At 43.8% G+C, this 487,587-nt stretch overlaps 5 protein-coding genes and 1 long non-coding RNA gene across 24 annotated transcripts; 3 read left to right on the top strand and 3 right to left on the bottom strand.

The window, feature by feature from the left end:
• Positions 1-205: 205 nt before the first annotated feature.
• On the bottom strand, positions 206-36,368 carry AGO2 (argonaute RISC catalytic component 2). Of its 3 annotated transcripts, none has more exons than XM_053395212.1 (19): positions 35,998-36,368; positions 21,629-21,824; positions 18,376-18,496; positions 17,205-17,389; positions 16,027-16,163; positions 15,765-15,899; positions 14,990-15,077; positions 14,162-14,309; positions 13,202-13,321; positions 12,219-12,341; positions 11,421-11,554; positions 10,089-10,273; positions 8,571-8,730; positions 7,077-7,167; positions 5,122-5,316; positions 3,676-3,810; positions 3,333-3,434; positions 1,845-2,044; positions 206-815 (listed from the first exon to the last, which is right to left on the bottom strand). In XM_053395212.1, exons 1-19 carry the CDS (start codon positions 36,038-36,040, stop codon positions 707-709), a joined length of 2,607 nt encoding a protein of 868 aa, XP_053251187.1. In that variant the 5' UTR covers positions 36,041-36,368; the 3' UTR covers positions 206-706. The 3 variants fall into 3 exon arrangements, with proteins under 3 accessions (XP_053251187.1, XP_053251188.1, XP_053251189.1); XM_053395213.1 differs by having other exon boundaries at positions 17,205-17,386; XM_053395214.1 differs by lacking the exon at positions 35,998-36,368 and adding an exon at positions 21,117-21,180 and having other exon boundaries at positions 21,629-21,671.
• Positions 36,369-40,832: 4,464 nt separating this feature from the next.
• On the top strand, positions 40,833-44,342 carry LOC128417035 (60S acidic ribosomal protein P1-like). Its single transcript, XM_053395211.1, has 4 exons — positions 40,833-41,029; positions 43,321-43,395; positions 43,741-43,855; positions 44,216-44,342. Exons 1-4 carry the CDS (start codon positions 40,958-40,960, stop codon positions 44,293-44,295), a joined length of 342 nt encoding a protein of 113 aa, XP_053251186.1. The 5' UTR covers positions 40,833-40,957; the 3' UTR covers positions 44,296-44,342.
• A 1,054-nt stretch (positions 44,343-45,396) lies between these two features.
• Positions 45,397-237,187, bottom strand: PTK2 (protein tyrosine kinase 2). Of its 12 annotated transcripts, XM_053395199.1 has the most exons (36): positions 236,989-237,187; positions 223,592-223,654; positions 195,013-195,039; positions 151,993-152,219; positions 146,121-146,287; positions 138,971-139,058; positions 124,794-124,873; positions 120,827-120,889; positions 117,632-117,686; positions 115,768-115,908; positions 114,607-114,684; positions 113,711-113,818; positions 110,647-110,764; positions 109,094-109,124; positions 105,419-105,471; positions 100,627-100,710; positions 99,304-99,321; positions 94,336-94,392; positions 93,095-93,115; positions 91,937-92,034; positions 89,934-90,018; positions 87,469-87,569; positions 85,763-85,878; positions 83,757-83,857; positions 82,818-82,907; positions 80,043-80,247; positions 73,901-74,012; positions 70,901-70,987; positions 67,441-67,578; positions 66,170-66,301; positions 60,178-60,240; positions 56,668-56,707; positions 56,120-56,226; positions 48,462-48,617; positions 47,594-47,674; positions 45,397-46,450 (listed from the first exon to the last, which is right to left on the bottom strand). In XM_053395199.1, exons 4-36 carry the CDS (start codon positions 152,185-152,187, stop codon positions 46,238-46,240), a joined length of 3,282 nt encoding a protein of 1,093 aa, XP_053251174.1. In that variant the 5' UTR covers positions 152,188-152,219; positions 195,013-195,039; positions 223,592-223,654; positions 236,989-237,187; the 3' UTR covers positions 45,397-46,237. The 12 variants fall into 12 exon arrangements, with proteins under 12 accessions (XP_053251174.1, XP_053251175.1, XP_053251168.1 ...); XM_053395200.1 differs by lacking the exon at positions 195,013-195,039; XM_053395193.1 differs by lacking the exons at positions 223,592-223,654; positions 236,989-237,187 and adding an exon at positions 204,077-204,207.
• Positions 61,299-63,184, top strand: LOC128417036 (uncharacterized). Its single transcript, XR_008331371.1, has 2 exons — positions 61,299-61,584; positions 62,927-63,184. It is a non-coding gene; the product is annotated as an uncharacterized LOC128417036 (long non-coding RNA).
• Positions 237,188-303,484: 66,297 nt separating the features above from the next.
• On the top strand, positions 303,485-352,252 carry DENND3 (DENN domain containing 3). Its single transcript, XM_053395190.1, has 23 exons — positions 303,485-303,568; positions 309,165-309,444; positions 310,177-310,292; positions 311,381-311,520; positions 312,320-312,431; positions 315,206-315,325; positions 316,097-316,315; positions 319,479-319,600; positions 320,671-320,826; positions 325,593-325,689; positions 329,294-329,397; positions 329,985-330,163; positions 330,859-331,380; positions 336,759-337,021; positions 337,886-338,056; positions 338,699-338,828; positions 340,539-340,646; positions 344,362-344,498; positions 345,131-345,291; positions 346,992-347,125; positions 350,014-350,126; positions 350,236-350,373; positions 352,038-352,252. Exons 1-23 carry the CDS (start codon positions 303,485-303,487, stop codon positions 352,236-352,238), a joined length of 3,807 nt encoding a protein of 1,268 aa, XP_053251165.1. The 3' UTR covers positions 352,239-352,252.
• Positions 352,253-365,304: 13,052 nt separating this feature from the next.
• Positions 365,305-477,763, bottom strand: SLC45A4 (solute carrier family 45 member 4). 6 transcript variants are annotated; one of them, XM_053395204.1, is made up of 10 exons: positions 477,635-477,763; positions 454,031-454,091; positions 409,461-409,590; positions 402,017-402,681; positions 377,573-377,761; positions 374,457-374,636; positions 371,508-372,583; positions 370,285-370,384; positions 369,848-370,059; positions 365,305-368,084 (listed from the first exon to the last, which is right to left on the bottom strand). In XM_053395204.1, the coding sequence occupies exons 4-10, from the start codon at positions 402,255-402,257 to the stop codon at positions 367,719-367,721; spliced, it is 2,364 nt and encodes a 787-aa protein (XP_053251179.1). In that variant the 5' UTR covers positions 402,258-402,681; positions 409,461-409,590; positions 454,031-454,091; positions 477,635-477,763; the 3' UTR covers positions 365,305-367,718. The 6 variants fall into 6 exon arrangements, with proteins under 6 accessions (XP_053251179.1, XP_053251184.1, XP_053251180.1 ...); XM_053395209.1 differs by lacking the exon at positions 409,461-409,590; XM_053395205.1 differs by lacking the exons at positions 454,031-454,091; positions 477,635-477,763 and adding an exon at positions 451,245-451,310.
• Positions 477,764-487,587: the final 9,824 nt, after the last annotated feature.

Here is a 487,587-nt window from a genome sequence, read left to right as displayed (position 1 = left end):
CTGAAATAATTCCATTATTCATTCTACGAAAAACTTAAAACAGCACAATGAGAGACATTCAAGAACTTCAAAAAATACTTTTTTGCCCATAGACCCCCACAGACTGTTCATCTAGAAGACAGCAAGGGGCAAACCAAGATTCTCCCCTTTTGCATCTCAATACTAAACCATTTGTGAATGCATCCAAAATGACTGAGGATTTAAATGGCACCGAATTAGCACTTCATTTTCTTTTCAGGAATAAAAGCAAAATTCATAGGTTTTTCACCAACCCATTAAGCCTGATCTTAATTGGGTATTTTCAGATTAGTTACAAACAAGTATATCTGTAGAAAGGCATAACTAAATGAAAAGTGTTGTTTTTAGCCCTGAGATCACAGCTCTAGATTTAGTTACAAAAGGTGGGTTTTGATTTGTTTCTTTTTTGTTCCTTTCTTCCTGACAAGCAGCTTCTGATTTTGGCAAATCCAAACTTCTAATAGCTGTGCAATTTTGTACAGGTCTGCAGTTTGCAATCAAGTCTGAAATTCCGGACGGAAGGCTTCCTTGCAAATGAAAAAACAATACTAAAAATTAAAACCTAATAAAATTATGATGCATCACTCATTGCTGGCTGTCGCTGTAGCTGGGGCAACTGTTGGTCTAAGTGCAGCTGGTCTCCTGTGAATCCAACTTGGAACTGAGTTACTTAAAGCACTGCAACATGTCAAGCGAAGTACATGGTGCGCAATGTATCTTGATGAACCTGAACGGCTTTTGCAAGTGCTTGATGATCTCTGCCATTGCTCTGACCAGACGTATGACTCCCTTCGGCACTAGAAGATAAGAGGGGGGAGAGGAAAGACAAAACTCACTTTATCTACCCTGAAATAATTTTCCACTCAAGGCAATTCTGATGTTTCTAAACAGTGTATTCAGTTCGTATCAGAGCATCTTTTAAAAATTAAAAAGCATGCACTCTACAAGAAATCTAGCACACTTAGGGCCCATTATTAAGCCAAACTCTTTTCCCTGAGCAAGGGGAAATTACAGGCAACTCCAACTAGAGAATCAAAAAATCTCCAATCAGCACCAGTTCACTATGCTAAAACAAAATGGTTCTTGGTCTGGTACATCTGCTGTAGGAATACTGCTAAACTTGAGACATCCCAAAACCGTAACAAGGTTTGAGTGTGAAAGGACCCAGAAATCAAAGATGCAAGGACAGATACACATATACACACAAAATAATATAACCCCTTTTAAAAGTTTCAGTTACTCATTGGTACTTACTTCTGGAAAGCTATGTATAGGATCGCACTGTTATTTGATTATCTATTCTCAGTACTATCCTAGCCATGGTTGTTTGAAGATACAATTATCTTCCTAGATTGATGGATTTTTATCTGGATTTATTTTATGTTTATCTAATTTTTAATTTAATTTGTTGTTCACTGCTTCGTGGGCCTTTGGGTAGATAAGCAATAAATGAATACATTTTAATAACGATGAATGACAATTTGAATGTCTCTACATAAAAATTGTGGTTCGTTGTTATTATTAATCACAAGAAAGTGAGCTAGGAAATACTTTCATGGAGCTAGGTTATGGTAAAGGGACCCCTGACCATTAGGTCCAGTCGTGGCTGACTCTGGGGTTGCGGCGCTCATCTCGCTTTATTGGCCGAGGGAGCCGGCATACAGCTTCCAGGTCATGTGGCCAGCATGACTAAGCCGCTTCTGGCGAACCAGAGCAGCACACGGAAACGCCGTGGAGCTAGGAGAAGCAAATTATACAGCCTCCGGGCAATCTACACACAGACTTGCACTCTGCCCATTTCCATCAGTCCCAAACAAGTTGCTCACCTATCATGTTCTTTATCCACCAGATGATACCTGGCTCTGAAGGCAACCAGATGTGCATAGTATGCTGGTGCAGGGATTGAAACAGAACGAGTACAGCGTACATATGTATGACACAGTTGGTAGGTAAGGATTTGAAGCTCATCTGAAGAGAAACGATTGTCATCCCAGAGAACGTGGTAATGAGATGGCCTGCTTGTCCCCTGCAAAGAGCACAAAGAAGCAGAGGTTTTCTCCTTCCACTAGTCAAGACTGAACACACCACACTGAATTTCTATAAGCTATCCTATGAATAAATATAAAATATATCTATATATATATATATACATAGATATATATGAAATAATTCCTTTCATTTGAAGGAACCTATGAGTTTCATTCAAACCCTGCCCAGAAGCTTAACTATGATTTGTTTATTGCCAACAAGTCACAATATGAAAAGCCATGCTTTGTTGTTGGCTAACAAATCTTGGTTTGTTTTAGCTATGGCATGTTAGGTGCAAACCTGGAACACTTTCATAACCAGAATTTGGCCACCTCACCTCAGACCATCACCAAGTTACAAAGGCACAAGGCAAGAGCAGCTGGAAAACAAACCAGGCTGTGGAGAACCAAGCCATGGTTTGCTTGATCGTCTTTGCGATATTTCTAGGTTAACTCGTGGTTTGTTAAAACAAGCCACGGCTTAGTGTTAAATGAAACCAGGCCAATCTTAGTACAAACCTATTATTGTTGTTGGACACAGAGAGGTGCCCAAGACACAGGAAGCTCAAAAGAGGTTTGACACATGCTGGGCTATAAGAAAAAGATTAAGTGAAGATAACTTGGTTCATCCCACTTTTGGAGTGTGCACCAATTCAGAACTGCTAGTTCAGGGGTTGCCGCAAGCTTTTTGGACCAGTGGGCACATTTTGGAATTTTGATTTTGAGTGTACTGGAGGCACCAATCACAAAACAGCTGCTATGGTAACATGGAATCCCTTCAAGATTTCTTTTTTTAAAATGTTTCTTTTTATACTTTCTAAACATTTCATGAGCCCCTTTTTTTCCATAATTTTAAATTTATTCTCATATAATATACCGTTTATTTATTTTGAAAATTTATAATCCACTTACTAAAAATAAAATAAAAATTTCCAAGTGGTACACACGTTCAATTATATATGAAATATAACTAAAATATACAAACCAATTAAAAACAAACATACATAAAACAATGGTTTTAAAATAAAACATTTAAAACAAATGTAACTCAATGATGCATCTGGACAGGCTTGCTGAAACAGGGGTTTTCAGCAGGCATCTAAAGCAGTACATAGTGAAAGCACCGGCCTAATATCAATAGGCAGGGAGTTCCAGAGCACAGGGGCTGCCACACTAAGGGTATGTGGTACAAGGAAGAATAAATAATAAATCTAGGACACACACAGGAGACAGAATAGTCATAACACGGATGGGTCTACAGAATGAGATGACACATTAAGAATATACCTGAATACCAGCATGACTACACAGATAGAAGTCAAACTCTGAAGGGTGGGTGATTTTTGTGTCCACTGTTGTACCTGCTGGAATGTTTCCGCTTTTCCCGACCTGTGCAAACAAAAAATAATGAGACTTAAGCTTTTGTTTCTTCTCGTCTGTACTATGAAGCTGCAATAAAGGAGCAAGCAAATGTGCATTTGCTTAAAAGGCTGTTTAGATGCTACAGTATAAATGGTTGATGAGCGTTTCTCTTTTACGATCGGCTTCTGCTGGATGGGGCTGGGCTACTTATTTCAACACCTGCAGGATGCTGCTTATTGTCAGCCTCTTTACAAAATGTGATACCCACCCTTTCGTTTTTGTCTGTACAGAAGAGTCTGGTGTGATGCCTTTTCTGCACAACAATGAATGTGATTCCAGGCTGGTAGTCTTTTTCTAGCTTAATACATGCTTCTCTGATAGCCAGCAATTCATGATGGAGGACCTACAGGAAAAAAGGGGGGGTGCAGGAAATGTAACATTCTGAAATGTCACAAACACATAGACACTAGTAGGAAAATGCATTTAAAAAAAAAAATCTGACTGTTTACATTTTCAGAGCTTGTTTCAGGTATTTCCCCTGCAGCAGAACAGGTGATCTTAAGACCTATCCTACATTCTTCACTTAATGAGATTAAACGAGATTGTTGAGAACTTGGAGGAAGATCAACATTATAATAAAAACCTGTATAGGTCCAGGCATGCTGCAGCATTTGGCAAACACATTTTCCAGTGCTGTTAATCAGCCACATATAGACTTTTAAATCTAAGGTTCAGACAACACTGAAATGAAAGTTTTATGGATAGAGAGCGAGGGCCACGGACCTTGCCTGCACCCTTCTCATGTGCAAATTCCCCCAGCCCCTTTCTGTCCAATTGCAACATTATACAAGAGTTTGGGGTACCCTCCCAAACTAATTTTGAGAACCCAGCTTTAAAAAAGCTTTCATATACATATACAAACCCCAGGGAGATACCCTCATAGCTGCAACAAGAATACAGTAGGCCCACAACTTACGAGGGGGTAAAATTCTGGTGATTGTGCCTAAAGCCATAATAGGCAAAACCCATTGGATTCAATGGTGGATGGGAATGCCAAAGTCATTTTTCCTGGAACCCCACACCTTCTCAACCCCTTTTTCTTCTTTTTATTATTTTTTAAAATAGCCACACATGTAAAGCTGAATGAACACAAGTTGCGGGTTTTACGTATTCAAATAGCTCTGTTAAGGACTGATCCTATTATAATTTCAAGATTTTTGTGCTGGGGCACTCGGTGACTTTTATTCTTACAAATAGGTGTGCCTGGGATCAAGATTCCTTGGCTCAGTGGTCAGCCATTATCTGTGGTCTGCACTAAGCCCCTCCCCCCTTTCCCGAGTCTCTGGCTCTTGCCAGAGAGGAGAAGAAACAAGCAGTGAGAGACTCATGTTGTCTTCTGCAGAATAAAAGGCTCACACCAGGCAACATTATGGATGGGGACTTCTGCCACTTCTTCAGAGCACAACACGAAACCACCATTTTGATGGAGTGTTGGACAACAGCCTTGGAGCTGCCACACTTGCTCAGCCTAAACTACCTCACAAAGTTATTGTGAGGGGAAGGGGCTACCCCCAAAGTCCTTCAAAGAAGGGTGGAAATACAAATGTAAGAAATAACCATGCATCTATAAAGGCCATCTATGCAAAAACAATGATATACAAAGAACACAGCAAAATGTAAATATCAAAAGCGTATGTGGGGGGGGGGAGATAACCTGTTGGAATTGCCCCTCTGAAACACCATCTCTGTAGAAAATAATCCGAGTTGGTTTGAATCGGGTTGATTTGTAGAACTGAATGAGCAGCTCCCTGACCATGGCAGCCAAGTCTTGGATGATCTCTTGGCGGTGCTGCTGGACTCTCACAGTGGCACAGTATCGATTAGGGTGGGCATCCATACTACCTACAACCTGTTGGAGAACAAGAGAGTTGTTTTAATGAGCTGGTTCATTTAAGAATATGGGGTAGAAACAGGAGTTACCTCATATCCCTTTTCCAAGCAAGCCTTCCAAGATCTTTAATTGTTCTGAAGGTGGCATTTTACTGAAGTAAACTTCCAATCAGTCTGCTAGGCTATCCTTACAAGGAGGGGGGCAGGTGTTTGTCCAGCAGCACGGTTCCCCACCCCCCTTCCCAAAAAAACATGCAGATTGGGGTTTTCTATTCCTTCCATGCCTAGAAGAAACAGAGGCTCTGCAACTATCCTGAAGCTTAACAGTGTCAACAGGGAAGACAAGACAGACATGCATAAAATTTCTGTGGTATGGAAAAAGCAGATCTCTCTTTCTCCCTTTCAAAAAAATCCCAGAATTCGGGGACTTAGGCAACTGTAATACTACTATGATGCATTGAATGCAGAGAAACCTATCTGAGTAATATGATATTTAAGGGGTCTTCGTGAAGTAGGTACATATACCAGCCCAACAAGCCTGTCGCATCCTTAACTCAGCTACAAGGGCTGGCCACTAATTCACATCCAGGTTTAAAGAACCCACAGTGACCAAGCAAGGGATGTGATATTGAACCTCAAGGCACTCTTGTCTCACCTTGCATCTTCACCTGAATCATTTGCATGGGGCAAGAAAAAAGACACATTTGTGAGTCCTTGTTGGGCTCCCTTTCAGTGAAGGAACAATGGACTAGGAGCAGACTAAGCATTGACTACTGCTGTCATTATTCTCCATTGTACGTTGGCTCCCAGTACGTTTCTGAGCACAATTCAAAGTGTTGGTGCTGACCTTTAAAGTCCTAAACGGCCTCGGTCCAGTATACCTGAAGGAGCGTCTCCATCCCCATCGTTCTGCCCGGACACTGAGGTCCAGCTCCGAGGGCCTTCTGGCGGTTCCCTCACTGCGAGAGGCCAAGTTACAGGGAACCAGGCAGAGGGCCTTTTCGGTAGTGGCGCCCGCCCTGTGGAATGCCCTCCCATCAGATGTCAAAGCGATAAACAACTACCTGACATTCAGAAGACATCTGAAGGCAGCCCTGTTCAGGGAAGTTTTTAATATGTGACATTTTTGTGTATTTTTCATCTTTGTTGGAAGCCGCCCAGAGTGGCTGGGGAAACCCAGCCAGATGGGTGGGGTACAAATAATAAATTATTATTATTATTATTATTATTATTATTATTATTATTATTATTATTATATCCATTTCTCACTACCTGGCTTGCAAACAGAAACCTCATCTAAATATGATTAAACTAGCAGAAGGGAACAGACCCGGAGTCTACAGCCACTCACTACAAATGCATGGGAAAGAAGGGGTCTTTTTTCTTTTCTTTTTTTTATATAAATTTTTATTAAGTTTTTCTTTTACAAATAATTCGTACCACCATAATTACATGTTTGCTGTTTTTTTGAACTTCCATCGGCACCTCCCTCAATCATCCATTTTTCTTATTTTCCCGCATTTTCTTTATAATATTGCCAATTTAACATTAACCTTCCATATCTATTTCTTTTTTACAAGGGGTCTTTTTTCAGCTCCGAGATGAAACCTTTAAAAAAACCTGCCCCCGACCAGACAGAGGAGATGGCACCACAGTGTTTTGTTCCACTGGGAGGTACATGAAGAAAGGAACTGCTCCCTTGCTAATGCAACTACTGAAAAACACTCTATGTATGGGGGGTGGGATATGTTTGATGTAACCAATACACAGTTTACTCACAGCAGCAATGGATGGTTTTTTCCCATCTCCAGCTGGTGGATGAGTGACATCTGCACCCAGGAAAATTACAGGTTGCTGAAATACTGGAGGCCTAGATAAGAAAAAAATAATAATGATACCGAATAGTCACATAGTAAGTTTAACAGTCAGTATGGTAAGCCCATATTGTGGGACGTGGGTGGCGCTGTGGCCTCAGCGCCTAGGACTTGCCGATCGAAAGGTCGGCGGTTCAAATCCCCGCGGCGGGGTGCGCTCCCGTCGCTCGGTCCCAGCGCCTGCCAACTTAGCAGTTCGAAAGCACCCCCGGGTCCAAGTAGATAAATAGGGACCGCTTACTAGCGGGAAGGTAAACGGCATTTCGTGTGCTGCGCTGGCTCGCCAGATGCAGCTTGTCACGCTGGCCACGTGACCCAGAAGTGTCTGCGGACAGCACCTATAGAGTGAGATGAGCGCACAACCCTAGAGTCGGACACGAGTGGCCCGTACAGGCAGGGGTACCTTTACCTTTACCGTTATGGTAAGCCCACCTTTTCTTGTTCCACAGTGGCATTACCAAACAGGCAGAATGGGAAATGGCTTTGTGCTGAGCTTCTAAAGGCACTCCAAAGTGGCAAGAATCTGGACTGCTTCCAAGTGCCTCTGGAATGCAGCATGATGTCAAGGGCAAGACCTGCCCTTTCCTCAATTTGGGGTGGGGCAACTACTGAGGCCAACCAAAATTTGTAGACATGCCAATAATACATGTGGATGCAATGTACAGCCTTTACACACACCCCAACATTGATTGACCTGTTATTCAACAGCTGCTCCCCGTTTTAAACTTGGCAAAGGAGAAAAGATTGCTTATCTTTACGAAAGGGACTTATACTTTGGTTCACAAATGCATGTTTCTCTTAATTAGTGGAAAACAAACAGGCAAACTTTAAAATGGCATTTCCCATTTAGTCACTCTTTGAGGCATCACCAGATATATATGCTTATATAGTCAGGACTTATTTTTGCAGCCTCTAAAGATGTGTGCCCAGTTTTGGGTTTTTTTACTCCCCCCATCCCACTATTTCAGCTTGAGACGCACCCAACCCTAGCATGTTTATCATAAATGCAACTCTTAGCAATCCCTCAAGCACAATGCAGCAAGATGCAAATTTCTTTCAAGTCTAAACTATGTATTATTTTTCATTTGTTTTATCCTGGCCATCAGGATTCAATGAACAAGGCAACTTTCATTTTGCGCTCTCTCTCTCTCTCTCTCCTGCAGCTACAGAATTAATCAAGCATTATGTGTATCAGATTCCAGGTTTTTAGTTCTCACTATAATATGTTAATTAAAATCTAGCCATGGAAATAAACCTTTTTTAAAAGCAGTCCTACAGGACAAAAAAAAAACTATGCTGCACTGAATATAGCTATTTCTCAGAACATTAGGATGCACTGGATGTGCACATTTATAAACTGTCTACTTACTCAATTGTTTACAGACAGGAAACCCCTTACCTTCCCTGAGGCAGTAAAATGTTATTTACTCCTCCCAGTTTGACATTGATCTTTAAGCACAGATTGGAAAGTGTCTGTGGCGTCGTTCTCTGCACATTTTTCATCTGCACACACTGTGTGGCCATGCCCAGCACAGTATCACCAACACGCTTCACCTCAGCTGCCAAGTGAAAGAGAGATCCAGTCAAGTCACTCTGGCACAGAAGATTATCAGACTATCTCTCGATATGAAAATAACCATACATTAAAATCAGGAAGACCAGAGTGTTTTCTACAGATGTCCCTGTCATCTAATACAAGTTGGGGGGGGCGGTTCTTGGGGTGGGGCTTCTCAGTAATGATGGTGCTCCGATTCTAGATGCTCTCTCCAAAGAGACTCACCTAGAGAGTACGATCATTATATTTCAACAGCAGGTAAAGACATCTTTATTTTCCCTATCATTGTTTTACAGATGCTGCTTTAAGATGTACTGTCTTTGTCTGTTATTTCACCAGTTTTGCTGCGTCTCTCTCTCTCTCTCTCTCTCTCTCTCTCTCTCTCTCTCTCTTTTTTTTTTTTTTTTGCAAGCCAAACTGGGATAGTATATAAACACTTATAATAAACAAACAAGCCTTGTATATAACTGTAAAATACACCATGTTATCAACTTTCTGTGGAAAAGGGGTATGTGTAAAATAACATATATTAGTCTATGAAATGAGATGTGATTAAAATAATGCTGAGGGTTTCATTTCAAAGAATTATTGTACACTAATGAGCATGTATGCCTATTGCTGTTATTCGCCTTTCAAAATTATGATTAGGCAGGTCTCTGACAACGTTTATAGAATGGCCTTCTGGTGCTTAGGTGATCTTGACAAAAAGACTGCTCAGCAGCATACACACAGAAGTGAAATACCACACACACATACAAAATTATTTGTATGCCGCCTTTCCAGACTTAAATCTATGCTCAAGGCGGCTTACCACATGAAAAAAGTACATACTTACAAAGGTAACAAAAATTAGTCATAAACAACAAGCAGAACGCATCAAAAAGCACACAACCAAACTGAACCATTTCCACCTGACTTAATCATAAGATGATCTAAATATAAAGATTAATATCAACAACAGCAGCAACAAAAACCCATTTTAAAAAAACCCCTAATTCCTCAGTTCAAGAGTCTGTTTAGCAGCCTCAATTACTGAAGCTGGAGTCAGCCAGGGCCCCACCTTCCCCGGCCAGGTGTGAAATGTCCTGCAAGACAGGGAGCAGCTCTTCCAGGACTCACAGCCAAGATAAACACAAAGCTTTCTTCCCCTGATGCTTATCATACTACTTCAGAAAAAAGTGCAAAGCCAAACAGTATTGCACTGCACACTAGAGAACTACATCAGGCAGTTCCTCTGGGAACAGTATGCTGCTGCATTAAAGGAAATCTGTACAGAAACATCTAGAACACTATGAAATGCCAAGGCAATAAAAGTTAAATAAATTTAAATAGGTAAGTCAAATGTAACCCCTATATACTGACCATAAACTGGAGTTTTTCCTGGCAGAATGACTACTACGAGCTGCAATCCGGCGTAAGTGTTTTTTAGATGTCGGAACATTGGTTCCACACTATCTGCTCCCTGGGCATATTTACAGAAACAGGGCTGACCCTGGATGGGCATTCCTGCATCTCGTGATATCTTCCTCAGTTGTTCTGTGAAGGACCTAAGAATAAAAATGAATCAAGGCACACATTTAAAGGGATGGAACCAGCACTTGACACTCATTAAAACCAATATAGCCTCGTTGGCTTGAGTGACACTTGAGAGTCTGCAATTTCCATATTTCTGATTATAGAACTCTTCTATTTCCACCCTTGGGGAATCCTCTAAACACTCAGGCCTATATACTGCTGCCAAGCAGATTCATGCCAATTCCTTTCCCTCGCAAAACAGCTACACTCCTACATGCAAGCAGCTGCACATACACTCCAAGGAAATAAGCAGTGTCTATATTCCCAAATACGAATGCGCACTTTAGGTTTCAGGGATCAAAACTCTCCTGACAGTTTATTATCAGGAGTAAATTTGGAGTGGTTTATAAATAAAACTAGTATTTATTTACCAAAGTACATGGAACCTTACAGTTTCAGAAGCAGGGGACAAATCCATGTCCAAACACTTTAAGGCTGCAATTCTATGCATAAATGCTTGGAAGTAATAGCCCTGAAGCCAGCAGAAGTCATTTCCAAATTATGGTGCCCAGATGCGGTCTTTACATTTTTGCAGTTCCCATTTCACACTGGCCAAATGCAACCGTCCAGCCTTAAAAGTATGCAACATTTCTAATACGTATCTGAAGAAGTGTGCATGCACACGAAAGCTTATACCCAGAACAAATTTAGTTGGTCTCTAAGGTGCTACTGGACAATTTTTTAGTTGCCAATAAGTAAATGAATACAGTGGTACCTCGGGTTAAGAACTTAATTCGTTCTGGAGGTCCGTCCTTAACCTGAAACTGTTCGTAACCTGAGGTACCACTTTAGCTAATGGGACCTCCCACTGCCACTGTGCCACCATGAGATTTCTGTTCTCATCCTGAAGCAAAGTTCTCAACCCAAGGTACTATTTCTGGGTTAGCGGAGTCTGTAACCTGAAGCATCTGTAACCCGAGGTACCACTATATTCATTTGTAAGAGATATCTGCTCCCCAATACTTCAATTGTATTAGTTGTATTTCTCACATTTCTGAAGGAGTGCATAGTTCTGCCGTTACGTTTAGAAAACTAATGGCATGCTTAATACTTTCAGAAGCTATGAGAACACATTCAAAATCACTACCTGATCACGACTTCGATCCCTAACAAACTTACTTAAGGTGGACTTCAGTGCACTGGCGCTGTGGAGCAAAGCAAGCAATTGCCCAGACCTTGATTTCAATTCCAGTGTGAAACTGTTTGTTCCTCATATCCCAAACCCCTTGAACTGGTGTAGCTATTGCTTTGTTCTAGAAAGAGAGAGAAAACATAGTAGTGAGTGGTTTACTGCACAAAATAGCTCTGTGCTGCAATGGCTTTAAATACCTCAGTATCAAAATAGCAAGCCTCTACACATTCTGGGGAAACCATTAAAAAAAGAAAGTCTTCCACGGTACACCAAGGCATCTTGATCAGTCTCCCCCTTGGCCAGGAGTAAATGCATCCCAGACCCAGAATAAACCATGACTTCCGATCTCTGTATCCTTTTTCCCTGCACACAACTAACTACATCTACAACATCCACGAGCTATATTGGTAACATCAGCGGAAACGACTGTCAGGGTAACTGCATCTATTGACAATACATATTTTTCTTGGCCAAATGCTAAAGGGCACCATTTGAGACTGCAAGATCGTCTACGGTATCACTGGAACAACTCCAAGAGAAAAGTATGTGCAAAAGATTCCCCGCACTGAAACCTCTCCACTGGGAAGAAATAGGGGGACAAGAGAGTAACCCACCCTCCTGTAGATACTCAGAGTATTCACACAGCAGCATCTGAAAGCCACACACAGTAAAATCTGAAACTGTGGCAAAGTACAGCACTAACCATTATTCAACGTCCTTACATACAAGCCAGGGGTGGGGTGTGTGTGATCACTGCAGATCCCACAGGATCTTGGTTTACATACCCTGCCTCCATAGAGAATTGAAGGAGGCTGTAGGACCCGCCCAGTCACATCCGTCATTTCATCTTTCACCATTATTCCAAATTCACGAACAAAAGGGTCAGTATTAAAACTTGCACTTCGCATCTAGAAACGAAAGATAAACCAATGAGGAGACAAATCCTTCATTAAAATACAATTCAAAACATCGAATTTGTCTGGATATGGCTCAGAAAACAGAGTGGGAATTAGCAGTTTCTGAGAACTGAGTCTGAAGGACAATGTTATATGAATACCTGCTGCTTTTCGTCACTTAATTGTTCCCTGGCCTTCAGCCCCTCTTACACGGCTCCACTTTTCTACCATATTCCATACTGTTTGCTAAAAAGTTATCAAGCTCTTTGAAAGTCCGAACCTGGGAGGCAGTGTTATGTTTAGTAAATGAACCAGACATAGATGATTTATGCCAAGACCAGAATTTGTGTTTCCTTTTTGCACACCACTATACAGTTATTATTATCATCATCATTTACTTATGCCCCGCCCATCTGGCCAGGCCTCCCCAGTAACTCTGGGTGGCTCCCAACAGGATATTAAAAACACAATAAAACATCAAGCATTAAAAACTTCCCTAAACAGGGCTGCCTTCAGATGTCTTCTAAAAGTCAGATAATTGTTTATTTCCTTGACATCTGGTGGGAAGGCGTTCCATAGGGCGGGCGCCACTACCGAAAAGGTCCTCTGCCTGGTCCCCTGTAACCTCACTTCTCGCAGTGAGGGAACCGCCAGAAGGCCCTCAGAGCTGGACCTCAGTGTCTGGGCTGAGCGATGCGGGTGGAGAAGCTCCTTCTGATATACTGCACCAAGGCCGTTTACGGCTTTAAAGATCAGCACCAACACTCTGAATTGTGCTCGGAAACGTACTGGGAGCCAATGAAGTTCTTTCAGGACCAGTGTTATATGGTCAAGCTACACCCCAATCCCAGGGACAGAGGAAGAGGACTCACCAGTTTACTAATCTCTTCTTGACGGTCAGGTGCTGATCTAGCAGTTGCTCTTATCATAGTGGAAGTTTGATTGTCTGTCAGCTTCTTTATACACCGCTGTCCTGCCACTATGTTGCATACCTGTACAAAGACCAAACACAAATTAGTTGTTTTTTTTAATATCCAGGGGAACAGACATATTACTCTGTAAAATAGCAAAGAATATTATGGAACCTTAAAACTAACAAGATAGACAGTGATATGAGGATGTTAGAAACTGTTATTACACTGGGATTCGAGTGATATCCCATTGAAGGAACTGGTCAAGTTCAAACCTACTAATCTTTGGCAGTACCAACAAACATTTGATTGGGCCTCAGATAAATCAGATCTAAACAAACAACCCCAAAACATACATTGTGCCTTCATGCGAAGCAATCCCCAAAAGGCATAATAGAGTCCCATTATCTTCTAGGTGTTTACAAACATGCACTACACCAGGTCATTTGAGGGAATGAGAAGCCACTGCACGCCCAATATCCCCATCGAGCCATCTCTTCACTTGGCCAATGCCATAAGATCAGAGCTGGTCTGGATAAAGGAAGCAACTTTCCACTGAATAGGCTCTATAAGCACTTTTGGCATGGGTTTTATTCCCCCCTAATATGGAGGGAAATGGCAGCCGATAGGAAACAGCTTTTCTACTCAAGCCGGCCATTAAAGAACTTGTAACTAAGAACTTGTATGTGAGCTTAGATATTTCCTCCTTCCTCCCAATTCAGTGCATGTGTGTGTGATGCCTTTTCCCACCGTAAGCCTGGTCTGAAAGTCTTCTTTGGTTAAAGAGCAAGGTTAACATACTTTAAATAAATAAAAACATATCAACCTTTCAACTAAACTACTTCCAACAATGGGGGACGGGGGACCTGTTAGAAATATAGAGTAAGGCCGACCCTCCTACACAGAAGAGCAATGACTTGCCTCTAGAGGGAGATATGTGTGTTTCTGCTCCTGTCCAACTTGTAAACATGGAAGATGAGGGTATCGTAAAACCAGCTTGTGCCTATCTTTAAAGTATTGAGCTACAGTGCATTCAACGGTCTGTCCACTCTCCTGCTGAAGCGGGAATCTACGGAAAGTCAAATGTGAGGAGGGAAATGCAAGTTAGTGATTTCACAAACTGTCCCACAATGCAACTTTACAGGGGCTCACATCAGCCTCCAGACACTATATAGTCATAATACTTAAACGCTTTGCCGTTTCCAGCTCCCAGAGGCTAAGTGCCTACAGGAAGCCACAAAAGGCACTTTCACTGTTTCTACGTTCACTGGCTACAGTCAAACCACGTTAGGTTTCTAATAGAGTTTCAATCACCCTTTGAAGATAAAACACAGCAGTTATAATTATCCTTAAATCAGAAAACATTACCCAGATAATGTATTCGGCTTCTTTGAATATGTCATAATTGAAGCTCCTACCATGTTTTTCACTGACTATCTGAAAGAAGATTTATACAAGCTTCCAACATCAGAATAAAACCTGAAGGAGCAAAATTAAATCAGCCTAGAAGGGTCTGGAACAAAAGGGACATGCAAAGCCTCAAGGAAGCTGCTTTTTCTGGCATTAGAAGAGGCAATATTTAACAAGGGATGTCACCAACTCAAAGTAACTTCTTCAAGTTCTCAATCTTGTCATATATCCATGGAAGGTTTATAGACAATGAGCACGAAAGAAGGTGCTGCATCAAATAAGTACAGAGGAAGTAACAATTCTTAAGTAATTGCAGAAAAATCAAAAAGCAAATATTACGTTTGGTGACTTGCTGGTCGTCTGGTAACATTGCATACTCGGTATTTTCTCTTCATTTGCCCGCAGTGAGTGATTTCCACCTTCAGACCTAATGATTTAGGAGCATAAGAACTCAGTTTTGTTTCCTAGAAAATTTACTAGTACATATTCGAAAATTAATAGGGGAAATGGTTCTATTTGAAATACCTGTTTAAAAAAAAACCCAAAGCCTTTGACTTGGGTTAATGTAAGCTGAACAAAATTTAATCATTAAATAACTTGAGTGTGATGGGCTGCCAGGGCTCACTGATCCTTTACTAGCACCTGGCACTTTAAGTAGGCCCCAATCCACACCACCAGGCAATGACCACATTTGGACAGTGCCTGGAGACCTCTCCTTTTGCTGCCTGCCAGCAAGGAAGGAGCCCAGCTGTTGTGCCTTAAGAATGTTTCAAAACAAAGCCCTCCACACATGCTTAAGCAGGAGTGAAAACTGAATATGCTTTTATACAAGTGGGTCATAACATTCATACATGCAGAAGCCCACAGGAATTACAAATCTTGAGGAAAATCAAGTCCATTTAAAATATGCATCAATCAAAACCAGTTTGGTCGACAGCAAGAATGTTGATCTCCTTACAGCCCTAGTTTAAATTCCTTCCAAACTGAATGACCAATTCATTAACAACCACATTCTATTGCATGATTGGAGACAATTTACTATAAAGTAGCCTTCTGAAACTCTCAATATTTGTTCCACACAGACAATCATGTTTGTTTCCTTCAACTTTCTTACCTTTAATTTCTTTGGTAAACTTAACCCTTTGGGAATCTGTCAGAGGTTTCTGTTGTTCTTCAATACTTTTGAAATCCAAAACTTCACATACGAACTCAATTACAGGTTGTGCCTTGTAAAATGCTGTTGCAGATACTAAAAATCAAAAGGAAAAATACAGGAAATGAATGACACACAAATCTTACAGATCTAAGAAACCTGACTAAAAAGCACTTCCAGACAACGTAAACAAATGCAAATGGTGAAGTGACACAAAGCATACCATCAATGTTAAGCATCATTTTCCACAGTGAAGGCCTGACGGACTGATGGAATCCAAACCAAACTTCTCTGCCGCCACCCAAGGGATTAGAGCACCCTTCTGATGCAGTAAAAAAGGACCGTCCCACAGGAGTGTACCTACAAGAGAAAGTGAATATATTATTCAGCGGGGGGGAATGGAGGGAGTGGGGAGCCGTATTATTTCAAACACATTCCTGGTCCAACCACACTAGGGTGAAACTAGGGTTTCACGTGCCATGCACATCGGGCCACTGAAAAATATTATTGGTAAATATTATTGTTCAATGGCCCTATGTGCACGGCATGTTAAACCATGGTTTGAAAGCTATCTATGCTGTCACCTGCTGCTCAAAAGCTTCCCCAGTTCTGCTGCCGGCACACCACAAACCAAATAAGCATTCAATGTCATCCAAGGCTGGGTTCATGATTTGTCCCTTCAGCCCCCCCCCCCCGTGCTGTGAACAGTAAGCCAAGAACAAACCTTAGTTCCCACTTGTGGTGCGTTGAGAAACAAGTCACAAGACCATGTTCGTGCAGCATAAAGATGCAGACACTGGCTTGTTTCATCTGAGCCACAGTAGCAGGACCACGTGGGTGAGGAGCATCACAGAAGCTTTTAAGCAGCATGCCCTAGCACACCACTTATGCTGCTCACTTACATTAATCCAGTTTGTTTTAAACTGTGTCTAACATGATATGCAAACTACGCCAGTATCTGGCAAGGTCCATGGGATCTCGTTAGAATCCCTGTAACCATCTTTGGGACATGTTTGGATTTATTTTTATGCAACAATAAAAAGCATTATGGTTGAAAGAAGAAAGGCATGGATAAATGGGAGAAAGGAAGGGTGCAGCAAAAACAGAAAAAGAGAGAAAGAGCTGCCAGTCCTAAATCCCTGGATCTTTTGTCCTCATTTCAACATCTGCCTTCAGAAGTTCCCTTTAATTCCAGTTGATGAGCAGCTTCCAATTTGCAGGAGTTTTGCATGCACACCTGCCTCTTCCATTCACACAAATAGTAAAGTGTGCGTGCACATATACAGTGCACTAGAGCGCACATCAAGACGTTGTTGATGTAGATGCAAAATTCCCAAGTGTAATTTTGTTTAGCTCCAGCACTAAAACTTCCCTAAAGACCTATATTAACATTTCTCTTACCTCATGGAAGGCAAGTGCCTCATTACTACATCCAGTGCCTGAATTGTTTCAAAAGGAACACTTGGAAGACGACCAGAGAGAGCATCATGTAAAGCCTGCAGACTCACACCTGACATCCACTTTATTGCCACCTTAAATATTCTGTCCTTCCCTTCTCCCGGCAATGTGACCTCCAATTCCACCTGCAACATTTGGAAACCACAACAAGATGATTCTTTCTGTTTAAGCACACACTTTATCAGAACGGTCAAAGGGTAGCAAACTCTTCTGTATAGTGAACGCTCATTGACAACAACACAAAAAGACCCCACAAATAAAAATTTACTTAGACGGCTACTCCACACATGATTCAAGTGCAGTAATACATTTAAATAACAAAGTAAAAACAGAGCAGCGGGGGGGGGGGAATGATGTAAGCCAAGAAAAAATACATCACTGAAAATCCTCAGCAAATTAAAAGGTCTTCCAAGTGGAAAGACACCAGGCTCAGCAACACAAGAGCCTCCCTAGAGAGTTGGGATGCCACAACTTAAGAGACTCTTTTTCGGATCTCCACCAGCCGAACTTCTGAAAAGGGTCTCAAAATATTCAGAAATAATTATCCTGGATAATTTTTCTTTTCTCCATGTTGGATCATGTGCACCTTAAGATCACCACTGTGTTTTGGCAAAGCTGTTTTAGAAGCAACGCTTGTGCTGTGATGCACCAACTGCAGATAACAAACAAGGTAATGTGCCTCTAATGGTAGCATGGCTGGCCTTTTGTCTTCCACCAATCAGCTCAGCCACTGTTCGTACAGCTGCACCATTACTTGTTATACAATATGAACATCTTATGAAAACCTTTATACAATGTGATCTTTTTATATTTTCAGAGCTGCTTTTCCACAGCAAACACTTTAAAAGTAACTACTGCTGTGTAAGGCATTTATTCCAACAATGAGACATCATCATCATCATCATAATTTATTACCCATCTGACTGGGTTGCCCCAGCTGCTTTGCATGGCTTCCAAATCAAACAACACAGGTGACACATGTGGTAAGGGTTTTCTTGGAAAACCCCACTGAAGCACTTCCCATTGTATGAGCAATATTGAAATCTTGGTAGGATGAATGAAATCATACATGGAACATATGGAATCATAGTTGAAGCTGGCATTAAATACTTACTTTATCTCTCCCTATTGGAAGTGGTATAGCTGTATAGAGGTTTTTTCTTCCATCAAACACTGGCTTGCGCTCCCCAAATATCTGTCCTTTAAAGTGCTGGACCATGTGTTCAACTATTTCTCTGGAAACATTGTTCAAAGTGTTAAAATAAGCATCCATCCATGTTTATTAGTTGTAGCTTTATAAAAGGATGAAAACTGAATTCAAACATCTGCTGAAACCCATTCAAGTCCTCCACTAATAATAATCAATGTACAGATCACTTGCACCTTAGTTGTGGATTATATTCCAGGGATGGTTCATAAATCCAAAATTGTGTATACAATCCCTTGAAGCCACCCACATGTGAGCAACCTCACCTTCTAGAGCTGGTGCACCAATGGATCTCACCCCACCAGCAAGGCACAGTACTTTTAAGCTCTCTGCCTTCCTTACTTGGCTCTGTGGGGCTCCTGCAAGAAAGCTTCCCAGAGCCCAGTAGGCAAGGCAGAGAGCTTAAAAGCTCTTTCTGTGCTGGGAGAACCCTGGGCAAAGGGAGCTTCTAAGTTCTCCACCTACCGTGCATTTAATTTATGTGATTTCAAAGTTGAAATCACATATGTTGAACGCATGTAAGTTGTGAGCTGACTGACTATATCTGTAGAGCATTGAGAGCAATCCATTCATTGACAGACAGGGTGAGGATGAGAGACTGTCTTACCTAGAAGTTCATGGCAAAGGCAAGATTGAATCACTTTTTTTCTGCTTCAAAGCTCAGTCCTGATTAAAGTTGATGTTAGGCAGGAAAGAAAAGCTTACTCATAAAGCATTCCTTGCAACCAACTCCACTTTAAACCATGCCCTTAGCCACAACACATGCAACGTTAATAGCTATCAGAGCAGAACCCATGTGTTCCATGCTGGATACCATAAAGATGACAGGTTAGCCACAATATGAAGGCAGCTAAGATTTCTTGGCTTTTTGGTGTGCTCCCAACATCACTGGGAGAGGACAGCATGAAAATGCTACTTCTACTCCTCCATAACATCTGAATCAAGATAGGCTGTGAAAAGTCTGGATTGATGTCTGAATGCAGTGGTGGACTGGATAAGGGCCAATTAACTCTGCTTGCACTCTATGTGGGGCTGCCTTTAGGTTTGGTTTGGAAGCCCCGGCTGGTGCAGAGCGAAGCAACCAAACTGCTGATAGGGGCATCTGGTCAAGAACACATGACACCATATTTAAAACAGCTGCATTGGCTGCCCATTCACTACTGAGCCAGGTTCAAGGTTCTTGTATTAATTTACAAAGCCCTGAACAACTTAGGTCCAGGGTAGCCCAGGGATCGCCTGAACCCTTATATCTCAGTTCGACCACTGAGATCATCTGCAGGAGCATAACTGGTCATTCCCCAAGTTGGCAAGGCTCACTTGAAAACAAGAAAGCGAGCATTAGTGTCATCAGCCCAGTCCTGTGGAATACTCTGCCAATAAGAGATTCAGCAATTGTCCACTGTGCCGAAGTTTAAACATCTTCTTAAAAGTTTTCTAGTCCGTCAGGCCTATGCAGGCAATTAAGTATACATGTCCCCATAATAGTTAATTGATGTCTGACTATTCCCTTTAATGTGGTTTTTATTGCATGGTTGTATGTATTTTTGTTGTAAACCACTTTGATATTTTAATGAAATAAAGGTAAAGGGACCCCTGACCATTAGGTCCAGTCGTGGCCGACTCTGGGGTTGCAGTGCTCATCTCGCTTTATTGGCCGAGGGAGCCGGTGTACAGCTTCTGGGTCATGTGGCCAGCATGACTAAGCCGCTTCTGGCGAACCAGAACAGCGCATGGAAATGCCATTTACCTTCCCGCCAGAGCGGTACCTATTGATCTACTTGCACTTCTGACGTGCTTTCGAACTGCTAGGTTGGCAGGAGCAGGGACTGAGCAACGGGAGCTCACCCTGTCGTGGTGATTCGAACCGCCGACCTTCTGATCGGCAAATCCTAGGCTCTGTGGTTTAACCCACAGCACCACCCGCGTCCCTTTAATGAAACAGCAGCATATAAATATTTTTATACATGCAAATATAATATAATAAACAAACAAATAAGCTATTGCTTCTCTTTTTTTAACAGCTTATTAGTCTTCAGATACAAGAGCTCCCTGGCAACCCTATCACATTAACCTTTGCAGGAAAGTCCTTCAATTCTCTATTCAAAAGCGAAAGATGGATAGGAGATAGCTAGGCTGCTATTGAGTTTCATGCTTCCAGCTTTTTAAAAACAGAAACACATGCAATACCATTTGTGTATATGGTAACCACAGCATGCATGTTAGTGGCAAAAGCAAAGTAATCAGTTAATCCACCAAAGAACTCTCAGATAATAGAGACAGAAGATGGGGAACACTGCCTTAATGAATAATATTATGGCCTGTAAATACCAGTTGGAAGGAATATTCCACCTTTCCACTTACTGTAGTGGTTAAGGCAGACGACAAAATTCAAATAATAATTAAAAAATCACATTTACCTCCACCGAGAGGTAGGAAACTGAGTAGTGCTAACGTGAAAAAATCTGTCCTGATTTACACCAACTTTGGGTAATTCAGATATCAGCATACAGAGCAGATGTTATCCTATACATAAGCCCAGTCACTATGGCTTGTAAAGACAAACATCTAAAAGACCCAGGAACCTACACATATCTTCATCTGTCATTTTCTGTTAACAGGCAATCTGATGGAGACATGTAATCTCTTACCTGCTGTTATATATAGTTTCTCCAAAGTCCTTTTATACCATCAGACAAATGAGTTCACTTCCCCCTGCCAGTAGGTGAAGACAGGAAAACAAGCAGTTGGTAACATCACCTCTCCACTTAAGAGGCTTGATATCAAACTACAGTACCAACCAGTAAGCAAGCAGTTCAGTACTGGTTGAAGGAGATCAACTGCAGTGAAATTGGTGAGATAGGACCTGCCATATCATTGATACCCATCAAACGCTAAAAGTTTTAAATAAACACAGTGCCACCAAACACAGCATAGGGAGAAAAATATATTTTAGGATGGTATAAAAAGATTTGGAGAAACTGGTTTTGTTTTATAAGAGGAGCTCCTCTTAAGTGCAAGCAGAACAAAGGCACCACTGTTTCTGGTTTATAGTAAGTATACCACTAATACCATCCCAAAGAGAAATAGTTCAGCATCAAAGTTTAAAAAAATGAAGGAAGTGAAATGTTCAAAGCGGAAGAGAAAGTAAAGCGGGATGTACCTGTTAACTCTTCTAGGGCACTTCTCTGGCTTTATATCCAATTCATAATGGTAGATGTCGATTTTTGGAATGTCCATTTCAAAAAAGTTGGCTTGCAGTTTGATTGATCTCCCTGAAGTACCAAAATCAGGTCGAGGGGGGGGTTTAAATGCATATGCCTGTATCGGGGGTGGCATGGGCGGGGGCGTCGCAAGTGCTAGAAAGGAGGGAAAAGCACAAAAGAGTAATGCAAACTCCATAAATGCAATTCTCTGTAACATATATTCCATTTCCATCTCTATGTCATTCACAGAAAGGTAACAAATGGCAATAAACTAAAGCAGAAGAATAATCCAAGTTATCCAGTGAGTTTTCCTACGGTTTGTAGCAAAAACCACTCTTTCAATACAGCAATATAAATGGCTGCAGTCCAAGTATCATTTTAGCAATCCAAAGTACTTTCTCTTAAAACCAGCTTAGTAACAAGGATTTTAATGCTAGCCAAGAACACACTCTAGTGAGCAGCTGTATAGCACAGCAAAGAGAAAGAATGGTTCACAGCAACCCATCAAAACTGGGTTGCATTGCACTGGCATGTAAGTAAACAGGATTAACTTGACTGAAATGCAGGAATTCTGGTTCTGTTTTTGAATCACATGTCTAGTTATTACTCTGCTCAGTTTTTTCCATTATATCGGTGTGATATACAATACATGCTTAACTCAACAGCTGTAAAACAATGCTACTTATCAAAACACAGATTCAGCATATAGATTTACAATAACCAACCAACAAGAAGGCGAAACATTTAATAGCTTTAATATATTTTACTATAGAGCGCACATATACTTTTAAATCATTAAGTCAGGAAATATAACTGATTTTAAACTGTGCAGGTGAAAAAATGATCCACTGATGTCACTATAACATCAGGTGATTGACAGGTGGGTGTCTCCACCCATTTATCAGGCTTGGCCCACAGGAGTTGGGGGAGGGGTGAGATAATGATTTGGCTTACTAGCCTGATCCAGTTCCCCACCTTTTGTCTAATATCTACACAACACCAAAAGCAATCACAACACACAATTGTACTATTAAGTACGGTAGTTATTTATTACCATATCCTACTGTACTTCCTATACAGTGTTTATATTCTCCTGAGTACAGCAGAATACTTCCCTTTCTAGAATAAATAATAGTGGGTTTTTCCTTGAAATAAGTTACTAGTTTTTTTATTACATCTATCTCCATCTCCACTATTTTCTAAATCTCACTATGCTTCTGCTTTTAAGTGATTGAAGCCACAGTCATTTGCAATCTCCACTGGGGCACCCAAGGCCACCAGTTCGGTCTGCCATATCCCTAGCAACCCTTCCCACTCCTCATATAGGGACCAATAGTTCTCATGTCATGGGGACATACATAGCCTTGGTAACAGGGAAGAGAACTGGCACTGTGCTTTATCGATTTGTCAATCTCAAGCTTTTCTCAAGGAGAGCAAATGGAAAATGTTTTTCAAGACAAAACTAAGGAGCATTTGCCCATCGCTACATAAAAGTGCTTTACTTTATTTCTTTTTTGAATCACATCCCATGAAACACCCTAAAGCGATTAACAACAAAAATGTAGATTTTAAAAACCAACAAAAAAGTTGGATTGTTCCATTAGAATCTTACAACAAGATTAGAGAAAATGTTGTCTAGATACACAAAAGTTTTTGAATGTCATGAGAAAACTCTTGATTTAGGCCTGGTACAATCAGTAATTAAGTCTGTAACTGTAACAATTGTTTTGCAAATGAAGCCTGAGTCTTTCAAATAAGAATACCAACTTCAACAGCTCTGCTCACACAGAGAAAGGACTTCAAGTGTGTATGATACTACTGATCTCACACACACACACAAACACTTTTACCGTACATCCGCAGCCCACTCTCAAATACATAGCCACTACTTCCTTTTTTGATAATGTGAAAGTATTTTAGTAGGAAGGAGAACCGCCAAACAAGTCAAATGGAAGTGTGGTCATTTTGGTCCCAGTTCACTGGATAAGTCCCAAGATGAATGTATTATGAACAATTATGCTGGCAATATTGTTTAATAATATATATATTATTCCCATTTTAAATTACCAGTGGATGGCGCTTTTAGTGCGGTTTAGAGGAAATAATTGCTCCCTCTCTTGCTCTTGAAATTAGCAATGTAGTCTGATAGCTTTAATACACAAAGATCCTCATTCATTTGGATCCTAAATGTGTCAAATGACTCAAATTGCTGTTTTTATTATTAATTTGATCTTTCAGTGGAAAAAATAGAACGATACACTTTTACATACAATTTAAATAATTCATAATCTTCAGCTGCCATAACTTTATTTCTGTTCACTTCATTCTGCTACTGTAGTTCCATCTGCACTTACATTTTACATTAATTGGTCATTATTTCAGTCATCCTAGCTTTAGCAACGGTACAGTGAAATTAAAGCTTTTATGAAGATAAAAAGCTTTGACAAAATAAAACATATTAAATGTATCGCCAAGTTTATGAAAACTTCAATTGCTGGAAATACGGGCTGCTGCAGTGTTCATATAAAAGTTCCTAGTGTTATACACCCCAAATAAGCTGGAGTTACTGTAAAGAAAGGTAACTTTTAGTTTTCAAAGTTTTTCTGCAGAGTATCATATAGAGTCAGCTCTCTAACATTCTTCTGTTTCAAGCTGATAGACAAAGGTGGAGAAATAACGTGAAATGTTCAGTCCAAGATAAGAAGCACTTCCAATATACTGGCATCCTTAAAGCTGAGTAAAAATGGCTTTGGTAGACCTTGGTGTTCCAAAAATATTATTAAAATCTGTTGTGCTGTACTTGTAAGACATGACCGTTGAAAGTAATATTTAACACGCATGCTTAGATGGCACTGCCAAAGTTCTGAAACGGACTGGAACATTACCACCTAAGTCTCCAAAACCATTTGAACAAAGAGCTATTTGATTTGGGGGTTGAGGGTCAATTCAAAGCAATCCTACACTTACACTGCCACCATGACACCAGCAGAATGGTCATTATAGAGTCAATATGCCACACAAATGCTTTTGAATTATGGTGCTGGAGGAGACTCTTGAGAGTCCCATGGACTGCAAGAAGATCAAACCTATCCATTCTTAAGGAAATCAACCCTGAGTGCTCACGGGAAGGACAGATCCTGAAGCTGAGGCTCCAATACTTTGGCCACCTCATGAGAAGAGAAGACTCCCTGGAAAAGACCCTGATGTTGGGAAAGATGGAGGGCACAAGGAGAAGGGGACGACAGAGGACCAGATGGTTGGACAGTGTTCTCGAAGCTACCAGCATGAGTTTGACCAAACTGTGGGAGGCAGTGGAAGACAGGAGTGCCTGGCATGCTCTGGTCCATGGGGTCACGAAGAGTCGGACATGACTAACCGACTAAACAACAACAACATGCCACACAAAGATATTCTCAAGGCATCCCTGGAAACTCTGCTGGTGCCCACCCATCAGGGACAGTGCCCATAAAAATGCTCATAGGCCACAGAGGAAGCTGATGAACTTAGAGCAAAGGAAACAGACCTCCAGCACTGTCTCGCCACACTTACAACATTCAAGTTGGTGTGGCAACATCCCCCTACTTTATCAGCCCCAGTGGCACAGCCAGCAATGACCCTATTGCCAGCTCCGAGGTTCCCCCTTGGCAGTTCAAATCTCTTCATGCTGCTCACAATCACTGTTTTATGTACACAACGAAGGAGAGGAAAGAGAACCCAGACAACACAGCACGCAAAATATACCTGCCACCATTCCTGACTGTGTCACTGGGGCCAATAGAAGAGAAGAGAAGAGTTTGGATTTGATATCCCACTTTATCACTACCCAAAGGAGTCTCAAAGCGGCTAACATTCTCCTTTCCCTTCCTCCCCCACAACAAACACTCTGTGAGGTGAGTGAGGCTGAGAGACTTCAGAGAAGTGTGACTAGCCCAAGGTCACCCAGCAGCTGCAGGTGGAGGAGCAGAGACGTGAGCCTGGTTCACCAGATTACGAGTCTACTGCTCTTAACCACTACACCACACCAGCTCTCAGTGTGAATGGAGGGGGTGTTGTGGCAACCTCTAGCAATATATGTGCAGCTGAGGCAAATCTGTGTGAAAGAGGCATATCCCTGCTATCATGAGTTCATCAAAACCCTCTACAGGTAGCCCCAACTAGCACAGTTCCACTATGCGCTGCAACAGTGTTTCTGAAGGCTACCCTAGTGCATTTCATAGAATCATAGAATCATAGAGTTGGAAGAGACCACAAGGGCCATCGAGTCCAACCCCCTGCCAAGCAGGAAACACCATCAGAGCACTCCTGACATATGGTTGTCAAGCCTCTGCTTAAAGACCTCCAAAGAAGGAGACTCCACCACACTCCTTGGCAGCAAATTCCACTGTCGAACAGCTCTTACTGTCAGGAAGTTCTTCCTAATGTTTAGGTGGAATCTTCTTTCTTGTAGTTTGGAACCAGTGCTCCGTGTCCGCTTCTCTGGAGCAGCAGAAAACAACCTTTCTCCCTCTATGTGACATCCTTTTATATATTTGAACATGGCTATCATATCACCCCTTAACCTCCTCTTCTCCAGGCTAAACATGCCCAGCTTCCTTAGCCGTTCCTCATAAGGCATCGTTTCCAGGCCTTTGACCATTTTGGTTGCCCTCCTCTGGACACGTTCCAGTTTGTCAGTGTCCTTCTTGAACTGTGGTGCCCAGAACTGGACACAGTACTCCAGGTGAGGTCTGACCAGAGCAGAATACAGTGGCACTATTACTTCCCTTGATCTAGATGCTATACTCCTATTGATGCAGCCCAGAATTGCATTGGCTTTTTTAGCTGCCGCGTCACACTGTTGGCTCATGTCAAGTTTGTGGTCAACCAAGACTCCTAGACCCTTTTCACATGTACTGCTCTCAAGCCAGGTGTCACCCATCTTGTATTTGTGCCTCTCATTTTTTTTGCCCAAGTGCAATACTTTACATTTCTCCCTGTTAAAATTCATCTTGTTTGTTTTGGCCCAGTTCTCTAATCTGTCAAGGTCATTTTGAAGTGTGATCCTGTCCTCTGGGGTGTTAGCCACCCCTCCCAGTTTGGTGTCATCTGGAAATTTGATCAGGATGCCCTTGAGTCCATCATCCAAGTCGTTGATAAAGATGTTGAATAAGACCGGGCCCAAGACAGAACCCTGTGGCACCCCACTAGTCACTCTTCTCCAGGATGAAGAGGAACCATTGATGAGCACCCTTTGGGTTCGGTCATCTTCCTTTCCCCAAAAAAGGCTCAACAACTTTGGTCAATCCAACAGGTAGATCACTGCCATGTTTTGTTTGTTTGTTTTAGTGGGAGTAGATCACAGTCTCTTGGGAGTTGGACATGCTTGTTCTACAGCAATCTTAACTCTGAAGGGCTGCTTGCAGTCTGTATACAATACTGAGGTACATGGACCCGTCATACGGCTTTCTATAAGGCTGCTGACTTGCTTTAAGGTAGTACAAACCGCAGGAAAATTAAATATATTCCTTCTGCTCAAAGAAAACTTGCATATTACGGAGTCAGACACACTAAAGCTTTCCATATAAGAATTTATTTATACACAGACAACTAGATGTCAGTGAGAAGAGTTCTAGCCTAGGTTTCTCCCTAATCTGCTAGTTTCCCATGGACTTCTCTATACACATCCCTGCAGCCTGAAGCAATACAGTGTGGCAACAATTTTATTGCCTGCTCTGTTGTATGTGTGAACTAGGCCTAAAATGTCTTAAATTATTCAAGCTTTGTTTTAGCTTCACAGAGAGAAGACGCCAAATAAATCTAAGTGGATCGATCAACAGGAAAATGCTGCAGTCAGATGTCATATTATGTCAACAAGAGCATTCATTGCAACAGCCATTTTTGTTTCTATAAACCAGGGGTGGAAAACCTGTGGCCCGTGGCTCTCCAGATGTTTCTGACCACTGGTCACGCTGGCTGGGGCTAATTGGGGCTGAGAGCTTAATAACATCTGAAAGCCACATGTTCATCCCCTCTGCTATAAATAAACGATTATGATATCAGACACATGTGTTCAAACTAGCATTTGCCATCCAGAAAAGAATATGGATTGGATTCAAACTAAGTTTAGTTAAACTTCAGTCCTAATGAAATCAGTGGTACAAATTAGCCATGACATAACCGAAGTCAGTTGAATTCAATAGAGAGTAAGTGGTTGGATGTAGAATTAGTTCCAAAGATGGTATTCAAACTATAATAAATACATCAACAATTTAAATATCTATCCTAACTACATGGAACAGCTTGCTTTTTAGAAAAATACTGAGGCTGGCAATTAAGTTTTCCCACCCTTTGCAAGATTTTAAGAGAGAAATAGATGGCGTTTTAGTAATCTCTTTGTCTTTGTTAGACGGAGTAGCGCAAAAACAAGCTGTTGGGATCAGCCTCCAATCAAAAAGTGGAAACATCCAAAGTCTGGGAGAAGCATGTACACATCTCCCCACATGCAACCGGGAGCCAGAAGTGACAAGTGACATCAAAAGCAGCCCAGGTGAGCAAATCCCACCCTGTGTAGGACTCCAACATCTGGCTGCTTTCATTTCATCCAAGACCTGCCATGGCCCAGAGACTGGAACAGCAGAGTGGCAGCTGGAACAGCTGAGGACGGGACAGTGGATTGTATACACCTTTTCCTCCCCCTTTACTGTGCCTCTTGCATCTGCTGCCAGAAGCTGCAAGAGAAATCAACAGCTGCCTGAGTAAGGAAGGCCAACACAGTGAGGAACTAACCTGATGACTGAGCTACTGTATATTAAATGCATTGAAAGCTGCCTTCACAACTTTGGTTAAAGACTGGGGTATAAATATTTCTATGCACATGGAAATGTATCAATCTATCTATCTATCATCTATCTATCTATCTAAGTTACAACTTTGTATTTTTGTTTACAACAGTATATTATACAGCTTTTTATGTTATACAAAGTAATACTGAAAACCCAATTAATCTAGAGCTTTAACCTCATCCACCTTTATCAATCTGCTGGTAAGGGCCAACACACCATTAAAAACCTGACCTTCAAATAGCATAGTATATATGTCTTAATGTATTCTTGCCTTTTCTGGTTTTAATGTATGTATATGTTTTCTCTTTTTCTTTTTGAAATTTCCTTTGGGCTGTCTGTGGCAAAAAAGCAACTAATAAATTGAATAATAATAATCTCATTTTTTTAAAAAAAGTGTCGTTTTTATTATAATTGCTGACATTTAAGTGGCATATAAATAAATTGCTTTCATTTTTTAAATGGTCATTGAATAATTTTTATATTTGCAGTACAAGCAGAGCTTGTGTGGGGGTTATATGTTTGTGGTGGCTCCCCGTAGAATGCTCTCCCCAGGGAGGCCTGCCTGGCACCTTCATTACAAATCTTTAGGTGCTATGCTAAAACATTCCTCTTCTCCCAGGCGTTTGCCAAATTAAACAATCTATGGCCTTAAACCCTCTCTCTGTGTGTGAGAGAGCGTGTGTGTAAGGGTTACTGTTTTTGTTTGTTACTATGGTGTGTATTTTTGTGTTGTTATATTGTAAACCACCCCGTGATCCGTGGAAGAAAGGTGGTATGGCAGTTTAATTAAGAATAAGAATAATTTCCACTCAACTAAGCTAGGGGTAGGGAACCCCTGTGGACCAGATCTAACCCATAGCATAACCTGATCCAGCTCGCTGCCTCAGGAGGGTACCTGTGGGTGGTTCTTTGCTTTCATGCAGAACAGTGGGGTGGCTACATGTTCCCTTGGCTGGCACTAGCTGGAGGGAGGGAGGAACAGAAGGGAACAAGGAAGATGTTCTTTGTTCTTGTTTTTTTACCAGGGCAGCTGGCTCCTCTTCTTGGGCGACACTTGCTTAAGGGAGGAAAGGAAAATCAAAGAGACAAGCAAGTGCCATAGGAGCAAAGCAGAAAACTTCCTTCAATTTAAGGCACCCAAGGGAAACTGAGGTGAAGTGTAACTTTTTGCCACACTTTAGGAGACACTGGAGTCTGACTCTCAACTCATGCAACTAACACGGGGTCAGCAAACTTTTTCAGCAGGGAGTCAGTCCAGTGTCCCTCAGACCTTGTGGGGGGCCGGACTATATTTTTTGGGGGAAATGAACGAATTCCTATGCCCCACAAATAACCCAGAGATGCATTTTAAATAAAAGCACACATTCTACTCATGTAAAAACACGCTGAATCCCGGACCGCCCACGGGCCGGATTTAGAAGCGATTGGGCCCGATTGGGCCCCCAGGCCTTAGTTTGCCTACCCATGAACTAACACTGCACATCAGTGGGTTGAGGGAATGGAAGGAAAGAGAAGGGGGGAGAGACTATCCATCCATATGTGGCTCAGCTTCCATCCACTGGGGTGTGGAGCTGTCATACAGTGGTACAGCACATAGTTTGTATGCAAAAGGTCCCAAGCTCAATGCATAGCATCTCCATGTAGGAGTCCTGTCTGAAATCCTGGAGAGCCACTGCCAGTCAATTTTGACAGTGTTGCGCTAGGACCATCACTGATCCAACATGATGTAAGGTAAAGTATAAGGCGACACCCTATGTTATATTATCAGTGCCAGCCCTGCCCAATATTGGCTTCAACTCCTTCTCCTCACTGAATCTTCCCACTGCTCAAGGACCATTCTAAGTAAAAAAGAAAGAAAAAGTTACCCATCCCTGACCTAAGACACTGGCCAAAGTAATTATTTGAACCAAGACTATGTACTGATGGAGAACACTTAGGAAAAAATGGTAGGAGATATTTCTTTCATGTGATTTGGGTGTATTGCATTGTTTTAACGTGGCACAAAAATCTATTAGTTCTCTCCAACTATAATTCAGGCAACACACAGAAGTAAAAAAGTGCACTTTTTAAACAGAATCAAACTCTCAGCATGTAAACTACTGAAAACCATTTCTCAGATTTCTTTTAAATCTTTACAGAAGAAAAAAATGTGACACAAACCATTTCAAGCATCAGCAGCGTGTGCATAAATTAAGCTTATTTACAAATTAAACTTTTAATTACACAAAACCAAGAACACACAAGTAAACATGTGTTACTGGATTTCAACCCAGCCACCACTTCAAAACATACATTTCTCTCTCACACACCATTTAATGGGTTGTTAACTGCTGTGCTGTAACAAAAGACATTGTGTAAAAAATTAATGCAGATGATACTTTATGGTAAGCAACTTCTACAAAGTTCGGCTTCAGTTCTGGAGAACTCAAAGCTCAAAGGCAATTGATTCAATAAAAAGGTACTATGTAAAATATTTCAGATCTTGCCTGCTATAAGTTAGGATTTAAGTCCTGAAAATATAAAACAAGCATATTGGGTAGAATGTAAAGTCATGTAGTTGTTGAATTCCTCAACTAGGAATTATATTTGGGCTTCCATTGTAACTTGCTGGGACATTTCCCCCTAAGGGGATAAGGGCAGTACTTCTGGATAATATCAAGAATTCTTCAAAGTCTGCATCCTGTTTCAGACAGTGGTCAAGCAAATGCTTCTGAGAAGCACATAGCAAAGGGATGAAAGCAATAGCCCTCCTGTGCTGTTGCCCCACAGCAGCTAACATTCAACAGCCTCTGAACCCAGAAGGGCTAGATGCCTGCCAATCCAAAAATAACTAATAATGCTATGTCTCAATAAAGATGCACAAAATGAAGAATTCGTTTACCACTCACTAAACACAATTATGCTGGGCCCATTGCATGTATGCTACTGGGAAGCACCTGTGCCATGAAGAACGAATATGAAGGGAAAATACTTTCAGGCGGTACAATTAACCTTGCTTAGTATCAGGCAGGCTGATTCTGAAAATCACCTATGCATTGCACTTCACTTATTCCTATTACATTAATTCAGTGACAACAGCATGCAAACTACTATATAGCTGATCAGAAGAAACACAATTCCTTTCCAGAAGCCTTGCAATTTACATTAGGCAGGCAAGACGGTATTCATTTATTTAATGTATTTATATCCCACCTTTCTCCCAATCAGGGGTGAAGAAGAGATACACGACTGGTGTGATATGAAAGTGGCAACTGAGATATTGGTAAGATCCCACTGTATGTATCTGAACACTATTAAAGACAGCAGGGAGGGCAAAGTCACTAGTGCTGTGTGTTTACACTTTACAACTCTATGGGCAATGTCAGATGACTTCCAGGCATTAAAAATAAATCTAACATTTTACACCTGTAGTACAATCAGTGGTAGAAACTGAGCTATGAAAGCTAGGAGCTAAATGGCACCTTAAACTTAGGTTATGGGTGCAACAACGGAATGTTTAGGTGCGCTTTTTAAATAAAAAGAATTCAAAGTTCTAAATGAAGAAACTGAAGCTAAAATATTATGTTCATTTTTCACATGATCTAGTCCTTCTCCTGTCCACACCCTAATATTCTTAAGAGGGTATCTTTTCCAATCTACAGAGAGTAGCTGGAAGTGGGGAGGCAGAAAAAGGTCCTCCTTTCATCCCACTCTGCAGTTTTAATCTGAAATCTTAGGTGTAGTACTGCACCCTGAGCTCAGAAACTGGTCGTGCTAGTGAAATTCCCTGTCGCAAAATGTACCTAGAGCAATGGGTGTTTTGAACACTGGGTACAATACACCCTACCCCCCCAACACACACACACACACACACACACACACACACACACACACACACATGATGGAGTATCTTTACTAAGGACAGGCAGGGAGCTGGATGTTTTTAAATCAGCAATGCTGGAGGAGTGGGGTATGCGGCTAAGAACTGCTGCCAGAAAAGAAAAGTTGCTTTGCTCATGTTTGCCACCTATTTTTAAAGGGCAAGATAAGTGTTTAACATTGCATGATGGACTGGTAGGTGCCGCAGAAACATGCTCAACCTCTGCAGAATGTTCTAAGAAGCAAAGCAAACTTCTACAATTTTCACAAAACAGCACACACATTTCAGGAGGGGAGACACACTCCTCATTAGAAATAGTGCCAACATCATCCAAGGAGCGTCCACAGAATTAAAGACTTGGCACAGCTAGAGCGCACCCTGGACTGACTAATAGCTATGTTTTCCTAGCAACAAGCATCAGGTTTGAGAGCAGAGGAAAATGGAACTTCCTCACAACAGAAGCAGTTATTAGAAAGGAAATATCTGATCTGATGCAATAACTATACAACTTACTGCACTTTTAACATGCTACCTGTCTGGAAGTCCCAGGTAACATGCCTTAAGTGAGATACCCAGGAACATCTCAAATACAGTGGTACCTTGGTTAAAGAACAGCCCTGTTTACGAACTATTCAGTTTAAGAACTCTGAAAAACGGAAGTAGTGTCCCAGTTTGCGAACTTTACCTCGGTCTAAGAACGGAAGCTGAACAGAGGAAGGGCAGCGGGAGGCCTCACTAGGGAAAGTGCCCCTCGGTTAAAGAATGGTTTTGGTTTAAGAACGGACTTCCAGAACGGTTTAAGTTCGTAAATCAAGATACCACTGTATGCAAATTCAACAAGGAGAATAAGAAAACAAAAAGTGGTTTTAGACTGGATAAACTCTGTGAAACCCTAGCTAGTAATATGTTTAAAGGGCCGCCAGAGATGTTAAACTGTTTAAATTTATAAATTTTGACTATATGTAGTATATAAAAACAAGAAAACAATGGAACAGCAACTGAGCTCAGTACATTTCATTGATCCAACACATTATGGGAGGTCAACCTGTAGCAAAGGGAGCTAGTTTGTTGCAAGCATATCCAGGAGCAGCACATCTTCAGACTCCCAAGCTGTTTGTCTTTATGCTTGCTTTCTGTTCAGTACAAAAGGCATGGATGCAACATGCGCGCTGTTGTGGCACTATTTTTTTGACCAGACTTGTGGCACACTTGCCAGACAAGTTTACCAGCACTTCCATACGTTCTTATTTTGGGTAGTTGTTTCAACAAGACAAATATTTGGTACAGAAGGCATAAACAAAATCCCTAATTTCACCTGTTCAGCTTTGATGCTGTATTGCCTGTGCACAACAGAATGTAACTTGCACAACACACACAAATTATACACACACCAAGTAATTACAGTGCCCATCAGTACACAGAGATATTTCCAGTTCGGTCCAGCAGTGAAAATGTTCTCAATCTGAGGGTTGCCCTCCATATTATGAGAAGGGGCACAAAAATTGTCAGGTCACTCTGACAACCAAAAATGGACCCCTAACATAAGGTGGTTATCTTCCTCCCTATTCTGGCAGGTTCTGGATCCAGAAGAGATACTACATGGACATAATGTGAATGGGGTGGTGGTGGCAGTTACCCCATATCAGTAAACTTGGAAGTGTGAGTAAACGTGTAACCATACCTTCGCACTGAAACAGAAGTGCAACATTTGGTGTGCAGCTGGCAGCAAGATGCTATGAAGACATATGAGAAATGGGGTGTGCATATGTGTCTGTGTGCAATATATTATTGTATTTATATCCCATAATTCCTCCAAGAAGCTCAGAGCAGCATACGTAACATCCCACTGCTCACAACTGTAAGAACCTGTATTGTGTAGTGTGGGACCAGGATTCAAACCCCCCTGCAGCCATGAGACTCACCAAGTGATCTTGGCCCAGTAACTATTGTCTTAACCTAACCTACCATACAAAACAGCTGTAAAGCTAACGTGGAGCTGAAGAACCACGTACATCACTTGGGTGCCTGAAGGAAAGGCAGGATATAAATATGATGCATAAGGATGAGCAAGGATGAATGGCCCAAGGTTGGTCAGCTTCATGCCTGAGTGGGGATTTGAACCTGCGTCTCCCTAATCCAGCACATCACACTAACCCAAATGCATATATGCATTTGCGCACACACATGTGTAACAGTATGTGTGCGCACATACACAAAAACATACATTTATAATGTATATAGTATGTAATGTATATAGTGATATATACATACACACACACACACACAAATATACATTCCCACAAGTATCTTCCCACAGCATCACTGTGAGAACAGGATGCTGGACTAGATGAGCCACCAGCCTGATCTTATGCTTCTTATATATGTGTGTGGATATATAGAATCATAGAATTGCAGAGTTGCAAGGGACCCCAGGGTCATCTAGTCCAACCCACTGCAATGCAGGAATAAATGGTGGGCATTATATATGTGGTGTTGCATACACATACAAATATAAAGGCGAGTCCACAGTGGTTCTGTTTTAGCACCTGCGGGCCTCTTGGATGGCAGCTAATGCAGCATAACAGTAGTAGTGGACTGAACTCTTTTCACATCCAGCCCAGGCAAAGAAACTCCTGCCAACATCTCCCCTACCTAGACTGCCCCCATCACCCACCCCATCTTTTTGGCAATGCCCATTGTCCAGCTTCACTCTTTAAAACTGCAAACCGGCCCTACAACAGAGAAAGGCAACCACAACACGGCGAGGGCAGCCACTACCAAAACACAAAGGAGGCAGCCATACGAAACACACACAGGCGCCCCTTTAATTTATTTATTTTTCCACTTCCCTCTCTCCCGCAGCCAGGGGCCCTGATGCTTCGCGACCACCCAACACGCCCCCCACACCAGGGGGTCTCTCAGGCGGCGCTGTCGCGAGGATGCCCATCCCTCACTCTCAACCGGTCTATTGGGGGGGGGGCTTGTGCGCGTGCTTTTCACTTTAAAAAATCAATTGCGGGGGAAAGGAGGGGGGGACCCGAACTGCAAGTCTGTGTGCAAGTGGTTTTTATTACTTTTAATTTTTTTTAAAGGAGCCTCGGGAAGCGCAGCCCCCTCCCCCCCCCCGACTCCACAGCTGAGGTAAAAAAAAGCGGGCAAGAGGAGCCTTAAAAAAAAAAAACTCTTCTCCCTCGACCCGCAACCGACACCCTCCCGCTGCTGCTGCCGCCCTCCTCCTCCTCCTCTTTCCGGGTCTCGCCCAGGCAGCTGGCGGAGGAGGAGAGCCGGCAGCGAGCGAGGGAGGCCGGGCGGCTGAGGCGAGACCGGCGGCGGCCGCCGCGCTGAGGGAAACGTACCGAGCGCCCCCTCACAGAGCCCGGCCGCGCGAGAGGGAGCGCGCGCACCTCCCTCCCTCCCTCCCTCTCCCCCCTCCCTCCCGAGAGACCGTTGGCGGCGCCTCGTGCGCCTCCTTCGCTGCTGCTTCTGCTCTGCCTTTCTCCTCACAAACCCGGTTCCCGCCTCAGCGCTGCCCACCCATTTAATTTCTTTGGGGGGGGGGGAGAAGAAGAGGGAGAAGCGCCGCCTTTCTCTCCGTTCCCTCGTGGAACTGGCGGGGTTTGGGGGATAGAAGCGGCAGCTCACTCACCGGGTCCCGCGGCGACGGGGGCCGCTCCCCCCGCCGTGTACATGGCGGCGGCCCTCGGGCGGGCGGCGTGGCGCCCTTTTCTTCTTCTATGAGGAGAGCGGCGGCGGCGGGCGGGGAGGGGGGAGGCGAGGCGGCAGGGAAAATAATAATAATGGTGACGATGATAATGAAATAAAAATAAAGCCCGCCTTCTCCTCCTCCTCTTCTTCTTCTTCTTCCTCCTCCTCCCTCGTCGGCTGGAGCTCCGCTGCCGAGGCCCCCCCGCCAAACTCCGGCGCCAGCAACGGTGATGGTGGCTTTGCTGAGGGCGGAGGGAGCCGAGCTGAGGCGAGGCGGGCAGGGCCCGAGAGGAGGAGCCGGCGGAGGAGGCCGCGGCGGAGGGCGGAGCCGGCGGAGGCCGCTGATGAGGGAGGAGAAGGAGGCCGCGGCGGCGGCGGCGAAGCCAGACGCTCCGCCCCGTCAGGCGCCGGCCCTCCTCCGCTCCCGGCTTTCGTTTCCTCCCCTCACGCAGTGGCGGTGGCGGCCCCGTTGCCTCAGATGCCCTCGTCGCACCGTGTGCCTCGCCGCCTCACGTAGCACTTTTGAACTTAAAAAAACACCACACACACACAAGCCAAAATCTTTTTCCCCCCAAGAAGACCAGGCGCTGGAATGTTTTTGAAGCGAGAAACAAGAAGAGTGTATGAGGGGAGAGGGGGTTTTTTGCGTCTGTGCGCGGACTTTTTAAAATCACCTCAGAGTTTCGGGTTCGACAAAGATGGTCAAAAAGCCGCACAGAGACTCCAGCTCAGTGGTTCTCAAACTTTTTCCCCCCTCCCTCTGAGCTACGCTTTCGGAATAAAAATGTGCTCGCGCCACGGCAATTTTTTTCATTGACAAGAAAGTAAAACGGAAAGGAGCGACACACAACAGTGCTTGATTTAGGACACAAAACACCACTGCTTTGTAATACGGCCACGAGACATCCAGAAAATATAAAACGATGCGGCTACTTAAGAGCAGTCCCAAAATATAATATTGATTGTCCTTGAATCTTCCCGCCACACCAAGGTGTTGCACAGCACCCTTTGAGAACCAACTGGACCACGAGTCTCTTTCTTGAGGCAGCAGTTCAGCAATGTCACATCTAGAAAGCCACTATATAGTAACCTAGTTTTCAGACATCACACAAGCTCTTCTTGCTGGGAGTTAAAGAAACGAAGATGTTGAAGAGAAAAAAGTTGTTGCTGGTGATAAATATCAAATGATGGTGATGATGGTGATATTTGAAGGCAGGTATTACAATCCAATCCAACTATGCCCATTTACAAAATACAGTGGTACCTAGGGTTAAGAACTTAATTCGTTCTGAAGGTCCATTCTTAACCTGAAACTATTCTTAACCTGAAGCACCACTTTAGCTAATGGGGCCTCCTGCTGTTGCCGCACGATTTCTGTTCTCATCCTGAAGCAAAGTTCTTTACCCGAGGTACTATTTCTGGGTTAGCGGAGTCTGTAACCTGAAGCGTCTGTAACCCGAGGTACCACTGTGCTAATTTTTGGCACCTGTTTCTGAGTCTTTTCAGTGGTAGTCCCATCTATGAAAGAATGCCTCCACCCCAAGAAGATCATCTCATAGCTATGTTACTGTCTCTTTCCACCAAGTGAACTCTTTGTAATGTTGGGTTATCCCTAACAATTGGTCTTTGTGTTCTGGTGCGATTCTGACCTCCCTGCCAGAATAGAGTGGGACTGTTACTTCTCTTGATCTGAACATTATACTTCTGTTGATGCATTAGCTTTTTTGCGGCTGCATCACACCGTTGACTCCTGTTAAGCTTGTGGTCCACCAAGACCCCTGGATTCTTTAAGTCAAGTTTACTCCATCTTATGTTTGTGCATTTATTTATTTCTGCCTAAGTGCAGGACCTTACATCTGTCCCTACTGAAATTAATTTTGTTAACTTGGGCCCAGTTCTCCAATCTGTTGAGGTCATTTTGTATTCTGATTCTGTCTTCTGTGGCATTAGGTACCTCTCCCAGTTTGGTGTTATCTGCAAATTTGATAAACATTCCCTTGATTCCTTCATCCAAGTCATTTACAAAGATGTTGACCAATCCAGGACAGAACCCTGCAGCACCCCACTTGTCAGTTTCCCCCCAGGATGAATAGGAACCGATAATGAATACTCTGTAGGTTTGGACAGTTAACCAGCTACAAATCCACCTGACAGTTTACCTCGTTCAACCCACATTTTATTATCCTCAGAATTTCTATAAATTATGCCTAAATAAATGCAAAATATCTCTAGTGCCCATACATAGGCACACACAGCGAAACCAATGTGCTAGTGAGGCAAATGTGAGCTATTTTTAACAGACCCTAGGACAATTATGTTTTTTGTCTTATTTGCAGTATAACGAACATAGGAAGCTGCCTTGTACTGAATCAGACCATTAGTCTGTCGATCTCAGTATTGCCTCTTCTGTCAGCTGCTCTACTTGAAGATGCTGGTGGAGACCAAACCCAGGACCTTTTGCATGCCACTTCTGAGGCTGGGGCAACAAGGTTGTGGCATAATGAGGCTGTCACTTTACCTATTAGCCTCGAAGTGTTACTAAGGTCTAGAAGGCAGCAAGTTGCTGTGACCTTTCAGCGACATTAAACTGCAAAGGTGCAAAGTTGGCAACCCAGTCACAGCCCCCTAGTCTTGCTGCCTAGAGCTTCGGTTGCTGGCTTGGCAAGCACAGCAACTGCATTGAACCCAGGCCAGAAACCGCTATAGGTGTGGGAGCAGTTTCAAAGCCATAGCTGATCCACCAAGCCATGCTGCTGGGGCCCAGTTCCTTGATTGGAAGAGAGGGAGGCCAAGAGAACTTTGAAAGCAGGTGGAATGACTGAGGACACATCAACCCAGCTGCCACCACTTCATCCTCCAGCCATATCAGACTTACAGTGGTACCTCGGGTTACATACGCTTCAGGTTACATATGCTTTAGGTTACAGACTCTGCAAACCCATAAATAGTACCTCAGGTTAAGAACTTTGCTTCAGGATGAGAACAGAAATCGTGCTCCGGTGGAGCGGCAGCAGCGGGAGGTCCCATTAGCTAAAGTGATGCTTCAGGTTAAGAACGGACCTCCGGCACGAATTAAGTACTTAACCTGAGGTACCACTGTATCCTGCTAAAGAGGCATGGCTTGTGTGTTTCGTCTTAGGCCCTGTCTTTACTACACATTTAAAGCACTATGATACCACTTTAAACTGTCATGGCTTCCCTCCAACGAATCCTGGGAATTATAGTTTGTTATGGGTGATGAGAGTTATGGGAGGGACGGCCCCTGTTACCCTCAGAGATGTATACTCGACCCTAGGAACTGGGGAAACTTAGGAAACTTAAAGTCCTAGCAGGGCAAAGCAGGAAATTCCCACCGAGAACATATTGGGGTGTGATGTGGGGTGACCACATACCCAAATTATCCCCCTCCTTCCAATTAGCACTTTTTCCTCGAAAAATCAGACTTTTGTCCTCCTTCCCTCCTTGTCCTATTTCCCCTCCCCATAGCCCAATGCTGAGCAGAGCACGATCTCTGAGCATTGGCGCATGTTGCTAAGATAGCCCTCTCAGCAGTGGCGCCAAAGGGCCAGTCAACTTTGCCTGCATTTCTACCAGGCAGGAAAAAAAGAAAGAGAACAAAGGCTTGAGCGACGCAGCGTTGATCGGGAGGCAGCGGTGTGTCTGTGGCGGGAGAGGGGTGGAGTTTGGCCGCTCCTGCTTACTTGAATGAGCCCAGGACTGTGAATGGGGCCCCTCTAAGAGTTTAAAAAACAGCTGCCCGCCCCCTTCCTCCTCCGCTATTGGCTGACTCCCACGCCGCCTAGCAACGGAGCAACAACCGAGGCTTAAAAGCGTTCCCAGCCTCAGGTGACATGCGCACAAGGCGTTTGAGAGGTAGGGGCGGGGAACAGCCTCTCTCCTTCGACTTCCGGCGGCCATCTTTGTTGGTGGAAGCGGCTCCGCTTGCGTGGGTGGCTCAAAGGAGGCACTGCGCAGGCGCTTGAACAGGAACATACATTGGTTGGCTTTGATGTTTCGATACTGTACTTCCAAGCAAGAAGGAAGGGGACTCCCCCCACCCCATTGCCTCTGTGACATCATCAGCGAAGCGTCAGAGTAATTCAGGGACTCTCCTAAACGAAGTGATAAAAAGGCTTTCAAGGATGGGGGCATCTTATTATTATTCATCAAATTTGCCTACTGCCCTTCATCTCAGGGTGGTTCACAGCATAAAAATACAGAATAAAATAGTACATAATTAAAAGCATACTACACATTTATCCCCCAAGAATCCTGGTTCACACGGAGCTACAATTCCCAGTAACTTTTTAGAAATGACGGTTCTCAGGATTTTTCCTGGCAAGGGCCGCAGACTCGCCTTCCCTCGTCTAATTGTTCTCTGGTGCCTACATTTGCCACAGGATTTAAATATGGCTTCCAGTGTGTAACCAGAATCTCTCTCCTCAGAACGTGGGATGGGTTACTCTAGAATTTTCTGAAGTCTAGACACATTACCCATGGAGCCTCTTGGCCCCAGACGGCGTCGACGCAAAAAAAAGCAACAACCGCCTCTCTGATTGGCTTTCGTCCTCTTCGACTCCTCGCGCCCGCCGCAAACCAAGGAGTATTCGTCGCTACGATTGGTCTTCGTGTTCTCGCGCGATCCGACCCCCCTCTCCAACCGCTGACTAAAGCCCGCCCCGCCGCAACGCGATTGGCTCTTCGTCCGCCACGCTCTCCGCTATTGGCCACCGCGAGCGAGCCGGGATTGGCTGGGGCCGCCTTTATAAGCTCGGTCGGCGGCGAGAGGCCTTCCCTTTCTCCAAGCTCCCTCAGCGAGGCGCGCAAGGTGCTGTGTCCTTCAGCAGAAGCTAAGGCCGATTTCCCAGCCGGCGACTAGCACCGCGCACCGACTGCCCGCCATGGCCTCCGTCTCCGAGCTCGCCTGCATCTACTCCGCCCTCATCCTGCACGACGACGAAGTCACCGTCACGGTGAGGGAAGGGGGGAGGCCGCGCGCGGAGGGGCTCAGGGCGCATGCGCCGGAACATCGTGGCACGTGGAGGGAAAACGGCCACTCGGGAAGAGGAGCTAAAGGGGTAGAAGGAAGAGTAGGCCTGGCCCAGCCACGCTGGTTCAAGTATCCCTTCTGCCCGGCCACTTGCTTGACTTAAGCTCATCCCGCAAATCTCTCTGTTAATTTTACTTATTTGATCCGCATGCTGCCTTTCGATTAACAGCATAAAAAAAAACAAGATAAAATTACAATCTGCACAGTTAAAATTGGATAGGGTGTTAGGAAAAGGCCTGATCGAAAACGAACGTTTTCTCAAAACAACAAAATGAACTATAATAATAATAATAATTTATTATTTATACCCCACCACTCTGGGCGGCTTCCAACAAAACACCCAAACACAATGACATATTAAACATTAAAAACTTCCCTAAACAGGGCTGCCTTCAGATGACTTCTAAAAGTCTGGTAGTTGCTTATCTCTTTGACATCTAGTGGGGAGGGTGTTCCACAGGGCGGGCGCCACTACTGGAAAGGCCCTCTGCCTGGTTCCCTGTAACTTGGCTTCTCACAGCGAGGGAACCGCCAGAAGGCCCTCGGCGCTGGACCTCATTACAGAACTGGACTCCTTGACAGGTTTTAATAAACATACACAAATTTATCGGTTAATAACACGATGGACAGATATGTAAGGATATGTACAACTTTATAATACGCAGAGAAAATATGTGAAGAGAAATCAGGGAGAGGAGCTGAGGGAAGTGCTTGTGGGGGGGGGAGTGGGGAAAATAATGTATGTGATTATATGGCTTATATTTACAAAAAGGAAGAAAAGGTACATTTTCTCCTGGAGCCTGAAATTGCAGGTGTCCCTGGGGAGAGCATTTCATTTAACTCTGAGAAAAGGTCACCACCGCTGTGCCCCGTTGGGGAGCCACGTTGAGGATATTTGCTGCCCTCCCCAGAAACAGCAGTGTGGGCATTTGGCTCTGTAGGAAAAGTGAAGCAAAGGGGTAGGAAGTTTCTGCACCTGGTGGTCTCTCCTTCCTTGGAGGTTTTTAAGCAGAGGTTGGGGGGCATCTGTCAGGGGTTCTTTAGCTGCTATTTCTGCAACGTAGGAAGTTAGACTTGATGACCCTTGGGATCCCTTTCAATGCTACAGTTCTGTGATTCCTTTTCACCCCATGTAGTGACAGCTACAAACTGCTCTGATTTCAGAAGGGGGATTAGGCAAATTGGTGGGAAGCTGGGCTAGCAATGGCTAGTAGACACAGTGGCTGTGTTATTCCTCTGTGGGGAGGTAGTATGCTTCTGAATAGGAGTTGCAGGTTGAGAGAGCACTGTTGCCCTGCGGGTTCCTGCAGGCACCTGGCTGGCTGTCACGAGGACAGGATGATGGACTAGATGGGTCTTTGGCCTCATCCAGGAGGGCTCTTCTGACCCTAGGATGCTGGCTGCTTATAGCTGTTTAGCTTTCATCCTGTGTTTTGCTTCATCCCACAACACTGCAGACTAGGGGCGGTCCTCAGTGGACACCCAGGTTCCCATCAACCCCAGCCAGCATCGCAAATGGTCAAGGATGATGCGGGTTGGATCAGTAAATTGGGGCGGTAAATTGGCTACCTGTCTCAAAGCTAGGAGACTATCAGAAGGCGGGTGGGGAGGAATGTCGTTTTAGGATCTATAAATGTAATGCGTAGGGCCTTCAGCCTTCGCTGTCTTTTAAGGCAGCCTGCACCAACCTGGTGCCCTCCAGGTATTTCAGACTACATCTTCCTGTCAGCTACATGCAGCAAGTACTGGCTATGGATAATGCGGTATAAGGTGTATGCAGAGTTCAGCATGTAGAAATGGGAATTTTTTTTAAAAAAAACCACTTTCTCTTCAACAGGGTGGTATGGTTCAATTAGGAAAGTAACTTTAACAACCCTACCAGTGTCAAGGTGATTCCTATAGCAGCCTTGTATGTCTTGCCACAACAGTTACTAGCCTACACACACACCCATATATAAAAATATTTACCAACCTAAGTTCAGCCTAGCAACAGGGGCTGCCATTCTCTGCTGGGAACTCAAATAAGAGGGTAGGGAATACTACAGACTATTTTGAGATATTAATTTCAAATTATTCAGATAGGGGATGTCACAAATACTATGCACCTAGTAATGCCTTTTAATGATGGAGGCATATAAATGCATTTTGGGGGAAGGGGGTAGAGTATGATCTGTGACCTCATTTCTTTAATAATTTTCTTAACATTTTGTTTAGGAGGACAAAATCAATGCCCTAATCAAAGCAGCCGGAGTGAATGTTGAACCTTTCTGGCCTGGACTATTCGCAAAGGTAAGACTAATGAGGAACAAGTCATCCAGTAGAAATACATTAATGGAAAGAATATATTCTATTGTTGGATATATTGTTGGATCACAACTCCCATCATACCTTACCAGGGGCCTTGCAGGTCGGGGCTGATGGAAATCCAATACTAGAGGGTCATGTAGGATAAGTATCTACATATGTTGCTTGGCTGGCAGATTTATGTATTCTGGGGACAGCAGTGCTGATTTTACTATTACAACTCTTAGCAGTTCTAGAGCAGTAACTGGTTCTGAGTTTGTGCTGTATGATGGGTGGTTGTCACTCAAATTGATACGCTCCCGTTTTTAGTAACTTGTTTATTCTGACTAGGCCTTGGCCAACGTTGACATTGGAAGTCTCATCTGTAATGTAGGAGTTGGCGGTGGTGCTCCAGCGGCTTCAGCCCCAGCCGGTGGAGGGGCTCCTGCTGGTGCTGCTGCTCCCGGTAAGTGCAATTATTTCCTTATTTAGGAGGCCCTTAGATCCATTTAAGTGGGATGCAATTTTTCCCAGAAAGGGACTAACAAGCCATGCTATAAATGTCTCATTTTCCTCTTTGTGGATAATTAGGTTGTCCACAATTTGTGTGGTGGTAATCTGCACCTAACAAGTTTGGTCCTCAAGGGTCAAAAGGGAGGGCAAAACGGTTCAGCATTATCTAAAACCTGTTCAGTGGAGGTGTCGCACCCTTCTGGGGTGGCTGCGACAGAGAGTCATCCAATGTGCATGCTAAAACAGCTTAATGGGTGTTAATTAGTTAAGGTGGACTGAGATTGCAGTATTCTAATCAATATTAATTTTGCAGCTGAGGAGAAGAAAGAGGAAGAAAAGAAAGAAGAGTCAGAAGAATCCGATGATGACATGGGCTTTGGTCTCTTTGACTAAGCAGACTTTTTGTACTCTTTGCTAATAAAGATACAAAAGCATGTAAATGGAATCTCGTTTGCTCATTTGTTCTGGTAATACATGAGGTGAGTCTGCTGGATTTGGCCAGCATCCTGCACAATAGTGGCCAACCAGGTGCCTGTGGGAAGCCTGAAAGCTGCACATGAATGCCACAGACCCCTGCCCACTGGCAGTTACCAACAGGCGGCATTCAGAGGTGAAATGCCTTTGAGTGGCTCTTGGGAAACATTCATCTATGTATTAGACAGTTTTCCTGTTTACATCCTGATGGTTTTAGAAATTGTTTCTCTACAGCAGAGGTAGTGAATCTCTCCCTCACCTCTGCAGACAATGGAGGAGTGCGCCTTCAGGGGTGAAGTCAAACTTTTGGAGAGTTACAGCGCCTACTGTGGCTGTAGAGACATGTTTTGTTGCATCTGGGACTGAGTTCTGCTGCAGAAGGATTTAAATTTTACCCCCCCCCCCAAAAAAAATCTTCATTAAATTGAACAAGAATTGGCGTGCATGTTGAAGTTGTGATCAGATCTCCCCATCAGCTGGATCTAAGGTGAGAGCCCCGCATTCACCACTCCTGAAGTACGATGGTGGGGCTTCCTCAATGTGCTGACAAGTTTTGTTTCATGGACTGGAGGTTCCCCACCCCAACCTGTAAAGGAAAGAACTGCCAGTAGGTGAAAGCAATAAGGTGATGTAGAATGGCAAGGATTATAGGCCTTTTAGACCCTAGTCCCCAACCTCCTAACAGTTCAAAATCCCTTAACAATGAAGTTCATGCTAAGCATGCCTACCCCAATCCAAGACAATCCCTATTTCACTATTCTTAAAAAATTTACACTGAAGCTATTCATATTCCTATATATTTTGTATGGGGAGGAACTTGGAAAGGAGCCATTTTTTAGGGATTTCCCCCTAAATGTGTTCCAGAGAGGATTCTGTTTGATACCACACAAGGTGACCTACCATTACAGAGGAGTAGAGAGACAAACAAATTAGGAAGAGAATTCTGTACTAAGTTGCCAAGAAACAATTACATCACATTTGCCCATTATAATCCCCTTAATCAGGCACACCAATGGCAGGTTTAAAATATTCATCATGGCTTTAATCTTTCTTTATAAATTATATAAAAATGGGGAACATGTATGGTTACATAACATTTTCTTCTAAATTCAGCTTTGAGTTGCTCTGGTACAAAGCAGCTTGTTTTTGCTTCCGAGGAAAACAACTGCTACAAAAAACTGGCATGTTATTCTGGTGAAAAAGACAAGTTCTCTGTTGGTGTTCTACAACTACTTTCCAATCCAATGCTTCACATGTCCACATGGAAGGGGAGGGAAACAAATGGATGAAGAGGACTTTGTTTTGAAATGACAGGCGCTTTGAAAATATAGCTTTTTAATCTTTCTCTGTAAATTGTGATTAGCATTTTGCGGCTTTAAGTGTTCTAATTAAAAAAAGTATTCCAGTCTGGACAGTTCGCATATTGTGGGCAAGAATTCTCAGCCCTGAGGTTTCCCAGAATTCTTCACAATACCTTTGCTCAGTTCTGCACCTTGGAAAGTTCAAGGTCTTTGACTTGTTCCTTTTTCTTAAAAAACAACAACAAAAACCCTTGGCAAATGAAGAGATCCACATTCCACATAATGTGAAAATTTCAAATTGATGTCCACCGATTCTGTGCAGATACAGTTCTGTGAAAATTGACACGTTTTCAATCTCAGACTTTTCCTGGCATTGTCAATTAGGGGGGAAAAAGATGCTTGAAGATAGAAGAACCAACAGGCGTCATTTTGTTAAGCAGCATGGGAATTACTGGAAATCCAGGACCAGGAAGGGTCAATTCTCATTTCTGCTGGAAGGCTAATTGCCCATTAAGGGAGCAAGGCTCTCCCAACTGCACAATGCAAACTTCCCTCTGCATTTAGTGGGGCCTGGACTGTCCAATCGATTTTAGCCTGGCTTGGTCAATAACATCCAGCAAGTTTTTGGCATCCACAGCCAGAGCATGAGCTGCCGTGAGCATCTGCTTTTTGTATTCCTGCTGCAGGCTAGTCATGACATACTGCTGAGCCAGCTTCATCTTGTTAATCAGTTCAGCGAGGTCAGAGTTCAGGAGTTTCTGGGCCATCTCAATCTGGAAGAGAGAAGAATCGGGATGACACTGGTGTAGGGAAAGGCAAAAGGTGCTACAATACTCATCTTGGTGGTGGGAGGGACTTCTATTCCCAATGAAAACCACTGGCCCTTTAGTTGGAAATGTTTGATGTCCCTGCAGAGCCAGTGTGTTGTAATGGTTAGAATGCTGTAAATGAAGTGCTTTTAGTTTTAGTAACTGAATCAGAATCATAGAGTTGGAAGAGACCACAAGGGCCATCGACTCCAACCCCCTGCCAAGCAGGAAACACCATCAGAGCACTCCTGCCATAACTGCGTGAGAGCCTGATTTATGCACATCGACGCACAGAAGACAGAAAGCTTTATTCCTGACCGCTGCGTGACTCTGCTTTTGCTCAGTTTTGGTATGTGTGCTGCACAACAGAAGCCTGCTGCAGCAGAAGCCTGCCAGACCTTATCTCTCTGAGCAATAAATCATCTCAGATGAAATGGGGTGGAGAACCATGCGTACCACCTTGAGATCTTTGGAAGATAAAGGTGGTATGTAAATGTAATTAAAAAATAAGTCACTTAGGTGTGAAACTCACTAAATAATAGTCATGGCCACTACAGTGGAACCTTGGTTTTCAAACTTAATCCATTCCGAAATATGTTCGAAAACAGAAGCATTCACTTCCGGGCTGTCAGCGTTCGAGTTCTGAATTGTTCGGCAACCAAGGTTCCACTGTACTGTTTTCCCCAGGGGCTACAATGGAATTTATTAGGTCCCTGGATTTCAGAGCTTAGCTTTGCAAGTGTGCTAGCAGTTTTATTGCTGTGCCACTAGGGGGAGACCATTCGCTTAGCATAATAAAGCTTCCCCTGGTGATGACATTTTGCTGTTTGTAAACAATGTGTGTCCCACCCCTGCAACTCTTGCCTCCCAATGGACATGCTCCATTACGCTGTTCTCCTAAGTCCCAGTAGCCAGATGAGGCTGCTATACCACTAATGGGTCCAAACTGGTTGCTGATTACACTTCTATATGAAGGGCTGTATTCATTGGGAAGGCTAGCATATGAGGGGCTTCCAGAGGCTCTGTGCTGCTCAACCCAGACCAATGACTGCAGAGTGCATTGAAGTGCAGGCCTGCCATCCATAAATTAAAGCTTGAATCATCTACCTCTCTGTGGGTGCTTGTCGGGAGCACTGGGATGGTCTCGTCTACTGTAGCCAGTAAAGTTCGAAGTGCCAAGCCAACCTCCTAGCCAAAGACAAGAAAGCATGATTAATTATATACCAATTATCCCAATCCCATCCTGTGGAATTCCTGCTCAGTCATTCCCACTGTGGACCTGACATTTCAGTAGGTATTGTCTCTCAAGCTTCCGAGCACAAAGGACTAGAAATATAACAAATTCGGAGATATTCAGTATCCTGAGTTTAATGCCCTGGTCAAATTCCACCCATGTGTCTTTTACACACAGCCCCATTTATAGTAATAAACTACATACATCAAGGAGAGTGAACCACATACAATCTTTCATTACTAGACGTAGGGCTGGTTCAGATGCTTAAGTTCAGGGGTAGGCAACCTAAGGCCTGGGGGCTGGATGTGGCCTAATCACCTTCTTAATCCAGCCCGCGGACGGTCTGGGAATTGGCGTGTTTTTACATGGGTAGAATGTGTCCTTTTATTTAAAATGCATCTCTGGGTTGTTTGTGGGGCCTGCCTGGTGTTTTTAGATGAGTAGAATGTGTGCTTTTATTTAAAATGCATCTCTGGCTTATTTGTGGGGCATAGGAATTTGTTCATTTTTTTATTTTCAAAATATAGTCCGGCCCACCACATGGTCCGAGGGACGGTGGACCAGCCCATGGCTGAAAAAGGTTGCTGAACCCTACTTAAGTTTCTCTCCATGCAGGAGAGCTTGAGAATGCGCGCACATACAACCCCGCATATCCCAATTCTGGTTTTTGCTTTTCTTCTGCCACACAACTTGAAAGACTATAAGGCCACTCTATGGGGGGTGGATGGGGGACTCTCTTACCTTCACCATAGGAACATACTCCTCCGGTGGGGCTGGCTGAATTCTGCTGGACATCTCTATGACCGCTTTCACGAGGCCTGTGACATTCTCATAGACCTTGTCATTGGAACGATCCAAGTTGGCTGTTGGGGGAGGGCTAATCTCTTGCGGCTGAATCTGGAGGGGAAAAGGAGATAGCTTTACTTCCACATGCTTACCCACCAGATGGCGCTCATCTACTTTTCTAAGTTTCAGCTTCAGGAGGACTCCTTTCTGTAACTACAAACACAGGGCATACACATTCAAACAGCGGCCAAGCTGATGGAAACCCTGAAGAGTTTCTAAGACTCAGTGGCCAAGACTGGGAATATGAACTAAGCTGAACCACAATATAAAATCAGAGAGGAGAACCGAGTAGGAATACTTTCACGTTGCAGTTGGTGCCTCTGCTCCAACAGAATCTCTGCATAACCTTCAATATTTAGATTATCTTCAGATCACCTCAATTCAATTGAAATATTCCAGAGTAAAGAGTCTGATGACTGCAGACCGCCAAGTTCATTCCCTAGCATTGCCCTCTCTTGAGCAGCTTTGAGAGCCACAGTCAGGGAGGTAAGCCAGTGGTGGGTGAGGCCGATGAAGCGCATGGCAGTTTAAGTGGGTGAGGCAGCTTCCTGTGTTGTTCACGGGTCTTAAGTCAGGGTTTGGTCAGAATACCCCCTTGCCAACTGTGACCACCCCATTGATACTTCTTATTAAGTAAGGGATGGTTTCCATAAATAAATATGAAGAGCAGTCAGAAGTGAAAAGCCTAAGAAGTTTCAGACGGTACAGTGGGAAAAGGCTACACATGCCTCCTTTTAAGGCTAAGGCAAACAGTCATCCGAGAGGACACATCGTGCTGCGGGCACAGTTGAAACGGCAAACACTGCTTCATGCCCGAGTCTGTAGCACGGCAGCAAAATCAGCCACCCTGTTGCTTCCCCCTTTCTGTGCCTGGTTCTGAAATGGGAGGATGTGGAATACGCCGCAAAGGTGTAGCAGCTCGAGGCAGAGGGGGAAGGAGCAAGGGGCAGGTAAGGGAATTACTTGCATGTCACTGGAAGAGAAAGGCGCTTGCTTGCCTGCTCCTTTCCTACAGCTGACATGAAGGCAGCCACCTTCCCCCTCTCACTGGGCAGACCGTTTTTTCTTGGGGGGGGACATCTCACAGCTGAAGGCTCCTCCCATTCTCAAAGAATTGGGGGTGGGGTAAGGAAATGCCTGCAAAAGAGCAGCCTGCCAGATGTTTGCAACGTATCAGCGCTGGTGTGCTGCTATGCTACAGGTGTACTTCTGCTGTGGCACTGACTGCATGGTTGGACTGGATGAGGGCCAAAAAACTGAGCTTGAACCCTGGGAAGATGGAAGCACTGTGAGTTGGTAGTTGTCATGTCTGGGGGAAATCGGCCAATTGCCTGTTCCGGATTGCATTCCCTCTGAAAGAAACAGAGGTTGGGGGTGATCCTGGAGCCATCTTTGTCACTGGAAACTCAGGTAGCCTCAGTGCCTAGGAGTGCCTTTCGCCAGCTATTGCTGGTACGGCAACCACAGACGTTTGTGGACAGGGATAGTATTCTGTATTGGTATCCTCAAGACTCTGTTCTTGCAGTGCACTCTATGTGGGGCTATTTGTGGATCCAGTCCGGAGGCTTCAGCTGGTGAAAAACACTGCTGTTATGACTGCTGTTGGGGGCAGACTACTGCCAGCATGTAACTCCAGAGCTCAAATGTTTGCATTGACTGCCTGTGTGCTACCAAGGGAGGTTCAAGGTCCTTAACAATTTGGGTTCAGGATACCTCAAGGACCTAATCCCCTGTATCACTGAAGTCTTCAAGGGAGTCCCTGTGAGTGGTCCCTCATGGCTTGCATGCAAGGCTCATATCCGCCAGGAACTGTGTGTTTAGTGATGTGGGTCCAATTTTATGGAATTCCCTTCCAGTTAGGGTCAGATAGGTCCCTCCCTTCTGAACTTACGGCGGCTACTGAAGACGTTTATATCCCATATATTTTAACTGAACTTTGATCCCCTTGTTTTAACTGATTTTTACTTTCTAAGTTGCATCTTTGTAAACTGCTTGGTGACTAGTGTGGTTAAGTGGCATATCACTTATTTAAATAAAGCAAATAAATAAACAAATGATTCTGCAGACATGGCAGCCCTTCATTTCTCCCTCCCCGGCTGGCTGAGAAACATATCATTCATTTCTAAGGGGTGAAGGTGTTCCCGATGGATTGGGGCCTGAACAAATTTGAGCGGCCACCAGAGCACATGCCGAGGCAATTGTGAAAAGCAAAAGGCGCTGACACACGGGGCTTGCGTAGTCTTGTCATTCGCACAACCACACGCACACTCCAAGTGCTTACCCTCCATGGCTAGTGTCGAGCAGAGTTTGAGGGGTGGTTAAAGAAATTTACCAGAAGAGAAAGGGAAAAGAGAAAAAAACACAAGGTTAATAAAATGTAGCGGGGGGGGGGGGCAAGGATTCCAAAATATGAGGAATATGAGGAATAGCAAGAAAGACCTGTTAAAACGCCCCAGCCCCAAAGTTCGTCCGCACCCATTTCTGCTCAGTTGTGTTAGCCATTGCCCCAGCCCCCCCCCGAAACGGAGTGTCCATGCCCAGCCCTGGAAGGAGAGTTTTATCTGCCATGCACCCCTAGCAAGAGAGCATGCAAACAGCAACAGGGGCAAAACAGCCCAGCGAGAAGCAAAGGAATAAAACGATTACGAGGAGCCCCTCAGCGTGGAAGCAGCAGGCGGGCCTCAGACACCTGGTTCTCTGCACAAGAGATCAAGCAGAGGAAAATTTCGCTCTCTTTTTATGAGATCAGGGGAAAGTGCTCAGTAGAAGGAATCATTTAGTCATCTAATTGCTCCGTTTGCAAAAATCTTTGGTCAAACCCTGGGCCAAGTTCTATGCTGGAGGATAGTTTGGGGACCAATTACAAACAACCCACTTGATTCCTCTGCTGAAATTCCAGAATCCTGGCAGAAGACTGTATCTGGATGCTCATTTGTTATGCTTCTCTGCCATTTCTGAAGCCAATACCAACAGTAATCCACCACAAACTAAACAGCCAGGGGTTATCTGTGCAATGTTTGGCTGGTTTCCCCTTGGCAAAAAAACTGTTCTTTCAAAAATAAAATCAGAAATGCCTCCAAGCGCCATTTTCCTCCAGATTAAGAAGTTCAGAACGGGTGTTTGCAGTAAGGGGAATTTCTGCATTCTGTCCAATACTGGTTCCTTTTGTGTGACCTAAAAATCTCAGGAAAAGCTTCTGTTTGGCTTGGCAGGTTCCAGCACAGCCACGTTATACGAAAGGTCCTGCAGCTTCCTGAGGGCGGGCCAGGAAAATCCACTCCAGGATGAAAGAGGGAAATGGGATGACGATGCAATATTCTGCCTCCTCCAAAATGTGAAAGTGGAGTCCTGGTGACCTGCCCTTTTCCAGATTTCGTTTTAAGGAGGGTCTCTGTGTTTATACAGGAATTTTAGACTGAGACACTGAGATTAGCAAATAATCCTTTTAAGAGAAACTCTTTTCTTTCTTTTTTTGGAGGCTTGGCAGCTCAAAAGACTCTGGCACTGTTTGTAAAAAAAACAACAATTTTTAAAGCAGCCTGTTGAATCCTCTTATACTGGCCTCTAAAAGCCAAGCAAATCTCAAAATGTTAAGAGGGAGAAAAGGGCACTGTGTCCATTTTTGCCAGACCTCTTGCCATTGATGGCTTGATTGTGAATTCCACAGATGGGAATATACTGGGCCTTCCCACCAGTTCTGCCCCCGCCCCGAAAGCCCTAAAATAGATTTCACTTAATGAGAATCTCCATTTTCATCGCTAAATGGGAACAGAGCTCTTGGGAAAGGCTCGCCTCTTCAGAAACTTTACTTTCCTGAGAAAGTAAACCGTTCTAACTGTCCTTGAATTACAACAGCACATATCCCTGGAGCTGGCCAGAGGTCACTCTAATGGCTGCTTGGATCCCATGGGAAGTTGAGCCGAGAGTGCTACTGGTGCCCAGCTCCTGCTTGTGAGCTACGCTCAGGCATCTGGTTGGCCAGTGTGAGAAGAGGAGGGTGAACCAGATGGGCCTGGGGCCCCATCCACCAGCCAGGCTGTTCTCAGGTGCTCAAACACACAAACAGCACATGATGGCAACAAGCATCCCATGGAAGTTTGATTCAGCAGCTGGCAAGCAAAAAGGGCCTCTGAATATGGGAATCGTCTCCACCCCCATCATTCTGCCCGGAGGCTGAGGTCCAGCGCCGAGGGCCTTCTGGCAGTTCCCTCACTGTGAGAATCAAAGCTACAGAGAACCAGGCAGAGGGCCTTCTTGGTAGTGGCACCCGCCCTGTGGAACGCCCTCCCATCAGATGTCAAAGAGATAAACAACTACCTGACATTTATAAGACATCTGAAGGCAGCCCTGTTCAGGGAAGTTTTTAATGTGTGACATTTTAATGTATTTTTAATCTTTGTTGGAAGCCTCGCAGAGTGTCTTCTTCTTCTTCTTCTTCTTCTTCTTCTTCTTCTTCTTCTTCTTCTTCTTCTTCTTATTATTATTATTATTATTGCCCATAGCAGACTAATCTCTAAGACTCTGTCTAATCCATTTTTAAAAAGAGTTTTTTAAAAGGTTATGTTTTACCTAGGTTTCTGAGGCTTCTATGTGTTTAACTATGCTTTCACTCCCCCAGCCCACCTATTTTATTCTTCGTTTGTTGCTAGCATATGAATCGACTGTCTTTAGAGCAGAATATAGGAATAGATTTACTATTGGGGGGGTAATATAAAGCACGACTTATTTTCATGTTTTAATTATGCACATCTAACACAACCCAATTTGGACAGTCAAGCAAGCCAAAGGAATGTGAGTTTTATAGAAACCTGAGTTTCTGTAACAGGTCCAGCCAACATGGTGATCTCCCAGAAGAGCTTTTGGACTACAACGTCCATTATCCCTGACCACTAATCCAACAACATCTGGACAGCACCATATGGGTGACCTCTGCTGCTGAACAAGGACATGTTTTCTGTGGCTGCACCCTAAATGCAGCACAGTCTTCTGTGTTGGAGAGTCAAAAGGCCAAAGCATAAGCATTTGTCTGTAGTACATTTAAGACCTTTTTATTTGAGCTGGATGTAGAAGCCAGGTTTAAAAACCAGATTCAGGGGCAAGAAGAATTGGATTTCAAACAGGGTTTTTAAAAAGCCATATATATTGTCAGCCTTTGTTGATGAGACAGACTTAAGACCTTAACTCTACTGAGGGAAACAGCAATCCACAATTATTGCAGCGGTGAAATAAAGCCAGCATGTCACAAAAACTGTACTGCTGTGCCCATGAAGGAGGAGAAATGTTACTTCGTTTGACCACTTGCCTCTGAAAATCATTCCTGCCTGGGGAAAAGCTCAGTTTCTTCCGCCTATCAGCAAACACACATTAAATTTGTGCCTCAGCTTCCCGGCAATTTGAAACAAAAGCAGGCAAGTTCCCAAAGCTACTGGGTGAGCCCTGAGTGTTTAAAAGTGAATTCCACCCAGAGGAACAAAGAGACTTTCAGCTGTTGCTACAGAGGCTGAGATTCAGAGCCACACGGCTACTCTTGCAGTCTACAAGGGGACTCTGGGCTTGTGTTCCTCAAACTGCAGCTCTGCATATACGACATGGCAAACCACCTTTGAAGCGAAGCACAGAAGACTTTCACCGTACAGCACAGGGAGCTGCCCTTAGATGAAATGAAGGCCCAAAGTCCACTGAGCATGCTTAAAGCCCTCTGGCATCCTGCCAGAGTGGCTCCCGGGATCTTGGCCAGAATCTAAGATGCTGTATTTACCCAGGAATCCTGCTCAAGGTTAGAGCTCCGGTGATGCTTTGAACAACACAGGTTTTCAAGACTTATCGCCCTGGCATTTCCAAGACTCAGAAATAAATACTCTTGACTAAGCTTTTCTGTGCGCAGCTAAGATAAAAAGTCAGCAGAAATGGCGGTGTTCATTTCTGGCCCCAGCACATTATGGAAAACGTAGAATTCAGGACAGCATGAACTTGCATTCAACGAGAAAAGGAACATTAGAGGTGGATGCCAGAAATACCATATAGCTAAGAGGGGCCTGTTGTCATACGGTGTGGCAAGTTCTCTACTGGAGCAAAAGGAGGCTACCCAAGACTGCAGGGAAAGGGAGGCTGCCCCTGGGAAGCTGCACACTTCAGATGAGGAAGGCTCATGACCTCACTTGTAGCTGGCAACTTAGTTCACTGCAGAAAAGTGCCATTCAGCACAATTATGTCACATGAATGGGACAAGCAGCCGGGGCTCCTTGGGGTACCTGGAGCAGTACACTGCAAGTATGGGCCTCATCTGCTTCTCTAACAAGGGCACGAAGACCGACTGCAGCACATGGAGCACAGGATTTCAACCTCTGCTTAGTAGCATCAAATCTAGATCATCCAGACCAGCCTTTCTCAACCTGTGGGTCCCCAGATGTTGTTGAACTACAACTCCCATCACCCCTAGCTAGCAAGGCCAGAGCTCAGGGATGATGGGAGTTGTAGTCCAACAACATCTGGGGACCCACAGGTTGAGAACAGCTGATCTAGACTGATGATCTAGAATGTTGTTGGCTTAAGACTCTCTCTAGTGCGTGACAATCCTATGCAGGGCACACTTTGGACACTATATATAATCTACCAAACCACTGTTGATGGAACAGTTGACTGCCTTATTCACATTTCACTAAAGGGTACATCTCTGGAAAGAATGGTGGAGAATAAGGCAAAAAACAGCAACCCACTGTGTGATGCATGGTGGGTTAGCCATTATTTAGAACTCATGTTAATAGTGGGAGTATATGATCCATCACTACAAGGATGCCATGTAAAAATGCCCCCCCCCAAAGCACCCTGGCAGCTCTATGCTTACAAAATCTGCCCAGATTTTGGCCATGAAGTGAGCTTTCTTCTACCTGCTTCCAAACATTTCTGAGCAGCTACTGTTGCCAGGAGAGATGTCTTAAGCTAGTGGACAATCATCTGATTCCATTTCAAACCACTATTAATACCCCCCACCAAATTAAAATGCATAGCAAGGTTCAAGTACAGAGATACCCAGTGCTGCTCTTGCATAAACTGCACCATGCACACAAAATCAACAGGCATGGTATGATTATATGCTGCAACTTGCAGCACTGAGAAGCAACACCAATGTTCCAGCCCAGTCCGTACACAATCTCTTATTCCCCATGATTTGTGATGGAAGGAAGTTGAAGACAGGCCTTGGGCACAAGATCTCATTTTGCAAGCTGCAGTTTTGACTCTCCACTTGCAGAAGGAGTCCACAACCAGCTTGAGTATATTCAGTTGGGAAATAGAATCTGACAACCTGGAGGAGCAGAAATCTAAAATGGCTGAATATGGCAAAGACTGGATATTTATTTTCTTCGGTTACCATGAACTCAGGGTGGGGAGCACCAGGAGAAAGACCTGCCATAACACACATCTACCTTGACTGGTCAAGAAAGGTTATGGTAGGTTTTGACCTGTTTCTCCATTAGTAATAGTAATTGTTCAACTTAACCCAGGACTCTGAAGAGTAATGACCAATGCGACCCAACGTTGTACTAAGAATATACCTTAACCCCTTCATTGTAGCTGTCCACGGGGCTGTTCAGGCTGGCAAGGCTACCCAAATGGCTGGGAGCTCCTGGGCGAGGTGGTTTCTTTGGTGGAGCAGAATGATCTGGTAAGAAAATATTATACATGCATTGATATGAAAACTACAATCATTAGGCTCATTTAATTGGAATGCAGCAGAAACTCACCAAGTCCATTTTCACTAGCACCCCAACCAACCCCTTCTATGAGAGAGCAAAACACACAATCCCCAAAATCAGAACTAAAGAGCAATTTATACTTTATACGTTGGCTCTGAAGTCAAGCACAGAAGCCTCCTAGATTAGGTAATAGACACAGTTTGTTTAAATGGACCTTTACAGATCCTGTTGGTATAGGAGACCCAGACACATGGTATTACTCATGAGTAACCACTGAAGACTGCCACTAGCTTTGACAAATGTTGTTTACCCCAGAATCTAATGGATTTTCTAATAATGGAGGAGACCTAGAGAGGAGAGACTGAGAGTTCACATTGTGGCTGTAAAGCTGCCTATTTATGACTTACCTGGTTTACCCACAGGCTGATAAATGTGCTGGTTAGAAGCCTGAAAAAGGAAAATAAGTTTTATTTGTCTGCTCACAGTGTTTATGTACAAAGAAACCCTCTGCAGCTAACTCCCCTCCCCCACCATCCTTATGCATCAGGCTATCCAGCCACAAGAATTTCCAACATTTCTCCTCTCCCACTGCTCTCAAATTTCAGGAGAAAACAACATAAAACAAATCCTCCCATCTCCTGCTATTTTGCTCGGCATCCGTGTGATATATCCATGCAAGGTCACAGCTACCATCACTCAGACAAAGTGACATGTTTATAACATTCTACCTCTTCAATCCAAATACAAAAATCCAGGCTACTGAGCTGCAGTATGAAAATCTTGTGCCTCAGAGGTCTCTCCATATTGTTCAACAGATCTTTCAGAATAATTACTCTTGTGTTTCACAATAAAAGGAAAACGAACAAAAGACCTTGGTTATTAATTTGGAAAGGGGTTTATAACAGGATTCAAATCTAATCATACAGTGGTACCTCGCAAGACGAAATTAATTCATTCCGCGAGTTTTTTCTTCTTGCGAGTTTTTTGTCTTGCGAAGCACGGTTTCCCATAGGAATGCATTGAAAATCAATCAATGCGTTCCTATGGAAACCGCCTTCAGACCAGGTCCGGGGACAGTCTGTCCCCCGACCTCTTCTGAAGGCTGGGGGGGGGGGACAAGGGCTTTTCTTCCCACCGCCAGCCTTCAGAAGGCTGTTCTGAAGGCTGGCGGTGGGAAGAAAAGCCCTTCTCCCCACCTCCCGCCCCGCAAGCTCCGGGGACAGGAGGGCTTCGCTGCCGCCCGCCAGCATTTTAAGATCGCCCCGGGACAGCGGAGAAGTCTCCGCTGTCCCGGGAAGGCAGGCGGGGGGGAGCAAAGACTTTTGCCCCCCGCCGGCCTTCAGAAGAGGTCCAGGACCTCTTCTGAAGGCCGGCGGTGGGCGAAAGTCTTTGCTCCCGACCGCCAGCATTTTAAAAGAGGTCCCCGGAGATTTCCCTATGGGCTTTCTTCTTGCAAAGCAAGCCCATAGGGAAATTCGTCTGGCAAAGCACCTCGAAAAACGGAAAACTCTTTCTTCTTGCGAGTTTTCCGTCTTGCGAGGTACCACTGTATTTCTACAACCCTTTGCCAAGCGAGATAAAAGTCTATTCTCTCACTGCACAACAAAAGTGGCATTTGTGCATGCTGTTTGGCTGCTGCATTCTTAGAAAAACATTGGTTTAGAAAAGCCTGGTGTGCTTTTATCAAAAAGTGAGCATTCACAGAGAAAAATTTCCTTTGCAAGATAATAGTGCCAACACAAGCAAGGCTAAATGGGAATCTGAACAGGGCATTTCTGCTGCAGAAAATGTAACATGTGAGTGAAAAGATGCATTTTCCTCATCAGAACCCAGGCAAGAGCGTTGGGTAGCTCAAATTTTTAAAAGCTGGTTATCTACTAACATAGCATTTCGAGGTCACCTTGCAAAATGAGGCCAAGCCACAGAGCGTCTGCATGAACTCAGCTGCCCCCAAGGATAAATCCAGAATAATTCACTGCACTGATTCATTCAACATGTTCTAGCTAGCTGCTCTAGTGTCACTCTCAGAGCAAATATGTGTCTTTGTGGGTGGCTAAGCTTGCATGCTAGCAAGAGAAAATGTGTAACTGAAAAACTAACAGGAAAGGAGTAAGAAACATCTCAGCTGGTATCTGTACTGGATTTGAATTGGTGTGATGTTGTTCTATATGTTTGTGTGTGTGTCTGTCTGTCTGTCTCTGTCTCTCTCTCTCTGCATGCGCACAGTTAAAAAAAAAGGGGGGGTGGCATTCATTAGGTCTTACTCATAGGAAACCTATTGAAATCAACCAACCTAACTTAGTCATGTTCCTTAATTTCAAGGGATCTGCTCTGAGCAAAATGTCAATGAAGACGACTCTGTGTTTCTTACCCACCCTTTTGCCATGAGGTCTCAGAGTGGGTCCCAACCAGAAAACATGCGATTATACAACCAGTGAAAATAGTTACAACCATAAAACAAGAACAGTGTGGAAACAATTCCCTACATTTACAGGCTGGGATAAATATCTCCATGTCAAAGGGTTCAGTATGCACCAACAGAACGAGAGAGTAGATGCCACCGCAATGAAGGCCCATCTCATTGCAGAACCAAATTACCTTGCAGAACCGTACATGAGAAAGCACTTCTGAGAAGTGGAAAGGGCCTTCTGTTTAAATTAGGTTTGCTAGACTGCAAGGGATGGTTACAGAGGTTACCAACAATGGGAGATCCTTCAGCTCTGCTGTATGAACATAGAACAGTGCAATATGTTCCAGCTGTCTACACAACTTGTTTCTCCAGAGGACCTGGAGATTGTCCTACAGAAGCAGCCATCCCAGGACATAGCTGTGTCTGTTTACAGCCCCATACCTCAAAGTATGCCTTGATCTTCCCCTCCAGATGAAGGAGCAGCAGTCAGAGATCAACCAAGTCCCACTGATCAGATCCTCAAAAATCTGAAGGTAGGCCTGATATTTGCTTTCTAGGTAGCATGCTCACAGTACATTAGCAGCAGAAATCCCTATGAACAAGCAAGCCTGAAGCTGTCAGCAAGTTTATACTGCAGAGGGGCTAAAACAGCACTAAAACAAGTCTGTGTTCGCACCCAAAACTCCCAGTGTTGATCCACAGGCCCTGAAGCTAATAATCCAATTTAAATACTCTGATCTCTGTTGTGAAAGCAGTGCAGCCCTTATTTCTATAAAGCCAAGGTGGATGAATGAGTTCTTAAGACTTTCTTTCGATATTGCGGCTGCACCTCCAGGTACTGAGAAATGCACATTTAAATGCCCCAAACACAGTAATTAATTGGAAGGGGGTAGGTCACCACCAAGTACAGGTTTCTGACTAGCAATCAGATTACATGTTTATTGTCTGAGGCAGCTATACCCCTGTTGCAGATGTGTTTCACAAGCACATCCAACACATCTTTTCATCCAGCCCTTGTTTTGATGATAGCTTGCTTACAAACATCACCCTCAAGACACTACTTAAGTTCCACATTACTTAGGAGAATGCTCTCTAGTTACTCAAACATCTGCAGGCATTCCTTTACAGTTTTGTTTTCTGTTGGCAGATACGTCAATGCAAAGCTAACACAGGCACACACACACCCTGACCTGGCTGTGTACTGCAAAGCAGCTTTAAAAATAATTAGAGCTCTGTTTGCAAAGGGAAGAGCGCATCTGCTTCGGCGGCGACATGAAAAGAAGCAGCTCCCCAAAGTGCTGCGTGCACAAGACTTCCCCCGTCAGCGCCGTTCCCAGAGAAGCGGGAGCCTTTTGAAACCTCTCACGTAAACATAACAATCGTGGAAACACCGAGAAAATCAAAACTCATCTCCCGCGAGCACGAGCGGAATGTTAACAACGTTTTCCATCGAGGAAATTAAACAAACATTTCTCCTGGTAGTCGAAGAAATGGCATCTGTGCTTACCGGACCCTGGAGACTCCCATCTTCTCGATCGATGCTTCCCCTGGAGAGCCTCACATCAGGTTTCTAAGGAAATGAAAAGAGATGTGGTTTTGTACTGTGGGTTTTGAAGAGCCATGCAAGCCAAATCGCCTAAGAAATAGAATTCTTACTAAAAGAAAGGCAAAACATCAAAATCCTCTGCTGGGAGGAAAGGAAGGGGTGGGAGAGAGTGTACTTTGACTAATACGGATGCTATTGCATTCCTTCTCCTCATGCCTCAACTTCACACACACACCCCAACACACACTTCCAAAACGCAGCAACTGAACCTCCCAGCAGCCCTTCTAAAGATTTTTCTTTTCTTTCGCTCTTTCTAACTACTCGCTTTCTCGCTTGTACATAAAAAAAGGCTTTGAGAGAAATATTAATAGTACCATTTCCCCAACACAACATTGGAAAACCTGCATTTTAATTCTCCCAGGAATAGCAGCAGCAGCAGCAGCAGCAGCGCCACAGCCGTCGTTTATTGCGCTTTTCTTCCTAACAGCGAAAATTTCAACCACAGGATGAGAAACGCTTCACATTAATTCCTGTTTCCTGCTTGAGGAAGGCTTAAATGTACTTGGCTCCATCTCCAAACTTCCCAAATGGGGCCAATTACCAGCGCTCTTTTAAAGCACAGAGATGCAGAAAGTTCACAAGGCAGCCTTGACCCAATACGCTGCTTCTAGCAGGAAGAAAATAGAAGCCACTTTTTATTATCCCTTTGAAAAGTCAGATTGGTAAAGGAATCTGTTGACTTTTAAAAATAATACAATCCCTAAAGATCATCCTCCTAATCTGATACTACACTGCATAATATAAAAAACAAAAGCTTGGAAATGATCTTTTGCAAAATGGATCAGATGAAGTTTTTAATCCCCCCCAAAAAAAGGGGCAGAGCAGAGATGGGCTAAAAGAGAGAATATGTTCACACCCCACACTAAGCCAAATCATAGCTTAGCACAAACATGCTGGCTCCTGAAGAGGGGGTCGCAGTCATTTTGCTCCTCCCTGGGACTTTTAGGTTAGGGCAGCATGGCTGCTAATCCATGGTTTGGCTTAGAGCATGGGTAGGCAAACTCAGGCCCGGAGGCCGGATCCAGCCCAATCGCCTTCTAAATCCGGCCCGCGGACAGTCCGGGAATCAGCGTGTTCTTACATGAGTAGAATGTGTGCTTTTATTTAAAATGCATCTCTGGGTTATTTGTTGGGCATAGGAATTAGTTCATTTTTTTTCTCTTCAAAATATAGTCCGGCCCCCCACAAGGTCTGAAGTACGGTGGACCAGCCCCCTGCTGAAAAGGTTTGCTGACCCTTGGCTTAGTGTGTCATCCGTATGTAGGGTCAGGGTTTAAATTTCTTCTCAACAACCAACTTCATTTATTTGTTTAACAAAATTTATACAATGTTTGACTGTAAGAGAACCTCTGTGTTATATATATATATATATATATATATATATATATATATATATATATATGAGAATTAACATCACTGATAAGCAGGTAAAAGCAGATATTTAAGAATATTCAAAATGAATAAAAGCAACAATACAAAAAATGAAATAAAATACATGCAACTTCTACAAGTCTAGATAGGATTGCCTAAATAAAAATATTTTAAGTGCATGCCGAAAAGAATACAATGAAGGCACCTTCCTGATGTCAATAGGCAGAGTTCCAATAGGCAGAGGTGTACCACAGTAAAAGACTGGTTTCTTCAAGTGTGGGACAAGCATTAAGTGTATTAGGGGTAAAGTGGACCCCTGACCATTAGGTCCAGTCATGGCCGACTCTGGGGTTGCGGCACCCATCTCGCTTTATTGCCCAAGGGAGCCGGTGTACAGCTTCCGGGTCATGTGGCCAGTATGACTAAGACGCTTCTGGCAAACCAGAGCAGCACACGGAAACGCCGTTTACCTTCCTGCCGGAGCGGTACCTATTTATCTACTTGTACTTTGATGTGCTTTCGAACTGCTAGGTTGGCAGGAGCAGGGACCGAGCAACGGGAGCTCACCCCGTCACGGGGATTCGAACCGCCGACCTTCTGATCGGCAAGTCCTAGGCTCTGTGGTTTAACCCACAGCGCCACCCGCGTCCCATATTAAGTGTATTATATCACAAGTATTGCATAAGTTCCTTGGAGAGTGTTTAATCTATCTCGCACTTGTCCACTGGTAAATGATGGAGCTCCCACACAACTGAACAATACATGAGTGAGGTAGATAGTGCTGAATAACTATTACAGGGATAGTTAACCTAGTTTGCCCAACTAGGAGAATGTAGAGAGGAAGAGGGAGGAACAGACCCCTCTGCCTTTGATTTCTCCTAATGATAGCGCCATCTCACTATTCCAAGGGGATGTTCCAACCTCTTGAGAGCATGGTTGAGTAACCTATGGCCCTCCAGATGTCATTGGACAGCAACTCCCATCACCCCTAATCATTGGCCATGCTTCCTGGAACAGATGGGAGTTAGCCCTCTGCTCTCTCCAGCCTGAAACAGCATCAGGGTCTGAACTCTTGCCACTTCTCCTTATTTCCTGAATGCCTAACTGTCATAGAACATGGATGGACAGATCAATTTGTTTCTGGTTCATGGCACTCCGTTCATAGGTCCATTCCGTATCCACATCATTATGCAATATTCAAAAAACAAAACCCCCAAAATAGTTCACATTTTAATGTGTATTTCACAGAATATGCATTTTGTATGCATTTCACCTCAAGGTGCGCGGTTTTGTATCTGTTTTGTCCTGAAATACATTTTACTGCATTTTTGAGCAGATGACAATATTGAAAAATTCAGAAAACTGTGTAAACTGCATTTATCCCAGAAGCATGAATCAAGGTGGGTTGCCTAAAAATGTGAACTAAGCAAAATCCTCAAGCATCCCTATCGGGGGAGGTTGCACCTACAATTATTTTTACAATGGATTGTCCCCCTTGTGTATTAGAAAATGGTGCTGTTAAAAGTCACACCCTTTTTTTAAAAAAAAAAAGATGCAACAGGACAGGTGTTGCAGTTGTGACTGAAAAGGGTAGATTGGTAGTGTGTGCCCACAGCATCCTGTGTGCAGTTGTTTCTCAATTCAACATCCTCTAGGTATGTGCAAGCTTTCTTTTAGACACTCTACCTAGCAGGAAGTGAAGGCAGCTTACTATTAATGCAGCACCAACGACAGCAAAACACTTTAGGGTAAATGCCACAAAAGCGAAATGTGCGCAGAAGCCCTTGCTTAGCTGAATTCTTTTGGGAACGGCAAGGATATAATTACCCACCACCCCGCCCCTCTTCACAAAGAGGAGCTAGAGAGCTCTGCTGCATTCCATGTCTTTTTTTTCATTAATTCAGTGGGAAAAAATGCACAAGTCATTCTCAACAAAGGAAAAATGACGGCTGTGTTCTCTCTCTCTCTTTTTTTAATCCTAAAATAAAAACCCAACTTTAGCACACAGTTCCACCAATTTCCCTGCTGCTATTCATGTTTTCCTAGTTCGTCTAGACATGTGCTGAGCTGCACATATGTGGGAATATTTGTGAATTCACCAACCCCTGAAAACAAAAATAAAAAGCCAGAGATAAGAGCACTATGTCAGTTATTCCACCCCAAATCCAGAGAGGCCAGTGAGGGGTTGCAGAATTCCAAGCTTTGCTGAACAGTGCGTGCCTGCTCATGCGCACAGCTATCAATGTGCTATTGACAGAAAGCCACAACAGATCCAAGGATGCAAACTGCTAAAAGCGTAGGAAAACAGGTCCAATGATTAACAGAGAAAATAAGATGGCCTCTTGGAGATACGCAGAATCTCCACCCCTAAGAAATCTGATTAAAACGTTCTGTGGAAGCCTGCTTAAAGTTCATCGAAGACATTTGGACCACTTTCCCTTCATACCTGGGCTTGCAGGGTGTGTCTCCTTGCCTCTAGGGCCTGCGTTTTCACTGCCCGTCAACCAGGCTGCACACTGGGCATTAATGCTCCCTGTTCCAGCTCTGCAGAATCCAGTTAGCCAACCCTCTCCTCTCTGTGACACATCAGTAAGGGGTGAAGGCTGAGGATAGTTCAACCTGGACCACACCCCCTCCCTCCCAACCCGACAGCCACAAATTCCCTGCCGCAACCACTTATGGGAGGCTCAGTCCAGGCTCAAGTGCAGGACTTTTCCAAGGCCTTCTGGTTCTAAGCAGGGCACCAAGCAGTTGAGAAGTACAAGAGGCACTTCAGCTGTGATCTGTTGCTGATTGCCTTGTTAACTCTAAGAGCTTCTGAAGAGGAAGTGAGTAGCTCCTTTAGGCGTGGCTTGGAGTAGCCTGGCACTGTGTCCACGCAGACAGCTGTAGCTATGGAATGCAGGGCTGAATTAAAACTGGACTAATTGGAAGCCTACATGTTTTCATGAAATCACTTGAATATGCAGTGGTACCTCGGGTTACAGATGCTTCAGGTTACAGACGCTTCAGGTTACAGACTCTGTTAACTCAGAAATAATACCTTGGGTTAAAAACTTTGCTTCAGGATGAGAACAGAAATCGTGTGGTGGCAGCGGGAGGCCCCATTAGCTAAAGTGGTGCTTCAGGTTAAGAACAGTTTCAGGTTAAGAATGGACCTCCAGAACAAATTAGGTTCTTAACCAGAGGTACCACTGTACTGTCAAAACTCTTCTCATTCAGTTTTGGAATTTTGTTTTGATTTGGGGGGGGGGGGGTCACTTAGTCCTGAGATTTTTTTCTTTCTTGCAGACTCAGCATTGGGTGTGCCTCAGAGGGCATTCCAAATTTCAAGTGCCACCACAGAAAAGGCCCTCTCCTTTGTGAAAGCACAGTACATGACTAACTTAAAGAGGGTCCTTGGAACAGATCCTCTCCAGAAGATCTTAAGACACAGGCCTGGCTGGCAAAGGATGGCTAGTGAGGCACCCATCAGGAAGACTGAGAAAACCTTGGAGTGCTTCTCTGTCCGAGCTACAGTTGGTCAAGTAAAAGCGGCTTGAAAGATCATTGAGGATTTATCAAATGCCCTCAGAGCCAAAGAAGATGACTCAAACCTGTGTGTAGTAGCTTCACTTCTCCACTGCTGATCAACCAGTAGCTCACGCAAGGCTGAAGTTAGGAGAAGAGCCTTTGACATGAGTACTACCCCCTTAGCATCCAACTTGGGTGTGGCTGAGTCTTGCAATTCATCATGTGGGAAAGGGTAGAATGTGTCACAGATGGGAAAGTGCGACTCAGGTTTGGAAGGCCTGGCCCATTCCTTGCAGATGATGTCAGTGAAGTTGGTCAGGGGGAAGGGGAAGACTGAGGTTTAGCTGGTTCAGACAGAGTCTTGGGACTATCCTCACCTGAGTCAGATAGCTGTATGGTTTCTTTGCTGGTTGCCAGGGGAAACTATCATGTAGGAAATGTCTGCACTAGGAGAGCCTTTTCTTAGCCCTTTTAGCCTCTCCATCTTCCCTATCAGAGAGTATAACCCATCTGAGTGAGAGGGAGGGAGGGGGGAAGACCTGTGTACTTGGTTTCTTCCACCTGAGGTGGAAGTGTTGATGAAGGCAGCTCTGCTCCTCTTGTATCTCTCCTGTGACTTGTGCAGATAAAATTAGGTCAGTTTGAGAAAAGAGGGTTATTCCCCACTTCCCTCTTGTGTGTGTGATAAGAACTGGAATCAGGTCAGGTTCCTAACTAGGATCTAAAGTGGGAGTGAACAGCAGCAACCCCCAGATCTACAACATCACCTATGTATCTGTAAGGAGGGACACTGGAACATTTGCAAATTTCATGTGTTACTTGGATCTCACCCACAAGTGTGATCTGTGGATCCCAACTTTGCAATTATTATCAGAACCATGAGACTTGTGATTTTTTTTTATTGGTGCATGTGACCAGTGTCTGCACTGACCTGAGCCCAGCACCAAGTGTGTCTTAGAGGACACTGCATTAATTAGTGAGAGATCAGCAGCGCAGTGAAATGCATTACCAGGAATCTCTCTTCTTTTTCCAACCATCGCTGGTCTTCCTCCATTTCCTGTTGCTGTCGTATCAATCTCTCCTCCATTAGATGTGCAGGTAGAACTTGCCCCATTCCTCGTAGATCTAAACTGCCGGAATCCTACCAGACGAAGAGAGAGAAAAACCAAGAATATTAATTGTGGTAGTATTTTTATTCTGTTAATATAATCCTGTTCTTGAAGGCAGCAGCTTTTCAGGCAAGATAAAAATCAGTTTGCAATAAACTCATTAAACAAACGTGGTGCTCGATTACATTTGGACAAGAGAATTCTAGGCTGAAACCCCAATTCAGTTATGCAGATAGCTTGCAGCCGAACCTAATTCACTGGTCGTTGCAAGGATAAATGAGAAACTGCCAGGAAATTTGCGCAACTGAAAAGTATTTTTCTATCCATTACAGACCATTTATTTGGCTGAAAAGGCACTTGAAAAAAGTTATCAGAAAGAGAATTGGAGCCATGTATATTTAGATCTAAAAACCCTCTTATACCACTAGAAGCACTCAGCTAACTGTAGCAGCAATTGCCTTCAGCAACTGAAACAGGGGCTTAATGTTCCAGAGAGCATTACCACCTACCCACTCAAAATGGCATGCCAGTGATGCTTTGTCATGAGTAGATCCACTTGTAGGAAACTGTTGTACTAAGAGGTTGGACGGGGAGGTTTAAACAGCACACCAGAGGAACAAGAATGTTGTTGTTTTTTAGCACAAAGTTTCAGCCTCCTCCAGTATAGTGCATTAAATGATGAGTATATTAGAACTGCTGCAAGGTCAGGGACTTGGGTAAGGGAAAGGGCAAGCCGAAATCTTGCCTGCGGAAGGAATGAAGACCAACTGTGAAATGTTTTGTCATTCACTGAAGGAGGAGAATGGTGTGAAACCAACACTAGGTTCCCTTTTCTCCCAGCAGATGGCAGCTGTATAATCTACCTAGTATCACTCCCCTCTAGCTCTGACTGCTCTGGTGCAGCAATGGAACAACTCTGCACTGCCCTATATGGATTGCCTGGGATGATTAACTAGCTCTCTCAGAAAAGCATCCTGGGAGCTGCTTTCGTCATATAGATTATGTCAAACTGGGTGGGGGTGAAACACTAGAAGGAGGACAAATGAGGTTATTGAAGCCTTACTGAAGGAGGAGGAGGGGGGAAGGGGGAGAGGGAATACACATATTAGCTAGAAAGCAAGAGAATGCTCTCAACTGCCCACAAGTTGCTAATTATCTGGGAAGAAGTTACCTCCATGTTGGGCTGCCACATGGATATTTCTTGAGGCCGATGATTCCAGGAATCTGTTTGATCCAAGAGGGAAGCCTGGCCTGGATAAATGCTACCCGCCATAGCTGGAATCCCATGGGAACTGGTGTACCCTGAGACCTACCAAAGAAAGCAATGAGAAATGCCTGAACTCACTACGAAGTCTCCAGTTAAACTTTTACATGTTTTACGAGTTTGTCCTCATAAATCAAAAGGGGGGGGGGGGACAAAAAAAATCCAAGTGAGAGAAAAGGAGTTGAAATTGATGCTTTCAGTCACAATATGACATGCCCTTAGATGCTGCCTTATATGTACCTAATTTTTAGAGATTATTTCTGAAAAATGAAACTTATAATGCCCTTAATGAATATGCCCATATCAGAACACTTGTGCATGATATACAAGCGCACAGTGCTTGCTGACACTATAATGATTATGTTTGCATTTCCCTATATATACTGCTAAATACAGACCCCTGGCATTTTCTACAAGCTTTTACGTCTGTGGTGGCAGAAGATAATTAGCACAAGAAGCTGGAAGATGTTCCAACTGTTTCTCCATTGTGATCCAAAGCTGGTTTCAAATGAGAGAGCGGTTTAAAAATGCACGGCATTGTAGACATACTGCAAGCTTTGCATCCATCTGTGAGTTACTGCAATAATTATTGTCAAAGGATCCGGGGTGGTACAAGATCAAAGATAAAACAAAGCAAAATAAATACATAAACTTTGGCTGCTCTTAGCAAATGTAAAAGCCTTCAAGGAGACCGCTGAGAAGTGTCTTATCGGAACATTTAATTGCACTTCCACATCTGTGCAACATTTGCAACTTACAGCTTTCCATAAACCCTAAATAAATGAGGAAGGATTATACTACAGCTTTAAGACAACAGTGCAGCAATAGTGCCCACATTTTTTCTTTCAGCTCTGACCTCTCAAGCTTCTGCCTAATCCTCTACCTCAGTCTCATCCACATTTCTTCCCAGTAGTCTTGCAAATGTGTCAGCATTTAAAATGGCAAAGACAGAGCTCATACTCTTTCCATTCAAAACTACGTAATTCCCTCACTCGTGTAAAGTGAGAGATGCTGTTACTTGCTTCATCTCCAGATTCTCACTTTTTGGAGCACTTTGGGTAAGATCTGCCAACATCCAAACCATCTTCAAATCCTGCCTGCCTTGTCTGTCTTTACATGACTTTACACCCTTTCCTTTTCTCACTTGGTAAAATCCTCATCAATAATAATAATAATAATAATTTATTTATACCCCGCCCATCTGGCTGGGTTTCCCCAGCCACTCTGGGCGGCTTCCAACTGAACACTAAAATACAATAACCTATTAAACATTAAAAGCTTCCCTAAACAGGGCTGCCTTCAGATGTCTTCTAAAAGTTTGGTAGTTGTTTTTCTCTTTGACATCTGATGGGAGGGCGTTCCACAGGGTGGGTGCCACTACTGAGAAGGCCCTCTGCCTGGTTCCCTGTAACTTGGCTTCTTGCAGTGAGGGAACCACCAGAAGGCCCTCAGCACTGGACCTCAGTGTCCAGGCAGAACAATGGAGGTGGAGACGCTCCTTCAGGTATACTGGACCCTTGCTCCATTTGCCCCTCCTCTAAACCACCATAATACCCTCCCCACTGGCATTGCAGCTACCTTTCCCCCCTCAACTTAGGTTGCATGCCCCTGCCGAAATCAACTTTCCCTCTTGAGTATTTACAATTCTATGGCCATCCCCGTCGAGAAAGTCTTCTGCACTCTCTCTCCCTTTTCACTTCTGATTCCCAGTCAAGCTCAAATGTCTTCGCTTTCAGCCTACTGCAGACATAGGAGCTCCAGCATCTGAATTCCTCCTCACCCACTGCAACTTCAAACAAGTGAAGCCTCGTTTGTGTTCCTTCCACTGAGAGTCTGGCATGCACAAAGTGACAGACTTAAAGCACGTTGCCCCCCCCCCCAATATATATATATTTTCCCCACCTCTCTCTTTCACTTTCTGGTGCCTTTGTTCTGCTTCCATTGCCTTTGCACTGGCTATCAGCATCATTTGCTAAATTCTCATATTGCTCAATGTTGTTATTTCTTCCTAGCACTTGAACAAACTTTTCAAATCAGCTGCACAGCCTCCTTCTAGTTACTCATCAATACCATTTTCAGGAAAGTCCTTCCTACCTACCTCCCAGTGCATTCTTAATCCGGATGTACCTCTGTTCAGTGCTATTTTTCTAGACAAAGAGGTGCCGGAACTCATCATGAACACGTCCCTCATTCTCTTGGAATGGCAATGGTGCCCACCATTGAGTTCCACTAAGTTCTGGCTGAAAAAAAGCTCTGCCTCTGATGCTTCTCATCTCTCCACTATGCCAACTGGCATATAAATAATAATAACAATATGGAAATCTAAAAAGCACATTCATTTTAAAAAAAATGCAGGAGGGAGAGAATTGGGTTCTTGGCATTAGAAATGGTATATACCCAAGTTTCTTCCATCTTGCATATTTGTCTAGACTTACCCCCTCACCAGAGCTTTTGTATTCACAGGTCAATTCCAACCCAACCTAGCAACGCCCCAGCCCTTTGGAGCTATTTCTTTAGGTCTTCTGGTGTAATTACTCCTTTAATGGGGGAGAGCCCATAGCTCAGTGGCAGAAAACATGTTTTGCATGTAGAAGGTCCCAGTTGACAAGACTGGGGTGGGGATGGGGGTGGGGGTGAGAGACTTGGCTGAAACTGAGCAGAGCTAGTGTCTGCCAGTGTACCAATTCTGGACAAGACAGACCAGGAGAAGGTAGGAACATAGGTTTATATTAATAACAACTAAATGCACCTATTGCTGTCAGTTTCTTCGCTCTTTTACTGTGCCAGATAATGCGTTTTTGACAACCCAACATAAATCCATTATTCCTTCAGCAACCCAATTTCAGGGTTGTTAACATTCTGCAATTCCACGATAGCAAAGTTCAACCAAATAAGTTTGTAGTGGGAACAGAATTCATTATCAGGAACATCTTTCATTTAAAAAAAAAAAACTAGCTTCAAAATTGTGATAAATGTGCTTGAAAGTGTATGGGTTGCGCCTGGCAAAATTACAGAAGCTATGCCTGAGCATAATTAGCAGGAGGAGGAAAAAGTATGAAAAATAAGTCAATAGTAAAAAAAATTTAAATAATATGCCTAATTTTTGTTCCCCTGACCAGAGACTTCACCACTTCTGCCCCATATCTGGTATGCAGTTAGCAGTAACTGTTTAATGAGAGTAACAGTAATATTGGAAACTGAGTTGTGCAAAAAGCTCTTACAAAAGTGTGTCAGGGCTCCCTATGGGCCATGTGTGGACCATCCCCCAACTATATGAACCATGCTTTCCTTCCTTCTGCAAACATTTAATATGAAGATTTTTTTAAAAACAGTGAAACAGTAGTGATTAAGAATTAGTTGTTCTCACCTGGTAATGATTGGGCTGTACCATATGCTGTGGGCTGGGATAAAACCCTTCGCTGGATCTTGGACTGGGATAACCAGGTCTGCTGGGCTAGAAATACAGAGAAACGCACTTTCATTTCAAAACAAAATAACGCAACTCACTGTGTTTTTAGTAAAGTACTAAAATAAAAATGCAACGAAACAGATGCAAGAATTTTCTTTCATTTATGCACTTAGACTTGGGTTCCATCCTAATCTGCCCAGGGCTATCACCAGGTTTATGACTGGCAGCAACTGAAAATGTGCAGTAGGGATGGACACAATTTGTATGGCAAAGGAACAAACAAGGAATGAAGAGTTTGGATTTGATATCCCGCCTTTCACTCCCCTTCAGGAGTCTCAAAGCGGCTAACATTCTCCTTTCCCTTCCTCCCCCACAACAAACACTCTGTGAGGTGAGTGGGGCTGAGAGACTTCAAAGAAGTGTGACTGGCCCAAGGTCACCCAGCAGCTGCATGTGGAGCAGCGGAGACGCGAACCCGGTTCCCCAGATTACGAGACTACCGCTCTTAACCACTACACCACACTGGAATAAGGACAATTACTAGATGAACAAACTGGATCAACAAAAATGGCTTTGGCATTACTGTGATCCCTACAGATGGCAACTAAGTAATGTGCTTTACAAATTCGTATTGCATTCAACTGATGCTTTTTCATAGGCTCAAGTTTTATTGAAAAGTTCATGAAGGTTGATCCCCACCTCCATTACATTCAGGTTCGACACAGAAGGCAGAAAAAGTAACTAGAACACTTTTCTCTCAGTCACGTCAGAGCCCATCTGTATCCCCCACCCCCCAAAAGAGCACAGATCCAAAATCTCCTCTATTATGTGCTAATCAGGTCCCATTGCTCATTAGCCACAGCTTTCAAAGGATTTAGTGTTGTGCTTCTCTTAATCAAGCTGTAATTCTTCATTCATTAATTTAAAGAAACCTATTATCCACTCAGATTAGTTCTAAGAATTTAACAGTTAATGCCATCAAACAATGTTGTAAAATACTAGTGGCAGCTTGCTGCTACAACTCATGCCATTTGCTTACTTCTGCAAATGTATATATTAGTTATTCAAAGCACTTCACCATGAGAGTACAGTAATTCAAATGGCTCGGCTACAGGTCAGTGCGAACTTCTGTTCATTTGATTTTATTGCCTTCTGTGTTCTGAAGGGAAAAGCCATGGTAACTAAGAAAGGAACACACAATATGCTTTTAAAATTTAGTTAGAGCTGGAAAAAAAGCACTCCAAGCCACCATGGCCACCTGAGCCTCCAGTGACAAGACTGAATCCAGGAGCACCCTCAAGTTATCGTGCAAGCAAGTTATTGTGCAACCAACCAGGACAGGCAGTCTCCTCACTTCCCATACTCAAGAACCTGGGACATATTGCACCTCTTTCTTTTCAGGATTCAGTTCCAATTTACTGGCCCACATGTAGTCCACCGTTGTCTCTAGACAGTGGTCTAACACTGAGACCACCTCCCCTGTTTCAGATGGAACAGAGAGTAGACCTTGGTGTCATTTGCATATTGGGGACACCTCACTCCAAATCTGATGACAGCTTCAAGTGGTTTCACATAGATGCTATCATATAGATAGCATGGAGGACAAGACAGGACACCACAGGACAACTTGCACAATGCCAAACAATAGCCTCCCATAACTACTTTCTGGAAATGGCCTTGGGAGTAGGATCAGGACCACTGATCCTTCCTGAGTACCCCCACCTTCCTGAGGTACTTCAGAAGGATACCATGGTCAACAGCATCGAAACCCACCAAGAGATCAAGGAGAACGAGCAGGGATGCGCTCCTTCCATCTCTCTCCCAACAAATGTCATCAACTAGGATAACCAAAGTGGTGCTGTGATCAGGCCTGAAGCCAGACTGAAATGGATCCAATCAATCACCTTCTTCCAAACATATCCAAGCATCTAGTCTTAACTCCAACAGACAGCAATGCACCCAAGGTCTCAGGCAGGGGTCTCTTGGAGCCTTGTGGCATGCAAAGCATGCGCTCTACCACTGAACAAAGAGCCCTTCCCAGCCTGCCAACAACCAATCCCCAGTCAGAGACACATTGGCAGCCCACTCACATTTTATGCAGCATAGGTATCTGTCGCATGTACATCAGCATTGAGGGAAAGGCTGATGAAGTGAAAACAGATGTAAGCAAAACATCTGAAAATGGTCTCACCATCCACTGAGCACGGGATAAGCCCCAGTATAAATTAGAATGGAATGAACTCATTTCTGAATGGCGTGCTATTATGTCGTAAATAAAACTTTATGGATGTCTCACAAGTCAGCTTTTTACAAGTGGTCAGGCAAGACAAAAATGAAAATGTTTAATCCCCAGGTAAAATAATACAATGATAATCTGGGTGCCCCTGGGAGGAGATTCTAAAGAGGACAATGAGAACATAGAGAAGAGTGAGCAACCACCTGACGTATTACCACTGAAAGTTCACCTACTATCAGATCCAGTTAATGTCTTCATAGAGGTTTATGGGGAACATGTCATGAAGCATTCCAAGTTTCAGCAAAGCAGATAACAAAATGTGAACCAAATGAGTAGGAATTACTGAAATCACACTTATTTTAAATTTCAGTCAATAGATAATCAACATCAGATGTTGCATGTCAGTTTCACTTTTTTTTAACAGTATTTAAGTAATACTTTTCAACTTTCAAGTATAGAAAAATAACAAGATATGTTGTATTTCTTTCTATTTCTGCTACCTTTAAGCTTTCTTTCTTTCAGGACTTTTTCAAAAGGAGCTCTGCGGCAAAGGAAGACAGCTTTTTTAAAAAAAGAAAAGAAAAAAGAATGTAGTTGTCTGCACTTTAACAACAGAGATTCAAAGGCTCTGTATCCGGATGTGGCCTGTGGTGCTTACTCCTGGAATTAAGAAGCCACACAGTTTTAGTATAAAGGATATGAGATAAACCCATCTTCTGTACCTTGGGAGGAGCCTCATCTGATCCTCCTGAATCCCAGGACACCGTAACCTGTCGCCTTGATTCCATTCTCATCCGCTCCTCCTGCTGCAACTTCTCTTCCTCCAGTATTGTACTAGGGGGAAAATAAATGTTGCACTGAAGATAAATGGCATTCTGGCTCAGAATGTAATAGATGCCGTCCTCAAGTCTCCTCCAAGCACATTCCCCAAACCAATGGTTCCAGACGGCAGACAAGTAAGGAATTTGCTAGACAAATATGTCTTCTTTTTAGACAGCAATAGAAACGGTTAGGCTTCGTAAGACTAATAGTGGGGAGGGGAAATGGGGGTGTAGGGAGAATGCCTTTGCGAAATTAGCAACTGCATTTTGAAATGCAAGACTCTTAAAACATCAAGACATATGGCAATGAGAGATATATTTAGAAAGTTACGGGTGATCCCACAGAAGAACACTGAAAATATCTATATATCCACATTCCTTTTGATCTAATGGCACCAGTGTAATTATACTGAGGCAATTAATCAAGCACGTACTTGCTTGAAAACATTCATACACCACATGTAAAATAAGATTGTTGCATCTCTGAAAAGTCCGAAAGAAGCTTCTGACTTAACAAGAAAGACGGAAAGGTATTTTCAGTTCTATTAGTAATATTGAATATAACATCAAATGCTTAAAACTGCATCTAAAACTCCTATTGCTTAACTTTTTACTAGTAGGCAAGCTCAAACAAAAGCTGTGAGAGGCTTCTAACAGAGAACAGAAGGAATTTCTCCAGTAAAACAAATAAGAGTACTACCTCCTCTATTGCTCAGCTACTTACCACATCTTTCCCACTTGAAGTGACTAATTGAAGATTTGCTGCCTCTTCAGAAATTCACTCCCCTTCCTGCCATGCAAATCACCCAACTTGGATAGCAGCCATCTTGAAAAGACTTGGCATGCAGCAGCTTCCAGATTTACTGAGCAGTTACAGTATCCTGTGCTACATATATTCTAAGGAGTTCGAAGCTGATCCGATCATTTCCACACTGGTCTCTACAGAGCCACAAACTAATCAGTTTGGCAGCACAGCAACTTTGGGATGGAGTCAGGAGTTTCTAAAGGCTGTTCAGGATTTATACCCTCCTCATCTAGCTCCCCCAGTTAACCACTTGGAATAAAGTGGTGAAAGGCATGAGATCAGTTGCCTTAGTCCTTTGCTCATTTTAAAAATAAATTCCTCCTTGATTGGCTATTAGATTCTGCTTCTCTGCTCTGCCAAATGTAAAACCACTCTGCTGTTTCTATAGGGATGGAGAAGGCAAAAACTCAGATAGCAATTTATTTCATCTGGTTCCTGGAAATAAATGGATTTTGAGCCTACTGCCCTGCAATCTCAGTAGGCTCCAAATGAACACACCCTGCTACTACCATAAAGATAGAATAAATCCGACCAATATATTGCCATTTTTCCCCCTTATGGGTCTGTTCCAGGAGCAAAATATCAGGTAAATTTGGTCTGGAGATGAACAACTGTTTTTGTTTGTTTACTTTTAGTGAATTGAGTGTGGTTTGAGAACAAAGCACACGCACATTTGCTGAAATGTTCAAACGGGTCTTGCATGTTTTTTAAACAATGCAACACCTTGCAAAAACTGTTTAGCTAAGATAAAGATAGGATAAGCTGTGTGCACATATACAGTCATACCTCGGGTTGAATATGCTTCAGGTTGAGCGTTTTCAGGTTACGCTCTGCGGTGACCTGGAAGTAACGGAATGCGTTACTTCCGGGTTCCGCTACTCGTGCACGCGCAGGTGCTCAAAATGACGTCATGTGCATGCGCGGAAGCGGTGAAACGCTACCCATGCAGTTGTGTGTTACGTTCTACTCAGGATGCGAATGAGACTCCGGAACGGATCCTGTTTGCATCCAGAGGTACCACTGTACATACATACAATGAACAGGAGTATTTCTCTCTAAATATTCCCTGTTCTCAGGGCCTGGGGTAGGGAAAGCCTATCTGTCTTATTGCTGGAACTGTGGCAAGGAAGTCCCATGTCATTACTCGTCTTCAGGAACAAAGCAATTTGCCCCCACCTTTTGCACACCCCAATTAACAACCCAAATCCAAGCAGCACCTTTGTTTTAAAGAGCACTCGGTGTCATTTGCAAACTGTCATGACAGCTGCAAACCTCAAGAAACTGGTCTCCATGTACACATGAACAAACCATTTGTTTATCGAGTTTTTATTTATTTGTCTGTTGTTGGATGGAAACTTCTGTCATTCTACTTGGGGAAGGGTGGAAGAAATGGGAGCTCATGATCGCAACACACTAGCTCATTAAAAGTCACAACTTACAAGAGACAGTCAATAGCCATGACAATGAAAAACATGTAGAGCTACAACCAGCTAAAAATGGGAATCCTGATTTCTTAGCTGCATGCCTGGCAAGCTATCTATGCACATCACCGTGGTGTCTCCAACACTCAGTAATATTAAGTCTAAACAGATGCAGCAAGAATTCATGACATTTTTCACTTTCAAATTTAGAATCAACCCTTTTCTTTTCAGATAAGCCATGTACTTCTAGTTTGCTTTACAGAGGTGCTAACACACACATTGCCCTGGTTCCTCCGAAACAACCTTGCCTGTATGCTTACATGACAAGTTTTGAAAATGCTTAACTTCTAAAAGCTGAAGAGCCATGGATAAAGTTTGCCTTTGAGTAATGCCTCTCATCTGCCATTCCAAGGATCGACACTGAGCTAAATCTAGCCCCTGAACCAAAAATCTGGTGCAGTCTTCATGGCTGTGCTGGTTGGGGCGGATTGGAGTTGTAGTTCAAAGCATCTGGAGAAAGCAAGCTTGTTCTGCAACCAGGGGTGTCCAAACATTTTCCAAAGAGGGTCAGATTTGATGAAGTGAACATGTGTGAGGGCCGACCAAAGTTGCTAACCTTTTTTTAGCATTGAAGTTCTTGGGGTTTTTTTAAGATTGAAGTTCTTGAGCTTTTTTTAGGATTTTACTACAGAAAATAAACAACTGCCACAGGGGCCAGATTAAACCAACTGGCAGGCCGGATTGGGCCCCCAAATCAGACTTTGGACATGCCTGGTCTACACTGGCTGGCAGACTCCAGGGTTTCAGATGTCTTCCCAATCCTACCTGAGGATACTGGGGATCAAATCTAGGACCTGGCTGGGACTGATGGGAGTTGCAGCCTAAAACATCTGGAGAACACAAGGTTGGCAGTGGTTGACCCAAAAAATAGGGTACAGGATATGGCAAGCGACATTCAAGAGGGCTTTGCCCATTACCATTCTCTGCTCCCTCTTAAAAGTGGCATTCTGAAAAAGGATTTGTGAACCAAGTCCCAAATTCATGTGTGGAAACCAGCTGTGGTCATTAGTGGTAAGGATTTCACACATGCTCTGAAGGACTCTCTAATTATTTTGGAAATCCAAAAGCTAGGCTGAACCATAATTCTCACAACAGATTCCTGGTGTAACTCCTAGTCAGTGCTGATAAATTAACCCCCAATTTTGCAGCCTACAGCAAGACTTAAAAATAGGGAGCATCAAAGCAACCCTGCCCCCAAATCCTGATCTGCTGAAAGGCAATCCTCAGTTGTTTTTGTCTCTGCCCTGACAAAGAAGAGTGTGAAATGGAAAGGACTCTGAGAAGCTTTAATCTGCTTGAAGCAAAGGATTAAAAATAACACATAAAACTGCCTTTGTTTGGCCACTGGGAGGGACAGTCCATAGATGGGAACAGCACAACGTCTGGAGATATTTTTGACTGTGCCTTTATACAGCTGTTCTAATGCACTCTTAGCATTTTAAAGCTAGAATTCACAGGAGGTCAGGAAAGTCAGTTTGAGCCATATTTTTCCCAAACTGAACGTTATTTGTTGCACAGTAAGTAATGGAACATGTCTTGTCTTGCAGCTTACCCTGCCAGATCTTAAACAGCTTGAAGGCATTCAACTAATTTTCTTAGCAAAGTTGACATTTTATTTGAAATAGCCATCAGAATGCATTTTTCAGTAAAATACCATTATCCACAATAGCCACAATAACCCTTGACAGTGCAGTCCATGCCCTAAAAGGGAATCACATGTTGTTATATTACTAAATAGAAGGAAATCTTCTCAAAGTTCTTCAGACTAGTGTAGTAGGACAGAGTTGTGTTTCTTAATTTATATTTATTTCCTCACATTATGTGAGGAAATTCACACACAAATGTGTGAATTAGTCAACAGCAGATGCAAAAAAGCTTCTAAAAAATTTGGTTTCCAAGGGCATGGAAATAAAATATTTGAAATGTGCTCTACGACTGCCCAAGGTTGCATCACCAGCAGAGAATTTTCAACCCTTGCAAGTAAAAGGGCTGACATAGCCTTTATGGAGTGAAAGCAAGGCCAAGGGATCTTTGTCCAGAGAAGGGAGAAAAAAGACTTGTGAAAAATAGAAAAGTTCTTCTAAGAAACAGCAATCCTCTACTCCGCCTGTTCAGGTGAAACAGGAAGCAGTGTTTGCTTCTTGGCACATAGGGAAAACGTCAGTGTCTTTTTTGCTAGAATGTAGGGAGTTCAGCACCTCTTAACAATTCATCTCATCCTGTACATCTCTAACTGTTCACTCAGTATCTGAAACCCTACACCATGTCTCTACACCAAGCACGTGGGAATAATTTCTTTCTGGTTGAGGCACTACAAGGACCGAATTACCTCCTATGGGGCAAAGGGGACGTTGGCCTGAACCTAACACTTCTGATGTATGGAAGTGAGAGCTGGACCATAAAGAAGGCTGATCGCCGAAGAATTGATGCTTTTGAATTATGGTGCTGGAGGAGACTCTTGAGAGTCCCATGCAAGAAGATCAAACCTATCCATTCTTAAGGAAATCAGCCCTGAGTGCTCACTGGAAGGACAGATCCTGAAGCTGAGGCTCCAATACTTTGGCCACCTCATGAGAAGAGAAGACTCCCTGGAAAAGACCCTGATGTTGGGGAAAATGGAGGGCACAAGGAGAAGGGGACGACAGAGGATGAGATGGTTGGATGGTATTCTTGAAGCTACCAGCATGAGTTTGATCAAACTGCAGGAGGCAGTGGAGGACAGAAGTGCCTGGCGTGCTCTGGTCCAGGGGGTCACGAAGAGTCGGACACGACTAAACGACTAAACAACAACAACACTTCTCAACCCAAAACAGCTAGTTCAGACAGCCTTTACAAAGACAGTGACTGGTTGTTTTTACTGTGCTCATTTTTAGTTTATTTTTAGGAGGGGGCTTCTGCTGGAGGCTTTTTGTTTTTACTTTTATTATTTTTCTAGTGTGATATATCATTATACTGCTTACTACTATTAGTGGCCACTGTCTTGGAAGCCCTAACAAAAGGGCCAGGTGAACACTATTTTAAGCAACAGAAAAGTGAGAATTTAGGGTACTATCTGCAAAGCAGTTGTAAAAGGGGTTGGAGTGCCTACTGAGCCCTTCAAATTCACATGCTCCAAGAGTCAAGCGGCAGGACTGTATGGTCAAATTCACCCTCCACAGCAAAAATAATAAAAAGGAGGGGGAGGATATCAACCACATTTTTTCATTGTATGAAAAAAAGGTAGATAAGTAAAACCATGGGGGAAAGGAAATAAGATGACTGAAGGTGAATACATTCTGGAAGTAGCACTTGGTAGGTATTCAATGGGACTGACAAACATAATATATACTGATGGGAGGCTATGAAACAGAACAGTCACACCAAATATTTTATTCAAATATTCCAAGATTATTATTTTTTTTTAAAACTGCTTTTGTTTAAAATAGTTACCGTATTTTTCCATCTATAAGATGTCACCATGTATAAGACACCCCCTATTTTTGGGGACTCAGATTTAAGAAAATGGGGGGCAGGAATCCATGTATAAGACACCCCCAAATTTTGGACATTATTTTTTAGGAAAAAAACCCAGTCTTATACATGGAAAAATACGGTATATCCTAAGTACGAACAAGCATATTTTTATTTCAAAATAATGCCATCGATCCCTCGCTCCATCCTCCTCCCTCACAAACACAATCCCTTTAAAGCCAATATCTTAACATAACAAGATTAGCACATAACATGAGATGCTAGCAGACAAGAAAGCGATTCTTACTTCAGCTGAGCTTTAAGTTCCGTAAATCTCGGCCGCCTGCTGGGGTCATATGCCCAACATTTGGTCATAAGGCTGTACAGAGTGGGAGGGCAGTTCGGAGGCATTGGTAACCGCTCGCCATTCTCAATGCGGCCAATCACATCATTGTTCTTCACTCCTTGAAAGGGCTTTATGCCATGCATTAAAATTTCCCACATACACACACCTGGGAAATTGAAAACAAAAAGTGAGCAGTTAACCTGAAACAAGAGTATTTGGGGGGAAATTATCAGCCAGGTTAAAGACTTAGCTAATAAAGTTTTGAAAGGATTTGTTTTCTCAGGCATACAGATAAAGCGGTGACTGAGTTGTTGAACAATAGCTAGCAATAATGAGTTGGAAATTGTGCAACCTCTCAACAAACACTTGCGTTTTTGTTCAGAAATGTGCCTCAGCAGGCTACCTATCTCTTGTTCTGAACCATGAATATTCACCATGGAATTTATGCTCCAACCACATAAAGGAAAGATATACTAGATTAACCGTAAAAAGGGAAATTCTTACTTATGTGTGCACTCCCATTTTTGGAGGAGACAGACACATCTAGGATAAAACCTATTCTCGGAATAGGCAGGGTACAGTTGCTAGGATACCAAGGGGCAAAAGGTATCTACTTTCCGAGTCTATACCCAACAAGCTAAGGTTTCTCAGCCATATCGTCTGGGCTTAATCCAGACAAGATGAGGGTACTGTGGGAAAGTACATATAAGATTTGGACAGGTGGACATGGCATGCCAAAATGGCCTGGCAGGTCAAATGGGAACGTCTGGTGGGCGCAAGTCTGGCCAGAGGTTCTTGCTTTATTAGAAGAAAAGTGGAACTTAAAAAAACCACAACACTATAATAACGAAGGAAGTAAATTGATTAACATATTTCATTGGCATAAAAAGCTCAAATTAATCTGTGTTAAGAAAGCCTCAAAATGGATTTCCACCCCAAAGTGCTGAAGAAGTGTGAAATGGTACCTTTCTTTAAAAAACATACTCATTACTACACTAAAAGGCCATGTTTAATACTTCCCTTTCTTATTAACTTATCACAAACCAAAAGCTGCCTTAAAAAAGAAGCCCCACTTACCTCAAACTGGCCTTAACCACTCATTCAACTAAATTTTTGGTTAATCAATCAGCCTGCAAAACTTCACCATCCTAGTCATAATGATGAAGAATAAGCAATCCTTGTTTTCTACATTTCCCACAGGCTTGTTCTTACTTGTGGATGGTTCTTGACAGTATTTCAGTCTGAGGTTAAGTTTCAACAAAGAAAAAAAGCTGAACCAAGAGACAAAGTAGTTTCAATCGAAACTATGCTTAACATGGGTAATCCAACAAAAATTGCCTTAGGAGCTGTTAATAGCTGGGGCTTTCTACCCACAATGCCTTTCCTGTGACCAATTAAAAAATAAATTACTGAAGAAAGAATGCCCTAACTGCAATATAAAAATAATTATGAACCAAAAAGTACAAAGAAATGAGCTTGTTTTTGTTGCACCATGCTTTTATTAAGCAAAGTGAAGCTGATATCAACCACCCCTTTTGGCATATGCTCAGCTTATTACAAGGGATGAAACCTCTCCTGCCTCTTGCCAAGTACAGAAATAAATACAGAAGAATTTAAGAACTTCCAGAGCCTAGCTGTATTCACACATTTGTTTGTCTATATAAATGAGTGTTTGTGAATGAATGACTGAATGAATGTTTGTGTGTGTATGTATGTGCACACATACAGCAAGAACCACTGATATTGCATCACAATTTAGCATGGGCAAGATAACCAAAGATTGGGCTTTGTAGATGAGGGGGTGGAGTTCTACTAATCAGCATTACCATTTTTATGTTGTTTTGCTACTCATAAAACGTCACAGCAGCTTACAAGTAAAGTAAAACAACAACAACAATGAACACCAGCAGAACCACCACAAGAAGCAGAATCAAACACCAAAGGCTGCCTGAAAAACCTGTCTTCACCCACCTCTGTAAAGACAGAAAAGGCAGAATAAATTCCTCTTGGGAGAGAGTTGCAGAGCATCGGGAGCCACTCTACTGCAGCTACTTCAAGACAAACAACATATGCAAGGCAGAACACCACATCCGGCACTAGCTAAAGCTTCTGAGTCATTTAACAAAGCAACTTCATCACATAGTGTGCGTTACTAAAGTTTAATATGAAAGCTACCAAAGCTTGTCTAACAATGGGCTATACCAGGCATCTGGCTTTTCAGCCAAAGCAGGTGAAAGGCACTCCAGCCTACAGCTACCAACATGGAATCCAGAAGCAATGGTTGATCCAACAGCACCTCCAGAATACAATTCTGAACCTTTCAGGAGGGAGAGACCTTGTCCAGAGACAAGGCATGTCCCAAGGCAACCAGTTTACTGACTCTCAGTTACTGGGCCACCATGAAGCCCAAACGGCAATGGTATCCCTGCTCCCACATAAGCAAATGCTCATCATTTCTTCCTATGGCAAAAGTAAATCACACGCCACAGTAAAAGCAAAATTTGCCTTCCACCCTGTCATTAGGTTGCCCAGCCTCGCTGACATGGACGCAGAAGAATGATGCAATGTATGTAGGTCTGTGTGCAAAATCCAGAGGTACATTGCACCCCATAAATCCTTTAATATCCTTCCACAAGGATGGAGGGAACTTGTCAGTGTGAAATATATGGAGAATGAAAGCCTATAAGTGGTTCACATAAAAAAACAACCCTATAAATGGAGCTCATCATCACTTACCAAACATCCAGACGTCACTGGCTGAGGTAAAACGTCGGAAGTTGATGGACTCTGGTGCCATCCACTTGATAGGCAATTTTCCTTTGGAAGCTGGAAGGTATAAATCACGACTACTGATGACCCGTTAACTGCTAATGCTAAAGTATATTCAACTGATTATCTTCAATAGTATACACACTGTTCTTTCTCCTGGCCATTTGTAAAGATCCTTTTGTGCCGTGCTTCTCAGAGTGTAGCGTCAATTACAAAGGCGAAGACCAAGGAAAGTGCCTCACAGTTGTACTTTCACGAAGGGAGTGGAAGTAACAGCAGAGACTAAAAACCTAATGTTACTGTCAAGCTGCACTGAGCCACTTGCATTGCTGATTATGATGCCCCTTTGGTTGCTGTTTACTCATCTCCTGCTGCACTCTGCACTGCCTTGCTAAGCCACTGCCTTGCGGCAGGCTTTTCTGCCATCTGATCTCTTTGGTACTCACATGCACTCTGACTTCTTCCAAGTTTACAGGCCTTGCTTTTCACTAGGCTGGCCCAGAATCTGCACATACACCACAGAGGGCAAGAGGGCAGAACGCATGCAGCTTGGCTCGCTAACTTGCCATTAACATAAATCAGGTGTGCAATTCTAAGGAAAGTGTGATATTTTAAACCGACAGGTGCTGAATGTCATTGGGCAGATAAAATCTGCTTACTTATTTAAGAAAGCTGCAAAGATAAGCAGAGTAATTTGCAGAAATAACATTTCTCCGGCTTCTCCCAAATGTATTTATACAACATTGGTTTATTTCTTAAACTGGGCTGGGTTTGTTTTTACTTGCCATTATACTGTAGTTCTGTATTATGTTGCATGTACCATCTTAAAATCAACTGACTTAGTAAATACAATGATGTTGAGTACATTTTGGAAACCATGACTTGATGAACATTCCCCTTTCTTACCTTTATAATACGTACTATCTTCCATATACCGGGACAAACCGAAGTCACCTAATTTCACACAGTCCGTGGAGGACACAAGCACATTTCTAGCAGCAATATCCCTGCCAGAGGACACAACAGTTATTTCCTTTTCACATAAATTTAAGGCATCAAAAGTTTTGACTATTAGCAATATTCTATGCATTTCATCACACTGAAATCCAGCATCATTCTCCCTTACTAACCCGAGTTATCTCCTCCTGGTAGAAATGACAAGTGCACTACCAGTATTGGACAGCATGGAGGGCCGCTCCTGCTCACCTGACCTCCAGCCGGTCACATTGCTGCAACTTAGGCAGAAAGGGAGGAGAGGGGAGAGGGCACTGTGGTTCAAGCACACTGGTGAAGTCAATCTGGTGCTCTTGCCAGTGTGTTTGCACCATGCCAACCCTTCTACCCCCTGGTAAGCAGCAGTGACACAGCGGACTGGAGGTCAGGTGAGCAGCACTAGCCTACCACTCTGTGCACACACAACATAGTATATGAAAGTCTGTTTAGGATCTACAGAGAAAACAATGCGAGTATTCAAGAAGCTACCTTATGCCCAACCAAATCAATGCTCCTCTAGGATAACCATCTGCAGAAGTCAGACATTGCCCTGTTACCAAAAATTCAGTGTAAATCACTGAATTGAGACCTTCTTTATGTTAAGTGTGTGCAACACCTTCAAATCTAGGGCGCCTCTCTGCTGATCTTGCCCTATCCATGTGAAGTTGAATTACAAAATCTTCATTAGTTTCAGACTCTTGCCTCTACCATACACACAATTTCTTCAACATGAAGAGCAATTATAGCCCATTCTCTAAGCTAGTAAAGTACCAATCCACTCATGTGCCTCTGAGTGATAGCAGGTGCTTGGAGAATCACAACAACTGGGAAGTACAAGAGTTTCCAAATTTCTGTTGCTCATACCTCTCTCACCATATAAACCAGAACTCTCCCATTTCTCCTCATGGTGAAAAAAGCTTGCATTTCACACCAAAGAGGAAGTGCAAAATGCTTTTTAACACTACAAGGGGGAGCTTACACTTCCTGTTTCCCAAATTATTGTTCATGAAACCCCCAGTTTCAATCTCAACTCCAGCATAAACTCAGAAGGTGGCTTTAATCCCAGGTCTAACTGGGATTTTGTGAGGATTACAAGATGGAGTGTATGGAGTACTTTGAACACACTAAAGTAGCCTTTGCCAACCAAGTGCCATCCAGATGTTTCTGTCATCCATATTTAATGCAACATTTTATTCACTCTTATTACTTAGAAATCTGAGGGGTTGTTTCTACTGGTTTTCAGTTTAATTGCAGCAGAAAACAGCATGAGTATAGTTCTTCCTGCTCTTAAGAACACTGCTGGTGAGCTCTCACATTTTGAAAGGGTTTCAAAATTGCATTTGCAAATCACCAGAAGATGTCTTGGCAGACTCACTTGCTGCAAATATTTTGTTTAAAATACTAAAAAGCGGCAGTCCAGCAGGTGTCACTCTTCACTAAGTCTCTTGAGTGCAGCTGCATCCCCAACAGGGGAACAAGCAAATGAATTTTGGAACTTCAAAGTTTTATTCTAAACTTGGGAGTATTTTTATTCACACAGTAAATTAAGTTCTAATACATTACCGTATTTTTCGCTCTATAAGACACACTTTTCCCCTCCTAAAAGGTAAGGGGAAATGTGTGTGTGTGTCTCATGGAGCGAATGCAGGCTGCACGGCTATCCCAGAAGCCAGAACAGTGAGAGGGATCACTGCACAGCGCTCCCTCTTGCTGTTCTAGCTTCGCCGCGCGAAGCCTCTTCAGGGCATGGGGAGCCTTTGCGGGGCTATCCCAGAAGCCAATGTGAAGATGCAGTTCTAGATAACAAAACATTTCTCCTATCTTTAAGCAGTATAGCCAGTCTGGCTGCTAAAGAAGACAAACATACATATGCATTTGGGGGTCTGAAACTAAAATTTTGCAGGTTGAAGATGTCTTACCTATGTACAAATCGTTTGCTCTCTAAGTAGGCAAGTGCTGTGCTAAGCTGATAAGCATACAGTATCAAAGATGCCAGGTCCAAGTTGTATTTTCTTACTTGCAAAAACGACCGCAGCTTTATGGATGAAAGAGAGAGAAAAAAGTTCAGGCAAAATAAAAACACAGCTGAATGAACAAGTGGGGTCTGTGACAAAATGTTGCTGTCTGGGGTGCTTTTATTTATTGTTCCAAAATATTCGACACAACCCCATTTTCTGTCTCCCAAGCTCCAGAACAGAAACCAGCAGTTGAGTGACTACTAAGTATACCCAGCCTTAATTTTTCTTTTGGGGTGAGGGGCTTAGTCTCTCTCTCTCTCCCCCCCCCAAGTTCTTTTACCTCTGCAAAACTTGGGAGCCTCCCCATTCATGCCAGTATTTCCCCCTCATTGGCCACATTTTGGCTTCAATACTGTTGGGCATTTATCTTGCCAAAGGCATTTGGATACCCTTGGAAAAAAGTCATATAACAGGCCTTGCTCCCTTTTCCCACAATGTCCAACAGAATGCTCCCAGAGGCTTCTTCCTACTTGTTCTTGTGGGTTTGTTGAGCTCTGCCTGAGCACCATTCCCATGGTTACATGGCAACCAGCAGCCTTCTGTTGTGATCCCTAGCTCACCTTATACTCCCTGGGTCTTAAGAATGTTGCTGCACTACTTCCTTCATGCCTCACCCTGGGATAATGGGGCCTGATGATCACTCTCACCTATTGATACTCTTATTTCTTGTTTACTGCCTGGTCTTTGCTTGAATCTTTAGAGCGGGGTGGGAACCTATGGCTCTCTAGATGTCGCTGGACTACAACTTCCATCATTCCTGAACATGCCCATGCCCAAACACCACTTAGCAGAAGATGTGAAAAGAGACCAAGAGGTCATAAGGCAGATATGAGCCCTGTCCACCCAATTCTGCAGCAAAAGCACTGGACCGGGCTACAGCCCAAAATATAGCCAAACTGGTGGCATTCGGCTGACAGTGCTGAATTGAAACCCCCGCTCCTCCACTTTTCTATATTAATTTGTCAGGTGGAAGGAAGTGGCAAATACGGTAATCACTTCAGTATTTTTTTCACAAGTAATATGAACCAAAGCATTTCTGGGGAAAAGAAGGAAGACGAAAACAGGTTGCCGGCAGCTGTTGGGAACAGCATTAAGGGGATAATAATAGAATTTCAAACAACAATGCTAAAGCATTAGAAGGGAACTGAGCTGTGTAATCTGTTACACATAACAGTTACCCTAGTTCAATTCTCAATTCCACTGTATAACCTGGTTCAAGCAAATCTATTAGGAATAGCTCTCTCTCAAGGGTAATATGGTTTTACTTGTTACCCATTAATACACATCTTGTGCACAGCATGCATGAAAGTTTTAATTTATTATCAGTTCCACTCTCTGCTTAACTACAAAGAACCCCTTTGAGGACTATGAGTCAAACAGCACCGGGGTAAACAGGTGCAAATCTCCCATCACCAGCACAGCTAGGCCTGATTACTCCAGGGTTGAATTTGAACCCCAAACTGTGCAGCTGCAGAGTTTTGATGAGTGTCTTGGAGTGCAATATTCAAGCAGCAAATACATGGCTGGCAAAACAAGCAGTCCTCCCAAATCTCTTTATAAAACATCTGCAAGACTTAGGCATATACAAGCTTCTGAACTTTTCCTACCTCTCCTAATGTACAGAGCTCCATAATGATCCAGACGGGGTTTTCTGTGATAACGCCGATCAACTTGACGATGTGAGGATGATCAAACTGACGCATTGTTACTAGAATGGAGAAAAGTAAGCTTTGTTGTTAAGAATCACACTGTGATCTCAAACAGATTAGGCTGGTGGGCAAATGACACTTCTGGGAACAAGAACTCAAGTTACAAACTCTGGATTAAGAAATCAGAAGCGTCAGAAGCACTTCATGTAATACAGATTCAACATGAATGCACATCACAGGTGGCAATTTAGCAGCACTGATATTTCCACTGTAAGTCAGCAGTGTCTTTCAATAGGACAAAACCAGGTACTCCAACTCAACAAAATCTGTATCAGGCATTGTGAGTAGAGTAATACTGAAGCCCAGCTTCTTCTTCTTCTTTGTAAGACACCTTAGCATTTCTTATCTAGTCACAATGTTTATGAATAATTCAGCTATTTATCCTTCATAAGGGGAGGAGGAAGAATAGTTAACTAGTTAGGATTGATTCATAATGTTGTTACCGTGGTGATAGAATTTAGCACTGACATGTGTATGGAGTCCACAAGAAAATCTCATTTAGTGCTTTGGTGTTTATCAGATCTTATTTATTATGAGTATAATTGCTCTATTATCAGTCTCATCAGAAAAACAGCAACACCTCACACTTGCTAAAATGTGCATCTATTTATTCATGCTGTGGAAGAGACTTCATTCTATTGCTGAACCTGGAACGCCAGCCTTTTATCTCAGAACGGGCAGAGAAACATTCCTAAAACATTTATTAAACATAGCAGTTTTATATTGGTTGCTCATGCTTTTCCCGCAGTTACAAATTATATGTGTTATTCCTCTGTTTAAACTGTTTATTGCAATCCTAGATTTATGAATCAAATCCACACCTTCTATATGTCTAGTTTTTGAAGAGTTGCTAGATTATGTGGGGGTGAGTAGAACAGTGTTATTCCTGACAAGGACCACTGGCGTCAAACACTGCAATGTCTTTACAACTAGATTGCTGGTTGTGGTTCCTTCCAGATCTCACATAACCATTTTAAAACAGCTGTACTGGCTGCCAATTCATTTCTGGGCCCAATCCAAGGTGCCTCCAACTTCATTTTAAGCAAAGCTTCCCCCAAATTCAGCATCTAATTCCAAGTTAGTTAGGGGGAGGGAAAGCAGGAGAGAACTGAAAACTCAAGACAGCCAGGTGTGGAACTCCATGGCCTTTCTCAAATGAGCAAACTGAGGTGTGTGTTTTCTACACACAGATGGAAAGTATGAGAAAGTACTTGAGTCATTTCTAATATCAGCAGAATCTTGATTTCTGGTATCAGCAGATTCAGCTAGAAAATAAAAAAAGTAAAACCCGGTTTCTCAAGCTGTGCTAGCCGTCCATTTGGCTTGATATGCAATTCAGGGTTTTATGTGTACATTGGTATCAGAGTAATTCAAATAAGTGGCCTTAAAAACAATTTGTATATGCACATATCTGCATACAGTAAGTAAAACCCTACTTCAAGTTAATGTAGAGTTGATGGCAACGGAACAGAGTAATCTGTCAAAAGAACGTAAAGCTCAAAATAATGAAAACGCTAAGTTTTTTCTAAAAAACAAAACTTATACATCCATGTAACCCCTGAGCATGAGCCAAACTTTGGTTATGCTTAAAGTGTGGAAAAAGTAGCTTTAGGTAATGGAAGCTACTATGAGGCATATTGGTGTTATTTGCTGCCCTCTCATTATACTACATTATAAACTGTAAAGAAGCCAAGGCCCCCTTCTGGAAAATCTGAATGCATATGGCCACATTGCCTCTTTAGCTGCTCCCACATTTATTTTCAAAATTGAGGCATTGCTTTATTAAAAACACAGACATTGGCTTGGAACCCAGAAAAGGCTGGGGTAACAACTTCAACATGCCGCAAATGGTTCAACTTGTCAGCAGCATGAACCAGAATTGGTCTGCCTCATAATATACAAGCTACATGAAATTGTGGTGATAAAGTTCACTTTCTAGCTGGCCACAGGTTCTGTTCCCCTGTTAATAAAATGTGTGCTGCAATGACCTACCAGAGATGTTGCAAGCACAAAAACATAAAACATGGCACTTCACAAGTGCTATAAAATTGGTGATATGGTAAAAATATAAAATACTTATTACATTGAGCATTAAGTACACAAACTATCCTGAAACTAAAACGTAAGTCAGATTACAGCTTTCATGATGAATTTGGGCTCGGACTCTGAAAATTCATCATTTAATGCTGCTGTTTTCAACATAACGAAGAATGAAGGCTAGAAAACTTGCTCTCAAAAACAGATAACTGAATAAAAGCAGGGATCTCAGAATTCTAAGAGCATCTTAAATTTTGTGGCCATATGATGCACGTTCCCCACCTCGGCTTACTGAAATGTAAAGAGGGAGTGATTTTACAACTTACAGGCTTCTTGTAAGAATTTCTCTCGCACACTGTCTGAGGTGCAGTTTTTACACGTTTTGATTGCAACCGCCATGGCAGGGTTTTCCTGCAAGACAGAAAAACCATGTTGTAAAAATGATGGTCACCTCCTGTGAATATTTGTTTCTTTGGAACTATAACCAACAACTATGAGAGAGGGTTTTTGTTTTGTTGTTGTTGTTTTGCAAAAAATCATTGTAAGTTACAAGTGTATATTTTCATTCAATTAATTCATATACATTGGCAATGTTGTTTCTAACATTGTTGCATAGAACACATGTTTTTTAAAACATATTTGCAACAAAACATTACTAAGCATTCTCTCATTCTGTAATAGTTTTGAAAAACACAGAGCTTGTGAGTCATTTTGGAGGCAGACTAGCATCCACTGGTACATTTCTGGGTGATTCCTCCACCTTTGTCCAAACCTGAGACAATTTAAGAAAATGAGAAATCAAACTGACACAACTTTTAAGTGAGTGATGAAAAACTCCCCATGCCACAGAGTGTATATGTGTGTGTCTGTGTGTCTGCACCCATGCAAGGATGTAAGCACACACACTTTAAACCCAAATATCTATTTATATCTGCCACCTTGCAAAGAAATCCTCCCCATGCCAGAATGACTCTCTAGGGTGCTCCCCATTTTATGTGATTTCACATATTGGGCCGGGGGGCAGGGGCGGTGGAACAGAATGGAACCTGTATACAAATCACCTCAAATTCTGTGTGAAATGTGCAGCAGTAACAGTAGGCTGTGTATGATATCAAACAAGTATTTTGATGGACAATGAATTATAAGGGCTGCTTCTAACTTATTTGAAGACACAGGTACGAACATGTAGGCCTGGACAGATTAACATGAGCAACATTTAGCCACATTATGTAAAATTCTCTCTCTCCCCCCTCCCCCCGGGTAGATCCCAAAATGTGGTGTTGAAGAACTACTGCCCTGCCCTGTACCCTTTGACTTACAAGGTACCATAGACTTCTAGCTTCTTCAAATACAAGTTCATGAATAGGAATGAAGGCACATGTCATGCCCTTCAAGTAATAGTGAAGGCTCCACAAATAATCAGAAAGCCCAAACTAAAGAATTCTATCCCTGCCAAGCCATGTGAAGCAGTAAGACGGAATGATATTTCACCTCCCAGGTCAGAGGTTGGCTCCAGACAAAGGTGGTGGATCTCCTTTGTAATTCTTGCTTAGAGCATGGTGCCGATAACACCAAGGTCAAGGGTTAAATCCCCATATGGGACAGCTATAATATATTCCTGCATTGCAGGGGGTCATTTCCAACTCTACAGTTCTATGCATAGCTGTCAACTTACAGATTTGAAAATAAGGGACCAGCAGCCTCGAAAATAAGGGATCAGCAGCCAAAATAAGGAATTTTCCGGACACAGGTATGTTCAGCTTCTGAGCCCCTCCGAGCCAAAGACAAGAAAGCCCAGCCAGCAGCCAAACAAAGCCTCAAGCGGTGGTTCCCACAGCGCAGCAACCCGGCAAAGGGGATGCAGCAAGGAAAACCACCATCACCTCTCTGCTGGGAAGCGCTGAACAAAGGCGAGTCCCCAGGCAATGCAGCCGATTTGATTGGCACAAGGTATGTAAGCTCCACCCCCCAGTCGTTCTTAGACTCCTTATTGGGTGAGCAACGCAGCTACGCAACACAGTTGGAGTCTTCCTCCTCCCTGGCCGGTAGGCAAGGAGGGAGAGGAACTGCTTCCTTTGAAACCCGGGAAATTTAAGGGACATCATCAATAAGGGACAGCAGTGGGACACAGCACTGGGATAAGGGACTTTCCCGCCAAATAAGGGACGGTTGACCGCTATGGTTCTATGATTCTTTCACTACTCTTACTGGATAAAATAATAAATGTTTATCCACCAAACGTATATGAAACAGAGTTTTCACAGAACGCATAATTACAAGAAAGAGAATACACTTGATGAAAAAGTATGAAAACATTAAGGATACCTACTGGGGTCACGTAAACTCCTTGATGAACGTCTCCAAACTGCCCTTCACCAATGCAGCGTCCCAGTTCAATCCGTTCTCTCTGAATCTCATAATCCCTGGCTATTGAAACAGAATCCATTTAAATGTCAATCTACTGATGAAAAGCTTTCAGCTGAAATAATCCACAAGATGCCAAAAAATTCAAAAGTAAGCCGCACAAATGATTGGCATTTGAAAAACAGATTAGAATTTGCTGCACGCAATCTATAAAAATACGGTCTGCACAGCAGAATCCTCTTAAACAACTGTTCGAATGAAAACCCTGAAAAGAATGCTGTGAAATCCAGACGTACTGAATTAGTTCCAATGTGTTTAGTTATTATTAATGCAATAAATATAATTAAAACATCTTAATTGGATTATGACCTACAAGACCACATGGAAAGAAATGCAAGTAGCCTAGATTATATGGGTTAGCCTCCATAAACAGTATGTTTAAGAGTTCTCTGCTATATTGTCTTTTGGGTGCCTGTGGCTGGAATCCTTTGCACAATTACCTGAGAGTAAGTTCCACTGAACCAAGTGAGACCTACTTCCAAGTAAACATTCACAGGATTGCACTGTTAAACACCAAATCAGCCTGGAGTATTTTTAAAGAGGTGCAAGGAAGGAGATAGTAAAAAGAACCACCTATATTCTGGTGATGTTTGATGCAAAATTGACATAATGAGATTGTGCATTATTTATTACTTTTTTCTATAGTTTACTGCATATTCCTAAGAAAACCAGTGGTTTCCTAGAGCATGAAGCAATGTATCTCCAATCAATTCATTTATTTACTTGGAAACATGCTTTATTTCTCATTTCCGCTGCCAGCTATCTCCAAAACAACTAACAAGTACTTTAGGTCTTATTCTATAACAGTTCATTTACAGTATTTGTAACAATAAGTGAGTACAGCTCACACAATAAAAATGGGCTTAATATGTCCTACACATTTTTTAATTGACTAATGCATTGTCCTCTTTAAAATCCCAAAGCTATCAAATATATTGGCTAAATTCTCACAATCAAGCTAATTAATATTTTATATTAATAAAGTCAAGTTTTTTTAAAAAAAGACACCATCACATCATTCCAAAGTTGCAAGCACAGAGATTATTAAAGGATCTCCTGTTACCTTCATCTATTCCATAGCTTTCTGCAGTGCAATTAAGAGAAAAATCAAACACTTCCTTAGAAATAGCTTCTTCAAATTCATAAAACATTTGGAAAATACTTCTAATATTTAAAACCCACAGACACAGAGACTTTGTATATTAATTTAGTGTGAGCCCCACAAGTATAAAATCTTAATTTCATTTTGCCACCATCTTCATGACCCAAGAGAGGCAAAGATGTCATTGGTAATCCCTGTTCCCAGCCTTTATTTGCAAAGTACAAAGGCTTCCGAATATGCAGTGCTCACTTCTGAGATCTACCCTCTCTCATTACTATGGCCAAAAACAATAGAAGCATCCAGCCAGCCCCCCACCCAACTCTGCAAGGGGTCTTTATTTATTACATTCATGTCCACTCTTCCTTCCAGGGTGGCCTACATAGATCCAAGTTCAGCAGATCCACATAGCCATTTTCCCTCCTTTGGGAGGAGGCTGAAAACATGCACTTGCAAACTGATATTTCCAGGGGCTAGCAGACATCTGGTCTCACAAAAGGAAAAAAAGAAAGAGGGAAGAGACAGAAGCAGTCATGGGCCTGGCTTGTCTAGGCAAGTCCTGAAGTTGACCAGTGCCACAATATCCAGCACTAAAGCAGCCAAGCAGAAGCCCCATTAATGCAATGCTGTTTGTCACTGGGCTGTATTTCAGACTGCATGCAGGATTCAAGCGATTGAATACTCCCCCCAAATACTCCTTCAACATATAAACAGGGTCTGCCAGGAAAGCTTCCTCAGTGGTATGCTAGCTGCATACGTCCGATGTGGTGAAATCATTCAACTCTTTTGAGCGCTCCCCTGAAATTGTACAAACTAACAACAGATATACCACACCAAGCTTTTCCTCATGCATTTTAAATTTTAATGGTTTACGTGGCGTCTACAGTTCATTTTCTAACCTGATGGGTCCCTCCCCCCCACTAATTTCTACTAGGGTGTTTAATTGTTAGCTTTGTTTCATGAATCAAGCAGATAGAAGAAGAAAACAGAATGTAAATCCTGTAAGAATATTATTGCCCACAAGATTTCTCTTTTAAAGCCATCCGATTTTGAAATGTATTGATCTTCTGACCAACAAGTTACCTAAAACCAATTGAACCAAACTGAAGCCCATGGATCTGAACTGGCATAATTGCAAACGGCTTGTTGATTGCTGTTCTGGTGTTTACGAATATGACAAACTCCAGAATGAACATTTTACTTACTTGAGGGCATGGTATAAGTATCTTCTTCATCTATAATCTCTGCATAGTCATCCGTTTCTGAAAGGAAGGAATCAGAGAGTTTGTAGGAGGATTGACATTTGGGGGGGCAGGGATGCTGCTCCCTTTCCCATTTAAAAAGCAAAAACCTGTAGCCTTCTCAATCTTCACACAAATCTGCTTAGGCCACCATGACTAAAGCTTCCCCATGCACAAAGTTATTCATGGAAATGAAGATGATCTCATTGCCTACTACATTACACCATACAGACTTGTTTTTCAGACATTAGAGACAATTTGAATGCATCTTTTATTAAATAGTAGACAGTTCCCCTATTTAGTTCTATTAGTCAAAATATGAATTAAGTCCTGTCTATATCATCAATTGAAACTTCCAACTACAAGGCCCATTATAATCCAGTGGTGTGGGACAGGACTTTAAATCAAGACCCTTTCTAAGAGGTGCAAACAAGCAAGAACTTTGTATATCTTATGCATGATTAACAATTTGAGGATGCAGGATCCACAAGCAGCAAGAGTCTGATGCTTAGTTTCAGTCTAGCACACTATGGAGCGATCTGTTCCCTTAAAACAAAAAAACAGAAAGATGGATTGTACATCTACATGAAACCACTGAGGTGGCCAGGTTGCTCAGGGGGGCAAGACAGTTTGAGCATATTACACCAAGCCTGGCCTGACTGCACTGGCTGGGCCCAATTTTGAAGTGCTGATTTTGACCTAAAAAGCCTTAAAAGGCTCAGGACTGCAATACCCCAAGGACCGCCTCTCTCCATATGACCCTACAGACCCTGAAATCATCATCTTCATCATCTTAATGTGCCTCCTTCATGAGCGATCCAGAAGATGGCAACATAAGAACAGGCCTTTCTGCAGTAGCTCCCCATTTGTGGAATAGTCTTCTCACGGAGGTTCGGCTGGCACCTTCATTATATACCTTTGGGCGCCAGGGGAAAACACTCCTCTTCAACCAATCTTGCTGATTAACATCCTATTACATTTTGAATTGTTTGTGGGACAGGGTACGGGGAAGGGGGTTGAAGGTTTGTTTTTGTTCTGCATTGTGTATCTTGTATTTTTAATCTTGTATTTTTATTTTGTGAACTGCCCTCAGATCTACAGATGAAGGGCAGTATACAGATTTAATAAATAATAATTGTGAATTCCATCTGCAAATGAATTTGATGGCTTATATTTGTCTATATTATTCAAAATTTATACAGAAGTAATTCAATGGAAGCTGTTGTTGTTGTTTAGTCGTTTAGTCGTGTCCGACTCTTCGTGACCCCATGGACCAGAGCATGCCAGGCTCTGGGAGCTAAGTAATCTTAATTATAAGAGTGGCACCAGGCCCGTTGCCAGACCAACTGTGTCCTTCCAACCCTGCTGTGTGTGAATCCCTTGCAGACGACTGCAGTGCCTGGAGACAGTCAGGACATGCATCCATAGCAGTGACAAGAGGAGAAATGACCGCTGGGAGGAGCGCAGAGAGAAGGAACGCCATGGTACATCTGCAGTAGCACAACCAAACACCCTCATCTGCCCCAGCTGCAACAAAACATGTCTCTCCTATATCAGCCTCTACAGCCACAGCAGGTGCTGCAACCTTCCAACAGTCTCCTTCACCCCAGAGGTGCATCCCTCCATTGTCTTCCAAGAGAGACAGATGCTTACAATACTCAATAGTAGTTCACTGGGAACTAAGAGTGGCAAGTTTGTTTATATAAATCTGCCTTGGGCTTGGATAGCTCAGTTGGTTAGAGTGTGGTGCTGATAAAGCCAAGGTTGCAGGTTCAATCCACTAACGGGACAGCTGCATATTCTCTATTGCAGGGGGTTGGAATAGATGATCGTCAAGGTCCATTCCAACTCTACAATTCTATGATTCCTATCATGCCAAATCTATTCCACTCCTGCCAGTGATCTCTTAGACCTCTAGTAAGGAGTGGAAAGCACATTCTTGCCCACTAACTGGGATAAATATCTGAAAGCCTGCACTCTCACCCCAAGCCTCCTCTATGAAGTCAGTATGTTTAGACCACAATTCCCAAAACATCTGCTCATCTGTTCATTATAAACACTGCATCTTCATAAAAAGTTTAAAGACACAATAGGGTACATAAGCCACTATTCTAAAAACTTGCTGGTGAGAAAGTGCCAATGGTTTTCCCTTGATACTTGTGTGATGAACAATTCTGGACCACCAAACCCTGTCCCTTCTCAACCTCCAAACTCTGGTGACATATCCTAGCCAAGCCTAAGTGCTCCTCTGAAAACTCTTCACCAGTTACTTTTTGAATGAATATACCACCCCCACCCCACCCCCCAAAACAGTGGTAATATCAATTGTGAATGGAGCAGATTAATTTAAGTGGTTTGGTATCTCTGCACTAAACATGAAAGTGGGATTTTGTCCCTTTCCCCATTACTGGTTTTTTTTTTGGGGGGGGGGGCACTGATTTAGATGTATTTTTTCCACTTAAAACTGGTATACTCTGTACCAGAGACCAAAATGTAAGACCCTTCAGGTCTTTTCATCTCATTCTATCTTTTGAGTTCAATCTTCTGATTATTCCAACTTTTAAAACTCGCCTTCAATCTTGGACTTCTGTGCATTCACTATTTATTTCGTCTCCTTGATCTACACATTCTCCCTCTGCCACCTTGGGTGACTTACTCCTTGTCGCTCCTACTCCCTGTAGCAGCCTTTGACCATACCTTTCTTTATGCTTAGTTCTCCCATTTGTTCAAAGCTACAGCTCCCTCCACTATCAGTTTTCTGATACTCAGAGATACTGGAAAGCCTCTCTCCACCAAATCTCACATCTCAGTGGTAAAAACTGCCCCTCCTTCATTTGATCTGTTCCCAAGTTCTACCACTTCCTTCCTTTCGCTTTGCTGTATCATCTCCCCCCCGCCAAAAAAAACACAACCCTCTCTGGCTCTCAGTAAACAATTCAAATGCTCACCCATACCCAGATTCTCTCAAAAGCATAATTGCTAGAGATTTCCTGTTCTATTTGTCAATTTACTTTCAGTTCTTGTGGTGTAGTGTAGTGATTAAAACCTTATGACTGCATGTGAGAAACTCAGGCTAAAATTGTTTCCAAGCCATGAAGTTCACTGGCCAGCCTACGACCCAGGCTCTATCTCAGCTTAACCTTCCTTACATTGTTGATGAGAGGATAAACAAATATAACCCCATGTAACCCCTGAGTTCCTTGGGGAATGGCAGCATGCTAACGTGATACATAGAATAAAAATCCACCTTCGCTGTTTCTGTTTCCTGCTTTGCACAGCCCAGCACTTAATCATTAGCTGCTGCTGTCTCTAAATTAAAAGTGCAGACAGAAGCAGCTGTAACTGCCATGGTGTCTACCCAGTAGTATGCCCTGTTCAATTCAATGGGGCTTACTCCCAGGTAAGTGGGGTTAGGACTACAGATTTATTCATCAATAAGTAGGTTTAGCATAGTGGCAATAGGATGCTATCCTCAAATAGGATTATGGCTGAACACTGAGCATGTAGCATTTCCCATATAAAAGCACATTTTAAAAGCTATGGGCATACCTTCCCAATAAAGAGAAATAAAGCATGCTTTATATGCTTGGCATTATTTTGCTTTCACTTTATTACTCTTACACAGTCTTAGAGGTGGACTTTTTCTTCACTCTGTGCAGAGGAGAAGAATGCAAAAAGGCACACGTGGAAAGGATCTAGCCAATTCTAGCAGCACATCTCTACAAGCCACCCTGGCAAATGTGGCCACATGGCTGCTTTTGGCTGGCATCGTAATCAAAAGGATGTTTCCAAAACCAGACATTGTGATCCCTTCCTTGCATAGGTGCTGTTCTAGCGTGATGGGGAGCAAGGCAGCCCCAACACTGCAGACCCTCTAAAAATAACGATGTGCTCAGCATTTGAAGGATGATTAAGATGGCTATAGTATCTAAAGTAAATGTTAATTTCTCACTCACTCACTCTGTGTGTGTGACGGGGGGGGGGGGGGGGCGAGGCAGAGAGAGAGATAATATAAGAGACCATTCCATTTCCCCCTGGTTATTTTACTTTTCTCTTTCATGTATTGGAGAATTCGTATTCAGCCCAGGGAGACAAACTACTTGCATTGGAAAGAAAAACGTTTAGCTTTCTCTGATACTGCTATTATGCTATAGCAAATATAAGCAATTCTTCATTTTGGAAGGCCAAGGAATTGCAAAGCCTTAACAGTGGCTCAGGGATGTCAGGCAGTAGGGCCTAGCACCAGCAGAGGGGGCCAGTTTTAAAGAAGCCGTCGAATGTAAAGAAATGCAGCTCTTCACTGGCTGCTGTTTGAGATATTCTTATTGAACTTGGGGTTGGGAATGGAACTTTTGTTTCTGTTTGGTCATTCCAAACAGATTCTCAGCACCACTCCAGAAGCCACACACAGAGTCCAGCCTGCACTTTGCTCCTGCTTCAATATTTCAAGTTCAGCACGTATATTTGGGGTGGGGGTGGGGAATGGAAATTCTCCTTTTGGAATTAAGCTAGATAAGCAGCTGCACATCTAGTTTCCTGCTTATCCTCCATAAATTCTAGTGTAATATCCCCCCCCCCCCCCAGTTCCAGCTTCAGGCTTGACACTGTGGTGTCAAGACTTAAGGTAGGAAACACTAGATGTTTCTGAGAAGGGAAGGGAATGTAGATGCAAAACTATCATTTGGAACAGCAGTCACATTTAATGTAAAGCCAACTTCAGCCCTCACCTGAAGGGTTTAAAGACAAACAAACAACTTATATAGCACTTTGTTCTGCGTGACACTGTGGAGTAGCAAGACATACAAGCCAGCCTTAGGACTACTTTGATTATTTTTTTTAATGACATTAGCAGTAGATCAGCGTAAGGGGCTGTAAACTGCATGTTAGTGACAGACAGACTGAAATAGGTATAGATATATAACCACATATTACCGTCCCCACTAATTTCATCTGTTGATCCGGGTTGCATGCAAAGAGAGAGAGAGAGAGAGAAATGCAGGGGAGGGACAAAAGGGGAAAGAAATGGGAAGATATAGTATTAAAATCACAGGAAAGTCAAACAGAATAGCAAAATCATATGCAGTCATCTTACATGCCTAGCTCAAAAGAGATCTGATAAAGGAAGAGGAAATTAAGGGAGCTCACTGGAATTCCTCATAGCATAGGACAAAATGCAAGCAAACAACATGGTGGTACAAATCTCAAGTACATTTTTGGGGAAAGGAAACTTAAGCGGCTGTGCTTCATTACCAGTGGCATCAATCTCCTACGGGACAAGAAAGCAGAATAAAAAGGAATGAGTAAGCCCAAGGGGCAAACCAGCCTTATGCTTACGAAAACTTTCTCCTGTAATTTAGACATTCCCTTTTACTATTATTTAATGCTTGTACGAATTTGTGCTTGCAAAATCTGCTGTCTTGTGATGCCACAATCTGAAACTCCTAAATACAATCCACGTTCAGAATTTTAGTCCTAACTACAGAAACAGATTTCTAACCAACCAGCTCAAAAGATAATGTGCTGCAAACACCTGCTCATTAGAGGCATGGTGAAAGTTTGCCTCTCTTCACCCCTAATTCCCCACCAAAGCCCCATCTGTCAAGGACCAACACCCAGGGCTCAGGCACACTCTATGTCCTCCTGGCCCGGGGCTAAAAGTACTCCAAGATTGGTGCAAGTCTTCCCCTTTCAGCCATGCTTTTGGTTCTCTTCCTTGAGCAAATTTCTTGCATTTGAGGATACTGGAGCCTCCCCCTGTCCAGCATGCTAACATGAAGGCAAATACCTGTCCCACAGTAAGAATCCTACAGTAGCAATCCCTGCACATGCCTTTAGACCTATGCAAAGCATTACCACAATCACTTACTAACCTAAGTGACCTCAATACACTTTAATAGCTACTAATTTCTATGACATTAAACTGCATGCTATACCAGGGGTCCAAGAATATGCTGGCCCAAGTGGACCACTGAGTAAAAGATTTCCAGAGCTTCTTCACTTGCATTGCCCAATTGTTTTGCTTACATAGTGTACCACATCGGTACAAAGGCGGCAGCATCTACACTTGTTAAAAATATTTCCTGCGAGGTGTGTATGTGTGTGTTGGGAAACGCTCTAAAATTTCAGCAGGATTATTCTTGGAACTCTGCTTCACAATTTTACTCCAACCTCAGGTGAACAAAACTGCAACAGAGTTAGTATTGTTCAGCTTTCGGGTTAGTCAGGAAGCCTAAAGGCAGAGCAGTGCAGTAGTACCCTTAGGTGGTGACTCATGGGAACAGAAGACGAAAGGGAGAAAGTGCCTGGCTTTCTTTGCTTTATGTTGACAGTGATTGACTCCTTTACCAAGAAGCGGAAAATAAAAAGAAAGAAAAATTATTTGGACACAACGGAAGATTGACGTATCAGCACATCTGCAAGGAATGAACACCAGAATGCAAAAGTTAAATGTTACATTTTTATCCTTTCAAGGGATAGTCAACTACATGAAATTTGTCCTTCCTTCCTTTCAATGGGTATTATTACAGAAATGCATATTTTACTGCTACTTTGCTTTTTGAAAAGGGGTTTATCAAACAGGGGCTGTTAAAGGCTCAACATCTGCAAGTTCTTGTTTACAGCAATGAGCAGAACACGTCATTTTGGTGTATGAACTGGCACAGATTACAAAATTGATAATTCCTAACAAATCTGGATACTCACATGACTGTGTGTATGAACATAGACACAATAACAACAAATGCAAATGTTTCACACATCATTAAGTAAAAGATAAGGAGTGAGAGTATTTTCTTTTGCCCTAAAGAGGCAAAAACTTCTTTCTGTACAACCTGACTTCAGCTCCTGGGGTCTTTCTTCACCTCTAGCTTCTTATCCCTGGCCTTTATATAATAAAAAACCATAAGCTTATGCTGGTGCGTACCACAAGGAGATGTGCCAAATTCTTTTGGATCCACAAAAGTGGAGGATTGGACACTGATAATACAGAAATGGAAGGTACGCAGGAAACATCTGAAAAAGTAGCAATCCAGCAGACCAGTTAGACACGTGTTTCCATTTCTCCTTCTAAACTCTGACAAATTATGTTTGGGAAAGGGTATGAGGAAAGGCTCTAGTGTATTTAAGTGTAAGTCTAATGCAGTAGAACATGGGCCACCACCCTCAACCCCCAGTTTCCATGATCACCAGTGTGGTGGCCTCCTACTTGGTGGAATGCCTTCCTCTCTGAGATGTCTGGCCTTGCCACTATATATATTTTGACAAGACAGGCATTCTTGCACAAGCCTTTTGAGGTGGAATATCTTATATGGTTTAACTGTATCAATCTCCATGCAACCCGCCTTGGAACCTGTTCTTTGTACTGTGCTCTGTCTCCTGAACTCTGTTTAGCAGCATCACTCTTTCTGACTGAGACAACCAAGAATCACAGGGGCCTCACTAACTCACAGTACAAAAATTGCAGTGGGCTATCAAAAAATCCTGTGGGTGCTTTGCTCTCTTAGCTATCACAAGTAGACAGACCGAGCATGTTTCAAGCATGGTCAGCAGGGGAAAAAATCGTAATCTCCAGAAACAGATGGCAGCTCAACATTTGCTTATCCTTCTTAAATCACTTCTAAGGACTGTGTGGTACTGAAGATGCAAAACATTTTTCCCTATTCAGGGATACTAATATTCCCAACAGCAACGTGCATTTTTCTTTCAGTTCATTCAATGCCACACAGGACCTGATTACCAAACTATGCTGTTTAAAACCAGGTAGTTGACCATGCATTCCTTGGGCTTTCCTCTTGTTGCAAAAGGATAGTCGTGGGACTGTATAATATATACGGTTTGCACAAGTGTCTTAAAACAAAGGCATCTGAGCAACTTGAATACACTAAAGGAGTAAGGCAATGGTTTATTTACTGAAAGATTTATAAACTGCTATTCAAGACAATTGCTCTCATATGTAATTTCACAATAAATATAATATTAAGTTAAAATGAAAGATGCTGAGCCAAATAATGGTTCCGCTCTATCCAAACCAGCTCAAAACACTTTACTCATCCCTAAGGAGATGGGGGAATGGCAGGGAGCAACTTGATTAACATGTACCACTGTCTCCCTGCATGAGTGAATTTGGAGGACAGTGCTGCTTCTGAATAAATGGCAGGAACCAGAAACAGAATTCCAGTATTTGATTATTATTTTTTTATCTAGATGCTTGGCATGTAGACCTGCACTACTTCAGTGACAGATTTAGACATTCTACTCAACTCCACTGTAGAAGTACTCTAAAAAGGGGGCGGAAGGGACAGGAAGATTTTGCTCTGTGGTGTGATTAATTTATTTACATCTTCATGTGTTGAATACCACACGCTATAAGGCTGTGACTTACAGATTACACTGAGTGAACGCACATAGCATTTCAAGGCCAAACGGTAAACACCATGTGGAAACCAGGGCAATTCTGTCCCTGCACTTCGCCGTGAAACAGTCACACTGCCCATTATTCAGTGATACTTTTGTTTGGTGACCTTGTTCTTTAAATGGCTGGCAGCTTTTGCAGAACTTCTAGAACACTTGGATTCATGCACGATAAAGAAGAGCAATGCTGATAAAATCAAAGAGTATCATTCTGATTTTGTGTTTCTTGGTTTTGATGGGAAAAGTGAGGCTTATCTATAAAACCCTGCCTCGCTTTAAGTCTCAGGGCTACAAGTCACTTTAAATATCAAATGACAGCTCTCATTCTGCAGTTTGGGATGGCATCACCACAGCTGGTTTTGCACATTAGACTTTGTGCTGTTAAAACTCTGCTAAGCTAGATAAGCCAACATTAATTGTGCATTGTGTGCATCTGTTGCTTTCATTGTTCAGTGTCATTCAGACATATTCATTGGGAAAGTGTGCCTCTTTTATGTGATTGCATGAAACACAACTTCCTTTGAAGCTAGTGGGTACATTTCAAGAAAAACCCAAAGAGACCATCTCCCCCTGAAAAATACTATGCCCAAACTACCATATAATTTTCACACTAACGATCTGTTCCTGAGGAATGAATTCAACATGACAACAGCCCATGCCAAAACCTGAAGGAACTATACTATGACTTGAAATTATTTTGTGCAAATAATGGTTAGTCGTAACAAAATCTGTATGAATAACCATTTGGACTGTATGAGTCATTAGAGCTGTTCCAACATTTCTACACAAACTGGGCTTTAATGGTTCATAACAAAGTGTTTAGAAACTGCAGCCCAATGGCTGAATTGTTAAGGATTTAAAAGTTATCCTTCTATGTTTTGGCCTGTACTCCTTAGACTTTGCTACATTTAAGAATGCATCCAAGCTGCTCTAGTGAAGTGGTGATGGATTTCCCAGTTGGCTCTCCATTGTTGTAATAAGAGTTCTCTGTTTAAACAAGAAATTGGCCAGTAGTTTCTTCAAGAATCAAGTGTAATTAAATCCAGCTGTACAAGCCAATAAAAAGGTTGATGTGAAAAGCAGACTGACCAAAAGGAACAACAAAGAGCCAGAACAGAAAAAAGCATAATCCTGCATGCACAATCTCATGTCTAGATAATGGTACACAGAGCAATCAAACTTAGACTTCAGTTTGATGTGCATGTTGACACTACCCACCCAACTTCTCCATGTTACACAAACCATTATTCATGAACATGTTGCATCTATAGATTTAATGTTTTTAAAGACTTGAGATCAACTTTGATGCTAACTTACAAAATGGGACCTTTTAATTTCTCAGCATAGATGGAACAAATTCTCTCTCCTGATCCCTGTGTGTTTCCTTCCCTTCTCCTCTCGACACAACAAGTAAACCAAGGGGTGGCTAATCTGGTTTGGCCTCAGGGCTGCATTTGCCCTTGGTAAACTCCTCCCCTACTCCTGGCTGCACTTGGGGCAACAAGCCACAAGACTTGGCTTGTTGTGTCATCTGAACCCAGGCTCATGTTTCTCTCTAAACAAACCACAAGGAGTAGCCAAGGCCTGTTCTTGGCTTACTGCTCCTGGTTTGTTTGGGGAGAGAAGTAGGGGAGGACTGTTCAAGTTCAACTATGGTCTTCTTTTGTTATTTCCACAGCAATTTTAGCATGTACAATGCTTTTTGGTTACAATAATTCTCTTATAGTAGCCACATAGTGATTAACATTATATACACAGAGATTGAAGCAAATATGTGCAAACTGACAAAAAGCAATAGAATAATAAGGATAAAACTCATTATCACTGGCGCCTATTTGTCAAACCTATTTCCAAGTGGCGCAACCTGCTCAGAGTCTCCATGTGAATCCACTGCAATGCTAGGATTTTAACCCAGGTCTAAATACAACACATTTCCTACTGGACTGCAGCATCGGCCGAACAGTCCTAAGTTCTCCAGCCTTTAACTCTTCCCCTCTCAGGAAGGATCACTACTTTATGTTTTTGTTTGAAAAGAATCCCAGAGTGATCCTAGTATTTGGCAATTCTATGCAAACAAGGGAATTGCAGCAGATTAAAATGAAGCACTTTATTAAGCCAGTAATTCACAGCCATATCAAGTTCTGTTGCTGATGACTAAATCCGTGTAGATACAGAGCACATGCACACATTTTATTAAAGGCAATGATATAAGAGATTGAAGTTTTCATTGAGTTGTATATTCCCCCGCTATGATAGTCCTTGCATACGTGAATCATGAAGGGCAGGGGTAGCCAACAGGATGCCTTCCAGTCAGGGGCTGGTCAGGGATAAAGGGAGTTGTAGTTCAACAGTAACTGGGGGGCACCAAGTTGGCTACCCCTGGTTGAAAAGTAACCTGCACATAAGCAATTCAATTATGTACTGTAATCGATTTTCATCTAAGCTTCATATAAGCAGATGCATTTATTAAACAAAAAACAACAACAACAAAAACCCCAGCATATCCTCCCCCTCCCAGCCTTCAATGATATTTTGTGAGGAAGTAAGCAAAGGCTTTAAAATATTTAGCAGCAAAGAAGTATATATAAAATTACCAAAATAAAACTGTCTTCATAAACAAAGTTACTGCGGATCCTACCTGATACAGAGACTGTATGCGACCGTATTCCTTGCTTCTCGTTGTTGGCCAGCCTGTAACACAAGAGTTCAAATCTGTGAATGCTGTGCATTGTAGCTCAAGAGAATTCATTCTAACAGGGCACCTCCTGCAATTAGGAGGGCCAACCCATTTTCTACAGTGAAAAGTTTTGGAGGAGCAGAAAGTTGTCTCTACCATTATGAACCCACGGGGGGTGGGGGGAGAGTAGAGGGAATGCTATGAGGAGCCAATTTTAAACTTGACTCATCTTGACCAAGTCAGAAGAGAATAGCTTTGTAAAGGTACTGGGTTAACAAGCAAGAGTTTAATTTTGAATAGTTTCTAATCCTCATTTAGTGTTACCCCAATTCAACACTGCGTCTACTTCTTATATCTGAAAGAGGGCTATGTTGTCTCTTTATTACACGTCTTATTATCTCTCCTGTTAAAAGTATGTAGGGCATATCCTTCTTAAATATTATTTCATCCCTGGGGGAAAAAACTTAGTAGGCTTAGTGCAGCTAAGAATTTATCCATTATCAATCTATTAACTTCAGTGGTGGTTGTACACATCAAGAGAGTTTTAATCATGAAACAGTATGAACAATTCATAAACAGATTAAGTCTGCAATCTTTACATTTACTTGCATGTAAGTCCAACTGAACTCAGTAAGACATATCTGAGTAAACATGAGCAACAATGAACTACAAAACTGTGACCACCAGTCTACAGTAAAGTAACATACACTATGCTAAAATGACTGTTTTATGACATAAAAATATATAACTGCATAAATAAAAAACGAAGCTCAGCAAAAGGAAGCCTCTTTAGATTTAGCATGCTGTGTAAAGGGAGTGTGGAATTACAAGTGGTCTCAGAACATTTTGTGTGTGTGCTGCCAGAGGGAGGTGAGGGATTCCTACATTCACAGCAAGAGAAGTTAAAACATTCATTCTTCGGAGACCAGGAAAAAACCCAGAGTAGTTCTCCAAGAAGAACAGGATTTTATTACAACTTTAGTAGCAACTACTTATGTTGAAGTCTACCAGAATCTTTCAGCGACTGATTGACCTGGTCTAGCTTGTGTAGAGAAAAGCATTTTGAGTCCTAAGTAAAATCTGGGTGGGGACAGCTTCAGATTATGGTATGCTACAACCGCTAAGAAAACATGGAGTGGACTTTGAACATGAGAGACCCCTCCTTATGCATAGCCTGCTGATTGAGGAGCACACATTAATACTTAAATGTTTTCTTTCCACTGGAGAACTGGCTGAGCATGTTGCTGGTCAAGAGAACTAAATTCTTTCCCAGCCTCTAAAAAGCCCAAATCCAGAAGGGAAAGAACACCATAGCCATCATGTTTGTTACACAGGTCCACCCAGAGAGGTTTGCTTAGGATCTCTTCAGCCTGAAATCACCAAGCAAAGGGGGTGGAGAACCTCAGGCCGAGGAACCAAATGTGGCCCTCTAAAACCATCAGGACTCTCCCCAATCTACACTTCCTCCTAAGCCATTCCCCTTGCCCCCCTACGGCTCACAGGTCATACTTTGCATCTTCCTCAAGTGCTTGTTCCTTGCAGGATTGTGCCCTTGAAAATGCTTCTTGTTTGCCTTGATGGAGGACAGAGACAGGTGTGTGAGCATTTGTAGGAACTAGCCTACTGTGCAAAGGTAAAAGCTACCTTTGTTGCTCCACCCACTTTTGCCTCTGGCCCTGCCCCCCACTGGCATGTGGGCCTTGGAAGGCTGCTGGGGAGAGAATGTGTCCCTAGTGCTGGAAAGGTTCCCCGCCTCTTAACTACAATAACATTCAGAACTTTGCAGACAATAAAGACTAATGCTCTCAATAGGGTCTTTTTGTCCTAGCACTTGCCTTGCAGAAACAAGATTTGCCTTAGCCCATCTCCACTGACCTTTGGGAAATGCTGTAAAATATTTTCGGTTTAAGCTGTTTTTATACTGTCACTTAACAGGGATACAGCCACTTGAGATATTTATTAAGCACCTGGGATACATTTCAAAATAGAGAAAGTGCAGCAAAGAGTTAAAGCTGGCAGCCCATTGTGCTCTTGTCTGAGTCACCATTTGGCCATTACTCAACCCTGAAACCAAAAGCCTCAAACAAATGTGCTGAGGATTCAGGCCCTGTTCGAGGGGGTAATGAGCCAAAATAAGGGCTCATACCCCTGCATGAGGCATATTTCAGCCATTTGGCTGAAGGTGAAGTTAAGCTCTCTTGCCTATTTAACAACATGCAGTAGTTATAATCTACAAAAGCTATTGCTTTATCATGAATATGCTGCATTTAAGGACCACAAAGAAATGGAGATGACCTATTTTGATTGAAATGAATATACCAAATCAGAACAAAAGGAGGCCTGAAAGGGAAAAAGAAAAAGAAAGGTAGCAATAATAATAGAGCATTTCTGGGGGGAAATTTGCATCATCGTTTCTACCAATGTTCTAAATCTATTGCGATATAACTTGCCTGGTGCCATTACTATAAATCTGTAGGCACCAAGCAAAAACTTTCTTCTATAACCAGGCCTTAGGCCTTTAACAATCTGGGACCTTAGTGTATGGGATGTTTTTAATGTATTTCTATTTCCTCTTGGTTTTAATGTATATATGATGGTGTTTTTGGGCTCTCTTTGGTTGTAAGTCAACTTTGGGTTGCCCTGTTACAGATAAAGCAACTAACAAATTTAATGGAAGGAAGGAGGAAAAAGAAAGAAAGATTTGGATTCTATATTATTTGGGGTTTATTTTTTACTCTAGTTTACAGAAATAGTGCTTTGTGCATGCACACACATGTCCCCAGGTAAAATAAAACTATCATAATGTGGGGAAGGGGTACACACCCACCCACCTGGGATAGCGGCCAGGCTGGAGGGGGGAGGGATTGCAACTTTTAAACCCCACAATCTGAATAGCATTGTATGCATTCATACTATTCCTATTAATTTAATGAAATATTTCACTTAATGGTTTTTCTATGGAATAAAATATAGTTGAGAAAAGTGTATTGCCCTAATGTAGCTCACACAAAAAGCTGCCTTCACATGTCACACTATGAGAAAAAACAACTACCAGACTTTTAGAAGACATCTGAAGGCAGCCCTGTTTAGGGAAGCTTTTAATGTTTAATAGACTATTGTATTTTAATATTCTGTTGGAAGCCGCCCAGAGTGCCTGGGGAAACCCAGCCAGATGGGCGGGGTATTAATAATAATAATAATAATAATAATAATAATAATAATAATAATAATAATTATTATTATTATTATTATTATTACTACTACTACTACTACTACTACTACTACTACTACTACTACTATCAAGGATTGAACCTGGGACTTTCTGCATCAAAGCACTTATTCCATCACTAAGTTATTGCCAGGTTTGCATTTGAGTTTCCCAGAGGCATTTGGATTTTAATCCAGTGGCAGTTTGGTCACAAAGAGATACGGAGGCCACAAGAACCCACAATGCCACCTGCCATCCTTATGATGCCACAAGAGTTATCCAGGTATATTGAGTTACATGGTGAATAAAAATGAATGGAACCAAACAATAGCTGGTTAACTTCATTTAAAGTTTTTAGCTGTACAACTCCCAAATTAATATATGCCAAAGTATTATTTAACTTCTGAAAATAAAGTATTAAGACTTACTTTGGTATGGACGGTAAAGCTCTTTCACCTTCTGCATGAAGAGGAAAATAGACAGTTGATTGTCACATGCTCTTAAGGTATATGCATAAAATATATTTCACAAGTAGGAAAGCTGCTAATTAAAGCTAATTCTATCTTCAAATTCTAGGAGGAAGTTTTACAATATCACATTTTCCCTAATAGCCTTACATAAAGCTTCCAAATGCCCCTCATTTATGCGGTGCAAGGATCTTATAAGGAATCTCTGGATACCTGTAGAAAGGGAAAATCTTCAGGAAAAACTCTGACACACTACTATTGTGTCAGAAGGGTCAAAACTACAGGAAATCTGCTCATTGTTTTCTGAGCAACTGAATTTTTACCCTTTGGGTCAACTTCTAACAATTATTTCACTTTCCCAAGCAATTTTTAGAACATCTGCAGAAGATCCAATATACAGGAAGCAAGAGACTAGAAACTGAAAGTAAAATATTACAAAAATTCAAGTAATCAATGAAAAAGCCCCGAAATCATGGCTGCACTATTCTACACTATTAGTGTTAAGATACCAAAATCAGACTTGAATAATTTCCCTCGCTTAGTAGTGTCTGAAATTTAAATTTGATTATAGATTATCTGTCTATCAGATAAGGGGTACTGAAGTATAACCAGTCAGTACAAAATAAGCTAGACTCTCTGCAAACAACCTCTTTTGTGCTCAGTGCAACAAGGCAAAAGCCGTTCCTGGACTTGGCTACATTTAAACAACTATTTCATTTTTGCACTAATATTAATAATCAAAGATTATTTTTTAAAAAAATAATAATTTAAATTTAGTTTTATGTATTTCTTTTTCGCTGAATAATTCACATTTGCCAAAATAAAATATGTTTCTATGATTCTAACAGCAGTTTTCATATCTTGTGTTTGAGTCTAAAATTTCTTCGAGCATGCCAAAGCTCATGTAACCAAAAATATCAGAATTGGAGAGATGAAAATTAAAATCCATCATGCTACATAGCGTTATCAAGTGAAGTTAGGCTGCTCATTATGTCTCAGCCTAACCTACTTCACAAGATTGTTGTGAATAATAAAGGGGGAAAAGAACCATAGGTGCCACCCTGATCTCCGTAGAGGAAGAATAGAATAAATAGTAAAAACATGTATGACTGAATGCATGAATGTTTAAAAAGGAAGGCTGTCTTCCTATAGAACATACATGATCCAAACAAAGTATGATGGACCACATAGGGAGAGATAGTTAAGTTGGTGCGCAAGCAAGAGATATTTTACTACTAGTTTAGAATACAAACTAGCTGACAGTTTTGGAATATGACTAAGTTATGGTTTTGCCATCAATAAAATTATATCAGAGTAGCTGTTGGAATTGACATCTCAGACACTTGTTAATGTTTTGCTATTAGTTGTTATATCCCCTGGCTGCAGAAACCACACAGATTTCCCCTAGTAAACAAGGGAAAAGTTCTCCAGGCTAGGATTCCCCCCCCCCCAAGCTAAATGACACCAAACCTGACTAGACATAGTACAAGTTATCTACAAAAATGTTATCTCACCTTTCTGAGGTCTGATGATGAAGGACTGTGTAGCACCGTTGACCAGCCGGCAATAGCCATCTATCAAGTCTGCCATGTTCTCTGCAATGGTTAAGGATGGTGCTGTCACTGTCAGAGGCTAGAGAGAAAGAGAGCGAGAAAACAGGGCACCAAACAAAGAGGCATTATTTGCAGACACAAACATTTAGTAGAACAGCTGAGCTGTTATGTCAGAGCAGAGCATGCAACTTAAAAACAGAAAATAGGGGGGAAAGTGAGTAAATGATTAAAAGGTCCCAGTTGTTACACCCTAAAGCCTTTCACATGGGAGCAGCCCCATGGAGGATGTGAACATGAGAGCTGGCACGACCACAATGACAAATGCCACTTTCTAATGCCAGTTCACATGAATAAAGCAGCGTATTTTTTCAGCTGCCAACAAGTCCCATCTCTGTGCTGGAAAGCAGTGTATCTCCATGTGGCCGAATCAGCTCATAAGTTGCTTTCTCTGTGTGGCTGCCTTCATGGGTCTCTCCACATGGAGGGTTTTCATCTACATCCTGTATCTCAGTTACAGAAAGGTAGCCGTGTTGGTCTGCCATAGTCAAAACAAAATATTTTTTTCCTTCCAGTAGCACCTTAAAGACCAACTAAGTTAGTTCTTGGTATGAGCTTTCGTGTGCATGCACACTTCTTCAGATACACTGAAACAGAAGTTGCCAGATCCCTCTATATAGTGAGAAGGTGGGGAGGGGTATTACTCAGAAGGGTGGTGGGAATGGGTGATTGGCAGATAGCTGTGATGAGCCTGTTGACGACTCTAAACGACTGCAATAGGTCTTACAGAAAAAAGCATGGGGTGAGAAGGTGAAAAATGGCTTTGTCATGTATAATGAGATAAGAATCCAATGTCTTTGTTCAGACCAGGTCTCTCCATGGTTTTAAGTTTGGTAATGAGTTGCAATTCAGCAGCTTCTCTTTCCAGTCTATTTCTGAAATTCCCCTCCCCACCTTCTCACTATATAGAAGGATCTGGCAACTTCTGTTTCAAGTGTATCTGAAGAAGTGTGCATGCACACGAAAGCTCATACCAAGAACTAACTTAGTTGGTCTTTAGGTGCTACTGGAAGGAAAAAAAATTTTTATCCTGTATCTCAGAATGTATAAGATTAGGACTGTAATTATTTGGATTGAATCCAAAACATACTAGGCATCAGCAATATTCATGAGGCAACGGGAGGAGAATTCAGAAACAATTCACCTTTTGATAAGAAAGCCTTTTCATTGACAGCTCCTCACCTTTGGAATGCCATAGGGAGGCCCAGTGCAGTGACTACTTAACTACCTTTTAGGCACCAGGCAAACACATTCCTGTTTTCTCAGGGCTTTTAGCAAAAGGTAGTTTTGCTGTTTTTCTTTAAAAACAAACAAACTTTGAGCAGTTTTGATTCTGCTATCTATTTGAAGAGATGGCTGAAATTATGTTTCACAGTGTTGTCTTAGTTTCTATGCTTTATTTCATTACAGACAACTCCCATTTTGCACACATTCAAAGAATGTGTGACCCAGAAGTGGCAGGGAGAGGGGGCAGAACGAGGGGAGGGCAGGCTATATGTGTGCTGCCATCATGTGTGATGACCTGGAATGTGCGCGCACACACACACACACACACTGGGGTTGTCTGTAATTTATCAATTGTATTTTTATTGTTCTTGCTACTTGTTACCTGTGCTAACATAAATTAATGCTGAAGGTGTGGAATATAAATTGTGTGAAGCAAATAATAAACAGAGGTTAAACTTGATTGGCAATTGTTATCTGGAATAAAATAACAACTAATAACCAAAGAAGTGCATGCAGTTTGGGTTTTAACTAGAAATTGAACGTCTCTTATTTAACCCTAGAATACTTGCTTATCGATTGTGTGCATAGTTCATACAGTTTAAGAAAAATATTAAAAACAAAATATACCACATTTTCACCAAGTATAATTGATGAAGGTTTATGGTACCAACTAAAGAGCTGTTCGTGGGACGTGGGTGGCGCTGTGGGTTAAACCACAGAGCCAAGGACTTGCCGATCAGAAGGTCGGCGGTTCGAATCCCCGCGATGGGGTGAGCTCCCGTTGCTTGGTCCCTGCACCTGCCAACCTAGCAGTTCGAAGGCACGTCAAAGTGCAAGTAGATAAATAGGTACCGCTCCGGCGGGAAGGTAAACAGCATTTCCATGCGCTGCTCTAGTTCGCCAGAAGTGGTTTAGACATGCTGGCCACATGACCCGGAAGCTGTACGCCAGCTCCCTCGGCCAATAAAGCGAGATGAGCGCCGCAACCCCAGAGTCAGTCACGACTGGACCTAATGGTCAGGGGTCCCTTTACCTTTACCTAAAGAGCTGTTCAGTATGCTTCCATGTATCAACAGTTTCAAAAGCAAGCTTCCGCTAGTCACACCTTTTTTCTGGATAGCACTGTGTGCATTGTGCAGGTTTCTTGGGTAGTAACAACATCTCCCAAAGCAGAGAAATGCACCCATGTTTTATATGACTTAACTGTTCATTTCTGTGTTCTCGCTCTTCTCCACTGTTTTCCTGATTACGTCCAACGTAACAGCTAGGTCAGGGAAGAGTCATTCTCAGGTTCAAAACTCCATACATGGTTTCCCACATTGACCTGTCTAACCACAAATACGTAGTGCTCACACACTCCAAAGGGTAGCAGTTTCTGTCAAACACATATAATAAGGAGCACCCACTGCAAAGGAACAGCAGAACTGTAGCATGGGCATGTGGTCCAGTACAACTGGCAAGGCAGACATAATCTCAGCCACTCTGGATCCAAGAAGCCTGAAAGAATAGCACTATAGCAGGTACCTCACTGCAGCTAGGACTCTACTATACATCATTCTTAGCATTATTAATGCAGAGGGCTGCAGTCTCGGGACGAAGAAGTCTGAGGCAATGATCCAATTTTTTACCTTGTCCTGGGAGAGACACCCACCTCTGTTCATGAAGTATTGATAAAGTACAATGAGGAATTAGGTCTCATTGCCTGACCATGCAACAGAAAACTCAACAGTAATCCGCCTACCTCTGGTGCTCCAGCAATTTTCATTTGTAGCACTCCTTTCCTGTCCTTATCTTCACTAGTTGAATACTGAATGGTCTGAACTTGATGGAAGTCTGCCAGGTGAGTAAGCTATAGAAAAGTATGGGGTAAAGTGAAAGCATCAGTAACAGCAAGTATTATAGATCACCCGACCATCCTTAAACACTTACCACTATCCTCCTGAAGTTTACCATATTCTGCCAGCTTCCTTTCATTTTTAATAGAGCCTCAGAGCAATGTCACAAGCTCTGCCCAGGGAAAGGGAAGAGAGCAAAGAGATGGCAACTCTTGGCCTAGAGCACTATGGAGCAATATGAACTATCGGCAGAGAGCCCAAATGGAAACTGACTTGAGATCTCCTATGAGGAGAGGAGGGTGGAGGGAAGCGTAATCAACACAGCATTTGTTTGCTTTGCTTTCTGTATGTCAAGTTTCCTGAAATCTAAGAAGCCTGTTTGGGGTTGGTGGTGGTGGTGGGGAACACAATATAATGGAAAGAAAAACCCTAGGAGTCAATTTAAGCCTACCAAAAATGCAGAAGTTATGGTATGAAGAGTGGCAATATCATATTCTATTTCCAGTGTTCAGGGGAGGATGCTTACGCAGCTAACTCATCAAGTACAAAAAAAGATACCCAAGGAGAAGCCCAAGATTTGCAGAAGTACAACATATTTAGGGAGAATCCCTATAAACAGTCCAATAAGGTCTGAGCACAGAAGGCAGACCGACTGTGGTTTGTTTGTTTTTAGGGGGTGAAACAGATGGGAGCAGCAGAGTTTTGCTTGAAAATCTAACTTGAGATTAACCTCCACCTAAACATTCATTTACACCTCCTACTCCAAGGCATGTTAATAAAGTTGGTGGATAAACAGACTTACATTGGAACCCTTGTCTGTAAGGTAGCTGATTCCTTCTTCTGGACCAATGGCCAGCTCGACCGAAATTATCCAGCTTGACTTTTATATTAACAGAGGTGGTGGTGATTTGGAAAGAACATTGACAAAAGAAATTGGGTAAATACCATCAAATTTACTACACAACTTCCATCTTTACAGGTTTATCATTGTTTCTTGGCATTATGTAAAATAACTTATTTTTTAAAAAAGCCAGCAGGGGAGAGTTCAATTTTAGACACAGCGGCAATGTGACTCACAGAAACTGGGTGCAGTCTTCAATCCTCAAATTCAAAAATGATTTTTAAAAATGTGTGTAACTGTATTCTATGGTTGGTGATTAGCTGGATATAACAAACACATTTACCAAACTCTTGTTCTCCCTTCCCCGCCCCCTAAAAAAACACCATTGTCCCCTCTGTCCTGGATTGAACACCTCTGTCCTGGATTGAACATAACAGTGAACCACAATTAACGTACAGTGGTGCCCCGCAAGACGAAATTAATTCGTTCTGTGAGTGTCTTCGTCTTGCAGGGTTTTTCGTCTTGCGGAGCACCGCTATTAAAGGCTTAGCGGATAAGCGGCAATTTGCAGATAAGCGGCTTAGCGGCTTTCAGAAAAGGCAAAAAAATCGCAAGAACCCGAAAAATTTTTCGTCTTGCGAGACAGCCCCATAGAAAAATTCGTCTTGCGAAGCGGGAAAAAAATCGGAAAGCCCTTTCGTCTTGCGCATTTTTCGTTTAGGGGGCATTCGTCTAGCGGGGTACCACTGTATATGGTAGATAATCCCTTAAACCTTGGCATATTACAACAGAGAAAAGAGAATAGAGAAAAGCACCAGCAAGAAAAAGCAGCCAAGCCTTAAAATTGATTTGATTTTTTCTGACACTCTTCCGTTACGGTTCTGTACCTTTTGAGTAGTGACAGTTCCATAAGGAGAACATCCAGGTTCACCCATAACACTAAACCATGGTTAACCCTAATGTTCATGCAACAACAACATGCCTTGGTCAACAAGCAACCTTTAACCATAGTCAATAAATCATAGTTAAGCTGCTGGCCATAGTTTAATAAACCATGACCTGCCTACAAATAACCCTGATTATTTTGTAATATGCCCTAGAACTTGGATGTAGCATACTTACACCCAGAGCACACTTGAAGCATTCCTTGTCAAATCTGTATACTGGTGAGAGGATCTCGAAGAATTTCAAAATACTTTCTTCTCTATTGAGGTTGGCATACTGTCGAAACGTTTGCTGGATCATTTTCCGTAGGTTTTTGGCCTAGGTAATGAAAGAGATATCATTGTCAGGTCCTGTCGGCAAGAATGAATATTAATCTGCATCCATCACCACAAGGTTGGAAACATCTGCCCAATAAACGTGGAGGGGGGCATTCACAATTCTGAAGCAGAAAGAAGCTTTGTCAAGCATGAATAATGTACAGCTGTTTACCACCTTACATCTGATAAAAAAACACAATGTAACTCTCTTTAACAGGTGCTGTTGCAGAAGAAAGGTTGAAATAAATTTAATTACTCCATAATGTTAAAAGGCAATCTGAGTATTATGATGCACTTGGACCAACTGTCATTGTCTGGGGTTTGATCTTATTTTCTAAACCAATATTAAGTGAAGAAGAAACTGCAGGAGGCTTCCTCTCAGTCTCATACATTCACATTCAGAATATTTACTCTACCCTCAAGTAGTCATTGCCCAGAAGCCTATGACATTCGGAAATTGTACAGAACTGGGAGGAACAAATTAAATAAATCCATTCAGGCTCCTAGTAATCCACACACTCTTTTCCTTGAGGCTCACAAATTGAGCACTTAATAATCTATTATAGAATTTTGCTCGGTATTGACATCAGGCTAATTAACTTCGAGTTTCCCAGACCTGATTTTTTCCGCCCATCTCCAGTCTTCTGGCAACTCATGTGATCTCCAAGAATTCTCAATTAATAGTCATTGGTTCTGAAACATCTGCAAGCTACTCCAACACCCTTGGAGGCAATTCATCTGGCCCTGGAAACTTGAACTCCTTCAACGTAGCTAGGTGCTCTCTAACAGCTTCCTTACCTATCCTGAGGTTGAACACAATTCATCTCGTTGGAGAAGACAGAGGTGAAATAGAAAATGAGTAATTCTACCTTCTCTTCATTCTTGGTTAATAATTCCTTAAACAGAAGACCTACCCGCTTCTTTGTCCTTCTACTTTATCTAAGCATAACCAAAGAAGCCCTTTCTCGTCTCAGATCTTTCTGGATTTAGCCTTCCTGATACCTTATATCCTTACAGATGTAAGCTACTCATTGTACTCATCCTTCTGCCTCCTGTACATATCCTTTCCTAAATCTCGGCTCATCAGCATTAGCTCTCTGTGCAGTCACACAAACTCATTTAGATGTCTTTCGTTTTTCCTCCTAACTGGAATAGTTTGCCATTGTGCCTTCAGTATTCCACAGTTCCCAATATCCCATCCCTCTTGAGTTCTTTTCTCCTTCAGAATTTCTAGCCATTGCTAGAAATTCCTCAAGTCTGCTTTCCAAAAATCCAGGTTACCTGTCCAGCTATGTCCAGTTTACACATACATTGTTATCAAAAATTCCAAGGTAACACAGTCATTTTCACCCCAAGGTTCTTGCCATGTGTACTTGCCAGCTGGTCTCAGTTGGTAAGAATTAGATAGATAAAGAATAGCAGATCCCTTTATTCCCCCCTCCACTTCCTGAGAGATGAAACTGACAGCAAAACAAGTCAGGAATTTGTTCAATATGCCTATGTCTTTTTTTGCTTTTACTAAGTAAAGCACCACATTCCCTTGGGCCATTTTCACGATTGTAAGCCCCTGAGCAGGGGTTACTTGTCCTCTCATGTGTTTTGAAACGCCATGAAATGGGCAGTACTAAATAAATATATAAATGTACACTTTGAGGGGCAGGAGATGGAATGATCAACACACACCACCCAACTACTTCCAGCATCTGAATAGAACATACAATTACCTTTACTGAATCCAACAAACTCTTCGGAAAAAATCTTTTTAAGCCCACATCTTTCCTGAAATAATCAAAGCAATAGTTAGTCATGTTTATGAGAAGTGTTGTACTTGGACAGGATTTTGTGATTGATCAAACAAATACATTACCCTAATACAGATTTTGGGATTTGTGTGCCTTGTTCATGTAAATCAACACTAAAATCAAGAGGAAATATGCAGGGGTTGTGTGTGTGTGTGTGTGTGTGTGTGTGTGTATACACACACACAATGTGTGCTAATAAACAAATCAAGGAAGAATTCATAAAAAACTGTCAACAATAAAAAAACCCTTTTCAACATTGTTTATATATCATTTTAAATAGTTCTTTTATAAACTTCTAGCTGGGAATCAGACTACTAAAAAACAAAACAAACCCCCTCTTGCAGTTCCAAAACATTTAACAATTTCCTTATTTACTGTATCTATACGACAAATACACCAAGCAGAAGCAACTTGTAGTGCTAACAGGCAAAACAAACTTTTGTTACTTGTTGACTATATTTGAAGCTTTGTGACACTAGCCCAATCTGCTAATCTCTAAATGTGAAAAATAATGTGCAAGTTCATCAGCAATCATTTAAGTGGCAATTGTACTGGATGTACATATATACAAACTGAGGGAAGGTTCCCCGTTATCATTCATATATACGTGTATATGTTCATGCACACACACATATATCTCCCCCTCTCCCTTTGACACTTGGGAAACGGCGCCTCCTTTTGCCTAATCTTATTTTGAATAGCGGCCCCAAACTTGAGATGTTTCAGGGATCACTACCTAATGCACAACTGGATGCGGACTCCTTTCTATAGAGGTTGTATTTAGAGATGTCAGATGCACAAAGCCAGCTACCATTTAGTGGAATCATTTGCATTTGACTGTAGGCCTCTTTAAAAAAGAAAAGAAAAAAGACCCTGCTAAAAATCTTTCCCCAAAACATATAAGATTAACGGCAGCAGAACATTCTCCTTTGCAGCTACAAGCACAAGTGTCTGCAGGGATGCTAAACTGGGGAAGAACGTGATAAAACATTCATAAATATTAAGTCCTTTGATGTATTTCTTCTCAGATGCAAACTGCATGCAGTTTATCTTCCTATGTAGGATTAGATAAATCCGACAGTCTACATGACATGCAAGAGCACTCCAAGAGGGACTGCACTGCACATCTTGGAAATATTTACAAAGAAAATATCTCACATTACTGCCACCTTAATGTTATTACCGTACATGGTTTCTGTGTATTGGTATGAACAATATTTTACAGTTTTATAACAGTTTTGCATCATCCTTAACAGCCTTCAAGCTCTGCTTGTAGAGATATCTGGCTGGCTATGATAGAAGCTTGGCTTACTGCAGGAGCTCACTGATAAAACATAACAAATAAATATTTAACAACAAATAAATATTATTTGTTTTTGGTTGGCCTGTGAGAACAGGATGCTGGACTAGATGGGCCACTGGCCTGATCTACTCTAGTTCTCCAATCTGTTAAGGTCATCTTGAATCCCGATTCTGCTTCTACAGCATTAGCTACCTCTCCAAGTTTGATGTCATCTGCAAATTTGATGACCATCCCCTCAATTCCTTCATCCAAGGTGTTTATAAAGATGTTGAACAACAATGACCACAGGACAGAACCCTGCAGCACCCCACTTGTCACTTTTTCCAGGATGACGAGGAACTGTTAGTGAGCACTTTTTGTGTTTGGTCAGTCAACCAGCTACAAATCCACCTAACAGTTACCTAGTCCAGTCCACATTTTCCCAGCTTCTCTGCAAGAATATTATGGGGGACTTTGTCAAAAGTCTTACTGAAATCAAGATACACTGTGTCCAACGCATTTCCCTGATCCAACATCAAAAAAAGAAATTAGATTCGTCTGGCATTACTTGTTTTTCAGAAACCCATGCTGGGTATTAGAAATCACAGCATCCTTTTCCAAGTGTTCAGAGATGTACTGTTTAATTATCTACTCTAGGACCTTTCCTGATATCGATGTCAAGCTGACAGGTCAGTTGTTGCTGTTATTTTTACTAAGTTTCTATACTGTCCTTCATCCAAGGATCACAGGGTGGTTTACAATATTACCCCCCCAAAAAAAACAGCAATTCCCCCCCCTCCAGCCACCCTCTTAAATTAGGTATCAATTTCAAAATGAGCTTGTTAAGGAATAATTAGTTTATATATTGGTAGGACATAACAGTGGACACTGAAGGCATACCTAACTCTACAGATTTTGAAAGGTTGGTGGTTCTTCCATTTATATATCACTTCTAACGTTGCAATTGTCATTGCCTTTTGCTTTCCTCCAAACCCTCAAATAGAACCGAAGCTGAATGTTGCCCATCTGTTTTACACTTATACCCTCTCCTGCCTTTCTGCTTTCTATTGGGGCTTTAGCAGGGAAGTCTTTTCACTTCCTAGAAAACCTGCTAATGCACTTAGCCACTAAGTTCACTAAAACAAAACTGCCCTTTAATGGGCTGTAGCAATGCCAATTGTCTTTTTGGAATTGGATGCAAAGCTCCTCAAGCTCTCTGTTGAAATTTGGCTAGAAGCCACATTTTCACAGTTTGCCTAGGTCAATATTCCAGATTTTAATGATGAGTAACTCAAGTCTGGAGCACATGCTGGGCAGTTTGTGATTTTGCTAACTTCATTGTAACTTAGTACAGGGGAAAGGAAAGAAAGGGAAAACAAAGCCACCGATTATATAATTCCAGAATCTGCTAAGTAATTAAAGACTCTAAGTAATTTAGTCCCGTGACTGATTAATCTAATCACAAACAGAAAATCCATTTTATACAAAGCACTGCTAAATCTGTAGGACTAGACCGGCTGATCCCAGATGCATTAACAGAATGCAGATGATTGAAACCACTATGATACTGCATATCAGCAGGTTTAAACTATGAAGAATCCAATTTGTCTTGGTCAGACAGAAGCTGATGAGCTCTTGCCTCCTCAATAGGTTCAGAGGTCTGAAATTTATTAGGTTTTACGATTTCCCATTTTATCTTAATTAAAGCAATAATAGCAGACTTCGTATCATGTCCTCCCTGTGAAGAGTGGCAGTAATGCAGCTTCTAATGGAACTTATCCTCTTTTTCCTAAGCAAGAGACAACTCAGGCCTGGAACTGAAATGATATACTTACTCTAATACTTCATAGTTTGACTTCTTATCTAACGCGTTGCCTCTCATCTCCCAGTATGATCTCCTGAAATCAACACAGACACAAAACAAAAACACCTTGAGTAAATACTTGTCTGGGCAAGCACAAGATAAGCCATCAGTGCGTATAAAAGTATCTCAGCAACTTGACTAATAGAAACCTACTGCTGTTTAAACGATGAACATGCAAGAGCTGAATTTGTCATAATAATGCTACTAAATCCTCTCGCAGATTAAGAGAGTCACAGCATACACACTTACCATACGCCAATCACCTGAGGAGCATTTTCAAGGTGTGATATCACAACTGTGCCCATCATTAATCCCAGGACAAACCCAAAGCACTGCTACAGGTGCCCTCTGTTTGTGACCCACCTTTTATTGCTATAACATCAAACAACAGAATATGCTTTCCATGAAGTGACTCGAATAGATTTACATATGAGATAGTTATTTTTAAGACAATAAAAGGTAAAGGTACCCCTGCCCGTACGGGCCAGTCTTGACAGACTCTAGGGTTGTGCGCCCATCTCACTTAAGAGGCCAGGGGCCAGCGCTGTCCAGAGACACTTCCGGGTCACGTGGCCAGCGTGACATCGCTGCTCTGGTGAGCCAGAGCCGCACACGGAAACGCCGTTTACCTTCCCGCTAGTAAGCGGTCCCTATTTATCTACTTGCAACTGCTAGGTTGGCAGGCGCTGGGACCGAGCAACGGGAGCGCACCCCGCCGCGGGGATTCGAACCGCCGACCTTTCGATCGGCAAGCCCTAGGCACTGAGGCTTTTACCCACAGCGCCACCCGCTGGCCCTTTTTTAAGACAATACACTTACTCTATTTAATTTTTTCTAAGAATTTTAACCATTCTACTTGCGTTGTACATTAATCTAAGCTGCATGTATAGTGGAAAAACATAGCACCATCCTCCTGCAGCTGAATCCCTGTGTTATGGGAGAGGCATATTGGAGTTTCCGAATCCTTTCAAATTAACTCAAGCCAGCACTTCAATATATACGGCTCTTCAAAGTGCTGAATGTCCAGCCTCTGGCCACTGGAAACCTTACTCAATTTTTTGTTGGGCTTTTCACTTTTTAGTTTGTTTTGTTATACATCTGCAATCACAAGGGCTTGTGATTCAAAAAGATCAAGTTCCTTGTCTCAAACCATATTATATGCTTGTGATGGAAATTTAAATCCTCAGCCACCTTTCCACCCAAACATTTCTTTAAACTTGCAATTTTGACAGCGCTGAGCTGCCGTGTACCAGCTATCATTATTCTTGGCCAGCAAGAGCATTTGCAATAATGGTGTAATTCAAAATTACTGCTCAACATTTGCTTTTCTCTCCCTATTACTCTGTCGCTTGATTTACCACTAATTTCTTATTGATTGTTACTTTTTCTGAGTCTTGCTGTGCAAGACAATAGCAGAACTAAAGCAACTGTCTCAACAAAAAGACCTTGAACAACAGTTTTACACTTGGGGAATTTTCATCAGCTATTGTTCCGAAATCTCTCTTGGCTCTCCCTCTTTGTAATCCGGAAGAGTTTATTAACATGCTAAAAATTATTGTGCTTTGTAAAATAGGAGGAGACTACAAAATGCTGTTTAGGGTTGGTATCCCAGCAGGACTGGATTGGGCTGGGCTTAGGCTGAGCCCTTCATGGCTCCAGCCTTCACGCGTGTTCTAGAGCCTTCCTGGTGTGATATTGGGCTCAGTTTCACAGCATCCAGCTGAAGAGGAAACACAAGCTGAGTGTGACAGTGGTGGGGGGAAATGCGTACAGAGCAGCTCTACAGCCACAGGCTTCCCAGCCCTTTCTGAGGGTGGCAGGGATTAAACCTGGACCTTTTGTATGCAAAGTACAGGGGCGTCTTACCTACAGAGGCTAGTGGTGCCGGGGCGCCATGTTCTGGAGGGCGCCAGGGAAGAGGTGGAGGCTGGACGCAGAGCCTCTTGGCATCAGCTTGCTGCCCTCACCCTTGTGCCGAAGCAGTGCCATGCCCAGAGCCTCTGTCTGCCGTGGCCACCACGGCACGGAGGGGCCAGCTGAGCCGGGAGGCACCGCTTCCAGCCTCCGCGGAGGAGCCGCCCTCCAGCCGCTGCCCGCCTCTTCTAGCGGGGGGGGGGGGGGTCGCAGCCACCAGAGGGAGCTTTGCACCTCGGCGCTGGATATGCTTAAGACGGCCCTGGCAAAGTATGAACTGTCCCACTGGGCTGCAGCCCTTCTCTACATTTCCGCAATTCTGTAATATGCATTCACGTATCTGGAGACAGAAATATAGCTTGGCTCTGTAGATGTCTAACCAAACCAAATGTCCAGCTATGAAGCTCAGAAGGCAGGTAGCACCAGACTCTTAGAAGGCGTGCTGTTGGCAGAAGAGGGTGGTGGTGTCTCCACTGCAAAGGAAATTCCCTGGATGGTAGGAAAGCCAGCCCCATTCCACGCATCCCTGCTGTATTTCCACTGTGGGGATAGCCAGCGACCTAGTCTGATTCTAAAGACAACCCCACTGGAGGTGGAGACAAATCTGAATAATATTCTGACCCCTTGGTGCAGAGTCAGAGCTATATATAAAGATTTATGTTTATAGAGTGGGCCATGGAGAAAATGAGACTCCAGATAAAGGCTCCCTGAGCTGTGGCTGATCCCTGTGGAAAGGAAGGGTCACATAATCTATGTGGGGCATACTGAACAGGAGGGGCTCCATAACTCGCACTATAATCTCAATTAAATAAGTGCTTGCTGCTTTAAGAATACAGTGGTACCTCGGGTTACATATGCTTCAGGTTACAGACTCCACTAATCCAGAAATAGTACCTCGGGTTAAGAACTTTGCTTCAGGATGAGAACAGAAATCGTGCTCCAGTGGCGCAGCGGCAGCAGGAGGCCCCATTAGCTAAAGTGGTGCTTCAGGCTAATAACAGTTTCAGGTTAAGAACGGACCTCCAGAACGAATTAAGTACTTAACCCGAGGTACCACTGTATAAGAAACCACCCTTGCTCTCACAGTAGCCAACCAGATGCTTATGGGAAACCTGTAAGCAGGAAATGAGTACAACACTGCTCTTCCCACTTGTGATTTCCAGCAACCGATTATAAAACACAAGAGCATGACTTTGTGCTCGCAAGAGTGAGAATGTGTATTTGTGAAAGAAAGAAGATTTGTAGCTCTGGCATGGCACCTGGATAATTTATTTAGAGAGAACTCATGAAAAGGGACCACAACATCTTTGCCAGTATTCTGCTTTTTAAAAAGGCCACCAAAGCAACTTGGATGCCTGACAGTCTCCAAAGCCCATTGCTCAGATCTAGGGCACACAATATCCCCTCGAGTGAGCTTCAGGCTCAGGCGGGTAGCAGAAAGGCAACAGAAAGGCAAAAAAATCAGTTTCAGATCAGACACATTAAGACAGATGACAGTAAGTCTTTTTTTCCCCTGACGAACTCCAAATATTCCTAGTTACAAGAGTAAAACTATGTTTGGATTCACTTCTCTCTGTTTCTCTATTTCTCTCTTTCTCTCTATAGAATTTTTTTACACTTTACAAGTATTGGACAATAAGTTAAGGAAGGGGCAACGGCAATGTTCCTAATTCAACTCTTCACGATTTGAAAATGTGGGTTGATGAAACATTCTCCCACAGTAAATGTATTTGTATCGCCTTACTTTCAATACTGTGGCTAATTTCTAACCATTTGAGTTACGTTTGTGTGAACTGAGCAGAAGTGACATAAAAACGCCACTAACTGGGAGTTTGGGGAAGGGGAAATCTATAAATTTAAAAGCATTGCAATTGTATTATACCAAACACTGTAAGTTCTAAAAAGACTTTTAAGGAAACCTTTTTTTAAAAAACCCAATTTTCATATCAATCAGAGTATCAAGAATAAGGGAAATTGCCCAGCTTATAAAAGTTTGAATAAATATGTAAAAAATATTGCCTTACCGGATTTCAAGGCAACCTAGCTTCAAGGCAATTTCCTGGTCCACCTGGTCTGCTATTTCTACCATATAGTCATTTTTCACCTAAAGTAAAACAAAGAGGAATGTGTCATATATAAGAACAGTATAAATGACATCAAATATACTTTCATTCAAATATCATGTTCACTGCAGGTTTCAATACTTTCCCAAGCAAATTTCATCAGTCTGCTTTGGAGGTAAATTATTCTCAAGCTCCAAGCAATCGTTTCCATGAGTAATGAAGAGCAAATTTGTTCATTAAAAGGTGGGGGTGGGTGGGTTGAGGAGTAGGGTGAGGAAAAGAATTCTAGTTTCTTGTGCAACATCTAAAGAGGGATACTGTGCATTTCCCTTGGAGAGAGAGTAGCTGAGCAATATTCCTGAATCTGAAAATGTACACATGCACAACTGGCAAGACATGAGACTCTTGATTTCAAACATTAACCAAGAAAAAGCAAAAAGAGGGAGTGTGTATCACTCCTGCTTGCCTTCCAATCACATACCTCCAAAATGTGAAGTTGCCTGAAGTGATGCGGTATTTTCTACTGTGGATTCGTATTTTTTCTAGATTTACTGCATTGTTTTTATGGAAATGGTTGCAAACTGCCCTAGAATTCTCAATGAAATGTGCTGTGCAAATAGTTGACAGATAATGAATTTATTGCATACATGGTCCCCATAGCTTTACTATAGGCATCAGGGAGGCTGTACAAGTTGAACCTCCAAAAAAAAAAATCACTTGAAGGAGTAGATAGAAGCTCATCTAAGCAATGGCCTGGTTTGCTCATAACACTAAGCCAAGGTTAACTCAACTATGATTTATTAAACTATGGCTTGGTGGTAAGTGTGTACCCTGCTCAGCAGCTTAACTTTTAATTGTATAATGACAAACTGTGTTCTGAAACCATGGTTCAGTGTTGACTTTCCTTTGTTGCAAGAATGGCCTGGTGTTATTTGTGAACCCAATACCCTTCTTCAATCATGGCTTGCTTGGACACCGTGTCACCTCAGATGCTTGCCAGTCTACAAAGACACGAGGCAAGAGCAGCTGGAAAACCAAACCATCTTTGAGGACACAATCCATGGTTTTGTTTCACCTTCACTATGTGGGAGAACTCATAATTACCTCAGTTTGTGAAACAAACCATGACCAGGATTTTCCAAGGAGAGTCCTGGAGCTGACTCTCCACCCATTCTGAGGGCCAAGAACAGATACAATAATAGTCATCCAATTCCCGCCCCCCTCAAAGTAAATAAATAAAGGTTGGTAATTAAAAAATATAATTTACCCCCAAATGAAATTCAGACCTCCTTGACTGAGATGTATACTTTAATGGCAATAATTAACATTAGCACATGTCTACCACTGGACATTTAAACAGCTCTGTTAGAAGGAAGAATGATTAATAACAGCCAACGTTGTGAATAGCTGGGTAAGCAGAGATAACCTACATGAAAACTTAATTTTTATGAATACTTAGGGCCAATAGGGCTTTTCATCTTAAAAACGCTTAAAGTTTATAGATAACAAATCAGAGCTTAACAGAATTACACTGAAAGCTTGGCATTTTTTCTGCACTTATTGGTGGATATTTACTTGATTCCCAAAAATGATTGTGAGCTTAATATCTACTAATTAGAACTGCTGTTCAATTACATTAATTTTATAATGATATACTTCCCCAGGAAGCTAGTATATTAATTTAAAACCCTTGCAAAGCTGCTTTACAAAAAGAGTCTTTTACATTAATCAGATCAACATGCTGATTTTAATTAATGTAGTATTTCCCCTTGAATTATATGGTTCTTTTCACAAAATTCAAGAGTTGCCCATTGCACCACCGTTCTTCACTATTAAATCACTCACTCTAATGGAAAACCTCAATTTTAAACTTCCCAAAATAATATGGACAATCAATGTGTGTTCACATACAACAACATTTTCTTTCTTGTTTCTTTTTAATAACATTCACTGGTTGGTATGCAAGGATAGTTTTCATAGTCAGAATCATAGTACACGAAACCTTCAGCCAAACATTTAGACACCTTGTGCTGCATATTCCCTCATAATCAGAAAGAGGAAGCAAAGTAAAAAAAGCCAAATAAGAGTGTCATGGGCAAAACCACAGTCCACTAGAATGCATTTTATTTATGCCTTTCATATCCTCCTTTCCTCCAAGAAGTTCAAGGTGGCATATATGGTTCTCCCCCTCCTAATTCTTCCTCACAACAGCCCTATAAGGTAGGTTAGGCTGAGAGGCAATGACTGGCCCAAGGTCACTCTTGGCGTAGTGGGGATTTGAACTCTGGTCTCTCAGACCCTAGTCTGAAACATTCTAACCAACCTCTGGCTCCCTTTTTCTGTACAGTCATACCTTCTTACGTTTGCTTCATGATACTTTTTTCAGGTTGCGCCCTGCAGCGACACGGAAGCACTGGAAAGGGTTACTTCCAGGTTTCGCCACTCGCGCATGTGCAGACACGCAAAACGACGTCACACGCATGCCATGTGCAGAAGCGGCGGATCGCGACCCGCGCATGCGCAGACGCGGGTTGCATTCCTTTCAGGTTGTGAACGGGGCTCTGGAACAGATCCCGTTCGCAACCAGAGGTACCACTGTACTGTGGCTTTTTTATACTAAATGTTTGACATTATGGGAAAATGCACTTTGTGCTTCACTTAGGTTTTTTAATTATCACAGAAGGCCTCTCCTATGTCAATAAGAAAGCACTATCTATGGACCTCTTCCCACAGTGGCGGACTTTAGGCTCTCAAATTTCAGCAGTGCCCTTGGATAACCCAAAAATTCGGTGCCCCCTGCCTCTTCCCCTCCATTCTACAGCGCTCCCTGCAGTGCCCTTTTGGCTCAGCACCTAGTGTAGGCAAACTGGTCATGTTCCCCTAAATCTGCCTCTGCTTCATACATGACTTGTACTTCCATTGCTTGTGTCTCTTAAAATATTTACCATTCGCTTCCAAAACCAAGGTGCTAGCCTTTTGGGCACATGAGCCACAGAGGAAACGTAAAATATAAGAGAGTGCCACACGGATTCATATTAGAATGAAAACGTCAGCATCCCTTGACCACTTCGGAGTGGTTTGTCTCAGGGAACAGGCAAGAGGAGAGGCAGGCAAAAGGGACAGTCCAATTCCTGCACAGCCAGAACCATGTGCTCGCCTGCTCCTGTTACAGAAGTGTCACGGTCTACATGTCCTGTGCCACTTAAGGCAACCTTGCTACAGGCTGGCCACCCAGCCACAAATGCCTCTTCCTCCCCAGGCAATCTATTCCTTTCCATGCCAGACTTCCTGGTGTAATAGTCCATGCAAACTTATCTGCTGCTCCCAATGACCATGAGAACACAACCGTGACTGCTATATGCCTCTGCCCCCATATTTCACATGTGCGCTCATGTTCTCTTTTGGGTTCATCACTCAATAGTGCTTCAGTCTCTCTCTTGACTACTTGTGCTTTCCTCCCCACCTTCGTATGATGTCTAATGTTGTATTTGATCTTGAACCACTAGGAATTTTAAGAAGCGCAGAAAAGCGTTGTTTCAGGAAATGTTCTTGGGCTTGCTTTGAGTTAGCAGTGCATGAAAAAGGTCACACACAAGCCCCAGAAACACTATTTCCAGTCTTAAGAGAATGCAAAGAAGTAAAAATAAAAGTAAACACTGTACAACTGTACCCTATCGAAAAAGCGTTTTGAATACAAGATGCTCAGTCAAGGAGAAGATGAAATGTGCAATCACCTCAAAAGCTCTAAAGTGCTCTAGCCTTGGTGATGAAGTGCATCAAACCAACCAAGCAAATACACCTAGACCACAACTCTGAATTCTTCTTTGGGTACTACACATCCATAAACAATTTTCCCCTTAACACACATGAAAAGGAACAGTAAGATTGCTACCTCTTATCTGAATATAAAGCCAACTGCCCTAGCATACTGCTATGTCTTATACATTTCTCTAACTGCAGTCTACTGCAGCATCATAGTTCCTCTCCTCACCCTCCAAATCCCTGAATCTCCCCAAAAAAGAAACTCCAAAAATGATTAAAGCAACAAGTAACCATACACACAATAATTTCTTAAGCAGAAAGCAAACACTGGTGGGTGAATGAGCACATGCTGGTTTCAGCCAAGCATATTGCAACCATTTCCTATTATACTGTGCTCTATTTTTGGTCCTTTAGATTTCCATCTCTTCGGGGAATAAACTCTTGTTTCTTCAGAATCAAGAACTGGGGCAACAATGCACAGCAGCAGTACAGTACCCAGAAATTAAGACTTTCTAGAGAAGGTATCACAAGAAATTAGCGATTTTCAGTTGCTTTTAGCAGGTAACATATATTAAGGGCCCTATGGACACCTATTGGACTTTAATGTTGTTTTGCTAGATATACTTGACAGATTAATTTAGGGCATCCATTTTTATATTTTGCATATTGGTAATGCCGTAATTTTTGAAACTGTAACCTACTTTGTGAAGTTTTTTTCTTCTTCAAAAAGTAGGGTTCAAACCTACCAAATAAACAAACAGAAATCCATAACCCATATCAATGGAATAAAATAGATTTAGTATCTTTTATTATTTTTAACAAACGAACAGAAGAATCAAATAAACCAAACAATCATAACTGATAAGATAACCAGCTCAGCTAATGTTTGTGCTTTTACAGCATTAGTGATTTTATTTGCTTCACGGGGTTTAAATAAATAAATAAATTTATTATTATTATATTCTTTCCAAGTGAAAAGTTCAATGTGAGTATTTCAATTTTTCCAGAAGCACTTCCTTTAGAAGGTGAGGCAGTGATATTTTTTTTTTGTTTTCATCTAAAGAAGTTTGATCTTCATGCTGTTTTTAACTATAGTGCAGCTTTGAAAGCAAGTCCACAAAAGTTACTAGCCTGCAACAACAACAAAATTATTAGCCTGCCAACGAACTGGAGAGAGTGGAGCTTCATCCATCCTGCAACAGTCCTCTGCACATTTCTGTACTGGGTGCAGGAGAGAGAAACAGAGTGCTCCATCTTTCTTCTGCCATCCTGCTCCCTCATGAACATGGAATCCTTTCTCGCCTATGGCTACCAAGCTTGTTGTTGTTTAGTCGTTTAGTCGTGTCCAACTCTTCGTGACCCCCTGGACCAGAGCACGCCAGGCACTCCTGTCTTCCACTGCCTCCCGCAGTTTGATCAAACTCATGCTGGTAGCTTTAAGAACACCATCCAACCATCTCGTCCTCTGTCGTCCCCTTCTCCTTGTGCCCTCCATCTTTCCCAACATCCGGGTCTTTTCCAGGCTACCAAGCTAGGTTTGTTATAATGGTTGCCTTGCTGCTCCTTCACTGTACTGCCGTGACCACAATTTTTGACTCTGAAGCTAATTGAACCTTATTGCCAAAACATTTCCTCCTGTGGGTGCTTCATTGATTTCATTCTTCATCTCAAGATCTCCTTGAGCTTTTCAATGGCGGGCGGAGGGGGGGAGAGTACATCCCCTGTACTGGAGTCAGTCCCTTTTTCGATTTCTAGCTTACTGGAGTCAATGCCCTCTTTGATTACAGAGTGACAACACCTCAAGTACATCCTTCCTTGCTGTTCCTCAAGTGTTAGCATCTGGAGATAACCACATCACACTGGTTTTCTCTGTTCTACCAAAGTTTCCAGATGTCTTGGGCAAGTAATCAGTTCAGATCCAGGAAAGATACTAACTGGGATAAAAATCTGCGAACTTATTTAAAAGAAGGTCTTTGACAGGTGCCTAGAAACTCATAGAAAAGGCACCTGTTTGATATGCAGTGGGAAGGAGTGCCAAAGTGTATGAGATGCCACACTAAAGGTCCAATTCCAACAATGTGCAAAAGGGACCTCCTGATAGCATGGTATCCATAGGGTGCCCTCTCCTGCAGAGCAGTGATCAGTTGGGTATGTATAGAATCATAGAATCAGAGTTGGAAGAGACCACAAGGGCCATCGAGTCCAACCCCCTGCCAAGCAGGAAACACCATCAGAGCACTCCTGACATATGGTTGTCAAGCCTCTGCTTAAAGACCTCCAAAGAAGGAGACTCCACCACACTCCTTGGCAGCAAATTCCGCTGTCGAACAGCTCTTACTGTCAGGAAGTTCTTCCTAATGTTTAGGTGGAATCTTCTTTCCTGCAGTTTGGATGTAGGTGGTGAAACAATCTGGTCCCAAGCTGTATAGGGCTTTGTACACAAATACCAGCGCTCTGAACCTTGCCTGGGAGTTAGCTGGCAGCCAATGCAATTCCTTCTTCAGGAATACTGTTCGTAACTGTGATGTTCACTAATCACCCTGCTGCAACTACAGCAGCAGTTTGCTGTTCAGAAGATAAGAGCACTCCGTGCCCCAAAGACTATTGCTGTGTGCTAAACTTTCTTCCATTGACTAAGGTTAAATATAGAACATTCATGAAGTCCAGGAAATATGGGTAAGCCGAAACTTCAATCTGCCAGAGATGCTAAAGCAGCAATTCCCAAACTCTGTGCTAGGGCACAATAGGATGTGGCGAGAGAACTGCTAGATAGGCATGAGAAGTAATTAAATTATTTAAAAGATTCTGAGAACCTGGAATGATACACTCACAGAGGAAGCTACTTGCTGCATCTCTGCATGATTTACTGCTTTGGCTTTAGCTTCTTCAAGTTAGTCTCTGTCTGATTTGAGCTAGCAATTGTGCAGCATGATTGTATCAGGTGGTGACAGCATCACTCCTAGTGCAAAAATGCAGCTAATTGCCTGCACTTGGAGGAAGCATGACCTGAACACTGATTAGGGTGAGGTCCTAAGAAGGTGAACAGTTCATACTTTTAAGAGGGAAGACTGCACAAATAAATACATAGAAATAGCTTGGGTGTCAGACATCTAGAAACCACTGATTTATTAGTCAAATATGTTCATATACAGCAAAAGTTGCTGTGCACACAAGACTCCAGGGAAGCCTTCCTCAACTTGGTGAAGTTGCTGGACTACAATTCTCATCAGCTATAGCCAGCATGGCCAGCATGATGGGAATTGTAGTCCAAAACAACTGGCGTGCACCAGGTTGGGGAAGACTATTTGAGATCATGCACATGTTTTCTTCTTCTTTTGTCATTGGGGGGTGCTTGAGCAAATACATTAACTATGGCCCACTTTACAGCTTTGGAATCTGAACCTTCATATTGGAAAACAGTTCCTAAGGACTCTTGGTTGGTTCTCAGTTTCAAAAAATTGCACATCATAATCTGTGAATCTAGGAGCTAGATTCTGAGAGAGTTGGTGACTGCTCCCCAAAACCTTTATTTCACTATGCAGACATTATGGCAGAAGGCAGCTACAGGAACTGGTGAGACTGCGAGTTTGCAGACACTGCCTCAGAGCAGTAAACGACAAGAACTGCCAGTTCAAAAGCTCAAACAGAATTTCCAAATCCCTGTTTATTGTTGACATTTAAAATAGCTGAGGGCATTTGGAAGGGAGAAGAGTCAAGTGGGCCAAAGGTGCTTAATCCGTCCTGCACCTGCATGCTTTCTTCTCCAGGTCCTCTTTGAATTCTTTTCCAGAATTTGTTCAAGTATAATACTGCCTGGCAGAAAAGAATTCTTAGGGAGGGTGAATCTCCGACTGTGCAGCAGACAGCTCTTTTCCTACACTCTCACACACCTCACCACTCTCTCTCTCCCCTGCAAATCCATCCCTCCTCCACTTTTGCACAGCAGGAGGAAAAGATGAGATTAGGAAACCTGTGTTTGTTGCCAAAGATGTAGTCCCAGACTCAGTGAGAAGAATCCCACACCAGTTTGGAATTTTACTCCAACGGGAATTAATCAGAATTAAAAGCAGGTTGAGATCAACCATTTGAGAGTTTCTCTTTTAGCTCATACATGTTTTTCACACCAGGGGAAGGGGTGATGAACCAGAGAAAGTGATTCAAGGTTGAAATGCAGCACACACACCGGGAAAGCCCCATTTAACTCAGTGGGATTTATTATGAGTAAACACAGAGTTGAGCTTAAGCCAGGAGCCCCAATAGCAGCAACCCTTTCACAGGCTAAAAGCTTATTGGGAAACAAAAAGCAAAAATACAGCAAGTCTGCTCTCTCAGTAGGATCCTTATTTTTGTTGAGACAGAACACTGGTTGTGCGCACTTCTTGAATAACTTGCTGACTAGTCACTTCCCAGACTTCAAAACATTTATTAAGGAACAATTGTAAAACCCGCCAGCAGTCAAGTTCCCTGGCACATCAGACTGGCGCGATACGCAGTCAAGATGAGAGGAATGAAGAGCTCATACGTTTGGACATTCCAAACAGTGTAGGCTTACTCTGGTGCATGAGTTAAGAATAAATTTATTACTGACTGTATTGCCTTATGCAGCAGCTGCTACGTTTTAGAAGGCATGTGCCTCATTTAGCCAGATCTCTCCCCCCCCCAACCCCCAGCCCTTACAGCAACAAAATCTCAGGAAGATACATTCACCATAGCCTGGGGATTTAATTCAGATGAGAAGATTGCTATTAGACAATACATGGAATAATCAAGGTTTTCATCTTTGTGCAGCAAAAAGATACAGTCCTCCCCCCCCCAAAAAAAAAGCATAAGTCAGGGCAAGGCATGGATGAGGTTACATTCAACCTAACATGCCTTAATTAGGAGGTGCACATAAACAGGAGAGGGTGAAACTGAGGAGCCCTGAGTGCAAGGGGCAGTAGCGGGTTTATTGGTGTGGCTTAAGGATAGGAAAGGATCTGAACAGGTTCCTAATGTCCAGCTTTCACAGTATGAAACCAATCATGCATTAATTAAGCAGCAAGCAATCCAAAGGCACCAAGATGAGTCTCAGGATAAGCTTGCAAGACATTAATCTGAGGTTGTTTTTCATCTCCTCCACCTGGGCATAGAGGTGCTAACAGTGCAGAGTTAAGTATTATGTTTTCTTCAGACGTCTCCTTTCTGAACGCACATGTACAAAGTTGTTCCTAACACCATGAGACAGATGGAGAGAGCAGGTGTGCGTGTGCAGGTTGGTAGTTCAACTCACCATGGGGATGCTAATCTCCATGGTGAGTGTAGCATTTAAAACAGTCCCCAGAATGTTACTGTAGAAACAAAGACATGTAAAGCTGGTCCAAGTGAATGTCATTTTCTGTGCCCAATGAAAATCCAGAGGGTTACTAGGGAAGGAACAGAGCTTCCTCTACCCTCCTCTACCAGCCCACAACAAAACATTATTCAATCTAGTATATTTTCAAGGCTTCCTTACAAGCACTGTCAGCAATGAAGACGACTGACTTAGGTATATAAAAGCATGGATTTCAAGCCGCTGTTGAACCCATGCAAAGAATGTGACCTCTAAATAAGCCATTATTTAAAGCAGCCTTGTGTTTCAGAACTTGCCTGGTAGCCATAAGTAGATAAGGCACTGCATGTAGGCAAGCAAAGCGGCTAAAGACTGATAGAGCACTCTGTCCCTTCTCCGCATCTGTTAAAGAAGTAAAGTAGGCTGTCGGAGGATGAAACCCCCTACATCCCATTTGTTGTAAGTTTCTTATCCTGTGGAATCATCATGGCTTCTACAATGTTGAACGGTAAAAAGTGGTTACTACTCTGCTTCATTTATAGAAGTCCTCCCTTCCCTTTTGGCCAGCTTTACAACGGACAAATCATTAAACAAGACTTCCATGCTCCAAAGAAAATACAGACTGGTGTTTTTTTCTTTCTTTACAGCTTTTAAAAGCAAAGCTTTGCATTAGGGTAACGCTCAGCTGCCATCTGCCCTCAGCTGCTGCTCTGCCTTATCAAAAAGGTCACAGTTGCTACATTAATGCAAGTTGATCTTTGACATCCTGCACTAATTACACAGGCTCCCTTATTTCTATGGTAATAATAAGGACATTAGTGACTGGGGGAAGGGAACTGCTTGCCAACAGGGCATTGTGCAAGGCAGAATGACTTTAAAATTACCCCTTCTGTCATGGTGGACAGATCCCCCAGCTGTCTTTGTATATGCTCCCACTTCCGATTTTGTTGGCAAAATCAAACTATACACTTGGGAACCTTTATAATATTGTAAGCAATGCTAGTTTTTTAGTGCAAATGATCACTTTAAGTAATCAGGCGTACTATCTTACTAATTTTAATTTTACCGGGAGGAGGAAGCTGGGATGTTTTGTAAATGTATCTTGCCATATGGAAAGATCACCACCTGGTAAGATATAGGTTTACAAGACTTTATAGATGTGCATGGCTCAGAGAACAGTAAGGATTATCTACCACCAGAGACGGATGGGTCTGCATCATTTTCCCTGACTGCTCTTAAAAGAGTTTCCTTTTGACCTAGCTAACTGTCTGTCATTGTACTAGTTGGTCTCTGGAATAGAAAAATGTCCCAAGAGAGAGATGACCACTCCTACATGTATCTTCCATTGACTAGAGCCTCAGCTGCTTCCTGTTATATTAAGAGAGCTTGGAAGCAGCAGAAAATACAAAAGCAGAACACAAACTGAGGAAGACTTGAGCTATGTCAGACTATAGGCCACTTTGAGGTCTATTATGTGGTGGCGGCAAGGAGAGTTTACATCACCATCATCACATCTACTGCTTGGAGGTTTTTGCCTTTTTATAATCAAGTGGTATATAAATTGTATGAGATAAAGAAATAAATCTACAGGAATGTCTGGCAGAGATTTAACATGCAGTAATGGGCTCCAGAGCAGTACTGCAAACCCTTGACAGCCTACTATGACCTATTCGTTAAAAATTAATTTACATACATGCATGCATACATAATATAATTTGTATACTGCCTTTCCATAGTTAAAACCAAGCTCAAGGTGGCTTACAACACGGGGGAGGGAGGAAATGCATAGTTCCAAACGTAATAAAAGTAATCATAGACAATAAATAAAACATCAAAAAGTACACTGTCAAATTGAACAATTTCCACATAAATCATAATAAAGATACAAATAATAATAATAATACCAATAACAGCAACAATCCCAAACAAAACCCCCTAAGCAATTTAAGAAGCTAATGTCTAAATAGATTACCTAACCTGCACTGTCAATCTAATGACCACAGTGCTCTTCCTATGACCACTCCTGACATCATGAAAGTGTTGAGGGCCTATAAACATTGTGGCTCTAAGTCCTGGAAGATTCCACCTGGCCTGGGAGGGTGGACCTCTGACTGACTCCAGCTACAAAAGCTGAGGCTGAAGAAGAGGCCAGAGACCATCTTGACTGTGTCTTAGCTCAGACCCAGGATATTGAGCCAGAGCTTCCACAGCTGCCATCCTCCATGAACCACCACTGGCAAGATTGGCAGCAACATCAGCAGATACATTCTATGCTTATGATAACATTTTATTCAAATATTTTATTTTCTTGCTAATTATGCAGTTTTAAATGTGCATTTTATAGTTGACTTTCTTTAGCAATTTTTTCTTTTGGAATGTTTAAGATAAAATCTTTGTTAACTTTGCTGTGTTAAATGTGCATTCTGCAGTTGACCGCCTTTGTAATGTTTTATTTTGAAATCTTTAAGATAATGTTTTAGATTCCTGATAATTATGTTGCCTTGAAAGTATACTTTATTTGACTTTCTTCAGTATTGTTTGATATTTTTTCTTTAAAAGATAAACAGTATAGAAATGAAATGGATAATATTATTAACAAAAACAACAACTTAAAGGGCTATGTCAGGATCTCTGATTATGAAAAACAAGTCCCAAAAGCTTCCTCCAGTCCTCCTGAAAATCAGCTTGTGCTGGCATTTCTGTATTCAAAAAACGATTCAAGTAATTCATGAGGCAAGGCACTAATCAGGCAGTGCTTAAAGAAAAAATTCAGTGATTTGCTGGCAGAAGGAAACAAACCGACTGGCAAGAGTACAGTGAGCATGGCAAATACTAGCACACTCAATAATCCTTGAGAGTAGCCTGGGAGCAATTCTACTGAACAGTGAACAGACCACAGATCTGTGACACTATCACATCACCGCCTTGGCAAGCACAAGCTCTATATGCATCCAAACTAGAGCTCCCCAAAGCAATTTTACACCCATCTTATCATCATCATACTCCAGTACGAATTAGGCAACACTTTGCACTGGAAACAAATCGCTGGAGTAAGCCTTCCACCACCTCACAATTGCTGTTATTATTCGACACCCTTATCACGGGGGAAAAAGATAACTTATGTTCAATGAACTTAAATTCTTTACACCAATATGTAGCATTAATATAAAGGTAAAGGGACCCCTGACCATTAGGTCCAGTTGTGGCTGACTCTGGGGTTGTGGCGCTCATCTCGCTTTATTGGTCGAGGGAGCTGGCGTACAGCTTCTGGGTCATGTGGCCAGCATGACTAAGCCGCTTCTGGTGAACCAGAGCAGTGCATGGAAATGCTGTTTACCTTCCCGCCGGAGCGGTACCTATTTATCTACTTGCACTTTGACGTGCTTTCGAACTGCTAGGTTGGCAGGAGCAGGGACCGAGCAACGGGAGCTCACCCCGTCGCGGGGATTTGAACCGCCGACCTTCTGATCGGCAAGTCCTAGGCTCTGTGGTTTAACCCACAGCGCCACCCACGTCCCAAGCATTAATATAGGGTTGCTATATTTCAAGGGGTAAAAATCTGGACAAAAAAAGTTGCTGAGCCAAAACCCGAACCAGAGTCCAGGCTGCCACTGCCAGAGCCAGAGCCAATGTTCTACCACTGCACTGCTACATATAAATCCCTGGCTGTAACTTTCTAATTAGGTTACTGACATGAATTTAGATAATTCTTAAAAAATCTCTCTCAAAGGAGTACAACAAATCCTGTACTGACAATGCATTCTGCAGCTCTTATATTGTATATGCAATTTAAGCAAATTTGCACACCTCTACTTAATTTGCATAATTGATTCCCACTTAAGATTTTACAGTAAATCTGTCAGTCATTGTGAAGAAAAGGGAGACTACATTGCACAATGAAACTCTGCTGTCTGCACTAGCTAAAGAACTAAGAAATTCTTAGTCAGCCCCTTTCTACTTTCTGAGATTCCACCAGACTTTGCCCACTCACTTTTCAAGCTTATCTTCACAGCTGTAGTGACTAAAAGCCAAGATTTTTCAGGATGATGAATGAATTCTGCCCACAGCAACCAAGCCCTGTGCTTTTTGCTGTATTTCCATTGAACTATAGCTGTGCTTGCATGGAACTGCAGAATACAGAGAGTTTTCCTGGTCACAAAGAAAATTATTAGAAGAGTTCCAAGTAGATGAGGGTCTGAAGATGGTTAGCTGGTTTAAGTTAATTGGATTTTGAAAAGAAGTTTATAGCAAGAAAGAAGGCAACCCTTTTTCATTAAAGCTTTATGAGATATCCCTATGTTTTTAATCTGGGGAAATTATGGAAAATTTACATAACTATAGAAATTATGGATGGGTGGGGCATAAATAATAAATTATTATTATTTATTTATTTGGGGGAGGAAGTCCCACATTTATTACACAGATTTGTGTGAATCTCTAGAAGAATTGATGTATAGATAGAGAACAGCTGGAATTTGTGTATAACAGCTGGAATTTATTGGGGAAAGTTAGTTTCTGAAATATCTGCACACATATTAATCATGGATTTTCATTATATGCCACCTTTCTTCCACAGCAAACTTCGTCCAGGCATTGGTCAGACCCAGGATCTGAAAAACTCTTCCAAAACATGTCTTCTTGCCACAGCCTTGGGCATTATTTATGGAAAGGCAGAATTTAACCAGAGTGAAATATCCCAGGGTACTTATACCACAGTGCAAGTGTGTCTTAGACAGAAGTATTTCTGAATCTATCCCAATGCAGCATATACATAAATTGGGGTCAGTGCGCAGAGGGGAAACCTAATCACTGCTATGTGCAAAATTTTCAAACTCCACTCATACGATGAAAACTGGTGCCTTAAACTGGTTTTCTTGATTGGGGAGACATTAACTTTCACTTTAACATGACAAAAGAGACTCAACCTTTCCCTCCAATTCTGATGTGTGCTTTCAAATAACATATACCACTACCATTTTTCTGTGCCTGCATCGACATGCTACTTATATAAACAAAGCAGACTTTCACAACTCCAAAAGCAAGTTTAAACAAAGCTGTATGTGTTTACCTGCTGATAGAAAAAATTTAACGTTGGCTTATCTTCAGTAAACTGGTTCAGAAATCCTTTCGGTAAGTATCGGATTCGAAGTTCATATCTACAAGGATAGAAAATGCAGAAAAATTATATGCTTTGTGTTTTGTAAGTTATGAGTCTTCATCACATAATTTAAAAAAAAAACCTCTAACCGTTCTGTATAATATTTATTTATATTTTATTTATTTAGAACATTTGTACCCCACTCTTCATCCAAAAAGGCTCTCAGAGCAGCTTACATGAAATCAAAACAAAACTCTCCCTACCAGCAGGCATATATTCTACATATCCTGGAGGTAGAACAAGACAGATGAAATTAAGACTTGCAATGAGAGCCAAATATGTGAGAATTCATATGCACATCAAAAAGCAACAGGGAAACAATGCTTGATTTTTAAAGAGAGACGGGTGGGAATTTTAAAACTGCATGAAATGATATGCTTATGCAAGGTGCTGTTGAAACCCCCGAACTTCACAGCAATCACCATTCATACAATTCTAATTTCTTATTAACACTGATGCACAAACTGTATTACTGGCCTTCAGTAATTCACCATCATAACATAACTGGTTCATGATCTGTGCAGAAGGCTATGGACAAGATCCAAACAAGCTTCTCAATATAAAATGGAACTCTTCTCTCAAGGAACGCCAGCAGCTGCTGTGAAATACTGGCAATATCTCTGTCCAAAATATGCAGCTCTTTTAGACATTGTTGTTGTTGTTTAGTTGTTTAGTCATGTCCGACTCTTCGTGACCCCATGGACCAGAGCACGCCAGGCACTCCTGTCTTCCACTGCCTTCCGCAGTTTGGTCAAACTCATGCTGGTAGCTTCGAGAACACTATCCAACCATCTTGTCCTCTGCCGTCCCCTTCTCCTTGTGCCCTCAACCTTTCACAACATCAGGGTCTTTTCCAGGGAGTCTTCTCTTCCCATGAGGTGGCCAAAGTCTTGGAGCCTCAGCTTCAGGACCTGTCCTTCCAGTGAGCACTCAGGGCTGATTTCCTTCAGAATGGATAGGTTTGATCTTCTTGCAGTCCATGGGACTCTCAAGAGTGTCCCTTTTAGACATTGGCCCACATCTAATATGCTTTACAAGTGCTACCCTCCTTTAAAACTATTATATCTTCCCTACAATAGCATTAAATTTGATCCAAATATGAGTTAATTGCTATAAAATTATTGTGCATCCATCCTGTTTCATTCTCTGCAAAAAAATACTGTCAGCTTCTTCCTGTAGCTATATTTTAATGGCACAAATTATAAGGAAACAGAAGTGCCAACAAGTCACTTTGTCCTCCTCACAAGCAAAAAAATAATAATGTCACAGTAAACCTCTTCCTATCTGATCTCACAAAGAAATCACCACCTTTCAATTCTAAATGTGTTTGCTACTGTGATTATCATCCCACTCTCCACGCTGTGTCAACATGAATCTAACTTCCAAGTCACAGCCTATGAAAGCATCGTTAGCACCATATTAAAACAATCAATTATACCTGAAGATCATCATCAGCTTAAGCAAGAGCTTTTAAATCCTGGGCTTCTACACAGGCTGCCTAAATCGAGATCTCTTGCAAGTTGTTTGCAGCTCCTTTTTCTTTTTAAAAACGTCACCAGCTATTTCTAGAAAGCATTTTACAACAAGCAGATTCTTCTGCAGTTTTAAAACTAAAACTGTTCTGCAGTTTTAGAAGTAAACACTATTTTACCACTGCAACTGCTTTAGACTTTAACATTCTAACTTCTCTGCCCCTAGATAATGCAAAGTAAGTTCCAGTGATTTAAAAACTGGAGATGAAAATTATTATAAGATTTCAAACATCAGCCTTTATACCTTTCAAAATGAAAAGGTTCATGAGACTTGCCTAATACACCATGCAAACAAATCTTCAGCATAATAAAGTTTTGTAAATAAGAAAATGTTATCACAATGAACAGTCAGGGAGCAATAACACCAATTTCACTAGCATCCTTTGTGCTTATTGGCAAAAAATTTTTTAAAAAAGGAACCATTCCACTAAAAATAATGGTTTCAACTTTTTTTTTGGAAGAAAAATGTTATCATATGCTGCTGTTCAGCACCTAAGCATGGAGACAGCGATTTGCATTATGTTTTTATTTCAGTTTAAATGCTATGCTGGTAGTGCAGTTTCAGGCTGCGAGAAGTGCAACTGAGACATGATCCAGGTCTGCAATGGTCCACTGAAGTTAAAAAGAAGTGCCACACTCAAGGGGATCAGTGCTCTGATGCTGCTCTGAGACTTCTTGCAGCAGGATGTATAAGAGCAACCTAAGACAGACTCCTGGCAATGAGCTACTTTTGGTCCTCATCATCCTCATTCTACAGAACCATACAGTGGTAACTCGGGTTACATACGCTTCAGGTTACATACGCTCCAGGTTACAGACTCCGCTAACCCAGAAATAGTGCTTCAGGTTAAGAACTTTGCTTCAGGATGAGAACAGAAATCGTGCTCCGGCGGCACGGCAGCAGCAGGAGGCCCCATTAGATAAAGTGGTGCTTCAGGTTAAGAATAGTTTCCGGTTAAGAACGGACCTCCGGAATGAATTAAGCACTTAACCCGAGGTACCACTGTACTTTGCTTAATGTTGTTCATGTCAATTGTCTGTCAGCAGATCTGTCAAGATGAGCTGAATGGGTTTTTCAGGCAACTTCCAGGAAAGCAAAAAACGTATTCGTTTTGACAGGATGGCTGACTGAACTTCTAGACCATGGGTAGGCAAACTAAGGCCCAGGGGCCGGATCTGGCCCAATCGCCTTCTAAATCCGGCCCATGAACGGTCCAGGAATCAGCGTGTTTCTACATGAGTAGAATGTGTGCTTTTACTTAAAATGCATTGCTGGGTTATTTGTGGGGCATAGGAATTCGTTCATTTCCTCCCTCAAAATAGTCCGGCCCCTCACAAGGTCTGAGGGACAGTGGATCGGCCCCCTGCTGAAAAAGCTTCCTGACCCCTGTTCTAGGCCAATGGTTTGCAAACTCTGTATTTTCAGGGAACCCTTTCTATATTGACTTGTCTGCCAAGGATGTCCTGCACATTGTCAAGGTCACTGTATCCTAGAACTCTCCAATCCATACAGGGTGTTCACCAGGTTTTATGGCCATTGTCTCTTGTAGATGGTGAATGCAACACAGAAGTCATGCAAAACTCCCTTGCTGCTACTCACTGATAATAATGGCAGACAAGGTTTCTGGTATTACAGTGGTACCTCGGGTTACATATGCTTCAGGTTACATACGCTTCAGGTTACAGCCTCCGCTAACCCAGAAATAGTACCTCGGGTTAAGAACTTTGCTTCAGGATGAGAACAGAAATCGCGCGGTGGCGGCATGGCAGCAGTGGGAGGCCCCATTAGCTAAAGTGGTGCTTCAGGTTAAGAACAGTTTCAGGTTAAGAACGGACCTCCGGAACGAATTAAGTACATAACCAGAGGTACCACTGTACTGATCTTTCTCAATGAAAAATTCCTGATAAACTTTAGAGAAGCCCCAGAAGTCCCTGGGACAGAATTCAGAAACCAGTCTCTTAGACCAAAACATTACTATTATTAATCATCATCATTATTACTAATATGATTTTTATCCTATCCTTTCTTTAAACCCCCCCCATATTTATTCATATTCCATTACTGCACTTCTCAAAATGAGGACACTGAGCAAGTCCCAAGAATCAGAAGCCCAAATTGTGGGGTTTACATGTTGTCAGCACCAGCAGTAGAGCAGAACACAGATGCTCTCGGCAGCAAGTTGCCTAAGTGCTAAATACAGGAGCAGCCATGAATGAAGAACATGAACAGAAAGCAGCTGCGAGAGTGACTTGCACATTTCATTGGTCTGGTGCAGATCTAGTTCTCTGTTAACCACCGTTGGTTTCTTCCATCTCTGGCTCTTTTACTATAGAGAAGCTCTGGAAAAGGTGTCACAAATATGAATACCAGAATTAAGTTGTCACATCTTCTCATTCGCGCTGACAGAAGCCTCCTTTTTACATTTTTTTTTTTTTAAAGTTAAAGCTATTTAAGGAGAATCTTCATTTGTATATTATTACACAGTAGAAAGCTATTAGATTCAAGCCCCCTTCCAGAATTCTTCTTCTACCCCACTAATCTAAATATTTTTACAAGCACTGTCATCCGATACTAAATGCTGTGTTTCATGTATTAAAAAAATATGACAGCAGTGGTTTCATTATTCCCAACAAACCTCCACAGATTAAGAGAGGAAGGCAGGCTGCACATCTTTGATAAAGCATGAAATTACACTCTGGAAAGATGATGAATAATTTATACCAACTCATGATGCTTTCATGAGGGATTTTATATGACCTGATCACCTAAACATCAGAACAATTATCTAACTTTGCTTTTAAAGGTTATTATCTTTTTTCTGCAATGCATTAAGACATGAGAGTACCAGTGAATACTATAAATGAAACTGGCACTTTTACGTTTCAGAACTAATTTTTCCAGCATAAATTACAGTCACACTGAATATAAGTATACTTTAAAAAAATGTCAAAGGTATAATTTTGTATGATTTTATGATAATTTACTTGGTGAAAAAAGAATCACATGTTCACTACAGAACACTGAAATAGAAATGTTAATGTGGAAAAATAAATGCTACATTTTATTCACTCAAAATTTTAAAAACCTTTTAATTTAATGTGAAGGGTTGAGACAAGCAAGTCTGTCCCAAGATAGTTCATACCCATGTTGCACTTGATTTGTTGCAATGCACTCAGCATTACCAGAAAAAAAATGTTTATAGGCTGTCAAACTGAATGCAAGCCACAGAGAGCCAAATCACACTGTAAAAATCAGAAGGCATTTTTCTAGTGCATGGTAGCTCCTTGCTTGTAGCAAGAAGTCCTAATGGGTGAGTCACTCATTAGATGAGAAGAGTCACTACTTTTGCAAACTAGCAGTGATGTGACTATCATCAGAAGGGCCAGACACCAAACCAGGTCCGTTACAGAGCCTAGAAAAAACAAGTACTGCCATATTTGCTGTAATTTAATGAGGACCTAGAGAAGCTGGAGCAGAGTAGGCTCCGCCTGACACAAGTAGAGAGAACTACGGGACCGCCTCTCCTGGTATGCCCCGCGGCAGACCTTAAGGTCCTCAAATAACAGCACTTTGGAGGTCCCAAGCCTCAAGGAGGTTAGACTGGTTTCAACAAGGGCCAGGGCCTTTTCAGCACTGGCCCCAACCTGGTGGAACGCTCTGTCACAAGAGACCAGGGCCCTGCGGGACTTGAGATCTTTCCGCAGGGCCTGCAAGACAGAGCTATTCCGCCTGGCCTCAGTCTGACCCTTATGTTTCCCTCCCCTTATGGTCTTGATTTATCAGCTACTTCAAAATGAGGCTGCACTTTAAAATGCAGCCTCATTTTAAATTGCATTTTAACCTGTATTTTAAATTGGGTTTTTTTTCTCCCTCTCTTTCCCCCCTATTATGTTTTTACTGTGATTTCATTGGTGTTAGCCGCCCTGAATCCAGCTCTGACTGGGGAGGGCGAGGTATAAATAAAATTATTATTATTACAAAAGAGTTCCCTGCAACTCTGCCACAATAATTAAGAGAGCCATCTTGCTCAAGGACCCACAGTAACTCAGCAGTGCTTCTAACAGGAATGATAGTTTCCACAAATGTCCCATGCCTGTCAACCTGCTAAGAAGTCCCAGAGAAAGCAGGAAATGAGGTTACAGCAGTCTTAATTGCCAAACGTTCCACACTGAATGTGTGGATGCAGTTCCAGAACATTCATAAATGTTTCTCAACTTTCCCTGTTGGTCTACTTGGAGCCACAGTGTCAGAGATAGTCAAAAGATCTTTCATTCTCAATAGCCAGTGTTTACAGGGACAAGCAAAACCAGGGTTCTGCAGCCATAGAGTGTACTAACTACTCTGAACCAGTCTAGCAACACTGTGCTTGCAGGGAATTTTCAGCATCCACCCCTCCCCACAAAGAAATAATATTTTAAATATATTTAAACTACTTATATGCTTCAAGGACCTGCAGGGCACAGCTCACCACAACTAACACTAAGGAACTTGCAGCAGACTATCTCCAAACTGTGCTCCCACCATTTCCTCTCAAGCACTGGGAGAGGTAATATTGGGAGTTGTCTTTCCTGTTTCATACCCACTATCCTCTTCCCCTTGCCTTTTCCAAGCTGAGCCACGGTGCTTCTAAGGGAGTGCATTTAATTCTCTTCCTTATACCAATTAGACCAGGCGTAGTCAAACTTGGCCCTCCAGATGTTTTGGGACTACAACTCCCATCATCCCTACTAACAGGACCAGTGGTCAGGGATGATGGGAGTTATACAGTGGTACCTCGGGTTAAGTACTTCATTCGTTCCGGAGGTCCGTTCTTAACCTGAAACTATTCTTAACCTGAAGCACCACTTTAGCTAATGGGGCCTCCCACTGCTGCTGCGCCGCCGGAGCACGACTTCTGTTCTCATCCTGAAGCAAAGTTCTTAACCTGAGGTACTATTTCTGGGTTAGCAGAGTCTAATCTAAAGCGTATGTAACCCAAGATACCACTGTAGTCCCCAAACATCTGGAGGGTTGAGTTTGCCTATGCCTGAAGTAGACCCTACATGTCTGTCTCTAGGGCCTCTCACCACTCTTTTTTCCCATATTTGGTAACTGTTTCCCCCAACATCCAGCTTCTGAACTGTCTTTTATAGCCTCTCCTCCTTGCCTAGTCAGCAGGATAAATGTACAGCAAAGAAGCAATTCCATCCTTCCACACCTCAGACTGCTAGGGCAACAGATAAGCCATCTGGGACAGGCTTCATCTAAGCCAGCCAGCTACTGTTCTACTCTTCCTGTGTTTACATTTTGTATTATTTTTTTATTTTGCTTCCTGTACCTAGCAGGCCTGCCCCCCACAACTGGAATGGGTTTCCACCGAAATATCTGATTTCACTGCATCGTTTACTTTCTCATTTCCTAAACAAAAACATATCTGCTTGTTAATTTAACTGCTTCCACCTCTATGGAACTACGGAGAAGTACACAACATAGTTTTCAAAGTATCATGCATTTAACGAGTAGGAACGCTTCTAGGTTTTTGCCTTACTTCCATTCCTCCGGCGCGTGGGATAGTTCAAATTTCTCCCTTACGTTGGACACTCCCATGTCTGGATGAAGCCAGTGAACTTCCTCTGACTGCAGGTGACTGAGCCGTAAACCGTAACAGGCTACGTTTTTTACTCTGTGACTATCTACTATCTTCTGGATTATGCCCTAAAAAAGAGAAAGAATGCAATGATTTGTTTGTTTTTTCTTAAAATTCATATACGGCTGTCTTGAATGAGCATGATATGGTCAGAAGGCACATGAGGACACGCAAGAATACTCATTGCAAAGCATTGGAAGACACAAGAATTACCCACCTTGGAAGAATGGCAGATGCAAGTAATCGACTATATGGAAATGGCTGAGATGACTGGCAGAATCCGAGACCAGGGAGAAGAGTTGGTGGAAGAAGATTGGAGGAAATTTAAAATTTATTTACAGAAGCAGTGTAAAATGTATGAATGCTGATGACATTGAAATGAAATGAAGGGGTTTTAGTGACGAGAGTGAAAGTTTGAAATTATAAATTTGGGAGGTAGGATACTTAAGGACAAAGTGGTAGGATATGAATTTGCTGAACCAACTGTCAAAAAGGGATACAAAAAAGGGAGACGTGAGGAAGTCAGGAAAATAAGTTAATTAATGTTGAATAATTAGAAAAGAGTGACTTGTGTTTTTTCTTATTTTATTTCTGTGTGTTGACTGGTGGTTTTTTTCCCTTTCTTTTCTCTTTTTTCTTTTTTAGGTTAAATGTTTGTATTTTAGGTATTTTATGTATTGTGAAATCTTGGTTTTGTGCTTTTATTGTCCTTTGTTTGGTGATGTCTTTCTTTATTGTTAAATTTAATAAAATATTATTATTTTAAAAAAAAAAGAAGGCGGCACATGAGGACACCACCTTGCTGAACAGAAGCAGGCCTGTGTCCAGACAGTGCCTGGGTGGGTGATCACCTACGAACCACTTGCATGCTGCCTTGGGTATCAGGACAGAAGAAAATGGGATATAAATGTAAGGAAAATAGTCTCCTGAGCATAAATTTTAAGAATTCACATTTTATACATAAGATCGAATAGCATAACAAGCATTTGTGTTTATTACGAGTTATTCCTTAATAAAATTGTTTATGGGTAATGAAATATTAGCTAGAAGTGTAGTATGTTTCTCCCAGCTTTTATACCTGTGTTTTAACTTTGAGTTGCAGTCAGTATTGTTTTCTTGTTATATCTACGTTGCTTTTGCTTTTATTCTGTATTTGAATTGTGTGTGTGTGCATGCATGCATGTGTGGTAAGCAGCCCAGAAACCTTAATGTTATAAAGCATATAAGTGCTGTAAATGTGAATAAATAATACATTTTAAAAGTTCTTGAGAGGCAACATGAATCACCACGGTGAAAGAACGGTCACTACTGAACAGTAACAGCTGCTTCAGATTTTCATACTGAACAGAACCATGCCTTCTGTTTGCCTTTCACTGGATACATTAAGACGGTGGTGAAATCTTTGTTTATCTAATTCCCATCACAGTCTAGCTCTACACTCAGGAGACAACCAGCGAGACTAGTGTGCCACTGAACTAAGAACCTGAACTGCAGTGCTTATATTTGTAGGTCTATCAATTCCACACAGCATTTCTTGAGAACAATATGGTAAACACAGAAGAAGTTATTCACCTGCTTGCTGCCAGATAGTGTTGTTTAAGTGCAAGTTTTCCTAATACTGCAACACACAGTTGTCCATAACTAGAGCTATGTGGGTCAGCACAAATTTCAGGCATTGAACCCTAAAGATCTATTTATGCATAGCTAAGTGTGAGCCTGACAGTCCCACTATGGGCACACTTCCAAGTCTCCATCCCCCAATCGATGTATGAATAGAAGCAGCCATGGAATGCAATTCATTCATTTTTTCTGTGCTTTCTGAACTTGGCACAAAAAATGTCCACATAACATACAGACTTCTTTTCAGAAACCTCGCCAAGTAGGACAGTTTTGTTAACAATGAAAAAAGAAAGAAAAGCAGATGTAACTTAAGAATTGCAAATGGACAACCATTTTTAAATTAAAAAAAGGGGAGGGTGGGCAAAACTAGCGTGGATTATTAATGAACAAGTCAATTTAAAAATAATAAAAACAAAAACCACTCACACTGGTGAGGTTTACAAAAAACTAATGAAGGAAACGAAGTAATCTTTCAAGCTATCATTTTTAAGATAAACCCAACTGGGGGTTAAAATTACATGCTGGGTGAAGTAACTGATATGATCACAGGATCATAGCCTAAAAGATTAAGAAGCCTCCTAGGGCACCTGTTTAATTTACTTTATTTCAAGTGATCATGTAAAAAATTGCATAGCTATTAACCAGCAGTTAGCTCAAAATAGCGAGAGCAGAAAGAACAATTCATATCTGTCAGCAGTCTGAGAGTCTGTGAGTCTGTGTCTGAGAGTAATACTGCTACAGTGGTACCTCGCAAGACGAAATTAATTTGTTCCGCGAGTTTTTTCTTCTTGCGAGTTTTTTGTCTTGCGAAGCATGGTTTCCCATAGGAATGCATTGAAAATCAATCAATGCGTTCCTATGGAAACCGCCTTTAGACCAGGTCCGGGGACAGTCTGTCCCCCGACCTCTTCTGAAGGCTGGGGGGGGGGGGACAAGGGCTTTTCTTCCCACTGCCAGCCTTCAGAAGGCTGTTCTGAAGGCTGGCGGTGGGAAGAAAAGCCCTTCTCCCCACCTCCCGCCCCGCAAGCTCCGGGCTTTTAAAATGCTGGGGGTCAGCAGCGAAGGCTTCGCTGCCGCCCGCCAGCATTTTAAGATCGCCCGGGACAGCGGAGACGTCTCCGCTGTCCCGGGAAGGCAGGCGGGGGGGAACAAAGACTTTTGCCCCCCGCCGGCCTTCAGAAGAGGTCCAGGACCTCTTCTGAAGGCCGGCGGTGGGCGAAAGTCTTTGCTCCCCCCCCCCGCCTGCCTTCAAAAGCCGTCCGGGATAGCGGAGAAACGCGCTGCGCTTCTCCGCTATCCCGGGAAGGCAGGCGGTCGGGAGCAAAGACTTTTGCCCCCCGCTGGCCTTCAGAAGAGGTCCAGGACCTCTTCTGAAGGCCGGCGGTGGACGAAAGTCTTTGCTCCCGACCGCCAGCATTTTAAAAGAGGTCCCCGGAGATTTCCCTATGGGCTTTGTTCTTGCGAAGCAAGCCCATAGGGAAATTCGTCTGGCGAAGCACCTCGAAAAACGGAAAACTCTTTCTTCTTGCGAGTTTTCCGTCTTGCGAGGCATTCGTCTTGCGGGGTACCACTGTATATGGTAGCTATCACCTGAAAAACATGTATCAACAGTAGCTTACATCAATTCCCGAAGCCACTTCCCCATTCTTTTTCTCATTCTTTTTAAAAAACTTTTTGGAATGTTTTTCCCCAGTACGTTTCTGGGCACAATTCAAAGTGTTGGTGCTGGCCTTTAAAGCCCTAAATGGCCTCGGTCCAGTATACCTGAAGGAGCGTCTCCACCCCCATCGTTCTGCCCGGACGCTGAGGTCCAGCGCCGAGGGCCTTCTGGTGGTTCCCTCATTGCGAGAAGCAAAGCTACAGGGAATCAGGCAGAGGGCCTTCTCGGTAGTGGCGCTCGCCCTGTGTAACGCCCTTCCAGCAGATGTCAAAGCGATAAACAACTACCTGACATTCAGAAGACATCTTAAGGAAGCCCTGTTCAGGGAAGTTTTTAACGTGTGATATTTTAGTGTATTTTTGGTTTCTATGGAAGCCGCCCAGAGTGGCTGGGGAGGCCCAGCCAGATGGGCGGGGTATAAATAATAAATTATTATTATTATTATTATTATTATTATTATTATTATTATGGAGGTACATTAGAAAATTCCACTTAATACCACAAAATCTATATATAAAACCAAAACAAATGAACAAAATGAAAAGAACAATTTGTCTGGTGAATAAAATACATGAGCATTAGAAGAGTTCTACTGTCATCATTCTCATTTCCGAAGGTAGCCTTCCACTGCTGTTTGGCATGCTGGTGACCATATGAGATTTATTGATATAAATAATGAAGGGGAACCAAGTATCATCAAAACTGTCTCATTTCATTTTACCCTCAATGACTTGCCTATGTTGGGTTACATGTTCTGGTAATGCTATGTCCCAATTTTTTTCAGTACCATTCCTTCTTTGTGGGCACAGAAAGAGCATGCCGCAGTCAGTAGCATTGATAGTGATCCTCTATATTGAATTCCATGATCATTACCACTTTCAATCGAAAGGAGTGCTAAAGTCAGGTCTAAATGGGGTATTTGGTTGCTAATTTTGCTTAATTCAAAAAAATACCCCCTTTCAAATTTTTTTTTTAAGCTTTAGGGCAATCCTGCCACCCATTATTGCCTTATAAACATAGGCATAGTTTATATGCCTGGTTTGCATGGCACCTTAAAGCACAGTTAATTATGACTTAAAGCAAAATTAGCAATATTGCATCATAATGCATGGGGCTAAAATTGCATGTGCTTTGCTCCTCCCCCACTCCTGCTACTGCCATGCTGCTGGGAGTTATGTGATGGTTTGGCTTAGCATTATGTCTGGATGTCCAGGACTGTGGTTTGCTTCTCTTCAAATAAACCTTGGTTTTGTTCTCGGCTTACAGCTCAGGGTTTGTTTGGGGCAAACAAGCCACTGTCTCCTTTTTAAACATATTGGTAGGCCAAACTACAAACTACATGCTGACTGGGGCTAAAGGGTACAGCAATCTGAAGTGGGTATGTAGGAACATTCTGACATATTAGTAGTCTGAAGTGGTGCAGCCCAGACACAGTTTGAGCACCTCAATGAGAAGTAGGCATAATCTTTGTGTGATGCAAGCAAAATACCTAGTAGTGTAAGAAACAGAAGCTTTAGTACTCCCCTGGGATGCCTTGCCTGTTATGGCAATAATTATGAGCTGATTACCTGTAAAAGAGCTTCAAGTATCTAAAACAAGCTCACAGGATGGGCCACAATAATTTCAGAAATCAAAATTAAGTAAGTGCCTCATTTGCTTAGGTTCTCTTGGAGCTATAAGTCTCAGATTTAAAAGCAAGGTTGAAAAATGTATCTTTCAAACTCATATTGCAAACACGCAGCATTTTCTAAGTGAATTCCTTCACGATGAAAAAAGCATTACATCTGAACTATGGAAATCCCTTCCTATTGCAGCATGAAACCAGAATGTGTGCTCTCTTTCAAGTGAACCAATGGAATATTTAAAATTCTGAGACAAAAGGTCATTTGAAATGTAAAATGCTACTACCTGTGTTTGAAGTATTTTCTGTTCCATCCTATTTTCTTTTAAGTTAGCCCAAGAGCAATACTTTAGTTTTTGTGAAAAATAACATATTTGTCTGCAAACAACTAAAATAAAAATTGGCACACCATACCAAAAATAGCATACCATGGCATACCATAAAGTCTTGTTTAGCTTGTTTAACCAAGAAAAATATTCTTTTTAAATATTATTTAATCATGTCAGTAGCTTAAAACAAAAAGATTGCAGGTGCAAATAAATATGAATAGCTGTAATGTGGTTCATGGGGATAAAAAAAAAATTGAGCAAAGGCATTAAATAGGTCAGCTAAAGCTTCAAACCTAACCCCACTTACCTGGCAGTAACCCACATTGAATTCAACAACATTTACTTCTGAGTAGACATATTTCTCAAGAAATATTTAGAAATCAAAGCTTTGCCTGGAACGACTCACAGCATGTGCTGAATAAAGACCTTCAAGTAAACACTTCAACATCTGTGTCCCTCAGCCTCAAGTTATTCGCTTCACATTCTGAGAATGACCTTCAAAAAACCATCTCTAAAGAACTTAAAAATGTTAAATCAGCTTACCCAAACATCTGTAGCATCCCCGTGACGTATAATACTGGCCCATGTTGTTGGCTCACTGTTACTTTCAAAATAATGGAAAACCTTTAGGACTCGTTCCATTGCCCCAGGAGAACGCTCCATCCCAGAACTGAGGTGCGTCTTTGTGCTTGAGCTTGGCGTGTGATTCAAGTTTGGGTCTAGGTAAGCTGCTGCCATGGTTTTGCTAGATGCTAGGTATCTGTCATATTCTGAAATGGTAGGAAGGAAAAAAATAACATTTCAGACTTTATAAGTGATACGTAAACAAATTCTATAATTGGTGTTCATTTTCCTAAGGAAAAGCACCTCCAAAAGACACAAACCATTAAAAATAATCTATTCAAATGTATAGAGGGGGAAATTTCCATTCAAAAACATTTATCACCCTGTACAGTAAATTTTTTAGATCACTTGTATTTATAGATCACGCTAGCATAAAAAAATCATCTTCCTATTGTCTCCAAAATGAAACTGGCCCCACAAAGTGTGTCTGGCTGTTAACCAGAAGGTTGGTGGTTCGAGCCCACCCAGGGATAGCTGTGGGCAGGATTCCAGCATTGCAGGGAGTTGGATGAGATGACCTTCGAGATCCCTTCCAATTCTACCATTCTATGTTTCTATGTAAGTTTTCTTTGAGCATCCAACTGTTTGAGAAATGGGAGCTACAGAGCATAGAAATAAACAGCACAAAATAGTAAAGCAGCTCTGCCCCTTTCTAGTAGGAAGTTTATACTTCTTTGTGTCCCACCCCTGCAATGGAAAATTGGCACATCATAATCAGTTTTTGGGCTTTTAAGGCCATTTGTTAGAGCAGGGGTAAAAGTGGTACCTCTGGATGTGAATGGGATCCATTCCGGAGCCCCATTTGCATCCTGAGAAGAACGCAACCCGCGTCTGCGGATCGTGATTCGCCGCTTCTGTGCAATGCACATTTTGAGCATCTGCGCATGCGCAAGTGGCGAAACCCGGAAGTAACACATTCCGTTACTTCCAGGTCACCACGGAGCATAACCTTAAAACGCTTAACCTGAAGCATATTTAACCCGAGGTATGACTGTAATCAAATGCAATCTAGTTTGTAGAACTTTAGAGCACCAAGATCCTGTAGACACTGCTGTTCAAACACTACACTAGGTATACAAAAGTGAATAGCTTTTCATCACCTATTTGCATTATTTCCTGCTCCCTTAGTCAAAATCCTGTTTGAAAAACTAGCTCTAACTTTCTAGCATCAGCATATTTCTAAAGTAGTCTTTTCACAGTCACCTTTACTGCAGTGAAGGTCTAAGTATGCTTGCAGAACTCTTTGCCTAAAAGCTACATCCAATGTAATACACTAGATTAATAGCCCATGCAGGGCTATATTACACTAGTATCACATTTTACAGCCTTCCAGGAAATGTTGGAACAGCAGCTGTAAACCCCAAAGTGACTTCAGAAGTGGAAGGCAATGATCATTACTAAGGCCTAATTCATATCAACTCTAAATGTTCTCAGTGGTGCCACTTCAAGCATAATTAAGACAGGATATGCTCATCCGAATAAATACAACCTTTGCCTTCTTCTGCCTGCACCCTTTCCATGAGTCACATTTGGTGAAAGTGCTTGCTAAAATGCAATGCATTGGTAAGGCAAAATTTTCTCGCTAAGCCACCAGGACAGGAGGAAATAGAGAGCACTGCAGAAACTTTGAGCCATCTAGTTTTGGGCCATAACAAACTAAGCAGTCCTGTGATTTACATATAGCTCATCCTGTCTTTTCCCTGCAATAAGGTATACAAGCGTGCTACAACACATTTGGGAAATAACTACTTCTAAGAAAGAGTGAACACAAGCATGTCATGTTTCTACTACTACAAATGAAGTCTAGCTGCTCCAAGTAAAAGCAAAGAGTATGCTACACATGCACATTACTGAAGTGTTCTTCAACCGTGGGTCCCCAAATATTGTTGGACTGCAATGTCCATCTTCCCTGACCATTGTCTAAGCAGGCTGGGGATTATGCAAGTTGTAGGCCACACTTGGGGACCCCAGGCCTGAAGAAACAGTGTGTTACAACATGAGGTGTATGCAGTACAAGGAAGCAATTTGCCCCATCTTCACAGTTGTGAAATTAAATATTGCCAATATTTATTGTGCCATATTTTCAGATAACACAAGCAGGAAGGGATGGCGGAGGGGGTTAGAAATACCATATCCCTGGTTTTATTGTGGTTTTGTTAATTTATTAATCACCTTTCATATAAATTTCAAGGCAATAATGAAATAAAATACCTAAAAATAGGCTTCAAAACAATTAAAAAACTAACCAAAGATGGTTTTTTTTAAAAAAAATACAAACATAAACACTCAAGGCAGAGACATACAATACAAAATAAAAACAATTTCCTCCCCAGCCAGTTGGGAAAGCCTCTCAAAACAAAAACATCTTAATTGTTTCTGGAAGCTACAAATAGTGGGTGCCTGTCTTATGTCAAAAGGAGATGCTAGTTCATGTTCTCGAAGCTACCAGCATGAGTTTGACCAAACTGCGGGAGGCAGTAGAAGATAGGACTGCCTGGCGTGCTCTGGTCCATGGGGTCACGAAGAGTTGGACACGACTAAACAACAACAGTCCAAAAAAACATAGAATAGAATTGTAGAGCTGGAAGGGATCCCAAGGTTCACCTAGTTCAACCCCCTGCAAAGCAGGAATCTCAATGAAGGGATCCTTGACAGAGGACCATCCAACTTGTGCTTAAAAACCTCCGAGGAAGAAGAGTCCACCACATTCCAAGGGAGTCTGGTCCACTGTTGAACAGTTCTTGCTGTCAGAAAATTCTTCCTGGTGTTTAGCTGGAATCTCCTTTCTTGTAATTTGAATCCGTTGGTTTGGGTCCCACCCTCTGAAGCAGGAGAAAACAAGTTTGCTCCATCTTCCATGAGACAGCCCTCTAGATATTGAAGATGGCTATCATATCTACCCTCAGTCTCCTCTTTTCCCAGCTCCCTCAACCGTTCCTCCTAAATGCTTGGTTTCCAGACCCTTTATCATCTTGGTCGTTCTTCTCTGCACACGTTCCAGCTTGTCAATATCCTTCTTAAAGTGTACTGAAGCCACATAGGTATTTTAGCAACTTCAAGGACAGTCTCTCCCGGAGAATGCAGTCTCCAAATACCCTGGTATATATAATTTTAATAGAAGTCATATAAGAAATCACTAAAGAAACATATTGTACCAGGAAAACAACTTGCCACTCACCTGCTTGTCCAGGGCATTAACAACTACACCCACCCCATGCCATTATGTACCACTTCCTCCCAGTACTGAAGTCAGTATTCTTACTTAACAGAATTTATATACTGCTTAATCACCAAAACCTCCAAGCGATTTACAGTACCATCTCAGGTGTCTGGTCTAAACCTTAAAACTGGGACGGTCTCATGCTGTTGATACTAGCCAGGGTGATGCAACACAGTATGCTAGCACAGCAAAAATATGAAAATTCAGTTGCCTGAGTTCAGGGGAGATTCCTCTGATAGCCTACCTTCAAACTCCCCTTACTAGATCAAGATAATGTGGGAAACATTAATTTTCAAATAAAAATATAATAAATAAATCTATCTGTTCATGTTAGGTGAGCATGCAAGTAAAATATAATACTATTTCTTAGAAATGGTTAGAGTTTTGAGACTGAAACATCCAGCAGAAAAACAAAGATTATCGATCCTGTGCTTGTATCTGATATGAAAAATTGGGTTAAGATTTTCCCCTCCCCCACTTGGTTCTTTCATTTCAAAACCAGAATCAACCTTCCGTTTTCTGGGCAATTAACTGATATTAAGTGGGTGGGTGGCGTTTTGGTCTAAACCACTGATCCTAGGGCTTGCCGATCGTAAGGTTGGTTCGAACCCCCGCGACGGGATGAGCTCCCATTGCGCTGTCCAGCTCCTGCTAACCTAGCAGTTCTAAAGCACATCAAAGTGCAAGTAGATAAATAGGTACCGCTCCAGTGGGAAGGTAAATGGCGTTTCCATGCGCTGCTCTGGTTTCGGTGTTCCGTTGCACCAAAAGCGGATTAGAATCATAGAGTTGGAAGAGACCACAAGGGCCATCGAGTCCAACCTCCTGCCAAGCAGGAAACACCATCAGAGCACTCCTGACATATGGTTGTCAAGCCTCTGCTTAAAGACCTCCAAAGAAGGAGACTCCACCACACTCCTTGGCAGCAAATTCCACTGTCAAACAGCTCTTACTGTCAGGAAGTTCTTCCTAATGTTTAGGTGGAATCTTCTTTCTTGTAGTTTGGATCCATTGCTCCGTGTCCGCTTCTCTGGAGCAGCAGAAAACAACCTTTCTCGCTCCTCTATGTGACATCCTTTTATATATTTGAACATGGCTATCATATCACCCCTTAGCCTCCTCTTCTCCAGGCTAAACATGCCCAGCTCCCTTAGCCGTTCCTCATAAGGCATCGTTTCCAGGCCTTTGACCATTTTGGTTGCCCTCCTCTGGACACGTTCCAGTTTGTCAGTGTCCTTCTTGAACTGTGGTGCCCAGAACTGGACACAGTACTCCAGGTGAGGTCTGACCAGAGCAGAATACAGTGGCACTATTACTTCCCTTGATCTAGATGCTATACTCCTATTGATGCAGTCCAGAATTGCATTGGCTTTTTTAGCTGCCGCGTCACACTGTTGGCTCATGTCAAGTTTGTGGTCAACCAAGACTCCTAGATCCTTTTCACATGTAGTGCTCTCAAGCCAGGTGTCACCCATCTTGTATTTGTGCCTCTCATTTAGTCATGCTGGCCACAGAAAAATTGTCTGCAACAAACGTCGGCTCCTTCGGCCAGTAAAGTGAGATGAGCGCCGCAACCCCCGAGTCGTTCGCAACTGGACTTAACTGTCAGGGGTCCTTTACCTTTAAGTTATTATTATTTATTTATATTAGAACTTCAGTCATGGCTCTTCTAACTTTTTCTAGCTGCTGCATGGAAATTCCATCCCCACCAAACTTCCTTCAAATATTATTAATCTTTCTTTTATAAAGGTAAAGGGACCCCTGACCATTAGGTCCAGTCGTGTCCGACTCTGAGGTTGTGGCGCTCATTTCGCTTTATTGGCCGAGGGAGCCGGCGTACAGCTTCCGGGTCATTATCTACTTGAACTGGTGTGCTTTCGAACTGCTAGGTTGGCAGAAAACTGGGACAAAACAACAGGAGCTCACCCCACCTCACGGATTCAAACTGCCAACCTTCCAATCATCAAGCTCAAGCCACTCAGTGGTTTAGACCACAGCGCCACCCGCTGACTAGATCCATGTATAAACATGTACTAATGATTTCACAGATAGCTAACACTTAACTCCTCAAACTGCGCATACCTCCAACTGCAGAGGAATCTCACAGGCCAAGCATGGACAATTCTATTTTACTGAGGTTAACCTAGTTTTCCCCATCATCTCATATCATCTACAGAGCTATTCTAGCTGCTCCCCAAAGAGTTGGCACCAATTTCTATTTTCAGGTGATATTTGCTTCTAATCCTCCTCCTCTGTTAAAGGATTAAGCACTTCTGATTTGTTAACAGTTTCTTTACCATTTCTTATAAGCCATCCATCTAAAAGTGATTCAGGTTTTCTTTTGATTTACATCTTCATACTGCCTTCTATGCATCTCATGTTGTGATAGCCTATTTATGTTCTGATAGACAAAGCACCATTATAAGAACCACCCTGTGTTCAATCAATCAGCAGTGGCTGTGATCCAGAGAGGCGAATTATGGCTTGATAAGAATAGATGTGTGTTGATGCACAGCAATGTCTAAAATCAAATGGCTTGTCTAAATCCAGAAAAGTTTTAAATATATAATTTGGGGGTTCAGTACGGAGAACTTTTGAAAATTATTAAACAAAAATGCCAGTTTGTGTGCCCCAATGTGATGCACTTGAGACTTTCATTTAATTTCATTTTTATTTGAACTACAGTGGTACCTCAGGTTACATATGCTTCAGGTTACATACGCTTCAGGTTAAAGACTCCGCTAACTCAGAAAGTGAGGAGGAATTAAAGAACCTTTTAATGAGGGTGAAAGAGGAGAGCGCAAAATATGGTTTGAAGCTCAACATAAAAAAACGAAGATCATGGCCACTGGTCCCATCACCTCCTGGCAAATAGAAGGGGAAGAAATGGAGGCAGTGAGAGATTTTACTTTCTTGGGCTCCATGATCACTGCAGATGGTGACAGCAGCCACGAAATTAAAAGACGCCTGCTTCTTGGGAGAAGGGCAATGACAGGCCTAGACAGCATCTTGAGAAGTAGAGACGTCACCTTGCCAACCAAGGTCCGTATAGTTAAAGCCATGGTTTTCCCAGTAGTGATGTATGGAAGTGAGAGCTGGACCATAAAGAAGGCTGATCGCCGAAGAATTGATGCTTTTGAATTATGGTGCTGGAGAAGACTCTTGAGAGTCCCATGGACTGCAAGAAGATCAAACGCATCCATTCTTAAGGAAATCAGCCCTGAGTGCTCACTGGAAGGACAGAGCGTGAAGCTGAGGCTCCAGTACTTTGGCCACCTCATGAGAAGAGAAGACTCCCTGGAGAAGACACTGATGCTGGGAAAGATGGAGGGCACAAGGAGAAGGGGGCGACAGAGGACGAGATGGTTGGATAGTGTTTTCGAGGTTACCAGCATGAGTTTGACCAAACTGCAGGAGGTAGTGGAGGACAGAGGTGCCTGGCGTGCTCTGGTCCATGGGGTCACGAAGAGTCGGACACGACTAAACGACTAAACAACAACAACAACCCAGAAATAGTGCTTCAGGTTAAGAACTTTGCTTCAGGATGAGAACAGAAATTGTGCTCCGGTGGCGGGAGGCCCCATTAGCTAAAGTGGTGCTTCAGGTTAAGAACAGTTTCAGGTTAAGTACGGACCTCCGGAACGAATTAAGTACTTAACCCGAGGTACCACTGTAATATATGCTGCTATGTAGGCATTACAAAGGAACACACCATGAGAAACATAAAACTTTACAAAAATATTGTACTGATTTCTGTGGATAGAAACTGGTGGGGATAGGATGGTGAAACTGCAGGCACACAGGTTCTAGCATCCAAACAAGTCAAACTTCCCATCAAGTCATGATGTCACACAATATTTTTGGTGGACATTCCCATCAGTAGGATCTTGCAACACAGGAAATGGGTGTTTCCTGCCTCAGAGGCTACAAACACAATATACATTTAAAGCACATTTTCCCAACAAAAGAATCCTGGGAACTGTAATTTGTTGGTGGGGGGAATTTTAGCTCTGTGGGGCTAAACTACATTTTCCAGGATTCTTGAGAGTAGTGATTTAAATGGACAGCACATACAATGCTAGTTACTGAATTTTTCGTTCCCCTACTTACACTGGCTATCTATATCCAACCAATTTTCTTGCCTTGCCATGTCAGGATGACAAAAAATATCATTTGTGCGTTATCAAGGCCCTTGCAGAGGCAGAAAGTGGCCATCAATTAGACAGCATGCAAACTGACAAAAGCGATAGCTTAATAAATAAGGATACAAATTATTACCACCGGTGCCTATTTGTCACATCTATTTCCAAGTGGCTTTAGGAACTGCAGGAATAAATATGCATGTTCATTTTAAGAAGTGCTTCTCTGCATGCAAAAGGAAAAAGGTCATAGCCCTTGGAAACCTTGTAAGTGGAGACTGTTATTGTTGATCCCCTTTGTTAAAGAACTTCACTACATTTTCAAGTTTAAAAAAACAAGCTGAAATCTTAACAGCTTATAATTAATATTTGAAAGGAAGATTTTAAACCTTTGAGAACTGGAAGAAAAATCAAACTATAGCTACAGAAAACAAAAACAGGGATTAAAGTAACACTACTTTTTCATACACATATTTGAAGACATTCTCTGAAAAACAGCAAACAGATTGCTGGTGTAACTTGGTAAAAATGCCTTTTTAAATCCAAAGACACATCAGACACTTAAAATAGAGACTTGTACTTCAATTTAACCTATTTATAATCTTAGATCTTCACTGATAATCACGCATGCATGCAACGTCAGTAAGCAGCAGAAAAATACGCTGTCACTCTGTACAGGAAAAACTCTGCCAAGTTTGAAGCATTACCACTGGCACAAGTGGTGTTTCCTAGCACTTAAACCTGCATCTAGATTCTGAGTTCTAAATCTCCATTCAGCTGCTCAGCTTGCTTACTTTAATTAAGAAATAAAATTGCAGTTTGGTTGCGGCCAGCCTATGATTTGGTCCATTGGAGCTATGCATCAACTTCACATACTCCTTTCTCCCAATCTGATTACTTAGAAACATAGGCAACTGCCTTATACTGAATCAGACCACTGGTCCATCTAGCTGAGTATGGTCAACCCTGATAGGAAAGCAGCTCTCCAAAAGTTTCAGGCAGTGGTAGTAACCAACCATGCCTAGAAAAAGCAGAAACTGAACCTGGGTGCTTCTGTAGGCAATGTAGATGCTTTACCTCTGTGCTAGAGCCCTTTCCTTCATTTCATGATTTCTAATAACCAGTTGCTTGTCCGATTCAGATATTAATGCAAGTAAGACATTAATGCAGTAAACTAGGAAGTACGACTAGGAATTACAGCAAACAGGTTTTGGCTGTGACATATGCACTGGGTGAGAGTCACACAATTTGTAGATATTTCACATTCGTATATTTACCTACATGGGCAAGACAAGACACATTAAGAACACACACACTGTTATGGAGAAACTAATATTAGAACCATACACCACACACTTTAAAAATAGTCCACGGAGATGAACATGGTACATAAAATACAACATCTCCCTTTGTTCACTTTTTAAAAATACTGAATTCTTCAGAGATATCAAAGAGCAACCCCTATTTGAACAGTAAACACAAAGGGTCAGTAGGTAAATGCTTTCAATATACCATGTCTTACAAATAACAAACAGAAAAACCTTCCAGTTAATCTATACAATATTTTCAAAAGCAAGCTGTTTCCAAGAGATAGGCAGAAGACAGAATTGGGATCCAAGATGACCTTAGCAGATTGAAGAACTGGCCCCAAAATAACACGATGAAACTCAAGTGGGACTAACGTTGGTTTCTATGCCTCATCAGAAAGCACCAGCTGCACAAATATAAGATGGGGGACGTTTGGTTTGTCTGTAGTACATGTAAAAAGATTGTAGGGGTCTTGGAGGACCACAAGCTTAACATGAGATAACAGTGTGATGCAGCAGCAAAAAACGCTAATGCTATTCTAGGCTTCAACAACAGAAGCATAGTGTCCTGGTTAAGGGAAGTAATAGTTCTGCTCTACACACCTGGAGTACTATGTCCAGTTCTGGGCAACACAATTTAAGAAGGATATTGACAAGCTGGAACATGTGCAGAGGAGGGAAACCAAAATGATCAAGGGTCTGGAAACCAAGCCTTATAAGGAACGGTTGAAGGAGTTGGGTGTGTTTAGCCTGAGAAAGAGGAGAGATGATAGCCATCTTCAAATATCTAAAGCGCTCACGTGGGAAAAGGAGGGCTCAAATGGGAAATGGAGCAAGCTTGTTTTCTCCTGCTCCAGAGGGTAGGACCTAAACCAATGGATTCAAGTTACAAGAAGGGAGATTCCAACTCAAGATCAAGAAGAACTTTCTGACAGTGAGAGCTGTTCAGCTTTGGAACGGACTCACTTGGGTGGTGGTGGATTCTCCTTCAATTGGAGGTTTTTAAGCAGATGTTAGATAGCAAACTGCCATGGATGACTTAGCTGAGATTCCTGCACTGCAGGGGTTGGGCAAGAGGACCCTCAAAATCTCTTCCAACTCTCCAATTCTGTGATTCTACAATCATGCTATATTACTTCGCAAAGATCTAGCTTCACTAAGCATCCCACACAGTGCTTCCAACTAGGAGGACAATGAACTTTCCCCTCTGATCAGAAATGTATGACTAAAGGATTGTCATTAATGAACACAGTCCCCACAGGTCTATGGGGTCATTTCCAAATAGTGAGTTAGGAGACAACAAAGGGAAAACTATGACTAACAGTTTCTGAAAAGAACCACTAAGATAAGAGTGAATGATTCTGAAATGAACTAGCTGTAACAGACCACAGTCTACATAGGTTACTCACAGGCATGCTAATTCCAAACTCAGAGAAGGCTTCTATGCCTTTAATACATTGTTAGCAATCAATTAAGGCAGTCTGGATTTCCTATCACAGTGGTGTCCCCTCTCACACAATCTGTCACAAACCATGAAATTTGGGGGCGGACAACAGCAACCTAGTTCTCCTTGAATCTCAACACATTTTACTTGAACACTCCTTGATTTTTTAAAATACTAAAAAAAAAATCACTTGTACGGCAATGGAAGGAGGTGTGACTCAGAAATGAATGATCAATTCACGCTTCTAAAGAAATGCATTTCTACAATGCTGCTGCAACAAGACAAAAACAAAGAAGATTTCAGAATCTTTCCCTAAAAGACAAAGATGTTCAGTCTTGACTTCCTCAGAAAGTGCCCTGTAATAGCCTCATAATACAATATTTCAAACAAATAACAACCTAAGAATGAGTTAAAATGATGGTCCATCATCAACACATGAGTAATGCCAACTATGATTGAAAGCCTCCCAAAAACCCATATAAATGCAAATAGATACCAAAAAACCCACTGAGAATTTTAAGAGGACACTGGAAAATCCAAAGCAGCACTATTGTACATATATGCACTATGGCTCCCTAAAACTGAAAAATCAAGTAATGGCACTAGGAATCAGAAACCTGTGTTTCTAAACCACAATGAAGTCCTGAAAGCCCCAGCTAACACAGTGCTAAAAAGATTAATCAGCTAATGTTACTGAATGTACTCCAGAGCTTTCAAACACACACACACACACACACACACACACACACACACACACAACACAAGCTAAAAGGCTGTTCTTAAAATAAAAAAGGCATTTCTATGCACTGTTATTTAGAGTTAAAAAGCTCAAAATAAACCATGTAACAACTGTGTTTACAGAGATGACTTGGCCTGACTAGCAGGTTTTATGGAGCTATATATAGGGAAGAAGAGATCCCACTGGATTTTTCAGGTCAGGACTTAACTGTAGTGTCAGGATCTCTGGAATCTCATTATTTAATAGTCCCTCCCCCCTCCCCTGCTCAACCCAATCCTTTTCAAATGCTCCCCATTACAAATACACTCAGACCTTTTTTTATAATGTTATAAAGGACATGCGCTCTCTTCTCTCCTCAGTGTTCAGAACATTGCACTCTAGGATTCACCAGTACTAAATTATTCACCAAACAAGTAGACGCAGACAATGGTGAGGGAGTACCCGAAAGCTTTTGCCAGTGGTTTTCAACCAGTGTGCCGTGGCACCCTGGGGTGCCTTGGATGATGGCCAGGGGTGCCACAGGCAACACTGCCCTCTGTCCCTCTTTCCTTCCCTCCCTCGTGATACCCTCTCATGTCTCTGCCTCCCAAAGGCTTGCACTGCTGTTTGTTGCAGCAGCCCTGACCACAAGCTCCCCAGCCCAGGCGAATGGTGGCTCGGGGGTTGGCCAGGGAGGAGGCACCCTCTTTGATGTGGGGCGATCAGAGACCAGGAGCTGTGGCAGTGGCTGCTAAGAGGACTCCCAAGGAGAGGAGAGAGGAGGCTGAGAGAACACTCCACAAGGAAGGGTGTTCGAAAAAGGGTGATAGGCTGACAGCTCTGCAGGCAAGTGGTGATAAAACTGGGTTCCTGAGTCCCACAGGAGTGCCGCAGAAAGAATGTAGCTGGTCAAGTGAGCCGTGGACTCAAAAAGGTTGGAAACCTCTGGCTTATGCCATAAGACATCTGTTAGTGTTAAAGGTGCCAGGGGCTTTTGTTGCAACAGACTAACCCAACTACCCCTCTGGAAATCATTCAAATCCTGTTTTCATTCTGAAAAGTCCACCTTTACAGTAACCACTTTGAATTCCCATGCACTGATTTCAGGCAGAGACCCCAGTTGCCTCCAATCACTAAAGGGAAGTTCAAGGTTGCCTGCCATTTTCCAACTCTTGAATAAAATTGGGAGAGCCTCACTGGTCGTTAGCACACTTTTTCATATACTCACACAATGTAATATAATAGAGAAGGAAAACACCCAGCAGGAATGCTTCTTAAAATGATACATTTTAAGTCAAATGTTAGAACTTCATCATTAGGGATGGCAATCTTGCACTTGCACCAAATAAATAGATATTATAAAGTTAAGTAAAAATTATTTTGGATTTCTAGCTCATACCACCCTGCCTATGGCTCAGGCGCACAACAGTTTTCACACACAACATAACCAAGATGAGAAAATAATGTTAATAAATACTGGTAAGTATCTAAGGCACTACAGTTCAGTATTCAGACTGTGTATGCTCACACAAAAAACAGATCTGCTTCAAACAACTATCTTTTCCATACCGGAGATAAATATAAGCATAGTGACGTGCTAAAAAGATGAATATTCTGCATGTGTCAAGGGGAAATGAGATCTAAGGAGGGCTGTTCAGCAATCGCTTTTATTAATTGCTAGGTACTGCTCGCTGGCCATATATTCGTTCATTCTGCACCACAATATCCAAATCAAGCAAGATCTCGGCCTATAGCTTTCTTCACATTATGTTTTGTTAAATGGCAACAAAAATATTGCATTGATTGTTCTGTCACTGTTTTGTTTTTTTGCCTTAACTTTATATCCAGAACAACAATGAAATCCAGACTTGATGAGGGGGAGTATATAAAGGCTAAATGAATGAAAGTCATTCAGTATCACAGAGTGCCATTTCATCAAAACCAGCCAACTATGGTTTTCACTTGCCCAACAGATCAGGATTAAACCATCTGCTTGCTGGGCAAGCACAAAGCATACTAGTTTTGCTCAAGTAAAAATTATTTTGGATTTCTAGCTCATACCACCCTGCCTATGGCTCAGGCGCACAACAGTTTTCACACACAACATAACCAAGATGAGAAAAGTAAAACATGCTATTTAAAACCTACTATTGCAATTGCCCAACACCTTCCAACCAGACTAAATGAAATTTAACCTACACACAAGACCTTCAAGCAAAGTACATGGTCTCAGATTCAAGGAAATCTTTAGGACAAAAAGGTTCTAAAGATGCAAAACAGCCACTAAAAACACCCACTCTGCATGTCTTAAAGAAGTGTTTCTCATACTTTTTTCTTTGGACTACGCTTTGAGAATAAAAATTTGCTTGTGCCACACTGAATTTTTTATTGATAAGAAATACATTGGAAAACAAAAAGAAACAACTCCCAGCAGTGCTTGATTTATAAACACAGAACACAGCTACTTTATAATACACACATCCAGAAAGTATAAAACAATGCAACTGTGTAAGAACATTAACAATTCCCCAAATACAATTATAAATGAGCCTCTTACATATGTACCTTATGTGTACAAACTCTATGAGAGGTGTGAGCTTGCTTTTGCTGGGTAATGTCATTTACAGTGGTACCTCTGGATATGAATGGGATCCGTTCCGGAGCCCCGTTCGCATCCAGAAGCAAACTTAACTAGAAACGGCACGTCTGTGCACACGTGCGTCGCTTTTTGCCGGGTCTGCGCATGCGCGAGCGGCGAAACCCGGAAGTAACACGCTCCGTTACTTCCGGGTTGCCACAGAGCGCAATTCGAACGCGCTCAACATGATGCATATTCAACCCGAGACATGACTGTATATTAGGTTTAATTTGAGACAAACAAACATTCATCTTCTCGTCAACACAAAGAAGACTCTCTTTTCTGATCTTTCATATTTGTCAGAGCTGAAAATCCCTGTGAATTTTACGACATGAAGAACTGTAAGGTAAAGGTAAAGGGACCCCTGACCATTAGGTCCAGTCGTGACCGACTCTGGGGTTGCGGCGCTCATCTCGCTTTATTGGCCGAGGGAGCCGGCGTTCGTCCACAGACAGCTTCCAGGTCATGTGGCCAGCATGACTAAGCTGCTTCTGGCGAACCAGAGCAGCACATGGAAACACCGTTTACCTTCCCGCCGGAGCGGTCCCTATTTATCTACTTGCACTTTGTTGTGCTTTCAAACTGCTAGGTTGGCAGGAGCAGGGAACGAGCAACGGGAGCTCACCCCGTTGCAGGGATTCGAACCACCGACCTTCTGATCGGCAAGTCCTAGGCTCTGTGGTTTAACCCACAGCGCCACCCACGTCCCTTTGAAGAACTGTAGAAGAACTGCGATTCTGGATCACAACTAGGATTGTCCTCAATATCACTTCATTCTCTTGCTCTCGTTTTGAAAAGATATCTATCCATAATCTGCAAATAAAAATTATCTTTATATTATACTATACTGCACTAAAATGTTTAAATGCTTCTTTGATTGTCCTTGAATCTTCCCACCCGCCAGACTTGCCATCCCTCCTGCCATACCAGTGTGGTGCACCACACCCTTTGAGAACCACTTAAAGGTAATAAGAGAGAAAGTTCTCCCTGAAGTATGTAAACCCCAAGCCATTCTATTTGTCTCCTTTTCTGCTTCATCATCCTTCAACATCTAAACAAGTGGACTTGTGCTATCAATACTGGAAAATAACATCTGGGAAGCAACAATTTCAGTAGTCCTCCTCACACATTATTCACCCAGATGGCATTCACGTGTATGAGAAGAAGGGATTAATGGTTGAATTAATTTAAATCAGTAAAAGGGAAAAATAGAAGGCTGACCTTTTTAAAATAACATTCCCAGTTTCATAATTTATTTATCTCTTGCAGAAACTGTGAGTTAGTAGAATATATGACTAGCTAAAGAGAAACTTTACGTGTTTCTAGGAACATCAACCAAAACCTCTGGTCATACAGTCAACATGCCTTTCACACTACATAATTTATAATTGCTTAGAAGCAGAGAAGCATTGTGGAGTTCAATAATTTTGCTCTGGCTATCTTTATACATATGTGGTTTTTTCTTTACAAGACAGAAATGGTTTTCAGTAATTTCATAATAGCTTTTGCCATAAAAGAGAATGCCAAATCATACATAAATGAAGAACATGTAATTCGTACACAAAGTTATCTAGCCCTGGGATAGCCAATGTGGGTGCCTTCCAGATGTTCAAGACGACAGCACACATCCTAACCAATGATCAGGGATGATGGAAGTTGAAGCCCATGGTGGAAATTGAGGGCACCATGTTGCCTATCCCTGATCTAACCAATGATTAAAATATTGTATAATTCAACTACACAAGCTTCACTTACAATATTGTTCTTATCCAATAATTAAGATGGGGTGGCTGACAATCAGATAGGACTAAAAAGCAGTAAATCCTAAAACAATTCAAAGATGCAGCCACATGGGAAAGGAAGAACAACAATAGAGTTCTGAATATATAGGCTTTCATGTTCCCTTGTTGGCATGGCTACCTCTACAATTGCTCCCATGTTAGTCTGAAACCACTAAGTGGCATGGCAGCAAGTGCAAAGGCAGTCCATAGGGTTATATTTTTCCATACATGATTTTTGAACAGCATTTATTTTACACAGTTCCCATTAATTTCTGTGGGTATTTTTGAGTCCTTTATGGATTGCACTTTGTGTTAGTATAATAGGTATCTATCAACAAATCTGAGAAAAACAGCCTCTCATAAAGAAAAAAACTCCAACTAAAAATGGAGGAAGGTTGGAAAAGGTAATTTAATCCTGAATTTACAGTTCCTGAGCAGGCACATGGCATTAACTTTTAGTTTGGACAAAACTGTTGCTTAGGTCTAATAAGAACTGTAGCCTATAATTTGGAGCACAAGGAATGAGAAACTTTGTTGTTGTTTTAAGGACAGCAGATGCTCACAAAGCCTATTTTATATGCCATTGATAAGTTTAAACAACTACTGGTTTAAACAACATTGATAAGTTTAAATAAACTTATAAACAACATTGATAAACAACATTGATAAGTTTAAACAACTACAATTAAAGACAAGAACTTTAATTGAGTAACAACTGGAGAATATCGTGAAAATAAAATGTCGCTTGGTCATAATGCTATATGATAAACTCAGATGGACCTCTGATGGCCTTGAGATTTATTTCAAAATGTGTAATCCATTTATATTAGTAGCTACCTCTAGAGTTTACCAAATGCTGTGTAAACCAAGACGGAACTGAAAGGATTTTGCCCATTATGCTTTCTGCCATTAATCTCCAGTTTTAATATAACAATTCTATTTGTTTGTTCTGTCAACTAGTTATTATTTTAGGCCCAAGAAGAAAAATATACAAAGCAGTTAAGAAATCTATTTTTATAAGTTCACAGGTACTTAAAGCAACTTGCTCTATACCAGTTTTATTGAAATCTTTTCCATTCTGCCTGACACATTTCTAAACCAAGCACTCAAGGTGGTGAATATTCAAAGAATAATAAATCAATAATTAAACAATTAAAAACAAAAAACACAGAAACAGCATGCAAATAGTTAACACCTGAGTAAGCTTAAAATACCAAGGGTGGTTTTTTTTGGGGGGGGGGACTCAATATCTGCCTCAAGGTTTTCATGAGTTTTAACAGAAGCTAAGGTGGTCTTCAGACGCTAAAGTGTCTAATTCAGCCCCTACCCTAAAGATACCAAACTATCTTTGAGAAAGGTCAAATGGACAATAGTGACACCTAGGGCCATCCAGCTTGTTCTAAATACTCCCAGACAACAAGCAAAGAAGTCTGGACATGCAAAAACTTTATCTTATATTTATCCTGAAGATCTGTGCCTGAAACCTGAATTTAGGTCAATAAATTCTGAACAATAACAAATATTTTTAAGTGTTCTATTATAACTCTAAGAGGCAATATTTTCAACCCTAGAAGCAAGCATTGCACTAGTACAGGTGTTCCAAGTGTGGTGACCTCCCAAAGGTGTAGAACTCCAAATCAGCCCCAGCCACCAAGACCAATGACCAGGGCTGATGAGTGTTGTAATCTATGAAGCTGGTGGCAACGGCCACAGTCTTTTGCAGTTCTCACAACACTGGGCTGTCAAGCTGAATGATTCACTGACAAGTCCAAGCTATTGGTTACTCACTTCACTTTAAAACAGGGATAGGAAACTTGGAGGACCTCAAGTTTTGGTTTGACTCCAAATCCCATCAGCCCTAGCCAGCATACCCAATGGTCAGGGACAAAGGGAACTATTATCCAGAAACTACTGTACTGGGAAAGCAAAAGGTTCCCTATCACTGCCACTGTGGTTTACTGGTTGCACAGCAATAAAAACAGCTCAAGGTAAAGAAAAACTTACATACAGTGGTACCCCGCAAGACAAACGCCTCGGAAGACGAAAAACTCGCTAGACGAAAGAGTTTTTCGTTTTCTTAGCTGCTTCGCAAGACGCATTTCCCTATGGGCTTGCTTCGCAAGACGGAACGAAAACGTCTTGCAAATTTGTTTCCGTTTTCTTAAAACCGCTACAAAACTGTAACTTCGAGGAGCAACTCTTAGCACTTTTTTGAGGTTTTTGAAGCACTTTGTTGCTTTTTGCAGCTTTTCAAAAACTGCGTCGGAAGCCGCGCTTCGCAGGACGAAAAAACCGCAAGACGATAAAACTCGCGGAACGAATTAATTTCATCTTGCGGGGCACCACTGTACCGGTATTTTCTGCTGCTACCTCTATAGATGTAATTGTTGAAATATTCCATGGCTTAACACCTTTTAAGTGAAAATTGGGTTGCCTTTTGTATTAACCCAAGAGCACTGGTGATTGGACTTCATGATGGGTGCAAGCAACAAACTGAAGGAAAAAATGCTTTGGGGTAGCAAGTGTGCTGATATTTTACAGTCCTGACCATCATTCCTCTGTATTCCTATCAATCTTGTACTCTTATGAAATCCTGTCCATATTGTACCTGGAAGCAACTCACTTGCTTTCATCCAGTGCCAACTACTCTGCACAGAGGTTTGCCCACAAGCAGTCTTTGCTTAGGACCCGAAATTGATGTCCAAACTATGTGGATTGATAGGCAGGGGATAGTTCAAAGATTGCCCTGCCTTCCAGAGACGAACAAATTTAATGGCCTTTGAAAAAGTCCCTTTCAACCAAATGATTCTATAAAGCTGAAGACAAATGAGGCACACAGACTAGATGCAAGTAGGCACAATACTAAGAGATAAAGATAGATTGTTTCCCACTATAACAACAAGACTTCGACAAATGGAAGAAATTAGATGAGCAGACGGAGGCAAATGTAACTCTGTGAAAACCGCTTATTCTGATCACATTAATCCCACCAATACAAGCAGCACATCCCATCCAGCTGGCTTCATGGATTCTGTTCATTAGAAAAGATTACATGAAAAAGTGCACTTTTGCTTTTTAAAGACATTAGTTGTCTAAACATTAGAACAGAAACTGAGTTGCATGAACAGAGTGGGGGAAACCCACACAACTGAATATAAAAGAAACGGAGCAATTTTTGCAATTTTTATATTGTAATTCTACAGTTTTGTTACATCACTTTCTTAGATTTATCACAAGTTAAAATGAATAGTCATGATTTCAAATAATGCTTTTAAACCTAACATTATTTTAAAACATTCTCTCTCTATTTTTGTCTGCCACCTAATTAGGCTAATCTTATTCCACTTGCAAAATATATCTTGCTATCTATCTTAAGACTGTTATAAAGCTGTAGGCCTTCCATGTCACACTATTTTTCTTCCATCTGTTCCCTTCTCATTTTGCTAGGAATCTAGCTGGCCTCACAAAGCTTTCTGCTTGCTTTTTTAACATATTAGTTGGTCAGTCTCCTCCATAATAGCCACTTTTTTTCGCCTTCCCCCATTTCCCAAATTCGTACAATTTCTTAAAGCACTTCGTCTTTTTTCTGCTTTACTGGGAGCGCTATGATCATCAGTATTAGTTTACAGGAATTTTGTGCTAATCTTCCAACAACAAATGTATTGGTTCATGGCAAAAAAGAAGTTCAGCCTTTATTCTTCCAAGCTTCCCCTGCTGAGCTTCCGCTGTATTAAAATACAGAATATTACTTTCCTAGCTTATCTTGCTTAGATACTGAACAGCTTGTTATAGACTCTACTTTTCAGCCTCAGTGTTTAAACTTGTACGGCTGTCTTTTTCACTTGTCCAAGGTATGTGCATGTGTGCAAGCCCATTCCTGTTTCCAGTGATTTATATTCCCTAGTCCTGTACCTCTACTCTGCCCATTGCTTCATTCAAATGCACATGCAAATGCAGTAAGTTTTCCCATTTATTTTAAGGAACTAGAGCTCAATTCCTTTAAAAGCAAAACCATGGGGGTTTTCCCAAAGGAAGGGGGACCCTGTCCATTTAAACGCTCAGCATCTACACATATAAGACATCCACTACTATTATAATTCCAAACCAATGAGTGGTTCTTGTTCCGCATTAGGACTACCTAGAACTTGGCAGTTAATAGTTAATATTGATAGGTATTCCAAATTATGTTCAATTATCAAATGTTTGCTCGCTCAAAAACTTAGTGTGACAGCAGCTCAGGCAGAATGGCACCCATGCAGTTTCTCATTGGCCCCTTGTATACAGCCTAACACGGTGAAGCATCTTCAGCCCCTGAACATGAAAATATGCAAATCTTTTAAATATGCATAAGAAATCCTGGCCAGAGCTGATGAAAGCTGTAGTCCAAAATATCAGGATAGCACCAGAAAACCAGAGGAGGGTGGCATCAAAGTGCAGCCCCCAACGAAGACTTCATACCAATGAAAACTCATTAATGGTGCTAAGGAGGTTGGTTATGGCAGTGGTCAACTTTTCTGAAATCCAACTGTTGATCGACCCCTTGAATACATAAACAGATCAGGAGTGAATTATGGGACTGTCACTCCAGGAAAATGACTGTGTAAATTAGAGCATCAGAACCACATTGAAGCATTTACTTATTTTAATGGAAGAGGCAGGTGCCAAAATAACAGTGGGAAAAATGATGCACTTAGTCTACAATATTCTTATTTTGAAAGAATGTATTACCTTCAAGTCTGAGAACTAAATGATTGTCCATTTAAAAATACATATTTTAACCAGTATTGGTTAAATTTGCTTAATTTTTACTGCTATATTTGCTGCAACAGCTTTTGCCATCATGTTTTCCAATTTACTCTTGAGCTATGTAGTTAAAACATTGAATGACCGTAAATTATTTATGTTTTAGTCGTATTATCACAGCAAACCAGCCTGGCATCACATTAAAAATTCCCTCGAGGGAGTTTCACCTCTCCAAGTAGTCAAAAAGAGCTCACCCTGGTTTCCAAAAGCAATGCAGAAAGCAGTTTATTGGAAAGGTAAACCCCTCTTTAAGGTTACTCTTTAAATCCCTCCTAAATCTATTCAGATTTGACTGAAATATTTCCATTATAAAGTAATTCCACAAGCATTCTATACATAAAGGAGGTTTGTATGTAGAAGTCGGTTCATTTATTCCAGACATGAAAAGGCCAACTGAGAAAGAAAGCTTTAGATACAGCTCAGATTATGTATGAAAACACTTTTTCTTGGGTTTTCAGATATGCAAGCATGTAATGCAATAAAACACTACACTCACAAAACACCTCATAAGACTTTCAGGTCATCTCTTACGTGGGATCATCTCTTCAGGATGATTTCTATAGCACTTTTCAAAAGTAGATTACAATAGTTCTCTCTTATCCGTGAAATAGCTGTATAAGTGATTCTATTTTACATAAGTGAAAAGTGAGATTTTAAAGAAGCTAGCATGCTGAGAGACACTTAACAACTTCATCGCTTATCAAGTATTTGAACCTTCATCTTTCACAGGTCCAAGTCAGTTATAACCACCATCAGGAATATAAGGCACTCTACTCTGAACACAATAAGTAAATCAGAAAGGTGTCTTGATTCCAGAGCAGCTCTCCACAGAAAAAGGCTGCTTCAGTGGGAAGTTGCATGAGGCTATACTGGTGTGAAAAAGTTGAATTTGGCAACACTATCGTTATTTTGTACAGAAAAGGAAGGGTTGCTTAGCCGATTATAGCAACAATGGACCAGCCATATAAGCCCCAGAGTACTAATACAATCAGGTTACTGAGAAGATAGTAGCTTTTCCGTTTTTTAAAGCAAGAAAGAAAGTGAGAAGAACTGTACAGAGTCCCTGAATTCACACAGGGTTCTTTTGCACAGGGTTCTTTTCAAGAAGGAGAAATGCCACTGTCAACATGAAGAAGATAAAGATAAGCAGATTTTCAAACAATGTTTCCTAGGCAGTAGCTGACACACATAACTTTATGGTCTGTGGCACGTAGTGACAGGAGATGGTTAATAGCATACTTAATTTTACAACAGTTAAGAATGTTATTATTCAAATTTGTTATTGTTTTACTACCTTGCTTCCATATGCAGCTATTTAACAATCTTTATTATCGGAGCTGGCCAGATCCAGTTTTGTTCCCTAAGGTTAAGCCCACAAGCACTGCATGCATATTTATAGATAAAGACTAGTCGCTATTCAATTGCAAATAAGAAACTCTCACTGCATCCTCTCTCTGGGGAACACTGAAAACAGACTATTTGAGAAATGATTACTTCACACACACACACACACACACACACACAACCTTTAAAATAGTTATTTTTCTCCTGTGTTGATATGTGCTTGGAAGGATGCTCAATGCAATATATTTATTTGCTGAAGTATATTGTTGTCTAAGTCAGTTTATGCCATAATAAACCAGTAAGGGGTTATTTGCAGGTTTTACTCCAAGCTAGTCGTTTCTAGCTATGGTTTTCCCAGTAGTGATGTATGGAAGTGAGAACTGGACCATAAAGAAGGCTGATCGCCGAAGAATGGATGCTTTTGAATTCTGGTGCTGGAGGAGACTCTTGAGAGTCCCATGGACTGCAAGAAGATCAAACCTATCCATTCTGATTGAAATCAGCCCTGAGTGCTCACTGGAAGGACAGATCCTAAAGCTGAGGCTCCAAGACTTTGGCCCCCTCATGAGAAGAGAAGACTCCCTGGAAAAGACCCTGATGTTGGGAAAGATGGAGGGCACAAGGAGAAGGGGACGACAGAGGACGAGATGGTTGGATAGTGTTCTTGAAGCTACAAACATGAGTGTGACCAAACTGTGGGGGGCAGTGGAAGACAGGAGGGCCTGGCGTGCTCTGGTCCAGGGGGTCATGAAGAGTCAGACATGACGAAATGACTAAACAACAACAACAGTCGTTTCTTACCCACATCCAAATCCAACTCCCATCAGACACAGCCAGCATGGCCAATGGCCAGGAATGATGAGAGTTGCAGTCCAGAAGCATCCATCCACAAGGCATCTCTTTGGCCACCACTGCTCTGTAAGTTACCAAAATTTTAAAAATATCCCCTCATCAATACACCTCTATTGTAAAGTTAGGAAAGATTCAAGAAAGGGAAACAAAATATCTAGAGTCTGAGCAGTTCCCCTATGCAGAAAGGTTATAGCATTTGGTGATTTTTAGTTTGAAAAAGAGGCAGGAAACATGCTAGAAATGGTTTGGAGAAAGCGTTTCAGGGGAGGTTCTCCCCACCCCCCTCTCTCATAACACACACTTCACAGTAACTTAATGAAACTACACGCTTCAATGAAACTGCATGCTTCAGGACAGCCCAAAGGAAACACTTCTTCACACAAAGTACAGTTAAACACTGGAATTTACTCCCACAAGATGCAGTAATGGCCACAAACTTGGGAGAGCTTTAAAAGGCATTTGGACAAATTCATGAAGCATAAGGCTAGGAATGGATACTAGTCATGATGACTAATACCATAAGGGAACGTAAGTGGGCAAGTGCTCTCGCTCTCATGTCTTGCTGGTAGACTTTCCAAAGGCATCTGTTTGGCCAATGGGGAAACACAACGATGGAGTAAAGGTAAAGGTAAAGGGACCCCTGACCATTAGGTCCAGTCGTGGCCGACTCTGGGGTTGCGGCGCTCATCTCGCTTTATTGGCCGAGGGAGCCGGCGTATAGCTTCCGGGTCATGTTGCCAGCATGACTAAGCCGCTTCTGGCGAACCAGAGCAGTGCACAGAAATGCTGTTTACCTTCCCGCCGGAGTGGCACCTATTTATCTACTTGCACTTTGATGTGCTTTCGAACTGCTAGGTTGGCAGGAAATGATGGAGTAGAGGAGCCTTTTATCTAATCCCGTTCTTATGTTCACTTGTCTACATTTTGGATGGAAGGGAAGTGAGAGGCAGAATGACTGCCTAAGAAAAAAATAACGAAGACCATGAACTCTGACATGTTACTAACACATGTGAATCCAACCTTAACCATTCAAAGGCCAAGGACACATTTCTACTTTCAAAGGTGGGGAACTGGAGTCTAGCCACAGGAACAAGGCAGCAAGAATGACCCTGAGGAAAGATATGCAAGCAAGGTGGTACACTGCACCAGTTCTCGTGAAGAGGAATTGGGAAACAAATAGCTCTAGGCCAGAAGAGCAACCTCTAACACATCAGCTGAGCTCCCCCAGTTCTGGTGCCACCCTTCCAAACCTCCATTTAAAGGTAAAGGGACCCCTGACCATTAGGTCCAGTTATGACTGACTCTGGGGTTGCGGCACTCATCTCACTTTATTGGCCGAGGGAGCCGGCATACAGCTTCCGGGTCATGTGGCCAGCATGACTAAACCGCTTCTGGAGAACAGAGCAGCGCACAGAAACACCGTTTACCTTTCTGCTAGAGTGGTACCTATTTATCTACTTGCACTTTTGAGGTGCTTTCGAACTGCTAGGTTGGCAGGAGCAGGGACCGAGCAACAGGAGCTCACCCCGTTGCGGGGATTCGAACCGCCAACCTTCTGATCAGCAAGTCCTAGGCTCTGTGGTTTACCCCACACCGCCACCCGCGTCCCAAAACCTCCATTTACATGTCTCCAAACACTTGCCATGCTCTCCATGACAAGTGTGCAATTGCCCACTGGTGGGAGAAATAAGCAACAGACCTTCTTCCTACTTTGAAGCAGAGAAGTGACTCAGGCTCATCCTGGATTAATTCCCACCCTCTCCCCAGGTCAAAGGTTCAGAGGAAAGCTCTGAGCCCCATTACACAGCAATTGCTGAAACTTTCACTCTCCTTGCCCAGTCTTTTCTGCTTGTGAGACAACTGGGGAAAGGAAACCTTTTCAACCGCTGCTCAATGTTAGAGCTCAGAGCCCCAGCACTGTGCACTGCCTAAAGCCTGCAATTTTCACCACCTATCCTTCCCTCAGGTAACAGAAGGGGGGGGGGTCAAACTGAATCTGGAATGCTTCTTATCTACCTTCCCCTCAAGTTTAGGGGGAATTCTTGGCTGCTGGGCAAAAGTGCTTGCCTCCAGCCAACTGGAAACAACCTGGTGGCCATAAATTTTTGTTTGACTAGCAATAGCAATCAAAAAACGTAGATCCCTGCCCAACATATTGTAGAGAGGTAAAAATTGCCCAATAAATACTTCCATGCACACTGAAGTAGAAAATCTAAATTTCTTCTTATTTATAAGACGTCAGCAGGTGTACAGAGTCATAAGGTATGTCTAGATCCACAAACATGGATAGTAATGAGTAACTGGATGTCAGCTGATCAGTGTATCAATTAAAGGATGGGCACGACACATGGAGAGTTCAAACCAAGAGCTTGTATGTGTGTATGTCATCCCGTCCCCGTCCCCAAGACATACATTGTCCATCAGCAGCTGGACAAATTGGCTTGAAGTTAACCATGTCTACTGCTTCAATTACAAAGTTGAGTAACAGTTATAAAGTTACTCTGAAATGAGATCACAATGATAGTAAAGAATAGGACTACTTATCTGTATTCTTCTTATCCTAAACAGTGTCTAGGTCCTTCAATGCACTCAGGCTTCAGGGTATCTGATTTCTATAACTTGCAAAGTGCCTGTGAGAGTTATGTAACTCTGTAAGTATCCTATGGCTTCCTGGATATTATCCCTGAAGTATCCAGTACTGATAAAATTTAGGAGGTTTGATATTAAACTAGACATCATAGACATGAAGAGCAGCATCTTTACCCTTGAGTTTTATTCAACAGATGAGGAATATAAAAGCAGCTAAGGGACTAACTCCTCTGTAATCTAACTGAATAGCCCCACATTCTAATGTAAGCCTGACACAAGGCTCCAAGTTTATCCTTTATGTGAAACTATTTTTAAAAAATCTCATCAAAAATACATGTAGCATTAATTTTATATAAGCGAACAGCATTCAGTGCATTTGTGCCTTCAAAATTGAAAGCTGCCATTGCCTTATTTAACTTAGCAAATATGCCCTTCATAAAACAGGAAATATTGAGTTGGGATCCAAAAGTAACAGAAATGCTGTGCTTCACTTTACATTTACAGTTCACCAAGATGAAGGTGCATATAGCTGGAAAATTCTAAAGAAAATCCCAAGGAAATGCATTGCACATATCCAGAGGAAACTATTCATGAATTCTGGACTTATATTTCACTGGGAAGAAGGTTTCACAACTAGTTTGGAGATAACTATCTAAGAAGCTGCCATATATAATGTCCAATCAGTGATTCATCTAACCCAACATGGCACCTTCCACCTGTCGTTGGGCTCCGAACTCTGATAAACACTGACTATGCTGGCTGAGGCTGATGGGAATCCCCAACAACCAGAGGAGGATGGCTACCCCGATATAATAAAACAATCTGCTACCCATGAGAGCAAGTGTGGTATAGGACTCAGAAGGCATGGATTCAAATCTCTCATAATAATCATTCTTCACAACACCCTTGTGAGGTAAAGGGGAGGGGGGAAAGGAGAATATATGCAACTCCTTTGAGGAAAAGGGGGGTAAGTAAGACACATTGACTGGCAATGGAAAACCAAGTTCTCAGATAGCTGTCTCTCAGATCCGCCATCCAAGAATCTTAGGAGATGTCAGAGGTTAAAACCAGACTCAGTGCTCCACCATAAGCTATGGCACAGCTGACAACTCATAATGTGACAGCAGATTAAAAACCTTCCTTCACAGAGTAGCGGTCACGAACTGCCTCCGGTCATATAATGAACTGAGCATTGCAATACTCCAGCTATCCTTTGGCAGGGAGCAGGGTAATGGTTGGCTCATAGCCCAGCTGGATACTATAGGTGACCTGTTCAGGTGAATCACTACCACCATAAAGAAAGAGGTCATCTTGCACTACTTTTCATTACAAAATTAAACCTTTATGTGGATGGAGGGCTACCTTGTCCTTTATAATTTTACCTTAAAATGTACAGTACAGGCACCCGTACCTTACATGACAGTGCACTAAAGGGCAAGGGTGCAAATAATGTTGCTGCCTTTAAAACCCACTAAAAATACACTCAGTAGGGAGAGTTCTATACTTGGAACTGGTTTATTGCTCAACCTGAATTTCAAGTCAGATCCTGTCTGATTGTGCCAGCTATAAAGCACTTCCCTGTCACGTTTACCACAGCTTTTAAAAAGGTAACCATGCAGTAGTTCTGCATGGAAATTCTATCCTGTCCACACTCATCAAATTTCCACCCTGTTTTGGTCACCGAAATTAGTCATAATTTGCAGAATCTATCCTGAAAAATAATGAATAACATTTGATAAAAGATTTAAATAATAAAAAAACCACACATGCAGGCAACTGAGGTAGATGAATTCTCCATTTCAAATAGATCATCAAAACTGAAAAGTACTGACTATTCAAAACCAATAATGCTCATACCATTTGTTTCCCTGCCTTTAGAGGGCAAAATGTTTATAGTTGTCAGGTAAAACACCACAACAGACTGCTTCCACATCAAAATTACATGGCCAGAATACAGCCACTGTGTTTTCAATTTCATGCCAGTCCTTCTCTCCCAAGCAACTTATTTCCCCCTTTTATTTTGATGCATGAATCAAAAGTCAGAAAATATATAATATTAAAGTTTGGTGTACCTTTAGCCCAGCATATTGGGAATGGACTACAGCCGCTTTTCTCCATATAGATGACACCTGCTTGTTTCGGGGCCTGTTGCCCTGCCAATTCCAAGAACAACATACACACAATCGTATAGAGATCACGCCAGGCTCCAGCATACAATGTTCCAATTCAGGTCTCCAGTAGTATTTGCTCCCGCAGGGGGGCTGGGAAGCCAGCCGCTTGAGCGTAGTCACAAGCAGGAAAAATCAACTGCTAACCCTCCTTTACATTTAGCGTCTTTCAGGTTTGGCTGCAAAGGTAGAAGCAAGAAAAGACCCACCTCCACACCACCCCATTCCTTAGTGCTGCTCGAGTAATATATTCCGACAGCGTGAAGAATGCATTTCAGTTTCGGAGTCTTCGCATGCCTCAACAATTTAAAGCACAGATCATCCTTTTCCCTGGACAAGCTACCAAACAGAATGCAACCAGCCAGCAATGTGACTGTGTGCGTCTGTATTCCTAGATTCATTCAGGAGAGGCGGAGGAGGAAGGGAGGGAGAGGGGAGGGAGGGGAGGCGATTAGCAACAACCTTATTAATATGCTAATCTCACCCTTCTGTTCAGTTCAGCCAGCAGACTCCTGTTTACAAAACTGACAGCAGATTCTAAAACTGACTAAGCTGCAAATCAAGCCTGACCCAGGTCATAGCTGTAGATCCGCTCCTGCAACCAGTTTAGCTTTAAATCCATGCCTCTGGCATCGTACCTACCAACACTGACATTTGATTTTAAATAACTATTCTGATAAAACAAGAATAATTGGGGGAGGGGGAGGGAGGGGGCTGCACTAAACAATGAGATGTAACCTCTAATCATCTTTCATTTAAAGACAACCCAATTACAAACTTCATACTTTCTAAGTACTGTAAAGTGTTCTGAAATATTCTCAAAATTTATCTGCAAGAAAGGATTACTAGAAAAATTGAAAAGATACCTCAAAACACACATAGACATGCACACACAATGGAAGAAAAAAGGTGACCCAAATTATACACCAAGTATGGACATTGTTTAAAATGTCTTGAAGCTAGCATTCAGCAAAGGTCAATACGTACGGGTGTTCTGTGCATATTATACTCCAACCACAAAAGGTTAACTGAAAACAGATTCTGTTTCCTTCAACACACACACACACAGGCGCACAGAATATCAATGATAAACTGGCTATTTATACATACACACATTGCAGCAAACAACACAGAACGTGGTATATACATTTTGCCTCTTCCATTCACACAGTGACACACATACCAAGAAAGTGTTTTAGCAACTGCTGGATTTAAACAGCTTTGTTTACTAGCCAAATGCATTCTCCCACAATGTTCCTGGGCTCATGAGTCCCTCCCAGAATGTGAAAATGCTTTCTATTTAACATGGAGCAGGTTGTGAGATACACAGGTGTTCTGTTTTATTAATTAATTACTCCTCTAGCCCTGAAGAATACTGTTTTGCGTATTGCATATCGGCTTCCATTTAAGTACAAGTAAGCATGAAAAACTCCACTGCTAAGCCAATATTGTTGCAAGTCATAGTCAAGCTCATAGCCAGCATAGCAAATATGGCTGCCTGTGCCACTACGTTGGATGTGGTTGCAAACTGTGCTCTGCTTAACTGAAATGGAGATGTCAGCTACAGGCAGCTCCACACTGATGCAGGGGTTACATTCCAAGGAACCACACATTTAAGTAAATTTGTATATAGGGAACACCATAGAAAAAGTCTGCAAACACCCTCCAAACCTCCTTGATCAAACTCCAACTCTCCACAGGCCTAAAATGTCAGTGCAAGGGCTCCTGGGATTGCAGTTGCAAAGGCTTGGGGGATTGCTAGATGCTGTTTTTGTGCCATTTTCATGCCCTTTGGGGCCTGTTTTTGCCCCTTTCCTTGCCACTTCCAGGCTTGCGGCAATGCGCACAACCACGGTCACGTGTGCCTTGAACACATATAAATATGGAGTATTCTGTATTCTACTTTGACGGCACTTCTTAACATGCTAAAATCAGAGGTAGTGAGATTGTTTCTGTTGCCCCAGCCTGATTAAACTGAAAGATAGCCATGTTGGACTATTAGGCAAATTCCAACATCCTTATTAGGGCAATACCTTTATTAGGCCAACCAAAACACCACAAAACAGTGTGCCAATCCCCCTTTCCCAGTTCTGTTTACCATCCAGCCCCAAGATAGCCAACAGTGTCCCATCCAGGAGATAACTGCATGCAAGGCTTGACATCTGTGCATGCATCTGTCTTGGAAGACAGTGCTTTGTGTTTGGTAGTTACTTTTTTATTTTTCAACACAGTTTATAAACAACAACTGTCCCATCCATATGTTGTTGGATTCCAAATCCCCTCAGACTCAACCAGCGTGTCAGTAGTCAGAGAGGATGAGAACTGTAGACCAACAACATGTGGAGGGCCCCACTCTGGCTATACCTGATATAGTCTGGTAAAGACTTCCAGAAAACTCAAAAGCTTGTATGATGTTTTGTGACATGTTGATTGGTCTCATATAAGTATTGCCCCAATACATTCAGTCTTTGCTAACACTCTTACTTGGTAGCTTTTCCACTTGCATGTGTTCTCCTGACCCACAAGTGGGATGTGGGTTTTTTTGTATGTTTCTTCTTATTTCATTCTTGTTAAATGAGGCTAGGATTCAGTATCCAAGTTAATTTTCATGAAGTTTTATTCTTTCTTTCTTTTTTTAAGAAAGGGAATAGTTATAATGTTACAGTTTATTAAGCAGTCACCTGTGATATAGAGTAGCAATACAGTGAGCTATTAAAATAGCTTTTCAGTCACATCTCAGCTAGAAACACTACCCACCCCCAAATTTAACAATAATGTCATCAGCATGTGGATGACATACAACTCTACTCCTCTTTTCCACCTACTTGCTCCAGAAGGCTGTTTGAAATGCTGAACTGATGTCTGGAGGTGGGTTGGGGTTGTAACATATTGCACTGGTTGCCAGTGCATTTCTGGGTTTAATTTCAAAGCACTGGTCATGATCTTTAAAGTCCTCAACAGTTTGGGAAGAGGTTACATGAAGGATCATATTCATTATACTAACCTGCCAACACCTAATTTATGATATGTGTCTGAGGTCCTGCTCCCATGCCTGCCTGTGCGAGCAATCCAACACGGAAGCAAAAGGAGGCATTCCTTGGAACAGACACCAAGTTAACACCTGCAGCAAATACCGTATTTTTCGCTCTATTGGATGCACCGGACCACAGGACGCACCTAGTTTTTAGAGGGGAAAATCAAGGGAGAAAATATTATTCCCCCCCAGCCCCAAAGAGCAAGGGACAGGCTGTGTACAGCCTGTTCGCTTCTCCCAGAGCTTCTTGGGGCTGCGGGTGAAGCCTGGGTTCCCCCCCCCCAGCCCCAAAGAGCAGAGGAGCCAAGACAGCAAGCGGGATCCATAGCCGTGCAACCTCTCCAGCCAGGAGCTAAACCTCTCCAGCGCAGCTAAAGAAGACGACAAGGCAGCGAGCGCGATCCATCCCGCTCACTGCCTTGGCTTCCTCTTTAGCCTTGAGCAGCATCTTTAGGCTTGCACAACGGGATGGATCGTGCCCACTGTCTACCGGGGCTGGACTAGATGACTCCTGGGGTTCCCTTCCAACCCTGCAATTCTATGACCTTGGAAGGTGTTGGGGGTCTCCACCACTGGAGGCTTTTAAGCAGCAGTTGGGGGACCATCTGCCTGGCATTCTTTAGCTGTGTTTCCTACATTGTGAGGGGGCTGGGCTAGATGACCCTCGGGTGGCCCTCCCAACTCTATACAGTCCTACATTTCTGTGGCAGGAGATCCACAGCCACTTCACACAATTCCCACTCCCAATTTTCATTGGAGAGACATGTGGCTTCAGTGTCTAAGTAGGTACCCCCCTACCTGCCACTCTCTCCCCACCCCACTTAAGCCGAGGGAATTCCTGCCCAGAGAAGCTCCCAGGTGAGGCAAGGGTTAAGATCTACCTCTGGTAAATGGCTTTCCCTTTTCTTTTCTCTTCTTCTTCTGTGCTATTTCCTTTTGTGTTTTGTTTAATCTGTTTTTATTGTATACTAAAATAAAAGCTGCAAAGTTTCCTCTTTATAATATCCCCCCCTCCAAACTAAAACATTAATCTAGATAAAAACACTGATCCAGAGGAAAAGAGGGGGGGGGAGAAAGGACGAAAAAAGAAAAAGAGGTAGAGATAGAGGGATTTTTTTAAAGTTGGCTTCTTTAGCCTTGCTCAGCCTCCCGCGGCTGGAGAGGCGCGCAAGGCTAAAGAGGAAGCCCGGGCAGCGAGGGGATGGATCGCGCTCTCTGCCCGGGCTTCCTATTTAACCTTGCGCAACCTCCCGCGACTGGAGAGATTGCGCAAGGCTTTTCTAGAGGAGGGAGAAGGGACTGACTGACCGCGTCAGTCCCTTCTCCCTCCTGGGGAAAAGCCTGCAAGAGCCGCACGAAGCTTGTGTGTGGCTCTTGGGGGCTTTTCCTGCCTGCCTCCCCCCCTGCATTCGCTCCATAGGACGCACAAACTTTCCCCCTTAGTTTTTAAGACGGAAAAACTGCGTCCTATGGTGCGAAAAATACGGTACATGGGAAGCTTGCACACATTGTTCCTCACTGCTACTAGTTTCACAACAAGAACAGCTGGACATGTCTACAACAAGCTCTGTTCAGCCCTTTTGAAAAGAACTTAGAAAACTGGGTTCCAATACAGTTTAAAATAAAAATTAGAGCACAATTGAACCATTAGTTCTGCCCCACTGCTCAGGCATAATGACCAAAGCTCCTTCAAAGTCTAAAGAGTCCCCACCATAAAACGACATCTCCTTATGCATATAGTCAGGGCAGGAAAGTAGGATGAACAATGAACAAAAATCCTCTCAGCATCAATTTTCAAGAACAGAACAAGTGCAGCAGTACTAGGCACAGTAGTTTCTACTACTGCACAAAATATAAGGCATCTATAAGACAACCAGATGCAAAAGAATGAGAGGACTCCTATACCTTGGACAACATTTGCCAGCCAGAGTGGACAGTACTGGACGAGACTGGCCAGTGACTCAGTCAGTATAAGACAGATTCATATATTTACCCAAAATATTAGTTAAAAGCTTGTCAGGTAGGGAAAGCTGCACATATTGAAATGTTTTCTTTTACACAATTATGAGCCTCTAGAACCAAAATGTGGTGTAATATCCTGGTTTGATTAAACCAATTGTGGTTTGAACAAACCAGTGTTTCATCAACTCAGAAGAAATGGAAGACGGTGGTTTGTCTGAAACCACATCCAGAAGCTTTAAAACATCCTCCCCCATATGTGAACAAGAACGGAGAACCCAAGCCTGTAGCTCACCCATGTTCATTCTCATAACACTAAGCTACAGTTGCATGTTATGTCTGACCTGAGTAAGTTACATGCACACAAAGATACAACTGCCATCTTATGCTTTGGCTTCATACAAGCCAAACATCAATGTTAGGGTCTCACTTTCTGAACTGAATCTTTCTTCTCACACGTTTTAACTGAGAGCTGTTTTTTATACTCCCCCTTCAGCACAGATTATCAGACCTCTTGAAAGCTAATACAGTACCCTCAATTCCAGAAGCACCTCTGAGAAAGAACCATTTTCCCTGCACTCCAGCACCAAGTGATATCCTGAAGTTCCTTAATCCTTCAGACATTCACGGTAGAATAGGAAGGGGGGTGTCATGGAAGGCTATATCTCCTCTTCTGAACTTCGCCCTCTCACCTCTCTATGAAGCTCCAAAAGGCCCCTTTTTGACAACCATGAATACTACAGGGGAGACCAAATATCTAGAAAGAAAAGCAGATGGAATCCATATACTAAAAAAAAAAAATGCAACTGGTAAACAGAATGCTTCTTGCAACTTTAAAAAAATTTAATTACAAGGCTCTCCCTACTATATATGTGGTTCACTGAAATATAAAATCTTCAATTTACAGCATTCATTTATGTATGTATAACATTCGTAATGAAGTTCTCTCGGCAGCTTACAATAAATAAGGAATACACAAATGAAACACAAAATAAGACCTAAAAATATTAAAAAGTAAATAAAAACCATTTAAACAAACATTGACCATGACCCACCACAGCACGACATGTACAATTCATTAAGAATGAAGGAAGTGGCTGGAAAGGGTGCTGGACTGGGGTCAAGAAAAAGGGGCTCAGACATTTCTTTTAAGAAAAGGGTTTTATCTAGACTTTGGCACCAGCTATACTGTCACTGATAGCAATACAAAATCCCAAAGCTACGGAATAAGTTTCTCCCTAATCAAATGAAGTCAAAGTGTCTCACTTTTTGGTTTATAGAAAAGGTGAAGAAAAAAACTGAACTAAGACACCACATGCTTCCTTAAATAACTTGCATGAAAGATAAATATAGCAGATCTACTCCTCTGAGGCTGCAATCATTTCTTTTTCCTTTATGAGCAGACTTCAGAGAAGCATTGATCAATTTTCCTAATCCAGAGCACCACATGAAGTTACTCATATGGATTCCATTCTTGCTGCTTCTCCTTTTTTAACTCCATCCAGTTACCCTCCATGTTCCCCAACCCTCCCTAGGTGGCCCTTAGACAAGCGACTGTTCTCCAACCCTCAGTGCCTCACTCCCACTGCAAGATGGGAATAATATTAAGCTATGATACAGAGCAGTTGTAAGGATTACCAAAATTATTTATGTGACATGCTCTATCCATTCGACATACACTATATGTTAAGCATCATTACCATGTTCCACCAGTTATTGCAATCACTCAATTGATTTAAAACAAAAAACAAAAGCTTGTGACGTAATATTAATGCCTGCTCAGAAAACTCATACTTATCACTTTGGCATCCCAGGCTTTCCCCCAGAACAGGGGTCTGCAACCTTTAAGACAAAAAGAGCCACTTGGACCCGTTTCCGAAGAAAAAAACAACTGGGAGCCGCAAAACTCCCAGTATATCTGAAGGAGCGTCTCCTCCCCCATCGTTCTGCCTGGACACTGAGGTCCAGCTCCGAGGGCCTTCTGGCGGTTCCCTCACTGCGAGAGGCCAAGTTACAGGGAACCAGGCAGAGGGCCTTTTCGGTAGTGGCGCCCGCCCTGTGGAACGCCCTCCCATCAGATGTCAAAGCGATAAACATCTACCTGACATTCAGAAGACATCTGAAGGCAGCCCTGTTCAGGGAAGTTTTTAATATGTGACATTTTAGTGTATTTTTCATCTTTGTTGGAAGCCGCCCAGAGTGGCTGGGGAAACCCAGCCAGATGGGCGGGGTACAAATAATAAATTATTATTATTTTATTATTATTATTATTATTATTATTATTATTATTATTATTTAAAACCATTGCGACATTTAAAACAAATATATCTCCGTAGCCGCGATCTGACAGCGGGCGGGAAGGTGACGACGGGACGGTGCGTGACTAATGCACACACCGCCCCCATGCGACGTCACAGCCAGTACAGCGCCCGCCATAGTGGGGAGTGTTGGGGCGCACAATGCACCTCCTCCCCTCGCTAATATCTGCCCCGGAGCCGCGGCAAAGGTGTAAAAGAGCCACATGCGGCTCCAGAGGTTGCTGTCCCGTGCCCCAGAGGAATCCAAGGGGGCACACATGGTACTCTTGCACTCTATCCTCACAAAATTTATGTGAGATAGGTTCGAGCTGAATAATACATTATTATTTCACCAAGCTTTTAATCATTTGTTAATATTTGTTTTGAAGTTGTATTTTGAGTGACTGTAAGAATTTTGTATTTTATTAAGATACATGTTTATGGTTCTAAACACCTTAGAGGAGCCTTTCTCAATATTGGGTCCCCAGATGCTGTTGGACTACAACCCCCATAATCCCTGGCTAGCAGAACTAGTGATCAAGCATGATAGAAGTTGTAGTTTAACAACATATGGGCACCCAAGGTTGAGAAAGGATGACTTAGGAGTTCTTCTGAGGGTTGAAAGTTACGTTGTGCCTGCCAGAGGATATGTGTAGAAGCACATCAGGAAAACACTAACTTAATAATCTGAAGCACTTGTTCTCTGCAAAACTATGAACATGTCCTGTTCAAAAAAGAGGGTTAATGGCAGTAAAGCTGTTCATAATGCAAACACATTTCTGGTCTCTGGAGCTATTGAAGGCCCACCTGGAATAAAATCTCACTTTTGAGCAGGGGGGGTATTACAAAAGTATTGAGGGCCTCTCAATTCATGCTCCAATTCCATGCCCCCACAACCTTGTATTCCAGCGCTAAACCTGACTAAGGTAGTAAGGTTACAGGACTACTGCTATTCTGAATTGCAGCCATTCTGTCTCAAAACAGATTGTGAAACTACAGTCTGAGCAATGCTACAGTTATTCCCTGCATTCCTTGATCTCTCCTCCTTCCTCTGTGAAGGTATCTCTGCCTTCTAAGCCACCATTACTAAAGCACCCTGCAGCCGGCCTCTCTCTTGCCATTCTTTACATCACTTCATCGCATTTCCCTCATATCCACAGTGCTGCCAAAGCTAGCTGATCTTGCAAAAGGCAAGCTTTTACAGCCTCAGCCTCTTACCCAGAATTTACACAAAAAGGTAGGTCCCCATGTTGAGCTTTGCCTTTGGAGCAAAAGGTCATCTTCACTGCCTTCACCCCTTTTAAACCCTTTTCCACAGTCTGAAACCATCCCAGAGTGTCTGAATTTTACACACTTCTAGATTTTGCTACCGAGTTATCCCATACTGATCCTTAAAAAAAATATACAGCAGGAACTCCATTTTACATTTTCAAATGTGATTAAGCCTACCAGTGTTTCTCCTACTTCATCCTGACTGAAAAAGTCCATCATCCTTTCACCACAGTATGCCTATCCATTAATGAAAGATTAACGCTTTAGAAGGAAATGCATAATGACACTTGAAAAGTTAAGCTACTCATGATTCTAACTTGTGGATCACCAGAATGAAGTATTTAACAGTGAATGGTTAAATACTTAATTCACTGTTAAAGTTCAGCACATTTTCAAAACCACAGACATATACTTACTGACTGTGATCCACAAAAGGAATACTGTATTAGGACTGGAGATATGGAAAACAGGTTCTGTGCAATTTCTGCTTGGAGAAGAGAGGAAAAAATAAAAAATGGTACCCAATTTTTATTAATGCCTACATATGAGGTGAATCCCGATAACAACAGAGAGCCTCGCCTTCATTTCCTCTCTTTTCGTGATACCAGCACTGTTTAACTGAATCATGGCAAGCAGATTAATCATGTTTGTTCTGTGCAGCACAATGCACAAGTCAAATCCTCACAGGTCACAAACCATGATCCATTCTTAGCACAGGTAAATGACTAAATTACCATGTTCTGTATTTTAGACTTTCAAAGACAAATTGGGTTCTCAAATGAAACTTGAGAAGCATTTTGCAACTGTTTTAATAGGGGGACCTCATAAACCCTTTCAAAGTGGATGACAACAGCTGGTGTCTCACAAGCTCACGGTTACTGAATATGCCCAGCAGAATTGAGGTAGATAGTAGACAACTGATTACTTTACAGAGCCATTCTGGGTTCTGGCCTCTTGTCAGTAACCAGGCCCCGAGGTAAAATATGTTCACCAAGCAGAATCATTAACAGATGGTATAGCATCCACCCACCTCTCCCTCATTAAATCTCTAAGAGCAGAAATTTGAGGACTCGCAAAACCCATCAGAGCAAAAGCTTCTATAACAGAGCCTTGTGATGGTTGCAGGAAATCAGACAAAAGTATAAATTAAGAGGAGGCTTCCTTTGAAAAGGGCAGAAAACTTTACCTTTTCACCATTATTTATTTTTTAAAAAAAGAATAAAATATTCAATCTGATTTATTTTTAATTAAACACAATTAAGATCTGTAGCAGGTGCATCTGGCAGAATCCCTGCACCTAAGTTTATGGTATTATGATCATAAATTCCATTTTCTCCCAAAGGAATCTTTTCCCTCAGCTGCTGTGTGAAGCTGGCTTAAAATGGAGAATAAAGAGAGGTCAGCAGTGAACTAAATAATCACTGCATCACTGTCAATATGTTGGATTAAAAATCATGTAAACATACCTGTTTTAGTCTATTTACTAGCAGTAGTTCACAAGTTTACTCAGAAGCAAACCCCAGTGTCTTTAATGAAACCTGTTTCTTACTAAGTGTAAAAGGATAAGAGAACTTTCAAAGGGGAAGAAAAGTTCACAATTTGCTGTTGGATATCACAAATTTGATTCAGATATGAATGTTTTGTCAGATACAGACATTTTAACAGTGTGTACTAATATTTCCACACCTATTCTTGCTGGAACAATAAAATAAAACAAACAAAAAGCCAGCAGAGTGCTAGAGAAAAGCTACAGTCTACCGCAACATTTCAGGTTCCCTGCCAAAAATGGGTGACATCCAAAATAACCACAACCCCTTGCGGTTCTCGTATAGGCAATTCTGTGCTAATCAGACTGGGAACAGACACCAAAACAGTCATATTATTCCACAGGCAGGCATACTCCGTATTCTCCCGCTTGCAGGCAGAAGGAGCCTCTGAAGCAGCCATGGGGAATCCAGGCAACTTCTTGCCTAGTGGCTGCCCTAGCCACACAAAGATTCACCTGAGCTCAAATGACAACTGTGGTGACTGTCCTGGTCTTGGATGCTGCAATGAACATCATTTAATGAATCTTGCAACGCTAAAAAAAAAGAGAGCCAAACTGATGGTAACCTTTGCAATTACCATCAGAAGTCATTTTGGATCGTTTTCAAATAGCTGCAACACTTTCCTGGGGCATGATGATGCTTTCTTCTTCTTCTTCTTCTTCTTCTTCTTCTTCTTCTCCTCCTCCTCCTCCTCCTCCTTTTTTTAAAAAGCAACATGTTTTAGGTTGAACCTCCCTGGGGAGAGCATTCCACAAATGGGAAGCCACTGCAGAAAACACCCATTCTCATGTTGCTACCCGCCAGACTTCTCATGGAGAGGGCACACAAAGAAGGGCCTCAGATAAGAGCAAGTTTAAAGTCTGTACAACTAGATAATGTACATGCAAAGCATAGAAAACCTTTTTTTAAAATAAATACAATATGCCCTAAAAAGAAGCAAATTGAATAATAAAATAATGGAAAGTCTAGATTTGTAATGCACATCATAAAACTATCAAAGGTTTGTGTGTTGTTGTTGGTGGTGGTGGTTTTTAAAAGAGTGCTCCTGCCAACCTAGCAGTTCGAAAGCACATCAAAGGTACCGCTCCGGCGGGAAGGTAAACAGCATTTCCGTGCGCTGCTCTGGTTCACCAGAAGCGGCTCAGTCATGCTGGCAATGACCTGGAAGCTGTACGCCAGCTCCCTTGGCCAATAAAGCGAGATGAGCGCTGCAACCCCAGAGTCAGTCACGACTGGACCTAATGGTCAGGGGTCCCTTTACCTTTACCCTTTATTAGTATTATGGCTTTCCTGACTGTTGTATCCTGAGTTGCAGTGTTATATCTCAACCATGGTAAGATCTTAGCAGCATTTACAAAGTGTTATCTAGTAGATGGTATTCTTGCCTGTAAACATCAGCAACCAACTAATGCCCTCTAGCATGGTGCCAAAAACCAATAATCAGGATGAAACATAGAACCCTGCCATTAACTGCTTGTTATCAGTGAATATCCCTAAGGCACTTTTCACAAGCATAAGATTGCAAACAGATGTCCATGCAAGTGTTCAGCTTGGCTAGCTCTGTCTAGCAGACAGAAATCTCCCTCAAAATTGGTAAGTTAATTCTCTTTTAAACTAAATGTTGATGTTCTTCCAGAAGATAAAAGCCACATACAGAAATTACCTTTTTCCTCCTTAAAAAAAAGGACCCATGAATTAAATGCAGATGACTTTGCATGGTTTATTTCAAAACAGAAGGAAAACAAATGTACAATATTTAGAAGTGCCTAAACACCTAGATGTTCAGTAAAAAATAATAATGGACAGAAGTGGATCTGCATGCAGGCCCATAACCTACTCATATGATTTAAAAGGAATGATGGAGATAGCACAAGGAAAAAGAAAATAGAAATGCCAGTTATACATACTTTCAGGAAATTATCAGATAAATTTTAAAATTTATGACAGGAAAATCAGTGTTTATTACACTTATATTCCAGCTTTTCACCAAGGAGCTCAGTGCAGCATTCTAATGAGCGAGAAGCCCAAGTAAATTGGGTGAGAGGTTTACATCTGAGTAGAGATCTGAAGCTGGGTCTCAACAGTTCTGGTCCAACAGTCTACCGACTATACCTCACCACTCCTCAGTAAACAAAGAGACAGCCAGCTGAGAGGTTGTCAGTAAAATTAAGCATGCAAATAATATTTTTGCATCCTTAAGCTCCCTTTACAGTAGCCAATAGTAATGCCCCCCACCCAAAAATATAAAAGGGGGGGAAAAGGTAGCAGCAGAGATAAGGCCATCATTATTGTGGTCATACTGCAGGGCGGCAAGAGGTGTGGCTAAGAGCAAGCTGCTTTAGGGCAACCCTGAAATGTTATCCATTGTTATTATCCAGCCTTTCAGAAATGTGTTTGTTTTATTTTGTGTGCGTGTGAGTGTGTGTGTTTGTGAGAGAGAGAGAGAGAGAGAGAGAGAGAGAGAGAGAGAGAGCGCTCCCAGTCTGCTGGGTTAATGCAAAAATCAAACACTTTCACCTATACTACTCCAATCATTTCTGCAATCCACCCACCTGCTTTTATAAAAATGCAGTGCGACCCTCAAAGGTTATAAACACTACAGTAGAATATAGTACACTGACCCTCACCCGTGTAGGAACACTTTCTGTTATGGCTAGCAAAACAAAACTCCGACTGAAAGGCTGCTGTAAAAGTAATTATACTTAAATTGACGCTTCAGAATTCAGAAAGGCAAAAGAAGATACATGCATCTAATTAAAATTCCAAGTCAACTCTGAATCTGGACATTGTGTCTCAGTCTACTCTTGTAAGTCTATGGTCATAAGTGCATACTCTGAGGTTGCCAGGCAACCGCAGGATATAATACTATAGGTCATCTACTGTTGAGGGAGGGAATCAGAAGAGTAAACTACAACAGGATAAATGGGGGAAACAGAAATTCCACACATATATAATGCGGGTGGCTTAGAGAAAGAGAGCAGTGCAAGGTGCATAAGTTCTATATAACAATTTCTGAACTTGCTAAAGTAGAATTAGATGCTTATTTTCAAGTCTTACCAAAAAAAATCCATGCAAAGAAAATGCATTTCTCAGGCTTCCAGATCTATCAACTTGTGCACTGATCCCTTTGCATTGAACAGTACAGCACAGCCAGGTAGATTCATTCAGGTTCTCATTGCTAAAATGGCAACAATGCTATGCTACGTCGGCATCATATCTATTTGTCACCTGCCTTTTATTTTTACTACTTTTTAAATTTACCAATTAAATTTAATTTCCCAATATTTCATATATCAATGATCCATACAAATATTGAAGTACTAGTAGCATTGATATTTATTCAATTGAAATCAGAAACCATAATACTTCAACCTCTCTCTTAATACTGCACAAAACAATTTAATAATGGTGGGAAATGGGGGAAATGGGAAAAACACGGAGATGACGAGGGAAGATTTAATGAATTTATCTACCATATCTCAAACATCAACCACATCTACATAAACTGAGATAGATGCTCAATTTTTTTATTTAAAAAATCAATTAAAACATTTATTTATGTACATGCTACAAGATGTCTGGCCTAGAGGACTTTACTGTACATACAAATAAAGTGCTGGAGCACAGCCTTCAATCCAGCTCTAAAGTGATAAAAATTTAACAAGTTGCCCTCAGACGCCTCCAGTGATTTGCACTCTCAAATCCTCAAGTCTCATATTCTTGGCCTCAATTAAAAAAGCAAGAGCAAAAGTAAGTGGCAAAGACTTCAAAGCTATGATAGAAATTAGAGAAATGTAGGATAACTCCCTTATGTGATGGTTTAACAAACTACCTAATCAAGTAATGCATTCAACAGCACACACTTAATCATCCCCACAAAAAGGTTTAACTATGAAATCAAAGAGGAAAGGAAATGTTCACAATGACCTTTATCTTCCAGCAACGACAAGAACAACAGAATCTATATTTAATCCGATTGTTAGCTGCACACTATGACCAAGGAGCACTGGAAAAGTCCACTGCTACAATGCTTCCCCACAGAGTAGAGGTGCATTGTAATGGAAATGTTCAGAACAGAAAAGACAGACATACAAAAGAGTCGAAGACGATTCCAGACAGTTACTGCATAGTGCTAAAAAAGTGCTATCAGTATATTCTGTTGTTGTTGTTGTTGTTGTTTTAAAATGTTGCTTTTCAAATCTTCAATTTGCCTTGATGCCTATTCTGCATACTAAAAACAAAATTCTGTTCCAAGTACAGTGCTACCTTGGGTTACATACGCTTCAGGTTACAGACGCTTCAGCTTACAGACTCCGCTCACCCAGAAATAGCGCTTCAGGTTAAGAACCATGCTTCAGAATAAGAACAGAAATCGAGCTCCGGCGCCGTGGCAGCAGCAGGAGGCCCCATTAGCTAAAGTGGTGCTTCAGGTTAAGAACAGTTTCAAGTTAAGAACAGACCTCCGGAATGAATTAAGTACTTAACCCGAGGTACCACTGTAGTTGGGAGGGAGGGATAAGCAGAAGTAAAAAAAGTCACCTGAACAAAAACACAAGATCACATATTGCAGCACTAGGAGGCAAGAACCTCCTTAAAGATTGTCCTGTAAGCAATATAAATAGTATGGCAGACAGCTAAAATTGTCATTGCATTCTATTGAGGGGTGTTTAGGGTCACAGTTCCTGAATAGGCTATGGTTTCGTTAGGACTTCAGAGATTGTTAGTAGGTAACAGTGCGTGGTTCAGTAATAATAAAAACTGTGTTCTTTATTTTATATAAACACAGGGCACTCTGTTTGCGGAAGGTCACACTGCCTTTCACGTAGCCTTCTGTATTTCCCACATAAACTCGAAAGTTTTCAGTTCAGCTTTCCAAATACAAAATGCACCTACTAAAGAAATGATGGCTTTCACAGATAGACTGAGGAAACCACCAGCCATTAGTCTAAAAGTCAGAGTCCACTGACAATCTAGTCATTTGTGGTGGTGGCAGTAAATAAATGCATGCATGGATCAGGTTCTTTTGTGTGTGATTTAATAGATACAAGTCTACTGAAAAATAAATTAGGAAGGTTGGGATGGGATGCCTCTTAGCTAGCCCTCTATACTCCATACCATCTCCATATTCACCACACTGAATGTCTTACTTTAAAAATAAATACCACAAGGTAGTTTATTCCTACAAGCCTTAACCTAAAATCCTGACTCATCAACACCTCTTCTTATTTTCACCGGGATGTGGGTGGCGCTGTGGTCTAAACCACTGAGCCTCTTGGGCTTCCTGATCGGAAGGTTGGTGGTTCGAATCTGCGTGACAGGGTGAGCTCCCGTTGCTCTGTCCCAGATTCTGCCAACCTAGCAGTTCTAAAGCACACCAGCGCAAGTAGATAAATAGGTACTGCTGTGGTGGGAAGGTAAATGGCATTTCCATGCGCTCTGGCTTCTGTCATGGTGTTCCGTTGTGCCAGAAGCAGTGTAGTCATGCTGACCACATAACCTAAAAAGCTGTCCGTGGACAACACTGGCTCCCTCGACCTGAAGCAAGATGAGCGCTGCACCCCATAGTTGCCTTTGACTGGACTTAACCGTCCAGGGGTCTTTTACCTTATTTTCACAACTGTATTGAAAACAGAGCAGCAAATCCCTATGGACTTTTACACACCTCTGTATACAACAATTCTGACTTCTTGACACCATAACTATATAGCTTACAAAATACATTAATGATCACCAAGCAATACAAAAAAATTACAGGCATCTTACTTGGCCATATTTTAGAATTATATCATTATAAAAGCCAACATTTATTATTAAAACAATACCTTACCTGCTGAAAAAGAAAGTCTGGAAATATCTGCAATAATTAAAAAGAAATATATATTAGTGTAAATAAAATTTGGTGCAATCTTTCTAATTTACAATGCCATTCTCTTGAGCTACATAAATTGGAAATGGTCATATTTCAATCTCAAAAGTCTATTCCCATCACTAGTGTACCCTATGATGTCTGAACTGACAAACCATGCATACAACTAGCTAGGAAGCCATAATCAGAAATTGTGATTGGAAATATAGTTGCTACCTATGGTCATAGCTGTCAACTTTTCCCTTTTCTTTCAAGGAATCCTATTCGGAATAAGGGAAATTCCCTTTAAAAAAGGAAAACATTGACAGCTATGCCTATGGTTTGGTGGATTATCTAAACTGATAAACTGATCCAGCTTTTCTGCAACTTTTAAGGCTAATTTTGAAGCTACATTAGCAGCAGGAATTCCAGCTGCTAATCCCCAACATCTCTCCAATTCACAGTAAGAGAAGAGCTTGATCATCATTAAAAGCTGGCATGGATATATCAAAGGTTAGAAAGCATGGAGAAATACATATCAACAAGAAAATGCTAATGTTATATATTTAGTTAGGCTTATAATCAATGTTTCATGTTGTAAAAACTAATAAAACTTTAATGAAAAACAATTAAGTAAAATAATTACACCAAAAACTGAAAGCTTCCCAGCTCAGCCTACAGATATTTCAAACACAATCTGAGATCTGCCTCTAAGAATATACAGTTATTGCTGAAAACCACATAGCAACCAGAAATAAAAACAACTCTCAAAATGCAGTAACACAATATTTACCAATATAACATGTTAGTTAAGTTGTAGTGAATAGAAAAGCAGCCAGGAGCCAAAAAGGTTTCAAAACACTTTTGAATGCATTTGCTTCTTTGAACAATTGACCCATTTGTCAGTTTCAAAAGCAGTTCTCCTTACAGCATGGGAAGGGAGGTTCTTTCAATTGAACTGCAACTCCCATCATCCCTGACCATTGGGCTATGCTGGCTGAGTTTGACACCAAACTCAAACGGGGTCTCCACCCCCATCGTTCAGCCTAGACACTGAGATCCAGCACTGAGGGCCTCCTGGTGAGAATTGAAGCTATAGGGAACCAGGCCAAAGGCCTTTTTGGTAATGGCGCCCACCCTGTGGAACGCACTCCCATCAGATGCCAAGGAGATGAGTAACTATACAACCTTTAGAAGAAATCTGAATGCTGCCCTGTATAGAGAAGTTTTTTAAGGTTTAATGTTTTATTATGTTTTTACTGTATATATGCTGGAAGCTGCCCAGAGTGGCTGGGGCAACCCAGTCAGATGGGTGGGGTACAAATAATAAACTACTACCACCACCATCATCATAATTATTATTGATGGCATCTGGAGGGCCATCTGTTTCCCAGCCCTCCCTGCAGAGCCTTGGACCTGAGCTAGACTGTAGTTCTGGGAGATAGGATGAAAAAGAATTTAGTGCATATTACAGTACATGTATAGATATAGACATAATTCTAATAGACTTCCCCAAAAAATTCCTCAAGGCAAAAAAAGGAGGACAAAATATGTGCATTTATTTTGGGGGGAGATGGGTGCCAGAAAAATTGGGGTTGTCTCTTATGGGTGGGGCTAGAAGCCAAAAGTAGGTGGGACAAGAGATGTGGTTCATTTAAAAAAAACTCTTTTATTTTATTTAAATCATTAAAACAGTAAAATTATATATTCTAACAAGTAAGGTACAATGAAGTAAATGAAGACATCTGTTTAAAATACTAACAGTATTACAACAATCTGAAAGCTGCACACGGTTGATCATCATTAAACTTGGCTAAATGAATTATTAAATTGCGGGGGGGGGCGGTATTGTTTTGTTACAGTCATACCTCGGGTTGAAGTAGCTTCGGGATGAGTATTTTCGAGTTGCACTCCGCGGCAACCCAGAAGTAATGGAGTGCATTACTTCAGGGTTTTGCCGCTCGCACATGCGCAGACAGTCAAAATGACGTCACACACATGCGCGGAAGCAGCAAATCGTGACCTGCGCACGCACAGATGCGGGTTGCGTTCGCTTCAGGATGCGAACGGGGCTCCGGAATGGATCCCGTTTGCATCCAGAGGTACCACTGTATTATTTTATGTATTATTGTGTCCTTATATTGTAAACCAGCCCATAATCCTCAAATGAAGGGTGCTATAGCTATATATGCAGTATTCCCACTTATTGAGGAGATATGGTCAAACTAGTACCAAGGAAAAACCTACCATAAACAAAGGCCTAGAGAGAAAGAGAACAAGATAAATTATTAAACTCCACATTTCTGACTTCCACACTACCACTTCAAGTGTTTGGGGCTAAGCTAGTTCATTATGAATTTAGAAGAAACTGGTTTGTCTTTAAGGGTGCCACAGGATTTTGTCTTACAAAACTAGGCAACACTCAGGGGAGAACACAGAAAAGCTCAAGGGTAACAATTCCACCAAGAAAAATGCTCACTAAACCATCTGCTCACTGGCAAGTCAGGCTGATGTAATGAGAGAAGCCCTTAAATATGAGAAAACAAAAAGCAGACAGGAAAGAGCAACACAAACTTCAGGAATGGAAAGCCTTACGTTGCCTCCGGCAATAGATTCCATAAACAACAGTTATTGGTATATACAGCCTCCTTAAGACAGCAGAAGCCTGACAGTATTCTAGTATAGGTGGATGCACCCATGGATTTATTTTTGCTAAGCAGCACGCTATCTTGGATCTGTCACATCAATGAATTATAATCTGGGGATATTTGTAGCACTAAAATTTTAACCCAGTTCTCTTTAAAAAAAAGTAAAGGGTGTTACAAAAATTCTGTTTTATTATTTGAAAATTCCCTTATGAAAAAAGCATGTAAGACTGGACAATCTTCAGAACAGACATTAGAAAGGAAAGGCAGCTCATGTCCTGACATGCTTCTGTGAAAAAAGTGTTATAGGAACTTGGGGGGGGGTGAGAGAATTATCTATATCTGGTAAGCAACAACACCCACAAGTGGAAAGGATTTACTTCAGCATATGGGAAGGGGTGGAATCTTTCTATGTGAACATCATACCTCCTCACCCAAGATACACACAATGGATATTGGCAAAGCAGGAAGCTAATGTATCCAAAGCTAATGCATACTGACATTATTTTTTAAAGATATGCACAGTTTCACAGTAAATATTGCCACAGACATTACAAAATGAACAATTCCATGCTGCCCTGGTTTGCATTTCACACTGAGCCAAACTATGGCTTACATGAATACATGGTCTCCCAGAGAATACATCACAGCTGCTTTGCTCCTCTCTGTGTTTTTTGTTTTCCTTTTTCTTTTGCTATAGCACAGGGTGCTTTCCAAAGTCCTGCTCATGGTTAAGTTCTATCCACACTAACCACGAACTGTAACAAAGAACAAAGGGAAAAGTAGGCACCACCAAAACCAGTGTTGCACAGTTACTTCTTCACAACTTGCATTAATTAGATCACAAATTCACTATAGCAATGTAGATTACTCAATGAGATTAGACAAATTAATATAGTATAAATATAAATAATGTTAATATAAACTACCATCACTTTTCAATAAATTCAATTACAGCATTCCTAATTTGAATAAATACAATGTGCTTTGATCTCACTATAAATAGGAGATCAAATCAAGGGACAGCTGCTATATATGGTCACTATGAACAGTCTCACACTGCATTTTCTACACTCCTTTGACCCTACAGCATTTTCCTCTCAACATACATATGTACGTGTAACCAAACATGTGATAACCCATCATGCATTTGATTCTAGTCCACAAAAGGTTGTTCCATAATAGTCTTCACTGCTATCTTCATGCTATGCTTGACAGCTTTCGGAAACATCTGGCTGCCTGGCTGCCTGAAGCAGATTGGACTAAATTGGGATGACCAAGCAATCATGCTCTTGTGTTCTTACACAACAAGGGGAAGGGTCATAGCTCTGTTCTAGAGCATCTGCTTTGCATGCAGGATGTCCCAGATTTAGTTCCTGGTATCTCTAGGCTTCAGAGAGACCTCCAGCCTGAAATCCTACTACAGTGGTACCTCTGGTTACGTACTTAATTCATTCTGGAGGTCCGTTCTTAACCTGAAACTGTTCTTAACCTGAAGCACCACTTTAGCTAATGAGGCCTCCTGCTGCTGCGGCGGCATTGCTATGTGATTTCTGTTCTCATCCTGAAGCAAAGTTCTTATCCCGAGGTACTATTTCTGGGTTAGCCGAGTCTGTAACCTGAAGCATATGTAACCCGAGGTACCACTGTACTACACTGACCAGTTTTATAAGGCAGCTTCTTATGTTCCTGTGTAACAGCCATACCCAATAACCACTCCTGCACTCATTTAATAGGGTGAACTGGGCATGTTAAAGGATTTGTACACATTTTCATTCATTCAAGAAGTCTTCCAAATTTTACCCTCCACTCTCACAGCACAATTTTTGGAAACAGTTCAAGACAGAAATCACCCATGATTCTTGGTATATCTCATATTTGCATGACATTTTACAATTTTAGCTTTGAGGTGCTTTCTCCCATAAGGTATGTGATGCAAAGTATTTGTAGCTCCACTGTATTGTATATTTTCCCCTTGTATTGTATTTTTTATCATTTTTTCTTGTTCTAGTTGTCCTCTTTTTGACATTTAAAACTGTTTTCTATTTATGTAACAAAAATAAAATAAAGACACTCTCCCAAACAGCAATGGATAACCATATGTTAGTTGTGCTGTGCTCTGGGGTCAGCATAAAAATATTTCTGCCCAGATTCCTGTCTACATAATCTCAAAAGCCAGTAAGCATGTGGCCCATGCAAAACCTGGCCCAGTCAAAATCCTATCTGATGGCATTATTGTTGTCACCCAAACCCACTCCTGAATCTCCAGAGACAAAGAGTAGGTTTTCCCAATAGTTTTGCCACTCTCCTTAATGTGTTTTATGTGTTGCTGGGACAGCACATGTTCTCCATATGCCAACTGAAGAAAGATGCTTCTCTTTAACCTGCAAGTTACTGAAAATATTGTCAGGATATAACAAGTGCTATGAACTACTTAGAGAATCTGTCCCCTCCCCCCAGTGTAACTTTAGATTTCTTTCATTCTTTATGGAAATTAAATTAATATTTATAATTAGACTTTATTATGTTTTGGACGAGCCATCAGCTGTGCCTAACCCTTCACTCAGGTTTCCAGTTGTGGAGTGGTGCTGGGAAATTACACTCTTGTGACAAACTAGAATACATCCCTACCTTTCTTTGAGAAAGAACAAACTGAGAGGTACATTGCATGTTATTTGCTCCTGGGCAGTCCTACCATCACATCCCTCTTATAGAAGTACCTAGGTCTGAGTGGAAAAACCTGAGACATGAAGTGGCTACAGTGACCTGACAATTGGAAACACTCTTGGCAAACTCTTGGATAGAAAAGTCAGCTCTGTTTTCACTTCTTAGCAGGATGCAATAAGCTAATGACAAAAACTGAAGCAGACACGCCCACTCTGAAGTGAAGGCATGAGGCAGGAGTTGGTAATGCAGGTGAACTGTGCACAAGCAAGCTGCCAGCCAGCTCTGCTGAGGCTCTTTTTATTAGCACAATATGCAAAACCAGTCAGATACATTTTGGACTGTGACCTTTACACATCTTCCAATCCTGAGATCGAGGGGTGGTACAAAGTTATTTTGGCACCTGTTTCCACCGCGTCACTTTCCCCTTGCACAATGTATGACGAAGGAGACAAAGGTCACAGATAGGGCATGGCAGACCACTGAGAAAGCCAAAGGTTAGATAGAGGGCATGATGTTCAGACAGCTGTGGTTTGTCTGCGGGTGGAAGTATGTTCCACACCCGAAGGTCACGCGGTCAGACAGCTAAGGCTGTCTGTGAGCCGAAGTGTGCTCCACACCCAGCGGTCATTCCTTCACACTCAATGGACCATAGAAGAACTGGCTCCCAAGTAGCCTCTCTAGCTCCATTCACCAGCACTAAATTAATCGTAAGAGTACACCGAGTCAGGTGGGTAATCTGCTTCAAAAGAACACTTTCTAAATATTCTGTCCACCAGATAAAAGCTTGAATTTAATTAATTTAATTAATTTTATAATGAATGATTTTAGAGTGTTGTTTGTGTTGTACTTTTGTATTGTTTTATTGTTGTTAGCCGCCCTGAGCCCAGCTTCGGCTGGGGAGGGCGGGATATAAATAAAATTTTTATTATTATTATTATTATTATTATTATTATTATTATTATTATTATTATTATTATTATTATTATCTCTCAGTCCAGGCCAGCATTTGGTACACTGTCTTAAATACTTTATTCTTCCACTTATTAGTCAACCCTCGCAATTCAGAGTCTTAATGATCCTGTAACATTTTTCAATCTGACAGTTCGACTAACAGCACATACACAAAACTCCTCCAGCTTCAAAGCCAATTCAAATATGGATGGTTTTATTTTGGTTTCTCTTTTTATTATTTTACAAAATTTACATACTACTTGCTCAAAACAACAACAAAAACAAAAACCACACCCTCCAAGCCACTGTAGCAAATACCAAGTGGTATATCAAGTAGGACTGCCCCCACCTCCTATTCACATTTTCGTCGCAATTCACCCCCTCCATTAATCAACCCAAAGCAACTCAGGATGTGTATCTTCCTATGGGAGCCCGGGCTTTAAGATCTTCTGGGGAAGTCTTTCTCTCAGCCCTGTCACATTCACAGGCATGTTTAGTGAGAACACAAGAGAGCACCTTCTTAGTAGCTTGCTCCCAGATTATGGAACTCCCATCCATGCGATGTTATGCTGCCCTGCTTTCTGCTTTCCTTTTACTGACAGGCAAAGACTGATTTGTTCAACAGGCCTGGGTACAAATGAAATAAGTAATAAACTGTGTATTTAATGGATGCACTCATCAGCATCATGTATCCAAACATCATACAATAATCCTATTGTTTTCTTCTGTAGGTTAAAATATAAACTTGTAAAAAAAATGGATTCATTCAGGAGAGAAAGTGCAAATCCTTCTTCTAAGTTAGACCACTGATTTACCCACCTCTAGCTAAATATTCCCAAGGCCACTTATTTCTTTATTGCTCCAGTTAGTGGTAAAGAATTATGGGGCTTCACAAAAAGTAAGACTGGAAAAGAAAAAACATGCAATTTAAAATGACCAAAGAGGAAGATAAGGACAAGGGATGATAAAAGATGTCAATCTGAAGAACTAATATGGTAAATACTTTGTCCTCCTCACAGTCTGGCTAATGGTTGCTGATGCTTCACATTCCACTTTTCACATGAAAGGTGGAGAATTCACTCCATAGAAGGACTCCAAAGTCTACAGCCTACAAAGACTATAATCTAACAAAGGAATTCCAGGTAGCATGAATGAAGTGTGCACTGTTTGTATAAGCCATCTGCTTACAGGGATTCCTGAAGTTACAGTGAAACATCTAGAAATGTTAAGTGTGTGCTTTTTTTGTCAGAGCACTGATAAGAATAACACATTCAGCATGAATGGTTTTGGGTGTCCATTAAGAGTCAAATGAATATATTTAGTGTAGAACCATTAAAGCATAATCAACATTTAAAATGATGGCTGAAGCGTATCTTTCCCGTAATGCACTGAGCAGACCAATCAATTTATGCGTATTAACAGCATAATGACACCGACTTTCTCCCAACAGCAAGAGGCAAGTTTTAATCACCAATCAAATATTGGTACAAATATTTGGTGCAAATATATCTTGGAGGTCAAAGAAAGATAGCTAATAAATGCTACATATATGTTGTGGGAAGTGGAGGAACCAATGACATTTTCCTTACCTAAAACACGTGGCCACACAGACACACCCCACCCCTTGCAAGAGCTGAGTGCTTGTCAAGCACACAGCAACCACCAGACACGGCCGGTGTGTTGTATTCTGACTGGTGAGCCACCAATTATGCAGGCCTTCATCAAATACACCTCTGGGGCATTTTTAATCCAAAGGCAATAAGCACATTTTATTAATGCAGCAAATGCTGCTAGATGGGAAATTCTGAACACTTAAACTTTTAATACAAAGACAATATCTAAGCAACGTACAGCATGTTCTTCCAGTTATCAGGGAAGTGGGACTTTAAACTCAAGGGTTAAGTCCTAGCCACCTTTTTCCAGACTACAAATTCCACAATCCCTAACCATTAGCTATGCCTGCTGGGGCTGGTGAGAGAAGATGGCAGCCAAACATATGGGAGGGCCACAAGTTAGCTACTCTTGTTTTAGTGTGAAATCCAAATGTCATGAGTAATGGAAAAAAACTGCTCCACAAGTGATTTATAGTCACAATTGTCTCACTACTTTTACAAAAACTCAATGCCACTTTGAAATTGCTATATGTTCAATATCTTTAAATCAGTGAAGATAATTGGTTTACAATACAAAATAAAAATGTGAACAAACTGAAACTAGCTCTTGTGACATTCTTTGATAAAACTGAGCTGACTGAGGAAACAAAATGTTTCAGTACCACACAGCTTTATGTATTAGGAAAATCAATCGGCTACTTGTTATTTCTTATGATCATACTTTGTCAATGTGCTCTTGATAAGGTGTACTTTAATGCACACAGATACATACACAGAGCTGTCAGTTACCATATCAACACGCCCATATTTAACCATCCCGCATACCAAGAAAGGATATTGCAGCATCTCAATCAAACTAACAAAGTTTAATTTTGTTCCAGATATATTTTTATTCTGTAATGAAAAATGGGGGGACGACGACATGTTTGATCATTGAAAATGGACTTGATGGATTTTCAGTGCATGTAATTTAGCCACATGAACACCCATCTTGGGAAACAAAATGCAGAATAATCACAAAGGTCCTAACTATTAACCTAATTGATACAAATGGGTCTTCAGGTTACATACAACAAAAGACTAAAAATATTCAGAATCCGGGCATAGCAGCAACTGCATCCAATGCACACATTAAACTGGTGAAACAGAATCGTCTTACATAATACTTACCACAGTATAGTCTTTCCATGTAGGTTCTTGCTTACAAAGCCTGCTAGAATTCGGTATATTCAGTACAGCTTCAGCATTCTTAGATCCAAAACACTTAAGTTGTCAATTAATATTTGCTCTCCCCCCATCCCATTTCACAGAGAACATAGTGCAGCAAGCAGCCTTTGGTCACGAGCTTATCACACAGTACAGTGAAGCCAGTGGAGCTTCTTTTGTCTCCTTTCACTCAAAAGTCAGGCAGCGCAAACAAAAGGCATCCATCACTAAGTCCATTAGCTTCAGCTGACGAGACAATTCTAGGCTGCCAGATGGGTAAACGTATTTTGCTAAATCTGGCTGCGGCCGCAATAAATCCTAAAAGAAGAACAGCCACAGCAATCAGCCTTTCGAATCTCTTCTACTCCAATATTTTGTGCGTGTACCAGTAAGCCCATTCTGTTCACTTGATAGCCTCACACCCTAACATGCATTTTCAATCAATTACTTTTTAAAGAGTGACAATAAAGAACAGAAGCAAGTCCCTCCTGGAAGCTAGCAGGAGCTTTCACTATATATTATTATCCAGAAGCAAGCTGAAGGAGATGCAGCTGTAATTTTTCTTTACAAAAGCAGGACAACATCTTTCTCAGTGAAGTACCTTAGTATATTTAGAACTTACTCATCTCAAAGGTCACTGAAAACCAGAAATGCTAATTCATGCAAATACAAAACAAACCAATGCCCTAAATCTGGAAATGAAAATGAGTAAGAAAACACCTAATGTTGCAATGACTCAAAATGTAAACTGGAACTTCATAACTTCTAATAGCAAACAATAATTTTGTAAACTTTTGTCTTCCATACAACGATCTGTAGTCTTTGTTGTTTGTGACGTAACTGTTAAATACTTAATAAGGTGTCAACTTTTGGGCTAAAATGAAAAACTATTGATCCTCTTTATACAAAGATCTCTCCCCATCTTGGAATATCAGAGTAGCTTCTTAATCTCTGGATGTGTATTAATGTATAGAACTTAAAAAGTTATTTTTAATTCCCAGCAGATGTCTTTTACATTTCTGCAGAGATGCAATTTTTAGCATTAATAACAAAGGAAGATGCTAGTCATATTTCTTCTTAATTAGGAATAAAATAAATTACTTCTTGAGCAGGCAATGACAGGTATGAGACAGTTATAAAACAACTGATTAGTGTCCCTAGTATCAAAGATTTCTTAAAACTAGATGAAGATTATGAAACCAGCATGTTATGGGCATACAGGATAAACTCAAGACATGCAAAAAAAACAAAAAACAAGTTGGATAAAGATGTTTGGCAATCGAAATATTGAAGAACTTGCAGATATACTGTATGTCCAGAAGTGCAGAAAAAGAATAAGGGGTAAAGAGAGATTAATTCATGGAGATAAAGGCTATTAGTGGGTACTTACCATGATAGCTATGCTCTGCCTCCAAGGTTGAGGGCAGTATGCTACTCAATATGAGCTGCTGGAAACTACAGGAGAGGAAACTGCTCTTGTGCTCACCTTTCCCACAGGAGTCAACAAAATTTTGGGACATGGAGTTCCATTGCACCCAATGGTCTTTTTGCTAAATCAGAAGTCAGAAGCCATTCCACATGGTCACGTCTAACCTTCTAAACAAAGGTTCTACTAGACATGACCATGTGGAATGGCTTCTGACTTACCACCTGCAACGAGAATTCTCTCTGCTGGAAAATGGGAATCAGGTAACATACCATGTATAAAAACATTTCTGAGTATGCCGTGCCGGCATGGTTGACATTAGATTCAGAGAACCAAAACAAAGTCATAGGACAATTTTGGGGCAGGGGACCACATGTTCTTCATCCCTGCCCTAGAGCCAACTATACAAGGGCAGTGACCTTTATAATGGGTCAAAACTGTATGTATGAACCATTGCAGTTTGAGGAACTCATTGTCAAAGAAATGCTAGAAGAAAAGGTTCTATGATACGATGTGGGGACTGAGATTGTTAAACTCCCAATCAAGCAAGGAGTCAGAGCTACTGGAGAGTGAAATGGGATAGGCAGTTCCACAAAGGGATTTCTTTAAGGTCAACAGGTTTCTGTAAAATAATGCTGTGAAATTGAGACAGGAAGGCCCCTTAAAATATAAATGAGATGAGGAAGAATTTTCATGCTAATGATACGGAACTTCCTACAAAGATTGACCACTAATGTCTCCCAGCAGTCTAAATCGGCTTTTATTTGATCAAGTATGAAAGCTAAATTCACTTTAACCAGCTTTGGGGATTTTCATTCCTAGAAAGATGATCTCAGTGGGCCACCACTTAAAATGTCCAGGTTTTAAACAACTGTTGTGATGCAATTTTAAATGTCATATTATCCCAGTTGACTAGATAGCCTGACAGGAAGACAGAGTTTTCAAGCAGTGAAACAAGATTGAGTTCTAAGGTGTCCACATCCTCCAAAATCAGCACATAAGAAAATCTGAGTTCAGTGCCTTTCATCCTTAATATTCATGTCTCAGCTGAGAATATTGAAAGGAAGCTGAGAGAGGGGGAAATGAGAGCTATCACATAAAAATATTTAACAGAAAGTAGATGCAACTGAATTTTCTGGAATTAAATCACTTGAATATAAAACTGTAACTATTCTCCCCCACAGAGTCTTAACAGGTATTTAGAAAACAAAATCCATGATGAAACTCTAGAAGGCATGTTCTTGCTTGTGCACATAAACTGCCCAGCAACTTCCTGCTATTTTTCCAGAGAGATAAAGCTAAATGCATCCTATGCTGTGATACGATCATGTTGCACAACATAACGAAGTGGCTTGCTACCAACATGTGAACGTACAGCAAAAATTGTTAATTCTGCCTAAGCTATACAGTGGTGCCTCGCAAGACAAAAATAATCCGTTCCGAGAGTCTCTTCATCTAGCGGTTTTTTCGTCTTGCGAAGCAACCCTATTAGCGGCTTAGCGGATTAGCACTATTAGCGGTTTAGCGGCTATTAAAGGCTTAGCGGCTTAGCGGCTAAAAGGCTATTAGCGCCTTAGCGGCTTAGAAAAAGGGTGGGGAAGCGGAAAAAAATCGCAAGACTTGCAAGACGTTTTCATCTTGCGAAGCAAGCCCATAGGGAAATTCGTCTTGCGAAGCGCATCGAAAAACAGAAAACCCTTTCGTCTAGCGGGTTTTTCGTCTTGCGAGCCATTCGTCTTGCGGGGCACCGCTGTACAATGATGCTTCAACATGGGAGTGAGTAGGTTTCAATAAGAAATGTAGGCAAAGCTATGGCCACCACATCTCTGACCCATTCAACTGGAAAAACTGTTGAGAGAGAAAAATAAACTATGCCTTTTATTTATGTTGATACAGTCTGCTCTACTTATGAGTAAGCACTGTAAACTTCCACAGCTTGATACGTCCATCAGTCAGTAAGCATTTCACATACATATTGTAGGCAGTCTGGCATAAATTTATAAGTGCATGTTTGATGCCCAAACATTTTATTTCAATAGACCTCACAGCTTCTGTTCAAAATTCTCTCTCTCTCTCTCTCTCTCTCTCTCACACACACACACACACACAGGGTGCAATTCTGCCTAATGAGCAAGGCCAAAATATAATAATGCAGTTGATTATACTTTCCTAATGCAAAGGGAATGCTAAGCTTAACTATTTTAGTGTTACAATGATTTTCCAGATTTGTGTTTTAAAAGGATGACCCTTCTACATTAATACGTCTTTATGACTTTGAAAACTGCAGCTGTTAGTTATAGACAAAACAGCAAGCAGTTTTTGTGACGAATGTTGTTCCCAGGCAGACCTTTAGAGGGGGCTTTTACTCATGCACCTGGTGGTGAAGCCAGAAGAAGACTAGAAAAACTCCTGAAGGGTCGACTTTTTCAAACATCTTAGAAGAAGGCTCCTGATAAAAGAAAACCTGATAAGCAATTGCTGTTGTACCCTGCAGAGAACTTGACGTTAACATACTGTGATCAGAGAGTTTCATCAGCTGATACAAATCAAAAGCAAAATTCCCCCACTAAGAAACAGATACGGTTCTTTGCATATCTGTCCGTAAGAGTCCACCTAAGCAAGTTTATAGTAGAGTTATAAATCATTCACAATGACGGTGCTCAGAAATGTTTTTAAAGGCACCAATATCTGATATACACACAATGTCAAGCAAAACAAGCCATTTGCAAGAAGGTCAATCTCCAGATATGAGCAAAGAATATTTGGCACTGAAGATTTTGCTTTTTGCCTCAAATAAGCCAACATAGTGGGGCAAGAATGCAACAGACAATCCACCAATGGATTTATATAAAAAGAAGCAACTCTACCCCATCTTGCTAAGTAGCACCCCACACTTTTCACCAGAAGGGAAACATACCTTTCCCACATTGAATTTGAACTAATCATCAGACCAAGCAGGGGACAGTAAAGGAGGGGCAAGCACAAAAAGAGTAAACGAATGTCCAAGTACAAGTGTTTTTTTATTGTATGCAAGTAAGGTGAATGCAAGTAAGTAAACAGAATGCAAAGTCAAGTCTCAAAACAGTTTCAGAAGTCAAGGAGGTGAGGAGTACAACTGTGATGTATGAGAACTTGGTGCTCAGAACAGGGATGATCCCAAATCACTAGTTCCCAAGTTTTTAATACAAAGGAGGGAAGCAAACAGTGATCAAAATGAAGTGGTATCACGAGTGAGCAGTTGGGTAGTCATATTTGCAGGTGACAACAGATTATTTAGGTTACTTAAAGCCCAAGCTGACTGAATGAGATACAGAATGAAGCAAGATTCAGTATTTCCCAATAAATAATAATGGATATTATTTTGACTAGCAGGTAATGTTTTCTATGAGCTATACTGAGATTTGTGGTTAAATGCTCAAAGGCTAGTAAACCCAAGTTGTGCCATTTTCCAGAGAATGGTTCCCGGTACTGAACATACAAAGCAGAGCATTCTTTTTTTAAAAGAAAGGATGTTTTAGTAAATGTGATCTGGGATGAATTTACACATGTAGTCTTGATTCAGAAATTTTCTTTTAACAACATTTGCTTACTTTGCTTGCTTTGGATATTTACTGTTGCTGATAGAAATGGTAATGGTTACAAACATTTATCTGCCTTCAATAAGTTTTGTAGCCCATTTTCTCAACTAATTAGGTGTAAGACTCAGGTGTAGCTTTTGCTAAATTTAAATTATCTCCACATCACCCAGCCACATGGGGAGATTGTAGTAAATTTCTGACCATATAGACCGTGTGCACCCATTTATGTATTTGGATTTATGCCAAAAGGCTGAAGCAGGGTGTCCAAATGCATACTTTGATATGACTGGGGTAAGTTATGATTACCTGGTATATGCCAGTGTTGTGTTTCTGGCACAAGACCAAAAATTACACTAGTACCTACCACCCTAGAATAGTAGGTTTTTTTGCCTTTGGGAAGAAGCCCTTAAAGTAAGGTTACCAGATGTCCCCGTTTCCCATACAAAATCAGTCCCCATACAAAATCCATCGAAATTGAAAAGTGTCCCTGGATTCATTGAAAAAAATCTGGTAACCTTACCTTAAAGCATAGCTTGAACTCACTTTGCCATATGCAGTCCACAATGACCACAAATTAGAGAAGATGGCTGGTCCAATGCCAAGCAGTTCTCCTTAACACAGGGATAGCCAACATGGCACTCTCCAGAGATTTTGGACTGGGGAAGATGCCAATTATAGCCCACAACATCAGAAGGCCATCACATTAGCTAGCCTTGCCTTAACATAGAAATGGCTTTACACTAGTTCACATGCACTCCGATCCTGTCTATGTTCAGAATAAAGTCGCTCTTAGTTCAATGGATTAACTTCCAATTGAATACTTAGAACTGCAAAACACTTCATAATGACAAAGCTCATGAACACTCCCATTTCAGATGCAAGTTTTAAATTGTATTCACAAGTTAAAATGGTTTTTCCTTAAAACTAAGCTGTACTGAAAGCAAAAAAATGATGCAATCAAATAAAAATACAGAAGTTGGATTTTTTTTTAACTGAGCAATGAAGAGCACTTGACCCAAGTTTAACCAGCTCTGTTTGGTAATGTAATATGCCATACTAGCAAACAATTTCTTCTAATGTAACAAACAAATTAAGCACTTGCATCCAATTTTAAAAAGATGTATGCCAAGTACAAGCAGATGCATGCCAAGTTTTAAACATTTCTTTGCATGCTTCTTGAACTTGCTAGATAATGGTATAATTGTACAACCAGTTTTAGGAGGACTGAGGGATATCTACCTTCCCCCTGCCTCTTTCACTGTGCTACTGGGGATATTTATACATCAATTGGGTTCTGGGGAGATTGGATACAGATATTCTCCAGATTGAAATCCAAGTACTATACAGATGGCAGAACAAGCTTCATGGGCAACCTCTGCTATCTAATTTCTTTTTATTTAGTTGAAGGCAGCTGGCCAAAATGCATCAACTGTCACATACAGATATATAATTTTTTAGTCTCTATAGTAGTATTATCAGAATACACAGGTAGCAATTTCCCCATAGATTAAGATGTAATTAAACCAATATAACTCCGATTTTTTCAGTAACCTTGACCTAAATATCCCCCTCACCAGAAGGAATTGCTGACTTGGAAGGTAAAACGCTTATAACCTCTCAGTAATTCCATTGTGTTTAGATAAAACTACAAAAAGCATACAATTAAGAAAGGAATAATTATCACTTCACATTGCTTCTGATAAAAGTTTTTTCTGTTGCCAAAAAAAGTTAACAGAAAAATGCAAGGCAATTAGACTACCATGCACGCTTGTATACCACTGGATGTCCTTGCACACATTCCAACCATCTGCTAACCGGCTACTCCAAATGCCAGTCTTCTGCAAGCCTAGCCCAATAAGTTGCTTGAGCAGTTAAGAAAAAATAAAACTTACATTTTTCAGAACATGTACAGAGAGCAAGAGGACAGAATAAGGCAATCAAGTCTTAAAAATGGGAAGGCAAACATTTTTGTGTTAAGAGTTCAAAATAGATCCCCCTTACACCTATCTTACCATTCCCCAATTCTGATTACAGCATTCAGAACACAATCCGTATGTCTAAGCACTCCAAAACCAGATTTACCACTTTACAGCACATCCAACAAATACAATATGATCATAACAGTTTCTCGTGTTGTCTGGAAGGGTACATTAGATGTGTCTGCAGAAATAACTGTGTGATAACAGCCCTGTCCTCCTGGCCTAGATATTATCACTTCTGCTCCAGAAATGTGGAAGGGGGGCTGTTAAGGAGGGGCTGTTCTTTGCCAAAAACAAGAGAGTCGAACTAAAAACTGAGACTGGGGGAAAAGAAAGACAATTCCATCAAATGTCATCAAGTCAGCTGTCTGAGGAAAGAACTGTTGTGGCAGGCGCAACCCTGTCCTTCCAGCCTTGACATCTTATATATTTCTGATATGGGAGGAAGGGAGAAGAGGAGCTTCAAGGGAGAGGTTGCCTCTAAAACAACCAGAACCTACATATATATTGGTGAGAGTACTGAGTGAGTATGTTCATTTTTTCAAGGATGGAAGATGCCTATGTGAAAGCCCACCCCTGCTGAAAAGTGGAATGAGTATTCTAAATAAATGAATACTAATAATTTAATTCCAATTTAATAATTCCATTGCCCCTGAAACTAGGCTGTTTTTCTTTATAATGTACGGTAACTAATTTTTGTTATCTATAAGCCGCTAGCGGATGAGCGATTGTCGGCAATCTGAACAACTCTGGGTAATCCCCACCACCACCAAAAAAGCTCAACAATTGGGCAATCCACCCCAAAAGAAGCTTAAGAACTGTGGGCAATCTCCCCCCATTTCCTTAATTTTGAGTCCCAAAAAAATAGGGATCGTCTTATACACAGGGGCGGGTTATACACGGAAAAATACGGTAAATACCAGAGTTCATCCCATCTCAGAAAAAAGGAACTTTAAACACTATGCCCGACACTGAAACAGGCAAGAAAGAATCATACCAGAGAAACACACACACACACACACCCCTCAGCAGATTTGGTTGAGCTTCTGAAGGCGGTTTCAGCTTTTGGAGAATTTCAGCCTGAACTGCTACAAAATCCAAACTTGAGTCACCATTATGGACAAAGAAAAAGAGAAAATAATATGGATACTCTTTATACTGCCACCACCAAGTCTCTAGAGAACATTTGTTACCATAGGGGAATGTTGAGACAAAGTTATTGCATATTTGAGAAGCAAGCAAAACATGCTATTATCAGTACACAGCCGTAGGTTCTCTACCTTCTGCAGTTACCAGAATTGTCTGTATACCCATTAACCAAATTAATCCAAACAATACATGAAGTACATACCATTACTTGCACAATTTAAAAATCCAAGGACCTGCATTTGCTCTTGTGGTGTTTGAAAGAAATCCTCCAGTGGAAAGTTATGTCTGATTCCCTTGCTGCAAGGTTGCTTGCAGCTATGTCTGTGCCTCTACTGTCAAATCTCAAAACACTCAAGAGCTCTCAAATTTCACAGTAGGCAAAAACCAAAACACACCCTTCCTTGAAAAACAACTACGCACCTTTAATGATAAGAGGGAAAAGAGGGAAACCAGAAAAAGTCTGAACAATTACTTGAGAAACATTTTAGCCTCTCATTATAAAACTGCTTATTCTTAAGGAAATCTAGTATTGCCCATACCAAAGAGGATTTATCTGTTGACACAATGGGGGGACGGGACATAAAGCTGAATCCTGAGATGTTTGGAGCTCTACAGCTTCTTCTGTCTCCAGTACCAAGGGTATATGGTTATAAGAGCAAATGCCTTATGCTCTTGTAAACTCAGTTCAGTGTGTACCTTCAACCTTAATCGAAACAGTCAAAAATCTGCTGGGGGAAAACATCAAATGAGAACAGTATAAAGTTCATACACCTTCCTACATTTGCCTAAATTCTGAGCTGTCAACAAAAACCCATCCATTCCATGAATTGTTTTTTACTTGACTGAAGTCTTCCATGTTTCTCATTTTCCAAAAATCATGCAATCAGAGCAAATGAATCCTTGGTTTTCTGTTACATCCAAGTTAGGGATCGAGGCTTCCATAACAAACCACAACTTGAAAACCAACCTAAAGCTGCTAGGGACAAAGACACCACAATTACCAGCTCAGGCTTCTTGGATTGTTTGTCCTGCTTGCACCAGAGCAGAAGCAATGATTGGGCAGAAAAAGGATGACAAGCCAGAAAACTGTGGCTTATAGCAATGTGCAAACACAGCCACCCCTTCCACAAATTCAAACCATGATGAAGTCTGTTAGCACTCTTTGACAACCTGATTTCAATTCTAACATGAAATTTAGGCATGTATCAAACCTCTTTATAAACCAGGTTAGAGGTTTATATATTCAACAATGTGCATCCTTGTTTTTTTAAGTCAATTAAAATCTAGCCTTTATAAAAAATAAAGGATTTTTGCAATGCTTTCAGAACTCCTGCAAGGTCAGGACAACAGACCTCAACAACAGAGAGAAACAACAACCAAAAAGGCATGCTTTGTGTTTCAGACTTCATTTAACTGTTGTTTATTATGTAAACAAGATCTCACCCTGAAATCACCAAGATTCATCTGGTTCAAATGGGTAGATCAGAGATCAGTTTTCTCTTGTTTAAGCAATAGCTTTGTTTAAAAGGAAATATACAGTTAAGGAGAAGGCTGAGTAAATTTGTTACTCAAAAGTAACAAAAAATCCACAGCAAGAAAAATTAAATTCCCCTCTCTGTATTAATTATGCAATTAAAACAAAATCAATGTATTACCATAATTTATTCATGGGAAACACAAATAGCTACACTGAAACATTGAAGTTCCATACCTGACCACTAGAAATTCTACTCATTCTTTTTTCTGAGAGTTCACTAGGCATGTCTGCAATCTTTCTGGATTAAGTTAGCAACCATAAGGGACAGAACTGAGGGTAAAAAAATTACAGGGTCTTGAATATTGCACCCCAAACCAAATTATAACATGCCCAGTGCTCTAGTTAAGGATTTCAGAATCAGTGTTATGCTTGAGTGGTTAGTAACTATGTTGCATCTTCTTCCCATTAATACAGTATGTGGCTTTGTTACAAGAATGTTACAAGAAGCTTGTCACCTAAATTTGAGGAAGTGGCTTTTCAAGAAACAATACGATTTGTACAGTGCGTATATTTCACCTGCAACAAGTTCCCCATGCACTGTAAGCCATCTTTCAAGCTTACTTCCATCACCAGGAACATCTTCCAAAATCTGTCCTGGAACAAATACATGGTTCTCTCATAATCACTGAACAACATATTTAGCTCTCAGCTCTACTGATCACCTTCAGGAGGGGGGGGGGAATCCCATGGTGCAGTTCTCTGGTACTATACCACTTCAGAATGCAGATGGCGAATGATATCTGAATGCTCATCAACACATGATCTTCTGCACAAAGAAACACAATACCATGGTGGGGGGGGGGCTGCTGGACTAGTGCCATTCTTCTGGACACATTAGCTTTCCATAGGTAGTGTTGAGAAGCATTTGCAGATAATGTTTCCTCACCTACATTCTGTAGCGATAGCCACTTTTTTTCTATACATTAGCCATAAGGTCTGACTTTGCATGGCAAGGTCCCAAACCCTCCCGGGGAGTGCAATAAAGACACATAAAATAGTATTTTAGGTTAATGGGTGAAAAAGGCCACAACTTTATTGGTTGTAGGATATTGAGCACCAGGAACAGTAGCAGCAGAGAAAACATGTTTCCCTCTTTATTTTCAACTTTCTTGGGCACATGAAACTAACCACAATTACCTTGAATTTCTGCTTAACCCTCAAGAAAGAAGGGCATTTTCGCTGGCCAGGTTTAATTCTAATCCATCAAACCTCCTTTGGGGAAGATTCTCAGCCAGGGTGGAAGGAGAAAGTACTTGCCCATGTGAAGACCACCTGGTGGAAACCCTCACACATCTTGTTCTTAACTGTAAACTATATGCTGATCTCCATCAGCAATTTCTAGATCAACTCTGCATCCCCAAATGGAAACCAGAGTTGGAGGTCATACATTTTCTATTACTGGGGAATGACCAGGAGCTCACCAAGTTAGTGGCTAAATATCTCTATTTGGTTTTTTTGTCGTAGAAATACACTGCAGATGCCTGATCTCCCTGGAGACCTAGCAATGTGACGATAGACGGCTCTGCCTCCTTTTTTTAGCAAATGTTCTGTGCCACTGGGGAAGTGGTAATTCTGTATTGATTTGTTTTGGATGTTTGGATGTTTGCATGTGATGCCAATAAAAGGTTTGATGATTTTGATGATGATGATGATGATGATGATGATGATGGTTACAGAATGTGAGTGGTATTGGCTTAGGCACTGGAAACCACAAGACTATATCTGACTCCTGCCCATCTGCAGGAGTCTTGGAAGGGTTAACCACCAGAAGGGGGAGCCCTGCTGGTGCACATCAACTAGTAACTCCCCCAGGGTCATGGCTAGGGGTCGTGTCATGGCCCTAACCCCCTGTCTGGGGCTTCGGACAGAGAACACGCCCCTCGGATTCCTTTAATGGAATTCCCTTGAAATAGGAAGGGTAGGTGATGGCCACTACCTCCCCTCACCTTCAACCTAATACTCCAATGCCTAACTGCCAAACCTTACAAAGTTGTGACGATTTGCTACGAGGTAGGCAAAAAACCAAATGGCTGGTGCCAATTTGCCAAGTGGGAAAAATTCCTACCAGGCCCCTGTTAAAAAACAGGCGACCAACCAAAGTCCATAGCAAGGTCAGGAGATAAAGAATCATAGAATCATAGAGTTGGAAGAGACCACAAGGGCCATCGAGTCCAACCCCCTGCCAAGCAGGAAACACCATCAGAGCACTCCTGACATATGGTTGTCAAGCCTCTGCTTAAAGACCTCCAAAGAAGGAGACTCCACCACACTCCTTGGCAGCAAATTCCACTGTCAAACAGCTCTTCCTGTCAGGAAGTTCTTCCTAATGTTTAGGTGGAATCTTCTTTCTTGTAGTTTGGATCCATTGCTCCGTGTCCGCTTCTCTGGAGCAGCAGAAAACAACCTTTCTCCCTCCTCTATATGACATCCTTTTATATATTTGAACATGGCTATCATATCACCCCTTAACCTCCTCTTCTCCAGGCTAAACATGCCCAGCTCCCTTAGCCGTTCCTCATAAGGCATCGTTTCCAGGCCTTTGACCATTTTGGTTGCCCTCCTCTGGACACGTTCCAGTTTGTCAGTGTCCTTCTTGAACTGTGGTGCCCAGAACTGGACACAGTACTCCAGGTGAGGTCTGACCAGAGTAGAATACAGTGGCACTATTACTTCCCTTGATCTAGATGCTATACCTCCTATTGATGCATCCCAGAATTGCATTGGCTTTTTTAGCTTCCGCGTCACACTGTTGGCTCATGTCAAGTTTGTGGTCAACCAAGACTCCTAACCTAAAGAGCCTAACCTAAGGGAGGGAGGGCGGGAAAATTGACCGAGCAGGGAGAAAAGGAACATGTCCTCGGCCGTGGGCAGTTTAAATAGCCCGTGCCATGCCCCCGGACCATCCGGATTTGAGAGCTTTGGGTTGACGTGGCCGAGGACCAACCAATGGCGCAGGGGCTATCCCGTCCCACGCGTGGGGGGAGGGCTTGCTCCCAGCCCGCAACATCATCTGCCCAGGGACAGGAAATGGCTTTTCTTGTGTAAGAATTAAGATTAGGCTAATCAGCAGAAATGAAAGGAGCATTTTCTTTGTAAGTGGATGTATTACCTCCACTTGTAATGGTAGCCACAATCCTGCTATCGTTAATAGTACTTACAAAGCTAAATCTAGGCTCATAAAAATATCATCGTTTAGTTATTCCCATTCACAATGTTAGCCTTGAAGATCTGTCAACAGTTCTATTACCTACCACGTCAGAGCTTTTAACACTTGTGTGGAATATTTCAACAAGACATATCTAGGTGATTCCAGAACACCACAGTCTATAACAGAACAAAGCTTTGGGGCTATTTTCTGCTCAAGAGCAAAAGTAAAACCTAATAGCTAATCTGTCCAGACTGATAAGCCTAAGGATACAGACACATGCATTTACCATTGATAGTGTCGTTTCCAGTGTAATGTGCTGGCTTTACTAAAATAAAGACCTTGTCTGCCAGTAGGCTTCATCTGTGCATCATGCATAGTCATGTACAACACACATATGCCCCAAATAATCTGGGGATCTGTTCCATTCAGAACATGCTACCCATTCAAAGAGGAAAGAGCTCTTCTGATTCAATTTGAGTCTTCAAAAAGAAAGGTATTTGGGGAGTTTTCTTCATTCTCAAATTATTGTGTGACATCAGAAGTTCACTAGAAGACTCTTGGCAAGTTTACTTAACAGCATTGAAAACGCCAACTATAATACTTTGATAAGCTATACAAAAACAGGCAGAGAGAGGCCTTAGGAAGATAAATAGAAACGCAATATATTAAAGAGTTCCCCAGAAACTGCCCAGTTGCACTTGTTCTCCGAAGTTTGAGCATGCCCTTCTTAGGTTTCATGCTAAGTGAGAACACTGTATCAGGCAGAAGCAAGACACTTGGTAGTGCAAGTTAGGCTACGCTGGCGGATCTTAGTTCAATATTGTTACTCAAAATCATGTTTGCTACTCAAACTATTATCACTTACTTTGAATTAGTGTCAAAATCTGGACATCAACAAATTTAGACACGGTTATATGAACACATAACAGCACTCTGTTCCTAATGCTTCTTTTGTTTTACAAGAAAGATCCCTTTTATAGCTCTGAGGTAGCATTGTACCATTTCTGTATTTTATGAATAAGCAGAACAGGTAGTCACGTAGGCCTATAAGAATTGCAAAATTCATATTAGAGCAATACCTGCATTAGCTGAACCAAAGAATCACAAAATAGTGTGCTAACTATAGAGGTCTTCACAACTAATTAGACTAGATGGTAAACAGAGCATTGGGAAAGAGAAAAGAAAGGTTGACCCATAGTGAAGCCATGGGGTTTGTATATGGCCAGGAAAGGGTGCCAGACATTCAAATGAGGCTCTGTTAAGCACTATGCATGTTTCAGGTTGTGCTCAGAGCTGTTAGGACAGAACATAAAGCCCTACTCTTCATCCAGGTTCATCTCCATCCTTTAAAGTGAAACATGTAGGTCCATTGGTAGTAATGAAGAAGCAAGGCAGTCTATGTGAAGAAAGCTGGAGATTAATTTTAGGAGGCATGATAGGCAAGAGAAAGTCAGCAGAAGCCAAATTGTCTTCTTGGGTAGCTTACACACAAAGGATTTTGAAGTACACAATAAGGACCAGTCACCCAATGTGTTTATATGGCACGCAGAGGAATGATCAAATCAACTCACACAATCTAATAAAAATCTGAGCGCATTTGTTCAGTTTTACGCCAGGTCTGCATAAATTCTGCATGCTTCTCATTTATCAGGCCAGCATGGAATTTAATAACTGCTACAAAGTTTGATTTCATTAATTATTTCAGCAAACAGTCCTTGCTAACCACTGATTAAGGAAAAAGTTGGCTCCTGATGTTGCAATCCATCATGCAAAACCCAAGGTATGAGGTATAATTCCCAACTAAAGCTCAAAGAGGCACTACCAAGATGCAGCTCAGCCGAACTGTGTGTAAAGAAATGTGTTGCTTCCCAGGGGAAGAAAAGTTGGAACAAGGAAATATAACATTTCCTCCTTCACCTTTATTCTTTACAAACTTCGGCAGGAAGGACATTAGTGCAGATTTTTGTCAAGGTAACGAATGAGAAATCTCTATGTGGGACAAGAAGCTACAGTTAGAACTGGATATGGAACAACTGATTGGTTCAAAATTGTGAAAGGAGTACGACAAGGTTGTATATTGTCTCCCTGCTTATTTAACTTATATGCAGAATTCATCATGCGAAAGGCTGGACTGGATGAATCCCAAGTCGGAATTAAGATTGCCGAAAGAAATATCAGCAACCTCAGATATGCAGATGATACAACCTTGATGGCAGAAAGTGAGGAGGAATTAAAGAACCTTTTAATGGGGGTGAAAGAGGAGAGCGCAAAATATGGTCTGAAGCTCAACATCAAAAAAACTAAGATCATGGCCACTGGTCCCATCACCTCCTGGCAAATACTGTAGAAGGGGAAGAAATGGAGGCAGTGAGAGATTTTACTTTCTTGGGTTCCATGATCACTGCAGATGGTGACAGCAGTCACGAAATGAAAAGACGCCTGCTTCTTGGGAGAAAAGCAATGACAAACCTAGACAGCATCTTAAAAAGCAGAGACCTTGCCAACAAAGGTCTGTATAGTTAAAGCTATGGTTTTCCCAGTAGTGATGTATGGAAGTGAGAGCTGGACCATAAAGAAGGCTGATCGCCGAAGAATGGATGCTTTTGAATTATGGTGCTGGAGGAGACTCTTGAGAGTCCCATGGCCTGCAAGAAGATCAAACCTCTCCATTCTTAAGGAAATCAGCCCTGAGTGCTCACTGGAAGGACAGATCCTGAAGCTGAGGCTCCAATACTTTGGCCACCTCATGAGTAGAGAAGACTCCCTGGAAAGGACCCTGATGTTGGGAAAGATGGAGGGCACAAGGAGAAGGGAACGACAGAGGGCGAGATGGTTGGACAGTGTTCTCAAAGCTATGAACATGAGTTTGACCAAACTGTGGGAGGCAGTGGAAGACAGGAGTGCCTGGCGTGCTCTGGTCCATGGGGTCACGAAGAGTCAGACACGACTAAACGACTAAACAACAACAACGAATGCTATTTGGTTTAAATTCAGTCTCCTGAATGCCCCATATGTTGTATATGCATTGTTGAACTTAAATCTGCCAAATTAAAAATGAGATTCACCAATGCTAGGTTGTCTGTTTTATGTAGGTATACATCAGGTGCCTAACCTGTGGCTTCGAGAAGTTTATGGGCTCCAGTTCCTATCAACCCCAATCAGTATGGCTAATCAACAGACATGTTGCAAATTTGGAGTAACAAAATCTGGTGGACTACAAATTAGCCATCCCTGGTATACCTTACAAGTGTCACAGATTAGTATCAAAGTGAGTTGCAGTGCTCTGGAACAGATTTTTTGGCGCTGTACTCACATAGATGCTTATTACTTGATTGCTACAACATCAATGGGCAATTCTGAATGTGGCATGTAAAAGCATTTTAAAATATTTTCAAAGGATGGGAAAATTAATGCTGTCATGTTTTTACGGGGATATTAATGCTATTATGTGTAAATGCTATTAGGATGCTAACAGGCATACATCATCATGAGAAAGCTGATCAAGATGTCACCACATGATACAAATAGTATAATCTAAACCTCAGAGTTTAAAAATAAAAAGGTTCTATAATTCATATCAAGCCTTCATACACAGCTTAGCTTACTGAAGGAAGCAGTGTACAATCTGGGAAAGTGGCCCAGGAACAGGCTCCAGTCCAGACACAGTGATCATGAACAGATGTTCATCTGCAGCTTCATAATGTGCCTGCACACATGTGCTGCAGAAGTCTTCCCTGGTGCCCTTGGAGTTCCCTCCACACACCTGCCCATGCTGAATTGGGGTTACTTAGAAGTATTCTACTGCAGCCAACAGAGCAGGTTGCAATCTATGCTTGGCTGCTGTATGTGTGGTGCCTACAACAGTTTCCTCAATGGGCTAATGTGCCTGGAGGTCCCAAAATGTTGGTCACTCCTGTTTTAGGCCATGATGAGCACCCAGGGAACATGCTCCTCCCTTGCTTCTCCCTACAACCTAATTATCCTGATTTGTTAGTCATTAAAACAGAGTCCCCAGTATAGACATGAAGGTAATACTGTATCCAAATACAGCCAGCGGTGTAATGTGTAATATGCAGCAATACGCAGTAATATGCAGCAGAATAATTTGTAATATGCAGTAATATGCAGCAGAGTAGCACTACTATGAGCAGAATAGCTTGCTGTTCTTTGGATTACTAAGTAGTCATTACTGCTGGAAGTAATCCTGTGCACTTTCTACAAAGCTTCAGTCTTCACTGCACAGATTAAGTTGTGTCAGTGGATGTCTGCCAGACTTTCAATACTTAGTCTTAAACCAACTCTCTCTCCAGTCCTACCAACCTTTCCACAAGATCTGTTCCTCTCAGCACTCAATTTACACCTCAATACTTACAAGTAGCAAGGTGGTATAGTTTTCAAGTGTTGATTTACATGTGCAAAAATAGCACAAAGCAGAGCTATCTTTGCAAGTTTGACAACACAGAAAGATACTTAAGGGCAATAATTTATGATATGTTGTAAGTGTGCAAAAGGCTTTTCAACTCTCCTCTCATTCATTCCAAACAATTCCCACCTTACTAAGGTAAGTGACTGGACAAAAAGGAAAATGTAGGAATTGGGACTTGTTGAAGACCATCTTGGGCAATCATAACTTAGCAGAAATATGAAAAAGGTCTCTCAGTTTGAGTAGGAAACCATTCATCCAGTGATCAATACATACTAATTCAAGAAACTCTCAAGAATACAGTCCTGTTCAATATGTGGGCAACCTTGGTGTACCTCTTTTTTTCTTAAGACTGCAATCCTATGCATGGCTTCATGCAGTTTTTGGAATAAGCCCCAAAGAACAAAGCAAGCAAGTACATGATGAAAGGTCACCACTTTAATACTGAATGATCCAAATAATATTGAGACATTATTTGGTTTGTGTACTTGTGTGGTTAAAGAACTGTTGACACACTTTATTTTTAATTATTTAGAATGGGTTTTTTGCCATATATGTCTTTGCTTTCTTGAATTTTAACAGTGTGGTCACAAATAGAACCCACAGAAGGAATTCTGTTACAAAGTTTTATCCAAGGAGATGCTGCACTGCACTCTGAAAGTTATTTACCCAACAAACTGATGATTACACAGTTGTCTGATGACTCAATCTGTTACGTTTGGCGTATTCCAGAGAACAGGAGGCTGCAGTTCACAGAAAAGACCAAATAAAGCTCATTTCTAGATGACATCATATGTTTTGAGCACTCTCCAACAGTAATCTCAAACGAAACAGAACGTAAATATATTGTATGTGCATTGTGCTAGGTACAAAAGACAGACAGACATACAAACACAAAACCCATGTTACAATGGAAGTCATATCCCAGCTCATTTTCTGAGTGTCTTGCAAATTTAAAATATAACTCAGCAGTTCTAAAATGAGAGAAAAGGATAAAACAATGAGTCATAAAATCCTTGTGGGTGGGTCACCAGGCTGCTATAAATTGATGCTGGGCACAAGTACAGCACAAAAGGCTAAAAGCTGGGGACAGGTTTCCAGGTCTGCAATCTAGAGGAAGTAAACAAAACCATGCTCCGGGTGACCTTTTATACATTTTCTCTTCTTCAATAACACGCTATCACAAAAGCACAAACTACTACACTTATCCATCATATCTTGTTTTAGAAATCCGAAACAATGGAAGTGGTTTAGGGATTGTTTCCTTAAACACAAGGACATCAGGAGTATAACTTCCCTCATTGCTCCTAGAAAAGTGAATCCTACAGCTTGAAGAAATTGTACTGAGTTCATCATCCGGCTTCTGAAATGTTAACCAGGCAACTGACTACATCTCTTTGAAGTCTAAGGACTAGAAACTTACTTACATAAAACCAAAAACTGAGAATCTCACAACACAAAATTATATGCTCAGTTTTGACCTTGTGCAATGCAGTGATGGAACCGCAACAAACATACCGTCCCATAGGCTCCTTAAGTGTATTCTTAGAATTAAGCAGGAGTGAAAAATGTTTCTCACTTCAGAAGAAGGCAAATTGAGAAGCTTCAACTTGCCTCACTAGGAGGTTACTCTACACAGTACCAAGATATACAGCCTAAATATGGAGTAAATTTTTCTGGTAATAATTTCCACATAACTCACAAGGTAAAATTTGGCACAGCAATAAAGCAACTCCACTGCAATCACAAAGTAATGGGATAAGTATAAGAATACTCTTCCCACAGTTTCTGGACCCTGGGTGCTGATCAAAAGGCAGCTGAGATTACACATTCTGGTAGCACTAATCTCAGTTCATGACAAGGGCAAGCTTTTGAGGAACTTCTCTTCAGGCAGACATGAAAAACTCTGCAATGCCTAAAATCCTTACACCATTTACCAACACCAAAACAAAAAGACTACATTCATTAACAATGCACAAAGTATAGAAAGCAAATGCATTCACAATGCTGTGCTTGTTGTGCTACAGAGCAGACTTTAACATGCCATATCAGATATTGTATTGCTGATTGCTATGTGGCATGCTGCTCTTTAGGACATAAATTTCTAGGAAATCCAGGTAGAAATAGATGCATGTACTGTATGGCCTTTGAGGGCTCATAATTCACTCACATACTTTGTAGAATGCCCATACAGTATTCATAAGAAAAAAATAGATGGAAAAGAACACATAATATCTACCTTAAGCAGATTTTCCACTTCTTAGCAGTGGATGCTTTCTAAGAATAAGAAGGGTCTTGAAACCTGTAATAATAAATAGAATTAGTCAGGTATATTATCTTTCTTGACATATTCAAAATACAAAATGAAATGCATCATAAAAGCTATGAAGGAGCAAACTGCAACAAACTACAGTACAGATAATATTGATAAGATCTATCATATTGATATCCACAAAATACATCAATGAAAACTACTTTTTATTTTGAATAAATCCAGAATTGCAAATAGGATATTTTCTGAATTAGAATGGCTTTCAGATTCACACAAGCATATAAATAAATATATATAATATATATAATAAGGTCCATAAATAACAACACCCTAGTGGTCCCAGGCCCTAAGGAAGTCAGATTAGCCTCAACCAGAGCCAGGGCCTTTTCAACTCTGGCTCCGGCCTGGTGGAATGCTCTGCCTCATGAGACCAGGGCCCTGCAGGATCTGATTTCTTTCCACAGGGCCTGTAAGACAGAGTTGTTCCGCCTGGCCTTTGGCTTGGAGCCAATTTGATTCCCTCCCTCCCTCTCTTTCTTTTTTCTTTTCCTTCTCCTCCTGCGATGAGGCTACATTTTAATATTTTAATGTTCCATTATTTTAATGTTGTATTTTATTTTTGTTTTTAAGTTGTAATCATTCATCTTGTTTTTATTATTGCTTGTGAGCCCGGCCTTGGCTGGGGAGGGCGGGGTATAAATAAAAAATTATATTATATAAATGCAGCATTCGAAATTAGCCAGTTGTCAGTCGCTTTTTGCAACTCAGGAGCACCCCCTTGTGGCCAAACTGAAATCTGCAGTCACCAGAGGGGAGTTCGGGCTGATTTTCAGCTGTGAAAGACATGTTGTGGTTGGAGCAGGAGGGGCGATCTGGCTGTTCAAAGGGAGTCTCTTTGGAGAAACAGAAATGCTGTGTGGAAACACCCTTTAAACTGGTGCATATTCTATAAAATAGGGTATTTTAGAAATAGAAGGAAGTGTGGAATTTTATTATCTTTCAAGTACAAGGGGTGCCAGTACAACCCATCAACGTATTATAATTCAAACTACAAGGTGTCAGTCTTACTTGCATTTTTACTGGAAGTGAAAAATGAAATAAAGAAGTGCCTTTTCTTGGGGAAACCCCATTTCATATGTCAAAATAAATGTTATGTTAGCGTTTCTATAAACCACCTTTGAGGGTTTTCATGCTAAATCCTAGTTATCAATATAGAATGGTAGGCTTTTTGTTTTTTGTATTTTTGTGTTTTTTTAAGTGCAAACATTTCCCACAGATTTCCTCTCATCCATACTCATGGAGTTAACACACTACAGCTAAAATGATAATTTGAGATAGGGGCAAACCTTCAAAGAAACCAAGCATCTTGAAATAGTGGAGCATCACCCAACCATTTACAGGGAAAAGCTTTGCTCTACAGAAATAAAAATATTAGAACTTTGAAAATAATCATGTTATGTAGGCATGAATGGACAGGGTTAGACAATGTCCCTCACTGGCAGCTCCACCTATCACAGAAGCTGTGACATTGTAAATGGAAAGAAAAAGCTCGCCTCAGGGGTAGTCAGTGTGGTGTAGGGGTTAGGGTCTGTAGAACTAGGACCTGGGAGACCCAGGTTCAAAACCTTACTCAGCCACATTCACTGGTTGTGACTGTCCTAAACATGCCTAAACTTAAGTCCAACTGTGCTCTCTGTACAACCTGTTTTGCTATGGCTGGTTACAACCCTCCAAATACAAAAACCTGTGAATAGAACCAAATAAATTCTCTAAGCAAAGTTATTCACAAATTTTTAAAAGATGCAGGTTTTGGCAAACTACCCACTCTGAGTAAAAGAGGTTCAGTTTTTAACTTCTGCTAGAATGAAACTGCATTCACATCTCTTCTAGACTGCTTTTTCCACTTGATTGCTTCTTCATTTTAAAAGAACTCATCTTTCGTGCACAATATTTATTCCATCTTCAGCTAAATGGCCCATCTTGTCTTCATTTGCTGTGTAATCATGTAAAAAAAAATGTTTCTAGACATACTGTGGCAACTGAAACCTAAGCTGAAGGTGCCATTTGGCTCCCAGCTCTTATATCGCAGTTTCTGACACTGTAAATGCCACCTCTAAGGTATTTCCAGAGAAATACCTTCCTCCTACTCCTTTTCAATGTTCAGTAAGAATTTGCTTCTAACTTAAACGTCATTACAGTGGTACCTCCAGTTACAAATTTAATTCGTTTCGGAGGTCCGTTCTCAACCCAAACCCGCTCGTAACATGAGGCGTGCTTTCGCTAATGGCACCTCCCACTGCTCCCAGCGAGCGACTTCCGCACACATCCCGGGGCAAAGGTCACAACCGGGAGCATCTACTTCCGGGTTAGCGGAGCTCGTAACCCGCAGTGTTCGCAAGGGGGACAGTACCGTAACACGAGGTTCCACTGCATCACATTTAGCACACAAGTACTGAAAAGCCATTTCTTATACAGTGGTACCTCTGGTTAAGAACTTAATTCGTTCTGGAGGTCTGTTCTTAACATGAAACTGTTCTTAACCTGAGGTACCACTTTAGCTAATGGGGCTGCTGTGCCGCCGCCATGCGATTTCTGTTCCCATCCTGAAGCAAAGTTCTTAACCTGAGGTACTATTTCTGGGTTAGCTGAGTCTGTAACCTGAAGCGTCTGTAACCCGAGGTTCCACTGTACATCTAAGCAACTGCTGTACTTTTTTGCTACTTCTTATCCTAGAAAGAATCAGTAGAGAGTTCATTTGTATCCAGGAGTCCTTCAGTACTAGACAGTTAATTAAAATCCAGTATATGGCAAAGATTTTTGTTTACGGCAGGGAGGCCACACTAAGGCATGCTCTATTAGCATTCCAGCCTTACATTAGCCAATAATGATGAAGTTGTAGTCTGCTTTACTACAGAACAGTAAAAAGAAAGATAGAGGGGACAGGAAATTGTGAGAAAATACTATTTCATATTTAGCATTTATATATATCACTTTAGGGTTTTCAAATCCATTTACATACCACAGCTTAGAAAACCCCTCATCAACTGTGTTAAGTAAATGAGAAAACACACGTATGCCCAATATAATGCTTTGTTTTTGACACAACAGCCCCCAAGCAGTGCAATACACCAAACCACATAAGGCTTTAAGGCTCCCAAGCATGAAAAGTACTTGCAGGTGACAGGGCACAATAATGCTTTGCCAAAAGGGGGAGAGGGGAGAGGTGTATTAAGTGATTTAAATAACATTAATTTCTGGACTGATTGCAGTCAAGATTTCTAGGGAAGACCAGTAATTATTTTGACCACTGGTTGACTGTAAAACTCTGACTTCATGGAGCTTCACGGAACATTTTGAATGCCTGAGATCTGTTAGGACCCAAAATCTATTGCAGCCTTGTGTTTGTTATTCTTGCTATCTGCACACACTTCCCAAGTACCTAACTTTCACTACCCACAAAAAATGCCTTATGACTCATCACTTTCAGTTATGTTTCCAGTATTGACCTCGGTTACTTCTGGCCTCATGCCTAACCATGCCCTCTAGCTGTTCAGAAACCTCTTCCTAAAATTATCATGATGTGCAGTTAATTAAAAAGACCCTCGTTAACATTTGCTGTCACAGTCCTCATTATAATATCCTCCCATTTCCTTTTGCTAGTTATCAAGAATGGTAGGGCAACTGCAGGGACTGAACCAATAAAAACTACTCTTTGTTCAACATCAAAGCTGAGCGAGACCAGGGCTTCAGGCTTATTGCCTATTTCAATTTCTAATGCAACACATACAAGCAATTTGCAGTACTGTATTATTTGCTAAACACAACACTTAACCTAAAATTTAAGATACAAGGCAGCAAAATTCACTAGGAAATTACCAAGAGTCAATTTGTATGTGGAAAGAAACTGAGCAGACTGCAAGTAGAATACACAATGAAATTAGAGGGGAAATATGCACATTTTCAGACAGAAATACTATGGTGTCCTGTCTTTTCCTATGATTCTTCCCAAAGTTTCACACACTCTAAATCCCAATGCCATATACTCATGTCATCTCCCTTCTTCCTATCTCTCTGTCTCACACAAACACACACACTGCAGTCCTAACTTCCCAGAAAGTCCCACTTGTGGCCCACTTCCCTCCCCACTCTCAATTTGCAGATAAACCAAACCTCCTCACAAACAACCTTCCTCCCTATGTTCTCTGGGAGAAAACAGTTCCACATGGAGTGGCTGGTTTAAGTCAGTTCATCTAGTAACGATGGGGCTGCTTCAGCTCTTAAAAGCGAAAACTGGTTGGAAGGACAGAGGGGCGGGGGAAAGCCGAATGTAACCCTTGGACGTCCAAGTGAATTCTAGTTATGTAAGAACTGTGCAACATATGCTACATTAGTTCAATTCAAGAAAAGCATACAAATGCACAAGCCCCAGCTTGAACACAGACAATATTCACAGTTTTAAAATATCCCACAACTCTCATTTGGGAAAACAAAGGTCTTTCTAGGCCATAAAAATAATTAAATATCAGGAGACGGTAAAAAAACACATCTTTTTTTTCTGCCCCATCCATCCTCCAGAGTTAAGCTAAATAATAAAAAGGTAGCAAGGCACTAAAGCAGTGGTTTCAGATAAATCAACAGCCTTACATTTCATAACATAGGGCCCTCATATTGGGACTACTTTACTGAACTGAGTCGTGCATGTTTAAAAGCATTTATCACCCAATCTCAAGAGCTCAGACTCTTTAAAATAAGTTACAAATATGCCACTGTAATAGTCCATGCCAAACCTCAGCTAAACTTCTACCAAAATTACAGTTCATAACTTCACGTATTACTGACACCAGAAAGGTAAAATGCACATATGGTCCTGAGGCTTTAAAAACATCACATAAGCAATTCACCCATTTCCATTCATAATCTTTCTTAGAAGTTTGACACCAGCCCATACCCTTTCTCTGGCAGTCACTCTGCCTCACCCTCTGGGAATCTCTTAGGGATGTTATCATGTGGGCGTTATCTTTCAGGGATTAGAGGAAACAGTACTCAAAGGACCCAAGTGAAAGTGACTTCAATCATGGGCAAATTGCTAGATAAGGAAGCCACTACATTTCTTATTGACTAAGTTTTGTTCTGGATAAGTTTAACAAGTTCACTTGCAGAGATGCTGTGTGTTATCAACTTCCCTTTTCTTAAGATTCACAGGATCTGACAAGACATCCTGAGAGGTTACTGGTAACTATAAATCACTTAGCCTTCATGCTTGTTTATCACATTATATCCCACTTCTACAAGTAACACAGAATAGATTATATGGAATTATAATACTTTAACCTCGTAAATCTGCAGGACAGATGATGAACCACAAAGCAGCAAGGCCTTCCTGTCATTCCAAAGCCTTTCGTAAATCACAACAATATTTTTTTTAAAAAAGCTTCTTATTGTCAGCTGCCTTGGAAGCCTATTGTCAGACAAAAAGGTGGGATATTAAATAAATTCTCTGAAATAGATCTGGCTGAGAGGTAGCACTTGCCCCATGAGCATCATAGCAGAACAAAGAAGTTAACCCATGGAATCAACATCCACTACACACTGCTTTTATTATGCATACCCATCGCAATAGTTTAAGGATATGTGATCAGCAGTACGCATTCATTCATTCAAGCATCAGGCCTTTATCCTGTGGCTCACAGCCTATTTCCATAGCTTGGCACAAGAGCTTAGGTAGTCTTCAAGGTATTGTGTGTCTCTGAAGCTGCTCAGGACTTTGTATATTAATCAGGGGCATACCTAGAGGTTGGCTAGATTTGCCCCTGCCAGTGATGCAGGCCCAGGGGGGTGCAAAAATTGTGTCTCTTCACCCTGGCTCGGAGTGGCTAGGAGCCCACTCACCCATCCATACACTCCCTGGGCCACTCCTCTGCTGCCCTGGATGGCCAGGCAAGGTGTTCAAGGCTCCTCTGGGTGCCTCAGTGGAAGAAACCAGTTGCCAGCATGGGCCATCACAGCAGCCCTGTGGCCCCCCCCCCACCTTTCTGGTCTTCCAGCTTATTAGAAGTGTGAGCAGAGCACTTGGCGGGAGGCGTTCACGGTGAGTTATGGCACCTCTTTTTCTAGAAAAATAGTATTGGTGGTTACAATTAATTCTACACCAAATTATGTCATCAAATTACATGGGAAATCAACATGGCCCCCAAATCAGAAAAGCTTGAGTCCAAATTCTGAAATTGCAGAGGGAAAGTATAATATGTTTTGAATATGGGTGCTTATCAATGCAAGTTTATTGTTGAACAGGGACTCCTCATGCATGCGAATTTCTCACTGTGTGCTCACAATATTGTTGCTATCAAAACTGCCAACATTTAATTCATATATTCATTTTCCAGAGGAAAGCCAGCAAGTGGATGAGGGGAACCTGTTGGTGGCAACTCATCTGAGCTAACCCTTACAATATTATGTGCCTACCTGGAAGCACACTTAAATGCCCAATTCACCTGAAGAAGAGTTCCAATTAGCCAGAAAGCTAAATCACAGCATTTTGAACACTAGTATCCTTTGCTGCACGCCATTTAGGCAGCCTGATCAGCTGACCTATCCCAGAGGCCAAGAGGTGCAAGGAAAAAATCATATACGGTTTTTGGAAGGAAAAAAACGCTGTCCATCCATATGGCATGCCACACCAGCATCAAACACCAAAGTCCAGAACACTATGGCAAAATCAGAAGGGGAAAACACACACACTGAACAGGACACATAAAGAAAAGATGACTGAAGTGAACAAACCAGACCAAAAGGATTAGCATCATCCCTCTACCTACAGAGCAATCACAGAATCGTAGAATTGTGGAGTTGGGAAGGACCCCCAAAGTTATCTAGTCCAACCCCCTGCAATGCCCCATTCTTTGGGGGGGGGGGAGCATGAATTTCTGGAACCTGTCAAAAGCAAAGGGGAGCAGGGCACTGAGACTTTTCTTGCCTTGATTGCAATCCAGAGGATCAAAACAAAAGGTTTCCCAAAAAGAAGAGAAAGCTGGCAGGTACAACAGCTTGTATCGGTTCAACCCAACCTTTCAGCTTAATATTTGAACTGACAGGACTGAAATCTGGGACAACATCCCCTGCTCCTCCCCTTAACCAACGAACAGAGAAGGCAGTTATTGCCTAGCTAGGAAGATTGATGTGTTCCTATCTTTTTTTCTGTTGCCAATGCAAAAGATTTTAAGACAACTCCTCATTCCTGGAAAGTGAAAACTTACAAGAGTTGTCCAAGTACAACATTATACAGAAAAGAGAAGCATGGCAAGATCTTTAGCTCTGGTCTTTCAAAGCCACTTGTCTTAAGGATTTTTGCTGACTAAACTAGTCTGTTCCTTGTACCAGTGAAAGGATGGGAAGCTATTCAAATACCCCCAAAAAGCACCAAAAAACCCTGAACTCCACGGAGTTTCTACGGCAAGATCAAATTTCACTTTATGATTGTGAAATTTAACACAACAAGAAATAGTCAGTTTAACAGATATAGACGTTGAAACTAGAAACCAGTCTAGAAAGAAATAAGGAAACAGGAATAGAAATGCTTCAAAATTGTGAAAAACTTCAATATGTGAGTTGCCCACCAGAAAGAAAACACAAATATGCTTCCAATTAGAGCTGTGTGCAAATGGCCTTTTGAAATTCTCCACTCAATCTGTGAGTACGGAAACGAAGGACAGTGAGCACCATTTCACCAAATTTCTCTATGAGGAAGAGACATTTTTCAGTATTTTCTCAGGCTTGAGGGGCTCATCATAAGCAGTGGCAGCAAAGCTTCTTTTCCCTTAGGTTTAATGTGATGCCATTGCAAATGACAGCATCATCAAATGTGTTGGCAGCCTAACCATCATTTTGCACCCTCCACAATCTTCAGACCTATTATTATTATGGAGCATGTGGGGTGGAAAGGGGGAATGGCAGGCACCACAAAAAAAGAAGAAAATTCCGAAGAGAAGCCTTTTTCTCTCAGATAGATATCGGGAAAATGCCTTTAGAGAAATTTCAGCTCAATTCTACATTCAGTGTTGGAACTACTTTGACAAATTCTACTCAGAGTAGATGAGGGAAGTAACAACATAACTTAAAACTCCTGCTTCTTCATTGAACATTAAAAGTAAAATGATAAATTAAGCCCACCTCAACAGATTGGAGCATGTTTCTGCTGAAAAAAGTAACAGTTATCAAGTTCTTCACAGGAATGTAGTAAGAACAGAATACTTTTTTATTTATGCATATAAGAATAATTAGCATTTCAGAGTATGTTTTAACTGTTTAAGGTGCACCTCATACATTAGCTCAGAAATTCTCACAACCACCCTCTAAAATGTTCTTTATTTCAGATAAGAGCAAAGGAACCGTGGTTTGCCTAAGCCCACATAGCCCATGTTCAGACAATACTTTCCCCACAATACACACACAACTCTGGAACATCAGGAACAGCTTTTTAGGCTCGCACATTTGCTCCTCCATCTAACAATGTTGCAACCTGTTCTCATAGTAGCTAGCCAAATGCCCATGTTAAGTCCAAAAGCGGAACATGAATGCATCAGCAGCACAATCCTATTTTAAGGCCATCACTAACTACATGCTGTATGAAGTAGTGGTTTCTTTTGTATGTCAGCCCAACATCCAGCTTCACTGGATGGCACCAAGTTCTAGCATTACGAGAGAGAGGGGGGAAAGCTTTTCTCTATCCACTTTTTCAACACCGTGCACAATTTTATACATCTTTATCATGTATTCTCTCACTCAGCAAAACTAAAAACCCTCAAATGCTGCAATCTTTCCACACAGGGGGGTTGCTCCATTCCCTTGATTGGTTTTGGTTGCCCCTTTCTGAACCTTCTCAAGCTCTACAATAACTTTGAGGTGAGGAAATCTCAATTGCACACAGTCACACCACAGATTTATACAATAGTATTATATGGCAAGTTTTATTTTCAGTCCTTTCCCCAATTATCCCTACCATGGCATTCACTTTTTTTACAGATGTTGCACACCTGGTGAAGATCTTCACTGTGCTATCCACAACAACCCAAAGATCTCTTTCCTGGTCCATGACCACCAGTACAGACCCCATGAGCATCTGTGTGCTCATATACCATATAGACACATACACACAGTGCTTTTTTCTGGGGGTACGCAGGGGTAAGTATACCCCTAAACATTTTGTGAATCCAAGTTTGGCCTAATTGAGGGGCAGTATTTCAATATCAGTAGGAAAATGTGAGTACCCCTAAACATTTTTTAGAAAAAAGCACTGTGTATACACACGCATACGCGCATGTGTGTGTCCCAATGTGCATCACTATATATATGCTTACACTGAAGTGCATCCTTTGATGTTTTGATGTGCTTAGACAATAATGAAAGAACAAGAGCATCCGGTGGATATTTGAACCCAATTGCATGGTTGAGACATAACAGAAGCCACATGAGTAAGTTGTGGTTAGCCTCAGGCTTCCCCAACACACACACTTTTGTACACCAGGAGGTAAAAATAGGAAACTTCAGTTATCCAATTTTAAACAATCTCAGTGCAATCCACAGTGCATCCAACCTCTGTCCTGCAGCTTATTAAAAAATTATTGAACAAGCCAGGAACAGAAAGCTTTGTTTGATCCTGGTTTGGTTCTCACTTACTAGAGTTTAAACAAACCACTATTGCCAGATATCAGCCTTAACAGGGAACTACAGCTTGCTTAAAATTGATAACCTCTCATCTTTTCCATTTGCTCATGGAAGAAGAAGAGCATGAGACTCCAGCTCAGCATAACTTGTTCACACAACAGGAAACCATGGTTGGGCAAGAGATCCCATGTTCAATAAACCATAGGATAACCCTACTCAAATGTTGCCTTCCAAAGTACAATGTAAGTTCATATTAAAAAAAAATGTCCAGTAGCACCTTAGAGACCAACTAAGTTTGTTCTTGGTATAAGCTTTTGTGTACATGCATATTTCTTCAGATTGCTGAAGGTATCTGAAGAAGTGTGCATACACAAGAACGCGTATACAAAGAACAAACTTAGTTGGTCTCTAAGGTGCTACTGGACATTTTTTAACAAAAAATTATATATTTCAACTGCGTCAGACCAACACAGCTACCTACCTGAATGTAAGTTCATGCCTTTTCACCAATACCCTACACCAATTTTCATTACCTCTCATATGTATATGATGGTAGTATCAATAATACATTCAAAAATCTCAAACAATTTCAAAAGCAAACCTGAGAGTTTCTATACTATTTTAGATTCTTAACTCCTAGCTATATTTTTGAAAGAAAGTTAGTAACAGAGCTACAAGAATACTGAACAATGGCAAGCATACTGCAAATGTTCAGTTCTAACAGCTCCCTTTTAGGCATCTTTTTTTTTTTAGCAACACTGCTGATTCTTGAAGTAACTATCTTACTACATCACACTTCTGAAGGCAGTTATCAGCAACTTTCCTGTGCCATTACTCAAATTACAAATTGTTTGCTATATTTGATGAAAGGCATATACACAGTTCTTAAGAGATGTGAGAGGATTTGCAACATCCTATTATCTCCGATCTGTAAGCAGCAGCATACCAAATATTTCTGTCATTCTGAAAGACCCACACTGATGCTTTGAGATTCTTGCAATAGTGGAGGAAACAATATTTATGGAAATTTCCAACTTCCTTGAATGTTTACACATATTAGTATCAAAACCAAAATAAAAGATTCATCCTTTGTCACCAAGAGGCTTGTTGAATCTACAAACTGAATTGTTGCTTTTGATGTCTCTTCTGATTCGTCCTCAAAAACTAGAAATCGTTTACATGAGAACACGCTCTTAATACCATGCCATTTACTTGAAAAACAGGATATGATTACATCACCCCTGGAAACAGGACTACAGTGACCAGATGCAATCAACAACAGGGGCTCTTGAACATTTAATAGTTGTGAAGAGAGAATTTCAGCAGGTGCAGTTGTTAGTCAAATCACAGCATTAAGAAAATGCCACATGTATGCCATAATCCCTCCTTCTACTCAGTAATAAAGACCTTTAGAACTTCTCAAGGCAAGTGAATACATTTTTACTTTTTGGGGAGAGGAACAAATCTCCTCTCTTAACATTAACTGATGTTCCGTTTAAAGCATTTAAATAACTGCTTTGGTTTTCACACAAAAATGATGCATTTTAGTGATTCAGAATGCTGCAAAGCTGCCTTGACTACACGGTGGGATAGATGCTGCTACACAAACACAATGCTACTCAGTTATAAAGAACTGCAGCATCACAGATCATTGCTTGTATCACAGAACCCTGAACCAGCAAATTGATAACACAGAAGTGCAATTATACACAATGAAGAGCAGTGTTGTAACTTAGCTTCATATGAGACTGTCAGCAAAAGGGAAGCCAAGGCTTGTGATATCAGGCCCTGCAGCTGGAATGAAAGCAACTATGATACACTGAACAGAATTGACCTCAGGCACCTGGGTTCACTTCCCAGTTCAGCTATAGACTCAGTAAGGAGAGGAGAAATAATTCTCGCCTCAACATTCAGTAAAGCACAAATGAAGAAAAGTTGAAAGGATGAACAAATTAAATAAGATGTTGCTGGCCTTGATCCTTTAAATGGCGGACAAGTTATAAATTCTATCATTTAACATACACAGAGGGTGTCATTTAAGAAAGGAGTGTGGGGAGGGAAGAATCAAAGCTAACTACTTCCAGATGTGGGGGTGGGGAGGGGGAGTGGAAAGCTTGCAGTACGGATGTTCATCATGAACAATGAACTCTGAAATCTCCACTGGCAAACTTTCTGCTTTCAGCTTAAACTCCCTTCCAATATCTTTATTATGGTACTACATATATTGCCAGAAACTCAACTGCAGATCAGCAGTACAAGAGCCCAGTATTGGTATTATAGCCTATACTACTGGAAGAAAAGTAGTTTCAGTAAAAAAAAAAAAAAGTATTTCAAGTAATACAGAACTGCCTAGTTCACAAAATCCCTAGCTTTGTATGCTAGAGCTGGCCAATATACTAATCTAGAATAAATGAATGCAAAACCAGCAATATATTTAAAAGTTAGAAAAAGAGAAGCATGGCCTGGGAGGAACAACGCACAAAATTCTGGATTAATTTTACTATATACACATGATCTGGAAATGAGTTAAGATTATTTTGCCGCTGTGCCCATCTCATTGTGGGGGGAGTGTGAAGATGAGAGGGTGATTCAGTCCCTTTACACTGGATTTGGATCGTTTCCTCCTCAAAATCTTTCAAAAGAAACCTTGCCTTGGGTGAATAACACCACCACCACCACCACCGCCGCAAAACACACAAGCACACATACACTCCCCCTTTCGGAGGCTACCCTTTCCCCTGTGGATCAGGGAACCTGAATTTTTTACTATTTGGCCAAAAGATGCGCACACAAGAAATCTCAGCAACTTCCCTCGCAGCCTTCCCACTCTCACACACAAACACACACCACTCCCCGTGTTGCTTAAGATGCACACGCCGACTCACCACTCTCCATGCTACAGGTTACAAGCGTGTTTCGGAGACGCATGCATCCCAGACTGGAGGGCCGCCCCGCCCTGTTACTTTCCCCACAAGCGACCCCCTTCACACGCCCCAGAGGCACTTAAGGCCTACACGGCATTCCTCGTGAACTCCCGTGGATCTTCCACACTTCGCAAAGGCTGGGTCAGGAACGAAACACGGAGGCGGGGGCGGCGGCCGGGTTAGGTCACCCAAAGGAAAGGTTTATTATTTTCAGGCAGCTTCGTTTCCTCTTCCCTGCTTTTGTGGGGGAGAGAAAGGGGGGGGAGCGGCTTGGTTTCTCTTTCCTTCGCGATTCCAGAGAGAGAAATCAAAGAGCCCCGAAGTTTGCAGAGCTCGGATGGGCCCTTTTGTTAGTGGAAACACACAAAAACCACAGCGACTGGCGTGCAAATCACAACACCTCGGGGGACGCTTCCCCCTCCACACACACACACACACACAACTCTCGCTCCCATTCAAAAAGCCACTTCACCTTTGCACCCAGCCACCCACCCTATACACACCCCCTGGCGGAGCCCTGCCCCACAACCCTCCCCTTCATCTCTCTGTGTGTGACATAAAGAGACCCCCAGGGATGGAAAACTCCCTGTTTACATGTTATTCCATTGCTTCCCCTCAGGAGGGGAAAGGAGGAAGAGGAGGGCGCGCCTTTGGGAGCCCCCACCCCACCGCCACCCCATTCCCACAACCGCTTCTTCCCTCCCCACACGCATCCACGCTCCCTTCCAAACTGGCCGCCCCCGCCTTTCCTCCTTCTCCCCTCACGGCTGAGAGACTCACCCGGCGAAGCCCTGAGGCGCCACGATCATAAGAGCCGAGCGTCCATTCGCCCGCCTCCTTCTTCTTTCCCTTCCTTCCCTTCCCCCGCGGGTCGTTCCGCCGGTCGCTTCCCTCAGCCGGAGGAGGAGGAGGAGGAGAAAGCTGCTCCTTCTCCCGCTTCCCAGGCCGCTCCGCCCGTCCCTCAGCCAGCCGGCCTCCCTCCCTCCCGGCGCGCTGCACCATGGGATGCGCCGCCGCCGCCGCCGCCGTTGCCCTCACATATATACACATACAGACACGCGCCCGCCCGCCCTCGCGCGCGCGCGCGCTCTCCCTCTTCTCCCTCGCCTTTCCCTCTCCAGTTCGTTCCCGGCGCCTACAACATGGCCGCGAGCGACTGCGCGGCGAGGGAGCGGGAGCGCGCGGCCCCGCCCCACCCCCGCCTCGAGCGAGGGGTTGCTGAGGGCAAGGATGGCGCGCCTCCGCCCAGCGCGCGGTCCCCTCCTCACGCAGAAGTATTCCCCTCTCTCTCACACACACACACACACTGAGGGGAAGAAATCAGAAACTTCTCCTCAGGGTGTGTGTGGGGAAAGGTCGGCAGGTAGAGAGACACCTGATAGTACAATAGCGTTTTGGTTTCCCTGCGAATGTCCCCGTCCTCAAAACACTCTGCATTTCAATTTTACTCAAAAATATTAAATCCTTCCAGTAGCACCTTAGAGACCAACTAAGTTTGTTATTGGTATAAGCTTTCGTGTGCATGCACACTTCTTTTCAGATTTCCCCCCCACACACACTATGGCAGACCAAAACAGCTACCTACCTGTAACTTCAATTTTACTGTATGCTTCTGAAACGGACCATTTACAGTGATACCTCGGGTTACATACGCTTCAAGTTACATACGCTTCAGGTTACAGACTCCGCTAACCCAGAAATAGTACCTCGGGTTAAGAACTTTGCTTCAGGATGAGAACAGAAATCGCATGGCGGCGGCAGCAGGAGGCCCCATTAGCTAAAGTGGTGCTTCAGGTTAAGAACAGTTTCAGGTTAAGAACGGACCTTCAGAACAAATTAAGTACGTAACCAGAGGTACCACTGTATAAACGGCAACTCCTGGAAAGATTCCATCAACAGTGTCTCCAAAAAATTTTTACGCATCACTTGGGAAGACAGGCAAACTAATACCAGTATACTGGAAGAAGCAAAGATCACCAATGCTGAAGTGATGATTCTTCAAGGTCAACTTCGTTGGACTGGTCATGTTGTGCGGATGCCTGATTGTCGTCTTCCAAAGCAACTACTCTATTCCGAACTTAGAAATGGAAAGCGTAATGCTGGTGGTCAACAAAAGAGGTTTAAAGACTGTCTCAAGGCAAATCTTTAAAAATGTAGTATAAACACCAACAACTGGGAAACACTTGCCTGCGAGTGCTCCAATTGGAGAACAGCCTTGACCAAAGGTGCCATGGGCTTTGAAGACACTCGAACTCAGGACGCAAGGGAGAAACGTGCTAAGAGGAAGGCATGCTTGGCAGATCCACACCATGATCAACTCCCACCCGGAAACCAATGTCCCCACTGTGGAAGGATGTGTGGATCCAGAATTGGTCTCCAGAGTCACTTATGGACTCATTGTTAAAACCATGTTTATGGAAGACAATCTTACTCGGCTAGGAGTGGTCATCAAAGAAGAAGTAAGAAGAAGATATCTGAGGAGGGAGGAAGGGAATATCTGCCCTCTATGTCAGCATGTGTGTTCATGTGTGATTACATTTTTACGCTGCCTTTGTTCTCGAGCTCCAGGTGGCATAAGGCAGCAGCAGGAGGAGAGGCAGAAGCTCCCCTAAAATAAAATAAAATAAAGTCTTACAAAGTATTGGAAGGGACCACATGGGGGCTCAAACCCACGAATATCCTTGATAGGTGAGGATAGAAACCAGCCCCCACCCACCCAGTACCCCCACAGGGAAAGAAATCACAAATTTTCCTAAGGGTGAAGGGGAGGAAAAGAAAGGCTGGCCACTGTAGTGCCTGGGAATAACTGCTTGCAAGAAAAGGGTTGCAAGTAAAGCTCAAGAACTTTGCCGCTCCCGCCCAAAAAAGCTCAAGAACTTTGAGCAAAAAAAAAAAAGAAAGAAAGAAAAGAAAGCAGCTTGACAACTGAGCAAAAAAAGAAAAAAGTTCAACTTTTCTGTCCGGATTTGCACTTTTTGAAATATGGCAACCCTATACTGTGTGTGTGTTTGTGTGTGTGTGTGTGTGTGTGTATGTATATATATATATATATATATATATATATATATATATATATATATGTATATATGTATATATATATACTGTATATATAATTGCATTTATATGCCAACTTTCTTCCAAGGAGCTCAAGGTGGCATACAGCAGCAGGAGGTGAGGCGGTAGAGGCTCCAGACTCTCCCACAAAAAGTAATAAATCATTGTTAATGAATATCAAGCACTCGTCAAACAAGGACAGAAATCCCCCCCCCCAAAGCAATAATTTTCCCCCAGAGAAAAAAATCACAACTTTCCCTCGTGGGGGTGGGGGTGTGGAAAGGTTGACAGATATATAGGTAATTCAGATAAGAACAGCAAAAAACATAGGGAAAAACAATCATTAAAAAGCAATTAAACTTTAATAGAGTTTATCTAGATGGATATAGATAGATTAGAAACATACAGATAATGACCATAAAAACAGCACAACACCAGCCCGTTCATTAAAAGCAGTCAGATGCCAAGAGGCTGTTGAAATAAGGTCTTGACCTGCTGGTGGATGGAAAGCAAGGAGGGATCCAGTCTGGCTTCTCTAGGGAGGGAGTTCCAAAGTCTGGGAGCAGCCACCACCAAGAAGACTTACATTTATATGCCAACCTTCTTCCACGGAGCTTAAGGTGACATGCTTGGTTCACCCGCTGCTCTTTTTTATGCTCACAACAGCCCTGTGAGGAATGCTAGGCTAAGAGACAGGGACAGCGATTGGCCCAAGGCCACCCAATGAGCTTTCTGCCCGTGTGGGGATTTGAACCCTGGTCTGCCTGGTCTTAGTCTGACAAACTCGCCTCTACACCATGCCGGCTCTCTAGGGCTGTCCAAGGTACCCTCCGCCTGGAACTGTTTAAGAGGGTAGGGCACCCATTTTTGCACCCATGTGGGATGTGGGTGGCGCTGTGGGTTAAACCACAGAGCCTAGGACTTGCCGATCAGAACGTCAGCGGTTCGAATCCCTACGACAGGGTGAGCTCCCGTTGCTCAGTCCCTGCTCCTGCCAACCTAACAGTTTGAAAGCACGTCAAAGTGCAAGTAGATAAATAGGTACCGCTCTGGCGGGAAGGTAAACGGCGTTTCTGTGCACTGCTCTGGTTTGCCAGAAGCGGCTTAATCATGCTGGCCACATGACCCGGAAGCTGTACGCTGGCTCCCTCGGCCAGTAAAGAGAGATGAGCACTGCAACCCCAGAGTCAGCCACGACTGGACCTAATGGTCAGGGGTCCCTTTACCTTTACCTTCCATGTACAAAGGTATAGAAACCTTACAACAGTCAAGGGTGAAAGACAGAGACGGGTGGCACAAAGTCACTTTCATGGCTGCTGAATGGCCATTGGAAGCCAGATCTCCCAAGTCCAAGACTGATCTGCAGCCCACAAATTCTCAGTGGCACACTGCACATTGCATGTCTATGCCTGTTTATCCAGAAGTGAAAACCCCACTTTCGCTCATACGGGCTTTAAATGCAGTCTTAACCATGTCTCCTCAGAAGTCCTATTTATTTCAACGGCTTTACACCTAGGTAAGTAGGGACGCGGGTGGCGCTGTGGGTAAAAGCCTCAGCGCCTAGGGCTTGCCGATCGAAAGGTCGGCGGTTCGAATCCCCGCGGCGGGGTGCGCTCCCGTTGCTCGGTCCCAGCGCCTGCCAACCTAGCAGTTCGAAAGCACCCCCAGGTGCAAGTAGATAAATAGGGACCGCTTACTGGCGGGAAGGTAAACGGCGTTTCCGTGTGCTGCGCTGGCTCGCCAGATGCAGCTTTGTCACGCTGGCCACATGACCCGGAAGTGTCTCCGGACAGCGCTGGCCCCTGGCCTCTTAAGTGAGATGGGTGCACAACCCCAGAGTCTGTCAAGACTGGCCCGTACGGGCAGGGGTACCTTTACCTTTACCTTTAAGTAGGGTTAAGATTGCATACTAAAGAACACTAAGCAAGTCACTATCTCTCAGTCCCTCTTCTGCAATATATTCTGCAATAATAGCTAATACTGCAGAAGCAAGACAGCTGCATTTACTAACAATGAAACAAGAAGAACATATCCACAGGTGCTATAAAAAGATCACCACCGAGAGGCATAAAGCAATTGAAAGGGAGAAAATCTCTTCTCCTCTGCAGTAGCAAAATGAAGTTGAAGTGTGAAATGGGTTGGGCGATTTCCAAGAGCAAGCTATTCTTTTTAGCTCCTGTGGATATTTTCCTCTTATTTTCATCAGATAACACAGCACCTTAAGAAGCTCTTGTAAAGATTACCAAGATAGGTGTGTGAAGATTTCCAACATCAAAGCACCCTATTAATTATAAATATATAATTATTGTTAGCTTATTTGCCTTACTGCCTCTGTTTCAGTTTGGCTACTGTACTGCTGTATGACTCAGGATTATGACTCTGGCTTTTCCTAGACTGAGTAAATAGCTGCCTCAGGTGGCACAATTCAATACCGGAAGCAGGATACAGTATACGTCCAGATTCTCATGCTACTTCTGAAATGTCCTGTCCAACCCCTTCAGCCAGCAGCAAAGTTGTGACGTGTCTTCTTTACAGCAAATGGAATGTAGCTTATATTTTACTTTTGGCATGTCACTCCAAACATTGCTGCAGGCTCAAGCGACAAGGGATCCACATGAACTAGACTTTTCCTTACTTGTGATCACCAGACTGCTCTGGTTCGCCAGAAGCAGCTTAGTCATGCTGACCACATGACCCGGAAGCTATACGCCGGCTTCCTCGGCCAATAAAGTGAGATGAACGCCGCAACCCCAGAGTCAGCCATGACTGGACCTAATGGTCAGGGGTCCCTTTACCTTTTTAAGGAAAAGAAGGACATTCAATGATCAAATCAGAAACCAGGATGGCTTCTGTAAATCCAGGACTATCCCTGGAAAATAGGGACACTTGGAAGGTCTGAAATTCTAAACCAGTTGCAACCACTGAACAAACTTCAGTGACATCTTTGCACGTTTCAGTGGTAGTCACAGCCTAAATTATAAAGACATTCACTGACATTTACTTGGTCTGTATCCAAGAGCAAAGATGACAGCATTCTCACTAAACAGAGCTTGTAAGAATACTGACCCAGGAGGAAGCACACCAAAGCTACACTCATCAATGTCCCTGGGAAAATGCATTCGTCAATGAGAGGTGGAGCTTCATGCTTTAAATTGCAAGCTCCATGCTTTAAATCCTTCACAGACAATTTGCCTTTTCGCATACATGGTGGAAGTACATGGTTCTATCTTGATTAGACAAGTGCCAAGTGATAACACAAGCCGTTTTGCATATGTGAATTATGATAGACTGGTCAGCTTGCATTGCTATGGCACTAATACAGGAGAGGGCAATGTCTGAATTTATAAAGGTAAAGGTAAAGGTACCCCTGCCCGTACGGGCCAGTCTTGACAGACTCTGGGGTTGTGCGCCCATCTCACTTAAGAGGCCAGGGGCCAGCGCTGTCCGGAGACACTTCCGGGTCACGTGGCCAGCGTGACAAAGCTGCATCTGGCGAGCCAGCGCAGCACACGGAACGCCGTTTACCTTCCCGCTGGTAAGCGGTCCCTATTTATCTACTTGCACCCGGGGGTGCTTTCGAACTGCTAGGTTGGCAGGCGCTGGGACCGAGCAGCGGGAGCGCACCCCGCCGCGGGGATTCGAACCGCCGACCTTTCAATCGGCAAGCCCTAGGCACTGAGGCTTTTACCCACAGCGCCACCCGCGTCCCTCTGAATTTATACCAACCTTTTTATTCCCACCCACACCATTATCTCTTTTAATTTTCCAGCCGTTTAATAAACCTGCAAATCCTTGTGCTATATTGGTATAAACAATAAAATAATAATGAACTTAATTACAGCATAACATTAATTATCTTTTCCATTACTGAATGAGGATGTGGAAGGGGGGAGAACAGCTTTATGCAGAAAATGAAAATAGTAATCTGGTATTTTACAGCTTAGCAGTCTTGAGCTGTACTGCAAGGGAGTAAATATTCATTAAAACAGCCAAGGCTGATCAAGCTGAAGGGAGACAAGTTATTTGGAACTGCAGGGCTATTTCTCTGAATTGAAATAATGTGGATTTTAAGTCGGGGGTGGGGGGAAGAGTTCAGTAAGTTAGAAATATAACATTAAAATCCACAGCGAATTTCTTCTCCACAAGCAGATAAATTTAATACATATTAATATTAAAAGAGATTTCCCCTCAAATGAAGGTGGCTGTCAGCTTGATCCTCCAAGTGGCTCATTCTTCTACATCGGTGCTTACACTTCTGCAAGTAAATAACTTGGTATTATAGTTGAAGACAGGAGACGCCCAGCTGTTCACTGTGTGAGCTCTTTCTCAATGTGTTTTGCATACACTATATTTTCACTGTCTTCTTCATATGTGGCTGCAGTAGTGTTACCTGGTCATGTGTGATGGCCTGGGAATCTGATTCAGAATCTGAACCTGAGGAGTCCCAGCCTGCACAGGAGTCCCTGCCTCCAGGGCCGGCTGAGCCGGAGCAGGGGCTTGAATCTGAAGGGCCTGCACCTGTGCCGGATCCTCAGGAGCAGACACCAGATGTATCCACTCCGGCTCTGGAGGTGATTGAGGACCCATTGCCTGCAGTTGCGCCTCTCCCAGCCATGTCAGGGGAAGGTGAGGTTGCCTCTGGGTCCAGTAACCCTCCAGTCTCTCCGGAGCTGCAGAGGCTCAGGGCAGAGAGGCAGAGGGAACTGGGTTCTCTCAGGAGGAGTGGTCACCTCCAGGCCAGGAGAGGCGGGTCACCTATGGGCCGGGACCGCCCCTGGCCTCAGAGGAGATAAAGGCCAGTCAGCCCAGTCCCAGGTTGCGGGTGAAACGACGTTGGAAACCTGTTTCTGCCAGCACCCAGACCTGTTTTTCGAGAGTTCCCGACCATGCCCAGGTTCTTGCTTTGGACCCCGCTTCGCCCTTGGTGGGCAGTCTCCAGACCCTCGTCCCAGGACCGGACTCCTACCACGCCTCACGGTAACCCCCCCCCCCGGGACCAGCACATCATGTATGTCCTATACTACCAAATCCCCGGAAAATAAGCTGGAATTGGGGCAAAGGGGCTTTGATTATTTCTTCTCGTACTTGCTATAAGAATGAAAAGGACAAGTAAAACCAGTAATTAAAGCATCCTCCTCTGGCCTTTGTCAGGAAACAATAAAGCAGGCTGAAGCTGCACACAGGAAATGTTAAACTAAAGGCACAGAAGCCCTTAAAGGCCTGATTAAGCACATCGCCTTTCCACAAAAATTGCCATAAGTCAGGTATTAAAAACATGGGAGGGCAAAAGACTGTATTGTAAACAAGCTTACAATTATGTAATCTGGATGCTCAGTGGTGTGTGTGTGTGTGTGTGTGTGAACAAAGCATGTGCATTCCAGAAAAAGAACTAGTTTAGAAGCAGCTTCATTGTGGAAACCTCAGGACGCTCTTATGTTACACTTTCCAGAAGTCTCTTCAGTATGCAGGGTCCCCTACTATACACCGGCCTCTGCCTGTCATTGTGGCAACATTAAATTAAGGCTTATACTCCGATGTCACAGCGAGGAGCACAGCAGAGAAGTCTACAAGAATGGATTACTGGGAAGTGAAAGCCATGAAACATGCTTATGTTATGTGTGGATTTGTTCACGTCACTGTGGATTTGAAATATAGCTAAACAAATTCTCGGGATGCCATGGATGCTGTCTGGCATAAGAGCTGAAGCGAGAATCCCAGCAGAAAACAATGTTAAATCGGCAGTGTAAAAGGGTTAGCCACTGCCGTGTTGCTGCGGTTGTGCAAAGAATACACAGAGGGCTGGTGTTCACGCAGTGGGAACAGAGGCTCCGTTCCTTACGGAAGCCGCCTGATTAGTTTTTGCGATTGGCTTAACATTTCTGAGGCAAACGTTCCTTAATTGGGAGCACAAAAATAATCCCAGCTCAGACTCCCAAGGTAAAAAGGAGGGTGGGGGCAGGTAATAAAGAAGAAAATGGAACCGGAAATTCAAACAAAGCACGCCTGTTGAATAAAAGGGCATTTTGAGCGGGATGATGGGTTTAAGAAATCTATACTCCGACCTTTCCATAATTGTGGACTGCAAAAACCAAAAATGTTAAGTCTATAGCAAGAACAGAAGGCAGCATCGTATAAAAAGTATAGTAGAAAGGAGCCTGGCAGAGGAATTGAAACCACCAGAACTGTTGGCTGAAAGGGCATAATGGGGAGAGGGCAAACAGAGAGGGCCCGTGCTGATGGAAAAACCCCTGTGTCAGCAGAAACACATCCATGTGCCCAAGGAGAGTATGGTGATCGAAAGATACGTCCATTGGTAATTAATTGTGCAGAAAGCCCCAATATTGGGTTTACCATGGTTGAGGAATGGGCATCCGTTATGTACTGAGTTGAATAGGATCCAAAAGGCAGCAGTCTGATTGGTCCGAGAACAATAGGATTCAGCATGCAGCAGTCTGATTGGTCCTAGAACAATAGGATTCAGAATGCAGCAGTCTGATTGGTCCTAGAACAATAGGGTCCAGAATGCAGCAGTCTGATTGGTCCACAGGAGCCACCCAATCCAGCTCCAGGTGGAAGTGAATCCGCAACCTGATTGGCCTACAGGTGAATCCCGGAATTAGCCAATCACGTGGGGCCCATTGTGTAAATAATGTATATAAAGCAGACATTCTGGGGGAACTTCCATTCCTCCTCACTACTATGAGCTGAATAAAGAGCATGAAATCCACACTTGCTAGGCTGAATGTTCTTGACTCGGCGGTTCTGAAGGGAAGACATGGAGGAGTCCCATATGACCAGAGATTATGCCACTGTGCATTGGGTGAGGTAGAATCCACAGAGCACATTTTACTGAGCTGTCCCATCTACAACGATTTAAGACAGTACCTTATAACTCCATACTTACCCCAGCTCAGTTCCCGACAAAGAGGAAAGCAGACAGCATATCTGCTAAATAAGTCTTCTGGGATAACAACTTTGTCAGTGGCTAAATTCCCTTTCCTGGCACTCAAGTGTCGGAAACGTATAACTGAATGCTTTGATGTGGGTTATCTGTGAGAGGTCTAGTACTGTGGCCCTACCTTATTTATGTACCCCTATGATGTTATAGTTTATAATTATTGTGTAATGTTTTATTTCTGACTATCGGTCAAATAAAGGAAATTGATTGAAATCCACACTTGACTCTGAGTATATTTCAGCATCTGTTGCTGGAGGACTGGAACACAGGCTGGTCACCCCATGCTCCTGAATTTCAGAAGCCCCTTCTGCAGCATGGGGCTGTTGCAGTTAGCATGGAGGGGCCAAACATCTGGCACAGTGCCTCATACACATCCCTGTTGAATTGAAAGGTCTAGATCAGGGTTTCACAAACTTGGGTCTCCAGCTGTTTTTGGACTACAGCTCCCATCATCCCTAGCTAGCAGGACCTGTGGTCAGGGCTGATGGCATATTTTGCAAAGAGCTGTATGCATACGCAAACACACACACAGAGGGAGACCTCCAATGCTTGCACTAATTGAGCCAGAAAGTTGTTTCCTGCATAGTGACATAACAACTCGAAGCCAGTTTTGTACGCAACATAAACAGCATTTCCTAGGGTGTCAGGTTTGGACATTCAGTTGTGTATAAAGTGTGAAGATTTCAGTGCTTTCTGTATCCCAAATTTTCTCTTCCAGGAGGCAACATCTGTAATTTCCGTATGGTAGCACTGCATAAGCCACACGTCTCGATTTGCTTGTGTGTATAATAAATTCATGTGGCACTGTATCAAAAGCACTTCAGCTGCATGGTCCTGTAAACGTAATCAATCTGTATTCTACTGTTCCTTCAGCTCCCGTTTACATATCTGAGAGAGGCTCTACCAACAATAAGATGTATACCTTGGGCCTTTTTCTCTTTAAGTCAAAGGCTGTACATCTGCTTTAATCAATCAGGTGCCGTCCAGAGATTTTGGAATACGATTCCCATCAGCCCTAGGTAACACATGTTGCCTAGGGCTTATGGGAGTTGTATTCTAAAACATCGATTGGTAAAGGTTTCTGTACTTCACTGAACCAAATGCTTTGCTACTTTGAAACCACGCCACGTTGCTTGACTTCCTTCTATTTGAGGAAGCTAAAGTTTTGGATGAAATTTGGCACAACAGTGCAGAGATTTCAGGAAAATCTGGGCTTGTGCCTAATAGCAGAATGAATACATTTGCAAACAAAGGTTTTTTTAATGCCACACACAGCAATCTTCCCACGCCTGACCTTGTGCAGGACAACAGTCCTCAGCATGTTTACCTGGAAGTAAGCCCCATGGAACATAGTGAGACTTAATTTCTTTCTAAGTATGTCCAGTGGTGTCTGACAAAGGCATATCTATGACATCCCCTTACACAGGTTTTGCACATTTGACTGTCGTTGTTGTTGTTGTTTAGTCCTTTAGTCGTGTCCGACTCTTCATGACCCCATGGACCAGTGTACGCCAGGCACTCCTGTCTTCCACTGCCTCCTGCAGTTTGGTCAAACTCATGCTGGTAGCTTCGAGAACACTGTCCCACCATCTCGTCCTTTGTCGTCCCCTTCTCCTTGTGCCCTCCATCTTTCCCAACATCAGGGTCTTTTCCAGGGAGTCTTCTCTTCTCATGAGGTGGCCAAAGTATTGGAGTCTCAGCTTCAGGATCTGTCCTTCCAGTGAGCACTCAGGGCTGATTTTCTTCAGAATGGATAGGTTTGAACTTCTTGCAGTCCACGGGACTCTCAAGAGTCTCCTCCAGCACCAGAATTCAAAAGCATCAATTCTTCGGCGATCAGCCTTCTTTATGGTCCAGCTCTCACTTCCGTACATCATTACTGGGAAAACCATAGCTTTAACTATACAGACCTTTGTTGGCAAGGTGATGTCTCTGCTTTTTAAGATGCTGTCTAGCATTGACTATCATAGCATCCCTCAAAGAATCTAGGGGAACGGGTGAAGAGGCTAGCTGTGCTGCAACACTCTTTTCCTCCCAGACATAAAGGGGTTAATGCCATAAAGTAAGCTGTGCTGCCAGTCATAGCCTATGTCACTTTCCCACACCTTAGGAAGAAATGGACAACCAAGCCTCCTGTTGTATTCAGTCTGTATGTGATTTCAGTGTGTGAGATCTGAGCTCCTCCCTCCAGCTGCTTTGACCAGCTTCTCCTTTTGAGAAGCCTCTTTCGTTTCAGAGAAGAATGGAGCCTGAAACTAACATTTCCTTTTCATATACCAATAGTTTAGTAACTTTTACCATTTTGTAACCAAGCAATGTTCTCCTGCCTGTGCACCTTTTTCTGACTGCTGTATGGAAAAGCACACAAATCTGACCTTTGAAGAGTTTTGTAAGTAAACTTACCAAATGTGTGGTCTATGCTGGCTTGGTTGTGTCCAGAGAATGGAAGATGGCAGGACCCCCAAGGACGTGCTCTATAGGGAGCTGGCTTCAGGCACCAGGCTCATTGGCAGACCAACTTTGTGCTACAAAGATGTCTGCAAACGTGACAAGAAGGCTGGCAACATCAATCCCACCATGTGGGAATCCCTTGCAGACAAGTGCAGCATCTGGAGACAATCAGTCAAGTCATCCACCAGAGGAGGAATGACCGCTGGGAGGAGTGCAGAGAGAAGAAACAACATGGTGCATTTGGAACAGCAAAACTGGATGCCTTCATCTGCCCCAACTGCAACAAAACATGTCTCTCCTGCAATTATTAGAGGCCACTCAAAGCAGAGAATAATCAAAGAGTGGTATGGTGTGAAGGAATACATGAAAAAATATTGTTCTGGAATTGAAATATTAATAGATAATGGATAAAACGTGCAGGGGTAAGCAAGAAAAGAACAATAGAATTAATTGAATAATTATTAAACTATAACAACACAACAAGATGGAAGAAGTAAAATACTGAGATGGGTGAAGGGGAGTGGGGGGCATGTGGGAATCTTTAATATTATTATAATATTATTTATTTATTATTTATTTATATTTCAATACAAAAGGAAGCCTAATTATGTATATTTTAATTTAGGTAATCTATGTAGTAGGATAGAATACGAATACGAACATGGATTTTGAATTTGATGCTTGTACTTTGTTTCTTTTTGTTTTTGGAAAAACAACAAAACAACAACAACAACAACAACAACAACAACAAGTCTCTCCTGTATCAGTCCCCACAGCCACAGCAGGCACTGTAACTTCCAACAGTTTGACTTCACCTCCAAAGGCACACTCCTCCATTGTCTCCTGAGACAGATGGATGCCAGCCAGCATTATTTTATTATAACAGAGTCTGAGATTTAGGCAGTGTACACATTCCCATGTACTCTGCACCGCAGGTCTGGGAAGCAGTGAACACATGCTAGCCACAAACCCATATCTCCTGATCTATCCTGCTTCTTCTTATGAAATACTGTGTTTTGATAACTTTCCAACTAAACCAGCTTTGAGCCGAACTGAACAATCTAACTGCATTTTAAGCTGCTAATGTGTATACAACCATAGAATGGTTTTGACTGTTTGTTTGCTTTTTACTAGAGGATTCTCAATAGTATGGGGGTGGAATTGCAGTAATTTGTGAGTTCCCCCCTCCAACCGCCTTAGCCTCCCATCTGCCTGTAAGGAAGAGTTTACTGCAGAAGAAGGGATTTGGCTGCTGTCAAACAACCTGAAATATTTGCAGCTTAACAGTGATTCATGTTCTCTTCTCTTCTTTCCTGCCCAGGATTGAGCTCTCAAGATCTTAGAGAAAGGAAATGGCTTTTCAAGAATCTTACTTAGCCCAGAAACAAATCAGAGCCTTTTCACAGTTGTTTTTTTTTTAAAGACCAGTCATTTGGTTGGCAGAAATAATTACAGCGTCTCTGAAACCACAGAAAAGAGTCTATTTATAATGATCCCACTTTCTCCCCCCACATTTGATGTGGATAAATTAATGAACCAAATAAATGTCCAGTTTAAATAGACGTATATTGTTACATAAGAGTGCAATCCTCTGCTTGCCTACTCAGAATTAATTCCCACCGAATTCTCATAGGTAAGAGGGCATAGGAAAGGCTGCAGTGCTATACACACCTGGGAGTAAAACCCAATGGACTTACCCAATGTGGGGCTTACTTCTGAGACAGAATAACACTGCAAACCCATCGCATTGGCTTGCATCCTATACCTGTAGAGACGTTGCTGTAAAGCTGTACTAATCTGGCCAGCTACTAATTTTTGAAGCAGGTAATTTTGGCTGGGGGGTGAGTAGGGATGGAGGGTTAAGTTCCCTCTGCTTCAGTTGGCATACCAAAATCCATCAGTACTTACAGATCCCTCTCCCCAACTCGTCTCCGCAGTACCAATTATTATATAAGGGACTAATGTGGAAAGACCCTGTTCAGTTGTCACAAAAGCCAGCAGTTTGATTGCCCTCCACTACGTACAGAACTGTTTTGGTGGTGGGACCTCCCTAACAAGATATAAAATACAGTTGACTTATTAATGCCATCTCCAACTCCTTGAAAGATTCCATCAACGCTGTCTCCGATAAATTGTACATATTACTTGGGAAGACAGGCAAACTAATGCCAGTGTACTGGAAGAAGCAAAGATCCCCAGTGTTGAAGCAATGATTCTTCAACATCAACTTTGCTGGACTGGTCATGCTTGATTATCGTATTCCAAAGCAACTACTCTATTCCCAACTTTAGAATGGAAAATGTAATGCAACAAAAGTGGTTTAAAGACTGTCTCAAGGCAAATTTTAAAAAATGTAGCAAAAACACTGACAACTGGGAAACACTGGCCTGTGAGTGCTCCAGTTGGAGAACAGCTTTTACCAAAGGTGTCATGGACTTTGAAGACACTCGAACTCAGGACGAAAGGGAGAAATGCGCTAAGAGGAGGGCATGTTTGTCAAATCCTCACCGTGATCAACTCCCTCCTGGAAACCTGTGTCCCCACAGTGGAAGGACGTGTGGATCCAGAATTGGCTTCCATAGTCACCTACGGACACACCGTTAAGACTGTGTTCATGGAAGACAATCTTACTCGGCTATGAGTGATTGCCAAAGAAGAAGATAGTTGACTCTTGACTTATACGGGGGATACGTTCCAGGGATCTCACTGCACCTCCAAATGCTCTTGTAAGGTGAGTGCAATAGTGGGAGGGATTGCCATAATCTCCCCCCACAGACTCCTACCCCCATTTCTCAGTCTTCATCATTCCCACCTGCTCCACCCAAGCCTTTCTTTTTTAAAAAAATAAATGTTAATTTTTACTGAGTTCACATAACCAAATCATCTCATAAAATGCTTCAGATGACAACATGAAAAAGCAAACATTGGAGGACAGTTAAAACCAGTTGTAGATGGTAAAAACAGCCAAGGTAAATGAAAAAGTACACATGAACGTCAAATGAATGCTAAATTTGTTTGTTGGTTTTAGGTTGCTGTGCAACTGATCTCTGAACAGATGAAGCCCTCAATCACACCAGAAGTGTGGCTACGGATTTCGGAACTGGGTCTCTTCAATCTGGTGCCTGCGTTTCAATGTCATCATTGTCAACAAAAGAAGGGTTGCCTTGCCAAGTTGCCATGTGCGCCATTCTCTATTAACTCTGTCTCATAAAGCGTGGTGGGTGGGAGAGAGCGAAACTATAGGGTGGCAGCTTGGGGCTGGATTCATCCTAGGGACTGTAAATTGGCATTGCCTACTCTGCAAACAGTGAAATGTTACTCTTGCTCAGAGTTTCTGGAGAAATGCCCACCAGGAAGTGGCTATTGCAACAGGGCATCAAGGCTTTATCTCTCTCTCTCGATGTTAGATGCCAGCCTCTGCATAACCCGTGTTCTTTGCCTGCAGTTCTTTGCCTTCACCTACGTGGCGATTTAAAAAAACAAAAAACAGAAACGTTCTGGATATTGTTCAGATTTTCTATAGATGCCCCCCACTTTTCTTTCTTGTTGGAATTGTCTGCCTTTGTGCCTTCAATATTTAAGAAACTCCTGTCCATCTTGGACTCCCTTCTCTTTGATTATTTCCATGCCCTCCAACATTTCTCCGGTGAAAAAAGGGACATGCTATTTAATAATAATAATAATAATAATGATGATGATGATGATGATGATGATACTTCACCCATCCAACTGGGTTGCCCCAGCCACTCTGGGTGGCTTCCAACATATATAAAAACATAGTAAAATATTAAACATTTAAAAACCCCTCCCTATACAAGACTGCCTTCAGATGTCTTCTAAAGGTTGTATAGTTACTTATTCCCTTAGCTTGGGGGTTGCATAACTCTACACCCTCCAACATTTCTCCAATGAAAATAGGGACCGTCCTAAGGAAAAGCGGGACATTCCGGGATCAAATCAGAAACTGGGATGGCTTCTGTAAATCCAGGACTGCCCCTGGAAAAAAGGGACACTTGTAGCATCCTGTATTTCTCACCATGGGATCTCACCCAGTAGTTCCTTAAGGTTTTTGAAACCAGCCTTCCTAAATTCCAGGTGTTATGTACTGAAGTTCTCACCCTGGGCCAGCAGGGGGATACTGTAGATAGTTTTCACTCAGGTCCACATATGCAAATAAGGAATTGAAAGTGACGTTCAGTGATTGGATAGTTACAGAAAGTTGTTACTGTTGCTTTGTAAAAAGGTAAAGGTAAAGGTACCCCTGCCCGTACGGGCCAGTCTTGACAGACTCTGGGGTTGTGCGCCCATCTCACTTAAGAGGCCAGGGGCCAGCGCTGTCCGGAGACACTTCCGGGTCACGTGGCCAGCGTGACAAAGCTGCATCTGGTGAGCCAGCGCAGCACACGGAAACGCCGTTTACCTTCCCGCCAGTAAGCGGTCCCTATTTATCTACTTGCACCTGGGGGTGCTTTCGAACTGCTAGGTTGGCAGGCGCTGGGACCGAGCAACGGGAGCGCACCCTGCCGCGGGGATTCGAACCGCCGACCTTTCGATTGGCAAGCCCTAGGCGCTGAGGCTTTTACCCACAGCGCCACCCGCGTCCCTCTGTTGCTTTGTAGTTGAGCTCTATTTAAGCAGGTTGGCTGAACCCTTCAGCCCAGTTCTGTTCTGGGCTTGTGAATAAACAAGAGCTGTTTGAAGAATCGCTGTGTTGTCTGATATGTTCACCCACAACTTAACACCAGGGTGTATGTCCAGCTACACTCAGCTTTCCCTTGTGTCAGTATCATGAAACTCAAGAAACCCAAGAAGACATGATAACTTCCTGGTCACTCTTGTTTCTCCCACAATACGCTCTCAATCTTACTTCCATGCTCCAGTTATTCTTTGCTGTCTTACTACATTGTTTTAATTTATTCTTATTGTTTTGATACTGCTTTGTGAGGTTCACCTGAAAAACTGGTACAAATACCTTTAATAAATCCAACAATATATTTGAATGCCATACATTTGACAATACCCGTAATGTTCCCAGGTATGCTGAGTTTTAAGTTAGTGCTAACCGGCGACCTCAGTTTTTAAACCTATCTGGAAAAGCTGCAGTTAGGGCCTAATCTTTTATTGTTTGAGCCATCCGGTTTCCTCTAATCGCCAAAGCAAGGTTTATTCAGCAGCAAGCACCAGAACAAATGCTATTAACAGGACAATGCAAGCCAAGAGGAGAACTCTTCAGAAATAAAGCTTTGCTTTTAACGCAGCCGAGAAGGCAATTACAGGAGACGTTTGAGTCTCCAGCCTGCATACTTTACTGTATGCAGATTTCCATTCCATCAGGGCCAACCACCCACAACATGAATTCGTTAACAATATCACCGAAGGGGAGAAAGAGGCAAGACTGGAGAGTCAACAGGCGTTTTGCTCTGCGTGCAGAAAGCTACCCATAATGCGAGTCTTTCTTGCGTGGTGGTGGACTTAATTATTACAAGATGAGGAGGAAGCATAATTCTTATGATAATGAGTTGGGGACATAGGAGGAGAAGGCAGGCCAGGCAAGGCAGAGGCCATAAACTGTGGCAAGTATTCCTGACGGCATTGCTTCACAACTCAAACTGCTCTTGCTACCCCAGGAGTTTCTTATTTCCTAGAAACTGAGGGGGCTGGCTTATTACTGAGTCGCTTATTGGTTCCTCTGCACTGATGGGCAACAGCTCGGTAGGCTTTCAGGCAGGATTCTGAATGTGAAGCAGATGGTCATAGAATGGCTGGAAGGGATCCTCAGGGTCATCTAGTCCAACCCCCTGCAATGCAGGAATCTCAGCTAAAGCATCCATGACAGATGGCCATCCATCTTCTGCTTTAAAACTTCCAAGGAAGGAGAGTCCACAATCTCCAAAGGAAGTCCATTCCGATATCAAACAGCTCTTACTGTGAGAAAGTTTCCCCTGATATTTAGTCAGAATCTCCTTTCTTGTAACTTAAATCCATTGATTCGGGTCCTACCTTCCAGAGCAGGAGAAAACAAGCTTGTTCCCTCTTCTATGTGACAGCCCTTGACATATGTTATGTACTGAGCTGAATAGGATCCAAAAGGCAGCAGTCTGATTGGTCCTAGAACAATAGGATTCAGAATGCAGCAGTCTGATTGGTCCTAGAACAATAGGGTCCAGAATGCAGCAGTCTGATTGGTCCACAGGAGCCACCCAATCCAGCTCCAGGTGGAAGTGAATCCGCAACCTGATTGGCCTACAGGTGAATCCCGGAATTAGCCAATCACATGGGGGCCATTGTGTAAATAATGTATATAAAGCAGACATTCTGGGGGAACTTCCATTCCTCCTCACCACTATGAGCTGAATGTTGTTGTTTAGTCATTTAGTCGTGTCCGACTCTTCGTGACCCCATGGACCAGAGCACGCCAGGCACCCCTGTCTTCCACTGCCTCCCGCAGCTTGGTCAGACTCATGTTTGTCGCTTCATGAGCTTTATGAGCTGAATAAAGAGCATGAAATCCACTCTCGACTCCAAGTATATTTCAAGATATTTGAAGATGGCTATCATATCTCCTCTCACTCTTTTCCAGGCTAAACATACCCAGCTCCTTCAACCATTCCTCATAAGGCTTGCTTTGCAGACCCTCGATCATCTTCGTTGCCTTCCTCTGCCCACGTTCCAGCTTGTCAACATCCTTCTTAAATTGTGCCGCCCAGAATTGGACACAGTATTCCAGGTATGGTCTGACCAAGGCAGTCCACTAAATAGTTCTCAGAGTATTTGTACTTGCAAGCCCTTCATAGAATCATAGAATCATAGAATCAGAGTTGGAAGAGACCACAAGGGCCATCGAGTCCAACCCCCTGCCAAGCAGGAAACACCATCAGAGCACTCCTGACATATGGTTGTCAAGCCTCTGCTTAAAGACCTCCCAAGAAGGAGACTCCACCACACTCCTTGGCAGCAAATTCCACTGTCGAACAGCTCTTACTGTCAGGAAGTTCTTCCTAATGTTTAGGTGGAATCTTCTTTCTTGTAGTTTGGATCCATTGCTCTTGTAGTTTGGATCCATTGGAGCAGCAGAAAACAACCTTTCTCCCTCCTCTATATGACATCCTTTTATATATTTGAACATGGCTATCATATCACCCCTTAACCTCTTCTCCAGGCTAAACATGCCCAGCTCCCTTAGCCGTTCCTCATAAGGCATTGTTTCCAGGCCTTTGACCATTTTGGTTGCCCTCCTCTGGACACGTTCCAGTTTGTCAGTGTCCTTCTTGAACTGTGGTGCCCAGAACTGGACACAGTACTCCAGGTGAGGTCTGACCAGAGCAGATTACAGTGGCACTATTACTTCCCTTGATCTAGATGCTATACTCCTATTGATGCAGCCCAGAATTGCTGCATCAATAGGAGTATAGCATTGATACTCCATCAATAGGAGTATAGAATTGAACCCTAGTCTTCCGGATCCTTGTCTGACCACCTAACCACTACACTGCACTGGATCTCGATTAACAGGGGTCAGCTAACTTTTTCAGCAGGGGGCTAGTCCACTGTCCCTCACTGTCCCTATATATTTTTTGGGGGGAGAACGAATTCCTATGCCCCAGAGATGCATTTTAAATGAAAGCACACATTCTGCTCATGTAAAAACACCAGGCAGGCTCCACAAATAACCCAGAGATGCATTTTAAATAAAAGGACACATTCTACTCATGTAAAAGCACGCTGATTCCCGGACCATCCACAGGACAGATTGAGAAGGCAATTGGGCCGGATCCAGCCCCTGGGTCTTAGTTTGCCTACCCTTGTTGTATAACTTCAGGTTTGCAAGAGTTGCCTCCCCCTCCCCATGGACTAGGGTGCAGGACCATAAAGGACAGTTGCCCTTATTAAAGTCAGTAGGTTACTTGAACCAGTCATTTAAGAAATTGCAACAGATTTTGCCAATGAAGGCCTAATTACTCCAAATCCATTGGCATTTCTATTAGACCACTTGGATTATCATGCCACTCCTGGTTCTCGGAAGGAGAGTTTGCCGCAGCAGGAAGGGAAGACACCGTGGCTCTTCACCAGCCTGAGACAGCTCTGCTTCTTGGCCTCCCTCCTCTTCTTCAGCTTCTGCCTCTGATTCTGCACTTCTCTCTGCCACAAACTCTCCCAGCTCACTAAGCCCTGTTAGCTCTTCAGTTTCCAACACCTACTCCTCCCAGTCTTCTCCCACTTCTATGGGGGTTCCCCACCTGGTTCCTCCCATCATTCCTCTGCTTCTAGCCAGTCCACGACAGCTGCCGTGTTTGTGTGAGCATTGCAGGAGCACTGCAGGAATTGCTGTACATTCATACCTTGGGTTGAAGTAGCTTTGGGTTAAGCATTTTTGGGTTGCGCTCCACGGTGACCTGGAAGTAACGAAGTGCATTACTTCTGTGTTTTGCCGCTCGTGCATGCGCAGACGCTCAAAATGTCATCACGTGCATGTGCAGAAGCAGCAAATCGCGATCCACGCACGTGCGGACACAGGTTGCGTTTGCTTCAGGATGCGAACGGGGCTCCAGAACAGATCCCATTTGCATCCAGAAGTACCACTGTAAGTGCATCTTTTGTCAATGAAGACTTAACTTACAGACATGTGCATTCCTTAGCTGGGGTTGGCCAGGACATCTGGTCATGCTACGCTGCACTGGAAACTCCCTGCATGCTGAAAGCTAACATTACAGGAAAACATTACAGGAAAAAGGCAAGGCTGGGCTAAACGCTTTAATTGCACTATGCTTAGAGCCTGGTTTTAGCAATAGATCTTCAGGATTACGTTGTGCAAGTCAGTATTTCACAGCTTATTCTTACTTGCAAGTTGGCCATGAGAATAAAAAAACGAGAGACAGCGAAAATTGCCGTCGGCTCCTGGAAAACAAATTCGAAGTAAAAAATGAAAAGTGGCGTTTGAAAGCTTGCACTGTGAAGTCTGCAGCAAGGTCTACAGCTCCCTGCAGATTCCGCTGGGTGTTTTGCAACTTCATATCTGCCACAATCAGGATGCACGAGGCAGAAATTCTGTCTAGTTTGCATATTTTAATCTTTTATTATCTGCAGCAGGATTTGGAAATGTTATCACTGCTAATCTTCAATCACAATTAAAGCAAAATGGACTTTGCAGAACCAATCCTGCTATCAGAGATGGCTGGGAGATGAACCGAGAGGAGGAGTCGAGGCAGGAAATGAATTGCTTTTTTAGATGTGATGAACAAGATTGTGCTGGACTGCAGAGAAGTGACCCTCCATTTTCTGCTCTAATATAGCTTGCAATAGAATCATAAAAGTGCAGCTGTGGGAGGTACCCCGAGAATCACGTAGTCCAACCCCCTGCAATGCAGGATTCTCAACTTAAAAATACACCGTATTTTTCGTTCTATAAGATGCACCAGACCATAAGACGCACCTAGTTTTTGGAGGAGGAAAATAAGAAAAAAAATATATTCTCAATCCCAGAAGCCAAAACAGCAAGAGGGATTGCTGCACAGTGATTCTTCTCGCTGTTCTGGCTTCTGGGATAGCCGCAATAAGCCTCTTCAGGGTAGCGGGCTGAAGGCTCCCCCTGCCCTGATGAGGCTTTGTGCGGTTAAGCCAGAAGTTAGAACAACAAGAGGGAGCACTGTGCAGCAATCCCTCTTGCTGTTCTGGCTTCTGTGATAGCTGCGCAGCCTGCATTCCCTCCATAAGACGCACACACATTTCCCCTTCCTTTTTAGGAGGGAAAAAGTGAGTCTTATAGAGCAAAAAATATGGTAATTGGGGGGGGGGAGTCTCTGCAAAAACTTGAAAGGGAAAACCCAGAAGCTGGTTGCTATAAGGAGAGGTCCACAGACAGAGATAGAAAGGAATGTAGCTTCATCCGAAGGGTGTGGCATGACCAATACCTCCTAAAACAGTGTTTCCCAAACTTGGGTCTCCAGCTGTTTTTGGACTGCAACTCCCATCATCTGGAGCTAGCAGGACCAGTGGTTAGAGTTGATGGGAAGTGTAGTCCAAAAACAGCTGGGGAAGCATTATCCTAAAACATGGGTAGGCAAACTAAGGTCCAGGGGCCGGATCTGGCCCAATCGCCTTCTAAATCTATCCTGCGGACAGTCTGGGAATCAGCATGTTTTTACATGAGTAAAATGTGTGCTTTTATTTCAAATGCATCTCTGGGTTATTTGTGGGGCCTGCCTGGTGTTTTTACATGAGAATTGTCATAGAATTTACATGGAATTGTCAGGCATCCCTAGTCGTAAGCAAGCACTTTTTGTGATATTGCACAACATCTCTACCAGTCACAAGGCTTGTCTGTGAAGACATTAGCCTCAGCTTTCTGTTTCCCAGCTTTGTGGAGCTTGAGCCAACACGTGATAGCCTTAACTCTGGATTTTAAACCACCAAATATCACTGAATATTCCTTGCATTCCAGGGGAGATGATCAAGAGCTTTTTCATCTCTCCACTGCCTGCCTGGGGGCATAGACATAGTTATAAAGAGGAAGAAGCAAAGAATGTACAGACATTAAAAGATGAGAATAGTGAATACTGGCCTCGGTCCAGTATATCTGAAGGAGCGTCTCCACCCCCATCGTTCTACCCGTATACTGAGGTCCAGCGCCGAGGGCCTTCTGGCGGTTCCCTCACTGTGAGAAGCCAAGGTACAGGGAACCAGGCAGAGGGCCTTCTCGGTAGTGGCACCCGCCCTGTGGAACGCCCTCCCACCAGATGTCAAAGAGAACAACAACTACCAGACTTTTAGAAGACATCTGTTTAGGGAAGCTTTTAATGTTTGATGTATTATGGTATTTAAATATTTTGTTGGAAGCCGCCCAGAGTGGCTGGGGAAGCCCAGCCAGATGGGCAGGGTATAAATAATAAATTATTATTATTATTATTATTATTATTATTATTATTATTATTATTTATACTTGTTCATCTACAGTGCAATCCAATATGAGTCCTATTGAATTCAGTGGGCCTTACATCCAGCTAAGTGGGTACAGTGGTACCTCAGGTTACATACGCTTCAGGTTACACATTCCGCTAACCCAGAAATAGTGCTTCAGGTTAAGAACTTTGCTTCAGGATGAGAACAGAAATCATGCTCCGGCGGCGCGGTGGCAGCAGTAGGCCCCATTAGCTAAAGTGGTGCTTCAGGTTAAGAACAGTTTCAGGTTAAGAACAAACCTCCGGAACGAATTAAGTACTTAACCTGAGGTACCACTGTATAGGATTGCAGCAATTGTAATATCGTTAATCTCCGCCAGGGCCGTCTTAAGCATATCCGGCGCCGTGGTGCAAAGTTCCCTCTGGCACCCCACCCCTGTTTCCCAGAGTTGTCGACCTTTTCCCACGCCTCTGTGGGGGCTTGGGAAGAAAGCTGCACATCTGCCAGCCATATAGTTGGCGGGGCGCAGCTTCCATCCTAAACCTCTGCAGGGATCGCTCTCCTCCCATAGAGCCTTGGGAGGCAAGTTGCACACCCGCCTGCCATATGGTTGACGGGGCGCAGCTGTTGGGCATGCAGGAGGGAAAGGGGAGGCGCTGGCAAAGCCGCGCAGCTCCCCCACTTGCTGGGGCACCCCTGAGAGGCCAGCGCCCTGGCGCAACTCACCAGTAAACCCAATGGGAAAGACGGCTCTGATCTCTGCAATGCATGATAAGAAGTGTGATGGCCTGGGAATCTGATTCAGAAGCTGAACCTGAGGAGTCCCAGCCTCCAGGGCCGGCTGAGCCGGGGCAGGGGCTCGAATCTGAAGGGCCTGCACCTGTGCCAGATCCTCAGGAGCAGACACCAGGTGATTCCACTCTGGCTCCGGGGGTGATTGAGGACCCATTGCTTGCAGGTGCGCCTCTCCCAGCCCTGTCAGGGGAAGGTGAAGCTGCTCCTGGGTCCAGTAACCCTCCAGCCTCTCCTGAGCTGCAGAGGCTCAGGGCAGAGAGGCAGAGGGAACTAAGTTCTTACAGGAGGAGTGCTCATCTTAAGGCCAGGAGAGGCGAGTCACCTGTGGGCCGGGACCGCCCCTGGCCTCAGAGGAGATAAAGGCCAGTCAGCCCAGTCCCAGGTTGCGGGAGCGACATTGTTGGAAACCTGTTTCTGCCAGCACCCTGACCTGCTCTTCCGGAGTTCCCGATCACGCCCAGCTTTTTGCTTTGGACTCCGCTTTGCCCTTGGTGGACAGTCTCCAGACCCTCGACCCAGGACCGGACTCTGACCACACCTCTTGGTAAACCCCCCCCCCCGGGTCCAGCACAAGAAGCAAAGGTGGATATGAATGTTTTAATTCACCAAGGCAGCAAACCAACCAACCTTAGGCTACTCTGTCTCTCCTGTCTTGCTTTTCCCAGCTTCTCCTATGCACAAAGAGTTTCTTTTTAAACAGCTATCTGACTTCCCCAAAACATTTCTTGGCAGGCCGTAAGTTTCCCAGGCAATGCCAAATAAATTGGTCAAAATCTCTGGGAGCGTCTTGTGACACCTTGAGCAAAACCTGTAGATCGTGACTGGCGTGAATCAATCCAGTGTGAGGAAGAGAGGGGCAGCCAAATCAAACATTTATCCCAACAGAAGTTTGCAACACTTTTGCACGCTGGGAAGGAAGCCCTTAATTTATTTTGCAAACACAGCCAAGCAAATACTCAATGCACAAAACCGATCCTCTGTTCCTAGGTCGATGGCCGGTCCAGCCATCAAAGCAAGCCCAAGGAACCAACATTCCAGGAGATCTTGCCTCAGCTGTGCTCAGAAAGGGAGCTGCCGCCTGAAGTTTTGGAAGATGCACAAATTGGACATAGAAATCGTTCAGGCTCCCTGCATGCAAGCAGAGTATTTTGTAAGTAGTTAAAGTATTTTAATATTCTGTTGGAAGCCGCCCAGAGTGGCTGGGGAAACCCAACCAGATGGGCGAGGTATAAATAATAAATTATTATTATATTATTATTATAAAGAGTTCTAAAAGTATGGAGTGTTAGGATAGGGGTAGTACCTCTGGTAGGGGACACCTCATGGTCTTTTTTGGGTAGTTTATCCACCTTTGGACCCCATCCTGCACTCAGCACTAACCGGTGGTTTCTAGAAGCTGCCGGTATAATAATAATAATAATAATAATAATAATAATAATAATAATAATAATAATAATAGGTTTATATCCCGCCCATCTGGCTGGGTTACCCAAGCCACTCTGGGCGGCTTCCGAGACATAAAAACATAATAAAACATCAAACATTAATAGTAACAAACTGATCCAATATAAAAGTCACAATAACTTCTAAAATAAACAACTTATATCAAATAAAGCAACATTCCACAATCCATCAGAATCTGATAGTAAAAAGTAAAATTAAACATCAGCAAATATTAATTAAACAGTTCAACTACAGTAAAGAATTACCAATCTGTAATCAATAAAAGTAACAGCAAATTGCAATGCATACAATAACCACAAAACATACAAAACCATGTAAAAGGTTCAAATTGAGAAACAAAGAAGCACACCTTTAAAAACTATTTAAATATATATACATCCCTGAACTCCTCTGCTTGAGGTGTCAACCGAGAGAGAGCGATGCTTGGGAGAATCGTCTTAACGCTCTTGGGTCTGTTGGTATTTACTATGTTTTACTGCACAGGTGGACGTGGGTGGCATTGTGGGTTAAACCACAGAGCCTAGGACTTGCCGATCAGAAGGTCGAATCCCCACGACAGGGTGAGCTCCCGTTGCTCAGTCCCTGCTCCTGCCAACCTAGCAGTTCGAAAGCACGTCAAAGTGCAAGTAGATAAATAGGTACCGCTCCGGCGGAAAGGTAAACAGCGTTTCCATGCGCTGCTCTGGTTCGCCGGAAGCGGCTTAGTCATGCTGACCACATGACCCGGAAGCTGAACGCTGGCTCCCTCGGCCAATAAAGCAAGATGAGCACCGCAACCCCAGAGTCGGTCACAACTGGACCTAACGGTCAGGGGTCCCTTTAGCTAGGTGGGGCAAGGCAGGTGGTAACGCCATTGCCTGATGAGGAACAGAAAGTCTCTCTCCAGCAGCCACACCCCTGGAATGGCTTTGACTGGCTGGCTAAACCAGGTGAGGATGGCCAATGCAGGGGCGGAGGAAGGGGGGTGAGGTGGGAGTGGGCCGCCCTGGGTGACACTGAGGGGGGTGACAAAATGCTGGGCGGCACTCACTGCAGGGCCTGCAGTGCACCTGAGCCACGCATCTCACCTAGGAGTGACATGGCAGCTTGGGCGCCTGCAGGCTCCATGTTGCCCCAAATGGTCCACCCACCACCTCCCCCTCAGCTGTGGGGCAGCTGAGAGGGAGGAGGTAGGCAGAGTCTTCGGAGGCCCCAGAGAACGTCCTGCCCTGGCTGGCCTCGCCCTGTGGGCAACTGGCCCCGCCCCTGGGCACAGGGCACGCATGCCTCTCCAGGTGCCTGATTGGCTTGCTCCGCCGCTCAGCCGATGGGTCTCAAACCATCAGTGACTTAGGGGTGTGATGGCCTGGGACTTGGGCTCAGACTCGGAACCAGAAGAGTCTCAATCTACACCAGATCCTTTGCCTTAGGCGGCATCTGGACCAAGTCGGGGGCCTGATCCTGAAGAGTCCCAGTCTGCACAGGTTCCCCTGCAACAAACACCAGCTGGGCTGAGTCAGGGGCCTGAGCCTGCCTTGGCTCCAGATGCAGGGATTACCTCGTTGCCTTCAGCTGGGCCATCACTTACAGCTGCTCCACTACCAGTTGGATCAGGAGAGGCTGAGGCAGCCTCTGGGTCTAGTAACCCACCAACATCTCCTGAGCTGCAGAGACTGAGGTCTGAGAGAAGGAAAGACCTGAGCACTCGCAGGAGGAGTGCTCGCCTTTGGGTGAAACAGGGAGGTGAGTCGAGGGGGGATCAGGACCAGCTGCTACCCTGACAAAGATAAAAGGCTGTTAGACCCCGACCCAGGTTGCGGGATCAACATTGCTGTTTGCTAGAAGCTGCCTGAGACCCTGTGCCTGACCTAGCCAGGTTTCCTGCCTTGTGACCTGCTTTGGCCCTGTCGGACTGACTCCTCGCAGAATCCTTAGATTTGGGACCGGCCCTGGATCGTGTTGCTGGGGTTACCGGGCCCAGCTCAGGGGCTTCCTCTGCATGTGAAGACAGGCTCTGGTGGATAGAATATATGAGACCGAAAGAGAGAGAGTCCAATGGTCAAGAAGGGGGTTTCTGCACATGCTGTAGAGGGAAGTGAAGGGCAGATGGGGTTCATCAACCTGGGAAGGTAGCCCATCTAGGAAAACGCTGATCCTAAACCTCTGCTGTAGGGGATGTTTGGGAGAAGAAGAAGCTGAGGAGTCAACCTACACAAATCCAGAGCAGAGCCCCTAAGACGGTTGTGTGGCTCCTTGTATGCCTCCTTCTGGCAATTCCTGCAGCTAAGCTGGTTCCAAACCTATTGCTTTGCTTTCCTTTGGACCACATCAGTGAGGCTCAGAGGGTTGGGGGCTTATCACCTGGGCACCCCAGGACCTCCACACATCCTTGCCCCAGAGAAGCCATTTAGGTGCTGCTAATGCAGCGGTTACCATAAAGAAGGCTGATGGCCGAAGAATTGATGCTTTTGAATTCTGGTGCTGGAGGAGACTCTTGAGAGTCCCATGGACTGCAAGAAGATCAAGCCTATCCATTCTGAAGGAAATCAGCCCTGAGTGCTCACTGGAAGGACAGATCCTGAAGCTGAGGCTCCAATACTTTGGCCACCTCATGAGAAGAGAAGACTCCCTGGAAAAGACCCTGATGTTGGGAAAGATGGAGGGCACAAGGAGAAGGGGACGACAGAGGACGAGATGGTGGCACAGTGTTCTCGAACAAGGGTTCTTAATTCAGGGAAGTACAGTCATTCCTTGTGTTACGTTTGCTTCATGATACGTTTTTTCAGGTTGCATCCTGCGGCGACCCAGAAGTATTGGAAAGGGTTACTTCCGGGTTTCGCCGCTTGCGCATGTGCAGACGTGCAAAATGATATCGCGTGCATGCGCAGAAGCGGCAAACCGCAACCCCCTGCGCGCGCAGGCGCGCTGCTGCGGGTTGCGTTCTTCTTATGTTGCGAATGGGGCTCCAGAATGGATCCCGTTCACAACCAGAGGTACCACTGTAATGGCAGAGGCTCTGTTGATGTAGAGCTCAGGACTCAAGACTCAGGAGTTGAGGATCAGTGCAAGAAGTTCAGAACTGGACAGATGCCTCAATAGGGGTCTACTCTGAGCAGGACTAGCGCCAGATACAACCCACAGCATAAGGTCTGGGAGGTGGGACAATGAATCTGTCTCTTACTGAAATATACTCAGAGTTGCAAAGTGATTTCATGCTCTTTATTCAGCTCATAGTGGTGAGGAGGAATGAATGAAAGTCCCCTCAATGTATCTGCTTTATATACATTATTTACACAATGGGCTGCACATGATTGGCTAATTCTGGAATTCTACTGTAAGCCAATCAGGTTGTGGATTCACTTCTATCTGGAGCATGATTGGGTAGTTCCTGCCAACCAATCATACTGCTGCATTGTTCTAGGACCAATCAGACTGCTGCATTCTGAATCCTATTGTTCTAGGACCAATCAGACTGCTGCCTTTTGGATCCTATTGTTCTAGGACCAATCAGACTGCTGCAGTTTGGATCCTATTCAACTCAGTACATAACACTTACAGACACCAAAAAGATGACCCACCCCTGAGATCTTCCCAGGTGAAGGAGTTTTACAGAAGGGGCAACACAGCTGCCCTGAGAGTGAGACCATTAGTGTATCAAACCTTTCCCCTTAATTTTACAATTGCAGCTATCTAAGCATTGCAGCAATCAAGCTATTGTTTGTGAAGCGCCTAGGAAGATATTTTGGCAGTAAACTCAGATGTCTCCAACTGGCGGCAGAACACAGGAGTATCCTGGCAGGAAACGCCATGCCATTAATGACAATGGCCAATTCTTCCGAAGTCCTTGAAACAATTGACAGCCCCCCCCCTACATTTTACACAAAGGGGAAGTTAAACTAAAACATGTGGATTGTGGAATACCCATATATGAGCAACAGTTTTATACTCTTGACACTCTCCTGCATCGACTAATTTTTTTTAGCACCAAGCATAGCACAGGCCTCTAGCCGGCAGCTACAAGCACAAAGGAACCTCACAAGTGGATGCTCAATTTCTTCTTCATTCCCAGCACCCCGCACTCAGAGATTGAACATACTGGCAATAAGTTCAAAGACATAAACTGCAACATTACTTGTGATGGCCTGGGAATCAGATTCATAGGCTGAACCTGAGGAATCCCAGCCTGCACAGGAGTCCCCGCCTCCAGGGCTGGCTGAACTGGGGCAGGGACTTGAACCTGAAGGGCCCTCACCTGTGCCGGATCCTCAGGAGCAGACACCAGGTGATTCCACTCTGGCTCCGGGGGTGATTGAGGACCCATTGCCTGCAGGTGCTCCTCTCCCAGCCCTGTCAGGGGAAGGTGAGGTTGCCTCTGCGTCCAGTAACTCTCCAGCCTCTCCGGAGCTGCAGAGGCTCAGGGCAGAGAGGCGGAGGGAACTAAGTTCCCGCAGGAGGAGTGCTCGCCTTAAGGCCAGGAGAGGCGAGTCACCTGTGGACCGGGACCGCCCTATGCCTCAGAGGAGATAAAGGCCAGCCAGCCCAGTCCCAGGTTGCGGGAGCAACATCGTTGGTAACCTGTTCCTGCCAGCACCCTGTCCTGCTCTTCCAGAGTTCCTGACCATGCCCGGCTCCTTGCTTGGACCCTGCTTCGCCCTTGATGGACAGCCTCCATACCCTCGACCTAGGACCGGACTCAGACCACGCCGCACGGTACCCCCCCCCCCCAGGACCAGCACATTACTGGAGTAATGCATATCACTGCATCTCAGCATAAATTGGGGCGACAGACCATTTTTGTCAGGAGCTGGAGTTGGGAGCAAGTCGGAAATAAATCACACGGCGTCAGCAAAATTAACTCATTATTCAGGAGGCCTAGTGAGCACTGCAACTCATCCTGGTAGATCTTGCCTCTATGAGGTCCCTGTCTTGCTACAGTTCTCTAAGACTCTTTCTCCCCCATGTCCTTCCCAAGTAATCTGAGACTATGTCGCCGTGCCTGTCTTTGTTCCTCCCTCTTCACACCTCTTCTGGTTCTGGGAGACTGGAGGGAGAGGAGCTGGCCACAGCAGGAGAGGGAGACTCCCTGGCTTCTTCAGTAGCCTGCCTCCTCTTGGCTCCCTTCCTCTCCAGTCTCCGCTTCTGCCTTTGAGTCTCTACTGCCCGCTGCCACAAACTCTTCCTGCTCACCAAGCCCTGTTACCTCTTCAGCTTTCAACACCACCTCCTTCCAGTCTTCTCCCTCTGACCACTCTGTTAGGATAAAGTTCTGTTCCACCTTAAAAGGAGCAAGCATGACTGTTGTGTGTCGCATGCCTGTTTACTTCCAGCACAGGTTTGCTGGGAACTTCCGTTTATATATTGCTTTTGTTTTTCCTGCTGTTTGCTGGACACGAAGGGAAGCGGACATGTTTTTTCCTTTGTTCCTCAACTATGCTGAATAAAAGGTAAAGGGGTAAAGGGACCCCTGACCATTAGGTCCAGTCGTGGCCGACTTTGGGGTTGCAGCGCTCATCTCGCTTTATTGGCCGAGGGAGCCGGAGTACAGCTTCCAGGTCATGTGGCCAGCATGACTAAGCCGCTTCTGGCGAACCAGAGCAGCGCACGGAAACGCCGTTTACCTTCCCGCCAGAGCGGTACCTATTTATCTACTTGCACTTTGACGTGCTTTTGAACTGCTAGGTTGGCAGGAGCAGGGACCGAGCAACGGGAGCTCACCCCGTCGCGGGGATTCAAACCGCCGACTTCTGATCGGCAAGTCCTAGGCTCTGTGGTTTAACCCACAACGCCAATGCTTAAACATGTCTCTGTCCGCCACTTCCGTTGTGAGAAGATTTATTCACTCTGCTGATAGAGCGTGCCAAGTCTCTAAAGGTATCTGAGGCTCGTATCGCTGTTTGATGCTGTTCCAAGGGAGACCAGTGATCGCCCGGCTGCCGGCCGGTGGCTGGAGCCAGCTGGGTGCCTGCCTGATGCCCCCGTCTCCCTGGCAGTATCCCAACACACTCATCCTCGTCCCGCTACCAACCCCCTGGCTCTGAGCCTTCCTCCCTTGGGCTTTCTCCAGCTGGTGCCACCCACCACCCCTCTGCCTTCAGCCAGTCCATGAAATTTTTGGCCCACAGGCTGCATTCCTTTGTGGCTAATCTTTGTGCGTATGGATGCCCCCTGTGAGCAGGGGCGATTCAAAATGGTGGATGGGCAGGACCAATGCAAAAGGGTGGTAAGGCCCACTTAGGAGAAGGGCTGTAGTGTTACGAAAAAGGAGCAATGCAGCTGGGTGCTCCAGATGGCTGGAAAGCCAAACAGGATGTTGATGTTATGGGACTGTACCGTGGGAACCAGGGACAGTCTATTCTGTGCACTGAGCACCGGATGTTAGCTCAGAGTGGCACATGACCCTGTACTGGAAGTACATGGGTGGAGTTATTCTCTCTCGACTGTTGGTGATGAGAGGGTACAGACATGATTTCTCTGTACTGCTGGAAAGACAGGAATAAAAGCATGTAAATATATTTCTGTCTGTCTCTTTCCCCTCCCTGGCAATGGGAGGGGGAGGAATGGTGTGTTCTTCTTCACGTTGGGAAGAATCGCCGAGTAAGACCTTGCCTTGATCTTGCCGGGAGTCGCAGACAGGAGGTCAACAAGGATTCAAGCCGGGCACCTGGAGGATGGCCAATTCCTCTGACTTCGCTGGCTTCTGGCTTGAATTCAACATGTAGCTCAGTTAGGAAAGCTTTGCATGCACAAAGTCCCATGTTCGATCGCTGAAATCTCTGGATAGGGCTGGGAGAGACTCCCTGTCCGGAAGCTTGGAAAGCTGCTGCCAGCCTGTGTGGGCAATACTGAGGCAGGCAGACCATTTATTTATTTGGTCAGACTTGGCACAAGATCCCATGTCACACTCTCTTCCTGTCATATACCCCCCCCACCCATACCTTCCAACATTTCTCCAGTAAAAACAGGGACTCTCTATTATTATTATTATTATTATTATTATTATTATTATTATTATTATTATTATTTTCACCCCGCCCATCTAAGAGGGTTGCCCCAGCCACTCTGGGCATCTTGCAACATACATAAAAACAAAATAAACATTCAAAAAACTTCCCTGTACAGGGTTGCCTTCAGATGTCTTCTAAAATCTAAACAAACCGTGAAAAGGACTCTGTGAATTGAAAGTGGAAACAACAAATGTGCCTTTCCCTGTTTATCTGTTTTGTAACACACACACACACACACACACACACACACACACACTCCTGAATAAAAACTAATTGAAAAGCACAAGAAATTCCATGTGCTCTGAGGTTCAGATCTCAAAAGCCAGCGTGGTGTTTCTGACAAGGACCAGGGGAGGTCAGGAGACTGTGGAGACTACTTTTTGTCATCAAAAAAGTGATGGGCGGCTCTGTCCCCTTATCGCCATATGGCATGACTGCCATACATCCGGAATTTCCCAGACATAGGATTCGGCTGTCGGAAACCGTATCTGGGAGTCTGACACAACTTTGCACCCCCCAATGGCAACCCTACAATATGACCCACTCCTCCGTTTCCCATTGATTGGGCAGATGATGCCATGGGGCTGGGGATTGTGAGTAATCTCCACCCCCTTATTCCTATTGGTGAGGCCACCTTGGAAGGAATGGCAGGTGCATGAATGCAATTGGCTTTTAATATTTTTTGGAAATGTTAAGGTTTCATCGTCTTAAATTTTTGTACATTTTGCTTTTTGTGCCTGAAATTTGCAGGGTGTGTGTGGGTGTGGGTGTGTGAGCTGCCTTGGCTTTTTTTGGCCACAAGGCAGCATGTAATTTAACAATAAATGGGCATCTATGCATATAGAGTGACTAGTGGGGTGCCACAGGGTTCTGTCTTGGGCCCGGTCTTATTCAACATCTTTATCAACGACTTGGATGATGGACTCAAGGGCATCCTGATCAACACCAAACTGGGAGGGGTGGCTAACACCCCAGAGCACAGGATCACACCTCAAAACGACCTTGACAGATTGGAGAACTGGGCCAAAACAAACAAGATGAATTTTAACAGGGAGAAATGTAAAGTATTGCACTTGGGCAAAAAAAATGAGAGGCACAAATACAAGATGGGTGACACCTGGCTTGAGAGCAGTACATGTGAAAAGGATCTAGGAGTCTTGGTTGACCACAAACTTGACATGAGACAACAGTGTGACGCGGCAGCCAAAAAAGCAAATGCAATTCTGGGCTGCATCAATAGGAGTATAGCATCTAGATCAAGGGAAGTAATAGTGCCACTGTATTCTGCTCTGGTCAGACCTCACCTGGAGTACTGTGTCCAGTTCTGGGCGCCACAGTTCAAGAAGGACACTGACAAACTGGAACGTGTCCAGAGGAGGGCAACCAAAATGGTCAAAGGCCTGGAAACAATGCCTTATGAGGAACGGCTAAGGGAGCTGGGCATGTTTAGCCTGGAGAAGAGGAGGTTAAGGGGTGATATGATAGCCATGTTCAAATATATAAAAGGAGGTCACATAGAGGAGGGAGAAAGGTTGTTTTCTGCTGCTCCAGAGAAGCGGACACAGAGCAATGGATCCAAACTACAAGAAAGAAGATTCCACCTAAACATTAGGAAGAACTTCCTGACAGTAAGAGCTGTTCGACAGTGGAATTTGCTGCCAAGGAGTGTGGTGGAGTCTCCTTCTTGGGAGGTCTTTAAGCAGAGGCTTGACAACCATATGTCAGGAGTGCTCTGATGGTGTTTCCTGCTTGGCAGGGGGTTGGACTCGATGGCCCTTGTGGTCTCTTCCAACTCTATGATTCTATACATTTGGCACCAGCTTGGCTGCAGGAGTTGCTGGGAGGAGGCATAAAAGGTGCCATCCAACCGTCTTTGGGACTCCACTTCTGATTTGTGTAGGGTTTGGTCCTTTGGCTTTTCTTTTCCTGAAGATGCCCCACTGCCCAGGTTCGCACCCCAGAAAGCAAAAACCATGCAGGAGGCAGCAGTTATGAGTTGCCGGTCTCTGCAGCCACAGCAGACGCTGTGATTCTCCAGCGGTTTGTCTTCACCTCCAGAGGCACACTCCATTGTCTCTCAAGACAGATGGATGCCTACAGCAAGGTATACATATAAATATGTATATTTTGGAATCCTGCAGATTTGTGCGGCCACATAGTTATACTCTGAACACCAAACCTTTCTGTGTTCTCCATTTCGTCCGAGACCAAGTTATTACATTTAAACAAGTGATATTAGATCTCTCTGTTTAGAAAGAGAAATATTTTGGCTGCTTTAATAAGTTGCTTGGTAAAAATGTGTGGTTCAGACTTTCACTGGAACAGATCTTCTGGATTCCTTTTGCATTAGTTCTTGTAAAAAAACACAAAAAACCTGTATTATTATTATGATTATTCTCAGCAAAAATGTTTCCACATAAACCAGTTAAAACTTGAAGGTAACATGTGACTTGACGGCATTTTTAAGAATCTGCTGTCAATGAGACTGACTTACATTTGAGCCAGTTGCTTCTGGTTTTCCTTTGGTTTCATTCAAATGCCACCCCCTCATAAATACTATTCTTCTTGCTTTGGGGGCTAAAGGCATCCGCAGAACCTCCAAGGTGTTTCAGAAGACCTAATCTGATCCATTCCTCTCTGGAAAAGTCTGCCCACTCACAGACCACCTGTGCAGTAAGGTAAAGGTAAAGGAACCCCTGACCATTAGGTCCAGTTGTGTCCGACTCTGGGGTTGCGGTGCTCATCTCACTTTATTGGCCAAGGGAGCCAGTGTACAGCCTCCGGGTCATGTGGCCAGCATGACTAAGCCGCTTCTGAAGAACATGGACAGAGCAGAACATGGAAATGCTGTTTACCTTCCCACCGGAGCAGTACCTATTAATCTACTTGCACTTTGACGTACTTTCGAACTGCTAGGTTGGCAGGAGCTGGGACTGAGCAATGGGAGCTCACCCCGTCACGGGGATTCGAACCGCCAACCTTCTGATTGGCAAGCCCTAGGCTCTGTGGTTTAACCCACAGTGCCACCCACGTCCACCTGTGTATTAAAACACAGTAAATACCAACAAACCGAAGAGCATTAAGACGATTCTCCCAAGCATCGCTCTCTCTCGGTTGACACCTCAAGCAGAAAACTCACCTTTCTCATGCCATCCCTTGTGAGGCAGGAAAACATGTCCCTGTCGTTCCTCCTCCAGACTCATTTCTGGGGTCACCAGGCATGTTTGAGCAGAAGGCAAAGAACAAAGAGTGGCAGGTCACATGGGATTACCTGGTCAGCGAGGCAGGCAGACAGGGAGCACAACTTCCTTGCAAAATGACAGCTCTCCCGTTTCCTTGGAGAAAGCCTTAACCATTCAGCTTCTTTCAAACGGCCTTAACATTACAGAGCAGAAAGGTCAAACATCCATAGGAGAGGAAATCAATGCATGGGAGCATCAGAGCCCTTTCTCAGAGGCAGTTTTTTCGTCTGGTACTTATCCTTGCAAGATTTAATTATTTGCAAAATGCCAAAAGGTGGGGCGGGGGGCGGGAAAGGTTTGCTATGGAAGTTGTGTCTGTTTCTGTACCCAGTCGCAGTTTTTGAGTTGCATTTCTTTTTTATTTCTATTTTAATCAGCTTAGCAGACATCCTGCATCCCAGTAGAACCATCACAGGTGATTATTGCCTCTGCCGCTGTCGAACGCTCAAAACATGTGCCACTTCCATAAACATCATTGCCACTTGGAAATTAAATACCACCCTGAAAGGCCACAGGCTGGAACAGGATGTTAATCTAGTTTATTTCAGCATCTCATTTAACTGGGCACTGACCTTCTATAATTACTTGCTCAGAGAAACAGCAAAGGTGAAGACACATAATAACTTACAGGGCAAATTAGATGGCTCATCCATGGATACAAAGGCTCAAGGAGTGCAGCCGTCCAATCTTCAGCAAAGATGAGTGCTTCTGTTTGGACTCAGATGCCTCTCGTTTTGAAATATGGCAACCCTACCCTATATTTCAAGGGACGCAGGTGGCGCTGTGGGTTAAACCACAGAGCCTAGGACTTGCCGATCAGAAGGCCGGAGGTTCAAATCCCTGTGACAGGGTGAGCTCCCGTTGCTCGGTCCCTGCTCCTGCCAACCCAGCAGTTCAAAAGCACGTCAAAGTGTAAGTAGATAAATAGGTACCGCTCTGGGGGGAAGGTAAACGGCATTTCCATGCGCTGCTCTGGTTCGCCAGAAGCGGCTTAGTCATGACCCGGAAGCTGTACACCGGCTACGCGGCCAATAAAGCGAGATGAACTCCGCAACCCCAGAGTCGGCCACGACTGGACCTAATGGTCAGGGGTCCCTTTACCTTTACCTTTACCTTTACCCTATATTCCAGAGACAGTCCTGGATTTAGAGAAGCTGTCCCGGTTTCTGATTTGATCCAAGCATGTCCCACTTTTCCTTGTTGTTGTTTAGTCGTTTAGTCGTGTCCAACTCTTCGTGACCCCATGGACCAGAGCACGCCAGGCACTCCTGTCTTCCACTGCCTCCCGCAGTTTGTTCAGACTCATGTTTGTAGCTTCGAAGACACTATCCAACCATCTCGTCCTCTGTCGTCCCCTTCTCCTTGTGCCCTCCATCTTTCCCAACATCAGGGTCTTTTCCAGGGAGTCTTCTCTTCTCATGAGGTGGCCAAAGTATTGGAGCCTCAGCTTCAGGATCTGTCCTTCCAGTGAGCACTCAGGGCTGATTTCCTTCAGAATGGAGAGGTTTGATCTTCTTGCAGTCCATGGGACTCTCAAGAGTCTCCTCCAGCACCAGAATTCAAAAACATCAATTCTTCGGCGATCAGCCTTCTTTATGGTCCAGCTCTCACTTCCATACATCACTACTGGGAAAACCATAGCTTTAACTATACGTTAAATCCCCTTCATGGATCACTGCCTTGCCGTGGCAAAGGGGCTTGAAGAACTCAAAGAAGCTATGAACTATGCTGAGCAGGGCACCCAAGATGAACAGGTCATAGTGGAGAGTTTTGACCAAACGTGATCCACCTGGAGGAGGAACCGGCAAGCCACTCCAGTATCCCTGCCAAGAAAACTCCATGGACAAAGACAACAGGCACTTTTCCTTAGGATGTCCCTATTTTCACCGGACAGTTGTTGGATGGTATGAAGTTATATGACCACCGAGCCAAGGAGATAAGTAACTATACAACTTTTAGAGAGAGACACTTTTGTCAGAGACATTTGCACTTGGGAGGAAAAGAGGGGGGAGAGAGATGGGGGGTTATGGTTCTTTCGTTCTGTGGCCTCGTGTTGTCGTTGGGGTATGTGTCAGGATGGTCAGGGTTGCCATATTTCAAGACGTAAAAATCCGGACAGAAGAAGTTGTTGAACTTTTTTGGGGAGGAATAGTTGAGCATTTTTTTTTTATTCGTATGCTACTGGGGTGGGCAGGTCATTGTCCTTTTCTGCTTTGCATGTGATAAAGGGAGACCATACTGGGGTGAACACTTGCAATTGATGCAGAATGAGATTATCTTAGTGTATCCGAACCCTGGACACACCCCTCTATTATCCCTTTGTGGCTTAGGGCCCTCGTATTTACAGGACCACCTCTCCTGGTCTACCCTGCAGAGGACCTTAAGGTCCATGAATAATCATAGTTTAGAGGTCCAGGGCCCTAAGGAAGTCAGACTATCCTCCACCAGGACCAGGGCCTTCTCAATGATGGCTCCGACCTGGTGGAATGCTCTGTCCCATAAGACCAGGGCCCTGCAGGATTTAACTTCCGTCTGCAGGGCCTGTACGACAGAGCTATTCCACCTGGCTTTCAATTTGAACTTAGCCTGATCTTTTATTCCCCTTCCTTCCCTCCCCCTCCCCTTTTTATGAAGATTACCCGCTCTGGGATCCCACAGCTAATTCTCCCCTGGTCTCCTCACTGACCCAAATATGACTAATTTAGCCAGCTAGCCCTGGTAATCATCTACTGTTTATTGGATGGATTTCCCCCCTAAATTGATTTTTGAATTCTGAATTTATTGTTATTCACGTTTTATACTGTATTTTATGCTGTTTTTTGTTGCATCAATTGTTTTAAATTTGTTGTTAGCTGCCCTGAGCCTGGTTTTCTGAACTGGGAAGGGCTGGGTATAAATAAATTATTATTATTATTATTATTATTATTATTATTATTATTATTATTATCTGGCAAGCAGCGGATCCTGGCATAAATTGCCTTCCCGAGCTGAAGACAATTTATCATAGACAGTAACAAGAAGCAAGTAGCTTCTCATCTGCGATAATTGTTTCAGACACCCAGCCATCAAGTGATAATTGCAGGTAGCATATAGGAAAGCCATTACGTGAACACGGCCTATTACATCTGCAGCTGCTTGTGGAGACAAACAAATCTCTGCAGTCCTGGTCACGCACACAGTAGCTCACATCCAAATCCTGCACATGGTGGCAACTGCATACGACTACAACGTTGGGAACATCTAGAAAGCGTGTTCTCCTTCAGGGAGAGCACGTGTTGCGGTGGGGTCTACTGAGCCACCCCCTTTGTTGCTAGGTAAGTTCTCCAAGACGGCCAGGGGGCATTGATTGGATTGCCGAGTTGCTGGGGGAAAAGTTATGTTGCAATTTTGGTGGGAGGGGTAAAAGGTTTAAATACTCTGCACGCAGCCTTCTACTTTCTCTTTTGCTGCGTGCAACGGATCACCCGCCCACCCGCCCTAGAATAAGGGGTTGTTGCGTTGACCTTGCTAAGTCTGTCATGGGGTCGTCTGCCTTTGAGCAGGGGCCTGGTAGGAATTTTTCCACCTGGCAAATTGGCTGGCTGGGTGGTTTTTGCCTACTGCGTAGCAAATCGTCACAACTTGTAAGGTTGCGGTTAGGCATTGGTTATAAATCTGGTGGAGGAGGGGTTAGGATAGGCTGGGCCTGCCCCTCCATGGTTGCTGCGGAAAGGGAATTCCGTTAAAGGAATCCTGGGGCTTGCCATCTTTTCGTCCAATCCCTGGAATGGGACTAGGGCCGGCAAGCCTTCAGGGAGCAGGCGGGTGAGAGTTGAGGGTCTGTGTCTCAGCTCCAATTCTTCCCCGACTTGCTTTCCCCCGCACTGTCTTTCGGTGGTGCCCGGAAGTCAGTTCTGTCCCAAGGCGGGGGGACAGATAGTCTTAACCAATGCCTAAACAACCACTCACAGTTTGTATTTTAATAAAGTTGTGGCCAAAATCATGCCAAAAAATCTTAAACAAAAAATTACGTGTCCGTTGTGAGTTATTTTGGGGGGGGTGGATTGGGGACCTCAACACGCAAACAGTCTAGAAGACTTCAGGGTAATTTCTACTCCATATATTTCCTTGGATCTATCTCTGCTATATTGATTCCTGCGCACAGTGAAGTTTATAGCTGAAATTGGTATGCTTAACACAGCATCTACGTAGCTCCAGCTTTAATGTACCAGAACCACTTAGAAAGAATAACAGGATAAATTTAGCTTGGAAATATTGACCGCCCTGTAAGTGCATCCTGTTCTGCTTTGCTTCTGAATGTTTCATTATGTATTATTTGAGCATTCGGACTCTTCACGTGTAACAATTCCCACTAAATTATATGCACACTTTTTTTTTTTTAAAAAAAGGAATTTCAGTTAGCTAGAAAATACCTGATAGCTTGGATTTCATACACTTAAGTGTACATTTCTCTCTGCTCCTGATCGTGTATGACCTTATACAGTTAGAACTGGAATAGTGTCCAGTTTTTAAGGTACGGGTTATTATTTGGTACATGCATTTCTAATCAAGGAAGACTTTGTTTCACCGGATATGAAAGGTGTGTGTGGCTGACTTCAGACTGAGCTACATTAGTCAAAAACAACGCTTTGAATGCGTTATAAACATGTAACACCAGATGGCGCCAGAAAGCAAACAAATTTTCTATGCGATTTTTACATAGGGTTTTTTTTCTTTTGTTATGACGATTTAATTTCTGACTTATTTATAGCATTTCCCCCCTGTGTGTAGATCCAACTTTTCTGTTACTGTGATTTTCAACCTACCTCTGGGGGGAATATATTTCCTGCTATTGTCTCTTGGCAAGGCATTCTAATGCCTTTTAGTAGGTAACACTAAACTGTGGTTCTTAGCATGGTTTTTAGCATTACAAGTCGGCATGAACCTCAGGCCTGCATCCACCCACCTCCTCTCTCTTCTGGTATAGCTTCAAAGAGGCGACTGGAAGCTTTCAAATTGACTTTTACATGACCCAGAGCTCCCTGTTATAAGTGAATTTGAGGGAACTGCTCTATTGGTTGTTCAAATAAGCCAGAGCAAGCAACGTGATCCAACAACTCATGTGTGAGAAATGGTTAGGGTGTCTTTTTGTTAAGGGAGGAAAAAAGGTAGATAAAAGGCGACGTGACAAAGGTTGTACAATTATTCATGACATGGATTTTATTTCCTACTCTCAACATTCAAAAATCACACCCACTTGTGAAATATGAATGTATTGATGTATATTGATGTGTCACCGATTACTTTTCTTTTTTTATATAATATTTTATTAAATTTTCATTTTGCAATATTTAAATACACCCCTCCTGCATTTTTTCAATTTTTTGGCTCATATGAGCTAGTCGACTTCCCTCTCTCCTGCCTTATAGTTACATTAATTCTTTATTATGGTTTCCACATTCACACCTCTTCCTAATATATATATATATTGTAAAATATACAATATATATATATATTGTAAAATATACAATATATATATACAATATATATATATTGTAAAAAGGTAAAATTTTCATCGTTATAAGTCTTCCTAAGTCAGTCCTGCTAGCATTGTTAAGCGTTTACAATTGTCCTTCAAATATTGTGTAAATTTACCCGTCTTTTTTGGAAAGCTTGATCACACTGGTTTCGTATTTTTCCAGTCAGCTTCGCCAGGTCTGCATATTCCGTCATCTTCATCTGCCACTCTTCAATTGTTGGTACCAATTCCTGTTGCTTTCATTTTTGGGTTAATAAAGTCCTTAATTTCCTTCAGAATGGATAGGTTTGATCTTCTTGCAGTCCATGGGACTCTCAAGAGTCTCCTCCAGCACCAGAATTCAAAAGCATTAATTCTTTGGCAATCAGCCTTCTTTATGGTCCAGCTCTCACTTCCATACATCACTACTGGGAAAACCATGGCTTTAACTAAACGGACCTTTGTTGGCAAGGTGATGTCTCTGCTTTTTAGGATGCTGTCTAGGTTTGTCATTGCTTTTCTCCCAAGAAGCAGGTGTCTTTTAATTTCGTGACTGCTGTCACCATCTACAGTAATCATGGAGCCCAAGAAAGTAAAATCTCTCAATGCCTCCATGTCTTCCCCTTCTATTTGCCAGGAGGTGATGGGCCCAGTGGCTTCATAAGGGATTTGATTTAGATTGTATCTTACCTACATCACAGAAAAGGCGGTCTACAACAGAAATCTGAGTGTGTTGTTTATCTCCTGTCTGGCAGGTTACCTGATTGCATTATCTGGGTTTTGGCCACTCTTTTGTTATTATAACTACTTAATTATTATAACTACTTAATTCCTGAATCCAGGTCACAGGCTCACCCTATTCACACCTTAAATGTGCCCTTAAGTCAGGAATTGTGAGCACAGAGACAGTGGGGAGATTTCTCATTTCCTTCGACCTTGCAGAGAAATATTTGAGGTCATTTTGGGAGAGAGAAATTGGTTTCAGGACTTTTCTGTGGGTTTCAGACATATGGCTTACATATTTGTACAGTGGTACCTCAGGTTAAGTACTTAATCCGTTCTGGAGGTCCGTTCTTAACCTGAAACGGTTCTTAACCTGAAGCACCACTTTAGCTAATGGGGCCTCCTGCTGCTGCCGTGCCGCCGGAGCACGATTTCTGTTCTTATCCTGAAGCAAAGTTCTTAACCTGAAGCAGTATTTCTGGGTTAGCAGAGTGTGTAACCTGAAGCGTATGTAACCTGAAGCGTATGCAACCCGAGGTACCACTGTACATGTGTTTGCTTGGTACGTTTATGAACATCTATTTTATATATATAAAACACCTTAAAATTCTTATAACAGGGCATAAAAGTGAACTCTTCTGCCGTCTCTTCCTGGATGACTCAAAACTTTCAGGGGACATTATCTTGATCTAGATAGGATCCTGAGAATTTGGGTTCGTGTCAGATAATTAGAAGTTATAACGTTTAACATGCATCTGGAAACTGTTATCTAGCCTGGCCCCTTTTATCTTTTATCTTCTTCTTTTTTAAGATTATAGAAATTGCAGATCTTGGTTCCTCTTTTTTTACACGACAGCAATATTTTCTATGTCTTTTCTTCCTCGCCCCCCCTCCATTTCCAAACAATTTGATACAGTCGACTTTTTGAGAGGTTACTTGGTTCTACTTTTAATCATTATTGGCACATCACAACCTATTTTTTGCACCTCACACTTCCAGTTGTGCCGTATGTGTGCATGTGCCCCCTCACACACACCTGCACATCTGTAAACACTATCCACAAGCAGACTTGCAAATATTTGAAAGAGAAAGATTTAAAACAGAAAGCCCACAGGAAATGGAGGGAAATAAAGCAAGTCTGTGATATAGAGAAGGCACAAGAGGTTCGAAATTCAACAGCATGTTGTGGAAAACTATACCTCTAGAACGTCTGTCTGTAGTGCAGCTGTGAAGGCTACAGGGGAAAAGATGAAAGACTTAAATACTTTCTTTTTTCTTCTTCTTGTATCTTTATACACTGGCTGAAAGACCAACACTGGCTCCCAGTACGTTTCATAGCACAATTCAAAGTATTGGTGCTGACCTTTAAAGCCCTAAACGGCCTCGGTCCAGTATACCTGAAGGAGCGTCTCCACCTCCATCATTCTGCCTGGACACTGAGGTCCAGTGCTGAGGGCCTTCTGGCGGTTCCCTCCCTGCGAGAAGTGAGGTTACAGGGAACCAGGCAGAGGCCCTTCTCGGTAGTCACATCTGCCCTGTGGAACACCCTGCCACCAGATGTCAAAGAGAAAAATAACTACCAAACTTTTAGAAGACATCTGAAGGCAGCCCTGTTTAGGGAAGCTTTTAATGTTTAATAGGTTATTGTATTTTAGTGTTTTGTTGGAAGCCGCCCAGAGTGGCTGGGGAAGCCCAGCCAGATGGGCGGGGTATAAATAAATTATTATTATTATTATTATTATTATTATTATTATTATTATTATTAAAGATTCAGCAAAAACAATAAATCAACAATAACTAACGCATCAATTCGCTATTCGCTACAGTTGACCATCTTTAACAATACTTAACAAACTACAAAACATCGCTTCGAATAAGTCAACTTTCCATATTTTTTACTTCATCTCTTTCTTAGCAGATAAGAAAGAAAAGAAACTAAAGGGGAGAGAGGAAGAGAAGAAAAAGGGAGAGAAAGAAAAAGAGAGAAAAAATGAGAAAAGAAGAAAATTAAGAAAGAAAAAAGAGATTAATAAAGAAAAGAATTAAAAAAAGAAAAATAAATACATTTAACTTCCAATTAGGCTCATTGTATTATTATTTCTATTGTTCTTTCACACACAGTTCCAAAATACCATATTGTTTTCTTTGTTTTTATCAAAAAAAAAACACATTGTGTTTCTTATTTTACAAGAATCGTTCTAGTTCTGCCAGGAGATTTTTATTATTACTATATTACATTATTATTATTATTATTATTATTATTATTATTATTATTATTATTATAGTTTTCCAGGTATTCTTTAAAAAATTTCCACTCTTTCTGTACTTTCTGTTTTGGATATCCTCTGACTCTCCCTGTCATCATAGCAGATATTCTATCATTTGGACCTGCCACTCATTTATCGTAGGTGTTTTCACACTTCTCCAGTTTCTTACAATTAAGATCCTGGCTTCACAGTCTGAGATTTAACCCTGGCATTCTCCACCACAGCATCGTGAAAGGAATAAGCGAAATGGGAATCATAACTGCCGCTCACCATAAGGCAAAGGCCTTAGGAAATGCCGGGAACAGGAGCGCAACAGAGAACCTGGATTGGTTCCTATGCCGTCTTTCTTCATCTGAGTGGTCCATAATCTCTATTCCTATGTTTGTGTTTGGCTGTGACCTTCCCTGTCTGCCTGATTCTTGTTAATGTGGTGTCCTGACCAGCGGCGCTCGGCGGCGCCTTGCAAAAATGGGTCAGGCGGTCCGATCAAAACAATTGTCTGCATCGGAGGCAACGCTACTCTGCCCCCGACTCAGATATTATGCAAATGAACCCTCGCAAAGGCCTGAGCAGGGAAATTCATGCCATCGTTAAGTCAGATATTGTCTACGTCTGAGTGGAATGAGCCCAACCCCAGCTCCAGCAAGACCCTCCTTGCATTTTTCAGAATTCTGCTTTGTAGAAACAACTAAAGACATTTTTGCTTCAGCAAGCATTACCGCCTGGATTAAAAGGTCTCTGCCTTAGATGCTCATTTCGCACTGTTTTCAAACCAGCCTTCAGTTGTTCCTATTTTTGTACTATGCCAGTTGTTTTATGATATTTTGTGAATTGCCTTAACATAAATGTAAAATAGGACGCGGGTGGCACTGTGGGTTAAACCACAGAGCCTAGGACTTGCCGATCAGAAGGTCGGCGGTTCGAATCCCCGCGAAAGCACATCAAAGTGCAAGTAGAGAAATAGGTACCACTCCGGCGGGAAGGTAAACGGCGTTTCTGTGCACTGCTCTGGTTTGCCAGAAGCGGCTTAGTCATGCTGGCTACATGACCTGGAAGCTGTACACCGGCTCCCTCGGCCAATAAAGCGAGATGAGCGCCGCAACCCCAGAGTCGGCCACGACTGGACCTAATGGTCAGGGGTCCCTTTACCTTTAAATGTAAAATAGCGAGCTATTGAATTATTATTATCAATTAAATTCATATACTCCCCTTCACCAGAGGATCGCGGGGCAGTTTAAGAAGAATGATTGTTTGGTGTAAGGGCCAGAGAGTGCTTATTTTATCTCTATTTTATTTTTGAGATTCTTAAGCTGATCTCCTCCTTCTCTCTCTCTCTCTTTCTCTCTCTCTCTCCATACACAAACCCTCCCTGCACTTTTTGAGTCCTCTGCTACAATTGCTTTCAATCATTTGGAGGCATATGACTGCACACACAAGGATAATTGCAGTGTTTTTTCTTAAGACTTAGAGGGAACTCTTGTAAGTGACTGATCTAGGTCTTGCGCCTCAGCATCTTACACAATGTGTGTGGCTTTAGCTTCCTCTAGTGTTGTGTTAGAGAATGGCAGGGTGGCTGATGCTTTTGTTATGAGCGATCTAAGGTCACACTTACAGTTCCCAAAGAATCATGGGTCACCTGTAAAGCGTGGGTCTCCCCCCTGCCCCAAAGAATCCTGGGAACTGTAGTTTGTTAAGGGTGCAGACCTACAATTCCCAGTGCTGTTAAGAAACTATGCTCTCCCCTCGAAAAAGGATATTGGAAAAGGTTCTGAAAACGACAAGCAAAATCACTAGGAGGCAGGAACACGGTCCTTATGAGGAAAGGCTATAATGTCTTTGGTTTCTCAGTTTAGGGAATGGGGGCGGAGAGAGAGAGAGAACTGGGTGGAGGGATATGGTAGAATTTTATAAAACTGGGAACAAAATTGGCAGGTGGCCATCCAACCTCTGTTGAAAAACCTCCAGTGAAGGAGAGTCCATCGATGGCTCTTATTTCTCCTCTCAGCCTTCTCTTCTCTGGGCTAAACAATTCCCTCGACTGTTCCTCATAAGGCTTGGTTTTCCAGACCCTTTATCGCCTTTGTTGCCCTCCTCTGAACATGTGGGTTCCCCTCCCTTTTTTAATGCACCAAATGAAATTGACTGGCAGCCATTTCAGGACAACGGACAGCCAAGATGCTGACATAACCGTGTCTTTAAAAGGGAATCAGACAAATTTATGGAGAAAAATGTTATCAATGGCTACTGGTCATGATGTGTATATGTATAAAACCAACATACCTCTGAAACAAGGCAATATATCTCTGAACCCACCTAGTGGGGATCAACATCAGGACTGGACTATTGCTGCCCTCATGTCCTGCTTGTGGACTTCTCTCTCTTTTTGTATAATTTTTATTAAGTTTTTCTGTTTTACATTTTAGAATATACATTTGAACAACCTTAAAATATCAATGACTTCCCTTCTTCTCCTTCCATGGTTCAATTTGCATGCCATAGGTCCCTGCATATTTTACATAAACTACCGTAAGCCATTTAGAAGGGATGCGGGTGGTGCTGTGGGTTAAACCACAGAGCCTAGGACTTGCCGATCAGAAGGTCGGCAGTTCGAATCCCCATGACGGAGTGAGCTCCTGTTGCTCGGTCCCTGCTCCTGCCAACCTAGCAGTTCGAAAGCACGTCAAAGTGCAAGTAGATAAATAGGTACCACTCCGGCGGGAAGGTAAACAGCATTTCCTTGCGCTGCTCTGGTTAGCCAGAAGCGGCTTAATCATGCTGGCCACAGGACCCGGAAGCTGTACGCCGGCTCCCTCGGCCAATAAAGCGAGATGAGCTCCGCAACCCCAGAGTTTGCCACGACTGGACCTAATGGTCAGGGGTCCCTTTACCTTTACCTAAGCCACTCAGTATTCCATTTTTACATCCACCAGAACTTATTTACACTGTTGAATTTATCTTAATGCTGCCAACGTTTTCAAGTGTACACAATTCACCCCCCATATATTCAATAAACATTTTCCAATCTTCTTGTCACGTATATTCTTCTTGTTCTCTTATTCTATAAGTCTGCCAGCTGCACGTATTCCATCAGTTTAAGTGGCCATTCTTCTTTAGTTGGGACCTCATTCGTTTTCCATTTTTGGGCTAACAAAACATGTGCCGTAGTAGTGGCATGCATAAATAGCCTTTTTTGACACCTGGGAATTTCTATCTGAATTATCCCCAACAAAAAGGACTCTGGATTTTTTTTTGGGGGGGGGGAGTACTTTTAAACTTTTTTTCCCCAATTCATTATAAATTATTTCCCAATACTCCTTTACCCTTTTTACAAGTCCACCACATATGATAAAACGTACCCTCAGCCTCATTGCATCTCCAGCACTTAACATATTCAATCTTATACATTTTAGATTTAGCAAGTCTACTCTGAGTTAAATACCATCTGTAAATCATTTTCAGGTAGGTCTCTTTCGAGGAATAACACTGCTTGTGGACTTCTCAGGTATCTGGTTGGCCACTGGAGGAAATGTTGTTGTTTAGTCGTTTAGTCGTGTCCGACTCTTCGTGACCCCCTGGACCAGAGCACGCCAGGCACTTCTGTCTTCCACTGCCTCCCACAGTTTGGTCAAACTCATGCTGGTAGCTTTGAGAACACTGTCCAACCATCTCGTCCTCTGTCATCCCCTTCTCCTTGTGCCCTCCATCTTTCCCAACATCAGGGTCTTTTCCAGGGAGTCTTCTCTTCTCATGAGGTGGCCAGAGTATTGGAGCCTCACCTTCAGGATCTGTCCTTCCAGTGAGACTGGAGGAAATAGAAAGGACTAGATATGCCTTTGGTCTGCTCCAACTCAGCCCCTTCTTATGTTCTGGAACAGCACTGAATGTCCTTAGTACCTGCTTGTTCCACTCCTTCTCAACTTGAATATAAACACAGAACCAGCCTATACCTCTTCAATCCTCCCACTTTCATGGGGAACTGACCCTGCACTGTAACTTCCTATTGCTTGGGGAAGTGGCAAGTGCCAAATGAAATTGGCAGAGCAGGCCTTGATGAGAAATAATAGAACAAAAGGGGTAACATTTCTTAAAAGAAAGAAGTTGCCAGTTCCGTACTGGGCCAGCATCTCCTACCCATGGGAACCTGCCAAGGGAATTTTCAAGCAGCTGCTTCTCCTCTCAGCATTTTTAGGAAATCGGATGCTGGCTGATGCATTCTCCGTTTCTAGTTTCGAGGAGAGGAGATTCTCCACCGCAGCCAAAACAATTCTACTTTGCTAAAATGTTAGCATATGCACTTGCTTGCTGCGGACAACAAAGCTGTCCTAGGGGCTTGCAGCCAACGTTCTGGCTCATCACCCATCTTTTCCCTCTCTCTCTCCTCTTTCGAGGCTGTCAAAGGGAGTTTTCCCTGCTCCGCACTCTCAGATGGGGAAGGAGTGATTGTGAGCAATTGTATGCATTGTTTTATTTTCCAAAAAATGTATTGGTTTTCACAATATTATAAACAAACAAACAAACAAACACACAAGACAAACAAACATAACAAACATAAATCATAGCCTTACTGAAAATTACAGTTATTAACTTTGTTAAGTGACTTCCTCGCTTCCCCTTGGTTGAATTTCATTGCATGTCCTTTTAACGGGTTTCCAAATCCCAATTTTTATGAAATTTAACTTAAACATTAACATCCTTAAATCTTCACCTTTTGGAATTAAACATATTAATTCATCACTTAACATAAATAAAATCCTAAGCCCATTAAGTATCTGCAAGCTATTTCCGGTTAGTTTAACTTAACAAATTTAACTAAATAATCATTAAATTTATTCCATTCTTCCTGATATTCCTCCTCCTTCTGGTCGCGTACTCTTCCGGTTAGGTTGGCTAGCTCTGAAAAATCCATCATCTTCATCTGCCATTCTTCTACTGTTGGTAATTCTTGGGTTTTCCACTTTTTAGCTAACAAAATACGAGCAGCAGTTGTGGCATACAAAAATAATTTAACATCTTTCTTGGGCAATTCCAAACCTGTTATTCCAAGAAGAAAAGCCTCTGGTTTCTTTATAAATGTATGTTTCAACATTTTTTTCAATTCATTATAAATCTTTTCCCAGAAGTCTTTCACCTTGTGTGCATTGTTTTATTTGCATCCCCACATGGGTTGGTTTTTAACTGCTTCTCCTGCTGCATTTGGTCATTACCGTTTTACTGTACTGATGGGAGTTGTCTGTTATATCTCCTTGCGTCAGTTGCCCTGGGCATTCCTTAAATGAAACTGAAAGGTGGGGTATAAACAGGGGCAGCTGGTGCCCATTGGGCCTGGTAGGGCAGAAGGCAGGGAGACAAACAGTAGGTGGCGCTACAGCCAAAAACAGGCAGAACGAGCTATTTCTAGCAGGTTCTCCTCCTGCTCCCTGCTGGGTTTTACAAAGGCAGCACTTAGACTAAGGCAGTGACACCCCCAGGACTGGTTATGGACAAGCAGGGGCAAGGGCTGGCTTAGGTCAGACATATGAACATAAGAATAAGTGGCTGGATCAGGCCAATAGACAATCAAGTCCAGCTTCCCGTTCTCACAGTGGCCAACCAGATGCCCACACGCCTTGTTTTCCACCATTTGTTCTTTCTAATTTATCATGAGCAGAACTGGAGCCAACTTTGTCTCTGACATGTGGGAATGCTGTATGGCTATCCATATGGCTCCTGAGTTTCACAAGGCATTCCTCATATACCATCCAGCATATATAGCAGGTGTTGCCTGGATGGGCAATCACAGTTGTGAACTTATCAGGCTTGGCCCAGCTGTGAGACAGGCTGTAGCAGAGATCTGGTCTGAGCAAACAAGGACCAGAAGGACAGGAAGCGAGGCCATGGACATTGCTGGAGCTTGGGACCAAGACGGGGCAGCTGGGGTCAATGGAACAGAAGCACCTTTGGAATTAGAGCGGCCTTTATACATTACTCTTTCACCTTATTAAAAATAATATTTGCCAACATTTGTAACCGAATGGGGATTGAGAGAGAAGGTGTGTTGGTAACGCCACATGCGCTAGCCAATCGGCGCCCACCATCACAACTGGCTTTTCTGCATGTCAAACAAAATCTTGATGGAAATTTCCAGAACTTGATTTCCAGAACTCATTCCAGAACAGAAAAGGAGTGTTGTTGCTTTCTTATTGAACACAGCAAGGGTGTTTTCAGAAAACACCCTACTGCTTTAAAAATGTTACGTTAGGTCTTTCTTCACCTAAAGGAAGCATAACCGTTACCTCTCATCCCTGAGCCTATCCTAAGTCCATCCCAAATGAACAGAGCTTCCAAGGGAGAGTTGTCGCTTGCAAAAGGTCCCAGAGGACTGGGAAAAAACCCGTCTGAGCTGCATGGATCAGAGGAGGCCTCAGTACAAGGCAACCTCATATTTCCAATTAAGATCATTGAGTTTGCAGATGATACAACGGTGGTTGGTTTAATCACAGCTGGAGAGAGGGAGGTGGCCTATAGGAAGGAAGTTGAGCAGTTGGGGGAGTGGTGCAGGAAAAACAACTTACTCCTTAACTCAAAGAAAACAAAAGAGATTATTGTGGACTTTAGGAAATGTAAATGGAATATTCAGCCACTCATTATTGAGGGGAAGTGCGTGGAACATGTCTCGGTGTTTTGATTTCTGGGAATAGAGTTGAGAGATGACCTAACCTGGGGAGAAAACAGCAAAGACCTGATGAAGAGAGCACAGCAGAGGTTATATTTTCTGAGAATCCTCTGGAAAAATAATCTCTCAAAGGACCTGTTGATGGCATTTTACCATTGTACTGTTGAGAGTGTATTAACTTATGGTCTGTGTGTGTGGTTTGGGAGCTGCACGGTCTGGGGAAAAACAATGCTGTCCAAGGTTGTAAAGATTGCGGAGAGAATAATTGGGTGCACTCTTCCCACCTTGGATCAAATCTATGCTTCTAGGTGCCATAAGAAAGCTGCAGAGATAGCGCAGGATAGTGTGCACCCTGGAAATGATCTCTTTTAGCTTCTGCCTTCTGGAAGAAGGTACAGGGTTATAAAGGCTAGGACTAGCTGCCTGAGAAACAGTTTCTATCCAAATGCGATTTTGGTTTTAAACGCAGTGTAAGGTAGTCTTTAAGTGAGTATATTGTATTCAATTATGGGGTATCAGAGTTTTTAGGGGCTAACCAGCCAGGGATAGCTGAGATAGCAGGCTCGTGGGTTTTTGAATGTCTGATGTAGATTTTTTTTCAATTTCGTTGCTCTGTGGGGGCAATGACAATAAAGATTATCATATCGTAACCCTACTTGCTTAAACCATCTAAGACTAAGCCCACACAACTCCACCTGTAGGCAGATATCTGCTCCTTGAATGTAAAAGATGGATCTGTCCAAGTATTCTAGGACACACCACAGTCTAGCACCCGATTCTGGTTTAACTATACCCCCAAGGGAGAAGAAGACTCCGCAGCCCACCATAGCAGCAACTGGGGCCTTTATGCCTCAGTTCAATCCTTTATCATCTGCACCAAGGAATTAGGTGTTCTGAAGGTTCACCTACCTGCCACCCTGAAAGCCATTGCCCAAGGGCACAAAGGGGCCTGCATTGCGAAGGCATGCACAACAAACCGGCATTCCATCTCCCAGAGACTTTTCCCCATTTGTCTCATCAGAATTGACCTACTTCTGCTCCTGGGTATATTACATGAGCTGGCAGCAATCGGGTTGCTAAGCAACCCATTGGAAGTGGAAGTGGCCATAATTCACTCTATGCTTCTGGTCCTACATCAGCAAAGGGGATCTCTCCATTACAGAAACATTTATTCATGCTTGATGATTTGATGGGAAAGAGTGGGGAGAAACAGCCGTCCCAGATTCTCTGCAGCCAGCGACCAGTCTCACTGAATTTAGCAGATACTGTACAATTCATAGCACTCCTTACAAACTACAAGATCAATGGGCGAAAGTCATATGCTTTAAATGTACAACATGTAGCCGTATCTAAAAATGCAAGAAGGGCCTTTACACTCGCCAGAAGCTTGGCTCTGCCCTCGCCAGTCCTGGAATGAGCCTTTTAAAAAGTCCCATATGCTCAGAAACTTTGCGCCTGTTCAGTGTGGGAGATAGGAAGCCCAGAACACTCGTTCTTTAGATGTCCCTTTTATGAAGAGGCACGTAGTGAGACCATTTGACCTTTTCCTTTTAGGCAAAGATCAGAAGACGACCTGGATGGTCGCCAGATTCTGTGTACAGATCTGTAGGCGCAGACCATCTCCCAACTCAAACTAGTTCGTTAAGAAAATCTCCAAACTCAGTTCCATGGCTGACTCTGGGTCAACTCCCTGCAGTAGTTTATTGTTGTAGATTGTTTTTAAATTTATTGTTGTACATTGTTTTAATTGTTTGTTTTCCTTCTGTGACTGTACCCCCAAGTGTGTTTTATAAGCTGGCCTCCGTAATAAATTATCTCTCTACAACATGTGGCTTTAACGTATGCTGATGAGCTTCAAGAGAAAGCAGTCGCAATTTTCATGCTGAAACCATATTCCAGGTAACACTCCCTACACTTTTGCACTGCAGACAACCTGAGCTTTCCTTGCAGAAAAGTTCTAAGTCAGCCCAGCACTCCTTGTCTTTGCTGTGCAAAGGCTAACACACCTGCCCTTCTGGAATCTCACCTGGCAAGTCAATTAAATACATGATATGCCTCACTGATTTCCATGTGTTTTTATTTATGAATACCAATGAAGAAAGCGCCTTGGGAAAGCAGATTCCGATGGTAGATACAATTATGCTCTCTGCTGAAAATGGTTAGGGCAGTATGTATGAAATATACTCAGAGTCAAGGGTGGATTTCATGCTCTTTACTCAGCTCATAGTGGTGAGGAGGAATGGAAGTTCCCCCAGAATGTCTGCTTTATATACATTATTTACACAATGGGCCCCACGTGATTGGCTAATTCCGGGATTCTCCCGTAGGCCAATCAGGTCGCGGATTCACTTCCACCTGGAGCTGGATTGGGTGGCTCCTGTGGACCAATCAGACTGCTGCATTCTGGAGCCTATTGTTCTAGGACCAATCAGACTGCTGCAATTTGGATCCTATTCAACTCAGTACATAACACCTGTCTTGCTTCAGATACCACCATATTTGCAGAGCATTGTGGCATCTAAGTAACTTGAAAGCAGACTAAACTATTCTGCAAAGGAAGCCAATATTTGAGCCAATTTGGGGAAAAATAATTTGCAGTGTGTTGGTGCACATAACTTCCTTGATCCTATTCTTGGCCTGACCTTCTGGTGGTAAATAGAGCAAAACCAAGGAGGAAGGAGGAAATGGCAAGATTTAAATAATGACACCGTCTTAAAGTTTTTTTTACCTCACTAGGATCATCGCCAGAGCTTAGCAATGTTTCTAGGTAGGGCCTGGGATCTCTGACATGGGCAGTCTTATTTTGCACAGAGAAGACAACCCAAGTCAGAGGCAGGATGAGAAAATTCTGGTTGCACCAGTTAAGGAGGCCAAGCCTCTAAATCCTAACGCCAACAGCATATCCAGACCTCTCGGCAGTCTGAGCAGTTCTGTTAGTTAAAACTCACTAAAATGACTGATGGTTCTCAAAGTGCAGAAGGAAAAGTGGCCTCAGAATGTCAGTGAGCACCTTGAAGCGTGAAACACGATTGTGGCTTTTTCTGCTTTGGGGCAAATGACTTGGCTGTTTTGCGGTTGTCCAGCGTGGCTGTGAACCAGGTTTATCCGGTTTTGTCTAGACCGCCGCATTCCGCTTGAGCAGAAACGAGAAATCTGTGTCACGCTTGTTACAGCCTCATTTGCATGTGTGCACCGAAGCAAGACCCCGACTAAATAAGCGATGGGGAACGTGCCGTGCTGTGATCACGGGCTGATGATCGCATTGTCTTGTCTGCGCTCGGCTGAGCGATGTGGTTGCAGACTTTTCAGAGAAAAGAGGGTGCGGGAAATATACTCGGAGTTGAGTGTGGATTTCATGCTCTTTATTCTGCTCATAGTAATGAAGAGGAATGGAAGTTCCCCCGAAATGCCTGCTTTATATACATTATTTACACAATGGGCCCCATGTGATTGGCTAATTCCGGGTTTCTCCTGCAGGCCAATCAGGTTGCAGATTCACCTCCACCTGGAGTTGGATTGGGCGGCTCCTGCGGACCAATCAGACTGCTGCATTCTGAATCCTATTGTTCTAGGACCAATCAGACTGCTGCATTCTGAATCCTATTGTTCTAGGACCAATCAGACTGCTGCATTCTGAATCCTATTGTTCTAGGACCAATCAGACTGCTGCATTCTGAATCCCATTGTTCTAGGACCAATCAGACTGCTGTAATTTGGATCTTATTCAACTCAGTACATAATAGTGCACAAGCGAGAGACAGTGAGCTTGGAGCTAGCGACTTGTGAACATCTTTCTCCTTAGCAGGAGGGGACTGTGACTACCCCAAAGAACTAAGAATTAACATATGGTTTAGTGCCGATTGGTTGAATACAGGGATGGTCAGATCTGGACTCCAGCACCCATCAAGCCCCAGTCAGCATGGCTAATAGTCGAGACATTGCACAGATCTGCATTTTAGGGGGACTCCTGAGGAGACGGCAGATCTAGTCTCCATTCAGCACACTGCAGTTCTTGCTACCTCTGCAGCAGTGATGGCGGCAGCAGCAGCAGGCAATACATTCATTGAAGGCCAGATCTGCTGCTCCTGTGAATCGTGCCGCCTGAGGCAGTCGCTTCACCTTGCCTCATGGGTGTGCCAGGCCTGACTAAATTGAATCTGTGTATTCAGAGTCTGTGCACCTGTGAACACAGACAGTGATAGGGTTCCCATCTTTCAAAAAGTGAAAATCTGAACACATAAGTTTTTTGTTTGGCTGTTTTCTTTTTGTCAAAGTTGGACCGCCAATGTTTTAAGACCGTGTAAAATGACATTTGCCTGGCCCCTGCTTCACATAATATTGGCAGGTGGCTTAAAAAGCTATTTTATTTTCTCAGGTTTTAATCAACACATTGCAGCTGGTTTGTTGAGCTGCTTTGGAACTGCTATTGTTACATAATGTATTGTTTTTGGACTGTATTATTGAATTTGTATACAGCCATTTTACTGCATATTATTATTATTATTATTATTATTATTATTATTATTATTATTATTATTACTAATTGAATTTATATACCACCCTATACCCAGGGGTCTCAGGGCAGTTCAGATAATAAAATCAAGATATAAAACCACACAATACATAATACATAATATACATAATAAAAATACAAATTACAACCCAGTAACCCCCCCAAAAAAACACATTTCAAAAGGGCATAAAGGTAAAGGGTAAAGGGACCCCTGACCATTAGGTCCAGTCGTGGCCAACTCTGGGGTTGTGGCGCTCATCTTGCTTTATTGGCCGAGGGAACTGGCGTACAGCTTCCAGATCATGTGGCCAGCATGACTAAGCTGCTTCTGGCGAACCAGAGCAGTGCACGGAAACACTGTTTTCCTTCCCTCCGGAGTGGTACCTATTTATCTACTTGCACTTAGACGTGCTTTCGAACTGCTAGGTTGGCAGGAGCAGGGACCGAGCAATGGGAGCTCACCCCGTTGCGGGGATTTGAACTGCTGACCTTCTGATGGGCAAGCCCTAGGCTCTGTGGTTTAACCTACAGCGCCACCTGCATCCCTTCAAAAGGGCATAGGATGTAATAAATAAATGTAAATAAATTTGAAATCATCATCATCATCTGTAAATGCAAATTAGATATGGTTCACCAACCCTCAGGTCTTTCTGCAATCAGAGTGAGACTTCCTTTCCTGGCAGGAGGCTGAACATTTCAGTGCTGCAAGAAAATAATAATAATAATAAAACCCACCAGCCTACCTTTTGAAGTCTGCTCTGTATGGCAATAACCTGGATCAAGGTGCAGAGAAGATTACGCATAATCCTTGAGACAGCACTGGAAGAGCAGTAATAAAGCTGATAACAAGGAACATCTCGAGGTTGCAGAGGCAATAAGGACGAGACCTCAAGGCTGAAGCAAGTGAGGTTTGGGAAAGTTTCCCAAGTGTCAGAAAAAAGGACCCCCTAAACCAAAGGTAAAGGGTAAAGGGACCCGTGACCATTAGGTCCAGTTGTGGCCGACTCTGGGGTTGCGGAGCTCATCTCGCTTTATTGGCTGAGGGAGCTGGCGTACAGCTTCCGGGTCGTGTGGCCAGCATGACTAAGCCGCTTCTGGTGAACCAGAGCAGCGCACGGAAACGCCGTTTACCTTCCCACCAGAGTGGTACCTATTTATCTACTTGAACTGGCATGCTTTCGAACTGCTAGGTTGGCAGGAGCAGGCACCAAGCAACGGGAGCTCACCCTGTGGCAGGGATTTGAACCGCCGACCTTCTGATCGGCAAGTCCTAGGCTCTGTGGTTTAACCCACAGCGCCACCCACGTCCCACAATGAATTCATTAAATGCATTAGAATGGATGAAGGGGAAAGGCTAAGTAGGAAAAGGAAGATGAACAATGAAGTTCGTGATGAACAATTCACTTTATATGGATAGAAAAAGAAATTCACCTTGCTCTATGATGAACTGGAAAAGAAATAACTGCAGGAAAACGATGCATGAAACCAAGAAGAGGAAAGAGCCATGGGAAAAATATTGTGAATTTCAAAGAGCTTTTGAATTTGATTATTCCATGTGAATGTTCTTTAGAGAAGAGAAAGGAGCGAATGGGAATCAGAGCTGCAGCTTTTTGTAAGGGAGTCCGTGGGTAGCCCCTGTTTTGTAAAGAAATATTTTAATACCCTCACATCCCGCTTTTCTGTTCAGAAGTAAAAAAGTGGGTAATCATAAAAACGCATTAAAATAATAAAATATTACTGATCTGAAAACACAACATTAAAAACAAACAATTCCAAACAAACAGCATTATAAACCACTACCAGGACATGTAATTCCCTCACTAACAGTACAAACCTAGGTACAGTACAAATGATGAAGTAAGCATCATTGAGATCAATGGGACTTATTTCCAAGTAAGTGGGCATAGGCTTGCAACCAGCAAAAGCGTGATGAAAATGGAAAGCAAACATGATGGCAGACGTCCATTTGGAAGGTGTTAGGAAACATTATACCAGGTCAGTTTAAAGCAGTACAGTGCTATAGAAATACACTTTTAGCAACTATCCAGGGTCTCAGGCAGGAGCTTCTTCCAAACATCTCCTACCCGAGATCTTTTAAACTGCAGATGCCAGGACCTGAACCTTTTGAATGCAAAGCTAGTCCTCCAAAATGGCGCTACTCGGAGATCCTCACCAAAGCTACAGCCACTCTATCCTCTGAGCAAGACCTGGCTGCATCAACAAATGATTGGACGAGCCAGGGACTCCATCATGTTGGCACCCACAACAGAGAAGGCCTGCGTCCCTCCCGCCAGTGTGGTGTAGTGGTTAAGAGCGGTGGACTCGTAATCTGGTGAACAGGGTTCGCTTCCCCGCTCCTCCACATGCAGCTGCTGGGTGACCTTGGGCCAGTCACACTTCTCTGAAGTCTCTCAGCCCCACTCACCTCACAGAGTGTTTGTTGTGGGGGAGGAAGGGAAAGGAGAATGTTAGCCGCTTTGAGACTCCTTAGGGTAGTGATAAAGCGGGATATCAAATCCGAACTCTTTTTCTTCCTTTCCAAATGTGGTGGTGGCTCAAAGGGCCACAATAAATGTGATAATGTATAACCCTGGAAATCCGTGAGTGCATTTCTATTAGAGAAGTTATGGTAACCTGTTGCTTTATGAAACTGATGATTTTGCAAGTTGCCGTGTCCCCGCCCCCGCATTGGAGCAGGAATATAGCTAATACAGTGGTACCTCGGGTTACATACGCTTCAGGTTACAGACTCCGCTAACCCAGAAATAATACCTCAGGTTAAGAACTTTGCTTCAGGATGAGAACAGAAATTGTGCTCTGGAGGCGCGGCGGCAGCAGGAGGCCCCATTAGCTAAAGTGGTGCTTCAGGTTAAGAACAGTTTCAAGTTAAGAACGGACCTCCGGAACGAATTAAGTACTTAACCCGAGGTACCGCTGTATGTGAATCACAAAGACGCAGCTCAAGTTGCTACATGGTGCAAATGGCTACACGTAACACAGGTTCCCAATATGCACACTAACACAATGTAACAGAAATTGGTGAAAATCAAACCTGAATCAGAATGAATTGCCAGTGCTTATTGCTCATATGTGTCAGCGCTGCCCAAGGTCCCAGCTCACACAAGACCAACGCTGCTTCATTCTTTAGTATTAAAGTCTTTATTGAAGTCCAGTTTCACTTCCACACGCGCAGCGTGCAACGCTACGTCTGTAACTTTAGACCGCCAAAGCTCCATCTGAATCTCCTCCCCCTTGACACCAGTTTAAGATTCTAGCCTTGCTCCACCTCTTCCTCTGTTACTTCCTTCTCTGGGTCCGCCTGCTAGTCGGGGTCTCACCCTTCCTAGACTCCTCTGACGCTGAGTCCCCTGACTCTTCCCCCTCCCTCCTTCGGGCTTTAGGACCTGGCTCCCAATCCGGGTTTTCTGCTGTCCCGCGCTCCTGCACATTTGAACTTGGCGCGCGCGCGCAGCCTCCCACTTTCCTTCTGACCATTACACTTGTGTCACTGCTCCCTCCTTCGGGGTGGCTAGCTGGACCTGACCTTCCCTCTGTTTCCCCACTTTCCGATGGGGGCGTGGTCAGCCCTGACTCATCTTCTCTCCCCGCTGGAGGAGAGGCTGGTCCTGACTAATGTGACTCTTCCCCCCCACTGCGCTCTGGTGGGGGAGCTGGTCCTGATCCTCCGCTGCTCCCTTGGGAGTCCCCGCTGGCCCCTTGCTTCTGGAGCGTCCCCCCTGGGACCCCCCTTGCCCTTACCATAGGCGCCCCCTTCTGGGAATCTTCTGATTCGCTGGAGAAGCTCATGGAATCTCTCGGGTCACTGTCATACTCCCCTACGCTCCCCTCGGATTCCTCTCCTCCGCTCTCTATTTGCTCTCTCCCCTGTGCTTCTGCTCCTGAGCCTCTGACAATATGTATTAAACATAAAATGAGGTAATGATGTACATAATTGGTGAAAACCGAAATCCTTTGTTTGAAACTTTATAAATACCATTGCCTGGACCATGGGGTTGTTTAACTGGCCCATAGACCCCTGCTGCCAGCTTTGGGACCCTCGCCCAGGGAAGCTCCTGCAGCCAATGGGAAGCTGTGCCCGCCTCCTCCGGGCCAGAAGGAGCACCGGAAATAGCACGCACTCCGGTCCACTGCGGCGTCTGCGGGAACTGGCCCAAGCCACAAAAACTTTGCCAACGCCTGCCCTTGCATAAGACTTCAGTACCTGGAGACAGCCAGGTTGTGCATCCACAGCACTGACCAGAGGAGGAATGACTGCTGGGAGGAACGCATTGAGAGCAGCACCACCAGACGCATTCATCTGCTCCATCTGCAACAAAACATGTCTCTCCCGTATCAGTCTCTACAGCCACAGCAGGTGCTGCAACCTTCCAAAAGTTTGACTTCACCCCAAAAGGTGCACTCTTCCATTGTCTCTCGAGACAAATTGCCAACAAATAAGGCAGCGTTTTAATTTCCTATCGAGGGTCTGCGGCCCACTCCAGTCCATAACTGTCAAGTGTCCCTTATTTGGCGGGACAGACCCTTATCCCAGCGCTGTGTCCCGCTGCTATCCCTTATTGATGATGTCCCTTAAATTTCCCGGGTTTCAAAGGAAGCAGCTCCTCTCCCTCCCTCCCTGCCGGCCAGGGAGGAGGGAGGCTCCAACTGTGTTGCTTGGCTGCGTTGCTCACCCAATAAGAAGTCTAAGAACGACTGGGGGGTGGAGCTTGCATGCCTTGTGCCGATCAAATCGGCTGCATTGCCTGGGGACTCGCCTTTGCTCAGCGCTTCCCAGCGGAGAGGTGACGGTGGTTTTCCTTGCTGCATCCCTTTTGCCGGGTTGCTGCGCTGTGGGAACAACTGCTTGAGGCTTCGTTTGGCTGCTGGCTGGGCTTTCTACCTTTGGCTTGGAGGGGCTTAGAAGTTGAACATACCTGTGCCCGGAAAATCCCTTATTTTGGCTGCTGATCCCTTATTTTTGAGGCTGCTGGCCCCTTATTTTCAAATCTGTAAGTTGACAGCTATGGTCCAGTCCTCCATGAATGCTCCATTGTGCACCAAAATTGTGAGCCCCCTCCACTGAAGGGAATATGGCAAACTTTGTGAAGGAGAGAGCACCTTGCGTGCTTCAGAGTCTTTGAACCTTTGTCATTTGGACCCCGGACATGGAGTGTTGATTTGTATCCGAGGATGCAGACTGTCGGTGCAAATGTACATCTCATTCTCTGTGTTTCCCTTTGGAGACATCCCTCTATCTTTGTTTCCTTCCGGCTCAAGTTCTGAATTTACTTTGAATCTGTTTTTACAAGGAATGTATTTTTACTGTCTCATGCACCCATAATTCACATGCAATGGTGTACTTTGATTTAAACACATCTCTCTTCCTTTTCCTAATATCATTTGTTACACAGAGAAAAACAGGTGCAGGAAAGACAAAAGGCATTGTATGTGTGAATCTGAACACCCAAATGCAGTGTTTTAAATATGCCAATTGGCTTGGTGGCTGCAGCTTGCAATAACCTCCTCCAATAACCTTGTCATTCAGGCTTATCACAATTTATACAAGTATTTGCCTTGACAGATTACACAAGCAAGTCTGTTCGGTTCAGCTGACGTTATATGCATAAGGTGTACTCCATAATAACTTCCAGAAAGGATAGGTTTGAGTTGCATGTTGATTATTTGAATGAGATGTGAACTTGAGCAAATAATCTAGCTCTCTTATTATGCAACCTTTGCAAGAACATGCACAGAGCCCTGTTTTAAAGTTGTGTGTGGTTCCCCCCCTTTTGCACACTGCCCCAAGAACTTCTGTTATAAGTGGCTGCATTAATTTAGCAAAGTGGGCATGGAGAACTTGTGGCTTTCTAGTTGTTGTTGAACTCCAATTACCATCAGCCTCAGGCAGCATAATCAATGTTCAGGGATGGGGGGAGCTGTAGTGCGACAAAATTCGGAGGGCAACAGTTTCCTCTTCCTTTCCCTGCAGCAAATAGACACTGGAAACCCCATACCCACTTTCCTGGGTGTAAAACCCTAAATAGAACTTGCACTGAGCTATGGATACATTATGAACAATACTGCCCTTTCCCCCGCAAAAGGAACCTTTTCTTACTGTTTAAAAATCTGTGATTGCTTCTTTCCACAGCGACTGGGGAGATTGTTTTCTTTGCCATTTAATACAGCGGTACCTCGGGTTAAGTACTTAATTCGTTCCGGAGGTCCGTACTTAACCTGAAACTGTTCTTAACCTGAAGCACCACTTTAGCGAATGGGGCCTCCTGCTGCTGCTGCTGCCATGTGATTTCTGTTCTCTTCCTGAAGCAAAGTTCTTAATCCGAGGTACTATTTCTGGGTTAGCGGAATCTGTAACCTGAAGCGTATGTAACCTGAAGCGTATGTAACCCGAGGTACCACTGTATAAGGTTACCAGATTTATTTCAATGAACCCGGGGACACTTTAAATAAATAAATAAATAAATACACGTTCGGGATGTTGATGCTGCAATGATGGCGGTAGCAGGGGGCGGCTGCTGCCTTGACCTCCACCGCCACTTCCTCCGAGGCTTCTATATCCTTTCTCCCTGGGCCTGGGTTGTCGGAGCCAGCCGTTACAAATGGCGCTTATTTTAGCATAAAATAAGGACGCAGAGAGCTAGCATATTTCCATGGACGGAGGGCAGCTCATTCAGACATCTTCTCCCTCTCCGGTCCGTTTTATTATCCTTTGTTCTCTCCAGCCGCATGGCTGTTTCCCAGTGTCTCATGTTACCTCATCCGGCCAAGGCTTAAACCCACCCACACCATATAGGGTCATCACTGCCCAGAGGAAACACAACTCCTTTTAAGGTCAATACAATTCTAATACATGGTAAGGCACAGACATGCTGGTCACCGAGGTCAGCAAGGCACCAGGTGGCACTACAAACCTTTGCTAGGGCTTTATGACTCCCACACTGGGCAGTCCCTGAGTTGTTGGTTCTTCGCTGGTGGTGGTGGGGAAGCGGTGCGTGGTGGTTCAGGCATGGAAGGCGGAGAAGGAGGATCGAGAGCGGCAGTGGCGAGACTTGGGCAGCATGATGTCTCCCTTCCCATCAGAGCAGCCCCAATCCCATTCCTCCTTGCGTGCAAGCAGGAGTGGACGGGGATCCCTCAGTTGGGAAGGGAGGCTTCCCATTGCCTAACTGAGAGATCCCTGCCCCCTCCTGCTTGCACGCAAGCTCTGATAGGCAGCATGAAGCCTCCCTTCACAGCTTAGTCGCTGGGGCCAGGGAAGGTGGAGGCAGTGCGGAAGCTGCATCTTGGAGCCCCTGCACCACCATCATATGGGGACTTTTGAGCAGCTCCTGAAGCCAGCCAGAGCCAACTGCTCCGGGCTGCTGAGAACTGCCGCTGCTGCGTTTCCCGGGGACATTAGATGAAATCCGGGTACATTCCGGGCATGGAATTTGTCTGGGGGCTTATTCGTAAATCCGGGGACTGTCCCCAGGAAACGGGGACGTCTAGTAACCCTAATTTAATAGCCTTCTTATGCCTTGCGGAGGCCCGTCATCCATTTCTACAGTTAATTCGGAACAGAATAATAGAAATAGATGCAGCCAGCTAAGGGAAGAGGAACACTATTATTGCTTTTTCCACCAATACATGAACTTTTCTAATCATGGAACCGATGTCCCATGATCCATTGTAGGAACAATAGCTACTGCTAATAGAGCAATTCTGATGCCTTGTTTTTCATCTTTCAGTTTTTGCCTGTTTGTCATAATTGTTTCTTCTGTTTTATATACATTATAAATGAAATAATAATATTAACTTTACAAGAAAAGGAAGAAAAGGAAATGGTTAGCATTCAAAAAAAGCCAGTGGGGTGGAACATGAACCTGGGACATTCTGTAAATGCAGCTACTCCTCTGCAAACCATTGCTAGCATTATTTTTAGAGCACTATCTTATAATAGATAACTTTTTTATTTCTGCCGAGGTGGGCAGCACTGTATCTGTTTTAACTGGCCCTGAGTTTTTAAATGTTTGTTCATAATATTATTGGAAATTTGTAGTGTGTGAGAGTGAGTTTATGATGCCTGAGCTTGCCCTGAATCCCTAAAAAGACAGCCTGTAAGTAGGTAAAGAGAAAACAAAAGATATTGTAGTGTACCTGCTGGATTCAACTAATATATATATATATATATATATATATATATATATAGCAAGAAATAGAAATCCAGTAAAGAAACAAAAAGAACCATAGAGAAAATCAAATTGATTTATATATTGTGTATAGTTTTAATTGGAACTACTACAGGTGCTACCTGGACGCAGGTGGCGCTGTGGTTTAAACCACTGAGCCTCTTGGGCTTGCCGATCAGAAGGTTGGCAGTTCGAATCCCCGTGACGGGGTGAGCTCCTGTTGCTCGGTCCCTGCGCCTGCCATCCTGGCAGTTCAAAAGCACACCAGCGCAAGTAGATAAATAGGCACCACTCCGGTGGGAAGGTAAACGGCGTTTCCGTGCACTGCTCTGGTTTTGGTGTTCCGTTGCTGGCCACATGACCTGGAAAACTCTGCAGAAGTGGACAAATGCCGGCTCCCTTGACCAGTAAAGCGAGATGAGTGCCGCAACCCCAGAGTCGTTCGCGACTGGACTTAACTGTCAGGGGTCCCTTTACCTTTACCTTTTTACAGGTGCTACCTAATAACTGTTCTGCATTTGTAAGAACTCGGTCGTTTAGTGTGGCACTTTGGAACTCCCTGCTGACTGAGATCAAGCAGGCGCCTTCGCTTTTCTCTTTTCGGCACCCGCTAAAAGCATTCCCGTTTAGGCATGTTTTAAAAGTTCAGGTAAAACTCTGATCTGCTTTTGCCATTTTAGCTTTCTTATGTCGTGAAGAAGGGCTGTGGATTTCTCTCCATTTTACATCATTGCCTTTTCAGAAACCACTTTGAGTGGATTATTATTATTATTATTGAAAAACCCAAAAATGATCAAGTGGTGCATTCATGAAAGAAATAAATAAAGAGGTGATTTTTTTTCAAAGTAAAAAATTAGACACACATAATGCAACGGTGTGTTAAATTTTATGAAGTAATTAAAGAGGGATTATATATGTGTGTGTGTGTGTGTGTGTGTGTGTGTGTGTGTCTGTATGTATGTCTGTCATAGCTGTCAATGGTTTCCTTTTGTAAAGGGAAATTCCCTTATTCCGAATAGGATTCCTTGCAAGAAAAGGGAAAAGTTGACAGCTATGCTGTATGTATGTATACACACACACACACACACACACACACACATATATATATATACATGTGTGTGTGTATGTATACAAAAAAATAAAAATCCAGCGGTGCATTAAACTTGATGAAGCAAACAAACAACCAACTAGAGTTTATATGCATGCACTAGTGGTGCATTAAACTTGATGAAATCTATAAAGAAATCCTACCAGGGTTTGTTTGGTGTTTTTTTTAAAAACCGATTGCCCTATAATAGCCATAAGAAATACATTCAGACCCTCCCCTTCTTCCTCCCCTTCTTCTGCCGCCCGCGCCGCCTCCGCCCTCCTCCTCCTCCTCCCCGACTTCCTGCCTCCGCGCCGCGGGCAGCCTCTCCCGCTCCTCCCCTGCTCGAGGGAAGCCGCCCGGGACTCCGCCTCTCCCGCCCGCCGAGGCCTCCGCGAAGGCCGGGCAGGGGCGGCGCGGTGGGGCGTATGGGTGTCCCAGCTGGAGGGACGCTGGCCTTTGGGACTGGGGGGTGGGCCTGAGGGCGCCCCCCTTTCGGCCGAGGGGAGCCGGCCCTTCTTCCTGGAAGGGGCCGTGTGTGCCTTCCATATCTTCCCCTTTTTAACTGGGCTGAGGAGAGATTGAGTTGGGGGGCGGGCGCCTCCCCATTTTTTTGCCACCCCACTTGGCACTGAGAAGTGAGGAGCAGCACCTCAGAGGCAGCTCTTTAGAGGTTTCTCCCAAATTATTATTTTTGGGGGTGTCTTTTTCCCTCCCTCTTTTTGGGGGGTGCCTTTTTGGGGTCTCTTTTGCTCCCCCCTTTGGGTTTTTTTTGGCCTTTCCCATTTTGGGGGTGTCTTTTTTGCCTCCTTTTTGGGGTGTCTTTTTGCTTTTCCCCCTTTTGGGGTTTTTTGCCTTCCCCACTTTGGGTGTGTCATTTTTGCCTCCTTTTTTGGGGGTGTGCCTTTTTTGGGGTGTCTTTTTGCTTCCCCCCTTTTTGGGTTTTTTTTTGCCTTCCCCATTTTGGGTGTGTCTTTTCTGCCTCCCTCTTTTTTTGGGGTGTGTGCCTTTTTGCTTCCAACTTTTTTGGGGTGGGGGTCTTTTTTGCCTTCCCCCTTTTTTGAGGGGGGTGGGCAGGAGCTCTCTAAACCATTAAGGAAACATTGGGGAGAGAAGGTGTGTTTCCCCCCATTTTCAAAACCATTGGGGCGTCTGCTTTCGCTTTCTTGTCTTCATTTGGGGGGTGGGGGTGCGCAATAATAATAATAATAATAATAATAATAATAATAATAAATTGTATTTATACCCTGCCCACCCCAGCCAAGGCTGGCTCTCAGGGTGGCTAACAACCAATAATAAAAACAAGTTGAATGAATACAACTTAAAAACAAGATTAAAATAAAACTGCTGGCACATTTGCAAAGCTAAGCGAGGTCCTGTACGGTTTCAAATTGGATGTTGGGGTGGGGCGACCATATGTTGAGATTCCTACATTGCAGGGGGTTGGACTAGATGACTTTGGGGTTCCCTTCCAACTAGAGTCTATGATCCTGTGATTCAAAGCCTCTGCAAATGGGCAGATGGATGTCAGGAGAGCCAGCTTAAGAGAGGACTGCTTCTTCCCCCCCCCCACATTATTTTGTGGGTGTTGGGGAGCTGAGCTTGAAGTTAGGGCTATATGCCACCCCCAGTTTCCCAACGAAACCCCCTTCATTGGGGTGTTGTTCATTGGGCCTTCTCAGTAGTGGCGCCCGCCCTGTGGAACTCCCTCCCACCAGATGTCAAAGAGAAAAACAACTACCAAACTTTTAGAAGACATCTGAAGGCAGCCCTGTTTAGGGAAGCTTTTAATGTTTAATAGGTTATTGTATTTTAGTGTTTTGTTGGAAGCCGCCCAGAGTGGCTGGGGAAACCCAGCCAGATGGTCGGGGTATAAATAATAAATTATTATTATTATTATTATTATTATTATTATTATTATTATTATTATATTGTTTGAATGCGGTGAGCTGGCCAACAAATCCCCCCTCCCCAAATTTTAGTGTCGGGTGAAGAAATCGGGACGAGGGAGCCCCCCATCTCACCCCCCTTTGCTGTCAATTTGGAGATTAAAAAAGAAAGTGAAAAAATGCACCCAAAATAAGTGAAGAGACGATCAGGCAACCCCATCCCAGGGCGAGCAGAGACTGAAGGCTGCTTTTATTCCTTATTTTGGGACCAACTCCCCCCCTGTTTCGTTGCAAAGGGTGCTTGGAGACAGAAGTGCCATGGGGTGAGATTTGCTACTCCTTGCAGGTGTCAACTTTCCTTTTGATCCCTTTCCCTGTTGGTTTTTAACTTTTATCCAGCCCTCTGAGTGAGGAGTTTTCAGAGGCTCCTCCCATAGCGGATGACACAGACCTCGTTTGTTTCTTTCCTTCTCGGAAGCCAGGAGGCTGCTGTCTTCACCTCCATTCTCCTCTTCCCTTCTTTCTACAGGGCTGGAGGAACTGAACTTGGCTGTCCAGGGTCTGTGGGCTCCGTCTGGAAGGGGCAGGAAGCAGCCCGGGTTCCTCTGCTTCTTGTGCTATGGAAGATGTGCTCCCTTCTTCAGTGCTGGAGATCTGCGTGTTGGTCGGCGTCCCTAAAGAAAGGGAGAAGGAAATGTACCAGGTAAAAAGGGAGAAGGGACTAAGCTGCTATGCTTTCGCAGGGTTGGTGACTGCAGGAGAAAGGTGGAACAAATCGCTTTCTATTCACCCTTGAGATCCGTTTAAAACCAGCGCGGCTGCATTTCTGTGCTATGTAACTGTGCAAAGCTGTTAGCGTGTTCCTGATGCGCTGACAAACTGGTAAATCCACCCTGAGGCTGAGAAGGAAAAAACAACGACAACACAGCTTCTTTACCACAGATCCCCTTGTAAATACATAATAGATCGCAGGAGTTTAAGATTATCTCGCCTGTCCCACTAATTTGTCAACTTCCTTCTTTGGCCTTTATTTACATGTTACGAGCTTGGGGGCAGGGGAAGACTTAAAAATTATTTCCTTTTGCAAGGTGAGTATGTGGTTTTTGCAGATTAAAAAAACAAAAAGAAACAACCGCCGCCACTTCCTAAGAGTTGAGATGTTGTGAAATGGAGATGTGCCACTTTGCTTTAAAGTGGGCATGTCACCAGCCTGTGACGTTTCATTAGCATGCTGCAACACTTAAGTCTTAATCACCAAGCCCTTATGGTTTCCAGAGGGTTAGCTGTGTTGGTTGCTTGCAGGGAAAACACACACCAAGAGTCTTGTAGGATTTTAAAGGCCAATAAGCTTATTTTTCTTATATACAGTAGTACCTCGTGTTACATACGCTTCAGGTTACAGACGCTTCAGGTTACAGACTCCGCTAACCCAGAAATAGTACCTCGGGTTAAGAACTTTGCTTCAGGATAAGAACAGAAATCGTGCTCCGGTGGCGCGACGGCAGCAGGAGGCCCATTAGCTAAAGTGGTGCTTCAGGTTAAGAACAGTTTCAGGTTAAGTACGGACCTCCAGAACGAATTAAGTACTTAACCTGAGGTACCACTATATATATATATATATATTAGTTTTTAACATATCATTTTCAACAGTAATTAAACATACTTTTACATCTTATACAATTTTTTTGACTTTCATCAATCACCTCTGAAAATTTTCCAATCTAATCACTTAATACAGTACATTTCTTACTTTCACTATTACATTTAAATCTCGTAACTAATATCTCTATTCTTTTTCTACTTTTCAATGTTTCATATATTTCTCCTTACAAAACTTCTTGTAGTCCTACTAGCGTAATTTGTTGATTACAGTTGCTCTTGAGACCCAGTGTGGTGTAGTGGTTAAGAGCGGTAGTCACGTAATCTGGGGGACCAGGTTCGCGTCTCCGCTCCTCCACATGCAGCTGCTGGGTGACCTTGGGCCAGTCACACTTCTTTGAAGTCTCTCAGCCCCACTCACCTCACAGAGTGTTTGTTGTGGGGGAGGAAGGGAAAGGAGATTGTTAGCCGCTTTGAGACTCCTGAAGGGGAGTGAAAGGCGGGATATCAAATCCAAACTCTTCCTCTTCTTCTCTTCTTCTTCAAATAGTTTGTATATTTCTTCCAATTTTCTGTGAATCTCTGGTCCTGCAGGTTTCGAATCCTTCTTGTCATTTTATCTAATTCTGTGTAGTCCATTAATTTTGTCTGCCATTCTTCTTTCGTCCAATAAGCTTATGTCATAAGCTTTTGTAGACTTCTCTACTTCATCAGAAGTATCCTCCCTCCAAATTGCCGACTATGTTGCTGTTTTCTTTTCTGATGAGGGCTATTTAAGCAGAATAGCACGTTTGTTGAACAACTATCTTCCATCTGAATTGGTTACAGGTTGTTCTAAAAGTGGATCCACAGCTCCTTTGTTGGTGGGAAGAGTTTGTGTGAGGAATGACAACGACTATGTGGCATTGTGACGTTTGTGTGGCCTCTAAAGTAGGGTTAAATAAATAAATAAATAAATAAAGTCCAGTAGCACCTTAGAGACCAACTAAGTTTGTTCTAGGGACGTGGATGGCACTGTGGTGTAAACCACTAAGCCTTGGGCTTGCTGATTGGAAGGTCTGCGGTTCGAATCCCTGCGACGGGGTGAGCTCCCATTGTTCGGTCCCAGCTCCTGCCAACCTAGCAGTTCGAAAGCATGTCAAAGTGCAAGTAGATAAATAGGTACCACTCCAGCGGGGAGGTAAACGGCGTTTCCGTGCACTGCTCTGGTTTCGCTAGAAGCGACTTAGTCATGCTGGCCACATGACCCGGAAAAACTGTCTGCGGACAAACGCCGGCTCCCTCGGCCAGTAAAGTGAGATGAACACCGCAACCCCAGAATCGTTTGCAACTGGACTTCTTAACTGTCAGGGATCCTTTACCTTTTAAGTTTGTTCTGGGTATAGCTTATACCCAGAACAAACTTAGTTGGTCTCTAAGGTGCTGCTGGACAATTTTTTAATATTTATTTTGACTGCATCTGACCAACATGGCTACCTACCTGAATCTAAAGTAGGGTGTCATTCATATGACCAGGGTGTCAAACTGATTTATTATCCGCTGAAAACGGCAATATGATTTTGATAAGTACTCTTTTGGTTCCCAGATCCCCTTTCCCGGGCACCACCACTGCTTTCATGCTTAGGCAGTTATATGAAACATCCTTGCCATTTAAATCTTTCTTTTTTCATTGACTGAAAGCTATTCCCATTGGCAGCTGTTCATCTCATGGCTTGACTGGGAATGGGGAAAAGCTGATAGGCATTCTGATAGCCATTGGTAGGTCTGCCCCCTTACCCCAGGGAAGGGCATTGCTTCCTGATCCTGAAGGCGGTTTAATGATTTGCCTAGAGCAGGGGTAAGCCATGTGGTTCCCACCATCTCTGGCTGGGGCTAATGGGAGCTGGAGTTCAGCAACATTTTGGGGGGGCACCATCTGAAATAGAGTATGATGGAGTGGCATGGACACTTCCTATAGAAGACTTCTTCCTATGAGTCAGTTTCAGCAGAATGAACTGAACTGGTTGCAAAATAGCATGCTTAGTTTGTTTCGCCACCGACATCTTACAAACTGACTTCAGTAGAATGAACTAGATGAAGATCAACGTGCTTAGTTGATTTTATTTGGTTTTATTGGTTGATAATGGTCATGCTTTGCATAAAATTGAAAAGAAAAATGTCTTGAAGCAAGATAGATTTAAGGGTGTCGCAAGTTCCTGAGAAACCGGCATAGAATCTGTATTAGCTTAGGATTTCTTGACTTTGCTTCCAATATTGTTAACTACTAGACCATGCATAGGCAAACTCTGCCATCCAGATGTTTTGGGACTACAATTCCCATCATCCCTGACCACTGGTCCTGTTAGCTTGGGGTGATGGGAGTTGTAGTCCCAAAACAATTTTCGGCATCTGGACATGCGCAGACGTGATTTCTGGTATCTGCACGTGTGCAGATGCCATTTCCGGCGCCACTTGGCGAGTCCCCGTGCCATGCTGTGCTGGTTTAGCGCAGTGCACGGGGGACTTGCCATGCGGGTGGCTCAGTTTGTGGGCAGCTCGTGGGCCGCTAAACTGGCCTTCGTGGGCCACATCCAGCCCATAGGCCACACGTTGCCGACCTCTGGTCTAGGGAGTATAACAGGCTTTGTCAACCTCGGCCCTCCAGATGTTTTTTGGCCTACAACTCCCATGATCCCTAGCTAGCAGGACCAGTGGTCAGGGATGTTGGGAATTGTAATCTCAAAACATCTGGAGGGCCGAGGCTGAGGAAGCCTGGAGTATAAACTACACAAATTTGCAGGAGTCTCTTAAGATAGCTGGATGTTGCCTCGTACACCCCCTACCAGCAACTCCTGCAGCCAAGCTGGTGCCAAACATCTTGCTCTGCTTCCTTTGGACCACACCAGTGAGGCCAGGAGGTGGGGATTGTCTTCTGGGCAGCCCAGGACCTCCGTACACACTGAAGAGGTCACTTTGGTCTTGCTAATGCAGTGGTTTGACTTCACCTCTGGGGGTGCACTCCATTGTCTCTCGAGACAGACAGATGCTGATGAGTAGGCCCCTTGACATAAACGAACCTAAGTTCCTCATGTCCAGTTTGAGTAGGACTAACATGGACACAACCCATTATTTGTGACTTTTACTGTAGACTGAGTTTAAGGTCCTGACCTACTCATGTCCAGGATGTGGGTAGGGGTTTGGACAGGGTTGCAGTCTTTTGGAAAAAGGAGGTTCACAGCTTGGAGGTCCTCCTGGATCTGGAAGCTTAGATGACCTCGATGGCTTGGAGTGTCTTTTTCCAGCCATGGCTGGTTCAACAGCTGTGGCCCCTTCTGGACAGGAAGTGACATGGCTCTGGTAGCATCCCATTTGGATGACTGCACTGTGCTTGGGGATGCTCTTGAAGATGAACGAGAAACTTTGGTAGGTTCAAAATCCAGCAGCCGGATTACTGTTTGGGTTCCATTTAGATCTTGCAAAACAGCAGCACTGATTGCCAGTTCTATTTCTGGGCCCAATTCAAGGTGCTCGTGTTAATGTTTAAAGCCTCAAATGACTCAGGCTCCAAGCATCTGAAGGCTTGCCTCCTTTCGTACAGATCCCCTTGGGTGTTAAGATTAGCAGAGCAGTCCCTGTTGGTTGTTCCATCACTTCTGTAAGCTTGGGATGCTGGTGGCCTGGGGGAGGACATTCTCTGTGATGCGGGTGGTGCTGTGGTCTTGGGCTTGCTGATCGGAAGGTCAGAGGTTCGAATCCCTGTGACAGGGTGAGCGCCCGTTGCTCTGTCCCAGCTTCTGCCAACCTAGCAGTTGTGCACACCAGCACAAGTAGATAAATAGTTACCACTGTGATGAGTAGTTAATGGCGTTTCTGTGCGCTCTGGCTTCCGTCACGGTGTTCTGTTGCGCCAGAAGTGGTTTAGTCAAGCTAGCTACATGACCCAGAAGGCTGTCTGTGGACAAACGCCGTCTCCCTCGGCCTGAAGCGAGATGAGTGCCGCAACCCCATAGTCGCCTTTCACTGGACTTAACCGTCCAGGGTTCTTTTACCTTTTACCTTTACCTATTCTCTGTGACAGCCACAAAGCTGTGGAGCTCTCTCCCCATAGAGGTGTGTTTGGCATCTTCATCGAATGCTAAAGACATACCTCTTTACCTTTGCTTTTTGACACCCGGGGTGTCTAGTTTTAGGGCCCACCATATTTTTGTGATGGTAAATTCTTTTGAACTGCTTTTAACATTGCGATTTAATTGCTGTAACCTGCCCCGGGATCTTAGGTTGAAAGGTAGGTAACAAATTGAAATAATAACGTTGCTAATGTTTCAGTTAATGTGTGTTTGTTATTAATTCTTGAAGAAAGAACTGACAGTGGATGGACTTTTGCACCTAGTTAAATGCTCTTGGCTTTGATTTTGAACTAGAAGACTTAGAGTTTGTTTACTTGGAAGTACAATTCAACAGGTACAGTAGAATTTAGTATCGGATATGTGTGCAGAGAGCACCACGTACAAAATGAAGATAATACATAAGAGGATGAAGACTGAAGAAGTAATTATTGCCAAATAATATTAGTAACATTCTTTTAAAAATATTGTTTTAGTTAGGGTGGATTGTTTCATAACAAAAATAAATTGCTGCTAAGTAGTAACAGAAGTAAATTTCTATATTTGAACCATCATTTGGGGACAAAATAAGAATTGTTATTATTTTATTGTTTTTAGGTTGCTCACAGACATGACATAAGAAGTGCCCCTCCGTTCGAACCAGAAGTACTTTCTGTTTTTGTACCTCCGTTCATCAGCAAGGAGGAGTTGCAAACCACAAATATAAATAGGAATGCGTTCAATAAAGGGAAACGGCGTTCCTTTCGGAAAAAGAAAGAGAAATCCAAGATTGACACTGCAAAAGCTCTGAATGGAGCCCATAAAATTCCTGAGACTGAAGATATTACCATCCCTATAGACATTGACCTTAACGGATTGCCACAGCTTTGCTTTCCAGGTAATGTGAGCCCCTGTCATTTTAATAATCAGTTTCATGTCTGTTAACGAATAGGATCAATATTGATGCATAAAAGCAGGGGACTTGTAGTGCTTCTGGAAAAGTGGGAATCATTTTATTGATGATAGATAGATACAGTGCTTTTTTTCTTAAAAAAATGTTCAGGGGTACTCTCATTTTCACTCAAGAGAATCACCATTTTATAGTTTAAATCGGGAAAAATAAATTCAGTAAATGGACAAAAGTACAAAGATTCACAAGAGGGACGCAGGTTAAACCACAGAGCCTAGGACTCTGTGGGTTAAACCACAGAGCCTAGGACTTGCCGATCAGAAGGTTGGTGGTTCGAATCCCCGCGACGGGGTGAGCTCCTGTCTCTTGGTCCCTGCTCCTGCCAACCTAGCAGTTTGAAAGCATGTCAAAGTGCAAGTAGATCAATAGGTACCACTCCGGCGGGAAGGTAAACGGCGTTGCCGTGTGCTGCTCTGGTTTGCCAGAAGCGGCTTAGTCATGCTGGCCACATGACCTGGAAGCTGTACGCTGGCTCCCTTGGCCAATAAAGTGAGATGAGTGCTGCAACCCTAGAGTCGGTCACGACTGGACCTAATGGTCAGGGGTCCCTTTACCTTTACCTATACTGCCCTTCATCTGAAGATGGCAATTCGTAACAGTGTTCACTACTGCTAACTTTTATTGGCATTGTGCCTTACAATACATTGATCTCATTTGCAGGAGGATTTAATATAGCATTGGAATCCACGGAAGACCGCATCCATTTCCTTGTTTTTACCGACGTCTGTGGTAACAGAACGTATGGTGTTGTCGCACAGTATTACCGGCCTATGCAGGTAGGTTGTTTAGCCTGCTGCTGTGCTCCTAATCCGACAAGCCCAAATGCTGAGCTGATCATTAGCAAATGCTGACCATTCTCAAAATTAGTCATCTAGTGCCTGTATCTTTAGCTACTGCTAAGTTTTTACAGTACAGGGCACACCTCTCTGAAGAAGAAGACCCAGCAGAGTTCTTGATTGTGAGTTCTAGTCACAGATATAACTAGGGCGAATGCTTTCGACTTTGTCAACTCAGGTAACTTGTTCTTAACATGTGACCATAAAGCTGTAGGGTGGCTTTTGTAAGCAGAACATGGGAATTCCCAAAAGAATAGAACACCGTATAACACTGGCCCTGAAAGACCTACACTGGCTCCCAGTACGTTTCCAAACACAATTCAAAGTGTTGGTGCTGACCTTTAAAGCCCTAAACGGCCTTGGTCCAGTGTATCTGAAGGAGCGTCTCCACCCCCATCGTTCAGCTCCGAGGTCCAGCGCTGAGGGCCTTCTGGCGGTTCCCTCCCTGCGAGAAGTGTGGTTACAGGGAACCAGGCAGAGGGCCTTCTTGGTGGTGGCACCCTCCCATCGGATGTCAAGGAAATAAACAAATATCTGACTTTTAGAAGACATCTGAAGGCAGCCCTGGTGGCACCCTCCCATCAGATGTCAAGGAAATAAACAAATATCTGACTTTTAGAAGACATCTGAAGGCAGCCCTGTATAGGGAGGTTTGTAATGTTTGATGTTTATCGCTTTTAATGATGATGATGATGATAATAATAATAATAATAATATACTGTTGGGAGCTGGCTGGGGAAACCCAACCAGATGGGCATGGTATAAATAAAAAATTATTTATTTATTATTGTTGTTGTTGTTGTTGTTGTTGTTGTTGTTGTTGTTGTTGTTGTTGTTATTGTTGTTGTTATTATTGTTGTTGTTGTTATTGTTATTATAGAATTAGAATGGGTCTTGAGTGCCTAATATGTACTGCAACATGTTCTTAAAGTCAACATTATGTCCTGTATTTTGTAAATGTGCTTCTTGGTTTTCCAAAACTGAAAATTTTTGACAAGTGCCTAAAGTAACATGCATTTTTCTTGCAGGATGCCCACATCTTCTATAATGGACAAGCTTCTTGGGAAACGGCAAAGAGCTCCAGATCTGCTTCATATTTTGTGCCATTTGCAGTGTGCATCATATCTAGGTATCCCTACTTCAATGCCCTCAAAGACTGTCTCTCCTGGTAAGGATTATGATCTAAGCTACTTCAATGGCAGTAACTTGCAGCCATGGCTGTGATTTTATTTGTTACAGAAGCTGTCGAAATATGCTATATCACAGTAAGGGAGCTTTTAGTGACCAATTGCAACTGTTGGGAGGCAAAGGCAGCCAAATTAAGGCAGCAGATTCACCTATTTGTAGGCAACGCTGCAGCATTTTGCTTGAACGGTCTCTGTCTTCAAAATCAGTGTGTAACAGGAAACGATTTATTTTAGAACTGTCCTTCCAAGTAGGTTTGCAGATTGGAAGGAAAGTATGCCCCAACAGGCAGTGCTATAATTAATCAGTGTCCTTATAGGTGGAAATTAATTGGGTTCCCTGTGTTCAGAACTGCACTTAAAATGTATTTCTTTCAACGGTTATTCAGAGGTTAGTGATGGTTGTAAGCATGGATTTAGTCTGTTGCAGTTACGTATATTGTGATGCATTTTGATTTATTTAACAAAATTTATATACCACTTACTCAAGCTAAAGACAAACTAAAATATTCATCAAAAACTTACGAAAGCAAGGCACGTATTTAGATACATTTTAAAAATGTGTATATATATATATATAAAAAATATATCTAAGTATATTTCGTTCGAGCAAAGCAGTTTTTAGCAGGCACCAAAGACAACACAAAGAAGGAATACAGTAAGTTGGTGGATATATACTGTACAGAAGAAAAAAAACTTTGAAGGAAAGAGAATTTTACTAAAATAATTTTGCCTTCTACTGACATACACTTCACTTCTATTTGCTATTGTTTTTTATTTCAGCTTATTGGCACAGTTGAAGTCTTACAAGGATTTAGATGTTGATAACTATATAAAAGAATTCGCCGCCAGACTGTGTTTAATCCCCGCTCCACCTCCAGGACCTTTGCACTTGGTAATAATTCTGCAAGATACTACATTTTATTCTGCTGTATATTAGCTTCCTTAGTGTTTGTCTGGGAATGAAGGAACTTAAAAAAAACCCGTTTGTTCTGAAGAACTTGGTTCATGAATGGTGCTCAGAAGAGCAAAGGCTCATGGCCACTTTCCCTTCCTCTCTTATTTTTCCCTAGGCCAGTGTGGTGTAGTGGTTAAGAGCGGTGGACTCGTAATCTGGTGAACCAGGTTCAATTCCCTGCTCCTCCACATGCAGCTGCTGGGTGACCTTGGGCCAGTCACACTTCTCTGAAGTCTCTCAGCCTCACTCACCTCACAGAGTGTTTGTTGTGGGGGAGGAAGGGAAAGGAGAATGTTAGCCGCTTTGAGACTCCTTCGGGTAGTGATAAAAGTGGGATATCGAATCCAAACTACTCCTCCTCCTCCTCCTCCTCCTCTTCTTCTTCTTCTTCTTTTCTTCTTTCTTCATTTTTCCCTCCAGACCAAACTTACCCTTCAATTTGTTGTCTACAGTGGTACCTTGGTTCTCAAACTTAATCTGTTCCGGAAGTCTGTTCCAAAACCAAAGCGTTTCTAAACCAAGGCGTGCTTTCCCATAGAAAGTAATGCAAAACGGATTAATCCGTTCCAGACTTTTAAAAACAACCCCTAAAACAGCAGTTTAACATGAATTTTACTAACGAGACCATTGATCCATAAAATGAAAGCAGTAAACAATGTACTGCAGTCATACAATCATTCAATCAGTCAGTAGCTGAACTGGGTTACACACAGTCACAAAAACAAAACGAAAAAGAGCCACAGAAGCAAAAATGCAAAATAAATAACAAAAACAGACAGACCTCAGTGTAACACTTAAAACGGAAGTGTGGCACTCAAATTGGAAGTGTAACAGTCAAAACAGAGCATGTTTGACTTCCAGAAAAAGTCTGCAAACCGGAACATTACTCTAGATTCAGGTAGGTAGCCGTGTTGGTCTGACGCAGTCAAAATATGTATAAAAAACAAAAAAATTATGCAGGCCTAGGGAAAAATAAGAGAGGAAGGGAAAGTGGCTTACAGCAATTTTAAAAACACACTTTCGGAATCAGTTTAAACAGATTACAGAATGAAGGGGGGAGGGCGTGTCCTAGAATGCATATCTCAGTTGTCAAAGAGAGGTGCACTTTCAGCGTATCAAGAAAACTACACAATGAAGGTGCCTTGACACCAGACAGCAGTAGGCTTGTGTCTGCAAATTCAGGTCACCCCTGCCATTCGCAATAATATAGGACAGTGGAGTTTCAGTGGAGAGACGATGGTTGGGAACATCTTGTCTCTGCATTCCCTCTCTCCCTCCCATGTTATTTTGACTGTAGGGGAGGGAGGGGTTGCAGGGGGGAAATGGGGGTGTGTGGGAGGGAATGCTTTAGCTCTCCCTATCTTCTGCTTTTCCTGCTGGAAATCGCCTTTCCTTCTTCTTTACTGCTATTTGGCAGTAATCCATGTTTGAAGATTCAAGTTCTGTTCCTGTCCTACACATTTCTGCCTTGGGTGTTCCCTGTCTTTTAGGACATCTATTTCTACTCTGCTTTTAGGACTGCAACGTTTTTCTGCCCACGCTGGGATTTTTAGGTTCTGGCGCTGTGGGTTAAACCACAGAGCCTAGGGCTTGCCGATCAGAAGGTCGGCGGTTCGAATCCCAGCGATGGGGTGAGCTTCTGTTGCTCGGTCCCTGCTCCTGCCAACCTAGCAGTTCGAAAGGACGTCAAAGTGCAAGTAGATAAATAGGTACCACTCTGGCGGGAAGGTAAATGGTGTTTCTGTGCGCTGCTCTGGTTCGGCCACATGACCCAGAAGCTGTATGCTGGCTCCCTCAGCCAATAAAGCGAGATGAGCCCCGCAACCCCAGAGTCGGTCGCGACTGGACCTAATGGTCAGGGGTCCCTTTACCTTTAAAGAGGAATAATGGAGGTTATCCTTATTTTTCAGGACATGACATAATCCATCGAAGAATGTGCGTTTCTGGTTTTTTTTGTTTTCATTGCAGACTGTAGGAGTTTGCATTCAATCTTCATTCTCTCTCTTTGTCCAGAGCCTGTCTAGGGTCTGGGTTGAGCCTTTGTCAATAGGTATCTGATCACAACAGTTTTCAGGGTTTATTCCAGTATTTGGCAATCATGGGAATACAGAACAGTTCTGTAGTCTCCCCTAGGACCTTTAGTCTGTGTGAGAACTTGTCACCGAGTGATGCAATTTAATGTAAGTTTTCTGTTTGTGTTATAGTATCCAAGCCTGTATTGCAACTGCTCATAATTCTGCTTGAAATAATAATAAATAATAAATATAAGTTCTACAGGAGTTATTAACTAAATCTCATCTTACTTAACACCAGAATTTGCATTTGTTTTCACAGTTCATCTGCTCAGTAATGCAACTGTTATTTTCTCTTCCCGCCCCCTCTCACATGAATTAACATTTCCTTGCTCAGAAAGGGATTAGACTAGACGGCTCATTATCACAGTAGATGTCAGATAAGTTTAATCTATTGTCAAATTCTCCGGTTGCTTTGTTTAGTCCTTTCCTGTAGTTGAGCAAAAAAATAATAATACAAAAGCTTGTTCATTTGGGCAAAGAAATGTGCTATAACTTCAGATCTGTGAGTGTTCTGCATGCAAAACCAGTCTTCTTGGGCCTGTTTTCACTGTTTTTGTTTGTAAAATAAATTGTAGTTGCACTTTGTGGTTATGACACAAAAAATAGCTGACCACCCAACTCTGTTGTTCCTCCTAGATATTTAATACGAAGCCTCTCCAGGTAATATTTCCATCTCAGGAGGATCCTGACAGCCCACTTATCGATCTGGATCTACACCTTCCCTTCCTATGCTTCAAACCGGAACAGGTGTTACAGGTATAGCATGGCTGTCTTGTTTTAAGCAGGTGGAAACTGGATCTGTGTATAGTTTGTGGGAGTTGCTCAGAATTACTTTGTAAGTAATTTCAGCCAATGCCCTTGTTCTGAATGAGTGAAACGGGCCTCCGGCAGGGAGCGTGCGAGAAGACAGACCATATTTTTAACGACGGGACCACAGCGATCCCCATAACTAGGCAAAGTCTCGCCCGCCTTTCCATAGTGAGACCAGGGCTTTGGCAGGGTCGCCATAAATCCTGAATGCTCATAGTGGCAGGGAGAGTAAGAAGTCAGAGGGATGTTGCCAGTTCAATTCTCCTTCCATCTTTCTGCTAGACGGGATGTAATAAGAGTTACTGAGATGAGGGCCTTCTCGGTAGTGGCACCCACCCTGTGGAACGCCCTCCCACCAGGTGTCAAAGAGAAAAACAACTACCAAACTTTTAGAAGACATCTGAAGGCAGCCCTGTTTAGGGAAGCTTTTAATCTTTAATAGGTTATTGTATTTTAGTGTTCTGTTGGAAGCCGCCCAGAGTGGCTGGGGAAACCCAGCCAGATGGGCGGGTTATAAATAATAAATTATTATTATTATTATTATTATTATTATTATTATTATTATTATTACTACTACTACTACTACTACTACTACTATTATTACTTTTGTAAAGTATGCCAAGCACTTAAAATTTGTTAAATAAATGATAAGGTGCTGTTACGCTGAAGCTCTCCCTATATGGAATTTATGTTGGCCCGTTTCCGCTCCCTTTCCAGATCATAACCTGCATTTTAACAGAGCGGAAGATTGTTTTATTTTCCTCTGACTGGGCATTGCTGACCCTCATATCCGAGTGCTTCATGATGTACATCCACCCTATTCAGTGGCAGCACACTTTCGTACCCATTCTGTCTCGTCAGATGTTGGATTTCGTCATGGCTCCTACATCCTTCCTCATGGGATGCCACATTGATCATTTTGGAGAGGTTTGCAAGGTCTGCCGTGGGTCATTTCCAGTTCTGCTTCTCTGCTTCTCTCACCTATAAAATGCATTCAGAGGTACAGGTAACTCCACATTTGTGCTGGAGTTGCGTTCTGGGTTACTGCCCACTTGCATGGGATCATAAGCCCATTGAAAAAGCCTGTGAACCCCTTTTTCAACCTCCATTCCACCCTTTTAGTGACATTCCAGCAACGTCCTTATGACTTATCCAGGTCACTTCCAGGTATGTATTTACGGGACCGCCTCTCCTGGTCTGCCCCGCAGAGGACCTTAAGGTCCATGGATAATCATAGTTTAGAGGTCCCGGGCCCTAAGGAAGTCAGACTATCCTCCACCAGGGCCAGGGCCTTTTCAGTGATGGCTCCGACCTGGTGGAATGCTCTGTGCCATGAGACTAGGGCCCTTCAGGATTTAACCTCCTTCTGTCAGGCCTGTAAGACAGAGCTATTCTGCCTCGCCTTTAATCTGAATTCAGCCTGATCTTTTATTTCCCTTCTCTTCCCCCCCACCCCTTTTATGAAGACCCCACAGCTAATTCTCCCCTGGCCTCCTCACTGGCCCAAGTAGGACCAATTCAGCCAGCTAGCCCTGGGGATTATCTAATGCTTATCTAATACGAATTAAAAATGGAAAATGGTTTAGACGAACACAAGGTATTATAGATAACTGGGCCCTTTTGAAGAGATTACGCATTTAATAATATTCGTCATGTATGTAGTGCACCCATTTAATCTGCTTCTTAGCTGTGCTGTGGCTGCGACCCCAGATAACCAACCGAGTGGCAAAGGATGAACTTCTCTGCCACTGCCCCTACCTCCTGAATTCTGGCTCTCACTCGCCCTGCTATTGCCATGATTACTGTGTAAATCCCCTGACATATCTCATAATTGCTGCCACCACCAGTGCAGTCTCAGGTCAGACCCTTTCGCAGGGGATTATAAATGCTGGTTCACCTTCCAGGGAACCCTGAGAGTTAGCTCATTTCCTGTTTTATAGGGTTGTGGCCGTGCTCTAAAGAATTGGCTCCCGTTGTCAGCCTTCACATCTGAAAGGACTCTTCAGTCTTTTCGGAATGGGAAGATTTGTGTAGGATATTTTCGCACGAGTCCAAGCGGCTCCCCAGCGAGGCTGAGATAGACTGGATGGAAACACAGGAGGTTGCCTTGTTCTGAGTGAGACATTTGCCCCATCTATCTCAGTGCTGTCTACACGGACTGACAGTGGTTCTTTGGGGTTTCAGATGGGCATCTCCTGTAGTTGCCGCACATTGAACCAAGACTTTTTGCATGCAAAGTACCGTATAAGACGCACCTAGTTTTTGGAGGAAGAAAACAGGAAAAAAAATATTCTGAATCTCAGAAGCCAGAACAGCAAGAGGGATCTCTGCGCAGCGAAAGCAGCGATCCCTCTTGCTGTTCTGGCTTCTGGGATAGCTGCGCAGCCTGCATTCGCTCCATAAGACGCACACACATTTCCCCTTACTTTTTAGGAGGGAAAAAGTGAGTCTTATAGAGCAAAAAATATGGTATATTCTCCACCACTGATCTCCTCCCCTCGGTTTGAACTGTGTTCTAATATTTTATCCACAGATAAGATCAATGCTTTTCTTCATAGATTATTGCTCTGTGGCAGGGTGGATTTGATTTAAATCAAATCGATTTAAATCATGATTTAAATCACTTGTCAGTAAGACTTGATTTAAATCCCCCCCTTTTTTTACAGAAAGACTCATTCTTGCAGGTATAATCTTAATATTTACAACCAGATGAAGGTTTCATTTTTGGAATAATACATTTCCAGAGCAGTTTTTACAGTTATTTCAAAAATTACTGATTTGGTTATACTATTAGAAATACATAGGCAGGTAATTATGAAATTATTGTGAGGTTTAATAAGTTAACTGTTTATATCTGGACAATTTTTCTGCTGTACTTTATTGGAAGGAGAAAAATAATCATTTCCTTAATAACAATTTAAACAATTTATTTAACTAAAACAATAGCATTATAGCATATATATCCATGTTTGTTAACTGATGTGGTTAAACATTTAAAAAAATACAGCTTAGACTGAGTTTTAGCACACATGAAAAACTTAAAACAAATCCTTATTTTCTGATGAATAGCCTTTGGAGTATAATGTAACTTAAATAGAAAACTATATTTAGAAAGGGTTTTCCTCCAAAAGCATTTATTTTAACAATCCAATTTAAATTTTAAAAAAAATCTGATTTAAATTTTAAAAAATCCGATTTTTAACATTATTATTTATTTTTATCCACCCTGCTCTGTGTCCAAAAATTCAAAACCTACGTATTTTTATTCATATGGGGCTGGATTCAGCTACCTGGCTTCATTTGCAGAAGCCAGAGCATGCCAGCGCAGCAGGGCTTATTCCCTCCCCTTCCTTACTGTATTGCCCGCTAATCCATTCTGGGGGGTTGAGAAGAACCCCCGGAACAGTGTTTGCACAAAACAATCTCCTAAGTGCTGCATTGAATTCCGCCCACTTTAAGTGAGATACATCATGTAGTATTCAACTAAGCATTGCTCATGGTAGACCCACTGAGATTCACAAAATCAGGTTCTTTAATTTCAATAGTTCTACACTTGAGTAAAACTTAATTTTAATTGCATTTTATGAGTGGTATTCAGTTAGGATAAAGGTGCTGACCTTTAAAGCTCTAAATGGCCTCGGCCCAGTATACCTGAAGGAGCGTTTCCACCCCCATCGTTCAGTCCGGACACTGAGATCCAGCGCCGAGGGCCTTCTGGCGGTTCCCTCATTGCGAGAAGTGAGGTTACAGGGAACCAGGCAGAGGGCCTTCTCAGTAGTGGCGCCTGCCCTGTGGAACGCCCTCCCAGCAGATGTCAAAGCAATAAACAACTATTTTACTTTTAAAAGACAACTGAAGGCAGCCCTCTTTAGGGAAGTTTTTAATGTCTGATGCTGTACTGTTTTTAATATTCAGTTGGAAGCCGCCCAGACTGGCTTGGGAAACCCAGCCAGATGGGCGGGGTATAAATAATAAATTATTATTATAAATTATTATTATTCCATTGTTAATAGTGTCATATCTTGCATTTTGCATTGCTTCTTCCTGCTTAATCCATATTGTTTTAAATGATGAACCTGTTTGTGTCTCAAATAAAAAGGAAGCCGACGACTTAATTCTAATTAACATCGACAATGGCGATATCGCGCAATCCCAGTCATCGGAAGAGGAGACTGAAATTCCAGATATCCCACTGGAGGCGGCAAAAATCTTCATAGCAAGGTAGAAATAAACGCTAAGGATGAAAAAAATGAAATTGTTTGGCAAAGACACACCGTGCGATTTTGTGCACCTGCTCATTCTCCTGCTTGGCGAAGGAGTGTGAGGTAGTGAGTTGCGCGGGGGCTGAAGTTATCTTCATCCAGTGAGATTAGAAAGATGGATTCCTTCGGTGGGTTGAGGGACCTGGGGTGGGGGGCAACAGGGCGTCTGAATGGGGGCAAGTGGTGTGCGTTAATTAAGTTATTCCATTCACCCAAATACACGCACAGGGATTGTAGATGGGTTTTCTGAAATAAACACCCAAAAACTTTGAACTGCAAAATTCTGATAATGGCGCATGATCCAGTAAGATAAAGAGTTTGTCTTCTAGGTAAAGGTAAAGGGACCCCTGACCATTAGGTCCAGTCATGGCCGACTCTGGGGTTGTGGTGCTCATCTCGCTTTATTGGCCGAGGGAGCCGGCGTACAGCTTCCGGGTCATGTGGCCAGCATGACTAAGCTGCTTCTGGCGAACCAGAGCAGCGCACGGAAACGCCGTTTACCTTCCCGCCGGAGTGGTACCTATTTATCTACTTTGACGTGCTTTCGAACTGCTAGGTTGGCAGGAGCAGGGACCGAGCAACGGGAGCTCACCCCGTCGCGGGGATTCGAACCGCCGACCTTCTGATCGGCAAGTCCTAGGCTCTGTGGTTTAACCCAGAGCACCACCCTTTGTCTTCTATAACACACCTAATCCCATTTTCTCTTGTCTACTGACACCTGACTGGTTGAGCAAATTCCCCCATATATACTCCAAATTCTCTCTTAAGTCTGATTGCTTGTCGAGACAGGCATAGCTTAAGGCCTTTGGTTTCAAAGGATGCCTTGAAGCCATTCCACTCTGCTTCTCCCCTTCCTACATCCCTGGGATTACCGTTGAGGCTGGGTGATTTTTTGACTCTTGAGAAAATACCTGTCCTGGCATCTCCCCACATCTCTCTTGGACGGGGAGTGGAATCCTCAGAGTCCCCCCACCTGGGGTGGATTTGATTTAAATTTTAGGGAGTTATGTGCTCTTTCCTCCCCTGCAGGGTTGAAAATCTTCAGTTGCACTATGACCTGGAGCTCTCCCACCGTACTTCCTGCACAGACCTTGGTGAAGTTCAGCTGCGAAGGAGGATTTGGCAGCAGAGGCTGAATTCTGAAATTCAGCAGATTACTCTGCAGTTAATAGTCAATATCTTTAGGTAGGTGCTGAAATAACCCTTGTGCAGTGCATGATCCTGGAACTCAAAGCATTTTCACTTTCTTTCTTTCTCTCTCTCTCTCTCTCTCTCTCTCTCTCTCTCTCTCTCTCTGAGCTTCTGCTGCTCTCTTCTGTACTAAAGCGAAGAGTCCCTCAATTCAGTGAAGGAATAAATGAGGCGTTGAATCTGACGCTCAGTTATGGCAGTGTTTCTCCTGGGCATAGGGTTGGCTCCAGCAGTTATCTTTCCACAAGGGCCGACATTGATGCCAGCATCGCCTGAGCTCTGCGAGTGCGGCTTTCTCCCGATTGAAGTGCAGAGTGTTTGAGCACCGGGACATTCGCAGGGAAACCGAAACGCTTGTTTACAAAGCTATTGTACTACCAAGCTTGCTGTATGCCTGTGAAACATGGACCACTTATAAACGCCAACTCCTGGAAAGATTCCATTTTGTCTCTGAAAAAATCTTACACATCACTTGGGAAGACAGGTGAACTAAGGTCAGTGTACTGGAAGAAGCAAAGATCACCAGTGTTGAAGCAATGATTCTTCAACATCAACTTCGTTGGACTGGTCATGTTGTGCCGATGCCTGATGATCGTCTTCCAATGCAACTACTCTATTCCGAACTTAAAAATGGAAAGCGTAATGCTGGTGGTCAGCAAAAGAGGTTTAAAGACTGTCTCAAGGCAAATCTTAAAAATGTAGTATAAACACCAAATATTGGGAAACACTTGCCTGTGAGCGCTCCAATTGGAGAACAGCCTTTACCAAAGTTGTCATGGGCTTTGAAGACACTCGAACTCAGGACGCAAGGGAGAAATGTGCTAAGAGGAAGGCACGTTTGGCAAACCCTCACCGTGATCAACTCCGGCCTGGAAACCAATGTCCCCACTGTGGAAGGACATGTGGATCCAGAATTGGCCTCCACAGTCACTTATGGACTCATGGTTAAAACTGTGTTTATGGAAGACAGTCTTACTCAGCTACAAGTGATTGCCAAAGAAGAAAGAAGATGGGTGGCTGTTATGAGAGCAAGATGCTGCACTAAATGGGCTTCCATTCTGATGTGTCAGGGCTCCTTTTAACTTCATAGAGGTAAAGGTAAGGGGACCCCTGACCATTAGGTCCAGTCGTGACCAACTCTGGGGTTGTGGCACTCATCTCGCTTTATTGGCTGAGGGAGCCGGCGTACAGCTTCCGGGTCATGTGGCCAGCATGACTAAGCCGCTTCTGGCAAACCAGAGCAGCACACAGAAACGCTGTTCACCTTCCCGCCGGAGCGGTACCTATTTATCTACTTGCACTTGACGTGCTTTTGAACTGCTAGGTGGGCAGGAGCTGGGACTGAACAACTGCGTCGTGGGGATTCAAACTGCCAACCTTCTGATCGGCAAGTCCTAGGCTCTGTGGTTTAACCCACAGCGCCACCCACACCCCCTTTAACTTCATAGTGAATGTTAATTACCCTAATTTACGTTAGATGTACTTTTAAGCTGCCCGGCTGGAAAGTGCATCGCATTACTCATCAGACTTGCGGCTGGTTGGAGGGGGGGGGGGCGCACTACAAACAATTCAGTGAGTAATGTTATGAATCTCCCCAGGCTTCCAAGACTTAGTCTTGAGGACAGAATCCTTGTTAAGAGAAAGGGATTACATGCTTGTAGCAAAGGACCTTTTTATGCTGAGCTTTCAAGTGGGTTTTTGGCTGTTTCCAGTTGACTGTGTGAATTCATTGTAATGTGGCGACTGAGGGCGGAATTCAAATAAGTTTTACTTTGAATAGACCTATTGGATGGGCTTCAACTAAGTTGATGTGTTCATGGAACGAGGTCCATTCATGTAGCAGGACTCCCTCCCCTCTGTCCTCCCCCCATCTACTCTGGGGGGGGGTTGACTGTGCCTAAATAAGGTTAACGGTCCACCTGAATTTTGGCACTCATTTGATGTTTGCCTTTGTACCCATGCAGCTGTGACATTTCCTGATGCCTTGCTGATCTTAACTGTGGTTAAAATAAATGAGAGCATCCTACAAGTTTGTGTTCTCTCTTCCCCTGCTCAATTCTTCCCCTTCCCTTTCCAGTGTTAACTATGGGATTGCAAAGGCTGCTGACCATAGTTTGCTTCCAATGAGAGCTAGAAATGTGCTTGAGTTGTTTTTAATGGTCAATTCAGTGCAGACACGATTCTGCCCTCTGGTCACTGCTGAAAAGTGCCACCCACACCCCCTTTAACTTCATAGTGAATGTTAATTACCCTAATTTACGTTAGATGTACTTTTAAGCTGCCCGGCTGGAAAGTGCATCGCATTACTCATCAGACTTGCGGCTGGTTGGAGGGGGGGGGGCGCACTACAAACAATTCAGTGAGTAATGTTATGAATCTCCCCAGGCTTCCAAGACTTAGTCTTGAGGACAGAATCCTTGTTAAGAGAAAGGGATTACATGCTTGTAGCAAAGGACCTTTTTATGCTGAGCTTTCAAGTGGGTTTTTGGCTGTTTCCAGTTGACTGTGTGAATTCATTGTAATGTGGCGACTGAGGGCGGAATTCAAATAAGTTTTACTTTGAATAGACCTATTGGATGGGCTTCAACTAAGTTGATGTGTTCATGGAACGAGGTCCATTCATGTAGCAGGACTCCCTCCCCTCTGTCCTCCCCCCATCTACTCTGGGGGGGGGTTGACTGTGCCTAAATAAGGTTAACGGTCCACCTGAATTTTGGCACTCATTTGATGTTTGCCTTTGTACCCATGCAGCTGTGACATTTCCTGATGCCTTGCTGATCTTAACTGTGGTTAAAATAAATGAGAGCATCCTACAAGTTTGTGTTCTCTCTTCCCCTGCTCAATTCTTCCCCTTCCCTTTCCAGTGTTAACTATGGGATTGCAAAGGCTGCTGACCATAGTTTGCTTCCAATGAGAGCTAGAAATGTGCTTGAGTTGTTTTTAATGGTCAATTCAGTGCAGACACGATTCTGCCCTCTGGTCACTGCTGAAAAGTTAGTGGAGTTTCGGTGGAAGAAGATGAGTCGGTGTGGAAAGAGGTCAATAAATGTTGCATCTACCCAAGGTCATAACACCATAGAATCATAGAATCATAGAGTTGGAAGAGACCACAAGGGCCATCGAGTCCAACCCCCTCCCAAGCAGGAAACACCACCAGAGCACTCCTGACATATGGTTGTCAAGCCTCTGCTTAAAGACCTCCAAAGAAGGAGACTCCACCACACTCCTTGGCAGCAAATTCCACTGTCGAACAGCTCTTACTGTCAGGAAGTTCTTCCTAAAGTTTAGGTGGAATCTTCTTTCTTGTAGTTTGGATCCATTGCTCTGTGTCCGCTTCTCTGGAGCAGCAGAAAACAACCTTTCTCCCTCCTCTGTGACATCCTATATATTTGAACATGGCTATCATATCACCCCTTAACCTCCTCTTCTCCAGGCTAAACATGCCCAGCTCCCTTAGCCGTTCCTCATAAGGCATCGTTTCCAGGCCTTTGACCATTTTGGTTGCCCTCCTCTGGACACGTTCCAGTTTGTCAGTGTCCTTCTTGAACTGTGGTGCCCAGAACTGGACACAGTACTCCAGGTGAGGTCTGACCAGAGCAGAATACAGTGGCACTATTACTTCCCTTGATCTAGATGCTATACTCCTATTGATGCAGCCCAGAATTGCATTGGCTTTTTTAGCTGCCGTGTCACACTGTTGGCGTCACACCAGTTGAGCATCATTGTGGTTGCTTTTTTAAAAAAGAGTGAGCGAGAGAAAATAATTAGAATTTGGAATGGGGGGGGGGAATGCTAGGGATGTCTTTTTCAAAACTGCAATATTAATTCACTGCACAGAATTGGTACCCCTAGCACTATAGTCAGGCATACCAACACTCAGGGGAAATTATTGCTGCTTTCATAAATATTTGAGCCAATGCTTTCTTTGAAGAGGTAAAGTGTTACAGTGCTAAAGCCAGTCAACATTCTGTCAATGGGCTTGAGATTTTTGTTTTGTCCTTTTCTTCCAACTTTCCCTTTGTTCTTCTTTTCCAGTAGTGTCTTTCCTTTCTTCTACTGCTTTATGCGCCAGACTCCAGGACCAAGAAAAATACAAATGCGAAGCGTTTGTTGCTTGCGAATCGGGATGTGTGTGTTTGCAATAATTAACAATAAGGTATTGCTTGCAGACCATCTTGCAGTAATAGCCACTGGGACAGATGGCTTTCAAAAGGGGTTAGACTGATTTGTAGAACATCAGTCACTGGCTTCAGCTATTATACACAAGAATGATCCTTCATGTGTATCAGTTTCCTAAACCTATTTGTGTGTGCACGTTCTGCGCTCTGAAATACATTTCAAAATATGCCGAAGTGTGCTGTCCAATTGGGAGCTGTGTTCTGATCCACAAGCAAGTTAGGGACTGTCAGGCCAGTTTGGTCCCTTGAGATAGCTCAGTCAGTCCAGCAGGAGACTCTTAATCTCACGTTTGTGGATTCAAGCCCCAAGTTGCAGGGGGTTGGGCTCCCAGCTCTACACTTCTATGATTCTGTGAAAAGTGGCCCAGACAAATTCCTTCTCCACCCCTAACTTGTACACTTCCATGACACAAGCCTTTCCCCCGTGTCATTTATATGTGGTGGGTGCTCTGTGCTGTGTTAGATGTGTTGCTGAAGGCTTGCAGGTTACAACAGAATTAAGGGGGCGTGGGTTTAATGATTCCACCTAAAGAACTGGACTTTTATTCATGATTGATTTTGATAATTTTGTTTTACCAATAGGGAGGTGAAAGATCATCTGAATTATGAGCACAGAGTATTTAATAGTGAGGAATTTATGAAAACGAGAGCGGTGTGCGACCAGCAGTTTTACAAAAAGGTAAATCTTCAGAACTGATCTGAATCATTTTGTCACTCGACATTACTTATGTAATTTTAGTTTTAAAGAATTTGGGTATTTTGGATGTGGTCTGTAGCTTTCCTTCACAAGTGTTCTTTTATGGGAAGTACATGAATTCAGTGGTTTTTTAAAAGTCATTTAGCTTCTAGCTATTTATTCATTCATCTCGTCGTATGTCCTTTGACCTTACCTGTGCAGAACGGTCAAAAGAAGGATTTCACCTTTTGGCACAGCATTATGTAATGGGAGAACCTTGACTAAAACCACTGGAAAGGCCAGCTCCCTTAGTCCTTCTTCTGCCCTCTCCTCTGAGTGGAAGAGCCTGGACTATGACATCTGTTGCCAAGGACCAGGAAACTGCCACGAATACCTCAGTGGTAGCTGGTGGACCCTGGACCTGGTAGGGTGAATTTGTGGGGCCCAGAAGGATGAATTAGCCAGCGTTAGTGGACTGTTAAAAGTTGCCACCAACAACCTATAATAGGGGCTTCCTCAACCTTCCAGACCTATGGGAAAAGATCATTTCCCTTGGCCTGTACATTCACTTTTAGGCCTACTTCCCAGATTATGAAATGAAGTGGGATATTACTTGGTCTAGGATCTGGGACACCACGTAGCCATGAAGTTCACTGCAAGATCTTGGGCCAAACACTGGGTTTGGCCCCAAATACCGTGGCGAAATGAAAGACCATAAATATAAAACAAGAGGGGAGATCTCCAGTATTCCTGCCCCTGATTCTGAAGGGGGTGGGGGAGGCTAGGTTTCGAATAACATGAGAACAAAAACTCAAGCATGACTAAATCTATATCAGTTAAATCTCTTTTAACGTGACTAAATCTGTATCAGTTATTTGTTTAAACGTGCCATTCTAAGCTGTGAGATTGTCACACTTTGGTCTCAAGGACAAGTTGCAAAACTTACCTAATGCCAATACAGTGGTACCTCAGGTTACATACGCTTCAGGTTACAGACTCCGCTAACCCACAAATAGTGCTTCAGGTTAAGAACTTTGCTTCAGGATGAGAATAGAAATCGTGCTCCGGCGGCGCGGCAGCAGCAGGAGGCCCCATTAGCTAAAGTGGTGCTTCAGGTTAAGAACAGTTTCAGGTTAAGAACGGACCTCCAGAATGAACTAAGTACTTAACCCGAGGTACCACTGTAATTTTAACAAGGGTCCAAATTTGGGGGGCCTCCTTGGAGCTTGAGTGTCAGATCCAAATGCCCCCCACCTCTTCCCCATCCCTCAACTCCATGGTTCCTGGTCATCCACTGAACATAAGCCACTAGCGTTGTTTTGGAAATGGATAACAAGAGTTTGCAGGGTGTCTCGTCAGCATCCCTGAAGTGAAATTGTTGTTCCCGTGATGAAATTCTGACGAGGCTGTCAGTGATGACTGCAACTGTTGTGAAGCCAATATCCCATGTCATTAACATGCCACCTAGTGGATGAATGCAGCTAAAAAGGCACATAGAGAATAAACAGAAAATTAGAAAAGAAGGAATCCCTCCCCCCTTTCGGTTTTTCAGCCCTTGCATCGAAAAAGCGCAACAGCTCTGTCTGTTTACGACCACGTGCCTGTGTTGCTTTCCCACAATTTTGGCCAGTGTGCCAGCTTTGCCTCTTCTTGGAGAAGGCAAATCTGGCTGCTGTCACGTCCTGGTTGAACTTTTGCAATTTGCTCTATGTGACCGCAATAGCTCACAGGCGGCTTCTCTTCACATGAACCCACCCGGACCCTGTGATCGTCAACTGAGGCCCTTCTTTGTGTGCCTCCTCTGTGAGAGGTCTGGAGGGGGGCAACACGAGAACCGGGCCCTTTCTGCGGTGGCTTGTGGAATGCCCTCCCCAGGAAGGAGATGCGGGTGGCACTGTGGGTTAAACCACAGAGCCTAGGGCTTGCTGAACAGAAGGTCGGCGGTTTGAATCCCCGCGATGGGGTGCGCTTCCGTTGCTCGGTCCCAGCTCCTGCCAACCTAGCAGTTTGAAAGCACGTCAAAGTGCAAGTAGATAGATAAGTACCGCTCCGGCGGGAAGGTAAACGGCATTTCTGTGCGCTGCTCTGGTTTGCCAGAAGCGGCTTAGTCATGCTGGCCACATGACCCGGAAGCTGTACGCCAGCTCCCTCGGCCAATAAAGCGAGATGAGCGCCGCAACCCCAGAGTCATCTGCGACTGGACCTAATGGTCAGGGGTCCCTTTACCTATACACACACCACACACACACACACATACACACATATACATACATACATATATATATGTGTGTGTGTTTTCCCAGTGTGGTGTAGTGGTTAGGAGCGGTAGTCTCGTAATCTGGTGAACCGGGTTCGCTTCCGTGCTCCTCCACCTGCAGCTGCTGGGTGACCTTGGGCTAGTCACACTTCTCTGAAGTCTCTCAGCCCCACTCACCTCACAGAGTGTTTGTTGTGGGGGAGGAAGGGAAAGGAGGATGTTAGCCGCTTTGAGACTCCTTAAAAGGGAGTGAAAGGCGGGATATCAAATCCAAACTCTTCTTCTTCACCCCCTTGAGACGGAGGGCCATATTGCTTTGTTTGGCACCCCATCCCTCACCAACGTCCACACTTAGTGAGCTCTGGCTAAGTTTATCATTGAGCACCATTATGCGGTTCACTCTGTGGTCCTGTTCCCTGAGTTTGATCACATGACTGCTCCCGGGAAGAAGATCCTGTTGTTGTTGTTTTAAAAAGTTGCTTGGAGAAGCAATGGGTGTGATTAAGAGCAAAAAGGGAAAGGAAAAAAAACAACAGCAAAAAGAAAAACAAACGCAGCATTGGGAAGTTTCTTTTTTTAATTTGTTTTTATTTGTATTTTGACAAACTAATAACCATAAATAAATAAGAATAAAAATGTGCACCACCACCAATACCATTCCGTTGTAGCTATCCAACCTCACAAAATTTCAACACCTCTTGCGATGGTTTGACCCCTTTCCGTTTTAACAGTACTAATTCTACAAACACCCTCCATATCTCCTCAAAATCATTTCTCCTGCATATTCCCTGTCTTACCTTAACGGCACGTGTTAATTTATCATTAATAGCTATATCCCAAACCTCTTTGTACCATTCCTCCATTTTACATTCTGCTTGCCCCTTCCACTTCCTAGCTATAATAATTTGCACAGCTCGTCAATAAATTTGTGAGCGAGTCCTTCCTAGCCTGCGAACCTTCCACCCCATCGTAAATTGATAATAATGCTACCTCTGGACTTGCGGTCAGAGAATTGGGAAGTTTCTTAGGTAAATGCTTCTCCCCTTCCCCTCACAAAAAAACATAACAGTTGAACCTCTGGTGTGAAGCACTAATCCAGGCTTTCTCAACCTCGGCCCTCCAGATGTTTGGGACTACAACTCCCATCATCCCTAGCTAGCAGGACCAGTGGTCAGGGATGATGGGAATTGTAGTCCAAAACATCTGGAGGGCCGAGGTTGAGGAAGCCTGCCCTAATCGTAAGCGTGCAGACATACAAGTCCAGCTTTAAGGGGACGTATCATGTCAGTGAATAGCTAGCCCTTCAAATATGTCAAGATACTAACATCGCTTTCCTGTTACGCTTTGCAGGTGCTGGATACCTATATATTTCACTTTTTCCTTAAAGCTCGCCTTAACAGAAGGATGGATGCCTTTGCCCGCCTAGAGCTGAGCACTGAAGCTGAGAAAGACAGGTGAAGAAGCCTTCTCACTATTTATACAGCGGCTGCATGGCAAAATACCCTTTTCTACTCCGCTGAGCACATGGCTATTTTTCTTTTCTTTTCAGAAAGTTTTGCTACAGAAGCATGATTTAAAATAATCTTTGAAATGTTTCCATCTCTTTGTTGTTATCCTTTACAAATCCCGTCTTCCAATCTTCTTGTTGTTATCATTTTTCTTCTTAATAACCTCTGAGTTATCTCCACAAGTAAGTTGAAGCAAACATTATTATAGTCCTGTGTGGGTTTTCACGCTGATCCAAAAGTCCTATTCAAACGGCAGGCGCCATTTCGACAGTTCCCATAAAATACAGTCTAAGCGTCTGCTCATTAACTTTCCCAGACCAGTTGCTCCATAAATCAGCCTTTCCAGGGGAGTTGTTGCCAATTCAGCCATGGAATTCAGATATGATAACAAAACCGTGGCACCTCTCCCCCTTTGACTGTAAATCTTGCAACCAAGTCTGTCTCATAAAGCCTGGGTTTTCTGATGGCCAGAAGGGCAGAGAGTTTGTTGGATCCTGCAAGTAGGTTTGATATATTTATGTTGTTATCTGTAGGTTAACTTCACTGCTCAGCCCAAGGAGGCCAACCATGGAAAAAGTAATTTCGAGAAGGTTTAATCCTCAGTACATGATGAGCAGGCGAATGGGACTGAGCTTGCCTAATCTGCAAGAGATCGCGCCAAACGATGGCCCGACGAGGAATTCGTCTCTTCGGCGTTTAGATGTGAAGCAAGGTAAGAGGAGAACTTAACTGGGCTGCTGTAGTTGTTTCTCTTCTCATTCCAGTGTAAATGGAAAAGATAAAATAAATGTCAAATACAGCACCCCTCTCTTGAACTGCATTCTGAAGACCAATCCATGGCTGTTAGGGAAAGCTTGTCAGGTCTCAGAATCCAATTTTGTCCAACTGCAAAGCGCTGTGCCGTTAGTTTCGCCAGTCTCCTTGCAATCCTTTTCAGAAGAGTAAACATAAGCAAGCGTTCCTAGTAGGGGCATTGAAACCAGCGCGGGACAGGCAAAACAATAGTCAATGGCCTATTGCAGGCATAGGCAAACTTGGCCCTCCAGATGTTTTGGGACTACAACTCCCATCATCCCTAGCTAATAGGACCAGTGGTCAGGGATGATGGGAATTGTAGTCTCAAAACATCTGGAGGGCCGGGTTTGCCTATGCCTAGCCTATTGCTTCCTAATCTTACTTTCATTATCTTAATCTTATTTTTATTATTTGCACGATGTCCATCTGACTGGGTTGCCCCAGCCACTCAAGGCAGCATTCAACAAATATAAAAGCATAATAAAACATCAAACATTAAAAAAAAAACTTCCCACATACGGCTGCCTTCAGATGCCTTCTAAAAGTTGTATAATTATTTTTATTTAGTTGCATTTCTTTTAGTTGTAAGCAATTGTTTGTTACCTTTTCTAGATACGAGATCAACCTCTAAGTCAGTGACGACTTTCAAGATCCCAGAAATCCACTTTCCTCTTCTGAGCCAGTGTGTCTTTTCTTACTACCTTGAATTTAATATTTATCTCAGCAGAGCTATAGATATTTTGTCTCCCGATAACTCTGCGCTTCTGGCAAGGTATTTCTACCTCCGGGGACTTATTGGTTTGATGCAAGGAAAGCTGCTGAATGCGCTTTCGGACTTCCAGAACCTTTATAAGACAGACATACGGATATTTCCCACAGACCTTGTGAGGAAAGTGGTGGAAAACCTTCCTCCTTCTGAACGTTCCCAAGCAGATCAGAAGCCGGAGCTGAAGAGGCTGATCAGTCAAGTGATGGATAACCAAAGGGAAATAAGCAAAGTAGACGACCGTGTGAAAAAATTCCAGTTGCCGAAAACGCACATGCAGCTGGATGACTTTGTGAAGTTCGTTCAAGAATCTGGGATTGTCAGAGACACAGACACGATTCATCGGCTGTTTGATGCACTGACTGTAGGTAAGGGGAGAAAAATATGCTCGAACGCAGTTGTTTTCGTCATAATTTTTCATGCCTACCTTTTTTCCTTCCTTGAAGATTGCTCTTACTGTTGACGTAAAACGTGTTCATTCCCCGATATGTTTGTTGCTGCGAAGGAGATGCTGGCAAACCTAACCAAATCAGCAAGGTATTGTATCATAAACATGGGATGCGGGTGGCTCAGTGGTTTAGACTGGGCTTCCTGATCGGATGGTCACCGGTTCGAATCCCCACGACAAGGTGAGATCGCGTTGCTCGGTCCCAGCTCCTGCCAACCTAGCGGTTCGAAAGCACACCAGCGCAAGTAGATAATTAGGTACCGCTGCAGCAGGAAGGTAAACAGTGTTTTTTTTATTGAAATTTTCAAAAAATAGAGAAAAAAACAAAAAAATTAAAAACACATAAAATTTACATTCCTTACTATCAATAACAAATTTCCTTGACTTCCCCACACCTCCCCTTCTTGTATTCCAGTTCCAATTTTTAGCTCAGCAAGTTCTTGTCCCCAAATTTTACCTTATTATATTTAATTCATTTTAGTTAACCAATTTTAACTTATAAACCTCAGTCTTTATACATCAGTACTTATTCTTAAAAATCTTTTTCTAAGGTCGACCCCAATTCCCTTCCACGAATTCCCCATTTTTATATTAGTAGCAAAACAAAATAAAAGGAAACAGAATATAATTGTACACCCTTTGGATTCCCAAAGCCCCCCCCCCTTTCCCGGTTTCGAACCCCAACAAATGTCCATCAGTCTATCTGCTGTCAGCCTGGCGACTTCACGTCCGAGGCTCTTAATTCTCTCTCAATTCCTCTCTGCCGGTTTTTTTGATAGTTCTTTGTATTGGACACCAAATCTCGAAGAAGCTCTGTCCCAATAAGGTCCATGTTTCTTCCTGCCAGACCTCCATATTTCAAAGTGGAGCCGAAATCTTGTTTCTTGCTTCTCTTAAGTCCAAATGTCCCAAACGCTCCAGTTTCCACTTTAGCCAGGTTTGTAATCCATAGGTCTTCAGATCTCCACATAAGGAGATCTCTCCATTCTCCATTCTTCAATTCAAACCAAATTTTCATCATCCTGATCTTATTTTCCTTTGTATCCATCTTAACCGGCATCTGGCTCTCCTTAATCATCTGTGGCATTATAGCTCCTCCTTCCTTTTCCTTCAAATCATCATGTATCTCTTTCCTCACATTCTCAAATTTCTCAGATTTCTTTTCTTGTTCAGGTGCAGAAATTTTTAGTTCAGCTGCAAAACCTTTTTGTTCAGCTGCAAAGACTTGAGTCAAGTCCCTTCCAGGCTCAGTAGTTTTATTTACTGTTTCATTCAATATTGTAACATTTGTAGCCAAAACATCACTTTGTTCTTGTAACTTTCCCAAGAGAAAAAAAGTCCTCTCCAGTTCAGCCAATGTTTTTCCACTTACAGCCATTCTTGTAATGTCCTGAACCCCCTCTAGAGGGGTTCTGGTTTCTTAGTATCTTCCAGTTCCAACCCAAAAGTCAAATTAGCCTTTTCTTCTTTATTTTTAACAATTTATTACCAAATTGTAACAAATATAACCAGCAAAGACAACAGAAACAAAGTTCTCCTTTTTCCCCCAACTTTGACAGCTAGTTTGACAGCTGTCAAAGTCTTCTATATCTCTTCAGCAGGCTCTCTCACCGATCGCTCCCGGGTCCTGGCAATTCCGCTCTGAATATTAGCTCTTATCCTCCAGCACAATCACTTATATTGCCAAAACGTGGAGTTAATTGCTTTTATCCACAAAAGAGAAAGGTGTTCTCTCAACCTTAGTTATAAAATCCTTGCTTTAAGATGTTTACAAGGCGGGTAGGCGGACTTCCTCTTTGCGCCTTACCCGGTCGTGCCTAATTCCCAAGAAAATTTTTCCCTTTTTAAGTCCAATTTCCGTATTACTCACGGGTTGTTACTTTTAGTCCAAATGTTCAGAGAAAGAAGTCAGCGCTCTCCGTCCATGGCATGCGGCTTCACTCAGTAGGGGAAGCAGTCGACTCTCAGCACCGCACCGCTCTCCGTCCCCCGTTCCGGAGCCTTTAAAAAGGCTCCTTCGCGGGTCGGGGGGCGCAAATGGTGCCCGCCGAGTCACCAGGTCCACAGGCTTCAGCGCTTGTGGTTTCTAAGGGTCCCCGTGTCGTCGCCGCGGCAGGACCCGACCCCTACTGAGCCGATTCCCTCCGGAGCTCGGAGGGAATCCGCCATTAGGCGATGGCACTAACCCGGAAGTCCCGAAGGTAAACAGTGTTTCCATGCGCTCTGGTTTCCATCACAGTGTGCCATTGTGCCAGAACAGTTTAGACATGCTGGCCACATGACCCGGAAAAGCTGTCTGTGGACAAACGCCGACTCCCTTGGTCAGAAGCGAGATGAGTGCCGCAACCCCAGAGTTCCCTTTGACTGGACTTAACCGTCCAGGGCTCCTTTACCTTTACCCTTATCTGCTATAAACACAACACTCTGCACTGGACTAGTCTCAAATCTCTTGCTTGATCATACAGATCCAGGGTGATATGCAGGTTCTAGGGTGTGCCAAGGCTCCACAAGCAGGGTGAGATTCTCCTTGTGATGCCTACCAAGTGATTGCATGCATCCTGCAACCAATAGCCACTAAGCAAATACTGATCTGCAGCCACCTGTTCTTAGTTCTCCATTGCTAGCTTGTTGCATAGTGTCTGAGATGATTATTGCAGTGCAGACAACATTAGTAATAATCACTGATGACTGGTTGGATTCATATTAAGCTGTTACTTTGCTTCCATAGAATCATAAGAGTTGGAAGGGACCACAAGAGTCATCTAGTCTAACCCCCTGCAGTGCAGGGATCTTTTGCCCCATGCGGGGCTCGAACCCCAACCCGGAGATTCCCATGCTCTACTGACTGAGCTATCTCTCCTTCTCTCCATATTTCGGTGCTCTTATTATCCCTTAATGACTTTTACAGTCATACCTCATGTCCGCTTCAGGTTGCGTGTTTTCGTCTTGTGTCCCGCAGCAACCCGGAATGGGTTACTTCTGGGTTTTGACACTCGCGCATGCGCAGAAGTGCTAAATCACACTTTGCGCATGCGCAGAAGCACCAAATCGCGCTGCGCAGGCGTGGTGCTTCGAGTTGCAGGCTTTTCGCATTACGAGCGGGCCTCCGGAACGGATCCCATCCGTAACACAAGGTACCACTGTGGTACCTCGGTTTAAGTACTTAATTCGTTCCGGAGGTCCATACTTAACCTGAAACTGTACTTAACCTGAAGCACCACTTTAGCTAATGGGGCCTCCTGCTGCTGCTGTGCCGCCGGAGCACGATTTCTGTTCTCATCCTGAAGCAAAGTTCTTAACCCAAAGCACAATTTCTGGGTTAGCAGAGTCTGTAACCTGAAGCGTATGTAACCTGAAGCGTATGTAACCCGAGGTACCACTGTACTGTGTTTGCCCTAGTCCTGCATCCATAGCTTAATAACGGTAGGAATGAAACGAGGCCAGTCTTGTTGCAGATGAAAGGTCTACGAGTGAAAAACATGGGATACTTTGGCTGATTCTGTTGCTTCTCTGCTATCATCCAAAGTGAGATGGATTTAAAAAATGGCACCTACCTGGTGCAGGCAAAACTGCCAGCTTCATGTGGTTCAGTTGATGTCTCATTTTACACTTCTAATAACCTGTGCATGTTTGCTACTGAGAGCTGGCAAGCTTTCCTTGGCCGGGTCTGGAATCTGTCTCTGTGTATATTGGCTTGCACGGCCTAAACTCAGTGGGAGACTGTAGCTATGAAACGGGCAGCAATTGCAGAGTTACTTGAACCATACTTAAAATGGTGAATTGATCATAGCTGCTGAGGTATTTTTTCAGAAGGCAGTTCTGCAGTCACAGATGGTACGTATAATAGCAGCTGATTTTGGTTTTATCTGTGGGACATCGCAGCAGGTTTAGCAATTGTTTTGTGGATGAGGTCTAGCCTGCTGTTGCTTCTCCATGTCTTGCTACGGATCCGTTTCTCCAGTTTCTTCTGCGACTGGGTTGCCCACTTCGTCTCACTTGCCCCATCTCCTCTTGTAAAGCCTAGTCCTTATGAAGCCACTTCTTCCATTCAGAAAAAAAGAGGATAGATACTTGAATTTGAGATGTTAGGGGCCGTAATGGCAGAGGCAGCTGGCCAGGAACAAGAAAAGCGAGAGCTTACTGCTTTTATTTATATATTACTGGAAATTTTCAGTGGAGAAATAAAATGGAGGAAGGAAGGAAAGAAATACAAAACAAAAAGAGAAAAGTGCTTCAAACTGTGACAAAATACAATGTACAGGTATATAAATAATATGATTATTCCAATTAATATAAAATTATTAACAAGTCGTTATAATTTTTATAAATGCATTCCAGATATCATTATATTTATCCATACACAATCTGTGTCCAAAAGCAGTCCGTTCATATGTTGAGTTATCATATCTTGTATCCATTGATCAAAGGTATTCTCTTTCCAATGAACCAATATCACTCTTTTGGCTGCAGTAAAAGTGCAAAGAGTCCATCTAAATTGACCCGCTGTCAAACCCCATATTGTTGGCATATGGCTTAGGATAATATTATCATCTGACAATCCCCCCCCCAGTAGTATTTATGCATCCTAATAGGTAAAGGTAAAGGGACCCCTGACCATTAGGTCCCGTCGTGCCCGACTCTGGGGTTGCGGCCCTCATCTCGCTTTATTGGCTGAGGGAGCCATGTGGAAGTAAAGCTTCCAGGTCATGTGGCCAGCATGACTAAGCCGCTTCTGGCGAACCAGAGCAGCGCATGGAAACGCTGTTTACCATCCCACCGGAGTGGTACCTATTTATCTACTTGCACTTTGATGTGCTTTCGAACTGCTAGGTTGGCAGGAGCAGGGACCGAGCAACGGGAGCTCACCCCGTCATGGGGATTCGAACTGCCAACCTTCTGATCGGCAAGTCCTAGGCTCTGTGGTTTAACCCACAGCGCCACCTGCGTCCCTATGCATCCTAATACTTTCCTCCAAAAATTCGTAAGCGTTGGACATTGCATAAACATATGTTTCAAAGAATCATTTTCCCTACTACATCTCCAGCAACATGTTGTCGTAGAGAATCCCTTTCTATATGAATGAAACAGAGTCCAATAAATTCTAAATGTTGTAAGACGTGGTTTATAATCTCAAAACACATTTGCCACAGAAGCTAAAACCTTGTCCCACTGCTTGGGTAAAAGGAGGAACTAGTTTGGCTTCCTGTGTCGTTTCGATCCAGGTTAGCCTGACTTTTCTCAGGGTCTCTCAAGTTGTGTAGAAATGTTAAAAGGAAATAATGGTTCCTTTCATTTAAGGACATCAGAAACAAATAGACCCAGAAACATTTAAGGACTTTTACACCTACTGGAAAGAAACGGAAGCAGAAGCTCAAGAAGTAAACCTGCCTCCCAGCGTGATAGAACGCTTAGACAAAAACGAATGTGTCTACAAGTTGTCATCCTCTGTTAAAACGAACAAAGGAGTTGGGAAAATAGCCATGACTCAGAAGCGCTTGTTCCTCCTGACCGAAGGAGTCCGGCCCAGCTACCAAGAGATTGCAACTTTCAGGGACATAGAGGTGAGTGCGACATAGACTCAATACCTAAATTCCCTAATTTTGAAGATATTTATTATACGACGGCAGATTTGGGGCTACCTTATATCCCAGTCGGTGGCCTTTATCGAGGCCTTTTATATATTTATGTACTTTAGGGCTGATGGTGGTATGCACAAGAAATAGTTGAGGCGACCCTATATCTGAAACAGTCATTATCATCTTGTGTACGTGTTAGGCTTTTAACATCAGTTTTCCCATACCAGAGTTTAATTTTTCGGGTCAGTTGTGTCTGGGGCATGTTTGGCAACCTGTTCAGTGCTTGAAATTCTTGCCATCTCTTAATGGAACTTACGTGCAAACTCTCCCACCCTCCAGCATTTTAATAATATTGCATACAATACAATCCAGGGGGCTCTGTTGCATCTGCTGCAGGTTTGGAGAATCTTTGGCCATCTGGGTGTTGCTGAACTACAGTTCCCATCAGCCCCAGCAAGCATAGCCAACGGCCAGGCATGATGGAATTTGTAGTTCCGCAACATCTGGTGGTTTCTCCACACCTGTGCTACTGTGACCATTGTTTGTTTAGAGCAGGCACGGCCAAACTTGGCCCTCCAGCTGTTTTGGGACTACAATTCCCATCATCCCTGACCACTGGTCCTGTTAGCTAGGGATGATGGGAGTTGTAGTCCCAAAAAGGAGCTGGAGGGCCAAGTTTGGCCATGCCTGGTTTAGAGAAAAGCAAGTCTCCGGAAAGAGCTTAGCATCTGAGGAACTGAAAAAGTTACGGGGAAGGGATTTGGAGGAGACGGCTGTGTAGCTGTACTTTGCCTCACTTCAGTTTTAAGTTCTAATTTCTCTGTCTTCTCCCACTGCTCCCAAACCCAGGAAGTGAAGAGTACGACAGTTGCTTTCCTGCTTCTCCGGATTCCCACCCTAAAGATAAAAGCCGTGTCCAAAAAGGAGGTTTTCGAAGCAAATCTTAAATCTGAATGTGATCTGTGGCACTTGATGGTGAAGGAGATGTGGGCCGGGAAGAAAATGGCGGACGATCACAAGGTCTGGCACTTTGAATTGGCAGTTGAAATATGTTTTGTATTGTCAAAAGAAAGGTTTTGTATGCTTTTACTATCTCGTTGACTTTTCAAATTTCCATGTTTCGCTCGCCTTCACTTGTAAGAGGAGATTAATAATTAGAGAAGTGAAGTGACCAATTTTGCCAAGACTGCAGCCGTCGTTACAAAAACCACGATACTGTTGATGAATGTGCCTGACATCTTCTGTATCCATATTTTAAATAACTGTTTTGTTGTATGGCTTCCTTGGCACACATTTCAACCTGATTCTGGATAGATTGGTGCAATCCATTTTTACTGTTAATGGGATGGTAGTTAAAGGTCCTGAAGGAAAGTATTTCCTCCCCTAAACTTAATAAGTAAACAAACAAAGGCTTCATATTGTTAGATTGAATTTGGTAATGTGATTATATAGAATATTGCATTATGCACACATGCAAAGCCGAATGGGATGATCATGGACATACACATTGGGAGAGAAACATGGGCTTTTTCTTAAAACAAAAGGAACAGAAGGCAAAAAGCAAGTATCATTATTATTTATTGAATTTATATACCGCCCTATACCCGGAGGTCTCAGGGCGGTTCACAGAACATAATGGCTTCTTTTCATTTTGTCCCCTAGGACCCTCAATATATTCAACAAGCACTTACGAACGTTCTCCTGATGGATGCAGTCGTGGGTATACTGCAGTCCTCTAAGATCATTTATGCTGCTTCCAAGCTATCTTACTTTGACAAGATGAAGAATGAAGGTGAGCTGGTTTGTGGCTTAAATGCTCCTGCTAGAACCGTTGTTATATATCTAAGAGTGTCGTCCAGAACTCTGTTGGGCCAAGGCATCTCCAATAATAATAATAATAATAATAATAATAATAATAATAATAATAAAAAATTTTATTTATATCCCGCCCTCGCCAGCCGAAGCTGGGCTCAGGGCGGCTAACAACAATAAAATAATACAACATTCTAAAATCATTTCATTATAAAATTAATTCAAATCAAATTGATGGCAACCATTGGGCTAGAGTTCTGTGAAGATTGCCAAAGGAGGGAGTCAGGCTGTGCCCTGGCCAAAGGCCTGGTGGAACAGCTCTGTCTTGCAGGCCCTGCGGAAAGATGTCAAGTCCCGCAGGGTCCTAGTCTCTTGTGACAGAGCGTTCCACCAAGTCGGGGCCAGTACTGAAAAGGCCCTGGCCCTGGTTGAGACCAGCCTAACCTCCCTGTAGCCTGGGACCTCCAAGATGTTTTTGTTTGAAGACTGTAATGTCCTCCGTGGGACATACCAGGAGAGGCGGTCCTGTAGGTACGAGGGTCCTAGGCCATATAGGGCTTTACAGGTTAAAACCAGCACCTTAAACCTGATCCTATACTCCACCGGGAGCCAGTGCAGCTGGTATAGCACTGGGTGAATGTGATCCCGCAGCGAGGACCCTGTAAGGAGTCTCACAATGGCATTCTGCACCCGCTGGAGTTTCTGGGTCAGTCTCAAGGGCAGCCCCACGTAGAGCGACTTACAATACTCCAGTCTGGAGGTGACCATCACGTGGATCACAGTGGCTAGGTCAGGGCGAGAGAGGTAAGGAGCCAATTGCTTAGCTTGGCGGAGATGAAAAAATGCCACCTTTGTTTGTGGGGGACTGAAACCGGGAAAGGGGGGTCTGGGGCTTGGGAATCCAAAGGGTACATAATTATAATGTGTTTTTACTTTTATTTTGTTTTGGTAATGTGTATGAAATTTGGGAAATTCGTGGAAGGGAATCTGGGTCAACTTTAGAAAGAATGTTTTAAGAATGTGTATTGAGGCACAAGTGTTGATGTTGAAGTTTGGTAAGGTAAAATTGGTTTGTTTTAAAACGGACTAAATTAAAGGAAAATAAGGTTAGCAAAGATAAATTGAGGAAATGAATGAAAGAGAAAGAGTGAAATAATAAAATGTTATATTAAGCATAGAAATAGGTTAAAAATTATGGATAAGGATTTGCTGAATTAACAATTTGAATTGGTATACAAGAAAGGGGGGTATGAGGAAGTCTGGGAAATATGTTATTGAAAAATAGATTTTGTGAACTTTATGTGTTTTTAATCTTTTCTGCTTTTTGTTCTTCTTTTTTTTCTTTTTGACTTTATGTTTTTTCCCCGTATTGTATTAAATTTGAAAATCTTAATAAATATATTTTTTAAAAAAGAAAAAATGCCACCTTTGTTATAGCTGCAATCTGCGCCTCCATGGAAAGGGAGGTGTCAAAGATTACACCCGAACTCTTAACGGACGGCGCCGGCACTAATTGCGCCCCCGCAAGAGATGCTGGGACCTGTTGTGTGACTATTCTGACTGCCTTCCAAACGGACTTCTGTTTTCGTTCTGTGACTGGCCTTTATTTGTTCAGGCATTTGCATGTGTTTATCCTACTGGGCCTGATAGTAACTTTGAAAAACAACAACATGTATTTGTTCTTCTTCAGTGCCCATGATGGTCCCCAAAACAACAAGAGAAACGCTCAAGCACAAGATTAATCCGTCAGCTGGGGAAACTTTCCCACAAGCAGTAGAAGTCTTACTTTACACACCAGGTATGGAATACTGTATTCCTGGAAGGGGTGCGTGTCAGGGAACAATTGGAGTTGGTGGAACTCGGTGACATTACAGCACCCCAGTGTGTCGGGATGGGGTATGTTGGCTTCTCAACAAGTTGGGGTAGATAACAGAAAGAGGCCTACTAGTGAGATATATGGCCGAGGTGAGGAGGCAATAAGGACTCTGGTACCCTCATTCCAAGCCCAAATATTTATCTCACTACAAAGGGACGCGGGTGGCGCTGTGGTCTAAACCACTGAGCCTCTTGGGCTTGCCGATTGGAAGGTTGGCGGTTCGAATCCCCGCAACGGGGTGAGCTCCCATTGCTTGGTCCCAGCTCCTGCCAACCTAGCAGTTCAAAAGCATGCCAGTGCAAGTAGATAAATAGGTACCGCTCCGGCAGGAAGGTAAACAGTGTTTCCGTGCGCTCTGATTTCCATCGAAGTATTCTGTTTTTTTTTTTAAATTAAATATTTATTGGTATTTTCAAGAAACATGTAACAAACAAAAACAAAAAATAAACAAAATAAAAACAACACAAAAATACATAAAATTCAAAACTTAACAGAAAAATAGAAAAAACACATAAAGTTTCAGATACTTATTTTCCTTGACCCTATTTCTCAGACCTCCTCACACCTCCCCTTCTTGTATTCCAATTTAAATTGTCAATTCAGCAAGTCCTTAACTTATTTCTTCACCCTAGCTTAAACATTTATTCCACCATGCTATTATTTTACTTTACTTCTTTTTTCCATTTCCTCAATTTATTTTTACCAGCCTTATTTTCATTTAGTTTAAAAAAGAAAAGAAAAACCAATTTTACCTTATCAAAATTACATATCAATACTTATACCTCATTAAATATTCTTAAACCTTTTTCCTAAAGTCGACCAAAATTTCCCTTCCACGGTTTTCCCAATTTCCATACAGCTAACAAAAAATATAAAAAAAAAACAAGGCAGATTATACTTATATACCCTTTGGATTCCCAACCTCCACCCACCCTTTTCCCGGTTCCAGTGCCCAACCAATATCCATCAGTCTTTATGTTATTTAGCCTGGAGATCTCACGTCCGAGGCCCTTATATCTCTCTCAGTTCCTTTCTGCCGGTCTCTTTGATAGTCCTTAATGTTAAACCCCAAGTCTCGGAGAGGCTCCGGCCCAACAGGATCCATGTTGCTTCCAGCCCGTCCTCCACACTTAAAAGCAGAGCCTATGGGGTACTCCAACTCTTGTTTCAAATTTCTTTCAAATCCATATGTCCCCAAAGCTCCAACTTTCACCTTCAGCAAATTTGTAATCCTCAGGTCTTCAGATCTCCTCCAAAGGGGATCTCTCCATTTTTCAGACTCCCATTCAGACCGGGCTTTCCACATCCGATTTTTATTGTCCTTTTTTATCATCATGTCAGGCCTCATATTGCAACTCTCCTTTGACTCCTGCAGAATTCCAGCTCCTCCTTCATTTTCTTCAAAAGCAACATATTGTTCCATCATGTCAACACTTTCAGTTTCATTTATTTGTTCAGTTGAATGGGCTTCCTGTTTCCAATCCTTATCAGGCTCAAGACTGTTGTTTACTGTCAAGTATAGTACTGAAACCTCTGTAGACAAAGCACTGTACTCCTCTTGTAACTTTCCCAGGAGAACAAATGCTCTGTCCAATTCTGCTTGAATTTTACATGCTCCAGCCATTTTTGTAATGTAATGTCCCTATTACCCCTCTAGGGGGATTTTAGTTCCTTAATATTCCTTTCAGCTCAAAGCCAAAAGTCCAGTTATTTTGTATCAGCCCTCCTTATTTTCAACAAGTTATACCGAATAAACCAGCAGAAACAGCAGAAACAATGTTCTCTTTTTCCAGCTGACAGCTAGCTGACTGACAGCTAACTTGACAGCTGTCAAACTCTTCAATACAGCAGGCTTTCTCATAGGACGTTCCCGAGTCTAGGGGGGGGTGAAACTTCAGCTCCCAAAAAATTCTTTTTATCCTCCAGTAAATCTTCTTATAATGTTAAAACCGTGAAGTCAAGATCTTTTATTAACAAGCAAAAAACAGATTCTCTCGACCTTAGCTGCTCGGTCCTTTGCTTTAAGTTGTTAACAAAGGGGGGGGGGGTGGACTTCCTTTTTAGCCCCTTCCCGCTCGTTCCAGATCCAAAATAGAATTTTTTTTTAAAAGTTCCAATCTCCGTATTACTCACGGGTTGATGTTTTGTAGTCCAATCGATCAAAAGAAGAAGTTGGCGCTCTCTGTCAATGGCTTGCGGCTTCACTCCGTAGACGAGGGAGTACTCTCAGCACCACGCCTCACCCTGCCTCCGTTCCGAAGCCTTTAAAAAGGCTCCGTCCCGGATTGGGGGGGCGCAAATGGTGCCCGCCGAGTCTCTGTGTTCACAGGCATCCGCGCCTGTGATTTTAAGGGTCCCCGCTTCGCCGCAGCGGCCAGACCCAGACGCTACGGAGCCGATTCCCTCCGGAGCTCGGAGGGAATCTGCCATTAAACAATGGCGCCAACCCGGAAGTCCCCTCCCTCGAAGTATTCTGTTGTGCCAGAAGCGGTTTAGTCCTGCTGGCCACATGACCTGGAAAGCTGTCTGTGGACAAACACTGGCTCCCTCGGCCTGAAAGCGAGATGAGCACCGCAACCCCATAGTCGCCTTTGACTGGACTTAACCGTCCAGGGATCCTTTACCTTTTACAGTGGTACCCCGGGTTACATACGCTTCAGGTTACATACGCTTCAGGTTACAGACTCCGTTAACCCAGAAATATTGCTTCAGGTTAAGAACTTTGTTTCAGGATGAGAACAGAAATTGTGCTCCGGTGGCACAGCAGCAGCGGGAGGCCCCATTAGCTAAAGTGGTGCTTCAGGTTAAGTACAGTTTCAGGTTAAGTACGGACCTCCGGAACGAATTAAGTACTTAACCTGAGGTACCACTGTACCTTTATTTATCACACTATTCTGTGTAGCCTAAATCAGGGTTTCCCATAACTGGGTCTTCAGTTGTTTTGGACTACAATTCCCATCATACCACTGGTCCTGCTAGCTAGGGATGATGGGATTTGTAGTCCAAAGTAGAAAAAGCTGAAGACACAAGTTTGGAAAACCCTGGGCTAAATGACACATGACAGAGTAGTTCAGGAGTGAACACCGTACTGCAATGTTTCTCAGAGGCTGTGGCAGAAAAGGGTGACAAACATGTCAGGAAGATTCAAGGACAGTCAAAGGAACATATAAGCATTTCAGTGTAGTATAGCATAGTATCAAAATAATTTATTTTGGCTATGCAACCAGAAAAAGTGTTTCTTCTCTTTGTGCTCCTCCCAGTCTAGAAAGTGCCGGTACTTTAAGCTGAAGAGTGGTTCTTATCATCACCACCTGTGTTGGAAATAGTTCAGGAACAGGTATTTGAGTAAAACTGATGGGTTGAAAGCTGCATCCTCTCCATTCTTGGCTCTGTTAACCTTTGTAAAATACAGGGACCGTCTTGAAGAAAAACACTTCTTAGTGAAAAAGGTAACAGCTGAGGGAGACGTTAATAGGCATCAGAAATACAGCTGCTCTTCACAGTGTTCCCCAGCAACCCAATCTGTAAGATGGCATAGTCAGATGTATACTCTTAGGTAGTACATTGCTCGATAATGTATTTGGTTCAAACGTATTTTATATCAAGTGTGTCACTGTTTTCTCCTTCCAACGCTTAGGGCAACTTGATCCAGCAGAAAAGCAGGGGGATGCCCACCCAAAATTATGGTGTGCCTTAAATGAAGGGAAGGTGGTCGTGTTCGATGCATCTACGTGGTCCATACAGCACTATCTTAAAGTAGGAAACTCTAAACTGGTAAGCAACGCTGTGCAAGTACCGCATAATTTTTAATTTGCTAGCAAAAAGTATTGAAATGCACATGGGCGTTTTGACTTTTTAAACTTTTCCATCCTTTTAGTTTTTGTTTTGGTAGATGTGAGTTGTGTTGGGGGTTTTTTTATGTTTCATTGTTATTTATGTGACAATATATTCTGTCCAGATATACTGTGTCACGAAATCCAGGGAATGGCGCAGAAGGAAAACCACCCGTGTTTTTTTCTTGGGAGGTAAATAATGCTAATGAAATTGACGCACACTGTTTGGAATTCTTCAAGGCTTCACTGAGAGATGGGGGCAAAGAGACTTCAAGGAGGACCTGAGAGGCGCAGGTTTCTATGCAACATATGTCAGAAAGGGGTGCAGGTGTTTCCTTAAGTTCAGTAGAGACAGATGCTTCTCCTCCCTCAGAGAACAGTGTTTGGGATAGGGAACTGCCCATCCAAGAGACTCAAGGTTACAGATAGTTAAGTGGAATTTCACCTCTGGAAAACATTTGTGTGTCTTTCAGAATCATCAAGGCTTTTCAGGGATTTGGTGTGATATTGAGAGCTTCCATGTTGCAGTGATATAGTCTTGCTGAGTATTTCTTCTTCTCCTTACAAATGCAGAATTGTATGGTAATGGTGGAACAAAGCCAAGTCTGGATCGGTTCTCAGGACTCCATTATCTATTTGATCAACACCCACAGCATGTCTTGCAATAAGCAGCTGAACGACCATCGCTCCGAAGTTGTGGACATCATTGTGAAAAATGGAGATAGCAGCTCCAGGTCAGCTGAATATATAGTATGGCAGGTTCTCTTGTTCAAAGACCAACTGGGATTGTATCCTGAGTGTAAGGGACCAGGAGAGAGAGAGAGAGAGAGAGAGAGAGAGAGAGAGAGTTCTATTGGTGTACCCTCTTTTTCCTCAAAGTGTTTCCCTCAAAATGGAACTATGACGTGCTGCCAAAAACCAGGCTGTGAACCTTCTGATAGGCAGTAGCTTGAGGAATTTCTGAGTCCCTTAGGGACCTCTACCTTTCAGCCCACCTCTGGGTGAAAAAATGGAGAGCAGCTTTGAATTCATTTCCCCCAAAACCTAGAGGACACAGAACTTATTAACAAAGCTTAGTGGAAACTATTGTTGGAATACAAGGGGGTAGCTTTGCAACTGTGCACTCTTAGCATGTGGGGGGAATTTTAGTGAGAAGTTCAATTTTTTAAACCCAATGAAGCCAAATGTCTAAGTATGAGGAATTTCATGGGGAGGGAAAAGGAAGCGCAGTAAAAGGGTTGCACACAAGAGCTGTGGGAATTACAACCATTCATGGTTTTTGCAAGAGAAGCTGGATGATGCACCAGTTTGTAAAACATTTCTGTTCTCTTGTGCATGTCTGGGTATCCACTTGAAATATTTCACCTATAAATTTTAAGTGAAAAACAGAGACGGGGAACCTGCAGTCCTCTTGTCGTCCTGCACTACAAAATCCCTGACTCCTGGTCATGCTGGTTGTGGCTGATTGGGAGGTGAAGTCCAATAATTTCTGGAGGTCCAAAGGTTCCTTGCCCTGAGGTAGTGGCTGGCTCTCTCCTGTCGCCTGCAGAACTTTCTAATCCATGAGATGTGTCAAAATAGCAAGAAAACTCCTTGCGAAGAGATGAGCTTAGAAACTAGAAAATGTATGTAATTCGTCTTCCAGTCACATTTTCGCCTTTTGTCCAGGTGGATGTTGGGGAGGTATGAGCACATTTGAAATAAGAGCAGACCAGTTTGGATGACACCAGGTTTGAGCTGAGGTCTTAGGTCCAAAAGCTGGTTCCTCAGTAGTGTGTGTGTGTGTGTGTGTGTCTCAATATCTAATTCATGAGATTGGATATAGTAGGCTATTTTACGGATATAAACAGCAGCGCAGCCCTAAAGCAGGAGAAATGTTATTGGACAAGTTTTAGTTCACTCCCTCTGCGGCGACTACTCATTTGTCTGGAAAGTATGAGCTAAAAGATTGCATTGAAGGGAGGCTAGAATCTAGATATCACAAAACTTGGAATGCGATTTTTTTTAGCTTAAAAGCAGGAGGGGTAAAGGTAATGTTTGAAGACTGAACAATACACACACACACACACACACACACACACAGACTTCTCGGGCAAATAGTGACTCATGAATAGAATTACATGTTGTTACCTCAACCACAGTACAGTGGTACCTCGGTTTTTGAACATCTCGGAAGTCGAACGTTTTGGTTTCGAACATCGAAAACCTGAAAGTGAATGCTTCAGTTTTTGAATGCTTTTTGGAAGTTGAATGTGCCACATGGCTTCCGTATTGAGTCTTGCGTAAGTTTTCAGACGTTTTGGAACTCGAGCTGTCTTCCGGAATGGATTATGTTCGAAAACCGAGATACCACTGTATTACTTTTTATGTCGACTTTTTAAATTTTTTTGTAACACATGTCCTAACATCACGTACTTTCCTTGCGCATGCGCAGTGAGGCCTATTCTTGCAGCGTGGACGGGACAGTGATTATGTGGGACATCAGCACCTTGAAAGTCAACCACCGATTCCAGCTGCCCTGTGAAACTCTGACTGCTATCAAATTCCACAGTAACAGGCTTTGGTGCTGTAAGTTTCCTGTGTCTTCATCTACCTGAAAAGAATGTAATTTAAAAGGAAGAGGCTGGGGAAGCCACATCTGACTTTGATTCATAAGAAATCGGCCACCTTCAGCCTTCCCCTGCTCTTTCTTGGAGACCGTCAGCCAAATGCTTATAATAACTTTAGCAGACTACAGCTGAAACCGTGGGACTGATTAATTTAAATTTCATTTCTGGGAAGACTCTTCCTTGCTGCAAATGTAGGCGTGTAAGCATTTATCTGCATTAGGAAGAGAGCTCACCTGGTGCTCATGAACCTGACAAACTCCTATCAGAAGCAGGAGTTTTCCTAACAGCGTTGGTATTTCCCTTCAATGCTTAATAGGAAGAAGGCAGCACCAGAAAATAGGGGGAGCCCCCAAACGGTGCAGTGAACCAGATTAGGGTCCCAAACATGTTCTCTTTTCTTTCCTATGAATCATTTACAGTGGTACCTCTAGTTACTAACTTAATTCGTCCCGGAGGTCTGGTCTCAACCTGAAACTGTTCTTAACTAGAGGCATCCTTTCACTAATGGGGCCTCTTGCTGCCGCTGTGCCGCCGGCACATGATTTCCATTCTCACCCAGGGGCAAAGTTCTCAACTCAAGGTACTGTATTTTTCGCTCTATAGGATGTACTTTTCCCCCTCCAAAAATTAAGGGGAAATGTGTGTGCGTCCTCTGGAGCGAATGCAAGCTCCCTGGCTTCAGCGATAGCAACGCGAAGCCTCTGAAGCGCAGAGGGAGCAAGACTCTCCTGGCTTCAGCGAAAGGAACCCAAAACCTTTGGAGTGCAGCGCGAGGTCCCGCTGTGTTCCAAAGGCTTCAGGTGGCTATCCCTGAAGCCTTTGGAGCGTAGCGGGAACTCGCACTGTGCTCCAAAGGCTTCGGGTTCCTTTCGCTGAAGCCGGGAGAGCAAGACTCCTGGCTTCAGCAGAGAGGGGGAGCTGCGTAGCGCCCCTTCAGCCAAGCGGGAGGAGAAATGGAAGGGGCTCCGTTTCTCCTGCGGCTTCGCTGAAGGGGCGCTGAGCAGAGAGGGGGAGAATTTTTTTTCTTGTTCTCCCCCTCTAAAACAAGGTGCGTCCTATGGTTGGGTGCGTCCTATAGAGCGAAAAATACGGTAACCTTTCCAGGTTAGCAGAGTCTGTAACCTGAAGCGTTTGTAACCGAGACGTTTGTAACTCGAGGTGCCACTGTATATCCTTTTGCTAAACTATTCCATAGTTAAGAATATTAGTGTTAAGGTTAGAAAAAAAAATACAAGGTGTGACCGGAAAGTTGGGTGAATGGTCACAGAAATCGGACAGAAATCTGATACAATGCACCATTGACAATGTTCGTAGAACTTTTGGAAACTTCTGGAGAAGTCCTCTTTTCATACTGCTTTCAGTTCCCTCGTCACAGCAGCTTGGACATGTGAAATGTTGGGAAATCTGTGCCCTTTCAGTGTAGATTTCAGTTTTGGAAAAAGAAAGAAATTTGGTGGGGCCGAATCGGGAGAATATGGAGGCTGGGACAACTCAGTAACCTCAGGAACGATTTCACATGGGATATGAAATCCTTTTGCCATCCTTCAGATGGGCAAACGCCGATCCCACATCAATAATTCTTGAACTGTGTCGCCATTTGCTGCCGTTCAGTTTGTTGACGGTCTGCCAGACTGAGGGTCATCTTTGATGGTTTGCCGTCCTTCACGGAAATGCTTAAACCACTCGTACGCTGTCTTTCGGGTTACAGCTTCATCTCCGTACACAATTGTGAGCATTTCGTGGGTTTCCGATGCCGATTTACCCCATTTGAAACAGAATTTCATATTGACTCTCTTCTCCATTTTCAGTCACGACGCACTGCACTATTAACATCGCAAGGGATCGTTGCCTTAGGAGAGCGAGAAAAATTCTCCGGGATGACTCACACCCCGGCCACCACCCTTTTAATCTTCTACCCTCGGGCAGGAGATATAGAAGTATAATCAGCCGTACCAACAGGCTAAAAAATAGCTTCTATCCATGGGCTGTTAGGCTGTTGAACGGAAAATAACATAGCGAAATTGACTTGCGAGGTGGTGTGTTGTTCGATAAGAGATTGAGTGTTTGGGGGTGGGGGAGGGAGGTTGTACAATGACAATAAAGTTATTATTACTAAACAGCCCCAAGACGGACAGGTCATGGCCGAGGGTTTAGACTAAATGTGATCCACCTGGAGAAGGAACTGGAGAACCACTCCAGTATTTTGCCAAGAATAAAAAAGGAGAAGCTTTGAGAAGAAAGTGAGAGTTTCCAAGGCATTCTCTGGTTCATGGGGTCACGGAGAGTCGAACACGACTAAGATGACTAAACAACAACAAAACAGCTGCCACATGAATGTAGGCCGTCAAATAAATGCTGAGACACATGTGCCTATGTTAGCTGAGATACGGACAGACACCTCCCACGTGTTTCTGTGAATCTGGCAGTTCCTATTATCACGTACAGGGGTGATTCACCCTACTTTTCGGTCATGCCTTGTATTTACTTACCGTATTTTTCACTCTGCAAGACGCACCAGACCATAAGACGCACCTAGTTTTTTGGAGGAGGAGAACAAGAAAAAAAATATTCTGAATCTCAGAAGCCAGAACAACAAGAGGGATCGCTGTGCAGCAAAAGCAGTGATCCCTCTTGCTGTTCTGGCTTCTGGGATAGCTGCGCAGCCTGCATTCGCTCCGTAAGACGCACACACATTTCCCCTTACTTTTTAGGAGGGAAAAAGTGAGTCTTATAGAGCAAAAAATACGGTATTTACTGTAAAGGATCCATGCACCACCATCTTCATTTCTACTTTAATGAGACAATAATATCTTTGTGACTAAGCGCTTTATGAATGTTTGTTTTAAGGTATAGGGAGCTGTATTCTGGTCCTCTCAACAAATGGTATTATTCGGCAAAGGGTACAAATGGAAGACAATGTGAGAGCTACGCCCTTCCTCTGTTTCCAGTTGTTCCCCGAGGTATGTAACAGTAGTCGATTTGTTACTACCACCTTAACCTAAACGTGCTAGACAATCCTTTGCATTAATATGAGTATTCTCCCTGCCTTTTTCTTCACTTTTGCCTCAGAGTGAGCAAGTGTTGGCCTCATGTTCAGCGAGCACTGAGTTGTATTTCTGGAACATGACTGATCTCTCGACACCCTCTCAAAAGATCAGCTTGCAAGACTGCTCAGAGATCACGTGTATGATGAAAGTTAAAAACCAGGTAAATCGGATGCAAAGGAACTCTGTTTGCCTCTTGTGGCTTATTCAGTGATCTCAGCTATGATACAGAAGTCCGCCTAGGTTTATGCAAGAGCTGTTTGCTAACTCCATCGAATTGTGGTTCATTGAATTAACTTCTCCCCTCTCTATAATTACAAACTGCTTTTGAAGCTCCTCTCAGATTTGCCACATCACAAATCCAAAATTTCTGTTCGGCTCATGGATTTGGTTTCAGGGTTCTTTAGCTATAATCCTCTCGTTGTTTAATGAACCAGCCACACTTGGAAAGTATTTTTTTGTATTTTTCCTTCAAGGACTCCTGTAGCTTTTTCATGACGCATCCAGAATTAGTGAAGGCAAAATGGTGTGTTCTGTCATTTATCAGTTTGCTTGTATCTGACAGCCTGTGGATAACCATACTCTCCCCTTCCTAGTTATAACTACCAACTATTTATAATTTACTCACAATGGAGTGGGCAGTCTCAAATACCTTATTTTAATTTAAATAACAATTACCGTACTACTCCGTGTATAAGACCAGGTTTTTTTCCTGTAAAATGTATGTTTAAAAGTTGGGGTCATCTTATACATGGATAGTGCATAGGGTGGACGTTTGATTGGTTGTTGCCGCGGCTGTCAGTGGCTTTTGGGCGTCTTATGGTTATTGTGTCAATGGCCGGTGTTGATTTGCTGGCGCTGTGGTAATAGGGCGGGTGATTGGCAGCTTCTGCCAGCGAGAGGACAGTCAAGAGGCGGATTTTGTGATGCGTGTTGGTGAGCGATTTTTGGCAACCCTCCCCAAAAAGGTCAACAACCCACCCCCCAAAGCTCAACAACTCTGTGCCATCTCCCCCGTTTTCTTAAATTATAGTCCCCCAAAATAGGGGGCATCTTATACATGGAAAAGTACGGTAATATAAGCAGATGGTGATGCTAGCTTACATGGTTACTAAATGTTAAACTTCACTTGGTTATGCAGCTAACATGTCAAGTTGATCCATATTACTGTATAGTTCTCTGTTTTCCTGTTTCAACAAAACACCTTCTCGGAAATGTATGCTGAGGCATTAAAGATGAGATATATATTTGTGTCTCCTGAAGGTGATCACATATGCCAAAATAAGTTGGGCATTAGTAAAGGGTAAAGGGACCCCTGACCATTAGGTCCAGTCATGACCGACTCAGGTTGCAGCGCTCATCTTGCTTTACTGGCTGAGGGAGCCGGCATACAGCTTCCGGCTCATGTGGCCAGCATGACTAAGCCGCTTCTGGCGAACCAGAGCAGCGCACGGAAATGCATTTACCTTCCTGCCGGAGCGGTACCTACTTATCTACTTGCACTTTGACGTGCTTTCGAACTGCTAGGTTGGCAGGAGCAGGGACCGAGCAACGGGAGCTCACCCCGTCGCGGGGATTCGAACCGCCGACCTTCTGATCGGCAAGCCCTAGGCTCTGTGGTTTAACCCACAGCGCCACCCGCATCCCTGGGCATTAGTACTTGTATTAATAAATTAGCTATTAGTCACCAGTTTGAGGTGTCTCCCTTCTCCTTGCTTTCTTGCAGTTGCTCCTGTTACTGCTGGAATAAATGATTAAAATAATCCATATTTACATTCACAATGGAAATACAGTATTTTGTTTTAAAAGGACGTGTTTGCCTTTCAGATATGGGTTGGCGGCAGAGGTCTTTCTCAAGGCAAAACCAAAGGAAAGATCTATGTGGTTGATGTGGAAAAGAAAACGGTGGAGAAAGAATTGGTTGGGCACATCGATACGGTGAAAGCTCTGTGCTCAGCAGAGGACAGATACGTTCTTAGCGGCTCTGGAAAGGAAGAAGGGAAGATAGCAATCTGGAAGGTTGAATAAAGTTCAGTGTTTCAGTTTTTTTAATTCAGTTTTTAAGGCTGGGCGCAGAGAGTCCGTTGGCTTCAGTCTTGTGCGTATCTTGTTCTTCCTTCAATGTTTTAACTTATCAGATCACTTTTCAGGGTAATTGTTCTAGAATTTCTGTTCTAGAATAGCAGAAGTAAATTTATATTATGACCGTGAATACACTGAGTAAGAAACTTGAAAATGCACTAGGAAATCATTGAATGAGTCTTTAATATCAAATTGTAGATACTACGTGAATTTTAGTATTTGCTGCGTTGTAGGATTAGTGGCACCTTGTTCAGACAGCGTAATCGGGTTCTGTGCTTCCTGAATGACAAACCGCTGCAGTGCAATTAATCCGTTAAGCTTAGAAGGGTGAATGATGACTATTGCCCTTAAGACTATATAGGGTCTTTTAAATGGGATAAGTTGGTTGACAGAGACCTGTCTTTTCCTGGCTTACCATTGTTGATCTCAAGACTCGTTCCAGGTTGAGTTACTCCACTGAGAATGAATGAGGACGCTTTTGCAAGAAGGGAGCTTCTCACTACACTGTAGAGATCATTATAGTAAAATATAAGCTTTTCCCGCCCAAGGTGAGATTTTTCCACTAGCAATAGTGCATTGAAGAAATTTCCCCTTCTGAGGATTCTGGTTACTTGCTGATCTGAAAGTAAATTGTAAAACAGGTTCTCAATGCCCTAAAATTGGGACTGCTGCTTTCTTTGTTTATACGTTTAACACACTCCAGTGAGATGGAATAATTTTATATTGTACCTTAATTTTCAAAGGTGCTCCCATTTATTTGCGAACATAAGCTATGCCACTCTGCCCTTTTCAAATGCTTTTACTTCCTGCAGCCTTTCAAAAAGTTTGCAAGGTACATTGCCAGGTGCATCACACAAAATGCCGACTTGAAGCAACTGGTGCTCTGATACGTTTCCCTTCAACAGACATTCACACCAGGAGTCCTTACTCACAAATGAGCCGTTCGCCTGCCATTTTTTTGATATTTATAGCTGAAATGTAAATAAGCAATTTGTCCTCCAACTTTTTAACATATAAAGCAATTACATAATGAGCCTGAAGGAAACTTTTGACGGCCTTAACTTTCGTATTGGGATAGTATGCTGGATAGCGTTGTAAAAGACAGAAATGTTTGCTATTTTTGTAAACAGTTTAATAAAAGATTGAAGTGTTACAAATTGCTAATTTCATATACCCTGTGAGTAACAGAAGGATTTCTATCTACTAATAAAACCATGCCTTTTTGGAGTAGCTGAAGCTAACCTTTCATTTTCCTAGCTACTGAAAAATCTGTACTGAATGTAAAGGGTTGGAATAGTGAATACACAGATCAGTTTGAGAAGGATTGGATTCATTCTTCAGCTGATATCAAACATCTGTATCCATATACATGTGGAAACTGTGACTTATGTATTGCACTGCCATCTCTACCTCTAAGAGGAGCAGATTTCTCCGGCAGATTAAAGGTAAAGGGTAAAGGGACCCCTGACCTTTAGGTCCAGTCGTGACCAACTCTGGGGTTGCGGCACTCATCTCGCTTTATTGGCCGAGGGAGCCGGCGTACAGCTTCCGGGTCATGTGGCCAGCATGACTAAGCCGCTTCTGGCGAACCAGAGCAGCGCACGGAAACGCCGTTTACCTTCCTGCCAGAGTGGTACCTATTTATCTACTTGCACATTGATGTGCTTTTGAACTGCTGGGTTGGCAGGAGCAGGGACCGAGCAACGGGAGCTCACCCTGTTGCGGGGATTCGAACCGCCAACCTTCTGATCGGCAAGTCCTAGGCTCTGTGGTTTAACCCACAGTGCCACCCGCATCCCTTCCAGCGGATTGCTGCAGTGCAAAAGTTAACGCAGCTGCAAATCCACGAGTGTCTTCAATGTGGCTATACCTTGGCTTCCCCCTGGACTTCCTGGCACAACAAGTGATGAGTAGCTCATGGGGCAACAGCTGCTTCTCCTTTCTCTCCTTCCTGGCATTTGTGGCTGAGACACAAGACCAGCACCTCTTCACCTGTTAGCCTCGCTGTGATAGAACGAGGATTCTTGCTCTGTTATAGCATGCTTAACCATACAAAGGGTTTATAGGTAATTATACAGAATAGAGAAGTTGGTGCTAACCTTTGAATGCTTAAAGTTCCTTTCCCCTTTTTGTTCTGTTTCTCTAACCTCTGTCACATGTGAGTGGGGAAGCTTGGTCTTTACGTATTTTTTTGCAATTGATTAAAAACTACATTTCTTCCATATGGTGCTCTTAAATTGGTCAGCTTTGCAACAGTAAGGAGCCACTTCATTGTACAAGAGGGGATAGAATTGCACTAGCCTCTTGGGGCCTCCAGCAGTGCCAATAAAGGGATTAACAGCATTAAGGTCGCACAAAATATTGATTGCATAGGTCCCCCCCCCCTCCTAATTTCCTACGATTAAAAAATTAAGGAAGACTGCTGGGCCTAACAGGAGAAAGTAATCGGAGGCTGAGTATACATCATTTGAAATGCACATTTGAAATGTACTTTTTGGTTTGCAGAAAGAGAGAAATAAGAGGTGCCTCACTTTTCTTTTCTGTAAGCAGAATGTAGTTATGAAGTTTAGTAACCATGGGATGCAGGTGGCGCTGTGGGTTAAATCACAGAGCCGAGGACTTGCCGATCAGAAAGTTGGCGGTTCGAATCCCCGCGATGGGGTGAGCTCCCGTTGCTCGGTCCCTGCTCCTGCCAACCTAGCAGTTCGAAAGCACGTCAAAGTGCAAGTAGATAAATAGGTACCACTCCGGCGGGAAGGTAAATGGCATTTCCGTGCGCTGCTCTGGTTCGCCAGAAGCGGCTTAGTCATGCTGGCCACATGACCCGGAAGCTGTACGCCGGCTCCCTCGGCCAATAAAGCGAGATGAGCGCCGCAATCCCAGAGTGGGTCATGACTGGACTTAATGGTCAGGGGTCCCCTTTACCTTTAACTGTAAGATTAGAATCTTCAAAATTTTTTTCTCCCCCTGACAGCAGGGGATGCTGTTGCTTTGCAAAATAACACCCTTACTAAATTGGGGTTGAGTCAAAGCAGGGTGCCGGGGGGGGGGGAGTCCCTGAGATGGAACCTTTCCACTAAGGCAATTCCTCCTGAAAATAGGAGGCAGGACACCCTCTGGCCCGCTACTATAATCCCCCCTCAAGAGACTGAACTGGTGCCTCACTCAGATCCCAAGTTGTAATTGGCCAGGACTGTTGTCACATATATATTTGATTCATTTCCTGGGATTTCCACTTATTGACTGGGGATACTTTGATGTTCCTCTTGCCCATTTCCTCCGCTGAGTGTGAGCAGCAGCAATGTGATTGTCCCTTCCCTAAGAAGGCAATGGAGAAATGCATGCTTAGAAAACTCTTTTATATTATCCGTCTAAACTCATTCACCACCCACCACCGAGAATTGCCTTCCTGCTTTGCTCTTGCATGCTACACAGTCTGCCAAGAAGAAATTGGTCAGGCGACCCTTTCTATCATCACCGCCTTTTCTTCATATTAGGGTAATGTTCAAGGAACTGAAGCAGGACTAGAGAATTAGCAACTCATTCCTCTGTTTCGCCCTTCTTGTCTGTCTCCCCCCCGTCCCTTTAAAAATGGGTCAATGGGTGCAGAAGAATAGATGGTGCAGCTGTTGGGATGCGTCCGGGGAGATGGGGGTATTTGGCAGGCCCCCAGCTGGCTCCAGCCACCGGCCGGCAGCCAGGCGAACTCCGGGTCCCGGTACAGCATCAGCGACACAAGCCTCAGATACCTTTAGAGACTTGGCAGGCTCTAATCAGCAGAGTGAATAACTTCTCACAACGGAAGTGGCGGACAGAGACATGTATAAGCATTATTTACAGGCATTTATTCAGCATAGTTCAGGAACAAAGGAAAAACATGTCTGCTTCCCTTCGTGTCCAGCAAAACAATAGCAAACGGAAGTTCCCAGCAGACTTGTGCTGGAAGTAAACAGGCATGTGACACACAACAGTGGTGCCTGTTCCTTTTAAGGTGGAACAGAACTATATCCTAACATCAGCTTGGAGAGAGATGGGAGGGTGACTGCCAAAAGTTTATTTGCTTCTGCAATGATGAGGCGCTTCCTTTTAAGTAAGCACACCCAAGTTTCCAGCATGTACACAAAACATTTGTCCAATCTGGTGCAAGATGGCTCTGTTCTCCTTGTAGGACCTGCATAAAAGAGCAAGCAGGTAAAAAATGGAAAACAAGCAAGGTCCCAACCAAAGAAGAATGGCGACTTAAACTGATGGCATACGCGCAGCTTGCAGATTTAACATATAGAAAGAATAAGAGAAACGAAGAATATATGTTTAAAGAAGACTGGGAAATGTTTACTGATTATTTGGGTGAAAATTGTATACACTTAAAAACACTGGTAGCATTAAGATAAATTCAACAGTGTAAAGAAGTTTTGATGGTGTAACAATGGATTACCGAATGGTTTAGTTCATATAAAATATGCAGGGATGTATGGTATGCAAAATGAACCACAAAAAGAGAAGAAGGGAAGTCATTGATTTAAGGTCTAAATGAATATTTTGAAATGTAAATTATTATTTTTTAATTATATATATATATGAGCAAGCAGGTCAGCACAGAGTAAAATTTAACTGGAACCCAAAGTATTAATGGCACCGGAGATGAGGCACGCAGCCTTTTTGTAGACCACCACCAAGTGAAATTTAACAAGCCACCTGAATTATTAGCAGCCAGTCTTTCAAAGATAAGTAGTACACAGCTGTTGTGACTTTCCTTCTTCATTTTCGAACTCTGATAGCATCGGAGCTTTGAGCCAGAGAAGCATGTGCTGATTCGTACACATGTTGCTTGCATCAAATGAAAGGACATATATTCTAGGCAGCACCAGCAATGGACACAGCAGTCGCTGTTCTGTTCACCGTTTGGTCGTGCTGATCGGCTGAGACACAGCTCTTGAGCCTGGTGGGTTTGCAGTGTAAGAAGGTGCACTGGGGACAGCAAATGTATCAAACTGGTACTGGGCACTTCAGTATTGCTCACTAAGCTGGGCACAGAGCATCCTCCACAACACACCTTGCAATACGATGGCCGGTCTCTGCCATCCTTTTCAATGCAGGGAGCAAAGGACATAAGAAAAGTCTTGCTAAATTTATTGATTAGATTTCCCTCTCACCTTTCCTCCAGGGAGCTGTATCTGCTGGCATGTATTACCCCCTCCCCATCTTAAGCTCACAACGCCCCTGTGAGGTAGGTGATGTTAGTTTCTGTTTGCCACTGAGCAGCTGCATAGAGTCACAAGGCTCTGTTTGCATTCCAGAGACAGTCCAGACTGTTGGAAGTCTCACGGAGGCAGGAGACGGATGTGTTGTTTACTGGTTTCCTGTTCTCTTTTGTTCCTTTGTTCAGTTGCTCTCTGCTTTCATAGAGAGAGGGTGTCTTTTCTGTCTGCGTAGCTTAGAAATAAAACTCTTTGCAATGTAGCCATAAATCTCATCACTGCCACATGCTGCTGGAAACACTGTTGTATGGGGGAACGTGCCTTTGAGCCTCATCACAGGCTCAGGTCGTTAATTACTCGTCGGGAGGGTGATTCCGAAGGACTTGACCGGAGGAAGATGAGCCTTATCAGCTTGGCCGAGCGGACAGGTGAGCCTTGGAGACAGTGGCTGGCTCAGGTCACCCAATGAGCTTCTTGACTGAATAGGGAGCGGCTCCCCATCCTATTCCACCTGGAAGCAATGTAGGGAGGCAGCGGTCCTTGCTTACTAATGCTCCAGTAATTGGCATTCAATAGCGTACCATACTGTCTCCGAAAGGTCCAAGTAACTATCAGAGCTAAAAGCTGTTGACAGCTATCAAAGCCGTTAACAGATTTTGTCCTGTCTCCCTTTAAAGCCTCCTGGCCCGGCCCCCATCACTAAATAGCAGCTTGTTGGAAACAGCAGGAGCAAACCCAGTTGGTTTTCTGTAGGCTTCTGGATTGGAAGTGGGCGAGGGATACTGATATGGCACAACTTTCTGGTCCTGATAAAATGGCCTTGTCTTTTGCCTTGCAGCTTTTCAGGCAGAGAGAAGCCTTCCTCTCGTCTCCGCTTAGGAAAAGGGAGGGTGTGTGTGTGTGTTAAATACTCGCTCATCCCTTCTCACCCCGCAACATAAACTTTACTAGCCGGAGTGAAGAAACGGAGCATAAGGATGACATGAGTCAGGAGCAGAATCTTGCCAACGCATCATTTGCCTTTTAAGTTGGTCCCCCCTCTCTCTGAAAAAAAGCCTGGAGGGTTGTCTTTGTAACGTGACTGATAACTCCACTTTAGCAGACTCTGGCAACTAACACAGGCGCTGCTTGAATAAGCGGCAATACCACCCATGGGGTTTGTCACTGCTGCTGCATTCATCTGCACAAATGCTTGGAAAGTGCCTCAGTCATTGCCAGGCAGTCGGTGGGGTAAGAAGCACACTCATGAGAGCCAGTGTGGTGTAGTGGTTAAGAGCGGTGGACTCGTAATCTGGTGAACCGGGTTCGCTTCCCCGCTCCTCCACATGCAGCTGCTGGGTGACCTTGGGCCAGTCACATTCTCTGAAGTCTCTCAGCCCCACTCACCTCACAGAGTGTTTGTTGTGGGGGAGGAAGGGAAAGGAGATAGTTAGCCGCTTTGAGAATCCTTCGGGTAGTGATAAAGCGGGATATCAAATCCAAACTCTTCTTCATAGGGGAAGAGATCTTGGGAAAGGGATCTGAAAAATGGAGCGTGTGGACTGCAGCCGGCTCAGCACTTAGCAAGCAGGAGGGGCAGGGACAGCAGCAGATGTGTTCCCCCAAACCAGGCTGCCCGTGACCTTTAAAGCCCTAAATGACCTTGGCCCTGTATACCTGAAGGAGCATCTCCTCCCCCATCGTTCAGCCCAGACACTGAGGTCCCTGAGGTCCAGCTCCAAGGGCCTTCTGGCGGCTTCCTGACTGTGAAAAGTGAGGTTTCAGGGAACCAGGCACAGGGCCTTCTTGGTGGTGGCCCTGTAGAATGCCCTCCCATCAGATGTCGAGGAGATGAGTAACTACATAACCTTTAGAGGACATTTGAAGGCAGCCCCGTATAGGGAAGGTCTTTAATGTTTAATGTTTTATTCTGTTTTTATATATGCTGGAAGCCTCCCAGAGTGTCTGGAAACCCAGTCAGATGGGCGGGGTACAAATAACGAAATTATTATTAAAATAATTCTTTTTCGCCAAGCAATTGGTTGTCAAGGTTATTATGTGTACATTACCTAGGGAGGAACTTCCCATGCTCCCTGTTTGGTGCTGTAGTGTCAAAAAGAACTGTCAGAATTCTGTCCTCCCCAACTCATTGCTGATACGTGCCCATCAATATTTCGCCCTCTCCAACTTAGTCTTCCAGTCACAGAATTGAAAGTGGACTTGGAGGTCACCTAAGGTCAACCCTCCTGGTGTCAAAGTGGGATGTGCAGTGCAGGAAGCAATTAGCGTGTCCCTGAGAAATGTGCACCATGCCACCAAAATACTACAGGAAAGGAGAAGACCCCAATTCTCAAAGCAATCTGTTCCATTGTCAAACAGTGCTAAGAAGCTCCTCCTAATGTTTCATTGAAAGCACAGAGGTGCAGCTCTGCCTGATCTGCGTCCCTTGACCGGTCTACACCAGCTCTCAGTAGAGGCCGCTCATTGTTATGGTACAAAATTCACATCACAATGAGGCTGTTTCCACAGCTGGCCATTTTAGGAGTGACAGCAGAGGCTTTTTGGGTCAGGAAACGCTGCATGGCAGCTATTAGGAAAAGGAACTGCTGCATCGCGTTCAAAGCCCTTTGTCCGCCTCCATTCTTTTTCACTGCTCCCTGGGCTAAAATAATAAAAGGTTTTGCATCATGGCTTCAAAATTAAAGGAAAAGCGTCCGATAAAAAAATTGAATGGACAGAAGCCTGGAATTACGGGATGAAATCCGGTCCCATGAGTCAAGAGCAGTTGAGTGAATGTTCCCCTAAACAGAGAGCAGGGTGGGCCAAGGCGACAACTCTCTGCCATACTAGGTCAGGGCCTATTGTGCAAAGCATTGTCACATGCCCATTCATTTTAAACAAGTGCATGGCTGACGTCACCTGTGCGTCTGGCCAGGCAGAAATGAGTCAGCCTCTTTGGCTGCTACTGCCTTCGTTACTGTAATTTAGTCAGGGCTTGTGGGAGGCACCAGATCGCCAATCTGGTACCCTCCAGGAGTGCTGGGATCCCTCAGTCTGGGATCTGCCCCAAGTAATTTATGGACCTATCCAATGCTTCCCCCCCCCCTAGAAAAAGAGGTGCAAGAACTCTCACTTCTGTTTGGACGGACAACTCTAAGTTGTTGAGTATTTTTTAGGGGTTAGCCAAAGTTGCTGAGCTTTTTTTAGGGGGGGACAATGGGTTTTTTTGGGGGGGAGGACCCTTCTCCGCCCGATTGCCCCATCGCCAGCATCGCTGCGGCCACATTACTACATCGCCTCTGACGTGCACCCAATTATTTAGATTTATGTAAGAGCAGGACTGACTTATTTCCCATTCTCCACGAACACAAAAACCCAGATCCACCGGCTCATATTGAAATGTTTATTAAGATTGAACTGTAGAACAATGGATTGAACACATGTAAATGTGAAATAGTGGTTTGTTTTTTTCTCTTTTAAACTCTACATTCAGCCATTTCTATCCATAAATGGGTGGGTGTGGGGGGAAATTACAAAGAGACCAAAAGTGCAGAACAGTTAAACTGTTTCTCATGCAACAAGTCTTTACCTTGAAAACCAGAAAAAGAAAGCTCTGTGTCAAAATCAAATCCCAGAACATTCTGCCATCTAATCCACTCAGACACATTCATCGGTCACATTTCTTATTTATCCCTTTTTCCTCGTTAAACTCGAAACATTTATGTGTTTAACACACACTTATAAACATTGCTAAACTCAGCAAGAGCTAGTATACTGCCCCAACTTAATAAGTTGATAAACAAGAAGTTGTCATATGGCCAGTTCACAATGGAACTAAATATATATATTTACTTATATTTTTTTTCATTAAGAGATGCCTATATGCAGCTTTTCACTAGGGGAGGCATTTATTTTATTTTATTTTAATATTCAAGCTGGCCATTTGGCTACCAAGAAGGTTTCAGGTCCATGTTGCAGCAGAAATTCAACGACAACAACAACAAAAAAGTACATAGCATAGGAAAGATCAGATGATCAAATTGTATTATCCAGGAGGAGGTTATGCTTCTATCGAATTTAAAAACAAAGCGGAACTAAAAGTCAATGCTAACTCGGGTGATGGCCAAGCCGGACAGAGCTGAGATTTTCTGGGTTCTAATTTTATGAAATTAGACACTTGACACTTGACCAATGAAGTAAGCTATTTTGTGACCTGAAGAAGAAAAGGAGTTTACATTGTAATTCTCTCCCCCCCCCCCCCGAGTTTTATTTACCTGGGCGCTTTTCATAGGAAATTAATTTACTGGCAACTATCTGGAAAATGCATAACCTCTACATCACCCCTTCTGTTTATCAGAAAGCAACATGGTATGCATGTCCTGTTCTCTTACACATCAGACGAGGGTGCCTGCAAGACCTACCAGGTATCATTTTGTAACTCTAGGATGATTCCTCAAATTATTGCATCAGAGCTTTTAGGTGCACGTGGATTTTTACTGAATCTTAAGAGAGATGTGTTTAGAAGGAATTCCAGCAACTTTTGCTTGTTCCACAGCTGTGTATAGTGAGAGAATTTGCAGTGGGTGGAATTCTCCCTCTTAGGCAACTGTTTGTTTTTCCCCAAAAGATACCGGAGCCCTCGGGCAGTGGATTTAGTCTTTGCTCTCATAGAGCAGACCTGGAAACGGATCATAAAAACGCCCTTGATCAAAGGTGGTCTGGTCTACAAACTGTGCAGAAGCATCTTCACAGCTTCTAGCAAAGACCACCTTGAACACACACAGAGAATTTGCACAGCATGTTTTCCACACCCAGGAATTATTCCGGCAACTTGAAAAAAGAAAACCAGCACCTTAGGGCTAGTCTACCTGTCAGAAGTTGCTGAAAGGAAGAATTCATCCCATCTAAGGTCCAAGTGTCACCTGACTCTTGAATTAAAGCCAAACCATCTCCCCCTCTGAATTTAACTGCCACAAGGAAGTTGCGCATGTAAGGACTCTATGCTCCTGGAATTCATGTGGGTGTCTCTGAGACCCTTCCTCAATAAAATAAAATAAAATGGGGGCATAAACAAGTGTTTCAGCAGAAGATACATCCTCAGTAAAACTTTTTATTATGGGAGCAACATGAACCACAGAACTCTGGGTAGATAATATCTGCTTCTTTTTGTTCCGTTTTGCAAATGGCATTCCTCCCTCAATGCAGTCTTAAAAACCTTGTAGCTTGGCTGTTTAAATGGCAAAACCTGCACGTTTAAGAAACCATAGTTAGGAGAAGACACACACAGGTGAAATTTGGTATCCTTTTCTTTCTTCCTTCCCAAGTCATTTCCCCCCATTTCTGTGCAATATTTTTTGTGTCTTGTTACATTTATTTGGCCTATTAACGGGGGGGGGGCAAGGGGTATCCGCAAATGAATAAAAACCAAATCACTCCCCACCCCCCCACAAAAAGACACTTCAGGTACTCCAAAGTTGCTACATGTGCTTACGCGGGGAGTCATGCAAGATTTCGGGTTGTGTAAGAAGCAACGAATGGATCTAAGTCAGAGCTGATTGCATCCTGCTAGCAGACAGAAGGAAAGGGCAGGGAAGACCATGTTTCAGTGGACAGTGACAACAGCAGCAGAACGAGGCCCAACCTGTTCCGTTCTAATTCATCCTTAACCAGGCCCAACCCCTTTTCATTTTTAAAATAAAGAAAAAAGCTTTCCTGCGACTGAATGGTGAAAAGGTGGAACCAGAAGAATGCCAGGCGCCCAGGCGAGCTCCCAAAATTGTGCTGCCAAGAAATACTCTGTTGGGTTTTAGTTATCACGCTCTGTTTTGGGGAGGAGTGATGGGTCAAGCTTTGGCTTTGCAGCCTAACAGCTTCACTGCCCCCTCCCTCCGCAGCACAAGAGACTGCCTTAAAATGGGTGCCGAAAGCTGCCTTTAAAGACCGCAGAAATCAGACCGAGTGGCACAAACCCGCGTTTCAAGATTATGACTCCATGCAGTCAGATGAGGTTATTTGCCACTCTCATGATATGGTCCGATTCAGGATTGCAGACCAGAAATTGCAGCTCTTCCGCCACAGCCTTCTCAAACAGGTTTCAGCAGAATGAATTCAAAACTGGAACCCGGGGCAGTTGATGCTATCCCCCCCCCCCCCGTATCTTGGCTAAGATTTGTCTTCTGGAAAATCCAGCCTAGGGAAGCTTCGCTGGAGGTTTAATCCATAGGAACTTAGAAGGAGGAAGAGAGGAAAACAGACATTCCCGGCGGAGGCAAGATGGTGATGGGGCAGCCTCACTCGCCGGTCCATTAAAGAGAGCTTTCTTATCCTCCACTTTCATGGAATGGCCGAAAGTAAAAAGCACATTGAAAAATCACACGGGTTCCTGTCTTCAAATCTCCCGACAGCCTCGTCTCCTAAGACAGAGAGAGGAGGATCAGTCGCCCACATGGTGCGGTTGGGAATCCTGAAGAAAGCCTGGCTGACGGAATAGGCAGGGGGAAGATCAGAGTATCAAAAAGAGTATTTGGGTTCAAATCCCCATGTGCAAATAAGGAGGCAGAGGTTATTGCTTTTCTCTCCACAAGCCGTCATAAATATACAAGCTTGAAGTCCAGCTGGATACTGTCACAGGAAATCAATTTGTGTGATTTCTTTTTTTTAAAAAAAGATTACATATAACCCTATCAAGCCCTACAAAGTCCAATAAATGCTGCCCACACAACCAGATATCTGATGGCAACTACAGAAGATTTTCAGGGTGTTCAGCGTGTCTGTGAGCCAGACGCTCCACAAAGATTTGGTTGAAGGTGCGACGTCTCAAAATCAGCGAGGAAAAGGAAACGTCCCATTCTAACAGTATGCTCTGTAAGAGACAGATGAAAGAATGAGACGTGTGCTCATGATGTAAAAAACTCAGCGGCTGATGCTTCTCCGAAAGAACCCTGGAAATGGGGGGGTCGTTGGGATGTGGGGGATTCAGAGACCCCTAAGCCAAAACCGGACCTACAATTCCAGGGTGTGTTGGCCTTAGATCTGCCTCATGCCTTCCTATGGCATGTCTAAACAGCTTTCACAGCCGGCATGGGATTTAATGAGACGGCACCAAGACATTAAATGCACCTACAAAGAGGAAAACACAACACGACTGGCTCCCAGACAGAATTTGGGGCTTGCTCTTTCCGCCTTGGCTCTGGGCTCATCCAGGCCCATTTGCTCCAAGATCTTTGCATCTCTCCACAGACAGCAGCACGTCTTGGAAGCTGCAGTTCAGAAGCCCTAAAGAGTAAATTCTAGAGCGCAGGAAGGGAAATGCTGTTCAGAATTCTATGGCATAAATGTTAAGGAGGGTTTAAGCCCTGCTACAAGGCTAAATCTCTCGTTTGCCCATGTTCTCTTCGCAAGGGTCCAAAAGATCAGAAAGTTCACCAAGACATGCCCATTTTCTCCTAGCGCCATAATGCATGATCACGTTTTAGATTCTGGCAGAGCCAACCGTGACGCGAAAATTGTCACCCCGCAACTGCAGAGCTGGTCAGAAAACCAGTGTTCATAGGAACCAAGGAACTGCCTCCAAATTTTGACGTGCTCTTCTAAAAATAAGCTATTGAGTCATCTGAAAAGAAAGCTTTTTCCTTTTTGGAAAATAAACACTTGTCTCCCTCATCCTCAATAGTTCGGGCAGAGCAAGGTGGAGTGAAGGGGGGGGGGGAGAGCTTTCAAGGAAAATAAATGTCAGGGCCGAATGGGTGACCTTCACTGCATCAAGGTGAGAGATCCAACTGAGGCGTTTGAGAGTGTTCCCTTTTCGCCTCTTCAAAGCGTAAGGCAGGATTCAAGCCGCAAGCGGCAGCTTCCTATTTTTACACGCTTTCGAGAGCGATGAAGTGGGGTCCTCTTAGAACAAGGTGCAATTTACGCAGAGAACAGCTATCTCAAATTAATGTCGTGGAGTAGTTTTTCAAAAAATAAAATAAAAAAGTCCTATGTGTAGTGAAAGGAGACTTTCCGTTTAGGTGGAGGCGAGGGCTCTCTTGGCTACAAGCTCCTGAAAGGTTTTTCTTTTTCTCCTCCTGCCCCCCCAATAACTGGATTACTTCAGTAGTTTTATACTGTGCTCTGAAAAGAAGTTTCAAACAAAATGCACCAAATAGTCGTCTTTTTTTTTTGAGGGGTGGGGGACCACCTCACATTTAAAAAACGGTTTGTGAAACCCTGTATACAAAATGAGCATTCATGAAATCCTCCTGGCCTCTAAAAAGCCTATGCAAACCCTGTCCACCCCCCCGCCCACCCCCGCAGGTAAAAATATGTAAATTGATGGAGAGCTAAGAAACAAACAGGAGATGCCATCAAACTACCCAGAGATGCCAGCCAGGCGATTTCCATTTCAGCTATGTTAAACATACATAACAATTGACAATTCAAGTAATTTATTAAAAACTGCTTTTCATTCTGAAATATATAGATAAGATAGGATTTTTGCTTTCGAATTGCTATACTTGCAGCATGGTTCAAGGCATGCATTTTAAATAGGTGAGTTTGAGGCAGCAGAAATCTCTCGCAAGAGCAGTCTGGGTTCACTGTGGTTTCAGCCTGCAAACCAGCTGCGGCCTCTTTTGGCTCCCGCTGCCTGCAAGGCGCAAGGGGAACGTGCAAGGAGAAGCCCCCCCCCCCGCATTTCTAAAGAGAAGGACCTTCTAAGCTGGCTGTTCTTAAGGACATCCTCTAACAGGCTGTTGATCCCCAGGAATGACACCTGGCTTGGTATGAGAGCCTGGTCTACCCGACAACCTGCTATGTGTGTTACTGCTATTGTCCTGGACCTGGAATTGGGGAGTTGGGAGGGGAGAGAGTCTGGGTTGAAAGGACATGGGAAAACAGCTTAGTAAGACTCCGGCATACCTAGGAATAAAGTTACAGCATTTTTTTTAAAAAATGGTGAATTTTGTTTTCTTTAAGGCCCAAAGCTGTTTCAAGATACATTTTCCTTTTTAAAAACAACAACAACACACGCAACACACACGCACTCTCTCTCTCTTTCTCTCCAGGCTGCAGTTATCAAGAGGTAGGCCTTTGGTTTACGCTTGCGGGAGCCAGACTACCTTTCGCAACTCTCCGCTATCGCAATTTCCAGCCCAGAAGTTCAGAAAAAAGTGCAATCGACGACCCCCTTTCTAAACAAAGGGGAACCTCACAGCCCGTCTGCAGAAACTGACAGCGGGGGATCCGCGTCCCCATTAGCAGCTTCGTCACAAAGGAGATGATTGGCTTTCAAACGCCACCAAAAGATGAAAAGAAAAAAATAAGTCAAATTCTGACCGGCTCGCCGATCAAAACAGGTCACAGAATGTTCCACTGGTGCTCCTTAGAGCTACGCATGTCGCCTCCCACCGTCCCAAGGCCAGCCGAAAGTCCCTCCCGACCACCGAAACATCGCCATCTCTACGGCGAAAAGATCACACTCGAGGAATCCTTGGCAAGCAACAGTCGGCGGGGACGGGTGCTCCAAACAGCTTGAATCAAAAACAAAATAATAATAATAATAAAATAAAGCGACAGCAATTCTTGCAGTAACTGATGCAATACGTCCAAGGGAAGTCGGCGGGGGGGGGGGGAGGATACTTAGTAGTAATTGCACGGGGAAAAAATGGAATCCAGACTATGGTTCAAGGAGGGTGAGGAACATAAAGCAGAGAACCGCGGCTGTCAGCCTAATAAAAATGGCATCAGTTTTAAAATACACCATCCTACTGAACTTGCAAGGTCTGAAGGAGTCAGAACAAAAAACAGAAAACTTTTCTGCAAAAGCCACAGCCAGAATTGCTTTCGTTTTTTAATTACAGTTTTTAAAAATGGTGGTGTTGGTGGAAGGGAAATAAACAGTCCAAATGGGTAATTTGAGAATTTTGAAAAACCGCCACGAGGTCTTAAAAAAACAAAGCAAACCACGCAAGAACGTTTTCCTGCCCATCGATAAAAGTCCCCTTGGAAACGCGTTTTCTCGCCATTAAAAATACCTCTAAGGAAGGAGATTTTTCTGGATTGTAGAGAAAGCAATCAGCATCAAAGCTACCTATTCAAGGCTACCCTAAGACTATGGAATTTCATCTACATTTTTGCATGAAAGAACCATTTCAATCCGATGCTGCAGCAAGGATGTCCTTGGAAAAGTTCAGATTCTGCTTTGCGAGAACGTCCCGATTCATGCACCTGGAACGGCTTGGAATGTGTGCAAATGGCGGCGGTTCGCTCAAACGGCCGACTCGTTTTCCACTTCTGTCGCGGAGGCTTCTTTCCGAGAGAGCTTGATCACGGTCGGCTTCTCCCCATCCGCGTCGCCGCCGCTCTCGCCCGCCTCGGGAGGCGCCAGCCCTTTCTGCTCTTCCTTCGGGCTCTCGCCGACGTCGGGGTAAATCACCAGGAACGTGGCCGTCAGGAAGCCCAAGAAAGACCCAACCGACGCCACCATGGGTATGACCCGCACGGTGCCCACGGCGTCCACCACTCCTCCCAGCGCAGAGGCCACTAGGATCTGGGAGATGTAGACTTGGCAGGACAAGATGGCGCAGTCTATGCCAAAACCTCGCTTTGAGTTCCCAGGGCTATGGTGGATATACTGAAAGAGAAAGGGACAGGAGATGCTATCAACAAAACGGGGAATCAGGTAGCGGAGGACACATCGCATTGCAATATCTGAAGCAGCTTGCTTTGGGGACTGACACCTGGGGGACCAAGTCTTCTACGTCTGTGGTCAGGAACTGCAAAGAGGTGGCGGGAATGTTCTTTCATATGTGGTGGACTTGTAAAAGAGTACAGTCATACCTCGGCTTGAAGTTGCTTCAGGTTGAGCACTTTTGGGTTGCGCTCCACAGCGACCCAGAAGTAATGGAATGCGTTTCTTCTGGGTTTTGCCACTCGCGCATGCGCAGATGCTCAAAATGACGCCACATGCATGCGCGGAAGCGGCGAATCACGACCTGTGCATGTGCAGACGCGGGTTGGGTTTACTTCAGGATGTGAACGGGGCTCCAGAACGGATCCCGTTCGTATCCAGAGGTACCACTGTATTGGGAAGTAATCTATAATGAATGGGGGGGGGAATGTTTAAAATTACTTTTCCAAAAAACCCAGAGTGCTTTCTGTTGGGGACAATTCAGAACAAAATTCTCAAGTGTCAAAAAAAGAAGGTTATTTATGTATGCAACTACTGCAGCCCGTTTTCTCTTAGCCCCCAAATGGAAAACGAGCGAGGTCCCTACTGAAGAAGAATGGCAACTTAAGTTGATGGAATATGAACATCTTGCAGATTTAACACATGGAAGCAGAGAACAAGAAGAACATACGTTTAGAGAAGATTGGAAAACGTGTATTGAGTATATGGGGGGGGGGACTGTGCACACCTGAAAAGGTTGGAAGCATTAAGATAAATTCGACAGTGTAAATAAGGTTTGATGGATGTATTGATGGAATATTGAATGGTTTAGTTTTTGTAAAATACGCAGGAATCTATGATATGAAAAACGAACCATGGAAGGAGAAGAACGGAAGTCACTGATATTTTAATGATGTTAAAATGAGTATTTTAAATTGTATAACAGAATATATATATGTGTGTGTGTGTATGTGTATGTATAGGTAAAGGTAAAGGGACCCCTAACCGTTAGGTCCAGTCGTGGCCGACTCTGGGGTTGCGGCGCTCATCTCCCTTTATTGGCTGAGGGAGCCGGTGTACAGCTTCCGGGTCATGTGGCCAGCATGACTAAACCGCTTCTGGCGAACCAGAGCAGTGCATGGAAATGCAGTTTACCTTCGCGGCAGAGTGGTACCTATTTATCTATTTGGTGTGCTTTCGAACTGCTAGGTTGGCAGGAGCAGGGACCAAGTAACGGGAGCTCACCCCATTGCGGGGATTCGAACCGCCGACCTTCTGATCGGCAAGTCCTAGGCTCTGTGGTTTAACCTACAGCACCACCCGTGTCCCCATTTATATGTATATGCATATGTATATGTATATGTATATGTATGAGGAACTGGCAATCCTTGGGACAAAAGCAGCCTGAAGTGCTGCTTGCTGGATCCTGGGCTTTCCAGCTGCAAACTACGATTTGACGGGCTTGTCTCCCTCTCTTCCCATTCCCTGAAGGCTCTCCAGAGCTTAAAGACTGACTCTGCAGGTCTGTGTATGCCGTGGGATGCCTTCAAAGCATCAAACCCCCTCTGTGCTGGCTGGGCCTGATGGGAAATGTAGTCCAGGACACCTGGTCAGGGAAGGCTGCAGCAGACAGTGGCTGGGCTGGATGGATCTGGGGTCTGACTTCATCCGCCCGTATGGTTCTTGCCCAACTCACGTTCCCCAACACCAGGCCCACGGCCACCTACCTGCTTGATGTCGTGATACTGCCCTAGAAGGGCGTAGGGGCAGTAGGATATACTCATGGAAACGATGCCCATGGAGCTGATCATGATCATGGCGACGTACACATTGGGGAACATGGCCATCACTGCCGTGCCAATGGAGAAGCCCAAAGTGCCCAGGATGTAGATCACTCGGATGCTGAGGTCGTAGTTGTCCAAGTATTTCTGTAGCAAGGCTGCAGAAAGGGGGACAAGCATGTCGCCATTAGAGAAAAGCACCCCGCGCTCCGGGTGCAATTAGCCGCCCAACTCTCCCTCATTAAAGCACTTCATGGCCAGGGCCTTCCTTGGCTAACTTCCCCCGCTCAGTCCCCTTCCTCGATTCTCTTATCTGCCAGCCACACACGGCTTCTCTGGTCTGGGGTGCAGAGACTTTCAGCTGCCGGCGCAGAACCTCTTACCTGAACACACAGCTGCAGTAGCGGCATAGATGACCAATCCCCAACAGCCCATCTGAACGCCGGCATTGTAGGCATGCAGTTCGGTGGAATTCGAAGGGGCCTGCAGTGAAGCAATAGAGCAGGGGTCAGCAAACTTTTTCAGCAGGGGGCCAATCGACTGTCCCTCAGACCTTGTGGGCGGCTGGACTATATTTTTTGGGGGGAATGAACAAATTCCTATGCCCCACAAATAACCCAGAGATGCATTTTAAATAAAAGGACACATTCTACTCATGTAAAAACACGCTGATTCCCGGACCGTCCGCAGGCCGTGACTGGTCCGGATCTGGCCCCCAGGCCTTAGTTTGCCTACCTATGCAATAAAGTTTTAAGCAAAGACCACACTATGAACAAAAGCATGGAAGTGTCAATGTTTGCACCTCTCTGCCTAGCCAAAGATTGATTGATTTTATTAAATTTGCATACAGCCCTTCATCCGGATATCTCAGGGCGGCTCAGATAACATAAAAACATTAAACAGATAATAAAAACAAGAAAGAAAGAAATATCCCTCCCCAATATATTTACATAGAATATTTATCAGCCAAAGGCCTGGTCAAAGAGGAACATTTTCGCATGGTGCCTAAAGATCTAATGACGGTGCCAGGCGAGTCTCCCTGGGGACAGCATTCCACAATCGGGGAGCCACAGCAGAAAAGGCCTGCTCTCGTGTCGCTGGTCTCTGAACCTCTTGCAGAGGAGGCACACAAAGAAGGGCCTCAGAAGATAATTGCAGGGTCCAGGTTGGTTCCTATAGAGAGAGGTGGTTCTTGAGGTATTCTAGTCCTGAGGCATTTAAGGCTTTATGGGTCAAAACCAGAACTTTGAATTGGGCCTGGACACTAATCGGCAGCCAGTGCAATTGGGCCAGGATTCACACTTTCGCTTATTCATCTGGCTTATTTTCAACCTGTGTTTCAAAGGAAACTCGGAACGATAAAAGGAGTGAAACCGAAACCAAATCGGCCATAAAGCAATACAATTTTAGGCCACAAAGAACCAAACTTCAAAAGCCTGGAAGCGACACCCCAAGGCAAATGGTGATGAAAAAACCTGGGACCACAACAAACCTGGGAAATTTCTTTGCAGCGCCCTCTGCTTCGCCTAATTTGCAGAGCAATGCTAAATATCTATGGAGCGGAGGAGTGACTCTGTAAGAAGAACACGTGGTGGAGGCGACTCACCTTGGGGTCGCCGTTGAAAATGACCTGCCCCATGAAGTCAGTGTAGAACACGGCTTCGGCGATGATGGAGAACCAGGTCAAGAGGTGGCAGACGCAGAGGCGCAGGAGCTCCTGGGGCATCTTCAGCATGGACAGCCACAGGAGCCGGACGGTGGTTTCGGTCTCGCCTTCCTCGCTCTCGGTGTCGCCGCTGGAGTTGGTGGTTCCGCTCTGGTTCCTGTGCCGGCACCTCTGCCGCTGCCTCTTCTGCATGTCGTAGATGTCGTTCATGCTCCGCGAGGACTTGATCAGCACGATGGCGTTGGCCCGCCGGAAGCGGTAGCGGTGGGAGCCGATCTTGCCATAGTAGGAGAAGGTGTGGGAAGGTTGCCGGTAGAACATGTGCTTGCGCCTGCGCATGGAGTTGGAGGTGCTCGACTGCTTCATGCCGATCCTGGCGTGCCCGTTCAGGAGGTCTTTTGGTAGGGAGCCGTTGCTGTTCGGGGCTTTGGCTTCGTTCAAGTGATTATCAAGTAACATGTCCTCCTCCTTCTCGTTCTCCCTGAGGAAAGCAGACAGGCGGTTGAATTTGGACTTCATGTACTCCTGGCTGGCGCTGTGCGGGGTGTTGGGGTAGGAAGAGTCCTGGAAGATGGAAGGTTCAATTTCATGGAGGAAAAGCAGCTCAGATTCCATCTCCAAGGTGGCGTCGGGCATGTGCAGGACAGAGTCGCTCTTGCTGCGGACAATGTCCACGTCCAGGAAGTCCATGTTGAGGTCCTGCTCAGACTGCACCTCGTCCCGGTACATGGAGCTCCTGTAATGGTCTTCCTCGCTGATGACGTTCAGGCGGCTCAGGGGAGGGAGGCTGCCGCTCAGCTTGACGCTCGAAAGGGTGTCGGCCTCGTCGTCGATCCTGTCCTGCTGGGGGTTGTATTGCTCCTCCTCGATGCTGCAAAGGTGGAGGACGACGGAGACGGAGAAGATGATGGCAGCAAAGAAGAAGAGGACTTGCTCCTGAGAGACGAAGATGACCCCAAAGAACGTCTGCATCCAGTCGAGGCCTCCCAGCATGTAGCCAATGGCCCCTCCGAGACCTAAGGAAGGAGAGATGGGCAAAAAGTTATGCGCTGGCTGCTTTGTGAAAAGGCTAGGAACCACGCAAGTGGGTGAGGCAGCGGTGCCTCCTATCTGGCTGCTACATAAAAGAGGGGAAAGGTCTCCAGGCTTGACTACTGTAATTCGCTCTATGCGGGGCTGCCCTTGAAGCTGTTCCAGAAACTCCAGCGGGTGCAGAATGCTGCAGCGAGGCTCCTCACGGGGTCTCTGCCATGGGAGCATATTCACCCAGTGCTTTTCCAGCTGCACTGGCTCCCGGTGGAGTACAGGGTCAGATTTAAGGTGCTGGTTTTGACCTTTAAAGCCCTTCACGGCCTAGGACCCTCGTACCTATGGGACCGCCTCTCCCGGTTTGCCCCACGGAGGACCTTAAGGTCCATAAACAGCAACACCCTGGAGGTCCCGGGCCCTAAGGAAGTCAGATTAGCCTCAACCAGAGCCAGGGCCTTCTCAACACTGGCTCCAGCCTGGTGGAAGAAGAAGAAGAGTTTGGATTTGATATCCCGCCTTTCACTCCCCTTCAGGAGTCTCAAAGCGGCTAACAATCTCCTTTCCCTTCCTCCCCCACAACAAACACTCTGTGAGGTGAGTGGGGCTGAGAGACTTCAAAGAAGTGTGACTGGCCCAAGGTTGCCCAGCAGCTGCATGTGGAGGAGCGGAGACGCAAACCCGGTTCCCCAGATTACGTGACTACCGCTCTTAACCACTACACCACACTGGAACGCTCTGCCTCATGAGACCAGGGCCCTGCAGGATTTTATTTCTTTCTGCAGTTGTTCCGCCTGGCCTTCTGCTTGGAATCAATCTGATTCCCTCCCCCTGTTCTTTTTTCCTTTCCCCTCCTGTGATGGAACCCTATTTGGGGACTTCCCTGGTTTTTTTCTGGCCCATGTAGGACCAGTCTGGAAAGTTAGCCTTGGTGACGACTTGACGTTTTCATCCCAAAAAAAGTTTCTGATTTGAGTTTCCATTGAAATGAGGCTGTATTTTAATATTTTAATGTTGTATTTTAATCTTGTTTTTAAGTTGTATTTCAATCAATTTGTTTTTATATCGGGTGTTAGCCGCCCTGAGTCCGGTCTTGGTTGGGGAGGGCGGGGTATAAATAAAATAATAATAATAATAAATTATTATTATTATTATTATTATTATTATTATTATTATTATTATTATTCCTTTTTGGAATCCATCAACAATGGGGGCACACATTCCGCATCCGGTAACAGAAGCTCCCTAAATTTGATATAGTTAATTTGTTTAGTTCAGCTGAGAACTGCAGCTTGCCAAACAGACAGACCTTGCTTCTGGCACAGGTGTGGACAAATGAATGGAGCCAAAAGCAGTCATTTCAGCGATCAAGCCAAGCCAGGGTTTCAGGTTGACCATGGTTCGGAACCCAAAGCGTGGCGTGAACTTCCAACCATACAATAAAGCCAGGAACATTTTTCTCTCAAGTTCCCTTCAAACCAAAGCTTGTTTGCTCTGCTTTGCCGGCTGATCAAACCCCCCAAAGAACTTTGGTGACAGTTGACTTTCCTTAACCATTGTTTGGTGTCATCTCAACTGAGCCACCTTGGGAAACAGGGTGCAATCTTAAAAGGGAAGCGCTGTTGGAAGTTTAAGTATGCTCTTCTATGGAATAAATTGAAGTAAAAATTATTTAAGGGACACAGGAAGCTGCCTTATATGGAGTCAGACCCATATGGAGTCTAGCACTGTACTGTCCCACACTGAATGGCAGCAGCTTCTTGGAGTTCCAGGCAGGAGACATTCCCAAGCGCTACCCGGAAATGCCTAGGACAGAAGCTGGGGCAGGTTTCTTTACAGAAAAGAACAGACAGAATCACATACCAGCTGAGAAGGCGTGGATGTTGAGCGCCATGTCCTGTTCCTCGCTGTCCACCACATCCAGCAGATAGGCCCGGATCGGCCCCTCCGTCGCATCAGCGCAGAAATCCAAGACCACCACCCCCAGCACAGTGAGAACGATGCCGATGGGCTGCTTGTCTGGGACATCTCCGATGGCCAGGCCTGGCAGGAAAGAAGAGCAAAGAAAACAAGGAGGGCGTTTTCTCTCTCTCCGTTATTCTTTTCCTCGTAAAGAACCGACCCAAGAACAAAATAACAGTCCTTTTTATTATTAAGGAAACAAACGGATCTCCTTAATGGATCAGCTGCCAAGACGAACTGCTGGAATTATCCCTTGGCCGCTCTGGCTGGACATTTCAACCCTGTGGCATGGGTTAGGCCAGGGCTGGTTTGAGGGCTTGTTTTGCCTCGGTCCAGTATATCTGAAGGAGCGTCCCCACCACCACCGTTCTGCCCAAACAATGAGGTCCAGTGCCAAGGGCCTTCAGGCAGTTCCCTCGCTGTGAGAAGCTAAGTTACAGGGAACCAGGCAGAGGGCCTTCTCGGTAGTGGCACCCACCCATAGCTGACAACTTTTCCCTTTTCTTGCGAAGAATCCTATTCAGAATATGGGAATATCCCTTCAAAAAAGGGAACCGTTGACACCTATGCACCCAACCTGTGGAACGCCCTCCCACCAGATGTCAACGAGAACAACAACTACCAGACTTTTAGAAGACATCTGAAGGCAGCCCTGTTTAGGGAAGCTTTTAATGTTTGATGCATTACTATATTTTAATATTTTGTTGGAAGCCACCCAGAGTGGCTAGGGAAGCCTAGCCAGATGGGCAGGGTATAAATAATAATAATAATAATAATAATAATAATAATAATAATAATAATAACAATAAGGACTGACACGATGTGTTTCTGATGAGTACATTTTTATATTGCCTTGGGAGCTCTCGGTTACCTGCTTCTTTCCTTGTCAGACAAAAGTTGGCCGAGAAGGTCAGCCCAGGTTAAGGTGGTGTTCGAAAATTTTATTACGCAACATGCGGGAGGTGTGTGTGGGGAAAAAAACCCCAAACAGAAAAAGGAGGAAGTAATGAAATGTGCTTGGCTACAGCCACACCACAGAGTGAGGAATGTACTCTTTAAAAAAACCCCCGAGCTGCCAAGATTTGAAGCGTTTGCTGGGGGGGCGAGGGGGGCTTTTAAAATACACGTGTTGCTTGTTCTCAATTGCAGGCAAAGTCTTGAACCTTCTAGTGGGGCAGATTGAATGTTCATGGGCTGAACCACCTCAGAGAGATCAGAGCTTGCAGGCTTTCTAAGTTCAGAGCGGGAGGAAGTGCTTCAAGTCAAGCAGGGGAGAGAGGCTGTGAGCTCTGGATTCAGAAGCTGTGAGGTGCAATACCTGACATCTCCAGGAAGGGCTGGGAAAGACCCTAGATCAGTGCAGAGAGACAGCCTTTCCCTGCAGAGGACAGCTTCGTAAGTTCCAACACATTCGCTTTCCATAAGCTTAGGGAGCCTATTTTACAAAGCGTGAGCACTTGATGTTGCTCCCGTCCTCAGGATGAGAATGGCACAGAAGCGGGGGAAACTAATTGTTTTCCAAATTTGTTTATTACTGCAGTTATATTCTGCTTTTCCTCCAAGGAGCTCCAGTACAGGGTTTTTTTCCTCCCCCTTTTATCGTCACAACAAGCTGCGTGTGTCTGTGTGTGTACTGTTTTGTTTAGTTCTTGTTTTTATTGTGTCATTTGTGTTTTTATCTTGCATTACTATCCTGCGAGAGGGACGCGGGTGGCGCTGTGGGTTAAACCACACAGCCCAGGGCTTGCCGATCAGAAGGTCGGCGGTTTGAATCCCCATGATGGGGTGAGCTCCCGTTGCTCGGTCCCTGCTCCTGCCCACCTAGCAGTTCGAAAGCACGTCAAAGTGCAAGTAGATAAATAGGTACTGCTCCGGCGGGAAGGTAAACGCCGTTTCCATGCACTGCTCTGGTTTGCCAGAAGCGGCTTAGTCATGCTGGCCACATGACCCGGAAGCTGTACGCAAGCTCCCATGGCCAATAAAGCGAGATGAGCGCTGCAACCCCAAAGTCGGCCACGACTGGACCTAATGGTCAGGGATCCCTTTACCTTTACCTTACCCTGAGATCTACAGATGAAGGGTGGTATACTACCATTACTACTACTACTACTACTACTACTACTACTACTACTACTAATAATAATAATTTAGGCTTGGAGTGTGTGACTGGCTCAAACGCAGCCAGTGAGCTTCGTGACCAAGTGGGGATTTGAACCCTGGTCTCTCAAATCCTAGCCCTGCGCTCTTAACCGCTGCACCACCTTGGCTAATACCCAGCAAACGTCAAGAGTTGCCAACGGAGTTCGCCTCAGGCTGAATCCCCAAAGAAGGTAAATTCCCAGCTTCTATTGTTTCCCCAGAGTGTTGCTCTAACAGCGCCGACGGGGATGAAGGAAAGAGTTATTCTTCCCCCTTTTAGTCATTTGATAAACAATTTTTAGATCTTGCCGTGTTCTCCCCCCTCTCTCCCCCCCTCAGCCTAAGAACAGAACAAGAAAAAGCGAAACGATCTTTTTGTCCTTCTTTCCCCCCCTTTTCAAATAATGCTGGAAACAGGATATGTTTGCCAGATATGCATTAAAGGGAAATCAGAGCACAACAGGAAACATTTCCCTGTGAACAGGTTCCTACAGTTTTCCCATGCCAAGAGCTGCAGTCGTTTCAGACCTGCTAGGATTTTGCTGGTAACCACTGAATCGGTGGGAAGGTGAACTTGCAAATGCAGCCACCACAAGCCATCACGATAAGCCCAGCAGTCGCTTTTGATGAGAAGAAACAGAGGCCAAGGCACTGAAATTAACAAGCCTGAGTAAGTAGGACTAATGCTGGATACCACCCAAGCAAATTAAGACAACTTTACTTTCTGCAGCTTGTTCCAGTCACAGAATTCAGGTGCTCGGAGGCAAAATCCCACAGCATTTCTGCAATTAATGCTTTTTTAGCTGGCTGCGGAGTGCGGTCCTTTGCTGCTTGTTTGAGCAGACAGCACAGTGACCCAAGAATATCCCCTGATTTACCTATAATGGAGCCGTTCAGGAAAAGGGCAACTCCAAATAGAACACCAATGCAGAGGGCAAGGATAAAAGGCCGCCGGCGGCCCCAGCTGAGAGTACAGCGGTCACTAGCTGAACCTATTAGAGGAGTGAAGATCAAGCCCAGGATTGGGCTGAGGAACCAAGTGAGGCTGTAGTACTGTTCAGGAAGACCTAAAAGACAGAGAATTCAAGAGGGTTATTGGTTACATTTTGGAAAGCAAACATCTTCGACTCAACACAGGACCCCCCAGGCTAGCCAATGCTGTTGTAGGTTTAAGAAATGCAGTCAACCAGGCAAACGCTGGCCTGGTTCAGATGCAACAGGAAACCATGGTTTCCTGTTACAAGATTATGGTTGAATGACACTTGGGCTTGCACTCTCCTTTTGGGTCCACGAAAAGGAGATCACAAGCATCTGCTTCTGCTATTAAACAAACCACAGTTCCCCGTTGCATCCAACCTCAGGGAACTTCAGTTTGTAAGTAGTGAACAAGCCAGGATATGAAACCATAGTTTACACCTTGCTTGTTTTCACTGACTAGAGCCCACCCATGACCCCACTTGGAAATAAGAATGGAAACATATGGATCAAATGCAGAAATCCGTGCTAAATAAATATAACTAAACATTAATGGAACAAGGGAATGCAACAGCTAAGGATGGGGAACATTTGGAAAGAAATAATCTTTGAGGGATCAGCAGGTCTAAGAGGTTAACAGCATCGTAGTGCCGCTTGTATGCGCGCCACCAATGCAGAGTTAGAATCACAGAATCGCAGTATCTTAGAGTTGCTAGGGACACCAAGGGTCATCTAGTCCAACCCTCTGTGGTGCAGGAACCTCAGCTGAAGCATCCACGACAGATGGCCACCCAACCTCTGTTTAAAAACCTCCCAGGAAGGAGAGTCCACCAGCTCTCGTGGGAGTCTGTTCCATAGCTGAACAGCTCTTACTGTTGGAAAGTTCTTCCAAATGTTTTCAACACTTTTTTTAAAAAAAATCATTTAATCATTTTTTCGATACAAACAACAACCGCAAAAGACACTACAACAAAAACCATAATAACAATAACACAATTTGACAATTCAGATTTAAATACCACTGATATACCTATGACTGCACCCTTTTAGCAATATTTTCTCACCTCTCTCTCCTACCCCCACTATCCGCCTTATCGCTTAAATATTCATTCCAGGCTTCTTCATATTTATCCATTCTTAATTTGCGTCGACATGCAATTTGTTCACATGCAGCTAATCTATCCATATTATCAATCCATGTGCTCAATGGAATCTTTCTGCGGCTCTTCCAATTCATCAAAACAAGGTTTTTTTGCTTCTAATATAGCACGGTACATCCATTTTTTTGGACCCCTTGAAATCTCCCATGTATCCGGAATATAATTTAGAATTAAATTCAATTCCCCTAAATAACAATTTCTTTTTATTACTCTTACTCTAAATAGTTCACCCAGTGTTGTTAAATCTTCTCCCTAAAGAGGCGGAGTGCCAGTAGAGCATTTGCCTTGCAGGTAGAAGCTTCCAGGTTCAACCCCCAGTATCCGCAGGGAGGCCTGGGACCAGACTCTTGCTTGAAACCACAGAAAAACAGCTGCCACTCAGTGTAGAGCGGAGCTAGATGGACCAAGGATAAGGCCCCTTCCTATGTTTCTATGGATGTGGGGTAGTGGGTTTTCTACCTGCTTGCCTCCACTCACACTCTCCTTGCATATTTGCAAATACAGCATATCTTAAAGGTAAAGGGACCCCTGACCATTAGGTCCAGTCGTGACCGACTCTGGGGTTGCGGCTCTCATCTTGCTTTATTGGCAAAGGGAGCCGGCGTACAGCTTCCGGGTCGTGTGGCCAGCAGGACTAAGCCGCTTCTGGTGAACCAGAGCAGTGCACGGAAACACCGTTTACCTTCCCGCTGGAGCGGTACCTATCTATCTACTTGCACTTTGATGTGCTTTCGAACTGCTAGGTTGGCAGGAGCAGGGACCGAGCAACGGGAGCTCACCCCATCGAGGGGATTCGAACCGCCGACCTTCTGATCGGCGAGTCCTAGGCTCTGTGGTTTAACCCACAGCGCCACCCGCGTGCTTTAACCGCGTGAGTTAACCAGGGCTATTGACTGTTTGGCTCCGAAGCACCCTCTCCGATTGCATGGAGCCCGGACAGCCCCGTGGTTTTCCACGGATCTGAGGGCAATGAAACAATCGTTGAGACGGCTAGAGCGCCGGTGGCGGATAACTCATTCCGAATCTGACCGGACACAGGTTAGAGCTCAACGTCGAGCCTACCAAGTGGCGATAGCGACGGCGAAGAAGAATTTCTTCGCCGCCTCTATTGCATCTGCAGAAAACAGCAGCAGGAGACTTTTTCAGGTGGTTCACAATTTAGCGGAACCACCTGCAACATCGGGGCCCAGTACGGGCCACATGTTCTCCTGCAATGATTTTGCAAAGTTTTTTGCAGATAAAATCGCTCAGATTCGGGAAGAAGTAGACTCCACCGTGGGAGCAGGGCCGGGGCGGGAGAGTGCTAGAGTTCTGTCTAGTCAAGTTGAGTGGGATCAATTCCAATCTGTTACCTCCGAGGATGTGGACAGGCTGCTTGGACGAGTGAAACCAACCACCTGTCTCCTGGATCCTTGCCCATCCTGGCTTATAAAAGCTAGCCGGGAAGGACTGGGCGATGGGCTTCGTGGGGTGGTGAATGCTTCCCTCCGTGAGGGAGCCTTCCCAGACCCGCTGAAAGAGGCGGTTATTAAACCGCTTCTTAAAAAACCATCTTTAGATGCAGCCACGATGGCCAACTATCGCCCAGTCTCAAATCTTCCATTCTTGGGCAAGGTGATTGAGCGAGCGGTTGCCGAACAACTCCAGGCACGCCTGGAAGAAGCGGACCATTTGGATCCCTTCCAGTCGGGATTCAGGCCTCATCATGGGACTGAAACTGCCTTGGTCGCACTGGTTGATGATCTCCGGCGGGCTAGGGACAAAGGTGAGAGCTGTTTCCTAGTTCTGCTGGATCTCTCAGCGGCGTTTGATACCATCGACCATAACATCCTTCTGGACCGTCTTGAGGGGCTGGGAGCTGGGGGCACTGTCATACAGTGGTTCCGCTCCTTCCTCCTGGGCCGTGTTCAGAAAGTGGTGGTGGGGGATGAGTGTTCAGACCCCTGGGCTCTCACTTGTGGGGTGCCTCAGGGTTATGTCCTCTCCCCCATGCTTTTCAACATTTACATGCAGCCGCTGGGAGAGATCATCAGGAGGTTTGGGCTGGGTGTTCATCAGTATGCGGATGATACCCAGCTCTACCTCTCTTTTAAATCAGAACCAGTGAGGGCGGTGAAGGTCCTGTGTGAGTGTCTGGAGGCGGTTGGAGGATGGATGGCGGCTAACGGATTGAGGTTGAATCCTGACAAGACAGAAGTACTGTTTTTGGGGGACAGGAGGCGGGCAGGTGTGGAGGATTCCCTGGTCCTGAATGGGGTAACTGTGCCCCTGAAGGACCAGGTGCGCAGCCTGGGAGTCATTTTGGACTCACAGCTGTCCATGGAGGCACAGGTCAAATCTGTGTCCAGGGCAGCTGTTTACCAGCTCCATCTGGTACGTAGGCTGAGACCCTATCTGCCTGCGGACTGTCTCGCCAGAGTGGTGCATGCTCTGGTTATCTCCCGCTTGGACTACTGCAATGCGCTCTACGTGGGGCTACCTTTGAAGGTGACTCGGAAACTACAACTAATCCAGAATGCAGCAGCTAGACTGGTGACTGGGGGCGGCCGCCGAGACCATATAACACCGGTCTTGAAAGACCTACATTGGCTCCCAGTACGTTTCCGAGCACAATTCAAAGTGTTGGTGCTGACCTTTAAAGCCCTAAACGGCCTCGGTCCAGTATACCTGAAGGAGCGTCTCCACCCCCATCATTCTGCCCGGACACTGAGGTCCAGTGCCGAGGGCCTTCTGGCGGTTCCCTCATTGCGAGAAGCAAAGCTACAGGGAACCAGGCAGAGGGCCTTCTCGGTAGTGGCGCCCGCCCTGTGGAACGCCCTTCCAGCAGATGTCAAAGAGATAAACAACTACCTGACATTCAGAAGACATCTTAAGGCAGCCCTGTTCAGGGAAGTTTTTAACGTGTGATATTTTACTGTATTTTTGGTTTTTATGGAAGCCGCCCAGAGTGGCTGGGGAGGCCCAGCCAGATGGGCGGGGTATAAATAATAAATTATTATTATTATTATTACTCTGCCAAAGAAAGCCAAAACCTGAGCAGAACAGCCCCTTGTTAATCTTTCATTATTCCATTAAGTCGGGAGAGAGCAACCAGACGGTGGATTCCTCCGCTGTTTATGAAGCCCAACGAGTAGACATTTATATGCTGGGTTTGCTGTTTTACTGGCTGTGAAATGCCACCTTTTGAGTATCTGGGAAAAGATAACACTGTATATTGAAGAGATTATTTAGTACGTGTAATGCTAACTTGGAGCCTGTAGATGGTGCCAGTGTCAGAATAACGTGGCAGAAGAGGCTGCTTTAAAAAAGGAGGATCTCTTCCCCAAATATACAACCATGTTTTTATTCGCCACTTCAAATAATCATCTGAGAGGTCCCAATTAGCAGCTGGGCAACCAAGGCCAATCTTTAAAACCCCACTGCGGTAAAAAACATCCGCCTCCCAAAGACACATGGCCAGGCTGTGCCTAGGATTTGACCTTGCAAACACGATCAACATGCATTTAAGGTTACATTACTATTATGTATTTGCCATCGGGATTACGCAATCCGTGTTCTGAAAAGCTGAAGCGGCTGTTTAGGTGAGACTAAAAGGGCTGTTATTTAAAGCACGGACAGATATTAATCTTCCTGCAGACTTGCTTTGTGAGGTTATACGCCGGGCTTTCCAAAAACCCCTGTAGCGTTTGAACAGAAACATTTAACATGCATCTAAGGTTACCTTTAAAACAATCCAATTAATGTTCAACCTAAATATAAGGAGTGGAAACTTGTTTTTAAAAGATGTAGCTGAGATTTTGACGCCGAAAGCCAAGGCCAAGCAAAACAAGGTGGCTGCGTTTAGGATTTTTAAACCCGTGAAATTTGTATCTCGCCTTCGCAAGCTGCAAATTCCTGCATGGTAGTGTGAGCTTCTGGATCAATAATAATCATAATCCCAAGATTAATTTTAATTTGCATTTACAACCTGAGAGGATAGAAACAAGACAAGGGGGAACGAGGGATGGATTAAAAAGAAAGATATATTTTGGGTGAGCTGTTTTATGCCAACAGCAATTTCACCAGCTATGCTGTTTGCTGACTGGAAAACCTCTCCTTCAAACAGGCTTGTTGACGTCTGCATTCCTAAATTGGTACAGCCTGTTTTAATAAGCCTGTCAAAACTGTAGCTGGCAGAAAGAAAGAAAGGACAAACCTGACTAGTACACAGTATTTTTTTAAGGTTGCTGGACGTTCACTGTGTGGCGTATAAACAAGGGAAAGGCACCCACCTGCAGAAACCCGTCCGACGCTTTCACTGAAATACTTATTATGGCTGCAGTTGTGCAATACAGCGGAGAATTTAGCAGCGTATGCTTGGGTCTGAGTATCATGTATAGGGAGACCTGTTGTCCTCCAGGTGTTTGCTAAACTACACCTCCCATCAGCCCTGACAACTGGCCGTGATAACTGCAGCCGATGAGAGTTGTAGTTCAGCAGCACCCGGAAAGTCAAAGGTTCCCTGCACCCGCCGAGCACTGTGGGTTTCTGCTTAAAAGGAAGAGCAAGATTCTAGATGCCACCAGAGGGAAAGCTCACAAGCTTCATGGGCTCCCATGAATTCTCTCTCCCAACACCCCACCCCTCAAGAAGTCCAACACACCTTTCCACAATCTAGAAACCATCCATTTCATCTCGGTTTCTAGTTCACTCTTTTCTTTCCACCACCCTAAAGGTACCCTTGACCATTGGGTCCAACACACCTTTCCACAATCTAGAAACCACCCATTTCATCTCGGTTTCTAGTTCACTCTTTTCTTTCCACCACCCTAAAGGTACCCTTGACCATTAGCAGTCGCAGACGACTCTCGGGTTGCACGCTCATCTCGCTCTATAGGCCGAGGGAGCCGACGTTTGTCCACTGACAGCTTCCAGGTCATGTGGCCTGCATGACTAAGCCGCTTCTGGTGAACCAGAGCAGCACACGGAAACACCGTTTACCTTCCCACAGGAGTGGTACCTATTTATCTACTTGCACTTTGATGTGCTTTCGAACTGCTAGGTGGGCAGGAGCTGGACCGAACAACAGGAGCTCACCCTGTCACAGGGATTCGAACTGCCAACCTTCGGATCGGCAAGCCCTAGGCTCTGTGGTTTAGACCACAGCGCCACCCGCGTCCCTTCCACCACCCTAGGCTCAGTTTAAAACAAACAATTCTTCCCAAATTCAAAACTGGATACACACTGCCTGCTTTGTTTAATTCATGCTAGTTGCAGAATCCAAAAGTGAACACAGAAACAGTTCTGGCTCCCCTATGGCTTTAGTATCAACACTGATGACAAAATTAACTATACTATCAAACTATATTAACTATACTATCAAAAACAGGCAAGTTTGTACAGTGGTTTCCCGCACTCCTGATAGACGAGGCACATTCTTTTTTACCCTTTATTAAAGTTGGAACATGGTTTCTTTCCACCCCCCAAAACAGTGCAAGATTAAGCACTCAATCAACTGTGTTTCTTTCTGCAAGAGCTAAGGAAATCCCTTGACTGGAGCAGGGACTCCTACAGAGATGCAACAGGCAGCTTCCTCTGAGGGAGGGCACTCCTGCTGCACCCCTGTACGGGAGTGACCAAGTGATCTAACCGCATCTGATGCAGAGAGCTACGGCAGACTTCCTTGCTGCCAGCAGGGGCTGAATAGAAAATGAGTGGCGCATGGCTAAGGACATTAATTCAGCGGATGCTGATACCATGTCCCCGGGGGTACGGGACAGGTGTCCTCTAGCCACAAAGCAGCCTTCTATTAATTCACCACAACCTATTAGGGGGCTGTTTAGGAATTAATGCTGGTGGCACCCCACAAGACCAGCTGAGTGCAATACATCTGGGCTAGGGGCAAGGAACTCCCTTGTGGGCATAAATTTCCAAGTCTAAATCGAGGAAAGGCATGCAATGCGCCAGAGACAAAATACAAGCGCAACAAACCTGTAGGCAGAGAAAACAAAACCGATTTGGGGAGCCTTTTTAGTACATCGTAAGTACAACTCAGATCTCAGTCAAGCAGCACAGCAAAAAGAAGGGGGGAGAGAAGGAGGATTTCAGGAGCTAAGCATTGTGAAAACGCTGCTTGTTTCTGACCCTATCGCCTCATCTGACATGGAACAAAACGCAGCCAGGAATTTAGATCCAGGTACAGCAGCATAAAGGAGGGCTCTGTCTCTGAATTCGCCATCGACAACTAAGAGAAAGGGACTCAACGCACCCTTAGCTTGTAGAGCGGCTCTTAATCTGATCCGAGCTGACCAAGCACAAAATTAAAACCCACTCTAAATGTTCTTTCAGCTGCCGATAGGAATACGCTCTTGTTTTGGAGACCGAGCGCCGCAGGGCTTTGAAGCACCGTAAGCCGAAGGAGGGCTGGGAACACCATGTTTTCCCGTCGCCCACACCATGTTACTTGCAGTGATTTAAAATCAGGCGTCTTGGCAAGGAGTTACTTGGGCTTGCCATGCCTTCTGGCACCTTAAACCCGCCTGAAGGCTCGAGGGGTTCCATATGGATCTTCGCAAGTCAGGCTATGCTCACAGAGGATTTGCGGTGTGACCCCGGAAGGCCTCGATGAAGTCCTGAGAAGCCCCAAACCAACCTCTACCCTTCAAGCTCTCGGTTTCAAAGTAAGAAATGATGATCAACACAGCAGGAAAATAAGTTGTGCTCCTTCTCAAAGCACTATCTGGGAACACCCTGTACTTTGGCCGCCCTCAATAAATGACCACTCTCCCTATTTGGGGGTAGGAAGGAAAGTACAGCTGACACACTGGAACAGTAAACATGAGCGCCCCATACGGCAACATTCTGCTGCAGATCCCCCTTGTTATATGTACACTAATTGCTTTACAGCAAGAGGTGGGACGCAGGTGGCGCTGTGGATTAAACCAGAGAGCCTAGGACTTGCCGATCAGAAGGTCGGCGGTTCGAATCCCTGTGACGGGGTGAGCTCCCATTGCTTGGTCCCTGCTCCTGCCAACCTAGCAGTTCGAAAGCACGTCAAAGTGCAAGTAGATAAATAGGTACCACTCTGGCGGGAAGGTAAACGGTGTTTCCGTGCGCTGCTCTGGTTTGCCAGAAGTGGCTTAGTCATGCTGGCCACATGACCTGGAAGCTGTACGCCAGCTCCCTCGGCCAGTAAAGCGAGATGAGCGCCGCAACTCCAGAGTCAGCCACGACTGGACCTAATGGTTAGGGGTCCCTTTACCTTTTATACAGCAAGAGTATGGGGTGTTAGGGGAGGGGGTAGCACCTCTAATGGGGAACATACTGTGCTCCTACTGGGGTAGCTTGTGCACCTTTGGACCGCACCCTGCACTCACCTCTCACCTGTGGCTCCTAGAAGATGCCAGCATGTGACAGCAGCCACACTCCAGGAACAGCTGCGATTGGCTGGCTAAACCAGGTGAGTGTAGTCACTAGGTCTCAAACCCTCTGTGAGTTAGGGATTTCCTCTGCATGCAAAGACTGGCTCCAGCAGACTGAGCGGAAGAGACCAATAGTGGGTCCCATGGTCAAGAAAGTGGTTTCTGCATGTGATGTAGAGGGAAGGGAAGGATGGAGAAAGGGCTCATCGACCTGGGAAGGTGGCCTATCTAGGAGGAAGAAAACTCTGATGCTAAACCTCCGCTGCCTCCTGGGACATCTTTAGGAGTAGAAAAGGCTAAGGAGTAAACCCTGCACAGATCTGGAGTGGAGTCCCCAAGACAGTTGGATGGCGCCTTGTACGCAAATCCTGCAGTCAAGCTGGTGCCAAACGTATTTCTCTGCTTTCCTTTGGGCCACAACAGCAAGGCCAAGAGGGGGATCTTGTCCTCTGGGAAGCCTGTTACAGAAAAATCTAGGTGTGAGGCTGCTCAGTCACCCAGCTCGTCAGGCAGAGCCCGTGGGTCCCTGCGGAATAAAGGAAGCAGCCCAGCCACCAACCGGAGAAAATAGCTGTAGACCAAAGTTTATTGCGCAACAGGTTCAAAGAAGAATTTTGAACCCCGAGGATGGGCAAGCAATTGTCACCTCTGGGAACTTCTTGGGGTCCCTTTCAAGGGGAAAATAGCTTTGGAATGGAGGAAACTGGCAAAGGAGTTGATTTTGTATTATTTTAAAACTAGGTAACTTCCCTGAGCTGTCAAGTTGACATTCAGGCATAATATTTGTAACATTTAACTTTAAAGATGTGCCCCCCCCCGTAATTTCTGTAACACAGCCCAAGACCTCCATCCACACTGCCCAGGCTTGCGTCCCGAGGAGGTCAGTTTGGCGCAGCTAATGCAGCGGTTGGACTTCACCCCCGGAGGCGCACTCCATTGTCTCTCAAGACAGACGTTTGCCAACAAGGCAGCGAGAATGGCACCGTCCCCACAGAGTGGGGAGGCATCAGCCAGTCTGCAGGGGGAACCTGAAAATTTTCACGGAAGTATAAAATAACTTGGGGAGGGGGGCTGTAAAATGGGAGCCCACCTAAAACAGCCCCGTGAGGACTGAGCATGCTCAGCGGACATGATGGGAAGCAGGGGAGGGTGGGATTGGCAAACACACTCCTGCTAAAACAACCTACAGGCCCTTGATGGCTCAGACGGTAGAGCATGAGACTCAATCTCAGGGCTGTGGGTTCTAACCCCACACTGGGCAAAATATTCCTGCGTTGCTGGGGGTTGGAGTAGATAACCCTCAGGGTCCCTTTGCAACAATTCTATGATTCTATAACTCAAAGAACTGCATCCCACCAGCTCTCTTCTGCCACGCTTATTCCAAGGGGATAACTGGAAAAGAGAACAAAATGATTTGGCAGCGCTCATTATCAGGGACTAGGCTGAGTAATGCTTATCTCCCCCCCGCCCCATTTGTTTCTGTTGACCTCCGGAGCGGGTGGGAATGATACACCTCTCCTGGAAGTTATTGAGGAAGTGCTGCAAAACAGTCTGGGAAAACAGGTCACCCAAATGCACCCCTGATAAGCAAAGTTGATTGTAACTTTTTTTTTTAAAAAAAGAACAACCTGCCTTTTGCACAAAGCTGTGACGTGCCCACACAAATCAATAGAAAACAATTTCGTTTGTTTGCGGCCGCTGCTCCTGCTGAGACTCTGGAAAAATGGCATTTCCCAGCCAGCTACAAACAAACAGGACACGGGGCCTACAGTAAATAAGTTTTGTTTGTTCTCCCCCCCCCTCCAGACACATAGCACACAAAAAAAGCCCCAATGACTGACTGGGCAACAATAGTGGGACCTGAGGAGTCGGCTGTTCACAGGAAATTGCTAGCACGAGTCTCGGTCACACGGCACATTCAATATTCCTTTCGTGATAAGGTCTGCAGGGACAGGGATCTTGCATGAGAACCATCTTGGATGGAGAAAAAGGACTTCAGGGAGTCCGACTTTTAAGGCCAAAGTTTCCAGCTAGCACAAGGAAGCTCCTTCTCCTGGGTAGCTCAGTTGGTCAGAGCATGGTGCTGATAATGCCCAGGTTGCAGGTTCGATACCCGCATGGAACAGCTGCATATAACAAGAACAACTTACTATTTATACCCTGCCCATCTGGCTGGGCTTCCCCAGCCACTCTGGGCGGCTTCCAACAAAATATTAAAATACCGTAATACATCAAACATTAAAAGCTTCCCTAAAGAGGGCTGCCTTCAGATGTCTTCTAAAAGTCTGGTAGTTGTTGTTCTCTTTGACATCTGCTGGGAGGGCGTTCCACAGGGCGGGTGCCACTACCGAGAAGGCCCTCTGCCTGGTTCCCTGTAACTTGGCTTCTCGCAGTGAGGGAACCACCAGAAGGCCCTCGGAGCTGGACCTCAGTGTCCAGGTAGAACGATGGGGGTGGGGATGCTCCTTCAGATATACTGGACGAAGGCCATTTAGGGCTTTATTTTTTTTTTGCTTTTATAAATTTTTATTCATATTTGCACATATATCTAGGAAAAACATAAACAAAAAATCCACCACATACCTTATACAAATTATATCCACTTCACAAATCATAAATAAAATACATAACTGAGTTAGTCTCAACTGAGCCTTGGACTTCCCTCCACTCCTTTGGTAAGTATCGAATAAATTATATAGTCGCGTACTTTTTAACTCTTTTACATAGGCCTTTCCCGCTGTTAGAGTTATTTCAACCCTGCCAGTGTCACCTGAGATTTAGATTCCATATACATTAAATATTTCTTCCAATTATCATGAAATTTCTGTTCGTCTTGGTCCCTTAATCTTCCTGATATTCTATCAAGCTCAGGCCATTTAGGGCTTTAAAGGTCTGCACCAACACTTTGAATTGTGCTCGGAAACGTACTGGGAGCCAATGTAGGTCTTTCAAGACCGGTGTTATGTGGTCTCGGCGGCCGCCCCCAGTCACCAGTCTAGCTGCCGCATTCTGGATTAGTTGTCGTTTCTGGGTCACCTTCAAAGGTAGCCCCACGTAGAGCGCATTGCAGTAGTCCAAGCGGGAGATAACTAGAGCATGCACCACTCTGGTGAGACAGTCTGTGGGCAGATAGGATCTCATCCTGCACTACAGGGGGTTGGACTAGATGATCCTCAGGCCCCTTTCCAACTCTACAATTTCCAACTGACCTGCTGAGAACCCACCCCTCCTCTTGGGTGTCCACACCCAGAAAAATGGGGAGCAGCATTTGCGAAGTCTGTCGCGAGTCCAAGCGTCTGGCAGACAAAGCTTGGCCTGAGGAGGAGGAGCTGGGCCACAAAAATGCATTTTTCAGAGGGCGGAGGAAAGGTGGTTTGGCTCCTGTCCACCGAGATCCTAATCAAAGGAAGCGATCTCCTTATCGTCCGACTGCGCCCTCTTCGCGTGGAAAGCTGCTCAGCTCTGGCAAGGGGAGTGTTTCAATTGCACAGGTTAATTGCAGAGTTGGCTCAGGGCGTATCTTTTATATCTGGAGGGCGACCCAGCAACGGGAACACACCCTGCGTGACCATTCGGGCGAATGACTACTGCTCCGAACAGGCTTGGCAGTGGAAACTGCCACCTGCTGTTCACTTGGGTTTCCTCGATGATGCAACGTGAGATTTCTGTCTTTTCAGGTTTCATATCGGCTACATGGAAACAAGGACGCCTCCTTATACGCCAGGTGCCATGGAGGCTGCCAACGCTGGCCATTTTTTATCTAGTTATCAAGGTTGTGTCCACAGAAGCGGTTTTTTGGGGAGCAGTTTTCTGGGAAGGAATGAAGCCTGTGCATCCACTTCCTGAATTACTCACATGCAAACCTATACCATTACAGAAGCATAAATGGTACCTCTAGTATGAGATCCACTCAGGAGATTGTGGATTGTGGAGAAGCAGCTGGAGTGTGGATGGGGCTCCAATTTTGGAACTACAGGAGGGCAGAAACCAAACTCTCCCGGTTTTGAAATTCTAACAATACAAGCCATGTCCAGAACACAGCTTGTATTGAGTTTGGCGTCCAGCAGTCAACTCCCCCTCAAGCAGCCCTACTGATTTAAAAGTGCAAAGTTGGAGATCAGGAGCAGGGAGCGGCTCTCTATTGTCAAGAAAAGATTTAAAGGCCTCATTCTTAATGCACTGCTTCCCGTTAGGGTGCATGGGAATAGTAGTTTTTATTATTATTATTATTTTAAAAATACCTCCCAGTAGGCAGAAAAAACTAAGGTCCTATCTATAAAGGTAAAGGGACCCCTGACCATTAGGTCCAGTCGTGGACGACTCTGGGGTTGCAGCGCTCATCTCACTTTATTGGCCGAGGGAGCTGGCATACAGCTTCCGGCTCATGTGGCCAGCATGACTAAGCCGCTTCTGGCGAACCAGAGCAGCACACGGAAACGCTGTTTACCTTCCTGCTGGAGCGGTACCTATTTATCTGCATGCACTTTGACGTGCTTTCGAACTGCTAGGTTGGCAGTAGCAGGGACCGAGCAACGGGAGCTCACCCTGCCGCGGGGATTCGAACTGCCGACCTTCTGATCAGCAAGTCCTAGACTCTGTGGTTTAACCCACAGCGCCACCCGCGTCCCTGGTCCTATCTATACCATGCATTTAAAAGTCCTGGGAGCTATAGTTCATCCCTCACAGAGCTAAAATTCTCAGCGGCAAAGTTCCTTGATTCTCTGGAAGAAACCCTGTGCCGTTGTTTATCAATAGCACATATTCAGAGTAAGTTGCGATTCCTGCATTGCCTTTCCAACTCTACAGATCTATGATTCTGTCAATGAAGTTACAATTGAAATATTTTACTGGGCAAACAAAAAGAGAGAGAGCTTTAAGTCTTTGGAGCAGGGAGATCTAAGACCAAAACAATGTGCTTTTAAAAGCAGGAAAGAAGTATTTATGCAGAACACAAAGAGGACGCTGCCTGCTTTTTGCCATTCCCCAAACATTTTATTTGGACGAAGCTGCTCCACGAGATCAGAGCAAGCATGAAACGTCCTCCCTTTGAAGTAAATGGCCTTGAATAAATTGAAGTGAGGCTCCTAGTACTAAAGCACCACTGGTTTGCAAGTAATTTATGTACTTGAGCAAGTAGCATCCCTCCTTGGTTAAGCTGCTTTGCCTTTGACCAGATCAAATGCTTGCAGAATTACTGATGCAACAGAACCAAGAGGAGTCTGGCGAGGGAGCAATTGGGCCCTATTGAAAGGGGTCAACAGGCCAGTGGAGGTAATAGAGAGCCCTCTTTCCTGCTGCCAATTATCCCATCTGCTCATTCTTCACTGAATCCTACCGTCACTGCGTTCCCTGCCATCCTTCTGTGCTACGCTGAGCGAGAGAGCTAAGTTACTGTTATGCTGCTGTATTCATCAACCATTGTCACGTTTTATTGGCTGTGCAACAAAAAGCCGTCGGGGCAGAACGTGCATGCCAAAAGGGCAGCAGAGGAGCAGAGCATTCATGTTACCAGCAACACTGCCCAAGAGCGGTATCCGACAGCTGCTTTTCTTTGAAAAAGCAAGTTCCCAGGGCTTGTGACTTGCTGGGGGGGAAAGAAGAATTTGGGTGGCAGCCAGTGAGATGAAACTGAGGAGGCATCTGCACCAGGTGTTCACCTCACGTTGTGGCTTGTAGGTGCACAACCGACCACAAACGACAGCTCAGTCAATGGAGCATGAGATTCTTAATCTCAGGGTCGTGGGTCTGAGTCCCATGCTGAGCAGAAGATTCTTGCATTGCAGAGGGTTGGAGATGGCCTTTGGGGTCCCTTCCAATTCTATGATTCTTTGACAGAAAAGAAGTATAAATCTGCTTTTAAAAAAGGAAGGAAGGAAGGTAACCCTGTTTTGTTTCAGAGAGGTCCGCCGCAGTACTGCTTTTTGAGTCCACGGAATCTGAATTTTGTTGCATGCGAATTACAATCGTAAGAACCTGGTTGCTGTGATCAGGCCAGAGGCCAAACTTAGCCAGCACTCCGTTCTCACAAGTGGCCAACCAGATGTTCATGTGAAGGCCACAAGCAGAACAATGAGTGCAACAATGAGTGCCCCCTCTTCTCCCTCTGCGATTCCCAACCACTGGCCTTGCGATAAGCTCATCGCAATTCACCAAAAAACAAAAAGGCCGTGCATTTGAAAGCAGAGACGGATCTGGGCGAGAAAATGTTGGAGGGGATGCAGGCAGGTGTGTGTCAAAGGCCCAACTCGCCCTTTTCCAACTCCAATGCTGATTCCTTGAGACTCTTCATGAACACCTGTAAATTGCCCCCTTCCCCAGCGTACATGTTCACACTTAGAAATTTGCTGACTTTGCAACGGACTGCTGTCAGGTCAGCTGGAGTGACAGGTACAAGAGGCAGCTAATAACCACCAGCACCCCACGCACAGAAGGAAATACAGTGGGTACAGTTGGACCTGCCCCGAAAAAGGATCAAGCCTTTCCCAAATGGTCAGCAAGGTGCTTGGAAGATCACACGGACCTTCCCAAATACTCCATGAGAGATGCCAGCCTGCAAGGGCTCGGGTTTTTCCGCTGCGCTATAATCTTCCCCTCCCCCTCTCTGGAGGGCTGTAATTAAAACGTACAGGCTGCACATGAGGCCCCCACTTATGCGCCACATGCGTTATGTAAGCCTGCAGTGCTCTCGCTGAAAGATTAGACATCAGTTCTAATGACATGTGTCGCCCACAGACATGCAGCGGCCCAGTTTACCCAAAGCTCAATAGAGCTTTTTTGCAATTCCAAGGATATTGACCAATTTCCCATAAGGGTAATGCACACAGTACAGGTTGATGGGGAAGCTTTAGGGGCAAACCTGGCTATATGTATTTAAAACAGATTATTTTCTGGATGCTCTTATAAACATGGGACCTCACAGAGTCACTATCAGGGTTAAAATCCCTGGCCTGCTACCAGGAGGACAGTAATATTGATCTGTCTTGACAAAACCTTAGTTGTCTCTCTAAAACGAGAATTACCTGTATCAATTTCAAAGTCGGGGGGGGGACGACCCTGTTTATACAAGATATGGGCAATGATCTCATTATCCCTGGGACGGAATGCCAGGAAATGCTGTGGGCTGAGGAGGAGGGACTCAATGAATAAGTTGTCCAAAAGAATTGGCAGAGGTTAATGAAAATGGTTTCCAAACTGATCCAAGAAGCAGTGTGTGGTTTATTGGCAGAGGAAAGAGAAATTAAAATATTTTTTTGGAAACGGTGGGGGCAGCACAACAAAACTGATGACATCAGTCACAGAAACGACGTCCTTTGTAAACATGTGGTTAGAGAGCACTTTGCTAGAATCAATGAAAAAAGCAGCTGGATGCTATAGTGTGCCATGAAACAATGAATAACAGAGAGACAGAGAGAGAGAGAGAGAGAGAGGGAAAGAAAGAAAGAAAGAAAGAAAGAGCACAGTAGTGTGAGCTGCTGCAATTTTCTGGAAAAGCAGGAATACTATTTTATGTCATGTGTTCGACAACCATTTGCATTTGTTCCAAATTAAAGAGTTCTAACGTATTTGCTGTTGCAAAAGAGAAACAGAGAAATGGAAATCAGGATTAAGAAGTGTTTGGGTGCAATTTATGCTGCTCCAAAAATGAGTCAAGATGAAAGTGTCCCCCCAAAAAACAAATCTGGATCCCTCATTTTTGGAGATGTGGGAATGGGAAAAAACAAAAGCAAAAATGTGTGCATTAATGGGAACATAGGGAGTTGTCTTAGACCACATTAGGCCGCTGACCCATGTAGCCCAGTGACTGACAGTGGCTCTCCAGAATTTCAGGCAAGGGAGATGCCAGGGGCGCGGAAACCAGGTACTCTACTGGCCCAGCATGTTTTGGGCAATGTGATGCTATTAGCAGCACTCATTTTTCATATTAGAAAGACTTTAAAGCAATGAAGCTCACTTCGATATACTTGTTGCAGCAAGGACTGGATCCTGCTCCATTCTCTTTCTATTAAACTGCAAGTTTTCTGCAAGTTCACATGCTCAATGCTAAAATCTCCCCCCCCCCCTTCCCACCTCCAAAACCTTCTGGGTCCCAAGTTCATCAACGTTCTGCCTGGGAAGGTCTTTGTTTGCAATTCAAATATTGTTTTGATTTGCTATGGGGTTTTATTTCTATACGACGTGCAGTGGTACCTCGGGTTACACATGCTTCAGGTTACAGACTCTGCTAACCCAGAAATAGTACCTCAGGTTAAGAACTTTGCTTCAGGATGAGAAAAGAAACTGCGCAGCGATGGCGCAGTGGGAGGCCCCATTAGCTAAAGTGGTGCTTCAGGTTAAGAGCAGTTTCAGGTTAAGAACGGACCTCCGGAACAAATTAAGTACTTAACCCAAGGTACCACTGTACTGTGGGGGTTTCAAATAGGCCTGATGGAAGCCTGGATTTTTTAAGCAGCTTATTGGGAGTTGAGCACCTTGAGATGATCGGTATCGGGAGAACAGCTTTGTCTGAATCTCAGGCTTCCCACAGGATGCTGGGGAGTTTAGACACGTCACATCATGAACACACATGAGCCAATGGAGAGGAATGACGGCCTGGCTAGCACCTTCCATGAAGAATGTGCCCCAGAATCCTTTGCCATATGCCAGTGGCTTGCGGTAGTTGTGTGAGGAGTTTCTCTCCATAGATGAGTCAATTTGGGGTGGGTGGGTGTTGCAGTACACACCAAAACAGCAAAAGGGAAGGTTTAAGTTTCCTGCAGACTATGCAAAGGAAACCACTGAGTCGCCGTATTTACCAACCCATTACAAAACGAAACGCAATCTTTGTTATCCTTTCAACAAGGCCTACGATTACCTAACCAACAATGGCGATGAATGCACAGCGACTAACCCCCCTGGATGTTTGCGACCCACAGTTGGGGTATTCGGAAGTGGTTTTACTGCACTCCAAACGCACACAAAAAGAACCACTCGCCCCAATTCTTTTGTCGTCAAAAGGGAACGCAGTTGCTGATTCATACGTTCCAAGCATTCCAATAGATCCATCAATCCCTTTAGCCCCACCGTTCATTGAAAACCTGGAACTGGGAGGGTGTTCTGAAATAATTGCCTACTAAGCTTCATTAAAAATAAAAGTGTTTGCCACTTCCGAGGCATGTGGCCTTTATTGAAGCTGGTGCTTCCTGTAGCTACGAGAGAGATACACAAATCCTATTTAGTGCAAAACCGTGGGGGCTTCATTCTGTGTGGGGTTGGCTATTTAGACAATCAGCTCTGGGAAGCCTCTATATAGTACGCCGGTTGATGACTGAAGCTCATTCATGAATGGAGGACCATAAGTGCTTAGGGTATTAAAAGGGCCATTGTGCTTGCAGCACTTAATAAAGTTAATTCAGCTTTGCCGGTTGAATGAAGTGATAAAATTAATACTGCTGCGTTAGTCTACTGGCTGCTCCTTCTACAACCCCCCTGCAAGCATATTTTAGAAACGGATTTTTATTTGGAGTGGGGAGTGGCACAGGGACACAGCGGGAGATTTTACTCCCCCATCCCGGGAAGTCAAACGTGGTGATTCCAAACTGGCTGAAATTTGAGAATTCTGCAAAAACACAGAAGGATACTGTAAGAGTTTTTAACACAAGGTGGCTCAGATACACAGCGATAGGATATAAAAGAAAGCCTCTCTCCCAGCCCATCAAGGGTGTTATAAAACTATTTGCTTCTTCCAACATCAAGAAGATTAAGCAGGGGTGTTGTTTCCCTTTACCTGCATTTTTTACCTGAAAGCCACAGAATCCCAAATGGCAACGATCCTTCTCGACATGCTTAATTTGAAGTTGGCAAGACAAAAGGCAAGAAATCGGGTTTACAACAGAGCCGCAGTTTCAAGTCATCCTCTAATATCTGAGGATTTCAAGTGGAGCATTCTTGAGTCAGCTTAATCCCCTGACAATGCAGAAATCCAGTTTGAAGCTACACCAAGCTCTCTTTTTTTGTTAAGGCACAGAGCAGGTATGTCTTAATTTCTCTTTGCTAAAGAGCTCGTTCGCCTTTAGCAGCCAGCTTTCCAAATTGGGAAACAGAACAAACCTGCAACCGACTTAAATCATCACGAACCACCTGCGGCCAAGATGGTTTGCATCATTTCAAAGCCCATGAGAGAGAACGACCAAGCAAGAGGGACGTTCGTGTTTGGCAGAGAGCAAACTTAATTTCACACCTAAAGGTAGAAAATAAGCTTAGATTTAGCTGGTTCTTGAAGACCCAAAGGAGGCCCGGAACAAGAACTGGACTCTTGTGCATTTTACAGACTTACTTTTTTGACCTTGCAAAGAAGAAAAGAAAAAAGTAGGCTAATAACTCACAAAATAATTAACTCTAGCTAGCATGCAAGAAAGCTAGACTTCAGTGGGGAAAGGGAGCTGTGTTACCCTGCCCTGTGCATGGTAGATCACAACATCCTCACTCAACCACGGGAGAGGCACCCGCTGTGCGCTCCCCAAACTCCTTCTCAGACTGCAGCCAGACGTGGAAAGAGCTGTTGCTTCTCCCAGAAATTATCTGCACCTCCTTGATATGCCCACCTTTAACGCCAGAGAACCGATGCCTCCCAGTGTACTATATTCACTAATCGACTCCTGTTCATCCCCCCTACTTATTAAGTTGCTAGCCTGGGGTTGGGGGGGTTAGAACAACAGAAAACAAGTCATGCAAGAGAAACCTGCCTGATAAAATAGGGCTTACTTTCCCCTTGTTGCTATGCCACTAAGGCCCCAGATATGGTTACATGCTTCCAGCTACCAATCTGGAGAAAGCACTGTTCGAAGGGTAACGCAGTTTAGAACAAGAACACGTGCAAATGAATGGCCACAATGCGGGGTTTGTTTGGAGAGACCTATCTAGCGGAGGTCAAAGGTTCTCTTCCATGCAACTGGTACCAGGGTTACTGCAAGTCAATTTCGAAAGCCACAAAAAAAGAAAAAAACCCACCACCAGCACAGCAGAGGCATTTTGCAATGGAATGTCAGTGGCTGCGCCCTCATTTAAGTCTTCAGAAACTGCACATATAAATGTCGGCAGCACTCTACTTAATATGCAGAGTTATGTAAATGAGGGGCTGCTGAAACCAACTTGCCAACACACCTCAAAGCGATGAGGGCACGAGTCCAGGTTTCAATGATGAAAACAAGGCATAGTATGAGTTTCTAGACACAAGCACATGAATGAGATCGCTCCCCCTAAATTTGCATAGCTTGGTCCTGTTTTTTAGAGGACAGCCTGGAGGCAGATCACTGGCTGTAGAGAGCTTCACCGCTGAGGTCACAGAGAGGAAGGCAATACTGTGACCCACTTATCATCTCTTCTAATATCTACATTTTATCCCATCCTTTTCCGAAGGTGATGGCAAGACTAAATGGTAACCAGGCATTTAATACGGCACTGTTTAAAAATATCAGAACCTATTATGGCACGAGTCCTGTATATCTTAAAGAGTTCCTCTGTCTATAAAAGAACTCCTCTACTGTCCTGGACTGGCTGGGTGCAGAGGAATGCGGGGAGGAGCCGGCTGGGGAACTGCCAAGGGAAGAAGGCTCAAAGTCCGAGAAGAGGAGGTGTTTGAAGCTGAAGAGGTAACAGGGCTTAGTGAGTGAGAGGAGTCTATGGCAGAGAGATGTCCAGAACTGGTGGCAGAAGCTGAAGCAGAAGAGGGAGGCCAAGGGGCAAGGATGAGTGCAGCTGGTGAAGAAGCCAGGGTGTCTTCCCCTCCTGCTGCGACAAGCTCCCTCCCTCCCTGAAGAACCAGGAGAGGTCTAAAGAGGGTGCAGTCTCAGATTGCTTGGGGTAAACCCTGGAGAAGAGGGGCCTTTGGCAGCTGTGGGGAGGTGGGGACCTCCAGTCTCCGCAACTGCTTCGCGGGGGCAAGACCTGCTGGAGATGAGTTACTGTGCTCGTTAGTTTGGACACTCTTGTGCAGATCCTGTTGTTGTTGTTTCTAATAAAGAGTTAACTCCACTAACTGTGATTTCCTGCTAGCTCACTCCTGGCATCTACCTACTTGCTGGGATAAAGGTTTCTGCTCCTTGATGAGGGAGATGGTGCCATCTGTAGCAAAGACCAGTTCAGTGCATTTTACGCACCCCCTCTCTCCACTGGGATGGGGAACTACACGTCCAGCGGGCCCAATGCGGCTACCCAGGCCTCCCTGTTCTGGCCCTCGGAATCCTCCCTGGCCACACCCCTTAACACTGCACCCTCCTTGAGTGTTTTTGCCTGTCTAGACAGTGTCTCTGACCTCCGACAAGGCTTTGTGCTTGCCTGGATAGAGAACAGAGAGGGATGCATAGAAACTAACCTACAATTCAAAAGGTTAAAATGATCCAATGTTACACCACCCACTTTTCTCAGTCCCCGCCCAAAAGGGTATGTGGCAGCTCACCTTGGCCTCTCCCTAGGAGGCACACCTGCCCCACACAATTCTCAAGGGGCAGTTTTAAGTTGCCAATGCCAGAACACTGGCACACCCTTGGGTGAGTGTAAACGCCTGCCTTGCGTCCAAACTGAGGTTCATTCTGAGCTATCCAACCCACAGGTCTTTGGACAAGTTACGGCCAGATTAAGCTCACCGGGGTCAAAGAGAGGCGTTAAAGATTTCCGAGAAGAGTTATGGCACAAACACCTTTCCAGGCCAATATTTCGCAAGCTAATCTCCTTATTTGTAGGCAACATTTCGCAAACGAAACTCTGCCTTCTACTGTACGCCTCCATATATTTTTTTTTGATGGCTTTAAATTATGCAGCAAAAGCCGCTGAACGTTCACTCATTGTGGATAATCTGTCTGAGAGATCTGCAGTTAATTGGGAGACATGTCTTGCATCTTAAGATCAAGTCTTCAACACTACGGAGAGCTGCACATCACTCACTTCCAACTTAGATCAATCCCTTTTGATAATCACTATCCCGTATGCTATGTATGTCACACTCTAAGGTTAACGTTACAACTGCTCTGTGTAGACATCCTTGAGTCAATGTAAATAAGTTAATTTGTTCAGATTTCCCACCCTATCCTGAGGGTTCAAAACTAAAATGGTGCTTCTAAGCAACGATGTGTGAGGTAGTGTTAGGTAAGAAATGTGGCTTGCCCAAGGCCACACAGCAACTTGGCCCCTTGCCTTCTGCATATGTGAATGAGACATGATCTACTGTTCTACCTGGGCTTCTTAAAGACAAGGACTTAGATTAGGCTTTGGAACATCTAAGCTGAAATCTGATTCTAAGCATTACTGTACTCCTATTGCACAAGCAACAGCTTCAAACATCAAAACATTAGGAGACATTGGTATATGTATTATTTGCTGAGTAATGTGAACTTCAAGAGCTGAGTCAACTTTGAAAGAAGATGGACTTTGGTACTGGAAGATCAACATTATTGCGACTTTAAAAGTGTGGTGAGTCAGTTGACATTTCAAGGATAGCTGAAATAGTTGGCTTTTGAACAGGGATTTGCAATGACCTGGGGGGAACCTCAGAAAAAGCAGAACGGCTCAATAGTGTGCTACAGGTAAGGCCTAGAACCACAAAAGGCCAGGAATGAGTACAAAAATGTGTGTCCAGTAGTGTCATTAGGGTATGTTGAATGGGGGCGATTGCCCCAGTCCCCACACCTAGGGAGGTCCTGCACAGGTTAACACAAAGCACTGTGTCATCCAAGGTGAATGTTATTGCCTTGGCTCTTTGCTTCCCTCTCCTTTGGCTAAGGAAGCTGTTCTGCTGCTGCTAACATGGCAGTAGCCCCAACGCTCACTTCCCCTCTTACTCTTAGGAAGGTGGGGGGTCCTTTTCAGAGCGAGGCATTCTCGAGGTAGCCCAGACCAGTGCTTGTGTCACCGCCACTTCAAAGTTGCTTTCAACATCACTAAATGAACCCTGGGCTTTCCTCTGAAGCCTGGAACAAACTAGCCTACCCATAAATACAGCAGAGAGCTAAATTCTTTAGGATTGCCAAATGCACACCTGGGGAGGCAATAATGGGATGGCTGTATTGGAAAGTAGGGGGGGGGGGTTAATTTAGTGGAGTGCAACATGTAGCAGAATCTATTGCCAGGTAGTTGGATGTGCAGCTGGTGATATCGGCCTTGACCAGAAGCCAGGGTGGATAAAAATTAATGATTTTTTTAAAAAAATCAATCCAAAAAATTGGATTTTTAAAATTTAAATTGGATTTTTAAAATACATGCTTTTGGAGGAAAAATATTTCTAAAGATAGTTTTCTATTTAAGTTACAGTGGTGCCTCGCAAGACGAAATTAATTTGTTCCGCGATTCTTTTCGTCTTGCGATTTTTTTCATCTTGCGAAGCACGGTTTCGGGAAAGTTTTGGAAAAGCTTCAAAAATCACCAAAGTCTTCAAAAACCTCAAAAAAGGCTACCACACCACGTGCTATGAGTTGCTCCTCGAAGTCAAGTCACAACTGTATTAACAGTGTTAAGAAAAAGGAAACAAACTTGCAAGACGTTTCCATCTTGCGAAGCAAGCCCATAGGGAAAATCGTCTTGCGAAGCAACTCAAAAAACCAAAAACCCTTTCGTCTTGCGAGTTTTTTGTCTTGCGAGGCATTCGTCTTGCGACGTACCACTGTACATTATAGTTCAAAGACTATTCATCAGGAAATAAGGGTTTGTTTTAAGTTTTTCATCCGTGCTAAAACTCAGTCTAAGTTTTTTTAAATAAGAAATGTTTAACCATATCAGTTAACAAACATGTATACATATGCTATAATGTTATTGTTTTAGTTAAATAAATTGTTTAAATTGTTAAGGAAATGATTATTTTTCTCCTTCCAATAAGGTACAGCAGAAAAGTTGTCCAAATATAAATAGTTAATTTATTAAACCTCACAATTTCATAATTATCTATGTATTTCTAATAGTATAACCAAATCAGTAATTTTTGATATAAGTGTAAAAACTACTCTGAAAACTTATTATTCCAAAAACGAAACCTTCATCTCGTTGTAAATATTAAGAATATACCAGCAAGAATGAGCCTTTATGTAATTTTTTTTTAAATTTAAATCAAGTTTCACTGACTAGTGATTTAAATCGTGATTTAAATCAATTAGATTTAAATCAAATCCACCCTGCCAGAAGTTAAAAGTTTTGCAAGTCCTCTAAGGATGAAGGTTAAAAAAAGGAAAAGGGAAGGCACAGAAAGCAGAAAAATTAAGCTAACTCTTAGGAAACACAAACACACCAATAATGGGATCAGTTAATTTCTTCATATGATACCTACAAACCTGCCTGATTCAGTGATAGTTATAGTCCCTTCTAACTCCCAACCCCACCATACCAGCCTTGTAGGGTTTGGATATTCCTTCCTGAACTAGGGTTTTGTTGAATGATACTTTTGACTTGAAACCGATCCCTAAACCACTGCAGCATGGCGATTGGCTGGCCCACAGGGAGGCAAACTGGGTTGGGTGGCTGGATGATTGAGTTACTTCTCACGTCAGCATGGCACCTCCCTTGGAGCCAAGACACTGGTATGGAAAGTAATCGCATGATCCACTCAACCCGCATGGCTCCCGGTTACACGGATGTGGATTGATGGTTCCAACCCAGGAGTGGGTTACTGAAAACCAGTGGCTTGTATGCCGTGGTCTCTGCTTGCCTCTTGAAGAGGTGGGTACAGCAAAATCAGAAAACACCTCCAGAGGGCCAACTTGTCCTGCTGTTTCATGGATAACAGAGGATGCAAGATGGCGACCGTTCATGGTTATGCAATTCCACTTACCAATTTGTAACAATACTGGCGTCACCAAAGCTGTCTCCATGGCGTAACAGAATTCTCTGCCAAACATCACGGCCCCGTGCATCACCCAGAGACGTACAGGTATCCGGTCTATGGATCCTTCACTTATGGTCTCTTCCTTACTCTCATTCTCGTTTTCCGGTTTCTGAAGCTGAACCACGGGTAGCTCTTGAACTTGCATAGATTCCGAGTCAGCATTCTGGGGAGCCATTTTCATTACCATAAAAATATATATAATATATATATTTATATATTTATTTATTTATTCTACCTATATAAATAACACTATCATCTCTAACGATAAGTTACGGTGTCTTCTCTTTCTGATGGTGTCGCGTTCCTCGTGCAAGCAATATTTGTAATTCCCCTCGTTACGAACAGGTTCCGTCATCAATTTCGTGTGTAGGCGTTGAAACATTCAGAGGAACAAAAAGCTATATTTGGTAGGAAATTCAACATATGGCTTGCTGGGCTTGAGTTTTGCTTACTGTGAACTAGAGTTAAAAATCCATAATTGCCATTCAGTTAATACCAGTTTCATAATTATTATTGAAGAGGTGCTGAAGTTGTTTTGCTTGCTACACAAAGGTGGAAAGGTGACACAAACAGCTGCTCCACTGGTAATCCCCATCGAGTGGCTGATTAATCTGCAAAGAAGGACAAAAGGCAAGTCACCAGGGTGGATAAATATCAATGATTTCTATTTTTTAAAAAATTAAATAAAATTGGATTTTTAAAATTTAAATTGGATTTTTAAAATAAAATGCTTTTGGAGGAAAAATCTTCCTAAAGATAGTTTTCTATTTAAGTTACACTATAGTCCAAAGGCTATTCATCAGGAAATAAGGATTTAAGTTTTTCATGTGTGCTAAAACTCAGTCTAAGTTTCTTATTAAAAAATGTGCTTAACCACATCAGTTAAGAAACATGGATACATATGCTGTAATGTTATTGTTTTAGTTAAATAAATTTGTTTGAATTGTTATTAAGGAAATGATTATTTTTCTCCTTCCAATAAAGTACAGCATAAAATTTGACCAAATATAAACAGTTAACTTATTAAACCTCACAATAATTTCATAATTATCTGTCTATGTATTTCTAATAGTACAACCAAATCAGTAATTTTTGATATATCTGTAAAAACTACTCTGAAAATTTATTATTCCAAAAATGAAACCTTCACCTGGCTGTAAATATTAAGATTATACCAGCAAGAATGAGTCTTTCTGTTAAAAAAGTGATTTAAATCAAGTCTTACTGTAGTGATTTAAATCGATTTGATTTAAATCAAATCCACCTTGCAAGTTACAGACCATCAAGGCACCTTGAGACGAGCTACATCTCTTCTCCCTGTTCTAGGAATGTAAATGAACTCAAATCAAGGCCTCTTCCACCACGCTTATGGACATGTCCCCAAATTATGCTCTCACTGTGAACACATAGCTCCATGGAATCTATGGCTCCATGTTAAGTGACTTATATTATTTAGTACATTTATATTTCCTTCAATCAAGGAATTCAAGGACCCAGACCTACTAAGCTTCAGAAAGGTGGATCCAACAGATGTCCTCAACTTTGTCAAGCAGCTTGAGGCAACTGAAAGGGCTGGGGCTGTTCAATTCTCCTGATCAGGCTGTACCCAATTACAGTTCAAAAAAGTTTCTGTAACTGAGAACAAGTACTCAAATATGCCTATTTCCTCCCCCCTCTTGATCCACCTTCTTTCTGTGTCATTTTTTAAAGGCTAAGCCTGAGGGCAGAGACGGCCTTTTTTAAAAAGCAATTTAAAAAAGCAATTTGTAAGTTGATATCTGGGAGTAAACAACCATCAAACATAACACTTGCTAGTCCCGGTAAGGATCATAGTTGCATTGGTTGTTAATTATATATCAGTATCGTTGTGCAGACTTCTAGGATGTACTACTGCAAGTAGCATACACCGGGGTTGTCCAGAAAGGGTAGGTTTGAGAGCTCAAATCTAGCTGTTCAGTTAACTATACGATTTGCTTAAAGTACAAATGATAGCTTCCAGTGACTAAAGCGTACAGCCCTAATTTAGGACGTCAACACTGTTTACAGTGAGCTAATGCCAATCTGAGTTATTTAATGATTCTCTGCTCTGTCCAATTTGCATCTAATTCTGCATAGATTATTATGCACCAATATACATGCATCAAAGAAAGCACTGTGGACTGCAAGAAGGTGAAATGATAATAACATTCCCATGTTCCAGTCCCCCCCACCGTCACCATTTTCTGGAAATTCAATGCTGGGACTGTTATCTCCATCCATTATCAGTGGATCACAAATGACAACAATGGTTTATCTTTCTAGGTCAGAAAGATGCACAAACATGCAAGTTCAGGCCTATAATCTCCGCAACGATGATTTCAAAGATATGAAATGATCTGGCAGATTCCTTAGTCATAAACACTCACAATACTTTATGCAGATATGTTCTGTTGTTGCTGACCTTGTTTGGCAGTTGTGCTCAGTACGAGTCTCCTCCACAACAAACAAGATGGGAGCCCAACAAGTGAAATGTGCAATTATTGCACAACCGTTAGAGACTTTTAGAAACAGGGGAAGAAGAGTCCTCGACTGGAGATGCCCATTTATTAGCTCAATTATTCCACATTGATCTAGCCGTACATCAAAGCTGCATGCATGGCTGGTGGGGATGCGCTGGTAAGGAAACCCAGCTCAAATGCAAACCAAACAGGCAATCACATTAAACGGGAGCAAATGAATGGCAAAAGGGAGACTTCACTGGGATGTGAATGCAGTTCCTTGTGGACAAATATTTCAGCTTCTGTTATTCAAGTGTGGGGCTTATCACAGGGCTGGCCTATAGCAGTTCAAGAAACCTGCAACTCTGACCTAATTTTCAACAGAAACTGACACTGCGAATTGTTTTGTATTAAAAATAAAAATCTGCTCCTCTAACAAGAAATGATGCCGAATTATGTGCTTGCTTTTAAAATCGCTTGCAAAACGCAAGCCTGGTTACGCATAGGTAAGGTTGCCTTTTTTCACAAAGTGAAAATCCAGAAAGGAAAATTGTTGAGCTTTGAGCTTCTTTGAGGCCAAAGTTGTTGACCTTTTTTTTTTTTTTTTTTTTTTGCATAACCGACACTGCCATACATATGGATTTCCCAGGATATTTCGCCAAATTCTGCACGGACACAGCTTGCAGCTACAGTATTCTGGATACGTCAGGGAAATTGTCATGTTCTGTGTTCAGGATCTAAAGAGCTACAGGTTAAGGCTGCTCCTTCTCAAAAGCAGACCTCCAGGCCACATCACAAGTCACTTTTGAAGTTCCCTCGGTTTCAAAATCAGCTTGCCACGCAGCACTGTAGGCTGCTTGTTGAAAGCAGGAATCAAATGTCCGCAGAACTAGAAGCATGATTATTCAGACATGCACAATTCTACTACTGTTCCATAATAGTAACTGGACTTGTTGCAACTATTGGCAGCAATGATTTAAAAATGGAAAAAGAGAGCTAATAGTGGCCACCAAGATACCAATGGCTAGATTACTTAAATATGTAGAAGAGAATCACTGTTGTAATAATGGCTGTAGGCGTTGAGTTGTAGTGCCTTGATAGAAATACTAACTAATGCATAAAGACAGGGTCCCTTCCAACTCTAGAATTGTATGATATGAAGTTGAAACAAAAGAACTAACTTACACCTTCTGAATATAAAAAGTGCTGATAAGAAAAGCATCAGTCCAAAATGAGTAACCGCACACTGAATTTCAAACTCCTACATTTCAGGAATGGATAAACACAGCAAGTTTTATCCAACAACGATCTAAATCCTATGGGAATGAGCTCACACAACCTAATAAGATCCAGGTTGTTGTTTTCTGACTTTGCTAGCAATAAGATCTCCTGCAAGGCTGGCACCCGGCATGTGAAGTGATACTCCAAGTTCTGCTCTATTTAGGCTGAGGCCGAATACAATCCTCATTCATACAAGTGGTGGCTGGCTAGGCATACCAATGACTACGTTGCTTGTATGGAACCTCCATGCTTAAGTGATGGCATGGCAGTGAATCCAAGACGTCCAGGGGAAGAAAATAACAGAATGCGCCCATGTCTTTACACCCTGTTTGTGGGCTTCGCCAAGGCATCTAACTGGTCACTATGGGAAGCAGGAGGCTGAAAAAGATGGACCTTTGGTCTGATCCTGCAGGGCTCCTAATGAGTGTGGATCACTATAGACATTCCAGCAGGATCCTGACTGAGTGAACAGTTTGGTACTCAAGAGACAAATAGGAGAGTGATAAGTCCATCCATCAAGGCAAGGCAACTGGCTGATCTGCACCTAACTGGACCAGCCCAAGTGGCTGGAATGGAAAGTTGCATTTTGAAGGAAAATGGGGTCGTATGCTAACACCGAACACATGAAGCATCATGGATGAATTGGCTCCACAGGATCTCACTGGGCCTTGGGGTGCACTTGTAAATGGTGACCCATTTTCAATATTCCTAAGTTAGCTTGCAACACCCTTTCCCTTCATGCCCATCAGAGTCTTGCTTCTCTAGCATTTTGCAATGGCCTGGAAGGGCAATAAAACTTTGGCTGCAACTGTAGTATCGTGTCTGTTCACATCCCCTAAGATAAGGAAGACATTGACTTTTCATCATCTGTCTTGCTGCCAGGCAAAGGTTAGCAGGTTTAATTATACCTTATGCCAATTATTGATTACAAGGGCAAACATTTAAGAAAGACTAAAGCAAGACTATCACAATTAGCAATCCCTTTATAAGACACCCTAACTTACGGAAAGACTGTATGGTCATTGCAAAGGTCCACAAGACGGATTAGATTTGTAAATGGGAAGAATCAAGGGCCAGTGGTGTCTATTGCTCCTGGATTCTTGTATCAGATACCTGTGGTCTCCCCTTTGCTTCTCTTAATCCTCAGATGCTGATGTTATAGGAGTCCTGGATATCAAATCTATCCTACCGATCTGCCATTGTTCTGATGTCATGAAGAAACTTTCTGGCTTAGGCTCGAGGCAAGTTAGTGTTCAGGAGGCCCTGAGAACCTGAATGCCAACACCGAAAAGCAACCTATGCAGAAGTGAACCTCTGTGCATCGAAACTTCAACGTTAAGGCTCATTTGTGTGGCAGGCCCAGGAACTGTACACCTGCATATTTCAATGGTGCACCCGTGTTGCTCAGATTCTGCAAACCAGATGTGCCATTTTAATGCTTCAAAATCCTGCAGTTACCGTTCAGACGGCGCTTGCCCAAGGAGGACAGAAGGATAGAAGGAAGGCAGTTATTTGCCTGGCTCCCTGAGCCAAGCCTGACAACAGCACCCAGTGTGTACTATGCTGCATGGGCCAGGGAGTGGCATGCCTTTAGAGCTTTACGAATAGGGAATTATCTCAGAGATGCTATCTTTCAGCATCTAATATTGCAGGTATCATCCATGGGTGTACGCTCTCAGATTACAAGAGGCCCTTTGTGTGTCCCTTGTTACCAGCTTGAAATGTGAGAGTTCTTTCATCATGGCCCATTGCCTCATAATGGAGAGAGAGTGAGCAAGATGTGACTTGCTTCTAGTCTCATGATATTGACATCATCTCTCTTTATCAGCCTGTATGGATGCTTGCAGTAACTCTCCGGACCCAGAATTTGTGCTCTTTTGGGGATCAGCAGCTATGGGATGGGATGCTTTGTGTCTTAACTGCTGTAGGATTTCAATATTATGATTACATGGGGCTTCCCTTTCCTAAATTACCCGTATTCTAATAGATAAATGTCAAATTCCATATGGAAACAGGGAAGGCTTACCTCAAGAGTCATCACCAAACCAAAGCCACTTGCCCATACCTCAACAGTTGTGTGACCAATCATTCGGTGGCTATGTCACAAGCCAAGGCCACAAGGAGAAACTACAGTGTCATACACTGCAGGGGGTTGGAATAGGGTCCCTTCTAACTCTCCAGTTCTGTGATTAATGCACAACCTTTAGTACATATGTACAGTGGTACCTTGGTTCTCAAATTTAATCCGTTTTGGAAGTCCGTTCCAAAACCAAAGCGTTTCTAAACCAAGCCGTGCTTTCCCATAGAAAGTAATGCAAAACAGATTAATCCGTTCCAGACTTTTAAAAACAACCCCTAAAACAGCAATTTAACATGAATTTTACTATCTAACAAGACCACTGATCCATTAAATGAAAGCAATAAACAATGTACTGCAGTCATGCAATCAATCAATCAATCAATCAATCAGTAGCTGGTCACAGTAGGTTCCACATAGTCACAAAAACAAAAAAAGAGCGCCACAATAACAAAAACTCAAAATAAATAGCAAAAACAGACAGACCTCAGTGTAATACTCAAAACAGAAGTGTGGCACTCAAATCGGAAGCGTAACACTCAAAACGGAGCACGTTCGGCTTCTGAAAAAAGTTTGCAAACCAGAACACTTACTTCTGGGTTTGCAATGTTTGGGTTCCAAGTTGTTTGAGCACAAAGGTGTTTGAGAACCAAGGTACCACTGTACTACATATCTTGCTGTGGCGTGGCTTTGTCTCTAGGCTACTGAGCTTTCAGTTAGACAGCAGTGCAGAACAGACACAAAAGCCAAGACATGAGTTCAGACATCACTGTACGACAGCTCCTTATCACTGTTGGCCCCTTATTCCCATCCAGGGATGCCACCAACCCTTTGCTAAGTGTGCCACTTGTTGTAACTTCGCTGCAAGCTGGGTTTGCATGCCAAAGACCACTGCAATCTAGAAGAGGCCAAGGACTCGAGTTTGATTTTTTGATTTTAAAAGCAGTTAAAATTTATTCAACTCTGTCTGCATTACTCAGGTTATTTTCCATTTCCAATTCACTCCTTGCAAAAAAAGATTTCTGCAAAACACAAAGACTTTTACCCAGACTGCTGCAAGCAATATGAGCAAGTTCATGAAGAAAAACCATAATTGCATAAATTATACTGATTTGCATAACGCATTGCATGTCTGAATTGACCTGGCACAAAAAATGTCTCCCATCTACAAGGAAGGGCAGCCCCATGTGTCAGTTGCGACCAGCTATATACATTCAATTTTAATTTGATTGTCTGTAGTTGAGTATGTTTGGTGTGAGATGTACCTTTTTTGAATATGACCAAAGTGAGCAGCAAGAAAAAAAAATCTGAACAAAATTAAATGAACCAACACATGCTTATGAGCTTATATAAATGGCCACGAGATAGTTGCTCATAGAGGCTGGCAATTAAGGGCTCTCCTTTCATGCATTACAAAAGAAAACTAATTATCAGTTACTCTGCGCTGGAAAGACAGCGAAGGTCTGAAAAATACAAACCCGGTAATTTTTATTAAACGTCTAAGCATTCTCAGACAACATTATTGCAAGCGACCCATTGGGTGGCCATTTTTTACCTGTCATTCAAGCAGTCTAGGCATTAACACAGCTGGCTTCCCTTCCTCAAGCAGAGCAAATGAAGAGGCACAGTAAAGAGTTTTACCCAGGCAACGTCTATAGTGATGAGACCGACAAACCTCAGGGCATCTTAAATGCAAAAGGAGGAAACAATCAGTGCATTGTGACAATCAATAGAGGGCTCACGACAACTTAAGGCAACCCAGTACTCCCCGCTACCATCCACTCCAGAAGTTTGACTTCTTCCTTCTTAGTAGTAGTAATAATATTGTGCGCTGTCATAATAATAATAATAATAATAATAATTTATTATTTATACCCCGCCCATCTGGCTGGCTTTCCCCAGCCACTCTGGGCGGCTTCCAACTGAATATTAAAAACAATACAGCATTAGACATTAAAAACTTCCCTAAAGAGGGCTGCCTTCAGTTGTCTTTTAGAAGTAAAATAGTTGTTTATTGCCTTGACATCTGCTGGGAGGGCGTTCCACAGGGCAGGCGCCACTACCGAGAAGGCCCTCTGCCTGGTTCCCTGTAACCTTACTTCTCGCAATGAGGGAACCACCAGAAGGCCCTCGGCGCTGGATCTCAGTGTCCGGGCTGAACGATGGGGGTGGAGACGCTCCTTCAGGTATACAGGACCGAGGCCGTTTAGGGACCACATCTTAATTAATAAAATTAATTAAGATGTGGTCCCAAAGTATCCACCCAGAGAAGGTTACCAATTGCATCTCCACATGACCTCCACCGTGAGCTTTGCCTCCCTCCCATCATCATCATCATATCAGTCTTATCAGTCTTATCTAGATGCGGTTTTCTGCATTGGATAAAGTGGGATCATTCAATTGCTTCCAATCCAGTAGAGTTACCAACTGTTGAAGGAAGCCCAATGCGCCAGTGCAAGGACTTGCTGTTCTCGAGACATTGCCTCCTTCCAACAGGAAAAACAACACCTCCCAGGCCAATATTTCATGCAGTGACACAAACAGATGGACCCTTCTGGAGGCAGTGAATTGCTAGACACTCTTTAAAATTATTTTGGGGTGTACGAGCAAAAACGTGGCTTTTATTACTATTCAAAAAAAACACAACAATGAGCCTCAGCTATTGGAAGTATGTGAAACTGTGTCTCAGTATCTGTGTGTGGAAACACAGAGAACTCAAAAAAGTAAACAGGCCGTAAAAAGCCCCAGAGGCAAATTCTGTAAGTGGTGAATGTGTGTGCTTTGAAGATGGGTAATTGTGATTCTTCCAAGGGTTTAGTCTGGCAATGCTGATGTTAATTCCACCAAATTGAAAGAGAAGGGGGCCTGCGTCAAAAGCTAAGATTGGAGTAGGAAGGCAAACACGTGTTTGACTTTTACACACACATATATAAGCTACACTGTAAGAGGATAAGCATTGTGGGAGTATTGTGGGCACTTACCAGCCTCTTAAAGATTATTTGCTACAGATAACATCTAGCAAAAAAAGCAGCCAGTGATACTGTGAATAACTTAAGTCATCAATCCAATTTGTCCAAATTCACTGTGAAATATGCATAAAACCCAGTTCTGGCAAAAGAGATACTTGGCAAACCAAAATAGCTTCCTTTTTCAGATGCAGGGCTTCACACAATAAGGCAAGATGGCTGCTTGTTCCACCAACCGGAATGCTGTTAGCAAATGCACCTACTGAATAAACTCTCTGGGCATTTGTTGGGCGATATAAACATTTTCAGAAGCTGCAGTTCCTTCATTTTGAAAGAGCAGCATCTATTTCCCTTGTCAGAACTGCCTTTAACCACCTTTCTGCACAGCATTCAAACAAACAGCGAGGCTGGTTTTCAATATCTTACACTGAGAAGTAAGCATAATGTGGGCGTTTGTCTACCCCTTTAAAGCTACAAAAATTATGAGTGGAAAAAGCTGCATTTGCAGCCTGGCACTCGCCAAAGCAAGCCTCAAGAGGAGAGGCCGAATCGAAACATTCCAGGCAAAAATCCTCTCAGCCGTGGCTGAGCCTTCCTGCACAGGAGTGCCAGCAATTCTTTCCTGTATTCAGTTTTCAATCTGCGGGAGTGCCAGATTGAACCATTTCATCCACACAAGTAAAATATTCTACCTTGCTTACTAAACAGAAGGATGACTCCAACTGCATATAGGCCTATGCGGGCAAAAGTCACAGTTACCCTAAGCACAACTTCAAAGGAACTTGGGGGGAGGAGGAGGAGACAGATAGATGTTTAGTGGTTCTATTTTGCATAAAGAAATATTATTATATTTGCATACCACCCTTTATCCAAAGATCACAGGGCGGTCTGCAACATAAGAATGCAAAATGAGAACACAACTGCATTTTAAAAAGTAAATAAAAATACAGTGGATCCATGCGGGATGCACGTTCGCAACCCGCAGCTGTGCATCTGCGCATGTGCGGGTTGTGATTCAGCGCTTCTGTGCATGTGCAAAACGTAATTCAGCGCTTCTGCGCATGCGCGGCCACTGAAAATGGAAGTAATCTCTTCCGGTACTTCCAGGTTTTGGCGGTCCGTAACCCAAAACAAAAACAAACAAAAAAAAAAAAACCTGAAGCGTCCGTAACACGAGGTAGACTGTAAATGCACCAGATGAAAATTGGACAGTGGTAAGGTGACTCAAGTAATGTAATATTGCTAATGCTTGCTTATGCATAGTAAAGAGTGTTATGTACTGAGTTGAATAGGATTCAGAATGCAGCAGTCTGATTGTTCCTAGAATAGGATTCAGAATGCAGCAGTCTGATTGGTCCTAGAACAATTGGATCCAGAATGCAGCAGTCTGATTGGTCCTAGAACAATAGGATCCAGAATGCAGCAGTCTGATTGGTCCACAGAAGCCACCCAATCCAGCTCCAGGTGGAAGTGAATCCGCAACCTGATTGGCCTACAGGTGAATCCCGGAATTAGCCAATCACGTGGGGCCCATTGTGTAAATAATGTATATAAAGCAGACATTCTGGGGGAACTCCCATTCCTCCTCACCGCTATGAGCTGAATAAAGAGCGTGAAATCCACTCTTGACTCTATTTCAAGAGGTTAAGCCACAAGTGCATGGCCTTGAAGCCTAAACAAAGGTAGTGCAGGGAGTGCGGAAGGTAGGTAGGAGGTGGTCTTGACCCTTGCTGAAAAATACAGGGGGGTCAAATAGCATCTCAAGCAAAATCTAGCAGGCCCAGGGGCAGTGAGTGTAACAGGGAGAGAGCAATATACAGGAGATTCCAGAAAATGCCACTCGCAGAGAGACTATTCCCTGTAGGGTCCTATAGAACCACTTGTGCGTGTTCTTTTGCACTGCCCCTTGTATCAGATAATTCGATCTAAATTCATTCATCAGTTGGTTGTTAGCAGGGAGTGCCAGTAAGGCGAATTGCAGGGTAGCCTTCCTAATGTTTACTTGGGACAAGGATAAGATGGCGATAGCAGCCAGGTTTCTGCAACACGCAATGGGGATTCGTGAATGTTATACAACAGTATTTTCATCATTAGATGCAGACTTTGCCGAGCGATTTTATTCTACTGAACCTTTCGGAATCTTGTCTATATGCCAATGAAGGTTTGAGATTTGAGTCTGCGATTGTAAACCGCCCTCTGCTAGCTGGGAGAGACTGAAACAGAGAATACGGACAGGGAGATTTGGCTCAGAGGACATGCATCCTGCAATATGTGTCAACTGGGGCCAATCTCCCCTTTCTGAGTGAAATTTTCATAGATCCTAGTCTGGCTATTTTCTGTTTTGAGCGACATTATTTTACAAGCAAGCTTCGTTGTGGGTTCCTACTATTGCCTTGTTTTTCCCCAGTTGGCTGCACATATTTCCATGGGCTTAAGAATATCAACCGCGTTCACTGGCAAGCCTTTCATATTTAGTCCTGGCAATGTATGGAGCCCATGAAGCAGACAAAGAGAAAGTTAATCTCAAATATAAAACCTTCTCAACTTGCTCTACTGAACTGCCATATTTAATTCTCAGGTATATTTGTCAAGAGTGCCAGGGTGGAAAACCATTATTATTTTTTCTCTCTCAATAACTGTAAGCATTCCTCTTGCCACTAACTTCTAGAATATCACCCCTTCCAGTCCCTGATTTTTATCTTGCACTATAATAATATAATAATAATAATTTCTTATTTATACCCCGCCCATCTGGCTGAGTTTCCCCAGCCACTCTGGGCGGCTCCCAATCAAATGTTGAAAACAGTACAGCGTTACATATTAAAAACTTCCCTGAACAGGGCTGCCTTAAGATGTCTTCTGAATGTCAGGTAGAGAGTCACCACAGAGTCACCACAGTGGCCCCTGATTAATTTGGGCTTCCAATTCTGACAGCCAGCATAGAATCCAGCACTCTGTGCCCAATGGCAAGGTGGTCTAAACCACTGAGCCTAGGGCTTGCCAATTGGAAGGTTGGTGGTTCGGATCTCTGCGACGGAGTGAGCTCCCGTTGCTCGGTCCCTGCTCCTGCCAACCTAACAATTCGAAAGCACACTAGTGCAAGTAGATAAATAGGTACTGCTGTGGAGGGAAGGTAAACGGCATTTCCATGCACTGCTCTGGTTTTGGTGTTCTGTTGCGCCAGAAGCGGCTTAGTCGTGCTGACAACATGACCCAGAAAACTGTCTGCGGACAAACACTGGCTCCCTTGACCTGTAAAGCGAGATGAGCGCCTCAACCCCAGTCGTCTGCGACTGTACTTAACAGTCAGGGGTCCTTTACCTTTTAAAAAAAGTCTTTATAGGCAAGTCCGGAAAGTATTTAGGGGCGTGCTTGAAGAGCAATCTGCTCCATGCTCCTTTCACAGCTCTGAGCTTCAAAGAAGCAATCTTCACTCTGGGACCCAACTCAACTCTTTCTGATCCTGCAGCATAAACACCGTTGTTGGTTGCGATTTTATTCAGATTTAGAGGATTATTGCCACATGCCACCCCCAAAAGTGCGCCAAACACCACAGGCCCTGTTTCTGTTGCCTTTTAATAGCTGAATCAACGCAGCCATTGCTGCCGCGTAATTGGTGTTTGCTGATGCAAAGTGGAGGAGCAAAGCTGCTGTTGTTGTCCGAATTAACAACTTCCTGTATTGCCTTGTTTGAAACGTAAAGGCAACTGATGCCAAGCAACGTTGACTTTCCTCAATGCAGTGCTGAGCCGTGAGTAGCATGCAGCTAACCTTGGCTTACGGCATCTTTCATCGTATGCCACACCTCCATAAGGCCAGTGCTGGGTGAGCTGAGGATCCCACTGAACGGTGACTAGCTCAACCACTTACAACAGGGATGGCCAAACTTGGCCCTCCCGATGTTTTGGGACTACAATTCCCATCATCCCTGACCCCTGGGTCCTGTTAGCTAGGGAAGATGGGTGTTGTAGTCCCCAAAACAGCTCGAGGGCCAAGTTTGGCCAACACTGACTCGCAAGGTATTATGATAAAACACTCTGGGGGATGTTGCCAACGCCTTGGAGATCCACAGATCCTGGTTATAATTGAATAATTCAACCTTGGTTCTGTACTCATCTCCAAGCATCCCCAAAGCATTCTGCTGCAATAATGAAACGGTGACAACTCACATGCCACATTAAACCATTGCCCTCCCTTGCTCCTACCATGCTAAAGACCAGGGGTCAGGAAACATTTTCAGCAGGGGGCCAGTCCACTGTCCCTCAGACCTGGACTATATTTTGAAAAAATATATATGAATGAATTCCTATGCCCCACAAAACCCAGAGATGCATTTTAAATAAAAGGACACATTCTACTCATGTAAAAACACGCTGATTCCCAGACCGTCCACGGGCCGGATTGAGAAGGCGATTGGGCCAGCTCCGGCCCCCGGGCTTTCGTTTGCCTACCCATGCTATAGACGAACCAAGCTGGGGTTTGGCTTGTTATGTTATGTAATCCTTGGCTCAAGGGGTAAGCCCCAAATGAATCTCGGCTGCCGTGTGTGGTTGGTGTGGAGGAAAGCAAACCAAAAGTCCAACTTCTCTGTGATTTACCTGCAGTGGAGCTGGCGGGAGCAGGGGAGGAGCACCCTGGGAACTTTTGAGCAGCTTGCACCAACATCCTGCTCACTCACATTACTTATCAAAATTTATACTGCTTTATTGTAAAGAAGCCTCTAAGCAGTTTACAAAAAAAGCACACAATAATAAATACATTAAACCACAGTTCAAGTTATGGTTAGTGAGACTTGTGAACCAGGGTGATATTGGAAACTGAAGCATGCCATTCATCAATCATTTGATACTGCTGGACATACCAAGGCTGGAGTTAAGATTTCCGCAGAGGGAAAAAATGCAAGGACATTTCATACCTTCTTTTGTAATTTATAATGGGGAGGCAGCCACAGTTGTCTGGCAAAGCACATGTTTTGCACACAGAGTTCCTGTTTCAGTCTCTGGCACCTCCAGATAAAGCATCAGAGACTTCTTCCCAAGATACTACGCTAAAACCACCACTTGGGCTTACTGATCTATGTGTATTATATAAGTTCTCAGCCCTTCCTCTTTCCAGTCACAAAGAACTTCAGGCGTATCTTTAGGTATTGTATTTAACTGTATTCCTTTACTTGGGAGTCTGTTTTCAAATATGCTGTTGGTCTTGAACTATGACTGGGAACCAGATCTCTGAACATGCAAACTGGCTGAAGAGGAGGTGCCTGTTCCTTAACCATTTCACAGCTTTTGGGGTTAAAGGGTTGGGCTCCTGAGTTACAACTCATACCTTCAAAAATGTCTCAGCTTTATATTTTAACCAACTGGGGCTGCATGGCTCTGTGTACAAAATATATATATTAGGGCGCCATAACATTTTCCTTCCCTCCATTAACTAGGTTACTTATTAGAGTGTTAATCTTGAAGCACTATGTATCTCAGTACATGATATGAAGGGATGACAGAGGATGAGATGGTGGGACAGTGTTCTCGAAGCTACAAACATGAGTCTGACCAAACTGCGGGAGGCAGTGGAAGACAGGAGTGCCTGGCGTGCTCTGGTCCATGGGGTCACAAAGAGTTGGACATGACTAAATGACTAAACAACAAAAAAATTCCTTTGCAGACAGGCAAAGGATTAAGACTAGTTCTGGATGTCCTGGGAGGAGATAATACTGTGTTTTCGACAGTGAAAAGCCCTTTTTCAAGGATTCCAGCCAATCGTCTCGGGTCACTAATTCTATGCCACTCTAGGCCATCATGTTTTATTGCTAGCAGATCCTCACATTCTTAAAATGTTTGCTTTCCTGAGAGAGGAAGGAAAGAAACTAAAGATTATATCAAGACGAAGCCTGGTTTATTTTGCTTTCTCATTCGAAAGGTGCGTGACTACAATGACCCTTTCTCTGTTTTGAAAAATCAAGTTTTAACTTCACCACTCAAAATCATGAATTAAAACCAGCGCCTGGTGGTAGGTCACAAGATTATGTCTTCAGAAACAGTCCCTTGAAGCAGCCAGCTTCCACCAGCTCCTCCAATATGCCTGTCAGCTCAACTATCCCCCACCACAAAGGGAATTCCAGATCACTTATGATATCTTAACAATGGGTTGCTGAATCAGATCTAGGAACCACTCAGTCCCTAAGCATTCTGCTTTCAACTATGGCCTGGCCAATGGCTGCTGGAAAAACACAAGCTGGGCACCATGTCCCTCTCCCCTGCTTGCCTCCAGTGCCTGATATTCAAAGTTACTTGGTCCATGAACTCTTGTCCCCCATTTAGTTAAAAAGGCTAACAGTGGCTGATACAATCTTGGCATACCCCATCAAATGCACTTGACAACCATGGATTTAAGGTGCTTGTTAGTTCTTCAATCCTGTTGAGCAGAGGAGTTAGTTGTCTGACTTTTCTGCTTTTAAAATAGAGATGGAATGCCTGTGGTCTTCTATAGGTTATTGGACTTCCGATGTCCATCAGCCTCAAACAATATGGCAAGTACTCAGGAATCATGCGCGTTGTAGTCAAGCAATATCTGGAGGGCCACAGGTTCCCCATACCAGTTTTAAAAGATATTGCATCTAGTTTCCTATGGTCAAAGTTCCAGATTTATTTTTTAATACACTCAAGCACATTTCTATGCTTTTAGGCAGCAAGAAACGAAGAACTAACCATTCCGTCCATGGAGGACAGTACTATAACTACCATAACAATATCATCAGGCAAGTGATCTACACGACCCGGATAAGAGATGGGGTTGCACAATCAGCTGGCATCAATATTCCACCTTCCCATCCCATGATGCTATCCATCGCTAGCAGGGGAAGTATTTTCTGAAGAAAGACTCCTTTTGCAATGCCAGCTGCATGCTTTGTCCCCATCTCATTCTGTGTAAAGAGAAATGGTGGCGGCTGATACTTGTTTTTAAATTCTTGCACGCATACGCTAAGGAAATATATTACATTTATCTAGAAGAGGGGTCAGCAAACTTTTTTAGCAGGGGGCCGGTCCACTGTCCCTCAGACCTTGTGGGGGGCCGGACTATATTTTTTGGCCAAGGGAGCTGACGTTTGTCCGCAGACAGCTTCTGGGTCATGTGGCCAGCATGACTAAGCTGCTTCTGGTGAACTAGAGCAGCGCACAGAAAAGCCATTTACCTTCCTGCCGGAGTGGTACCTATTTATCTACTTGCACTTTGACGTGCTTTCAAACTGCTAGGTTGGCAGGAGCTGGGATCGAGCAATGGGAGCTCACCTCATCACAGGGATTCGAACCGCCAACCTTCTGATCGGCAAGCCCTAGGCTCTGTAGTTTGGGGGGGGGAATGAACGAATTCTTATGCCCCACAAATAACCCAGAGATGCATTTTAAATAAAAGCACACATTTTACTCATGTAAAAACACGCTGATTCCCAGACTGTCTGTGGGCCGGATTTAGAAGGCGATTGGGCCGGATCCGGCCCCTGGGCCTTAGGTTACCTACCCATGATCTAGACCTTGACTTCATTTGTTTTGTTGTATATAATCACTGGTCCTCTAGGTTTGGTTTCCCCAACTGGTCTAACACCACCACAACTCCCTCCCCCCTAAATCAGGCTAAGAAACAAAAAAAAACTGAAAGTGGACTTGTGTGAGAGGACTGAGTTCGGTTTTCATACTAAAAAAACAAATTTATAGGCTCAGAAGCATCCTGTTCTTTAATTTTAACTGTATTTGCTCTGGTTGGTAATAAATAATGGTTGTTGTTGTTGTTGTTGTTGTTGTTGTTGTTATTATTATTATTATTATTATTATTATTATTATTATTACAATAAATTCCATTATTTATACGCCACCCATCTGGCTGGTAGATCTTGGGGTTTGGGTGGGGAGAGGTAGATCTGATAAGCTTGAAGTCTGCCTATTCTGACATAAGGGACCTGGACTAAGGCTCTCAACTTGTTCTAGAAATGCATATCCAACCTTTGAATAAATATATCCCTTAAACCCCCAAGCACCACTCTATTGTGCAAAAATGCTGAAGTGACTGCACATACAACACCACTAAAAAAACATGGATGTAGTTGCAGCAGCAACAAAGCAGAGTTAAGCCATAAATGTTTTTGTTATATCAGGATGACGAAACACCCAAGCAGTATGGCGTTGGTCCTGTTGTTATGCAACTGGCTTATTAAGGTTTTTTTCAGTAAGCGTGGCAAATGGTGAGTGTGGCCATTCCTGCACCGATTTTCAACTCTGCAAAAAGCATGCAGTCAGAAATGCTGCAGCGCACACACGGCTGACCCAGTTTCGAAACAGCAGTTTATGTGCAATAAGTGCTTCGTGGAGTCTGCAGCATCTGCAGAGCTCCAACAGTAGTAGCTGTGGTATATTCACAGCTGACTTCAGGGTTTCTGAAAGAGCTATTTCCTGTCTCATAGGCTGGGCGAAATAAGTATTGATGCCAGAACATGGAAAAGCTCCAAAATCTGCTTTTGCAACCCATAGGCAGCTTAAGCAGGTATCCTTTAACTTTTGATACCCAGGTTCTCTCATTTAGAATATACTCTTACAGTGTTAAATCCTGTGCTAAGAATGCTGCAGGAGCTTCCCCTGAAGCTCTATAGTTCATTTTTCAAGTCCGTAGCAGTTTTAAATTAGATCTGGTTCCAACAGGGTTTACCAACTATTTTTTGCTTCTTGAATGCATTGAGTTGGGGGGTCCGTACCCTTTCCAAATGCTATGCATAGTGCCGTGCTACTACTACTACTACTACTACTACTACTACTACTACTACTACTATTTATATGCTGCCCATCTGACCGGGTTGCCCCAGCCACTCTGGGTGGCTTCCAACAAAGTCAAACATCAAATATAGTACAGCACAAAACATTAAAAACTTCCCTATACAGGACTGCCTTCAGATGTCTTCCGAAGTCACACAATTATTTCCTTGACATGTGATGGGAGGGTGTTCCACAGGGCAGGCGCTCTGCCTGGCTCCCTGTAACCTCACTTCTTGCAGTGTGGGAACCGCCAGAAGGCCCTCGGAGCTGGACTTCAGTGTCCAGGCTGAATGATGGGGGTGGAGATGCTCCTTCAGTATATGGGGCATAGTAAACCAGAGGAAAGAGAAGTTTGACTTCAAATTGCGCATGCAGATGATTCAGAAGCAACGTGGTGAACAGCTAAAGCTATATGGGAGAATTGGGAATTTTAAATTGTACAAATGTCACCATTGAGGAAACAACCTGACCAAAGTTTCACCCACACGCTTTTGCTGGCACAACCTTCAGCCCTATCTGGTGACCAGCAGGACATAGGAGGAATTCTGGAGAACAAAGGCCCACCTCTGGTCCAGCATCTTCTTCTCAGAGTGGCCAACCAGGTGCCTACAGGAAGCCTGCAAGCAGGAGCACAACTGTGCCCCCTCCCTGCTTCTCAATCTCCGCCATTCCATGTTCAGAGGCATGCTACCTCCCAATATATTTCATCATAGAGGTTATTCTCATCAGGACCAGAGTATGGAGGGAAATTTGCACCTTTCTTCCACAGCTGTGATCGTGGAGCCCACCCACCCCTGAACACCACAAAAGCTCCCCACTTCACACAAATGATGGTCCTTTAATGTCTTCTGCACCAAGTAGTCACCAGGGCTCTCAAACCATGGAACTGTCTTCCATACGGAAAATCCATATATAATTTGCGTTTACAGTGATCTAGCCAGTATCATACTTGAAAACTTTCTTGCTGACTAAAACAAGGCAGGTTTAACATTCATACTTTGTACTCTTTTAAATATATATATATACAAAATTTGCCGTAAGAATTGCTTGGCACCACAAACAACTCCAATGTTTGAAATCCACTGCCGGGACCTAATGGTGCAAACTTCTTTTGTCTATGTGGGAGGGAGCTGTTGACACCATTTTTCAATATTTCCCCCCTTTTCTCATGGATAAAATACTGTCTTTGGCACCCGTCTAGTTATTAATCCCTAATCCCAAGCACATTTTCCTAAAAAAAACTTGAGTCATTTCCTTTCTGCTTCCTGTTGCATCCTGTCTGTAGCCTCTCCATCAGATAAGCCATTGGCAAAGCACAGACGGAGAATGAAAGAAGGTATAGAGGGCATGAGAAAAGGGCAGCTAGGAAACTAACTGGCACCCCTGGAAGACAAGGGGCCTCAGCAGTAGGGAGAGACAGGATACATTAATGTCTTAGAAAACATTGGCTGCACATGTGTTTTTTTCATGAGCTTAAAGACTGAGCTGGCATAGATTTATCTACTGTTTGCAAAGCACAGACGTCCAACGCTAGCATTATGCGTCGCACCTCATAACATCTAGTCATCTGCAGATGTGCTTTGGGAATCCAGGCTGCTCTGAGTTTTAGACTTTATAAGCACAGGTAGCTGTGTCATTACAAGAGCTGCCATGCAAAATCCAGCTTCTTGAAAAGTGAAGATTCACCATTTGATCTTGTCCTAGGCATTTTCTTTTACTCCCCAGAGTAAAAACGTTCTGCTGATTTCTTCTCAATAGCTGGGTGCAGGGAGCTAAGTGAGATTAACAAGGTCAGCCTTGTGGCAAGAAATGGAGGCCTAGCTGCATTTTTCCCCCTTTTATCACAAGAGTAAACACAGCTCTGGCCAGGATTCTCATTTATTCACAGCTGCAGCACATATAGAATCATTGAACTGTAGAGTGGGAAGGGACCCTGAAGGTCCTGTCCAACCCCCTGCAATGCAGGAATCTCAACGAAAGAATCCATGACAGGTGGCCATCCAACCTCTGCCCCAAATCCTCCAATGAAGAAGTGTCCACAATCTTCCAAGAGAGACCGGCTGTTCCACTGTCAAACGGCTCTTACTGTCAAAGTTCTTCCTGGTGTTTAGTTGGAATCTCCTTCCTTGTAATTTGATTTGGGTTTGGGTCCTAGCCACCGGATCAGGAGAAAGCAAGCTTGCTCCATCTTCCATGCGACAGCCCTCTAGATATTTAAGTCTTCTCTTTTCCAGGCTAAACATACCCAACTCCTCCAACCAAGCTCCCCCAGGCTTGGTTTCCATATCCTTGATCATCTTTGCCAGACTACGTCCATAACTACTAGTAGCATAGGAGTATCCCTGCAAGGTTAGTAGTCCTCTTCAGGTATTTTCAAGAGAACAGAGAACTCCCCAGAGTTGTGGGTTTCTTCTAACAACCCCACATGGTTACAGAGAAGACTTGCATACCTTTGGAGGCTCCCCACATGAGTGGGAACCCAGGCGACAACATCTGAACTGTGTTAGCACGATGCTGGAAACCAATTTACACATGAAAATGTCTCTCTGCTTTGCAACTACCAAGCAAGCGCCTAGATCTTCACCAACAGCCTTGCGTGGTAAAATCCAAAGCTGGAAAGCAGATACTGGTTAGTGGGTTGTTAACATGCACAGTATACTTTCCCAAGGTGTCTGAACTTCTAAGTTCAAGGCTGAATCATGCTAAGGTTACAAATGCTTACTAGCAATTCTTGCATTCCCTTCTCAGGTGAGGAAGAGGAACCCAGGAAAACAATGCAGAGAACTCGTTCCCCACGCTGAGTGGTCAGGCAGTTTAAGCAACTCCTTTTTCATCCTGAGGAAGCGCTGTACACACAGCATGCATTCCTTGTGGACGTTCACATGGCCGGGAGCTCAATGTTTATCATGGCTAGCTTATATTTTTAGCCACAGCTAGCCCTTTAATCTCCTGACGTAGAATCTCACATGGCAGCAAATGCTGACGGTAGATAGATCAGGTTTTCCTCTGAGCAGCTCGGCAGCTATTTATGCAGCCGTAAGCTAGCTAATCATCAAGCCCTCTGCTAACATCTTAAAACATGCAAAGGTTGTGGCATCTTCATTATTGAAAGAGGATGAACAAGCAACTTAATTCAAGTTGCAATAGGCAGCTTCAGTATTTTTATCCTGTAGTTTCAAGGTAACGGACCAAATCACACCTACCTCTTGTGAGGGACGCGGGTGGCGCTGTGGGTAAAAGCCTCAGCGCCTAGGGCTTGCCGATCGAAAGGTCGGCGGTTCGAATCCCCGCGGCGGGGTGCGCTCCCGTTGCTTGGTCCCAGCGCCTGCCAACCTAGCAGTTCGAAAGCACCCCCGGGTGCAAGTAGATAAATAGGGACCGCTTACTGGCGGGAAGGTAAACGGCGTTTCCGTGTGCTGCGCTGGCTCGCCAGATGCAGCTTTGTCACGCTGGCCACGTGACCCGGAAGTGTCTCCGGACATCGCTGGCCCCTGGCCTCTTAAGTGAGATGGGCGCACAACCCCAGAGTCTGTCAAGACTGGCCCGTACGGGCAGGGGTACCTTTACCTTTACCTCTTGTGAAGAAGGGACAGTTCCTGCTTGCACAGAAACTGATAAAAGAGTTGTACAACACTGAAGCTTAAAGTCCCCATGCTAACATAGGTTGCTCAAAAGGGAGTGCCTTCATCCCTTTTGTATCTCATTTTAAGAGCCAGAATGAAACCTATTGGATCTGTTTCCAGAACTGGCCAGCCCGATGTCTCCAGGAAGTCTATAAACAGTGTATAAAAGCCATGGATCTCGCTAACTCCTCCCCACACCCTCTAGGTATTCAGAGACGCACTGCATCTAAACATGAATGCTTCAATCACAATCATTTCACTGTTAGCCATGGTAATAACTATCTATGCACCAAGCCCGTCAAAGTTAATCAGCTGTGTTGAAGTACAATAATTCATTCACCACCCAGCTCGATTTCAGAGCAGCTTGCGAGAAAGAAAAAAAGCAACTCAATTGTTAACGAAACCAGAATAAAAGTAACAGAAAGAATTATATTGAAACTTACTAAGAGCAACAAAATCACAAATGTCTCACTGAATTAAAAGAAATATTTTCCAGGTGCCTGGAGGACAGCAGGGCAGGCACCAGGCAGGCTGCCTTAGGGAGGGAACATCCAAAAAAGCTCTGCCTCTCACTGACAGCCACCTTATCTCAGATGAGGCAGGAGAGCTTCAGCAGATTTTTTTAACTGTTGGGCAAGCTGATGTGAAAGTAATTCATTAATCCAAACACAGAATGGATCACTAATGTGAAAATCGTTGTATTTTAAGCATTGGGCAGCCTTCATCTCCATCACTGAGCCAGCCTCATCAAGGAGGAAAACTATGCTGCCTTTCCTGTTACGGTTTACCCCGTTCCAGTTGTGTCAGATAAAAACAGCCCTAATCACTAGCTGTGTAATGTTGCACCCGGTGCTGCTGTGTCCATCTCATGCAACAGACTTCCACTTGCACAACAGAGCTCCATCCCACAACTGTAGCACACACACACACACCAGCACACACTCAAAATCTGTTCCAGAGGGTTGAGGGACCCCACGATGAAGGTTTTTGGGGTGCACAGAGATGAGGGGAAGGGGAAGTCCTGTTGAGCAGGTGGAACACCATTTGTTGTTTAGTGAGCTGTCAAAAAGTTAAACTGAGGCAGTGAGTGTGAGTTCACAGAGCAGTGGCTTCAACCTTTCTGCCCTCAACGATCCCTTACACAAGATGCAAGAGAAAAATGGAGAGTAAGGGGAAGTAGCTCAAGACCTGCTGAGGGTAATTAATAATAATAATAATAATAATAATAATAATAATAATAATAATAATAATAATTTATTTATTTATACCCCGCCCATCTGGCTGGGTTTCCCAAGCCACTCTGGGAGGCTTCCAACAGAACACTAAAATACAATAGTCTATTAAACATTAAAAGCTTCCCTAAACAGGGCTGCCTTCAGATGTCTTGGTAGTCATTTTTCTCTTTGACACCTGGTGGGAGGGTGTTCCATAGGGTGGGTGCCACTACAGAGAAGGCCCTCTGCCTGGTTCCCTGTAACTTGGCTTCTCGTAGCGAGGGAACCGCCAGAAGGCCCTCGGCGCTGGACCTCAGTGTCCGGGCAGAACGACGGAGGTGGAGACGCTCCTTCAGGTATACTGGACCGAGGCTGTTTAGGGCTTTAAAGGTCAACACCAACACTTTGAATTGTGCTTGGAAACGTACTGGGAGTCAGTGTAGGTCTTTCAAGACCAGTGTTATATGGCCTCGGCGGCCACTCCCAGTCACCAGTCTAGCTGCCGCATTCTGGATTAGTTGTAGTTTTCGGGTCACCTTCAAAGGTAGCCCCACATAGAGCAGGCTGGGCCGGAGGAAGAGGGATGCAGGCATCTACACACAATTCAAGAGGACCACGATAAGGATTAAATAACCAATACAGTCAAAAAATACAGGTTCGGGAGGGGCAGCCCATCCCAGGTGTTCCAAGCATCACTATGTAGGTGGCTCGTTTTAATATGCTGCCTAGAGCAAAATGCTTCTCTAGCACTGCCAACAGCGAGTTCCAACACCAGGAGGAGTGGGGGGGGGGGAGAGCAAATCTGCAGGCAACATTTGCAAAGGTTTGCAGCTACAGTCAAATGGTGGCAATGAGAAAGTTGTCCAAAGCTGTTGAACAGAAGAAGCTGCCATCCACAGAGCTAGACTTCCTGGTCCACCTGACGTGCTGCTATCTTTTCTGACGCGGGAGGAGAGGGCTCATGTAACAATGCAAAATAAGGGCATAAAAAGCTGTTTTTAATAATACCAAAGTCAGTCTGCAAGGTTTTGCTCTTCAGAGCTTATGCGCCTGAACGCGAGAAAGCCCGAACTGGTGATTCTCCAACTGTGTGCAAGTGAGAGGAACAAAGAGAATGAACCAGGTCACATTCCTCCTCTTCTCCTGGGAAAAGTCATCACACAGGACAACCCTGTTTTTAATCCAGAAATAAACAGAGCCTCAGATATCAGAAGGTGGAGAAGACCAGCCTACACACTTCCAGGTTCCAGGTTCCTTAGCCACTGTCAAGAAACAGACGTTTCGTTCAGACATTTTTCACACACTAGTTTGGGTCTAAGAAGAGAAATGGAAGGAAGGCTTTTTAAAAATTATGGAAATTTAAGAGTTCATGAGGGGGGGATTCTTTTTAAGGCGCCCATTACCTAAGAAGCCTATTTTTCATCTTAGCAAGCCTGGCGAGGAAGACCATATTGCCTTATCCATCACCCTCTCATGCATTCCATTAGTGGCACTGCTTTACTGTGAGAAACAAATCCATCAAATTAGGGATGTCAAAAAGCCACGGCCAAAAGGGAAGCAGTAAAATTTAATCAAAAATAAGAGCCAGCTTCATCAGAATCCTGTGCAGCGTAATGCTGACGGGAAGGAAAGCTCATCTTTGGAAAATGGCCCGTGTGCATGAGGACCCAGTGTCTGGATGCTGGCAAGTGGTCAGCCAAAACGTCAGACATTCCTACACCATAACTCCTTACATTCCCCAGCCATCCTGTTTGGTGGCTCCTTGGAATGGCTTTGCAGATGCAAGAACCATCAACTTAATTTCCCTGTCCCCCTGCAGGCCCAGAACAAGAGCCCGTGCACTGATCTCTGCTTTGCTTTTTTGTGCACAGGTAGGAAGACAACTATGGGACATGGGTGGCGCTGTGGGTTAAACCACAGAGCCTAGGACTTGCTGATCAGAAGGTTGGCGGTTCGAATCCTGTGACGGGGTGAGCTCCCGTTGCTCAGGCCCTGCTCCTGCCAACCTAGCAATTCGAAAGTACTTCAAAGTGCAAGTAGATAAATAGGTACCGCTCCAGCGGGAAGGTAAACGGCGTTGCCGTGTGCTGCTCTGGTTTGCCAGAAGCGGCTTAGTCATGCTGGCCACATGACCCGGAAGCTGTACGCTGGCTCCCTTGGCCAATAAAGCGAGATGAGCACTGCAACCCCAGAGTGGGTCACGACTGGACCTAATGGTCAGGGGTCCCTTTACCTTTCTAGGAAGACAACTGCCATGGAATATACTCTCCTTACCTGCCCTCCACACTTTTCATATAAGTCTGTGCACATACTGCTTCAAAAATAGATACACACAGCTTTCTATAGCAGGTAACAAGTCAGCTGTACCTTGGAAATCCAAATACGGCCTTTTGAGTGTTCTTGAACACGAGCCGATTTTGCAACAGCTAAACAAAGCTGAAACAGTTCCACACAGATGTTACTAGGGTCCCTGGCATGGAGGTGGGCTGGCAGGAGGAACTACACAAGCTGCAGGAAAAAAATCAGCCACCTGTGTGACATGGGGGGATTACTCGATGCTCCTCTTCTCATTCAAGATCTGCCACTCTGGCCCTTCATGCCACATACAGCTCCAGCAGAATGGAACAGAGCAAGAGTCTGTACCATCTTGCAATGGCGCCAGGTCAGCAAATACTGAAGCTTTGTGCTGCAGCAATTTCTTTCCTCCCATCCTGTTACATTGGCGCAGCCATCTTGCCTGACTACTGTAATCTCAAGGACGCAAAAACAAAACAAGGACTTTGTACAGTTCTGAGATCTGCTCTGGCACAACGGCTGATGGTTACTCGAGGAAGCCCAACTTGATGGACGTGATCCAGTATGTCACCTCGACCTCCCATTACTGAAGTGCCTTCCATTTAGCAACTTCCTTCTATCTTATTTTGTCCTGACATGTTGTGCTGCTTGTTTTTGCTATCCGCTCTTTACATCAGAGAATGAGACTAGGACCTGGGCTGCGCCAACACCTGGGTTGGAGGTGAGGGAGCTTGGCAGGAGGCAAAGAGAAGAAGCGGGGAGAGGAGGAGAGCTTGGAGGCACCCATTTTTAGCAGGCGAGAGTCCTGAGCAGATGCTGGACTCATGCAGGCAGAGCCAATATCACTTATGCGCCAATTCCAGAGCATCTCAAAGCTGGCTCTGGGTCCATTGGAACAAAGCGCAGAGCGCAATAACACCACCTGCAAAGGCAGTTCTACAAATTGCTACATACAGGATTAGCATGCAAATGAACTCCACGGAAAAAATATTAGGCAGCCAGAGACTTGCCTGTGCTGGATCCTGGCCACATGATATGGTGGGACTAAATGCTTTCATTAGCAAATCCACTTGCTCAATAGGTACGCCTCCCAAGCCAAAAGGGGAATCACTTTGTTACTTTCCTTGCTAGGATCCATGCCCTCTCCACACTTGCAACAGAAAGGCTTGCCATAGCCCAAAGTATTTTTGCCGTTTTGTTATGCCACATGGACATAATTTAGCGACTAAAGCGTTTGTCATTATGTTTGAGTATTGGCAGGGCGTGTGGGTGATATTTTGAGTCTGTGGTTTCTTAACGCAGGTCACGATGTACCCCCGAAGCGGTAATGCTATGCCAACGAACACCCTGCCCTGGCATTTGTTGTGTTCCACGTGGCTTAAGACTGGAATGCTTGCAGGACATTCTTAAAAGTCAGATCCTCAATGAGAAAGCAAGCCTAGCTCTGGGCTACGCCACTTCAGACTGCAGGTGGGGACGAACATAACTGAGCATTCCTCCATACAGATACATTTCCATCCATATACAACAGTAGATGTCAAGGAAGAACATGCCAGCCCAACCTTCTCGCATACTTAACAGGGTTTATGCACTACTTTATCATCAAAATCTCCGAGTGATTTACATAAAATGGACATTAAAAAATACAAAGAAAACTAGATCCTAAAAAGAGGGTGACCAAAACTAACCCCATAAAATTGCATGTTAAAATACACGTCAGATTTACATGGCTTGCCCTAAACAAAAGGGTTTTTAGCAGACACCAAAAACAGAACAGTGATACCTTGGTTCTCGAACTTAATCCGTTCCAGGAGTCCATTCGACTCTCGAAACTGTTCGAAAACCAAGGCGTGGCATTCAATTGGCTGCAGGAGCTTCCTGCACTCAATCGGAAACCGTGGAAGCAGCGTCGGACATTCGGCTTCCAAAAAACGTTCGCAAACCGGAACACTTACTTCTGGGTTTGTGGCGTTTGGGAGGCGATTTGTTTGGGAGCCAAGTCGTTCGGGAATCAAGGTACCACTGTACAGTGGAAGTACCTGCCTAATGTCAGTGGGCAGGGGTCCCCAAAGTTCAGGTGCTTTCCCACTGAAGATACAATCCTTGCAAGTGTGTAATGAATATTATGCGGCAGATGTAAAAGTGCCGGTTCTGCAGATCGGTGCTAACTACACTTTCTGGAACATGAACAAGCCCCACATGAAGTGCACTGCAGTGGTCCCATGCTGCAGTCACCAGTGCCCGGACTACTGTGCTCAAGCTATTCTGGGCCCAGAAACAACGGCAGTTGTCACAGCCAGACCTGGTTAAAGAAGCTCCTAGCCATCAAGGCTACCTGAGCTTTCGGTGGCAAAGCAAGATCCAGAAGCACCCCAATATTGACCTTTGCCAATACAGTGGTACCTCCGGTTGCGGACGGGATCCGTCTGGTCTGGTCAGATCCTGAGGTTTCAGCAACCTGAGAACCGCTTCTGCATATGCGTGCATGGCGAAACCTGGTAACATACTTCCGGGTTTGCCATGCGCGCATCCTGAAGTTTACATAACCAGAGGGTTACATAAACAGAGGTTCGACCGTAGTCAGATTCAGAGCGAGACTTGAACCACTTGCACTCTACTCTTTGTCTGGCTTGCTTCACTGCCCCTAGCTTCCCATAATACCAATGAGTTTTACACTTCAGTGGGAGAACTACAGATCTATAAGGTGCGTTTTAAAAATTTCCACCTCTCAAATAAAATCTGAGAACATGCAGTGAGGGCCTCTGAAACTTGGACGTCTCTGGGTGTTGAACACTGTTCAGGGCTCAGCATGCCTTCTCTTCACTCGAGCAGAATGATGCAGAAATAAGGAAATTCTCTTTGTCTGCAAAAATGTATTGAGGTCACAGGATTTTTGTTGTCCTCAGCACAGAATACGGGATTATTTCAACACCGCAGTTATATAGCCTGACTACTATTATCTTCTAGAGTTCAAAGGGCCAGTTTCTCGCGTCACCTGTTCAGTTACAATAGGTAGCTCTGGAACTTGTCCAGAAAATGATGCACACAACAAACGCTACGTTATTAGGCAGATCACCAAAATCCCAGCTTATCCCTGAACTGCTGCACACTCTGCCGACAAGTGTCAATGCAAAACTTCACATGGATAGGAGGAATATTTACAAGCCCAGGTCGAAAACAATTCATCTGTTGACAAAAGTCCCGGTCAGGGGAAAAGGAAGAGTAGAGGTAAATATTAAACAAACTAAGAAACTAACTAACTTCTGAATGAAAGGGTTGGAGACTCAGAGCACAATTCATCTGTTTATATAAATAACGTTTCAAGTTATCAGTAGAGAAATGACTCATTCAGGCAGATTAAGAAAGCATTCTGCATTAGACTAAAGTGTAGCATTTTAAACATGTATTTCCAAGATACATGTTAGCTTTGTGGTGTGGCGAGTCAGTCAGGAAGCAAAACTTGCTTAAGCTGCGTTTTGTTTTCTGTTTTCTTTCTTTTTTTACAAACAGAAGTGAAAATGAAGCAACCGCGCTGAAACACCAAGTTCAGATCAACAGCTCAGCCACCAGAAGCCTGACATCAGTGCTTCCAAAAGAGGTTTGCAAGCTGTCTGGCATCACATGTTACTGGTCTCTGCAGCTACAGCAGGCACTGTGATTCCCCTGCAGTTTGATTTCACCCCTGGAGGCGCACTCCATTGTCTTTCAAGATAAACGAATGCCAACAACAATTTACAACGTATTTCTGCATGGCTCTTGCTACAAATAATTTGGGCCAATCCCTGTTATACAATGTTTCTGCTCTGTGAATTAAATATGACTACCCTAGAGTAGGACAGCATTCTAAGGTGTTAGAGAAGTAACCCAAAAACACTTGCGGGAGGAAACAACAACTCAGAAATATTATTTAGACCAGTAGACCAAATTTAACACTAGTTTTAAACTAACAGCTTAAATACCATGGCCAAGAAATAATAGGAAACTATTTAAGTCTGTGTTTTGAATCCAGAAGAGTAAGGATGTGCAGCAGTTGAAACAGGCAGGGGAAGGAAATCTATTTTACAAAATTTACACCCATTTGTTTAGTCTCCGTTTAACCAGATGGCCTCACACTGTCTTTGGAAGTTTTAATGAACTTTCCAGGAAAGGAGTGCCTTAGATGCTGAGCACTTGTGCATACTTGCTTGTTTAAATACAATGAACACACTTAAATAAGGCACTCTGGTTAATGCTCATTGGTCACAAGATGCGAATAGCCCTTTGCCCTCATCCAGCAGGTTCTTAACTAAATATTGATAATCTTAAAAACAGGTACATCTGCTTTTCAGCTGTCTACATGTACAGGGTTCATGGGTCAAACCCACCACCCTAAATCACTCCCACACCTTTTTAAAATACAATCTTCCTCCTCCTACTGTGTCCTCACTGCCACCCTGATCATTATAAGTTGCAAGTCTGCAGGCAGACAGGCAAATCTGTCCTGATATTGAACAGCCCTAAGCCTGGAGGCACTTTAGGAATACGATTCCTGCAGCCTCATCCTGCAAGGAGCAGGGGGCTGAGCCCCTCTGCTTTGTCCTCACCCATTACGCCATGGCCCTAAGAGGACTCCAGGATAACTAGAGCTCCATATGTGCATCAAATTATGCGCACAAAGCAGCTGCCTCCAGTTTCATTTGCCGACATAAAAATTAGCATGGTGATCATTGAGCTTTCCAGCTATAAGTCACAAGCTCTAAGATCTGCCCAAATCAGTGGATAAAAGAAAGTCAGAGAACAGGGACTTCAGCATCATTCTATATCCCCACTGTTTTCTTTCACGCAGAGGTGGGGGGCAGCAGAGAACCAAGTGTGGCTGCCTCTTCCAGGACCCACTTTCTTCTGAGGGAGACATGTGCCTCCCCCAGAATAGAGGTGTAGCTATCACAAAGCTGGTGCTTAAGTAGAAATTGCCTGAACAACTAGGATGTTAAATCACAAAAAAGAGGCCGTTTGTCTACAGACCAGGCAAAGAGCAACAACACAGACTTCTGAGTCATTCATCTGGGACCACTCCAGCCAGCATCCAAGACACACACAGCTATCCCTTTACTAGTAAACATAAGCCAACAGAGAAAATATACCATGCCTTCCTGAAAAGTTAGTATGGCATTCAATCAATCATCACATTTCTTTACACTGTAAAGACACGGGGAATGAGCACTTGCTAGAGAAGGTTTCTGATGGCATGAAGGCCACTGCTGCTACCGGGGTCAATGAGAATGTCAGCTTCCACTTCTCCAAGACAGGTGGTGTTGACATTCTGCTACTTCAAGATTCACAGAGTTACTTTTGCCATCTCCAACTCACTATCAGAAGAGGGTGGAAACAAGGGCAAGCAATGAATACAGAGGCTCTCACATCCCCTGGACGCAGCTGTTCCCAGGTCTGCGGGGCTCCTGGGCTCAAAGAGGTCCAAGTCCCAACACTGGCTTGATGGACGTGTCCAGAATTACAAACAGCCTGGGCCAATGCCAGCCATATAGGGCTTGCACTATACAGTCATACCTTGGGTTAAAGTTGCTTCACGTTGAGCGTTTTCGGGTTGCGCTCTGCGGTGAACCAGAAGTAACGGAATGCATTACTTCCGGGTCTCGCCGCATGCGCAGACACTCAAAATGATGTCACACACATGCACAGAAGCGGGAAATTGCGACCTGCACACACACAGACGCGGGTTGCATTCTCTTCAGGGTGCAAACAGGGCTCTGGAACGGATCCCGTTCACATCCAGAGGTACCACTCTATAGATGCGGGGGTAAAAAGATGTCCCATCCTCATTCACAGAGCACTGCGGGCAGCGACAGCTTTGAAGTTAGACGCTGTGCCACTTGTCTTTTCTTAAGTTGATGCATGTGTCCCAACAAAAATGGAAGATGCTAATGCAAAACTAGTACTGGAACTTATTTTACACATCTGCTCCCAGCTCCTGCCTCAACAACATTTAATGTCAAATTCCTATCGGGTATCAGAGGAGCATTTTCTACAGCAGCGAATGCAGGTTCTGTGTGAAAAACACACTACTGCAAAAAAGATCAGAGTTTTCAGGAAATTAACTGCCAGGGTGGTCAGCTTCACAATTCTGGAACACGGCACCGAGTGACTGAACCACAGCATACTGGAAGCTGGCCCGGGCAGAGCGATCAGATAAAACCAAAGGCAAGAATGGGAGAAATTAAGTGCACAGACCATCTTCATGTGGTTTGTCTTTAAATTCGCCCCTCCCCTCCAGTTATTTGGCACTTGATAATGGACTTGTTTTGAAGTCACTGGGCTTTTTTGCTTTTCGTTTAATGAGCCAGCAGTGCGTGCAACAGAAGGCTGGCCAGCTGAAGAGGGAAAATATGCAGGGTCAGCAAAACACGAGTGTCATATTCGGCTACAAAAACATTACTGTTCCCGTTTAAACAAAGGCAGACAAGTTAAAGGAGACTCCAGTGAAAAACCCCACTTCTCACCCCTACTGAAAGATCAGTACAACTTGATACTGATCACCACGTCAAAGAAACTTTTAATACTTTAATGCTACAACCATGAGTACATGGAGGTTGCCATCAAGTGGTATGAACCAAACTGCACAAAGGAGGATTTGGATACCAGGACTCAGGGAAAGGGGGTGGTCGTTCTTGGAGTTCACACTGAACTTTGGAGGCACATTTGCAGCTACTATCCCAAAGTGCAGTGTGAGATGAGGGTCTGAGGATCATCCACAAATTTGTGGATCCCAATATCTGAAATGTGAAAGCCAAATTTACGTTTAGAAGTCTCTGGCTAGCGCAAGCACTTTGAGGCTTCAAACTGTGTGTCTTTTCTTCCTCACATTCTCTATGTAGCTAGGGAATTGAACATCCTGCATTTGGAGTTTTAAAACATTACTTCTATACCAACCTTATAATATTGGTCTTCCTCCCCCATATCACATTTTTAAACCTTGAGAACCAGCCCAGAGCATAGATCTCTAACATGCTTTTAGCTGTCAGTAATGGAACGCTTAAGCGGGACGCGGGTGGCGCTGTGGGTAAAACCTCAGCGCCTAGGACTTGCCGATCGCATGGTCGGCAGTTCTAATCCCCGTGGCGGGGTGCGCTCCCATCGTTTGGTCCCAGCGCCTGCCAACCTAGCAGTTCGAAAGCACCTCCGGGTGCAAGTAGATAAATAGGGACCGCTTACCAGCAGGAAGGTAAACGGCGTTCCGTGTGCTGCGCTGGCTCGCCAGATGCAGCTTGTCACGCTGGCCACGTGACCCGGAAGTGTCTGCAGACAGCGCTGGCTCCCGGCCTATAGAGTGAGATGAGCGCACAACCCTAGAGTCTGTCAAGACTGGCCCGTACGGGCAGGGGTACCTTTACCTTTACCTTTAATGGAACGCTTAATATCCATTTGCTGACAGTGTCAGCTGGCAATCTTCAGGGCATGAGCTGCTCTTACTCAGAAAACTCCCCAAAGGTCAAGTGGGATTATTTATTATTATTATTATTATTATTATTATTATTATTATTATTATTGACAATTGCATGCTGCTCCTGGGTGCAATGAAGGCCTTTCTCCAGCTATACTCAACCGCATAGACTTCCATGTCACCTAGGACTCCCAGCTAAGTGTTTAAATACAAAACTGCCTTAAATCTACTCCGGCAATGAGAGCGAGGCATCTATCAATGATGATCGGCCATGTTACCTTCACATCTGAGGGAGTAACAGTACTCTGACCACAGAGGGGCAAATCAAGGAGCATAGAAGACAGCAGGAAGCCCAGGAAAATTATATTTGCAACAGAGAACATTACACAGTAGTTAGGGCAAAAGATCAGGCCAGAGGAAGCAGTCTGAGCAGGGAAGGCAACCTGGGGAGAAATGCACATAACTAGCGCTTGAAGGTGTGAGGAAAGCTCAAGTTCCAATTTGGAATAATTAAACATTTTTTTTTTTTGGTCTGCAGGCCTTTAAGCATACATAATAGTATGTAAGTTTATAAGCCTCCAGGTAAGTCATTATCGCATGCTAATTACAAAGCAAGCAACTACAATGACGTAACCATGCGAGGATTTAAATTGCAACTAAATCCGGAAGCCATAACCTGAGGATAAGTGCAGTACACCCTCAATTTTGACAGAGATCGCTCGGGTTCCCCCCCAAAAGCAAATGCTGGCTTCACAGCATCCAGAGCCTCTGGATTGTGTTCAAGGGTTTAACCGCTGAGGCTTGTTGACTAGAAGTTTCAATCACCAGAGAGCCCGATCGTCTCCAAAGAATATGATCTAAGATTAGAATTAGTGCAAATTATGGAACAAGGTAGCTTGCCTGATTGTACACCACAATTCCTCTTGGCAGAGGCCCCGCCACTCAAGTTCTGAGCGGTGCCAAGCACACTGTTGACATTAAGGTTTTAATTAGCATCAGTACGTGAAAAGCTAATCATCATCGCTTTTACAAGGTTTCCTCCCCAAATCTGAGACTTACTGGTATATTGTGGGAAATTGAGGTGTTTTGTTTTCCAGCCTACATGCTCAACAAAAACATACGGTAAAGCCCTCCTCTGTCATTTCAGACTATGGGTGGGGAAACAGCATGCTGTGAGTTTTCTTCCGCCTAGAAAACCATCTTCCCGCATGCAGAAGACTAGCATACCAAAGGGAAGAGCTAGATTTAAATCATAGAATCATAGAATCATAGAATCATAGAGTTGGAAGAGACCACAAGGGCCATCGAGTCCAACCCCCTGCCAAGCAGGAAACACCATCAGAGCACTCCTGACATATGGTTGTCAAGCCTCTGCTTAAAGACCTCCAAAGAAGGAGACTCCACCACACTCCTTGGCAGCAAATTCCACTGTCGAACAGCTCTTACTGTCAGGAAGTTCTTCCTAATGTTTAGGTGGAATCTTCTTTCTTGTAGTTTGGATCCATTGCTCCGTGTCCGCTTCTCTGGAGCAGCAGAAAACAACCTTTCTCCCTCCTCTATGTGACATCCTTTTATATATTTGAACATGGCTATCATATCACCCCTTAACCTCCTCTTCTCCAGGCTAAACATGCCCAGCTCCCTTAGCCGTTCCTCATAAGGCATCGTTTCCAGGCCTTTGACCATTTTGGTTGCCCTCCTCTGGACACGTTCCAGTTTGTCAATGTCCTTCTTGAACTGTGGTGCCCAGAACTGGACACAGTACTCCAGGTGAGGTCTGACCAGAGCAGAATACAGTGGCACTATTACTTCCCTTGATCTAGATGCGATACTCCTATTGATGCAGCCCAGAATTGCATTGGCTTTTTTAGCTGCCGCGTCACACTGTTGGCTCATGTCAAGTTTGTGGTCAACCAAGACTCCTAGATCCTTTTCACATGTAGTGCTCTCAAGCCAGGTGTCACCCATCTTGTATTTGTGCCTCTCATTTTTTTTGCCCAAGTGCAATACTTTACATTTCTCCCTGTTAAAATTCATCTTGTTTGTTTTGGCCCAGTTCTCTAATCTGTCAAGGTCGTTTTGAAGTGTGTTCCTGTCCTCTGGGGTGTTAGCCACCCCTCCCAGTTTGGTGTCATCTGCAAATTTGATCAGGATGCCCTTGAGTCCATCATCCAAGTCGTTGATAAAGATGTTGAATAAGACCGGGCCCAAGACAGAACCCTGTGGCACCCCACTAGTCACTGTTCTCCAGGATGATGAGGAACCATTGATGAGCACCCTTTGGGTTCGGTCAGTCAGCCAGTTACAAATCCACTGAGTGGTAGCATAGTCAAGACCGCATTTTACCAGCTTCTTTACAAGAATATCATGGGGCACCTTGTCAAATGCCTTGCTGAAATCAAGGTAGGCTACATCCACTGCGTTCCCTTCATCTACCAGGCTTGTAATTCTGTCAAAAAACGAGATCAGGTTAGTCTGACATGACTTATTTTTCAGAAATCCATGCTGACTATTGGTGATCACAGCATTCCTTTCCAGGTGCTCACAGACTGTTTGCTTAATGATCTGCTCCAGAATCTTCCCTGGTATTGATGTCAGACTGACTGGGCGGTAATTATTTGGGTCCTCTCTTTTCCCCTTTTTGAAAATAGGGACAACATTTGCCCTCCTCCAGTCTTCCGGGACTTCGCCTGTTCTCCAGGAATTCTCAAAGATGACTGCCAGTGGTTCTGAGATCACATCTGCCAGTTCTTTTAATACTCTTGGATGCAGTTCATCTGGCCCTGGAGACTTGAATACATCTAGACTAGCCAAGTATTCTTGTACTATCTCCTTAGTTATTCTGGGCTGTGTTTCCTCTGCTGAATCATTTGCTCCAAATTCTTCAGGTCGGGCATTGTTTTCTTTATCGGAGAAGACTGAGGCAAAGAAGGCATTGAGGAGTTCAGCCCTTTCTGTGTCCCCTGTTTGCATTTCACCATCTTCTCCTCTGAGTGACCCCACTGTTTCTTTGTTCTTCCTTTTGCTACGAACATACCCATAAAAGCCTTTTTTGTTGCTTTTAACCTCTCTAGCAAGCCTGAGTTCATTCTGTGCTTTAGCTTTTCTGACTTTGTGTCTACACGTGCTGGCTATTTGTTTGAATTCCTCTTTGGTGGTTTCCCCCCTTTTCCATTTTTTGTACACATCCTTTTTTAATCTTAACTCAGTTAAAAGTTCTTTAGATAGCCACCCTGGCTTCTTTAGGCACCTTCCATGTTTCCGTCTCATTGGTATTGCCTGAAGTTGTGCTTTTACTATCTCCCTCTTAACAAACTCCCAGCCATCATGAACTCCCTTTCCTTTTAGTATTACTGTCCATGGGATCTCACCCAGCACTTCCCTAAGTTTTATGAAGTCGGCTTTCTTAAAGTCGAGAAATTGAGTCCTAGTATGCTTGGCTGCTCCTTTCCGCTGTATAGTAAACTTCAGAAGAGCATGATCACTCGCGCCTAATGATCCTTCCACTTCTACCCCACTAACCAGGTCATCAACATTGGTTAGGACCAGATCTAAAATGGCTGTTCCTCTTGTAGCTTCTCCCACTTTCTGGACAATGAAGTTGTCTGCAAGGCCAGTGAGGAATCTGTTTGACCTTATGCTCTTGGCTGAGTTTGACATCCAACAAATATCCGGGTAATTGAAGTCCCCCATTACTACTATCTCCCTTCCTTTTGCATGCTTGGCCATCTGTTCCAGGAAGGCATCATCTATGTCCTCCGTTTGGCTTGGGGATCTATAGTAAACTCCCACAATGAGGTCACTGTTATTCTTCTCTCCCTTAATTTTGACCCAAATGCTCTCACTTTGGCTTTCTCACACAAGCTAGACCTTCCACAGGGAGATAGTTATAACATGGAGGAACCAATAGATTAGACCAACTTGGCACAAGAGCAGTGGTATCTCGGTTTATGAACTTAATCCGTTCCTGAAGTCCGTTCTTAAACCAAAACTGTTCTTAAACTGAGGTGCGCTTTCCCTAATGAGGCCTCCTGCCGCCGGTGCCCTTCCACCATTCGGTGTCCATTCTGAGACCGAGGTAAAGTTCGCAAACCGGGACACTACTTCCGGTTTTGTGGAGTTCGTAAATCGAAAACAGTGGTACCTCTGGTTGTGAATGGGATCTGTTCTGGAGGCCTGTTCACAACATGAAAAGAATGCAACCCACAGCGGCACATCTGTGCACGCGCGGGTTGCGATTCGCCGCTTTTGCGCATGCGCGTGACGTCATTTTGTGCTTCTGCGCATGCAGCGAAACCTGGAAGTAACCCTTTCCGGTACTTCTGGGTCGGCGCGGGACGTAACCTGAAAGAACGTAACATGAAGCGGACGTAACATGAGGTATGACTGTAGTTTGTAAACAGGGCTGTTCTTAAACCGAGGTACCACTGTATTCGCTGGGACCAAAGTGGCAACAGCTTATTGATACATTTCCTTTAACAAAACCAGTTCCTATAGACAAACCTTGTAAAGATGAATCTTTGCTTATTTTCAGAAAGCTATTTGTGTTCTATTAAAGTTATTTTCAATGGGGATTATAGGTACGGGCCATTAGGAATAACTTGCACAATAGTGTGTTACCAACCATTTTAAAAATGGGGTTCACAAGAGGTGATTTTCATGAAAACTCCCCGTTGCTAACATTCTACCAATTATGCAAATTCCACATACTCTGGCTTCGTGGTAACTGTAAGGGTCAAACTAGATTTCAGTATGGGAATTATTTCCAAAGAATGTGTCACTTTCAGAGGCATGCTGAGATCCAAAAGACCAACATCTTCTGTGCCCTCTATTCGCATTAAAAGCAAAACAAAAACTCGCACACTTAACGCAACTTTGAAGTCACGTCTAGTTTGGAACTCATTTGAAATCTTTCCCAGCAATTAAGAAGTGTTTGTGTGATCACTATGCTATTTTAAAAAAGCTACACCAGCTGGTTAGCTGGAGAATTAGTAGAACCAAGCTCCACACTTTCCAAAATTATTTGCCATGCTTCACTTGCTGAAGCTTAAATACTTCACTGCAGAATTCCCCACACCTGTACGACTAGGTAACAGTACCCCTGTCAGGTCCAGTCGTGGACGACTCTGGGGTTGCACGCTCATCTCGCTTTATTGGCTGAGGGAGCCGGCGTTTGTCCACAGACAGCTTCCGGGTCATGTGGCCAGCATGACTAAGCCGCTTCAGGCGAACCAGAGCAGCACACGGAAACACCATTTACCTTCCCACCGGAGCGGTACCTATTTATCTACTTCCACTTGACGAGCTTTTGATCTGCTAGGTGGGCAGGAGCAGGGACAGAATGACAGGAGCTCACCCCGTTGCGGGGATTCGAACTGCCGACCTTCCAATCGGCAAGCCCTAGGCTCTGTGGTTTAACCTACAGCGCCACCCGCATCTCCAGAAATACGATTAGACTGATGCTCAAATCTAAACTGCTATAGAAACACCACAAAGATATCACAAAAAATATACCCACCAGTGACTGACTCCAGTGTTTGAAATTAGCCAGGCGCCAGGTGCATTTTGCACCTGGCGTTCGACCACTTGCAACCAAGTGAAGGTGCCTGGTGCCAGGATGGCGTCTGACATCTCCACCATCTGGAGGTGCACGCCTGGGGATCATACCCCGGCTGTTTTCACACACCAGTACCAACCACATTCTGTAGAATTCTCTCACTTCCATTTTATCTGCACCTTCGGAATGGATTTCTGGAACCAAAATGCGTTTTCTGAATAGCCAGAGCAGGAGCAGTCACCATTAACAAAAAACAGGTTAGCATAGGCATATGTGTGAACTGTCCCTGGATCAAGTGACTTTCCTTCTTTCAGTTCTCAAAGCTCTTAAGGTTAGCTCAAGGTTGTCATCCGAACTAGCCAGATGTTTAACTGAGAATCAATCTCAGTTAGTCCATCATTTTAAAAAATAACACGTCTTGCCCAAAAATGTCAACAAGACATTCCATTTTGGCGACTGAAACCTTGATTTAAGGAGCTATTGGGCACCTAGCTTATATATCTGAGTTTTTAACACTGCAGCCTACATAGCACTAATCTATGTGTCAGGGGATGTGGGGTGTTGTCATCGGAACATTTTCTGGAACAGTGATCCTGGCCGCCTGGCCATGACTGAATGTAACATCTTGTTTACTCCCTGGATTTTCTTGAAGAAGCAAGATGGAATTTCAAATATGTGAAGGCTTGTAGCATATGATGTGGGCAGGAGTATATGCAAGGAGACAAGTGATCCAAGGGGAATGCAATTAGGCCAGCTCCAATCTAATCAGCCTGGCTTGCAAAATACATCTGACAGCTTCCAAAAGATGAGGCTACACACTGCAGCTGTGATTGAACTGAAACAGGGCAGGACTGGGCAAATTGCCCCCGGCTTGAAAAGTTTCAGTGACCAGAACCTTGCAGCAGGTTAGCTTATTGTGGCAGGGAAGCTCTGCTTCCTTCCAACACGCAGTCCACAACACCCCATCTCTATAGTGCAACCAAGAGTCAGGTTAACGAACTAGCAGAATGGAACTGTACTTGCCAGAACCATTACCACCCTCATCCCAAAGAGCCCTACCAACGATGGCCTGCCTGAAGTTCGAGCAGGGATGCTTTTAGCTTCTGATGACTCCCGTAACAGAAAACATTAGGATTCTAAAGTTCCATGACATCATAATGTTAATGGAAGCAGCTTTCAGGGAACAGCCAAGCGATCGACATCAGATTTATGCAGGGCTTCTGCTGGGAGGGACTGCAGGCAAATGCTTTGACAAAGTTCTCATGGATGCCCTACGCATTCAGAACGAACATGCATGCAAGAGAAGAACTCTAAACCTTTTCTACGTATTTGCTCCCCCACTTTGAGCCTTCCCTTGTGCACTTCAAAATACATCACAGATCAATGAAGCCTCCCTGTGACCCCTTTCGTCTATTGATTTGCCTGAATTTAGACCCAGAACAAGGGCAAGTCCTGCCAAACCATAAGAAATTGCGGGTGGCTGGAAGGTGCTTAAGATGCACCTAAGAAATTTGGAATATTTCCCAATTCATATATGTAGACATACATGAAATTATTGTTAAATTGAAAGATGGATTTTCAACATACGTGGCATTAAGAGATAAATATCAGCTATTGGATGTAACCCAATGGCAGTATCTGCAGCTACAACATTCTATTAACAACTTTGTTTGGACCAGCAGCATTTTCAGTTTCTGAGATGCTTGAGATACTAGAACAAGTGGCTAAATACTTTAAAACTAAAAAAAGAAGAAAAGTGATTACCTTTTGTTTATAATTGTTATCAATAAATCAATTTGAGATGCAGATGTTAAGAAATGAATGGAATAAAGAATTGAAGGTTCCTATGTTGCCTGGACAGCAAGGCTGTCAGTGGACCTGAGTTATACAACAGAAAATAATATTTAGAATTTATTGGACACTATGTTTACATAGAAAAGAACTGTCTAAAACAGCATTTTGTTGGAGATGTAATAAGCATAATGCTTCTTTAAAACACATGTTTCTAACAATGCCTTACACTTACTAAGTTTTGGGAGAAAATAATGGGTTAATGTAAGTATAACTGTGTGAAAAAGGCTAAATTTTTCATACGACAATATTCTTTTGAACCATGCACCTACTACATGGATTTTGAGAAATGGACAATGGATTCTCTGTACCCTTAATCTGGCCAAAAGACTGGTATTGCTGCATTGGAAAGATAAATATACAACTCTGTTTATTCAATGTGTTGAAGACCTTACTAGTGGATTGCTTATAGAGACGACTTTGCATGGACAAGTATAATGAAATTTGGAACACATTCATATAAAATACCGTAGATTAAAAATTGTAATTGTTAACTGTTTACAATTGTTATAGTGAAATATATAGCAACAGAAAAATATTGCATAGGAACCATGAACCTGGGTAAGTTGGAGGTGGTCAAAAATGAGATGGCAAGAATAAATATTGACATCCTGGGCATCAGTGAACTAAAATGGACGGGAATGGGCGAATTCAGTTCGGATGACCATCACATCTACTACTGTGGGCAAGAAACCCGTAAAAGAAATGGAGTGGCCCTCATAGTCAACAAAAGAGTGGCGAAAAAGACGCCTGCTTCTTGGGAGAAAAGCAATGACAAACCTAGACAGCATCTTAAAAAGCAGAGACGTCACCTTGCCAACAAAGGTCCGTATAGTTAAAGCCATGGTTTTCCCAGTAGTGATGTATGGAAGTGAGAGCTGGACCATAAAGAAGGCTGATCGCCGAAGAATTGATGCTTTTGAATTATGGTGCTGGAGAAGACTCTTGAGAGTCCCATGGACTGCAAGAAGATCAAACGCATCCATTCTTAATGAAATCAGCCCTGAGTGCTCACTGGAAGGACAGATCGTGAAGCTGAGGCTCCAGTACTTTGGCCACCTCATGAGAAGAGAAGACTCCCTGGAGAAGACACTGATGCTGGGAAAGATGGAGGGCACAAGGAGAAGGGGGCGACAGAGGATGAGATGGTTGGATAGTGTTCTCGAAGCCACAAACATGAGTCTGACCAAACTGCGGGAGGTAGTGGAGGACAGAGGTGCCTGGCGTGCTCTGGTCCATGGGGTCACGAAGAGTCGGACACGACTAAACGACTAAACAACAACAACAACAACATGTAAAAGAGAGATACATACATACATTGAATTCTTTTTAAAGTCATTAAAATGTATTTTAAAATTATTGAACATTGCACTACCAAGGGCTTCTTCAAATGTTAACTTTTTAGTGTGTGTCTGATATAGCATATCTAAACACAAAGTGTTGGTTAAAACCAGGTATTTGATATATGCACCATATAAATAACACTTGTCCAAGATCAAGGCTTGATTACAGCATGTCAGAGATTCTAACCATACTTGCATGCAAAATTAGTGTTTTGTGAGCTGTCAAAGTTAAAAGCTAGTTTCAGTATAACTTAACTCACTGTACTTTAAAGAACTGTAGCCACGGCAGTCTGTAGCAGCAAATACAAGTATTGTGGCACCTTAGACAAGGAACCTGGATTGTTGAGCCAGGATATTATAGAAGTGAAAGCCTACATGAAGCAGCTGGAGGAGAGACATTAAACCTGAAATACAGGAGGGAACAATGGTTGATGAAGGGCGGGTCTACACTGGTTGGCTATAACGTCAAAAATACCTTATAAAAATGTGACACCAGAGGGCGCTGCAGAGTAGCAATGGGAAATTGCATTGAGAGCTATGTAACTTTTTTCATGGCCTTTAACATTGTTTTTATAGATCGGTGTAGATCCAGCCCAAGTGAGAAATAAAAATAATAGGTAATAGCCGGCTGTGAAACGGAAACCCACATATGCAATGGGGCTTTCGGTCCCTCTTCTTCCCCCTCCAGTCCCCGTGCTCCAAAAGTTCTGCTAGGAGGCCAGAGGGGGTGTCGGTTTTGAAGAAGTCCCTTTGCAGAAGCAGACAATACAGGTGCAATACAGGTGCAATGCTGGTGCAATACAGGATCACACCCAGCGGGTATGCAGAGAGCACATCATAGAACAAACAAAACAAAAACCCTGCATTACACCAAGTCAGATCATTGGTCCATATAGATTGATATTGTCAACATGGACTGGCAGCAGCCCTCCAGGAGTTCAGGCAGGAGTCCAGCCCAGCAGTTCAGGCAGGAGTCCAGCCCTACAAGGAGGCACCAGGGAGTGAACTTGGGACCTTTTGCATCCAGAGCATAAGCTATGGCTCTTCCCCATGCGGACAACTGGTAGTGTCAAGCATGGACACATGATTCAAACTCTTGCATTAGAGTTGCAGTTATGCCGAGTAGCAGAAACAAGACTGGTCAAATACACCAATGTGATCACATCTAGTAGATTGTTCACACAATGCCACACATCAGAAGCTGGCTACGTTTAGGGCAAATGAAGATTAGCTACATGAGATGCTTTTCCCCCTGTTTCAATCTGCAAGTTTAAAAGCCAAGCACGGGGCCAGTAAAAGCACAAAAAAGGCCATGTTATGCAGTCAATCAAAGTCCACAATCAAGCTTGGCAGGGCGATGCCTGTGAGCTGCCAAGCCAATGACATCTTCTCCTAGGATAAACAAACATCTTTTTTCCAAGACCTTGGCAATGGCCCCAGACCTTGGGGTGAACTTCAGTCCTTCAGCCAGCCAAGTGGATGGAATGCAGGGTGTAAGAAGTCAAGAAGGATCACTCTGCAAGACAGGTCTGATGAAAAAAGAGCCACGAAAGGGAGCTTGGCTAAGCATCTGAGTATCTTAGTATGCAAAAGGGGAACTGCTTAATTTAAAAGGGAGGCCGAGCACATATGAGGTATAAATAGTGCCAGCTTCTCCAACTACATTGGGCTTTAACAACTTAAGCTTTTATCCTGGCATTTGCAAAATTCCTCGCAGAGCTTACGTTAAAGTAGCCTCCATAAAGAGATCTTTAAGTACTCTTCGCTGGTAATCATAGCCCCAAATCCTTGGAAAGTGAACATGAACTCTAGAAGCTGCTATAAACTCCTCACCTTGCTCCCTTCGCACGGGATGGTTCAAACTATGAATACTCGCCACTCTGGCTTTGCACCATTTTATGTTCTAAAGCCAAAGCTAATTAGGCAAGGAGAGAAAGTAATTCACCCGTAGAACCATTTGTCTCTTGGAGTTGGTGAAATCTGCATTTTTAAGGAACAGTCCCTGAACTACCATGTAAAGGGCCAAGCTGCGGTAAGTTACCCTCTGAAATTATATAAAAATGGAGGCTCCGTAATAAATCAGCTAAAAACAGAAAAAAGTGCTAAACCTCCGCAATCTTCTTGAAGCCTGACGTATGAATAAATCCAAGCAGAATGCACTCAAATCAGAGAGCGAACAACACGGTGAAAGAGCCACGTGGTGAACAAAGCCAAGTAAAAACACTTGCAGAAACACAGGATTATTCGTTCCTGCTGCCTATTCTGCTTGAATAAGTAGTCTGAATTGTGAAGCATGCACAACAATAGCAGTCTATATAAGCTAGGTTTATGCCTGGTTTCAGGCTCCTTCACTGTGCAAGCAACAGCTGAAAAACTATGATGTAACCTTCCCCTGAGTTTGCAAGAAGGGAGTTGTACAGCTGGGGCAATATTATATTAAGCTACAATGCCAGATGAACTCTCTGAAAGAAATGTCGAGTGCAAATGCAATATTTGGAGTGTGCCCGTCGCGGCAGAACTAACGCCCTGCATTGCATAAGATTTCAGATTCAGTCACTGACATCCCCAGTGAAAGAATCTCAGGTAGCAAAGCGGGGGGAAAGACCCCGGCCCAAGATTGAGGAGAGATGCCGACAGCCAGCTGTTAAAAAGGGGCTAGAGAGACCAGTGACCTGACAGCGTCAGACCTGGCCAACACTTGCAGCAGAATGAGATGGTAAATTTGTGAGTTGGAATGTACCACTTCAGGATGCAAGTGCGGGGGTGTGCATGCAAACCCCATTTTTAAGCATTACTGCACATAAAAGCCCCCTTAAGTAAAAAACTTGCATGCAGATAACAGAGAAATTATTCCCAGTTGCTCCCAGATTTTTATATTTTGTTAATGTGCTGCAGCATTCAAAACCAATCCCTCATCCCTGGCAATCTCAAATCGTACCACGTATTCTATCATCTCAGAATTGTGTCTCATTTTTCTGAACGTGTAAACCAAAGCATCTATGTATTTGCATCCCTGCCTGACTTATCAGCCTTTTCCCCAACTGCCGGAGCCTCTCTCAAGCCATGTCCCTGGAACAACTGCCTGAGAAAAACAACCAATGCCCACTAGATGAAAACTGTGCTCCTGAAAGCCCCAGCCTAATGTTTATTTCCAAGACAACAGCTGCTGCTGCTACCTTTAAGTGCCTGCATTTCGGCATCAGCGTTTGTCATCTTTTTGGCAGCGGCCCCAGTAAAAAGTAGCCCTGAATAACATAAATGAAGCTCGAGATACTTCACTCTTTGTTGCAAAGAACAAGATTGCTCAGAAACCATAAACTGTACAATTTTCCCTTTGGAGTTCCGAGCCCGTTCCTGAAGGAAGATTGGTTCTGAAGTGTTCATTACAAATGAGCTATTCATTTAAAGGCATAGTGCCCCAATTGTGCAGCCTCACTCGAAAAAGCACGGACTCTTAGACCAAAGGCTGGCGATTTTGCTACAGTTCTCGCCAGCAAGGCTATCTTGCTCTATGAAGCAACTGTGGGCAGAATAATATGTACCGGGCAGAGCAGAGTGCACATATAAACACACTAACCGAATGCTGTGAAGCAAGTATGACAGCTTACGAATCTCCCCCGCCTCCCAGTTATCAGACTGTTTAGAGATACACTCACCCTTCTGTTTCAAAGCCAAGCCAATATCCGCCCACTTGCGCCGAAAGCAAGCAGCAGAAGATGCGGCTGATTTTCAGCAAATGTTACCAGCAGTGCTTAAGCCAGGCAGTGCAATGCGATACAGATCATAATCAGACAGATAATTATGCCAGAGCAGAGTGCCGTGCAAGCCATTTTAAATGTATACATTTTCAGAAGTTAAATGGCAGTAAAGGGATAATACCATTAGCACTACAACTCTAGTTAATGGGCAGTTTGCAAGTGGGCATCCACATACCTTTGTAGACCAAACCCTCAGTTTGGGTATCAGTCAACACAGTACGCACAAGAGCCAAGCATTGCTGCTGAGCTTCTTTGCAGATCCTCCTCCTCCTCTTAACAGGCAAGCTAGCTAATCAGCCTCTCAATCCACGTGCACCACCAGATTCGCTCCTTTTAGTTCCTCTAAAGCTGGAATCACTGACAACACCAACGAAAATAACGGGTGAAGGATCTGATGTAAGGATAACATGCAGTTAAAGTGTTATGGACTGTGGAGATAGTTATCAAGAAAACAAATTGCATTTTTCCAGGAGCAGCCTCAAGGTCAACCATGCCTTTCCACCCCCCCAACACTGAGAAGAAATTTCTCTTTAAATACACTTCAGCCAAGCCTAAATAACTCAATATATTTCATGTGGCTTCGGGTACAACATTCCAAACAATATCTGAGAGATCTTTGACACACACACAAAAATTACTTTTGTATTTTTAGGTCTGGAATGCCTGCTTTCAGAAGTCCTATGCAGTTAACTGTGTTTGCATCTGTAACGTAACTTTACACAGGCTACTGCTGCATATTTATAATACGGGGGCAAAGAATTTCACCCCCGTTGGGGTCAAACCACAAATATGCAAACTGAAGCACTTTACCTGATCAGCAAAATGAATTGAACATTTGCATTACAGGCAAAGTGACACAAAACAGGATTGATTGCTGGGTTTAAAGATGACACCCAGTTTAAGCTTCTGCTCCCTCCTACCAGACCTGCCCAACCCCAACAAAATTTTGTCACGCAGGGAAGGTCCCCAACACTGAAAGGGAAAACCCAATACACATTCTGGGAGCAACAGATACGATGGGGCTGACCCGCTAGGCTACATCTGGAACAGCTCAGTTGGTAAATAATGAGACACTTAATCTCAGGGTTGTGGGTTTGAACCCCACGTCGGGCAAAGGATTCTTGCATTGCAGGGGGTTGAACTAGATGACCCTCTTGGTCCCTTCCAACTCTACAATTCTATGATTTAATGACCCACAAGCCACGTCTCCATATAAAGCTAATGCATACCAAAAGCTGCCCTCCAAACTCCCCCAGTAGATATAATAATAATAATTTATTATTTATACCCCGCCCATCTGGCTGAGTTTCCCCAGCCACTCTGGGCGGCTCCCAATCGAGTGTTAAAAACAATACAGCATTAAATATTAAAAACTTCCCTAAACAGGGCTGCCTTCAGATGTCTTTTAAAGATAGGATAGCAGCTTATTTCCTTCACATCTGAAGGGAGGGTGTTCCACAGGGTGGATGCCACTACCAAGAAGGCCCTCTGTCTGGTTCCCTGTAACCTCACTTCTCGCATCCTGCCTCCTCAACCTGACCTTGCAGAGATAAGAATCTCCTCTCTCTCTCTCTCAAGTTCTCTTACAGCCCCTTCAGCACCTGGTTTTTCTAGGGTCGGTTTTCTCACCCCTTGCATGCACCACACACAGATCCCAACATGTGATCTCTTCTCCTCTTCTCTTACCTTATCAGACAGCCCTATGATCTCCACGCACCCCCGGTTATCTCCTCCCATCAACCAACACACTTGGACACGCAACAAACTATTTGCTTCTGCAGTTATTTCTCACTCACCCGCTGGGATTCTGCTCACCTTTTTGAACTCCCTTGAAGAACATCTCAAGAATAGTTCAAAAAATGTGTCTTCCCTCTTTTCCACAAGCTGTCTTCTTGCATCCGCAACCAAACCCAATTCTCTCCCTTGTCCCCAAACCCTGCCTCTCAAACTCACCTGCCCCCTTTCTGCCTTATCCTCCTCTCCAACAACAACCCAGCCCTTCTGCTTCTGAACCCCATTTGCTAGGGTCCCTCTCTTGAATCTGCTGTTCAAAAAATTGCAGAGCTGGAAAGGACCCCGAGGGTCATCTAGTCCAACCCCCTACTTGTATCTTTCGCGCCCAAGTCAATGCACACACTCCAGGCTTCCTCTGCCCTGTGTTGGCAGACCAACTCTGCGTTACAAAGATGGCTCCAAACACGAAGGCTGGCAACATCAACCCCGCTGTGTGGGAATCTCTTACAGACAACCTCAGTGCCTGGAGGCAGAGAGTCAGGCTGTGCAGCGGACCAGCGGAGGAATGACCAGCTGGGAGGAGCGCAGAAAGCAGGAACGCCGTGGTGCATCTGCAGCAGCACAACCAGACGCCTTCGTCTGCCCCAACTGCAACAAAACATGTCCCTCCAGTATCAGTTTCTACAGCCACAACAGGATCTGTAACTCACCAAAGGCACAATCCTTTGGTGACCCCTCCCCAGAATGACCCCTCCCCAGCCATGAAATCCTCTTTCAAGGCAAATCCCCTAAGACACTCCTTTGCGTGTTTCCTTTTGGGTCCCTTCCTCCACCACTCTCTTTCTCAAGGAGTTCTGATCCCTAAGCCCACCCTGATGTTGGCTTGGCTCCCTGAATTGCTCCTCTGGTCCGACAGATATATATTTTAGAAAACCACAAATCAGGCAGCCTTTAGATTAACTGGTTTGTGGCAGGGAATGAATGGTAAATCCACACAGGGTTATGGAGCTGTCAGCCACCATTAAGGCACCAAAAAAGACACCAAAAAATTCTTCTCACTCATTCTTTTTCTTCCTTATGTTTACATGCCACTTTCCCCCCAAGGTGACATAAATGTGGTTCTTAGGATGTCACCCATCCAGTGAATAACCAGGGGTCAGCAAACTTTTTCAGCAGGGGGCTGGTCCACTGTCCCTTAGACCTTGTGGGGGACCGGACTATACTTTTTTTGGGGGGGGAGAAAACGAATTCCTATGCCCCACAATTAACCCAGAGATGCATTTTAAATAAAAGCACGCATTCTACTCATGTAAAAACACCAGGCAGGCCCCACAAATAACCCAGAGGTGCATTTTAAATAAAAGCACACATTCTGCTCATGTAAAAAACACGCTGCTGGTTGCTCTTAGGCTCTCAGGCCTTGCTTGTGGGTTCCCTACAACCACCAGACCAAGATCGAAAACAAAATACTGGGCAAGATTTTAGCACTACATTTATATCCCACCTTTTCTCCAAAGAGCTCAAGGTTGCATCCCTTTCCCCAATTTATTCCTCACAGCAACCCTGTGAGGTAGGTAACGGCTGGGAAGGTAGTGACAGACCCAAATTTACAGAGTGAGATACATCAGCTGAGTGGGGATTTGAACCCTGGTCTCCCAGACCAAACACTTTAACCACTAACCCCATCAACACAAGGCAACTTGCAAGGCTAGAATACACATCGAAGACAAATCCTAAAGATTGCTTTATTTTTTTCAAAATGTAGCCAAGCACATATTTGAATAAATGTGTTCTCAGGAGTTTAGATTACCTCTGCATAGAACCTACAAGTTCAGAATCACTCTGCCCCTGATATTCTGGTATTCTTTAGCCATTTTACCTACAACAGCTGAGTAAAACCTCCAGGGGCAGAGGCACTGTACCTCCAAATGCCACCTCTTTCAGGGTGGGGCATTCAGCAGCAGGGAAAGCTGTAAAACCTTATAAGACTGGTATGGGGGGCAAACAACACAGAAGACTGCTGTAGCTGGACCACTCCGATGTGCAGGTGTGTGTCAGGGACGTGGGACAAAAGCGTTGTCTGGATGGTGCATCTCAAGAAAACACCCCACCCCAGGCAGTCTGTTCCGACGAGCAGGTGAGTGTCAGGGACACGGGACAGAAGAGTCATGTGGATGGCGTGCCATTGCCATCCCTGCCTCCAGGAAACCACCCACTCCAAACCACCTGCCCCTACACACAGATGCGTGTTATTGTCACGGGTCAGAAGGGCCGTGTGGACGGCTCGCCTATGCTCTCCCTCCCTCACAAACACCTCCTACCCCTCCTGGTGGCCCGTTCCGACGTGCATGTGCGTGTCAGGGTCGCGGGTCAGAAGGGCTGTATGGATGGTGCGCCTGCGCTCTCCCTCCCTCACAAACACCTCCTACACCTCCTGGTGGCCCGTTCCGACGTGCAGGTGCGTGTCAGGGTCGCGGGTCAGAAGGGCCGTGTGGACCGCGCTCTTCCGCAATCCCACCCGCAAGAACACCTCGTACCCCTCCCGGCGGCCCGTTCCGACGTGCAGGTGCGTGTCAGGGTCGCGGGTCAGAAGGGCCGTTTGGACCGCTCTCCTCCGCTCTCCCTCCCTCACGAACACCTCCTACTCCTCCCGGCGCCCCGTTCCGACGTGCCGATGCGTGTCAGGGGTCGCGGGTCAGAAGGGTCGTGTGGACCGCGCGCCTCCCCCCCCCGCCCGCGGCCCTCCCCTCCGCGGCCGGTACCTGCTCCTGCCGGAGCGCGCTGCTCTGCCGGGGCCCGGCTGCTCCCCCTCGCAGGGGCGGGCTGCTTGCTGCGCCGGGCTGCTCCGCAGGGGCCGGGTCCTGTCCGGTCACGGGTCGGGGTCGCGGGCGGGTCGGCCGGGCGTCGGGCTCTGTCACGGCGACCGGGCAGCGGGCTCCGAAGCGGGCGGCGGGCGGCGCAGGCGGGCGCTTTATACCCTCGGCTCCTCGGAAACCGTCTCCGCGCAACGCTTCCGCTTCCGCCCCTCCCTCGCGCCCGCCCGCCTCATGAATATGCAAATAGGGGCGAGCGGGGGGGGGGCGCCTGAGGAGCGAAGGGCGAGAGAAAGAGGGAGGGGAGGCGGCCAGCCAATGAGGGGGAGGGCAGGGCTCCCCCCGCAGCGCGCCGATTGGCTACGCTCGCAAGGAAATAGAACGCGCGCACCGCGAAGGTGGGAGAACCTGCAGAGCCCAGTGACGCTGCAGCATCCCATTAGCAAAGCCTGGGCAAAAGGTTGGGGGGCTGCTGGAAGGGCGCCCGCTAGGAATCAGAGGGAGGGAGAGGGGCACGGGAAGAGTTAATGGCGGGGGCGAGTGGCAGGAATCGCAAAGCACCTTGCGGGGGCAGGGAAGGCTCTTCGGGGGATGCAAAGGCAAGCGCTGCATGCGCGCGCCGGGGGAGACTTAGAATGGGGTGCATTCTGTCCTGGGCAAAAGGTACGGGGAAGGATCCCCGGCATTGCACGTTTTGCGTGTGCAGATAGGCACCGGCTCATTTGCATCCGGTGCGTGCGCGCGCTCAAAAACAAGCCCAGTGGTGCATAACTCCCAAGCAGCCTCAGAATGCTGATTATTCTTCCCTAAAGTTAAGCTTGCTTTAAAAATAACAAACGCCCTTCTCTAAAGCCCTTCTGCACATGATGGATGGTGGAAAAGAAATCCTACACATGTCTGCACTTGCCTGGCTTGGAACTGATCCGCCTAGAATGGATTCTAGCAGGTGCCTTTCATATGGCAAAGGTTTATTTGTTCATTCTCCGTAGGGGCAACCAAACTCTTCTCCCAAGGAACTCAGATCTGCATACACAAAGTAATGCCAACAGCCCCATGAGGTAGACATAGCTGAGAGGGACCCTGCCGTACCCAAGGAATCTGGAATTGGGTACAATGTAGTCAATGTAGGTTAAACCACAGAGCCTAGGACTTGCCAATCAGAAGGTTGGCGGTTCGAATCCCCGCGGTGGGGTGAGCTCCCGTTGCTTGGTCCCTGCTCTTGCCAACCTAGTAGTTCGAAAGCACGAAGTGCAAGTAGATAAATAGGTACCGCTCCTGCGGGAAGGTAAACGACATTTCCATGCGCTGCTCTGGTTCGCCAGAAGCGGCTTAGTCATGCTGGCCACATGACCCGGAAGCTGTACGCCGGCTCCCTCGGCCAATAAAGTGAGATGAGCGCCGCAACCCCAGAGTCGGTCATGACTGGACCTAAAGGTCAGGGGTCCCTTTACCTTTAGTCAACAACACCATAGTGGGGAATCCTGGAAAATGGACTTTAAAAAAGAAAAGAAAAATACAGCTGCTGAAAACAGTGACAAGTGTGACATGTGGTGGGAATGTAAGAAAGTGAAATGCTTTTGGGAAATGATTTATAATGAGATGGAAAAAATGTTGAGATATACCTTTGTTAAGAAACCAGAAGCATTGTTACTAGGCATATTAGGGAACGATGTTGAAAGAAAGATGTGAAGTTATTTAGATATGCAGTTACAGCAGCCAGAATTTTGTTGGCCCAAAAATGGAAACAGGAAGAAATGGCAACGAGGGAAGAATGGAGAATGAAACTGATGGAATATGCAGAAATGGACAAATTAACGGGAAAAATTCGAAACCAACGCGATCAGAGATTCACCGAGGACTGGAATAAATTTACAGAGTATATCAAAACTGTGTGTGATCAGGAAATAACGCTTGTTGGATTTCAGGAAGCTCTGTGAAAAGAATAGATAGGAATGTCGCTTAAAAGAGAAGATAAAATAAGGATTGTTAAAGTGCAACATAAATTTAGGAAATGTGAGAAGTTGTGATAAATATGAAAATTGTCAGATAGGCTGATGGAAGTCTAAAAGATGTATAAGTTAAATTGGATGTTAAATTATAAATGGAATGGTTATTGGAAATTTGAATAAAAATTAATTTTTAAAAAAAAGAAAACAGTGACAAGCAATTGACAATGAAATATAATTAAGCTACCAAGAAGAAAAGAAAAAGAGCCAATTAAAGTTAGTTGGAAAATAGCAAGAAGCAATCAGAAAAACATACCATCCATCAGATTCTCTGGAAACTACGGCTCCAATGAATTTTAAGGAAGGTTATTCCACAAACAAGGTCGCAGCACAGAAAAGTCTATAGTTACTGATTAGTGGAGGGACGCAGTACATTCTAGTGCAGCGGCTCCCAATTAGTACTGCGACTCCCTGTTTTTCAGAAGCCAAGCCGTGGACCCCCTACTTTTGAAAATGATATCTCTGTGGTAGGTTTTGTTATGTGAACGGTGTCATTGTACCCTTCAACATGTCACATTGCAAAGTCAGGCCACGCAACTTCTGGGCCGTGCTCCTGCAAGAGTCCCGTGCCCACGTGAGAGCACGGCGCCCAAAATGGGATGTCCCAGACGGTGGCCACTTATGTGCCACAGGCCCCCTGGGTGGGTTACGGGGACCCCCTGTGGTCCATAGACTAATTAGGAAGCACTGTGCACAACCAATCCCTGTGAGTTGCGATAAGGCTCTTACCTTGCTCAGATGTAATGCGCTGTAGCAAGTCTTGAGCTCACACGCCCCTCCTCCAGTGTGCCTGCAAGGAAAATTTGAGAAGGTGAAACTTTCATTTTATTTTTTTTAATTAACTTCATCTTGCTGTGTTGTCTGAAGCTCAACAAACATCGCTCGGTTCTATGAATACTGAAAACAAGTCCCCTGCAAACCATAGTTTATGACGCTGGCTTGTTCTCAGTAATCATTGATAAGGCTGACTGTAGTTTAGGATGTGGACAACACAGTAAACTTTGGTTCATCTAAAATGGGAACGCATGCTTTACAGAACCACCTGTTTCCGTGGGAGAAAATTCGAAAACTGTAGCTCCAAGCCACAGAGTTCACAATAATCAGTTGTCTCTCATTATCTTCAGTCTTGTGACTTTTCCAAGAAATGAGTTAACCAGTTTGGGCAGCCTCAAGGCAAAATCTTCAGCTAAGTGGTGGGCACCCAAATTAGCTGAGTAGTTAAAAATGCCACTAAGTTCTTGTTGCGGCTAAAATCTACCCACAGCTTTGAAAAACTCACTCTCTTTTTCTCTCTGGTCATAGCCTGAGTCAACCAATGAAGTATACAGATTTGCAATTTCATGCTATGCCCACAAGGATTTTGTGTCAGATCTTCTTTATATATTACCGGGATGGGCAGTTGTCAAACCAAATAGAATTGTAGAGTTGGAAGGGACTCTGAGGGTCATCTAGTCCAACCCCAGGAGTACAGGAATCTCAGCTAATGCACCCATGGCACATGACCATCCAACCTCTGCTTAAAAACACCTCCAGTGAAGGGAAGTCCACTACCTTCCAATAGAGTCCACAATATTCAACCAGCAAGGCAATGTTCTTCGGTCGTTGGTGATCCTACCAAATAATATTTTATTTTTTTAAAAGCATTTCTAAACTGTTTAATGTTTCAAATCTCTGAAGTGGTATGCAAAATACAAACATAAAAGCAGTATAATAAAATTTGAGGGTTGAAAGTTCTGCTGAGAGTAGACCCATTGAAATTAACTATGTTTTTATAGATGCTGGAAGCCGCCCAGAGTGGCTGGGGCACAAATAATAGATTATTACTACTACTAATACTACTATGAGTGTAAGTCATGTCTATTAACTTCAGTTGGTCTACTCTTAGTAGGCCTGGTATTGGATACAACCCAGAGATGATAAGAAGAATCTACTAATAAAAAGAGTCAAATTTTAATGGTCAGGAAAAACCTGGTTAATCTTTACAAGATGTCCAGAGCAATTGTATTTATTTAAAAGCATCTTAATCCAGGTAGAGTTGAGAAGTTAGCTGATTTTATTCACAGAGATGAAACATTTTAATGTCAATTTTCAGCAAACAGGTAAACAAAGCCACACATCTTAAAAAACTTGTTCCTGAAACTCCTGATAGCAGCACATCTGGAAATCTCACAAAACTGGAAGAGGTTGGAGAATCTATTTGTAGCCGATACTATAGAATGTGGCACTTGGCGCTGAATGAAAAGCAAAGCGATTCAGAAAAGCAAGGGGTGAGAAAGACAAAAAAAGATTTACTGAGGTATGGTCCCCTTGCTTCCAGTTTGCCAACTTCAGACACAGATGGCAGAACCCCATCATCTCATATCTTATTCTGGTGTGCTGTGTCAGTAGCAGGAGTACTTAGAATGCATTTTCCGATAATGTGCTCCCTATAATATTTGTGACACTGTAGTGTTGTTAAATATGTGTTTATTGGTTGGAAAACTTAATAAAAAAAATACCATTTAGGTATGTTGTGATAAACATTTCCTTGGAAGTTCCTTTGTGTGGCATGAAAGGTGGATTTGAAATGCTTTACTTAATAAATAAAGACAGGAGATTCATGAGAGCTGATTATTTCCCATAGTTCTTACCTAGTAAAGTCAGGACCAGAAGGCAAGTCCACTTTACACACCCCTAGCTTTCCTGCAGGAAGAACAGGGAAAATTCCACTACTCCCTAAAGTAAATAGTCTGCCAGGGCACATTCTCTTGATCACAGGGGTTAATAAGTAATGAATCGAGTGTCTGGTGCTTTGGTGGCTATTGTCTGGCAAAACCAAGAATACTTGTGTCAAGGTGTGCTTTTGAGGCACCGTAAGAAAGGATACACAAAGCCAATGTCTTGTGCTAACTCGGAAACAACTGTGTGTCAGGCTTGGGAATAGGGCACCAATGCAAGCTCCCAAGGCCTGCTCTTCCGTATTTTCAAGATCCACAGTACAGATCAACATTTGTGATGGCTGCTTTTTTCATATCTAATAAACAGCCAGAGACATAAGTACTCTGGGCAGCAGGGAAGACATCGAGTGGTCTGAATCAGGTTGTGTATCTGGAACATAGGAAGTGAAATATACTCGCAGTTGAGCGGTGCTGCGGTGCTGTGTGTGGCGGTCAGCTCAGTGGGATCCCACCTTCGTCGCCAGTGAAATAGAGTTGAGCGTGGATTTCATGCTCTTTATTCAGCTCATAGTAGTGAAGAGGAATGGAAGTTCCCCCAGAATGTCTCCTTTATATACATTATTTACACAATGGGCCCCACGTGATTGGCTGATTCTGGGATTCTCCTGTAGGCCAATCAGGTTGCGGATTCACTTCCACCTGGAGCCGGATTGGGTGACTCCTGTGGACCAATCAGACTGCTGCATTCTGGATCCTATTCTAGGACCAGACTACTGCATTCTGAATTCTATTGTTCTAGGACCAATCAGACTGCTGCATTTTGGATCCTATTCAACTCAGTACATAACAGGAAGTTTCCTTATAGTGGGAGAGACCATTGGCTTACCTTGCTTGCTAATGTTTGCATTGACCTGTAGTGTTAACCTTGAAAATGAAGGAGAGAAAAGTGAGATGGCCATCTCTGCAGCTAGAAAGCAAGGAATGGCCAGAGAGATTTTGAGCTGTGCCTTGTGAGTGTTTGCCCTAGGTTTCCAAGTTTCCTAAAACTGGTCCAGGAACACAAAGGTTTAAGGAGGTGAAGAAGCTAACTATGGCATGTTTATTATTAGCAAAAGCATGGAGGGGGGAAACACACACTTGCCATCTGGGAGATTCTGGAGAAAGTAAATGTGGAATATTAAGTTAATGAGGAAGATTACTAACTGATAAGCCTTTATGGAGAGGAAGGAGGAAATAGCTTCTTTAACATACCATTTCCAACAATCATTACATAACTTCTTATCTTATACAATATTTTAGACTTCCGTCAACAACTTCTGAAGATTTTCCGTTCTTTAGCACTTGTTCTGCATTTCGTAATTTCTCTATTACTTTTAATTATCATTAACGAATAGTTCTCTTCATAGTCTTTCTTGCAATATTTCAAATAGTCCTCCTTACGGAACATCTTGCAGTCCTACTAGCGTAATCTGATTATTACAACTGCTTTTCAAATAATTCAAATATTTACTCCAGTCTTCTAAGAATCTCTGATCCCGCAGATTTCGAATCCTTCCTGTTAATTTATCTAATGAACTAATTCTGTATGTTAGCCTTGTCTAATATGCTTTGGCTTCAACTTTTTGAAAATAATAAAAGCACTTGAACCCTTTGCAGCTGAATTTGTTAGCCAACGCCAATGAAATGCATTGGGTGGCTATAGAAGAGGATTAGACAAATTCGTGGAGGGCAAAGCGTTTGATGGTTCCTGGTTGTGATGGCTGTGTAACCTTCCTCCACTGTTGGAGCCAGAAATACCTCTGAATTCCATTCCAGTGGTTGGGATTTGCAAGTGGGTAGAGATCTGTTGCTCCCAAGACCTCCTTGCAGGCTTCCCAGAGGCATCCGTGGGCCACTGTGAGAACAGGACGGTGGACTGGATGGGCCTTTGCCTGGTCCAGTAGAGTGTCTTCTTATGCTCTTATGCTCTGTCCTTGGTAGAATGATGTGGAAGTCTCGTCCACCATGTTTCATCACATGCAGTCACAAAATGTTGAAAACCTGACCCTTAAAAACCCATGAAGCTGCCTTATATCAAGTCAGAACCACCGTCCATAGCTGTCAACCGTCCCTTATTTGGCGGGAAACTCCCTTATCCCAGCACCATTTCCCACTGCTGTCCCTTATTGATGATGTCCCTTAAATTCCCCGGGTTTGAAAGGAAGCAGCTCCTCTCCCTCCCTCTTTTCCGGCCAGGGAGGCTCCAACTGTGTTGCTTGGCTGCGTTGCTCACCCAATAAGGAGTCTAAGAACAACTGGGGGGTGGAGCTTGCATGCCTTGTGCCAATCAAATCGGCCGTGTTGCCTGGGGACTCGCCTTTGCTCAGCACTTCCCAGCGGAGAGGTGACGGTGGTTTTCCTTGCTGCATCCCCTTTGCCAGGTTGCTGTGCTGTGGGAACCACCACTTGAGGCTTCGTTTGGCTGCTGGCTGGGCTTTCTGCCCTTGGGTCGGAGGGGCTCAGAAGTTGAACATACCTGTGTTCGGAAAATCCCTTATTTTGGCTGCTGATCCCTTATTTTCGAGGCTGCTGGTCCCTTATTTTCAAATCTGTAAGTTGACAGCTATGCCACCGTCCTTGTTAGGATATCGTTCCGTTCCACCTTAAAAAGGTACAGGCATGACGTTTGTGTGTCACATGCCTGTTTACTTCCAGCACTTGCTAGGAACTTCCGTTTGTATTTAGCTTTTGTGTTACTGCTGTTTTGCTGGACACGAAGGGAAGCAGACATGCTGAATAAAGTGCTGTACATTATGCTTACACATCTCTCTGTCCGCGTCTTCTGCTGTGAGAAGATTTACACACTGCTGACGGAGTGTGCACGGGTCTCCTGCCTGATACCCCCGTCTTCCTGACAGCATCCCAACAGTCCTTCTAGCTCAGGATTGCCCTTGAAGCAGATCTCCAGTGTTTTAGCCAGCCCCCACCCCTAAGATGCCAAGAATCTGGGATCTTCATGTACTTGACCTCTGAGCTTTGACCCCGCCATAAAACCTAAACATCTCCATTTTGTTTTATTTCTGGCCCAGAAGCCTCATGAGGCCCCAAACATTTGGGGGCAACTCCTTGACAGGGAAACTTTTTAAGCACAAGGGTTCCTGTGATCTTGACCCTTGTGACTGAAGGATGGCAGTGTTATTCTATGCTTAATAACCTCTCCAATAAGCAACCAGGCACAGAGTTTCTTACATGCCATCAGAACAAAAGTGACAATGATTAACCCATCAGTTAAGCATGACTGTAGCTAAACTGGGGTGTATATTTATGATTTGTTTTATCTGATTGGAAGCCAAAGTGTGGCTTTCGGCTGGGTTAATCTACAATGAGAACAGGCCATCCAGCAATTTGTGCTCAAGCTAGCTAGACTGGGGAAAACATGCATCAAGAAGCACAAGTTCGGCTGGTTTGAAGGCACATGGAGACTCCAACATTACTGAAGGTCAGCAGGTTTGTTGTTGTTGTTGTTGTTGTTGTTGTTTAGTTGTTTAGTCGTGTCCGGCTCTTCGTGACCCCATGGAGCAGAGCATGCCAGGCACTTCTGTCTTCCACTGCCTCCTGCAGTTTGGTCAAACTCATGCTGGTAGCTTCGAGAACACTGTCCAACCATCTCGTCCTCTGTTGTCCCCTTCTCCTTGTGCCCTCCATCTTTCCCAACATCAGGGTCTTTTCCAGGGAGTCTTCTCTTCTCATGAGGTGGCCAAAGTCTTGGAGCCTCAGCTTCAGGATCTGTCCTTCCAGTGAGCACTCAGGGCTGATTTCCTTCAGAATGGATAGGTTTGATCTTCTTGCAGTCCATGGGACTCTCAAGAGTCTCCTCCAGCACCATAATTCAAAAGTATCCATTCTTTGGCAATCGCCCTTCTTTATGGTCCAGCTCTCACTTCCATACATCACTACTGGGAAAACCATAGCTTTAACTATACGGACCTTTGTTGGCAAGGTGATGTCTCTGCTTTTTAAGATGCTGTCTAGGTTTGTCATTGCTTTTCTCCCAAGAAGCAGGTGTCTCCCAAGAAGCAGGTTTGGGGTAGGCCAATGGCTGTAGAGGAAGCCACCAGAAGGTTACGTACACGACCTTGATTTTGACTAGGCATCCAGCCTACCCCCTTCTCCCAACTCATGACAATATGGAGCTAAATGGGCCAGTAGTTTGAGCTGGTGCAAGGCACCGTCTGTGTAAAAGCATATTTGGAAGGATATAAGGTTTTGAAAGACCCCTGGACTTACTTTCAAGCTATTATTTTTGTCTCTCAGAAAAAGCAACCGAGTTCATCACCAGACTGCAAATGCTTCCCACATACATCTGCCAGTACATTCCTGACATTGGGACAAGCTTTGGTGGTAAGGGAATGGAGGAGGAAAGGAAGAAAGGAGATGGTGGAAAGGAAAAGAAGTATTTGTTCCCAGAAGGTGGGACAGGGGAGATGTAATCTCAGAACGACAATGTCCAGTGTTCTGTAGGAAGAGGGGACAGGCGCTGAACCAAGGCCTGGATCTAGACACATCAAAAAAAGCTTTTCAGAAAAAAACGTGTTGTAAACCTCAAAGTGGGAAATCACGTTGGCGAAAGACAGGATTCCACAGGGCCATCTAGTGTCACAGCATTATAACGTATACAGTGGAACTTTGGGTTACGTTACCCTCAGGTAATGTAAACTTCGGGTTGTGAAAGCGGCAAACCCAGAAGTGTTTCGCCGCTCACGCATGCGCGGAAGCGTTCTACCGCCCCTTGCGCATGCACAGAAGTGGTCTACGGTTGTGAAAACTTCGGGATACGGCCGGACCTCTGGAACGGATCCCGTCTGCAACCGGAAGTACCACTGTATATAAAACACTTTTTCTTTAATAATGTAGCTGAGTCCCAAATTTAAGTCCTTCAGTTGTCCTTAATTTATTGAGCAGGGATGATGGCTTGTGCTTCCTAACACACACTCGCTATCCCTACGCTACTCTTCCATTTCACAACTTCGTCAATGGCTTTGTTGGTTGAGCATCCTAACACAAAATCCACACCTCATTAAACAAGCGCGGATCTCTCTTCAGTGTCCCTTATCGTTGTAAGCTGGTATTGTGCAGTACCGGCCACCTCCCTTTATAGTATTGTTGTTCTTCAGATTACTGTAATGCTTAATGTGTTTATTTCTCTGAGACTCTGCATTGCAAAGGACAATGCCAGGAATGCGGAACTGTCAGCTTTTGTGCTCGGTCGATATTAGAACACACTTCTGTCTTTGCATATATTCAATCCTTAAAAAAAAGTATTGGCCTAAGGTCCGAAAGATACAATAGGAGGAAATTTGCATGCATCTCAAGGAGTCAGTGTTGGCAGGTGAGAATGACTCCACAGCTATTATTCCTGGCCTGTTCACTTCTTCCTGAGATGGCAATGTTGCAGGAGTGATAACCGCTTGTTGCTGGCCCAGGCTGGTTGATTTCTCCCAATAGATCACAAGCAGTGATGTTGGGAAGAACCCAACTGAGGAGGCAGAGAGGCGGTTGGCTGAGCCCAGGAACTCTAATAAGGACTCAGCCTTTAATAGGGTCGGAATACGTCTGGAATTTCCCAGACATACCCAGAATATTGTAGTCGGAAGCAGTGTCCGAGCAGAAACTGGGAAAATGGCAGAATCCAGATGTATAGCAAGCCGTGTCTTTTTGGGGCAATTTGGCCCAAAAAAACCTCAACGACTTTTGCCAAAACTAAAAAACAACAACAACATTGTCACTTATTGAAATACGGCAACCCTACTTTAGAGGGACAACCTGAAGAATCGACAGGTAAGAAGATGGGGCAGGATTGCAACAGAGTGGGTGTGGCAAGAGCTATGCCTACATGACAAGTTATACAGTGGCCGGAGTCCAGCAGAGGATTAAGCCTACAGGAAGTTAAAGGATATGAAAGAAAGATTTATATCTAGATGTTAGGATAGAGATGATAAAGAAAACAGGAAAACAGGAAGACACAATAAGAGATAAAGGAGGTGCTGTGGGATTGGTGGACGTCAATGTCTTGTTGTTTTAGTGTTTATAATATTAACATGTAAGATATGGATTTTTTGTTGTGGTTGTTGTTGCTTTCTTTAGTTTTCGAATGTTGATTTTTGTGTGTTGTGTGTTTATATATATATATATCTTTCGTGTTGTTGTTGTGTGAAAAATACTAATAAAATTTATTTTATTTTTTTAAAAAAGCCTACAGGATCTCCATGGATTTGAGCCGTAGGCCTGTGCACCCAAATGCACGCTGCTTTGTAGCTAGTAAAGAACCTGCTAATGTGATGCTGGAAACTAGAGGTGGAAGGGTTCAAAACAATTCTGATGTAGAGAGGTGGGTGAGTTCAAGGCATTTTTTTTTTAAAGTTGAAGCTTCATCACAGTGCATAGCTTCTTTAACATTTCAAGACAAATAAAAGAGAATACTTATCCAACCAACACATGTGGAACTCACTCCCCCATGAGGCAGGCATAGATGGCTCTAAAAGGGGATTCGGTAAATGTACCATATATGTAAAGCAAATTGCTTCCCTCAAGGAATCCTGGGAATTTACCCATGACAATTCTCAGCACCCTCAACAAACTACGAATCCCAAGATTCTTGGTATGTGTGTGTGCTTGAAATGGGCTTTATCTGTATATAGCCATTGCTGGACTCCAGCTCCCATCAGTCCCAGCCAACATGGCCATTGGAAAGGGATGATGGGACTTGGAGTCCAGCAGCTACATTGGCAATACAGTGGTACCTCGGGTTACATACACTTCAGGTTACATACGCTTCAGGTTACAGACTCCGCTAACCCAGAAATAGGTCTTCAGGTTAAGAACTTTGCTTCAGGATAAGAACAGAAATTGTGCTCCAGCGGTGCGGCGGCAGCAGGAGGCCCCATTAGCTAAAGTGGTGCTTCAGGTTAAGAACAGTTTCAGGTTAAGAACGGACCTCCAGAACGAATTAAGTACTTAACCCGAGGTACCACTGTGGTTGCGAATGGGATCCATTCCAGAGGCCCGTTTGCAACGTGAAAAGAGCGCAACCTGAAGTGCCATATCTGCGCAGGTGCGCAGCGCGATTTGGCGCTCATGCGCAAATCGCAATTTAGTGCTTCTGCGCATGTGCGAGCAGCAAAACGCAGAAGTAACCCTTTCCGGTACAGTGGTACCTCAAATTAAGTACTTAATTCGTTCCGGAGGTCCGTACGTAACCTGAAACTGTTCTTAACCTGAAGCACCACTTTAGCTAATGGGGCCTCCTGCTGCCACTGCACCGCCAGAGCACGATTTCTGTTCTCATCCTGAAGCAAAGTTCTTAACCTGAAGAACTATTTCTGGGCTAGCGGAGTCTGTAACCTGAAGCGTATGTAACCTGAAGTGTATGTAACCTGAGGTACCACTGTACTTCTGGGGCACTGCGGGACGTAATCTGAAAGAGCGTAACATGAAGCAAATGTAACATGAGGTATGACTGTATGGGATATCGTTCTTCAACTGGAGGCCATGACAGAGGCACACCTCAGCTTAAGAGCCGAAGCTTTTGTGGTGCTATTTCTAAGTGAGAAAGTAGGAGCAAAGGGGGCATTTACAAGGTGGACATTTACTCGATAAAATAAAATAAAAATAACAGTGGATCCTATTTTGCAGGTGGATTTGAAATACGCTGTCGCTGACTGCTCTAAAAGGAAGAGAAGATGAGTTTCAAGTCGGGCCTGTGGTAATTAGATTACAAATTGCCTGGCCTCTTTTGGAGGGATTGAGTTACACAAAGTCAGAAAAACAGGGCAATGGGGAGAAGAAAAAGAGCTAGTAAAGTGCAGCAGAAGCATTTCACAAATACTGTTGTCGTATGTCTAGATTAAAGGGACGCAGGTTGCGCTGTGGGTTAAACCACAGTGCCTAGGACTTGCTGATCAGAAGGTTGGCAGTTTGAATCCCCGCCACGGGGTGAGCTCCCGTTGCTTGGTCCCAGCTCCTGCCAACCTAGCAGTTCGAAAGCACGTCAAAGTGCAAGTAGATAAATAGGTACCACTTCGGCGGGAAGGTAAACGGCGATTCCGTGCACTGCTCTGGTTCGCCAGAAGTGGCTTAGTCATGCCGGCCACATGACCCGGAAGCTGTACGCCAGCTCCCTCGGCCAATAAAGTGAGATGAGCGCCGCAACCCCAGAGTCGGCCAATACTGGACCTAACGGTCAGGGGTCCCTTTACCTTTACCTTACGTCTAGATTTTCCTGGGCATTACCGGGATTTCAAAGGCAAGAATTGGTGTCCGGGGGGAATTTCAGTGCTTTGTCCTGGATCTTAGACAAGTCAATTTGGCATTTTTGTGTTTTTTTAAAAAAAACTCAACAATTTTGGGTGTTTCCTAAAAGAAGCTCATCAACTTTCGGGGTGTCCTGGTTTTTTTTTACTCTTTGAAATATGGCAGCCCTATTCAAAAAACAGTTGCAAAGAAGTGAATTTGTAAGCAGGGAAACCCAGCCAGATGGGCGGGGTACAAATAAATTATTATTATTATTATTATTATTATTATTATTATTATTATTATTATTGTTATTGTTATTGTTATTGTTATTGTTATTGTTATTATTATTATTTGGGCTCCTGACCAGATTCCCAGGGACCCTCCAGGCAGGCTGGTGTTTTGTTTTTAAAAAATAATCTTGCAGGTGTATGGATGCAATAACAGTGCATTTCCATCTGGAAGAGCACTCTCGTGCCGCAGAACAACAAAACAGAGGCACCCCATTTGAACATCTGTGGTGTAAGAAGTTATGGGATTTCAGCAGAAAGATACGGAACATGCACTGATGGGAAACAAGACAGCTTGACTGCCCTGAGCCTGGGTGTAGCCAGGATTTTAGTTTGGGGGGGGGCAGAACCTCAGATTTTTAAAATATTTTTTATATCCCCCCCCCCAGTTTAAATGCTTTATTGAAATTCATAGATAACATACACAGTATACCAAGATGAAAACAATTGTGTATTGATAATCTTATATATGTTTACAAAAAATTAAATTAAATTTAAATTTATACAATCTCTTTTTGCTAACATAGAATAGACTTCCTTTCATTTCCTCATGCGTATAACCTTTCTGGTGATGGATGTACTTATCATTATTACCTTACTCTTTATGTATTTTCTAATACCTTCCTACAACAATTCGTACCTTTTTGCTTGTTTCTTAGCAGTTCGGTTAGACAAGGGTTATTCAAACGCTGCCATAGATATTGTTCCACTGTTGTTATTCTGTAGATATCTCTTGAACACACCCCATTTTTGAATAAATGATTGCCTCAGATTTTTATTGATTTGGGGGACAGCTGCCCCCCTGCCCCCTGAAATAGCAGGAACGAATAGTATGGAAAGTGGAATCATGTACAACTGCCTCATCAGACTCAGTTTGGTCAGAACTGAGTACATCCATTTCAAAAGTTGAAATAGAAATATTAAACAATGAATGTAAAATAATGTCTAAAATGTATAAAATACTGTTGGAATGGCATTTGAAAGATGAGGAAGTGAAATCGGTAATGATACACTGGGCAAAAGACTTTGGATGTAATATACAGCTTAAAGAATGGGAAAGGTTGTGGAATGAAAGGATAAAATTATAGCCTGTAATGCTTTGAAAGAGAATATGATGAAAATGATGTATAGATGGTATATTACACCAGTGAAATTAGCTAAAATGTATAAGACAAATAATAAATGTTGGAAATGTAAAGTAAAAAAAGGAACATTTTATCATGTGGTGGGAATGTAAGAAAGTAAAGAACTTCTGGGAAATGATACACAATGAGATGAAAAAGATGTTGAAATATACATTCTTTTAAAAACCAGAAGCATTTTTACTTGGTATTATAGGCCAAGACATTAATAGACAAGATGTCAAACTGTTTTTATATGGAACAACAGTGGCAAGAATATTGTTAGCCCAGAAATGGAAGCAAGAAGAAATTCTGACGAAAGAAGAATGGCAGATGAAATTAATGAACTATGCAGAATTGGACAAAATGACAGGAAGGATTCGAAACCTGCGGGACCAGAGATTTACAAAAGATTGGAAGAAGTATATGAATTATTTGAAGAGCAACTGTAATCAACAAATTACGCTAGTAGGACTACAAGAAGTTTTGTAAGGAGAAATATACGAAGTGTTACAAAGTAGAAAAAGATAGAGATATTGGTTATGAGTTTTAAATGTAACAGGGAAAATAAGAAATGCATACTAAGAGATTAGATTGGAAAATTTTCAGATAGGACTGATGGAAGTAAAAAAAAATGAATAAGATGTAAAAGTATGTTTAATCACTGTTGAAAATGGTATGTTAAAAAACTAATAAAAATTTATATATATCATGGCCACTGGTCCCATCACCTCCTGGCAAATAGAAGGGGAAGAAATGGAGGCAGTGAGAGATTTTACTTTCTTGGGTTCCATGATCACTGCAGATGGTGACAGCAGCCACGAAATTAAAAGACGCCTGCTTCTTGGGAGAAGGGCAATGACAGGCCTAGACAGCATCTTGAGAAGTAGAGACGTCACCTTGCCAACAAAGGTCCGTATAGTTAAAGCCATGGTTTTCCCAGTAGTGATGTATGGAAGTGAGAGCTGGACCATAAAGAAGGCTGATCGCCGAAGAATTGATGCTTTTGAATTATGGTGCTGGAGAAGACTCTTGAGAGTCCCATGGACTGCAAGAAGATCAAACGCATCCATTCTTAATGAAATCAGCCCTGAGTGCTCACTGGAAGGACAGATCGTGAAGCTGAGGCTCCAGTACTTTGGCCACCTCATGAGAAGAGAAGACTCCCTGGAGAAGACACTGATGCTGGGGAAGATGGAGGGCACAAGGAGAAGGGGGCGACAAAGGATGAGATGGTTGGATAGTGTTCTCGATGCCACAAACATGAGTCTGACCAAACTGCGGGAGGTAGTGGAGGACAGAGGTGCCTGGCGTGCTCTGGTCCATGGGGTCACGAAGAGTCGGACACGACTAAACGACTAAACAACAACAAATATATATATGTGTGTGTGTGTGTGTGTGTGTGTGTGTGTGTGTATATATGTGTGTGTGTGTGTATATACTTCTGGAAAACGAGGCACCATAGCTGACAGAGGGCTGCGAAAATTTGTGTTCTGTGCTTTTTAGAACCGTCTACCCATGCAAGATCTGAAATCAAAGGGGTGCATTGGTTGCCAGAAGCAAAATATATTGGCATTATTTACAGCTCTCCTAACCCCCTATAAGGTGGAATTTAAAGTGGTAAAGCTGTATTTTTATTTTGTGCAGGAAGCACCTCCCCATTGTCATATACTGGCCAGCACGTTCCTGCACTTACCCTTGAATGCAATAAAAATTCCTTCTTATGATTGCTGTTGGCCAAAGGGTCAGATAAGTTGCAATCCATCACCCGTTAAGTTGGGAACTCCCTTGTCTTTTGAATAGAAAGTGAAGCGAAAAGGAAACTCGCCATTTCCTATATCATCCTTCTGGGGATCCTGCACGTGTCGGCAAAAGCCACTTAAGACAACATTTCGTTGGAAGGCGGAAGGAAATGAAGCTGTGAACAAGCAAACAACACTCCCTTTCATGAGCTATGCGAGGTAGATATCTCCAAATCTTTATGGAACAGAGGCTGCTGTTTGTTCAAAGCCACTTTTGCTCATCAAATTCCCTTCAAATGTTTTGGACTACAACTCCCATCAGCCTCCGCAAGCACTAGGTTGGCAGGAGATGCTTTAAAACATGGGTAAGCAAACTAAGGGACGCGGGTGGCCCCGTGGGTTAAACCACAGAGCCTAGGACTTGCTGATCAGAAGGTCGGCGGTTCGAATCCCCGCAACAGGGTGAGCTCCCGTGGCTCAGTCCCTGCTCCTGCCCACCTAGCAGTTCAAAAGCACATCAAAGTGCAAGTAGATAAATAGGTACCGCTCTTGCGGGAAGGTAAATGGCATTTCCGTGCGCTGCTTTGGTTCGCCAGAAGCGGCTTAGTCATGCTGGCCACATGACCTGGAAGCTGTACGCCGGCTCCCTCGGCCAATAAAGCAAGATGAGTGCCGCAACCCCAGAGTCGGTCACGACTGGACCTAAAGGTCAGGGGTTCCTTTACCTTTAAGCACACTAAGGCCCGGGGGCCGGATCTGGCCCAATCGCCTCCTAAATCCGGCCCGCGGACAGTCCAGGAATCAGCGTGTTTTTACATGAGTAGAATGTGTGCTTTTATTTAAAACGCATCTCTGGGTTATTTGTGGGGCATAGGAATTCGTTCATATTCCTCCCCCCAAAATATAGTCCAGCCCCCCACAAGGTCTGAGGGACAGTGGGCCGGCCCCCTGCTGAAAAAGTTTGCTGACCGATGCTTTAAAAGAATGTAAATCCTGCTTCTAACCTGCTAAAATATATTCCTCCCTGCTCCAGAGTTCTTTGGGGACCTCCAGAAAGTATTTTGCGTGGGGGGGGGGGCAGGATCTGAGCTCATACCAGAACTTTAGGTTTCTGCAGTTAGGTGGATTTATAGTGCATTGTCACCCTTACACAACAAATTCACTTTTTTAAAAAAAGAGGGGAAAGCCTGGGCTTTTTGCCGTTTGGAAAGTGACAGTGGAATGCTTTGAAAAATGCGGGATAAATGGATGGTTGGTGGGAAGACATGTAAACACTTTGCAAAAAAATTCAGGGTTGAAACAGTGTTGTCATATAGGTATCCTGTCCACAAATCAGAATGAATGATAAGGACCAGGCATAGTCTAACTACAGCATAAGCTCTGTGCAAGCAAATCAGGACGAATGCTCAATAAACAGGTCACCCGGAGAAGCCAGTCGTCGTAGCCCACCTTGGTAAAACTAATACTCTTGCCACAAATCCCACACTTGTGGGAATTTTAGTATCCTCCATGCTCTGACGAATGAAGCCAAACTGAGATATCTATTAAATGATGATGACCCCCTAAGATCACTCATGGTTGCCAGATTCTTGATCAGCGTCCTATCCCTAAAGAAGAGAAACGGACTCCTGTGCGGCTCAGATAATCTCTTTAAACTATGATCTATGTTTTAGGATGTAATTAGGTGATTTCACTATTGATGTCTTCTACTAATTTATGAGTAGAGGGCGATATTTATGTTACAAATTTATTGTAATGTATGATGTTGGTCTTTTGTTTTTGTTTTGCTTTGGTTCTTGTCTGTTTCTTGTAAGTCTTGGCGGTTTTAAATTTGGAGGTTTAAGTACATTATGTTGGTATGGGAAACTGTCGTGTGTTGGGCCAATGGCCGTAATAAAGATCAATACAATACATGCTCTGACTGCAGAGTATACACGACTAAAGAACAGTGATGTCAAGCACTGGAAGGCAAAAATTGTGGATGGGGGAATCTGCCATTTATTTTTTTTGTTTCTCTCGGTTTCTCATTTTTTCCATTCTTAAATTCAGTTCGCCTCATTGCAATTTGAAGAAGTCCACATGGCAATTTATATGCATTTATCCTATGGTTTTTCCGGTAGTGATGTATGGAAGTGAGAGCTGGACCATAAAGAAGGCTGATCGCCAAAGAATTGATGCTTTTGAATTATGGTGCTGGAGGAGACTCTTGAGAGTCCCATGGACTGCAAGAAGATCAAACCTCTCCATTCTGAAGGAAATCAGCCCTGAGTGCTCACTGGAAGGACAGATCCTGAAGCTGAGACTACAAGACTTTGGCCACCTCATGAGAAGAGAAGACTCTCTGGAAAAGACCCTGATGTTGGGAAAGATGGCGGGCACAAGGAGAAGGGGACGACAGAGGACGAGATGGTTGGACAGTGTTCTTGAAGCTACCAGCATGAGTTTGACCAAACTGCGGGAGGCAGTGGAAGACAGGAGTGCCTGGCGTGTTCTGGTCCATGGGGTCACAAAGAGTCAGTCACGACTAAACAGCATCAGCAAAGAAACACACATAGCATACAACTTCTCTTAGTATAAGCACCCCTCACCCCAGGGGCGTACGAAGGGGGGGCAGAGTTGGCGGGCCACCCTGGGCACCACTCGGGGGTGACTAGATGGCCTGCTGCCCCCCAGCTCTAGAGTGGCCGATGGCGCATGCTCAGTTAGTATGGGCGCCACTCGCACGGTGACTGTATGGGATGCCGTGCATGCGCAGTCTGTACGGATGTTTCGCGTGCACCACCGGGCGGTTTGGCCCACCCCTCGACGTCCCGCCCCGGGTGCTGGAGAGGGTTCCTCCGCCACTGCCTCCCCCTTATAGAATGCTTTTTTGTACATTATTCCCCCCGACAAGTGAATCTTTGCATGCATTCTTCGGTCAGAGAAAATTGGAGATGGTGCGAATTTAAGTGAAGCTGGAACACTTATGTTCAAAGGCAAGCTGAGTGCATTTCTCCGCCATCCCTGGCGAAAGCCATGCTTTGAACGAGCTGGTTTTCTCATTTTGCTAAAAAGCAATCAATTTTGGAAGCCTCGTTACACGGCTTCTTTGCAGAACCATCTCGGGAGGCTCCCAGGAGATGAGTGACAGGCCCATGGCTCCAGCAATGAGGCACAGTGGCATGAAAGCCCATAAACTATTCAGCAGCCCTGCAGTTCCCCTGCTCTCAATGGGCCCCGAGCCCTCTCTGGAAGTGTCTTGCTTTTTCCATCCCATCGGAGCAGTCCTCATGGGAAGGGACTAGCTGCTGAAGGGGAGTTAGAGAAGCTATTTTAAGGCCCAGAAAAGGGAGAGGGAGAAGGGGGAAAGGCTTTGCAAAAGCTATTATTCATCTGTCAGAAGGCCTCATGTTCGTGACCACAGTGAAATATCATGCAATAATTACATTCAAGGTTAGTGGTTTGGCAGCGGGTGATGCCGTTATGGCTTTGTACAGAGGACAGCGAAGGTGTCTTCTGTTGGATCGACTTCTGCACGCTGTAGAGCGGCCGAGGGCACGGGGACAGTTACTATGGGCGCCGCTTGCGTGGCGTCCGTATGAGCTGCCGCTTTTGTTCACCATCCGTACGGGTGTATGTATGGACTGCCACATGCACCGTCCGTGCGAGTGTTCCTATGGGCTGCCGCGCATACGCAGTCAGTATGGGATGCCGCGCATGCCCAGTCCGTATGGACATCTGCGTGCGCCGCTGGATGGTTCACGCTACCCCTTGATGTCCCACCAAGAGGGTTCCTCCACCACTGTCTGCACATTCATTTAGGCTTTAGAGTTACAGTGGTACCTCAGGTTAAGTACTTAATTCATTCCGGAGGTCTGGTTCTTAACCTGAAACTGTTCTTAACCTAAAGCACCACTTTAGCTAATGGGGCCTCCCACTACTGCTGCGCCACCGGAGCCTGATTTCTGTTCTCATCCTGAAGCAAAGTGCTTAACCTGAAGCACTATTTCTGGGTTAACAGAGTCTGTAACCTGAAGCGTATGTAACCTGAAGCGTATGTAACCTGAAGCGTATGTAACCCGAGGTACCACTGTACACAGAAAGCTTCATCGAGAATTACTGTATTTTTCGCTCTATAAGATGCACCAAACCACAAGACGCACCTAGTTTTTGGAGGAGGAAAACAAGAAAAAATAATAATTCTGAATCTCAGAAGCCAGAACAGCAAGAGGGATCGCTACACAGTGAAAGCAGCAATCCCTCTTGCTGTTCTGGCTTCTGGGATAGCTGCGCAGCCTGCATTCGCTCCATAAGACGCACAAACATTTCCCCTTACTTTTTAGGAGGGGAAAAGTGAGTCTTATAGAGCAAAAAATATGGTACTTGCTCTCCTCTTTACTTAAATCTCCCTTTGTGTAGAGATTTTCAAAAGGGTTACATGACAAATCTGAAGAATCATGAACTGTGCAGGCTGTTTATTCTAGCCAGATTTAATATGTTTCCCTTGATGATAGTAGGCGGAAGATATTTAGGTCTCCCAGAAGCAGAGCGTCTCTGCAAATGTGGTAGGCAGGAACCTGATACGTTGGAGCATATTTTCTTTTCTTGTGATTTTGGCATTCATGCCAGAAGACAATTGTTAGAGGCCTTACAACCTAACAGGCTCGATTCTATGCCGCCAACGGTTCAGGACCTGCTCTCGGACAGGAATGATCAAATTACTTTGATAGTGGCTAAATTTTTGAGTGCTGTCCCTGTGGAAAGACTGGGCCATTATAGAGAGATTTAGTGGTTCTTGATTGGTCAGTGATGTGGTAGTGTTAGACTGTATTATTTATGCAAATTGTTATGCCGAATTCGTACTTTCCACAATCTGCATATGGTGTTTGTTTATAATGTGTGGTTGCTATGCCTAATAAAGGATTGATTGAATTACCATGGAAGTGATCAAAATGCATGGGTGCCTAGGATGACTATGAAAAAGGGTCAGGTGGGGTTGTGATATGATGCTGTTGAACATCCACGTGGAATCGTTGAATCAGATTATCTGGGGATCTGGAGTGAGGTATCGCCAGCTTGCTGAGGGCACTGAGCTCCGCCTCTCTTTTCCATCTAAGAAGCTGCGCAAGGCCTGCAATCAGTATTGGAATGGATTGGTGCTGACAAAGTGAAGCTCAGCCCAGAGAAGGTGGAGGTGCTGTGTGTGGTTTGGACACAGTGGTGCTATTTAACCTGGATGGGGTCACTTGCCCCTTCTTAAGGAACTCTTGTCTAGTGTTCTATTTCCTTTCTCACCAGCTTAGGCTGGTGAGCCTCAGGTGGCGCAATGGGTGAGTGCGTCTGGCTGTTGACGAGAAGGTTGGTGGTTCGAGCCTACCCAGGAGACCGCTGTGGACAAGATTTCTGCAAGGGTCCTTTCCAATTCTTAGATTCTATGATCTACTGTGATACTTACTGGACAGTCTGACCACAATTATTCACGCACTGGTAGAAAACAAGAGTTACTGCAAAATACAGCAGCATTTTGTCAACAAAGGTCTGTATAGTTAAAGCTATGGTTTTCCCAGTAGTGATGAATGGAGGCGAGAGCTGGACCATTAATAATAATAATAATAATAATAATAATAATAATAATAATAATTTTTATTTATATCCCGCCCTCCCCAGCCGAAGCCGGGCTCAGGGCGGCTAACAACAATAAAACAATACAAAAGTACAACATAAACAACACTCTAAAATCATTCATTATAAAATTAATTAAATTCAAGCCACTGGCCACCATTGGGCCAGAGCTCCACGAAGATTGCCGAGGGAGGGAGTCAGGCTGTGCCCTGGCCAAAGGCCTGGCAGAACAACTCTGTCTTGCAGGCCCTGCGGAAAGATGTCAAGTCCCGCAGGGCCCTAGTCTCTTGTGACAGAGTGTTCCACCAGGTCGGAGCCACAGCCGAAAAAGCCCTGGCTCTAGTTGAGGCCAGCCTAACTTCTCTGTGGCCTGGGACCTTCAAGATGTTTTTATTTGAAGACCGTAAGTTTCTCTGTGGGGCATACCAGGAGAGGCGGTCCCGTAGGTACGAGGGTCCTAGGCCGTATAGGGCTTTAAAGGTTAAAACCAGCACCTTAAACCTGATCCTGTACTCCACCGGGAGCCAGTGCAGTTGATATAGCACCGGATGAATGTGATCTCGCAGCGAAGACCCCGTAAGGAGTCTCGCTGCAGCATTCTGCACTCGCTGGAGTTTCTGGGTCAGTCTTAAGGGCAGCCCCACGTAGAGCGAGTTACAATAATCCAGTCTGGAGGTGACCGTCGCGTGGATCACAGTGGCTAGGTCAGGGCGAGAGAGGTAAGGAGCCAACTGCTTAGCTTGGCGGATAAAGAAGGCTGATCGCCAAAGAATTGATGCTTTTGAATTCTGGTGCTGGAGGAGACTCTTGAGAGTCCCATGGACTGCAAGAAGATCCAACCTCTCCATTCTGAAGGAAATCAGCCCTGAGTGCTCACTGGAAGGACAGATCCTGAAGCTGAGGCTCCAATACTTTGGCCACCTCTTGAGAAGAGAAGACTCCCTGGAAAAGACCCTGATGTTGGGAAAGATGGAGGGCCCAAGGAGAAGGGGACGACAGAGGACGAGATGGTTGGACGGTGTTCTCGAAGCTACCAAGATGAGTTTGAACAAACTGTGGGAGGCAGTGGAAGACAGAAGTGCCTGGTGTGCTCTGGTCCATGGGGCCACGAAGAGTCAGACACGACTAAACGACTAAACAACAACAACAGCAGCATAGTAATTGGGACCCAATGTGGAAGGAGAATGTTATGCAAATTCCAGAACAGCTATGCTGGCAGCAGGTCCATTTCTGGCTGTAATTCGAAGTCCTGATTTTAACCTGCAAAGTACCAACCGAGGATGGAGAAGAACCTATGGCATTCCAGATGTTGTTGCACTCCAGCTGTTCCCACGAGGAATAGAGCATGAGACACTCACCCACCCCAAACTGCTGTCCATGGCTGAGGAGTTGCCACATCTCCACACAGCCCTCCTGGCAGGGAGCCTGATCCCTTCACAGCTGTATGACAGGGAGAAATTCAACAGAAATAACTTTTCCCAGCATGCTGTATCTTTGCCTGTTTTGCAGTGCTTTAAAGAACAGGAGTAAGGGTGGTGCTGTGGGTTAAACCACAGAGCCTAGGGCTTGGTGATCAGAAGGTCGGCGGTTCGAATCCCCGCGACGGGGTGAGCTCCTGTTGCTTGGTCCCTGCTCCTGCCAACCTAGCAGTTCCAAAGCACCTCAAAGTGCAAGTAGATAAATAGGTACCACTCTGGCGGGAAGGTACACGGCGTTTCCGTGTGCTGCTCTGGTTTGCCAGAAGCGGCTTAGTCATGCTGGCCACATGACCCAGAAGCTGTACGCCGGCTCCCTCGGCCAGCAAAGCGAGATGAGCGCCGCAACCCCAGAGTCGTCCACAACTGGACCTAATGGTCAGGGTTCCCTTTACCTTTACCTAAAGAACAGGAGCTTTGCACAGCACAGGTGGACCCTAGTGGACCCAGATCTTCAGATCTCTCTCTTCTCTCTTTGCTTATGTCCTGCAATTAATTCCAGCAATCCACAAGGCAGGTGAATGCATCTTCCCATTCTTATGTAACTGCTCCGCTACACTGGTTGCCATGGCAACAGTGAAAGCCCCATCAATGCATGTGTAAATCGACACACACTTAGCAACAAGAGGCTTCCATAAATGGAAAGCTAAACCCCCGTTTTATTCATGCTTTCTTATCAAGTATATTTGGAAAGCAGGCATTAAAATTAGCTAGGGAAGGAGGTTGCTCGAGACAAAAGCCGAGCCAGAACAATTTACTCTTTTTTTGGGGGGGGGGAAGCAGTTTTTTCCAACAGTATTGAAAAACACATCCCTTTCCCAACTATTTTCCAGCACCGCTTCCGAATTCATTTGCTTTGCCCCTTCTCCTGCTTTCCTCACCTTCGTCGACTCTCGATGATGCACCACACAGCTCAGTTTTGCTGACTGTCGTGTTGGCATCTCATTCATTTTTCGATCCCTGGTTGCCCTATCTTTCCATTGACTTTTGCCCACAGGGACATCATCATGAATGCGGCAGCTAGACTGGTGACTGGGGGCGGCCGCCGAGACCATATAACACCGGTCTTGAAAGACCTACATTGGCTCCCAGTACGCTTCCGAGCACAATTCAAAGTGTTGGTGCTGACCTTTAAAGCCCTAAATGGCCTCGGTCCAGTATACCTGAAGGAGCGTCTCCACCCCCATCATTCTGCCCGGACGCTGAGGTCCAGCGCCGAGGGCCTTCTGGCGGTTCCCTCATTGCGAGAAGCAAAGCTACAGGGAACCAGGCAGAGGGCCTTCTCGGTAGTGGCGCCCGCCCTGTGGAACGCCCTTCCAGCAGATGTCAAAGCGATAAACAACTACCTGACATTCAGAAGACATCTTAAGGCAGCCCTGTTCAGGGAAGTTTTTAACGTGTGATATTTTACTGTATTTTTGGTTTCTATGGAAGCCGCCCAGAGTGGCTGGGGAGGCCCAGCCAGATGGGCGGGCTATAAATAATAAATTATTATTATTATTATTATTATTATTATTATTATTATTATTATTATCATCATGTAGCTCAGGGTAAGAAGCCTTTCAGTGGCGAGGGCCATGTTCCTTCTGGGAAGCCTTCCAGGGGCCACCAGGCACCATCAGGGCTGTCTTAAGCATATCCGGCGGCGTGGTGCAAAGCTCCCTCCGGTGCCCCCCCCCGTTTCCCAAAGTTTTTATAATAATAATAATAATAATAATAATAAATTTTATTTATACCCCACCCTTCCCGGTTCAAAAACTGGGCTCAGGGCAACTAACAACAAATTTAAAACACTCCAAAACACTTAATTATAAAAGCAGCATAAAATACAGTATAAAAACACGAATAACAATAAAATTCAAAAATCAATTAGATAATCCCCAGGGCTAGCTGGCTGAATTGGTCCTACTTGGGCCAGTGAGGAGGCCAGGGGAGAATTAGCTGTGGAGTCTCAGAGCCATAAAAGGGGAGGGGGAAGGAAGAGAAGTGAAATAAAAGATCAGGCTGAATTCAAATTAAAGGCCAGGCGGAATAGCTCTGTCTTACGGCGGAAGGAGGTTAAATCCTGAAGGGCCCTAGTCTCATGGGACAGAGCATTCCACCAGGTCGGAGCCATCACTGAGAAGGCCCTGGCCCTGGTGGAGGATAGTCTGACTTCCTTAGGGCTCGGGACCTCTAAACTATGGTTATTCATGGACCTTAAGGTTACATCCCATATTTTGGCATTCCGTTCATGTTACAGGGAAGGAAGATGTGCAGCTTTGAGTGTAGGGATGGGCGAGTTGTAAGCTTCTCCCATTTTCTGTTTTTCCACTATCGAATTTCATCACAATTCTGCATTTCTTTTAAATTCCTCATGAAAATTCATCAGTATTTTAGCGGCGATTTCCCCCCCTAATACACATGTTTGCAAAGTGATTTGCCCCCAATTGAATACATTTTTGTATGTTAATTTCACTAATATACACATCTATATGCATCCTTTACCCCACATCACCTTGCCGACAAATGTCCGTATAGTGAAAGCTATGGTTTTCCCAGTAGTGATGTATGGAAGTGAGAGCTGGACCATAAAGAAGGCTGATCGCCGAAGAATTGATGCTTTTGAATTCTGGTGCTGGAGGAGACTCTTGAGAGTCCCATGGACTGCAAGAAGATCAAACCTATCCATTCTGAAGGAAATCAGCCCTGAGTGCTCACTGGAAGGACAGATCCTGAAGTTGAGGCTCCAATACTTTGGAGGGCACAAGGAGAAGGGGACGACAGAGGACGAGATGGTTGGACGGTGTTCTCGAAGCTACCAGCATGAGTTTGACCAAACTGCGGGAGGCAGTGGAAGACAGGAGTGCCTAGCGTGCTCTGGTCCATGGGGTCACGAAGAGTCGGATATGACTAAACGACTAAACAACAACAACATACATTTTTGTACACATTGCTTAGCTGGAGAGCTGCATTGCAAAATTCAGAGAAGTGCGAATTTTGAAGGGCAGCTGCGTTTTGGTTCACATATTGTTTTAGGAACATGCAGATTAAGAAAATTCATCTTTAAATGCAAACTGAAACAAATTTCCTCCCTCTGGCTACTTGAGTGGGAGCCATGTGGCTTCTGTAGCATCTAGGCCTGGCTTTACCTCTGAAATAAGTGACAAGAAGGCTCTCGTGATGGCAATGTAGCTCACCTAGTGCAGAAGAGGAGCCGAGAAACTCAATAGGCCGATCCCAAATGCGGTATCTCAAGGAAGGTCCAAAATCAGAGTTGATTTTCTAGCGGTTGGAAGTTGGCCACCTTCTATTTGTGCACAGATATGCGCCGGGCTCTGTTGTTGGGCAACCTGGTTCTATGGCAACAGTTGCCAAGTGGTCCATGTCCAATAACAATTCCAGGAGATTCAGGATTCCAGGCCTTCAGAGCTCTGAGACTAGACGCCCCATCAGTACCAATGGGGTCAAGCCAAGAGTAATAATATTTGCTGGCTCACACTGATGTGGGAAAAGAGCCACCTATTTCATTGCCCAAGTGAAAAACAGACTCAAATAAACAGAGTGCGGTGGGTGAGAAAATAGTCTCAAAGTTACGCATAGCTCCACAAAGGAGGTATGTTGGAGTGTGTCATAGAATCATAGAATCATAGAGTTGGAAGAGACCACGAGGGCCATCGAGTCCAACCCCCTGCCAAGCAGGAAACACCATCAGAGCACTCCTGACATATGGTTGTCAAGCCTCTGCTTAAAGACCTCCAAAGAAGGAGACTCCACCACACTCCTTGGCAGCAAATCCCACTGTCAAACAGCTCTTACTGTCAGGAAGTTCTTCCTAATGTTTAGGTGGAATCTTCTTTCTTGTAGTTTGGATCCATTGCTCCGTGTCCGCTTCTCTGGAGCAGCAGAAAACAACCTTTCTCCCTCCTCTATGTGACATCCTTTTATATATTTGAACATGGCTATCATATCACCTCTTAGCCTCCTCTTCTCCAGGCTAAACATGCCCAGCTCCCTTAGCCGTTCCTCATAAGGCATCGTTTCCAGGCCTTTGACCATTTTGGTTGCCCTCCTCTGGACACGTTCCAGTTTGTCAGTGTCCTTCTTGAACTATGGTGCCCAGAACTGGACACAGTACTCCAGGTGAGGTCTGACCAGAGCAGAATACAGTGGCACTATTACTTCCCTTGATCTAGATGCTATACTCCTATTGATGCAGCCCAGAATTGCATTGGCTTTTTTAGCTGCCACGTCACACTGTTGTCCACATCAACTGCCAAATTAATTTGTGCCTTCGTGTCTGGAAGTTGTGGTAGCTCTGATGGCCACAATGAAATGACTTCTCCTTTGGTCTCCTCAGCAGTCTCCAGCGAAGACCCACCCAAGGCGTTTTTGCTACCTGGGATTGGAACCAGAATGGGAAGATTCCACTCTCATACACAGAAGAGAGACATGAAAACAAATAACCAAGTCTTTCAACACCGGGGTAAAACAAAGCCCCCTAGCAGTTGCATTCTGCGCTAGCTGCAGCTTCCAAACCAGGTGCAAGGCTAGCTCCCCACACAGTGCATTACAGTAGTCCAGCCATGGTTGGCATCTCTGGCTGCTTTGTGGAAGACTCTCTCCAGGGAAACACACCTGGCACCATTGTCTGGTTTCCATCGTCTTTTTTGCCCACTCGGGCCTTGGATGACTAAGCTAGCCTCTATGGCCTGTTCACCATAGTCTTAGCTTGCTGGCAGAAGCATAACCTAGAGCAGTGATGGCCAAACTTGGCCCTCCAGCCGTTTTGAGACTACAATTCCCATCAACCCTGACCACTGGTCCTGTTAGCTAGGGATGATGGGAGTTGTAGTCCCAAAACAGCTGGAGGGTCGCGTTTGGCCATCAGTCACCTAGAGGTAGGCAGTCTAACTTCTCTTGGGAGAGCACTCTGCAATACAGGAGCAGCCACTGAAAAGGATCGCTCTTGTGTCATCTGTGCTTCTGATGTTAATGGGATGGAGAGAAGGAGCATAACCCAAAGGACCTAGGAAGGTTCTCAACCTGTGGGTCCCCAGATGTTGCTGGACTACAACTCCCATCATTCCTAGCCAGCATGACCAGTGGTCAGGGATGATGGGAGTTGTAGTCCAACAACATCTGGGGACCCACAGGTTGAGAACCACTGATCTAGAGAGACATGATAGAGAGGGTTCAAGAGCTGCATTTGCCCTGGGCCTGAGGTTTACTAACCCACTCTTCAATATAGACCCCATACCCCCTCACTGTTCCCCCCGAGGGTCCTCACTCCCCCACACACCGCCCTAAAAGCAAACAAGCAGAGATCCTTTCTGTCCTTGCAGTATCGGTGAAGAATGACGTGGGCGTTTGGCACTGAGAACAAATGAGGGGACGGCAGTGCAGCCGCTTGCTTGCCTCTTTGGCTCTCTCCAAGTGCACGCAGAGTGTGCTAAAAATGGCCTGTGAGAGAGGAAGGCGCAGCGATACCATTTAGAGTCTGGGTCAGCCCTGCTGTGCGAGGTTTGGGCGATGGAAAGTTCCAGGGGCCAAGTACAAAACGTCTATAAAAGAAGCCAAGCGCGTTCCTGCAGCGTCACGCTGGGATCGATGTTTGTTGTGCGAGTTGGCTGTAAGATGAAGGGTCCCATGTGGGCAAGGCGTAGGCTCTCATGGTTCACTTGCATTCCAGAAGCGCATCAGATGTGTGCTTCCTCACACTTTACGGGGCAATTCCTCCACCACTGTTTCCTGCAGCAAACATGCTATGTGTGAATGGTAGTTAGCCACATACATGTGCCAAAGGGATGCAAGTGGTGCTGCGGTCTAGACCACGGATCCTCCTGGGCTTGCCGATCAGAAGGTCAGTGGTTCAAATCCCCGCAATGCGGTGAGCCCCTGTTGCTCTGTCCCAGCTCCTGCCAACCTAACAGTTCGAAAGCACGACAGTGCAAGTAGATAAATAGGTACCACTCCAGCGGGAAGGTAAACGGCTTTTCCGTGTGCTCTGATTTCCGTCACGGTGTTCTGTTGTGCCAGAAGGGGTTTAGTCATGCTGGCTGCATTACCTCAAAAGCTGTCTGTGGACAAACACTGGCTCCCTCGGCCTGCAAGCGGGATGAGCACCGCAACCCCATAGTTGCCATTGACTGGACTTAATTGTCCAGGGGTCCTTTACCTTTACAGTTTTGAGAAGGATTTCTAAGGCAGAGGTGGCACCTAGAAGTCAGTCCTAGGTTCTTAACTGTTCTGGCTCATGGATAATTCTTTAGTAACACTTGTGGACAACACATACAACTAATGCTGCGTTTTAAGATACACCCACAAGGATAGCCCCCAAAAGCCAGCACTTGGATACAGAACGCTACATTGCTGGGTTTGCTTCCTTGACCCAAAGTTGGCCAGAGTTAGGAGGAGGGAGATAGAGGAGGGACATTTTGCTTGCAGTTGTCAGACTAATGAGCATTTAGCTGGTGTGCAATTGCCATTTAACCAACAAGTAAAGGTAAAGGTAAAGGGACCCCTGACCATTAGGTCCAGTTGTGACCGACTCTGGGGTTGCGTCGCTCATCTCTCTTTATTGGCCGAGGGAGCCAGCATACAACCTCTGGGTCATGTGGCCAGCATGACTAAGCCGCTTCTGGTGAACCAGAGCAGCGCACAGAAATGCCGTTTACCTTCCCACCAGAACGGTACCTACTTATCTACTTGCAGTTTGACATGCTTTCGAACTGCTAGGTTAGCAGAAGCAGGGACCGAACAACGGGAGCTCACCCCGTGGCGGGGATTCGAACCGCCGACCTTCTGATCGGCAAGCCCTAGGCTCTGTGGTTTAACCCTGTGGTTTAACCCACAGCACCACCCGTGTCCCTTATCCAACAAGAGGAGGGCGCAAACCCATTTTGAAAACGTGTGGAATGCTTAACCACCCATGGGTCCAAAGGACCCATAAGTCCTTTGCCTTTGCCTTACTTGCATGTGCCAAGGATCCCTGATTGGCTAGGCTGCCCAACATGCATGCATTGCATGTTTAGGAATAAGAATGTAAGAAGGCGAGAAGCGCCTGGTGGGTGAGGCGAATGGCACATCCTGTTCTTGCAGAGGCCAAAAACAGACCTAAGAGAAACTAGTAAGCAGGAGTGGCAGAGCAGAGCCCTCTCTCCTCCTATGGTTTCCAGCAACTGATATTCAGAAGCATTGCTGCCTCCGACTGGGTGAGGGGGGCAGAGCAGAGCCCTTGTGGTTCACAGTTTATGAGCTTAAAGTGTGGAACGCTGTTGTGGCTGCAGTAAACAGGACTGTCGCATGATGTGCAAAAGTGACTCTTTGGCAAGAGTGGAGAGAGCCCTTTTCAGCCCAAGGGTTACATTCCTTTGTAAAGATCTTCCATGGGCCTTATACCACCAGTTGGTGCAACAAAAGTGGTGGGGCCAGCCCCCTGAAGGAGCATCTCTACCTCTGTCGTTCAGCTCAGACACTGAGGTCCAGCTCCAAGGGCCTTCTGGCGGTTCCCTCCCTGCGAGAAGTGAGGTTACAGGGAACCAGGCAGAGGGCCTTCTCGGTGGTGGCACCTGCCCTGTGGAATGCCCTCCCATCAGATGTCAAGGAAATAAACAACTACAGTGGTACCTCAGATTACAGACACTTCAGATTACAGATGCTTCAGGTTATAGACTCCACTAACCCAGAAATAGTCCCTCGGGTTAAGAACTTTGCTTCAGGATGAGAACAGAAATCACACGGCAGCAGCAGCGGGAGGCCCCATTAGCTAAAGTGGTACCTCAGGTTAAGAACAGTTTCAGGTTAAGAACGGACCTCCAGAACGAATTAAGTTCTTAACCTGAGGTACCACTGTATCTGACTTTTAGAAAGCATCTGAAGGCAGCCCTGTTTAGGGAAGTTTTTAATGTTTGATGTTTTTTCATGTCTTTAATATTCTGTTGGAAGCCGCCCAGAGTGGCTGGGGAAACCCAGCCAGGTGGGTGGGGTGTATATATAATAAAGAGGCTTTGTGGGCACCAACAGAAGACCTCAAGGATGCCCTTTTGCATATGGGAGCTGTATTGGTGACTCCTGAAGCAGCAAGGCCTCCCCCTGTCCAAATCTTTCCTTGGTAATGTCTCCCCCCCCACCCCGTTCCACCTCCCCCCGCCCCTGTTCCTGAATATTATCTTTATGGCTCACGCAGCAAATAGGCTCACATTTCTTGAGATGTAGCTTTGTTCTTCTGAGGCGTTCATACACTTTAGGTTAATTAGAAACAGCCCAAGCACTGAAACGAGGAAGGAGAGAGCAAAGTGGGGTGGGAGCCTGAATCATACATAGATGATAAAATGACTCTTTTAAGTAAATGGAACAGAACATCCAGCTCCTTCAGAAACTTATAAATTAATGGTAAGTCCAGAGAGAATGCATTAGGCTTGAAGATAATTGGAATTCTGAGCCGCTAGCAAGAAGGCAGACGACCCAAGGATGAATTCCTTCCACAAAATAAATTGCCAGGAATACAGCTCTTCATTCTACAGATCAGATTTGCTAAGGACAGAAATGATGGGAGCAGGCGGCGGGTGAGATCAGGCCATCACTTTGCGAGTATAATTGTGGCTTAATAAGAGGCATCGGAAAATTATTGTGATGGGGCCATAATATGGGCTTGTCAGGGAATTTGGCCAAAGCTCAGCAGCAGAAGTAGCGAAGTGAATCATCACAGAAGGAGGGCGAAAGGGGGTACAGATTTGCATACAATTTGCGCAGTCACATTTATCACATTTGTGGCCCCTTACTAGTGGGACACAGGTGGCGCTGTGGGTTAAACCACAGAGCCTAGGACTTGCCGGTCAGAAGGTCGGCGGTTCAAATCCCTGCGACAGGGTGAGCTCTCATGGCTTGGTCCCTGCCAACCTAGCAGTTTGAAAGCATGTCAAAGTGCAAGTAGATAAATAGGTACTGCTCCAGCGGGAAGGTGAACGGCGTTTCCGTGCGCTGCTCTGGTTCTCCAGAAGCGGCTTAGTCATGCTGGCCACATGACCCGGAAGCTGTACGCCGGCTCCTTCGGCCAATAAAGTGAGATGAGCGCTGCAACCCCAGAGTCGGCCACGACTGGACCTAATGGTCAGGGGTCTCTTTACCTTTACCTTTACTAGTGCAACACAGCCGTCAGGGCCGTCTTACCCATAGGCGCTAGGGGTGTGGGGCACCTGGGCGCCGGGCTCTCAGGGGCGCCAGGCCAAGACTCCGGGGCTGAGATTTGGAGTCCAAGGATTGGGAAGAGTCGACAGCCACTGTTGAGCGGAGCAGAGCCCGTTGGAGCACCACAGCTCTTCTGCTGTGGGCAAGTGAGGCGCTGAGGCCACTGGCCGGCTCCGCCCTCCTGCGCACCTGGGATTGGTGGGCCGTCGAGAGGCCCGACCAGTGCAGGATGCTCACATAAGGCACCTGGCTTCACTCAGTTGCCACCGCTGCCTTGGGCTCGGCTGTTGTGTTGTTGCGCTGGGCTCTGCTCGCCCACGCCTTGCTCTGCTGCTGTCACCGCATTGGACTCCTCTGTTGTTGTTGAGCCGGCCGGCCAGGCCAGCTCTGCCGTGCACGCCTTGTCGGCCCATCCTTAAAAAAGGTCCACAACTTTGGGCAACCTGTGGGGGGGGGGCGCTGGGTAGATCTTTGCACCCGGCACTGCATATGCTTAAGATGTCCCTGACAGCCATGCTGCCATTTACTGCCCTCCTTTCTGCTATGATGGCCTGGGACTCGGGCTTGGACTCGGAACCAGAGGAATCTCAGTCTGCGCTGGATCCTCTGCCTCAGGCGGCAGCTGAACCAAGTCTGGGGCCTGGTCCTGAAGATCCCCTGTCTGCACAGGTTCCCCTGCAACAAGCACCAGCTGGGCCGAGTCAGAGGCCTGAGCCTGCCCTGGCTCCAGATGCGGGGATTACCTCGATGCCTTCAGCTGGGCCATCACTTATAGCTGCTCCACTACCAGTTGGGTCAGGAGAGGCTGAGGCGGCCTCTGGGTCTAGTAACCCACCAACATCTCCCGAGCTGCAGAGACTCAGGTCTGAGAGAAGGAGAGACCTGAGTACTCGCGGGAGAAGTACTCACCTTCGGGTGAAACAGGGAGGTGAGCCGCCGGGGGATCAGGACCTGCTGTTACCCCATCAGAGATAAAAGGCTGTCGGACCCTGCCCCAGGTTGCAGGAGCAACATTGCTGCTTGCTGGAACCTGCCTGAGACCCTGTGCCCGACCTAAAAAATATGATGATAATTGTTTCTACATGTGCATCTGCACATACCTAAAAATGCAGGTTTTATGTAAAGTGGTGTCCTCTCTTGTCCTCTTTTTGAGTGATGCTTAAGGGACCACTTATCCAAATTTACAGGATATCAGCCTCTCTCCAAGTTCACAGCCGGGAAGCAGCATTTATTTTTGGCAGAGATGGGGGAGCGATAGAATGGTCCATGGAACGGCCATTCTTCACTCTCCCATATTCCAAGGAAGCAGCAACAGCAGAAAGCTGGGATGGGATGGCCAAGCATTCATGATGCTGTTTTATTCTGCTAAGATAAAATGATAGTTTTCAAAAGATAGTCTCTTTTGGAGTGCATCACATCCCTCATTTTCTCTCTCTTTTTTTTACTGTTGATGTTCCTTGTCTGTTTTGTTGACAGTCAGTGAAATGGCAGGCTGTCGATTTGCTAATAAATTGATTTGATGGTGGTTAAAGAGAAGCAGTCTTAAGTTAGGCACATTTCTCTCTCTGCACCTGTGTGTGGAATGCACATATAATGCCCAGCTTCTTGGTGTATGGACCTTACACTCTATTCCATGGGTAGGCAAACTAAGGCCCGGGGGCCGGATGCGGCCCAATCGCCTTCTAAATCTGGCCCACAGACGGTCCGGGAATCAGCGTGTTTTTACATGAGTAGAACGTGCCCTTTTATTTAAAATGCATTTCTGGGGTATTTGTGGGGCCTGCCTGGTGTTTTTACATAAGTAGAATGTGCGCGTTTATTTAAAATGCATCTCTGGGTTATTTGTGGGGCATAGGAATTCATTCATAATTTTTTCCAAAATATAGTCCGGCCCCCCACAAGGTCTGAGAGACAGTAGACCGGCCCCCTGCTGAAAATGTTTGCTGACCCCTGCTCTATTCCATACTCTCCAACATTTCTCTGATGAAAATAGGGATACCCTATTCCATCATCATTTTATACCCCACCCATCTGACTGGGTTCCCCCAGCCACTCTGGACAGCTACCATGACAGATCCTTTTTTAAAAGAAGTACAGGGAAAACATTAAAAGGTGTGATTTGCAAACTGCCATCTATTGTGGCCCTACCTGCTCATCCCCACCTTATTTTGCTATGTCTACATGCATCTTGCAACAAGAGGAAGCTAAAGGGGTGTGTGCAGGGAAGTCAACACATTTAAAAAGAAAAGAAAAGAGAGAGGAGTCAGCTGAGCTGGTAATGGTGAAAGCTCCTTGATTGCAAAATAGTTTTGGTTTTTCCTGAGAAATCGTGTCCTCTTCACAGAGAGCACGTGTTGTGGTGAAATCACTAAGACTGACCTTGCTGTTTGTGTGGGTGGGAAGAAGAAGAGTTTGGATTTGATATCCCGCTTTATCACTACCCCGAGGAGTCTCAAAGGGATGCGGGTGGCGCTGTGGGTTAAACCACAGAGCCTAGGACATGCCAATCAGAAGGTCGGCGGTTTGAATCCCCACGACGGGGTGAGCTCCCATTGCTCGGTCCCTGCTACTGCCAACCTAGCAGTTCAAAAGCACGTCAAAGTGCAAGTAGATAAATAGGTACTGCTCCAGCGGGAAGGTAAACGGCGTTTCTGTGCGCTGCTCTGGTTTGCCAGAAGTGGCTTAGTCATGCTGGCCACATGACCTGGAAGCTGTATGCCGGCTCCTTCGGCCAGTAAAGTGAGATGAACGCCGCAACCCCAGAGTCGGTCACGACTGGACCTAATGGTCCCTTTACCTTTAAGGAGCCTCAAAGCGGCCAACGTTCTCCTTTCCCTTCCTCCCCCACAACAAACACTCTGTGAGGTGAGTGAGGCTGAGAGACTTCAGAGAAGTGTGACTAGCTGCATGTAGAGGAGCAGGGAAGCCAACCCAGTTCACCAGATTACGAGACTACCACTCTTAACCACTACACCACGCTGGTTCTCCCACACTGGAAGCGATTGGGTAGCCACAACAACCCAGTTGGTGGTCCCTCAGTTGCTGGGGTAATTCTGGCCAATGGGATCGTACGTGCATTAGCCGAGGGACCTATATACACCACTGCACGTTGTGTTGAACTTCCTCTTTTCAGCTCGTGCATCGGTTCACCCACCCTCCCTCCCTTCTTCACTTAGAGCATAGTTAATCTATGGAACTCTCTGCCACAGTAGGCAGTGATGGTCACCAACTTGGACGGCTTTAAAAGCGGATTAGACAGCTTCATGGGGGATAAAGCTGTCAACTAGCCATCAAAGCTACTCTCTGCCTTTGCTATCAGAGGCAGCAACACTTCTGAATACCAGTTGCTAGAAACCACAGGAAGGGAGAGTGCTCCTGTGTTCGAATCCTGCTTGCAGGTTTCCACTGTGGGAACAGGATGCTGGACTAGATGGGCATTGGTCTGATCCAGCAGGCACTTATTATGTTCTTGGCTGCAGCTCAGGAGGGCGAGGGCATGAAAATGCTTGGGAGGACCAGAGTTGGGTTGAATTTGTCTTGCGTGAACCAGGGCAGTAGAAGACAGTGAATTTCTCATGTTCATTTGACCCCATGGTTAACATCGTCTGCACAGCTGTATTTATAGGCTGTTTTTTCTTAGTCTTTTCCCAAAGAGATCTCTGGAAGCTCAGGCGATTCCACCAACATTAATTGCCAAGTGAGAAGAAAATATGTTGACAAGCATCCCTTGTCATATCACACTTTCAGCACATGCTGAGGACGGAAAGTGCAAACTGATTAGGGAGTTATGGGGAACATTTAACCGACACGCTCGCATTTATTTCGTACACAAACAAATCTCCTTTCTGCACGTCTTCATGGGAAAGCAAGCACCTTTTAAGGTATGGAAAATCTTTCCCCCACCCCAGTTTACCCCAGTTTGTCCTTTAATTCCTTTCATGGAATGTCTGTTCTTCATCGATTT

The sequence above is a fragment of the Podarcis raffonei genome, chromosome 7 (assembly GCF_027172205.1).
Source record: "Podarcis raffonei isolate rPodRaf1 chromosome 7, rPodRaf1.pri, whole genome shotgun sequence".
NCBI lineage: Eukaryota > Metazoa > Chordata > Lepidosauria > Squamata > Lacertidae > Podarcis > Podarcis raffonei.
The sequence above is the reverse complement of the archived record's forward strand: the minus strand, read 5'-3'. Positions and strand labels throughout refer to the sequence as shown.

Coding starts and splice junctions, on each gene's coding strand:
- AGO2 (XM_053395212.1), bottom strand. CDS start 36,040: ATGTACACGGCGGGGGGAGCGGCCCCCGTCGCCGCGGGACCCG. Junction 17,390..18,375: donor TTCCAATAGGGAGAGATAAA/GTAAGTATTTAA, acceptor TTCCAAATGTTG/CAGGTGGAATTGGAGGTCAC. Junction 7,168..8,570: donor ATTTTACTGCCTCAGGGAAG/GTAAGGGGTTTC, acceptor TTTCTTATCTAG/GCCTCCAGTATTTCAGCAAC.
- PTK2 (XM_053395191.1), bottom strand. CDS start 179,083: ATGTTGTTCTTGGAATTGGCAGGGCAACAGGCCCCGAAACAAGCAGGT. Junction 70,988..73,900: donor CAGATGAGGCTCCTCCCAAG/GTACAGAAGATG, acceptor CTGTATTTCTAG/CCCAGCAGACCTGGTTATCC. Junction 56,708..60,177: donor ATGGGAGTCTCCAGGGTCCG/GTAAGCACAGAT, acceptor TTCCTTTTTCAG/GCTTCTAACCAGCACATTTA.
- DENND3 (XM_053395190.1), top strand. CDS start 303,485: ATGGAAGATGTGCTCCCTTCTTCAGTGCTGGAGATCTGCGTGTTGGTC. Junction 315,326..316,096: donor AACCGGAACAGGTGTTACAG/GTATAGCATGGC, acceptor CTCCCTTTCCAG/ATCATAACCTGCATTTTAAC. Junction 340,647..344,361: donor AGTCTTACTTTACACACCAG/GTATGGAATACT, acceptor TCCAACGCTTAG/GGCAACTTGATCCAGCAGAA.
- LOC128417035 (XM_053395211.1), top strand. CDS start 40,958: ATGGCCTCCGTCTCCGAGCTCGCCTGCATCTACTCCGCCCTCATCCTG. Junction 41,030..43,320: donor ACGACGAAGTCACCGTCACG/GTGAGGGAAGGG, acceptor CATTTTGTTTAG/GAGGACAAAATCAATGCCCT. Junction 43,856..44,215: donor TGCTGGTGCTGCTGCTCCCG/GTAAGTGCAATT, acceptor TTAATTTTGCAG/CTGAGGAGAAGAAAGAGGAA.
- SLC45A4 (XM_053395204.1), bottom strand. CDS start 402,257: ATGGTAATGAAAATGGCTCCCCAGAATGCTGACTCGGAATCTATGCAA. Junction 377,762..402,016: donor GCCAGTATTGTTACAAATTG/GTAAGTGGAATT, acceptor TCTGTCTTTTAG/GTCTTCCTGAACAGTACTAC. Junction 372,584..374,456: donor CATCCACGCCTTCTCAGCTG/GTATGTGATTCT, acceptor CTCCTTCCTTAG/GTCTCGGAGGGGCCATTGGC.